The following is a 552939-nucleotide window of genomic DNA, read 5'->3' on the forward strand; positions in this document are numbered from 1 at the left end:
TTGATATGCCTCTGGTGGTAGCCGCGACATGACACAGCATCGTTTGGAGCGCATTCAGCCATCGGCGCGCATTTCAGCAACTTGCACACCTATTTAAGCGAGCTAAGCAGCGTTTTCTGCAGGGCCCTATAACTTAAAACTATTCCTATCTGTTTTTATTCCAATTTCCTAACGTCAAATTTACGCAACCGCCGACGCAAGCACCGGGCGGTCACCCGTAGCGTTGTGTTTATAGCCCAATCAAGCGCTCTCCTCGATTGTAGGAGGGCACTTTTGTTTGCTTTAAAAACGAATAAAGTTGCCTGCATTGAGCGGCTTTTCTTATCTAATTGGCTCACAAGAGGCGGGGAGCTCTTCTCAAGTGGAGATGGTTTCGATGGGGCCGAGCCAGCGCAGCGAAAATAGATAACCCGATGAGCAGGGTGGTGCTGGCGTCAGACATTGGTCCACAACAGCTTTCTTTGCTTGAGGTATGGTACGGTATGGCAAAACTTTATTGAAGTCCTGCAGGTGGTGAGTTTTCACGAAGCGGGCCGCTCCCACGTGGGAACCGGAAGGCCAAGCCTCTCGGCCTCATCGTGGGTCTGCTGGACAGCCCAGAGTTGGTCAGCCAGAAAACGGCTGCGGAAAACCGCCTCCCATCTGGCCGAGCTGTTATGGATTATAGAACTTGACCGAGCACGCCGTAAGAGCAAGAGCTTTAACTTGGCTATTTCTCCACCATCGGGGCAAGTACCATCGGTGTAAGTATCCGGACAGATTTTATGCAAAAGCGACGGATTGGGATACGTATTCGTTTGTAGTAGACGGTGCGTTAGCGCTTGAGCTCTATTGAGCCGCGGATGAGAAACAAAGTAGGTTCTACGGCTGAGATAGTAGTGCTTAGTAATCTCGTGCAGGGCGTGTCTGGTTTAGGTGCCTGTTCGAAAATCGTGGCGAGTTCAACGGAAAGTTAAGAACCTGTAAAACGGATCCTCAGCCAAAAAGAGTTGGCAGAGCGATGTCGTATACGTACTGAAAGGGCTCGATAACGTTGTACGGCCACGGAAAAAGTTTTATTGTGCCCAATTAAACTCATGCTCTCCGGCAGGTGCTAATAGCCAGTGCCTGAGCCATCGACAGGCAGCATCTTTTATTCCTTGCGGAACGGAGCAGCCTCCGGCTATTAGAACAAAAATCATTTTTGTTCGGCATATTAATGCATCTTTAATGCGTACACGTCACTTTGACGTGGTGAGTTTTCGCGGCTTTGTGACGTCGCGTGACAGACAGGCGAAGTGGGCGCAGCCAGAAAACTTTTGACCAGTAGCAGTTGGCTAATGGCAAAAAAGCGTCGAATCAGAAATAATGTTTCATTTGTTCGGCCTAATGATGCATAATCACTGTGCACATATATGAGATGGGACGTTTCCGTGGTTTTCGTGACATCGCGTGGCAGACAGGTGAAGTGGGGATGGCCCGAAAATTTTTAACCATTCGTGAAGGGCTGATTGCTAAATTGGAAGAGAAAAGTTTGGAATAGCTTTACGTTATAGTGCCCCTGAATACTGCATAAGGACGCAAGAGCAGCTGTGCAATAATGCGAATGCCTCTAACCGCCCAATGACTTAAAACTCTTGGAGACAACATAAATGTGGAAATTCTTGTCTAATTATTAATTAATATAAAATGTGACCAATTAAAAGTACATTCCTTGAGACTTCACTAAGGCAGGCATCATATGCAGCAACTGCTTCCTAACACGACACCGATGCAACATGTAATAATTGAGTGATTCATACATATTTATTGTGGTCCTACAAGTTAGTAAATTAAACGAGCGTGTGGTTGATCATAGTCAGATAAATGCATAAATTCTTTCGCGTTTTCGCGCAGCACTGCTACAGTAAATGTTGCACAGCTCGCTGGAATGCGCGCGCAAGTTAGCCTCCCCCCGATGATGTCTAATTATCCTTTAAAAAACGCCGTGCCACATTGCGGATACCTCACGAGTTGTATCAAGCTTTCCCATAGAACTTTCGTGACCACAGGAAAAAATATTAAAGGACAGTGTTAATAATTGGATAGGGTTTTGGCAGCAGGAGCGTCCACGGAACCTACGCCCTAAAACCGTTACTATAGGTTTACAGAGCTACTCTGCGCACGGAAGGATCTACGCTACGACACGTGTAGGTTTCACATATGTTCCGTCGGCGCAACCGAGCTGCTGCATCCTACCTGGTGTTGCTGGCTTCCATGACATGGGCAGCTTACGTGGACGGCACGTGTGACACCTTGCCGCATCACCGCTCGTGGATACACCCCTGTCTGCTGGCGCTGCAGTCAGCGGCTATATACTGGCGTCATCGGGCTGAACAGGGCGTATTGGCAGCAGCGCTGGCCACGGAACCTACGCCCTAAAACCACTACTGTACTTTTACAGAGCTACTCTGCGCACGGAAGGATCTACGCTACGACACGTGTGGGTTTCACGCATGTTCCGTCGGCGCAACCGAGCTGCTGCATCCTATCTGGTGTTGCTGGCTTCCATGACATGGGCAGCTTACGTGGACGGCACGTGTGACACCTTGCCGCATCACCGCTCGTGGATACACCCCTGTCTGCTGGCGCTGCAGTCAGCGGCTATATACTGGCGTCATCGGGCTGAACAGGGCGTATTGGCAGCAGCGCTGGCCACGGAACCTACGCCCTAAAACCACTACTGTACTTTTACAGAGCTACTCTGCGCACGGAAGGATCTACGCTACGACACGTGTGGGTTTCACGCATGTTCCGTCGGCGCAACCGAGCTGCTGCATCCTACCTGGTGTTGCTGGCTTCCATGACATGGGCAGCTTACGCGGACGGCACGTGTGACACCTCGCCGCATCACCGCTCGTGGATACACCCCTGTCTGCTGGCGCTGCAGTCAGCGGCTATATACTGGCGTCATCGGGCTGAACAGGGCGTATTGGCAGCAGCGCTGGCCACGGAACCTACGCCCTAAAACCACTACTGTACTTTAACAGAGCTACTCTGCGCACGGAAGGATCTACGCTACGACACGTGTGGGTTTCACGCATGTTCCGTCGGCGCAACCGAGCTGCTGCATCCTACCTGGTGTTGCTGGCTTCCACGACATGGGCAGCTTACGTGGACGGCACGTGTGACACCTTGCCGCATCACCGCTCGTGGATACACCCCTGTCTGCTGGCGCTGCAGTCAGCGGCTATATACTGGCGTCATCGGGCTGAACAGGGCGTATTGGCAGCAGCGCTGGCCACGGAACCTACGCCCTAAAACCACTACTGTACTTTTACAGAGCTACTCTGCGCACGGAAGGATCTATGCTACGACACGTGTGGGTTTCACGCATGTTCCGTCGGCGCAACCGAGCTGCTGCATCCTACCTGGTGTTGCTGGCTTCCATGACATGGGCAGCTTACGCGGACGGCACGTGTGACACCTCGCCGCATCACCGCTCGTGGATACACCCCTGTCTGCTGGCGCTGCAGTCAGCGGCTATATACTGGCGTCATCGGGCTGAACAGGGCGTATTGGCAGCAGCGCTGGCCACGGAACCTACGCCCTAAAACCACTACTGTACTTTAACAGAGCTACTCTGCGCACGGAAGGATCTACGCTACGACACGTGTGGGTTTCACGCATGTTCCGTCGGCGCAACCGAGCTGCTGCATCCTACCTGGTGTTGCTGGCTTCCACGACATGGGCAGCTTACGTGGACGGCACGTGTGACACCTTGCCGCATCACCGCTCGTGGATACACCCCTGTCTGCTGGCGCTGCAGTCAGCGGCTATATACTGGCGTCATCGGGCTGAACAGGGCGTATTGGCAGCAGCGCTGGCCACGGAACCTACGCCCTAAAACCACTACTGTACTTTTACAGAGCTACTCTGCGCACGGAAGGATCTATGCTACGACACGTGTGGGTTTCACGCATGTTCCGTCGGCGCAACCGAGCTGCTGCATCCTACCTGGTGTTGCTGGCTTCCATGACATGGGCAGCTTACGCGGACGGCACGTGTGACACCTCGCCGCATCACCGCTCGTGGATACACCCCTGTCTGCTGGCGCTGCAGTCAGCGGCTATATACTGGCGTCATCGGGCTGAACAGGGCGTATTGGCAGCAGCGCTGGCCACGGAACCTACGCCCTAAAACCACTACTGTACTTTTACAGAGCTACTCTGCGCACGGAAGGATCTACGCTACGACACGTGTGGGTTTCACGCATGTTCCGTCGGCGCAACCGAGCTGCTGCATCCTACCTGGTGTTGCTGGCTTCCATGACATGGGCAGCTTACGCGGACGGCACGTGTGACACCTCGCCGCATCACCGCTCGTGGATACACCCCTGTCTGCTGGCGCTGCAGTCAGCGGCTATATACTGGCGTCATCGGGCTGAACAGGGCGTATTGGCAGCAGCGCTGGCCACGGAACCTACGCCCTAAAACCACTACTGTACTTTAACAGAGCTACTCTGCGCACGGAAGGATCTACGCTACGACACGTGTGGGTTTCACGCATGTTCCGTCGGCGCAACCGAGCTGCTGCATCCTACCTGGTGTTGCTGGCTTCCACGACATGGGCAGCTTACGCGGACGGCACGTGTGACACCTCGCCGCATCACCGCTCGTGGATACACCCCTGTCTGCTGGCGCTGCAGTCAGCGGCTATATACTGGCGTCATCGGGCTGAACAGGGCGTATTGGCAGCAGCGCTGGCCACGGAACCTACGCCCTAAAACCACTACTGTACTTTTACAGAGCTACTCTGCGCACGGAAGGATCTACGCTACGACACGTGTGGGTTTCACGCATGTTCCGTCGGCGCAACCGAGCTGCTGCATCCTATCTGGTGTTGCTGGCTTCCATGACATGGGCAGCTTACGCTGACGGCACGTGTGACACCTCGCCGCATCACCGCTCGTGGATACACCCCTGTCTGCTGGCGCTGCAGTCAGCGGCTATATACTGGCGTCATCGGGCTGAACAGGGCGTATTGGCAGCAGCGCTGGCCACGGAACCTACGCCCTAAAACCACTACTGTACTTTTACAGAGCTACTCTGCGCACGGAAGGATCTACGCTACGACACGTGTGGGTTTCACGCATGTTCCGTCGGCGCAACCGAGCTGCTGCATCCTACCTGGTGTTGCTGGCTTCCACGACATGGGCAGCTTACGTGGACGGCACGTGTGACACCTTGCCGCATCACCGCTCGTGGATACACCCCTGTCTGCTGGCGCTGCAGTCAGCGGCTATATACTGGCGTCATCGGGCTGAACAGGGCGTATTGGCAGCAGCGCTGGCCACGGAACCTACGCCCTAAAACCACTACTGTACTTTAACAGAGCTACTCTGCGCACGGAAGGATCTACGCTACGACACGTGTGGGTTTCACGCATGTTCCGTCGGCGCAACCGAGCTGCTGCATCCTACCTGGTGTTGCTGGCTTCCACGACATGGGCAGCTTACGTGGACGGCACGTGTGACACCTTGCCGCATCACCGCTCGTGGATACACCCCTGTCTGCTGGCGCTGCAGTCAGCGGCTATATACTGGCGTCATCGGGCTGAACAGGACATATTGGCAGCAGCGCTGGCCACGGAACCTACGGCCTAAAACAACTGCTGTACATTTACAGGTTTGTGCTTCGTCTTGCATGTTCTATTTTGATTTCCTCTAGTTGCTGCTGCCAAAGTTTGTTCTGATGCCTGATGTCACGAAGTGCTCCAACTGCGAAGAGCAGTTGGATAAGACCAGGGATACCCTATCCTGTGGTGTGTGCGAGGGTGTATACCACACTGACAATTGTGCAGGCGTTTCTGAGGCGACATTGAAATCGAAGGGCTATAAATACCGCAACAACGGCAAATGTCAACAATGTAGAGCAGGAAAATCCCTCACAGAAAAAGTTGAAAAGACGGAAGTGCCTAACCTACAGGCTGTGTGGTCTATGCTTACAAACATGAATGGAAAACGATGTGTTATTGCCTCTAAAAAAGACAGGAGGTGGCATTAAAGCTGCAGTTCAGTTCATGTCTGATAAGATGACTGAGATGACGTACGGATCAGAATGAACGTGACATCAAAGATTTGAGGATAAGAATCGTAAAACTTGAGACAGAAGACCGAAAGCTAGAAAGTCTTGCGCTTCAGCTCGATGACCTCGAATGGCGAAATAGACGACAGAATCTTGAACTTCATGGCATTACAAAAGCAAACAACGAAGACCTGTTAGCTAAAACGAATGAACTAGCCGCCGCTATCCGAGAACGATGTGTGCACTGCTCATCGATTGCCGTCAAAAAAGGATAAGATTCCTGGTATCATTTGCCGATTCACAAATCAAAAGATCAGGGATCTGTGGTGGTCCAAAAGGCGTCTGCACAGCAGTACCAATGAATAAATATGGATCTTTGAAAGCTTGACCAAGCAAAATCGGGAACTTTTGAGGGACGTGAAGGAATGGGCGAAGAGTGCAGGGTATAAGTATGTCTGGCACAACAATGGCAAAATTCTTATCAGAAAGACTGGCGGCGAGAACGCAACTGCTATATCTAAGGCAAGTGAGCTTGCTAGGCTTGTTTGAGCCATTTTGCGTTTTCATTTCCGACCCTTTAGCTAACAATGGTTCCCGTCTCGGATACATATGTTATCCCTAGTGACTTCACGAGTCACCTTGGCACAGCCTTTCTGAATTCTTTCAAATGCCTCCATCTCAATGCCCAGTCAATTAGAAACAAAATGCCTTGTTTAACTAACCTGCTGCAGCAATTAGACGTGACATTCGATGTCATTATGCTAACAGAAACCTGGGCTACCGATGATTCAGAAGTTCCTAGGTTTCCTAACTATCAAACGTTCTACTTAAACCGTGATGCAGGTCGTGGTGGTGTCGTCTGTTTGTTAATAAATAGTGAACATGAACCTGAGCTTTTACCACTCGGAGCACAGCAGATTATGAAGTTCTATCAGTACTTGCAGAAAACTCTCTTTTCTCTGTCTGTTATCGTCCTCCTCAGGGATGCAATCCTATTTTTCTCGACTTTCTTGAATCGTTGTTTTCTTTTGTCTCCGACAAAAACCTTACACTGGTCTGTGGCGGAGATATGAACACAAATATGTGTGCTCATGACAGTTCCAAGAAAAGTTTTGACTTATTACTAACGTCTAGCGGGCTATCTAACGTGATTCAGCTACCAAAGCGCATAACAGCTAGATCATGATGATGTGTGGTGTTTTGTGGCGTAAGGGCCAGGTTTGGCCAAAGAGCGCCATGACAAGTGGTAGTGTTAACGATGTGTTATGGAGGATGTGACTTGGCTGTAACGGTTACAGGAGCTGGAGTTGCCGGCAAGCGTGAGAAGCAGTCAGGAATATTTGAATGAATGAATGAATGAATGTGTGTGGTTTCGTGGCGCAAGGGCCAGATATGGCCAAAGAGCGCCAAGACAGTGTTAGTGATTTCGCGGTGGAATGATGAGTTCTGTGACGAAGATGTGACTTGGCTGTAAAGAGGCCTAAAAATAGTCGCTGTAAAGTGCGTAAAATCTACGTGCTATAAAATTTTGGCGATGACTAATGACGAATGCTATGACCATTAAAATCCATCGTAAAAGAATGATGCATTGTTTAAAATATGCGAGGTGTTAGATTGCTTACAGCACTACTGCCTCGCCAGAGCGCTTGAACCACAAGGGCCTAGAGGCATGTGCTATTCAAAATAATTATCGCAGCGGTATCCTCTGGAGAGAGGAACCGCTACGAACGTGTGGGGCTAATAACATGCAACACAACATCTTTCAAAAAACCTAGGACGGCGTTGGTGCCAAAGAGTGGTTCTGGACCAAGTAACATAACAGGATGAAGGGGGATGTGGTGCCGGTATGCTAAGAGAAAATGTTTTTTTCTTTCGGATTCGGCTTCCCGACACTCCAGCAGGACGTGGAGGACGGTCAGCCTCTCCCCGCATCTACCACAGTTTGGAGGCTCGTTTCCCGTGAGTAAAAAGTTATGTGTGCCAAAAGTGTGTCCTATTCTTAGACGGCAGAATAGGACATCTGTCCTGCGGGATTTTGTTACAGGAGGCCAGAAACCTAATTGTGGCTTTATTACATGCAGTTTATTATTTATTTCTTGGTCCCACATGCATGCGTTGCCAGTGGTTTCGTAGTTTCCTTCTTACGAAAGGCTTCAGGTCTGTGACAGGGACCGAAGCAGTAGGATTAACTGCATGCAATGAAATTGATGTGGCCATCTGGTCGGCTAGAACGTTTCCCTCGATGCCCCTATGTCCAGGCACCCAGCACATGGTCACATGTTGGTTAGTTATATATGCTTTACACAGTGCAGAGCAGAGTTCATTAAATACTGGATTTTTGTGATTACTGAAATACATCAAGGCCTTCACAACACTGAGGGAGTCCGTATATATAACTGATTTCTGGAGTTGTGATTTATTTATATGCTTTACGGCCGACAGCAGTGCGTAGGCCTCAGCCGCAAAGATACTAGTTTCCGGATGCAGTACGTCGGATTCCGAGAAGGATGGACCGACGGCTGCATAGGACACCCCGTTGTGTGACTTTGATGCGTCTGTGTAGAACTCCGTACAGGAGTATTTGTGCTGGAGTTCCCGGAAATGCATCTTGATTTCAATCTCTGGAGCATTCTTTGTGACTTCCACGAAAGATATATCACATTGTATGAGCTGCCACTCCCAAGGAGGTAGCAGCTTGGCTGGATGCATTAGGCGAAGCTCGAGGAGTGGAACGCGCATTTCTTCACTAAGCTCCCTCACCCGCAGCGAGAAAGGCTGTCTTACGGAGGGGCGATTGCGAAAGAGTGTAGCATATGTCATGTCATTAATGGTATTAAAACAGGGATGTTGAGGATTTGAGTGGACTTTCAGAAAATATGTTTGGCTGATATATGTTCTCTGCAGATGAAGTGACCACTCATTTGATTCTACATATAAACTTTGTATGGGACTCGTTCTCAAAGCGCCAGTGGCCAGTCGGATTCCTAGACGGTGGACTGGGTCTAGCATCTTTAGTGCGCCCGGGGCGGCAGAGTGATAAATCACGGCCCCATAGTCTAGTCGCGATCTAATGAGGCTTTTATAGAGATTCATTAAGCACTTCCTGTCACTACCCCACGTAGTCTGGGATAGAAGTTCGATTATGGTCATTGTTTTTAGACACTTTTCTTTAAGATGTTTAATGTGGGGGACGAAAGTGAGTATGTAGTCAAGTATGATGCCTAGAAATTTGTGTTCTTTGTTTACAGGTATCTGTTGTCCACACACTTCTAAGCAGGGATCTGGAACCAGGCCTCTCTTCCTTGTAAACAAAACACAAGAACTCTTATGAGGATTGATTTTGAATCCATTTTTCTCTGCCCACCCTGACACCTTGTTCAAACCATGCTGTACCTGTCTCTCGCAGACTGCGAGGTTACAGGATTTGAAACCTATTTGAATGTCGTCCACATAGACGGAATACAAAATGGCCGGTGGTAAGGAAGCACGGAGTGTTGTCATCTTAACAATAAAGAGTGTGCAACTGAGCACGCCACCCTGGGGTACACCGGTTTCTTGTGCAAAAGGACGTGACAGCACATTGCCTACTTTCACGCGGAAGGTACGATTGGACAAGTAGCTTTCTATTACGTTTAGCATATTACCATGAATGCCCATTTCTGACAAATCTCTCAAGATTCCGTAGCGCCAGGTCGTATCGTACGCCTTCTCCATATCGAGGAATATCGATAAGAAAAACTGTTTGTGTATAAACGCGTCACGAATATGTCCTTCAATACGTACAAGATGGTCGGTTGTGCAGCGCCCTTCTCGGAAGCCACACTGAAAGGGATCAAGTATTTTGTTTTCTACAAGGAAATGGATGAGTCGCCGATTTATCATTTTTTCATATACCTTACACATGCAGCTTGTGAGCGCTATCGGGCGGTAACTTGCCACTGAAGAAGGGTCTTTCCCTTGTTTCCTAAACAGGGACCACAATGGCTTCTTTCCATGCCGTTGGAAGGTACCCTGCGTCCCAGATAGTGTTGAAAAGTGTAAGCAGTGTTACTTGCGTGTCATTGTGTAAGTTTTTGAGCATTTCATACATGATTCTATCGGATCCCGGTGCAGAGCTTTTGCATGCGCTCAAGGCAGCTTTCAACTCGGCAGCACTAAAAGGGCAATTGTACGGTTCATTCTGTCGGCATTTATTGATGAGTGGCTTGCATTCTTCTATTTGTTTATATTTTAGGAAGGATTGCGAATAATGATTTGAGCTTGATACACTCTCAAAGTGCTCCCCAAGTGAGTCGGCCTGATCTTTCAGTGTATTGCCCTGTGTATTTACTAGAGGGAGTGAATACGTTTGCCGCCCTCTAATCCTATTAACCCTGTTCCATGCTTTGATGATGGATATTGTTTCTTGGCGCAAGGGCCAGAAATGGCCAAAGAGCGCCATGACATTTGACGATGAATGGCAATGAGTATCGTTGAATATGGCGCGAATCGAGTGGCTGTATATTGGCCTAAAATATTCGCTATATATGGTGTAAAATCTGTATCTATTAAAATAATGCCAATGAAAAGTGAGTTCTATAGTTGTAAAAGTACGTTGTGAATGAGTGATACTAAAACGTGTTAATTTATAGCAGCACCAGTGCCTCTGCGGAGCCCTTCAGCGCAAGGGCTGCGAGGCATGTGCTTTGTGAGTGATTCCATTGCAGCTACAGCCTCTAGGCAGAGGCTGTGCTACAAATAGCCTGGCCAAATAATGTCTATTGTATTTGTTTCTTCTAAGAAGTTCAGTACTAATTTAAAATTAAATAGAGGGTCATTGCCTAAAAAGAAGACTGGGTGTAAAGGCACATTATGATGGTATAAGAATGGGAAGAACTTTTTTCTCTCCCTTTCTAATAATGGGCACTGAACGAGAACATGAAGGACTGTAAGTCTACTGCCACACCTAGTGCATGTTGGAGGGTTAGTTCCAGTTAGAATGTACGAGTGAGGGCTATAGGTATGCCCAATTCTTAATCTACAGAGCAGTACTTCCTGATGTCTTGTTGTTTTCTCAGAAATCCAGTTCCCTATCTTTGGTTTGATTAAATGCAGTTTGTTGGATACCCGAGTGTCCCATTGCCTTTGCCAATATTTCCGTAGTTTATATTGTAAAAAAGGCTTAAGGTCTGTGTAGGGTACAGGTATATTGAAGTTTGCGTCACAAAAAGCTACAGATGTAGCCCTTTCGTCAGCAGCTACGTTGCCCTCTATGCCTCTATGGCCAGGCACCCAACAAAGAACAATTATTTGGTTCGACATGTATGCTGAGCATAGAAGGTTGTAGACTTCATTAAGGATAGGGTTTTTGTGTTTTCGAAGACTTGATATGCCATTAACAACGCTTATTGAATCTGTGAATATGACAGCCTTTATTATACCTGTTTGTTTTATATGTTTCACAGCAGAGAGGATCGCGTATGCCTCCGCTGTGAAAATGCTGGTGTTTGGATTTAATGCACCGGACGTTGAGAATGACGGTCCGAGCGCTGCACAAGCTACACCATAAGTTGACTTTGAAGCGTCTGTATAAAACTTCGCGCAGGAGTACTTAGCCTGGAGTTCGAGGAAGTGTGAATGTATGTGTACCTCAGGCGCATGTTTTGTTAATGCGACGAAAGACATATCACACTGAATATTCTGCCATTCCCAAGGTGGTGCAATGTTAGTGGGAGTCATTAGGACTGTTTCTCGATGTTGAATACCAGTTTCATGAGCTAGTTGTTCTAAGCGCACAGCCAGAGGAGCTCGAACAGATGGGCGGTTATGGTGAAGTCTTGCAGAGGACAAGTCAAAGACAGTTGAGTAACACGGATGTTCGTTATTCGATTTACATTTTAAAAAGTAGGAGAAGCTTAGATACGTTCTGCGCAGATGTAACGAGCATTCGTTCGCCTCCACATACAGACTTTCCACAGGGCTTGTCCTAAATGCGCCAGTTGCTAGCCGTATGCCTAGATTGTGGACTGGGTCGAGGATTCTGAGAGCACTATCCGATGCGGATTGGTACACCACGGCTCCATAGTCGAGGCGTGATCGTACAAGGCTCCTATATAGGCTAAGCAAACACCTCCTGTCACTGCCCCAGTTTGTTCGAGAAAGTAGCTTCAGCAGGTTCATTGTCTTCAGGCACTTCGCTTTGAGACATTTCAAGTGTGGAATAAAATTAAGTTTTGAGTCCAAGATAATACCTAAAAATTTGTGTTCAAGGCTGACCGACAGTCGTTGTCCATTAAGGTGAATAGTGGGTCCTGGTGATATGCCTCTCTTGTTTGAGAAGAGAACACATGTGCTTTTCTGAGGGTTAAATTTAAAACCATTTTCTTCTGACCACTTTGAGAGTTTGTTTAGGCCGAGCTGTAGCTGTCTCTCGCAGATGCTAAGATTGCACGATCTAAAAGCTATCTGCACATCGTCCACATAAACCGAGTAAAAGAGTGTGCGAGGTATGATGGTATGTAAGGAGTTCATTTTCACAATAAAGAGTGTACAGCTCAGCACTCCACCCTGCGGTACACCTGTCTCCTGTACGAATGATCGTGACTGTACATTGCCAACTCTAACACGAAACGTTATGTCAGACAGGTAGCTTTCAATAATGGTCAGCAGGTTGCCACGTATACCCATTCCAGAAAGATCCCGAAGGATCCCAAAGCGCCACGTGGTGTCATACGCCTTTTCCATATCAAGGAACACAGAAACGGCAAGCTGTTTGTGATGATGATGATGATGATGTGTGTGGTTTAGTGGCGCAAGGGCCAGATATGGCCAAAGAGCGCCATGTCCGTGTTAATTTGTTTGCAGTGAAATCATGAGTACTATAAAGTTGGTGTGCCGTGGCTGTAGAGGGGCCTTAAAAATGGGAGCGCTAAAGTGCGTAAAATCTGTATAATAAGATTATGGCGATGACTTATGAAGTGTACTATGAACAATAAGACAATTAAAAAGAATGATATGATGTCTAAAGATATATCAGGTTATATAAGATATGCTAGAGCACTAATGCCTCCTTAGAGCCCTTGAAACACAAGGGCCTGGAGGCATGTGCTATTTAAAACAATTATCGCAGCGGCATCCTCTGGAGCGAGGATGCTCTACGAATTTAATGGGCTTATGACGTGTCGAACTACATCTTTTAAGAAGTCGAGGACTGCCTTGGTGTTAAAAAGTGGTTCATGACCAAGAAACATAGCCGGGTGCAGAGGGATGTAAAAACGGTATGCTAGCGGAAAATGTTTCTTTCTTTCAGGTTCGGCTTTCCGACACTCCAAGAGGACATAGAGGACGGTCAGCCTCTCACCGCATCTACCACAGGTTGGAGGATCGTTTCCCGTGAGTAAAAAGTTGTGGGTCCCAAATGTGTGTCCTATTCTGAGGCGACAGAATAGGACTTCTGTTCGCCGAGATTTTGTTGGGGAGGGCCAAAAACCTAACCTGGGCTTTATAACGTGCAGTTTGTTATTTGTTTGCGCGTCCCACGTGCACTGCCAGTGACTTCGCAGTTTATTTCGTACGAAAGGCCTCAGGTCTGTGACAGGCACATCAGCGGTAGGGTTAACAGCTTGCGATGTGATTGACGTGGCCATCTCGTCCGCGAGAACGTTACCTTCGATTCCCCTATGGCCAGGGACCCAGCATATTATGATATTCTGGTTAGATGAGTACGCTTTACATAATGCCGAATACAGTTCATTGAATACGGGATTTTTATGTTTGTAGAGTGACTTTAAGGCCTTCACGACGCTTAGAGAGTCTGTATAGATCGCTGCTTTTGAAAGTTTTGATCTTCTTATATGCTTCACGGCAGAGAGTAATGCGTAGGCCTCGGCCGTAAAGATGCTTGTTTCGGGATGCAGTACATCGGATTCCAAGAAGGATGGGCCGACGGCTGCATAGGATACCCCGGCATTTGACTTCGAAGCGTCTGTGTAGAAATCAGCGCAGGAGTGTTTGTACTGAAGTTCCCGGAAATGCATTCTGATTTCGGCCTCAGGAGCGTGCTTTGTAACTTTTATAAAGGATATGTCACATTGTATCACCTGCCACTCCCAGGGAGGTAAGAGCTTGATTGTGTGCCTTAAGCGATGCTCGAGGAGTGGGACATGCATTTCATTGCTAAGCTCCTTCACACGCAGCGAAAAAGGCTGTCTTATGGAGGGACGGTTGCTGAAAAGTGTAGCGCACGTCATATCGGTAACTGTATCAAAACATGGATGTTCAGGATTGGAGCGTACTTTAAGGAAATATGTAACGCTGATGTATGATCTCTGTAGGTGGAGAGACCATTCATTGGATTCGGCATATAAGCTTTCAATTGGGCTTGTTCTGAAAGCGCCCGTAGCTAAGCGGATACCTAGATGGTGAACAGCGTCTAGCATCTTTAGCGTGCTCGGGGCGGCAGAGTTATATACCACGGCACCATAATCTAATCGTGACCGGATGACGCTCTTATACAGATTCATTAGGCACTTCCTGTCACTACCCCACGTAGTCTGGGATAGAAGTTTCATTAAGTTCATTGTTTTCAGACACTTTCCTTTGAGTTGTTTAATGTGTGGGACGAAAGTGAGTCTATTGTCAAGTATAACACCTAGAAATTTGTGCTCTTTGTTTACAGGTATCTGTTGTCCACACATTTCTAAGCAGGGATCTGGAACCAGGCCTCTCTTCCTTGTAAACAAAACACAAGAACTCTTATGAGGATTGATTTTGAATCCATTTTTCTCTGCCCACCCTGACACCTTCTTCAAACCATGCTGTACCTGTCTCTCGCAGACTGCGAGGTTACAGGATTTGAAACCTATTTGAATGTCGTCCACATAGACGGAATACAAAATGGCCGGTGGTAAGGAAGCACGGAGTGTTGTCATCTTAACAATAAAGAGTGTGCAACTGAGCACGCCACCCTGGGGTACACCGGTTTCTTGTGCAAAAGGACGTGACAGCACATTGCCTACTTTCACCCGGAAGGTACGATTGGACAAGTAGCTTTTTATCACGTTTAGCATATTACCATGAATGCCCATTTCTGACAAATCTCTCAAGATTCCGTAGGGCCAGGTCGTATCGTACGCCTTCTCCATATCGAGGAATATCGATAAGAAGAACTGTTTGTGTACAAACGCGTCACGAATATGTCCTTCAATACGTACAAGATGGTCGGTTGTGCAGCGCCCTTCTCGGAAGCCACACTGCAAAGGATCAAGCATTTTGTTTTGTTCAAGGAAATGGATGAGTCGCCGATTTATCATTTTTTCAAATACGTTACACATGCAGCTTGTAAGGGCTATCGGGCGGTAACTTGCCACTGAAGAAGGGTCTTTCCCTTGTTTCAAAACAGGGACCACAATGGCTTCTTTCCATGCCGTTGGAAGGTACCCTGCGTCCCAGATAGTGTTGAAAAGTGTAAGTAGTGTTACTTGCGTGTCATTGTGTAAGTTTTTGAGCATTTCATACATGATTCTATCGGATCCCGGTGCAGAGCTTTTGCATGCGCTCAAGGCAGCTTTCAACTCGGCAGCACTAAAAGGGCAATTGTACGGTTCATTCTGTCGGCATTTATTGATGAGTGGCTTGCATTCTTCTATTTGTTTATATTTTAGGAAGCATTGCGAATAATGATTTGAGCTTGATACACTCTCAAAGTGCTCCCCAAGTGAGTCGGCCTGGTCTTTCAGTGTATCGCCCTGTGTATTTACTAGAGGGAGTGAATATGTTTGTCGCCCTCTAATCCTATTAATCCTGTTCCAGGCTTTGGCCTCATCTCTAAACGAGTTAATACTGGATAAAAACATGTGCCAGCTTTCTCTTCTGGCCTGCCGGCGGGTTCTCCTACCTTGGGATTTTATTTTTTTAAAGTTGACAAGATTCTCAGCGGTGGGAGAAGCTCGCAGCAACCCCCACGCCTTGTTCTGATTCTTACGGGCGGTCCGACATTTGCTGTTCCACCACGGTACGCGTGGTTTGCATGCCAAACCACTTACTTCGGATATGCATTTTGATGCGGCATCTATTATGAATGCTGTAAGATAATCCACAGCAGCATCAATTTCTAAAGAAGACAGGTGAGCCCATGAGATGCTAGAGAGAGTTCGAAATTTCTGCCAGTCGGCTGTGTCTATCTTCCACCTAGGAGCTTGTGGAGGATATTCGTTTTCTTTAGATGTTTTTATCAGTATGGGGAAGTGGTCGCTCCCGTAAGGATTGTTCATAGCTTCCCATTCGAGTTCAGGCAGTATACACGGGGAAACTAGGCTGAGGTCAATTGATGAAAATGTTCTGTTGGCGAGAGAATAATATGTGGGTGCCTTCTTATTCAGCATGCATGCACCAGAAGAGAAGAGGAACTGTTCAACAAGACGACCTCGCGCATCTATACGAGAGTCGCCCCACAGGCTGTTGTGCGCATTGAAATCCCCAAGTACAACGTAAGGTTCTGGCAATTCATCTATGAAGGACTGAAATTCATGCTTGCTTAGTTTGTAGTGTGGGGGTATATAAATCGAGCAAATAGTGATAAGTTTGTTTAGCAAAACTATTCGAACCGCCACTGCTTCAAGGGCCGTTCGTAGCTGTAAATGTTGACAGGCTATACTTTTATGAGTGAGAATCGCAACACCACCGGATGATGCGACGGCATCATCGCGATCTTTGCGAAGCGTATCATACGTACGGAGAAAGTTTGTGTTTGGATTTTAAATGTGTTTCCTGTAAACACAGCACTTTTGGATTATGTTTGTGGATGAGTTCCTGCAAATCATCAAGGTTTCTCAGAAGACCTCTGACATTCCATTGTATGATTTGTGTATCCATATTTAAAGTGAATTTGTGCTGTGTTTACGGAAACGGAAGTGATGTCTTAGATTACAGAGCTCTTGCGAGGCCCTGTAACCGGGGTTCTGCCTTTTTTGGAGCGTTCGAGGGAGCCTCGCCGCTCCTTAGGCGCTCTGAGCGCCGTGGGGATAGGTGTTGTGTCCATTGCCTCATGCGAGGCGCCGGACACGCGCTCTTGAGAGCGAGAAGTGTTTCGAGAGAGTCTCACCTCGGAAGGCGAGACCCCTGCGCCCACCAGCCCGGAGGTCGATGGGGCTCCCTGAGGAATTTGGCTGCGCCGGCTGTTGTCAGCGCTGGAAGGGGCCTGGGAGGTTGGGGCAGCCTCGGCTGCGCCCACCTTCGGGGTGGATGGCCCCGTCTGCTGTGTTGGCGTAGCAGCGTCAGCTGCAGCCGCCGGGGGGGCGGATGGCGTCACTGCCGCCTCACTGGGTGTGGGTCGGACAGCCGCCGGAGGCCGTCGTGGCGCTGCCCCCTGACGCGCCACATCGGCAAAGGTGTGCTTTGGCAGGAAGGATACCCGCCTGCGTGCTTCTTTGAAACTGATATTTTCTTTTACTTTGATCGTTACAATCTCTTTCTCTTTTTTCCAAGATGGGCACGACCGCGAGTACGCGGCGTGCTCCCCATCACAGTTCAAACAGTGGAGAGTGTTTTCACACGATTCAGCGGAGTGCTCATGAGCACTGCATTTTGCACAGGTTTGGCGGCCGCGGCAGTTCGATGAGCTGTGGCCAAATCGCTGGCATTTAAAACACCTCAGAGGGTTTGGGACATATGGTCTGACCCGAAGCTTTACGTATCCTGTCTCAATACTCTCAGGGAGCACACTTGTACCAAAGGTGAGAATTAGATGTTTTGTTTTGATTTCTTTTCCATCGCGCCTTAGCAGAATTCTCTTAACATTGATTACGTTTTGATCACTCCAGCCTTCTAATAGTTCAGCGTCCGTAAGTTCCATCAGGTCATCATCCGAAACTACACCACGGGTGGTGTTCATCGTGCGGTGCGGGGTAACTGTGACTGGGACATCTCCAAATGATAGAAGGTTAGGCAGTTTCTCGTGTTGTTTTTTGTCGCGGAGCTCCAAAAGGAGATCACCGCTAGCCATCTTTGATGCTTTATATCCTGGTCCAAATGCCTGAGTTAGAGTTTTTGAAACAACAAAAGGTGAGATTGTTCGTGCTTGTTTTCCTTGTTTTTCAGAATGGATTACATGGAATCGCGGGAAAGTGTCTTTTTGGCGTCCAAAAAATTCAAAGATATCTTCGGTGCGCCCCCTTTTCAGGGAGCGATCAGATAGTGGAGGGAAAGAACTAGCCATAAGTGGGGGTGTATTTTTCGGCAGTAGCGCCAGCCACCCACCATGGAGCCCAACAAGGGGACGCTGCAGGGCCTGTAAAACAGGGCCTACAAGCGCCAGCTGTACGCTACCGCTATAACCAAATATGATATAACCAAGGTTGGCTACTCACACAAGGTTAACCCTTGCTGCCAGGAAGGTTGGAAGTAATAAAGAAATGAGAAGGAGACAGGAAAGGTGGAAAGCAAGAGAAAGACGAAGGCTGGAGGGAGAGAGAGACAGGAAAAGGCAACTACCGATTTCCCCCGGGTGGGTCAGTCCGGGGGTGCCGTCTATGTGAAGCAGAGGCCAAAGGGGTGTGTTGCCTCCGCCGGGGGGCCTTAAAGGTCCAAACACCCAGCATCAGCTCAACCCCCAGGATCCCCCTTTCCCCAGACACGGCTAAGCCACGCACGGCTACACGCGGGTGGGTCCAACCCTCGTGTGCTCGGGTACGTGGTGTCGCAACACACCAAACGCCTGCTGACGCAGACGCCCCTGCGGGGAAGCTGTTTGTGGATAAAGGCTTCACGGATGTACATTTCCATGCGGACAAGCTGGTCTGTCGTCGACCTGCCTTCCCTGAAACCGCATTGGTATGGGTCTAATATTTTGTTGGTTTCAAGATAGTGGAGCAAGCGTTTATTCACCATCTTTTCAAAGAGTTTGCATAGGCAGCTTGTCAACGCTATCGGTCTATAACTGTTTGCCAAGGAAGGGTCCTTACCCTGTTTCAAAATGGGAATTACAATGGCCTCTTTCCAGACAGAGGGAATCTGGCCAGAAGACCATATACCATTGTAAAGAAAAAGAAGAGTTTTTAGTGTTTCAGATGGCAAGTGTTTTAACAGTTCATATATTATGCGGTCAGAGCCTGGGGCAGATTTGTTGCAGCCGTTTAGTGCTGCTTGAAGTTCTGCTATGCCAAATGGTCTATTATGTACCTCACATTTTGTAGTTTTTCGTACTAATGGTTGCCGTTCTATTCGTGTTTTATATCTTTGAAATGTGTCCGAATAGTGCGAGGAACTGGATATGCGTTCAAAGTGTGCGCCTAGAAAGTTCGCCTGGCCTTCGATACTATCTCCCTGTGTATTTACTAAGGGTAGCGAGTAAGGTTGTCGACCTTTTATTCTGTGCACTCTATTCCAGACCTTTGTTTCATCCGTGTAAGAGTTAATTCCTGATATATAGTTTTGCCAACTCTCTCTTCTAGCTTGTCGGCGCGTTCTCCTTCCATGAGATTTGACATGCTTGAAGTTAACAAAGTTTTCTGCAGTCGGAGAATCGCGGAGCAACCCCCATGCTTTGTTCTGCTTTTTACGCGCGTTACGACACTCCTCGTTCCACCACGGAACACGGCGCTTGTTAGATGATCCCTTTGTTTCTGGGATACATTTGGTTGCGGCATCAATCAGAAAAAAGGTGAAGTATTCAACCGCAGCTTCTAGGCTTAGAGCTGGGATGTCAGTCCACGATATGAGAGTAATTTTTGAGAACTGTTCCCAGTCGGCTGAATCAGTTTTCCACCGAGGAAACTGTGGGGGACATTCATTCATCCTCGGTGCAGACAGAACTATCGGGAAATGGTCGCTACCGTACGGATTTTTAATAACATTCCATTTAAGATCCGGTAAAAGGGTGGGAGATGCAATACTGAGGTCTATAGAGGAATAGGTTTTATGTGCAGTATTGTAATATGTAGGTGCCTTACTATTCAAAAGGCATACGCCAGATGAAAAGAGAAAGTGTTCAATCAGTCGACCTCGCACATCGCAATGAGAGTCGCCCCACAGGTTGCTGTGTGCATTTAAATCTCCTAGAACCAAATAGGGTTGGGGTAATTGATCTATTAATTTATGGAATTCATGTTTATGGAGCTGATAATGCGGAGGTATATACAGAGAGCAGACGGTAATAAGTTTGTTTAGAAGTATGGCTCGAACGGCCACTGCCTCTAGGGGAGTTTGTAGTTGTAGATGTTGGCACGCTATACCTTTGTCGAGTATAATGGCTACACCGCCAGATGATGCGATGGCATCATCACGATCTTTTCGAAAGATAACATAATGACGAAGAAAGTTAGTGTGTTTAGATTTAAGATGGGTTTTCTGTACACACAGCACTTTTGGAGTGAGTTCGTAGAGAAGTTCTTGAACATCATCAAGGTTCCTGAGGAGACCTCTGACGTTCCACTGCATAATTAGCGTGTCCATAATGAAGTTAATTTGGTGCTGTGTGTACGGAAATAGAAGTTATGCCTTAGATTACAGAGCTCTTTCGAGGCCCTGTAACCGGGGTTTTGCTTTTTCTGAAGCGCTCGAGGGAGCCTCGCCGCTCCTTAGGCGCTTGTTGCGCCTTGAGGGTATGTATAGTGTCCATTGCCTCTAGTGAGGCGCCGGACACGTGCTCTTGCGAGCGAGAAGTTACCAGCGAGGGTCCCACCTTGGAGGGCAAGACCCCTGCGCCCGCCTGCCCGGAGGCCGATGGCGCTCCCTGAGGGATTTGGCTGCGCCGGCTGTTGCCAGCGCTGGAAGGGGCCGGGGATATTGGGGCAGCCTCGGCTGCGCCCACCTTCGAGGTCGATGGCCCCGTCTGCTGTGTTGGCGTAGCAGCGTCAGCTGCAGCCGCCGGGGGGGCGGATGGCGTCACTGCCGCCTCACTGGGTGTGGGTCGGACAGCCGCCGGAGGCCGTCGTGGCGCTGCCCCCTGAGGCGCCACTTCGGCAAAACTGGCCTTAGGAAGGTATGCAACCTTCTGCGTGCCTCTTTGAATGATATGTTTTCTTTTACTTTGATAGTGACTATTTCTTTTTCTTTCTTCCATGACGGGCATGACCGCGAGTATGCGGCATGCTCGCCATCACAGTTCACGCAGTGTGGAGCGTTTTCGCACGTTTCAGAGGCATGGTCACGGGAACTACATTTTGCACATGTCTGGCGGCCTCGGCAGTTCTGTGAGCTGTGGCCGAATCGCTGGCACATAAAGCATCGTAGGGGATTTGGAATGTACGGTCTCACTCGGATTCTCACATACCCTGTCTCGATAGTGTCGGGTAGGTTGCTTGAGCCAAATGTAAGTATGAGGTGCATGGTATTGATTTCGTTTCCGTCACGTCTTATTTTAATTCTGATCACGTTCTGATCATTCCAACCCTCTAGAAGTTCAGCTTCAGATAATTCTAGCAGATCAGCATCCGATACAACGCCACGGGTAGTATTCATGGTACGGTGTGGGGTCACTGTGACTGGAACACCCCCAAAAGATACAAGTTTGGACAGTTTTTCATATTGTTTCTGATCGCGGAGCTCTAGGAGAAGATCACCGCTAGCCATTTTCGATGCTTTGTATCCGGGACCGAATACTTCCGCCAGAGTTTTCGAGACAACGAAAGGTGAGATCATTCTTACCGTCTTCTCAGGCTTATCAGAGTGGATGACATGAAAGCGGGGAAAGTTCTGTGTACGATTACCAAAAAACTTAAAGACATCTTCGGTGCGCCCTCGTTCCTGAGGGCGATCAGGAAGTTTGGGGAAAGAAGTTTCCATGAAAATATTTAAAAATTCGGCAACAGCGCCGACCGCCCACCACGGAGCCCAACGAGGGGACGCGGCAGAGCTTGCATGCAAGTCTGCACGACGCCAGTCGTACGCCGCCACTATAACCAAATATGGTGTACCCAAGGTTGGATAGCCACACAGGGTTAACCCTTGCCGCCAGGAGAAAGGAAGTAAAAAGAAGAGAGAAGGAGACAGGAAAGGTCAAAAAGTGAGAGATAAAGACGAAGATTCGAGGAGGGAGGGAAAGGAAAAGGCGACTGCCGATGTCCCCCGGGTGGGTCAGTCCAGGGGTGCCGTCTACGTGAAGCAGAGGCCAAAGAGGTGTGTTGCCTCCGCCGGGGGGCCTTAATGGTCCAAACACCCGGCATCGGCTCAACCCCCCGAATCCCCCTTTCCCCGGACACGGCTAAGCCGCGCACGGCTACACGCGGGAGGGTCCAACCCTCGTGTGCTCGGGTACGTGGTGTCGCAACACACCAAACGCCTGCTTGCGCAGACGCCCCTGCGGGGTATGTTCCAGGCTTTGGCCTCATCTCTAAACGAGTTAATACTCGATAAAAACTTGTGCCAGCTTTCTCTTCTGGCTTGCCGGCGGGTTCTCCTACCTTGGGATTTTATTTTTTTAAAGTTGACAAGATTCTCAGCGGTGGGAGAAGCTCGCAGCAACCCCCACGCCTTGTTCTGATTCTTACGGGCGGTCCGACATTCGCTGTTACACCACGGTACACGTGGTTTGCATGCCAAACCACTTACTTCGGATATGCATTTTGATGCGGCATCTAATATGAATGCTGTAAGATAGTCCACAGCAGCATCAATTTCTAAAGAAGACAGGTCAGCCCATGAGATGCTAGAGAGAGGTCGAAATTTCTGCCAGTCGGCTGTGTCTATCTTCCACCTAGGAGCTTGTGGGGGATATTCGTTTTCTTTAGATGTTATTATCAGTATGGGGAAGTGGTCGCTCCCATAAGGATTGTTCATAACTTCCCATTCGAGTTCAGGCAGTATACACGGGGAAACTAGGCTGAGGTCAATTGATGAAAATGTTCTGTTGGTGAGAGAATAATATGTGGGTGCCTTCTTATTCATCAGGCATGCGCCAGAAGAGAAGAGGAACTGTTCAACAAGACGACCTCGCGCATCTATACGAGAGTAGCCCCACATGCTGTTGTGCGCATTGAAATCCCCAAGTACAACGTAAGGTTCTGGCAATTCATCTACGAAGGACTGAAATTCATGTTTGCTTAGTTTGTAGTGTGGGGGTATATAAATCGAGCAAATAGTGATAAGTTTGTTTAGCAAAACAATTCGAACCGCCACTGCTTCAAGGGCCGTTCGTAGCTGTAAATGTTGACATGCTATGCTCTTTTGGATAACAATTGCAACACCTCCCGATGATGCGATTGCATTACCGCGATCTTTACGAAAAGTAACATGCTGTCGGAGAAAGTTTATGTGTTGTGATTTTAGGTGTGTTTCCTGTAGACACAGCACTTTTGGATTGTGTTTGTGTATAATCTCTTGCACATCATCAAGGTTCTTAAGAAGACCTCCGATTTTGTGTATCCATGTTGAAAGTAAATAGGTGCTGTGTGTACGGAAACGGAGTGGATGCCATATATTACAGAGCTCTTTCGAGGCCCTGTAATCGGGATTTTGCCCTTTCTGGAGCGCTCGAGCGAGCCTCGCCGCTCCTTCGGCGCTTGGCGCGCCGTGGGAATAGGTGTCGTGTCCATTGCCTCTTGTGAGGCGCCAGACACGTGCTCTTCCGAGCGAGAAGTTACCAGGGAGAGTCCCGCCTCGAAAGGCAAGACTCCTGCGCCCACCAGCCCGGAGGTTGATGGGGCTCCCTGGGGGATTTGGCTGCGCCGGCTGTTGCCAGCGCTGGAAGGGACCGGGGAGGTTGGGGCAGTCTCGGCTGCACCCACCTTCGGGGTCGATGGCCCTCTCTGCTGTGTTGACGGAGCAGCGCTAGCTGCAACCGCCGCGGGGGCAGATGGCGTAACTGCCGACTCACCGTCTGTGGGTCGGACAGCCGCCGGAGGCCGTTGTGGCGCTGCCCCCCTACGCGCCACATCGGCAAAGCTGCTCTTAGACAGGTATGACACCCGCCTCCGTGCCTCTTTGAAAGTGATTTTCTTTTACTTTTATGGTCACAATTTCTTTTTCTTTTTTCCAAGACGGGCTGGACCGCGAGTATGCGGCATGCTCGCCATCACAGTTGACACAATGTGGAGTGTTCTGGCATGTTTCGGAGGAATGTTCTTTGTCACTGCAGTTGGCACAAGTCTGCCGGCCTCGGCAGTTCTGTGAACTGTGACCGAACCTTTGGCACTTAAAGCATCTAAGGGGCTTGGGCACGTATGGCCTAACACGGTTTTATATAACCGGCCTCGATCGACTCGGGAAGGACACTTGAGCCGAAGGTGGGTATCAGGTGTTTCGTTTTGATCTCTTTTCCATCTCGCCTCATCTTAATTCGCTTAACATTGATAACATTCTGGTCACTGAAGCCCTCCAAGAGTTCAGCCTCAGTGAGCTCCATCAAGTCATCGTCAGAGACAACACCACGGGTGGTGTTCATCGTGCGGTGCGGGGTTATAATTATTTGGGTTTCCCCAAGTGAAACTAGTGTTGACAATTTTTCATATTGTTTTTGATCGCGGAGCTCCAAGAGGAGATCACCGCTTGCCATCCTCGACGCCTTATATCCAGGACCAAAGACTTCAGTCAATGACTTCGAAACAAGGAAGGGTGAGATAGTTCTTACTGGTTTATTTGGTTTTTCAGAGTGGATCACGTGAAAACGAGGGAAAGATTCTTTTTGCCGACCAAAAAACTGGAATACATCATCGGTGCGCCCTCTTTTCTGAGGGCGATCAGGAAGCGGAGGGAAAGAGGTTGCCATAAAGGGATTGAATTTTCGGCAATAACGCCAGCCACCCACCGGGGAGTCCTACAAGGGGACGCTACAGGGACTGTAAGAACAGGTCCTGCAAACGCCAGCTGTACGTTATCACTATAACCAAATATGAGATAACCTAGGTTGGTTATTCACACAATGTTAACCCTTGCTGCCTGGAATATTGGAAGTGAGAGGAAGATAGGAGAAGACAGGAAAGATGGAAAGTAAGAGAAAGACGAAGGTTGGAGGGAGAGCGAGAGACAGGAAAAGGCAACTACCGATTTCCCCCGGGTGGGTCAGTCCGGGGGTGCCGTCTATGTGAAGCAGAGGCCAAAGAGGCGTGTTGCCTCCGCCGGGGGGCCTTAAAGGTCCAAACACCCGGCATCGGCTCAACCTCCAGGATCCCCTTTTCCCCAGACACGGCTAAGCCGCGCACGGTTACACGCGGGAGGGGCCAACCCTCGTGTGCTCGGGTACGTGGTGTCGCAACACACCAAACGCCTGCTGACGCAGACGCCCCTGCGGGGAGCTAAATCATCGTCCCTCATAGAGTCGTTCATAACAAATGTTGCCAGTAAGTTAGCTAAATGTGGTTTAATTATCTCAGACATCAGTAATCATCTGCCAATATTCTTGTGTTTGAAAGGAAAGCTCAAAAATAGGGACAAGCAATCATTTTCTTATCAAGCGATCACGGAGGATAGCCTTCTCGCTTTTAGACAGCGTGCATCTGAAGCTAACTGGGATGCTGTTCTTTCGGAACGTGACGCAAACCTGGCTTACGAGGACTTCCTTGCTATGCTAAAACCAATTTACTCTGCTTGCTTTCCAATAAACACATTTAAGCGAAATAAAAAAACCCGCAAACCATGGCTCACACCTTATCTTCTGCTTAAGATAGAAAAAAGAATAAACTCTACCATAAGTTTATCAGAACGAAGAAGATGGGCGACTTGCATATCTTTAAAATCTATCGTAACCGCCTGAACAAGATACTTAAGAAATGATGATGATGATGATGATGATGTATGGGGTTTTATGGCGCAAGGGCCAGGAATGGCCAAAGAGCGCCATGTCTGTGGTAGTGGGTGTGCAGTGTAACTATGATTACTATGAGATTGGTGTGACGTGGCTGTAAAGGGGCCTTAAAATATACGCTCTACAGTGCGTAAAATCTGTGTAATAAAATTATGGCGATGACATATGACCTGTACTATGAACATATCGATGCATTTAAAAAGAATGATACAATAGATAAAATATATCAGATTATAATAAATGCTAGAGCACTACTGCCTCCTTAGAGCCCTTGAAACAGAAGGGTCTGGAGGCATGTGCTATACCGTAGAACTATCCCAGCGGCATCCTCTAAAGAGAGGAAGCGCTAGGAATGCATGGGGCTAATAACATGTAGGACCACATCTCTCAGAAAACCTAGGACTGTGTCTGTGTTAAAAAGCGGTTCTGGGCCGAGGAACATTACTGGATGAAGAGGGATGTGCTGTCTGTAAGCTAAGGAAAAATGTTTCATTCTTTCAGATTCGGCTTCCCGACACTCCAGAAGGACGTGGAGCACGGTCAGCCTCTACCCGCATCTACCACAGGTTGGAGGCTCACTTCCGGTTAGTAGAAAATTATGGGTGCCAAACGTGTGTCCTATTCTGAGCCGACAGAATAGGACATCTGTTCGGCGCGATTTTGTAGTAGAGGGCCAGAATCCTAACTGTGGTTTTATCAGGTGGAGCTTATTATTCGTTTCCGCGTCCCACATGCGTTGCCAGTGGTCCCGCAATCTCCTTCGCAAGAAAGGCCTCAGATCTGTGACAGGCACCGCAGCGGTAGGGTTAACAGTTTGCGATGCGATTGACGTGGCCATCTCGTCCGCCAGAACGTTACCCTCAATGCTCCTGTGGCCAGGCACCCAGCATATAATGATACGCTGGTTAGATATGTATGCTTTACACAAGACAGTGTAGAGTTCACTAAGTACAGGATTTTTGTGTGTATAGACTGACATCAAGGCCTTCACGACGCTTAGGGAGTCTGTATAGATCGCTGCTTTTGGAAGTTTTGATTTTCTTATATGCTTCACAGCAGAGAGTAATGCGTAGGCCTCAGCCGTAAATATGCTTGTTTCCGGATGCAGTACGTCGGATTCCGAGAAGGATGGGCCGACGGCTGCATAGGATACCCCGGCATTTGACTTCGAAGCGTCTGTGTAGAACTCTGCACAGGAATGCTTGTGCTGGAGTTCTAGGAAATGCATTCTGATTTCGGCCTCAGGAGCGTGCTTTGTAACTTTTATAAAGGATATGTCACATTGTATCACCTTCCACTCCCAAGGAGGTAAGAGTTTGATTGTGTGCATTAAGCGATGCTCGAGGAGTGGGACATGCATTTCATCGCTAAGCTCCTTCACACGCAGCGAGAAAGGCTGTCTTATGGAGCGGCGATTGCTGAAAAGTGTAGCGCACGTCATATCAGTAACGGTATCAAAACATGGATGTTCAGGATTAGAGCGTACTTTAAGGAAATATGTATAGCTAATGTATGATCTCTGTAGGTGGAGAGACCATTCATTTGATTCTACATATAGACTTTGTATGGGACTCGTTCTGAAAGCGCCAGTGGCCAATCGGATTCCTAGATGGTGGACAGGATCTAGGATCTTTAGTGCGCTCGGGGCGGCAGAGTTATACACTACAGCACCATAATCCAATCGAGACCGAATTAGGCTCTTGTATAGGTTCATTAAGCACTTCCTATCACTACCCCATGTAGTCTGGGATAGGAGTTTCATTAGGTTCATTGTTTTTAGACATTTTTCTTTCAGATATTTAATGTGTAGAATGAAAGTGAGTCTGTAGTCAAGTATGATACCTAAGAATTTGTGCTGTTTGCTGATAGGTATTCGTTGTCCACACAGTTCTAAGGAAGGATCCGGAACCAGGCCTCTCTTTCTTGTAAAAAGAACACAAGAGCTTTTGTTAGGATTGATCTTAAATCCATTCTTGTCTGCCCACATTGAGACTTTGTTCAGGCCGTGCTGTACCTGTCTCTCGCACACTGCGAGGTTACAGGATTTGAAAGCTATTTGTATGTCGTCCACGTAGACAGAATAAAAGATTGCCGGTGGTAATGAAGCGCGAAGCGTGTTCATCTTCACGATGAAGAGTGTGCAGCTGAGCACGCCTCCTTGCGGTACACCAGTTTCTTGCGTAAAAGGACGCGAAAGTACATTTCCTACTTTTACCCGGAAGGTACGACTGGACAGATAGCTTTCTATTAGATTAAGCATATTTCCATGGATGCCCATTTCTGACAAATCTCTTAGGATTCCGTAACGCCACGTCGTATCGTACGCCTTCTCCATATCGAGGAATATGGATAAGAAGAATTGTTTGTGTACAAATGCGTCCCGGATATTTGCTTCTACACGTACAAGATGGTCAGTTGTGGAGCGCCCTTCTCGGAAGCCGCAGTGATAGGGATCAAGGATTTTGCTCAGTTCAAGGAAATGGATGAGTCGCCGATTAATCATTTTTTCAAACACCTTACAGATGCAACTTGTGAGGGCTATCGGGCGGTAACTTGCCACTGAGGAAGGGTCCTTGCCTTGTTTCAAAACAGGGACCACAATGGCTTCCTTCCATGCGGTTGGAAGGTACCCTGCATCCCAAATGGTGTTGAAAAGTGTGAGTAGTGTAACCTGCGTGTCATTATGTAAGTTTTTGAGCATTTCATACATGATTCTATCAGATCCTGGTGCGGAGCTGTTGCATACGCTCAAGGCAGCTCTTAATTAAGCAATACAAAAAGGACGGTTGTAAGGCTCATTCTCTCGACCTTTTCTTCTTAATGGCTTACGTTCTTCTGTTTCTTTGTATTTGAGAAAGGACTGTGTATAATTTGTTGGACTTGACACGCTCTCAAAATATACCCCAAGTGAGTCTGCCTGGTCTTGCAGTGTATCGCCCTGTGTGTTCACCAGGGGGAGTGAATGTGTTTGCCGCCCTCTAATCCTATTAACTCTGTTCCAGGCTTTGGCCTCATCCCTAAACGAGTTAATACTCGATAAAAACCTGTGCCAGCTCTCTCTTCTGGCCTGTCGGCGGGTTCTCCTACCTTGGGATTTTATTTTTTTAAAGTTGACAAGATTCTCAGCGGTGGGAGAAGCTCGCAGCAACCCCCACGCCTTGTTCTGATTCTTACGGGCGGTCCGACATTCGCTGTTCCACCACGGTACACGTCGTTTGCATGCCAGACCACTCGCTTCGGATATGCATTTTGATGCGGCATCCATCATGAATGATGTAAGATACTCTACAGCAGCATCAATTTCTAGAGAGGACATGTCGGCCCATGAGATGTTAGTGAGAGTTCGAAATTTCTCCCAGTCGGCTGTGTCTATCTTCCACCTAGGAGCTTGTGGAGGACATTCGTTTTCTTTAGATGTTCTTATCAGTATCGGGAAGTGGTCGCTCCCGTAAGGATTGTTCATAACTTCCCATTCGAGTTCAGGCAGTATACACGTGGAAACTAGGCTGAGGTCAATTGATGAAAATGTTCTGTTGGCGAGAGAATAATATGTGGGTGCCTTCTTATTCAGCAGGCATGCACCAGAAGAGAAGAGGAACTGTTCAACAAGACGACCTCGCGCATCTATACGAGAGTCGCCCCACAGGGAGCTGTGCGCATTGAAGTCGCCAAGAACAACATAGGGTTCTGGCAGTTCATCTATAAAGGACTGAAATTCATGTTTAGTTAATTTGTAATGTGGGGGTATATAAAGCGAGCAAATAGTGATGAGTTTGTTTAGCAGAACAACTCGCACCGCCACTGCTTCAAGGGGCGTTCGAAGCTGTAAAGGTTGACATGCTATACTTTTATGTGTGAGAATCGCAACACCACCCGATGATGCGATGGCATCATCGCGATCTTTACGAAACGTAACATACGTACGGAGAAAGTTTGCGTGTCTGGATTTTAAATGTGTTTCCTGTAAACACAGCACTTTTGTTTTATGTTTGTGGATGAGTTCTTGCAAATCATCAAGGTTTGTAAGGAGACCTCTAATGTTCCATTGAATGATTTGTGTATCCATATTTAAAATAAATCGGTGCTGTGTTTACGGAAACGGACGGGATGCCTTAGATTACAGAACCCTTTCGAGGCCCTGTAACAGGGGTTTTGTTCTTTCTGGAGCGTTCGAGGGAGCCTCGCCGCTCCTTAGGCGCTTGGTGCGCCTTGAGGATGGGTGTAGTGTCCATTGCCTCTTGTGAGGCGCCGGACACGTGCTCTTGCGAGCGGGAAGATTTCAGAGGGAGTCCCGCCTTGGAGGGCAAGACCCCTGCGCCCACCAGCCCGGAGGTCGATGGGGCTCCCAGAGGGACTTGGCTACGCCGGCCGTTGCCAGCGCATGAAGGAACCTCGGAAGTTGAGGCAGCCTCGGCTGCGCCCTCCTTCGGGGTCGGTGGTTCCTTCTCCTCGGTTGACGGAGCAGCGCTAGCTGCAACCGTCGCGGGGGCAGATGGCGTGACTGCCGACTCACTGCTTGTGGGTCGGACAGCCGCCGGTGGCCGTTGTGACGCTGCCCCCTGACGCGCCACTTCGGCAAAGCTTTTCTTTGGCAGGTATGCAACCCGCCTGCGTGCCTCCTTAAATGAGATATTTTCTTTCACTTTGATCGTTACGATTTCTTTTTCTTTCTTCCAGGATGGGCACGACCGTGAGTACGCGGCGTGATCCCCATCACAGTTTACACAGTGTAGAGAGTTCTTACATTCTTCAGTTGCGTGTTCAAGGGCACTGCATTTGGCGCATGTTTGGCGGCCTCGGCAGCTCTGCGAGCTGTGGCCAAAACGTTGGCATTTGAAACATCTCAAGGGATTTGGCACATACGGGCGTACACGAAGCTTGATGTACCCGGCCTCGATTGACTCGGGCAGGACACTTGAATTGAAGGTGAGTATTAGGTGTTTGGTCGGAATTTCTTTACCGTCTCGCCTTATCTTGATCCTTTTGACATTTATGACATTCTGTTCGCTGAAGCCCTCCAAGTGCTCAGCCTCAGAGAGCTCCAGCAAATCATCGTCCGAGACAACGCCGCGGGAAGTATTCATCGTGCGGTGCGGGGTTACTACTACTTGGGTCTCCCCAAATGATACTAGCTGAGGCAGTTTTTCAAATTGCTTCTGATCGCGGAGCTCCAGGAGGAGGTCTCCGCTAGCCATCCTCGACACCTTATATCCTGGACCAAAAACTTCGGTAAGAGACTTAGATACAAGGAACGGGGAGATTGTTCGCACTTGTTTAGCTGGTTTTTCAGAGTGGATCACGTGAAAACGAGGGAAGGATTCTTTTTGTCGACCAAAAAACTGGAATACATCATCGGTGCGCCCTCTTTTCTGAGGGCGATCAGGAAGCGGAGGGAAAGAGGTTGCCATAAAGGGATTGAATTTTCGGCAATAACGCCAGCCACCCACCGGGGAGTCCTACAAGGGGACGCTACAGGGACTGTAAGAACAGGTCCTGCAAACGCCAGCTGTACGTTATCACTATAACCAAATATGAGATAACCTAGGTTGGTTATTCACACAAGGTTAACCCTTGCTGCCTGGAAAATTGGAAGTGAGAGGAAGATAGGAGAAGACAGGAAAGATGGAAAGTAAGAGAAAGACGAAGGTTGGAGGGAGAGCGAGAGACAGGAAAAGGCAACTACCGATTTCCCCCGGGTGGGTCAGTCCGGGGGTGCCGTCTATGTGAAGCAGAGGCCAAAGAGGCGTGTTGCCTCCGCCGGGGGGCCTTAAAGGTCCAAACACCCGGCATCGGCTCAACCTCCAGGATGCCCTTTTCCCCAGACACGGCTAAGCCGCGCACGGTTACACGCGGGAAGGGCCAACCCTCGTGTGCTCGGGTACGTGGTGTCGCAACACACCAAACGCCTGCTGACGCAGACGCCCCTGCGGGGAGCTAGATCATCGTCCCTCATAGAGTCGTTCATAACAAATGTTGCCAGTAAGTTAGCTAAATGTGGTTTAATTATCTCAGACATCAGTAATCATCTGCCAATATTCTTGTGTTTGAAAGGAAAGCTCAAAAATAGGGACAAGCAATCATTTTCTTATCAAGCGATCACGGAGGATAGCCTTCTCGCTTTTAGACAGCGTGCATCTGAAGCTAACTGGGATGCTGTTCTTTCGGAACGTGACGCAAACCTGGCTTACGAGGACTTCCTTGCTATGCTAAAACCAATTTACTCTGCTTGCTTTCCAATAAACACATTTAAGCGAAATAAAAAAACCCGCAAACCATGGCTCACACCTTATCTTCTGCTTAAGATAGAAAAAAGAATAAACTCTACCATAAGTTTATCAGAACGAAGAAGATGGGCGACTTGCATATCTTTAAAATCTATCGTAACCGCCTGAACAAGATACTTAAGAAAGTTAGGCATGCCCCCGCAGGGGCGTCTGCGTCAGGAGGCGTTTGGTGTGTTGCGACACCACGTACCCAAGCACATGAGGGTTGGACCCTCCCGCGTCTAACCGTGCGCGGCTTAGCCGTGTCTGGGGAAAGGGGGATCCGGGGGTTGAGCTGATGCCGGGTGTTTGGACCTTTAAGGTTCCCCGGCGGAGGTAACACACCTCTTCGGCCTCTGCTTCACACAGACGGCACCCCCGGACTGACCTACCCGGGGGAAATCGGTAGTTGCCTTTTCCTTTCTCTTTCTCCCTCCAACCTTCGTCTTTCTCTCACTTTCAATCTTTCCTGTCCTCTCTTTATTTTCGTGTTACTTCCGGCTTCGTAGGCAGCGAGGGTTAACCTTGTGCATCATATCCAGTCTTGGATATATGTATTCGGTTATAGCGGGGTTGTACCGCTGGCGTGCGCAGAAATGAATATTTCCGTTCTGTGTCGTCCCCTGGTTGGGCTCCATGGTGGGCGGCGGTCATCCCTGCCGAAAACACCATACTTCTAACGGCCACTTTTCTTCCCCGACTGCCTGATCGCCCTCAGAAACGAGGGCGCACCGATGATATTGTCCAATTTCTTAGAAACAAACCGCTAAACTTCACCCGATTCCATGTAATTCATTCAAAGAAACCTGAAAAGACCACGAGAAAGATTTCTGCTTTCCTCGTGTCTAAGTATCTCACTGAAACTATTGGTGCAGGCTATAAAGCATCGAAAATGGCTAGCGGCGATCTCCTTTTGGAACTCCGCGATCCGAAACAGTTTATAAACCTTCCTAAACTTGAGTCATTTGGGGAAATCCCAGTAACAGTAACCCCACACTGTACTATAAACACCAGCCGTGGTGTTGTTTCTGACGACGATTTGATGGAGCTAACAGAAGCCGAACGGTTGGAAGGCTGGAGTGAGCAAAACGTGATCAATGTTAAAACAATCACGCTAAGGCGCGACGGGAAGGAGATAAAAACCAAGCATCTTGTACTGACTTTCTCCTCAAGCATTCTGCCTGAGACACTCGAGGCCGGCTATGTAATGCTACCGGTCAGGCCGTATGTTCTAAATCCTCTCCGCTGCTTCAAACGCCACCGTTTCGGCCACAATTCCCAGAAATGCCGAGGCCGGCCGACATGTGCAAAATGTAGTTCCCGTGACCATGCCTCTAAAACATGCGAAAACGCTCCACACTGCGTGAACTGTGATGGCGAGCATGCCGCATATTCGCGGTCATGCCCTTCTTGGAAGAAAGAAAAAGAAATAGTCACAATCAAAGTAAGGGAAAACATATAATTCGAAGAGGCACGCAGGCGGGTAGCATACTTTCCAAATACCAGCTTTGCCGAAGTGGCGCGTCAGGGGGCAGCCTCACAACGGCCTCCGGCGGCTGTTCCGACCAACGAGCAGTGAGTCGGCAGTTACGCCATCTGCCCCCGCGTCGGTTGCAGCTAGCGCTGCTCCGCCAACAGAGCAGAAGGGACTATCAACCCCGAAGGTGGACGCAGCCGAGGCTGCCCCAACCTCCCCGGCCCCTTCTACCGCTGGCAACAGCCAGCGCAGCCAAATCCCTCAGGGAGCCCCATCGACCTCCGGGCTGGTGTGCGCAGGGGTCTTGCCCTCCAAGGCGGGACTCTCTCTGGTAACTTCTCGCTCGCAAGAGCACGTGTCCGGCGCCTCACAAGAGGCAATGGACACTACACCTGTCCTCAAGGCGCGCCAAGCGCCTAAGGAGCGGTGAGGCTCCCTCGAACGCTTCAGAAAGGGCAAAACCCCCATTACAGGGCCTGGAAAGAGCTCTGTAATCTAAGGCATCACTTCGGTTTCCGTTCACACAGCACCAATTTTCTTTAAATATGGATACACAAATTATTCAATGGAATGTCCGAGGTCTTAGAAACCTTCATGATGTTCAAGAACTTCTCTGCGAACTCACTCCAAAAGTGCTGTGTGTACAGGAAACCCATCTTAAATCTAAACACACTAACTTTCTTCGTCATTATGTTCTTTTTCGTAAAGATAGTGATGATGTCATCGCGTCATCTGGAGGTGTAGCCATTGTACTCGACAAAGGTATAGCGTGTACGTATAACTACAAACGCCCCTAGAGGCAGTGGCCGTTGGAGTCGTACTTCTAAACAAACTTATTACCATCTGCTTTCTGTACATACCCCCGCATTATCAGCTCCATAAACATGAATTCCATACATTACTGGACCAGTACTGGACCAGTTGGACAATCGTCCACTTTCAGAACTAAAAGCTTTAGGCCAATGCTCCGAAAGAACATCCGCGTTGAAGGCCTTACTCGCGCTATCAAGGTTCTTGCGGTCCACGGGGCTTCACGACAGACTCTAAGAATGCCGCTCCCTACCGCTCTGTAGTGCACGCGCTTTGTTCGTGCTTGTATCCCTTTCTTTCTATCTCCCCCTTCCACTCTGTTTCTCTTTTTATCCCCCTTAACCCTTCTCCCTGCGCAGGGTAGCCAACCGGAATTACCCACACGGTTAACCCTTGCAGCCTGGAGAACGAGAAGTAAGATTAAGTGAGTAGAACACAGGAAAAATAGGAAGCGAAAGAGAAAGACCAACATTGGAGAGAGAGACCGCAAGAGGCAACTACAGATTTCCCCGGGTGGGTTAGTCCGGGGGTGCCGTTTAGGTGAAGCAGAGGCCAAGGAGATGTGTTGCCTCCCTAGGGGCCGTAAAGGTCCAAACACCCGGAATTGGCCAAACCCCCAGCATCCTCTTTTCCCCAGACACGGCTAAGGCGCGCACGGTTACACGCGGGAGGGTCCAACCCTCGTGTGCTCGGGTACGTGGTGTCGCAACACCAAACACCTGCCGACGCAGACGCCCCCGCGGTGCCTGAAATCACTAGATTTTGCCTTTTCCGATAGGTGCAACTAACCTCATCAAATTTGGTGATGTGGTTCCCGAGAGAAACGATTTCTGCGTTACCATGTATTTATATAGGAGCGCCAGAGGTAAAGCTTCCTCTGTGGGGAAAGTGCTCCTATCGTCCCCTCGCAGAACCGGCTTCACTACTGGCAAATTGTTCCCGCTTGCTCGGTGGGCGGTGGCATCTTGTCATCTGCCTCTTGGCGGTTTAGCGGCAGCCATCTTGCTATTTGCGTCTCTGTGGGCCGCGCCTTCATCAGCAGCATTGTCACGAAAATGTACGTTCTTGTGCGGTATAATCAAGGAAGAGAAAAGCACGTCGTTAAGGATACCGACATGCGTTGTTTGCGTCCGATGGACATAGACGATTTTGATCGGAAAGCACTTGATGACGTCTGGTGGGCTGGAGACTAGAAGCCTCGCGGTGGCTATTACCTGGCTCACATTCTGCACGTGATCCGTGAGTATTTTTCTGGTAGCATTGTCGAACTATGTGCAAAGCTAACGTGGCGTACGCTGTCTGCTAATTGTAGAAACTGAAGAAATGCAGGAGTGAAGTAACAACAACCACGTTTGTCACGGAAACAGGATGATGGAGAACCGGGACCACGGACAAAGGTTGGTTTGAGTCACATACTTGACATCGCTACATGATTGCTTGTCTGGTTGGGATAAGTAGGAATTTATAGCTGATCCGCCCGATAAGTGAGTTTAGTAAACGCGACTTCCCACAAATCACTTATATACTCCTCTCACGCTTGTAACGACGGGTGGTGGCAGGGTGCTTTCAGAAGGTAATTTCATAATAGGGGGAGGGAGGGAGGGAGGGAGGGAGGGAGGGAGGGCCTGTTCAAAGGGGAACCTCCCCACTTATGAATGGCCAATCATGAATGGCCCCCGCAGGGGCGTCTGCGTCAGCAGGCGTTTGGTGTGTTGCGACACCACGTACCCGAGCACACGAGGGTTGGACCCTCCCGCGTGTAGCCGTGCGCGGCTTAGCCGTGTCCGGGGAAAGGGGGATCCTGGCGGTTGAGCCGATGCCGGGTGTTCGGACCTTTAAGGCCCCCCGGCGGAGGCAACACACCTCTTTGGCCTCTGCTTCACGTAGACGGCACCCCCGGACTGACCCACCCGGGGGAAATCGGTAGTTGCCTTTTCCTGTCTCTCTCTCCCTCCAACCTTTGTCTTTCTCTCGCTTTCCACCTTTCCTGTCTTCTCCTAGCTTCCGTTTACTTCCAATTTTTCCAGGCAGCAAGGGTTAACCTTGTGTGAATAACCAACCTAGGTTATCTCATATTTGGTTATAGTGATAACGTACAGCTGGCGTTTGCAGGACCTGTTTTTTACAGTCCTTGTAACGTCCCCTTGTAGGGCTCCACGGTGGGTGGTTGGCGTTATCGCCGAAAATTACATTATTCTATGGCTAGTTCCTTCCCTTCCCTTCTTGATCGCCCTCAAAAAAGAGGGCGCACCGAAGATGTATTCAAGTTCTTTGGTCGTGAAAGACCCAACTTCCCACGATTCCATGTGATTCACTCGGAAAAGTCAGAAACACAAGTGCGTGCAATCTCCCCATTTCTAGTATCAAAGTCTTTAACTGAGGCCCTTGGACCAGGTTACAAGGCGACAAGGATGGCAAGTGGTGATCTCCTTTTAGAACTTCATAATCAGAAACAATATGAAAAATTGCCCAGTTTAGTGTCATTTGGGGATGTTCCCGTGACAGTAATTCCACACCGTACTCTGAACACCACCCGCGGCGTTGTCTCGGATGATGATCTGCTCCAGCTGACAGAGGCTGAGCTCCTGGACGGCTTCAGTGAACAGAATGTTGTCAATGTCAAGAGAATTAAGCTGAGGCGGGATGGCAAAGAAATTGCGACCAAGCACCTAATACTCACATTCGGTTCAAGTATTTTGCCCGAGTCTGTAGAGGCCGGGTACATCAAGCTCCGTGTCAGACCATATGTACCGAATCCCCTAAGATGTTTCAAATGCCAGCGTTTCGGCCACAGTTCGCAGAGCTGCCGGGGCCGCCAAACATGTGCGAAATGCAGTGCCCTTGAACACGCCACTGAAGCTTGTAAGAACTCTCTCCACTGTGTGAACTGTGACGGGGATCACGCCGCGTACTCGCGGTCGTGCCCCTCCTGGAAGAAGGAAAAAGAAATTGTAACCATAAAAGTAAAAGAGAATATATCGTTCAAAGAGGCACGAAGGCGGGTAGCAAACCCGCCAAGGAAAAGCTTTGCCGATGTGGCGCGTCAGGGGGCAGCGCCACAACGGCCTCCGGTGGCTGTCCGACCCACAAGCAGTGAGTCGGCAGTTACGCCATCTGCCCCCATGGTGGTCGCAGCTAGCGCTGCCCCACCACCCGAGCAGAAGGGACCATCAACCCCGAAGGTGGGCGCAGCCGAGGCTGCCCCAACCTCCCCGGCCTCTTCGAGCGCTAGAAACAGCCGGCGCAGCCAGATCCCTCAGGGAGCCCCATCGACCTCCGGGCTGGTGGGCACAGGGGTCTTGCCCCCCAAGGCGGGATCTTCCCTGGTAACTTCTCGCTCACAAGAGCACGTGTCCGGCGCCTCACAAGAGGCAATGGACACTACACCTATCCCCACGGCGCGCCAAGCGCCTAAGGAGCGGCGAGGCTCCCTCGAACGCTCCAGAAAGGGCAGAACTCCCGTTACAGGGCCTCGAAAGAGCCCTGTAACCTAAAGCATCACCTCCGTTTCCATACACACAGCACATATTTACTTTCAATATGGATACACAAATTATTCAATGGAACGTCAGAGGTCTGCTTAGGAACCTTGATGACGTGCAAGAGCTCATTCAAAAACACAATCCAAAAGTGCTGTGTCTACAGGAAACACACTTAAAACCAAAACACACAAATTTTCTTCGACAGCACATAACTTTCCGCAAAGATCGCGATGATGCTATGGCATCATCTGGCGGTGTTGCCATTGTAATTCAAAAAAGCATAGCGTGTCAATGTTTACAGCTACGAACGGCCCTCGAAGCAGTAGCGGTTCGAGTTGTCCTACTGAACAAAGTCATCACTATTTGTTCGATTTACGTACCCCCGCATTACCAACTAAACAAACATGAATTTCAGTCCTTGATAGATTAATTGCCAGAACCTTATCTTGTTCTTGGCGATTTCAATGCACACAGCAGCTTGTGGGGAGACTCTCGTATTGATGCGCGAGGTCGTCTCGTTGAGCAGTTCCTTTTTTCTTCTGGAGCGTGCCTTCTCAATAAGAAAGAACCCACATATTACTCTCTTGCAAACAGAACCTTTTCGTCAATAGATCTTAGTATAGTCTCCGCGTCTATACTGCCCGAACTCGAATGGGAAGTTACGAGCAATCCTTACGGGAGCGATCACTTCCCCGTACTGCTAAGAACATCTAAAGAAAATGAATTTCCTCCACAAGCTCCTAGGTGGAAGATACATACAGCCGACTGGGAGAAATTTCGAACTCTTACTAACATCTCGCTGGCTGATATGTCTTCTTTAGAAATCGATGCAGCTGTGGCGTACTTTACAGCCTTCATCATAGATGCCGCAACTAAATGTATATCACAAGTAAATGGATTGGCAGGCAAACGGCGTGTCCCCTGGTGGAACGACGATTGTAGGATCGCTCGTAAGAAACAAAATAAAGCGTGGGGGTTGCTACGCGCCTCCCCCACTGCGGAGAATCTTATCAATTTTAAAAAAGCAAAATCCCAAGGCAGGCGAACCCGCCGACAGGCCAGAAGAGAGAGCTGGCAGAACTTTTTAACAGGTATCAACTCGTATACAGATGAGGCCAAGGTCTGGAACAGGGTTAGTAGAATAAGAGGGCGACAAACATACTCCCTCCCTTTAGTAAACACACAAGGCGAAACCCTGCAAGACCAGGCAGATTCACTTGGGGAGCACTTTGAGCGTGTGTCAAGCTCAATCAATTATTCCCAGTCCTTTCTTAAACATAAAGAAAAAATAGAACGTAAGCCAATCATACGAAAATCCAGGCAGAATGAACCGTATAACCGGCCTTTCGGTATTGCCGAGTTGAGAGCTGCCTTGAACACATGTAAAAGCACTGCACCGGGACCAGACAGAGTCATGTATGACATGATCAGACACCTACATACTGACGCACAAGTTACACTGCTTACACTATACAATACTATTTGGGCTTCGGGATACCTCCCATCCACATGGAAAGAAGCGATTGTGGTTTCTGTCCTAAAGCAGGGAAAAGACCCTTCCTTGGCGGCTAGTTACCGTCCGATAGCTCTAACTAATTGTCTGTGTAAGCTTTTTGAAAAAATGATAAATCGCAGACTTATACATTTCCTTGAGCTCAACAATATACTCGATCCTTATCAGTGTGGATTCCGAGAAGGGCGCTCCACAACCGATCACCTTGTGCGCATGGAAGGAAATATCCGCGATGCCTTTATACATAAACAGTTTTTTCTATCGATATTCCTCGATATGGAGAAGGCATATGACACGGCATGGCGTTACGGGATCTTGCGAGACCTGTCGGAAATTGGCATCCGTGGAAATATGCTGAACACAATTGAAAGCTATTTATCAAATCGTACCTTCCGAGTAAAAGTCGGCAATGAACTCTCACGTCCCTTTACGCAGGAAACTGGTGTACCCCAGGGAGGCGTGCTCAGCTGCACTCTCTTTATCGTCAAGATGAACACGCTACGTGCTTCACTACCACCTGCCATTTTTTATTCCGTATACGTAGATGATATACAAATAGGCTTCAAATCCTGCAACCTCACAGTATGCGATAGACAGGTACAGCAGGGCTTGAACAACGTTTCCAAGTGGGCAGACGAAAACGGATTTAAGGTCAACCCCCACAAAAGTTCTTGTGTTCTCTTCACAAGAAAGAGAGGCCTGGTCCCAGATCCTTGTGTAGAACTGGGCGGACACCAAATTCCTGTCAGCAAAGAACACAAATTCCTTGGTGTTATTCTTGACTCTAGGCTCACATTCATTCCTCACATAAAACATCTTAAAGAAAAATGTCTAAAAACAATGAACCTACTTAAAATCCTATCCCACACAACATGGGGTAGCGACAGGAAGTGCCTGTTAAATCTTTACAGGAGCCTAGTTCGGTCGCGAATAGACTATGGAGCCGCAGTATATCACTCTGCCGCACCGAGCGCACTTAAGATGTTAGACCCCGTTCACCATCTGGGAATCCGTCTGGCCACTGGCGCATTTAGAACAAGCCCTGTTGAAAGTTTGTATGTTGAGTCCGATGAGTGGTCACTCCATTTTCGGAGAACTTACATCAGCTTCAACTATTTTCTCAAAGTGCGCTCTAATAAGGAACATCCGTGTTTCACAACCGTTAACGACTTGACATGTGAAACACTTTTTCATAACAGACCCTCTATGAGACTTCCTTTCTCACTGCGTGCAAGAGAACTTAGCACAGAAATGGATGTCCCAGTTCTCGACCAACGCCTAATGCCTCCAGCTAAGATAGTACCACCCTGGGAGTGGCAGCTGATAGAGTGTGACACATCCTTTGTACAGGTCACTAAACATGCGTCAGAGACACATATCAAAATGCACTTCTTGGAGCTCCAGTACAAGTACTCGTGCACAGAGTTTTATACAGACGCTTCTAAGTCGCATGCCGGGGTGTCCTACGCAGCCATTGGGCCATCCTTCTCGGAATCCGGTGTACTGCACCCTGAAACAAGCATATTTACGGCTGAGGCCCATGCACTATTGTCGGCTGTGAAACATATCAGAAAATCAAATATTCAAAAAACAATTTTATTTACAGACTCCTTAAGCGTCGTAAAAGCCTTGATGTCACACTGTAAACACAGAAACCCCGTAATAACTGAGCTCTATTCCGTCCTCTGTAGAGCGTATATGTCTAACCAGCATGTCATTATATGCTGGGTGCCTGGACATAGGGGCATCGAGGGTAACGTTCTAGCAGACCAGATGGCCACATCAATTTCATTGCATACAGTCAGTCCTACTGCTTCGGTCCCTGTCACGGATCTGAAGCCTTTTTTAAGAAGGAAACTGCGAAACCACTGGCAACGTAAGTGGGACGCAGAAGTAAATAACAAACTGCACGTGATAAAGCCACAGTTAGGTTCTTGGCCCTCCGTAACAAAATCACGGCGAACAGATGTCCTATTCTGTCGCCTCAGAATAGGACACACATTTGGCACACACAACTTCTTACTCACTGAAAATGATCCTCCAACCTGTGGTAGATGCGGGGAGAGGCTGACCGTCCTCCACGTCCTCCTGGAGTGTCGGAAAGCCGAATCTGATAGAAAGAAACATTTTCCGTTAGCATACCGGCAGCATATTCCCCTTCATCCTGTAATGTTACTCGGCCCAGAACCGCTCTTCGACACTAACGCAGTCCTAAGTTATCTGAAAGATGTTGTGTTGCATGTTGTTAGCCCCACATGTTCGTAGCGTCTCCTCTCTTCAGAGGATGGCGCTGTGATAGTTCTTTCGTATAGCACGTGCCTCTAGGCCCTTGTGTCTCAAGGGCTCTGGCGAGGCAACAGTGCTCCAGGCATTTTTACTATCTCATATATTTTCTATTCTGCATCATTCTTTTACGATGGATTTTAATGTTCATAGTATTCGTCATTTCTCATCGCCATAATTTTATAGCAAGTAGATTTTACGCACTCTACAGCGACTATTTTTAGGCCACTTTACAGCCAAATCACATCTTCCACAATACATCGTCAACGTCACCACTTGTCATGGCGCTCTTTGGCCAAGCCTGGCCCTTGCGCCACAAAACACCACACATCATCATGAATGGCCTGCGCACCGCGATGAAGGGGAAAAGGCGCCGTGGCACAACATAGCCATCTGTCGAAAAAGCGCCGCCACAACCTATTCCACGCGCCTCTCCTTGACCCCCTTCATATTTCCCCGTCGACAGGTATCCGCCAGATTTGCAGTTTGTATTTGCATAGTTTGGAAGGAATGTTGAACTTAAACAAAAATTGCGTGACAGTCAAGTTGTCACCTTTGTGGTGGATAAGCAAAAACATTTAATTAGGTTATACCGGTGTCACAGGGGCACATTCGATTGGGATCGAATTTCCCGGTCACGATTGGCTCCCCTGCGCAAGCTGTGGGAGGAAGCCAATCGCGGTTAGAAATTTCGTTTCGGATTGGGCTCGATCACGATCGAAAGTAGGCGTGTAACATCGGCATTAAGCATGAAAGTAAACAAAATTGTACACATCACCGTTAGTTGTGAAGCAGTTAATTATTCCTGCATCGAGGTTACGGTGCTTCAGATGGATTCAGACACGTGCTTTGAATCTGCATATTTTGCACCAGTCGGTCGTTAACCCGCAACGAAGGGGCCGAGATGGCTCCGAAATATTGGTTTTGTAAATCGACTTTTTGGTTAGAGGCTCGCTGAATTTCCGAACTTCTTAATTTCCCGGTCTCTAACCGTTTTCTTTGACCGAAAAAAAGCGTCCTGAAAAAAAAAAAAAAAACCTTTCCGTATTCGAACTCCTGCTGCACGGCCTGCTTTAGCATTGGCGCCACACGCCTTAGCTAGCTACGCCACGCAACCCACACGCTTCTTCCCTACCATTTTTACATACTTGAACTTTGACAATGAATAAAAAAAAAACGTTAAACTTGCATTGATGCGTTTGAAAGCGATAGCTTGCACATTAAAAGAAAAGCCGCTCTGTAGGTATCAGTGACGAACGCCCCCTTGGACACAACGCTGGCCCTCGCAAAGAAACCAGTAGATTTATCAGCATGAAAACATTAAGCGAAAAAGCAGACATCCTCCCGTTCGCTACGAACGGGTGGATGTCTGCTTTCTCCCTTAATTACTACTCTCCACCTCGTGGGTTTCCGCAGAACTATTACGTCAAAACATGAAAACGTGTCGAACCACAAGACGTGACGCGATTGAGACGCGCCACAGTACGATAAAGATACGCGCAGCGAATTTCAGGGACGATTGCGTCGAGTAACTTTTCTTTCTGCATCGTCAACCTGAAGAAGTGCGCGCTGTTTTTAGAAGTAAATTGTTGCTATGGGATGCGCGGGCTTTCTCGTCTGAAAGCACTGGCCTGCACCAGAGATGTTTCACCATTTCAGGCATGCGTCCGAGTGTTGTCTGAAGAAAGACACAGATACAAAAGAAGGCGTGTCCGTGGTGTAATGGGGCAGCTCGGAAAGCTGCGCGACTCGACATAAGCGAGAGTGCCATCGCCATCAATTCTCCACACAGGTATGGTCACCGTTTATAAAGCTTGATCTATAAACGGTGGGTATGGTGGCTCCAGCCCCGTAGCACAGGCAAACAAAAAACGCCAAATCTCGCCATTTTGCAAGCGGCGTTCGGTGCCTCCAGGCCCTTGTGTTTCAAGGCTCTAAGGAGGCAATGATGATGATAATGTATGGGGTTTTGTGGCGCAAGGTCCAGGTATGGCCAAAGAGCGCCATGTCTGTGCTGATGATTTTGCGGTGTAATTATGATTACTATGAAGTTCGTGTGAGGTGGCTGTAAAGAGGCCTTAAAATATACGCTCTAAAGTGCGTAAAATCTGTATGATAAAATTATGGCGATGACGTGTGACTTGTACTATGAACATTTAGATGCATTTAAAAAGAGTAATACGATAGGTGAAATATATGTGATTGTGAAAAATCCTAGAGCACTACTGCCTCCTTAGAGCCCTTGAAACACAAGGGCCTGGAGGCATGTGCTATGCAAAACAATTATCGCAGTGGCATCCTCTCACGAGAGGAGGCGCTACGAATTCATGGGACTAATAACATGTAAGACCACATCTTTAAGATAACCTAGCACTGCGTCTGTATTAAAAAGCGGTTCTGGACCAAGAAGCATTTCAGGATGATGAGGAATGTGCTGTCGGTATGCTAATGAAAAATGTCTTTTTCTCTCAGATTCGGCTTCCCGACACTCCAGGAGGACGTGGAGCACGGTCAGCCTCTCTCCGCATCTACCACAGGTTGGAGGCTCACTTCCGGTGAGTAGAAAATTATGGGTGCCGAACGTGTGTCCTATTCTGAGACGACAGAATAGGACATCTGTTCGGCGCGATTTTGTAGTAGAGGGCCAGAATCCTAACTGTGGTTTTATCAGGTGGAGCTTATTATACCTTTCCTCGCCCCACATGCGTTGCCAGTGGTCTCGCAATCTCCTTCGCAAGAAAGGTCTAAGATCTGTGACAGGCACCGCAGCGGTAGGGTTAACAGCTTGCGATGCGATTGACGTGACCATCTCGTCCGCCAGAACGTTACCCTCGATGCTCCTATGGCCAGGCACCCAGCATATAATGATATGCTGGTTAGATCTGTACGCTTTACACAAGACGGAATATAGTTCATTAAGTACTGGATTTTTGTGTGTATAGAGTCACGACGCTGAGAGAGTCTGTATAGATCGCTGCTTTTGGAAGTTTCGATTTTCTTATGTGCTTTACAGCAGAGAGTAGTGCGTAGGCCTCGGCCGTAAAGATACTTGTTTCCGGATGCAGTACATCGGATTCCGAAAACGATGGGCCGACGGCTGCATAGGATACCCCGGCATTTGACTTCGAAGCGTCTGTGTAGAACTCTGCGAAGGAGTGCTTGTGCTGGAGTTCTAGGAAATGCATTCGGATTTCGGCCTCAGGAGCGTGCTTTGTAACTTTTATAAAGGATATGTCACATTGTATCACCTGCCACTCCCAAGGAGGTAAGAGCTTGGTTAGGTGCATTAAGCGATTCTCGAGAAGTGGGACATGCATTTCATTGCTAAGCTCCTTCACACGCAGCGAGAAAGGCTGTCTTATGGAGGGACGATTGCTGAAAAGTGTAGCGCACGTCATATCAGTAACGGTATCAAAACATGGATGTTCAGGATTAGAGCGTACTTTAAGGAAATATGTAAAGCTAATGTATGATCTCTGTAGGTGGAGAGAACATTCATTTGATTCTACATATAGACTTTGTATGGGACTCGTTCTGAAAGCGCCAGTGGCCAGTCGGATTCCTAGATGGTGGACAGGATCTAGGATCTTTAGCGCGCTCGGGGCGGCAGAGTTATACACAACGGCACCATAATCCAATCGAGACCGAATTAGGCTCTTGTATAGGTTCATTAAACACTTCCTATCACTACCCCATGTAGTCTGGAATAGAAGTTTCATTAAGTTCATTGTTTTCAGACACTTTTCTTTAAGATGTTTAATGTGTGGGACGAAAGTAAGTTTATTGTCGAGTATAAACCTAGAAATTTGTGCTCTTTGTTTACAGGTATCTGATGTCCACACATTTCCAAGCAAGGATCCGGGACCAGGCCTCTCTTCCTTGTGAACAGCAAACAAGAACTCTTTTGAGGATTGGTTTTAAAACCATTTTTCTCTGCCCACCCTGACACGTTGTTCAAACCATGCTGTACCTGTCTCTCGCATACTGCGAGGTTACAGGATTTAAAGCCTATTTGAATGTCATCCACATAGACGGAATACAAAATGGCCGGGGGTAAGGAAGCACGAAGCGTTGTCATCTTAACAATAAAAAGTGTGCAACTGAGCACGCCTCCCTGGGGTACACCAGTTTCTTGTGTAAAAGAACGTGACAGCACATTGCCAACTTTCACCCGGAAGGTACGATTGGACAAGTAGCTTTTTATTACGTTGAGCATATTATCATGAATGCCCATTTCCGATAAGTCTCGCAAGATGCCGTATCGCCACGTTGTGTCATACGCCTTTTCCATATCGAGAAATATAGAGAGGAAGAACTGTTTATGTATAAATGCGTCCCGGATATTTGTTTCAATACGTACAATATGGTCCGTTGTGGAGCGCCCTTCTCGGAAGCCACACTGATAGGGATCAAGCATTTTGTTCTGTTCAAGGAAATGGATCAGTCGCCGATTTATCATTTTTTCAAATACCTTACACATGCAACTTGTGAGGGCTATCGGGCGGTAGCTTGCCACTGATGAAGGATCTTTGCCTTGTTTTAGAACAGGGATCACAATGGCTTCTTTCCATGCGGTCGGAAGGTACCCTGCGTCCCAGATAGTGTTGATGATGATGATGATGATGATATGTAGTGTTTAATGGCGCAAGGGCCAGGCCTGGCCAAAGAGCGCCATGACAAGTGGTGATGTTGACGATGTATTATGGAGATGTGACTTGGCTGTAAAGTGGCCTAAAAATTGTCGCTGTAAAGTGCGTAAAATCTACGTGCTATAAAATTATGGCGATGACTAATGACGATTACTATGAACATTAAAATCCATCGTAGAAGAATGATGCAAAATCAAAAATATGTAGGATGTTAAAATTATTTGGAGCACTGCTGCCTCGCCAGAGCCCTTGAAAGACAAGCGCCTAGAGGCATGTGCTATACTAAAGAGATATCGCAGCGGCATCCTCTGAAGAGAGGACCCGCTACGAACATGTGGGGCTAAAAACATGCAGGACGACATCTTTCAGGAAATTTAGTACTGTGTTGGTGTCAAATAAAGGTTCTGGGCCGAGTAGCATTACGGGATGTAGGGGGATGTGCTGCCGGTATGCTAGGGAAAAATGTTTCCTTCTTTCAGATTCGGCTGCCCGACACTCCAGGAGGACGTGGAGGACGGTCAGCCTCTCCCCGCATCTACCGCAGGTTGGAGGATCATTTTCAGTGAGTAAAAAGTTATGTGTGCCAAATGTGTGTCCTATTCTGAGGCGACAGAATAGGACATCTGTCCGGCGTGATTTTGTTACAGGAGGCCAGAAACCTAATTGTGGCTTTATTAAATGCAACTTATTACTTGTTTCCAGGTCCCACAATCGTTGCCAGTAGTTTCGCAGTTTCCTTCTTAAGAAGGGTTTCAGGTCTGTGACAGGGACTGCAGCAGTAGAATTAACAGTGTGTGATGCAATTGATGTGGCCATCTGGTCCGCTAGAACGTTACCCTGGATGCCCCTATGGCCAGGCACCCAGCATATAACCACATCCTGGTTAGATACATAAGCTTTGCATAAGACGGAATAGAGTTCAATTATTATAGGATTTTTGTGCTTACAGAACGACATCAAAGACTTCACAACACTAAGGGAGTCCGTATATATAACTGACTTTTTGAGTTTTGATTTCCTTATATGCTTCACGGTCGACAATATTGCGTAGGCCTCAGCCGTGAAGATACTAGTTTCCGGATGCAGTAAATCGGATTCCGAGAAGGATGGACCGACGGCTGCATATGACACCCCCTCGCGTGACTTCGATGCGTCTGTGTAAAACTCCGTGCAGGAGTGTTAGTATTGCAGTTCCTGGAAATGCATCTGGATTTCAATCTCTGGAGCGTGTTTTGTAACCTGCATGAAAGATATGTCGCAGTGTATCATCTGCCACTCCCAAGGAGGTAAGAGCTTGGTTAGGTGCATTAAGCGATGCTCGATGAGTGGGACATGCATTTCATCGCTAAGCTCCTTCACACGCAGCGAGAAAGGCTGTCTTATGGAGGGACGATTGCTGAAAAGTGTAGCGCACGTCATATCAGTAACGGTATCAAAACATGGATGTTCAGGATTAGAGCGTACTTTAAGGAAATATGTATAGCTAATGTATGATCTCTGTAGGTGGAGAGACCATTCATTTGATTCTACATATAGACTTTGTATGGGACTCGTTCTGAAAGCGCCAGTGGCCAATCGGATTCCTAGATGGTGGACAGGATCTAGGATCTTTAGTGCGCTCGGGGCGGCAGAGTTATATACTACAGCACCATAATCCAATCGAGACCGAATTAGGCTCTTGTATAGGTTCATTAAACACTTCCTATCACTACCCCATGTAGCCTGGGATAGAAGTTTCATTAAGTTCATTGTTTTTAGACATTTTTCTTTCAGATATTTAATGTGTGGAATGAAAGTGAGTCTGTAGTCAAGGATGATACCTAAGAATTTGTGCTGTTTGCTGATAGGTATTCGTTGTCCACACAGTTCTAAGGAAGGATCCGGAACCAGGCCTCTCTTTCTTGTAAAGAGAACACAAGAGCTTTTGTTAGGATTGATCTTAAATCCATTCTTGTCTGCCCACATTGAGACTTTGTTCAGGCCGTGCTGCACCTGTCTCTCGCACACTGCGACGTTACAGGATTTGAAAGCTATTTGTATGTCGTCCACGTAGACAGAATAAAAGATTGCCGGTGGTAATGAAGCGCGAAGCGTGTTCATCTTCACGATGAAGAGTGTGCAGCTGAGCACGCCTCCTTGCGGTACACCAGTTTCTTGCGTAAAAGGACGCGAAAGTACATTTCCTACTTTTACCCGGAAGGTACGACTGGACAGATAGCTTTCTATTAGGTTAAGCATATTTCCATGGATACCCATTTCTAACAAGTCTCTTAGGATTCCGTAACGCCACGTCGTATCGTACGCCTTCTCCATATCGAGGAATATGGATAAGAAGAATTGTTTGTGTACAAATGCGTCCCGGATATTTGCTTCTACACGTACAAGATGGTCAGTTGTGGAGCGCCCTTCTCGGAAGCCGCACTGATAGGGATCAAGGATTTTGCTCAGTTCAAGGAAATGGATGAGTCGCCGATTAATCATTTTTTCAAGCACCTTACAGATGCAACTTGTGAGGGCTATCGGGCGGTAACTTGCCACTGAGGAAGGGTCCTTGCCTTGTTTCAAAAGAGGGACCACAATGGCTTCCTTCCATGCGGTTGGAAGGTACCCTGCATCTCAAATGGTGTTGAAAAGTGTGAGTAGTGTAACCTGCGTGTCATTATGTAAGTTTTTGAGCATTTCATACATGATTCTATCAGATCCTGGTGCGGAGCTGTTGCATACGCTCATGGCAGCTCTTAATTCAGCAATACAAAAAGGACGGTTGTAAGGCTCATTCTCTCGACCTTTTCTTCTTAATGGCTTACGTTCTTCTGTTTCTTTGTATTTGAGGAAGGACTGTGTATAATTTGTTGGACTTGACACGCTCTCAAAATATTCCCCAAGTGAGTCTGCCTGGTCTTGCAGTGTATCGCCCTGTGTGTTCACCAGGGGGAGTGAATGTGTTTGCCGCCCTCTAATCCTATTAACTCTGTTCCAGGCTTTGGCCTCATCCCTAAACGAGTTAATACTCGATAAAAACCTGTGCCAGCTCTCTCTTCTGGCCTGTCGGCGGGTTCTCCTTCCTTGGGATTTTATTTTTTTAAAGTTGACAAGATTCTCAGCGGTGGGAGAAGCTCGCAGCAACCCCCACGCCTTGTTCTGATTCTTACGGGCGGTCCGACATTCGCTGTTCCACCACGGTACACGTCGTTTGCATGCCAGACCACTCGCTTCGGATATGCATTTTGATGCGGCATCCATCATGAATGATGTAAGATACTCTACAGCAGCATCAATTTCTAGAGAAGACATGTCGGCCCATGAGATGTTTGTGAGAGTTCGAAATTTCTCCCAGTCGGCTGTGTCTATCTTCCACCTAGAAGCTTGTGGAGGACACTCGTTTTCTTTAGATGTTCTTATCAGTATCGGGAAGTGGTCGCTCCCGTAAGGATTGTTCATAACTTCCCATTCGAGTTCAGGCAGTATACACGTGGAAACTAGGCTGAGGTCAATTGATGAAAATGTTCTGTTGGCGAGAGAATAATATGTGGGTGCCTTCTTATTCAGCAGGCATGCACCAGAAGAGAAGAGGAACTGTTCAACAAGACGACCTCGCGCATCTATACGAGAGTCGCCCCACAGGGAGCTGTGCGCATTGAAGTCGCCAAGAACAACATAGGGTTCTGGCAGTTCATCTATAAAGGACTGAAATTCATGTTTAGTTAATTTGTAATGTGGGGGTATATAAAGCGAGGAAATAGTGATGAGTTTGTTTAGCAGAACAACTCGCACCGCCACTGCTTCAAGGGGCGTTCGAAGCTGTAAAGGTTGACATGCTATACTTTTATGTGTGAGAATCGCAACACCACCCGATGATGCGATGGCATCATCGCGATCTTTACGAAACGTAACATACGTACGGAGAAAGTTTGCGTGTCTGGATTTTAAATGTGTTTCCTGTAAACACAGCACTTTTGGATTATGTTTGTGGATGAGTTCTTGCAAATCATCAAGGTTTGTAAGGAGACCTCTAATGTTCCATTGAATGATTTGTGTATCCATATTTAAAATAAATTGGTGCTGTGTTTACGGAAACGGACGGGATGCCTTAGATTACAGAACCCTTTCGAGGCCCTGTAATAGGGGTTTTGTTCTTTCTGGAGCGTTCGAGGGAGCCTCGCCGCTCCTTAGGCGCTTGGTGCGCCTTGAGGATGGGTGTAGTGTCCATTGCCTCTTGTGAGGCGCCGGACACGTGCTCTTGCGAGCGGGAAGATTTCAGAGGGAGTCGCGCCTTGGAGGCCAAGACCCCTGCGCCCACCAGCCCGGAGGTCGATGGGGCTCCCAGAGGGACTTGGCTACGCCGGCCGTTGCCAGCGCATGAAGGAACCTCGGAAGTTGAGGCAGCCTCGGCTGCGCCCTCCTTCGGGGTCGATGGTTCCTTCTCCTCGGTTGACGGAGCAGCGCTAGCTGCAACCGTCGCGGGGGCAGATGGCGTGACTGCCGACTCACTGCTTGTGGGTCGGACAGCCGCCGGAGGCCGTTGTGACGCTGCCCCCTGACGCGCCACTTCGGCAAAGCTTTTCTTTGGCAGGTATGCAACCCGCCTGCGTGCCTCCTTAAATGAGATATTTTCTTTCACTTTGATCGTTACGATTTCTTTTTCTTTCTTCCAGGATGGGCACGACCGTGAGTACGCGGCGTGATCCCCATCACAGTTTACACAGTGTAGAGAGTTCTTACATTCTTCAGTTGCGTGTTCAAGGGCACTGCATTTGGCGCATGTTTGGCGGCCTCGGCAGCTCTGCGAGCTGTGGCCAAAACGTTGGCATTTGAAACATCTCAAGGGATTTGGCACATACGGGCGTACACGAAGCTTGATGTACCCGGCCTCGATTGACTCGGGCAGGACACTTGAATTGAAGGTGAGTATTAGGTGTTTGGTCGGAATTTCTTTACCGTTTCGCCTTATCTTGATCCTTTTGACATTTATGACATTCTGTTCGCTGAAGCCCTCCAAGAGCTCAGCCTCAGAGAGCTCCAGCAAATCATCGTCCGAGACAACGCCGCGGGAAGTATTCATCGTGCGGTGCGGGGTTACTACTACTTGGGTCTCCCCAAATGATACTAGCTGAGGCAGTTTTTCAAATTGCTTCTGATCGCGGAGCTCCAGGAGGAGGTCTCCGCTAGCCATCCTCGACACCTTATATCCTGGACCAAAAACTTCGGTAAGAGACTTAGATACAAGGAACGGGGAGATTGTTCGCACTTGTTTAGCTGGTTTTTCAGAGTGGATCACGTGAAAACGAGGGAAGGATTCTTTTTGTCGACCAAAAAAGTGGAATAAATCATCGGTGCGCACTCTTTTCTGAGGGCGATCAGGAAGTGGAGGGAAGGATGTTGCCATAAAGGAATTGAATTTTCGGCAATAACGCCAGCCACCCACCATGGAGTCCTACAAGGGGACGCTACAGAGACTGTAAGAACAGGTCCTGTAAACGCCAGCTGTATGTCATCACTATAACCAAATATGAAATAACCTAGGTTGGTTAATCACACAAGATTAACCCTTGCTGCCTGGAAACTATGGAAGTAAGCGGAAGGAAGGAGAAGACAGGAAAGATGAAAAGTGAGAGAAAGACGAAGGCTGGAGGGAGAGAGAGACAGGAAAAGGCAACTACCGATTTCCCCCGGGTGGGTCAGTCCGGGGGGGCCGTCTATGTGAAGCAGAGGCCAAAGGGGTGTGTTGCGTCCGCCGGGGGGCCTTAAAGGTCCAGACACCCAGCATCGGCTCAACCCCCAGCATCCTCTTTTCCCCAGACACGGCTAAGGCGGGCACGGTTACACGCGGGAGGGTCCAACCCTCGTGTGCTCGGGTACGTGGTGTCGCAACACCAAACACCTGCCGACGCAGACGCCCCCGCGGTGCCTGAAATCACTAGATTTTGCCTTTTCCGATAGGTGCAACTAACCTCATCAAATTTGGTGATGTGGTTCCCGAGAGAAACGATTTCTGCGTTACCATGTATTTATATAGGAGCGCCAGAGGTAAAGCTTCCTCTGTGGGGAAAGTGCTCCTATCGTCCCCTCGCAGAAGCAGCTTCACTACTGGCAAATTGTTCCCGCTTGCTCGGTGGGCGGTGGCATCTTGTCATCTGCCTCTTGGCGGTTTAGCGGCAGCCATCTTGCTATTTGCGTCTCTGTGGGCCGCGCCTTCATCAGCAGCATTGTCACGAAAATGTACGTTCTTGTGCGGTATAATCAAGGAAGAGAAAAGCACGTCGTTAAGGATACCGACATGCGTTGTTTGCGTCCGATGGACATAGACGATTTTGATCGGAAAGCACTTGATGACGTCTGGTGGGCTGGAGACGAGAAGCCTCGCGGTGGCTATTACCTGGCTCACATTCTGCACGTGATCCGTGAGTATTTTTCTGGTAGCATTGTTGAACTATGTGCAAAGCTAACGTGGCGTACGCTATCTGCTAATTGTAGAAACTGAAGAAATGCAGGAGTGAAGTAATAACAACAACCACGTTTGTCACGGAAACAGGATGATGGAGAACCGGGACCACGGAAAAAGGTTGGTTTGAGTCACGTACATGACATCGCTACATGATTGCTTGTCTGGTTGGGATAAGTAGGAATTTATAGCTGATCCGCCCGATAAGTGAGTTTAGTAAACGCGACTTCCCACAAATCACTATATATACTCCTCTCACACTTGTAACGACGGGTGGTGGCAGGGTGCTTTCAGAAGGTAATTTCATAATAGGGGGAGGGAGGGAGGGAGGGAGGGAGGGAGGGAGGGAGGGAGGGAGGGAGGGCCTGTTTAAAGGGGAACCTGCCCACTTATGAATGGCCAATCATGAATGGCCTGCGCACCGCGATGAAGGGGAAAAGGTGCCGTGGCACAACATAGCCATCTGTCGAAAAAGCGCCGCCACAACCTATTCCACGCGCCTCTCCTTGACCCCCATCATCTTTCCCCGTCGACAGGTTGCAATGCCCCGTGAAATTTGTCTGCCCGCCCTACTCCATTATTCTTTCATACATCACCTGCGTCCGGGTGACACACTCCGTATCCGCCAGATTTGCAGTTTGTATTTGCATAGTTTGGAAGGAATGTTGAACTTCAACAAAAATTGCGTGACAGTCAAGTTGTCACCTTTGTGGTGGATAAGCAAAAACATTTTATTAGGTTATACCGGTGTCACAGAGGCACATACGATTGGGATCGAATTTCCCGGTCACGAATGGCTCCCCTGCGCAAGCTGTGGGAGGAAGCCAATCGCGGTTAGAAATTTTGATTCGGATTGGGCTCGATCACGATCGAAAGTAGGCGTGTAACATCGGCATTAGGCATGAAAGGAAACAAAATTTTACACATCACCGTTAGTTGTGAAGCAGTTCATTATTCCTGCATCGAGGTTACGGTGCTTCAGATGGATTCAGACACGTGCTTTGAATCTGCATATTTTGCACCAGTCGGTCGTTAACCCGCAACGAAGGGGCCGACATGGCTCCGAAATATTGGTTTTGTAAATCGACTTTTTGGTTAGAGGCTCGCTGAATTTCCGAACTTCTTAATTTCCCGGTCTCTAACCGTTTTCTTTGACCGAAAAAAAGCGTCCAGAAAAAAAAAAAAACCTTTCCGTATTCGAACTCCTGCTGCACGGCCTGCTTTAGCATTGGCGCCACACGCCTTAGCTAGCTACGCCACGCAACCCACACGCTTCTTCCCTGCCAATTTTACATACTTGAACTTTGACAATGAATAAAAAAAACGTTAAACTTGCATTGATGCATTTGAAAGCGATAGCTTGCACATTAAAAGAAAAGCCGCTCTGTAGATATCAGTGACGAACGTCCTCTTGGACACCACGCTGGCCCTCGCAAAGAAACCAGTAGATTTATCAGCATGAAAACATTAATTAAGCGATAAAGCAGACATCCTCCCGTTCGCTACGAACGGGTGGATGTCTGCTTTCTCCCTTAATTACTACTCTCCACCTCGTGGGTTTCCGCAGAACTATTACGTCAAAACATGAAAACGTGTCGAACCACAAGACGTGACGCGATTGAGACGCGCCACAGTACGATAAAGATACGCGCAGCGAATTTCAGGGACGATTGCGTCGAGTAACTTTTCTTTCTGCATCGTCAGCCTGAAGAAGTGCGCGCTGTTTTTAGAAGTAAATTGTTGCTATGGGATGCGCGGGCTTTCTCGTCTGAAAGCACTGGCCTGCACCAGAGATGTTTCACCATTTCAGGCATGCGTCCGAGTGTTGTCTGAAGAAAGACACAGATACAAAAGAAGGCGTGTCCGTGGTGTAATGGGGCAGCTCGGAAAGCTGCGCGACTCGACATAAGCGAGAGTGCCATCGCCATCAATTCTCCACACAGGTATGGTCACCGTTTATAAAGCTTGATCTATAAACGGTGGGTATGGTGGCTCCAGCCCCGTAGCACAGGCAAACAAAAAACGCCAAATCTCGCCATTTTGCAAGCGGCGTTCGGTGCCTCCAGGCCCTTGTGTTTCAAGGCTCTAAGGAGGCAATGATGATGATAATGTATGGGGTTTTGTGGCGCAAGGGCCAGGTATGGCCAAAGAGCGCCATGTCTGTGCTGATGATTTTGCGGTGTAATTATGATTACTATGAAGTTCGTGTGAGGTGGCTGTAAAGAGGCCTTAAAATATACGCTCTAAAGTGCGTAAAATCTGTATGATAAAATTATGGCGATGACGTGTGACTTGTACTATGAACATTTAGATGCATTTAAAAAGAGTAATACGATAGGTGAAATATATGTGATTGTGAAAAATCCTAGAGCACTACTGCCTCCTTAGAGCCCTTGAAACACAAGGGCCTGGAGGCATGTGCTATGCAAAACAATTATCGCAGTGGCATCCTCTCACGAGAGGAGGCGCTACGAATTCATGGGACTAATAACATGTAAGACCACATCTTTAAGATAACCTAGCACTGCGTCTGTATTAAAAAGCGGTTCTGGACCAAGAAGCATTTCAGGATGATGAGGAATGTGCTGTCGGTATGCTAATGAAAAATGTCTTTTTCTCTCAGATTCGGCTTCCCGACACACCAGGAGGACGTGGAGCACGGTCAGCCTCTCCCCGCATCTACCACAGGTTGGAGGCTCACTTCCGGTGAGTAGAAAATTATGGGTGCCGAACGTGTGTCCTATTCTGAGACGACAGAATAGGACATCTGTTCGGCGCGATTTTGTAGTAGAGGGCCAGAATCCTAACTGTGGTTTTATCAGGTGGAGCTTATTATACCTTTCCTCGCCCCACATGCGTTGCCAGTGGTCTCGCAATCTCCTTCGCAAGAAAGGTCTAAGATCTGTGACAGGCACCGCAGCGGTAGGGTTAACAGCTTGCGATGCGATTGACGTGACCATCTCGTCCGCCAGAACGTTACCCTCGATGCTCCTATGGCCAGGCACCCAGCATATAATGATATGCTGGTTAGATCTGTACGCTTTACACAAGACGGAATATAGTTCATTAAGTACTGGATTTTTGTGTGTATAGAGTCACGACGCTGAGAGAGTCTGTATAGATCGCTGCTTTTGGAAGTTTCGATTTTCTTATGTGCTTTACAGCAGAGAGTAGTGCGTAGGCCTCGGCCGTAAAGATACTTGTTTCCGGATGCAGTACATCGGATTCCGAAAACGATGGGCCGACGGCTGCATAGGATACCCCGGCATTTGACTTCGAAGCGTCTGTGTAGAACTCTGCGCAGGAGTGCTTGTGCTGGAGTTCTAGGAAATGCATTCGGATTTCGGCCTCAGGAGCGTGCTTTGTAACTTTCATAAAGGATATGTCACATTGTATCACCTGCCACTCCGAAGGAGGTAAGAGCTTGGTTAGGTGCATTAAGCGATGCTCGATGAGTGGGACATGCATTTCATCGCTAAGCTCCTTCACACGCAGCGAGAAAGGCTGTCTTATGGAGGGACGATTGCTGAAAAGTGTAGCGCACGTCATATCAGTAACGGTATCAAAACATGGATGTTCAGGATTAGAGCGTACTTTAAGGAAATATGTATAGCTAATGTATGATCTCTGTAGGTGGAGAGACCATTCATTTGATTCTACATATAGACTTTGTATGGGACTCGTTCTGAAAGCGCCAGTGGCCAATCGGATTCCTAGATGGTGGACAGGATCTAGGATCTTTAGTGCGCTCGGGGCGGCAGAGTTATATACTACAGCACCATAATCCAACCGAGACCGAATTAGGCTCTTGTATAGGTTCATTAAACACTTCCTATCACTACCCCATGTAGTCTGGGATAGAAGTTTCATTAAGTTCATTGTTTTTAGACATTTTTCTTTCAGATATTTAATGTGTGGAATGAAAGTGAGTCTGTAGTCAAGTATGATACCTAAGAATTTGTGCTGTTTGCTGATAGGTATTCGTTGTCCACACAGTTCTAAGGAAGGATCCGGAACCAGGCCTCTCTTTCTTGTAAAGAGAACACAAGAGCTTTTGTTAGGATTGATCTTAAATCCATTCTTGTCTGCCCACATTGAGACTTTGTTCAGGCCGTGCTGCACCTGTCTCTCGCACACTGCGACGTTACAGGATTTGAAAGCTATTTGTATGTCGTCCACGTAGACAGAATAAAAGATTGCCGGTGGTAATGAAGCGCGAAGCGTGTTCATCTTCACGATGAAGAGTGTGCAGCTGAGCACGCCTCCTTGCGGTACACCAGTTTCTTGCGTAAAAGGACGCGAAAGTACATTTCCTACTTTTACCCGGAAGGTACGACTGGACAGATAGCTTTCTATTAGGTTAAGCATATTTCCATGGATACCCATTTCTAACAAGTCTCTTAGGATTCCGTAACGCCACGTCGTATCGTACGCCTTCTCCATATCGAGGAGTATGGATAAGAAGAATTGTTTGTGTACAAATGCGTCCCGGATATTTGCTTCTACACGTACAAGATGGTCAGTTGTGGAGCGCCCTTCTCGGAAACCGCACTGATAGGGATCAAGGATTTTGCTCAGTTCAAGGAAATGGATGAGTCGCCGATTAATCATTTTTTCAAACACCTTACAGATGCAACTTGTGAGGGCTATCGGGCGGTAACTTGCCACTGAGGAAGGGTCCTTGCCTTGTTTCAAAACAGGGACCACAATGGCTTCCTTCCATGCGGTTGGAAGGTACCCTGCATCCCAAATGGTGTTGAAAAGTGTGAGTAGTGTAACCTGCGTGTCATTATGTAAGTTTTTGAGCATTTCATACATGATTCTATCAGATCCTGGTGCGGAGCTGTTGCATACGCTCAAGGCAGCTCTTAATTCAGCAATACAAAAAGGACGGTTGTAAGGCTCATTCTCTCGACCTTTTCTTCTTAATGGCTTACGTTCTTCTGTTTCTTTGTATTTGAGGAAGGACTGTGTATAATTTGTTGGACTTGACACGCTCTCAAAATATCCCCAAGTGAGTCTGCCTGGTCTTGCAGTGTATCGCCCTGTGTGTTCACCAGGGGGAGTGAATGTGTTTGCCGCCCTCTAATCCTATTAACTCTGTTCCAGGCTTTGGCCTCATCCCTAAACGAGTTAATACTCGATAAAAACCTGTGCCAGCTCTCTCTTCTGGCCTGTCGGCGGGTTCTCCTACCTTGGGATTTTATTTTTTTAAAGTTGACAAGATTCTCAGCGGTGGGAGAAGCTCGCAGCAACCCCCACGCCATGTTCTGATTCTTACGGGCGGTCCGACATTCGCTGTTCCACCACGGTACACGTCGTTTGCATGCCAGACCACTCGCTTCGGATATGCATTTTGATGCGGCATCCATCAAGAATGATGTAAGATACTCTACAGCAGCATCAATTTCTAGAGAAGACATGTCGGCCCATGAGATGTTAGTGAGAGTTCGAAATTTCTCCCAGTCGGCTGTGTCTATCTTCCACCTAGGAGCTTGTGAAGGACATTCGTTTTCTTTAGATGTTTTTATCAGTTTCGGGAAGTGGTCGCTCCCGTAAGGATTGTTCATAACTTCCCATTCGAGTTCAGGCAGTATACACGTGGAAACTAGGCTGAGGTCAATTGATGAAAATGTTCTGTTGGCGAGAGAATAATATGTGGGTGCCTTCTTATTCAGCAGGCATGCACCAGAAGAGAAGAGGAACTGTTCAACAAGACGACCTCGCGCATCTATACGAGAGTCGTCCCACAGGGAGCTGTGCGCATTGAAGTCGCCAAGAACAACATAGGGCTCTGGCAGTTCATCTATAAAGGACTGAAATTCATGTTTAGTTAATTTGTAATGTGGGGGTATATAAAGCGAGCAAATAGTGATGAGTTTGTTTAGCAGAACAACTCGCACCGCCACTGCTTCAAGGGGCGTTCGAAGCTGTAAAGGTTGACATGCTATACTTTTATGTGTGAGAATCGCAACACCACCCGATGATGCGATGGCATCATCGCGATCTTTACGAAACGTAACATACGTACAGAGAAAGTTTGCGTGTCTGGATTTTAAATGTGTTTCCTGTAAACACAGCACTTTTGGATTATGTTTGTGGATGAGTTCTTGCAAATCATCAAGGTTTGTAAGGAGACCTCTAATGTTCCATTGAATGATTTGTGTATCCATATTTAAAATAAATTGCTGCTGTGTTTACGGAAACGGACGGGATGCCTTAGATTACAGAGCCCTTTCGAGGCCCTGTAATAGGGGTTTTGTTCTTTCTGGAGCGTTCGAGGGAGCCTCGCCGCTCCTTAGGCGCTTGGTGCGCCTTGAGGATGGGTGTAGTGTCCATTGCCTCTTGTGAGGCGCCGGACACGTGCTCTTGCGAGCGGGAAGATTTCAGAGGGAGTCCCGCCTTGGAGGGCAAGACCCCTGCGCCCACCAGCCCGGAGGTCGATGGGGCTCCCAGCGGGACTTGGCTACGCCGGCCGTTGCCAGCGCATGAAGGAACCTCGGAAGTTGAGGCAGCCTCGGCTGCGCCCTCCTTCGGGGTCGATGGTTCCTTCTCCTCGGTTGACGGAGCAGCGCTAGCTGCAACCGTCGCGGGGGCAGATGGCGTGACTGCCGACTCACTGCTTGTGGGTCGGACAGCCGCCGGAGGCCGTTGTGACGCTGCCCCCTGACGCGCCACTTCGGCAAAGCTTTTCTTTGGCAGGTATGCAACCCGCCTGCGTGCCTCCTTAAATGAGATATTTTCTTTCACTTTGATCGTTACGATTTCTTTTTCTTTCTTCCAGGATGGGCACGACCGTGAGTACGCGGCGTGATCCCCATCACAGTTTACACAGTGTAGAGAGTTCTTACATTCTTCAGTTGCGTGTTCAAGGGCACTGCATTTGGCGCATGTTTGGCGGCCTCGGCAGCTCTGCGAGCTGTGGCCAAAACGTTGGCATTTGAAACATCTCAAGGGATTTGGCACATACGGGCGTACACGAAGCTTGATGTACCCGGCCTCGATTGACTCGGGCAGGACACTTGAATTGAAGGTGAGTATTAGGTGTTTGGTCGGAATTTCTTTACTGTCTCGCCTTATCTTGATCCTTTTGACATTTATGACATTCTGTTCGCTGAAGCCCTCCAAGAGCTCAGCCTCAGAGAGCTCCAGCAAATCATCGTCCGAGACAACGCCGCGGGAAGTATTCATCGTGCGGTGCGGGGTTACTACTACTTGGGTCTCCCCAAATGATACTAGCTGAGGCAGTTTTTCAAATTGCTTCTGATCGCGGAGCTCCAGGAGGAGGTCTCCGCTAGCCATCCTCGACACCTTATATCCTGGACCAAAAACTTCGGTAAGAGACTTAGATACAAGGAACGGGGAGATTGTTCGCACTTGTTTAGCTGGTTTCTCAGAGTGGATCACGTGAAAACGAGGGAAGGATTCTTTTTGTCGACCAAAAAACTGGAATAAATCATCGGTGCGCCCTCTTTTCTGAGGGCGATCAGGAAGTGGAGGGAAGGATGTTGCCATAAAGGAATTGAATTTTCGGCAATAACGCCAGCCACCCACCATGGAGTCCTACAAGGGGACGCTACAGAGACTGTAAGAATAGGTCCTGTAAACGCCAGCTGTACGTCATCACTATAACCAAATATGAAATAACCTAGGTTGGTTAATCACACAAGGTTAACCCTTGCTGCCTGGAAACTATGGAAGTAAGCGGAAGGAAGGAGAAGACAGGAAAGATGAAAAGTGAGAGAAAGACGAAGGCTGGAGGGAGAGAGAGACAGGAAAAGGCAACTACCGATTTCCCCCGGGTGGGTCAGTCCGGGGGGGCCGTCTATGTGAAGCAGAGGCCAAAGGGGTGTGTTGCGTCCGCCGGGGGGCCTTAAAGGTCCAGACACCCAGCATCGGCTCAACCCCCAGGATCCCCCTTCCCCAGACACGGCTAAGCTGCGCACGGCTACACGCGGGAGGGTCCAACCCTCGTGTGCTCGGGTACGTGGTGTCGCAACACACCAAACGCCTGCTGACGCAGACGCCCCTGCGGGGCACACGCAGCGAGAAAGGCTGTCTTATGGAGGGACGATTGCTGAAAAGTGTAGCGCACGTCATATCGGTAACGTTATGAAAACATGGATGTTCAGGATTGGAGCGTACTTTAAGGAAATATGTAAAGCTAATGTATGATCTCTGTAGGTGGAGAGACCATTCATTTGATTCCACATATAGACTTTGTATGGGACTCGTTCTGAAAGCGCCAGTGGCCAGTCGGATTCCCCGATGGTGGACTGGGTCTAGCATCTTTAGCGCGCTCGGGGCGGCAGAGTTATACACAACGGCACCATAATCCAATCGAGACCGAATTAGGCTCTTGTATAGGTTCATTAAACACTTCCTATCACTACCCCATGTAGTCTGGAATAGAAGTTTCATTAAGTTCATTGTTTTCAGACACTTTTCTTTAAGATGTTTAATGTGTGGGACGAAAGTAAGTTTATTGTCGAGTATAACACCTAGAAATTTGTGCTCTTTGTTTACAGGTATCTGATGTCCACACATTTCCAAGCAAGGATCCGGGACCAGGCCTCTCTTCCTTGTGAACAGCAAACAAGAACTCTTTTGAGGATTGGTTTTAAAACCATTTTTCTCTGCCCACCCTGACACGTTGTTCAAACCATGCTGTACCTGTCTCTCGCATACTGCGAGGTTACAGGATTTAAAGCCTATTTGAATGTCATCCACATAGACGGAATACAAAATGGCCGGGGGTAAGGAAGCACGAAGCGTTGTCATCTTAACAATAAAAAGTGTGCAACTGAGCACGCCTCCCTGGGGTACACCAGTTTCGTGTGTAAAAGAACGTGACAGCACATTGCCAACTTTCACCCGGAAGGTACGATTGGACAAGTAGCTTTTTATTACGTTGAGCATATTATCATGAATGCCCATTTCCGATAAGTCTCGCAAGATGCCGTATCGCCACGTTGTGTCATACGCCTTTTCCATATCGAGAAATATAGAGAGGAAGAACTGTTTATGTATAAATGCGTCCCGGATATTTGTTTCAATACGTACAAGATGGTCGGTTGTGGAGCGCCCTTCTCGGAAGCCACACTGATAGGGATCAAGCATTTTGTTCTGTTCAAGGAAATGGATCAGTCGCCGATTTATCATTTTTTCAAATACCTTACACATGCAACTTGTGAGGGCTATCGGGCGGTAGCTTGCCACTGATGAAGGATCTTTGCCTTGTTTTAGAACAGGGATCACAATGGCTTCTTTCCATGCGGTCGGAAGGTACCCTGCGTCCCAGATAGTGTTGAAAAGTGTTAGTGTCACTTGCGTGTCACTGTGTAAGTTTTTCAGCATTTCGTACATGATTCTATCAGATCCTGGTGCGGAGCTCTTGCATGCGCTCAAGGCAGCTCTCAATTCGGCAATACTGAAAGGACGGTTGTAAGGCTCATTCTCTCGGCTTTTTCTTGTTAAAGGCTTAAGTTCTTCTATTTCTTTATATATGAGAAAAGATTGCGAATAATTGTTTGAACTTGACACGCTCTGAAAGTGCTCCGCAAGTGAGTCTGCCTGATCTTGCAGTGTATCGCCTTGCGTATTTACCAGAGGGAGTGAATATGTTTGTCGCCCTCTAATTCTATTTACCCTGTTCCAGACTTTCGCCTCGCCTGTAAACGAGTTAATGCTCGATAAATACTTCTGCCAGCTTTCTCTTCTGGTCAGTCGGCGGGTTCTCCTGCCTTGGGATTTTACTTGCTTAAAGTTGACTAGATTCTCTGCAGTGGGAGAAGCGCGTAGCAGCCCCCACGCTTTGTTTTGTTTCTTACGAGCGATCCTGCAGTCTTCGTTCCACCACGGCACCCGCCGTTTACATGCCAAGCCATGTGCTTCTGATATGCATTTAGATGCCATGTCTATAATGAAGGCTGTGAGATACTGCACAGCAGCATCAATTCCTAAACAAGACATGTCATTCCATGAGATATTAGTTAAGTTTCGGAACTTCTCCCAGTCGGCTGTATCGATCTTCCACCTAGGAGCCTGTGGTAGACATTCTTTTTCTTTATGTGTTTTTAGCAGTATGGGGAAGTGGTCGCTTCCGTAAGGATTCTTGGTGACTTCCCATTCGAGTTCAGACAGCATACAAGGGGAAACTAGGCTGAGGTCAATTGAAGAAAATGTTCTGTTTGCGAGAGAATAATATGTGGGTGTCTTCTTATTCAGCAGACACGCACCGGACGAAAAAAGGAACTGTTCAACGAGGCGACCTCGCGCATCGATACGAGAGTCTCCCCACAGGCTGCTGTGCGCATTGAAATCCCCAAGCACAACGTAAGGTTCTGGCAATTCGTCTATGAAGGACTGAAATTCATGTTTAGTTAATTTGTAATGGGGGGTATGTAGAGCGAGCAGACAGTGATAAGTTTGTTGAGGAGAACAGCACGAACCGCCACTGCCTCAAGGGGCGTTTGTAGCTGCAAACGTTGACACGCTATGCCTTTCTGAATAACAATGGCAACACCGCCCGATGATGCGACGGCATCATCGCGATCTCTGCGAAACGTAACATACTGTAGCAGGGAATTTGTGTGTTTAGATTTTAAGTGTGTTTCCTGTAGACACAGCACTTTTGGATTGTGTTTGTGGATGAGTTCCTGCACGTCATCAAGGTTTCTAAGAAGGCCTCTGACGTTCCATTGAATTATTTGTGTATCCATATTGGAGGTCAATAAGTGCTGTGTGTACAGAAACAGAAGTAGTGATTATGGAAATTACAGAGATTAAATTACAGAGCCCTTTCGAGGCCCTGTAACGGGAGTTCTGCCCTTTCTGGAGCGTTCGAGGGAGCCTCGCCGCTCCTTAGGCGCTTGGTGCGCCTTGAGGATGGGTGTTGTGTCCATTGCCTCTAGTGAGGCTCCGGAGACGTGCTCTTGCGAGCGAGAGGTTTTCAGGGTGAGTCCCGCCTTGGAGGGCAAGACCCCTGCGCCCACCAGCCCGGAGGTCGATGGGGCTCCCTGAGGGATTTGGCTGCGCTGGCCGTTGCCAGCGCTGGAAGGGGCCTCGGAGGTTGGGGCAGCCTCAGCTGCACCCGCCTTCGGGGTCGATGGCCCCGTCTGCAGGGTTGGCGGAGCAACACTAGCTACAACCGCCGCGGGGGCAGATGGCGTAGCTGCCGACTCACTGTTTGTGGGTCGGACAGCCGCCGGAGGACGTTGTGACGCTGCCCCCTGACGCGCCACATCGGCAAAGGCTTTCTTGGGCAGGTACAATACCCGCCTACGTGCCTCCTTGAAACTTATATTTTCCTTTACTTTAACTGTTACAATTTCCTTTTCTTTTTTCCGGGATGGGCACGACCGCGAGTACGCGGCGTGCTCCCCATCACAGTTTACACAGTGGAGAGCATTCTCACAAGCTTCACATGTGTGTTCGTGGGAACTACATTTAGCACAAGTCTGGCGGCCTCGGCAGCTCTGCGAGCTGTGGCCAAAGCGCTGGCATTTGAAACAACGGAGTGGGTTGGGCACGTACGGCCTAACACGGAGCTTGATGTACCCGGCCTCGATTGACTCGGGCAGGACACTTGAACCAAAGGTGATTATTAAGTGCTTCGTCTGGATCTCCTTACCATCTCGCCTCATCTTTATTCTTCTAACATTGATAACATTTTGCTCAATGAAGCCCTCCAGGAGTTCCGCTTCAGTCAGCTCAAGCAGGTCATCATCGGACACAACACCGCGGGAGGTGTTCATTGTACGGTGTGGCGTTACTGTTATGTGGGTCTCCCCGAATGACACTAGTTTCTGTAGTTTCTCATATTGCTTCTGGTCGCGGAGCTCCAAGAGGAGGTCACCGCTTGCCATCCTGGACACCTTGTAACCTGGTCCAAAAACATCAGTCAAGGACTTTGAGACAAGGAATGGTGAAATGTTTCGCACTGCTTTGTTTGGCTTTTCAGAGTGAATAACGTGGAACCGGGGAAAATTCTGGATTTGGTGTCCGAAAAACTGAAATACATCTTCGGTGCGCCCTCGTTTCGGAGGGCGATCAGGAAGTTTGGGGAAGGAAGTTTCCATGGAAATATATAAAAATTCGGCAACAGCGCCGACCGCCCACCACGGAGCCCAACGAGGGGACGCGGCAGAGCTTGTGTACAAGCCTGCACGACGCCAGCCGTACGCCATCACTATAACCCAATATGGTGTACCCAAGGTAGGATATCCACACAAGGTTAACCCTTGCCGCCGTGGAGAAAGGAAGTAAATGGAAGAGAGAAGAAGACAGGAAAGATATAAAGTGAGAGATAAAGACGAAGGTTTGAGAAGAGAGGGACAGGAAGAGGCGACTACCAATTTCCCCCGGGTGGGTCAGTCCGGGGGTGTCGTCTATGTGAAGCAGAGGCCGAAGAGGTGTGTTGCCTCCGCCGGGGGGCCTTAAAGGTCCAAACACCCAGCATCGGCTCAACCTCCAGGATCCCCCTTTCCCCAGACACGGCTAAGCCGCGCACGGCTACACGCGGGAGGGTCCAACCCTCGTGTGCTCGGGTACGTGGTGTCGCAACACACCAAACGCCTGCTTACGCAGACGCCCCTGCGGGGTAAGGAGGCAATAGTGCTCGCGCCAATCTTAGAATCTGATATATCTTATACATCGTATCATTCTTTTGAAATGCATTTTAATGTTCATAGTACACGTCATATGTCATCGCCATAATCTTATTGCATAGATTTTACACACTTCAGAGCGACTATCTTAAGGCGCCTTTACAGCCACCTCACACCAACTTCATAGGACTCATAACTATACTGCGAATTCATTACCACGGGCATGGCGCTCATTGGCCATACTTCGCCCTTGCACCATTAAGAATCAAACATTTATTCATTCATACTTGCCCCTTGCACCATTAAACATCGAACATTCATTCATTTAAGTACACCGCCACGTGCCTGATGCCCCTGAAGAGGTTGGCCATCTCCCTCTGAAATATGGCCGGGGCTGAGGCAACACCAAACGGTAAGCGCGTGTACTTGAAGAGCCCAAAGTTGTCGATATTGTGACATGCTTCCGGGAGGCATCCTGAAGCACCAGCATCTCTGATGTCGCGCGTGGTAAACTTCCGTCCACCGGACAACGCTGACCAGAGATCTATCCGGGGCAGCTGGTACTTCTCGACGGTAGCGACGGGGTTGTTGGTAATATTGAAATCCTCACAAATCCTGACACTGCCGTCTCGCTTGAGGACTGGTGCGATGGGAGCGGCCCATTCAGACGTCTTGACGGGCACCAGGATACCCTCTCGCTGTAACCGTTGCAGATCCTGGGTGACCCCGTCCTTCAGGGTGAATGGCAGTGGGCGAGGCTTGAAAAAATGTGCCCGGGCTCCCTTAGGTACATAGATGCTATCCGTCGTGCCGGCGAATGTGCCTACCCCTAGCTGGAACAGGGACTTGAACTCTGTTAGGAGTATGGGGATGTCTTTTACCGCATTCAGGCTGGTACTATGGCAGACGAATGCCCAGTGCACGAATCCAGTCTCGGTTCAGCAGGGTCGGCGACGACTCCTTCGTTAAGCTGAAGGGTTGCCTCCCAATCGCCAAAGCGAACGTTGACCTGGGCCTGACCCCTGCACCTGGGAGAGCTGCCCGGAGTAGCCGCGCAGTATCACGCCCGAAGCCTCGACGGACACGCCGGGGAAAGTACGCTTGAAGAGTTTCCCGGCTATTACTGACATGCTGGCCCCTGTGTCCAGCTCTATGAAAATGGGGTGCCCGCAGATTTCGACGGTCAGCTTGTACGGCGGCTCAGACGACGGTACAAGGCCTGCGTGCCACATGTCGAAAACGGGCGGGTCCTCGGCCACGACGTGGAGCCTGGCCGTGGAAGAACTCGAGTCTGCTGCCGCTCGCCCCCGCTGCGTACCCTTGCGACGGCTACCCTAGCCGCGGGCTTGTGTGGTACCTGGGCTTGAACCAGACTGCCGCTACTGTCCGTTGTTTGACCTCCCCCTTCGGCATACCCATGCCAGTTTTCCCGCACATTAATCATTGTTCTTGAGAGAATCGGCACTGCGAGGGGGAGTCGCTGTAATGGTCGCTGTGGCACCACCACAGCGACAGCAGGTCCTGCCCTTTGTCGCCAACTTGTTGAACGCCGCTTCCGCCGACGGTGGCGGCAGCTTCCATTGCCAGCGCTGCCTTCACGGCGTCGTCCAGGGAGGGGCCGGGAAGCTACAGGAGTCGCGTCTGCATGGCGGGGTTGCTGATACCGCACATGAAACGGTCCAGGAGCAGCGACTCCAGCTGCTCCCCGAAAACGAACGATGACTCGCTAACCCTCGTAGCGCAGCAACGAACTGCCCGAGGGTCTCTCCTTACCGGCGGCTCCAGTTGAAGCGGAAACGCACCATTAGTATGGACGGTGCTGGGTTGAAATGCGAACGCAGTTTGGCGGGCAGCTCACCTAACGTTTTAACATGCGGCATGGCTGGCTTGAGAAGTTCGAGCAGGAGGCTGATGACGCGGGTCCCGTAGCTGGCCCGGAAAATGTCCCGCTGTTTGGCTTCGGGTGTGTCGTTTGCCCGGAAGAACACGTGAACTTCTTCCGCGTGAACTGGCCAGGCGGGCCCATCTCCCTCGAACGGCTTGAGCCTTCCGTACAGCGGCAAGACGGCAGCAACGGTGGGCGGTGTTTCGCTGCTGGCGGAGGCGTGGGACGATTCGTGGGTACTCGTCACCAGTGTCACGACCCGCCCGGGTTCGTGAATGTGGGAGTGCTCGAGGCACCCTCAGACAGACGCTCCGCAGCGCGGTGGTGACGAAAGATGACTGACCTCCGAGCAGCTGTGCTCGCCGGTGTTTATTGGGTGCGATGACCAATGAGGCCTACCGAGCCTGGCTGGCCAGCGAGCCTGGCGGGCCAATGAAAATTATGCCCGAGGGGGCGTCACATGCTTGTTACAATTGCAAACGCACTGTTTTATTTTTCCCAGAGCTCAAAAAATTACGTAAAGAACAAATGACAAATAGCACTACTCAAGAAACACGCTAAACAATGGCATGCATTCAGGCGTTCAGTATCATTACTTACAGCTCATGATAATTTCGCTTAGCACCACACAATGAACTAAACGAAAAAAAAACTACAAAGATTTACAAGACTAAGCAGTTCGTACAAAATCTAGTACGATATATTGTTGGATCTGGAGGACAATCCCAATTGCTGTCCCCCAGATTTTGGACCTTGCCGTTGGGTGCGGGAGTTGGCCGAGGTTGAGGAGGACTTTGAGATGAAAACTGGAGGTTTATTTACCTTATTTACAGTGAGAGTACAAAGAAATTAACAGTCATAAAATCATTACGGGCCGGCAGCAACTCAGACGCTGCGGCCCGTGGCAAGAAGCTCGAAGGAGATCAATGAATGAATGCTCGCTTGCTGTTCACGGTCTCTGGCTTTTAACCCCTTCGGTGTCTCGAAGTCACGTAATTTTTGGACAATCGGCGAGCCCGCTCAGGTGGCGTCATATTCAGCCAATCGGCGAGCCTGCTCAGGTGTCATTTTCGGCCAATGGTAGGCGCCCGTGCGAGTGTACGTCACATTCGGCACAGAGGGTCACTCCTTGGGCTAAATTGTCCGAGGGATTACTTGTCTCCGGTATTGCCTTCCCGGTCTGCAACTGCCTTCACAAAGGCGGACGGGGGGGATTGCTCCCACGGCTTCACGGTGCATTAAGGCCGTCGCTGCCTCGCGGCTTACAAGCGCCGTCACAATAGGCGGATGGGGGGATTACTGCCAGGGCTTCACGGTGCATTACAGCCGTCTTGCCTCGGGACCTACGTTACCTGGAACAGTGCCAGGCTCTCGCTACACTTTCGGGAAGAGTCAAGCAGTGAATAGCTCGAGATGCGGCGCACGAGGTGGGGACGCCAACTTGTTTGGACGTGATGCGCCTCGGGAACGTGGTATATCTGCTTCTGCGTTCCTTACTTAGGTGTGGCGCGATTCGGTGTGGTCTGGTGAACTAGAAGGAGGCCCAGAAAAGGTCCCGTATCTAACAATATAGACATTAAAAAAGTGTGCAATGATTTAGCATCACGAACTTATTGCGAAGTGGAATTGCTTGGTCCGTACAAAATCTCAGAGCTGAAACGGGACAAAAATTCTTGGCTCGGTTTAAAATTCTTGCAACAGCCTCCGTTCCTGGCCAGGGCAAACTTCACGTGGAGGAGCGCTACAAATGTTTCGTTCGACATTCTATTTCGAAGGTCGGTTTTAATGAGCGAGACCTGGCTGAACACTCGTTCGACGGTGGCATTTGATACGAATAGTGATAGCAAAGACAGGAGTTGGGTTTGGAGTTGTGCAGGGAACGGATTCCTGTTGGGCAACGGAAGAGATATACGTTGGCGTTGGAGCAGGGGAAATTTGGGCAGAAAAAGCTCGAGGGAATTGCCACGTAAGCGCCATGCGGCAAGCAGAAAATTCGGTAACTTTCAGCTAGGTTCAGCTCGGCCTTCTCCCTCCGTTGTGGCGCCGAGGTCACCCGCGGCGCACCGTCAACGGAAGCTAAAACCAACTCATGCTTAAAACGCAGGACGCCGAAAGCTCACACGTGGTGGCGGCGACAGTTCGCTGGCGCGCCCATGTAGCATTAGTGCACGGATTCCTGAGGCCAGCTTACTCATATTAAAATTATAAAAAAGGCCGCGATCCTTGACCTTTTGACATACATATGTATTCTCTAGCATAGAACTTGCAATTTTTCATTTTGTAGCAGATGCGCTCAATTTCTGTAACCTGCTGTCGTGTGCATTTTGATTCCAGCGTGAGTGAGTGAGTGAAGAAACCACAGAACACCTATACAAACTTAGAGAAGGGAAACTGTACCTTCCACAGTGCTACGGAAATAAGCGTAGCGGTGGCGTCGTGAACTAAAGTATGGGACCACAGGTGGCGCTGTACAACAGGAAACGGAAACGGGGTTTTGCACAGTATGGTCGCTTTACCTACTGGGTTCTGGCTAATGCGCATCGATCGTGCTCCCGCCAGTTAGGTTGCTGTGTGGCAAACGTAGCGCCTACATATGTATGTAGGCGCTACGTTTGACAGCGACCAAACTGGCGGGAGCACGATCAAGGCGCAGCAGAATATATGTAGCGCTGAGTCATATCGAGTTAAGGCACACTCTGAACTGACTTTTAAGGGCATCCCGAGCGGTATTTCGTTTATTACGCCGCCGTTACCCCGAGTTGTGCCGCCGCGCTCCAGCTGTTGCATTTCGTGTAGGGCTACTGACAGAGTGCGGTTTCCAGGTGGCACGATGGCCTCGACTGGAATAAACGCACACACCAAAGATTGAGTAAGCTTGAAAATATTTTATTTGCATTTTACAAGTACAACAAAAAGCACACGTCTACGGATCCACACAAACGCGGTTACATAGTCAAGAACATAGTCAAGAAATGGCTCATTAATAAGGGTAGCACAGACGCACAAGAAAGAAGACCTAAGCTACAAAACGTACAGTCGGCTGCTAAACATAACTTCCCTGTCACCGCGTCACTTTTATACAGCATCTTTAGAGCACTACCAGGCCGGGTAGTTTGGCGGAAAGAACGCAACAGCTTACGGCCGTCAGCTGCCTCTTCCTTACGGGTGTCATAATTATCCTAATCTCCGCATCAACGTCGTGCAAGTCCGCATACAGATATCTGTATCTGAACCACATGTGCCAGCTTAATACATGTGTAGTGAAATTATGATAACCACTGCGTCTTATCAAACGTATTGGTTTTGCAAATGCGCATTACAGCTGACGGAACGACATACTGTAAGTGAAGCACAAGAGAACAAGGACAAAAGGAGGATGCAACACTTGAAGAAGAAGTGAAGAATTAGTAGGCGTACAGCAAACAAGCGATGACGGAGAACACACAATGATGCATCGGGTGTTCTGTGACATCGGTTTGCGTACTTACGGTGTTATGGAGATCAACGGCATAAAAACGTACCTTCAAGCGTATTCCGTCAACCTCCGCCGCATTCATTATGATGATCAACGCCTAAACAAAATGAGGCACTATTTTTTGCCAAGAGTAGACCTCTTTACAGCAAGTCTGTGTAATGACTCGCAGACGAAACCAGCATGCTTTCGAAAATGTTTTACCGCCGTAGTATTCGAACGCCAACGGCCAGGAAACACATCGATACCAATAGGCTGTCGGCTGTCGGTGGTTAATCAAGTGCAAAAACCTTGACGCTATGACTAAAAAGCAGCTTCAACAATCAAATTAAAAAAAAAATCAACTGCCTATTTGCCTGAGGTAAAAAAACATCCTTAGACACCTCGATTGTTCATGTCAATGGTTTGTGTAAATTAAAGAAATCAGCATGTTCAGCGCCCCTAGCAGAGAAAGCACCAATTAAAGTATTCGACCAAATTACAGTAGCTCCACTTGCGCGCTTACGCTGAAACGCGCCTCGATTGATTTTTCGCCCTCTGTGGCCATTTGTTGAACTTGAGAGTGTGCGGGGCCTGAAGAAACGTTTATGGATGCCTGCAGAACGGTTAGCCTTCCTCTGTTAGGGAGGCGTCACCGTGACGCGGCCATGACGTCTTAGCGGCGTGTGGCGCCTCTACTTCGGCCGCGGCCACACTACTTTGGTCGACCGCGCCTGCCCTTCTTCTGGAGTGGCAGCCTCCCTCCGGTTTCGCTCGGTCGTTGCCTTTCGAGGGCCGCCGAGATCTGCTGGACGGCCTGGGCTTGGGCATCCTGATCATCATTACACCCTTTGGGTCGTATCTTGCCACACGACGATAATCGTCATCTGTCTTGCCCGCATTTCCTTTCTTTAACGCTGCGAGCGCGGTACTTCCAAGTCACGAATGGCATGCGCGTTATCAGCATAACAGCGTTCCATAGCACCTTGTTGCGGCCTCGAGCCGCGGCGGGATCGTTGCTATCGTTGCAGCTTCGTACGGATTTTTAGCAGAGCTGCAGTGGCTCTTTCCTTTTGGCACACACAACAAAGGTCACTCATATAAACACTTGGACACATGTGCTTCATCAGCACCGGCCGGGGTGAATAACGACCCCATTTGAAGTTGTCGATACAGAACCCCTTCCTTACGGGTCAAGCCCGGATGAGGTGGCGGCATAGTCCTTCTCTCTAGTCTGAACCACTTCACAATTTCGTTGTAGGAAGTCATTTTGTCTTTAGTTTCCCACCACCACGACGGGTCGACCGCAGTAGCAGCGGCACAGTTGGTTAGTCCTCGCGCCACCGCGTTCGCCGTCTCGTTGTGGTTTGCGTTGCCGCGATCCAACACATCACTGCCCATGTGGGCCGGAAACCACTTTATCACTACACACCGATTTTCACTCGCGAGATCGACCGCACGCAACACACGCGCGGCTTCACTACACACCCTTGCTCTGGCGTAATTTCGCACTCCCGTCCTAGAATGAATGAATGAATGAATGTGTGGGTTTTATTGGCGCAAGGGCCAGGTATGGCCAAAGAGCGCCATGCAAGTGTTAGTGATTTCGCAGTGGAGTTGTGAATTCTGTGAAGTTGATGTGATGTGACGTGGCTGTAAAGGGCCTAAAATATAGTCGCTGTGAAGTGCGTAAAATGTACGTTTAATAAAATTATGGCGGTGACAAATGACGTGTACTATGAGCATTAAGGTGCATTGTAAAATAATGATACGATATAAAATAATGCATAGGTTTCTAAAATTAACTAGAGCACCATGGCCTCGTTAGAGCCCTTGAGACACAAGGGCCTGGAGGCAGGTGCTATATAAAACAACTATCACAGCGGCATCCTCTGGAGAGAGGATGCGCTACGAATTTATTGGGCTCATAACATGTAGGACAACCTCATTTAAAAAATTGAGGACTGCTTTGGTGTTGAAAAATGTTTCTTTACCAAAAAACATAGCTGGGTGAAGAGGTATGCAATAACGATATGCAAGAGGAAAATGCTTCTTTCTTTCAGGTTCGGCCTTGCGACACTCCAAGAGGACGTGGAGGACGGTCAGCCTCTCACCACATCGACCACAGGTTGGCGGTTCATTTCCAGTAAGCAGAAAATTGTGTGTACCAAATGTGTGCCCTATTCTGAGGCGGCAGAATAAGACATCTGTTCGCCGTGATTTTGTTGGGGAGGGCCAAAAACCTAGCTGTGGCTTTATAACGTGAAGTTTATTGTTTATTTCTGCGTTCCACATGCGTTGCCAGTATTGTCGCAGTTTCTTACGCAAGAAAGGCTTCAAATCTGTCACCGGGACATCAGCTGCAGAAAAAGTGTTTAGTGATGTGAGTGATGTGGCCATTTTATCAGCCAGTACATTACCCTCGATACCTCTATGGCCAGGTACCCAGCATATTACTACATGTATATGTGATATATAAATACTGCATAATAGGGAGTAAAGTTCAATGAATACAGGATTTTTAAGCTTTTGTAATGAAATTAACGCTTTTACGAGACTTAGCGAGTCTGTGTATACAATTGCTCTGTCGAGTTTTAATTTCTGTATATGTCTTACTGCAGACAGTACTGCATAAGCTTCTGCAGTGAAGATACTTGTTTGCGGGTTCAGTAAGTCAGATATAGAAAGAGAGGGACCAACAGCAGCATAAGATACACCAGCATGTGATTTAGACGCGTCTGTGTAGAATTCGGAGCACCTGTACTTCGATTGAAGTTCGCGGAAATTCATAGCGATTTCGATGTCGGGTGCGTGTTTTGTGACCTCTACAAAGGATATGTCACAGTCTATCACCTGCCACCCCCAGGGCGGTAATAGCTTAGTTGGAGGCATTAGTCGATGTTCAAGAACAGGGACATCCATTTCCATGCTAAGTTCTCTTGCACGCAGTGAGAAAGGAAGTCTCATGGAGGGTTTGTTATTAAAAAGTGTTTGACACGTTAAGTCATTAACAGTCTTGAAACACGGATGTTCTTTATTGGAGCGCACATTGAGAAAATAAATAAAGCTGATGTACGTTCTCTGATAATGTAGTGACCATTCGTCTGAATCTGCATATAGACTTTCCACCGGGCTTGTTCTAAATGCGCCAGTGGCCAGGCGGATACCCAGATGATGAACGGGGTCTAACATTTTTAGCGCACTCGGTGCAGCAGAGTGATATACTACGGCACCATAATCTAATCGTGATCTAACTAGGCTCCTGTAAAGATTTAGGAGGCACCTCCTGTCGCTACCCCATGTAGTGTGGGATAGAACTTTAAGTAAGTTCATGGTTTTTAGACATTTTTCTTTAAGATATTTTATGTGTGAAATGAAAGTGAGCCTGGAGTCGAGAATAACACCTAGAAATTTGTGCTCTTTCTTGAAGGGAATTTGTTGTCCACCCAGTTCTACACAGGGATCAGGTACCAGGCCTCTCTTTCTTGTGAAGAGAACACAAGAGCTTTTGTGCGGGTTGATTTTAAATCCATTTTGGTCTGCCCACTTGGACACCTTGTTTAGGCCCTGCTGTACCTGTCTTTCACACACAGTAAGGTTGCAAGATTTGAAACCTATCTGTATATCATCTACGTAGACGGAATAAAAAATGGCCGCTGGCAGTGAGCGACGAAGTGTGTTCATTTTAACGATAAAGAGAGTGCAACTGAGTACTCCTCCCTGGGGTACACCTGTTTCCTGTATAAAAGGTCGCGACAATACGTTGCCGATTTTCAGGCGGTAACTACGATCCGACAAATAACTTTCAATTATGTTCAGCATATTTCCACGGATGCCCATCTCCGACAGGTCTCGCAAGATCCCGTAACGCCATGCCGTGTCATACGCTTTTTCCATGTCAAGGAATACCGATAGGAAATACTGCCCATGTACAAATGCATCGCGGATATTTCCTTCAATGCGCACCAGATGATCGGTTGTCGACCGCCCTTCTCTGAATCCACACTGATAAGGATCGAGCATAATGTTGAGCTCAAGGAAATGTATAAGTCTACGATTTATCATTTTTTCAAAAAGCTTACACAGACAATTAGTTAGAGCTATTGGACGATAACTTGATGCTAGAGAAGGGTCTTTTCCCTGTTTTAGAACAGGAACTACAATCGCTTCTTTCCATGTGGATGGGAGGTATCCTGAAGCCCAAATAGTATTGAAAAGTGTAAGAAGTGTAACTTGTGCGTCAGTATGTATGTTTGTGATCATGTCATACATGACTCTGTCAGGTCCCGGTGCAGTGCTTTTACATGTGTTCAAGGCAGCTCTCAACTCGGCAATACCGAAAGGCCGGTTATACGGTTCATTCTGCTTGGACTTTCGTATGATTGGCTTACGTTCTACTATTTCTTTATGTTTAAGAAAGGATTGGGAATAGTGCGTTGAGCTCGACACTTGCTCAAAGTGCTCCCCAAGTGAGTCTGCCTGATCTTGCAGTGTATCGCCCTGTGTATTTACCAGAGGGAGTGAATATGTTTGTCGCCCTCTAATTCTATTTACCTTGTTCCATACTTTCGCCTCATCTGTATAAGAGTTTATACTCGATAAAAACTTCTCCCAACTTTCTCTTCTAGCCCGTCGGCGGGTTCTTCTGCCTTGGGACTTTATTTTCTTAAAGTTGACAAGATTTTCTGCAGTGGGGGAAGCGCGTAGCAACCCCCACGCTTTGTTCTGATTCTTACGTGCGATTCTGCATTCATCGTTCCACCACGGGACATGCCGTTTGCATGCCGAACCACTTACTTCACGTATGCATTTAGATGCGGCATCTATTATGAAGGCTGTGAAGTACTCTACAGCAGCATCGATTTCTAAAGAAGACATGTCATCCCATGATATACTAGTTAAGTTTCGGAATTTCTTCCAGTCTGCTGTGTCAACCTTCCACCTAGGAGCCTGTGGTGGATATTCATTTTCTTTAAGTGTTCTTAATAGTATGGGGAAGTGATCGCTTCCGTAGGGATTGTTCGTAACTTCCCATTCGAGTTCAGGCAGTATGGACGGGGAAACTATGCTCAGATCGATTGAAGAAAAGGTATTGTTTGCAAGACAGTAATAAGTGGGTTCTTTCTTATTTAAAATGCACGCACCAGAAGAGAAAAGGAATTGTTCGACAAGACGTCCTCGCGCATCTATACGAGAGTCGCCCCACAGGCTGTTGTGCGCATTGAAATCCCCAAGTACAACGTAAGGTTCTGGCAATTCATCTATGAAGGACTGAAATTCGTGTTTCCTTAGTTTGTAGTGTGGGGGTATATAAATCGAGCAAATAGTGAATAGTTTATTTAGCAAAACAATTCGAACCGCCACTGCTTCAAGGGCCGTTCGTAGCTGTAAATGTTGACATGCTATGCTCTTTTGGATTACAATTGCAACACCTCCCGATGATGCGATGGCATCATCGCGATCTTTGCGAAAAGTAACATGCTGTCGGAGAAAGTTTGTGTGTTGTGATTTTAGGTGTGTTTCCTGTAGACACAGCACTTTTGGATTGTGTTTTTGGATAAGCTCTTGCACGTCATCAAGGTTCCTAAGAAGACCTCTAACGTTCCATTGAATAATTTGTGTATCCATATTGAAGGTTAAAAGTGCTGTGTGTATGGAAACAGGTGATGCCTTAGGTTACAGAGCTCTTTCGAGGCCCTGTAACAGGGGTTCTGCCCTTTCTGGAGCGTTCGAGTGAGCCTCGCCGCTCCTTAGGCGCTTGGTGCGCCTTGGGGATAGGTGTAGTGTCCATTGCCTCTTGTGAGGCGCCGGACACATGCTCTTGCGAGCGGGAAATTACCAGCGAGGGTCCCGCCTTGGAGGGCAAGACCCCTGCGCCCACCAGCCCGCAGGTCGATGGGGCTCCCTGGGGGATTTGGCTGCGCCGGCCGTTGCCCGCGCTGGAAGGGGCCGCGGAGGTTGGGGCAGCCTCGGCTGCGCCCACCTTCGGGGTCGGTGGCCCCGTCTGCTGTGTTGACGGAGCAGCGCTAGCTGCAACCGCCGCGGGGGCAGATGGCGTTGCTGCCGACTCACGGCTTGTGGGTCGGACAGCCGCCGGTGGCCGTTGTGACGCTGCCCCCTGACGCGCCACTTCGGCAAAGCTAGCCTTAGGTAGGTATGCAACCCGCCTGCGTGCCTCTTTGAAAGATATGTTTTCTTTAACCTTGATTGTAACTATTTCTTTTTCTTTTTTCCAAGACGGGCACGACCGCGAATACGCGGCGTGCTCGCCATCACAGTTCACGCAGTGTGGAGCGTTTTCGCATGTTTCAGAGGTGTGTTCTTGGGCACTACATTTAGCACAAGTTTGGCGGCCTCGGCAGCTCTGCGAGCTGTGACCGAAGCGTTGGCATTTGAAACAACGCAGTGGGTTTGGCACGTACGGCCTAACGCGGAGCTTGATGTACCCGGCCTCGATTGACTCGGGCAAGATACTTGATCCAAAAGTAATTATTAGGTGCTTCGTCTGAATCTCTTTACCATCCCGCCTCATCTTAATTCTTCTGACGTTGATCACATTTTGTTCGCTGAAGCCCTCCAGGAGTTCCGCTTCAGTCAGCTCAAGCAAATCATCATCTGACACAACACCACGGGTGGTGTTCATTGTACGGTGCGGGGTTACTGTTATGGGGGTCTCTCCAAATGACACCAGTTGCTGTAGTTTTTCATATTGTTTTACATCGCGGAGCTCCAAGAGGAGGTCGCCGCTTGCCATCCTCGACACCTTGTATCCTGGACCAAAAACATCAGTCAGGGACTTTGAAACAAGGAATGGTGAAATGTTTCGCACTGCTTTGTTTGGCTTTTCGGAATGAATAACGTGGAAGCGGGGAAAATTCTGGATTTGGCGTCCAAAAAACTTGAAGACATCTTCGGTGCGCCCTCGTTTCTGAGGGCGATCAGCAAGGGAAGGGAAAGAAGTTTCCATGGAAAAATGTATACATTCGGCAACAGCGCCGACCGCCCACCACGGAGCCCAACAAGGGGACGCGGCAGAGCTTGCATGCAAGTCTGCACGACGCCAGTCGTACGCCATCACTATAACCGAATATGGTGTACCCAAGGTTGGATAGCCACACAGGGTTAACCCTTGCCGCCAGGAGAAAAGAAGTAATAAGAAGAGAGAAGGAGACAGGAAAGGTCAAAAAGTGGGAGATAAAGACGAAGATTCGAAGAGGGAGAGACAGGAAAAGGCGACTGCCGATGTCCTCCAGGTGGGTCAGTCTGGAGGTGCCGTCTATGTGAAGCCGAGGCCGAAGAGGTGTGTTGCCTCCGCCAGGGGGCCTTAAAGGTCCGAACACCCAGCATCGGCTCAACCCCCAGGATCCCCTTTTCCCCAGACACGGCTAAGCCGCGCACGGCTACACGCGGGAGGGACCAACCCTCGTGTGCTCGGGTACGTGGTGTCGCAACACACCAAACGCCTGCTGACGCAGACGCCCCTGCGGGGTCCCGTCCTAGAATCACAGAGCACAGTCGTGCACTCGGGGTCGGCGATGGCCAGTGCAATGGCCACCTCCTCGGCTGGATGCGCCCCTCGGGTCCGCACACTCGCCGCTGTTCTCGTTGCGCCGGTCGATGCCCCGACAACTGCAGCGGCGAATGCCTTTCTGTCATGTGGATACTCTGCCGCGTCCACAAACACGGCACCCCTATCTTTGGCATGGAGATCGATGAGCGTCTTGGCCCTCGCCGCCCGCCGCTCTTTGTGGAACTCAGGGTTAATGTTTTTGGCACCGGACATACCCGTAGCAGTCTGCTAATTGCGTCCGGTACAGGCACTTCTGTATTTTCGGGTCCCCTTTCTTTTGGCCCCAGGCCTAGGTCACGCAGCACTTGTCTGCCCGTTCTTGTTTCCGACAGCCGCGCGAGCTGAGCGGTCCTCTGCGCCTCGGCGATTTCCTCCAGGGTGTTATGCACTCCCAGGGCCAGGAACTTGTCGGTGCTTGTGCAGTCGAGAAGTCCGAGTGCAGCCTTGTACGCTTTACGTATGAGCGCATTGATCTTATTTCGCTCGCACTGCCTCCAGTTGTAGAAAGCAGCAACGTATGTAATGTGGCTTATAGCGAAGGATTCCACTAGCCGGGTGAGGCTTTCTTCCTTCATGCCTGCTGTTCTGTGTGACACCCTCTTGACGAGGCGGATGGCCGTGGTGACTTTGGCAGCGAGACGGTTGAACGTCTCGCCATTGACTCGTTTGCGCTCAATCAGCATTCCCACCACTCGGATCTTCTCGACAACCGGGATCGTGTGACCGCCGCTCGTGTTGATCTTTATTGTCTCTTGCTCTCTCGCAGGTTCGTTGCCTTTCGTCTTCCTAGCTGCTCTTTTCGGAGGAATCACCAACAGCTCAGACTTGCTTGGGGAGCAGACGAGCCCAGACCCGTCCAGCTGCTCCTTAATAGCGTCAACCGCCTATTGCAATGTACTCTCGATGTGTCCGTCGCTTCTTCCTGGGACCGAGAGCGTTATGTCGTCGGCATAGATGGTGTGTCGGACCCGCGCAACTTGCGAGAGGCGCTCGGCCACCCCTATCATTGCAAGGTTGAAAAGTAATGGCGAGATGACCGAGCCCTGGGGGGTCCCGACACTGCCGAGCTTCTTCTTTTGGAGCAGCAGGTCACCGGCGATCATTTCGATAGTCCGCTCCATCAAAAAATCATTGATGTACGCATCTGTTCTGTTGCCCATGTTTAGCCGTGACACCTGGGCCAGGATCGCAGTGTCTCACTTTGTCAAAAGCGCTCTGCAGGTCCAAACCCAAGATGGCTCGCTTGTCTTTCGTGTTGGTAGTGTCATCGAGGATTTCCTTTTTCAGTTGTATCATGACGTCCTGAGTTCCGAGCTTGTTTCGGAACCCGATGAGGGTGTTTGGGAAGAGCCCTGAATCTTCCAGGTAACTCTGCCACCTGTTCATGAGTACATGCTCCAACGCATTGCCCACACAGGACGTAAGCGAGATCGGCCGGAGGTTCTCAATGTTGGGTAGCTTCTCCGGCTCTGGAATCAAGATGGTCTTGGCTGCTTTCCACTGTAGTGACCCGGCTCGCCAGCAAGTGTTGAAGCATGCCGTGAAAGTCTCGATGGCCGCATCGTTAAGATTTTTTAGCGCTCTGTTCGTGACGTGGCCGAGACCAGCGGCGGAGTTGCTGTTGAGATTGTGCAGAGCAACCCTTACTTCCCATACTTCAATGTCTCGATCTAGCCACTCATTTGCTTCGCCTAGGTAGTCCGGGTGCGTTTCTGTGGGAGTGACCGGCAGGTACTTGTCGTCGAGGCGTTCCTTCACTTCGTCTTCCCCGTGCTCGGTCAGCGCCCTGTGGATGATCTTGGCCAGGTTGTGGTGCTGGTGAGACTTGGTCGTGATCGCATCCAAAAGATGCCTAAGCATACTCCACGTCTTGCCACAGTGCATCTGGCCGTCCGCTGCGTTACAAACCTCATTCTATTGCTGAATGCATAACACTCTGCTGTGGGACTCTATCTCGCGGTTGAGTTCGGCGACCTTCTTGCGTAGCTTTCTGTTTGTCCGCTGCGTCTTCCACCTTGACAGGATGGACTGCTTGGCTGCGATGAGGTGGGCCAGGCGGCAGTCGACCCTGTGGACACGCTCGTCCGTCTCGACTTCCTTGGTGGCCTTTTCTACCTTGTTTACAATCTCAGTGGACCACTCCTCAATGTCTGTAATTTCGGTCTGCTCCTCGGGTAACAATCCTCGAAACGCGTCCCAATCAGTAAATCTATATTTCCGAAAGCTTCTGCCGACTTCGTCCTTACCACCGAGCGGGACAGCGACCTCCACAATATAATGGTCACTGCCCAATTCGTGGCCCGTGTTCCGCCATTCAAAGTCCGCCATACCGCCACCGTTACCCCTGACGAAAGTGAGATCGGGCGTTGTGTCTCGGGTGACCGAGTTGCCGATTCTTGTAGGGTATGCTGGGTCGGTGATTAGATTTAGTCCCAAGTCGGTAGCATCTTGCATTAAGTCCCTGCCCTTTGCCAATGTTTTGGGGTAACCCCAGGCTTGATTCGGCGCGTTAAGGTCCCCGCAGATTACCAGCCAGTTGTCGGGCCCCGTGACGTTGCACGCTTTGTGTAACAGTGCTTTGGATTTCTCCTTTCTGTGTGACGGGCTGCTGTACACGTTTATCAGAAAAGTGCTTTCCTTCTGCCTTTTCCCGGTAGCCATCTCTACCATCGTGTGCTCGATTGTGCTTTTGCTCAACCACTCGTGCTCAACGTACGTGATGCCTTTTCTCACCAAGGTGCAAACTCCCCTGCCGTTACTGCCGGCCGCGGCCCGGAGGCTTGGCGGGCTGGCCTGGGACCGGTAACCTGATAGCTTGACTTCCTCAATAAGGGTCTCTTGCAACATGATGATATCTGGTTTTCTTGATACCTGTTCTAAGTGTTGCTGAATTACAGCCTTTTTCCCAGCAAAACCATTGCAATTCCAATGCCAGACCAGGAGGCCTTTCACTGCTGTTGTGGTTGCGGTGGTTGATGTCCTATCCATGTTTGCTGAATGTTAGCCAATTGCGTCGCCAAATTTTGTACTGTCGTAGTTAATTGCTGGCACGTCTGTTAAATTGCTATGAAACGGTCGGTGATTGTCTTGGTGAATGTCGTGCGAATACACTCTTCAAAGTGGTTGAGCCTATCTTCAAGGTTGTCCACCCTATCGCTGAGTCTCCGCTCTTTAAGATTTTCAATGGCTCTTCTCTTGGGTGGCGGACCCGCCGCGGCCGCGTTCTCTGTCCTCGGGTTCACCGCGACTTCCGTTTCATTCTCGGTCATTGCCATCTGCTGTGGCGGTGGCGATAACTGCTGCGCCTGCTGCTGCTGTAGCTGAACCGTCATCATTCTCTTGATATCTGCCATTTCTTTACAGATCTTATCGACTGTCGCCTCTAGTTCAATGTTCTTCCACAACGCCTCGTTTGCTTCTCTTAGCGCCTTCATTGCCTCACTTTCGTCTTTAAATTTTCATCCACCACTTTGCAATGGCGGTGACTGCTGCTGCTGTTGTTGCTGCTGCTCTTTCTTGGCTACCCCCGACTTTACTGCGTCTGCTCAGGCGACTCTGTCTTTGAATTGGGATCGGCGGTGGCGGCTCATGCTTCTGTGTCGACTTGCGCTGTTGTTCCCGCGCGAGCGTGACTCATGGCGACCAGCTGTGGCGCTCGCTCCTGCTGTCATCAGCAACGGTGGAAACTCTCCGGCTGCTAGTTGTTGCTGTACGTGCTGTTCCGCCACCTTGCGCTCCCGCTGCCTTTTCGTTACTACGTAGGGAGTTTTGTATTTGTTCTTGCATTCTCTATCGGCCGTTGGGTGTCGCCCCCACATAGCTTGCATTTAGGGTTGCACTCGTGGCCATCGACAGGATTATTGGCCCCAGAATCGAAGCACACTTTCATATTGGAGTTAGGACAAACGTCTCTTCTGTGGCCTATTTTGCCCCACTGTTTGCAGACATCGAAATGCTTGCGGTACAGACTGCACCTCGTTAATACAGGGCCATAACATACATAATTTGGAACCTTTTGGCCTTCAAAAACCACAATTTCGGTAGTCGTATTGCCAATTCCTTGCGCCCCTCTTGCTAATGGATTTCTTGAGTTAATGTTCCGGTCAATCTCCGCCGGAGTATCTTCGATGGGAATGCCCCGAATAATCCCCTTGACCGTACCACATGGTGTGGTTTGGTACGCGCCTACCTTGTGTATCTTGTCCCCGATGCGGATGGCCTGAATCTTGGCATAGGACAAAGCACGCCCCTTATCGGGGGTACTCACCACCATGATATTCTGGTGTAGGTTGGGGCAGAAGGTATCCGCCGCACCGTCTTCTCTCGAAACCCTCGCCGCCGCCATCATGGCCGAGGCAACGATCCCAGTCTGCGTTCTTGCGATGTTTAGGCCTCCCCGCGCCCTCACGATCCCTTTGGTGTCCTCTCTCGGCAGCACGTCTGGCATTCTCACTGCCCTTGTTGTTGATGCGACCACTTTTCTGTTGACGTGGTCTCTTGTTTTAGGCCTCGACTGGCGAGCGGCGGAGCCCTCGCTCGCAGGGGCTGTTGTGCGCTGGCCCGCTTGCCACCAGCCGATCCCAGTGTGGAACTCTTCAGGAGAAATCTCTTCCCCTTGCACCTCGACGCACATCTGGCCGGGGCCAGGGCTCGATGTCGTCGGAGACGTGGCCGTCTCCATCTCGGACGCCATGCCATATGGTTCTACGCCGGGGTCAGGCCCAATCCCGGCGGCCGCGAAGCAAGCCTAGGCTTAGCTCACCACCGCACCGACGCCGGCGAACAAGTTCCAGAAAACGGCGAAATACTTGCGTTACGTGCTTTTCATTTGTGCTTAACTATTTTTACTTTTTTGTTACACAGGAAAAAGATGTAGCCTAAAAATAGCCACATAGCCAAAGGGAAAATTCTGACGCCAACTCGGACAAGAAGTAGCCCAATTTGCCTATTAATAACCCAATCTGGCAACCCTGGTTGTGCCGTGTCCCTCAACATAGTGCAGACTGACGCGTGCAGAATTGCCATCCTTGCAGAATGAGAACATCTGGCGCGGAAAAGAAAGATGTACTGTGACGTTGGCAGTCACTGCTGATGGGCGCAAACTGGCGCATCTTATGTTATTGGGGACGAGCTCCACCACTGGAAGAGCTGGCGCTACTGTCGGCGTGACGTGGCATGAGGGATCACGTGGGCACAGCGACCGCATTCGCTGCTTCGGAAGCGAGCTGAAAACGAAAATTTTCCTGCGCTGCGGTTCTCATTAAGTGGTGAGAAACTCCCGCCTTGGGTATCTGCTTGACATTTGAAAGCACTATAATTGGTAGTGGCTGCCTTTGGAGGCGTGCAGCATGGTAGGCTACTGCTCGGTGCCGCAGTGCCGGACGTACGCGACGGAGCCCGGTGTCAGCCTTATTCACACGTAGCCTCAGGAGAAGCTGCGTGAAGCTTGGCTCGCGAAACTTGGAACCAGCAAACAGCCATCGGCTACAACGTTTTAGGCCTCGGTTATGGAGCAAGCACAGATGCGGGGAGGATTTCTGCTACACCGTCGGGACTGCGACTTTCGGTGAGTAGCAGAAAATGCGCGCAGAGACGCCCGCCCGCGCCCGCTGCCCAGCTAATGTCATGACGCTTTCGTCTATGAACTTGTTGATGCGAGATACTGGCAAGTTCACTGGAATGGAAAAGGAGGCAAGGTCAAGGAATTAAAAAATGGCAGGGCATATGGTCATGTTTGTGTTCTGAATTAACCTACTGATGATGTGTGGCGTTTTATGGCGCAAGGGCCAGGTATGGCCAAAGGGCGCCATGACAAATGTAATGTTAACGGTGCATTGCGAATGGTGTAGACAATGAATTCATCATGGTATGTGTGATGGCTGTAAAAAGGCCTAAAATTTGTCGCTGTGGATGGCGTAAAGTATATTGTTGCTAAAATAATGACACTAAGTAGTACTGTGGGCTATGGCAATGGGGTTTTGTTAAAAACATAATGCAATAGAACATAACATTGACACTTTAGCTTCAAGAACTTCTTTGAGTACAGGGACTGTTATACGTGCGCTAAATATTCCCTGGCCAAATGATTTCCAGAGTGTCTGTTTCAGCTAAAAATTCTAAGACTAGTTTCGGATTAAAAAGCGGTTCATTGCTAAGAAAAAATTTCGGGTGAAGAGGTACATTTTCGCGATATGGAAAAATGAAATACTTTTTCCTCCGTGGTTCTATTGCAGGGCATTGAATAAGAACGTGAAGGACTGTGAGATTTCGGCCGCACTTACTACAAGTCGGAGGATACCCCCCAGTCAAGAGGTAAGAGTGAGTGCCGTGAGTGTGTCCCATTCTTAATAGGCAAAGGAGCACTTCGTTATATCGTGACGTTCTCTCCGATACCCAATATCCTAATTTGGGTTTTATCAAGTGCAGTTCATTTGATATTTGGGCATTCCACTGTTGCTGCCAGTGGATGATGATGATGATGATAGCAACTTTACTGTACCGCTGGATAAGGAAGCCCCTTCTCCCCGTCCCCGGCACACAGACCTTGGGGACGGGGGACGGAACCTCCGCGATTAGAAGCAAGCAAAGAGGTCTTGACACTTCGCGGCTTCTTCCGCCAGGCGGATGGCGTGTTGCTGTGGAGTAGGGTCCTCGCTCCGCAGCAGGGCTTCCCAGGCCTCTCTACAATTTATTTTTGCTTTAGCCCCTGGTGAGCTAGCGCATTCCCAGATTATGTGATCGAGGGTCGCTCTCGCCCCACAGTGTTTGCACTCACCATTTTCTCTATTATGCATAACATGATATGTACAGACCGGGTTTACGAAGTTCCCATTTTGCAGGCGCCGCCATGCGACTGCCTCTGTATTGTTTAGACTTTTATCCGGTGGTGGCACCAGTCTCCTGCGTAGCCGATAATTTTTGACAATCTCCATATAATTTTGCAGACGCTCGTCCATATTCCGGCAGTCGGGCGGTTCCACAGCCACCCGGAAGTAGAGAGCTCGGGCTAACTCGTGGGCCGCCTCGTTACCAGGAACGGACGTGTGTGCAGGGGGGCAAATTAGACTAATTTTTCTGTTCAGCCGTCTACTGGCCAGAACCTTTGCCGCTTCCGGCGAGATCCTACCCTTTCCGAAATTCCAGGTGGCCGTTTTGCTATCGCTAATTATGAAATTTGCTTCCGTTCCCACGCTAGCGAGCGCTATCGCAACTTCTTCAGCCGTTTCCAAGTTGCGGCTTCTAATGGTTGCGGCCGATACGGGGGTACCTCGGCCGTCGACTACCGAGGCGACCGCCGCACCCGACTTGCCACGTACGCAACCGACTTGCTGTCCATTGAATCAAAGCGTTTGATTAGTGCTTCTGCTCTCTTTTCCATCCTCTCCGTGTTGACTATGGGATGCATGTTACGAGGGAGGGGGGGAATGATTATATTTTCTCGGCAGTCCAGCGGGATGTTTGTCTTGCCTCGTAGTCCCCTATCTGTTTGCAGGCCTACCATTTCGAGGATAGCTCTGCCCGTGGTCGTTCGGCTTAATCTTTCGAGCTGTGAAATTCTGACAGCCTCCGGTATTTCGTCCCAGGTATTGTGCACTCCCATAGAGAGGAGCTTCTCCGTGGAGGTGGTAATTGGTAAGCCTAAGGCCCTCTTTATGCACCGACGAATGAGCGAGTCGAGTTTCCTCCTCTGACCTGATGTTTAAGAAAGGCGTGGCATAGCACACGCGGCTTATTACGTATGCTTGGGTTAGTTTAAGCTTCTTTCCTTCAGGCCTCGTCCTTTCAGCGCGACCCTTCTAAATATGCCAAGTGCTTGCGTGGCAAATCCCTCTAAATTTTTGATTGTCCCATCATTATATCCGTTTTCCTCTATGAAAAGTTCTAAGATTCTGATTTGGTTTACCTTTGGGACTGGTTTCCCCTCTACTTTAATGTCAAATTCCCAGCTACGCTTGCACCGGAGCGACTTTGGGTTGTAGACGAATAACTCCGATTTTTGCGGAGAGCACGAGAGACCCCTACTGGCAGTATAGTCCACGACAGTGTCGTGTTTAACATTATCAAAAGCCTTTGTCAAGTCCAGGCCGAGGATTACCTTGGCATCTCTAGAACGTGAGTCGATTATGTCATGTTTTAGTCGAAGCATCACGTCCTGTGTGCACAAGCCCGGTCGGAAGCCGATGATCTCGCGCGGCCACAGGTCGTTCTGCTCCATAGAGTGCGTCAGTCTGTTCTGGACTACGCACTCCATCAATTTCCCCATGCATGAGGTTAGGGAAATGGGTCTTAGCTGTTCTAGTTTAGGGGGTTTGCCCGGCTTTGGAATTAGGATCACGTTTGCCATCTTCCACTGGCGTGGCAGGTGGCCTTTAGTCCAAATTTCTTGCATGTACTCCGTCAGAGCGCTGATGGAGGGGAGGCATTGTCCAGATTTCTTAGAATTTTGTTGGTTATCCCGTCAGGGCCCAGGGCTGATTTGGTTTTTAGTCCCAATATTACTGCCCTGACCTCCGCCTCCGTGATGGGTGCGTCGTGTTCCTCATTGGGAGCTCCGTCGTACTCCGGGAGGGGGGGTGCTATGCGTATCGCCACTGTACATGGTGATTAGTTTGTCCATAAATTCCGCGTCTGTACCCTCATACGCGTGCCTGGCTTTTGATAATCTAATTCCCGATAGGATTTTAGAATTGGTCGGATCTAATAAGTGTCTCAGCAGACCCCACGTCTTGGAAAGGCTCATACCCCTCTCCATCTCGTCGTATCTGCTGCACCAATTCTGTTTGCATAATTTGATCGCGTAATTTTCAATTTCTTTGGTATGTCTAGCAATCCGCCTTCTAAATTACGGTTCCATTTTTGCTTCTTTAGTCTGTGCTCCATACCACGTTTTCCCTCCCACATGTGAAGCAGTTTGCTATCGACTATTTCCGGGGCATCATGCTCTTCAAGCGTCTTGGTTGCCTCTTCAACGTGACGCGCGATGACCTCCGTGCATTTCTGTATGTTTGCGATTTTCCCTGTGGCAGCTTTCGCTCGCTTCTCCCTAAATAATCCCCATACGGTGATCCTCGGTTGACGCGCACAACGCGCCTTCAACCCTTTTTTAAGGATCGAGGAATTGAGCTCCGAGTTTTTCCAATTCAGATCTGTCATATTTTTGGAGAAGGTCAGGTCAGGGGAGGGGAGGTGTCTGCGCACAAGCTGTTACCCACCCTGGTTGGACTGCTAGGGTAAGTGTGTAGCGTGAGTCCTAGGTCGTGCGCGTCCTCCCATAGCTGCCTATCTTTTGGATCTTGTTTAGCGTAACCCCATTCCGGATGCGCTGCATTTAAATCACCGATTATTAGCAAGGGATTAGTCCCGGTTGCCTGAATAGCTTTGCGAAAGAGGGCCCTGATACGCACCTTTCTCTGCTGTGGAGTACTGTACAAGTTTAATAGGAACACGCTCGGTTCCTCTTTTTGTCCCGTAATAATTTCCAGAAGCACTGCCTCAATTTCTCTCGAGTTGATTTCGTGCACGATTGCCGCAATATTCCTCTTAATCAACGTAGTGACGCGAGATTTATCACCCCTCTCTTGAAAAAGCTTGGTATCGCGAGAGTTGTGCTGCTTTGCCCGTCTCCTGCAGGGCTATAGCTAGCGGTTTCTCTTCTAATAGCGTCAAGTACTGTTGCACTAACGCTCGCTTGCGTTGGAAGCCGCGACAGTTCCACTGCCAGATTAAAGACTCACTTTGCGCGCCTCTGGCCATGTTGGAGCTGGTCGAGTTGTTCCTCCGCTTTTAGTTGCCATTCTCCGATGGCTACTACTTCTGCCCTTTGCTTTTGTACTTCACCCGTAAGGGCTTGGATCTGGCTTTGAGTCTGCATTGCTCCCATAATTTGGGCCACGAAAGAATCAAATTTAGCTTCGATTTTGGCTTCTAATCTTTTCTCTAGTGCCACCAACGGATCAACGTCTTCCCCTTTGCGTTTCATTGGGGGTGCTCTAGCCGATTCAATAATATTTTCCTCCTCCGGTGCTGCAGGCTGCATGGGAGTCGCAGCCGTAGGGACCGGGCGGGTTGGTTTCGATACCAGTTTTGGTTGCGCGTTGTGGGTGGAGGGGGACCTCGTACACGCCTGTAATTTTGGTCTATGCAACTCTTGAGCGAGCTTATTAATGACCTATTCAAGCTCTCCAACCTCTTTCCGTAATTTATTGATCTCATCTTTCTTATCTTTTGCCTGGGAAACCCCATTGCCAAAGCTTACATTGTTTCGGTCCGTGCTCTGCTTCCGCTTCTTAGTCCATGGGTGCGCCGGGTTTCTGGAGCTCGATCTCCCCCTTGGATGGATGGATATTATGAGCGCCCCCTTTGGAACGGGGCGGTGGGTTGCGCAACCAAGCTATTGCTACTATACTGCCTAATATCCTACCTAGGTTAAACAATGAAAAAAGAAAAAATACTATGAACTACCACGCCCAAATTTTCTGATCCCCTATTGCGAACTGTGCTTTTGTACGTCTCCGTCTTTTGTCGTTTCCCTACTTTTCTTCCACGAATCCTCCAGTCGCCTCTTACTAATGTGTATTGCGGACATGTTTGCTTTACCACTGCTCCCTCTGAACCTAAGGACTTCAAGGAGGCCAGTGGTGCCTAAATCGACCCATGGGTAGACGTCTTCACATTCTAATAGAACATGCTCCGTAGTTTCCGTAGCTTTACCACAGCAAGCACATGCTGCTTCTTCCTTCTTATATCTATCTCGCTTTATAGGTGCGTGTTCTAAGGCATCCCGATCTCGCTTCGAAAAGTAATGAGCTTCCCTTTGAGTTATCATAAATCGTTTCTTTCCCGATTTCGTTTTTTCCTCTTAACTAGTTACTCATGGCAGGTTTCTTTTCCATATTGCCGCCACCCATGAGATTAATTCAGCCTCTCTGACTTTCCGCTTGACCTTCTTTGTTGCCCACCCAACAGGCCGCATACTTGCTGGTAAGCTTCCTAGTTCTTTCTCCACTGTGAATGTTTTTCCTGTACAGATACCTGAACACTCTCCAAGCCCATTTACTTTCTTCCATATTCCTCAGCCGTTCTTCATACTCAATTTTACTGCGAGCTTCCCTCACTTCAAAACTAGTCCAGCCCATATCACCCTGCACAGCTTCATTTGTAGTCTTCCCGTGAGCGCCCAATGCAAGGCGACCCACTGACCTTTGGTTCCCGTCGAGTCCTGATTGTACCACTGATTTATAGCAAACAACCGCATTTCCCAAAGTCCTGGAACCATTACACCTTTCCACATACCTCGGAGGACCTTGTACCTATTGTATCCCCATAGCGCTCTGTGCTTCCATTATGGCTGCATTTCTCTTCCCCTTTACTGTTATGGTTTTTTCGTGTTTCCATATATCCATTGCCTTCGTTTATCCATACACCAAGGTATTTATATTGTTACCCGAGGTATTTCTTGGCCCTGTATCTCCACTGTCTGTTCACTGTTTTCATTGAATACCATAACACCTGAGTTTCTAACACTAAATTTCAAACCTAAATTGTTGCCTTCCTGTTCAGATATTAGCCAGACGTTGCAAATCACTTTGCTTGTTAGCTAGCAACACAATGTCGTCCGCATAAAATAAACCTGGGAGTTGCTGCTCTATTACTGTACGTGCCTGTTTGTATGAGAGATTAAACCCGATATTACTTCCTTCCGATATTACTTACTTCCCTTTGTCTGGATCCAGAGCGGCCCCTGGTGCGGAACCGCGAACGGCCACGCTGCTGGTGCCCTCCGGTGGTCTCCTCCAGCCTCGGAAAGGAGTCGGTTCTGAAGCGAAAGTCCTCGTTTCCGCGCCTGACCTTGGAACGACCCGTGGGATTCACCTCGGCAGTCGCTCCGGCTTGCTGCTGCTTCTGAAGTTGCTGCTGTAGCACGTTCATTTTTCATTCCCACTGCCTCTTCTTCACCTCGTAAGGAATACGGTAGAGTTCTCTACATTTTCTGTCACCGAGCGGGTGTCCTTTCCCGCACAGTTGGCACTTGGGTTCGCATAAATGGTCTTGTGGTGGTTGCTCCATGCCACAGCCACGACGCTTCACATTCGCGGGGTCCGGGCAGACGTCCTCGCGGTGTCCGAGCCGCCCGCAGGCGTTACAAACTTCGTACTTCTTGCGGTAGATTACACAGCGCTGCGCCACGGGCATAAGTCTCACCCACCGCGGCACCTCTTCGTCTTCGAACAGTATTAAAACTGTCCTCGACGTTCTTCCCAGTCGTCGTACTCCCAGGACCGGAGGATTCCCGAAGATTTGCAGCCTTTTGAAGATATCTGCGTCCGAGAAGGACAAAGGAACTTCATGCACGACGCCTTCTCCGCAGTCCTCCGGAATAGCGACGTACGTAGTCATTTCAAATTTTTCCCCTTCGAACACGAGGAGCTTCAAGTCGGCGTATTTTCGCTTCCTTTCCGCGCAGACGGTAGCGACGAGAATGGAATGTTGCTTCACATTCATCATGACGTCCTCTCCGGCGGCGTCAGCGCTGACACCAGCCGCCCTAAGTATTACGTCTGCCAAATACGCACTTCCGTATTTCATTAGACGTACGAGACCGCCCTGCGGCCTCATGACTACTTTCTCTGCGCCGTCCGGAAGTCGGACAAATTGCCTTTCAACCGACTTAGCCGCCATCTTCCTCCCTGCGAGCTTCTCGGCGGCTCGCTGCCGTTCCATATGGCGTGCCTCGTTGTTCACTAGGGGGGCCGCTTTTCCTTTCTTCTTTCTAACGTACCATTGCCCCGGCACGTTCAATTCTTCCGGATCGATCTCCGTACCTTCTACGGTCTCCATCATAGTCTTCGAGCTGAGCCTCGGCCGGTGGCTTCAAGTCGCTACGTCGAACCTTAGGCTTAGCTCACCATGCAGCGCGTTGAACAATTCAAAGTCTCAATATCGTGGGAAACCGAGGGCCCACCTTGGAAAAATTGATATCCTTGGTGTCCGTTCGTCGAGTGCTGTTGATTCCAGCTAGAAACCAAGACCGTCGAATCCAACTTGTGCTCGAGCGGCCGTTGTCGACGGAGCCCATCGAACGCACGTCTGCTCGAGCGATCGCCGTCGTCTTCTCCCTCCTGCCAGTGGATTTTCAGCTTGTGACGCAAATATGCTCCAAGATCTGTGGCTGGGATGGGTATGTTTATGTCCGTGTCACTAAAAGCTACCGAGGTAGCTTTCTCGTCAGCAGCTTCGTTGCCTTTTATGCCGCAGTGGCCAGGCACCCAGCATAGGATGATCGTTTGTTTAGCACTATAAGCCGAGTATAGCAATGTATACAATTGATTAAATAGTGTTTTTATGTTTGCGTACATTCATTAGGGCTAGGACTACACTCAATGAGTCTGTGAACACAATAGCCTTAGTCAGATTCGTTTGCTTGATGTGCTTTACTGCAGAGTATTGCACATGCTTCCGCTGTAAAAATGGATGTATGTGGGTTCAATGTACCCGATATTAAAATTGCTGGTCCTAGTGCTGCGCAAGCAACACCACAAGGAGACTTAAGAGGCATCCGTGTAAAATTCAGCACAAGAATACTTCTCCTGAAGCTCAAGAAAATATGAGCGCATGTGTGCCTCGGGTGCTCGTTTTGATATTTCTGCAAACGACACGCCACATTTGATAGTCTTTCACTCCCAAGGCGGTGGAAGCCGTGTAGTTGCCATTATGACATTCTCTAAAATCGACGCGCTCGTTTCTTCGGACAATGCTTCCAACCGAAGGGACAGAGAAGGTCTAGTGCCTGAGCGGTTACAGAAAAGCCTAGCCGTAGACAGGTCGTGAATAACTGAATGACATGGATGATGGAAATCTGATTTCACTTTGAGGGCGTAAGAGAGACTTAAATACGTTCTTTGAAGATGTAGGGACCACTCATTAGATTCAGCATACAGGCTTTCTACGGGGCTAGTCCTGAATTCACCAGCAGCAAGACAGATAACAAGTGGTGGACGGAATCGAGCATCTTCAAAGCACTAGGCGTCGCAGAGTTATACACAATGGCTCCGTAGTCAAGGCGTGACCGCATAAGGCTTTTTTTTATAAAAGCTCAAGAGGCATCTTCTGTCACTTCCCCAAGATGTGCGGGACAAGAGCGTCAATAGATTCATTGTCCTCAAGCATTTCATTTTCAAATATCTTAAGTGTGGGATAAAAGTTAGTTTGGAGTCTAAAATGAGGCCTAGAAATTTATGTTCATGACTAACAGATAGCCGTTCTCCATTAAGATCAATAACGGGCTCCGGTATTACCCCTCTCTTATTGGAGAAAAGAATGCATGTACTTTTTTCACAGTTTAGTTTAAAGCCGTTCTCGTCTGCCCACTTAGACAACTTATTCAGGCCAAGCTGCACTTGTCGCTCGCAAATACTAAGATTACATGACTTGTAACCTGTTTGGATATCATCTGTGTATACGGAATAAAACATCGTACGTGGTATGATAGCATAGAGCGAATTCATTTTTGCAAGGAATAAAGTGCAGCTCAGCACTCTACCTTGTGGCACACCAGTCTCCTGAGTAAGTAGACGATGATGAATTTGTTGTTGTATGGCGCAAGGGCCAATTATGGCCAAAGAGCGCCAGGTCAGTATTGACGAGTTTGCAGTGGGTAGATGAGTTCCGTGAGTTATTGTGACGTAGCTGTAAAGGGGCCTAAAAGCGATCTCTGTAAAGTGCATAAAAGCTATATGTAATAAAATTATGACCATGACTAATGAGTACTAGTAAGAACACAAGAGATACATTATGATAGAGTGATCATATTTTAAAATACATGTAGGCAAACGTTTGCAAGACGCACTACTGCCGCAGAGAGCCCTTGAAACGGAAGGGCCTGAAGCATGTGCTGTACAAAAATAAATTATCGCAGCGGCATCCTCTGGAAAGAGGATGTGCTACAAATTCGTACGGCTAACATGTAAGACAACATCGTTTAAGAAACTTAGGACTACTCTGGTGTCAAACAACGGTTCTGTTGCATTAAGAAACATTACAGGATGAAAGGGGATGTGCTGCCGGTATGCTAGCGGAAAGCGTTTTTTCTCTCTGTTTCGGCTTCCTGACACTCCGGGAGGGCGTGGAGGACGGTGAGCCTTTCACCGCATCTACCGCAGGATGGTGGCTCATTTCCAGTTAGCAGGAAACTGGGTGTGGCATATGTGTGTCCTATTCTGAGATGACAGAATAGGACTTCTGTTTGTTGTGTTTTCGTTCTGGGGGGGCCAATAATCCAGTTTTGGCTTAATTAAGTGAAGCTTATTATTTGTTTCAGTATCACATAAGCGCTGCCAGTGGCTTCTGAGTTTCTTTTGGATGAAAGGCTTTAGATCTAAGGCAAGTAGTGCAGTGGTAGGATGGATATCTTGTGATGCAATTGATGTGGCAATTTGGTCAGCCAGCATATTACCCTCAATGCCCCTGTGTCCAGGTACCCAGCATATTATGACTTGCTGCTGAGACATGTACGATGTGCAAATAACGGAATAAAGCTCAGCAAGTACAGGGTTTCGGTGATTGCGGAGGAACATTAGGGCTTTTACGACGCTTAGAGAGTCGGTGTATATGGTGGCTATGAGCAACTTTCTTTTATTGATTTGTTTAGCAGCAAATAGAATTGCATAAGCTTCCGCGGTGAATATGCTTGTTTCCGGATGCAGTCCATCGGACTCGGCGACGGATGGTCTGATTGCAGCATAAAATACTCTGGCATGTGACTTAGAAGCGTCAGTGTAAAACTCTATGCACGAGTACTTCGACTGAAGTTCCAAGAAGTGCATTCGAATATGTGCCGGTGGGGCGTTTCGTCACCTCTACGAATGATGTATCGCATTCTGTGGGTTTCCACTGCCATGGTGGCAATGGCTTAGCTGGGACCATCAGGTTTTGCTGAAGAATCGGAACTTGCATTTCCTCAGCAAGCTTTCTAATGCGCAGAGAGAATGGTTCTCTTGCTGCAGGTCGATTATTAAAGAGCAGTGCAGATGCCACGTCGTTTATGCTTACATAAGAGGGATGGTCGCTGCTTGCGTTCACTTTTATAAATACATGAAACTGGAGTAGGACCTCTGAAGATGAAGCGACCACTCATTAGCTTCAATGTAGAGACTCTCTACAGGACTTGTCCTGAAGGCACCGGTCGCCAAGCGGATACCTAAATGGTGAACAGGGTCAAGCATCTTCAAGGCGCTTGGACTGGCAGGTTGATATACTATGGCTCCATAGTCTAAGCGTGTGCGTATAAGACTTTTGTAAACGTTCATCAGACACTTCCTGTCGCTGCCCCATGTTTTATGTGATAAAAGTTTAAGAAGGTTCATTGTTTTTAGACATTTCTCTTTTAGATGCTTTAACTGTGGAATGAAGGTCAGTTTTGAATGAAATATGATTCCTAAAAATTTGTATTGTGTGACAACTGGTATGTGCTGTCCATGTAGTTCTAGGCTGGGCTCTGCAAATAAGCCTCTTTTTCGTGTGAAAAGGACACATGAGCTATTGACAGGACTCAGTTTAAAGCCATTTTCCTCTGCCCATTTACACACTTTGTTCAAGCAAAACTGGACATGTCGCTCACATATAGAAAGGTTACATGACTTGAAACCCAATTGTACGTTATCTACGTACACCGAATAAAACATGCTCTGCGGTATATATAAGCGTAAGGAATTCATTTTGATTATAAGGGTACAGCTTAATACCCCTCCTTGCGGCACCCCAGTTTCTTGTGTAAATGGCCTGGATAGAGCATTGCCCACCCTAACTCAATATGTACGGTTTGATAGGTAACTTTCAATTACATTAAGCATATTCCCTCGAATACCCATTTCTGAGAGGTCTCGCAATATCCCATATCTTCAAGTTCTCAAGAAGGCACGGTTCACACAATGCAGATTCTGTACTGCCAGAGCTCACCGAGGCCAAAGCCGCACTGCCACTACTCACGGCTTTCCGCCAAGACAGAACCTACAACCAACACACAAGCAACGCACGTACAATCACATGAGCCATGTTGAACGCGCGGTCCAGAGAACGATTACGTCGAGGACGAACACGCCACGGCGTCGCTCGGCGCCAGCATCGCACCTTCTCAAAAATCCCTAAACGATGCTGTCCCTAGGCACCTAGGATCAGGTCACGTGAGGGATTTTTGTACGACAAATAGACGCACGCTCAGTCCATGGGGTGTTTTCCGGATAGTTATGTCTCCCAAGTTTTTATTTAGTGGGTCTATGTTCGATTTTAACACGGTGGTTAGGTCCTGTGCGGCAATGGAGGTGGGTACAAGTGGTGTGCGGAATACAAAAATATATGGGCACTTCGCTGAGCTAAACTGCGATAGGCGAAAGCCTATCTATGACTGCCTCTGTTGTTATTGTCTAAACCGTTCTGCGAACGGACTGCAATCACAGCCATGTGGCTGCAAGGTTTGTTGCCGATGGGCGTGCAACCCCACGCGCATGTCCGCGCTCGCCCACTTGCACAGCGCTACGAGCATGGTACCTCATCTCCTTGCTCCCTGCGCCGGTGATCACCACTTTTCTGCGTCCACCATGGACTGCGCCCATACACTCATGAGCCAATATATAAAGGCTTACGCCTTAGTATGGGCATGATCTCGAGTGACCGGAGCGTCGATGGCACCTTCGACAGAGATGGGTGTCGTGACCACCGCAGTATCGACGGTTCCAACACCGACAGCCGGCCCCGCAGCTGCGGGCGCACCCCCTCGTGCAACAGCAGCACAAGAGGGTACAGCCGCATCTCGGGCAACAGCCCCACGGCACAGTCCTGCACCCGCCCATGCCTGTACCAGTTGTTCGCGTAGCTTGTCTGCACGGCCACAATGCCGCGCTGCCACTGCTCGCAAGTCGCCACACTCCTGCAAAAGCTGCCTCAGATGACCTAGAATTTGTGACTGGTGAAAATTAGTCACCTTGCAATTAGTATCAAAGAGAATGTCAGTAATCAGTTTCTGCAGCGCGACAGCACGATGAAACGATGCAGTCAGCGTGCCGTCTACCCTGCTCTGCTCGGAGGAAGTCAGCTCGGCACCATCTGGCCGTGCATCACGATCGGCGATAGCAGCAGGCGGGCCCCACCGCGAGCCTCAATTACCACATTGCCGATCACGCGCTTCCCATCTGAAGAAAAGACAGAGTCGTCCGAGCGTGGTGAGCCTCGCCGAAGGGGGATTGCTCCCGGCCGGCCGTCCAACAGTAGAAGGCCGAGCATCAGCCATACCCCGCTAGTGGGTATGAGCCATCGGCCAAGTGGCCGATCGAAGGCCCGCTGCCGAATACAGATTTTAAGCAATACTACCGCCTCCCACCGGCAGGGCCGGGAGCAGGAAGCGTTCACGAAGGCCTACTCACAAAACGTGTGCGGCGGAAAAGGAAAAACTTCACCTTTTTGATGAAACAGCCAGGAGCGAAGCGGCCGACGGACAGGCAGTGTCGCACACCAGTGCGACACTGCCTGTGTCGCACTGGTGTGCGACACAGGCAGTAATATTGAGGGATCATCACGAATGATGATCCCTCAATATAAATATTGAGGGATCATCACGAATGATGATCCAAAATAATTCTGGATACAAAAGCCAATAAATTAAGAAAAAAGTTTTCGGAGCTCAAGCCAGTGGTATAATTAGGGATGTATAGGAGCAGGGAGTTAGTCATTAAGATTAGCAGCTCAGATCTACCAGGTGCCGTGCTCCTGTATATTATATTGAGCCTTAGGCTCCGGCAGTGATGCTGTCATTTGGATGTTGCAGCTTTATTGCATAACAATGCGATGTTTGAAATAGGCCATTTGTCTTCCGTCAGTTGTGCATCTTCTTGCCAGGGGACAGAACTATACGCACCCTTCCTGCTGCTGGGGTCCAGGTACAACGCATATCAGCTTGGCAGGAGGCTGGGTCCGTGGTAGGCCGAGAGCAGCATGATCTGGTGACGACCTGAAAGCTCTAGATCATACATGCCCAGGATAGTCACCGAGCAGGCAAAGATAAATGATGCATGCTAGTATTGGTCAGAAGGTAGTATGTTACGCAGCAGCAGAGTGATAGAAAGAGATGTGAAGAGGTGGATACGAAGGGAGGTAATGTAGATGAAGCATGCAGTTAGTACCATAGGCGATGGGGTATAGACCCCACCACGGTAGGCATGTACATTGCTAATGGCACGAACAGACATGCGAAAGTAATATGAAGGCATGACAGAGCGAGGAGACAGAGGCCATGAGAGAACAAGGGGAGTTATGAGGCATCCGGAAAGGTAATAGTAGTGGGTTGTGCCGGCACAGAACGTGCAATGGCGTGAGCTAACTGCAATAACAATGCGCGGTGCAGTTCATTTTGTAGCGTTGCAGGGTACACTGCTGGCGTCACATGCTCGAATTGGGAGTGAGCGTACATTTGTTCTACTATCGGCGCAGTACGTGGGCATGTAGTAAAATAGTGTTCCGCTCCACAGGTACACAGATTTGTGGCACTTAGATGAAATCGGTGCAAGTAATAAGGAAAGTGCCCATGTCCCGTGAAGGGGTGAACGAGGAAGCGGTTTGGAGGGAACCAATTAAGAATTGAGTGAACACTGGGTACCCAAGCGTAGAGACAGGTGCCTCGCCCCTCCCCTTGCCAGTATTCGTGCCACTGGTTCGCGGCTATCCCCAAAAACTGCTTTCTGATCGATCGGATGGAGTGAGCGCTTGTGCGAACTGCACCAGTAGTGCATGCAGATGAAGCGGCGGTGTCGGCAAGCTCGTTGCCCAGCACGCCCTGGTGTCCTGGTACGTGAAATAACAGGACACCAGGGCCGTTTCTTGCCAGGAAACGCAGCACATTCCTGACTCGCCTTATCTGCTCCCCCTCACTGCGCGGCCGTAACAGGGCCACCAAAAGCGACAGACAGTCGGTGTACAAGTAGACTGTGTGGCGCAGGGTAGCTATATATGTCAGCGTTTCCTCAAATGCACACAGCTCAGTGCCGAATGCACTAGAAGCGCCAACAACCCGGTATTTGCCTACACAGACGACATGAGCACCCCGATCCAAGGCTACAAACGCGGCGCCCGCTGCAGTGGTGGTGAGGGCACCGTCCGTGTAAACATGATACACACAAGCCAGGGAAAGCTTGTTTGCCTGTTTAGGGGTGAGGCACGTAAAGGGGAACCGGACGCGCTCACTAGGGTGCTCCTTCTACGGGTCACAGGGGAAGTCGAGTAAGTGTGGATGAAAAGTTTCAACCCCATAATGAGTCACCTGTTGGATAGTAAAAAGGGAGAACTCTGCCGCCAATCGATTCAGCTCCACAGTAAGGGGGGGACAGTTAGCTAACACATGAAGTGCCGACGTGCACGTCGTATGGCAAGCGCCCGTCATGGCTACAAGAAGGGACCGCTGGGCAGAGAGGACATGCGTGGTAAGTTGGGTGGAGGGAAAGGGAGGCCACCAAACTGAGGACGCGTATGCAACTGCAGGCAGCAGGACCTGTCGGTATAGTCGGCGAATAATTGCCGGAGGAAGCGCGCAATGTAAACGGATAAAATTTAGTAATCGAACAACCAATACCTCTGATTTAGATTTAATATAGTTGAAGTGGGCAAAGAAGTTAAGTTTAGCGTCAAAGACCACACCAAGGAGCTTGACGCGATCTTTGCACTGCAAGAAAGCGCCATCCAATCGGATGGACGGCCGCGGCTTTGATGTTCCAATGTGGCCGTTGTTAAAAAATGCAAAGAAAGGTTCTGGTTGACTGATTTGGACCTTGTTCTGTCGAGACCAATTACAGACCAAGGTAAGGACCGATTCCGCCAAGGCCTGCAGTTGCAAACGCGACGTGCCAGTAATGAGGAGAATGATGTCGTCCGCATAGACCTGTATGTGTACTCCCTTGGGGAGGTCGAGATCTAGAAGCGAATAGATGATTACGTTCCATAATAGAGGGCTGATCGGTGATCCCTGAGGGGTGCCAATCGACGAGTGTGCAGTCACCTCACCCACGTTATAACGAAAGACAACCGTTCGCCCCGTCAGAAAGGACTGGAGCAGGTTGTAGAGGTTGACCGGGCAGCGGTGTTTTCGGAAAAAGAAAAGAACCGCGTTGTGCCACACGCTGTCGAAGGCCCCTGTAAAGTCTAATGAGATCAGGACGGCTGGAGTTTTGTTGGATTTCAGGGCGCACAGCCTCTGACGTAATGCGTAGAGCGCCTGAAGGGCACCACGAGCATGTGTAAATCTGAACTGGTGGGGGTGAAGAAGATTGTTGGAGTGCAGGAAATGGTATAGCCAGGAATTTAGTAGGCGTTCGAGGACCTTACCGAAAAGCGAGTTTATGACAAAGGGACTGTATGCGGAGGGAAGGTGAGGGGGACGACCAGGCTTCAGTGTGAAAATTGTCCTGCTGACCTTCCAACAGAAGGGGAAGTGGCCCAGTTTGAGAGCAATGTTAAATACTGACAGAAAGAAGTGGGGATGCTGCTGAAAAAGCTGGCGGACAAACATGCCTGTGAGGCCGTCGGGCTCGGGCGCCGCACGAGGGTTTCCTAGCGAGATGGCATGTTCAATCTCTGCCATGCTGAACGGGCGGTCCTTGCAGTGCCAAGGATAGGGGAAGTGGTGAGCCATCGAAGGCGCTGGCGGAACTCGCCGTCAGAGGTCGGATCGTCAGTCGCCATATGCTCACGCAAAAGCAACGCGGCGGAGTCAAGAATGGAGACCGTTGATCCTTCCGGAGAGACAGCGAGCGGGGGAAGGAGCGTCGGTGCGAAGTGTTTGCCAAAAGACAGTTTAAACTGTTTGCCAAATAGGTGTACGTTTCGCAGTGAAGTCTCGACAGACAGTCTTTTCGAAGCTGTCTTTCGCTATTCGATGTGGTGTATGTAGACCGCGAATGCGTTGAAATATTGCTGCCTGAAAACCGTACGTAGCGCAGGGTCCCGTGTCCGCTGAGCCCGGCGTCGCATCGCGCGTACTCTTTCCCGCTCCTCCCCCAACTGCGGGGTCCACCACGCGTTGGCCCGCTCACCCCGTTGTCGTATTACTCGCACGTGCTTTCGGGAAAGCGTATCATAGATACGGTAGAATTGCACTACCACCATGTCCAACGAAAGGGTCGTGGAAAAGGCACAGCGAATCACCCGCGCGAACCAATCAGAGCTCTGCAGGACATTCAGCATCTCACATTGCGCATAAGTGGTCAGACGCTTTACTGATATACCGGGAGTCGCACAGAGAGAAAATTCAATGTACCTGTGGCCCGAGAGCGTGTCCGCGTCCGATACTGTCCAGATGTACCCTTTCTGGGCTAAATGTATGGACAGCAACGTAACGTCGATCCACGAACAGGCGTAAGGCATGTCGAAGGTAGGGGCAGATGTGAGGTCGTTCAGGATGTGAAGACCATTGCCGCTGGAAAAACTTGCCTGATGGACGCCCTGCATGTCACCAGCTACAGGGCCCCAGAGTTCGTGCTTGGCATTAAAGTCTCCGGCCAGAACAAAGTTCTGAGAGGAATGTCGTGAGAAACATTGCCAGAGCTCGTCTAGGATGGGGTCTATAGGGCGATACGGTGGGGCGTATGTCGCTACTAGGATTAAATCCTGCCCCGAGCAAGCACAGCTGACCGCAACTACGTGCTGCGATATATATACTGGGAACAAGTCAAACCCGGGAGCTCGTGCCAGCAGCATTACGCGCGGATTCTCCGGCGCGTTGAAAGAAGTTAGGGTAGGTGGTACATTGGCAATTTTGCCATCTCGGATGTGTGGCTCCGAGACGATGGCAAACGAGAACCCACCCCGATCCATGTGGTCGACCAATAGCTTCATCGCGTTCCTGGTGTGGTCGATGTTGGCTTGTATGAACTTAAGGGTATGCGTTCTAGCCATAATCGATTAAAAACCATTGATGCCGGGACGGAAAGTCTGGCCGCCAGAATACCGGTCGCAAGCACGTGCCCGAGAGCCAACGGGTCGTGTTAAACAACCATGGGCGTGTTTCCTCGCATGCATAGAACTCATGGAAGAGGTTGCACAAATGCCGATAGAATGTCAGAAAAGGAAAGGCGGGCAGGAGGCGCAGAGGGCCACCGAGCACGATAATAGGCAGGGGAGAGGAAGGAAAAAGGAGTGAGTAGAAGCGACTGGGGAGAGAGCAATCAATGCATGAGACCGTAAATGAATCATGGAGAAAGAACAAATTAACTCGCGTAAGAGAGAGGACGGCACGCGGCAGCCCCAGTCGCAAGCGCGGGACCTACCATTCGCTGCACTGAGGCCGTCGCGCGCTGCTCCAGGAGCAGCGTGGGGGGCGTTATCCATAATCTGTTCTAGCCCTCAAGCGGGCTATCCGGTTGGCTAATAGAGGGCAGAGGCGGTCCCCAGTGGGGTGTGAGCATGCTAGTCCAGCCTTGCGGCATTCGTTACAGCACACTGCCGCGTCTCCCAAGCGGACAGTGCACTGTGCGTAGAGATGCGGGCCCGCGCAGAGCGTGCAGACGGCCATAGCCTCCTGCTGTCGCACTGGACAGGCGCGGCGAGGGTGGCCATAGGTCGCACAAACGTACAGATGGGGACATGGAGGTCCTCTACTACCGCTGCTGATGTCCAGCCCACCATAACACGCCCGCGGTTCAGGAGGGAGCGGAACACCGAGGGATTAACTTCCAGCACGCGGGAGAAGTTGCCCGAGTGCTCCTTAATGTATACGCGCACTGAGCACGAGATGTCTAGGTTTAGGCCAGGATTGCGAGCATTCAGTTGCGCAATCAGGTTAGTGGCAGGGATGTCGGGATCTACCCCCGTTAGCTTAATATGAGGCTTCCGTTTTTGTGGTAATCGAATTGACATGGTGGTGTTGGTCACAGGGTTTCTTTCGAGGGCAGCCTTAAGCCTGTCCATTGATGTCTTTTCATTCGATAAGATTGTCAGCCCGTGTGATGTCTTTCGAACAGTAATGCCACCTAGTTGTTCTTTGACTGGATCGATGTTCGCTTTGAGTACAGAGTTAAGGTCTTGAGCGGTGGTGGATGTGGGAACTAGAGGTGTTAAAACCATAACATGTGCATGGTCTCGCCCGAAGGGAGCGTCGATGGCTCCCTCGGCCAAGGTGGACGCCGAGGTCATCGCAGCAGCAGCGGGTCCAACAGGCGCCCTTAGGACTGGAGGCGCACCCCCTCGGACAACGGTAGCGTAGGAAGGCATAGTCCCGGCCCGGACGTCTGCCCCAGGGCACAACGCGGGACTCACCTGTGCCTGGGCCAGCTGCTCACGTAGTTCATCCGCACGGCCGCACCGCCACCGCTCGCATATCAGCACACTCCTGTAAAATTTGCCTCAAATGCCCAAGGATTTGAGAGCGATGAACGTTCGGCACTTTACACTGTATATCGAAGAGAATGTCCATAATTTGCTTCTGGAGAGCGACGGCGCGATGAAATGACGCCGTCAGTGCGCCATCCACTCGGCTTTGCTCAGAGGACGCCTGGTCGGCCTCGCCCGGCAGCGCACCACAACTAGCGTTGGCAGCAGGGGGCCTCCTCCGCCAGACTCCAGGATCACCTCACGAATCGCGCCATCCCCGTCCACTGAGAAGAAGACAGAGTTGTCCGATCGTGGAGAAGAACTGGCTGAAGGGGGGTTGCCCCCGGTGGAAGGTCCAGCAGCAAGAGGCTGAACAGCAGCCATATCCCACTAGTGGGTATAAGCCATCAGCCCGGCCGCCGTCCGAAGGCACACCAGCAAACACCGATTCAGTCAAAAGTATCTCCCTGCGGCACAAGAAACCGCCACGGTCGGGTGCAGGAGACGCTAATGATGGTCCACCGACAAGAGAGTGGGCGGCGAGGAAGGAAAAGACCGACCTTTAGCTGAAACTGTGACGAGCGAAGCGAGCAGCAAACAGGCTGAGGCGATGGTGGATTGGATCAAGACCATCTTGCGCCAGCGGCCGGGCGGCCTGTTGTATTCGGCCATGCTCATTTTGGGAAGTTTCCGCAGGCATATTGTAGGTGTGCGAAAGAAGTTGATAAAGCTACACACGGATATTGCCGAGATTCCAGGAGACCTCACTTCAGTACTGCAGCCTTTGGACGTGTCCTTAGACAAGCATGTCAAGGACAACATTCGAAGACTGTACAGAGGGCAAAATTCATGTCTAGAATGGCCAAACTGCGTTCTCTGGAATGCTCGGGGCTATGTGCGCGAATCGAACAATAAAGCCTGGTTCACGACAGACGGAGTGAGCGCATGCGCGACCAAACTGATAGCACTACCCCTCTTTTCGGGGCTCGCCGGCTGCCACGGCTTCACCTTCTGCTTTTGTCATCTGAAGCACTGATTTGCACAGACACCTGCGAAAGCACATTCGCAGCGGAGCGCACGCCACTGGCTTCATCATCTTTTTTCTTTTCTTTTTTGCACATACCAAGCTATTCATTATACAATATGAAGACGCCAAATAAACAGACACACACAAGAGAAGAAAACGGGGCGCCCTCGCAACTGTTTTATTTACAGAATGCAGGCACATATATACTGTAGTCAACACATGTGCACAGAGCAAACATTCATGATGCGCCAGGCTCAAGAAACCTCATCTCGGCCTTATACAATGATATTGAAGTATCGCTCACGCACAAGCTGCCTTTCTTGCCTATGTGATAGGCTTCAACCAGTTCCCTTGCTCTAGTATCTTTACTTCGGGCAAGAATCCACACATCTGTCCGCCCTGTCCCGTTTTCTTCTCTTGTGTGTGTCTGTTTATTTGGAGTCTTCATATTTTATAATGAATAGCTACCAACTAGCCCAACAAGAAGTGCTTTTAATACCAAGCTATGGCGGGGAGCATTTCACTGCATCATATACGCGCCAGTGTACTGCATAGCCATCCTAGCCATGAACCTCAGAACGAGCAGGGCTTGGCAGGTTGCATTTGCTGACAAATGCCAAAATAGGCATGCCATTATTGAAAGCACACTGGTGCTTCGGGTGTCACGGATACACGAGATCAGATAAGCGGTAACAGGACTAAAGTTTTCATGAGGCTTATAGCGCGTGAAAAAGACAAGTACTTTTTCACGTGCTATAAGCCTCATGATGTCTTACCAACAAGCCAAAATCACTGCTTTACAACTAAAGTTTTGTTCCCTACATGTGAAACAGACCAGATGCGTAAAGGCATTGAAGATGGTGCCGTAACTAACGTTACACCAAAGGAAAGCTATCACGGTGATGGGACGGACAGTGTTCCAAAGAGCTATAGGTCAAGCTACAGGGTGCCTTTTAGCCACTGTCAAGAGAGTTCTACAGGCGTTCTATAAAGGTTGACTTACTAAGAGCAACGACAGAAGACATGCTTGTCGCAGGAGCACCAGATCATCTGTTCCTCAGCGCACGGGAGCTTCGCGACATGTTCGCTTTGGACACATCCACTCAGACTGCCAGGAACAGGCTTCATGCAGTGGGTGTGAAAAGTCGAATAGCTTCACAGAAAATACAACTGCGACAAGCGGATTGGGACATGCGCCTGGAATTCGCACCAGTGGTGGAGGACTGGACACCAGCGAACTGGAGCACAGTGGTCTTCAGCGATGAAACCACTTTCTGCAAATGCTGGTACCAGCAAAAGCGGGTGTGGTGGCCGGAAAAGGCACGGTAGGATTGTAGTGTATTTCAATGTGCTCACAGACTGGGGAACATACAGAGCAATTTTTTTTAACCTGACAAATGTATACTTCAAAACCAGTAAAAGGTAGGTGGGCGCAGTCTGAGTTGGTAAACTGCATAGTACAGCTAGTGGACGTTATTCAGGAAATAGAGATCAATGATGCAAAATAACTTAAATGTGTACGTTTTCGCCTTCAGGGCGACACAATAAATTGCAGTACTGAAGGTCGTGATTGTAAATGTGAGTTCAGTTTTTCCGTTTTCAAAATCGGCAACGTTATTTGAAATCTACAATGCTGAAATCACGCTTTTAAATCTTCTTCAGGTTACATTTTCTGCACCGCACAACCACACAATTGTATACTTAACCGTATCAGGTATCATTATCTCAGATGACAATTTGATTCTTGTAATAAAGCCAGATTTCTACCACTATGCAGGGACGAAGAAAAATATTTTTGGAATGTGCGTAGCAACAGCCGTGTTTCAGTCAGCGTGTGGGGAGCCATCATCTATGATGGACTAGGACCCCCGTACCAGAATCCTTGACGCATGACGGCCAACGTTTACGCAGAGGTGGTAGAAATGGTCCTTTTGCACAAGGTGGAGCATCTGTGCACTTAGCCAAGGCTGTCCGAGACCTTTTTAAAAGCCTCGGTGTTATGACTCTCCCATGGCATGCAAGGAGCCCCGACCTTAACATCATAGAAAACGTGTGGGCACTGATGAAAAAAAGCCTATGCAAGAGATCGGGGCTCTTTGATAGCAACCCAGGCGAACTGTGGGAAGCCATTGAAAAGTATTCGGGATACCTCCGCAGTGACCGCTCTCTTGTTGACCACCTCTACGACTCACTTCCAAGGAGGATTGAGAGCCTAAAGATGTTTGGGGGAGCCCCAATCCGCTATTAGTTTGATCTCGCCATCCTCTCCTAAAAAGTAAATCCGTGGGAAAAAAAATGTGTAGCGAGAAGCCAGTTGTCTGTTTTTTTTTAATGAGCAAGAACAGCAGTGTAATAAATGTAAACCCGCCAGTTACGCTTACTTTGAGGGACCTTTAAGACTAATCTGCCTTTCCGCAATCCGCCTCTCATTTTCTTGTGCTGCCACCTGCCGCACACCGCCAGAAACGTTTTGGAAGGGTTATGTCCCCACGAAACATGCAAGCAGCTACGGTATATGAAGTTTAAAAGATGTCTTGAACGGCTAATTCAAAAGCCTATTAGCTGTCTTGATCAAGACATTTTGTAGCCATGGACGTCTAGGAGTACTTCAGTAAGCCCTGCTAACGTTACGCTAAAAGTTAGCTAATGGAAAGCTTGACAAGAACAACTAAAGACTTCGTTTAGACAAACTCTCAAATTTTTGCGGCAGCTGTTACAGTAACACGAGGGTTGCCCACAGTTACAATTTATTTTAAATGAGGCACGGACATCAGAAAAAAAGTTTATATTGTCGGATCGAGTGATGCACAGGTAATTTTTCCAGATGTGAACCATGGGAATAGTGTAGTACAGCCTCACTGGTCAATTAGTGCTTTTTACTTAGACCAATCAATTGAATGCCGCTTGCCAGAATTATTTTTCAAATAAAACAAGATCTGTATTCTATGCTGATACCATGCCAATGTTCTGTCCATTTATATCATGCCCATTGACCTAAACAAGAACACCTCTGCATGAAACATATCATTATTGACAAAACTTCACCAGGCTGGGTCTCCACCAAATTGAAATAGTTTCTAGCAGGGAAACATTTTGTCAGTGATGCTGCAGTTCAGGTAAAAATTACGTGGTTTCAGCTACAGGGGGCACAATAGCCTAACATCAGTATATGAAACAGAACGCTATGCTGCAATGAATTGTTAAGGAATAAAGGATAGTACACACCTGGAAAAACACTCTGCGAACTAGGTATTCTAACTGGCAATATAAATACATTTTTTTCTGATGTCCATGCTTCATTTAAAAGTAAATTGTAACTTATTTTGTGGGAGCCCCTTGTAAGGTAATGCCATATGCTTGTACAGCATCACAGAAATAATGGCCAGTTCTTCGATACACCATCCATTAGCGAATGCCTTGCATGTTGCATATTACCGGAACTGAAAGATAAATCATGATATCCTATTATTTTTTTTATACACTGTACAATGAGTTTTTTTCCTGCATAAAAAATCATTGCAAGCAAAAATGCAGCAAGACATCTACTTCACACCATGTCACATAGTCATACATTACTACCTAATAAATTAGAAAAGATTCAGAAAGTGTAATTAACAAGAGTGACAAATAGCAGCAAAGGTGAGCATGGATAAATCTTGAAGATGATTGCCGCCGCTTCCAGAGCAGGCCAGCCTTCGTAGGAGAGCACTGGCTGCCCACAAAAGCTTGCTGTCACAGGCCACGCGTGAAGGTTCTTGTAGACATAGGCAAGCAAATACCTGCACAGAAGAGGGAAAAAAGGCAAGGGAGGAAATGGGAATATTGAAATTGGAACTTCAATTAGCAATATGTGCTAAGTAAGAAGTTTGGCTCACATTAAAAATAAATTTGAGCACTCCTTTCTCTTAAATTACGGGCATCTTAAGGTATGTATGTGATGATGCTTAATATGACTAGTATATTTCATGGAATGTAGTTTTTAAATTGCAGAGCAGAGTCAAAGTCAGCCTTGAAATTACTATATGGTGTTTTGTGGCTAAAAAGCTACTTATCAACTTGTCAAACAAGTCTGAGAAGCTTCCTGCAACATATAAGCAGTTTAAAACAGTAATACACTCTCCAGGTAAATGATGTACTAACTTAATTAAAAAGTTAAATAGCGTTTTATATTAAACTAAAAGCAAGTTTGGCATTTTGCACAGCCTATCTGTTGCCTTTTTTTTTTCAAACTTAAACATGACACAGTACAGAGTAAGCAGGTAGCATGCAAAGTAGGACTGGTGATAAAGTAGTGTTCCAAAGCAACACTCCTAGCTGGATAAATCACTTTTGCCGGCATATATTCATGGGCCTCTAATTGGCTTATGGCATCCCTCACACAAATGATGCATCATCTTGGATGATGCATCATACAAAATTGAAAGTATCTCATGATGTGATCAAGCGATAACATTGCCCACTGTCATGGAAGTGTTAACATGCTGTTTGCGCGAGAAAGTGCCAAGTGATTCGTATACGTAGCAAATTCATCAGTGTATCTATAGCCTCAGGTAATTCTGAGCAGCAATGTTGACTCGCAATTGAAAAGCCACTGCACACAAAAAGGTGTATTCAACTAATGGTCCATGCTGAATAATTGCCCACCTACTGAAAAGTCAAATGTGGCAGGCTAATGGGCTAGGGCAAATAGTTTGATAAATTATGATAACACCTCCAATGATATTATTGAAATAGGTGATAAAAAACAGCACAGGTAAAATTACAGTTACGACAAAATTTTAAGAGCACCTCTGCAAACTGCTGGGACCCTCATCATCATGCCTGTTCTACATGCATAAATGCTGCAGCACAATCTCTGTCTCAGACGCAGGCACCTCCACACATCATTGTGCGATCTCCTCATATCAAGGTTAAAAAACAGACTGCACAAGCTACCCAATCTGATTCATTTGGCAAGCGCCAGCCAAGTGCTGATGGTGGTAAAGCCAAATTGAAGTTCGTTCTTGTATGGAAGTCTCAGACCATGTTTTATCAATTGTAGCGGCAAAGCATACATTTTGCAGCACACACATTAATCTTAAATTAGACGGCTTGCTGATGCTGTACAGTAAATTCCTGTATGGAAACTAAATCTCACAGAAAACATTTAGAATACAGAACTAATCACATACTGGCTTGAATACATTTGTGCATTAGGGAAGCAAGGTGTAATGTACACTGTTGTAGCAAATTTTTACTCATGTATGGAATACTCATATGACACAACAGAGTTAGTTTGTGAGCTCTTAGATAGCAGTGACTACCCACAGGTCAATTTTGTAAGGCATAGGGAAACTAATTATTAGTAGGACTGTGTATGTACACTGGCACTGAGAAATTAGTTATAATAGTAGCAGCTTATAAGGGAACAGTGCAAAAAAAGGCCCGTTTGTGAGCCATCAACTAGCTATTTTACCACGAAGCGCTCCCTGGCCTTAATCCATATACAAAGCCCTGGGAGGACCAGAGAGTGTACAGTTTGTTGGCTTACACTGATCATGATGAGGTCCCGTCATCCATCTAGTGCCAAGGTACAAGAAGGATGTCCAGCCGTCTATGGAGTGAAAGGAACAAAACAGAGCATCAAGTCAGTTGAAAGACAGATTTGCAATTACAAATGAGGTGACCTAGTCACAGTCATTCATTAATAAATGCCAAGCAGTCGTGATTGCACCCCCAGATGAAGCACCTACTAGGCTAAAAGCTTTTGCTTATTTAGAACAAAACACAAGTGAAATTTGTACATCAGTAGACGATTGCACTTGGAATTCTATACATGAAGTAAACATTGCAGTTATGTTTTTCTTCTGCCATAAAGTGGGAACGCTACAAGCTGCATAATCACTGACACATGTGCGCACGCTTGCAACGCTGTAACTCATGCAAGAACAAAAGGACACAAAATAGGGCGAGTTCAGTCTGGTTCAGTATTACAGCCAGCGCGTCGTCTTCGATTGCACTCCCTTCGGTTGGTTCGTGCTATGTTAACCACAAAGACTAACAAGCAGGGCAAAGCTCTGATTGGTGTTGCGGAAGTCGTGGAGCGCGGTAGTGCTGAACTGCTGAACACAAGCAGAACCCTCGTATAAAAGTAAAGATGACGAAAACCCGCAGGGCGGAAGAGCCCATCCATCAAGAATTGTCGCGGTTAACACCTAAAAATATTCACATTGTTGATGAAAAACTAAGTGGAATGAATTTCACTTACCGGAAAAGGTGTTATCCGAACATGCGACATACAAAGACGCATTGTGACACAAAGACGGCGAACGCGGATCCCGCCATTGTTGTAGTAAGCCGTCGGCGAAAACACGCAATACAGCTGATGTCACGAAGCACTGATGCAAAACACACGGCAAACAGCATCAGCACAGCTAAATGATTCCAGTTAATGTCCAGTATAAATGTACAGAATGGCTTGGAATGATGCACAACCGGCGTAATGAACCCACAGCCGAGACATTGCGGGCGGCAGTGGCCGTTTTTTCAAACTTCCTGCCTCCCAGTGTTTCCAGCACGGAATGAGATGTCTGACAAATTTGGAGCTTGCCTATACTTGAGTGCCGCCGAAGTGATCGCAGCACAGTGGGTCTGTGACACCGTGTGGTCACTGCAACACCAGCGTTTCGCTCCTGCTGTTGTCAGTACCTGCGCGAGCATAGAACAGTTTCCAGGTGTCGTGTGCGTGCCCCGTATAGAAAACAATAAACATGCCCTTGACTGTTGAAGTTCTGGTATGAAATTATTTAACATTAAAGCCAACTTATTATGTTGCTTCCAAGAAGTTTGATTTGTCTGAGGTGTCTTTTATTCGCTAACACCGACGGCCGACAGTAACCACACTCTTAACACGTCGTTTGGCATTTTATGCACTTTTAGACAAAAAGATCTAAAAAAGTTATTGAGTTCTGGGAGGCTACCTGGCTCTTACGGATGGCTGGGTAAGACACATTTGCAGTCCTGCACCAACGGGGCGGCTCATAAACGACTACCTCCAGTCCTCGGGCATGCGTTGCGATTGCCAGTTGCAGAAGGATCGACACTTCAAAGAAGGCTATGTTCGCAATATGATGTACAATGAAGTGTCACCGCAGAGTGCCATAGGAGTGTTGCATGCGATTTGCCTGCCATTGATGAAGGGTGGCTACTACGAGGTTCACGCCACACTCCGGAAGGATAACAGAGCCGTCTCCGAGGCACATTGCCTTTGTCCGACTGGGTGAGTAAATTTTTCTATTCGCGTGCGACTCCTTTAGATGTTGAACGCCACCTGAGTGTTACGTAATATTAGCGCGTCGCTATATATCTAGCACTCATACTTAAAAGCAGTGACAGCTTCTTTACTGAACGTAAACATGGTAAAAACTGCCAAAGGCAACATCTGGACGTATTGTTTCATACTTCAAGATAGCTTCACAAGAATCGCAAGCTGTTCGTCCACTCAGGTGTGTAACTTTTCTCAAATAAGCAGCCCAAAAATGTAATAACTAAGTGGGACACAAGAACACGGACTGTTGCTTTGCTTTTCGCTCACATTGCATTTGCTATGTTGTGCGTGTTTGCTCAACGCGTACCCATCTGGGGTGTACATGTGCATGCAGCCGTTGGCTACTGTAGCGTGAGCAGCAGCAGTAGCCCAGTCGTTTGACGTGCTGAAGAAGCTACCAGCGCAAACCTTTTCTTCGTATTCTTTGTGTCCTTTGACTTGTTCACCGTGTAGTAGGCATTTGATAGTTGCGTTCCATTTGCGCTGCTATTGAGCTGGCATTCGATATGCACATTCCAAAAGTTGATTTTGAATTTCATGCGTTACCACGTTAATATGTAGTTTTCTTTCTACTTTCTGTTGTTCTGCATTTAGCTTTAATTTTGAGCATTTGCACTGTAAGCTCACTTTTCAAGATATTTCTTTCTTGTTTAACATCAACTGCTAGAATATTTTGTCAGTAACATAAATCGTCGAGTGTTTGAAAGGGAAGTGCGTTTACGCGGAAATAAAGCATTGCACCCAGGATATGTGGCAATGTTTAACAAACAGACAATTTGTCTTTTTCTGTATTTGCAGATGAAGTGGAACATGCCAGCACGTTGTTGGTCTGTTACTGACTGCAGCCAGTGTAGCTTCCCTCGAGCCTATGTGCACGGATCTTCCGTGCACTTGGATTGTCCCTCTGGGAGGTAATAATTTTCTTCATGATCTTTATATAACTCAGATTGTAACCGAAGTTATAACAGTAATTTCAATTTTTTGCCAAGCTCGAGCCTTCAAAGCCCTTGAAAGACACCACTTTCAAGGTGGCAAGTCCCAACACGGAAAATGCAACCAAGAAAAAGAGGTGCTATGACCCTCGTCTGCTGTCACTACCTTGCGATTTAGACACACTGCAGAGAAATCTGCAGGATGCGTCACCCCGAGCATTGTGGCTTCGCTATAACAAGGTATTAGTAGAGAAGTGCTTTTTCGTTTTTTATGAACACTTGAGCAAAATAGCAATAAAATATAGTGGCAGTTTGTCAGGTAACCCGTGCTACTACAGCTAAAGCAAATTCAAGGTCTTTGTGTTCTGGAAAGCTTACTGATCGGAGGGTACAATCATGCAGTTGCAACACGAAAAACATTGTGAACAGTCCTTATCACATTTTTTTCATCAGCAGTTGTGATTGTTTTCATGAAGTTGTACACTGGAAACTAGTTAGAAGCATTGAGAGGTGGGCCCGATAGCATATCTACGCCAGTATTGGTGAAAATAAGAAGTGAGCCCACAGCTATGGGAAATTAATATTTTGTTTGTCAAGCCAATGTTAACTCTGTTACTTTCAGTGAGACAACTCTCAAACAAAAGTGCGTGTGCGCCAACATGCAGTGAGACACGCCACAACTCAAGACACCTGTGCAGATCCAGCTGTTACCACGAAGGTAGCACCACTTCTTGGCATGAACTTGTAGAATTGCTATGTCTAAGCCTGCTGTACCATGAGAGATGAAAGTTTTTACCCCAGATCAATGTTTAGACGAGCCTAATTTTTCATGCATGTAGTAACTAACGCTCAAAGAAACACTGTTTCATGGAAACAGCAAGCCAACAAACAAGCCTTGCAATATCACTAGTTGTATTGCACTACATAGTAGGTAAAGATTGATGCAACTTCGACACACCAATATGGTAAAAATTTGAGCTTGTTAATACATGAGTACTGTATTGAGTAGTGCAGGACAAACACAGATAGAAAAAAGACCTACAGCAATACCTCGTCCCTTTGTTTGTGTGTATGTATGTTTTGTTAGGGCTGCATTGCTCAATACGAAAATCCATTTAAACTATTTACAGTCCAAAAAGTACACAACCTTAGACGATGAGAAATGAGAACGAGAAGCGTACTATGTCCTGTTAATTCCTTTCTGTGCAAAACCAGCTCAATCAAACAATTAGGGATAAATAAGAGCATGCATATTCTGAAACACGCAGATAGTTCTCATTTTTGGTCGATTGAAATGGCCTTTTGCTTTTGTTGCACTGAGTGTAATGTGCGAAACAGATTGTAAAGGCACTAAATAAGGTTGGGGACTAACTTGAGTAAAAATTTGGCTTTGTTAGTACAACATACTCCGAGTGAGGTCGTAAACTTGGATGAACAGAGAGCCTGACAGATGGATAGCACATGTGTTGTACCCTTAAATTGTCTTCTCTTTCTTTAGCTTTGCTTGCTGTCAGAGATTACAACACGTTGCTGAAAACCACACTCCGTCATTGTTATTTCAGACCGTTTTCTTCTTTTGCATTTGTCTTGGCCCAGTTGAAGTAAGAGTTGTCTTATTTATTTGCAGCACCAGTCCAGTCGCCACTTGCCTGCCCGAGTAGATGCGGGAAGCTTGGCCCTTGAAGGGTACTTTATTCTTTCGAGTGCTGCAGCCTTTCATCATCATCATCAGCCTGGTTATGCTCACTGCAGGGCAAAGGCCTCTCCCATACTTCTCCAACTACCCCGTTCATGTACTAATTGTGGCCATGTTGTCCCGGCAAACTTCTTAATCTCATCCGCCCACCTTTCTGCTGCCCCCTGCTGCTCTTCCCTTCACTTGGAATCCAGTCCGTAACCCTTAATGACCATCGATTATCTGCCCTCGTCATTACACGTCCTGCCCACGGCCATTTCTTTTTCTTGATTTCAAGTAAAATGTTATTAACTCGCATTTGTTCCCTCACCCAATCTGCTCTTTTCTTATCCCTTAATGTTACAACCATCATTCTTCTTTCCATAGCTCGTTGCGTCGTCCTCAATTTTAAGTAGAACCCCTTTCGTAAGCCTTCAAGTTTCTGCCCCGTGAGTGAGTACTGGTAAGACACAGCTGTTATACACTTTTCTCTTGAGGGATAATGGCAACCTGCTGTTCATGATCTGAGAATGCCTGCCAAACGCACCCCAGCCCATTCTTATTCTTCTGATAATTTCAGTGTCATGATCCGGATCCGCGGTCACTACTTGCCCTAAGTAGATGTATTCCCTTACCACTTCCTGTGCCTCACTACCTATCATAAACTGCTGTTCTCTTCCGATACTATTAAACATTACTTTAGTTTTCTGCAAATTAATTTTTCGACCCACCCTTCGGCTGTGTCTCTCCAGGTCAGTGAGCATGCATTGCAATTGGTCCCGAGTTACTAAGCAAGGCAATATCATAGGCGAATCGCAAGTTACTAAGGTATTCTCCATTAACTCTTATCCCCAATTCTTCCCAGTCCACGTCTCTGAATACCTCCTGTAAACATGCTGTGAATAGCATTGGAGAGATCGTATCTCCCTGCCTGACGCCTTTCTTTATTGGGATTTTGTTGCTTCCTTTACGGAGGTCTACGGTGGCTGTGCAGCTGCTATAGATATCTTTCAGTATATTTATATACGGCTCGTCTACACCCTGATTCCATAATGCCTCCATGATTGCCGAGGTTTCTACTGAATCAAACGCTTTCTCGCAATCAATGAAAGCTATATATAAGGGTTAGTTATATTCCACACATTTCTCTATCACCTGATTGATAGTGTGAATATGGTCTATTGTTGAGCAGCCTTTACGGAATCCTGCCTGGTTCTTTGGTTGATAGAAATCCAAAGGGGTTCCTGATTCTATTTGCGATTACCTTAGTTAATACTTTGTAGGCAACGGACAGTAAGCTGATCGGTGTATAATTTTTCAAGTCTTTGGAGTCCCCTTTCTTATGGATTAGGATTATGGTAGCGTTTTTCCAAGATTCCGGTACGCTCGAAATCATGAGGCATTGTGTATACAGGGTGGCCAGTTTTTCTAGAACAATCTGCCCACCATCCTTCAACAATTCTGCTGTTACCTGATCCTCCCCAACTGCCTTCCCCCTTTGCATAGCTCCCAAGGCTTTCTTTACTTCTTCCGGCGTTACTTGTGGGATTTCAAATTCCTCTAGACTATTCTCTCTTCCATTATCGTCGTGGGTGCCACTGGTACTGTATAAATCTCTATAGAACTCCTCAGCCACTTGAACTATCTCATCCATATTAGTAATGATATTGCCGGCTTCGTCTCTTAACGCACACATCTGATTCTTGCCAATTCCTAGTTTCTTCTTCACTGCTTTTAGGCTTCCTCTATTCCTGAGAGCATGTTCAATTCTATCCATATTATACTTCCTTATGTCAGCTGTCTTACGCTTGTTGATTAACTTAGAAAGTTCTGCCAGTTCTATTCTAGCCGTAGGGTTAGAGGCTTTCATACATTGGCGTTTCTTGATCAGATCTTTCGTCTCCTGCGATAGCTTACTGGTATCCTGTCTAACAGAGTTACCACCGACTTCTATTGCACACTCCTTAATGATGCCCATAAGACTCATTTATTGCTTCAACACCAAGGTCCTCTTCCTGAGTTAAAGACGAATACCTGTTCTGTAGCTTGATCCAGAGTTCCTCTATTTTCCCTTTTACCACTAACTCACTGATTGGGTTCCTATGTACCAGTTTCTTCCGTTCCCTCAAGTCTAGGCTAATTCGTGTTCTTACCATCCTATGGTCACTATGGCACTTTGGCAGCCTTGAGATTTAAATAAACATTTGCGAAATGTAACATGCAGTCGGCAGGAATGCTGCGGACACCCGTCTGTTACGAGTACTTTGTCAGTTTGAAAAACTTTGTACATGTAGTGGTCAAGTTTGACGTAACTCCACCACACAGCAGCAAAGCGAGAACTGGATCTCACCTAAACCAATAATGATTGGCAGAAGTGCACTGTTTGCAACTAATCCCGCCACACCAAACCAGCTGAGTCAAACAATTAGGAATGCTTCAGCAAAGCACACAGATGGTTGTTTTGTTGTGTAGTTGACTGATGTGGCTTTTAACTTTCGGTGCACTCAGTGGAGTGTGTGAAACAAATTGTAAAGGCACTAAATTAAGCTCGGGGATGAAAATTTGCAGTGCTGACATCAACACTCCGTCACTGATTGGCCCAGTAGAATCTCACTTATTTCACACTGCTTTCTTGTTTTGCGCTTTTGTGTTAGCTTAGTTGAAGCATTGTCTTATTTACTTGCAGCACCAGTCCACTCACTAGCTGCTCGACAGCTGGTGTATGCCACAAGCTTGGAACCTGAAAGTATTTTATTCCTTTGGACTAGGATAAACATTTGCTAAATCCAGCCTGCAGTCTGCAAGAATGCTGCAGATAGCCACCTGTTATGTGTACTCTGCTTGTTATGTTATGTTATGTTATGTTATGTGTACTCTGCTTGTAGCAGCAAAGCGAGAACTGGATCTCACCTTGTGGGGTCTCTCACACCCGTGCTCTTGGGACAAAGGAACGACAACACAGTAGTGCAAACAATCACAAGGGCATTTATTGCACCTTTCATAGATCAGTGCCTGCTAGCCGAGTTGCTATCCACAAAACATGCCGATGGGCGCGCGACAAATCTAGAAGTCTGACTCACCGCGACCGGAAGCGAGCGAATATGTTCGCCCCATGCTGGATCCCAAGGCCTGGTCGTTCGCGTGTATGGTCACGCGAATCGTGGCGCGTTCGAGGGCGGCCACGCGAGGCGGTCTCGCAGAAGCATGGGTCGGCGCGCACGCGGGAGACGTCCCCGCCGCGCGCCGACCCGCCGGGCAAGAGGGTCGCTGCACGTGCGGCACGACCGTCCCGCTTCCTGTCTCGAACCCAACAGCCCGAGCGCCTTGTCTCCCGACGCCCGAGTAACCCCGCAGCGGCGCGACGCTCGCGCCATCTCTCGCACCGCGCTTGTACCACTCCAACCGCCGCAGGCGCCAGGCCACGCGGCGGGCGAAGCCGCCCTGCAGGAGACGAGCCATGCGGGAAAACTAGATCTCAGGGGAGGCGTGAGAGTCGCGCATCCCCACATCCCCCCAACCTTAAATCACTACATATTCCGGCGAGACATGTGACACGGACTAACATCAAACTGTGCTTCGCAAACAAGGTAGAACATTAAACAGTGGTTGCGCCGAAGAAATGTCCGCACGCTGTCCATAACATGCGAGCCGACATTGTCCTTGGGTGCACCGCTGGTGTCCGCCGGTCACAGCGGCAGCTTTGCAGACTCGACGGCACGATGCCAGGCCAGGACTCCGGAGTCGACGACGCAGTAGTCGGTACGAACAAGCGTCGCTCGCGCCGACGCGCCCTGCTTGGAAGAGCCGCCGTAGCTGTCGGTGACCGCCGGCTCTTTTGTCAGCCACCGAGGGTTGTGAGCTGGATGCAGGAGGCCGCTGAAGTCGCCGCGCCGAACTGGCCACAGCATCACCATCGCCCGGGGTGGCTCGATAGTAGTCCGGGGCAGCAGCAGACGATGTGCAGGTGACGGCAAACCAGGGGTGACTCCAATCACGCTGCGTAAACTCAACACACTCGGCAAACACTAAAGTAGTGCAAGGGAGAGGAATTATGCATGCGCATCGCCCACGTGGTACGATGTTCAACTCGGCTAGCAAAAGATCGGGCAGCTACTCAGATGCTAAGTTCACGTGAACGAAGCTCGCTTTCTTGAGTCGAACGAGTAATTTCAATTCGTGCGAAGCTAAATAGAATGAGGGAAGCGAATTGCAACACCTCAACGCCACGGTCCACCAGGTTGTGTCCCTCCACGTGCGACAGGCAGCTTCGTAAAGCCTTAGGCCTAAAGCGTCGCTACACTGACAACAACCGGCATCCAAAAACAACACCCAAAATGAGCGCAAAACAGGCAGCCGCGAGGAGACGTTAGCTCTGTGAGGTGGTCCTACTCCGCTCGGTGCACGCAGCATCCGAGTTGACGGCGCCCACCGTCCCAGACGGTGTCGGAGCGCCCGGTGCCAGGCCGCAATACCAGTCAGCCCGTAGTGGCACCCGTGGCCCGCGGCCACCCGGCTCCCAGAGCCGCGACTTCATCAGAGTCAAAGAGATAGAGAAGCTATTTACATAAGAAATTCGGACCACCCACGAGGCTTCCGTACTCACTCGCTTCAGGCTTGCCACTGCTCCGCGGGCGCTGAGCCTCGCTCTCCCAGGATGCAGACCACGTGGCTCTCGTACTGACGAATGTCATTAAAAAAAAACACTTGCGAAAAGGCTTAGCACGTTGACATGTTCAAACACACTACAGCCACCATCACCTCGCTCAAGAAAGCACGCCGCCGACGCTAGCGATCAAAATTCACGCTAGGCCTACGCTTCGGTTCAAACAAAGGTCTCGAACGAAGCAAACTGTTAAATCTATCGTCCGATGTCCCAAGAGTCCCACGTTGGGCAGCCAGATGTGGGGGGCTCTCTCACCCCCGTACTCTTGGGACAAAGGAACGACAACACAGTAGTGCAAACAATCACAAGGGCATTTATTGCACCTTTCATAGATCAGTGCCTGCTAGCCGAGTTGCTATCCACAAAACATGCCGATGGGCGCGCGACAAATCTAGAAGTCTGACTCACCGCGACCGGAAGCGAGCGAATATGTTCGCCCCATGCTGGATCCCAAGGCCTGGTCGTTCGCGTGTATGGTCACGCGAATCGTGGCGCGTTCGAGGGCGGCCACGCGAGGCGGTCTCGCAGAAGCATGGGTCGGCGCGCACGCGGGAGACGTCCCCGCCGCGCGCCGACCCGCCGGGCAAGAGGGTCGCTGCACGTGCGGCACGACCGTCCCGCTTCCTGTCTCGAACCCAACAGCCCGAGCGCCTTGTCTCCCGACGCCCGAGTAACCCCGCAGCGGCGCGACGCTCGCGCCATCTCTCGCACCGCGCTTGTACCACTCCAACCGCCGCGGGCGCCAGGCCACGCGGCGGGCGAAGCCGCCCTGCAGGAGACGAGCCATGCGGGAAAACTAGATCTCAGGGGAGGCGTGAGAGTCACGCATCACCACAAGCTAAACCAATAACGATAGGCAGAAGTGCACTGTTTGCAGCTAATCCTGCTGCACCAAACCAGCTGAATCAAAGAATTAGGAATGGTTCAGCAAAGGACAAAGATGGTTATTTGTTGTGTAGTTGACTGATGCGGCCTTTCACTTTCGGTGCACTCAGTGGAGTGTGCGAAACAGATTTCAAAGGCACTAAACTAAGCTCGGCAATGAAATTCGCAGCATGTAGTTGGCTGTCACCGATTGGCCCAGTAGAAACTCATTTACTTCACATTGCTTTCTTGTTTTGTGCTTTTGTGTTAGCTTAGTTGAAGTAAGAGTTCTCTTATTTACTTGCAGCACCAGTCCAGTCACCACCTGCTCAAAAGCTGGTGTGTGCCGCAAGCTTGGAACCTGAAGGTACTTTTTTCCTTTGAGTGCAGCAGCCTTTGGACTAGGTTAAACATTTGCTAAATGCAGCACGTAGTCACCAAGAATGCTGCGGATAGCTGCCTGTTACGAGTAGTTTGTATCTGAAAAACTTTTTGCAAGTAATGGTGAAGTTTGACATCACTCTACCTCACCAATTATTAGCAGCAAAGCGAGAACTGCATCTCACCTAAACCAATAATGATAACGAGGAGTGCATTGTCTCAGCAACAAAGACTAATGCAAGGCTACGAGTTTTTGCTATGTTCTGCAGAAATTTCAACACAAGTTTTGTCTACTTCCTACACTTTCTCGCAGTTGTCCAAAAGATTCTGGTGCTTATGGACCTCGTGAAGACCAAGCTCGAACTTTCAGCACCAGAATTCTTGGCCTGGGTTAAGCAAGCCTACACGGACCAGGACATTATAGATATTGAATCTTTAACTAGACTGCAGGCACGTTCACATCTGTGGATGCAGTATAGGAAAGGCATGGTTACGGCTAGTATAGCCCATGCATGCCGGACTTCTGCACAGAGCTTGAACAAAGAGCCACGACCCCATAAGCTGCGAGGAGTGGTCAACCTAGTTATGCGTTTTACCACATATCAAAGTGCTGCAATGAAAGATGGCTCACGTAAAGAAGCAGAGGCCAAGCAGTTCTATTTATGTAACCTTAAAAAAGGGGGTCATGCTGCCTCTGTTGCAAATGTAGGACTGAAGGTCTTTAAGGACATGCCGATTGTAGGCACATCACCAGATGGTGTGGTAACATTCACATATGAATGCTGCAGAGGAAAAGCCAGAGCTCTTGAACGGAAGTGTCCATTGAGACTTCAAAACTCGTTCAGAAACTTTCAGGACATCGTTAGCACGTTAGCATGATTACGCCAAAGAGGGCGAAATTTCCCGCGGATATTCTTTTGTCCGTTGCCATTGCCGTGGCGCGGTGACGAGGAGGAGCACGAGCCGCATGATGCCGGGGAGTTGCCAAATCCTAGCTTTGGAGAAGCCGTCGCGGCTCTGGACCTCCTCCACAGGTACGTCGCACCTCACAGCGACGCTACAGCAATGCGGCCTTCCAGGCTATTGAGAAACGTGCGGCAATTTCTAGCGAGCGAAAGAAACGGCAAGCCACCATTCTGGACTTCTTTAAGGTCTAAGCGCACTCTGTGGAAATAAATTGTCTATAGTTGAAGCTGCACTTTTTTAATTCATTTTCGGAACTTTCCTCACTGTTGCGTTTTCCCGGCTGTTATGTTTTTTTTTCCTCGGTCAGGTGAAAAACGTATGAACGGGGTTCCACTGTACAATGCTGTTTAGTGTAACAACAAATTATTATCTTCAGTATTTTAACTGTTTTTGTCATACATTTGTACTGCAGAATGATTCGAGACTTGATAGAAATTATGACGTCCCGGTTCCCTGCCAAAGCCCTGTGGCCTGGCTCTGTTGCTGAGGGCCAGTCGCTGTCTTTCCTGGCCTACCTCACAAAGTGGGCACTTCATGCTGAGGGACAAGGGGGCTTCCTGTCCACACCTACAGCAGTGGTGCTTCGAGTTATTGTGTCTAGTGTTTTATCCATACTTGATTATTTGTCAAAACATGTTGGCTATAAGTATATGACATCGAAGCTGAGTCAAGACCCCGTCGAAAACCTCTTTGGGATCGAAGACAATCATCGGGGTGCAACAGTCCCATCCCACACTGTAACAGTTCCTAATAACTGTTAGCTGCCTAAGCTTCTACAGGCTAGCCAAGTCTGTCAAATGGGAATGTGGAGCCAGGTGTACCGACATTCCTCCTAAAGCCAGATGGAGTAGGCCCTAGTAAGCAGAGCAAGCAGGACCTCATTGAAAGGTTGATTGAAGATGGCAACCCAGTTGGTGCACAGCAACACATCAAAGACCTCAGTAATATTGTTCCAGCTCACGGCCCATGCGTTGTTGCAAAGATTGATGCAAGACTAGTTATTTACATCTGTGGATATGTAGCAAGAAAGTTTGTTCTCAAAACAAACCGTGAAGTGTGCCGCACATTGCTCCTTACAAGCAAGGAGAGTGCAGAGTTCCTGGGTGCTGCTGACTACACGAGGCTGAAGGACAAAGGTGGTCTCCTGTATCCTCATGGTCACCTGTTCCGGTTCATCTGTAAACTGGAAGACCTCTTCACTAGTTGCTTCAGCTTACATGAGCATCATAACAGTGTCATGGACATTGTTAATCTGATAAAGAAAAAGCAGCAAGAAAGCATTGGATGTGTTAATCATTCAGAGTTGCTAACAGTGCAAATGGTTGCCTTCTATGTGATCACACATCTACACTTCTTTGTTTGCTGCCCTGTGGCGGGAAGTGGCAGCGATAGTTCTGCCCGGTGTGCAAGGTAAGCTTGCTTGTATTCTCCACTGTTGCTTGCAAAATTTTCGTAAAATGGAACTACTCCTTTGCACAGATGGTGTCACCGCCGTGCAAAAACGGTGGAACTCGCTTCGTGACAAATTCCGATGCTGCTACAATGAAGCGACGTCCCAGAAGAGCGGATCGGGAGCCGAGGAAGCGAGCGAATGCTCGTGGCCCTTCTTCGAGTTTCGAATGTTCCTCCGCGACACAATGGAAACAAGAGCGTAAGTTTACTGGCGTGTTATTTTGTTGCTTAAAGGAGAACTTGTGCATTGCCTCGCTATGTTAAACTGTCCTATTGGACTGCCGTTGGTGCGAGATTCACAATTTCATGAAAATTACGAGGTCGATAATCAACGTAGTGTTCATCAGTCCGCAAAACTCAGACGAATTTCGTGCTCGCGTGTACTTTATAAGCATGGCAAACCAAGCATTTCACTGATTGCCGAGAAATTCAAAACACCATCCATTGGTACTTTACTTCTAACATGAATGGTTCAATATGGCGCTTCTCACTCACAGGCCAGTAGCTCTAGGGAGTGCCCGCATTTAGTCCACTGGTGCTAAAGCTGCAACATTGGAAGCAGTCGCACAGACTCTTGGAAATCCCCCGAATTCCATGCCTAGTGTGGAGAATCGCATTTGACTCGCTTCCCTAGCCAAATGTTTTTATGCCGCCAGTCAATCTTTTAGAGAGTATTCATAGCATGTTTTCTTTTTTTTCTCGAATGAAGACGTTATGCCTCAGTTCTAAACACCATGTGGCAGAAAGTAATACATAAATAGGCTTTATTTGCCAAGTGACAAACTTTCTTAAATTCAGCATTGTTTTGACAAGTGATAGTGATGAATTCCATGTATTTTGTAACATCAACTGTTAATAGCAATTAACTTCAATGGATGTGACCTGTGGCCATCGCTACTTGTAAAGCATATATTTTCATCAAATGGCACTAGTATTTGTTTCAAATACGTAAAATAATTCAGTGTACCATTTTCACCATATAAATGTTTACTGCAAACTTCTAAAAATTCAGACTTATGTCACATTAACATTGCATTTGCCACCAGAGTGAAACAGCTTATTTAAGGAATAACAAACATCAGTGGTACTTCTGCAGTTCTAAAGCATTAACCTTTTTCAATAAGGGAAGAGTCTTGTGTTCACTGAAATGTAGAATGTGCTACTGTATGGAATGACAATGTAAACTACAATGTAGGTAAAGGATGCCACTAAGGTGTTATGTGTCTCCATGTGTTATTGATATCTTTGGGTAACCACTTCAGATAAGGATAAGTATCTACAACGAACATTTCTTTCTTCAAGTGTATCAGCACATCAGGAAACTTCCAAATGCTGAGCCAGCAGGAACCTGTTGCAGCAAGCCAGAACAACATGAAGGAAGGGCCCACTGCTGCAGAGCTCTTTGACATGTGCCACTTTGGCCATGAGGAGTACCTGCAGGTGCACGAGTTGGAGGGGCAGGAGGAGGAGCGGGATGTGGTGGTGACAGAGGTGCCAGTGCCGCCAGTGGCAACGCCTGCACCTCATGCACAGGCGTACTCAGTGACGTCGTCCGGCAGGCCTACGAGCAGACAAAGAAAAGCAAATGCGGATGATTTGTTGGTGCAGCAGCTTCAGCATGTCACCAGTGCTCTTGAAACAACAAAGCCGAGAGATTACATCGAGCAGTTTGCAATGGCACTTGTTCCGCTTATGAAACGAGTGAGAACACAAAGACAAACGGACATGTACATCAGGGTTTTAAATTTCATTAAGGAATAAATTTTTTTTCCTTCTTGTCATACTCGGCACCTTCTCACTGCAGCTTCAGAGTGCCGATCACACATCGGCAAAGAAAAGAAACATAACAAAGGTGCATTGTTTATACTATCCGTTCATTTTGCTCGTCCATGTGCTGTCTGCACAATGAAGGTGCAGTGATACTGCAAACCAGCCCATCAAGGCAGCATGTTTTCCGAGTATGTTTGTTTTCTTACTTTTTTATATTTAATGTGTTGTTGACCGGTGCAATAATCTTCTCAATAGCCAAGTTACGGAAACCAGGTAAATGTCTGCAGTGCTAATACTGCATTCTACCAGCTACTCATACTATTATTCCGAATTTTTTTCAATGACCTCTCATGTATTTACTTTTTAAGTTCCGTCTTTTATTGTGATGCTGCGTACTCCATTTTTAACACATTGGCTGCTTGTCGCTGATACTTTCTAATTGTTTTTTGAAGTTTTCGTGTGTTCAATTTGCACTTCTTTATATGCGCTTTTGATGTTTATTGCTTACTTTTATTTTTCTGTTTCTAGTCGTCCTTACATAATGCCATACATTTTAACTCGTCAATGGTTGCGTGTGCCTTTCACCTCTGCAGTACTCTTTTTGATAGGCAAGTTGTGGAAACCAAGAAAAATGTGTACCTCCAGATACTCGTACAACTATATTTATCATATTGGATTGTGTGTTGCAGTACTTTGACGTCTCATCTCTTATATGCTTGCTTTTTATGCCCTGTGTTTTATGTCTTTATTGTGATGCTGCATTCTCCATTTTTGACACACTAGCTGCTTGTCACTGATACTTTTACTTCGGCTTTTTTATGTTCTGGATAAGTTTTAAGTGTTCAATTTGCACTGGTCAGTCATCTTTACATAATGTGATACATTTTAGTTTGTCAATGATTGCACATGCCTTTCACCTGTGCAATACTCTTCGTGACAGCCAAGTTGCGGAAACGAAAAAAAATTAGTACCTCCAGGTACTCATACGACTATTTTTACCATATTGATTTGTGTATTACTGTACTTTGATGCCTCATCTCTCATTTGTTTGCTTTTTATGTCCTGTCTTTTACTGCTTTATGCTGCATCCTCCATTCTTCAACACGCACGTTGCTAGCCACTGATATTTTTATGTCACTGTTTTGAACCAGATTGTGTTCAATTTGCACTTATTTATAGGTGCTTTTATTTTCCTATTTGAAGCCCTCCTTACATAATGTGATACATTCTACCTCATCAACGCTTGCACATGCAATACTCTTCGAAACAGCATAGTTGTGGCCTGCCACTTCAGGCGAACTGCAATGGAGCAAACGGGGAGCGATAGTTGCATTCGCGGCAGCTTGGCTGGCTCGAACGGCCCTACCTGTCGAGCCAGCAGTAGCTGGGTATGCTTAAATAAAGGTCGAATTGAATATGTTCCCTGAAATAAAGCATCAGAGCAAGTGTCAACATTCACATGTAAACAGCAAATTTACGGCCACCGTCAGGCAATTTGAGTGGCCTGTTTAGCAAGCAAGGCTCGGTATTTTGTCACCTGCGGACTATCGTATAAGAAAGTTTACTGAAATGGCTGCAGAATACAGGCAACTGCAAAAGCATCAAAGGATACTGTGGTAGTTAGTGAGTTGTCACTCACTAACCTTAATAGTGTCCTTTCATACTCGTACCCCTTATATGCTTGATGGTTAAGGAACCGCAATACCTCATTTTATAACCATATGCTCATTTGCATTTGACTGTTTCTTTTTGCACAGCACTAAAATGCACTGAAAATGGCACCTGACTTGTGCTGCACGTACAGTGTACCATCCACACACCTTCATCTTCCTGGTATAATTGCAATTACTGAAAGAAACAGCGTCCATAGTACATAAAGTAAATAAAATGAAAGCGTAGCAGTTTACCTTGAAGTTGCATAATTACTTCTAGAATTTGGTGGGCATGTGATTGCTACATGCTTTCTATTAACAGCCCCCAAGCAATTGGGGAACTGCCATCGAGCTGAAAATCCTACAGCAATCTTCTCCCACTCCTCTTGGGTTGGTGTCTGGAATAGTACGGCACTTGCCATTACTACCGACTGGAAAAATCAGTGGCACACAATGCCCATATTGCTAGAAAGCGTGCAGTGTAATTTGAAATGACAAACGTAATTGCTGTGTCCACAGGACCAAGCTCAATGTAACGCACATTTATGCAGTAGAAGATATGATTTGCCTCTAATGTACCAAGGCATACTTGATTACCAAGCGTTTTGGTACTGCTTGAAGGCTGAGCATTCTTTAATGAATTGGCAAACATTTTGCACGCACTGCTAGCAAACATCACAGTGCAGCAGTTACAAGTGAAGTGCAATGGCATACTTGCATGAAATGATCCTTGAGGCATGCCCATATTGCTCGACATGTGCCATGTATGCATTGCCTGGCAGTTTCAAGACCTACACGATATAACAGCGCTACTCGGCATATCTTCTGCCCTGATGCCAGGTAATTGTAACATGAAAAACAAAAGGAAAATTGCCCTCTTGCACCAATCTAATTGAATTGAATTGTGCGGTTTTACGTGCGAGAACCATGATTTAATTATGGCATGTGCCCCCAATGCCTGGGACATCGGCATTTTTACATTTCACCCCTCATGCACCAATCCAAAAAAATTTAATTACCCTATTTCTACAAGCAACCAAATAGTACATAGGAGATATAAACTAGCAGGAAAGTGCTGTTCCATACACAAACTGTGGGCCAGCATTTCCTAGCCTGAGAGACTGGGCCCTAGCCTGATAACTTCTATGCTATGATTAACCTCTATGATACTAAAATTTACTGCAAAGAATGTTAAAAACCTGATAGCATTACGACTGTAGCAGCACATACATGGTGCTCCACTGGTACATGGTGCTCCATCTCTGTTGCGAACAGCATGACAGAAAGAGCACAATAGAAGCCTCTCTGGCTGGCATTGCATGGAGTGAGGGACATGCTCATTTGTTCCTGCTAGCTTTTCCACTCTGTGCACTCTATGTTGTAATTAGTATTGCTAATTGCTGTGAAAGAGGATGTTTGTGACATATTTGGCAAGAATATTGCCAAGGCATTTTTTTTTTGCTTTGAATGAATTCACCCTCAAGTTCACAGTTAATATTAGTAGAAAATGTGCATTCATCGTGTTAGTAAATACAGCATCTGAGGTTTTATCGACTCCTGTGAGCTAGTTGTGAGCACCATACATCGCAGTTCTGTTCATTTACTTTTATGCTTGTTGAGGGAAGTTACAGTTACCATGTTTATTTTATGCTGTTTTCAATTGAGCGGGATCATCTTGAACATGGTTTTAAATTAACTTTTGCACTCAATTATAGCGCATAACACAATTGCAAATTTTCTATGGAACAAATTATTATGATTAGAAATAAGTAAAACAGAGTGAAAGTTCAAAGGAAGTGCATTGTATATGCCCAGAGTGAGCTGTACTGCTTGATGTCCATGTGTGTAATCTGTTTGCCACCCTACAAGTATTCCAGTAATTTTTGTTTTTGCAACTCTTGGGAAAGATGCCCAAACAAGTGACCTCACAGTTGGCACCATCAACGAGGCTGAAGAAGTAGGCGAACTTTTTGCATGAAAAAGTGTGGTAATTGAAAAAGTAGGCCACTTAAACGGGACTTATAGTGTGTTGCAGGCTGAAATTGAGACACTCCGATCGCTGACTAGTAAGCAGCTTTCTTGCCTCTTTGCAGAAGGACAAGCAAGACTGAGACAGTAGCATTGCTTAGTGTTCCACACAATCTTGTAATTGGCTTGATTTCTTGGTTTTCAAGCCCTTTGTTTTCCATTGCTATGTAAGGACTGTGTGGCGGAGACGACCACCGCAAGGCTGAGGCGAGTAAATAAAGGGTTGTACTTGTTCGAGACGTGGTGTGCAAACTTCCTTCCTGACATGTGGGGGGCTCGTCCGGGATTGGAAATGGATAGTGTGTATGTTCTGGAGGAAGTAGTGCAGTACCTCGTCAACCAGACAGACGGTTCGCCCATCCAGCGGGAACAGCTCGCCTCCCTGCTGCGGCAACGAGTGATGACCACCACCGTGACTACCGCGCTGGTAGGCCTAGGGGTGCCGGTGGCTGTGTCACAGCCACCTGCCGTGACTTGCACGCCATACGTGACAACAGAGCCGCCGTAGTTCTCGGGATTCAATGGCCTACAGTCGCCAGAGGTGTTCCTCGAACGTTTAGAGAACTTTTGCCTCGTGTCTGGTATTGACTCTGCCAGAAGGCTTAGTAACGTGGTGCCGGCCGCCTTGGAGGGCAGCGCTAAGCTGTGGTGGTGCTTTGTTGGCATTATCGCCACGTGGGAAGAGTTAACACAAGCGTTCCGCGCAGAGTTCGCTTCAATCGATTCGAAGCGCTGCCCCTAGACTTTGTAAGGGCTGGGCCCTTAGGGCTCAGCTCACACCTCTCTTGTAAATAGTAGAAATAAAGTTTATCACCACCACCACCCGAAGGAAGAGCTTCAACAACGCACCCAGCACCCACAGGAGAACCTGAAGGAGTTAATTTACATGATATCGGCATACTATGACCACATCGGTGAAACTGTACCAGAAGAGGAAAAGGTCCAGCGGGTTCTCCGCCAAATGCACCCGCAGTTACAAGACCTCGCATAAGGGTCAACCTTTACAACATTGAGGGAGCTCGCGATGGAGGTGGATGGCTTGGTGGAAAGAGCGTGGCGGCAATGGCAGTATAAATCACCGCGACCACCAACAAATCAGGTCGCAAGGCATTTGGTATTCCAGCCACACAGGGCAATTGCTAACGCGCTCGGACCGTGGCCCATCTCGGGAGCTGCCACCACAGTGCCCCGCAGCAGTCCAACCGTCCTATCTTCATGATCAAATTCATCCTGCCCCCACCGTCCCTACGCTGACGTAGCCGATCGCCTGCACCTCGCAGCCGGCCGCTCACTGGCAGCGGCCCAACATGTGACAAGTCAACTGGCAGCGCTGTGGAGGCATTGGCCACGTTGACGCCAATGCGCCACGGGTAGGCAATAATAATAATAATATTTGGGGTTTTACGTGCCAAAACCACTTTCTGATTATGAGGCACAGGTAAGCACGGCCACGGGTAGGCAAAATGCGCCGTCCAGGTGTTTTCAGTGCCATCAACTGGGGTACGTGCAGGCTCAATGCCCAGAGGATCAGTACTCAGGAAACACTGGCGCTGTCGGTGTTTCCTACACCAACAGCGCCGGTGCTACACCGGCGGGCATCTACGACAGCGCACTCCAGGTTGTGGCCACTGCTGGCAGAAAGGAACCCCTTCTTGACATCCGCATCGGAGAAACAACATCCCAGGCGCTCGTGGACACGGGGTCCAGCGTCAGCCTTCTGGGACAACAAGTGACGGCGGCCTCTGAAGTCACAGGAGCCAGTCACAAAAGAGAGGTACACCCACTCCGCCTGGCCACAGGCTGGTCTCAATCTACTTCCTCGCTCTGACGCAATATCCACTGGGTGGCAAGCTCCCGCTGCCAGCGGTTCCTGTGTGTGCCTGACCTCTGTAAGGACATTGTACTTGGGAGGGACTTCCTGACGGTGACTGGAATATCGCTTCATATTGCACTGGGAGGTTGGACAATTGGGACTGAACCGCAGTGCATGGTACCCTTCGTCAAAGGAGAGCAGCAGGTTAAGGGGAGTTAGACAGCGAAGATGCTATGCATAATGGATGCTATAACGAGGAATGATGCATTTGTTGTCCTAATGTTATCTGCACTGAACATACAAGAGGGACCATGCCTTGTGAAGAAAACTGTAAATTGACCATGCAACATAATCTCTTTTGTGTTGTGTACTAGATACATTATTAGCTGTGTATGCTCAAGGTGCATATGCTGTGTGTTTGTGGTCTTATGTTAATTCCATAAGTTGCCATCAGGCAAACCTCTCCGCTGTTCTTATAGCACCTCTTTTTCTTATTCTATAGTGCCCATAATTTCCTGTGTATTCTGTACTGTCAACAAGCAATATACACTGAAAGCCTACCTGTGATGCAAATAAGTGTCAGCATTGAGTGTCAGCACAGACACAATTTGTTTAGTTATTTTCATGGCAAATAAAACAGAGAACAAGTCCGAATATGAGGGTGAACGGCTTGTATGCAAAAGTTTGAATGCAGCCGCATAGTGATCGCTGTCATCGTTTCATTAAATCTGCTTCAGCTGGATGCACCAGCAGGCACATGCTGTATTGTTGTCTGCTTATGGGCTTACATTGTGTCATGTTCATGTGTCATGTTCATGTGTCATGGAGAAGCAGCACAGGTTCAGTTTTCGGCTGCTTCAGAGACGCTCACCTCCTCGTGGTGCCCTTTGGATAGCCAGGTGTCAGCTTGGTGAACTAAGTAGCGTCTCATGGGCCCAAGATGGCCGCGCGGGTGTAACTTGTTGATTCTCTCTGTAAAAGGAGCTTAGGCTAGCAGCCTTTGAGACCCTCCACCCACGAGAGCAACACGGACTCGTCCCTACAATGTCTAAGCAGCCTCGGTTGCCAGCGGCTTCGACCGCATCTTGCTGAAGCCACGTGCTTCACTTAACGAATCTCTAAGGAACTTTTTGCACTCTACTCCCCTAGGTCTACCACTCGTTTGTAAACTTACGGTCAGCTGCGCCGTCTGATTTAGTAAAAGCTGCTTTAGCTTCGGTTACCTGTACCAGCAGTTGCAAAACTGGGTTAGGCTTCAGGTTACTGCACCTGCTGATTCAGCAAAGCAGACTTAGCTTCTGGTAAACTGCACCAGCTGACCAAAGCGAAGCAGTACAGGGCTCTTGGTTAACTGCACCAGCTGAACAACGAGGCAGGACAGGTCTGTGGTCCAGAGAGCGGTTCTTGCTTCTCCGGGAAAAAGCATGCCCTTGGCTCGCCAAGGAAGGGGAGTTAGTCTCCTAAAACGGGATCGTGCCCCCCGCCCAAAAGCACGCCCCTGGTTTTCCAAGGAAGAGGAGTCCGCCTCCTAAAGCGGGTCCGTGCCCCCGCCCAAAAGCACGCCCTTGGTTTTCGAAGGAAGAGGAGTGCGCCTCCTAAAGTGGGTCCGTGCCTCCCGCCCAAAAGCACGCCCTTGGCTCGCCAAGGAAGAGGAGTTCGTCTCCTAAAGTGGGATCGTGCCCCTCCGCCCAAAAGCACGCCCTTGGTTTTCCAAGGAAGAGGAGTTCACCTCCTAAAGTGGGTTCATGCCTCCCGCCCAAAAGCACGCCCTTGGCTTGCCAAGAAAGGGGAGCTTGTTCCTAGCAGGATCTTCTCTGGATCTAACTTGATCTTGTGCCACGCTCTAAGTTGTCTCAAATTACGACTGCATAATTTTACGGTTAGCTGCACCGTCTGAACCAGTAAAGCAGCCTTAGCTTCTGTTTCCTGTACCGGCAGTTGCAAAACAGGGTTAGGTTTAAGGTTGCTGCACCTGTTGCTCTAACAAAAAGGTGTCTCTCCTATTGAACTAGGTTTTTCTGTACTCCATTTAACTTTAATCACCACTATCCACATAATAGGCTCTGAAACTGTCTCGTACTTTGTACTTCGGCTTGTGTTGCATATCTTTTTTTTTCTTTTTTTGCCCCGGGTGACGCGGTTAGTTGTAACCGCCGTGGGTGACATATAACCTTCCAAATGGAACATACAGTGTCTTACAATATCGATGTCTACACATGCCATATCTGTAATTGTCGCTTGACTTTGAGAGTCAAGCTAGAAGCACATTATGCCTCGCATGCTATGGAAATGTCCCTATTGTCTTCATAAAAAATTACCGTACAGTAAAAATACGTCCTCGCGTGTTTCCAAATGCAAACGAACTAATCTCTCACAGTTGCAATCTCCAACTGCTGAACAGTCATTTCCTGAGGTGGTCAATGAGTTTGACCCACCTGAAATAGATGTTAGTCTGGAGTTAGTTGACATTCCGTCTTCTCTGAAGACTCGTGATGGGGGCGAGAACCTCGGTTATTCGACGTAGTCATGAACATTGTCCTGGTATCTCTATGCCAAACTCGGTTCATGTTTTTTCCGGTGCGGTGGACGCCCAAACGGGGTTGCCCCCATCTGGTCCTTCGACGAGTCGGTATGTTAACTTGACTAGAGGTCAATGGACCCTAGCTGAATTAGAAGCTTTAGCATATGCCGAGTTGGGTTTGGGTGAAGTCTACTCAGTGGTTGATGTATTAGTAACAAAGTTTCCCCACCGGTCCAGAGAATGCATTGAAAAGATATGCAAACAATCGAGGTACTCAGAAATTCTATCCAAACTTAAGGCGACTCATAGTGGCTTGGGCGAAGTCCATATTCTTGATGGTCCTTCGTATTCTCACTGCCGATGGTCAGACTCTGAATTAATAGCTTTGGATAAACGTGAAATATATATATAGGTATACATAAAAGGATTAATGAAGCACTCCATGATGTTTTCAGTAGCCAAACAATTTCGTCAATTTCTCATGTTCGGCGTACGAGTCGTTATCAATATATACTTGAGCTGTTGAAATCTGAAACTGTTGTCCCACCTGCGGTATCCTGTGTTAGTTTCGGTTTTGGGTCGTTTACGTCAGGGCACCAATCAGCGTCAAACACTGTAAGTTGCCTCCTGCTTCCCCTCGGAGAAATAAAAGAGCATTCTTTGTCTGGTTCCCAACTGAAGCAGTCCGGCTCTTTCTTGTGGCGCTGCGCGCCCCGGCCGTTTAGGCCTCATGCCGTAAACCTTCTGTCCGGCCGCCCCGTCAAAGCTACAACAAACTGGCGACGAGGTAAACCATTAATTACTCTGCTTCCTGCTTCCTATGTGCCCTTGCCGTATTACTTCTGCTCCTCCTCCTGCTTCCGGCATGCAAGGCGCCGCAACTACGTCTCCTCCGTCAACCGCAACTCCTCCGCCTTTGTTCTCGGTGCCCAGCATGGCGTTCGTACACCCCATGCCGCCTTTCCTGCCGCGACCCGGTACTCCTGCAGTACCGTGGCTCACGTGGAAACGGTACTTTTGCACGTTTCTCGAGGCAACCAGAGGCAAGGCACTACAAGACGAGAGGAAGAAGGCCATTTTACTGAGTAACTTAGGCTTTGAGGGGCAGCGTCTCTACTACGACCTCGCGTCGCAGACGGACCAGACGAGTACTACGTTCGAAGACATTCTTCGCATCTTCGACCAGCACTACAAAGAAAGCTCCAATCCCCTGGTGCACTGCATTATCTTCCGGGACAGGAAGCAACTAACTGGAAAAACCTTTCAGGACTTCGTCACCACGCTACAAAGGCTAGCGCCTGCTTGTGCGTTCGGCGCTTGGCATGACGAGTCCCTCCGCGACCAAATCCTCCAAGGCGTTGGTTGCATCAACAAAAATTAGAGAAAGGTTACTCTACGAAGGAGCGTCCCTCACGCTCAAGAAGGCCCAGGAAATCGGACGAACTGTACAGCAAGTTCACAAAGAACTTGAAGTCTTTAACAGCTCGTCTGTTCAGCGCGTCTCGACGCAACGCCAAGATGGCATCGACAGCCATCACCTTCCTCGCCCGGGCGTGCAAGATGGCGGTTCCTGCCACCCTTCTTCCTTGACCCAGTGGCTTCAAGATGGCGCTCGGTGGCATGGCGGAAAGTCGCAACCTGGGGAGGCCGGTGAACGTGGCGCGCGACCCGAACTCCGCGAAGCCAGTCGAGACATTGCGGGCCATTGCTACCGATGTGGTTCACCTCACCACATCGCATCTGATCCAGGACGTCCAGCCAAGCACGTTTCCTGCCGTGCGTGTGGAAAAGTAGGACATTTCGCTTCAGTTTGTCGTTCGAGGAACGGAAAGCATCGACAGCCTCCTGCTCGTACGCAGCTTGTTTTCGCTGCATGCCAACAAGTGTCAGGAGTTCCAGCTGACCCAAGCGTTCATTTTCCGTCTCTTCCACATAGCGCTCCCTCGGAGTTCGCCCAGCCGTACTCAGGACAATCGGGACTTGTAAAGGACTTCATCCACGACGTTCATCTTCGAGCTTCAATGCAACTAGTCTCGGCGAAACTGCGTCCTCAACCTCGGGTTCTCCGTGAGCAAGTCTGCGCTGCAAACAGTATTTTGCCCCTGGAAAACAAAGTTCAGTCAGTTGTTGAGGCACCGCAGCCAACTGACAAGAAGTCGCTGCATTCATTTCTTGGTGTCACGTGATACAACGCTAAACTGATTCCGCAGTACGCTGAATTGGTAGAGCCGCTTAGGAAACTGCTAACGCAAGGACAATCGTTTGTCTGGGATCAGGATACTGAATACAGCTTCCAGACTATTAAGGAAGTGGTTGCATGCGAATTCGGCTCTTACGCGAAAAGTGTTAAGACGTACGTGGACCGTCGTTGCGCATCAAAATGCCCTCATTTTCGTCCAGGAGATCTTGTCCGAGCACGTAACTCGAGAACGTCCGGTCCTAAAAACTCGGGACGATTTAAGATTTACCGTAGGGTAGGTTGCAATACTTTGATGCTTGAAAACGGCAAACGATGGAATGCATCCAAACTTGTTAAATGCCCTGCGCTACATGATTTTCTTGGAAAATTCACCGAAAAGAGTCACTCCAGTGACTACCCTTCCCTTGATGATTGTCTCCCACCTTTTCTTCCAATTACTACTGGTATAGGGGATACATTACGTTTCTTGTGGCATAATTGTGCAGTACGCACATCATTACTACGGTGCTGATCACCGTACGAATTTGTCTTTCATGCCAAAAAGTTTTTTTTTTAACATTAAAAGTCGTTAGCATTCTTACGGGGGGACTATGGAGTGTAAAGTGCTGTTACGCACAATGTCCAATCCACGACAGCCACAGAGACTGTCTCGAGTCAGGCTCGGGGCGAATGAGCCACCCATCAGTGCTGTCCCAGGGGGCACACAGATGCTTGTACTGTCTACTTTTGTACTTTGCGATTTTTTTTCCATGTGTAATCTATGTGTGCAAGGCTGCATCTCATCGTCTTCCTAAGACGGTACTGATACTCTGCAGAACTGGAGTGCAAAGTTCATATTCAGTTTTCATGTTGTGCCTTTTTCTTAAATGGGGAAGCCAAAGATGTCATTTTCTATTGTGTAAAGATGTCATCACTAAACAAGTGTGTTACAGTGCTAACATGTGTTCTTTGACTCATGACTTACTTTTGTTGCGAGTAGAGCATTTTTCCTTTCAAGGGAGAGGTGATGCGGTATCCTGTGTTAGCTTCTGATTTCAGTTTTGGGTGGTTTCGTCAGGGCGCCACTCAGCGCCAAACGCTGTAAGTTGCCTCCTGCTTCCCCTTGGAGAAATAAAAGAGCTTTCTTTGTCTGGTCCCCGACTGAAGCAGTCCGGCTCTTTCTTGCGGCACTGTGCACCCCGGCCGTTTAGGCCTCATGCCGTAAACCTTCCGTCCAGCAGCCCCGTCGAAGCTACAACACCACCCCCTGCTCTTCCATCCTTTTCTAGTGAGGTAACTCCCCCTCCTTTAGAACTTTCTGCTGCTGAGGTGCGCCTCGCGCTCTGCGAGGTTGGAATTACAGACGAGGCTATTGTCTCATGTCTTGTAGCAGGCCCTACTTCTATGGATGATCTTCGGACCATCTATAAAGCTTTCGGTGTAAAACAGAAAACGAAACCGAAAAGTAAAAGCAATGAGAACAGTCCTAACATTCAGCAAACTCAAAATAGAAGTCAACGCAAGCGATCGCGTTACGTTGAACACCAAAAACTTTATCACTTAGGTCCTAAAGTTCTGGCTGATCACCTTCTTATGGGTGATTCTTCAGTTGCATGCTCCTTAACAGAATTGCATGAACAGTTTGATCCTATTTTTAACTTATTCTACACCACTGTCTTCCCCACTTAAATCGTCAATAGCTCTCGAGGTTGACGAATCTTTGTTCACGGAGGGTGAAGTTGCTGTTGCCATTAGACTGCTCTCTTCAAAGTCTTCTCCAGGAACTGATAATATCTCAACTTCCGAACTCTTAAAGATACCCTCTGGTATCTTATGCCACATTTTCAATAATTGGATAGCTTTTGGCTTAGTCCCATTGGAAATGAAACAAAGCAGGACCATATTTATACATAAGAAATCCTACCCGGGGGGTCCAGGTGATTTTAGGCCGATCTGTCTCTCCCTTTCTTTTTTGTTTATTTTCGAAGCTCTTACTGTGTAGGTTGAGTGCCACTAACCATTTCCATAAGTATCAGTCTGGTTTCGCCAAAGATTGCAGTACTTCTGCCAATTTACTTGTCTTGCAAGGTACAGTAAAAGCTCGTTAATTCGAAATCGCTTAATTCGAACCACCGGTTAATTCGAACTGATGCCCGGGTCCCTGCAAAGCCCTATGTATATCAATGGGCCGGAACGCCCGATAATTCGATAAATGGGCATCAGCGACTTCAATGCATCTGAAGGCTGGTTATCACGTTTTAAGGCCCGCCACGGGCTGACGTTTAAGAACGTCTGCGGAGAGGCAGCCGCAGTCGACAAAGAAACATGCGAAAATTGGGTCTCAGGTGAATTGAAGGAATATCTTGCCGATTACCCGCTTAGCGATGTTTTCAATGCTGATGAAACCGCACTTTATTTTAAGTTGCTCCCAAACAAGACTGTGAGCTATAAAGGTGATACGTGCTCGGGCGGAAAGCGCAGCAAGGAAAGAGTTACCGTGCTAGTGTGCGCGAATGTGACGGGCGCGGAATGGTGCCGCTTGCTCGTGATAGGCATAGCAGCGAAGCCTCGTTGCTTTAAAGGCGTGAAGACTCTCCCTGTTGAGTACACTTCGAACAAGAAGTCGTGGATGACGCGAGCAATCTTCACGGACTGGTTGCGCACACTAGACAGAAAGTTCGCGGCACAGAATAGTAGAAATATTCTTTTGTTCGTCGACAACTGTTCGGCGCATTGTGACATCAATGGACTGAAGGCGATCCGTCTGGCATTTTTGCCAAAAAACACTACTGCTGTGCTGCAGCCTATGGACCTCGGGATTATTAAAAATCTAAAGACTCTGTACAGGCGCCACCTCCTAGAACGGATTCTTCTATGCATGAAAAGCGGGAAGCCGTGTGATGTCAAGCTGCTCGGAGCTTGCCACATGCTGGCAACATGGTACGCCGTCAAGGCAGACACTATCGCTAACTGTTTCCGCAAGTGTGGCTTCAGTGAAACCACAGAAGCCTGCTGCACAGCCGACTTTGATGTTCAAGTGGATCAAGATGATGGCTCCATCGTGCTGGACCCTGCCTACGCTGTTTTATCGGAGGGTGTGGACTTCGAGAGCTTTGTCGACGTAGACAACGGCGTGGAGACAACGGGGCCTTTAACTGACGCCGAGATTATCGAGGCTGCGTCCAGTCAGCAGCACGACTCACGCGCGGCGAGCACGCCTGACAGCGACGACGAGTCCGACAAAGAGGACGATCCGTTGCCTCCTCCGAGCGCATGTGAAGCAGCATCGGGACTCGATCTGGCTGCGCGCTATTTCTCCACCGATGAGAATTCGGATGCTGCGCTGGAGATGTTGGGCAAGTTGCAGACAATGCTTCTCGAGTCGCGGCGAAGAAAGCGCAAACAAATGCAAATCACCGATTATTTTTCATGTTGATATGCTTCGATCATTATTCTTTTGTTAATAAACATGTTTTTGAAGCATAAATAGTGTCATATTTCATCATTAAGCCTGACGCTCACGTGGGTACATTTATCATTAGTTCCAGGCGCATAAATTGATTGGATATCTTTATTTCCTTTGGTGTTTGGACTCGCATGATTTTAATACCCGCAATCGCCGACCTCAAAGAGTAGTAGTGCGTATTCCTCGATGACGATCCCAGATATGGCTATTTTGGCTTCGGCCCTAGCAGCCAAATGCAATGGCCATCTTTTTTTTTTTTTGCCGCCCGCTCGTTAATTCAAACTCCGCTTAATTCGAACAATTTTTCAGTCCCCCACGAGTTCGAATTAACGAGCTTTTACTGTATTATGAGGTTGCTTAAACTTAAACGTAAATCTCTTCTTTGCTGTGAGTCTTGATTTGCGCAAGGCTTTTGACTCCGTATCTCACTCGGCTATTTTTAGTGCCCTAGATGCACGCAATTTCCCTTTAAATATCCTTAACTTAATTAAACATTTATATGTTGATTGTACCACCACATACACTTGCAGGGGTATCTCAGATAATGTCCGTGTATCACTAAGAAGAGGCATCAAACAAGGTGACCCTCTTTCTCCTTTTCTTTTTAACTGCATAATTCATCCTTTAATCTACCATTTAAATGAATTAGGTGTGGGAGTTCCATTGCTTGACAGTTTAATGTCTGCTATGGCGTTTGCTGATGATCTCCTCTTAATGTCCGATTCTCTTGAGGGACTTCAGCTCCTCATAGATGAAACAGTCACTTTTCTTAGAAATGTTGATTTGCAAATAAATCCTTCAATGTCGCAGTATATTGGTTGGCGTCTAAATCACATTAGTAAGGGCTGTGACTACAATATTCCTTTTTTGTCTATCTTAGGGCAGGATATTAAACCTAACGATAGAGATGAACTGATTAAATATCTAGGTCTTAGCATCTTCATAAATAAAAATCCTACAATCCATTCCAAAAAAGCTGTGAAACTTCTTGAACTCTTTGTGAAGGGGACGCTAGGTGGCGTCGACCAGTCAAGAGGCCTTCGCATCGAGCTCCGACAATCTCATGCGTTTCATCGTTTTTTCCTGCTACCAGCCTATCGACGACATTATCATTGGACAGGGCTTCGCTCAAGGAACGGCTGGATGTCCTGCGCTCCACAAGTGAGCCCATCTTTTGGATTTTACGAGGGTTTTTTATCCGACCATGTCGCTACGCCTAACGCCGGAGCTGAGACGCAATCCTGGAACCTACCCCCACTCCCATCGACGCCAGCCTCGCGCCACCGCGCGCGGTTGCGTGCCACGAGGTGTCGGGTGCCGTAGACGCCAACGTGCAATCGGAGGCGCCTCGCTCACTTATAATGGACCTTACCCCGCCTGCTGCCGCAACCGAGCCAGCGAATGTAATGGACACTCAGCAAACCGAGGACGCTGCTGAAGACGGCTGGACAACAGTTCAATACAAGAAGAAGAATCTTACCGCCCCCCTGCACCCTGCTGCGCTCCACACAGTCGTAATTCGGCCTCAGAGTGATGTGCACCTCCCTCAGCACAAATTGCACCACATCTCACAAGCCGTGTGGCAACAAGCCCCCCTCAGTCCACACGAAGCTCTGGATCTCTCACTGCATATTAAGCCACGAAGCAATATAATCGTTATCAAGACCCCAAGTTCAATAGCAGCGGAGAAAATCGCTGCCATGTCTCAACTCGCACTTGGACCAACCACGCACACTGTCACAGCATACATAACCGCGCCGGCCAACTCCTGCAGAGGGGTTATCCATAGAGTTGACGCCGGCATATCTTCGGAGCACCTGATGCAGAACTTGGACACTTTTGGGCCCACCATACTAGCCTCCCAGATGATGGGCCGTTCAGAAACTGCTATTATTACTTTTGAAGGAAGCATTGTCCCCAGAAAAGTCCTCTATCATCGAGCTATGTTCCGATGTTTGCCACACCACCCCAAAGCAGAGTTCTATTCCTTATGCCTGATGTATGATCATCGTGCTGACAACTGCCCCACCAAATCAACTATTTTCAGATGTCCTGACTGCACGAGACAACTCAAGCAGGCCTCCTCTGCCTGCACTGCGGTGGCGATCATAGAACCAACGACCCCAGCTGCCAAATTAAAAGGCAAAAAGACCATAACAAGACAGAACGAGCCTACTTGCAACGCATCAAACTGCGCAACGAGCAACAGCCTACGCTTGGTTCCAGCGCCCCCAACACCGCAACCTCAACTGATTACCATCGCGAATACCCTGCATTATTATCGCACGGACAGCAACAGCAAACAACGCAGACGCAACAGCCCCAGAAGAAGCAACAAGACATGCTACCTAACACACCGCTGTCACAGCCGACGACTTCGGCAAGCGCTACACCGAACGTGCAACGACCGGCCTCGAGCAAAAGCCCTGCGCGCACCCCACAGTCTGGGAAAACCATCATACCCAAGGCGCCTGGTAAGCCAAGCACTCCTATCATCCCGCAATCCCCATCCTTCAAGACCCTAACATCACAAGCACAGTTTCCTACTCCAATTTACGAAGCACCACAATATCAGCAACACGTCCTACACGCGCATTCCCACAAGACACCTTCAACGCTAGAGTCTCGCCTAAACAATTCAGAGACCCTGTTAGAACGCTTTGAAAGCATAGAAAAGAAACTCGACCGCCTCACTGATATTGTCGAAAAACTTGCCTCAGCCTACGAACGTCACGAAACACGCCTAACCGTGCTGGAACAACGAGTAGACCGCATGCTTAAGCGCCTTCTTCCAGATGAAGATCTTAGCTCCGAAAACATGGACCACATGTCTCATTCGCAAAAGAGACAACTTCCTGATGACCCAATCGACACCTCCAACACCCAGTCTAAGACCGCAAAGGTCGCTAATCCATGGCAGAAGTAAGGGACGGAAACTTTTGCGTTTGGCAGTGGAACTGCCGCGGTCTCAGTAACAAAAAAGCAATAATGAGGCAATACTTCCTAAAATTGAAAAACCCACCACATGTGTTACTTCTGCAAGAAACATACAAAGAACAGAACATCCCAGGATACACAGCTACACATTCAACGCACAATGAATACGACCTACCATTAATTTCGACGTACGTAAAACATAACATTAAACACTACATGGAAATAGCACCAGACTGTTTAGCAAAGTATGTCTTAATAACCACAATATACCCGGACAACTCACAACGACCTGCCAAGCTGTACAACGTCTACAATCCACCAAAATCCACGCACAACCTTAGTCAGATCTTCAAGCACGCTAAAAAAGATGAGAAGACTCATGACATTTACATCATGGGAGACTTCAATGCGCCCAACACATCATGGAGATACAAGGCGAACACGAAAACGGGCAGGTTGCTGGAAGACAACATAAACAAATTTCAGTACACAGTTCTCAACACTCCGGGGGTAACAACTCGCGCAGGGGCGCAAAATCAAGTTCCTACTACACCGGACCTCGCGTTGCACAAAGGTGAATATGCTACGAGCTGGGAGAACACCGATGAAAACCTAACTAGCGACCACGACATACTAAACATCATTGTACACATGACGCCTCGAAAGCGCCGCGCTACAGTCACCTTCACAAATTGGGACAAATTCCAGAAACTGAGGCAGAATAACACTGACACAGGGCATGACTTGGACACGTGGGCTAAAGGCCTCATAGAAACTAAGACAGCAGTTACAGACACGCACACAACTTCAGCGCCGGCAGACCGGCCCGACCCGCACCTCACACGCGTCTGGAAAAAAAGCAAAAAACTATTGAGAGTCTTATCCCAGCAACCGCATAACAATCAGCTTCGTGAAAAGGCAGATGATGTAACTATTCAAGCGATCAATCATGCCCGGACGCTTGAACAGACAGAATGGAACCATATTTGCGATAGCATCCAGAATACGTTAGACAAAAAACACACGTGGCATCTTTTGCGTGCCCTGCTCCGCACAAAGACACAAGTGATCCCTACCATAGCGAAACACGCCAGTACATAAGGTATAAACAAAACATTTGATGAACTCCGGACCCTTTACATACCTGCGGCACATCAGTCACTGTACACAGACTATACGGGCCCCCCAAACGACAACATCGGTGGTGACTTCACTATGGCTGAACTAAACATAGCATTGTTGCAAAACAATAGGGCGACGGCGCCGGGTCCTGACGGCATCACATATACTCTTCTGCGTAATCTGCCCGACAAAGATAAAGAAACGCTTCTCTCGAACATAAATGAGCATTGGAATGCGGGCACCCTCCCAGACGAATGGAGAACATCACACATTACCATGATCCCAAAACCAGGGAAAAAAAGCCACGCTTTGCAACCTCAGACCCATATCCTTAACATCATGTATGGGCAAAACAATGGAACGGCTTGCACTGAACTGACTAGAAGAACATTTGGATAACACGAAACATTTTCCGCACCAGCTCATAGGCTATCGCAAGAACATTTCCACACAGGACTTATTTCTCATACTACAGAACACGCTTCTGCAGCCAAAGACAGCACAGACCGAAGCCCTTCTGGCAATAGATATAAAAAAGGCATTCGATAATGTCACACATGATCATATACTCAAATCGGTTCACGACAGTGGATGCGGTGCCAACATGTACAATTACATACGCAGTTTCCTCAAAGGCAGGACAGCACGCTTCAAGGCAGCGCAGTCTCTTTCCTCCCCCATCAATATTTCCCGTGGAACACCTCAAGGATCGATTATATCTCCCACCCTCTTTAATATTTGCATGACAGCGCTATCAAGACAGCTATCCACAATCCCTAACCTTCACCACACTTTCTACGCCGACGATATTGCCCTATGGTGCGAAACCAGATCTCCAGGGAACGTCGAAACGACCCTCCAGAAAGGCGTCAAGACCATAGTTAACCACTTACATAAAGCCGGACTCGAACCTTCAGCAGAAAAGTCGGAACTTCTCCTCATGAATCGAACAGATTACCAAAAGAAAACAAATGCCCTGATACAACTCACCTTATTAGGCAAGCAGATACCAAAGGTTACATCGTGCCGAGTACTCGGCTTTATCATAAATCACAACAACAATGCTGATTCTAACGTTATACAATATCAAAAAGACTGCCGAAATCTCACGCACCTAATGCGAAGAATCATTAGCAAAAAACACGGACTGAGAGAAGAACAAGCAGCACAGCTCGTGACTGCGCTCGTGTATAGTAGGCTTCTGTACACCGCCCCATTCCTAACACTGACACAAACACAAATTCGAAAACTCGAATCTTCACTCAACACCCTTCACAAGGCCGCCCTGGGCCTACTGATATACAACTCAAATGAGCGCCTTCAACAAACGGGCCTCTTTCACACTTTCGCAGAACTAACACAACAACACCGAGACAGACAAGTAGCGTGATTGTCTTGTACGGAGCAAGGATGCGACATCTTGAAACGAGCAGGGATCGCCCCTATCAAGTTGACACCAGTTAACCAAAGCCCTCCACTACCACGCAACATTGCATTTACAAACATACCAAAAAATATGACGCCACACCTACATGACGGTCGACGTCAAGCGCAAGCAAAACATCACCACATAGACAGGAAATGCATCACAATATACACGGACGCCACACGCTCTGACATGGGATCATACGCGTATGCAATATATACACCTGGACAGACAGCACCGATCATCCAAACAGCTGGGCCAATTTCCAACCCTCCCAACATAGCCACTCTGGAGACTCACGCGATAATATATGCCATACAAGAAGCCTCTCTACTCACTAAGCACCACTCCAGTAACATCAACCTTTACACCAACTCCAGCAAAGCCATTCGCAACATACAACAACGACTGTTGGAAACAAACCTACATGACATCTTAACAGAATCCTGTAACCGCAAACCGAACATTACAATCACCCTGCGTTGGGTGCCTGGTCATGCTGGGATCGAGGGAAATGAGTTGGTTCATCAACGTGCCCGCGAAATTAACCTCCAGGCGCCCTCGATTCCCTGGCCAAATCCAACGACAGTGGAAGACGCTGCCACGTACAAAGTGCAAATAGCTGATTACTACAAGAACATCAAGGAAAACCGTACTATTTTGCCCCAACCTCACTCCTCACTCAACACGGAACAAGCACATGTCCTTCGTAAAGTTCAAACGAACACTCTTCTCACGCCACTAATGCTCTACAACTTCGGTTGGCGTAGCACAGCTCACTGCCCCAACTGTCCGGAGATAAGGGCAGGTGCAGAACACATTCTGTACTCATGTAACACTGCCATTACCTCTCCTCATTTTCCTTACCCTCCCCGTCCTTCCTGGAGTGCTTGGCTTCACTCGGACTCGGAGGATGAACAACGAGCCTTAGCGGGGCAGGCGCTCTACTTCACTGGGCCTTAGTGTTGGCCTTAAAGTTTTTTTCCTTCCTTCCTTCCTTGTGAAGGCCTCACTAAAGCCATTTCAGAAGGTGCATTGCTTGAGATGACTGGTTCTTCCAGTATTCCTATACAGTGCTTCAAATACTTTAGAGGTTTCCTCAGAGTCCTGTAGGCTTGATGGGCTCATTCGCAAATGAGTAAAGAGTGTTCTTCATTTGCCTCCAGGTTTCCCTAATTTGCACATATGGCTTCCTTCTAAGAATGGGGGGTTGGGCATCATTCAGTTGCAGAGGGTTGCTCAGGCGGTTCAGTACAAGAGTCTAGCACGGTTACTTACACTAGGGGACACATTCGTAGATAATCTTTTTGATAGAATCTTGGATAAGAATTTTCGACGAATTGCTGAATTATTCCAAATCCCTTCTGGAGTCACTTCCTCGAAGGCTATTGAGTCAGCATTAAATAAGAGGATCCCAGAAGTGGTGGTCCGATTTAAAGTCTAAATATACAAGTGACAGCGTATTTGTAAAAGTGGCTTGTAAAAGGTACAAGCACTGTGGAAACGACACTAATATCAACTCTGATTGCAACAACTTTGCAGATGCCGACATGCAGTATGGCGACTCCTGGCCGTGGGATTTAACTCAAAGCCATGACGAAGCAGTGGCTATGCAGTGTCCAGCACCACCAAATGGTGAAACTGTACGGCTAGTTGGGCATGGTCTACCAAGGACACTGCCAGCATCACCGCTAGCTCCAGTCCTACCAGCTGCAGTCCTGCCAGCTGCTGTGCCACCGGTGCCAACAGCTCGCCATGAAAGGCGAAAGAATGCAAGCTGGCCATTTTGCTCAAGGAATGATGCCATGAGAAGCGAAATGGGCGCATGGCTTGCTGCAATTGCAAAAGATGCTCAACAAAAGAGGAAGGAACACTTGCTTTGCATGAAGCTCACTCGTGAGGACCATGAACTTTGCATGGAACTTGCTCATGACAATCAGAATATAGATTGCAGAAAAGGCAGGCAGAGTATGCACAACTAATGGAAAACTTGAAGGCAGTAACAAAAAAAAATGTTTTCATATATGATCGTATATGTTTCAAAAATGTAATGAAATATGTATCGTTTGTGTATATATATATATATATATATATATATTTATACAGATGGCACCTCTGGAGTGACCCAGCTGGATGAAGTCGGCAGTATGTATGTATATATATATATATATCCCCTTCAGCGGCGGTGTGTACAATTGTACACACCAAATTTGGCGCCACAGCGTCCGCGCGCCTTCGCTTCAAACCGGATGACACACCACGTGAGTACTATTTCGTGCTTCCTAAGCAGACAACTAGCGCCATCTAGGTTTTGTGCGCCAAAGCTACGGTCAAAACAACCACTAAACATGGACGCCTCCACGTTTTACGGACCGGCACGTGAGTGCATTGCGATTCTTTTTATTTTTACGATTGTAAAACGTTTTTACGATAGTGAGTTTTATATTAACTTAACACATTAGGTTAGTACATCTCACATACTAAAAGTTTTTGAGGTTTTTATTAACAGTGGCTCTGTACCATGCAGTGAAATATGTATGTGTATGATTGTACACATGGCGCCTTAGGGCTGCTTTACTGGATCACCTTATTTCAGCATGTATTTTATTTCTAACTGGCAATGGTCAACTTGTACCTATTTTCTATGCATCGTAGGTCTTCGAGAACATTCTCTTGGCCGGCCAAAAGCATCGAAGACGTCGGCTCAAGCGCTTTTGTCGAGGATAGCAGACGGGAATGTGTCGGATGGCGATTTCTCCGATGATGAAGTTGATGAAAGTGTCACAATGATGGCGAGTACAACTGCATTTGCTCAAGTGAAATTTACTCACCCGAGCCGTCTGATTCTTCTAGTTCACTGTTAGCTCTATTTCTGCTGTAATTTCATGTGTAAGCTGTATTACAATTCGTTGAAAAAAACTAAAACAATGATAAGCACTGCCATATTTCCTTTTTTTTTTCATGCTAGACTTCAAGCGAAGAGCCTGTGATGGCAGACCACAGCGTTAGCAGCAGTGATGAGGACGAGAAAGAAAATAATCAGCAATCTCAACCCAAAAGAAAGAAAACAGCAGTGAAGTGGATTAGGAAGGATTTTTCACCGCAGAATACTGCGTGCACTTTCATCCCTAGACGGGGCTCAACCCCCTCGGAGCCGCTTGAGTACTTCAGCAAGTACTATACAGACGAGATTTTTGTCGAACTGGCTCACTACACTAACATGTATGCTTTGCACTGAGACGGAGCTGAGCTGAACACCACACCAGAAGAAATTAAGGTTTTTTTCGGTGTTATGATGCGTATGGCACTCCTCAAGTTCCCTAGAGTGCGTATGTACTGGCAAGAGGACACGCGTATACCCACTATTGCGGAAGCAATGACTTGCAAGCGATTCTTAAAGCTGCGAGCAGCTTTACACGTGACTGACTCAAATGCTCCAAAGGAATCAACCACTAACAAATTTTGGAAAGTTGCTCCAATTCTAAATGCCGTGAGAAGTCGATACCTTGATTTGGATCCACTCGAACAGGCCAGTATTGATGAACAGATGGTGCCTTTTACAGGGAGGGTACCTGCAAAACAATTCGTCAAAAACAAGCCCAATCCTGTAGGCATCAAAGTGTTTGTACGCTGCAGCTCAGATGGTATGGCTCACGACTTTGAGTTCTACCTCAAGGTAAAGGCACCGGTGTGAGCAAAGATCATTCATACTTGGGCCTTGGTGGATCGGTGGTAATGCGCTTAGTACAACACCTACCCCGCGGGCAGAACATCAGATGTTTTATGGACAACTACTTTTCGTCAGTTCCACTTTACCGAGAGCTCAAACTGCTGGGTATTCTGGCCTCTGGCACAATCAGGTCCAACAGGTTTCTTGGCTACGAGCTGAAAAGTGACAAGGACTTGAAGAAGGAAGGCCGTGGAAGTCACGATTTCAAGATCACTGAAGAAAAGGACGTAGTCATAGTGCGGTGGCATGACAATGGCCCGGTTAACATGATCTCCACACTTGTAGGAGTGGGGAACCCAACGAAAGTCAAACGATGGAGTGATTCAGCCAAAGAACATGTGGACCTAGCCTGCCCACAAGTAATAGCCGAGTACAACAAATTCATGGGCGGCGTCGACAAATTGGATTTCTTAATGTCATTGTATCCACACTACACAAGGACAAAGAAGTGGCCAGTTAGAGTCATCTCCCACTTCATTTCCTTCGCAGTTTGCAACAGCTGGATTGAGTACATCCGCGATGCAAACGAAGATGCACTCCCTAGAAAAGAAGTGAAGGATGTGATGGCATTCCAATCTGACATCGCGCGGAGCTTGATTGCTAGCAACCAAAGTGCACCACAAAGGAGGGGAAGACCAAGCACTTCCAATCGGAAGCCTGCTCGGCAGTCGCACAGTGGTACGCCCACGCCAACCAACTCAACAAGATTTGACGGCACCAACCACTGGCCAATGTACACGACGGCAAACTTTCCGCAAAGGTGCCGAAACTCTGGCTGTGCCTCCAAGTCTCGAATTTGTTGTCGGAAGTGTGGTGTCTTCCTTTGCCTGAGTGCAGCGAAAGACTGCTACTATGAGTTCCACAACAACATGTAAGGTGCCGTCAAGTTCACTTGTAGAGATGCTTCAGAAAATCTCTCTAAGATGCTTCTAAAATGATAACAAACCATGAAAATCACAGAATATGAAAGATTATGTAGTTGCCTTTTTTTCTGTGTTCAGGCGCCATGTGTACAATTGTACACAGCACCAAAAATTTTTGTATGTTAAATAAACAAGTTTCTAACCATATCATTTGTTTTGTGTTATTTATTAGGGATAGTCTAAAAAGGATTTCGAATTTTCCCGACCCTCTTTCTTAATTCGCGCCCGAAGGGGTTATATATATATATATATATATATATATATATATATATATATAATACCACGACCGATCAAGTTGTCGAGCGCTGTTTATTCCAAAAGAGACAATGCCCCCAGCTCACGCACGAAGAAGTAGAAGAACAGGAGAACGACGACGTACGTTAACAGTGCTTACACTAACTTCACCCCGTCATGGAAGCGGCCAGCCTGGCCGCAGATTAGAGATTATCTAAACGGGGAGTGAAGGGCTTCATCCGCGAGACATGAACAATTTTGGCATTCCGACGGCACCGGTCAGTGACGGAGTGTACTGGGCGGACGAGACAGTTCACTGCAGATGTTTGCTGCACAACGGTGTATGGGCCAATGTAGCGTGGAAGGAACTTCTCACAGAGGCCTGGGGTGCGGGCTGGAGTCCAAAGCAGGACTTCGTCTCCAGGATGAAAACATAGGTCACGGCGTTTGTTGTTGCAGTAACGCTTGCGCTCAGCTTGGATAGCTTCTGTGCTTTGCCGTGCGATTTGACGGCAATGTGCAACTCGGGCAGCAAAATCTTCTGGAAGCGACGCGTTAAGCAAAGAAGGTGCGAAAAAGAGTTCTCTGTTGAATATGGTGGAAGGAGATCATCCATACACAAGGAAGAAAGGGCTGTAGCCAGTAGTCCGTTGAATAGCAGTATTATATGCGAATGTCACAAAAGGAAGAATTTTATCCCAGTCAGTGTGGTCAGGACGGATGTACATGGAAATCATGTCAGACAGCGTACGGTGGAAGCGCTCAGTAAGACCATTGGTTTGTGGATGATAAGTAGAAGTAGATTTGTGGACGGTATTAGTGGGCCGAAGAACTTCCTCGAGAACTTGTGAAATGAATGCCTTGCCATGGTCACTGAGAAGAACGCGAGGAGCCCCGTGGCGCAAGACGAAGGCGTGCAAGAAAAAGTCGGCGACCTCAGAAGCGGTGCCGGATCGCAGAGGGGCAGTCTCGGCATATCTTGTTAAATGGTCGACCGAAGTGACAATCCAACGGTGACTGGAGGGTGTCAACGGCAAGGGACTATATAAATCAATGCCAAAAAATTCAAAAGGTGCGTCCGGGCAAGGGAGAGGTTGTAGTAAACCGGCAGGAGGGGATGTCGAGCGCTTGCGGTGCTGACATGACGCACAAGAGGCAATGTATTTGGCCACCGTTGTGGATAGGCCAGGCCAGAAGCAGCGGGTCTTTATGCGGTCGTAAGTCTTGTGGAAGCCTAAGTGGCCAGCCGATACGTCATCGTGAAGTGCCTCTAATACCCGCAAGCGAAGGCAACGAGGTAAAACTGGGACCCACCAGTGACCTGTTGGGTGGTAAACGTAGCGGTGTAGCACGCCACCTTGAAGGCGGAATTGTCGAAGTTGGCGTTGCAAGCGGCTGTTGGGTGGTTCGGCGAACCCACTAAGGCGATACATGACAGGTCGACAATAGGAGTCGGCCCGCTGAAGCGAGACGAAATCAGAGCGTGATGAAAGCGTAACTTGGTCCAGGGGCGTTATTGAGAGTTGGTGTGAGGCAGGCGTAGCATCAGAACGACGTGGTGGGGAAGACGACGGCGCGTTACCGGGAGAGAGTGAGAGTGGGCAGCGAGACAATGCACCTGCATCATGATGGCGTTTTCCAGACTTGTACTTTATAGTGAAGTCATATTCCTGCAAGCGGAGTATCCAGCGTCCTAAGCGTCCTGACATGTTTTTCATTGATGACAGCCAACACAGAGCATGACGGTCGGTGACGATGGTGAAGTGGCGGCCGTAAAGGTATGGGCAAAATTTCTGAATCGACCAAACGATAGCCAGGCACTCTTGCTCTGTAATGGTGTAGTTCCGCTCAGCTGGAGAACGTGTCCGGCTGGCATATGCTATGACTTGCTCTTTAGATGCTGTATTACGTTACAGAAGTACTGCGCCAATACCTTGTGCGCTTGTGTCAGTATGGAGTATGGTGGGGGCTCGATTATCGAAGTGGCGAAGCACTGGTCCGGAAGTAAGATGCCGCTTAAGAGCTTGAAAAACCGACTCGCAGTCGCTAGTCCACGTGAAGGAGGCACCGGTAACCAATAGCTTGTGTAGAGGAGCTGCTATTGCTGCAAAGTTGCGTATAAATCTACGAAAATATGACGCCAAGCCGAGGAAACTACATAGATCTTTCTGTTGCTGGGGGCGAGGAAACTGGAGAACGGCACTAATCTTTTCGGGGTCAGGCTGGATGCCATCTTTTGAGATGATGTGACCCAATACTTTTATAGTCTTGCTTGCAAGTTTGCATTTTTTGTATTGATCTGGAGACCAGCATTCGCAAGGCACTTCAGAACTTCGTCTAATCAATGAAGATGTTGGCTGAAGTCAGACGAAAAGATGACAATATCGTCCAGATAACAGAGGCATGTCTTCCATTTTAGACCACGAAGTACGTTGTCTATCATGCGCTCAGATGTGGCAGGAGCATTACAAAGGCCCCCCCCCCTCCCCCCAAAAGGCATCACGTTAAATTCATAAAGGCCATCAGGTGTAGCGATTGCGGTCTTTTCTTTGTCAGTCTCGTTCATCGGAATTTGCCAATATCCTGATATCCTGCGCAAATACTCTGCCCCTTGTAGTGTGTCCAAAGCGTCGTCAATTCGAGGTATTGGATATACGTCCTTGTGTGTGATCTTATTGAGCGCTCGGTAATCCATGCAAAAGTGAACGGAGCCATCTTTTTTCTTTACCAGGACCACGGGAGAAGCCCATGGGCTTGATGAAGGTCGTATTATCTTCCGCGCAAGCATGTCAGCAACCTGTTGTTCAATGACCTTTCGTGCGGACGGCGATACTCGATAGGGGTGTCGTCGTATTATAGCGGAACCATCGGTTTCAATGCGGTGTGTAGCCGCAGGAGTTTGCCTCAACCAGGGGAACAGCTATCGAAACAGGCTTTGTGTTTTGCCAAGAGCACCATTAAGGCTTCGGACTGCGCAGCTGTTAGGTCAGAACCAAGAACGGCTGGAGGAGGGAAAGAATCATCCAAACCTGAGGTTGGTGCTGGCGATGAAGAAGGGCAAAGTGTGACTATAGAGATAGGTTGAGTGTCGGCGAGGGTTGCCACAGTCATCCCTTTGGGCAGCATCACAGGATCTGGGGTCGTGTTGCAAGCAGACAGAAGGGTGCGGCCGCGTGAAAACCGGACGAGACAGGTGGCAAAGAGAATTCCGCGAGAAGTACAGCGGGAAGAAGGGGCGACTAGGGCGTCTCCATCGGCGATTCCAAAAAAGGCAACGCCCCCAGCTAATAAAAGCCTCTCCAGACAAACCGAAAATAATTATGCTGCAGGAAACCTTGGCGGATGAGATCAGCCTATCCGGATACAAAGCGACATGCAGGGGCAAAGAGCCGGGTAGGGGGCTAGCCACGCTCGTAGATAAGAAAATACCTTACATAGAACATGATTTGCGCCTTGGACTAAACAAATTAGAATACTTACTAGTGGAAATAATTTTGAAAAGGAATAGAAGCAAACCGCAAAGCCTCTTTTGTCTTAATGTTTATAGCAGCCCTAGCGACATGAAACAGAGTTTCAGGGCACGTCTTAATAAGACTATGGCTGTTACTAAGCACGCTCCACTCATTATTGGAGGGGATTTCAACGCCCCACATCAAACCTGGGGATATCGCTGGAATACTAAGAAAGGGGATGGACTCTGGCACCTAGCTACAGATCTTAATCTCTCCCTCATCACAGACCCAGCTTATCCCACTAGGTGTGGTACATCTACATGCAGGGACTCCACCCCAGACCTTACTTTTGTATCAAACTTAGCGAACGCTGGCTGGAATAACTCCAATATTGACCTGGGTAGTGATCATTACATATTACAAATACTATTGGAAACACCAAGTAATGAGATAAAGCACTTTAACTACATTGACTGGGATCTTTTTCGGAAAGCAAGGAAAATCAGAGCTGAGACAGAGGAAGGACAAAAGAAAACACTCCAAACTTGGACCACTCAGCTCAGGGAAGATGTAAAGGCGGCAACGAAGGATATTACCACAGAGGAGGATATCGAAATCATGGACAGTAGGCTGGCGCACTTGATTGAAGCGAAACAATCTATGTTAAATAGATGGAAAACGCAACGGCTGAACAGGAGACTCAGGAAGCGCATAGCATTGTTGAATAGGGAGATTGAAGAACAGAATTTACAGAAACAACAATGGGATGAGCTTTGTAATTCCATAGATGGTCGAATCAGACGTGGTGGGAATTGGAACTTACTTAGACATTTGCTTCATGAGAACGACACGAAATCTAATAGGAGAACAGCAGTAGCACGACTCGTCCATCGTGAGAGTCAGGACACAACGGAGGAGGCCATTCTGGATCGGCTCGCAGCTAAGTATTTACCACTTAAGGATAGCGATGAGAGTACAGACCTGCCTGAATATACAGGGGAAGACTGTGAGCCTATGGATCAAGACTTCACAGAAAGCGAAGTTCGTGCAGCCCTGTACGACCTCAACAGTAGATCTGCTGCCGGTCCAGATGGCATTTCCAATAGGCTGTTGAAAAATTTGGACGATCATTCCATACAATATTTAACAGAGTATTTCAACGAACTCTGGAAACACGGTGATTATCCAAAGGAATGGAGAATTGCTAACACAATTCTTATTCCCAAACCAGGCAAGCAACTCAATCTAGATAACCTAAGACCCATATCATTAACATCATGTCTGGGCAAAACCATGGAGCATGTCATACTCAATAGACTGACTAAGTATGTAGAAAACAGAAATATTCTTCCGCATAACCTGATCGGTTTCCGTCCTGGACTTTCGACTCAAGATGCAATGCTTTTAATCAAGCATCACCTTATTCTTGCTAGCCCGCTACATACGAGAGCTCTTCTAGGCCTAGATGTAGAAAAGGCCTTTGATCGCATCAAGCACAGGGCCATATTGGATATCCTCTCGGAGATGGGATTGGGTAAGCGATTGCACAATATCGTCAAAGCCTTTCTCGGTGGCCGTTCTGCTTGTCTCAGGTTAGGCGAACTCCAATCGACAACCCTGGAACTTGGGAATCGTGGGACACCACAAGGGTCTGTCCTATCTCCCATGTTATTTAATTTGGCAATGTCAAAAGTGGCTCGAGGTCTCGCGCAGATTGAGGGTATCCACTTTGCTATATATGCAGATGATGTAACAATCTGGAGTGCCGAAGGTAATATGGGACAAACAGAGATCAAACTACAGGAAAGCATTTATGTGGTAGAAACAACACTTGAGGGTATGGGACTGAACTGCTCTGCTAAAAAATCAGAACTATTGGTATTACGGAGCAGTAAGCGTGGGCGCAGGCCGAACGGATATATCCCAGAGGAAGAACCCCGCATTGACATATGCGCCAAGAATGGAGAACCAATCAGGCAGGTGGAGACTATTAGAGTGTTAGGACTTCTCCTGCAAGCGAACGGATCTAATTGCAGGATGATAGAATACATCTCTAACAAGTCAGAAGAAGTCATTAGGCTTCTGCGTAGAGTTACCAACAAGCATAAGGGGCTAGGAGAAGACAGTGCCATAAGATTGGTACATGCATTCGCCTTTTGCCACTTCTCGTACGTGGCTGGCATGCTCCAATGGACACAGGCTGATAAGAACAAGCTAAACGCTTTAATCAGACGACTTATAAAGACTGCACTAGGACTTCCCATCAGCACGGCCAATGATAGCTTATTGCGCCTAGGGCTGCATAACACACTAGAGGAGATAGCTGAGGCTCAACAGGTGGCCCACCAGGAGAGACTAATGGGGACACGCCCTGGGAGGGCACTACTTGAAGAAATTGGAGTAGAAATTAACCACACCAACGAAGGAGAATTATTAACACAATTGCAAGCGGGACTACGGGAAACAATAAAGACGACCCCGTTCCCTAGGAACATGCACCCGACACATAACCTCGAGAGACGGAAGGCAAGGGCGAAGGCGCTCCTTCAAGACATAGATCAACATAAGCAGCAGGCGGTGTTCGTTGACGCTGCCTGGGTTAAAAATAAGGATGCGTATACCTCCGTTGTCGTAGACACTCAAGGTAACATACAGGATGCCATCACCGTCTATACCAAGGACCCCACAGTAGCAGAACAAGTAGCAATCGCCTTAGCCATCCGGGCTAATTGGTGGACACATATTTACAGCGACTCTAGAACAGCCATACGCAACTTTACCAACGGATATGTGACACGGATAGCAACAAAATTATTAGAGAAGGTCAAGAGTGAGAGGATCGAAATCCGCTGGTTTCCTGCACATCTGGGGGTGGTGGACGGAGCTCGGAGAAACCTCAATGAGGTGGCAAATGAAGCAGCACGAGGACTTTCTAGCCGTGCTCTTCAAGACCGAGCAACTTACACTTCACCCGGGGAACACAGGGATCGATTATTAACATATAACGAAATCACGAAGCATTATTATTTAAGCAGAAGGGAATACCCATTGCCACACGGTAAGCTTTGCAGAGCCCAAGCGGTCACATTACGTTTGCTACAGACAAGAACAGACCCAAGTCCATATTTTATTAACAGGATCTATCCGGAGAGGGAACTTCAAACCAACTGTAATAAGTGCAATGGCATCATTACTCTTGACCACATGCTTTGGCAGTGCCCCGCGGTCTTCACAGACCGTGACAAGGAACAAGAATGGTGGCGGCAAATGCTACACAGTGAATCACTCTCTGACCAATTACGGGCAGTCCAGAAGGCCCGCGATGTGGCTGAAGGGCTCGGCCTGACAGTCCCAACGTGGGAGCGGCCCGCGTCAACGTATGGTTGACCTTCAGGACCCAATAAAGTTCTCCATACCATACCATACCCCAGCTCACGCGCGAAGAAGTAGAAGAACAGGGAAGATGATGATGGCTATATACAAATGAAAATGACGAAGTACGTTAATAGTGCTTACAATATATATATATATATATATATTGTACTGTAACGTAAGGAGCAGTGGGGCTGTGGCTAGGGGAGAGGCAACGACGACGAGAAAGAACAACCTTGTTTCGGTGCTAGATCGGCTACACTACCTCTCACTGCTCCGACGTTCTAGTCGCGAACGCTTACTGCTCAAAGTGCTTCGCGACAATATATATATATATATATATACCAGAAAGAAAGCAGTTCTGGGTCCGGGTAAATATTCACAGTGAAGTAGACGCGTGTATGAAGCGGTTTATTGACGTTTCGGCTGGGGTCCGGCCTTCATCAGAATACATTGCGTGGTGTCAGTACAGTTAATATACATGTGCCTATCAACCAAATGAAGATACGTTTACATGAAAAACGAATAAAATGGGCGAACAAAATGCATTCGAATCGTTCAAAGGATAGCTGACACGTGTATAGACCGATGGCGATTGCAAACATATCATCTAAAATACAAAGCATAAAAACGCACCGAAATGAATTGTAAATGAACCAGTTTACAATTAATTTCGGTTAACCCAAGCCTTAGCCGCTAACGTGTTCAGTCGGTGTGTCACAATGTGCATGTAACCTTAACCCTCATTAAACTGTTTTCCTAGGTTGTGAGTCTTGCTGGGTTCAGCCCAAGCCTCACAGTATACATCTCCTTGAACTCCTTTTTTTCTTCCTCAAAGCAATGCGATGTAATATGTGCACATATCGACACTCCCTGGCGTACATGGCACATCGCGTGTATTCTTACGCGCTAGGATGCATTTATAGGGCATTTTTCTGCTGCATGCTAGCAAGCACTGGCGTGGCTTAGTAGCAGCATAGCTGATCCCTACGCAACAGGGCCGGGTTCAATCCCGGCGGGAACTAAGTATATTTTTTTCTCATTACCAGTGATAGTTGCTACAAACAATTACCAAAACGGCTACTGGAATGAGCCCATAACAGCTTACACTGTAAAACAAGTGAACGGAAGAGTAGTAATGAGCAAAGTGTGCAGGTATTGGCCACAGTCAGGTACACGGGGAGGTACCCCGCCATTGTTGGCTTATGCTATGTACCTGACATAATGGCACACCTGATGAGAAAGAAAAGAGTACTGAAAATAGTGAATGGAAAGAAAGGAAAGGGTTTAATGCTTACTAAATAAAGAAAGTGAAAGCAAAGATGCATAGAAACAATAAGAAAATTGTCACCATCTGATTTTTCTGGCTTCCTAAGGACGGCGAAATTCGTCCCTGTAACCTAGTTGTAGATAGAGTTTGCTTTTGACCAGCAGATAGCCTCATAGCTGACGATTGAATTATTATGTAAGCTACTAATACAGCTGATTGACTTTATTGATAACTTCTGGAAAATCAGGCAGTGCAAAAAAAAGCCTTTTACTATCCAGCACAAGTCTAGACACCACAGCCACATCAGGAATAGCTCTGAAGGCCTGCCAGTACACTTGGGAGGCATGTCAGAGCTCATATTGCAACACTAGATGGAGTGTGCATGCATGTAAATTAGAGAACAAATAATGTGTTCCGTGACAGTGGCCTCTTTACACTCTTGGTATGCTTTATCGCCAATACACTGCGCAAGCTGAATTTTGGGACACGTACGATGTGTGGTCGCTCACCGTGATTATTTGCTTGCATGCAGGATCACTTCACACCCGAGCAGTTTCTTGACGAAGGACGGAATGGGAAAAAAATGATTAAAAGCAAATGCTGTCCCTAGCATATGTTCTCGTAAGTACACAACAGAGCATGCTAATGCTATCCTTGTTAACAAAGGGCTGCCATACCTTGAACGAATATTCACTAATAAGTTTCAATTGCTGTGCCTGTAGACTCACCATTACAAGTCACACGTGGAGAAGCACCTCATGGCATCACCACATGAAGATCAGGTGAGACTGCAGACCCAAACCAGACATTCTCAGCATCAGCAACTAGTTGTCTGTAGATACACTTGTTCTCTATCTTTTCCTGGTGTATGCTTCTTTATCGTACAGACTGCTGAGCACTAGAAATGGTGCAGAGACCCCTGGCATCTTCAAGGCTGCTTCAGAGCCTTTAGGCGGGATAATGCTGTTGGTCGACACCTAGCAGGCCAGGCGCTGGTCTTATTATTTTCTGAAGCCTGCGCTCCAGTCCTCATGAGTGAACAGAAATGTTTGCTAGTGTTAAATTGCGTACCGAATAATAAATGCACCTGGCACTGCAAGTACCACTGACTAGCTTTTCCTGATAAAGACGTTCCACAGCGTTTCCCGCGTTATTACTTCACAATTAGACACTCTGGCCGGTAAGCTTGCCACTGCATTAAAAAAAAATCGGTGGCATGAAAACTGGCTGTCAGTCCCTTTAAGTACATATTTTGCAATTGTGGACGCAAGATTCTATTAGTACCCAAGACTGCACCTCTCGTGCCGATTTTCTAAATGGCTAAAATTCACTATTTTCTGCCTAAAATTCGAGTCTCTACTACTCATAACAGTTTTGTTAAATTGTCTAATTTTGTCTGTGATTTGTTGGCCACGTAATGCCTGCCTTGGAGAGTAATCTAGCCCAAAATGTGGAGTGGTGGTATCTGCAATAAGCGATTCAAAGAAATTTATATTGCTCACATCTTGGAACTGGTATGCACTAATCTGGTTCAACTTCTCTATGTGGCCTGCTCCTGTATTCCATACTTCTGGAGAGTCCTATTTATGAATTACCTGTGTCTGCAATAAAAATGAAATGCTTTGATAGTCTCATGCACTACATGGCCTGTGTATTATTTTTGTAATAAACAAATTTTATAAATGAACTCTTTTTATCACATCTTCATTTCAAAATGAATGGAAGCTCCCCTCACTTCTCTCGCGATAATAGTAAAAGGTGGTCACATAGGTGTTGATGCTTCCTGCAGCTGTGTGTACTTCACTCTTGTATTTTGCCGTTCTTGTCCTGGATGTTTAACATATCTGCACTGTGGGTGGTTGAGTGAATTCCTTGAAAACTGAAGAACGGTAGCTAGTTCATAGCAACGCGTTTGGGTATAATAAAATATTTAAAACCTGCCTTGTGACAACTTACTGCAATAATTGTTGTTCTTCCTTTGTAAAACTATTGAAGGGTCTTCAGGTAAAGACACCTATTTTCAGTCAACTGCCTATACATAGTATGCACATATGTCATTCAAGGATACTCCGCGACTTCCGGTTGATGGCGGTGCAATCTTGGGGAACCTATAGGCCGCTTGCCATGGCCCTTGTATGCACGTGAAGCTCTGCTAGTTCCAACTCTAGATGTGCCCTGCTGTGCGATATCATGACTATATGTGCTATGTAAGGCTGCCGCAGCCGCAGCAGCTCGTCTGCCTAGCCAAATAACAGAGAACCAGGAATGGGAATGTTTCACCTGCCGAAAGTCACAACCTGGCAATGCGAAAGGACGAGACAATTGTTGGAGAAACGGTGGCGCGAGTGGCTTGCGTGTATACAGTCCAGCCCACTTATAACAGCCGCAGATATAACGAACGCTCGCTTAGTACGAACGAGGGCGGTGCTACCGTCAAAATATATATTGAGGCAATGGCACAGTGTCTCACATAGAACGAACTGTTGTGGCCTCAATACTCGGTTAGAGCGAACGCGAAGCTGTCCCAATGCTTCTTGCTTCCCAATACAACCTGCAAAATTCAGCCGCTGGATATGGGCATCATTCATGCGTTCAAGGTGTGCTACCGGCGGCGCGTCATCCAACGCTTGTTGATCGCGATTGATGCTGCCATGCCAGTTCGCATCAGCTTGCTTGCCGCCGTGGACATGTTGAAAGCGGCGTGGATGGAACTCACCGCGGAGTGCATAGAAAATTGCTTCCGCAAGGCGGGTTTTATGGGCCCAGGCACCGAGGACGCCATAGATCACCCACCGGAAGGCCGGTCGCACGAGGACTTGTGGCAACGCGTCGTTGACACGCAGCTGGCCGGACCTGACGTTGCCTGGGACGATTTCGTTTCTGCTGATGACGACGCGGACATTGCGGAGCCATGCACTGACGAAGCTATTGTGCGTGAAGTGCGAGCCCTTCCTGACTGCCCAGAGACCGACGAGGACGATGACGAGGATGCTGCTCTACCGCCGGTTGCTGTGAACGCTTCAACCGCGATCGGTTACATCGCGTCGCTTAAGGAACTCGTGTGCAGCAGAGGCCTTGGCGATGAACATATTACCGCGCTGGAAAAAATAGAAACGGCAGTGATGCGATCAGCTTTGAAGAAGCAGACATGCATCATGGACTTTTTTCAAAAATAAAGTGAACTTTCGTCTCGCTTGCTCTTTTTTCCCGTATTATAGGTGGTCCACTTAGTACGAACTTTGGATACAATGAACAAATGCCACGTGACGATCAAGTTCGTTATATGTGGGCTGGACTGTAAACCGCCAGGATTTGAAGAACCTCGACAACATTCGTGTGTGTGGTCGTCATGCGATCTCAGGTAAGCAAACTATTATGTATTTCATTTTGTATATAGCTTAATTACAATTGTACAGAATCTGCTAGCTAAGAGTTTACACCCGACACTCCCCGCCGGGCTCGGCGAGCACATTACTGTGCTTTGCGGAGATGCGTGCCGAAAGTTTTCTCGATCCGTTGGGTGCTAGTATACTTTTGGACCAAGTAATGAACTTCTAAAAAATTTGGCCAACGTGGCCGGAGATAAAAGAGCGTAATTCCATAGTGCTAAGGAACCTTCAATGCAAGCCTACGAGCACACCCGAAAAGAGGGAATCCTGAAGCTTCCAAGTCGAGCTACTTTGCAAAGATTTCTTGCAGTAACATCAGGTGAAGTGGGATTTACATTGTTAGTCCAGCAGCAGCTTCAAACAGAAGTGGCAAACCTTACGTGCACGCAGGCCAAAACTTGGTTTTTGGTAGTTGATGAAATGAGAGTCAAACAATGACTCCAATACCACAAACAGCGAAATGCATTTGTTGAATAGGTGGACAGCGGAAAGCTTCTGCCAACGAGAAGCACTACCGAACCACTGCTGGCCAGTTCCTTGTTGTGCTTTGTACTTTCTGGACTTTCAGAGCACATCCAAATACCTGTAGGTTATTTCTTAACCAAGAACTGCACTGGATGCCAGCTGTTCGTGCTAATGCAGTATGCAATTAAGCAGGTCGAAGCAGCAGTCTTTGTCGTCATGGGCATAGTTATGACAATAACAAGGTCAACGTTCTTGCCAGGGAACTCCTGTGCAATGGAAACCTGACGCATTGCATTCAGCACCCTAGAATCCAGCATGGAAGCTGTTTCTTGCATTTGACCAGTGTCATCTGATCAAAAACATTGGGTCACAATTTCTAGCCCGAGAACTTGGCGAGTACGGTAACGTGTCGTCCACTCATCTGAAACAACTATACCACATGCAGCAAGGAAACATTGTGAAGCCTGTAAAGTTTCTCATGAGAAAGCACGTTTATCCACCGAATATTGAAAAAAATGAATGTGTCTAAGGCTGTTCAAGTCTTCTCGCCGCCGGTCCCTGCGGCACTCAAGGTGCTGAAAGAGCAAGCAGGCCATACAGCTGATATAAGTTTTGCAGGTGTGGGTCCCACAGTTCAGTTCATGGATACTGTGCACTGCTGGTTCCTGTTGATGGATGTCAGTAACTGTGTCCAGCATATTCGCCAAAAGTTGCCAGACAACAAACAGTACGAGACCGCTGACAACATATCTTGGAATATCTAGAAGAGATGAAGAACAAGTGCACACAAAAGCAGTTTCTGAGCAAGGAAACATACCATGCACTGGTAATGACCACCGAGTCGAATGTGGAATGTGTGAAGTGTCTGCTGGAAGCTTCCAAATTCAAGTTTGTGCCGACAAGCAAGCTTTCATTAGACCCAATAGAGTCCTTTTTTTGGATGGCTACGAAGATCTGCTGGCAGCAATGACCAGACAGATGCCCCAGCTGTTCTTTCTGGGATTTAAAAGGTGCTGAAGACATGTATTATTTCAGCTTCTAAAAGCAGCAATGTAGTTGACACCACAAGTCATGCCTCAGGGGCACTGCATAATGCTGGTGAATCAAGACACTATCATCAGGCCACTTTCCAGCAGAAGCAACAAGGCTGCTTGAAGATCAGATGAAAAAACCAGCCAGCCTCCTTCCAACGGTAGACATGGCAGCCATCTCAATGGTAGGAGGCTACCTGGCTCATGTCGTTCAAGAACAGATTGCCTGCAGCAGCTGTATTTAGCTTGTGTCCAAGCCACCTTCTGCTTCACCAAGCGACAGTCTGATTCTGCATCAGGACAGAGGAGAGCTCCTGTACCCTTCAAGTGAACTTGTACATGTGCTGCGTGCCTTGGAAATGTACGTTGAGGTGAACCTGAAGAACCTTGCAAAGCCACTGCAAGAAGCCGTCGAGAATGCTGTATCCGTACTGGCTGACTGTGGAGTTTTGAAGTGTGCTTGCCCTGAGCACCACCTGCAGCTCTTGAAGATTGTCTGCACGAAATATTTCAGGCCAATATTCATCAATTATGCATTGTTTGTAACAGACAAGAATGACATGGCGAAGACATTTCTTGTGAAGTCATTCTCCCGGAAACAGCTAAAGCTTTAAGTGAAGCCTGAAATATGAACTTGAACAAGCCTGATGTGGTAATAAAGTGTGATGTGCGTCAGCATGTTTGCACTTCTTTCTTTTGGCACATTAAAGCTGTGCTGTGCTCGTAGGCAGTAACTGAGCTGGAATATAAGCGCATGTTGAGCACATATAAAATGACAGACAAGTGACAGACAACAATTAAATCAACAATTAAAGAGAGGCTGAGAAAGAATCGCACAGAAACCTCGAAATAGAAGGACAACGCGCAGTTCGGTTGTTCTTGCGGATTCCACTTCTAAGAGAATAAAGTGAGCCAGAAGCGATGCGATTAGCATGAATTGTGGTCAGTAAGTTGGGCAATTAGTCGCAATTTTGCAACGAGAAAAAGTGCCTGTGTTCACACAAAGGTTGCCGCGACGTTAGATACCTGTTGAGTACAATGGTGTACTGCTGCTCCATGAAAAGATATGAAAGCAAGTTTAAACTAATTAATATTGAAGAACAATCAATCACAGAACCAGGCAGAACAGAACTTTGTAAATGTAATGCACTTGTACCTCACAACTAACTAAACATTACTTTTTTTGCATTGTAAAATGCATTGCAGCTAGTGCTTCAGCAGAATATGGTGCTACGCACAGCGGCCTTGACAATGTCTGTTCCCTCCAGGGCTGCTAGCGCCACCCATAGGAACGTCCTTGAACTAGCCTCGATGTCGCCAAACAATGGCGCGCTGCATAATTGAGCAGGTACTGAAAGTATAGAGGAGGCTATCGTGCGACAATCAGCTGGGACACGTAAATGGGAAAAAGGTCGAAATACGGGGCTCGTGCCAGGAAGACAACACGTGGTTGCTCTGAAGCATAAAAAAAGATGACTGGGCAGGCCAAATTCAGTATTTTATTGTCTCGCGTGTACGGATCTGACACCAGCGCGAAGCTGAAGCTGCCCCGCAATCATATGCTCCACAAGCAACTTGGTTGGGTGGCGGGTGCTGCCGAGATTCGCCCGTATGAATTTGATAGGTGTTTCACTAGCCATTTCTGACGACATGATACCCGGCCGTTAGAATTTCCCGGCAGCCTGCAGGTGCATCTATAAGAACCGCCAGAGGGACCAATGCAGCGAAAACAACACCGGCATCAGAAGTAATGTAGAAAAAGTTAGCAGTGCAGACGGATCATGAGGGATATCAGCCGGTGACCACCAGCAACCCATCCCAATCGGCCCTGCCCCCGCAACTGTCCGGCGCATCATGCATTGGATTAATAGGTGAGGTGAAAGAAAAAAGAAAGCAGAAAAGTGCAGACAGGTACAAAGAGACACATAGAGAAGAAAAAAAATGTGTACATGTTCAGAAAATACCACAAAAAATGGGGCAACAGTCCACTGACTGCTAGGCATAGGAGAGTCAATACGATGTCCTTAGGACGGCCACTAGTGCGTGGCGGCCTTGCGCCCACCAGCGACACGGACAGTCACATGCGCAGTATGCGCACGTGTGTGCACGCCGCTCCAGCGATTGCGGCACAATCTGCGAGGCCCTCAACGATGTTGCCTAGCCATGCTGCTGCGCATGGCAGAGCGTTCCTCGCTTTTTCCCATGCTCTTGCCTGTGCACCCATGCATTATTTCCTGCTCTACATGCCTGACTTCGGTTAGTAGGGAATCTACGATAACCACGTGTGCGGCATGGTTTGTGTTCGGCTACTCATTCACTATCCCTCTGTCTCTCATTCTGGCACTGTCTCTCTGCCTCGATCTTGTAAATTTGTGTAAATTGTCTGTTTAAATTGAAGCCAAACGGTTTGCGAAGTGCGCCGCTGCAGCTGAGGCAGCAGCCAAAAGCAGCTGTCGTGCCTTCCCAAGAAACGCTAATCACACCGAATGAAGCAGTGAGCCAACTGCAGCTTGCCACACCAGCCCTCTCGCAAGGCTCACTCCCATTGCATCCTCCCTTGATGTGGCTGGCTGCCAGTACCAAGCCCTATTTTGTGGAGCTCCCTGCTAGCTCCTATGAGAAAGACATGGACTTGATGACCTTGCGGAAGTGCAGCTGCGATAGCAATAACGACAGGGAGCTGCCAGAGCGGTCATTGGATCCCAGTGCTGCCCCGGAGTGCAAGAAGAAGACCGCGCCTATTCATTCTAGCGGCACAGCAGGTGATAAGGCTGTGGATTCAACGGCGCCCATTACCAGTGTCGCAGTGCTCGCACCTGCCACCCCCAATGCACAATGCGCCTCAACTGCTGCTGCGACAGCAGAGACAGCAGGCACACCAGGTGGGAGCCATACCTTGCACTCCGCTGAAGCGACAGCTACCTCACAGGCCGCTCTCGAGACACCACATGTCGCGAAGGCGACAGGCGGTAAGCCACACAGTGCAGCTGCCTTCTTGAAGGATCCACCAGCTTCTCCAACAAAATGCCTCGCCTTGGAAAAGAAAAGCAAGGGGAAGTGACGCGCAGCACCAGGTATCCCGCAGCCTTCTGTTCCTGCGACTGCTGCAACCTCGGGCCCAGTGGCTTCTTCGCAGCAGCAGGCGCCACCAAAAGACGCTGCCAGATGCTCCCAGATTGCACTCTCTCCCCCACCTGAGAGCGATGAACTGGCACAGGATGCGTTCACCGTGGTCTTCTTTAGGAATACCCAGCGATGCACCAGGGTTCTGCAACAAGCTGCTACCAACCTGGCAAACCCAGTGGTGGTCGGGATGGCCCTGTTCAGCCCTTCTGTTCTGGGAGGGGCTTTCCAGTGAGCATCCTGCCTGGCGTTTGCCTCTGCCCTTTCTATGCGGCCAGGTGTTGCTGCAGCACGTCTTAACACAAAGAGAAACATTGTGGTTGCGGACACGCCCTCGCAGGCCTGCTTGGAGGAGCTGCTTGCCACCACCGAGCTTCGAGGTACGTTCCTGCCTGCCCACCAGCTGCCCCGTGGCTACAGCATGACATTTGTACATGGCACTGACAGTGATCCTACCAACTCGGAGGTGGTTGGGGTAACCGAGTCCAGTGTCCCTGTTCTATCTGCGTCCTGCTCCGGCAACATGGTGACACCCAGCTTTGGCAGCACGGTCCCTCCCAAGCATATGACCATATACAAGCTCCGGTTCTGGGTGAGGCCTAGAAGGCCACATCCACTGCAGTGCCAACAGTGCGGCCGCTATGGGCACCCGGCTGCCACCTGCAATAGACCCACCAGCTGCCTGCGTATGTGGGAGTTTCCACCAGAAGGGAGAGAGCTGCTGGTGTTTACCTGGACCTTAGGAGGAATGACTTCAAGCTGCAGAGTGTTTGAGATCTGCAGGGAGGACTGCACGGCTTTGGGGTGCACCAGCGCATGACACTGGTGCATACTAGAGAGAAGGACAGTTATTCGGGTCTGGACAGATTTTTCTGCTATCACTGCGCATGTGCGAAACCGTGCAGCCCACATTTGTGTGTTTTGCAGGGATGGGTCCCTCTGCCTTAATCAGAGTGACAAGTTTTCTTTTGACTGCTGGGTGCTCCCTGTGCTTTATTTAATAAAGTTTTGGTGACTGCCATGAGGAATCGCCATGACTGCCATGACTTCCAGCATTTGGAGCTTTGACAAGTACTCGCTTTAATGAGGACTTCAACATTACTTTTCTTGTTATAAAGACAATATGTGGTAGGTAAAACAATGTGCTTGTCACATCGTAAACTTAGCTCTGAACTCGTTTTTCACGTGCTGATAATTCCAGTGGCATGAAAAATCCTCGAACAACATAACCTATGTTAAGTTGGCCTTGAGACGAGTCAGCCTGGACCTGCACCCCACCACCTGTTGATGCCTCACAATTCAGGTCACTTGGCTGATGACAAAAATAAATAAATAAACATGCTCCAAAGGTGTGTTGCACTTCTCTTCTTCACTTCAACTGACTTATACTCTTGAGTCCTGGCTACAGGGAATTGTCCAATATTTCGGGCAACACGTCATCATCTGCTCCGAATGCAGAGCCCTCTCCCTCTATCAAGTATGGGCAAAATCAGTGCAATGATGCGCCTGCAACACAAGCCCAAAATGGCAGCATTCACCAGTGGCATGTTCTACGGCACCACCCGTCAAAGTAACTTATTTAAAATATACAGCGTGTACTTGTGCAGTTTTTAAACTTGTTTATTAATCTTAAGTACTCCACGCACGTTTTAACGAGTCTTTCGCTGAGGTACCTCCATTTATTTTAGTTTGGCAAGCGCATCTTTGTTACGTCCACTGTACTAGACAACAGGACTCTGCTCACGTTTCCCTGACAAAAGTGGCACTTGGATGCTTGCGTGCGCTGCATTGAATAAATCGATAAGTTGCTTATTTGTAGTGAATATTTCACGATAGCCTTTATTTTCTCTATTCAGGAGACCGACCAAGGATAAGCTATGTGACTGGAAACCATTCTTTGGAGAAAATTGCAGAAGAGGACATGTTAGAATTGTCTGACCTTTTGGATCGTGATGATGACACCGATGAGTATGTTCCTCCTATTTCCACCACGGATCTCAGTTCAGAGGACAACAGCGATAACGATGTAGAGGAAGCCGATGTAGGGTCCACTAACAAAAGTCCTTTGATATAGAAGGTAGCTGAAAGGTGAGACTTGGCCTGCACTTACTGGTCAAATAAACCGATTATGATGACGGCTGCAGATGACATTTTTTTTTTATTTTGCAGGATCCGTTAATAAGTGTTTTGTGTGTACAGGAAGGGGAAACACTTGTTTTTGTTTTATAATAACAGGTCAGTACCGTCCTGGGTGCCGCAATTCCAGGTCATGCCGGACAATGCTGATGAGCGAGCTTCGTGAAACCCAGCTAAACACTTCGAGACGTACATTGACAACGAAGTGTATGAAGACATGGCCCTGGCCATGAGCAGAAAACATGTAGCTCAGACAAGGAGGAGTCTCAACACATCAGCTGATGAACAGAAAATGTTTTTTGGTATGTTAATTGTTATCTCAGGCCTTGGGTACCCAGAGATCAGGATGTATTGGATGAAGAGTACACGAGTACTAAAGCCCCTTGTTATCCTTTGCCCATGTAGCAGTCCTTGGAGACAGTCAGTACAGATACCTGAAGGAACACTTTCCACCAGGCCCACAAGCGCCATACATAAGATACCAGAGTGGGGCGCAAACATCAGATATTCTCCCACTAGTTTGTGATATGCCAGTTGACACCACACACTTCATTATCAATGTGGGCACAAACAACCTCAGTACACAAAGCGCCATAGAAACGATCGAGTCAATGAACATCGTAATACGAACTATTCAAGCCACTTGCCCAAACGCACATATAGCCATAGCAACTGTCGCTCCCCGCCTACAAAACAAAGACCACCCACTAATCCACCAAACTATTGCACTCATGAAGCACACTTATGAGACTAACAAGCTCAACTCATTAACTTTCAACTTAGAACACTTCCACAAGAACACTGACACGATGCACCATGCAGAAATACACGAAGCACCAAACGAACACCTAGCTTGGGACGATTTCCACTTAAACCGCAGAGGAATAAAGCTAGTTTCCCAACACATCAAATCCTTTATTAAGGACAAGTGCTGAAAAACACTCTTAAAATCCACCTCAAATACCACCCTCACCAACTCTGCCAAACGTGCCACCGCGAACAACACAACTGCGACAGTCACCTCAAGAACACTCGAAACACAGCGGAATGTGAAAAGAGCCACAAGACACACATTACCCCAAAAACAACATCAACCACAGTGCAAACAGACACAACTGCAACAGACAACCGAAAATCCACTACTGAAGTTTTCACACAGACAGGGCAAAACCAGATACGAATGCGAAATCTTAGAAGCATTTCACATTGGAAATGAGAAAGAAATTTGTGTCAGTGATACGTCTTTGTGTTTAACAAACAAGGAACGTGCTTACTTATCGAGCAGGTAAAATTATGATCAATAAAAAACTGACATTCATGCACAGGTCTCGGGAGGAGTAGAAATTGCGCATGCGTAGGCTGTTTTTCACATGGTAATGTATCTTCGAGGTGTTATCTGTGCACATGTCTTGGGAGGAGTTGAAGATGCACATGCGTTGGAGGTTATGTGCGGCAACGTAAATTTCAATAAAGTGCAGTTGAAAGTCCAGCGTCCGTCCGTCTCTAACAGCTTTTCCTTATGTGCGCGTCCTTTGTGTTTCACTGGTACCCCCTTTTTTCAAGTTCTTCACACAGACCCCCACATGCCTGCCTGCATACGCACAAAGTCAAACAGAAACCGAGCTCAAATTAAGCCAGGCATGCGGTAATAAACCTGCCAAACAGAAAAATACCACCATGCAAATCTACCTGCAAAAAGATAAATAAATGACAAACATCGCAAATCAATAACTCTTCTCTGCCACGAAGCACTGAATTCCTGCAGGCTAGAAAACTTACAAAAAACATGCGAGCTACACCTCCCATCTGAAAACCTGCACAATCTGCACAGAGAAAAATATAATCGCTAAAGGTCTGAAGGCTGTATCAGCTCTAGGAACACTCCCACCACACCATCGTGCAAACTGGCAAACAGTATTGCACAATGCCTCACTTTTACTTTTGAATATCCTCAAGGAACACTGCGAAGAACAAATAGAAAGTTTTAGCCACAGACCTCTGAACATAGCTCTGATACCAGATGAGAAGAAAGATTTAGAGCATTACGACGAAAAACAGTCATAAAAAATTGGTTCAAAAACAAAAGAGAAAAGCAAACTTTAATAAAAAACAAAACAGCCTTCCAGGCAAACAGCTACCACATGCCGACAAGAGGGACTTCGAGTTTAGAAGTACCAGACATGACAGAAACTTCCACAAAATTAAACCACTCCAATGTTGTAGACATTTCTTCGAGAAAACCACATAGTACCTACCTTTCAAGTAAGCTCTTCAGTTCGCGCGGCTCGCTCTGTTTAGCGGTATTGAAAACAACGCAGTACGCACTTTCCAGCAAGCTGTTCAGCTCGCTCTGCTTATATAGCTACTGTTTCATTTGGTTTGCGCAGCACTGTTCAAAAACGTAGTATATACCTATCAAGTAAGCTGCAGTGCTTGATTTGCACACCTCGCTCTGATTAGTGCTGTTGAGAACAACGTACGCACATTTGAAGTACCATATTTACCCAAATCTAACGTGCACATTTGTTTCGATAAAACGGGTAAAAAAAATGCATGCGCATTTGTAGCAAGCATGTGACACCGCTTCATGCATAATGTTCGTTCGCCGCCAGGCTCGGTGGCCTGCTAAGCTCGGCAGGCAACATTGGTCACCGCACTGCAATAAACACCGACGAGCATGGCTGCTCGGCGGTCAGTCATCGTTCAGCACCACCACGCTGCGGAGCTTCCGTCTAACGGAGGGTGCCTCGAGCCCTCCCTTGTTCACGAACCCGGTTGGATCGTGACCAGCATTAGAATCGAGTACGACTAAATCCGCGTTACCACATCACCATCGGCATTCGAAAAATGGCCACCTCGTACATGCTTCTAGCCTAGCTGCTGTAGCTTCCTCCATATGCATATCTCCATGTTGTATGTGTAACCAGGCACTGGTGTAACCTAGTCTACCACCTGTCTTCCCATTTCCTGTGTTTATTCAATCAGCATGGAAGTGCCGACTGCAAAGACAAGCTGAGTCCATCATGATGCCGCATATAAAAGGAAAGTTATCATGTGCGCGGAGACGGACAGAAATCAGGCCGCATCACAGGCGTTTAGAGTTCCCAAAACTTGCAAGCGGGACTGGTGCAAAACGAAGGAGAATATTTTCGCCAGCAAAGCAACAAGGAAGAGTTTCAGTGGACCGAAGCAGGGCCGCTTCACTGAAATAGAAGAGCTGCTCGCGGAATATGTGCAAGAGCAGTGAGAGGCACAGCTGCCTGTGATGACCGATCAGATCAAAGTACGGGCGATGCAGTTTGCCCTACAGAAAGGGCTAATGCAGAGTGACTTCAAAGAGAGCAGGTGCTGGCTATCACATTTTACGAGAAGAAAAGGCTTTTCTCTTCGAAGGTGGACAGGGACATGCCAAAAATTACCCGAAAAATATGAAAAGAAATTGCAGTTTTCAGCAGTACGTTTTGAAGCTGTGCCATAGAAATGGCTACCACTTCGGACAGATTGAAAATGCCTATCAGACGCGGCTCTACTTTGTGTCACTGATCTCAGGGCCGTGCGGATGTTGGGAGAGATGGAGTCGGGAGACGCAGGCGAGCACAGCAAACAGATTTTAATTTACCCAAACTCGAAATGGTAAAGTCAAAACTCGAAGAGGAAAAGTCAAAACTCAATTGGCAAAAAATAAAACTCCACACTTGCATAGCCGAAACAATGTCCTTATCCTTGCCTACGTGTGTCCTTAGCGCGTTTTGCGTGAAAGTCCGGCAACCCTGGCCTATGGCTGCATGCTAACATAAAGGAACGCTCTTACAAAGTTCAGTTGTCGCACGTATCTCCAAGTCCGATGTGTGTCAGCTCTTGGTCCCAGTCAGTGCTCCAGCCGACTTAGCAAGCTTTGTTGTCTTGGTATCGACCGGCCAGCTCCTCCGTCTCGGATGTCTGGGTCCCGAACTATGTCGGTGACGTTGCACTCCGGCCTCCCTGGTTAGGCCCAACACCGGTCTCCGCCGCTACTTCCCCAAGTGCCGACGAGACGCCCCAGGGACTATCATCTGTGGTGGTCTGCCTCTGAGGGGGGATACAATTCCTGGAGTGCCCGGCACCACCGTGAGAGGCTGCAGCAGGTCCAAGGAGCCTCGCTTGAACGTCGCCGAGGTCGATGGCCACACCTTGGATCACCAGCGTCATGGACTTGGCCGAACCTCCATGACTCCCGTCGCCAGTATGATGCTGATGCTCTAACCTTCTTGGCCCAGAGCCACGTCAATAATGCCAGCTCAGCGCCGCTTCTCTCCCAGCTGGGGTCACGCACCTCAAGGGCTCATGCCATTTGGACCGATCGGCGCACATCGTCCTCTTTTCTTTTTGTGCCCCATGCCTCTTACATGTGACACTTTGACATGCCTGCCACCACAACTGTAGAGAAGAAAGGGGTGAAGCAAGTACGCGTTTTACGGCGAAAGCCTTTAATGGCTCATACTCGCAGCGTCTGACCATCTGTCCGTGTCCTGGAATGGTGCCAGCTGTGGCCTCTCCCCCTTACACTCTCTCAGCAATCACGTGATGGCACAGCGGTGCACGCGACAACGCTCCTTCGTCAGACGTCTCGTTGCAGCAGTCGAGTTAGTCGAATGGCTCCCAAGCGGCCCAGTGATGATTCCACGGCAAGTGGTTTGTATCTCATGAGAGCTCGCGACAACAGTGAAAGTGCAAAGAATGGTAACGACAGGAGTGACACCTCGACCGTAAAGTTCAAGTACAGGATCTCAGAGAACAGAAACAGATCCCTAATGGACGAGTTCAGAAGACTTGGTGAGCACCGTCTAGAGACCATCACTATGCGATGCAATGCTCTCATCAACGAGTCGCAGTTCCCAGTCGGCTGTATAAATGTGCGTTCGTTGCCGCTTCATGCTGCCGACGTCTCACATGATCATGTGCTAGCTAAATGCAAGCTCATATGCTTAACCGAGACTTGGACGAGTCCGCAAATGGCTCCACCAGAGGTGAGGGGGTACCAATTTGTAACTGGGGCCAGTCAGCCAGGAAACCAAGCTGCTGGAGTTGCAATTTACACTCATCCAGACATTGAGCTTACCCCAGTCAACATCGACAACATTCACTTTGACCATGGAGAAGCGTGTGCGGTGAGGTTGTCGACTGCGTTCTTTGTAGTCTGTGTGTACTTGGCCCCAAACCTCGGACAAGAAGCAGTCATTGCCTTTGTGAATCGCATCCTACCAAGAAGCGTCAGGCATCGGCCGATGGTCGTTGTTGGGGATTTCAACCAAGATGCTAGGAACAGACATGCATTTGTCAGTGGTCTACAAAGTTCACTAGCGTTACAGTTGGTCACACCAACGACAACAGCCACCACGCAGCATGGCAGCTGTCTTGATCTCGTCTTCCAGACATATCCAACCACCAAAGACCTTGAGTACATATCAGTACATTTCAGTGATCACAAGGCAGCTATCGTAGACATCGACCCAGCCAGGCATGGGGCATTAAAGGCAAAGACACAAAGGATTCATGAACAAAGAGTGTCATGCACAAAAAAAAAGGGACATGGCATAGTCAGTCGAATGGGCACAGGCTTTCACCAAACACACTTTGGAATTTAGTGTCCTTCCATTTTTTTTTGTCTTCCGGCCACGAAAGAACTAGTCACCACAATGCTTTGTTGCACTGCGGATGGGCACAAGCTACCCCTGTATCTAATCTCCTTGCTTCAGCTATGGGTAAGCGACACTTGAACCATTGCTATGCCGCTGGATGTAGCACTGGATACACTCGAGTGGACGCTGCAAAGAAGCCCTCGCTTTTCAAGGCACCTGCAGACCCTGAACGACGGAGCCTTTGGCAGCGGAATTTGCTCCACTCACGGAGGATTGTGCAGTTTGTGAACTAAACTTTCAGCTGCACTTTGTTGTGAGGGACTATGTGCACATAATCAACGATGAAGTTCGTCTACTGTGAGGAAAGCCTATGGTTTCGTCAGACACCATGCTAACAATCTTACCGAATGCCCTGGCATACTTAGGCAAGTGCATGGTGCCGAGAAGGAACCAGAGAAAAAACAAGGCTCAAGAGGTCAACAGACCAGCTAAAAAGGTACTGCACTTGAGTGCTGGAGAGCATTAGGCTGTAGACAAGCCCACTGACGTTTGCGAGACAGTTTGTGTATACAAGCACGAAAGTGGTGATGTAAATTCTATAGTTGACTGTGGCACCGTTTAAGAATGTACCTCTGCTTAATAAGCGGTGGTTTCTGCACGAGATGCATGACACGGAAAGAGTTTGTTTCACTTCGTGCACCTTTGACGCCATCACAGGTGAAGTGAGAGTCGAAAGGGCCGTGTTTTGCACAGAAAATAGCTCTGGTTATTTTCGTCTGAAGATATCTCTGTGTGGTAAGCTTGCGGCAGAATCATTGCTGACAACAGTGTAGGATGCAGTGAATGCTTTGCAACAAGCCACTAAGATGAAATTCTGTTAGGGTGCTGCTGCAAACGACGAGGTCCTTTTGATGAGCAGTCCTACAGACTGCTTGCATCATCAAATAGAAAGTAAGTGGAAAGCTGCTTTCAGCATAAATCGCCTTGGTAGAATGACCAAAAATGGAACACCATGTGTAGTCTACAAATACTTGAGAAAGGCATTTCGGACCCACTGGTCACGTCTTCCAAGTCGGAAGTCGCCAAAGAGAATATTGCACAAGTTACTAGCCAAAATTGCCAAGCTGAGTTTGGCTGCACATATCACCGTCCAGAGCTCTCCCGTCACAGCTGATCATATGGCGTCACTCATTCTTGATTGCTTTAAAGATTCAAGTGTAGCTTCTGCAATTTCAATGGGAAGAACGAAGTGCACAGCACTCATAAATAAGGTTCTTCATAAATAAGACAACCACATCGTCTGCTACGGCATCCGCCATTATGATGCCCGCTCCATAGGCAGTCAACGGGCGTCGCGCAACTGCATGTACAGTTCGTTTTGATAGCATGTGCTGCTTTAATGATATGTTGAGAACACGAAATTTTCACATCAGTGTGAAGGTATCAATTTAATATTCTGTCATTTTTATTTTTAAAGTGGAATTTCCAACTGGACTTGCTGGCAGCAGAAAACTGCCGTCCACGTCAGCCACGCAGACCTTAAAAGAACGTCTTGTTGGGCTAGCTAGTGACTGTTCACCTTGGTTAAAGGCATGAAACATATGCAGGCACGAGTCCCGCTGTCTTTCGCTGTGTGTGTGTGAGTTTCGTGCCTTTAACCAAAGCGTAAAGACTGTTTGGCTGCCAGCTGAAACCCGAACTTGTTTAACAAACCGCATGCTGCCAGGGGACAGAAGAATAATTGTCATCGCAAACCCTACTTTCAAATCTTGTTTTCGAATCAGTCATCAGTTAGCCCATTTACGGGCTGAATGCTGCAACGCCGAGTAGAAAGCAATGATCGTAACAGTCAAATAACCACTCTGCAGTTGAAACAAGGCTGTGTGTAAGTGATGTTCTACCAATGTTGAATGGTTGTTTCAAGGTCACGGAAACTGCAGTGAATATGGCAGCTTTTCATTTGTGTCTGTGTTACCTGTCTGTCTTACCTGTTTGTGTCTGTGTTACCTGTGCTGACATTTACAAATTTTTTAACGTCGCATATTTCAACCATCCACGGCCCTTCTTTGCGATTTCGTAGCATCAGGTGTGATGGATTCGTGGCAGAGGGCATCGGAAATTTGGACCACCTGAGGTTTTATTAACATGCACCGATACCGAACTAGTACACAGCACTTTCACGAACAGTGATACGTGAAATTTAGGGGCTCGCTAAAATATAATCAGGAAGAAGCCAAGGACTGTCGGCTTTCTCTGAACAAACAGGGACAGTGTGAGGAAATTCTACAATATGGACTGAAGGCGTGCGCGCTTTCCAAATTAAAATATTAAAGCTTCTTGCCTATACTGACAGAGGGAACAAGGGTAGTGAGCTAAAAAATCATTTTAAATATCAAAAGTGGCACCCTGTTATATTATATGTATGCTCAAAAAGGCAATTTTGTAGGTCAGCACTGGTGTCATGCTGTCCACAAAGTTCGCGGAGCCCAAACACAACAGCTCTCTTTTTCGTCTAATTCTGTCACCACCCAAAATAAATTTGTCGTTAAATGGACACGTAGCTTTGAAATCCTCATCAATAATTTCTTACCCTACATTCAAATAATTTGCCGATCATCGGGTGAGGAAAAAAATAGCGAACACACAGACAATGCATGATCAGATTACTCATGCCCAATGCACAACTACGTGGCTTCTATACATAGCAGTAACCACCAATTGTCACTAAATCAGTCATGATGAGTCGTGACATGACATGCTTTTCATGACCATACATGCGTCATGCATGGTCATAGGTTTCATGCTCCCCCACACAAACACGCATGAACACACACACGCACGGACACCAAGTACTACCCGAGTTGGACAGTGGCACATGAATAACGCCGAGAAAACACATCAACACGATCCGTATGTCGTTACATGAAAGGTAAGCTTAAAGCTCACCTTACCTTCTACTGCGCCATGCATATGCTCTTCCAGCTAAGTACAAAATCAAATTGTACGAGGCGCTGGTCACAAAAAGTGCACAACGTACGTGTACTGTACATCTTGTCACTCTTGCAGCCGGTGTGCAACAAGCCATTAATGACAAAGCATTTTGTGTTATCCAGAAATAAACTAGTTACACACGCATGCATATGTGCCAGATATCAAGAATACAAGACGAACACACTACGAGAAAAAGCACACAAATGAATGAATAACTATGAATGCAGAAATGGCATAACTTACGCTGCACACACACAACCAGTTCGTGGGTTGCCACTTGTCGTGCTTGACCTTAACCAGCTAGAGGAGTCGTCTTTTCGATTCTTTAGGAAATTGGAACATCTTCCAGTTATTCTGTGAGTGGTTCGGGCACTAGGGCACGTTACACTCGGGCATTTTGGACCAGAAAACGCCGTGCACATGTCTCGCTCGTCTGACCGTAACGATATGTGGGGAGCGCAATGGCGGCCAGCAGTCGGAAGGCGGCACTGACCCCTGCACAGAATGACTCCACCCTCCGAGAGGGCGCGCGCATCGAGGCACCCTACTCGGAGTGTCCTCATAAGGACATCTGGTGCTGAGAAACTGCGATGTATTGTAATGCTTGCAGTGACGGCAGACGGGCGGAGGCTTCCACCATACGTCATTTTCAAACAGAAGACTATTCTGAAGGGAAACTTTCCCCGTGGCATCCATGTCTGCGCTCATGTTAAAGTATGGATGACAGCGGAACTCATGGTCGACTGGATTAAGACTGTTTGGGGATGAAGACCAGAAGCGCTTCTGCTTCCTTCGCTTCTTGTGTTGGACAGCTTCCGAGGCCATCTTGTGGATAGCATTCGAGCTTAGATTAAGGAGCTACACACAGAAATTGCAGTCATCCCTGGAGGTCTCACGTCACTGCTACAGCCTCTTGATGTGTCCCTGAACAAACTGTTCAAGGACAATGTTCGAAGACTGTGCGCAGAGTGGGTGGCGGCAGGCGAACATAATTTCACGCCGAGCGGCAAAATCAGAAAACCGTCCATGGAGGTGCTTTGCTCCTGGATCGTCAAAGCGTGGAGTGGTATCTCTGACGAGGTGGTGGCGAAGAGCTTTAAGAAGACCGGCATATCTAACGCACTGGACGGGACAGAAGACGACTTTCTGTGGGGCTCCGAAGATGCCCCCAGCGATAATAATGCAGATTCCGACATTGAAACCTACAGCGGTAACTGTGAAGATTCAGAATCGGAATAAAGTGAGGCGCCCTTTATTCAATTAGAAAAATAAAAGGGCAATGTGCAATTCGTGCACTGCCTACGTAATGTGTGCGTTTATTACAAAGGTAAGCCTTACTCAACTTTTATGTTTGGCTATGCTTACCATAGCCGACGTAAGAATTCTCACCCAAAACTTTCGCTTTTGCGCCTTCAGTGCTCAAAATATTTTTTTGAAATTTTAACCCGCATAATGATCGCACCCCTGAGTTTGCGTCAATTTTTTTCACAAGAAAAGTGCGATCATTATGCAAGTAAATACGGCACTTATGGGGCTATTAATTTAGGAGTGGTCACAAGAAAGTTAGTTTGTGGGCACGCAACGCATTGGCTAAGCATAGCCGGAGCTCTACAAAATGTTCTGGACTAGTGGCGTGAACTGAAAATGCACTTCGTTGTCATTAAAATGAATGAGCGCTGCTACCTAGCCAGAATGCTTATTGAAATGTTCAATACCATATTCACTCACATAATGAATGCACTCGTATATTGAACACACCCCCAACTTTAGCCATCACCATTAGAATTTTTTTTTTATCCCGCACAATAAACGCACCCCTAACTTTGATCCCCTGCAGCCCTGTGAACGGCTGTGCTGTAGCTTTCCCATTTCACTCAATTCGGCTGATGTCATTGCAACAGGAGCAGCAGCCATTGCAGCGCCTCTTTGCCCTAGTGCTCTTTTTTTTTAGTATTATGACAACTCCCTTTGATCGCCTCCTTGCTACAAAGAGAAGGTAGTGGACTTTCACAAGTTTCTGATACACCTGCGGCAGGACTTAGATCTCACAAATCAAGAATGCCGACCAGACGCCCATTAACTTTGACATGCCGATGATTAGGACAGTCAATGAAAGAAGAGCACGCAATGTGCTTGTCAAAACAACAGGTGCCGAGAAGCAGCATTTCACAGTAATGCTGGCTATCATTGCAGACGGCAGGAAGTTGTGACCGTACATTATCTTTAAAAGGAAAACTGTGCCAAAGACCAACTTCCTAGCCGGCATACACGTATGAGCCCAAGAGAAAGGATGAATGTCAGCTGACCTTATGGCTTATTGGGTTCGGACTGTTTGGGTGCGGCGACCTTGGACCCTGTTTCTCCCGTCTCTCCTCATGCTCGACAGTTTTTGCAGTCACCTGGGAGAGAACATACGCCGGAAACTAAAGAAGCTGCGCATCAAGCTCGCCATAATTCCGGGTGGACTCACTTCAGTGCTGCTGCCCTTTGATGTTTGTGTGAACAAGCCGTTCAGACAGTGTGCACCGCTTGTACACAGACTGGATGTGTACCAAAGAAGGCAGACCCTGACACCGACCAGCAACGTTAAGAGGCTGTCCATTGAGCTAATATGCTCCCGGATGGCGCATGGCGCTCGCTGCCAGCTGATTTGATCTCAATGAGTTTCGAGAAGACTGGAATCGCAAATGCGGTGGACGGCAGCAAGGATGACCAGTTGCAGGAGCACGACGTGGAAGTGGCCAGCAACCTGGATGACAGCTCTAGACAATTTTTCTTTTTTGCATTACAACATTTTTTGCTCATCCCGAAATGATTTCGTAAAATTTACCCACATAATAAAGCCCCAACTGTGCATTGGTTATTCTGAAAAAAAGTGCGTCTATTACACGAGCAAATACAGTATTCAGTTCTTTAGCACGATTGTGAACAAGTTTGACAGGCTAAACATAATATTCCAGAGTGAGGATCCTGACCCTATAAAACTTATGTGGATTTGACTGCCTTTGTTAAGTGCTTCCTTCAACAGGTCATACTTCCTGACTATGCATCACCCGATGCCAACTGGGAAGACCATTTGCTGAACGTTTGAGCTTGCCAGATGGGAACCGCTTCCATGACTCACTGGAAAAGTTGTCTCTTAATGAGGATGAGAAAAGTGCTCTGCTCGAACAGTGCTGTGCATTTTTGGTTGCTTGCACAAGGAACGTCATGAAACGCTTGCCGTTAAATGGCCAGTTGCTAAGTGACCTGCACCTATAGCATTAACAAATTCGCATTCCATTTTATGCACAAGGCTTTTGTCCACTGCATCAAGCCGTCTGATGTAGCCGTAATAATGTGCGCGTACGGCCTTCTTCAATGTAGGCTGGGTGAGATCTGCCAAGACACTGTGATGGAGTTCTGGAAGGATGTTCACAGTGCAAAAAACAGTGATAGTAAGCCCATGTTTCCGTTGTTTTCACAAATGGCTGTGTCTCTTCTCAAGCTGCCATTATCCAATGCCTCTGTAGGGCGAGTATTCAGTCATGTTACGCTCATGAAAACAGACGTAAGAAATATAATGAACTTGGAAACGCTTGGAAACATCTTGTTTGTCCAATTTAGTCTGTGGAGCAAGATGCAGTGCTGCAACGAGTTTGTACTGTTGGAAATTTCTTTGGAACATTTTAATACCGCAGCGATGTACTCCAGTTCAGCCACTGATTTTGGAACCTAGGGTTGTGCAGTCATTAGGTTTGAGTGTTGTAGAAGTGAAATTTCATTTTTAATTATGTCACCTTAGAAACATTTTCTAATCTTGCATACAAACTTGCATTCATGAATAGAAGATTCGGGATGCCACTTGCTGACCACTTTCCTCAAAATAAGGCGACTGGAGGTCTTATAGGCACGTGGGCCAACAAAAAAAGGCATCAATATGTAGCTTCGAGCGAGAAAGACGCACCAGGTTTGCTTAGAGTTATGCACGGAGCGCTAATAATGCGTAATTACGATAAGAAGTCCAGTGAACCCCGACGCATTCTTTGAAACTGTGTGCGCTTGAATCCGAAACCGTAAGTGTAGCTTTACTCAATCAAAATATCAGCTGATCCCAGAGATAGTACAGTCTATACAGCACATAAATCGCATGGTACACTTATGTGCTGCAGGAGACTGTCTTTTACAATTTCAAGCACTGTTGACTGGCATTTCTTTTTATTTGCTATTCTGTCTTTTATCCTGTGTAAAACACAATGCTTGCTTGTTCTGTGTAACGCAGAGAACAGAAAACGCAACACATATTTTTGGGGGGGAGGTGATGATTCTGATATCCTTTTTTACTGGCCGCACATAGGTTTCATTACGAAATTGCATGTTACCTCGCGTTAGTTGCCTTCGTTACATTATGAAACATCCTGACAATTTCCTAGTTCTGTACATAGGTGGCACAAATGACTTCCTTGCTGTGCTTGTTTTATTACTGCTTGATTTGTTTGCATATGCATCATTTTTTTTTTCTCTTCATGTCTCTTTAAGCAGCGATGGTCTTTTTCTGCTGCTCGACAAGTCTGCCCATGTAACCACACATTTAGGCAATTTATTTTGCTTGCATTTATTTTAATCTTGATTGATTCCTTTATTAATGCATTGCATATTCGTTTTTTCGAAATTCGAAATGGCCAAATCACTCGCATGATTTGGCCATTTTGGATTTGGCGACATGCTTTGCTGCTTTGAAACATGCTTTTGTGACATGTCTCGCTTGGTCTGACATGGCGTACTGTTGCATGCGTTTATGCAAGTCAGATGAAGAAGACTCTGGGACTTTCATTTCATGAATTTCCATGAGGCATGGCATTGAGGGGGAAGTGAATTTCTGCAGTTTGGCGTGTTGGTTGGAAACCGAACAACAGGTCATGCTATACAAATGTATGCAGCTGGCACTTCAAGAAGGAAGATTTTATTGAAGGCAAAAGACGTCGACTGAAGAAAGGTAGTGTGCCTTCTGTTTTTGATGACTTCCCTTGTCATTTGCAATCGAAGGCAACACTAGACAGGAGCACAGCAAGCATATAGAAACGAGCCCAGTTTACGTGTTCGCTGTCGGCAGACGCTTCGGCCGCCACCACAACGACCTCTGCCTTACTACCACCCATATTTTCGGCCGAACCACCTACTGAGGAAGATGCTCTAATGGACACAACACCTGTCAATAAACCCGCGGACCACTGTTATATCAAGAGTAATATGAGCAATCGAGGCGTCCAGGTTGACTGCAGAGCACCAACAAGTCTACTGAAAACAGAAAAAGCAAAGTGGAAAAGAAAAGAGGAAGACCTAAGGAGCCAAATTTTGCGACTGACACAGACAGTTGATAAGCACACGCTAAAGGAGTTTAAGGAGGATTCGCTCGCTGCAGATCTTTCTTACATACGGCAGAAAGCAATAAAAAATTAGCCTTCTGCTTTAATTTTGCTTGATCAGGTGAGAAATTTCAAGAAGAAATGCCCAACATGGTCTGAAGAATAGACCCATCAATGTGTTGTGCTGAGAAACTTTTCCACAAGAGCGTATGAGCACACGCGGGGCCATGGAAGTTTCAAACTTTCTGGCAGAAAGACACTGTGTGTATACATTGGAATACAGAACAGTGAAACAGGCTTCACAGAACTGGTTGAAGCTTGCCTCAAAGCAGAGCTTAACATCTCAAGGTGCCTCAGTCAAGAATGTGTTCTCTCATCAGTGATGAGATGCATATTAAAGAGAAGCTCCAGTCCAATAAGCAACAAGACTGTTTTGTGGGGCAGGCAGACATATGTCTGAGCTTGCTGAATGCTAGCAGTGACCTTGTGTTAGTGAACTCCCTTTTGTGTTCTGTGATTAGTGGACTTTCATCCTCGTACAGGATTAAACCCTTTTTTACAAAGGGTTTAACCGGTACCCAGCTTCATGTGGTGACGGTCTTTATAATGAAGAAAGTTGAGTCTTGCAGTTTCCATATTATCAGACTTTCCATTGACAACCACAAGGTAAATGTAAAAGCCATGAGACTCTAGGGAAACAGAATTGACCATCCATGTGACCTGGATAGGCCGTTGTTCATGAGCTTCGACCCCTGCCATGTGCTAAAATATGTGTGGTCTGAATTTTTGGCACACGACATCAGACCCAAAGGAGAAATTTCAGCGCTGAAAGATGTGTATGAGCTCCAGAAGAACTTGATTGTGAAGCCATTGCGTTATTTCAGTCGTAAACATGTTATATGAAAAGCCCGTCTCTTTACCAGCACATTCGTAAGCTCAAGATCATGGTTGTACCGAGCCCTTCGTGCCTGCATACTTATGTCTGTAAATATAGAAGTGGTTTTGGCTTTAATGAAGAAATGCTCACGGCTATTGCAGAGAAAGCATGCACTACTGATCCAAATCACCAACACGGCGGCATACTGGTGGATGAAATGAAACTGTCCGAAAACTTGACTGTAAACAGCAAAGGGTAAGCTGACGGTTTCGTTGACCTCGGCAAGTACAGCTCACCAGGGCAAGAAGGTGCTCAATGTGGCCATGGCCTTGTAATTTTGTTTCAGCCATTCACAGGCAAATGGCAACAAATTCTCGGTGCGTTTGGTGTGCGAAGCAATGTAAAAGCAGATGTTCTGGCCCAAATCATTGTTGACGCTGTGATTTGTGCCGAGAAATTGAGGCTCTTCGTGGATTTTGTAACATGCGATGGGGTTGTGTGAAACCGCAGCACGTGGAAAATTTTCAGTGTAAGTGGGAAGCTTGAAAAGACAGTGGACAAAGTAAAGCACTCAGTGGACCCAAGCCGGTATTTGCATTTTTTGTAAGATTTCCTCCACCTGGTGAAATGTGTGCGTAATGCTGCAACCTGCAAAGGGCTCTTAACACCAGATGGTCTAGTTAGCAATGAATATGTAAAAAAGGCCTGCAAATGCGACACTTGAAGCTCAGTGACACTTAGGGCAATGCTGCACGTCACCATGGCTGTTTGCCAGCCTAATGGCTTCAAAAAAATGCGGGTCAACTTGGCGTTCGCCTTCTTCAGTGATGAAGTTTTAAGGGGCCTGTATGTATACAACAGCCTAGTGGAACACTGCTACGGCACTGGCTGTACCAAGGCTACTTCTGCACTTGTCTCTATGATGAGAGACCTCATCAATGCCATGCCATGACAATGCCATGGATTCCTTCAGCAGTTCCGAGCAGCCTTCTAAGTCCGCGCACTCACACTAATCCCATGAAACTACAGAATAAGCTGGATAGGCTCCTAGATGTGGGGCATGTCAATGAAGTTCATGAGATGATTGTGGCATATGAAGCACTCCCTGACTACGCTGAAATCGTTGGACGCAAAAGTGACTCCTGGATCACAAATTACGTCAGTAGCTATGTGGCCCGGAAGATGTTGAAAAAGACGAAGTGCAACGAATGTAGCAGGCTGTTGCTTCACACAGAGGACTCGAGCTTATTTCCAGCAGAGTCATGCCTCACACGTTACATAGATAGAGGTGGCCTCCTGTACCCGTCTGATTCCCTAGCAGACAAGGTCAAAGCTATGGAGGATGCTTTTACCTATTGCTTCAGTTTCAACAAGTTGAAAACTGATAGCATCATGGACCCCATCTCTTGCCTGTCTGTGAAGAGGCTAAATATGGTCGGCTGTGAGCAGCACAAAGTGGAAGTGATGAATCAAATCATTCGCTTCTTCACACTGACAAGGATGCACTTTCTTGTAGCTGGAGAAAATGCGTCCAACCAAAAAATGAGAGAAAAAATGAAGTTCATAACGTTAACACAACCAACAAGGTTTTTTTTATGTTATTGTACATTACGCACATTGTGTTGTCTGTTGTGACTCTTTAGTAATGTCTCATTCACATTGTTACAAAGGTCCCATTAGCAAATTTGATGTCACAATCTGGCTTTGTTTGACATAGGTAGAAATCAATTTTCGTAAACTGGTTTATGACTTCATCTGTGTTCGCCTATCAAATCTCAATGCCATGTGTGTATGCCCATTTTGGCATTGCACACTGACTGTTCTTTTTACTTGCCTTATTTACTTCCTTTAGCCGAGTTTTGTATAACTTGTAGTTCGCCCCTACATTGATGCATATTTTCTGTGTATTTTCTTTTGATGGTGTTTTTGACATTCAGTTGTCAGAGTGCGTCCTGCTCATTAGAGCTCGTACAAAATCGACCTTGCTTTTCAATGCGCAAGTCATCAAAATAAAGTGTTAAAGAATGGTTGATGATGCTTCTACCTAAATTGAGGCGTCATGGAGAACACTGCGGCATCAAAGGGAAAACCGCACGGAAGTTGTTTTGGTGACAAGCTCACGACAAGTAGTTTGATTCGCCATCTTCCAGCGCTTCGGGGTGCCAGCGGCGCACGCAGCTAATATACAGGAAAGCAAGTTCAAACATAGTTCTCAGTGTTAACACACGCTTTGCAGCGAGCCATCAGAAAAGTGTGCCAACTAGCCTTTGTTGCAATCCACACGGTATTGTGAAATAGCTGCAACAAAAAGCGGCTGCCACGCGCAGGGGGTGGAGCGCATTTCGGAGCTTACAGCAGCGCCGCCGCGTCTGGATGGATTCTCGCTCCCTCTCCGGTGCACTGATGCTGACACCTCGCCTTCTAGCCTCCATAACGCCGGCATAAGACGCTGCCATCTTGGCGTATTTGTTGCCAGCAGTCTTTTCTCACCAGCGCCAAATCTACAGTTACAATATGAGGTTCTGATAAAGATAACTTTTTATTTTGATCGGACACGTCTTTTCTGTTAAATAATCGCTTCATTAATTTATCTTTTTTGAAATATTGTAGTCATTTACTATAATATTTCAATAGAAAACATGCTGAGGCCTACGTTGCTGAGGCTCAGTGAATGAGAATGACATCGACAGTGTCAAAGTTGAAAATCGCAGAAGCCTCGTTGGTCGGTAATGTTAGTAATGTAGACTGTGAAAAACCCAGTTTGGAGGTATTTATGCAGACTTCCATCTAAAAACGAAGCACGGTGTGAGCAATGCAAAAAGTTACTGAAGTCGCCAACAGGGACAACAACCACCCTTGCAAACTACCTGAAGAAGCACCCAAGCTTGTATGCGGCCTACGAAGAAGAATGCACCACTCATGAAAGACAAAAGAAGACCACTGGGCAGTCTACACTGCAGCTGTCAGTTTCATCACATTGTCGGCTGACATTGAAATCGACTGCACCAAAGGCAAAGCAGTTGACAGAAGATCCCGACCTCCATCGTGGGTGGCTTGCACTCCTACAGCGTGGTCGAGGAAAGTGGCTTTGTCAAAATGCCAAGGTGTGCTATTCCCGAGTACAGCGTGCCCTCAAGGACCACATTCTCAAGGTCGGTGATCACCGATTAGTACGCCGCAAAAAAGGCTGAAGTTATGAAAGCGCTCCGGTCATTAATTGATGCTGGAGTCTGGTGCTACAGCTGGACCTCATGCGCTTGTCAAAGCTATGCAAGTGTGACGTGCCACATAATGGACAGGAAGTTCGTGCTGCACACCTGCACTAACATACGGTCAAATGGCTGAAGACTGTACTGTGGAAAACGTTTGTCAGTTTCTACAGAATGTGACTAGGGATTGGCAGCTTTGAGAAGACTTAACATATATTGTCACTGATAATGGCAGAAACTTCGTCACTGCCGTGGATCATTCCCAGTGGCACAGGGTTCAGTGTTTTGCTCACACTCTGCAACTCTGCATCACTGACGCAAAAAAGCAAGCACAACCTTTCTTTCAGCTATGTGCAAAAGCACATGCTAATGTTGGTCACCACAAACGTAGCACTCGAGCACGCGCCCGACTGAAAGAAATGCAAAAAAAATATGGGGATTGAACCCATCGAAGTCATGCAAAACGTACCTACGCGCTGGAATAGCGAACATGCCATGATGTCCAGGCTTCTTGAGCTTCGTACTGCAATCTCTGCAGAGCTATCCCCAGTCGGACAATGTTGAAAACCTGTCATCCACAGAGTGGAAGCTAATGGCAGGGCTGGTCAGTGTACTTCAGCCCATTCAGCAAGCAACAACGGAACTGTCTGCGACCACATACCCAATACTCTCGCAGGTGATACCCTTGCTTGAGTGCACCGAGATTACACTGAAAGAGTACATTTCGGGAGCCAATGAGGCAGCCTCCTTTGCTGGCAGCCTGCTGCGAAGTCTAAACCAGGTTTGTGGATGTGAAGCTGTGTCCACTGTTAGTGGCAACGTTGGTAGATCCCCGTTATAATGCAATTTTTCATTCCGCACCAAGCGTAAAGGTTTGGGCGAGTAGCCTACTGCTTGTAGAAGTTGAAAAACTGCACCCCACAGGGACCGAAGAAGCCAGAAAGAAAGAATGTGCCACAAGCACCAAAGAAGAGGCATCCTCTGTGTGGGCTGCGTTTTCAAAAGTGAAGATGGTTTCAGAGGAAAGACTTCAGTCGGTTGGCATGTCCCAGTACAAGAAACAGGTGAATGAGTATCTCCCAACAGCACTGCTTGGCCGGTCAGAGGATCCCCTCCTGTGGTGGTCAACCTTGGGCTCCCGGCTCTACCCTGCAGTGCCTATAGTCATGCAGAGGTATGTGTCAATTCCAGCTACCCAGGCATCCAGCGAAAGGGTCTTCTCAACTGCAGGCAACATTGTGACGACCAGGAAGGAGCGCCTGCTTCCAGAGCACGTCCAACGACTTGTATTCCTTCATGACAACTGACTGAACCCTGTGTCCCACTTCATTTAGTCTTTCATATTTGTGTTCTAATAAATAATTCATACTAGAAATTATTGTGGTCTCATTTTCACCAATTAATTTAGTCTACTTAACAACTGCATGTATCTAATAATGCTCTTGTATATCACCTTTGGGCCAAGTATTTTTAAACAACTATTCGAAATCCGATTAGAAAATATTCGGCTATAATCACTATTCGCTTCGAATTTAATTCCAACTCAAAATCCTGTATTCGCACAATCCTACTAAATTTGTGAAAGTTGGCCCTAATCATTAATCATCCAATGACGCATTGGTTTGTCCCGTGACATTATGCTGCATGCTTGACAGACACCACAGTGTTATGGTAATGTTACACCAACTTTGTTCCACTGACGCTGTTGTCTAGCAAAGCGCTAGTGAGCTGAATGGCATTTGATGGAAACCACTAGTGTCTGCAGCACAGCGATTACTTCCCTACGACAAAAAAATAAAAATAAAATGCTCCGCAACGCATAGGGCTACATGATGCATGCTTACTCTAGTAGAGTACACTACATATTCACCAGCACAACAGCCTCCATTTTGTAGACACTAGTTCCGTATTGTGTCATGATCAGCTCAAACAATCATAATAATATGGCCATAAATTAAAATTATGTTAAATAAAGGTAAACTAAAATTGTTACCCCACATAAACAGCATAATTTTTATTGACAGAGAAAAAGTGCATCATAAAGACGAAACTGTGGAAACATGACAGCATAGTTCGGCAGCCATATTGACAGCAAGCTAGCCGAGCAAGGCTTGCGTGGTTGTGATTATTTTTCAAGAGGAACCTATGGTGTCATTGCCTGTGTAACCTTACTTATGCGGTATTACGCATAAATGCGCCAATACACTTCGATGTGACCCGGCGCCCGCGCGCGCGGTGGTTGCGCTACGTCATGCCAGGTCAGCTACGCCGCGTCAGGCGTAAATCCGTCCCCCTACAGTACAACGCCGCGCACCTGCCGCAGCTGGAGTAGCGCATGCGCAGAACACCGCGCCGCTCCTTGCCACCTGTCGTGGAACATTGAAACAAATGTTTTCGCGCGCTTTCTCTGTCGGTAGCGATTGCCACCGCGGACCGGACTGTTGCTCGGCGATGGCACGGACGCACACATTCCGCAAGATGAAACATTAACCAGGAGACACACGGTACGATTCGGCGTCCGATCCGACATGCGGCATACGACGATTCGGGGCACACGGTGCGTGCATCCGAAAGAGTGAGCGGCGCGTAAGCTCCGCCCAGATCCAGCCCCCCAGCTCGACTTCATAGCCACGTCGAGAAACGCAATATAAACAACTCTGCACAACACTGCTTCGCTTTACACGAACACTGTCAATAAAATCATGCCCCTGCAAGTGACAGAACACTTCACGACGGCGCATTGTCCACTGACGACTCCGCTAACAGCCAGCGATAGGCCTCGAGATCTGGTTACGCGGCGCCACTGTACCGGTACATGCAGCGCCACGTGCGCCCATCCGTGGAGATTTCAGGTTGGGGGCAGTACTGTTTACGGCCGCGCCGCGCGATGCCCGTTGTGTGTAGATGGCATTGACGAGTGATCGGCCTGTGTTGTTTTGCGGTTTTCGAAAAATAGAAAATATCGATCGCTACTTCAAGAAGAGCTGCTTACGCATGGGTGCGAAGTTGTACTATAGGAGGCACGTTTACGCAGTAAGAGAAGAATCGGTGAACGCAAGAGGCCCGTCGGACATCGTCGGCAAATGTGTCGTCCAGATGAAAAGCGTGGACTACGATGTGCGTCTGGAGGTGAGCCAATCCTTTCTTCAAAAAAGAAGTGCCTCAATATCGCTAACCGCTTCATTTCGTTTTCTTTTTTAGTTGTCAGAAAATTGCAGAAATATCTTGCACGCAAGCTCTACATGCAAAGCTGGCTGCGGAGGCTGGTGCAAGCACGCCGTGGCCGTGGCGATATTCGTAAATGAATACGAATATACATCGTGCACGGATGTTCCATGCGCATGGAAGAAATCGTCATTGCGTCCCAACGTCGATGTCGAAAAATCAATCAAGGAACTTTTTTCCCGTACGAGAAGTTCGTTTTTTACTTTGTGTGTGTGATGCGACTTTGCCGCTGATTGATGCATATATTTTGCAGGTCGACCTTCGCGGAAACCGATTCTGCAGATGGTGAGCCCTGCAGCTCTTTTCTCGCAGTTTGCAGGTGTAAATTGTGCCATTAAGGAGCTTGAGGAGCGCGGCGACATGATCCAGGTGTCGGCGACGGCACATCTAGCAGACACAGAAGACAGCTTCGACCGAGAGTTGCTAAAAAAAAATACTAGATGAGGAGGGCAGCATACACAGTGTGCTAAGGGTCACTTCGACCTCTCCTTTTATTCTGAAAACTGAAAACATGGTCTCAAAGGTATCTATCCCTGAAAAAGATTTCTACAAACAATTCGTCAAAAAAAAAAAAACATTGACCAAATATTAGAGATTGTCGAAATCACCAAGGGCCAGGCTGCCGTGGGGAGGTTTGATAATTTTTTATTAACGTACACTTCTAATTTTAAATACATGTGACTTGTTTTAACTGAGACATGTTTTCTTCCAGATGGCACAAAGCGCCACATCCGCCTAACAAGTTTCAGTGCCCACAAGGTGAAGACTAGGAGAAGTAATTTTGATCGTCTGGCCGAAGCACTAGCTGCACCGAAATATTTTTCTACAGCTGCAACTTCATATAGTAAGAATTAAAATAAGCTGTGTGGGCACCATGATTAGCCTTCCTGCCATTTCTTCTTTAAATCTCTCTCAGTATGTGCAGAACATGCACTCGTGTAAAAGATAGCAAATTGTACTCTGCACCAGCGTCTGCTAAATTGAAGCATCTTATCAGCAGCCTTTTTATTGTAGTGCAGGCAATTATGAGCATTTTCTGCATGCAGGAAAGAACACCGAAGAAACAGCAAGAGAGGAACTCGAGGTTTCTATGGGGCTTCGCATACAGAAGGTATCAAATCTGTATAATTTCCATCAATGCGTGGAAACTACGTAATATGTTTTGTTGCAGATTGGACTTGTCGTGTGAGCGAAGCAACCGTGGTTGTGCTGCAGCCCAGATGGCATCATAGATTTCGGCGACTCGATTCATTTAGTCGAGATCAAGTGTCCATTTTCACTATGGGACAGCCCACTTATTGATCCCGTGAATGGAATTAGCTTTGTCCCTTACATCCATTATGTTAATGGGCAACTTACTCTAAAGAGAACTCATCCGTATTTCACACAGGTGCAGCTCATGTTGTACCTATTAATGCTCAACAACGCTTTCTCTTTTGTTTACTCGAGCAACCAGAGTGATAGTTCACGTCAACTGTGATGACGGCTTCCTCGCTGAATATATTCCTAAGATGGAATATTTTTACTTCACATATTTTTTGAAGTGCCTCACTCAGTGTTATCACTCTGCTCTCCGCTAAAAGTGTAGCTCGGCAAGTAGACATGCACAAACCTCATCATATGCTTCATTAGAGACAAGTGCTCATATTTATGTGCATGTATATTCCACAAAAAAAATTTTTTTTTTACAAAGCTAGTGTAGAAGTGCTCATACACGTGCTTTTGTCACTGCTTCAGGAATGAGCCTAGTGAGTGAACAGTTGTCTTGTTGCACATGCTCAGTGCTGATAGCTGCGGTATTTATGTTCTGTGTCTGTCCGAAAATAATACAGTCGTGAGTAAGCGCTCATGTGTCTCCATTTCACTGTGTCCTTGCCAATTGTGCGTGCTAAATATTTCACTAAGAAATATCTGTACGAGTTCCACACAAGGCCACTGGTAGTTTGCTAGTGATCTGCCTAGTGTTGCCTACAGGCCACAAACCTGTTGCTTATATAGTTGACTTTTTTTTCCTTTCCATTAAATATTCTTGTGCTTTGTCTGCAAGCGTGAGTGCAAAGACAATAAATGTGAAACAAGCTTGGTGTTATTACAACAGAGTGCAAATTATGCAGCTTGCATTCACTGAGTTCCACTTTAGCCAAATCATATCAAAAGGAACCTCATTAAAAGTACTGTACACAGCACCATGTGCACTATGTCAAGTGAAATTTTGTTATTTTACACACAACATAGATGGACATGTTGCAGCTGCTTTATTTAACTTTTCAACTCTAAAGCATGATTATTGAAGCTCTGTTTGAGCTTTGAGACACCATGGTAGAGGGCTTTGCATTAATTTTCACTGCCTGGGTCTTCTAATGTGCATTAAATTCACATACACAGGTCTTTTGCATTTCTGCCCAAGGCTACTGCTTGTTCCATTGTTAATACCAAGGTGAAAATCCTCAAACAACACAGTTCCTATAAAATCTGTACACAAGAAGAATGATGGGCCTAGCTCTCACAATTAAGTACTTCTTGCAATGCACGCCTGAGGTCACATGCAATGGTTCCCTACATGATAAATGCTGGTAAAACGACTAATGCTGTCCTGAATTACCTGCAAATGCATATAATACAACAGTGAAGGTGAACCTGTTCGCGCCAGTTTCAATTTGAAGGAGTAAATCTTCGTGAATTTCTTAATGTATTTGATCCGCGCCAATTTTCCAGCAGTGTTCGTGTAGCTGTTGTGACAGCCATAAACGCAGCAATACGGCGAATTGTCTTTCCTGGACCCGGTTTTCACAACCACGCGACGAGGCGCCATGCTCTCCTACGTTGTCAACGCGTCCACTTCGCATTCACCCCCAACCTATAATCGCCGTCACCCGCGACAGAGGGCGCTACGTGCGCGGCTTGAAGCTGCAGTGCACGAGCCCTATAGGCACCCTCCAGTCGTCAGGCGGCGCCACCAGCGCGCTGCCATCTGCGCCACCAACGGAGGTGTTGCCAAACACGAAGGCGCTCCGTTTGTTGTTGCCGCCGTGCTTGCATTGCCGGTATTGCTTCCCGTGGGTCGCGCATCCGTGATTTCAACGCTTCTGAACGGTGCAACGCACTAGCTTTTTCTGTGGACATCGTTCTGCTATGTTTGCAGCAACCTTCACTCTTGGATTTGCCATTATCGCTTGTCAGCATCCAGTGAGAGACCGCCAACACCCGCGATGTCGCGGGTTCTGCATTGCGGCTTCAAGTCGGTTGACGGCCTCGACCAATACTTTCGGCCATCTATACTACGGAAAGGACGCCGCTTCCGAAACTTAAGAAGTCGCACAGATATTACACCCAAGTGCAAATTTTAATGTACTTGCTGAATGTAAAAAAATTTTTTTTTTTGTCTACTCGAAGAAAGAACACCTAACTATTCATGTTGGCAAGGATGACTCCTTTCTGCAAGAGGCGATACCAGGCCTTGAGAAGTTTTTTTTCAGCTGGCTTCTGCCTGCTGCAGCAAAATAAAACGTGTTCATTGGGATCTGCATGTAGTGCCAGAATTTGCTTGCCACACGTGATGGAAGAAAACAGTTCACATTTTGTACTCCTGCTGTGCAACATTCAATGTCAGATTTATTCATACATAGCTGACAATGGTAGAAAACCATTAGGTAGTTGAAAAACATGACCATTGTGTACCACTTCTCCCACTTCATGTGAAGGTATCATAAGCAGTTGCACTAAAAACATACAGCCTTAAGCCTGGCGTACAGCCTTACGCCTGGCGTCCCTTCACGACTGTGACAGTCTTTTACAGAGCAGTACCTCCGCCCACTTTTCTTCTTCACAGCTTTGGCAGGGGGCTGATCACACGAGTCCAATGACGCCATCGGACCTTCAACAGGCGCACAGGTTCTCTTTCGGGTGCGAAAGACAGCTCTAAAAGCGCACGCTGAACAACGGAGGCAATGGCAGCAAAGGGTCTCCGCGCGCGCGATTGCCTGGAACGCCTTCACGCTTCTTGCTTCGGCCGCCAGATGGCACGGCCTGTTCTGCAAACTGCATTGCAGGGTGCCTATAGGGCCGGTAGGCCTAGCTAGGCTGACGGCGCTTACAATCCTACCCGAGCTCGTCGTAGAGCGCTTATGTTTGCCATAAAGCAATTAACACTGTACACTTAGGTCGCCCGTAATTAAATACAATTGGCTTACTCGACGCAGTCGTTGCGAAGGGCAAACGTGCAAGCGAAGCGAGCAGCGTCGCTCGGACGGTCGGTGTGGGATGTCTGCCCGCGAAATATTCTCGCGTCGCGGCTCCCGATCTCACCAGTAGCTTAGTGCTAGTGTACTAGGCGCTGCTTTGCATAAAAGGCACACGTTCGAGATAATTTCACTGAACTGGTAACTATTTCTTGCCGGAAACAAACTGCAGCAGGCAAGGAAAAAAAAAACTGCGAAAAACCGGCCAGCCAGCGCCGCCTCCGTGGAGGGAACGTCGGAGAATGTCACATGCCAGCCGCGCTGTCATTGGCTGTGGCAAGACGACGGTGCGGTTGCCGGTCGCGTCGGACGATGAAAATCTGCCCGGTTTGCCGCACGCCGGACGTCCGATCCAGCGCTTCGGCACGGCAAAACACCTCGATTCCAGCTGCCGTTCCGGCTCGTCGGACGCCGGATCGGACGCCGAATCGGACCGTGTGTCTCCCGCTTTAACAGGTCTCTCTCTCTACGTAACACAGACACGTAGCCGCTGCCACTCCTTTTCGTCGCTTCAATAGCTTTCAGTTCAAGAGTATAGCGGTCCCTCAGCCGCTTCCATAGTTTCAGGCACTCTTCGACTGAAACAGGGAAAACAAGACAAACAAACAGGCGCTGAGTGCATAGCATGTCCGGAGACGTATACACACACGTGCGTAGTAGCATTGACGCTCGTGTTGAGAGGCCGGAGTACATGCGTATCTGCTCCCACGCGTTGTTTTCCCGCTCCGCATCCCAGTAGTCCATTCTTTTGGTGTCGTAGGCACAAGGATGTTGCTGGACGGCCTCCAGAAACCTTTCGATTTCGGAGCCGCATGGGTCAGGCACGCTTTCTTGCGAAGAGGCCATCTCGTTCTGGCTCAGCCTGCCGAGTAGCGAGTCTCTACCTCGAGGAGAGAGGGCGCTAGGCGCTAACTTGCTCGGCGCGGTCGGCGCAAAATGCAGTCGGTTGCATTCGGCGCCGGACGACGTCCGAGCGCGCTGAATGCCGCCGGCCGCGTCGACGCCAGATGCCGCCGGACTGTAGGGGGTCGTGTCTTCGCCAACGTAACGTCGCCATGACGAGCGCGCGCGCTACGTCGGAGTGTATTGCCGCCTGTGTTGGACATTTTCACCCCTGGAAAACAGCATGACTACAGGCCAACAGATGGCACCTGTTTTTATCACCGACTACATGGCTTTGTGGACACATCGTGTGTGGATTGACATGCGCAGTTTTCTTAGGTCTTAATTTTGGCAATTGGAGGTAATTATTTACTTAAATTATTTATGTTCCAAGTGCAAATGGTTCTTTATTCCAAAGGTGCAAATACTGCAGCATGGAGTCATTGGCTCCAGTGTTCTACTACGTGAGGTTTGTGCACATATAATGCTTGCGAGTTTGGTGCTTGCTCTGAGCCCTAATATTGTCCCCTTGTAGTGACGATGAAGAACACAGTAAGAAAACTGAATCACGAAACTAACTTTTTATCGGGCGAACCTGTGCCCACAAAAGAAAGTCACACTCGAAGCACAACACCGGCAAGAAAAGTAGGCAATTGTTGAAATCTGATCTGCAAGTCAAATGCATCGGCTTTTAGGGCTCATTCACAGTGGCGACTTGAGGAGGTCGCGTGACCATTTGCGACTCGCTACCAAAAAGCGACCGAAGGAGACTGATGTTCACACCAGCAAGCCTGGCTGAGCGCGACCCGCGAGTCGCGATCCCGGAGATTATTGTTCTCAGCGAGAACTTTCGGAATCTACACAGTTCGCGCACTTCGCTCGTCTGCCGCCAACAGCCATGTTTTTCGATTCTAGCGAAGAGGAAGACGTCATCAGAGTGCTGATGTGCTCTGCCGTGGTGTCAGCCCTGGCAGCGCAGAAGCCTCTGAAAAAAAAAAAAAGTAAGCGATGCTGGTGGGTGCGCCCGTGCGTCTGTTCGCGAGAAGTGGCCGGCCACGCAAGCTGGCTCCTGCCCGAACTCCGCACGCATGACGAGGAGTATCATCCAGACAAGTTGTAAAGTTCGCGGTGTCTGGGAATCGGGGCATAACTTGTGTGCTTTCTTTTGCTACTGTTTAGCTTCCTGCAAATGCCACCCAGCACATTCGACACGTTGCTTGAATTGCTGCGCCCCAGCATCACAAAGGAAGACACGAACTACAGGCCTGCAGTCTCGGCTCATGATCGCCTAGCCATGACTGTCAGGTAAAATGCATGTCATCTCAAGAATAGCATAAATCACGTGTGCATATGCTTCGCATGTAAAGAAGCCACAACACGAGCCATGAACATTGATGTGAGGTCAAAGCAAGTCTGACGCTTTTTTTTATACACAAACCGATTTAAGTACACTTTGTACGTTGGATTTCTTTTTTCATTAGGCTGGGGGAGATAATTATGGCACTCAAGGTTGTTGCTTGCATGAAGGAGCATGCATTGATTTCACAAGAAATAGCAAAGTTCTGTATTGGCGAGGTACATAATTAATAACCTCTGAATAGCCCCTCGCACAGTTGGATTTGGGCAGTAATGTGCTATTATTTAAGAAACATTACTTAGCACCACTTTGAATATATGTCTCAACAAATAGTGCTAGAAAATACATTTGCAGTACAGTTATTGTAAGTTCCCAAAAGCTTTAATAGAATTAGGGCGGAAAAGAAGGTGACTGTATATTCCTTTGTCTTAATAAAAAAAGTATATCTCATTGGCTTGACAGGTTCTTGGCCACAGGAGAGATGCAGTGGGACATGTTGTTCAACTTCCTGGTGGCCAGGTCGACTACATGCGGCATTGTGTCAGCAGTGTCCGACGTTCTGTGGACTGTGTTGAAGCCACTGTATCTTCAGCATCCGCAAGGATGCTGATGTATGGCTCAAGGTATGCGATACTTATTTCACTAGGTGTTTCATAAGAATGATTTGTAACGTATTGCTTGTTCGTACTACTTGTTTGGCGTATTTAATAAAAGAAACCACATCAAACATTATTTGCCTTATATGAAACGGCCACGGAATGGCTCTTATGCTGCAGGTATCCGCAGAGTTTGAGGAGCGGTGGAATATGCCACACTGCGTCGGGGCCATTGATGGGAAGCATGTGAACGTTGAGTGCCCCGCAAATTCTGGAACCCTTGACCGTAACTACAAGGGTTCATTCAGCAAATCACCCCTTGCTGTCTACGACGCACAATACAGGTGAGACTGGGTCCTTGCATCCCAATCTTTACTCAACGTTAGTGGAAGTGGCATTTCAAGACGGTAAACATCCAGCTCCTTAAAGGGATACAGAATAAAAATCGAAGAATATAGAGAAAGCCCCACAATTGCATTCCTAAGACACGATTGCTATAGTGTATAGTCATTATTCAAGTTACTTTTGAGCGGATGGCTTTATTTTTGACTCTCTATGAGCGGCCACCGCGTCACTCGCAAAGCGCTTCCGACAACAAGCCGGCGGATCTGACGTCACACCTACCCTCAGCAGCCGCAGAGCGAGCTCGCCGGCTGTGCAGTTTTGTTTTCCTCGCGCTGCGCTGTGCAAAATGCAAAGTTCTAGTGAGAGCGATAGCATGAGCGGAACTTATGACTCCGACTTGGATGAGCGGCCTACTGAACGACCACGAACGATGAAGGCGTATGCCTACGATCCGTCCGCGTCGTCAAGCGAAATTGACGACGACCCGCCGCAGCAGTCCCCCTCCGCGGTGCCGAGAGAGTCTGGACCAGCAAAGTGGTGTTTACACTGTGCATTCCATGCACACGCGTTCGCCTCGAGAGATCAGGGGTGGCATCATAGGTGGAAACCAGATATAAACGCTGTTCCTGTGGCTCGGATCGCAAGCTCGCACCTGTCACGAATGAGTTAGCGAGACGAGAGGCGCATGCCTCATTGACAGCGTTGCATCCGTGGCGGTGCGCCCAGCGTGATTCACTCACGCAAACGCTTTGCCATGTTTTGTTTCAACAAAGCGAGGACGCTTATGCCTCGGGCTATGCAATGTCAGGCGACGTAAGGAATTTACTCTACGTACTGCGCAAAGCAGCTTGCTCCGCCCACTAGGATGGGTAGCTGCTAGCGCGTAAAACATGAAAGCCACCAATGTACAATACAGGTGCCGTGAGTACACACTGTACAAAAAAAAACGTAGAAATCGTTGAAGATATTGACGCGTGTAGATCTCCCTGTACCTACGCCATCGGACCAGGTGTGGCCGGGGGCGTGAGCATAACAGTCGGCTGCCGACTCTCGGGCGGCAGGTGCTTGATGCGCGCAAGTAGCTGTTTTGAGAATAGATGCGATGAAGCAACGGGTGAGGATTGAAGCCAAGCATGTGCAGTGACTGAAATGCGCCTCTATAAGCAGGGAACGACTTGTTATTCACGGAGTGAACGAGTACATGCGCAGCGGTTTCAGCGTCCCGTTGTTTCATAGCAGCCGAGCACTCCTTCCCTTGGTGCACACGAGATGGCGCCACCAGTCTCATGTCGGCGAATTTTTTTTCGTCAGCCGTCTCTTCAGACGATGCGGATTTCGATTCATTCTGGCAGAATTGGCCAAACATCTCGCTCAGAACGTCATACAAACGACAAATTACGGTCAAAAGGCACCTGTGCGCAAAACTACAGCGTGAACAAGTACGCGAGAAAAAGACTACCGCTGCCTGCCGTTTTCACATGCGCACATCAGACCCTCTGTATCTTGCGGCGTTGACACGGCTGCTCCACACATCAAACCACAAGTCCACGAGATGAAAGACGAGGTTTTCGAACAGCTCACACGAGGAAGCGGTACGAATAGGACGGTCGAACAAAGAAAGCGTGTTACTGCAAACGTCAACTCGCCCCTTCGCGTGCTCAGTGTGGACGACCGCTCGCAATGGGCCTCGAGGTGGGTAAGCGTGACGTGATATCCGGTTTTGCCAGAGCTTTCGGAGGAGGCCGGTAGGTGCTGTGACTTGAGAAATATTCACTAAAATAATTACTTTTCGCTCACTTCTCCTCAGAAAAAGTGTTGTTTTGGTAGCTCTCGGTGCGACAGCTATCACTGGAGACAGAAATCTCGGCGACAAATTTTTTATTCACTATCCCTTTAAAGTGTAATGACACGTTTGTACGTTTATAAAGTATCACGTAGCAGTGAAAAATATCCCCCACAGATGATGATATGCAGAAATACATGTGCATGAGCGCACACCAAATGTGTTGTGCACGTTGCACATATTTAGTGGTTATGTGATGCACTTCAGACAGAGTGTATCACAATGACCTCTCTGTAGAGGTCGCCACAGTTCAGCCTCATTTGTTAGGCTGCCACCAGAGTGTGGCGCCCCCTGTGACCTGTGTGTGTGTCTCTATATATGTTCGGGCCCAATAAAGAAGGGGCATTCCGTTTTCGTCCAACCAAGTGGCCGTACGTTTCGGTCCGTCCCTGCGTGCTCGTGCCCCCACTAACCGCGCGACATGGTGTCAGAAGTGGCCGGATAACGCCCCCCTGCCTTAGCCCTCACCTCATAGGAAGGCACCAAGGTGTCCCTTGAGACCGGCGAGCCGCCGAAACTGTACGGCGTCAACTTCCAGCCGCCAGCACCGTTTGACTTCGCGAACCCGCCAACGTGGGCAACATGGCTCAGCCGCTACGAAGACTACGCAGCGGTAGTACAGGTAGTCTTCGACGTGCAGCACAGGTAGTCGGCTGCACGTCGGAAGTCTTGCCACTCAGCCCTAAAGACGTGCGACAGGCACAAGAGTCCGATGGCGAGTGCAAAGCCCTCGCTTCCTACTGCCAGAATGGTTGGCCTAAAAAGACCACGATACCATTGCACCTCTCAAAGTACGCCTCGGTGGCAGACGAGCTCTCTGTCTGCGACGGTGTTCTGCTGAAAGGCACCCGGATAGTCATCCCATCGTCCCTTCGACCAGCGGTCTTGACGCTGTTGCATGAAGGTCATCAGGGCATCAACAGGACCAAAGCCCTAGCTCAAAGTCAGTTTGGTGGCCCGGTACCTCGACAGACACAGTTGGCCTCTCTCGCTGCCAAATGTGAACAGTGAGCTTCCACCCGTGTGAACTTTGCCGAGCCCCTGCTCTCCACGGCCCTACCGGGACATCCCTGGGAATTCCTTGGAATGGACTTGTTCCACCTCAACGGCCAGACGTTCATCCTGGTGGTGGACTATTACTCAAGGTTCCCTGAGGTGGTGACCCTGAGGAGCACGACAGCTCAGGCAGTCATTGACGCTCTCAAATCCATCTTTGCCCGCCATGGAATCCCGCAAGAAGTCAGGTCAGACAACGGCCCACCGTTCTCGTCGCAAGAGTTCGCGGCGTTTGCAGCGTCATACGGCTTTAACCACAGGACCAGCAGTCCACTCTACGCTCAATCGAACGGAGAGGTGGAGAGGATGGTGCATACTATCAAGGACCTGTTTCGCAAGTCAAAGGATCGTTATCTGGCTCTGCTCAGCTATAGGGATACTCCAGGAGTTGACAGCTTTAGTCCAGCCCAGCTGTTGATGGGAGGTCAACTCAGAACCAGAGTCCCAAAGCAAGGCTCCCAGCTATGTCCCAACTGGCCCCCAACGAAAGAAGTCGTCGCCAAGGATGCGACTTACAAGCAGAAGCAGGCCGACAACTACAACAGGCATCATGGAGCTCGAGACTTACCGCCACTCCAAACAGGACAGCGTGTCTGTTGTCTGTGATCAGGGTGCGACCTGATCAAGTGCAGGCTACGGACAAGACCAAAAAGCTACGTGGTCGAAACGGAGCGAGGTGGCACCCTACAGCGCAACCGGCGTCACCTAGTGCCTTTTGGGCCTACTGCCTCCGGAGAGGAACCACCACCACTGCAGCAAGTTCGCTGTCAGGAGCCTCGGCCTGCCAACATCGTGGAATCGACGGTCCCCCTCGGACAGTCTGTGCAACAGTCCCCTGCAGCCAGGGACCGCAGTGATGGTGTGACCCGAACACGTTACGGCCGGCCTATTGTTCCGCCGCGCCGTTTGAACTTGTGAAACTTTTGACGTGTTTGGCTTCCTGAATCTCTCCCGTCTAACCTCCAATGCTTCAAGGGGGGAGATGTAGAGGTCGCCACAGTTCAGCCTCGTTTGTTAGGCTGCCACCAGAGTGTGGCGCCCCCTGTGACCTGTGTGTGTGTCTCTATATATGTTCGGGCCCAATAAAGAAGGGGCATTCCCTTTTCGTCCAACCAAGTGGCCGTACGTTTCGGTCCGTCCCTGCGTGCTCGTGCCCCGCGCGGCACCAACCACGCGACACTCTCCATGTCACTTTCTATTTCATACTTATTTCATACTTATATTTCATACCAGGGGGACATTAGGGCTGCCACCACCAAGACCTGTTGGGAGTGAGGGGCTTCTCATTGATCACATACAAGGGCACATGAAATAAGATCTTGCACTTTTGAATACTCGATCAGAAAAATGTCTCTTAGAATGTTTTTGATGTGTAACACAGCTACATGAGTGGTCAATTGTGTCATGATTTCATATGAACAGCCACATTTACTGCTAAACAGGAGTTATTTGTCATTGCATACTCGTAACGTGGCAAGCACCTTCTGCTGAAGGGCAGTTTTGCCTTTACATCACGTCATGCTGCATTACGTTTATGAGAACTACTGATACACTAGCATGAAATAAAATTTTTGGTAGAATCGCTTGTGTGAAGTAGTGATTACTTTTTCACATATTGCATGTAAATATTTCTTCCAGATGGTGACCTACAAGAGCTACGAAATGCATAAACGTGTGCCACGTTTCCAAGGGAGCATTCAAGATGTTTCCTGGCTAAACAAACACAAGCTGGTAGTGTTGAAATAAATGTCGAATTTCAACTCCAAGCTGCTTCAACTGCGTAAAGTTCACTGAATCGGCCGGTCCTTGGTGACATGTGATGGCAATCACAAAGATGTATACGAGCTATGGCCAGCTTGAATGAAATTTGTAAGCAAACATTTAACTCTTGTTCCTGCTGGCCATGACACAATCGATAGCAGTTGGAATAGGAACAACTGGCACCTATTCCAACTGGGACCAGTTGCAATGGGGACCAACTGGGAGTTGTTCCGTAAACCTATAGAACGGGAACCAGTTACATTCCCAGTTGCAAATTTTAAGCTGGGGCCAGCACTCTTTTCTCATCACTGCCCCGTCCAGACACTAAGCTAGAAAAACAAGTTTTGGATAAAAATAAACACCTTTAAAAACTTCTCATAACTTTTATAATTGGTCAGGAACTTTTATTTGTGAGAAAACTCATAAACACCATTTCAAAACATTCAAACTGTAATATTTCGAAAGAAAGCTATAAGATGAGAGAATGACAACAACATCAAAATGGTGGAAGCTTGGTTGGTTGGCAAGCTGGACTCGAATGACAGCTTAAAAAATCAAGTTTGCAAGTATTTCTCTAAACTTCCCTCTAAAAATGAAGCCCGGTGAAACAATACAAAAGTCACTGAACACGCCAACCGGAACAACCCTTTCAAACAACCTGAAAAACCATCTGAGCTTGTATGTGGGAACTACAATGAAAGCTCGTTAATTTGCACCTCATTAGTTCCAATTTTTGGATAACTCAAACAAAGTGGCGCAGTCTGGCCATGTTCAATACAGCCCTATGTATTGAAAAGCTTGTTAATTTGAATGCTAATCTGGTCCGCCACAGATAATCCAAACTGTGCGCCACCATGGACAGTTCGCAGTCGCTGTTGCTGTTAAGAGCCAGATGGTGCAACATACCTATCACTATCAGCACTTGAGAATGGAGAGTTTTAGCTCAGCGGGTTTACGGCCAGCGGAGCGGACAAGCGGAGACGCGACTGCGCATGCGCACAACGCTGAGGCGGCCAGCGGTTTTACGGAGCAGCTTTTACATCCGCTGGTAAGCACTCCCCAGCGGAGGTTATACGCAGCACACGAGGGCGTGTATGGGAAATGCAAGATGGCAGCCGCGAACCTGAACACCGGCAGTTCTGCATCGATGATGGCGACTGTGGCACTGACTCGTCTGCGAGCAAAAAAGGCAGGAAGGTGTTTTACGGCTCAACAAGATCTCACTCTGCTGCGTGGAGTCGCCGCGACAAGGCCATATGGCGATGATGTTAAATGGATTTCAGTTATCGCGAACGTGAAGCAAGCGGTGGGCCGTGAGCTCACGCTGTGTGGCGCAAAAGATCGTGTGGGTTTCCTAATAGGGTACTGGCGACAACAGGACGCCAAGAACCTTAAAAAGTGAGTATATTTTGTGTTCTGATACAACCAAAATGTTGTGTGTGCTTCTGCACTTGTTAACGTGCATGATTTTTTGCCTTTATTCAGGTCTGGCACCAAGGAACAATATGCTGAGAAAGAGCAGATCCTGCAAGATCTCTCCGACTATGCCTGGGCGATTAACTATGAACCGTGCATAATTCCACGAAATGGAGGAATCGAATTTGATAGCATCACGCGTCCTGCCGCCATGCCACCATCCTTGCATGGCAAGATACTGTTTCCTGAACATCTCGAACTTTTGTCCGAGCTATGATCTTTGACACTGCTGGTCGAATGGTAAGCACAATGGAATGGTGTCAGATTCACGCTTTGGTTGTCGTTTCGCGAGCTCAGTAGACTGGTCTCTCTGTGTTGTCTGTTTCGCGACGAAGATACTCGGGCGTTTTTACTCACACGTCTGGCCAAAAGAACTGCACTGTCGCCGGCGCACAGCCCTCAGTCTCTCTCCGAACAAAGATGATGTTATAAGAGAAGGAGAGAGTGAGGGCTTTGGTTTCGAAACAAATGCCTTAAAAAGTGGGCTTTGAGAACCACATTATGATAAGTTTCTTTCATAAACGAAAAATTATGTAACACTCATGAGGAACCTATTATATTTCACTGTACCGTAAGGCCGGAAAAAAATTATTGTTTATGCAGCAGGATTCCAAATGTAGAACTTGCGAAAAGGCAAAAAGAACATTCTCTATACCTTGCGATATGCAATATTTTTCGAGAAAACTGCTGTGTTTCTTGCTAAATTCAGGTCCACTCCTTTTTGTCAATACAGCTACCTATCAGAAATCAAAATTTATTTCAAAAGAAAGAAAGTGATCATGGGACCTTGATCATCTCTCTTATCTGAACACTATCATCATTTTGTCTGAGCATTTATTTTATCTTTTTGTCGTGCATTAGAACCAGAATCCCCGGCAAGTCAGCTCCTCCTTAACCTCTGCGAGTCGGAACCTCCATTGAGCCCGCCTACTGCTGATGTGGATGGAGAGACCGCTGTCACTGATGAGCAGCAGACGGACAGACAAGAACAACACCCTCCCTCAACAAGTCATATCCGGCAACATCAAAATATCCGCCACGGCCACTCTCACCAGCAGCTGTCAGTCGCAGCGGACCGAGGGCAGGGCCAGCCTACAACCAGGCGACAGGTTTTGCCTGTCACGAGAAGAGGCAAGATTTGAAGGAATATTTTTTAATGCGAAAGGACTACTTTGTGTGTGTGCACGTGCGCGTGTACGCGCACGTGTATGCGTGTGTATGCGCGCGCTTACACACACGCATACGCGTTGGCATCAAGCGCTTGTCCTCTGTTTTTCCTGCGCGCTGCACCACACTGTTTCATAACGGAGTAATGTTTCGGCGCCACACGAAGCCTCACAACGGGGGCCTGTCCCTGGATGTTCCAGTAGTCGCTACTTTGTTTTGAAATCGCCGTGCGCTTCGTCTCGGACATGAAGCTTGGATTATGCAAGAGTGTCACCCCTGAAAGCGGCGATGCAACTGTGCCTATCGTCCATCGCCGCCGATACAAGTGCCTCGAGTGCGGGCACAGCACGGACTCCATATTCAACTACAACCGCCACCTCAACGTTCATCAAAAGAAAACTAGTTCTCGTTCAAGCAGCGACAATGTTTCTACCGTGCCCCATGAGCCGGAGGAATATGAAGGTAGTGCTTCCGAGGATGAACGCTTCAAGTGCAAAATGTGCCCCGAATTGTTTCATACCAGAACAAAGTTTCGGCATCACATGAAATCCCCCAACAGGGCCTGTTTCGGTGCGACAGATGCCCTTTCGCGGTCTACAATTCAGGCAAGTTACTCAGACATCAAGAATCTTCTCGGTGTCTAAGAAACGGCGACCGCACCCATCAGTTCGAACCCCGCTGCGGCAAAAGGGACACCGGACACCTGGACCGCCTGGACGAAAGCACCTGCCACAACCCGTGAGTGATCTCGTTTGCCTGACCAACCCCAGGCAACCAAGCCGGGCCACCCGAGACGTGCCTACCTGGACGTCACAGGGTGGCTGGCATCGACCTGCCAGCCGCATACGTATCCGACCGACCCTGGCGCCGGCAGGAGAGGGCCCGAATCGAAACGCCTCCGGAACGGCTGTTCCGGCTCTTCCAGGGCCGGACTCTATGCGATGCCAACCGGAGGGCGCCTGCCTGCCCCTGCCGGCGGGTACAAGACTGTGCGGCTGTGGCGCGGTCCGCATCCACAAGAGCCACGACCGAAGGGCCCTGCACCGGCTCCGGACGAGAGGAACAAGTACGCCACCGCCTCAGCCACGACCACCAAGCGGAGCGGTTCAGGCCATGCTGGCCCGAGCGGCCCGCAAGACCGAGTTTGCGGAATGGCTGCTCCACGTGGCGACCGGCCACCCAGGCACCGCTGCTGGGACGGCAAATCAGCCAGCAGCGGAGCCACCAGTAGCGGAGCAGCCAGTGGCAGAACCACCAGCAGTGGAGCAGCCAGTGGCGTAACCACCAGCAGCGGAGCAGCCAGCCGCGAAGACGACGGCTGGCAGAGGGACCGAAGACGCTGCAGCGGTGGCCGACACCGACGACAGGGAGGTGGCGGCCACAAATCTGGACGCGGTGGAGGAGCCCCAGGAAATGGCGATGGAGACCGGCTTCTGGGCCATTTTCGATGAAAAAAGCGGTGCCAGACTCTTTGCGGCCGAGGGCCTTCTGCCTTCCGAGGGCCGTTGTAAAGAAACTTACCAATACAGTGAATTGAGACGATACAACTTTTCTCTTGTAGGGAGCACACGCCCCCATTTCCTCCCGCGTACTTGCATCGTCCCGTTCGCACATGGCAGACGGTTTGAGCCAGCGTAGCCAAGAGAGAGAGGCACTACGCGCCCTCCCTTTCTCTGTTGCTCTCGTGACGCGTGTACCCCTTTCCGCCCCACGCGGCTCACGGAAAAGGGAAACGTATCCGGCGGGCGAGGACTTCCCCTCACAAAAAGGTAAAAAGGCATAAAAGCGCGCCACCGGAGGAGACTCTCTCTCTTGGGACGCCAGACACCTGGACCACCTGGACGAAAGCACCTGCCGCAACCCGTGAGTGATCTCGTTTGCCTGACCCACCCATGCAACGAGGCAAGCCTATTTATTACTATTACTGAGAGGACGTCCCTCTGTGAGTGTTCGTTATTGCTAATAGCAATAAACGTCATTATCGTTGATGCCTCTGGTTGCCTTATTCGTTCGAACACGACGTAGCCACGATTCCCGCGCTACGGGTTAGGAGTTCCACAAAGCGACTGCGTGGGGCTAGATCCGGAGCTCACCTTCAGCCCTAGCCGCACGTAGTGTGGAACCCCCCCATATTCTGCAGTCAGCTCTCCACAATGCATCCCAAAATTTTCCGGCCACCGAATGAACGATAAAATAATAGTCTCTCATTCGGATCCTTTTTTGACATTAGCGAAAAAGGCGTCGTTTGATCAATTGCTATTCGTCAAACTTTTTCAGGCTGTGACCACTTTGCCTGTCTGTCATGTGACGTCACAAAACCGTGAAAACTCGTCAAAGTGACATGTACGCATTAAAGATGCATTAATATGCCGAACAAACTGACAAATTTTCTTAATAGCCGGATGCACAAGGGGGAACGGAATAGAAGATGGCGGCCCACCAATCGCTGTGGCACTGGCTGCTCAGAGTTGCCGGGAGCACGGATTTATTTGCGTAAATAAAGATTTTGCGTAGCAGTATAACGTTATCGAGACCTCTCTGCACGCATACTACAGTGCTCTGCCAACTCTACTTTGCTAAGGGTCTGTTTTAGCTGCATTTTTCACCTTCCGTTGCATTGCAAACCGCCTCAATTTTTGACCAGCCACCGCAAGCTAAGTGAGGGAAAGCAGACCAATCGCAGACACTGGCAGTGCCCTGCTCATCCAGTTTTCTACTTTTACTGTGCTGGCTTAGCCCCACCGAAACTCTCTCCTGTTTAGCATGCTCCTCCCTTCTTCTCAGCCACTTAGATAAAAAATCTGCCCAATGTAAGCAATGCTATTCCCTTTGAAAGCAAAAGTGACATCCTATAAACGAGAAGCACGTTTGATTGGGCTTTTCAAACAACGCTGCAGGTTACCACTTGATGCTTGCATCAGTGGTTACATAAATTTATGTCAGAAGATTAGAATAAAAACAGACTGGAATAATTTTACATTATAGGACCCCTGCAGTCTGGTGACAACAGAAGCAATGGCGAATTGTTTCGGTCACTGCGGTTTCGGTGCCCCTAACACGGACACTAGTGAAGTTGAACAGGACGGTCGCATTCCTGTTCATGTACATGAAGTGCTCGGAGATGCTGACTTCGGCGACTATGCGAATGTCGACAGCGGCGCAGCGGTTTGCGGTGCTGTGACAGATGATGAAATCGTCACCCAAGTTGTCAGAGAAGACAAAGAACCTGCTGCGGTGGATGACGACACAAATGAGGAAGATGGTGAAACACCGGTATGACCTTTGTTGTTGCAGACGATGGAAGAACCGAATCACGTCCGGCCTTTCTTCAGTTTTGAAGAAGGGAGAAAGATGCTTTCTGGCTCATTCGAGCTTGGAAGAAAAGCACATTGACCGCTTTCAGATAGAAGCAGAAAGCAATAAATTTATATTTTTAAAATGAAAGTAGTACCCAGAGGTACTCCCACTTCTTTTTGTCATCAAATGCAGCCTTTTCTTAATCACTTTCGTTACTTTGAATTTATGTTAACTCGAGCTTGTCAAGTGTCCCCCTGAAATTAAAATTACCAACTTTTACTGTATTCGATATTCATTTCAAATTCACTTCAAACTCAAAATCTGCTATTTGCACAACCCTAAAATTTGGTAAAGGAGGTCTTAATGAAGGTCACAATACCGATGTTCCCCCTAAGGGGGGACACTGCAATTGAAGTGGTCAAATTGGTAAAAATTTTCTGTTGTTTAATTTTCGTTCGTGATCTTCGGACTTTCTTTTACCTCCCTCGTGGTAAAATATTTCATTACAAAACATGCAGTAGAAATAGAGAAAACAGCACGTTCCGAGAGTGCTGTCATAAAAAATTTTGAAGAAAATCGTGCTTTTGAAGGCGCACGCAATCACACAGTGCATCGCTCGGCTGTCCATTGACACAGCGCCACCATCTTGGTATCATGATAAAGAGATCGGAGCTCAATATAGCCGCTGCACCATATTTATCCCCTGGAAAAAAAAAATCAAAGTGTCTCTTATGTTATCCCTAAGATGACTTGAAGGCAAAAACCCAAGTGCCGATGAATTAAAGATGGACACATGATGTACACATACCCCTTAATATGCTTAGTCTACTTCGCTTTGTCATCCCTCTTAATTCGATTACTCATCCTCTGAATTTGCTTACTGATCTCCCTTAATTCGCATAGTGTACTTCACTTAGTCATCCCTCTCAATTCTAAAGGTCGAGGGTTCGACTTCCACCGAAGTGCATTTGAGTACCTTAATTACCTTTGACTCGATTACCACCAAAGGTGATACGTTCGACTCCTACCAGAAGTCTAGGGTTCGACTTTGACCACAGGTCTTGCGTTTGACTCCCACCAAAGGTTGTGGGTTCGAGTGCCCTAATTAACTATATCTTAATTAACTTTGCCTTCATTAACACGGATGGTCGTGGGTTTGACTCCCACAAATGCTCGTGGTTCGACTCCCACTAAAGGTTCAGGGTTCATAGCCTTTTTATACTTTTCATGTCGTCGACGTGTTTTCCTTCGAAGGCTTTCGCCTTAATAAAACCAGCAAATGCGAGCAAAAAAAAAAAAACACGAAAGCAGCATCGCGATTGGGCACAGTAGTCGCGTGGGGCACAGGGCGCGCTCCTATTGGCTGTTGTAGATGTTAATTGCTGACGAACCTCTCTAGCGCGCAGCAGTGAGCTGCGCATTCTGATCAATGTGCTTGAATATCATGGCCGCCTAAGTACGTGTTCTGCGATGAGCCCCAAAAAAAGCAAGTTCCAAATGGCCCACGCATACAGAACACCACGAAAGGCAGAGAATGGAGAGGGAAAACTACTGGTAGAAGCAGATACCGCCGACCTTGTCGACGAGGTACGACTGGCGCACGTGGGTGATAGGGAAAGCGCGTCCGTGTGCCACATTGATGATGTAATCGTGTACTGTGGTGACGACATTACCGCGTGCGATGGTGGCGGTTCATCCGCGTGTGGTCGTGACGGCAACGTGACATCCGCAAGAGCAGAAGTTTTCGTGTCAAATATTCAGCTGCGGATTTCAGCTCCAACTCTCACTAATGAAGAGGTTGCACAACGAGAAGAAACAAGAACGGAAATTTTGAATGTGCTGTCGTCTACCTCTGCAACAAAGCAGAAGTTTCAGCTTTTGAAAGAAGAAGAGTGTGCCGACGACATGGCTCCTGAGGCACCATTTTTTATTGTAGATTAAGCACTCTTAAACAAGCTACTCTCTGCAGGAAAACTGCTGTCTGCATTGAAACTGGGCCATGTCATGGCCTTGCAACTAAAATGGAACTGTCCTGTGACGACTGTGGGTCGATAAGCAGAAGGTGGTCATCCCCAAGATGTGCTGGCGCTCAGCAGGTCAACCCTTTTGAAGTAAACAGTCATGCATTGAGAGCTCTGCAGTCAATGGGTAAAAAACAAGGCACACTGAATTTCTTTTCCTACATGGACATTTGCCATCGAGGACTGCATCGCAAGTCATATGCGAGGCTGTACCATTGGTATAGCCCCCTGCCACTGCCTCAGCAGTCATAACAATAGAGTCTGAAAGCACACAGAAAGTGCGTGAGATCTACGGGGAGCTTGGATGGTGCCCCAGGCAACGACTGATGCAATCTATGATGGCACCTGGATGACAAGGGGCCACACAAGCCATATTATTGTCCTCTCTAATTATTGTCATGGCTGTTCTCTAGGCCCCAAGCCTGGAGAAAGTATTTACTCAGAGTGTCACGGAGAACACCAACCACAATGCCAAAGAAACACCGAGGCAAATGCAGGGCAGATGGCAATAATTGCGGCAAAAACAATGGCCTAGCGGTGACTTCAGAAATACCAGCTCCGTTATACAAATGTCCTTTGCGATGGGGATAGCCACATTTATATTTCCCTCAGCGAAGACAAAGTGTATCGTTTCATGCCCATACAGAAACAAGAGTGTGTAAATTATGTCAGAAAAAGAATGGGCACCACTTTGTCCAACGTTGTTGAGAAAACAAGAGCAAGGACTGTGAGCTCACCACGAGTGGAAAAACCACCTAATACAGAGTTTAATTTAAAAACTGCCAAACTATTATGGGTGGACCATAAAAGTAACCCAAATGATGTGCCTCAGTGCATCGGTTTTTTATTGCAAGGAAAATGGCGGAGTGACTGGACCAGCGCTACTGCATCATATTTTGCCAGAAACTGGGCGACATCCAAGTGGGAACCATTAGGAAGATTCAGACGGCTTTCGGTAACGATGCTATGAGCAGCACACAGATTAGAGAGTGGTACAACCGGTTTAAAGATGGCTGCACATCGGTGGAGAGTGAGCCATGCTCCGGTCAGCCATCAACATGCCAAAATGACCAGGTCATTGCCGAAGTGAACGCTGTGGTGATGCGGGACTGTCGTGTGACTATCCGAGAAATGGCGGAAGAGGTGGACATCAGCACTTTTTGTACACATTCCTTTATGACTGAAGATATGGCCATGAAGAGAGTTGCAGCGAAATTTGTGCCAAAGCTGCTCACGGTGGAGCAAAAGCAACTTCATGTTGAAGTCTCACAGGACATGGTGGATTGCACAAACAGTGATCCCGACTTCATGCACACCATAATCACTAGTGACGAGTCTTGGGTGTATGGGTACGACCCTGAAACCAAATCCCAGTCATCACAGTGGAAGCATTCCACATCACCGAGACCAAAGAAGGCCCGTCAAGAGCACAGCAATATCAAAGTGACACTCACTGCTTTCTTTGACTCCCGCGGTGTGATACACAACGAGTATGCATCACAGGGTCAAACAATCACCAAAGAGTACTACAGGGTATCCTCCGTCGCCTACGTGATGCTATGCGGCGCAAGAGATCGGAGTTGTGGTCAACAGGAAACTGGCGCATTCATCAGGACGATTCTCCTGCACATTCCTCGCACTTGATTCAGACTTTTTTTGTCGAAAAACCAGACTCCTGTAGTTCAACAGGCTCCTTACCATCCTGATACTCCTTACTCTCCTGATATGTCCCCCTGCGACTTCTGGCTGTTTCCCAAAATCAAGAGGCCATTGAAAGGAGTGCGATTTCAGACAAGAGAGGACATTATGGCTGCAACGACAGCTGAGCTAAACTCCATTCAGAAAAAGGCCCTCTTGGAATGCTTCCAACAATGGCAGCACCGCTGGGAGAAGTGTGTAAAGTCCCAAGGGGACTACTTTGAGGGTGCTTAGGTTTCCAACGCTCCAGTTATGCCAGTTTTTTTTCTTTGGCCAAAGGTCGGATACTTTTCTAACAGACCTTATATGTGGGAATACAGGGAATTTATTTCTCGTGCCTACCTTTCTTGGTTTTCGTTGCGTGGTTTGTTTGCTCCGGCGTACCTATATACTACTGCTCGCGCATTGGCGTGCGGGCAGCGGTTAGCCTGTGTTTTGTTCTGTGAGCGGTTTCGGCTTCTTGCGCTCACAAAACTGATGGCTATCTCGTTACTAACAGCTTGAAGGGTGACCGCCTGCTACTCGTTCGTTTATTGCTCACAGGGGTGCGCATACGAAGGATGCTGCCATGCACACATTTCTTTTTTTTTTAGACTCGTGATAACTATTTGCCTCTGGTTGGCGATAAGATGAAGATTAGCAGAAGTTTGTCACACATTTCGCGTTTTTGAAAGGCACACAACCACACAGTTTTCTTGAATGCGCTCACCTATGCAGTTCGATTACACTATGGACGTAAATATTAGTGTAAGAGCAGGAACATTTGAAACTTGCGAAATATTCTTGTGTGTGCATTTTCTACCCTTGAGCTATGTGTATAACAATGTATCAAATTTTTAATTCTTATAAGTTTATTTCCTTTTTTATTGTTATTATTGATGAAAATACAGTACATATATACCAACGCAAAATATTTTTCTCACTTTAGTCACCTTAGAAAAATTATGGTAATTTTTTTTTCAAATAGGTCCTTTCAAAGAATTTAAATCTGCAATAAAGAAAATCGACCCTGGGCAATCGCATATGGCAAAACAAATAGACCCTGAAAGGGTTAAGGAGGCAGTCCTTGAATATGTGAGGAACCTGCGCGACGATGGTTGTGCAGTATCATTAGAAATTATACAGAGGCAGGTACACACAATTGCCAGGAAGCTGGGAATCGTTGCAAGGGACTTCTGCACTACCTCCGGTTGGACGACTTGTTTCATGCGACGAAATGGACTGTCACTGAGGCGGCGGACGTCATTGTGCCAGCGGCTCCCATCCGCGTATGAAGACAAGGTGATAGACTTTCAACGCTTCGTCACGAGGGTCCGCAAAAAAAGAACTGTTTCCTCTTTTCGCAAATCGGGAATGACGACCAAACTCCGTTGACCTTCGACAGGCTCCAAAACACAAAACGAGAAGGGTGCGCTCGAAGTGTCTTCATGAACACATCTGGTGCAGAGAAGCTGTGATGCACCGTAATGCTTGCAGTGACAGCAGACAGGCAGAAACTACACTATATGTCACACTGAAATGGAAGACTATTCCGAAAAGAAACATTCCCCGTGGCGTCCACACCCGCACTAAAGTAAAAAGGCAGATGACGGCAGAAGCCACGGTTGATTGGGTCAAGACTGTTCGGGGGTGAAGATCAGGAGTGCTTCCCTCGCTTCTTGTGTTGGACAGTTTCTGAGGCCATCTTGTCGACAGCATTTGTGCTAAGCTTAAGGAGCTACACACGGACATCGCAATGACCCCGGGAGTCTGATGTCACAGCTACAGCCTCTTGATGTGTCAATGAACAAACTGTTCAAGGACAATGTTCGAAGACTGTATGCAGAGCGGATGGCAGCGGGCCAACATGATTTGATGCTGAGCAGCAAAATCAGAAGACCTTTGCAGGGTGTCTACCAAGTTGACATTTCCAAGTTCCCTGAGTTTTCCAGGTTTTCCCTGAGTGCCTTTGCAAAATTCCCTGACCGACGCAGAACTATGTTTTATGTCGAGACGGGCTGAAACCATGTCGCCCGATGCTGTCACTCTCTAGTAAGCATGTGAAAAAAAAAACTAAAAAAACGACTTTATCCAGTTTAACTTTTTCAGATGCCGATTTATCCTGTTGATTGAAAACTTGCTTTCACCACATTTCTTGCATCTTCAGAATCATAGAAAGTGTACAGCTGCAGGAAAGAAATACCGTATTTACTCGCATAATGCTCGCACCCCCCACATTGGCTATCAAAAATTGGAAATTTTTTTTTCCCCGCATAATCATCGCACCTCCAAAATTACTGCCGTGAGCCGTCTGCTTGTCGTAGCGATCGCCATGGTTGGGCGCGCGTGCTACTAGGCGGCGGTACTGTGCTATCATCCGCTGCCACCGCCGCTACCGCTCATCCACTCACCACCGCTACGCCATTTTGCGAAGGTGTCTCCAGCTCTCCGGTGTCTCGTAGGCCTCGTTTGCCTTGTTCGCGTGTTGCACCGTGCTCTTTGTGCCACTTCGCAAGCTACACAGCTGCTTTTAGGCTAAAAGCTACTGAGTATGCATTGGAACATGGCAACCGCGCCACCAGCAGACACTTAGGCGTCAACGAGTTTTGCGTCCGGTATTGGAGACGGCAGCACGACGAACTCAAGACGACTGGTAAGACGCGCCGAGCCTTCCGTGGACCGAAGACTGGGAAATTTCCTGCCATCGAATCCTCTTTACTGGAATATATCAAGGCTCGACGAGCGGATGGGTGTGCTGTGTCGATTGATTTGATATGGAACCAGGCGCTCGTAATCGCAAGAAAGGAGGGCATCCCGGTGCAAGACTTCCGCGCTAGTAACGGGTGGGCCACACAATTTATGCGCCGCAATGGACTCTCGCTCAGGAGGCGAGCGACGCTTTGCCAGCGCCTGCCCGCAGCCTATGAAGAGAAAATAGTGGACTTCCATCGATTCATTATCAGGATCCGGCAGGAGAAAAACTTCTTGCTCTCCCAGATAGGGAACGCGGACCAAACTCCGGTGAATTTCGATATGCCCAGCAGCAGGACAGTCGAACAGACAGGCGCTCAGACTGTGCACGTCAGGACTACAGGTGCCGAAAAACAGAGGTGCACGGTCATGCTAGGCATGACGGCGGACGGGCGGAAGCTCCCACCGTACGTCATTTTCAAGCGGAAGACCCTCCCGAAAGGAAAGCTCCCCCCTGGTATACACGTGCGTGTCCAAGAAAAGGGGTGGATGACCGCGGACCTTATGGTGGACTGGGTGAAGACTGTGTGGGGGCGGCGACTGGGAGCGCTTCTTTTTCCGTCACTCCTCGTGCTTGATAGCTTTCGGAGCCATCTTCAAGAGTCGGTTCGGGCGAAGTTCAAGGAACTGTGCAAGGACCTGGCTGTTATACCCGGCAGCCTCACATCAATGCTACAGCCTCTTGACGTATCTTTGAATAAGCCATTTAAAGATAATGTCCGGAGGCTGTACACAGAATGGATGGCCGAAGGTGAACATGCTCTGACGCCGTGCGGCAAGATCAAACGACCGTTGTTGGAGCTGCTGTGCAGCTGGGTATCAGAGGCATGGGGGATGATTGATGTAAACATGGTGGCCAGAAGCTTCAAGAAAACAGGAATTTCGAACGCCCTGGATGCGACCGAGGACCACCTGGTGTGGGACGACGAAGAAGCATCGGAAGATGAAGAAACCATCGATTCCAGTGTCAACACGGACTCTGATGAAGATTACAATTGCCTGCAGGACGTACGCAACGCGAGTAGTGACGGGGAGGTTGCGCGCGGCAAATAAAGTGCTTTAGCAGCTTGACCTTACGTTCCCCCTGTACTTTCATAACGAAGGTAAGTTACGCTTGAAAGTAATGTTTTCGTTATATTTACAATTGCGGACCTGACAATCCTGATCTTGCACCCATTCATCTTTGCATTTAACACTCCGAAACATTTGCTTGAAAATTTTCCCCGCATAATTATCACACCCCCAAACTTCGCGTTGATTTTCAGGGAAAAAAAGTGCGAGGATTACGCGAGTAAATACGGTAATTTTCCACTGTTTGGCGAGTTTTGTCAACTTTATAGAATGTGGACTCTATGCGAAAACTGATACAGCAACATCAAATACGAGGACATAGACTATTTCCTGTTTTGAAAAGCTTGAAAAGCACTTTTCCAGCCACTTAAGAATTATGCCTGGTGCATGACATTGTGAAAAACAATGAAAGAAGTGAACCCGTCACATCCAATATACAGAGAGAGTAAAAAACCCAACCGTCTACTTTCCGAATCATTTGCTAAAACAGTCTGCTTGTTATTCAAAATTGCAGCACAATTCCATTCATCAATGTTTCAAGATGTATGCAACACATTTTGATATCATTACTTTCATCAGTGCTTTTGCTTTTGACGCACTATCTTGCTTTACACAATTGGGTACACAGTATCTGAAAGGGTTAATAGTAAGGAGTAGTGTTTACAGTGAAATCTCGTTGATACGATTCGGCTAAATACGTTTTTCGGCATAATACGTTTTTTTTTCGTTCCCGGCCGATGCCCTATAGAGGTAAATGCATTTTTGTACGGCTAATACGATCGTATTTCCACGTCGGTTTGGATAATACGATCCCGGAAACGTCTTCTGTATGATGATAACATCAGAGCCAGTCCTTTGAAGCGGGTGGGCAGAGCTACTGAAATTAACATCGAGCGAAACGACAGGCACGGCGGACTAAAGACGCGGCGACGCGCGCTTTGTATGCTCGAGGCTTGGCCTGGCTCGGCTCGGCTAGAGTCCGGCCGTGCTTCTGCACAGCGCCTGCAGCAGTGTGGCGGCCTCTGGGAGCAATTTTCGCAAGCTCGCACACCAAACGCACCGAAGGTTTTTAGCACCATCTATCCTAAGACACAGTCCTCACGGTAAATTCACGTGACCAAGAAGCAGTGATTGGCGCATGCATTGACGATGCTGTAGGCTTTGTTGGCTTTGTGCTTGCCATTTCTCGTTGCCATTTTGGTGTTTCGAGCGTTCAGCTTGCACTTCGCCCTTATCGTTTCTTCTGTTTTGGTGCCGCGTTTCACCCGTGCGCTTCACCATGTCTAGAAAGCGTAAAGCGTTATCGCTGAAAGAAAAACTCGACGTCCTAGCAAAAGTCGACGAAAATCCGCAGAAGAAACGTGTCGACCTGGCACGCGAACTTTGTTTGCCTGTCTCCATGCTGAACACGATCGTCGGCAAGCGAGAAGAAATTCAGAAGAACATTCAAGTCTTCGGCGCTGGCGTGAAGCAATCAAGGTGCGCCCAGCATGGCAAGATGGAAGAGGTTCTTCTGGCATGGTTCAGGGAAGTAAGGGCGGCGGGCGTGAACGTGGACGGGACAGTTGTTCGCGAGAGAGCTGATGAGATAGCACTCTCGTTGGGCATCGAAGATTTTAAAGCTTCGGGTGGGTGGCTCCATCGTTTTAAAACACGGCATGGCCTGTCGTATAAAACCGTTTCCGGCGAAGGGAAGTCTGCCGACCAAGATCAGGTCTCCAACTGGCTTTCGACTCTGCCGGTGGTGATTGCTCAGTACCAGCCAAGGGACGTGTTCAACGCAGATGAAGCTGGGTTGTTCATCAATCTTCAGCCCGAGAAAAGTCTCAGCATAAAAGGTGAGACGTGTCAAGGCGGAAAAAAAAGCAAAGAAAGAGTCACCGTATTGTTGTGCTGCAACGCTGATGGAACCGAGAAGCTCAAGCCTACTGTCACTGGCAAATACTGGAAGCCACGCTGCTTTTCGCGTAACCCACGCCTTCCTGTCATTTATAAAGCGAATAAGAAGGCATGGATGACCGGAGCCCTTTTCACAGAGTTCCTCACATTTCTGGATGCCCGGATGCGTGCCGCGAACCGTAGAATTCTTCTGGTTCTCGACAATTGTGCCGCGCACCCTGTCGATACTTCGTGGCTGCAAAACGTAAAAGTAATTTTCCTGCCGCCCAACTGCACCAGCCACTTGCAGCCCCTAGATGCAGGAATCATTAGAAACATGACATTTCACTTTAGGAGCTTGTTGATCAGACGCTTTTTGGCCAAGATTGAGCGGAAAGATGCCAGCTTGAAGGTGGATCTTCTTGATGCCATCCATTTTCTGGCGATGTCATGGGATCGCGTCAAACCTGACACCATCGCCAACTGCTTCAAGAAGTGTGGCTTTTTTTGTGCACCTGGCGATACTGAGGAAAATGGAGATGACGGCGCAGATATTGACATCCCGGACTGGGGTGACCTCAATGTCGACGCGTCTCCGGAACAGTTTGTATCGGCGGACGACCAACTGGCGACATGTGAATTGCGCACCGTCCAAGACATCATTGCAGATGTTACCGCTGAAGAGGAGAGCGACGACGATGACAACCAAGACGCCGGAGATTGCAGCAGCGATCGTCGGCCATTAAATACCGACGGTGCTCTCGAAGCTTTGGACGGGCTTCGTGGCTTTGTCGCGTCTGCGGAGCTCAGCGAAGAAACTGCTACTCGTTTTTACGAGTTCCAGAAAAGCTTGCTGCAGGACCTCGAAAAGCAAAAAGTGCAGCGCAAAGTGACGGATTATTTTAAAGTGCTTTAATAAAAGCAAGTTGTGTGCCAAGTATGTATTATTCGCGATCTTTTGGAGTCCGTTTTGGATAATACGATTTTTGGATAATACGTTTTTATTTTCGGTGCCCGTGAGAATCGTATCAACGAGATTCCACTGTATTTTATTCAATAAGAGAACAGAATGGAGGGGTTAGTAAAATGCACAGCAAATAAAATGTTTCCGAAAAAATTGCAAATCGAGTCGGCCATTCTCAAATACGAGTAATAAGGAGATGCATAAAGAAGCAAATATTTTCGAATATGAACTATTTCGATCAGCTGATAGCAGCAAGCTTAGTGGTATGAGGCCCGAACTTTGTCCCAATTGAGATTCTCTCTCAACAGCTTGCAAGTCAACCTCAACTGTCCTGACATACTCTCAGCACGCGCACGATGCCCCAGTGTTGAGTTTCACTGCTTTAAAGAGTTTATTTCGGTGTGGATGAGGGACAACTGCATTTCGGCATCAGCCAACACTTTGTTTGTTGAGCTCAAGCTCCTTCAAAACGGTGACAGCCCGCTTCCTTTCCTGTTTATTCCTCAATGCGTAGGTCCTTTCTGTTCTCGTCCTCCTCCTGCCGCTCGTTTGCCCCACGGACCATTTGAAGGATCTTTTTGGTCAGTTGTACAGTCAACGTCCAATTTTTCGAACTCCTCAGGGGCTGAGAAAACGTCCGAAAAATCGGCCAGTTGGAAAAGAATGCCTGTCTTTTACTGCCCTTAAAGGACTCAAACAGCCACGGGCACATTCAAAAAAGCTTTGAAGGCTCGTCAATACACATATTAGTCATATCGGTGCTCGGACTGTGACAGGAGATACCGGGTGCACGGATGTATAATTAAGGAATACATACTGTGTCCCGTGGCAATAGCCCCTTCACACGCTTGTTGAGCTTCCCCGCAATACTTTTACGTATGCTTCACGAAGTAACATTTCTGTACAGAGGCGAAGCTGACTTTCGGGAACTGGCATTATGCAATGCAACGTTTCTTCCGAGCTTCGAAGCCAATCGTGAGGACAACAAATGCGGAGTCGGTGCCGTTGCTGACAGCGGCGAATTCATTAAATGAAAAACACTGCACCCAACAGCAAGAAGCTTAATAGCGAATGTCGAAGCAGCTAGGCCTAGCGTTGCTGCAGGATCTGCATGCGAGAGCGCCGGTTCAAGGCGGCGAGAAAATCAAAACGGCCACGGTGGTGGCTTTGATTAATGCCGTTTCGGACCGGTGGTCCAGACAGGAAACTCAGGAAAATCGTACGGCGAAGGGTTCTTGCGTCCGAAATTTCAGACGTTCTGATAAATTGACTCTAGGGGGTACGTAGTGGTACCGTGAAGCTATCCGAAAAGTCGGTCGTTCACTGCACACTGGCAACTCCTCCAGCCGATGATGGGGCATCAAAGACGATTTGTTACAATTTCTGTCTCTTACTCAAGCCAGCATTAACGACTTTTGTTCCCTTTCAATTAAATTACAGCTATTTTTCCCTGATAAAAGCACAAATTCCCCGAGTTTTTCCAGACTACTCAATATCCCTGAGTATTCCCGGTTTTCCCTGTTGGTAGACACCCTGCATTGGTGCACGTGCTTTGCTCCTGGATCGTTGAAAGGTAGTGACCATGGGCTTTAAGAAGTCCAGCATATCCAACACACTGGATGGGACAGATGATGACTTTCTGCAGGACTGCGAAGATGCCCCTAGTGATGACACTGCCAGTTCCGACAATGAATCTTGTGGCGATGACAGTGAAGATTCAGACTCGAAATAATTCATTATTCAATGGGAAAAATAAAATAAAAGGGCAATGTCCAATTCATGTATTGCCTTAATAACGTGTGTTTATTAGAAAGGTAGACTTATTTTTGGATATGTTCATGATAGCTCCTGCAAGAATTCCGACCCGCAACTTTTTTGCGTTTTCAGTGCTCAAAATGCTTTTCATGGAAAATTTACTCCACATAATTATTGCACCCCTAAATTTGCATCAATTTTTTTGGAAAAGAAAGTGTGATCATTATGCGAATAAATACGGTATATACTGGTCCTTAGCACCATCTGGATTGTCGTATGGCAACATCTGGGAGCCGCAGCCCTTTTGGCATCCACATTGTTATCGCATCCATGTTGACCAACACACAGATGCTACTCGACCGACGTCATCTTTTTTCATTCAGCTATTGTTCCTGGTATTGTTCACTTCATGACCAGCTGCGAAATGAGTACTGGTCCTCTGCATTCGTTGACTGCTGCATTTAAAAAGAGGGTAAATCGAGTACGCTGAAGAAAACGGGAATATGCATGCCGAGCAGCACTTCGGCATCTCTGAAAAAAAAAAAAGCGTCTGCTATTGACAATGCAGAAAGGCAACCTGTCTGTGTGCAACAAGCGGAAGACATCCTTTCGCGAGTGTGATGCGGTGCACCCTGCGCTTGAAGATAAGGTGGCGGATTTTGTCTATGAGCACTGTTCCAGGTTCTTGCCAGTGACAGCGGAACTTATCCGCATCAAAGCGATCGAGCTCGCCCATGAATCCGGACAGCCCAGGGAGCAATTCAAGGACTCCACTTACTGGGTTCATCGCTTCATGCGACACAAAGGTTTTGCGCTTCACCAGCGCACATCCATCTGCCAGAAGCTGCCAGAAGCATATGAAGACCAGTTGTCAAATTCCAGCATTATGTTATCCATCTCCGGCAGCAGCATAGCTACATGCTGGGACACATGGGCAAATCCGATGAAACACCGGTGCGGTTCAACATGCTGTCATATACCACAGTGTGCGAATGTGGCGCGAAGGAAGTTATGGGGGGACGAGGGAATCAACTCGGGAAAAATAACCCAAAAATCACTTTTTAGATAAAAAGTTGGAGATTTAGAATCTTTGACCCTTTTTCTATAATTTCTCCAAGTATTAACGCTGAAAACGGCAGCTCAGTACCATAAATAATGATATACATAAGGCAATACAGCAAAAATTTAATGAATATCACTGGAAAAGTCGCGGTTTTCAAGCGTCCCTAGGTCTGGAATGACAGTATGCAGCGCGGCCATGCTGGTACCATTGAAAAGCGCGCCTTTTCGCCTTTCGACACCTCTCTTTCGTTTTATGATGGAGAGAAGAGCAAGCTTAAAAAAATAAAAAGTCTGAAGGTCGCGGAGCTGCTTGTTGTGGCCACCGATTGGCTTGCTCCATCACGTGCATTCTACGAGTCGCCCCATTGGCCAAGTCTGGAAGCAAGCTGCTGCAGCATATCCTTCTCCAGTTTCCTCGTGCGCAGGCCACTGCCCCTTTGTTTACGCACTGGATATTCGAGGTACGCCGCCGCTTCATCGCTTTATTCAGATTTGAGTTCTATTTCATTTTGTGGTTTCAAGCATGACTGGGTGTGACTGGGCGGACGTGGATGACGAAATTGGCAACCAAGCACTGCTTCGGCAGCCACAAGTGCAAGTCGCCGATCATCCAAAGGATAAGTAGTCCTAGGAGAGTAGTGTCTGCGCACGAGCTTGCAAGAGAGACTGTTGACGCATTGCCGGGCAATTCATGGGCTGTTACAGCCTTGAGTTCCAGTTGTGATGATACCGAACTGATAACAGCCTTTTCGGATGCTTCCACACCTGTGACGTCCCGTGAATGCTCTGCGACATACCCTGATTGTGCCACCACCATCACCGAGATGAACAACGAAAGTGTGGTCCAAGTGCGCGCGTCTGCCGGCTGGGAAGACGAACCATGCACCAGCAACGGTCGCACCATACAATCGCATCTTGAGCCACAGTTCATCTAGTCAAAGGAGTTGAATATGACCACCACCACTGTCCGCGCGTCACTTGGTTCTGCACCGGCAAATGAACGGAAGCTAGGGTTGACGGCTGGAGGAGCATGCTTGATGGCAGCGGACTCAAGTGAGTTTTTGCTTATGAAAGTTGCCACAGTGAATGCACTTCTCAGCAAAACACACTGCCATCAGTGCTTTCAGCCGGGGATAACGGTAGTGCCGGAAACCAGGCTTGGCCTTGCCGTGAAGATGGTTTTACGTTGCTCAGCATGTGGTGCTTTAGAAGCACAGTGGTTTTCACCAAGAGAAGAAGGAAGCCGGGCCTTTGAGGTGAACCTGAGGTCCGTGCAAGCAATCAAGAGCATAAGGAAGGGTGACACTGCTCTGACAGACCTTTGGTCTATGATGAATGTTTCGTACAGGGGGCTTCATCAGAAGACATTTCAGGGGCACCCGAAAGCTAAATTCACGCCTGCTGCAAGCAAATCTGCAACAAACCTAGGCACTAATGCTGTTGCAGCTGTGGAAACAGTCTACACCGAAATGGACTCAACATTCCCTAAGAACATCACAGTAATTTATGATGGCACGTGGATGACCCAGCGTCACAATAGCGACATTGGGGTAGGGGCTGTAATTGAATTTTACAGTGGCTTGGCACTGGACTTTGTAGTCCTCTCAAAATACTGTCATGGGTACACGTTGGAGCCAAAACCAGGTGACAGTGACTATGATGTGTGGAAGCAGGCGCATCAATGTCAGAAGAACACGGTCGTGAAATCCGGCAGGATGGAGGTGGAGGCCGCACTTGAGCTCTTTTTGTCGCTCCTTGACAAAGAACGGTTTGCGTTACACCAACATTGTGTGCGATGGGGGCAGCCGGATGAACTTGACGCTGTGTGAGGACCAAACCTATGGGCTTATCCAGTTCTCTAAAAAGGCCTGTGTAAATCACATTGAGAAAAGGATGGCGACCAACTTGCACACTTTGGTCACCAAGAGCAGTAGAGACCAACCACTTGGTGGCCAAGGGGGGCCTGACAAAAGACCTCATAAAGAGGCTGACAAGCTACTATGGAATGGCCTTGAGAGGGAGCGAGGATGTGAAGGACATGGAGAGCAGTCATGGCAACATTTCATCACATCACCTCTACAGATGAGGAACCGCACCAAGAGTTCTGTCCTGCAGGACCAACAAGTTGGTGTAGGCGTCCAGCAGCAGCAGCGAAAGAGGAACTGCAGCCTGCTCACAAGTACAGGTTGAAAGCGCATGGAGCTGAGGCCATGTTGCCAGTTTTCCAGTGTCTCTCTGAACCTTAGTTGCTGGAGTGTTGCAAAGGAAAAAAGAAACACAAAACGCAACAGAAGGCCTGTAGTCCGTGATTTGGTCAATCATGTCAAAGGATAAGAATATTTCCCTGATTGCTGTAGAGGCAGCTGTAACTGAGGCACTGTATCACTTCAACAGTGGTGCCCTTCGAGCTTACAGAGAGTTTTGCACCTCCCTTGGCGTGAAACCTGCAGGATATGGACTCCGTCGAGCAGCCGAGAAAGATGCCTTGCACAAGAAGAGGGAAAAAAATGCACAAAAAGGCAAGCAGAAAATATCCAAGAAGCCAAGAGATCAACCTGACACCTGCAACTACAAGGCCGGTGGTTTCTGGCCTAATAAACATGGCCCAAAACTTCAAACACCTTTTTCTCACAACTTTTTTCCTACCACCAAGCTCAACTTGCAAAGCCAATATCTCAACCACCGTTAGGAATATTTTTACACCAGTTGTTTTGCTACACTCATTGTGCATCAGTGCACACAATACCATGTTTTGTTTTCAAAATAGTTGCTTCATTAATTTGTTCTTATGTTTTCATGGTTGAGATTTTCGTGCAACTGGAGTAGCTGCCAAAGAATGAGAATTAGGGATGGGCAAATACTCGATGTTGTCAAAAATTCGATCGAATAGTTCTCTATTCGTTATTCACTTCGATTCGAATTAAGGTATTCGATATTTTCGAATTATTCAATGCTCTCGAATAGGCAGTCAAAAGCCACAAGCAACTGGCACAAATACAAATTTCAGAGGCTATGTTTTATACGTCATGGCTTCCATACAGCAGCTGCAGATCTCGAAGGCTATACATTTCTGCATTAAAAAGCCGGATATACGTCATCACTGTATAGCTCACTACGTGTGCTGCCCTGCATTGCTGTGAAAATCAATTTCTTTCCTTGCTTTTTTTTTCTCCCCCTAACAAAGCCTCGGCGTTGCCCTGACCATAGAGGAAAAAATATAATAAGAGGGGACAGTTGGCAAAAACTGGCAACAGGAAATACGTCACGCTAGTATTAATGCCGACCGTTTGCTGGCGCGAGCATTGAAAAAAAAAAGAATGTGAAATGAGGTTAACAGAAATTGTTTCATTTTTTTATTCTTTTGCAGCAAAAGCAAAAATATCTGTGCATAAATTAAATTAATCTTTGGGGCTTACTTCCACTGACTAGTGACAGGCGAATTGGCGAATGATGAGCCAGGTCGTCACCACCGAGAACTTTGCAAGGCCGGCGCAGTACCACCTCTCCCAGCCGCCTACGTCACAACCATGGGATGGAGGGTGACGGCCGTGTGGTGTGGCGACTGCATTCCCGCATTCGCTCTGGGGGTGGATGTATTGGTGCAAACTTGTCATCAAATTCCTTCGTGTTGGTTGGCAATGGTGACGAAACGGTGTTCTTGGAAATAGGAGCCATGTGCAGGCACACATCAGAATGCCTGGCTCATATTGTGCCCCGAATTGCAAGCCCAACTAAGATGTGAAGTGCTCAAGTGTCCGCGCCTACAGGTTTCCGAGCGACCAGCAGCAGGGCGTGGACAAAGGCCGTTTCTCAGGAAAATTTGACGCCAACAAAACATACTGTGGTAGGCATCGCTTTTTAAAATAAGTGCTTTTCGTTGTTTGTTGTGTTTATTGCGGCACACTAGCTCTTTCTCCTGGAGGTATTTGTGTAGTCTGTGTTCAGGCTCGCTTCGACCGTTTCACGTATGCATCCATAGAACTATACATTCCTTTTTTTTTTCCAGCTGTGCGAGAAACATTTTGTTCCGACAGACTTCGTCAGAACGACAACGTACACAGATGCGCAGACCGGCAAGGTGACTGAAGTGCCGCTGGAGCACGTTCACTTAAAGCAAACAGCAGTGCCCAGTGTATTCGCCTACTGACCGAAGTATATATCCCGCCCAACAGCGGCCGCCCGGGAGGCACCAGAAAAAAAGGAGGCTCGTCTAGAAGATGCATCGTTGCGAAAAGCTATTGAGCTTTCTGTCGCAGCACAAGCAGAAGAAAACCGAAAGAACAAAGTAGGCAGTTTCGGGGAATTTTGCAATGCTCTTGTATGAGCATACAGTGGCAGCACTCAAATCTACCGGCATACAGCATGCAAAAGGAACTGCAGAGTTCATTGCCACTATTATAACTTGGTGGCGGATAGTAAACGCAAAAACCCCAAGAAATGGCAAGCGCCTGCAGGATGAGATGCTGTACCCAGTGCATTCCACATCATGCACTGAATTTGAATTTTTGAAGAAGATACCCATGTGGCTTGATTACTGGGCTAGCCTTAGACATGATGCAGGGCGTTTCACACCAGAAACACATATGGCCCTGGGACACACAAGCCATGCTCTGCATGAAGTTTCATTGTATTGTTTGCAGGAGCTAGGATTTAAATATGTCCTACTTTGAAAGTTCCAGACAGACTTTCTAGAAGAAGTTTGGAAAATATCACCAGCTGAGTGGTTCTCAGTACGATGTCTCGGTTCGGCAGATTTGCAAGTCCGAGACCAAACTGCAGCTCCAAAAAGTCCTAGATCTTCCCGACTTAGATGTCATAGCACAGCCAGTATCGAAGGCATCTGCCAGTTAAATTCATGAGCAGTGTCGAGTGAAAGTTTTCACCGGAGACGTGGAGAAAAAAACTTCAAGGATGCCAGCTGTGACATACGTTGCTGGGTATTGCGCACACATTGTGCTGAAGAAGCTCAGGTGTGCATGTTGTAAAGAAATGCTTGTTTTAGAAAACACTGATTTGGACAAAGATGAAAACGTACTCATTGCAGGTATGACAAGGGGAGGATTAAACTTCAATCAGTGGTCGTTAATGCAGTGCTGTTCACTTAAGATCGTCCTTGACAAGCTGGGAAGCCAGCAGTATGCTTCAGTTTCTTGCCCTGGCTAATCAAAAAGAGGTACTGGTGACACTTGTATCTCGTGCTCTTGCTAGTTTTGAGGTGCCTGAACACTGCCACTCGGGGCATTCCCTGAAGGAGCTCGTGCATCACATCCTGAGAGCAGCAGCCAATACACTGCTCAACAATCTGTGCAAAGCAGTAAATGACAAACTCACTATTCCGAAAGGAAAGCGAAAGCTGCAAGCTGTGCAGAAATGAAGTGACTGCATGAGTTAATACCACCATTATGCTCTTCCTTAGTTTGAAACCATCCAACTTTGTAAATGTATTTCTGTTATGCTGTTAAAAAAGTATAACTGTATTGTTTCATCATGCTGCGATTATGTTTCATTACATTTCTTTTCCTGAATTTTGTGTTGTTTACTGTAATAAACCACTCGTTTCTTGAAAAACTGTAGCAATTCATTCCTGGCTGACATTTCCTTCTGCGCTGTCACACAGCTGTGTACTTACATTGCTTTAAATGCCATGTATGGCTTCTTTGGCGACTGAATTCATGTTCTGTGGTAAATGATCTCACCAGATTTTAATGCGGACACCCCGCTGAAATTTACTTCCGTAAATTATATTCCAACATTCAGCGCAAGGCATAATCATATATGCATGCACTAAAGAAAGCCACAAAACTAGAAGTATCCCCGTCTCTTTTGGGAAAGTATTTTGCAATAGTAGCTCTTATTAATACTGGTCCTTACACGACCAAAACGGTAGTACCGACGACCTCGGGATAAGGAGCGTGCTGAAGATCTGTCAAGGAATACCACGCGAGATGAAACCGACATCCAGGCCCATGCAATGGCCCATCACGTGCGCATGATGTCACGGCAGCGTGCGGAGGCCTTGAGTTAATCTTGGCGGTGACGGCCAGGTGCATGCGTCATTCGTGGTCATTCTTCAGACACACCGCCAAAGCGAGCGAGACCGGCCGTGCATCTGAGCGTTGGCCTGTTCGGTCACCCGTCTGCCTGCTTTTCTATTTTTGGATTTAGCCTGGTTTGGTGGGCTCCCAGCGAATTCTTGCGTTCCTTCTGAACTTCGACATGGCACCACTGCACTATTGGACTACGGCAAGGTGAGAGCTTTTGTTCGACAATCTGCGATGCATTTCAAGCAATTAGGCTTACAGCATGGCACCTAGGCTAGGCTTGCGACGCAGTTAACGAAAAACAGCGCAGCCGTCGTGGCACAGTTAATTTAAACTAATGAATCATACTGGGAGAGGTTTGCAACGTTTTCTATGAGCCCCAATATTATTTTAAGTTATTTCGGTAATGTTTGGGCACACTAGTCGCACAGGGTGCTGTGATGCAGCTTCGCGTGTACTGAATCTTATTGTGACAAGTTTTGGCACTTTCTCTGACTGCCAACATTATTGTAACTAATTTTGTTACTTTTTGGGGTACTTTTCAAGCGCACTGGGCGCACCTGGCGCTGTGACACAGGTAGCGAAAAGCAGCTTGGCCATGGTGCGCAGTTGAGTTTCGCACTTTAATGCACTGACAAGACAAGTTCATGGCGCTTTCTGTGACGCCCAACACTGTTGAAAATTATTTTCAGTACTTTTTTTTTTGTTACTCATGAGGCATGCTTGCTGTGCCTGTCGTGATGCAGAGAAAAGCAGCTCGGCTGTGGTGACAGTTTGGGGCATACTGAATCTTACTGCTACAAGTTTGTGACAAATTTTATGGCCCCACAACAATTTAAGCCTTCTTTCAGTATTCAAGCTTGTCGATCGAAAAAGCTACAAGCAATTGTCAAGAGTGATAAGTCGGGAGTGTATTGCTTACGCCGGCAAAATGCGCAAAAGATAACACCGAGGAGCTGAAACGCCAGGAACTAGTAACTCGAAAATTCTGTCTTCTGAACAGCACCCACGCATTTGTCTTGAGTGCAAGTAGAAAGAACTGTGCGAGCGTCCAGCATGGTCTGGTTGAGAGCCTGTGTTGTGGCCACCTCTGTGTATTCGTAGTGTACTATCGCGTCGGTTGTAGCCAAGTTCTGGAAACGCGCATTAGCCTGTGTATTCATGCTATTAAAGTGCAGGAAATAAGGTCCGTGTAAAAGTGACCTGCTTTTATTTGTAATGCTCCTAATTCACCACTTCTGCACACTTCGCCTCTACACTCATTATTCTTACATGTTAATACCAAAATGACACTTACTTGTAATTTAATTTTTTCAGCTGATGTCGTCTGATGGAGCTTCCTACGGGAACTACTGCTGCTTACCTGGTGCCACAACGTTCAATGAGTGCACAAAAAGCCTACAATGAGCATTTATATAAAATAAAATAAACATTTCCTCATTTCACAAGGCGTCTTTATGAAATTGCACGTGGCACATATTCGACAGAGACTAGTAAAGATTGTTCGCAATCAATTTTACCTAATAATAAAACGATTTCGCACATTCATGGTTGAGCTGTGGAAACAACAACAACAACAAAAAAAAAACCAGCACAGCCGGCGTGATGCGTACCAGTTAGCATTCAAAACACGCGCACACAAAACCAAAACCGGAAGAGTGGTTGAGGCATTAACGCCGGCGGCTTGGTGCGCTGCAGTCAATTCAGCCGCTGGGCTCTATGGGTGTGTCTGCTTTTGTATTTCTATATGCTCCTGACACTGCCCAGGCGATGCGTTCGAGCACTGATCGTCAGCGCTTCTTGGGGCACCTTCCGTCAAAACTGACACTGACGGACCACGCTACTCAGGCTGCCCATGCGGATCTGCCAATGTGATCGCATGTTCATGCTTGTTTTGAAAAGAACAAATGGCGCAAGTTTTGTAGTGTGGTTTCCGACCAATATCAAAACTAGACGGTCAGATACGCCCTGCCATTCATCATTAAGGGGAAAAGCTCTATGCTGCTGGGCACGTACACAGCGTATATGGATATACCCGATATATGGATATATGGATATAACCCGATATGGAACTTTTTCCTGAAAGTGCCTGCTGGAGGTGAAGCGGAGTGCGAGAGCTGCGGAGTTGTTTTGAAGACGCCTACTAGCACTACAATGACCCTTGTCACCCACTTGAAGAAACATCTAGCCAAGTACAAACAATACTCAGAAATGCACCAACTTTATGGTCTGCCGAAAAAAAAAAAGCGAGCCAGAAGGACCATCATTGCAGCTATCTGTGGCCAGCTTGTTTAAGCCTAAACTTCAGTCATCATCGATAAAAGCGCAAGAAATGACTAAGAAGATGGCAACATTCATTGGACGCAGCCTGCTGCCATACAGCATGGTCGAAGAAGAAAGCTTCATCGAGATGATGCGCTGTGCAATTCCGGAGTATGTTGTTCCGTCGCGGAACACCTTTTCACGAACGGTCATTCTGAATTTGTACGCGACGAAGAAAAATGACCTGAAGAAGCGCATTAGGGACGTATTTGACAATGGTGGTGCCGAGTGCTTCACTTTGACAACGGAATTACGCCCTTTGGGTCATATTTTGTTGCACAATAATCGTCATCTGTCTTGCCAGCATTTCCTTTCTTTAATGCTGTGAGCGTGGTACTTCCAAGTCACAAAAGGGAGTTATCATCATGACAGAGCATTCTTGACAGGAAAGTAGCGAGCACAGCATTTTCAAGAAAGGAAACGCAAGCAAGACAGACAACGATTATAGTTGTGTGGCAAATATGGAACCCGAAGGGTGTAAACTTTTTTTAGTGTAGGCAATGCTTCCTTTGGCTTAGATTAATGCACGGTCCATCTTTCCGTTTTCTGTTTGCTCCATCAGCATGGAAGTGCTGACCGCAAAGACATGCCTAATTCATCACGATGCTGCAATTAAAAGGAAAGCAATTATGTGTGCAGAGACAGACGGAAGCTGATGTTGCTGTCATGTATGATGGAACATGGCAGAAAAGAGGACATAAAAGCCATAATGGAATAGGCACTGCTGTGTCTGTGGACACTGGTTTGTGCCTAGATTTTGAGGTGCTCTCCAACTACTGCCTTGCATGTAGCCGACACCAAGACTTTGGTACGGAGGAGGAAATATGGCAGGCATTTCACAGTCCCGTTTGTGAAAAAAACACAGAGTGCTCCTCTCATGCTATGGAGACTGAGGCAGCTTTGCGTATATGGAGGAGGACGCCTTCATACGCGACACCATTGCGCCTCACCAAGTTCCTCAGTGATGGGGATAGCAAAGCATACACCGCTGTTGCTGAGGCCAAGGTGTATGGTGAACTAGTTGTGGACAAGGAAGAGTGCACAAATCACGTAGCCAAGCGTCTAGGCACTGCACTTAGGAAGCTTCCAACACGACTTCCACGTGGGGAGAAGTTGAAAGATAGCACAATTCAGAAGCTGCAGAACTATTATCGCATTGCTATAACCACCAACAGGGGTGATCTCCTGAAGATGTATCGTGCTATCTGGGCCTCATACTTTCACTCGTCATCCAGCAACACCGCAGGAAGCCACAAATACTGCCCAGAAGGGGCGAATTCCTGGTGCAAGCACAGGCGAGCTGAAGCTCTTGGGGAGCCTACACCAGATCACACCCCAATCCTCACGAAGGCTCAGGGGTTGGCTGTGCTTCCTATATACAAGCGCCTCACGGATGAAAAGCTGTTGGTTCGCTGTCTACAAGGAAAGACGCAAAATGCTGCAGAATCTTTGAACAGCAAAATCTGGCTTCTCTGTCCGAAGACTAAGTTTGCATCTCGGACAGCAGTGGAAACTGCAGCCGCTATGGCTGTGTTATGGTTCAACAAGGGACATTCAAGCTTTGAACACGTCCTTCAAGAGCTTGGTGTACTGCCACCTGACGAACTGATCGCCTTGGGCCATTCCCGTGACCACAGAAGAGTTCAAAGAATGTCTGCATGCAAGACAGCTGAGGCAAGGGCTCATCGTCGCCACGTGGCAAAGAGAGCGCGCCTTGACGACTCCATTCTCCAGTGCCGAGAAGGACAAACCTATGGTTCTGGATGTTTTTAAAGGCACTGACTGTGGAAAGGGTGGATTGTTCTATTCCGTCATAAAGTTTCATGCAAATCCCACTGTATTTTGAAGAATAAACATGTTTAGAACTTTCAAATGCGTTTTTCTCAATTTTCATTTTGAGGCAATTCAGACATGTTGTGCACAAACTTTCATGCACTTAAAATTGTCCTATCTTAACGAAATTTTGCACAGAGCATCTCCAAACACTCTAGAGTGCTGATATCTATATAAAGTTGCAATATACATTACAGATTTTTTGTTTCGTAACTTGAAATGCTGATGGGGGAGATGTAAAATATAGATTTGGTACTCTCGATTTTTTTTAAAAAAGCTAGCATGTTATGCCCACATTTGAGGTTCTTTTCAGCAATATACTGCTCATGTGCAGCAAAATAAGCTATATTGGGATTCTGTGTGAAAAGTTTTAATAAGCTGAAAAGTGTGCACAAAAAGCACTATATTCTGTTATAAAATTTGTTGGAACTATGGAACTATTGCAGCTACAAGAAAACCAATTACAGTTTTGAAATCAGCATCACAAACTCTATTAATACCTAAAATTTCAAAGTTCTAGGTCAAGAAATAAAAAAAAAACTTTTTCGAGTAGCATCTCCCCTTAATTCGCCTTGAAGCGAGAGGCCGTACAAAGGTCAATTTCCTCTTACCTGCTACCGCACTTCCTCGCTCCAGCAGTTTGATAAAGAGTTTCCATGGTCATTGAGTGAGATGTGTTCATGTTTGCTAGTGCACTAGTGACATCATGCTTGTTAATTTAGCTAGTAAGTGAATGTTTAAAAGTTTATAGGGCCAATAAAACTACTACCCTTACTTTTCGTATAGCTGTCTACTAGTTTGCTATCATAGTCGATGCTTCGCATTTTGGGGGAAACTGTGACTTGTTTTATTTATTGCAACTTTAATGCATTGGAAGTAAATCTGTTTCTTCCAAATGAGAGAAAGTTGTATTTATGTATGAAAGAATGAGGTATGCGGTACTGTAAAGGAGTTTTCTTTCTTTAGGTCACGGCAAACAGGTGCACATTACAATCGAGCAATTTTCTTCTTTCGTTTCGGTCGCGAAAAACGGGTGCGCATTACAATCGAAAGCGCGCTAGAATCGAGTAAATATGGTAATTCAAATGGGCACTCTAAATTTGCTCATCAGGGATGCCCTCTGCCTGATTTGCCGGAGGCCAAGCCTACCAGTGGACCAGGACACCAGACTTGCACTTGCAGTGAAAATGATGCTAAAATGTTCCTGTGGTGTTATCAGCTCTCAGTGGTCCTTGTAAAGAAAGCAAGGTGCGAGAGTTTTTGACGTAAACCTCAGATCTATGCAGGCAATCCGGAGCATTGGCAAAGGGCCCACTCTATGAATGACTTCTGGGCAGGGATGAATGTTTCGCAACGAGGACTGCACCAGAAGACATACCAAGAGCATTTGAAGGAAGTGCTCAAGCCAGCAACTGAAGTGGCTGCGCAAACAGTTTTTGCAGATGCTGTGAAGGCTGTCAAGGATGTCTACAAAGAAATGGAAGTGAACTCCATTAGGAACAATACAGTTGTGTATGATGGCATGTGGCTGATGCGTGGGCACAGCTTGTGCATTAGTATAGGCTGCGTAATAGAATTTTACACGGGCCTTGTACTTGACTCTACAGTCTTGTCAAACTTCTGCCTTGGATGTGAAATAGGGCCAACCGAAAGCGACCCTGCATACCATAAATGGGAGAAGGCACATCAGTGTCAAAAAAACACTGATGTCAGTGCATGATGCATGGAAGTTACAACTTCAGTTACACAAATGTAATCTGTGATGGAGACGGCTGCACTTACCTCGCCCTGTGCAATGAACAGACATATGGGTTCATACCTCTCACAAAAAAGGACTGTGTGAACCATGTTCAAAAATAGGATGGGCACAGCACTTGCCTCTCTTGTGAGCAAAGCCAAGAAGGGAGAGGCACTCGGTGGAAAAAGTGGCCTGACACTGGATTTCATAAAAATTGACTAGTTATTATGGCCTAGCCCTGTGAAGTAGCACATATGTGGAAGACATGCAAAGGGCAGTGATGACAACACTATATCACATTGCATCCACTGATGCTAAGCACATTCAAATCTGTCCCCATTGGTTGCTGCTGCGGCAGCGGGCAAGCTGGCAACCGCTGCGGACCGCAGTTGTCTGCTTCGCAAACCACACTGGCTCTTCATTTGACATGCAGAATTTGGATTTCTGAAAGCTCCCAGGTCAGTAATGGATCATTGCTCGTTTGACAAGAAATTTTCGAAAAAGCAAGCCTTTGGAAAACGGAAGTGCAAGCCTCCTACGGTCAAAAAAATTGGCGGTGGCTTAGCTCGGCTATGCCAGGATATACGCAGCGAAAGATAAGGCATAGCATGGTTAGCCTCAGTTAATCTTGATTGCAAGTCCAGGTTAATCTGGTTGTCTAGCTATTTGCGGTGTTTAGCCAGTCGTTCGGCGCGCTCTTCGTCTGTTTCCTCATCATCTCGTTCTGATGTCGATTCGAGGCCTCCTCCTGCTTATCAGAATTGTTGCCATCCATACTGCCGCCTCAACTGTTGTTGCGACGCACGCAAGCTCTCCTTTTCAATCCTCTGAGGGAGACGCTGGCGTCGGCGTCGAGAGCAGTCGCACCTCGCGTCGGATCTGCCAATTTTCGGCCCTCGTGCCGGTTCTTTTATCCCTATCCGGACAGTTTCTTCACGAGTGGGTGAAACAAGTCGTCAGGACCATCTCGATACCAATCTTATACCAATACTCGACCGGGGTGGCCCAGGAGAGTTTTGGGAAGCCCTTGACCACGCCGTGCGCCGACCTAGGCCTACCCGGCCTAGCTCGAGTGCGGCCGCCCGCACGCCAGCACGCAGACGACGGGGCGACCACCCGGCCGCCCGCCGCCGCCTCGTCGCCCATCTCCCGGCTGCCCACCGCCATGGAGATCGCTGTCCAAGGACAAGAGGTGACCCCCGAAGAACTTTCGGATGCTTCCTGGCAGACGCCAGGCCTCCGCGCCCAAGAGCAACGCCGTGCCGCCACCGCCGCAGCTAAATCGCCGCGGTTGAAGCAGGCAAGAGCTTCGCCTCCTCAGCCCCGCCATCACGCTCCACTCCCTTGCCTCCCGGCCGACATGATTCACGTTGTCGGCCGCCCCAAAACCCCCGTCGACCTCACCAAACTCCAGCCTTGGCATTTATACACCGCCTTGCTGCAAGCAGCGAGCCTGCAAGACCTCCCGCCCACATCTCACGACACGGTGCGGATCCACCCGGTCAACAACACCTTTACGCTCAGCGTCGCGGAATCGGCTCGCGCTCAAGCCTACCTCCGCATCACCTCCCTCACGGTGTCCGGCACCACTTTCACCATCCACCTCTACGCCCCACCACCGGACGACGCCCTACGGGGCATACTCTACCACGCCTTTGACGATTTCACGGATGAAGCCATCCTTGACGATCTGCAGGCAAGCAATCCTGCACTTTCTATTGTGGGTGCCCGCCGTATGGGCAAGACTCCCCACATCTTGGTCACCCTCACGGACCCCAAACTACCCCGGTGGATCTTCTACCATGGAGTCCACCTTCGCCTCCTCCCTTTCCGCAACAAGGTGGAGGCCTGTTTCAACTGCCGCTCGACTGGCCACCGGACCGATGTGTGCCCCAAGCCACAGCAGGACAGGTGCCGTCGTTGCGGCGACACTCACCCCCCACCGCTCGAGGGCTCGCCCCCGACTTGCACCCCCCGCTGCATCGTTTGCAACGGGAATCACTCCAGGCATAGCTCCAACTGTAAGCACCACTACGTGCAGCGCCCTCAACCCCCGAAGCAAGCGGCACGCGGTCCTCCGCCGCTTCCACCCTCCAAGTCGACCACTGACTTCACGCCCCTCGCCTCGGCGGCGCCCAAACCAGCCTCTAAGCCCACCCGTCGACGTGGTCCCGAGGCCCCCCCAGCGCTCCCTCTGCATCCTCCTCGTCGCAGGTCGTCGCACTGCAGCAAGAAAACGCCTCCCTACGACAGCAGCTCACTGCACAAACCACTCAACTTGCGGCACAGAAGACCCAAATTGAATTCTTCCAAGCCAAACTGCGAGCTCTTGAGGAGAAGCTCGAGACAGCCATCACGCTCCCATCCTGTCTGCCCTCCTCAATCGCCTCCTCCTCTGACATGGATGTTCAGACTTCCGAAGGAGGCACTAGCAAACGCCGCAGACCCAACACCTCCCTTGCATCTCTTCACTTTTCCGAAGAGGTCCAGGCAGCCATCAAGACTGCCCTGGTGGACCTCGAAAAACGGCTAGATAGCCGTTTCAACTCGATATACCAGCTTCTCACGGCACAACAAGAAGCCATCAATGCCATGCGCACGGACCTCACTGCCTATCCCCCCGCCACGTCTTTCCAATCTCTCCAAGAGACGGTCGATAGCCTCCAAAATTCCATGCTCGCAACCATCCGAGCCAGGCCACCCCTCCACGTCCGCACCACCTCATCCTCTGCCGCCCGACTCTCGCAAGCACCAGCCGAGGCAACACCTTTTTCTTCTGCTACTAATCATGGCTGACCGCTCTGTCGTCACCGTTTGGCAGTGGAACTGCCGTGGTTTTCGCCCCAAGCGTAACCACCTCCTTCTACACCTTCAACAACTGGACCCCTCGGTCTCTCCTGACGTCATCGTACTACAGGAGACTCATGCCACCGTTTCCCTCTCGGGTTACGTCGCCCACGACCAAGTAGCTCATCACCCTCTGCCCCATCCCGTCACGGCCATCCTCACTCGGCGGACGCTCACGGTCAATCGAGCCGACCTGCCCTTCCCTACGGTCCACCATGTCTTTATCGAGGTCCTACCTCAGCGACGGGAAGACCCCTCTCTTTTTATTCTCAATGTTTACACCCCCCCACGCGTCACCAAAGACTTCTCGCTCGTTGCTCTGCTCCGTGCCGCTGCAGCGAGAGCAGCCAAATCCCCCCTCCTCGTTCTCGGCGACTTCAACGTCAGGCATCCGGACTGGGGTTACTCCAAGGCCGATGGCCCCGGCACGAGGCTGTGGCAGCTCGCACACGACCTCCACCTCTCCCTGCTCACAGACCCCACGCAACCCACGCGCATTGGCAACAGCGTGTGCCGCGACACCACTCCGGAACCTCAGCTTTTGCCGTTACGTGCATGACGTGCACTGGTCCAATACACATCAGTCCCTGGGCAGCGACCACTACGTCCTCGCCATCCAAGCCCGTACCTCCCCGTGCAAGCCGCGCCCACACACGACCCGCTATACGGATTGGGATGCGTTCCGAGCCCGCTGGCTGCACTCTGCCGCCCCCGACATCGAGGACCTTTCGATGTGGACCGACCAGCTACTGGCGGACCTCGACGGGGTCACCGCCTCGATCCCCACCACGGAGGACCATCCGGCAATTGACTCCTGCCTCACCCGCCTGTTAGCCGCTAGCCTCACCAACCGTTGGCATAAGCAACGTCACAACCGTCGCCTGCGCCGCCGCATCGCATACCTCGATCGCGAGATCGAGCATCACACCACTGTGCTCGCCTGCCAACAGTGGGAGCAGCTTTGCTCAGGGATCTCCGGTCAATTGGGCTGCAAGCAATCCTGGCATCTCCTCCGCCACCTCCGCGACCCTGCTTCCGCCAGGTCAGTCGCTCGCCAACAATTACAACGCGTTGTCCGGGCCTACCCCGGTGACACACCGTCGCTGATAGCAGACCTGGCCGCCAAATACCTCCAGCTGCCACCCCCTGGCACCTCTTCTCCCCCTCTCGCATCCTACTCCGGGGCCCCCAATCCCGAACTAGACGCCGATATTACGGAAGCTGAAGTCTACGCGGCGCTACACAAGCTCCGCACCACCTCCGCCCCCGGACCAGATCGCATTCCCAACAAACTTCCCAACAAAAAAGGCGTTCTTTCGCCTGTAAGGCGAAGTGGTCATTGCGGTAGCACATGCCCAGATAGGTAAAGCAATTTATTAAGCAGTGTTGTGACAATTTATATTATGCTAACCAGTGATAAACTGACCTGGTTGGTGTGGCACGCACAGGCAATTAAACAGATATTAAGCAATGTTGTGGCAATTTATATTGCGCTAACCAGTCGCCTACTGATAAACTGACAAGGTTCGTGTAGCACGAACAGGTTAATGGAAGACCCGACATGTTGAGAAAGGATACTCGCTATCGTAGGTAAGATTATATAGAGGCACATTTTTGCTAGTTTTTACATATCTTCCCGTGTGATGTTCAGCAAGCATGCCTAGCTGTTCACAATGTGCCTATCTTTCCTCAGTGCATTGAACGTGCACTAATATATACGTTTTATTTCTTCAGGAAAATCAGGCAAGAAGGCGCATTAACTGGATCATAAGGCATTGAGTGAGATCATTACTGGAGCCTACACAAGCTCTTGGGTGCCCTGGCGATTAATGACGACCTGTTGGTCGAAGAAAGTTTCCAGGTATCATGCGTTTACAAAGCTAGAATACCGTATTTACTCGCATATAACCCGCACCAAAAATTGAAAAAATGTGTTTAAAAAGTGGGGGTGCGGGTAATACGCGAATATTCCGGAGAAGGGGGGCTCGGCGGGTCGGCTTCACGGCAACGCGCGGCCTGCCGTGCAGAGTCCGCATCCCCATCGACATCAACGTGTGTTGCAGTGCATATTAATATTGCACCAACCTTTTGACCACCGAAGGCCAGTATGGACTGAAAGAAGACCACGTGGAAGCGGAGACCATGGAGCATATCGTTTTGCGGTGCAGAACACTTCGTCCGGACATTGCCGAAGACGCGGCGATAGATATAGAGGGTGCCCTGGGATTTGCAGGGGAGGACGGACGTGTGGATGAGAGAAGGGTAGTGGTGACAAAGAGTAGGTTGGAAGATTGGTGCAAAAGGGGCTAGGGACGAGTGAGTCTATAAAAGAGGGACAAATTACAGTTCACAATACGAACAAAATTACGGGGGAAAAAAAAGGGGGGAATCCTAGGCTAGGGGGCGCAAGCCACCACCGTTACAAAGGGCCACGCGTTTCGCATGCTTTGCATACGCTTTGTTCAGACGTTGATGGGCCTTGAGTAAGGTGCCGTTTCTTGTACGCCCAGTTTGCACAGTTCGCCAGCCTTGTCTAGGCATCATGAGTGTGTCTCGGCGGCAATCATTCACGGCGAAGGAGAAACTCAGGATCGTCGCCGCTGCTGAACAAATCGGCAACAGAGCTGCTGCGAGAAAGAACGATGTCGACGAATCTTGCATTCGCGACTGGCGGAAGAAAAAAGACTCTCTCGAAGCTGCGAACAAGGACAGGCGAGCGTTTCGCGGCCCGAAGACTGGCGCGTACCCTCACCTCGAGACGCAGCTTGCAAAATTCATCGAGGAGCAGAGGAGTCGTGGCCACGCTGTGTCTACAGAGATGGCGCAGATGCAAGCCCTGAAGCTGGCCCGGGAAATGCACATTCCACGCGAGTTTCATGCGAGCCGCGGATGGCTGCAGCGCTTTATGGCCAGGCATGGATTTTCGATGCGGCGGCGAACTACCATGTGCCAGCGGCTTCCCGACGCTTACGAGGAGAAGCTGCTCAACTTTCAACGTTACGTCATCGGACTGAGGAAAGAGCGCAACTACTTGCTATCTCAGCTGGGAAATGCTGACCAAACGCCAGTATATTTCGAGATGCCTATGGACACGACCCTGGAAAAAAAGGGCGCAAAATCTGTTAGTGTGCTGACTGGCGGCAACACCAAGCTGCGCTGCACAGTGATGTTGTGTGCTTTGGCCGACGGCACCAAACTGCGCCCGTATGTAATATTCAAGCGCAAGACTCTACCGAGTACACCACTTCCCCCAGGAATTGTTGTGCGAGTGGAAGATAACTCGTGGATGAACAGTGACCTCGTCATTGACTGGATTCAAGCAATCTGGGAAAAAAGACCAGGTGCCTTGTTGGCACGCCGTTCGATGCTGGTGCTGGATTCGTTCCGAGGCCACTGCACTGACGCGGTGAAAGCTCGCCTCGCTGACAACGGCACAGACCTTGTCGTAATACCTGGCGGCATGACTTCCATGCTCCAACCACTCGACGTGTGCATCAATAAGCCTTTCAAGGCTCACGTGAAGCGGCTATATGCCCAGTGGATGGCCGATGGCCTTTACGCCCTTACGCCGACGGGACGCGTGCGAAGGCCAGATATTGCACTGCTGTGCCAGTGGATCGTAGATGCATGGGGGATGATCCCGGCCGACATGGTACGCAAGAGTTTCAAGAAGTGTGCCATAAGCAACAGCCTAGATGGTACCGAAGATGATTACGTCTTTGAGAGCGGCGATGAAGCCTCAGACGGCAGCAGTGAGAGTGGCGACGATTGACAATTGAACGACAGCACTGACAACGTTGCGGCAGTCGTTTTCAAATATATTTGTTTTGAAAACTAAAATGGTGACTGTTTGCTCAGTTGTAACTTCCTAGTCCTCATTTTTTCAGGTAAGTGTGCGGGTTATACGCGAGGATATTTTTTTTTATTTCATGGGGTTCAAAGTTAGGGGTGCGGGTTATATGCAAGGGCGGGTTATACGCGAGTAAATACGGTATCTTTACCACCCCTTTACCACTCTGAAAAAAAAAACATTGTTAGCAATCTCAGCACGCAATACAACACTATTCTTGCTGTATGACTACTTTTGGATGATGTCCAGCTCGGGCACCATACAAAATGGTACACCGAACATGTAGGGCGTCGCATTGCAAAATGTTGCTCATAGTGGTAATAATATAATGGCGAGCATGTGACGAGATTGAGTGTAATCATGCCGTTAAAGCTGCAGCCAGCCATTTTTATTGGAAGGCATTTTAAAGTCGCCCATATTTGCTTTGTTGAAAAGTGTACACACTTGTATGTGTAAGAGCAATTGTGATTGTTACACGCTAATGAAATCTTATGAATGTGCAGGCTGATGTAGTGCAAGATCTACCTGAAGGGTCAGAGCTGCTGGCCGCATGGGATTACACAGTCTATACTCAAGCTAGTTTGGACAATGAAAATGCCAAGTCAGAACAGCAGTTCCAGCAACTTCGTCCCTCAACATGGCAGCAGCGCCAGCAGCAGCAGGGAGGCAGACACGCAGGGTCGTGTCGCAGAGGATCAGAGAGCCACAAGCAGTGGGAGAAGGAAACGGCCTGCCACCTCTGTTTTTTGCAGCAGCTGCTTGACTTACACAAGGAAGAGGCAGCCACTGCTGCGAAAGCAGCCAGAAAATCCAGGAAGCTCATGAAGCAAGGGCTAAAGCACCAAAAATGATCGAATGCCACGCAAAGCACATTTCGCAGCAAGAGATAATAAATAGCATAAATTGCTTTGCAGTATTTTCTATTTATTAGCCACATAGATTCAAATAGTTGTAGTCACAACCGCAAATTTATGCAAATGCCATGTTAATAATTTTTGTTGCATCATAAAGTAGCTTACAGAATTTCAAGCTTTCTACAGAGGAACATATACAATGTTACATTAATATTAGTAATGTAGATACACGCCCTACACATGACATATGATTTCATGGCACATACATTTCTTTCATGCTAAGTACACTGATATTGCAAATAGTTCACCCATTTGGAAACACGCATGCACATCTGAAAATAAAAAAAATCACGGCACAAATATCATTGCTGTCGAAACATTCATACAGTTGAGCACACAAAAGTGGCCTAGGAGACAAAATTCACGGGATCCTTTGGGCCAGAAATGCTGCTAGAGCATTTTGAACCTCTTCGGCACTTGGTGAAGACTGACTGGTTGTGTGCTGTGGCTGAGGCCTGCTCTCATCAACGGGTCGAAAACGCTCAGTCCAGTTTGTATTACATCTGTCCCTCAGCTCTTCGTAAATGTTGTGCAGCACACAGCATGCACGGATGATGCGTCTCACATTGGGGATGTCGTTTTCCACGCCTTTGTGCAAAATTCTTAATCGTGCTTTCATGTGGCCAAAGGCATTTTCCGCTACTCGCCTAGCACTGGATAGGTGATTAAATGTATGTGTCGGAGAGCCTACATCCCCTGCTTGTGCAAATGGCTTCATAATTTCTTTCTGAAGTAGAAACGCCTGATCTGCGAGCAGGGCAGGCCCAACTGACACACCGTGGAACGTCTTTTTCCAGCCGGTACAAGGCACTTGATAAAATCTTTGGGAGGTATGACCTGTGGAATACATCAGCATCATGACTCCTTCCTAGTGTCCCAACATTTGTTAACATGAATTTATAGCTGTGGTCTACCACAGCCATAAGTATCATACTGTACCACCCTTTATAGTTGCAGTAGTCGCAAGTTTGTTCTTTGGGTGGACATACCTCTATGTGACAGCCATCTACAGCTCCCACACCTTGAAGAAATTCAGTCACTGCTGCAAACTGCCTCATGTGCTCTGCTAGCTCGTGTTGTTTTGGGAAGCGCACAAATCGAGGCTCCAGGCAATGGACAACCATTTCGCAAAACTCACGGAAGATAATGTTCATGGCACACGGCTTACGCCGAATACATTGGCTACTGTTCTGTCTTCCACAGATGTGGCTAAGCAGTAAATCCCGACAGCTATCCTTTTCTCCAAATGGATGGCTTTGCATTTGTTTGTGTCGACGCACCTCATTGACTCACACGCACCTAATACATATCGGAATGTGGTCCAACTCATTCTAAAATTTTCTCTGAAGGCTTCGCCTGAGAGATGAGGCTGTGTTGTTTCCCACGAAGATGAACCCCGTGGGTACGACCACAGATGCCTTTCACGCGTACTCAGTCGCGCACACACCACCATAAGATGTTTGCATGGTCTTTCTGCTTTTCATTGATCAGAATTCAGCATTTCCACTTCTATGAAAATGTTTCACTTCCGGATGCGCTGCTGTTGCAGCAGCGCCTGTTGAGCAGCGAAAGACACCCAGAAAGATGCCTTCTCTCTGTCATTGGGTGCAGTATCAAATGCAGGCTTGCTCAAAGCCATCACCGCTCATACATCACCAATAACAATAAATTCGATGGAAACAACCAAGCAGCTGCTCATACGTACAAGCGATGAGATTGTTGTATCACACTTGGAACCGCTCGCCAGCAAAACAAGAGCAATGTTGTAAGACTGCTTTTGCATGCCACCCAAAGTGTGGTTATACTTATGTCGTGGAACAAACTAATCCAAGTTGTAGTTTATGGCCCGATCGGTGCATACAGGGTGACCACGAGATACTGTAACGTGCCTTGAATTTCATGTTATTTGTTATTGTTTGCATTTTTAAGCATCAACACTGATTTTTTCATGTCACTTGTGTTTTTCTAAAATAGAACTATTTTTACTGCAATTGGTGCAATATTTTCCAGGAAAAATGGTCTCTGAAGAATTGCGGTACTCCATTGTTGAACACCACAGGCTGGGGATACCTATTCCGAAAATTGCAAGGATGCTAAAATTGCAACGAGCCCAAATGCATCGTGTCGTCAAACGATTCCAGGAGACAGGAGGTGTCAAGGACCAGCCGCGAAGCGGAAGGTCTCGAACTGCGAGAACCAGGGAACTGAAATTGGCTGTCAGCAAGAAAGTCAAGCGAAATCCCCCGAGGAGCATGCGAAAACTCACCCGCGAGCATGGAGTTAGCAACTCCACCATGCAATTACTTGTAAAAGAAGATCTGGGACTCCAGGTGTGCAAACCAGCAAGAGGCCAGCTGCTTACGGAAAACATGAAGGCCTCCAGATTAGAAAAGTGCTGCAGAATGAGGCAGCTGAGCTGCAGCGAAGCCCTCAAACGGGTTCCCTTCATAGATGAGAAGATTTTCACTGTTGAACCGGCCTGGAATTCAGAAAACCATTGATAATTGCTGCCAGTCGGGTCTCCTCAAAATTTTAGAGTGGAGAAAACCCATTTCCCCAAGAGCATCACGGTTGGGGTTGGGATTTCAGGCCTTGGGAAAACCAAGCTTGTTTTTGACCCAAACGGAGCCAAAATCAATGCCGAGACCTACCGTGAGCTCATCCTGGAGGGTGCCGTCATACCCTGGGCTGAAGAAAATGCAAAAACATTGACTGGCAGCTGCAGCAAGACTGGGCACCTGCCCACGGGGCAAAGAAAACAATCCAGTGGTGTGAGGCGAATCTCCCAGGCTTCTGGGGGAAGGATGCTTGGCCGTCCAATTCCGCTGATCTCAATCCTTTGGACTTTGCTGTTTGGGGTATCCTGGAGCAAAAAGTGTGTTCGTCCAAGCACAAATCCACCAAATCCCTGAAACATGCTCACTCCAAAAGGAATCGAGGCTATTTTGAAAAATTTACGAAAGCATCTAGAGGCCTGCATAAAAGCAGAAGGTGGACATTTTGAGAATCAAATGTGAACTGTTTTGCAGAATTCAATGTGCTTACGAATAAAAAAACGCGTGTCTCAATTACGTTTTTTGTTGAAAAGTTATAGTTGTCTTTTCGAGTTACAGTATTTTTTGGTCACCCTGTATTTTTACATAAAAACATGTTTTACATATACTGTGTTTCCCATAGCTAATATAATTGGACACATAACTTCATTCCAGTAATTACGGTGTTAGTTCGTTTATTGCACACAAAATGGCGACTGTTGACCTGGCGCGCCGTGTAACATCGGCGAACCGCGATTCCCGATAACCGCAGTTAAATGTGGTTAACTGCGGTTGCTTGTAACTACAGTTATATCGGCTGTGTAACAAGGGTATCAGTGGCCCATTTGAGTCCCAGTGGTCCTCTCAAAGGAATGAAGGTGCAAGGGTGTTTGATGTGAACATTCTTTCAATGCAAGCTGTTAAAGCAATAGGGAAAGGGCAGACAGCTCTGAATGATTTCTGGGCCACAATGAATGTTTCCCATTGTGGTTTACACCATAAAACATTCCAAGGCCACTTGAGGAGGCTGTTCAACCCTGCTGCAGAGGAGACTTCCACCATCTTTATGGATGCTGTAGCTGCTGTGAAGGTGTACAGCGAGATGGAGGTTGGCTTCACTAGATATGTGACTGCTGTTTATGATGGCTCCTGGCTCACACGCGATCATAGTTCCCACAATGGGGTTGGACGCACAACGGAATTCCACACAGGCCTTGTGCTGGACAGTGTTGTTCTGTCAAACCTTCCTTGGGTGCAGCCTGGAGCCAGCAGAGTGACCCCACATACTTTCAGTGGGGGCAGCAGCATCAGTGTCAAAAAACATGCAAGCTGTATGACGTGCGCACCCGAAAAATCAGAGTTCATGTGCGTACGCAGCAAGCGTCATAAGAAAACTGCCACACCACGGATATACTTACATCTCGACAGCAAGGCCATTCGTGAGGTCGCCCAAATGAGAGTGCTTGGCTTACTTATGCAAGAGAATGGCAACGTCGATGCCACAAGTCGGAGCTTAAAACCAACCGTTAAGAGTGTGGCACGTATGATATGGCGAGTTGGATGCAGCCGCAACGGACTCGCGGAAGAAGAAGCTATCAGGCTGGTGCAAGCATTTGCGATTAGCCGCATTACTTACGGCCTGCCGTTCCAAAAACTTAACCAAACTGAAATGAAGAAGGTGGACACCCTTATCAGAACGGCACACAAGTCTGCTCTGGGACTCCCGAACACAGTCAGCACGGAGCGCCTGGAGCGGTTGGGTATTTACAACAAATATCAAGAACATGCCGCTGCAGTTCTGATATCGCAAAGAGAAAGGCTGAGCTCTACGCCCCAGGGCCGCTCTATTCTCCAAAGACTGGGATACAACGCTCGACCCCTGTTCTGCGGAGACGAAACAGACTTGCTGTCACGAGATTTGAGGGAGCACGTCCATGTGTCACCTATACCAAGAAACATGAGTGCCAGGTACCACGCAGGCCGCAGACAGGCCAGGACGAGGACTCTGCAGAAGCGATTCGGCAAGGATCCGGCCGTCTACTACACGGACGCGAGTGCAACCAGTCGCAGGGACTTCTACGCGATCGCCGCAACTAACCGAGTCACCATGATAACCGCTACGGTCAAGACTACCTCGGTATGCACAGCAGAGGCAGCGGCAATAGCGCTGGCGATACGAGACGCCGACTTCAAGGGTCAGTCGGCTCATGTGCTTACAGACTCGCAGGCAGCGTGTCGACTCTTCATGCGGGGAATGCTACCGCGCAGCGCCCAAAGAATACTCGGCTCATGACTGGACCTGGACCACGGCATTACATGGTGCCCCGTGCACAATGGACTCGACGGGAATGAAAGGGCAGACCGCATAGCTCGAGGAAGCAACGACCAAGCAGCGGCCAGAACCCTAGATGAACCACTGTCCGCAGTGCGCGACATATTAGAGAATCAGAGGAGGGAGAGACGGACCTACGGCCCTCCGCACTGCAAACTAAATAGAAGACAAGCTCAAGACTGGCGTCGCATACAGACAAATTCATAACCACACCTAAACCTCTTACACAAGAAGCACCCGACACATTACGCCGACACTTGCCCGTGGTGCGGCGCAAAACCGACGCTGGCCCACATAACGTGGGAATGTACAGCGCGGCCAACCAACGTCAATTCAGCTTTTCTAAGCGTCACAGACTTTGTACGGCAGTGGGAGGCACTACTCGCAAGTGAGGATCAGGGGAGCCAATTGGCTCTCCTGGACCAAGCTCAGCAAGCCACAAGAGCCAGTGGAGCCCTGGACTGAGGGCCCCACCCAGACCTGCCATAACTCCGATCAACTGAACAATAAAGCTTTTCTCTCTCTCTCTGGGTTTTGGCAGAAGGGAAGTGGAGGCTGCACTGCAGCCCTTTGGCTGTTCATTGGCCAAGAATGGCCTGTGATATACAGCAGTTGTCTCTGATGGAGACAGCTGTGTTTTGCAGGCGTTGCAAGATGAGCAGCCATATGGGTTTATAGCAGTCACAAAAGAAGACTGCATAAACCATGTAAAAAAAAAAGAATGGACACTGGCCTTTGCTCCATTGTGAGCAAGGCCAAGAAAGGAGAACCACTGGGTGGCAAAAGTGTGTGCACACAACAGCCGATAAAAAATCTCAACATGGCCTAGCTATCAGCAAGAACATGCAATGACGTTGCCGCAGTGCAGAAAGCTGTCTGCATGGCCACATATTGTCATGTGACATCTACCGACAGTGACCCCCAACATGAGCTGTGTCCCCCTGGCCCTCTCAGCTGGTGCGAGATGACAGCAGCAGAAGCGAAAAAAGAAGCACAGTCTGCCCATAAATACAAGCCTATGAACAGAGTTGCCCAAGCCATGCTGCCTGTGTATCAGGACGCCCACTTGCTGGAGCACTGCAAGGGTGGAAGGACCCAGAATGAAGCTGAAAGCTTGCACTCGGTTATTTGGTCAGCACTGTCAAAGGACGAGCACGCCTCACTTTTTGTAGCACAGACAGCAGTAAACGAGGCAAAACACAATTCAGGGAGCCAAAGAGCCTGCTCAGAAATGTGTGCCCCCATGGGTGTACATGCTGGTGCCCTTGCCGACCAGAGGGCTCAAGAAAAGGATCAAGAATGCCTGAAAAAAGTATCCAAAGCCCACCAAACAAAGAGGCAAAGGTGTAAGAAGATGCCCAACAGCAATGATGCAAAATATTACAGCCCTGGTGCTTTCTAATAAATTTGCAGTGTTTTTAAAACTTTGCAGCCTGTTTTCTCAATTGCATTCTTTTTGTCAATCACCTCGCTCATGGAAAGCATAGCAAAACAATGGCTGGACCGATTTTGATCCAGCTTTTTTTTTTTTTTTTTTTGCTGTGATCCATAAGTTGTGCTGTACATGAAGAGAGTCTTGAAATGTTTCTGTATCTTTCCATTATTTAATTATTTCACAATGACTACATGGTTCTAGGCAGTGAAGCACACTCACGTGCATGTCATGAGGAGCAAAAAATTATTAGCATAGGGTCATTCCATGCCAAACGTCCCAACCCCAAAAGTGACCATCGCTGAAGTTCCTGAAAAAATTTGGGATAGATTACTTTTGTGTGAATAAGCATTCGCCAAAATATTTTCGTCGAAAAAAAATTTGTGATCACGTGATCGCTCTTTGAAATTTCCGGGAAGAAGCAAAAGTTGGTTGAAGGTAATTTTTTTTTATTCAAGCCTGAAAGTAGGTACAATAATAAAGTTTACTTTAGAACACTGTACTGGCATCCTTCTTTCATATTACGTTATAACTGAATGAATTTTAGAATTTTCCGAATTTATTTGGCTCAGTAAAAAAGCAAAAAAAGTTGCGTTTTCAGACATTTCTTGCATAAAATGCGTTGACTTTTGAGCTGCAATAATTTTTCTGACTTTTTGCCTTTTGCTATATTGTATGTTAAAAATAATTCCCACTTATTAAGAAATATATTTTTTGAAAAAAATACCTCCAAAGTTGGAAAAAAATGACTTTTTGGCGAGATTCAGGCCACATTTAAGCATTAAGGCCCTCCAGATAAAAATATGTCAGATAGGTCAATATACGCACCGGCCTCTTAGCTTGTGATATAGAAAGTTTCATTCGAGTAAATTTTGTTTGAAGCGAAAAAAAAATTTTTAAAGTCAGCAATCCATGTCATTAGTAGACACTGCATACGTGCCGCCGCTCTCCTGGTCTCCGTATCGTCGTCTGCTTTCTCCTCCTTGTCTGCCGCCCAGCAGACGGCGGCTAGTATATATAGTTACTGCAGATTAAAATTTTTGACGTTATTTTGGTTTTTGCTCTTTCGGTGCTTAAGAAAACACAAGGAAAACGGCTTTACATCCTTCTGGGGATGTTTGTTTACCCTTACCTCTGTATTCATGTGTTTCTCCGATAAAAATGGTGTGATCAGCTAACAGACGCACAAGGCGGCAGACGAGGCTTCGTGTAACGAATCTTAAGGGAATGCGTACAAACGTTGTCGCAACAAAAGAACATCGGGAAGAATATGGCACATAACTCGGTCCAACACGTTCAGAATGGATGCGAAATCCAAACTTCAGTATCATGCCTTCCAGCATCAATTTCTTGCAATGCAAAAGGTAAGAAAATGTCTCGAGCATTGACTTGCGATTTGAAATCTTTGCGCAGTTCACCTAGAGCGCCTGAACTAAATCAGACTTTTCCACGAGAATAATAATTCAAGGCATCATCTAAAACGATGCTTGCTATATCAATTGCGCGATATTTTCGTGAACAGACTGAGGTTATCTAATCAGCCCATTTACAGTGCGGCATGTTTTGAGGTATGTCAAAAAAGCCAAAATCTTAGACAATGAGACCAACAGAATGCAGTGCAGCTAAAACGAGCTTATTTCTGGAGGCTTACTGGTACGCTTGGCACTATTTTTCAGGAAGCGAACTTCCGCCATGCTCTTTCGGCCCAAAGAACTGCCACAAAACAACTTACTGCGGCGAGCAGCGGCTGACAACTGTAGTTAGTTTGACTGACATAGATCGGCGTCTTCTTGCGCTGCGCTCAAGAAGAAGCCTGGGTGACGATGCGACCATTTGTATGCACCACAAACAACTTTACCTTCATCGATACACTTCTAAAGTCGCTTCGAAGTTGTGCTCAGACCCATTCTTCAGACATGCGAAGCATTGCCGGGGGTCGACCGTCATCACACTGGCCATCGTTGATGCCCACCCTTCTCTAGGCCTGGTTCCAGGTAATCGAATCTGTGAAGCTTGCAAGCGGCACTTGTATAGTACTAAAAGAATGGCAAATTTGGTGTTGCCGGAAGAGCAACTTGACGTTCTGGTCGGAGGTAGTGAAAGTGAGCCTGAATCAAGTGGTACAGGAACAGAAAAGGAGGCCTTAGAAAGAGATGTTGGCAGCAGCGTAAAAAGGAAACTGCAGCGCGGAAGACAGACGCACGCTAAAAAGAAAGTGGAAACAATGCGAGAAAACGCGAAGGGAATAACGGCTACGTCCACGGAAATGTGCCAACCATTGGCCCTTGACAAACGCGAGGGAGGTGAGCTCCTCCTGAATGATTATTTCTGCTTGATGCAAGACTTGAAAAACAAGTTTTCCCAAGAACATAGCCGAGAAAAAAAAATACAGTACCTCACTTTAGCCCCCCAATCTTGGTCTCGTGAAAAAATGATGGAGTTCTTTGGTGCATCGGAACGACAAGTTCGCGAGGCAATGAAAGTCAAGTCTAACAGTGGGATTCTAGGCAGGCCGCAAACAAGACGTGGTCGTCCAATTAGTGAGGAAGTGAAGTCATCGGTCAGAGCTTTCTACGAGGATGACTCTGTATCTTATTGCCTACCAGGAAAAAAGGACACTCTGAAAGGCCATCAAAAGCGACTATTGTTGATGAACCTGAAGGAAATGTATGAAGAATGGAAGAAGACTTACAATTTAAAGTGTGGCTTTTCAACGTTCGCCGCTTTGCGTCCTCCCCACTGTGTTTTGGCTGGTGGAAGTGGCACACACACAGTGTGTGTCTGCATGAGCCATCAGAACTTTAAACTAATGCTTCATTCTAGTGGGCTCAAGGAGACAACTGAAGAGCTCCTGGCTACACTTGTATGTCGACTTGATAACCAAGATTGCATTTTCGGCAAATGCGCATCCTGCCCTGGCATAAAGCACGCTGAGAATCTGCTTCGACAAAGTCTTGCCCATGTCGCAGAGAGCAGAGACAACATCCTTGTCCGGCAATGGATAAGTGGAGTCCGCTGTAGACTCGAAACCATGGTTTTGACATCGGAAGAGTTTTCCGAAAAGTTCACAGACATGTTGAACCAACTTAAGATCCACCATTTTATCAGTAAGCAGCAAGCTCGCTACTTTCGAGAACTGAAGTTTAACCTAAGCCAACACGAGGTCGTAATGGTGTTGGATTTCGCGGAAAATTACAGTTTTATACTTCAGGACGCACCACAGTCGTACCACTGGGTTAACACCCAAGCTACAATACATCCCGTAGTTGTCTATTTTCGGAAGGCGCAAAGCGACCCTGGAGAGGTTTCTGCGTTGTGTTTCGCTATTGTTTCTGACTGCCTAGAGCATGATACAGTCGCAGTACACACATTTCAGAGTGCAGTGCTCGAGGTAGTAAAACAATATCTGCCTGAAGTAAAAAAAATTCATTATTTCTCTGATGGAGCTTCATCATAATATAAGAACAAAATGAACTTTTTGAATCTTTGCTACCATGAACAGGACTTCAATCTATCGGCAGAATGGAATTTCTTCGCCACTTCACATGGCAAAAGTGCATGCGATGGTGTCGGCGGCACACTCAAACGTCTGGCAGCAAGAGCAAGCTTGCAGCGGCCATATCACAGCCAGATTCAATCTCCAGAGGATCTGTTTGACTGGGCCAAAACTAATATCAAGGGAATTACAGTAATGTGGGTACCTAATTGCAAAATACAAGGAAAAAGAACAGAGCTTGGTTTGAGATTCAGCACAGCAACCGGTGTTAAAGGAACGCGATTATTCCACCACTTCAAACCAGTGACGGTTTCAACTCTTCGGGTTGGTATCACCTCATACTCAAATACCGAAGAAGTTGAAGTAAAGAAGCGGGCATGAATACTGTGGAGTCTTTCATTTGCCTGTAAAGGTTCATGTGTGAAGAGTTGAACATGAGTGAACGAAAAAACTGAAAGCAACCGACAAGTTGAATGAGGCTCTAATCTCCAGCTGTGAGCGTCGGTGGCCCGGTCAACAGCCGTCTTCATTCTGGTGCGGAACAGCAGAAAAGAAGCGGCCGTGTTGCCTCCCGCTCTGCAGGAGGCAAAGTTAGCCATTAACTATTCTTGCAAGACATCCACATCGATGCCGTGTTCGCCAACCTGACTTCCCCGAGCCACAAAAATGACAAGAGGTGAACTGACAAAAACAGGCCATTTACGATGTGTTTAGACTGACGTGAAGCGACATAGCCGACACAGTCAACGTTCGCTCGCCAAAGAGCCGGAGTGCATATGTGAGCCCAAAAACTCTCTCGTGGCTCATACGCATCGTGCAGTGAGACCGAGCTCAGCAGTGTCTACTAATGACATGGATTGCTGACTTTAAAAATTTTTTTTTCGCTTCAAACAAAATTTACTCGAATGAAACTTTCTATATCACAAGCTAAGAGGCCGGTGCGTATATTGACCTATCTGACATATTTTTATCTGGAGGGCCTTAATGCTTAAATGTGGCCTGAATCTCGCCAAAAAGTCATTTTTTTCCAACTTTGGAGGTATTTTTTTCAAAAAATATATTTCTTAATAAGTGGGAACTATTTTTAACATACAATATAGCAAAAGGCAAAAAGTCAGAAAAATTATTGCAGCTCAAAAGTCAACGCATTTTATGCAAGAAATGTCTGAAAACGCAACTTTTTTTGCTTTTTTACTGAGCCAAATAAATTCGGAAAATTCTAAAATTCATTCAATTATAACGTAATATGAAAGAAGGATGCCATTACAGTGTTCTAAAATAAACTTTGTTATTGTACCTACTTTCAGGCTTGAATAAAAAAAAATTACCTTCAACCAACTTTTGCTTCTTCCCGGAAATTTCAAAGAGCGATCACGTGATCAAAAAATTTTTTTAGACGAAAATGCTTTGGCGAATGCTTATTCACACAAAAGTCATCTAGCCCAAATTTTTTCAGGAACTTCAGCGATGGTCACTTTTGGGGTCGGGACGTTTGGCATGGAATGACCCCATACAAAAAAAAAAAAAAATCTAACACTGTCTTGGGGTAGATTAGACATTTGGACAAACGTGCAAAGTATTCCTGGCTCCCTACCACGTTTAATGACTATGCCAGGCTTTCCACAAGCAAGAAACTTATAAATTCTTATAGTACAAAAACTAATGAAGATATCCTTATGAAATTTTAGATTTGTCTCTTTATCGCAATATGCAGCATATGTGCCAAATTTCAGCCATTTCTGTCACGAAATAAAGAAAATTAGTTCTGATCCCCTCCTCCTCCCTTAACCATGTCAGGGTCAATGATGTAAATATACGGTGCTGCAGCAAGTCCAAAATGGCCAATGCCGTATATTTACAGCGCCATCTGTACGTTTAAAAAGTGCGCCAAGTTCCAAATTTTTTCTTTCCTGGCATGTGCTGTCACTATGTGGGAATACAGGGATTTTTTTTCTCGTGCCTCCCTCACTCAGTTTTCATTGCATGGTTTGTTTTAGAGCTTGTTTGTTCCAGCGCAACTGTATACTACCACTTGCGCATTGGCACGCATGCAGGCGGGCAGTGGTTTGGGTTTTGTTTCGCAAGGGTTTTGTTTTGGCTCCTTGCGCTCGCAAAACTGATGGCTATCTCGTTACTGGCTATCTCGTCAAAGGGCGACCGCCTGTTTCTCGCTCATTTAGTGCTCACAGGGGTGCACATAGGAAGGGTGCTGCCGTGCATGCCTTTCCTTTTCCTTTTTTTTTTTTGGACTCGCAGAAATTTATCGCCTCTGGTTGGCAATACGATGAAGATTAGCAGAAGTTCGTTACACATTTTGCTTTTTCGACGGGCACACAACCACACAGTTTTCTTGAGTGCACTCACTTACGCAGTTCGATTATGTTATGGCTGTAAATATTAGTGTAAGAGCAGGAACATTTCTGACTGGCGAAACATTCTCGTGTGCACATTTTCTAAACTTTGAACCATGTGTAGAATGATGCATCAAAATGTTATTTCTTATAAGTTTATTTCCTTTTTATTGTTGTTATTCATGAATAAACAGGACATATATAATAACGCAAAATATTTTTCTCATTTTACAGTCACCCTAGAAAAATTACAATAGAAATGAAGAGAATGGCATCCCGGGCTCAGCGGTCATCACCAAGAGCAGGAGGCACGAGATCGGCACTCGAACACCACCATCTTGTTCTCCCTGCATACTGTTCCGAGCTACTGCCTCTTTGTTGGACTCGCCCAATAAACCTCTTTACATTTGGTGGAGGTGCTGGGTACGTATATCACCAGCACCTTGGTACTCCGATCCTGCACGTTGCACTCTACACCATGCAAGCTGACGCTGCCCAACTGCCGCCACCTCTCCTGGCCGCCGTTTGCCCCGACCCGGTTCGCCAGCGAGACGCCCCCGGTATATTCAGGTATGGAAGACCAGGGCGTCGAGGACTGGCTGTTGTCGCGCGAAAAAGTTAGTGAACCCAACAAGTGGGATGACGCTGCTAAGTTGAGTACTACGAACTTTTAGCTGGCTGGCCGGGCAAAGCTGTTGTATACGAACCACAAATCTGTATTTGAGAACTGGTCCGCTTTCAAGGAGGCAATATCTGCAGTTTTCTGTCGCCCTGCCGTGTGGAAGTTACGCGCCGTACAACAGCTGCGCACACAAGCACAGGAACCAAATGAAACTTTTACCACCTATATTGAGGACATAATCGATCTCTGCAGGTGCGCCGATGCCTGAACGAGCGAAGGTGCCAAAATACAGCATATTATGAAGGATGTCGACGACGATGTCTTTCAAATGCTTCTTGCGAAGTCTCCTGGCACTGTGTCTTAAGTGGTAACCCTCTACGACAAAAATGACAAATTGAGAAGGCAACGGGCTCTCACCTGATGTTCACCTCAGACGTACAACCAACCACTTGCTGCACTGGACGTCATGCCTGACCAGTCATACCTTCTTGCACAAATGAAAGACATTGTGCATGAGGAGGTGGCCCGTCAGTTGTCTCTCTTGCCGTTTGATCAATGTCAATAGCTCCCACAGCAGCAGCAACTGCAGCAAACATATCCCGTTGGCTCCTGTGCTTCGACAAGTCATTCAAGAACCGATTCTGAGGCCATGCCGGTGCCCTTTCAGCAGCACCCTGTCACCACGCCTCCTAGTTACGCTGAGGCAGTAAAGCGGCAGCAGCCCTCGCTGTCTCATGGTGTGTCGTATGCTGCAGCCTCAACTCTGCTGCCTGTGACATGGGCTGCTCCCATCACTGCAGATCTCTTGCGAACGCGCGACAACCGGCGAATCTATTTTGTATGCGGCGGCCCTGGTCATATCGCCCGACACTCCCATCGTCGCGCGCCAGGATACTCAGACGCCCGTTCACCGAACTCCATGCATCTTCCCCACTCTCTTTATGAAAGTCCAGGTCCCCAAACAAGCACGTCTTCACGTGACTATCCACAACCCACGTCTTGTCGCTCACCTTCACCCCTTCGCCGCTCCTTGTCGCCCATGCATCGTTGACCAGCCCCTGAAAATGAGGAATACTAGCCCTCGCAGTTCATGAGGAAAGAACTGCGCTGTGGAAATGCTCAAGTCCTCGAACTTTGCCGTCAAATATTGTCAAAGTTTTGTAGAAGGCACTCGTGCATATGCTCTTGTCGATACCGGTGCTGCCGTTTCTGTTATAGATGCCACACTTTGCCGCAAGCTTCAAAAGATGACCCTGCCTCTTGAGATGATGCCCTTACATACAGCGAATGGAGACCCTGTTCGGCCTATAGCTGCCTGCAGTGCTCGACTTATTATAGCTAAAGAGCACTACATTGTTGAGTTAATCGTCCTTTCACCCTGCTCGCACGACATCATACTTGGCTGGGACTTTCTATCGTATAATCACGCCATTATTGATTGTGCCAGATCTAAACTTGAGCTCTTCCCGTTGTGTGACCAGTCCTACAACCTCCCTCATCAAGCCGCACACAAACTAGTCATAACAGAAGACACAGAAATACTACCAACAGCAGCTGTTTTGCTCCCTGTGTTCTGCAACAGCACATGTGATGAAGCTGCATTCTTTGAACCATCACGCCTCCTGAAGCCACTTCTGCCTTATTCGACCTTCTCTATTTCAAATGGAACAAGCGCTCTCTGCCTCACAAATCCTCTTCCGTATCTCATCAAGCTGCTTAAAGGTGAATCCCTTGGATGCGTGCAACCCATTGATATCGGCCAAACCTTTTCCGTGCAGCAAGATTCAGCTTGACGCGACCTCGACGTCGTCAGTGCTCTTAATCCTTCTGATGTACCAGCTGCCGACTTACTTAATTCGTCGATCACAGATGGACCGTTGCCATTTGAACGCTCTGCTCTTCTCCAGCTGCTCTACCAGTTCCGCAACTCTTTCGATGTTGCCCAACGTGCCCTTGGCCGAACTTCTACTATTGTTCACTACATCGACACCGGCTCCAACTCACCAGTGTGACAACGCCCATACCGTGTCTCCACCGCGAAACGGCGTCATTACCGACCAGGTTGACGATATGCTTAAACGCGACGTTATTCGCCCTTCACAATGTCCGTGGGCACCCCTGTGGTTCTCACTAAAAGAAAAAAAAAGAGGATGGATCAATTAGCTTCTGCATGGATTACCGGCGCCTAAACAGGGTCACTCGGAAAGGCGTGTACCCTTTACTCAGAATTGATGATGCCCTTGATTGCCTACAAGGTGCCAAGTTTTTTTTCATCATTAGATTTGCGTTCCAGGTATTGGCAGGTCCCTTTAGCCGAGGCCGACCTATATGAATTCTGTATGAATTCAATGTCATGCTCTTTGGCCTCTGCAATGTGCTTGCCACCTTCGAGCGCATGATGGACTCGGTTCTGCAGGGTTTGAAGTGACACATATGTCTCTGCTACCACGATGACATTGTTGTCTTTGCGCCAGATTTCGCAACCCATCTCAAACGCCTCAACCATGTCCTCAGCTCAGCTGAGGACATGGAAGACATGAAGACCACTCAGCTCCAATTGAATCTCAAGAAGTGCCACTTTGCTGTGCAAAAACTTACAATTCTCAGTCATGTCGTATCAAAGAACGGTGTACTTCTGGACCCGGCTAAACTATGTGCCGTGACCGACTTTCCCAAACCGACGATTCTAATGCAGTTACGAAGCTTCATAGGGTTATGCTCCTACTTTCGCCGGTTTGTGTGCAATTTCGCCTCTATAATTGCACCTTTGACCCAACTTTCAAGTAGCGCCTCCAATCTCTCGACATGGTCTTCTGAGTGTGATCAAGCCTTCTCCACCCTTCGCCGTCTCCTGACGCAACCACCTATACTGTGCCACTACGATTCTACAGCTGCAACTGAGTGGCGTCTGTGTGAACCTCAGACCGCCCATTCGATTGCGTTGAAATTGACCTTTACGGACCTTTGCCTTTGACCACGGCGGGAAACCGATGGGCTATCATTGCTGTCGACCACCTTACACGATTCGGCAAAATGCTGCTCTTCCAACGGTGAAAGCACAGGACGTTGCCTCTTTCATCCTCAAGCGTTTTGTGCTTCGACACTGTCCTCCTCGCGAACTCTTCAGTGACCGTGGCTGCGCATTTCTCTCTGACGTAATTCAAGCACTTCTCCACCAGTGCAATATTGTACATCGGACGCGTACTGCCTACCACCCTCAAACGGTCTGACTGAGCGGTTTAATCAGACACTGAGCGACATGCTTGCGACACATGTTGCATCTGATCAATCGAACTGGGACCTGGTTCTTTCATTTGCGACACACCCGTATAACACCGCTACGCAAGTCACAACCAGGTTATCCCCCTTCTTCCTTCTGTACGGTCACCAGCCGACGCAAGCTATCGACACGTTGCTGCCAAACGGACCAGATGCCTCAGAGTGCACGCCCGTGTCGGAAGCCGCCTGTTACACTGAAGATTGCCGACAACTAGCCAAGCGCTTTACTATGGCCAACCAACAACACCAGAAAAACGCCCACGATGATGACCACTCTCCTGCTGCAACATTCGCTCCTGGAGCACTTGTGTGGCTGCATGTACTACCCTGCACTCCTCGCTTGTCATCCAAACTACTCTCAAATTATCATGGTCCCTACTGAGTCGTCGAGCGTATCTCCCCCATAATAAACTGTGTCATTGAACCTCTTACGCCGCACAGCGACCGTCTTTGACGTGGATGTGGTGTTGTTCATGTAGACCGCCATAAGCCGTACTTTGACCCTCTTGTCCCCACCTGTTACATCGCCAGGATGGCTCCACCTTTCTCGACGGGGGCAATTATAATGAAGAAATGAAGAGAATGACATCCCAGGCTCAGCGATCATCATCAAGAGCAGACAGCATCGGTGCTTGAATACCACCATCTTGTTCTCCCTGCGTACTGCTTCGACCTACCGCCTGTTTGTTGGACTCGCCCAATAAACTTCTTTACACAATAAATTTTTTTCTAAATAGGTCCCTCAGAAGAAGTGGAATCTGCAATAAAGAAAAATCGACCCTGGGCGGTCGCATATGACGAAAAGAATCGACCCTGAAAGGGTTAGTGCTAAGTTCGATTGGTAAATAGGAAAAAATTGTCTTTCAAAACGCCATGGAAACCACAAAATGACCTGAGAGAAGTATAATTTGTTTAAACTTCCTGTGGGCAGTGTGGGCGCCGCTCAAGCTGAATGAGTGCTCTCGCTGCTTTTCCAAAGGGTGGTTTCGGGCCTCTGATTGGCAGGAGCGTGCAAGGCGAGCCCCCCATCTCACGCCTCCTATTAGCTGGTGTGACCGAGGCGGCCATTTTGCTTTACATTTTTGTTTTGCGTGTGCCGTCTCAGTCCTCTGTTGCTCTCGGTTTTCAGTGATCGTCTGCTTTCATTTGCTTTCACGTCGCTCACGAACAGTCTTTCTGTCTTGTGGCGACATATCAGGAAACGCTTGCCTAAAGAAGACGTGTCAAGCTTACGGAAAGAAACAAAAGCGTCCATGGAACGCACGGCTGAAGATCGCGGATGATGCCACGTTGCCTGACCCACCTGTTGCGCCCGAATCACTTTCTACCGACGCCGCTGATTCCACTGGGCCTAGCTGCAGCACATCTGGTACCATCAGATTGACAGCCGGCGTGTCCAGTGGCATCCAAGACTGCGTGGATACAGCGCACTATTCAGTGGGCGAGTCGGCTGAGCGTGCAAGAAGTGCGGCTATCTTGAAAGAGTGTGTCATCGCAGTGCGCAACGCACCGGAAATTCAAGCTGCTAGATGTTGAACTGGTGAGTGACAACAAGGAAAACGGAACCAAATTTGACATTGTGGACTTAGCCATGATAAACAGATTGTTTGGGATTGCATTTTGCCCTGAGTGTGGCACAAAACGCACAACCTTGGCAAAGGCAGACAGTAACAACTTTGGGCTGTGTTTGAAGCTTGTGCTCTCTTGCCGCAGCTGCGACTTGCACGAAGAGCAGTTCCTGTCTCCGAGAGTAGCCGGCGAAGCTGGTACCAAATTAAAGCCTTTCAATGTGAACTTGCGTGCAATGAAGGCCATCAACAGCATCGGCAAGAGAAAAATGTCTCTGACTTTTTAACTGCTACAAACGTTTCACATTGTGGCTTGCACCACAAGACTTACCAGGGCCACATGAAAGTTATGGCAGAAGCCTGCAATGCGACTGCTACCGAGTGCGAGGCCACTAGCGTCGTTTGCACAAAAAAAAAAAAAAAAAAGAAGAATTGTACGTGGAGTTCAGTAACCCACTAGGAAACGTCAACATTATCTACAATGCCAGCTGGCTGACTCGTGGACATAGCTCCCACATCTATGTAGGATCTATAATCGAAATGTACAGTGGTCTTGTGATAGAACATGTTTTGTCAAACTTTTGCCTAGGCTGCACCAACAGGCAAAAAGAAAATGAGGAAGGACATGCTGCCTGGGTCATGCAGCATGCTCCACGGTGCCAAAAGAAGGCGGATTGTAAGGTTGGCCAGATGGAAGTAGAAGCTGCCCGGTGCTTGTTCCAGTAGTCATTAGAGAAGCAGAAGCTTCGCTACACGACTATGCTCTCAGATGGTGATAGCTGAACATTTCATGCCCTGACAGAAGATGCAGTTTATGGCTACATGCCATATATACACGACTGTAGGTTGACCCATTTCTTTTTTTCAAGTTTGACAATCTAATGTTGAGGGGACGACTTAATCGAAACCGAACGGTGAACCACTTGTAACAGCAAGAGAAACGAGAAATCAGAGACGCTAAGGCGTGGTTGCAACTTTGCACCGAGGTTTCCATGGTTATGGTAGATGCATAGCACATTAATTTACCATATTGCATAAATTATGATGTCAATACAGGCGATGCCAACTTCAAAAGTTTGCACTCCCAATCTGTGTCCATTGGCAACTGTACCTAGAGCGACAAACCTGCCACCATCAAGTTCGGAAATGTATTGAACAATGTGATACGATCATGGCTACGTAAGCGTCATGAATTGCATCAAGGAATTTGCTAAGACTCATTTTGTTTATTAGAGACCAACAAAACACTCTTTGAATATGAGTAACATACTCACGAGGTAAAGGAAATCACGTGCGGCCGCATTTGTCAGCCGCTTCGAGTTGCTTGGATGGTCCTCATTCCACAGCGAATGTGTTCTTGGGAATAAAGTTTCGTGCTCAACCCACAGCATATGGTTATTCCACAAGCTTGTACAGAACTTATTTATTATCATTTTTTTGAACATTTACGGCGCGCACCGCAACTGCAAGGCTCTTGTGGGACCTTCGATCATTGATGGAAAAGTCGCCGTTTGGGGGGTTTTGGTAGCTGACGGAAGAGCTTCTCTTTGAGATAATTTTTCCGACGGCCACATGATTGTCACTTCTGTGCTTCTGTTGTGCCGGTTCTGCTGAATCGTCGTGCCTGTCATGAGTGCCCCAAAGAACTGTCGGCGCTTGTTCACAGCAGCATTCAAATGGGCTGCTATCCTACATGCCGAGGAAACTAAAAACTTCACTGCAGGACGCAAGTTTGGAGTAAGTGAATGTGTGGTGCGCTAGTGGCGGCTTCAGCAAGAGGAAATTTTCTCATGCGACTCCAAGCGCCGTGGTTTTTGCGGGCCTAAGTCAGGACGCTTTCCGGAGCTGGAGACGAAGCTTGCGGCGTATGTGGCTGATTTACGCGACATAGACGCACCAGCGTGTGCCAGAAGTTGCCGGCCGCATACGAGGAGAAGGTCCTCACCTTCCATAGGCACTTCCTGAAACTTCGCGACTCTCGACGGTATTTGCTCGGCCAGATCGGCAATGCCGACCAGACTCCCGTATACTTTGATATGACCAGCAATACGACAGTGAGCGTTAAGGTAGCATGTGATGTAAACCTACTAACTACGGGCAATGAAAAGTTGCGTTTTACTGTCATGTTGCCATGCTTGGTGGATGGCACTAAACTTCACCCATATATTGTGTTTAAAAGGAAGACGATGCCTAAAGAAGTACTTCATAAAGGCATTGTGGTACGGGCGAATGAAAAGGCTTTATGACGAATGATATGGTAGTGGAGTGGTACTGTCTGGTGTGGCTCCTGAGGCCGGGGGCATCCCTCAAGAGAGACATCCCCAACCTGCTAGTTGAACTCTTTCCGGGGCCACCTCACCGACAAGGTGAAAGCGGTGCTTCACAAGGAGCTCACCGACATGCTTGTAATCCCCGGTCGCTTGATGGAGCAGCTTCAGCCTCTCGATGTGGGGGTCAACAAGCCTTTTAAAGACCTGCTGCGCAGCGAATACAACGAGTGGATACCCAGAGAAAACTGCAACTTACCCCAAGTGGTCGTGTGAGGAGGGTCTCCTTGGCTACTGCGTGCGGGTGGGTTCTCTCTGCATGGGTGGTGGTACCCCACGCTGTTGTGGTGCGGCCGTTCGCCAAATGTGGACTCACACTTGACGACGTGCTGTGGGACCGCAGCAGCTATGACGGCAGCAGCACCAGTGAGGACAACTCTAGTGACGATGAGTAGTCATCAACTGCATCAATAAATTTATCTTGTGTGAAATGCGCTCACACTTTCTTTTTGAGGCATTCGATTTTGGGGGGGTCGACCCACATTCGAGTGAACTTACCTTTGTGTATTTAAATACGGTATGCTGTAGAGTACATTAACACTTTCCTGTCCGCGCCTATGCCTATCGACAGTATGTTGTCGATGGTTTCAACGTCGATTTTCTCCCGTTCGGAGCGCTTATGGACAGCAAGCGCCATCCAGCGCATAAAAGGATAACTATTTTTCAAGTTTCGCTTCTGTGTTTCCTTTTTTGGCCGTGGGAGGGATTTTTAAAACGCCTTTTAATCGCGCTTGACAAGCACGCGCAGTTTCGGATATGGCGTCGACGTCTCGCGCAGCTGCTCCTCGGAAACGGCGAGTTTCGACCGATTCCGATGAGTCTGCATCAGAATTTTGTGATGATGGTAGCAGCGGAGACTCGGGAGATGATTTTGACTCATCCGACTTCAGCACGGACGGTGAAAGTGCGTCAAGTAGCCCCGGAACGTCGACAGGTATCCGCCGGTAAGTTCCGTTTTCCACTCCGAGCCATTTTATCGCGGCCGCGATCAGATCTAAAGACATGCGGCGTGTTCTAAAGGCTACGACTCTTATCTGCAGGGTGTCAACGTCGTTTGGACACAACCACTTGTCGGCGGCGGCACAAAGAGTGGAGTTTTGCGCGAGAAGACGGCCGGGAGTTGACCTCGGCACTGCGCTCCGTAGTTCCGCGCGGCGCTTCGCAAGAGCCGTCGACTTCTTCGCGCTGTTCTTCACGGCGGAAATAATCACCGAGATATGAAACATGACAAATAAATATGCGTGGATGCATATTTTGGAGAAGCAATCATACAGTGAGAGAGACGGCTCTTGGAAAGAAGTGACTCCCGATGAGATGAAGAAGTTTATCGGACTTCTCATTTACATGGGTATTGTACAAGTGCCGCGCTTGCACTGCTACTGGAACACGCGGAAATTATTTTCTGGTCTTCTTCCACCTTCGGTAATGCCAAGAAATCGATTCAAAGCGTTGCTTGCATTCCTGAGTGTGTCCGACCCTGAGAAGACAACTGCCGCATCCCATGGCAAGCTGCATCGCGTAGCTTCGCTGCTGAAGCACATCAACGCCTCATCTGCCCAATTCTTCCAACCTGATCGGAGCCTCTCCGTTGACGAGAGGATGGTAAAGTCAAAAGGCAGATCCGGAATTAGACAGTACATGCGGGACAAAGTTATAAAATGGGGGTATAAATTGTGGGTTTTGGCGGACTCATCTGGTTACACTGTTCAGTTCAGTGTATACCCAGGAAAGCGTGAAGCACCAAGCGCACGTGGGCTGGCATTCGACGTTGTGACGCGACTCGCAGAGGACTACCTAGATCAAGGCTACATCATTTATTTAGACAACTTTTACACGTCGACATCCTTGTTTGTACACTTGTTGGAGCGCAAGAAGCTTGCTTGTGGCACAACGCGCAAGGATCGTCGGGGCTTTCCAGCCGAGCTCAAGGACACCCAATGGGAAAAAAAAGCAAAAAGAGGAGATGTTCGCTGGCTACGGGACCAGGACGTCCTATATTTACAATGGAAGGACAAGCGTGTTGTTCACATGATGTCGACAGCCCACACAGCCAACAAATTCGTACTTGCCAAGCGCAGAAGGAAAGTCAACAATAAGTGGGAAGAAATATCGGTGAAAAAGCCAATGCTGATTGACAAGTACAATGTGGGCATGCTCGGCGTCGATAAATTGGACCAGCTGATTGGGACATACAATGTTCTGATGAATTGCGTGCGCTGGTGGAAAACACTGTTTTTCCACAGTATATATATTGCTGTTGTCAACAGCTTTATTCTATTTGATGAGCACCGTCGGCAGCATCCCGAAGTGCCTGAATTGTCAAGAGGTTCGCGTTTTGATCAGTTCGCGTTCAGGCTAGAGCTGGTGGAGCAGCTCATAGGACTTGATGAGCAACAACATCCAGACCCCAAGGCTCCTCCTGCTGTTCCCGCTACATGTGCCCCTAAGGATCAACAGCACAAGCCCCAGAAGTTACAAAGATACAGGAACTGCAAATTGTGCTATCAAGAACGGAAAGTGGAACAAAAAACGAACGTTTTCTGCGAGACGTGCTCCGCAAACTTGTGCTTCACCACATCACGCAACTGCTTTGTGCGGTGGCACGATAGCCACTAGGAATGACATTTTCCTTTGTAAAAAAATGTCTTGTACAGATAGGAATTTTATATTTGCATGAATGTTGTATACGGCCTGTCCCTTCAAAATGTATATTTTGAATTTTTTTTATGTTGTTTTGGTGCAAACAGCATCGACCTTTTCGCGGAGTTTTCTCGTTTTTGTTACAAATTTTTTATTAGGTGATTTTTTTCAATTAATTGGTAATAAGTGTTTGTTTTCAAACAACACCATTAGAAAGCGCATTCCCTCTTTACAAATTGATACTAAACATTTTAATATCAAACATTTGGTGTAGCAGCAAAAAAATGTTTACTAGACCACCCGAAAAGTGCTTATTTTCCCACGGACAGGAAAGTGTTAACAAGGCGAATCGCGTTGTTTCATTTCTGAGTCGGGCCTTAAGCAAACAATCAAAAAAAAAAAAAAAAGCCTGGAGGGCGAACTAACTTACGAAGAAGCTTTGCGAAAATTGGGAGTGCGGATGATGAACGCATTTGAAATGTCTGCTCAAGAAGCTGTATGGATGCTGCTGAAATTCTATATGTGTACTTCAAGCTGAGAAGTTGTCTACGCGAACACTCTGTGGCCATAAGAATGCCACAAGACACGTAAGACTAGAGAACTAATGGATTCAGAACAGATATCTCTCGCAATTTTGGACATAAGGCATAAGTCTACTGTTGGGCAGTACAAAGAACGACCACTGGAGATGGAAGATCTCACGTTCGCAGAGTACATGACTGACTACAACTGGTCCAAGACCCGGCTGATACGAATTTCGGTGTGATACGAATTTGTGAAACTCCCCCGCCGAAATGCATTGTGTACAATGGGCCAAAATTTGGATGTTCCGAACACTCTTCCGCATTGCACCGGGTGATACGAACTTTGGTACTTTGGTAAGCTTTTGCTGTTCAACATGTCGCGAAAATGGAAGGCCCTTTCGTTTAAGGAGAAAATTGAAATACTCAAGAAGGTCGACGACAACCTAAAGAAGAAACGTGTCGAGTTGGCAAAGGAGCTAGGCATAACGCCGTCGACGCTGTGCACCATTGTTGGCCAGTGAGACTTTGTGGTGAAGAATGCCCAGCACTTTGACGTGAACGTGAAACAGGCGAAGACAGCTACACACGTGAAGCTGGAAGAGGTCCTGCTGACATGGTTTGGCGAAGTTACAGCGGCCGGCGTCAACGTGGACGGCAAGGTGCTACGCGAGAAGGCGGACAACATTGCGCTTTCCCTGGGAATTGAAAATTTCCAAGCTTCCAGCGGATGGCTGCATCGTTTTAAAGAGAGACATGGACTTGTCTACAGAGTCTTTGGCGGGGAAGGAAAAAAAGTGGACCAGTCAGCTGTCAGCGACTGACTGAACACGCTGCCGGCACTGATTTCAGACTACGCACCGTGCGACATATTTAATGCTGACAAGGCAGGCCTCTTTTTCAATTTGCAACCAGAGAGAAGCTTGTGTGTGTGTGTGTGTGAAGAGTCAGGCTTGCCAGGGCAGCCCATAAAGTAAGGAGAGAATCACCATGCTTTTTTGCATGAATGCCGACGGCTCGGAGAAAATGCAGCTTACCATCATAGGCAAGTCCAAATAGCTGAGGTGCTTTCGATCGGCAGGACGTTTACCTTGTTTGTATAAAGGGAACAGGAAAGTGTGGATGACTGTGGAATTTTTCCGCGGGTTCCTCACGATCCTGGATCGAAAAATGGCTGCAAAAAACAGAAAAATCTTGCTTTTCTTAGATCACTGTTCGGCTCACCCAAAGGAAACGACCTTTAACAATGTCACCGTAAGGTTCCTGCCTGCCAACACTACCAGCCATTTGCAGCCACTAGACGCGGGAATAATTCGGAATGTGAAGCATCATTTCAAAGGATTCTTAGTAAGGCGTTTCCTGGGAAAGATTGATCACAAAGATGAGAATTTGTGGATCAGCCTACTCGATGCGTTGCATTCTTTGGCCATGTCTTGGGTTAATGTGACCTCGGACACCATCGCGAACTGTTTTCGCAAATGTGTTTTAAGACAGGATGGGGTGCGGCTCCGACTGGAGAAAATGGAGAGCCCGATGAGGACCTTGGAATTGAAGGCTGGGGGAGCCTGCAAACTGAAGCTTCCGCTCACGACTTCGTCACCGCGGATGACAACGTCGCGACCTGCGGGTTAAGATCCCTTGAAGAATTGGTTGACGAAGTTAATGGTGAAGATGCCGACGTGTGTGATCAGCTGCCGTCGATGTCAGAAAGCCTTAACGCTCTCGATGTGTTGCACCGCACCGTAAGTGCCGGAAACGTGAGCGACGAAACCTCTGCACAATTTTATGCCCTTCAGGCGTGTCTTGTCAACGACCTCAAGGGCAAAAAAGTGCAAGCGAGCATAATGAACTTTTTCGGCCGGAAGTAGCTGTGGCCAATAAAGTTTGTGTTCATTACCATGTCGAGATTGGCTTGCTTTGGCTCATACGAATTCGGGATGATACGAATATTTCGCGTGCTCCCGAGGAATTCGTATCACCGAGATTCCACTGTATAGAGCCAATAAAAAGGCGTGGATGACGTCGGCTCTGTTCGTGGAGTTTGTCACATACTTGCACCATAGGACGTTATGCAACAACAGAAAGATTGTTTTGCTGCTGGACCAGTGTGCAGCCCATCCAAAGCACGTGACGCTACAGAGCATCAAAGTGGTATTCCTACCTCCGAACGCTACTAGTCATTTGCAGCCACTGGATGCTGGCATTATCAGAAACGTAAAACACCACTTCAAAGGTTTGTTGGTGCGCCGCCTCCTTGCGAAGATTGACCGTAAGGACGCAAATATGCAGATTAGTCTTTTGGACGCTATGCATTTTATTGCAGTGGCCTGGGAGTGCGTCTCCCCTGCAACCATTGCAAATTGTTCCGCAAAGTGTGGGATTTTTAAATCCACAGTGGCCACCACCTCGCAAGTGCCAGGTCCAATTCCGGTTGATGTCTGGAACCAGCTTGGCGTTGACTGCAGTGTCGACAATTTCATCACCGCGGACGATGATCTCGTCGCCTGTGGTCTGCGCACAGTGGAAGACATCGTGGAGGATGTATCGCCGCAGCCTGGAATTTTGACCAGTGACAAAGAAGACGAGTGCCAAAATGATGACGACCAACCACCATTGGCAGCTGAAACTATGCATGCTCTCGATATTCTGCGGCATGCTGCAGTGTCGACAATTTCATCACCGCGGACGATGATCTCGTCGCCTGTGGTCTGCGCACAGTGGAAGACATTGTGGAGGATGTATCGCCGCAGCCTGGAATTTTGACCAGTGACAAACAAGACGAGTGCCAAAATGGTGACGTCCAACCACCATTGGCAGCTGAAACCATGCATGCTCTCGATATTCTGCGGCATGCTGTCACATCCGAGACTGTACGTGAGTACACTACAGCCCAGTTCTTCAGCTTCGAAAATTCTCTGCTGGCCGACCTTACGGAGACGAAGACTCAGAAGGACATACGTGACTTCTTCCCACGTAAATAAAGTTTTTTTTTTTTTGTGCGTGTCTGATGGTTTCGGGACGGATTTGACTTGTTTTTTTGGTGATACGAAATTTCGGGTGATACGAATATTCTCCCTTCCCTTGAGATTCGTACAGTGAAACCTCGTTAAACCGTAGTTGGCCGGAGCTCGGGAAAGGTACGTACTAAACGGTAGTACTGTTTAACCGAATAGCATGAGATCGCCCACTTACCTGTCGAAAACGGAACTCAGAGAGTGCGATGAAAGGGGAAAAAAACATGCAGTATTTATTCACTTCGCGCGACAAAAGCGTTATTTTCGTTTGATGCCGCGGCGGCCTAGCACGCCGACAACAGCGGCCTCAAACTTACTGAAGCTGCGTGCCAGCTTTTCAGCCAGCCCCCTCTTCTCGGCACACTCGCATGGCAGATTCCTCGTTGGTGTTACGTATTCACCGTGCACGTGCGCAGTAGTGCTGCAAAAGTCCCGGGGGCGCCTTTTTCATTACGGGTGCCGGAGTTTGGAATAATTTTCATTTGGAATAGAGTTACGTTATCGCTCCCCTATTGTCGTCGCGACGATTGCATTCATGAGGCTGACGCAACGCGCAGCTTATGCCACTGTCGGGCCTGAATCGCCCGTGCTATCGCTTTCCGTGTCGTCCTCGTCACTGTCGCTAGTCGACACTTCGGCAACAACAGAGGCAACGATAGCGAAAAGTCGAACCTCGTAGCCGACATAACTTCGCGGTCGCAGCAGTGCTGCCGAGCAACTTCTTCGCATTCCAAATGCCACACACTGTAGTCAACAGCAGATCCCTGTTGCGTGTCAGCGCCGTCTTCTTCGTGTCACGTTCGATAGCACAGACGATGTCTAATTTTTCTTCTATGCTGAGCACCCGGTGTCTTTTTTATCCAAGCTTCGGAGCGGCGCGAGTACTCGCTTGCACGACGCCAGCTCTCTGGCACCGCGTCGAAATGATGTTGATGTTGATGTGGCTTCACGCGCAAACGCACAGGGCGCTTGGAGGCCGTTGTTCCGATCTCTGAGGCGTGTTGTTCTGCCGGGCCGCCCGAGTTCAAACGCAACGAAAAGTTCATCGCGACGAAAAGTTCAAACGCTACGTTTTAACCGATGCGTACGCAGTAAGCTGGTACGGTTTATGCGGATACGAAACACATTATGTTCAATGGCCGCTGAGTCGGGGATTTGACTTTACTACTTTTAAAACGAAACTACTGTTTAAGCGGGTACGGTTTAACGAGGTTTTACTGTATCACCGAGATTCTACTGTAGTCTGCCATACTTAAATGCTGGGACTACGGTCTCGACGATCCGGTTAACTACAAGCATGAACATGTTATGCTGTACATGCCAGTACATGGAAACGCATTTGAACAACTATTCAACAATAACAATGAGAGGATAATGGAGATTAAACAGCAGTATAGCAGTGGTGTGATCGTGTCTGACTTGCTGGCATGCTGCGAAACAATACAAACGGAGCAGCAACAGGTGCCGAATTATGCGTCTGAGACTAATCACATCAATGAAGAGTCCATAGTGACAGTACAGACACTCGTCGATCAAAATGACAACAGCAACCTTCTACCGGCTGTAGAAGTGAAACCACCCGTCGTTAAAGCAACATGCCCGGCAGTTAGGCGTAAAAAGGACTGCACGGCTTTGGAGGATTACTACAAGCGAATAAGATTGGTTAACCATTGCCAAGGTGTGCTTGTGGAGGAAGTGATACACTGCATCATCGATGTGGATGGCAAACATCTACAGATCTTCCTCACTGGTCCAGCCGGTTGCAGCAAGACGTTCACTTTACGTCTCGCAATGGATGTCTACAACAGATACTGCAAGAGTAGGAAGATCAATTACGGAGATGGTGAAACGTCTTACATAAATGCTTACGTAGTGTGTGCCACAACTGGAAAGGCAGCCGTGGCTCTCAATGGAGTGACAGTGGGCTCTGCCTTCAAGATAATCATGACCAACAACTGAGACGAAGAGGGACTCTCTAGCAGTGACCTAAACACTTTCCGCATACTCTCGAGATGCGAAATGTGTGATAATCAATGAGGTTAGCATGCTGTCGGTCGATATGCTAAGGCAAGTGGATCGCCGCTTGAGAGATTCGATCTGACCGCATGAGAGAGCCCTTTGGTGGTTTCGATGTCATACTGTGTGGTGACGTGCGGCAGTTGCCACCCGTGAGAGCCAATGAGGTTTACAAACGGTCTAAATCTGCTGCGTCAGTGTATAACACTCAGATACTGACCTGGCATCATCTGTCTTACTTTACCCTAACACAAGTTGTCTGCCAAAGCAACACTGTTCTGATCACTACTGACCAAGATTGGGAATGACCATGCTTTAACAGATGAAGAAGCGAACATCCTAAACTCTCTGTTCGTCACTCAGGAAGAGGCCGCTGCTAAATGTTTAGATGCAGTCAGACTATACTTCAGCAACAAAGATGTGGATGCGTATACTGCCGGAATGGCCTAGGGTAGTCGCAACAAAGTTGTACATGTGGCGAGGGACGTTGTGTTCGGCCACTGTACAGCTGGTGAGAAGAACCCTTGGTGAGGAGAACCCTTCAGCGGATGCAAGAGCTCAGTAGAGTTGAAAGTGCAGAGCAGCATATTAAAACTTGCAGCAACCAAAAGAAAACGTCATTTTGTAAGCGGACCGCAGCATATCCAGACTGGAAGACAAGGTTGCGGAGCTCATTCAGGAACTGCGTGTAACATCGCTGCCTGTAACTGCTGAATGCATCCGTTTGAAAGAGGCAGAGATCACACACGCCTCTGGACTGACGAGGGCGCAATTCAAGGGCTCGCCATCCTGGGTGCAACAATTCATGAAGAGGAAGGGCTTTACACTACGGCATGGTACTTATGTGTGCCAGAAACTGCCTGAAGAATTCGGAGACAAGCTCATAGAGTTTCAGCGATACGTAATTGCGCTTCGGCAGCAACGCGACTACATGATGGGACAGATTGGAAGCGCCGGTGAAACGACAGCGTGGTTCGATATGCCCTCAAGCGGAACTGTTTCCGAGAAAGGAGCTAAGCAAATCAAGCTTCTAACTACGGGCAATGAGCGCTCATGGTTCACTGTGATGCTTGTGTGCACAGCTGATGGGGAGACTCCCCATAAGTTCGGAAAGAAAAGAAGGTCATCGCTGATTCAAAACATCAGAAGAGTGGCTGAAAGATTGAGAGGCACTGAGGGTGAACTTCAAATCAAAGATGAGTGACTGCAGGCATTGAGCGACAAAGCCACCGAGCTGTGCACTACAGCAGGATTAGGTTTAGCGGCCCCGTCAACAAGTGACCTTGACGTCGGCTGCGTTCATCGTGATACAGTGATCCGGACGCCTTCAGATATAGATGAAGGTAGGAAAAGAGCCGATGCCAAAGTCCAAGAGCTTGCATCAACTGCACCAAACCAAAGAAAATCGGACTTGTTGGCCGGAAGCAATTCCTGTGGCTGCCCGCCTGCCGAGACCAGTTTCACCGTGGTGCATTTGGAATTGGTGAACACACTTCTTGAACACCTACAGTGTAAGATATGTGGCGGAAACACAAAAATATGCCAAGAGGAGCGAGAATACGGCCTTGCCATGAAGCTGTTACTTGTTTGCTCCAACTGCGGTGACAAAGCTACTGTTTGGAGTTTGCCGTGGGTGAACGGTGATAAAAAAGTGAACCCGTTTACAATAAACATTCTGGCTGCGCGTGCCATGCCAGCTACTGGCAACAGACAAACAGCCCTCAACGATACTTTTGCCATCATGAATATTTCTCACCGCGGACTGCACACAAAAACATGGCAAGCCTACCAGAAGATGAAGTTGACGCCGAGAAACAAGAAAAAGAAAGTGCAGAAGCTGTACGTAAATTGTACAGTGAGCTCAGGCTGGACAATCACGGGAACATCACCGTGTCCTACGATGGGTCTTGGTTGAGCCACGGTGTTAGGATCGGCCTGCAGGGATACTGCTCTCAAAGCTATTTCAGCCCGCTGCAGGTGTGTCGATCGATCCGGGGCGGAGGCACCCTTCAGAGAACCAGGGAGGACAGCGCTAACCAAACATGAACTTACTTCAGAGAACTGCGGACAACCGGCAGCCACACGGCGGGGGTCAGCTAAGGGGAGTTCTCGAGGGGAGGTAATTGGCGGAACCTCCGCATGCACTTTTCGAGACACCAGGCAATGGACCACGGCGGAGGCCACTGTGCGAGGTCCGCTCTGGAATTTAGAGGCGCCGGCTGGGGTCGGGCGTGACCACCTGGCTACGGGAACGCAGGAAAATGGACACCACGACGACTGCGCTGCAAAGGTCGTCTGCTCGTGGAGGGGGCACTGAAACCTGTGTGCGTGTGTGTGTTTGTAAACCGTCCCGCAGGGAGGCGGCTTGTTTACGATGACGTCGAACGTTTTGCCTCACCTAGGGATCTAGGGAAAACGAAATGTTTAAAAACGGCTGTTGGTTGGCTGCTAAGGTGTGCTGGTCGTCGTGCTCTGTGATCGTACTCGTGAGCTGTGTGCTCGTTTGCTGTATGCTTCGTCTTGCGTGCTCCATTTGGGAGCCACGCATAGACTGTGTAAATGTATCCCATGTCTCAAATGTAAATACTGCAAATAAACCCTGCTCGCCTAGTCCTGTCGCCCCAAGTTCCTCCGATCGTCCTACAAGCCCGACTCCAACCCTTACAACGGGCATTCGTCCCACATCGGAGTTGGCGCGATTATTGAACTTTTTTCGGGGCTCGTCTTAGACCACGTTGTACTAAGTAACTTTCGTGCTGGTTGCGAACGCGGACCACAAGCTCCTTACCCTCGCTATGAAGAATTGAAAGCCAGTCACGTGTGCCAAAAAAATACGGACAAGAAATCTGACGAAATGGAGGTTGAGGCTGGCCTTATTCTATTGAGGAGGTTTTTGGAGAAGCACCAGCTCAGATATGGGACAGTTTTGTCAGATGGCAACATCAGGACGTTCCTCGCCCTAAAGGAGGCTGAAGTCTATGGGTATACAGACATATATAAAGAGGAATGTGTCAACCATGTGCAGAAGCGCATGGGGACAACACTCTGCAATCTGTTGACAAAACACAAGGGCTCGAAACCACTAGGTGGAAAAGGCAGGTTGACTGGTGACCTTGTAAACAAGCTCAGCTCGTACTACGGCTGGAAAATCAAGTCGCACAGTGACGACATTGAGGCTATGCAAAAGACTGTGATGGCGACATATCACCACGTAACATCAAATGATAGTCTCTCCAATCACAGCCTTTGTCCCACTGGTCCCAATTCTTGGTGCCAGCAAAATGCTGCGAAAGCTAAAGAAGAGCCAGCACCAAAACATTGTTATAACCTTCCTGATCATGTGGCCAAAGCTCTGCTGCCTATCTACAAATGGCTATCTGATAAGAAGCTTCTTGAGCGGTGTGTGCGTGGCAAAACTCAGAATGGTAATGAGAGCCTGCACTCGCTAATATAGGCCCTCGCTTTAAAAGAGAGGTACGCATCTTTATTTGCCATTGAAGCAGCTGTGGCAGAAGTTGTAATGAACTTCAATGCAGGCCGTGAAGGAACCTCAGCTGGAATCCCACGTGAGCTAAGCATCGATCCTGGCCAGCGGAGCACCAAACGCATGAGAGAAAAGGATCAGCACCGATCAGCCTCATCTGCACACAAACGTGCATCTGCAGACACTGTGCAGCAAACGCTGAAGAAGCGCCATAAAGGTGGCAGTGATCAAAGTGATTATGCCCTGGGAGCATATCAGTGCTTTGCGAGGGCAAATGTGTTCACATTTCTCAATTTTCTTGTCTGAATAAAGCTTTTGTTTGTTTTTCTCACTTTACTCAAAATGGAAATTTTGGCCTCTCAATGCACCCATAAATGCGATATCTTATCGCATTTATCGATAGCTCCAGTTGCAGATATCCTCTTCAGACCCCATGTCCCTTTACAGGGACATTGGCTATCAGGTTCTGACTAAGACTGAGCTTTTATAGAACAGAGAACTGGTGTCCCTGCCAGAGGACAAAGCATTGTGGCGCCATTTGTGAAGAGCGGGGAGAGTCTGTTCGCTTCGTCGAGAAGACAACATGACTGCAATCAGCACGAGCACGTTTTACTCACGACGGTGAAGTAATAGCATTTTGATCATTGATAACACATTTTATGGAAGCCCTATGCTATGTTTTTAGAATTGTTATGGTTGAGAGAACATTTCAGTGGTGTTCCTTGCGAAAATACATGGTTTTCTGTCCCGCACTGCGCACTGAATGAAATGTCCCTGTACAGGGATGATGGGTCTCAGTGCTGACAGTTCTTGATTGGTTTCGTGTACTAAGATCTTTTGAGTACACGTCCGGAAGCTAAAAAATAAATAAGTATTCTTGTTTATTTCAGGCCTACCCCTTAGCAAGGCTGAGGAAATACTGACTTCAATATGTGATTGCGATAACTCCGACATATCAGACTCTGAAAGTGAAGGAGAAGGTGATGCATACAACTATGACACCGAGGAGTACAGTGATATCTCATCGGATAGTGACAGTGAAGAATTAACTGCTCAAACTTCACAGCGACGTGTCTTGTGGAGAGCAGCGAGTATAGCTCCAGAGAATACTGAGCCTGATCCAGAGATTGGCTGTGTTGTTTCAGAAGACAGATGTGATTTCTCCCCACTAGACTATTACAAGCAGTATGTGAAAGATGATATGCGACCAAGCACCTCGCGCGCCGCAATCTCAGACTCGCGACCAAGCCCCTCGCGCGCCGCCGTCTCGGACTCGCGACCAAGCACCTCGCGCGTGGATGAAACGCAGTCGAGATTCGGCAGTACAATTCAGGCTCACTTGGAATCACACTACATATCGATAGAAGCTTCTTGTGGGTGAGCCGAGACAGTGCATGCATCCCTCAGTTCTGTTTCGGCGACCGAGAGAAACATGAAGCTCACAGGTGAGAGTGGAAGATGTGCCGATGTGGAGCTGGCGGATGAGTTTTTGGTTGTGCAGGTCACAGCATTAAATGCTTTGTACAAGAATGCCTTGTGCCAAGAATGCTTTCGGCCGGGACTGGCTGTTCATTTGGGAACAAGGCATGGATTGGCTGCATGAATGCTACTGACCTGCAATGCCTGCGGCATTGTTGCAAGTGAATGGTCACCGCCGCGAGTAGAGGGTGGGTAAGGCTTTTGACGTGAATATGCGTGCAATGCAAGCTATTAAAACCACCGGCAGAGGGGCAACTGCACTGACTGACTTTTGGTCAGTAATGAACGTTTCACACAGAGGCTTGCACTATAAGACTGTAATGTGTGGTGCGCAACGTGGTGCGGGGCTCAGGACGGTCGAGAGCAGACGACGCGGAGTGCACGCGCGCCGAGCTGGAAGGAGGAAAAACGACGACGCCGAAGAGCGCCCGGCACGTGAACGCGCGGCGCAGGAAAGACAACAAAAGGAAAAAAGCAACCAATGAGAAGACCACGGGGCGTCGGGCAGCCAATCAGTAAATGCCAAATCGGCCAGACCACGACAAAAAGCGTGGTGCGCTGGCAGAACGGGGGCGACACGCAAGAGGACACGCAGGGAGACACTGGGGAGACGCCAGGATCGTCCCAGGAAACGACGGCAGGAGGAGGTCAACCACCGGAGCGGGCGTTGAAGACTGGCCGTCGGGTTCCGGACCCGAGCCCACCAGGACTTCACCCGCCCGGGGCCTCCTGCCAACCTGTTCCTGTGCGTCGCCCGTCTACCTGAGCGTGCCGTCGGCTCCTCAAGGCCGGTGAGCTTCTGCGCCAGTGGGCAGGACGGGAACAGTCGGGCTTCGGGCCCGAGTTCTGCGCCAGCTGCCCGGCCAGAATGCCACCCCCGTCTGCCGTGCCGCCTGCTGCCCGAGGCCGGCGTTCGAGCTTCCGTGCCCGTGGGCGAGAGGGGAGCAGTCGGGCTACGGGCCCGAGCTCTCTGCCCGGCCAGAACGCCGCCGCCGTCCACTCCTGCCACAAAGCCGTCAGCGTTACCTCGCCTCGCCAGAGCTGGCGCGCTCCCGGCGCCCGGTCAGTCAGCCTACGCCGCAACCTTTGGTGAGACCGGCGCCACCCCTTCTGCCAGCTTGTCGCCGCGTTGCCGTGTCGAGACTGCGACGCGTCCCCGCCCTCGTGGCAAGCCCGAACTCGCACCCTCGTTAACCTCGTGCAAGCCCTATAGGAGCGTTCCTTACCGCAATGTTTTCTTGAGTGTGTATTTTAAGCATGTTTTCTGTTTCTTTTTATTTGCTTTATGCTTCTTTTGTGTGTGATTAAAAGTCTTTGTGTGTGCGTCCAAACCAACGGCTTCGTCCTCAATTGGGTTCTCGGAGGCTCCGCCTAAGAGAACCGCTAAAACATTGAGAACACGAACCTTTGCCCATAAGTGGGTCATCACAAAGACATTCCAAACACATCTGAAATCAAAATTCAGGCCTGCTGGTGAGATGGCTGCAGCAATTCTCTTTTCTGATGCTGTGGCAGCCGGGCGAAAAGTTTACAGCGAAATGGACCTGGCATTAAAAAAAATGTGACCGTAGTCTATGAAGGGACATGGATGACACGTGGTCATGCATCTCATATTGGTGTGGGCACAATAACTGAACTTTACACTGGTCTGGTGCTTGACTGCATTGTGCTCTCGAACAGATGCTATGGATGCACACTTGGGCCAGAAGAAAACGATGACGGCTACAGTGAATGGAAAGAATCACGTGTGCCAAAAGAACACCGATGAAAACTCAAGCCGATTGGAGGTCGAGGCACGTTGATCTTGTTCAGAAGGTCACTGGAAAAGAATGACCTCCGCTACACATCTATTGTTTGTGATGGGGATAGCCGTACTTTCCAGGCCCTTTGTGAAGACAAGGCTTATGGCTTCATTACATTCAACAAAGAGGACTGTATCAATCACGTGAAAAAGAGGATGGGTACAGCCCTGTGAACACTTGTCTCAAAAAGCAGAGGTAAATCAATTGGAGGGAAGGGTGGATCGACCCAAGACCTAATCAAAAAGCTCACCAATTATTATGGCATGGTCATACGTAACAATGGTGAAGTAGATGATACGCAAAGGTCCATAAAGTCAACCTTCTATCATATGTGGGGATGCGCGACTCTCACGCGTCCCCTGATATCTTGTTTTCCCGCATAGCTTCTGTCTCCTGTAATCCGGCTTCGCTGCATGGCCTGCGTGATGCTGTGATGCTCGCGGCGGTCGGTGTGGTTGAAGCGCAGTGTGAGAGATGGCGCGAGTGTTGCACTGCTAACGCCGCCGCGCGGCGGGGTTACTTGGGTGTGGGAAAGACAAGGCGCTTCCTCTTTGTTTCGGGACGGCAAGAAGCAGCGGTCGTGCCGTGCGTGCGCCGATCCATGCTTCTGCAAGACCGTCTCACGTGGCTGCCTTCGAATGCGCCACCATTCACGTAACCGTACACGCGAACGACCAGGCGTTGGGATCCAGCATGGGGCGAACATATTCGCTCGTTATCCGGTCGCGGCGAGTTGGACTTCTAGATTTGTTGCGCGCCCATCGGCATGTTTTGTGGATAGCAACTCGGCTAGCAGGCATTGATCTATGAAAGGTGAAATAAATGCCCTTGTGATTGTTTGCACTACTGTGTTGTCGTTCCTTTGTCTCAAGAGCATGGGTGTGAGAACCCCACACCATGTCACATCAACAGATAAAGACTCTCATCATGAGCTCTGCCCTCCAAGACTCCTGAGCTGGTGCAGACACTGGGCTGCAGAAGCTGAAGGTAAAGCTCCACCAGAACAAAAGTACAAATTGGCAACACATGTTTCATCTGCATTGCTGCCTGTGTATCAACACCTCTCGGATCCTCAGCTACTCAAGGCAAGAAGACTCAGAATGCAGCTGAGTCTCCGTTTTGTCATTTGGTCAATTCTACCAAAAGAGCAAAATGCTTCATTGATCGCAGCGGACACAGCTGTCAATGAGGCAGTCTGCAAGTACAACACCGGAACGCTTCGTGCATATAGACAGATTTATGCCTCACTTGGCTTGAAGCCAGGAAAGCATTACCTTCAAAGAGCTGCAGAGAAGGATGCCTTACGAAAAAAAAAAAAAGGCATCGAAAAAACAGATGAACGGCCACATGCCCAAGAAGCCCCGCTGTGCTAAGGACACCAAGGAATACAATCCTGGTGCATTTTAGAAGAGTGGAGGCAAGGCAAAACTTTGAAGGCCTTTTTCTCAAAACTGCGTTTTTGCCCTTCTGCTCAGTTTCTGGAGCTGATTTCTTTGTTACTGTTTGGCCTATTCTGACACTGTTTTGAAAAATTCTGCTGAATCAAATTTACTAAAATGTTCTCAAGGAATCACTGAAACTTTTATGAAAGCACCAGGGAGACATTCTAAACGTGTGTGCCAATTTCCATCAAGATCCATGAAAAAATAAGGAAGTTGATCATCAAAGCCACGTCCCCCCTTAACATCATTTCGGCGCCACGCCAGAGAGCGTTCTTTATTCTATGAGAGTGCCAAGTTGGTTCTTTATTCTAAGAGAGAGCACTGTGGCATCATGCAAGCGAAGACTCGCGTCATGCCGAAGTTCGGATAAAAAAGACGCCAGGTGCTCAGCATAGAAGAAAAATTAGACATCGTCCGTGCTATAGAACGTGACATGAAGAAGTCGGCGCTGGCATGCGACAGGGATTTGCTGTCGACTACGGTGTGTGGCATTTGGAATGCAAAGAAGTTGCTCGGCAGTGCTGCTGCGACCGCGAAGAGATATCGGCTATGAGGTTCGACTTTTCACCATTGTTGCCTCTCTTGTTGCCAAAATGTGGACTAGAGACAGTGATGAGGACGATGTGGAAAGGGACAGCAGGGGCAATTCAGGCCCGGCAATGGCTGAATCTGCGCGTTACATCAGCCTCATGAATGCAATCGTTGCGACGAGAACAGCACCCGGCAAAGAAAAAGGCGCCCCGGGACTTCTGCAGCAATACCGCACGTGTGCATGGAGAATACGTAACGCCAACGAGGAATCTGCCATGCGAGTGTTTGCCGAGAAAAGGGGGCTGGCTGAAAAGCTGGCACACAGCTTCAGTAAGTTTGAGGCCGCTGTCGTCGTGCTAGGCCGCCACGACATCAAACAAAATAACACTTGTCGTGTCAAGTGAATAAATACTGCATGTTTTGTTCCCCTTTCATCGCACTCTCTCCGAGTTCCGTTTTCGACAGGTAAGACGGCGATCTCATGCCATTTTGGTTAAACAGTACTACCGTTTAGCACATACTTTTTCCGAGCTCCGGCCAACTACGGTTTAACGAGGTTTCATAGTAGAAGTCAGGCGATTTTCTCAACAGGCAAAAAAAAAAAAGAATAATAACAGACTGGGTAACAGTCAACAGTGCCTGATGCCTTATTAGGGCAATGTGTAGTATACCACTAGTAGTGCAATAAATGCTTGTACAGTCGAACCTCAATATAACGAACCTCAATTTAACGAAATTCTCGAAATAACACACTTTGCATTTTTCCCAATCTCTGCCCCATTGAAAACCATGTTTTTTTTTTTTCGCGATTTAACGAGGTCACTTTATACTGTAGTTCCAATTTAACGAAGTCCTTGGGCATCGCACGTACGTACCAGGAGCCTCCTTGACAGGCAGACGAAAACTTTAGCTGCGCATATAGCGATTTGCATGCGCCCTTTAATGTTCAAATTTTCCTGGCACGCTTCAATACGTGGAGCAGAACGTGCCGCTGCGCCATCTATCGTGTACGTATGAAACCGGCAGCGGACGCGCTCCTGTAGTGCTAGCCGGAGTGCTTCAGAAGTTCCGGAACGCGTCAAGCTATGACATCACCGGCCTGTTGGGACGGGAAAGCGCCAACCGGAAGTAAGTTTACGAACAGCGGTCGTTGGGCACGTTTTCTCATTTGGTTATTTGATCTCGTTGGGCCTAGGTCGCCGTCCTATTCACGATGAGTGGCGCACCTCGCAAGAGAAAAGTTTTGAGCCTTGATGTGAAGGCCAAAATTACCACCGAAGTGATGAGCGGCGAAAAGAAGGCGTTGAAAAGTATGGAATTTCATCGAGCTCACTTTCAACAATTTTGAAACTGAAGGACAGTATCATGAGTGCCATCAGTGCTGGTGGTTCAGGCCAACCAAGAAAGAAGGTAAAGGAAGCAGCTTACGTCGACGTAGAAAAAGCTCTTTTCTCATGGTTCCTAGATATGCGCGCAAAAAACGTGCCGTTGAGTGGGGCCATTCTTCAACAAAAGGCCCTTAACTCTGCTTGTATTCTTGGGCACAACGACTTCAAAGCCAGCAGCGGGTGGCTGCAACAATTCAAGGAACGGCATAGTATTGTTGGGAAGGTGGCCAGCAGAGAATGAGCCGAGGCGAACTCAATTGGAGCAGCGGACTGATTGAGTGATCGTGTTCCCGACATTCTATCACATTACAATGTCTCCGACAAATATAATGCAGACGAGACTGCATTTTTCTACCGGCTGTTGCCAAGGAAGACATTGGCTTTGAGAAATGAAAAGTGCCATGGTGGAAAACCCAGTAAACAGTGTCTCACTGTTCTGTTGTGCGTGAACATGGACGGCAGCGATAAGCGTGTGCCATTTGTAATCGGCACAAGTGAAAAGCCACGTTGCTTCAGCAGAAAAAGGAGCATGCCAGTCAAGTACGCCGCAAACACAAAGGCGTGGATGACAAGGGATTTGTTTAGCAACTGGCTGAAGGATCTGGATGCTGAAATGCGCAAAAGGGGTCGAAACATTTGCTTCCTTCTGGACAATTGCTCAGCGCATCATGTTCAAGATTGTGCGCTTTCCAACACTGAGCTTGAATATTTCCATGCCAACTGCGCCTCCCTGATACAACCACTTGACCAGGGAATAATAAACAACGTCAAGTGTGCATACCGCAAGCGGGTCATCGAAAGGCTTCTGCTGAGCATCGAGCTCCGCAGAGAGACGAAAATCGACGTGTTCATGGCCTTGTTCATGGCGGTCGTGGGAGGCAACAAATAGGGAGATCGTAGCCAAGTGCTTCAGGAAGGCGGGATTGAAGGAGAGCGTTTCTTTGAATGAAGAAGCAGAGTGCAGAGCAAATGAGGGTGACGAAATTATGGCGTGCACAACAGATGTCGTTGAATCGTGGCAGCTGCTCTGAGATCAGAGAGGTGCTCCAAGCAACGTGACACTCGAGGACTTTGTCTTCAGCGTGCTTGCGCTGTGACAACTGAAGAGCTGGACGATGATGCAATAATACAGAGTGTCACAGATACAGAAATGCAGGACGACGACTTGGACGAAGAACTCCAGGCGGCATGCAGCATAGCTACACCGAAGCAAGTCATGGATTCACTGGACCTCTTAGGCACGTTGTGGGGAGCACTCGCCTCCATTTCCTCCCGCGTACCCGCGGCGACCCGTTCGCACGTGGCGACGGGTCGTGCCGGCGTAGACAGGGGAGAGAGGCACTACGTCGCATGTGGCGACGGGTCGCGCCGGCGTAGACAGGGGGGAGAGGCACTACGCGCCCTCCCTCTCTTCGTCGCTCGGGTGACGCGCGTACTCCTCTTCTCCTGCGCAGCTCACGGGAAAGGGAAACGTATCCAGCGGGCGAGGAGGACTTCCCCTCGCAAAAAGGTAAAAAAGCATAAAAGCGCGCTACCGGGAGAGACTCTCTCTCTTGGGACGCCGACGCCTTGGACCGCCTGCATAGCACCTGCCGCATCCCGTGAGTGGCCTCGTTTGTCTGACCCACCCAGACAACGAGGCAAGCCTTTTCCTACTTTTACTGAGAGGACGTCCCTCTGCGAGTGTTCGCTATTGCTAATAGCAATAAACGTTGTTACCGTTGACACCGCTGGTTGCCTTATTCGTCCGAACCCTGCGTAGCCGCGATTCCCGCGCTACGGGTTGGGAGTACCACGAAGCGACTGCGTGGGGCTAGATCCGGAGCTCGCCTTCAGCCCTAGCCGCACGCAGAGTGGAACCCCCACATTTGGCGCTACCAACGTGGATCGAATTCGGCAACACGGCGAGTCTTCTGGTGTGTGTTGACGCTAGGACTACCCACGTTTCAGCAAACAATGGCGGCTGGCTTGTCTGACCTCTCAGATTTGTTCATGTTGTCAAATGTAGCGACGCAAAGTCAGCAGCCTATTGCTAACGCGGCGGCAGCTGCTGAAGAAACCAGCAGCTTTGGTTTTGAGTGTTTCACGCGGAACAGTCAGGCTAGCGCAAATGCCACGTGGGCAGAGGTTAACCCTAATACAAGGCGTACCCCGTCGGGCCCCTCGCCGCATCGCGACGCGGATACAGAGGCACACATGCCACTAAATAACTCAACCCCGGCGGCGGAGGCATCTGGCCCTTTGGGCGAGAGTTTGCCGTCTAGCGAGGCAATGCTGCAAAATGCGTTGCAAATCATGCAGAGCTTAGCCGGCGCCCTGCAAGGCACAATGCAGGCCTCGTCGCAGAGCGAGCGACCACGGATTAAGGCAGACATGCCTACCTACAGTGGGTACCACGATCGCACGAGTGCGAGTGAGTACCTCGACCGTTTACTGTATTACCAGCAGGCAACCGGGCTTTCAGACGCCAAACTAGTCGCGCGCGTGATCCCGGTTTCACTGACCGACCAGGCGGCTCGATGGTTCCGACTGACCGGACACCGATGCCGCACAGTGGAAGAGTTCCGCGCAAACTTCTGCGAAGAATTTCTTCTGGCCAATTACGAGTGGCGTTTGAGGAGAGAGCTGGAGCTTCGTACCCAGCATCCGGACGAGTCCCTGCTGGAATATGTTCGAGCGATGGACGAACTTTATCGTCTCGCGAACCCTCTCGCCACCGATGAAGACAAAGTTGAGCGCGTCACACGGCAGGCGCACCCCACTTTCGCGGCCTATTTCAGAGGGCGCAGATTTAGAGACCTAGACGAACTCGCCGCCGAGGCGAAGCGCATCCAGAGAGACATTCTCGCGGCGTGAGCATACCACCCGCCTCCACCCGCGGCGCTGTCACTCGAGCCTCGCTGCGCGTGAAACGGCGGCGCGATCCCTTCCCACTCGTCTAGAGTCGACGCGTCGGCATCGTTCGCGGAGCAGCAGGTCCAGCGGAGTTGGGAGTTATCAGACCGCGCTTTGGACCCGTACGCCTACGCGCTGAGAACAGCACCGACTAATGCCGCACTCAGCGCGCCGTGACAGGAACGAGAGGCCGATGCGAGACTGGAGGAGCAGCACACGCCGACCGCGGGTCAAGGAAGCTACGGTGGGCCGGAGTGGAGCGACGGCCGCCCAGGCCACCGAGGCTTCAGCGGCCGCTGCTACCAATGCGGCCGACCAGGGCACATCGCCCGTGACTGCGGCCGCACGCCGGGCCGAGGCCGAGCACGTGGCTCGGGAAACGGGCGAGGCCGCCGGTGATCCACCTTGGGTCCCGTGCGGCGATGTCGAACATAGCCGATGGTACGGAGTTACTTGCGCCTTCGGCTTGTCGCGTAGGAGGCGGCAGAGGAGCTCCAGGAGATGGAGACCGGTTTCTGGGCCATCCTTGACCAATAAAGCAGCGTCACACTCTTTGCGTCCGAGGGCCTTCTTAACCCCTTAACCGTTTTGGACGAGCTGTGCTCGTCCTTGCCAGGCCGTCCCCAAACCGTTTTGGACGAGTGTAGCTCGTCCGCGCTGAATACGTTCTTCCCTCCAGCGTTTCGGACGAGCGGCGCACGTTTGTGGCGTAGCTTGCATTTTTACTCGACAGATGGCAGCACTGACCGCTTAATTTCTTTTTCTTCAACCGCGTAAACTTTTTTTTTCGTAGGGCAACCTTGGTTTTAAAATGGCATCCAGTGGAGGCGACACGTGTATTGCTGGCCCGTCTTCTCGGAAACGGCGCTTTTCTTCGTCGTCATCTTCGTCAGACGATGGTGATTCAGACACTGATGTGTACATTGTTTCAGGGAGCGAGGATGACAGTGATGATGTTGTACTCAGCAGCTCTTCTGATGAAGAAGATGATTGCTCGGAAGCGAACATTGCGAGCGCGCGTCAGTGGATGAAGATCGACGTCACGAACATTCCTACACGACCTCCTCGGTTTCCTTTTCTGGCAGTTCCCGGTAAGACGTTCACTATAAGCTCGCCTGGTGACTTGCTTGAATATATTCAGCGTTTCCTCGATGATGAACTCATTTCAATGGTGGTCGAAGAAACTAACCGCAATGCTGCTGAGAAGGTGAAGGGCTGCGGTCCGTGTGAGCATAGCCGCGTCAAAAAATGGGTGCCGGTGACTGAGGAGGAGATGTGGGTGTTTCTTGGTCTCTTGCTGTTGCAAGGAATTGTGCAGAAGCCACGACAGGATTGGTATTGGTCCAGGAACAAGCTCTTATTCACACCTATTTTCGGAGAGGTGATGAGTGGCAACCGGTTTCAGCTCCTGATGCGGATGCTGCACTTTGCTGATAATTCCAGTATCAGCGACCTTAGCAGTCACCCGCAGCCGAAGCTGCACAAGATATGGCCGTTTCTGGTTCGGTTGTTGAAGAACTATCGCTCAGCCTACGTACCGGAGCGAGACATATCCATTGATGAAAGCCTTATGCTCTACAAAGGAAGGCTTGGCTGGGTACAGTACATTCCCCTCAAGAGAGCCAGATTTGGCCTGAAATTTTTCATGCTTTGTGAGGCGTCATCGGGGTACGTGTGGGATGTTATCATCTACACAGGAAAAGGCACCAACCTCGGCACACCAGCAAATGTCGACCCTACGTCTCCAATGGGAACGAAAGTGGTGATGAAGCTTCTGGAGCCCTTGCTAGGCAAAGGCTACTGCCTGACCGTAGATAATTTTTATACGTCACCAGAGCTCGTCGACCTCCTCCTCCTGAACCGCACAGATGTCTATGGCACAGTCAGAGCAAATAGAAAAGACATGCCTCCCGAATTCCGCACACAGAAGCTGAAAAAGGGAGAGATCCAAGCTTACCAGCGCGGTAAGTGTGTCGCCCTCCAATGGCGCGACAAAAAAGTAGTGACTGTCCTGAGCACTGTGCACAGCGCAAACATGGAGACGTTCAAAGACTCGAAAGGGAGGGACGTGACAAAGCCAAGCATCGTGCGGGACTACAACCACACAATGGGCGGTGTCGACAAGTCAGACCAGATGCTGGCGAACTACCCTGTCCCCAGAAAACGGCAGAAAATATATTACAAGAAGATTTTTCGCCACTTGCTTGATGAGTTGACATTTAACTCCTTTGTTTTGTATCAAAAGGAAGGAGGGAAGATGAACCACCTCGACTTCCGCCTCGCCCTTATTGAAGCAATCTTCAATAGGTACCTCGACCCCGCGCGAAAGATAAAGCGTGGCCGGCCTTCTGGCGTACTTGATCCCATACGACTTCAAGAGAGGCACTTTCCAGCTTACATCCCTCCAACCGAAAACAAGGCAACTCCAACCAGGAAATGCTTCATTTGCTGCAAAAAGCAAGGAGACAAAGGCCGGAAAATTAGGAAGGAAACACGATTTTGGTGCAAGAGCTGCAACAAACCGCTATGCGTGATCCCTTGTTTTGAGATTTACCACACCGTCCCAATGCTTCCTCGGTGAAGCAATCAACTTTTTGTCACCACAACTCAGTGAAAGAGTTAAGAAATCGGTGGCTGTGGTCATTCTTTAATTTTTATTGTTCATTACCAGCAGAAAGTTCCTTTTCTTTTTTCTGAGAAACAATAAACTTGAATATGCTACTTTGACTTCGTGTTTGCTTTAAATATTTTTTTAAGATCGAATACATGCTTTTTATTGCAATAATAATCGAAATCAGGAATAAAAAAAATAAGCAGTTTTGTGGAGAAATTCGTTGATATAAAAAAACGGTGAAGGGGTTAAGGGGAGGAGGACGTGGGGAGCACTCGCCTCCATTTCCTCCCGCGTACCCGCGGCGACCCGTTCGCACGTGGCGACGGGTCGTGCCGGCGTAGACAGGGGAGAGAGGCACTACGTCGCACGTGGCGACGGGTCGCGCCGGCGTAGACAGGGGGGAGAGGCACTACGCGCCCTCCCTCTCTTCGTCGCTCGGATGACGCGCGTACTCCTCTTCTCCTGCGCGGCTCACGGGAAAGGGAAACGTATCCGGCGGGCGAGGAGGACTTCCCCTCGCAAAAAGGTAAAAAGGCATAAAAGCGCGCTACCGGGAGAGACTCTCTCTCTTGGGACGCCGACGCCTTGGACCGCCTGCATAGCACCTGCCGCATCCCGTGAGTGACCTCGTTTGTCTGACCCACCCAGACAACGAGGCAAGCCTTTTCCTACTTTTACTGAGAGGACGTCCCTCTGCGAGTGTTCGCTATTAATTAAACGTTGTTACTATTGACACCGCTGGTTGCCTTATTCGTCCGAACCCTGCGTAGCCGCGATTCCCGCGCTACGGGTTGGGAGTACCACGAAGCGACTGCGTGAGGCTAGATCCGGAGCTCGCCTTCAGCCCTAGCCGCACGCAGAGTGGAACCCCCACAACGTATGCGGGCACGCACTCACAAGAGCAAGCCATAGCAGCCCTGCCAACCAATGAGTGCCTTATAACCCTGACGCTTATTAAAAAGTGGCAGATGAAGCTGATGGAGTTCTTCGCTTCCACCTGAGTTGCATAGAATTGCTATGCGGGAAGTTAAATAAAATATTCCAGCGTTCATGAATCAATGTCGTCATTGCTTTACAGAGCGCAGTATCATCTGATGGCTACAAGCGTTAAGCGCTCTAATGGTAAGTGGTGGTCTCATGGATCCACTAAGTTAATACTACAGTGAAAGCTCGTTAATTCGACCTCCGTTAATTCGGAAAATCCGATAATTCGGCCTTCGCGCCTGGTCCCTACAATTATATATAGGAGTCTATGGGACGAAACTCTCATTAATTCGGACGGATTCCAGCCCACCTCGGATAATTCGGACGATTTCAGGCAGCCACCGAGGCTCAAAAACGAAAATATGGCAAACGCGGCACAAAAGTGATACCCAAACCAACGCCTCATTGCCCAAACGCAGCATCGTCATTGACATCAAGTGGCTGAAACTTGGCCAACCCAATCCAATTGGCTCGACTTGTGGCTGGATGGGTGCTTTTTCTTGGTTTTGCATGTGTCGGCGTTATCGACGGGGCCATTTTGTCGCTTTGTTGCTGGTGGTGCGCTACATCCTTGCACGCTGTTTTGCCGAGGACCGCTGGATTTAGCGCAGCTCAGTTATTGAACTTTATTGCTGCTTTTCTGTTGTGCGCCCGTGTCACTGCATTCTCCGCCGATGGCAACGCCGGCGAAGCGGCCGAAATACGAGGCGAAGGACTTGGCTACCAAGGTGGAAATTTTGCGGGCCCTGAAGGACGGACTCTCTCGAGAAGAAGCCATGAAGAAGTACGACGTGAAAAGAAGTACCTTGAGCACGTATGTGAAAAATGAAGAACAGATTCTTCAGGCGTTCGAAAGCGAGAAGTTTCGAGCGTCACGAAAGCGTCTGCGAACAGCAGCTCATCCAGAGTTGGAAGAGGCTTTGCTTCGGTGGGTGGTCGACTCGCGTAATGCGAACCTGCCATTGAGTGGACCCCTCATCATGGCGCAAGCCGAGAGGTTTGCACTGATGATGCATATCGATGCATTCAAGGCATCGGAAGGGTGGTGCGCGCGCTTCAGAGAGCTACATGGCCTCGTTTTTAAGACTGTGTGCGGCGAAAGAGGCGCTGTCAACGAAGACGTTGCCAACAACTGGAAGAATGCTCAGCTGCTCGAGCACATCGGCGCCTACGATCCAAATGACATATTTAATGCTGATGAAACAGCACTTTTCTTTAAGGCTTTGCCAGACAAAACTGTGACCATGAAAGGAGATCCGTGCATCGGTGGCAAAAGATCCAAGGAACGCGTCACCATTCTTTTAGCCGCCAACATGACAGGAACAGAGCACTTGCCGCTTGTCGTAATTGGAAAGGCACAAAAGCCACGGTGCTTTAAGAACATGCCTGCTCTTCCGGTGGAATACCGAGCGAATAAAAAGGCCTGGATGACGTCAGAAATTTTTCATGGCTGGATGCAGAAGTTAGACCGACAGTTTTCCGCAAAGAACCGCAAAGTGTTAATGGTGCTGGACAATTGTAGTGCACATAACAGTGTCACCGGACTGGACAACATAGAAGTTGTTTTCTTGCCGCCGAACACAACATCGGCCCTCCAACCGATGGACCAAGGCATAATTCAGTATGTCAAGACGAAATACCGCAGGCGCGTGCTGGAATGGATGCTCCTGTGTCATGAAGTCGGCAAGCAGTATGACGCTAATCTTTTGAGCGCGGTCAACATTCTTGCCTACGTTTGACACAACACACCCGCGCACGTCATCGCCAACTGTTTTAGACACAGTGGCTTCGTTGTACGTGAGCCTGGCGATGATACAGTGGCCGAAGTGTCGCTAGATGACAATGGAGATGACTGCCAAGATTTTGGAGGAGTTCTGCCGGATGCGGTGACACTCGCTGATTACGTCGGCATTGATGACGGCGTTGTTACAGCCGGCTCGCTTACCGAAGAAGAAATCGTCAGGGACGTGCTGCACGGAGAAGATTCTGAGGAGGAAGAGGAGCCGCGAGAGGAGCAGCCTCGGCCCCCTTGCACTGTGAGGGAAGCCGCGGAGGCCCTCGCTGTGTTGGAAGAATTTTGTTGGGACACTCCAGACAGCATGCGAGCTTCTAAGCACCTGGAAGGACTTCGTAAAATAGTATCCGCGCGGGTTTCTGCTCGAAAGCAAACGAGCATCCTTGATTACTTTGCGCAGTAAAGGTTTGTTGATGAAAGTCGTGCATTTATTTTTTTTTGTCCGCTCGATAATTCGGACATTCGGTTAATTCGGACATATTTTACGGTCCCTAGAAGTCCGAATTAACGAGCTTTTACTGTACTTCCAATTTTTTTCAAAGAATATTCAAGTTGATAGCTCTGGTATGTGAATAATCTTTTTTTTCTTTGCGCCACGGGTTGCCATGTCTTTGTGAAAGGAATTTTTTTTTTTAGTGATGACAAATTATGATGATGATGGCACTGATGGCCACATCTAGTGGCAGCTATGAGCAATAGGCGCGGTGCTTGCTGCAGACCTGCTCTTCACCGTACGCATAATGGAGAAAAATACGTTCGTACCTACTGGCCATCGGGCTACACGCTCTTGGTTGTGTTATTAGTTCTGGGGGTCTATTGGTTATCTTCGTAATTTTGCTACCTACAAGGTGCCATACGCCAGGAGTGTTCCAACAACCTGCATCCTTATTTGGACTGCTGAAACATGCGAACCTCGACGTAACGAAACTCGCGATTTAACGAAATTTTCGGCTACAAATTGGACTTCGTTATATCGAGGTTCGACTGTATTTGTGTCGAATGGATCTAGATGGTGATGCTCTTTATTTATTTCTAAAGTTGTTGGCTAAATTCTAATTGCCACTACAGTAAAACCTCGTTAAACCGTACCCACTTAAACAGTAGTTTCATTTTAAAAATAGTAAAGTCAAATCCCCGACTCAGCGGCCATTGAACATAATGGGTTTTGTATCCGCATAAACCGTACCAGCTTATTGCGTACGCATCGGTTAAAACATAGCGTTTCCACGTTTCGTCGCGCCAACGCGGTGGTGTGTCGTCCTCATCGGGTGGCCCGGCAGAACAACAAGCCTCAGAGATCGGAACAACGGGTTCCAAGCACCCTGTGTGCTTGCACGTGAAGCCACATCAACATCAACATCATTTCGATGCCGTGCCAGAAAGCCAAGAGAGCGTTGTGGCGTCGTGCAAGCGAGGACTCACGTCATGCCGAAGCTCGGATAACGAAAGACGCTGGGTGCTCAGCATAGAAGAAAAATTACGCATCGTCCGTGCTATCAAATGTGACACGAAGTCGGCGCTGGCATGCGACAGGGATTTGCTGTCGACTACAGCGTGTGGCATTTGGAATGCGAAGAAGAAGAAGGAATGCGACCGCGAAGAGATGTCGGCTACGAGGTTCGCCTTTTCGCCATCGTTGCCTCTGTTGTTGCCGAAGTGTGAACTAGTGACAGTGATGAGGACGACACGGAAAGCGACAGCATGGGCGATTCAGGCCCGACAGTGGCAGAAGCTGCACGTTACGTCAGCCTCATGAATGCAATCGTCGCGACGAGAACAGGTGTGCGATAACGTAACTATTTCCAAACTCCGGCAATGAAAAAGGCGGCCCGGGACTTCTGCAGCCCTACTGCGCGCGTGCACGGAGAATACGCAACGCCAACGAGGAATCTGCCATGCGAGTGTTTGCCGAGAAGAGGGGGCTGGCAGTAAAGCTGGCACGCAGCTTCAGTAAGTTTGAGGCAGCTGTCGTATAGCTAGGCCGCCGTGACATCAACGAAAATAACACTTTTGCTCCGTGAAGTGAATAAATACTGCATGTTTCTTCCCCTTTCATCGCACTCTCCGAGTTCCGTTTTCGACAGGTAAGTGGGCGAGCTCATGCTATTTCGAGTAAACAGTACTACCGTTTAGTACGTACTTTTTCCGAGCTCCGGCCAACTACGATTTAACGAGGTTTCACTGTAATTACATATGAAAATTAGCAAAAATATCGCAATTATGTTTACATGTTTTTTTTTTCCGCATTATAAGTGCACTGAGAACAATAAAAACAGCAGAGGGGGCTGGCAGTAAAGCTGGCATGCAGCTTCAGTAAGTTTGAGGCAGCTGTCGTAAAGCTAGGCCGCCGTGACATCAACGAAAATAACACTTTTGCTCCGTGAAGTGAATAAATACTGCATGTTTCTTCCCCTTTCATCGCACTCTCCGAGTTCCGTTTTCGACAAGTAAGTGGGCGAGCTCATGCTATTTCGAGTAAACAGTACTACCGTTTAGTACGTACTTTTTCCGAGCTCCGGCCAACTACGATTTAAAGAGGTTTCACTGTAATTACATATGAAAATTAACAAAAATATCGCAATTATGTTTACATGTATTTTTTTTTTCCGCATTATAAGTGCACTGAGAACAAGAAAAACAGCATCACCGGCTAGAGCTGCTCTCAGGCGTTCTGACCATATACTTTGTTTTTCCTTTTGACAAAGTCCCATAAGTCCCATAAGGAATTGACCGAATTTCTGTATTAAAAACTTTGCATCATTTGTTCTAATGCAGATACTATACAACACCTAATTAGATGTTTGCAATCAGCAGAAAAAACTGAACAATACTATTAAATATCATCCAGTTCACACTAAAATTATCAAAATTGGTTTTGGAACCCACATCTCCCCTTAACCAAAGCTAAACCACAGCAATATTCTTTTTTTTTGGGGGGGGGGGGGGTCGACTTACATTTGAGTCGGCTTACAGTAGTGTAAGCTGACTCATTAAAGTGAGTGCAGGTGACGAAAGTGCAAAAAAAAAGAAAAATACTGCATCAACCACGTACATTAGTGCATCGGAGCTGCCCTGCGCATACAGTCGAAACCACTTATAACGATACCAGTTTTAACATTATATCGGTTAAAACAATGAGAAGCTGCCGCGCCATCAACTTTTGTATGTTTTCCATGGTGAAATAACCCGCTTACTGCCATGCCCCAATGCCGCATTATCGGTTATAACGATGAAGTCTGGCTGCTGTGTATCTGAGCCGAAAGGTAGTGAAATGCGAAATCCTTGAAAGAAAAAAAAGAAAATGAGAAATTCGAGCCGCGGCACGATGAGCCGCTGCTCCAACAGCCACCACGCGCTCATTTTCCAGCCATCTCCACGCGGCTCTCTCCTGTCACCCTTGCAGGCCTCCGAACACGAATGGGCTGCGCCCATAGCTCTATCCCGCCCCACCCTCCAAAACACAAATGGACCACACCAACTGCACCACAAGCAGATTGCTCGTATGTTGCTCACTGGCTCCTCATTCAGTGCAGTTCTGCGAACAGCTTAATCGCTCGCGTTCATTTTTGTTGGCTATGTCGAAGTCGTTCCTGGCCCCGCAGTTTCTCAACCTAGCTTGACCCGCCGCCGAAACAGAAGATGGCTGATCCGCCCGCTGATCATCGGCAATGCCCACCGTTGCTGGTGAAAAGAAAGCGCACAGCTATAGATTTGGAAACTAAGTGCTTCTAACCGATGCGACGATCGTCGTGAACCTGCTTGCATCGAATAGAGACGGCGATGACAGCAGCGATGACGCGGTGGGGCAGCCTGCCTCAACGTTGTCCTTACACGAGGCCCAGCATAATTCAGTCCCTCTGGAGCTTCGTTTTCGTGAGGAACCTTCCGCTGCACTACATGGAGCGCTTGGATGCCTTGAAGAAGAATGTCGGCAAGCTTCGCGTAAAGCATGCATGGCTCATGGACATAGGCTTTTCTCGTGCAAGCCAGTGAGAAGTATGTGGTGAGATGCTTGTGGCGATCTCTCCTCAGCGTTTCTTCTGGACTTCTCAAGCTGACAGGCTGCCGCGGCAGCCTTCTCGCAATTTTTGAAAGGCCCCTTTTGGGGCCACCAAAGTACTGTCTCGGCAGCGCTCACATATTGCTTGCCACCCGTGACACCTCTTTGCAGTTGTTATAATAGAATTTTCGTGGCACTTGGATATTGTTATAAGTGGGCTCGACTGTACTTGTGGAGAAAAAGAAAGCTCAAGGTAAGCCACTTGGTGGTAAAGGAAGGCTGACGCAAGACAAGATCAAGAAGATCACTAGATCACTTCTTACTATGGCTACGCCTTGAGGAGCCACAGAAACTATGTGCCAGCAATGCAGCACATGTCCTCGATGGACAAGGCACCCAGACACGACCTCTGCCCTGAAGGCCCCAAGTCATGGTGCAAGTTCTATAGAGCTGTGGCTAACGAGGAGCCCCCGCCACATGACAGTCTGCCGGATTTTGTTTGTGAGGCACTGGAGGCTGTGTTTAGGCGTCTTAGTTATGAAGCCCTGTTGGAGCAATGCAGTGATTGAATCACCCAAAGCTCCAATGAAAGCCTGCAAGCCATGATCTTGGAGCAGGTTCCAAATACTCAGCATCCCTCACTGTGCAGCTCTGAAAGGGCAGTGGCTGAGGCTGTCAGCTGATCACAAAGAGCAACACCCAAATTGCCGAGAAGCTGGGCTACAGTGCTGGGAATCGCTTAGTGCGCCGCAGCCTTGAGAAGGACAAGAGCAGGCTTCGGAAGTCACAAAAGGAGCATCTGGACAGTAGTGCTACCAAGGCCAGGCTTTCAAAACGGCACAAACCAGCAAAGGATCCTGCATAGAGCCCTGGCATGCTGTAGAGTGAAATGTGTGTCCTCTTTTTTATTTTTTGCATGACAATAACCAATTTAGGTAATTCAGTAAATATTCCATGTGTGTTAGTGTAAGTTTATTTGCTTATGGTAAGGTTAATTTATGAACTTTTCTATTCCTTTAGCTTGCGGGGCACTGGAACAGGTACATGAAGTGGTAAATGTAGTTTTTCATGTTATTTTAGGGGCAGCCTATGGTTTTATAACAATCTTTTCCCAGTTTCCTGAGAGGGTTATATATCTTATAGAGAGAGAGTCATATATTTAGTATGGCTATTCTTGTGAAGAATAAAGCTACAGAATGATGTCGTTAATATTGCTGTAGCTGCATTCTGGAAAACATTACAGCTGTCTAAATTTCAAATGGATTTTTCTCAGTTCAATGTTCTCACACACCGCACTCATTCTTATGGGGCTTTTTTTATATGATGTTGTCAAGTGAGAATAACAAGTTTGATATCAGTCTATTCCTAATGAAATGATATAGGGGGTGATGCTATTTCTGATACTCTATCATCATTTTGTAAATTACAATTAAAATTATAATGAGTGAAAATTTAAAAAAATATTCACAGTACCGTAAAAACCAGCGTATAGTACGAGGTTTTTTTCCTGTTATTAGCGTCCCAAATTTCCGCCTCGTACTATATGCGGATCCGGACAAAAATTTCAAAGTTCGGCTCGAAGTTTTGGTTTCGGTATTGCTCTGTGGCTACGGCTTGGCTTCGTGATATCTGCATGGCTACGACTTGGCTTTGTTATTGCTGCCTGGCTACGGCTTGCCTTCGCTATTGCAGCGTGGCTACGGCATCATTTCTTTCTTTGTTGAGTGCGGACCTTGGCAGTTCATGTGTTAACCGCGCTTCGCGAAGTGCATCGTTTTTAGTGAAGGAGCACGATGTCGGGGGCACGGAAGCAGTACTCGGCAGCTTTCAAGCGAAATGTGATTTTAGCGGCAGAGGAAATCGGCAACAGTGCGGCCGGGAGGAAGTTTGGCGTCCCCGAGGGAAGCATCCGCGGATGACGACGGCAAAAAGAAGCACTTTTCGAGTGCAGCGGAACGCGAAGAAGCTTTCGCGGCCCGAAGAATGGGACATTCCCAGAAATTGAACTCAAACTGACGGAATTCGTCCGAGAACAGCGAGCCGCGCATCTTGCTGTGAGCGTGGAGCTCATGCAGACAAAAAAAGCTAGGGAGCTTGCGAGAGAAAAAGGCCTAACGAGCTCCACCTTCAAAGCAAGCAAGCATTGGATTTATCGGTATATGTGCCGTGCAGGATTTTCATTGCGCCGGAGAACTTAAATTTCGCAAAAGCTGCCGGAATTGTTTGAAGAGTTACTGGTAGCTTTCCAGCGCCACGTTATTTCGTTGCGCAAGTTGAAGAACTTTCAGCTAGGGCAAATCGGCAATGCTGACCAAACACCAGTTTATCTGGACATGCCATCGCCCCTCACCGTGCACGAAAAGGGCTCGAAACAAGTTTGTGTCCGGTCCACTGGGAACGAGAAGACGCGTGTTACCGTCATGTTGTCATGCACGGCAGACGGCCGCAAGCTCCAGCCCTATGTCGTCTTCAAGCGCAAGACAATGCCGAAAGGTGAGCTGCCGAAAAATGTCATAGTTACATGCCATGAGAAAGGGTGGATGAATGAGAGTCTTGTGCTCGACTGGATAAAGTCCGTTTGGTGTAGGCGGCCCGGTGCACTGTTGTCGTTCCCGTCCATCCTTGTGCTGGACGCGTTTCGTGGCCATTTGGCTGACTCGGTGAAGAAGCTGTTGCGTGATTGTAATACTGAACTCGTCGTTATCCCGGGTGGGATGACGTCTCAGCTGCAGCCTCTGGATGTTTGCGTCAACAAGCCTTTCAAGGACGCGGTGAAGCGGTGCTACGCAGAGTGGATGCGGTCAGGTGAACCTGCAGTGACGCCGACTGGGCGGCTGAAGCGGGCATCGCCAGCCACGCTGTGCAAGTGGATCGTGGACGCATGGGCGAGCATACCAGAAGACCTTGTGCGTCGCGCTTTGAAGAAGTGCGGGATCTCGAACGCGCTCGATGGCACCGAGGACAAGTACCTCTGGGAGGATATGTCAGACAAGGAATTGTCCGATGAAAGCGCAGCGGAGGACGACAGTGAATGAAGTGCTGAGTCCGATTTAAATAAATGTTTTCCCCGAGTTTCTCTCACTCGTATTATACGCGGGTAAAACTTTTTTTTTCCATTTCTCGTCCCAGAAATTTCACCTCGTATTATATTCGGGTTCGTATTATACGCGGGTTTTTACGGTAAATGTCCCGTCTACTTTCGTACCTTCTGAATGCTTTCAAACAAATAATACAAGCATCACCTGCTGAAACAAGTCTTTGGCACTAGGGTCATTCACTTACTTCTTATGTTTAGCTAGGTGAAATTGCCAAGAAGCCTCCATGCAATGTACTCGTTAAGTTCATTTTCAGGCTTTACTAATTTCTGAACCAGAGTAGCTATCAAAAAACTAATTATAGATTTGAAATCCACAAGAAAAGCTGATCGAAACAGTGAAGTTTCATTCAGATTGAACCCAAAATAAACAAAAACATTTTAGAGCCCACGTTCCCCCATTTCACGTCAGAATGTATCTGGTGCTTGGAAGAACTCGTCTTCATTTTCAAGCATTTTTGTTTGGTTGGTTGGTTCCTTCACACAAGTGTATGTTTTAAGTGAAACAGTTTCTGTTTCACCTGCATGGTTCTTACGGCCCATGCATTGCTATTAAACATTGTCACGTTGGCAATTGATCACATGTTCAAGTTCTTTTATCGAATGCAAATTTAGTCGACAGTCAGCAACTGCATGTTGTGAACCTTAATTCTTTGTCCCCATCTATGTTAGCACTGTTGTTTCTCAAGTATGAACTTCCACCAGCTTCCGACTATTGAAGTCTTTTTACTATTGAAGTCTTGCAGAGCCCTTTTACCTGCAAATGGCTGCTCCGACTTACAGAGTTGTGCATGGTCAGTCCGCATGCAGCTGCGAAACCCACAATGCACATGTGCAGAAGAGGAGGCATCACATGGCTCTGTGGGGAAGCACCTTGGCAGTCTACCTGCTTGTCCTCTCCCTCAGCCGTGGCAGCATGGAGGAGACGAGGCTGTCCGCGACATTCATCCCAGCTTTCGTGGCACGCAGGCAGCTGGAAAAACCGAGGCACAAGTATTTATTGACTTCGCTTTGAACACTTCATGCATGTGCGATTTGAAAATGTGCAAGCTTAACGGCAAAAATTTGATACTCCCTAATGCGAAATTTGTGCGCAACTCTATACGCGTTTTCATTCGGCACTGAGCACCGTACTGAATACCAGAGCCTTGCGCCATGGCACTATATATAGACAGGCCGCACAGTTTCCACATCCGGGCAACTGCAGCTTATGCGACCGTAACCTTTACAAGGAAACGCTTGCGGTGAATGCTGTGTGCAAAGGCGAGCTTTCTGTGTCTTTTCTTTCTTTCCCCCGGACCGCTGGTGCCGCTGCTGTTGTGGATGTGCAGACTTGAGTGCCATCTCGTGGTGCTTCAAGGTGGCTTCCTCCGCTTTCCTCCTTGCACTCTCTTTGCTATCCATCTTTTGCTTTTCTCCTCACCCTTTCGCCATACTCTCCTCCTCCGCTTTCTGACTCATGCTTTCACTGTAGCATCCTCTTCCGCTTTCCCTTCTGTGCTCTCTTCATTACTCTTTCATTTCCCACTGTGCTCCGCGTTCGCTCGGTCGCGCTGACACTCTCAACGCAGGAATGGGCACCTACGGGCTGTGTGTAAAACTGTCACAAAACAAGAAAACACACGCAAAATGGCATGACAGAGAAAAAAAAATCCTCTCAAGAAACAATTGGTGTTTCACTCATCTTTGCTACTACTTTTTAGACTTTTAGAAAATGTGGATCCATACTCATGTGGATCCATACTCCACTACTGCAACCACCAGTCAAGCCTGTGCATCTGACCTCATGCTCGATCGCTGATAAGATCTACGAGTGCGAACATATTGAGGATAAGCATCTCACAACGGCTTGCCACCAGCTACTCCAGAGGCTGCGCTGCCTAGGCCACTGCCTAGGCCTAAGCTGCGCCACTTTGTAGGGAGTCTGCAACCAAGGTTGCGGTTTCATGCCGGTTGACATGGCAACTTTCTACATCGAAATGGGCGCTAGCTTTGCGAGAGCGCTACTTGCATAGTGTAAAATAACATGATGTGTCGGGACTTAATCACATATTGTTACATTGCAGAAGTCACATAATACGATGTATTTAAAAAATTTACAAGAGAGACAATGATGCATAAACACGATGGCTGTCGAGACAAATTCCACCTGCAGATGTTAAATCGTCTTCTTATGACTGGCGCCACTCTTGGTTGCACCATAACATAACCCCCGCTTGAAAGTCACCGTCTCGGCGCTAACATTAAGGGAGGTGAACTCACGGCAAAGAAAGGCTTCAGCCAGGACACATGCACGACATCTGTGGGGACACGCGAATCCAGTGGAGCGATCTCGTAGTTCACATTGCCAAGCTGACATACTATCGTGTAGGGCCCTGTGCAGCGTGGCAGCAACTTTTCTGGCAAGCCGAAGCGGCGGAAGTGTCCATAGGAGGACAATGGAGCCAGGAGGAAATCAAACATTTAGATGTCGGCTGTCGTACTGGATCTTCTGCGCGGCCCGAGACTCGGTGAGCTGGGAGCCGGCAATCTGGCGTGCCGTGTGAGCCCGGGTGAAGACGTTTTGAGCATATTCATTGGGAGTGTTGATCAATGAATGAAGCAGTGTGTCAAAGGGCAAAGAAGAGTGGTGGCCGAACGGAAGGCAAAAGGGTGAAAAGCCAGCAGTCTCGTGACAGGACGAATTATTATAGGCGAAGGTCATGAAGGGTAAAGTGCTGTCCCAATGACTGTGGTCACCAGAAACGTACATAGACAGCCTTTCCATCAACATGCGATTGAGCCGCTCCATCAGTCCGTTTGTATGCGGGTGGTAGGCGGTGGAAAGCTTGTGGTCGGCAGAACAGGAGCAAAGTAGGTCTTCAACTACTCTGGACAAGAATTTGCGGCCACAATAAGTGAGGAGCTGCCGGGGTGCTTCATGATGGAGGATGGATGATGGACGTCACATAAAAGGAAATCTGCCACCTCCGTTGCACAGCTTGTGCGCAATGCTTGCATGATCGCGTGCCAGGTCATGTAATCAGTCGTGACAACAATCCACTTATTGCCAAATTTCGATGTTGGAAAGGGGATGAGAAGATTGACACCTATAGGAAAGGATGGTGGTTCTGAGGGCACATCAATGGGGGTGGAGGCGTCCAGCAGGCAGCACAGCAGATTTTTGCAGTGCTGACAGAGCGAACAGGCTGCAATGTAGCGGTGGACAGAGCGGTACAGACCTAGACAGTAGAAGCGGCACCATACACTGTCGTAAGTGCGTGAAACGATGAGGTGGCCTGCAGTATGGGCGTCACGCAACTGCTCTAGAACTGATGTCTGGAGATGGCCTTGTACGAGTAAAAATTCAGGTGCTTCAGGATGTAAGCTGCGACGGTAGAGAACACCGTCGCAGAGCATGAACATGCACAGCGTGGGCTCCGAATGTCCAGAATTTAGATTATCAATGAGAACACATAAGCAGTCATCGTGCCGTTCTTCATTGCGGATGTTGCACAGATCAGAAATGGCCAGGATGCAAAAGTTGATGTCATGCGCATCATATTCAAGGCGGTCAACAGGATAACATGAGGCAGTGGGTGTACTTGTGCGAATGGCCTGACTTGTATGAAACAGCGAATGAATATTCTTGTAGCAGTAAAGCCCACCTACCTGGTTGTCCAGTAGGGCCTTTAAGTGAGGGGAAAAAAAAATTAAGTTATGGGGTTGGGAGGCCAAGCTAACCCTCGGGGACCTGGAAGACCAACGACAACTCGTCGCCAGGGCCAAGAGGGCAGCCGAAGCCAGAGGGTTCCTGGACTAAGGAGCCTTCCCACCTTAGGGTGATACCCGTCCTCACTCGGGACACTGTTTCATATTATAAACGTTTCTTTCTCTCTCTCTTATGGGGTTGTATGTGCCAACACTACGATCAGATTATGAGGCACGCCATAGTGGGGGAGTCTGGAAATTTGGACTACCTGGGGTTCTTTAACGTGCACCTAAATCTAAGGGGCGTTTTTACATTTTGCCCCCATCAAAATGCAGCCGCCATGGCTGGGATTCGATGTTGTGACCTCGTGCTTAACAGCCCAACACCATAGCCACTAAGCAACCACAGCGGGTTCTTTAAGTGAGGAGAGCCAGCACAAGGCATGGCGATCAGTAACCACGGAAAATGTGCAGCTGTACAAGTAGGGGCGGGATTTGGCAGCTGCCAAAACTAATGCAAGGCACTCCCGTTCGGTAATTGAAAAATTTCTCTCGGTGGGTGACAGGAGGCAGCTGGCATATGCAATTACACGGTCTGCGTTACACTGCCATTGAACAAGTACAGCCCCAACTCCATGGCCACTGGCATCCATGTGAAGTTCAGTGGCAGCTGATGGATCATAATGAGCCAGCAATAGACGAGCCATGAGCAAGCGTATGAGGGCGGAGAAGGCTTTGGTTTCAGCAAGGCCCCATGTGAAAGCAACGTCCTTCTTAAGTAAGTCGGTGATTGGGCGAGTGGTTTCGGCGAAATTCTTGATAAAACGATGGAAATACGAGCATGGCCCAACAAGGCTTCTTATGTCTGCAGTGGAAGATGGAACAGGAAAGTTCTGGACAGCGCAAATCTTCTCAGGATCGGGTTGAACGTCAGTGGCACTGACGGGATACCCAAGAACAGTAATTTGACAACTTCCAAAGTGGTACTTGGATGAGTGCAATTGCAGGCCGGTGCGTCGGAAAACAGTAAGAATACCCGATAGACACATTAGATGACTCGTAAAAGTTGGTCAAAAGACTAAGATATCGTCTAGATAACACAGACGTGTAGAATTTATAGCAGCGAAGTAAGGAGTCTATCATTCTTTCGAAGGTTTCTAGGGCATTACAAAGTCTGAATGGCATAATCTTGAATTGGTAGAGGCCTTCAGGTGGTACAGAGACAGTTTTCTTACGGTCCATGTCATCTATCGAGATTTGTCAATAGCCTGATCGGAGGTCTATCAATGAAAAATACTTGGCTCCGTGCAAGCAGTCCCAGGCATCATCAATACGCGACAGGGGTAAGCATCCTTGCATGTGATTTTTAAGTGTCTGTAATCCACACAAAAGCACCAGCCGCCATATTTCTTGACAAGGACAATATGGGAGGCTCACAGATTGTAAAATGGCTGGATAATGCGTTTAGTTAACATCTTATCAACTTCTCGTTTTATCACTTGTCATTCAGCATGTGAAACACGGTACGGCCGATGGCATATCGGATTGGTGTCTCCGGTGAAAATATGATGGGTGACCACTGATGTACAGTCGAACCCGGATATATCGAATTCGACAGGGATCGGAAAATAGTTCGATATACAGATATAGGCCAAAAAAGCACTCGCGACCATAAAAAATTGTGGCTTACCGAATGGAACAGCTGTGAATCACATAGCATATGCACACAATATGAAAGCACTTTATTTCACGAAAAAAAAAAAAAACATTAATTGTGGGCTGCTTTTCCCTCTGGGAAATGAAGTTGAAGACACTAGTCTCAATCTTCTCGAGACTGTCCAGGTGCGAGAGCCCAGTGCCTTCCATTTCGCCGCAACAGCGCCGAATCAGGCTGAATGCTGACGCCAGTTCAGTGGCTGTGCACGGATGCGTTTCTTCGAAAACACAGTTGCCCTCGTCGTGGCTGGAATCGCCGTGTTGAACACCAGCTATTCCGGCCACAATGTCCTCATCAGCAAGGTCGGCTACCGCTTGAACTTCGCTGTCAGTGTTAATGAAGTCATCAACAGTAACTTCGGACGGGACGGCGCCTGGAAAATTGGACAAGTTGCGAAACGCGTCCTCCAAACACTCAGTGTCATCTAAAGCTTCCGGACATTCATCTCCGGCCACTTCAAGGCCTGCCTTGCCGAAACAGTTGGCTACTGTGGCCTGCTTCACGTCGCCCCAAGCGCCGGTAATCATCTGGATCGTTCCGAGCAGGTCAATCTTGAGATCGGTTCCTATGCGGAGGTTTACGAGGAGCCGTTGAATAAGTCGCTTCCGATAGCCTACCTTGAATGCCTTTATGATTCCCTGGTTGAGGGGCTGCAGTCTCGCTGTGGTGTTCGGCGGAGAAACTTCAGTTCGATGTGCTGCAGCTTGCAAGTCATTTGATGGGCCAAACAGTTGTCTACCAGAAGACAAACTCGGCGGCCCGACTTGCCCAACTCAGCGTCTCAAGCCTGCAGCCATTCAACAAAAAGTTGATGTGTCATCCAGGCCTTCCTATTACAGCCGTAGCGGACAGGAAGCGTAGCGGACAGGAAGCTGTTCACAGTTCTTGAAGCAGCGCGGTGACTTGCTCTTCCCGATCACGAATGGCCATAGCTTGCACGAGCCGTCCATGTTGGCTGCAAGCAGTATCGACACACGCACTTTGCTCATTTTACCGCTGTGACATGAGGTTTCACGAAAAGCGAGTGTCTTATTCGGCAACATTTGCCAAAAGAGACCAGTTTCGTCTGCATTGAAGATTTCTGCAGGCGAAAACTTCGCAGTGATCTTCACCCACTCCTCAGAAAGCCACTGCTGCATCTCCTGGCTGCTGACAGCCCCTCTTTTGTCTGAAATGAACTTTTCTACAATGCCGTGGCGGTTTTTAAACCGTTGCAGCCATTCAGTGCCACCGCAAAAGTTCTCTTCGCCAAGAGCCGTAGCAAACCATTTGGCCTTTTCGATTAACATAGGGCCATCCACGGGAATATTTTTCGCTCGGATTTCAAGAAACCACGTATAGAGTGCCTTCTCCACTTAGTCACAAGCAGCAGGGCGCACATGACATGCTCCTGAGCGACTTTCCTCACCTGCTTTAAGCTTGATGTCCTGTTCGTTTTTTTACAACGTACTTAAAGTACACCGCGGAATGCCGAATGCGTCTGCCGCGGAGGACTTTTCTCCGTTCTCGACACGCCGGATTACCTCAAACTTTCTTGTAAAGTCTAGATTTTTCCTCTTCTTTATGTCCGCGGATGCCATAGCTCACCAGATGACTGCAATCATACATGCTACACACGTCACGTTGAAACACAGGTACACACAAGAAAATGCGCGATGTGCAGATGGAGCAGTCCGAGCAAAGCCTGTTCATAGAATAAAGAACCAACGTTCGAGCGGCAGTCAGCACGTCTGCGAAGGAACGACAAAGGGAAAAGAAAGAAGAGAGCGGGGAAAAAGATCGGCGGAATATGCCGTCGAAGGCGCTGAGAGTACAATTGCCGCTTCACTATGCTTCGTTTTTTGAGCCCTCTCTGGCAGCAACCGTGCCGACGCCTCACTCTCTCTTCCTTTCCCCAGGAAGCGTGGCTTGGAAACGTCGCCGTGTCTCAACGCCGCACACTCTTCATTGAACAATGCCCACACCGGCGGTACAGGAGGAGCGAGAGAGCTCGCGCCCGTGGGGCGCAAGAAAGGGGGAAAGGCTCTGCGTCTCCGTCGCTAGGCAACGGCCACGCATGTGCAGAGGAGGAGCCTGCTGACTGACTGCAGAAATGTTTTCCCCTGAGGACTGGACACGAATGTCTTTGGGAAAAGCGCACCTTCCAGGGGCGCGGTGCGGTGCGACGTTCGATATATCGAATGTCTGATGAAAATGGAATTCGATGTACTACGCAATTGTTCTATACTTGTACATAGTATTTTCAAGGGGGTAATCTGTGTGTTCGATATAGCCAATAATTCAATATATGCGGGTTCGATATATCCGGGTTCGACTGTATTGACTAAAGGGCGGCCGCCAAGGTGAAAAATGTCACTAAGTTTCTAAGTGATGGCGGTGTTCAGCAACTTGTGCCGGAAGATCAGGTGCAGTCATCTTGCTAAGTTCGTCTGTGAGAGTTGGTGAATCGGAGGTTCCTGTAGACGGCAACGGAATTGTGGCGTCAAGAGCCAATATCTCACAATCGTTCACAGTATTTCTTTATCGCGGGTTTCGAATGTATCCGAAAATTTGTTATACAGCCGAATTTATTTATTCGAACACGCTTAATTCGAACTTTCCGTTTATTTGAACTGACGCCATGGTCCCGTCAAAGTTATGTGCATTCCAATGGGCAAAAACACCTGGTAAATCAATCATGCAAGCATTTGCGATGATTATTTCAAGGATAGCGTGCTCTTACAATGCTGTCAGCAGCATGCCAAATCGGCGGTGCCTTGGACCAGCATTGCTCTGACTTTGCCATAGAGGAAAGGCTTAGGAGAAATCCTTCAATGCTGTGCACGAAAAAGAACAAAAACAAGATGTGGTGGAAATTTCACCTTCTTCCGAATAGCAAGGTCGCCGTTTCTGTGCTGCACTGTAATGCCCCAGCCACACTAGCCACATAATGCGCACCACGGGAGGGATCAGTCCTGTGCTGATTTTTCGTGAGGAGACCAATAAGAGTGGCCCCACAGCAACGTATGTGCGGGAAACTGGTATCTTGCGAACCCGCCCAACTGCTCTAAGTCTGGTTCAGCCGGACTGCTTCTTTCACACTATCATCTGCTTGCATCAGCTTTCGCCCACGCTTTTTTGGTTGGCTTGGTTAGTCTCATTCAAGCTTGTTTTTTTCCAATGACATGTCTAAACCAAGACGCCCCAATGGAAAGGTTGTTGGAGACAGTGCGCCATATCCGATTCTGTATGACAAGACACAGCCTGAATACAAGGATGCAAAGGTTGCACCCAGTACCTCATTCTCCATGTCTTTTGAACACGGCGATGCCGCAGCAGAAGGGCGCACACCAACATGGTTATGATCAGCAGCAACGACTTGGTCATCTTGATAAGACATGACTCGCATTAAGAACGCAGGACGAAGAAGGTAAACCCAGTGCCAATCCGTCAGCAGTCGAAGGAAAACACACGCGAGCAAGCAGAGGGAAGCAGCAGCGGAGGCCCAGTCCAGCCTCGGCAACACAGTTGCTTTGGTGGCAGAGGTAATTAGCACCATCCCGCAAGCTGGCGGGAAAGCAAATCCGCTTCCCTCCCAGATTTCCTCGCAACTACGCTCCCCTCCCTCTCAACTCCCTCGTAACTCACTCATCTTTGACAGACTCCGAGCTGGCGCCGCCTGCCCCGCCAGCCCGGTGCCCGCTTAGCCCACTCCTCAAAGTATCGTTTTCAGCCATTATCAGGAAGGCGAGCACTGGCCAGTGTGGACAGTTTCGTGGTCCTCATTCGCTGTGTGCTCGCGCACTGCAATATCTCATGACTCGCACCGTTCGTGCATCATGCTATGATGCACGAATGCTTAAAAACAAGTCCTTCATTTAAATCTGGCAAATTTTCAGGCCCCTTAGAGTTCAACTTATCGAGATTCGACTGTATCTGTGTTCGTTATATTGAGGCTCAGCTGTATTAGTCAATTTGTTAAGAAACTTTGTGCTACAGAATGTAGAAAGGATCCTCAAGGTGCTTTTCGTTACAACTCTGCTCTATCTTTCCTTTGCAACATTTGATCATCATCACCACGTTTAATCTATGTCCACTGCAGAACAAAAGCCTCTCTCAGTGGTCTAGTAGTGGTGCAGCAATTTACAATTTCTACATATAGAAGCGAATATTCGTCATCTGATTCAATATGTAGAGCCTGCATTAATGAGAAGCATTTCCTGCCTCATTCCAGGCACATTACAGTAGGCTGGTAGGTTCCTGTCTTGCCTCGTTTTGGAAACTTTCAATAACACAAAAGTGTCCAGTGGTGGGATTGAAGCTGTTTCTAGCACAGCAGCGCAATGCTCTAGCCACTAGGCTGCCATGACCTCCCACATACTTCTCCTGTGCCAGTTTGCTACGCTCTTTGCTCATGGCAGCAAGGGCCACAAGATGCTGCTTTAAACTGCACCACCTTCAGGATCGGCTCATATTCCCCAGTGCTTTGCTCGTAGCAGTTAAAACTACCTAGAAGCTGTGCGACAGTGAACTGCCTTAATGATGGCATGAATTATGTGTGAAGTTTTAACATCTCTTCACCGGAGCACAAATGTCTTCCTTTTTAAGATAGACCACATGACACACACATAGCTACATACAACTGTACAACACTTACTGTAATTACTTGATTCTAACGTGCCCTCAATTGTAACATGCACCTGTTTTCCATGACAAAAAATAAAAACTAAAAGCTACCCTCGATTATAATGCGCGACCATTCTCCGTGACCAAAGGAAAAAAACATGTCCTTTACAGTACCGCGCACTTCATGCTTTCATACAGAAATACAACTTTCTCTCATTTGAAAAGCAAAGATTTCCTCCAAATTTCCTAAAGTTGTGATGGTGGTGGCAGCAACTTTATTCTAAAGTTGCAATGAATAAAAGAAAAATGCAGTTTCGTCCGAAAGGCAAAACATTGATGGCTATAGCAAATTAGTAGACAGCTATACGAAGTAAGGGTAGCAATTTTATCGGCGGCATAAATATCTGACCATTCATTACTAACTAAATTAACAAGCATGTTGTGACATGTGCACAAGCAAATATAAACACGTCTCACTTGATGACCGCGCGACCTCACTATCAAAACTCTGGAGTGAGGAAGTGCAGTAGGAGGAGCGAGCGAATTGACCTTTGTGCTGCCTCTCACTTCAGTGTGAACTCATCAACGAGAACACAGTGCACATGAAGCTATCGGCCCTCGGCGCACCTAGATGCTTAGACTATGTCCCCATCGCAGATCGCTTTGAATATAGGGCCTGGGCGGTCGCACCATACACAGCAGCCACTGGAGTAGAACGCCTCGCCTTTTTGTGCGTCTCACACGCAAGTTTCGGGAACTCTGAATGCCCATGACGTGATCGAATTTCCGTCAGTTTCTGCACATATGATCACTTTCTTTTTAAATGTGGCATCACGATGAAATGTGGAATCACGGCGTGTCTTCGTAGTCAGCACTTCCACGCAGATAGAGCAAACGCAGAAAATGGGAAGACAGATGGTAGACTAACCTAAGCGCGCATACTACACAGCACACTAAGGATGCTATAACAGCTAGGCTCAAAGGGTATATGAGGTGGCCATGTTGGAATACGGATGGCGATATACTAACGCATATGTAGGGCCACACAGTCGACGACCGATTTCCCGAACGCCTGATTTTTCAGACGTGCCCAATAATTTGGGTGCCTTTGCAGCACCACCACTTACCCCATAGAGTTAATGTACAAGAACGTCTGAAATTTCAGACGCAAAAAAACTTTCAATGTCTGGTTTACTGGGATTTCTGTCATGACCACAGGTCTGAAACGACATTAATTGTAGTCACCACCACCTCCATTTTGATTATCTCGCCTCCTCGAACCGGCACTCTCGCACAGAGATATGCTGGCAGCCACTGTGGCAATGCTAGACCTAGCTACTTCAATGTTTGCTACCAAGCTTCTTTCTGTTGAGTGCTCTGTTTTTCAGTAAAACATTTCGCCACTGTTAGCAATGGTGCCGACTGTGCCTTTGTATTCCTCGCCAATGTATTGGAAGCTTGAAAAGCACGACGCATTGTATAATGCCAGTTCCCAGAAGTCAGCTTCGCCTCATTGTAGGAAGGCAGTGAAGCACACGCAAAGTATTGCGGTGAAGCATACCAAGAGTGGGAAGGGGTAATTGTCATGGTACATGGTATGTACAGTGAAACCTCGTTAAACCGTAGTTGGCCGGAGCTTAGAAAAAGTACGTACTAAACGGTAGTACTGCTTAACTGAAACAGCATGACTTGGCCTCTTACCTGTCAAAAACGCAACTCAGAGAGAGTGCGATGAAAGGGAAAAACATGCAGTATTTATTCAGTTCGCGTGACAAAAGTGTCACGGATACCGTGGTGACCTCACACTTACTGAAGCTGTGAGCCAGCTTTTAGGCCAGCCCCCTCTTTTCAGCAAACACACGCATGGCATATTCCTCGTTGGTGCTGCATATTCTCCATGCACAAGCGCGGTAGCACTGCAGATGTCGCAGGGTGCCTTTTTCATTGCGGGGTGCTGTTCTCGTAGCAACGATTGCATTCATGAGGCTGACGTAATGTGCCGCTTCTGCCACTGTCGGGCCTGAATTGCCTGTGCTGTCGCTTTCCATGTCCTCATCACTGTCGGCAACAGAGGCAACGATGGCAAATAGTCGAACCTTGTAGCCGACATCTCTTCGCAGTCACAGCAGTGCTGCCGAGTAACTTCTTCGCATTCCAAACGCCACACACTGTAGTCAACAGCAAATCCATGTCGCGTGCCAGTGCCGACTTCTTCGTGTCCCGTTCGACAGCACGAACGATGTCTAATTTTTCTTGTATGCTGAGCACCCAGCGTCTTTTTTATCCGTGTTTCAGCATGATGTGAGTCCTCACTTGCACAACGCCACAACACTCTCTGGCACGGCACCAAAATGATGTTGATGTGGCTTCATGCGCAAATGCACAGGGTGCTTGGAGGCCGTTGTTCTGATCTTTGAGGCTTGTTTTTCTGCAGGGCCGCCCGATGGAGACGACGCACTGCCGTGTTTGTGCGACAAAAAGTGGAAACACTACCGTATTTACTCGAATCTAGGCTGGCCCCGATTCTAAGCCGCCCCCTGAATGTCTGAAATCAGAAAAAATTTTAAAAGTTACCTCAAATGTAGGCACTGAAAAATCAGACACTGACCGTACTCCATTCTAACGCGCATGCAATTTTTGAACCCGTTTTATCAGGAAAAAAGTGCGCGTTAGAGTCGTGTAAATACAGTAGCCAAAGATAACACCGAAAGCTAAGTTTCTATCGCTTACACCCATCCAGAAACCATGCAGAGTCGAACAATCACCCTGCTGTAAACTCACATTGGAATGAACAGAGTAGCAAATGTGCTGCTGTCATCATATGGTTGTCACTTTTATCATCTCGCTGCTGTCATCAAACACATGCTCGCATCACACATGCAACCGATCACCTTACACAAACACATTGGCACACCTGGTGATGATCTGCAGAACCCTAAATGATGCTGGATAGCTAGCTACCTGCAAAGTGCTTCACTTAACGTCGATTTCAACAGCACACAGGATCTGCTTAATTTCTTTTCTAATATTTATACGCAGCTCAATTAAAAAATTCCTCTATTTAAGTTCCCCTGCTCACAAGTAAACATTGAGTGATGAAGGACTAGGTTTGTTCAAAACAAAGGGTCCTATTTTCTTCTTAAGATATCTTCAGCGATTCTGCTGCTGGGTATGTTTCGTCCAGAGACATAAAAGTACAGGATATTTCTTTGAGCAGTGACAACTTGAGTAAAGCAACTATCATCATGATCAAGATGATGTTTATTTTCGCCACTGGTTACACAAGGTAAGTAAACTAAGTAATCAGAATAAGAATACAACCACACAATTTAATCTGCACAGTCTCTCACCCTCACTCTTCATATACCTATGTCCTTCTTGGTCTTAAAAGACAACCCTTTCCGTGTGTTACAAAAATATTCAACACCATCTGTCAGCAGTCCGACGAATATATACAGTCGCCAACCGTTTATTCGGACTTCACGGGAACTGCGGAAATGTCCGAATAAACAGGTGTCCGAAAAAGTAGATTAAGAAAAAAAAAATCAAATCCTTTATTTCCACGCACTTATTCGGACTCGGCAGTAGGCTTGAATAAATCGTGAATGCGCCGCTGCACACTGTTCCGTTTACGCGCAATCAGATAAGCCTGAATCTCAGAGAGGGTCGTACGGTCACTATAGGCGGCTGAAAGCACAGTCACTGCTTGTACACGCTCCGCATGTGACGGCAGCGTAGCATATGGTGCATCATCTTCCGACTCACAGTTATCGTCCGGCAGTGCAGCAGAAACCTGACAAATATTCTCGCCACCGCCGAGCTCTGCACATGTCAGTACAGCAGTGTCAGCACCTGCGAAACTGTCAAATGAGACAGTGTCCGGAATAGCAATGCAACCACTGCGCAGGTCTTGGCAGACATTTTCCGCGTCAGTAGGGAGCACATTGGAAGGCGACAAATCTTAGGCCTCCCGGCACCCCAGCGCAGTCTGCGGGGGCACTGTCAGCGCCATTAGACATTTGATGCGATGTTTCCGTATGCTGCGTTGGATCACCGAAACCTCGACACAGCACACAAAGCAAACACCACCGTGCTGACACCAGTCGCACTAACGAAAAACGGGGCCTGCTTGCAACATCGTGCGCGAAGAAACGAATCAGCTGCTGGATTGTCTTGACATGGCTTACTAAGCTGAAACCAGAACTGCTGTAGAGCAACTCTATCGAACCAGGCAGGAACGATGATGACGAGCGGGGATTTCAGTAGCGCCACTCCGCGGGGCAGCAAGGAGGCTCCGTTCAAAACAAAAATGGCATTCAGCAAGTCGAACCATGCACCGGTCAGAGTCGGTGCATGGTGCTCTCGATCGAGTTGGCTCAAGGAGTGTCCGAAAAATCCGACAAGAGGTTGCAAGGTGTCCGAACATACGGCAGTTGTTATACATTATGGTCTATGGGGAGAATGGCGGTGCCGCAAAGCTGACCGAATAATCGGGCATGTCCGAATTTTTGGAGTACGGAAAATCAGTCAGCGACTGCACCATGAAAATGGCACCATATGGTGCCTGCAGTATATACTGGGAATCCTCCTAAACTTCGCAGTTAAACCTCCCATAGATTTACAATTCTACAGTTGTTAAAATGAAGTTGGATCTGAAAAAAAAAACATTGTTATATCTGATAATCGTTATACATTTGTGCACACTGATATTGGCTTCGTTATATCTATGCTAGCTACACAGTCAAACCTGGTCATAATGAACCCGGACAGAGCGAATTATGCTATGTATCAAGAAAAAAATTAAAGGGAAAAATTAAATTAAATTAAATTATGGGGTTTTACGTGCCAAAACCACTGATTATGAGGCACGCCGTAGTGGAGGACTCCGGAAATTTTGACCACCTGGGGTTCTTTAACGCGCACCTAAATCTCAGGTGTTTTCGCATTTCGCCCCCATCGAAATGCGGCCGCCGTGGCCGGGATTCGATCCCGCGACCTCGTGCTGAGCAGCCTAACACCATAGCCACTGAGCAACCACGGCGGGTAAAGGGAAAAATTAGCACCCACCCGAATTATAGCAGGAAGCTACAAAGGAAATCCATATGGGTTTTTTCCCAAAGAAAGCCTCGCAGATAAAGAAATATTGGTCCTCCTCCGGGACAAATTTTTCAACTGCGAGGCTTTCTTTCTGGGAATTCCGTATGGGTTTCCTTTGAAGCTTCATGCTACAATTCGGATGGATGACAATTTTTTCCTCTCATGAACTTTCTTCCACCTTGCGGGCTCTTCCACAGAACTGATTGGCCATATCAAGAAAAAAAAAAAGAAAATTACAAAAATACATGCAAAATGTGTGGTTCCTTAGAATGAAACACACATTTACCATATATTGAACTCTGCGCATTTACGAGAGCTACCAAAAGTGCCTGCAGCTGGCTTGTAATGGCCTGTAATGCGTTTTGGCAGTGCAGAAAAGCCAGATACAAAAAAAAGAAGGATTAAAAAGAAAAATTAGACCAGCATATTTTCTCACGGAGGAGGGCAGGGGTTTACCACAAGCACATTGGGCAGATAAGGCTCGCTTGCACGCTGATCACGTGATAGCGCACCAAGCCTATCTGACCCACATGATCGAGTCTCGGTGCAGCTCGCCGCACACGCATACATAGCACATTCTCTTTTGGAAAGAAGGAGTGGGCCAGTCTCTGGTGGTGTCTCGTACCAAGAACTCTGTCCCTGTATCACGAACCCGCCTAAGCCATAAATGCAAGCAAAAATTACCGCCTTTAGAGCTAAGTAGCCAATTTCTTTCAATCAATGGATTTTTCTCGTGTGTGGTAAGTGCGAATTATCAAGCACGTCTGAATTATAGGCGTCCAAACATAAACGGTTGTCGACTGTATTTGACTGTTGTTTTTTCATCTGTGGGAATTACTCCGTGTACAGTGAACTTGTAAGTCTTAAAATTCCCCATATGCGGGTTACACTATATCGAACTATATTGGATATATCAATCTAATTGTAGTCCATATTGCAATTCATTATAACTGGGTTCCACTGTATTGACGTTTGACTGTACCGGCTTTCTTGAGCACAAGCAGCAGCTTTGACTCACCTCTCGTCAAGCAACAGCAGGCCAATATCTAGCAGCTGTGTTGTTTCAGCGCAGTCAGCGAAGGTGTCGAGTAAGCCGACGCCACCGGACACAGCTCGCCAGTCCTTATGCAAAGCAGAGAGCACAATTTGTAACTTTCCTCGTTCCTCTGATACTGTTGTCAACTTGATGCAGGTTTATTTCCGACTCGCCTACTGATCGTGAGCAAGTTAAAGGGCCCTTGCCAGGTTTAAGCACTATAATCGGATGATGACCACCATGGCTCCGAAGTGTACATAACATTGATGTATGCCACAACAACTACTGAAAATTGAAACAAATGCTGCATGCCCACTTTCTTGCGGGAGCCCTCCACACTGCTAGCAGAGGTAACTTCTCATATGCATGCTGCGTGCAGCAGAGAAATAACGAATAGCTGGCAACACGAACAATTCGGGAATGCTAGAAAAATTTGGAGTGAGCAAGACTGCCTCTGAAAACACACTAAGCAGAAAAAAAAATTGGCAGAAAAAAGAAGGTTGCGGGGGGGTATGTATGTAAGCATCACGTGGGACCTTGGCTTTATTATCGAAGACACTCGACACTGCTCAACTTCATGCAGATCTTTCCAGTGCTTTTGCAGCAAGGCTATTCTAGTGATTATAGAAGCCCTAAACATTAGGCATAACATCTCCCACAGTCCCCAACACAACGAAAGGCTATAATGGCACCGAAGACATTACCAATATTTATTGCAACAGTTAGGAAGATCTTGGAAACCTCTCTTTCCGTCACACAATCGATAGCCGACTCGCATGTTGGTCACTGGACTGGTGAATATGGAAATCCATAATTTTAAGGGTCGATCGATTTCGTGGTGCCAGATGTTGGCACACGCCATGTGTATTCTTTTCGGACATGTTAATGCATTCTTTCCTATCTAAATGCTGGTACCTGTGCTGAAATAAATGTTTCCTTGGTTTGTCATTTTTTTATTACAGTAAAACCTGGTTGGTGGGGAACGTGGATCAAGTACGCACTAAGCGATGTACTAATTAACCGACAATGGCAGATGAGTGGCTACAGGCTTACCGGCCCAAAAAAATGCGTTCTCACTGAAACACACAGACAGGCAAGTTTTTTTGTTTGCAAGCAGGCAGCAAAAAAACGTGCGATTTTCACTTGCCGCCATGGCCGCCTAGCAGCGACAATGGCATTGATAAACTTGGCAAGGCCACGAGCCAGTTTCTTTATCATTCCCTGCTTCTCTGTGAGCATGCTCATGACAGTCAACGCACTAGCCATGTTGGATATGGAAGGGCCATGCGGAAGCGCTATAAGCTATGGGAGCAGGAAACACGTCATAGCTGTTATGTTTTGACATCATTGTCAGTGGTGACTGCAGTCCAGGAAAGGTCTATGCACCACAATTTCACCATCTATGGTCTACGCGCATGACATTTTGCCAATTCCACACTCGTGCATGCAGAAAAATGAAGTAACTACTATGCCCTAACTGTTTGGCATGTATTAAGCCACTATGGCTAAACGGTCAGCCAATACATTAGGCTGAATGGCGACAGGACTGTAGATTTATCACAGCTATATTTAAACCAGAATTACTAAGTTGTTATGTATTAACGAGGTTTTACTGTAGTTGACTGCACTGCACAAAATTTTAAAAATCTTCAACATTTTGTCGACATATATAATTAATTTCTGGCAGTGAAATTTCCAAAATAAGCTTTGTTAATTGCTTGCTCCATGCTGAATATGCCTTAAGGAGCACTATGATGCCTGCAGAAATCATTGGAGCAGAAAGAGGTAAACGATAAACACAAGACTTGAAAAAAAGGCAGCCCTCATTACCTGGTTACAAATTCCATGCGCAGTACGCAGTCCCATCATCAGAAGCTCTTCCAGGCTGCAACGCACAGACTTCATTAACCCACAGGGATGGTTAAAGTCATCGCACAATGAGCCTTTTAGCTCAAGTTACGGAACCGGGCGCACTAACACAGAAGGCTTGCTGAAATGGCAACGGCAAACACTGAGCCTCTCACTCCCTCTCTGTCACAACTGCAGCAGAAACACTTAAACCCTTACTTGTACCGACGAAAAATGTTGCGAGACAAAATGACCTTTCATTATACTTACTGTTAGTCTTCATATTCTTTCAAACAATACGCACTTCTATACTAACAACTGTCAGTAATAAAGCTCACTTCCATCCTTCTGCTCGGTTGTGGTTCTACCTTTTACGACACATCTTTATTTTTATATATTTTTTTCCAGTATATTTTATAAAGATTCTATTTAGTTTTTAAATTGCAAGCCTGCGACATTTTGATGCAGCAGGTAGGGCATAGTACCGTATTTACACGGTTTCGTCATGCCCCTGAATCTAACGCACACCCAATTTCCCGGGCTTAAAGTCTGCAAATAAAAATGCCAGTCAAGTGGTTCAATGTGGTGCTGGAGCTTCCAAACCCTTTGTGTTATTGCACAGTGGCGTACAGTAATGTGGCCTATTGCACAATATTGTACAGTAATAAATAGGCACACTTGCATAGGCAGTGTTCAAAATGTAAGAAATTAGACACCTAGTCAAGCGTTGTTTGAAGGGTGCTCTGAAACTGACTGCATACTCTTGTGCGAGTGAAAACCCCACACGAGAACTGCTCGTAATCTGCACATGCGCTGTGTAAGCCCTCATGGATAAAAGCAACCCATGATGCAGACAAGTTTGACTTGATATAAGTCGAACACAATTATCAAAATAACACACTCATGAGCATCTACCATTGGTTGAAAAATTGTCAGAACAGCCTGTATCTCAGACCGGAAAATTAACAACCCGAGAGAAGTTTCACATCTTCACTGTTGCTGTCATTTAAAAATTCCAAAGCCAAGTCGACCAACACACCAATATCGCGTCTTTTTATTGAATGAGTGCTAGGAGCACTGGAGGCTAGTTTCAACGATACCTCCAGTCGAAGTTTTAATTTTCCAGACTTGCCAAAATTGTCAAATCCGACAAATAGTTAAAATTTAGTCATCATTTCAACAATACATGACGTTGCTAGATTTCCAATCTAAATATTTAACAATGGGTAGAAAAACTGACATTCAAACTGATCAATTTTTATAGGCATGGTAACGAAGTAGTTAACGTCTCATATACAAAACATGGATAGCAGTTGCAAAACCAGGACTCAAATCGCCTGTGCAGCTACGTCAGAAACAGCTCCAAGTGGCTGCCAGTATGCTGATTAGGCGTCTCGTACCGTGACTGGAGATGGTGCCTGTGTGGTTAAGAAATGCGTACAATGTCCTGCGACAGTGGCCCTTCAGATTTTTTTTTTGGTATGCTTCACTACAACAAAATATTTTTCGATCCTCGGTGAACGCCCATAGGAGTCTATGCATTTCGTACTTTCCGACAACGAAAATTTTTTGACAGCAATCCCTCATTAACGACAGCAATCCCTCATTAACGAAATTTCCTGAAAGGACAGTTAGCAAATAATTTACTCAAGTAACACTAACGTTGTATAAAAACTGCTAAAATGCATTTGTTGTGCCCTTAAATTGCGTAAACTACCACCACAGCTCACTTGTGTGGCCACCACCATTACTGTTTATAAAAGAAAATCACAGTTTCATCATAAAGATGAAGCAATTAATGTGATAGCAACATTTTAGAATAGTGTAAGGCTCATAGCTGTAGTGACAATGTGAATTGCCCTAAACATAAGCTGACTAAGTAAACACAAGCTGTTATGCTCAGGGTCCTCTGTTTGAATCATGCCATCGGACAATTCCTCTCTTTATTAACAAAATCCAACGTCTTTCCTACCAAATTTACTACCACTTTTCCGCATCAGGTATGTTTCAAACCTCTTGTGGGCTGGTCCCGGAGGTTGTGCACAGCCACGTCAATGAAATTACATCATTTTAAGGCTTGAGCTCAGTTATTGTTGAGCACATTTAATATTAAAGGCTGAGAAGATTTAAGATAATAGGCACATGCTGTCGTTCTTTTGTTTCATAACATTTGCTTTTGGGTTGACATTCTAAAAATTCTGAGGAATAGTGTTGTCAAGAATGTAAGACCTGGTATGAGCAACTTTAGTGATAGAACGGTGTGGCAATATAACCCACATATACGGCATGCAACATAGCAGGGCATGGCATATAGCATACATACACCTAAATATACGCGAAACCTCATGGAGACGGCAAAAATTTGCTTAAAGTATCCATACAATTGCTGCCACAATAAAAAAAAAAGAAAGAAGAAATCGTGGTGAACCTATTAGACTGAAATCCATGCTCGTCAGCATCGTCTTGGTTCGATAGAGTAGCTACAGCAGTTCCGGTTTCAGCTTAGTAAGCCATGTCAAGACAATCCAGCAGCTAATTCGTTTCTTTCTTCGTGCACGACGCTGCGAGTAGGCCACCTTTTTGGTTTGTGCGACTGGTGACGGCGTGGTGGTGTTTGCTCTGTGTGCTGTGTCGAGGTTCCGGTGATCCAACACGGCATACAGAAACATCGCGTCAAGTGTCTAATGGCGCCGACAGTGCCCACGCAGACTGTGCTGGGGAACGCCGGCAAGCAGGTGCCGGGAGGCCTAGCATTTGTTGCCTTCCGATGTGCTCCTTACTGACGCCGAAAATGTTCTGCCGAGACCTGCGTAGCGATTGCATTGCGATTCCAGACACCGTCTCATTTGGCACTTTCACAGGTGCTGACACTGCTGTACTGACATGCGCAGAACTCGACGACGGCGAGATCATTCGTCAGGTTTCTGCTGGACCACCAGACGATGACTCCGTGTCGGAAGATGACGCACCATGTACTACAATGCCGTCGGATGCGGAGCTAGTACAAGCAGTGACTGTGCTTTCAGCCGCCTATAGTGACCGTACGACCCTCTCAGAGATTCAGGCTTATCTGATTGCGAGTAAATGGAACAGCGTGCAACGGTGCATTCACGATTTCTTCACGCCTACTTCCGAGCCCAAATAAGTGCGTGGAAATAAAGGATTTCGTTTTTTATTTTCTTAATCTTCTTTTTCGGACACCTGTTTATTCGGACATTTCCGCAGTCCCCGTGAGGTCCAAATAAACGGTGGGCGACTGTATATTAGAAAAAAAAAATGAGAAAAGAAGGCAAGAGCCAGAGGCTACCTCACAGTGGGCTCATTTTATTATAATCCTGTGTGCCATCACAGCATGTGCTAACACGGAACGGAACGCCTACGTGGCATGCTGACTCATAATTCCCAACTAGCCAAATCGACATCCACATCTGAAGGCTCGGACAACCTCGATGACGCTTTATGCTTGGTGTAATGCCGCACATGGTCACGTGTATGCAGTGTGGTTGCTGTGCGAGGTTGGTGCTAGAGTGTATCGACTGTGTCTGTGGTGGTCAAACCGTCTGCTTTGCCAGCCTATTAAGATGCCGCCTCCAGCCAAAAAGAGAAAATTTATGATGCTACAGGATAAGGCTGCAATTATTGCCCAGGTTATAACGGGCACGAAGAAAATGAAGATCGCCAACGAATTTGGAATTGCGGGCAGCTCGATGCCTACAGTTTTGAAAAACAAGGCCTCCATTTTTGGTGAGCTTGAATATGGTGCAAGTGCAAAGAACAAAACGGTGATGGCTGCAGCATTCCCAGATATCGACAAGGTGGTGTTTGCATGATTTTGTGAACAGCGTGCCAACAAAGTGCTGTTGTGTGGCACAGTGCCTAAGCAGAAGGTGCTGGACTTCACGTGCATGCTTGGGCACAATAATTTTAAGGCAAGCCCTGGCTAGTTGAGCCGTTTCAAAGGCCGCCACAACATAGTGGTGGGCTTGTCGACATAGGCGGGCGACATAGTTGCCAAAGGCATTTCCGGGGAGACAGCATCAGCGGGCCCTGTGGCAACATCGTCGTGGCTGCTGACAAACAAAGAAGTACTAGACCAGTACAAGCCCTCGGACATTTACAACACATGAGACGGCCTTATTGTACGAGATGCTTCCATCGAAGACCTTGGACTTAAAAGGCCAGAAATACCATGGGGAAAAGCACAGAAAGTGGCATGTAACAATTTCGCTGTGCACTAACATGGACGGCACAGACAACCGGCTCCTGCTTGTATTCGGTAGAAGCAAGAAGACCCGCTGCATCAAGGAAAATCGTAGGCTGCCCGTACAATACACTGCGAACCTAAAGTCATGGAAGACCAGTAAATTATCTGGCGGCTGGCCCAAGGCCTTCAATGCCGACATGCAGAAGGCAGGCAGGTCAGTCCGCCTTTTTTTTTTTTTTTTTGATAATTGCAGCACCCATCATGTTGATGACATGGAGCTCAGGAATGTGCACTTTTTTTTTTCCCCACCAGATTGCACTTTAGTGCTGCAGCCGCTCGATAAGGGGCCGCAGCGTCGAGTGTGCAGAGGCTGATTTAGTGTCTGCTGCTGAACCTCCAGCTCAAGCATACCACCGACGTGGAGATGTTCATAGCGGATGAGCTAGTGGCTGCCACAGGAATTGTGATGTGTCCAGCCGTGATTGCAAATTGTTTTAAACATGCCAGCTTCATTGCCTCTCAGCAAGCATCATGCGCTGCTCCAGCAACGCTGCAGGAAGATTTCTCCAGAGGTGCACTCAATGAAAGTGCTGAGGGTGCAGCGCCACCATCGCTGACTAACGCATGGGGTGAACTTTGTGCCACAGCAAACCCATGTCGTGCCTTGCCATTAGCTTTGTGCTGTGACGTGGCGAGTTCCAGATGGCCTCAGTGTCAATGAGTTCATTCGCACGGCTGATGACATTGTCGTGAAACGAAGAGATGTCCGACGAGGCCATCATAAGCAATGCGTGCGAAACTGACGACGCCGATGACCAACAACAACCTAATTAAGAGAATACGACGAATCCGCAGGATGTGTGAAACGCCTTCGACACAATGTGTTCATTTTTCGGCATGCACGACGCCGACGTGGCAAAGGACCACTTTTCCCCCTGTGAATTCAGAGCTTCCAAATTTTTGCAAGGCAAGGCTCGGCAATGTAAGCTTACTGACTTTTGTCAATTTTTTACAAGCCAATTTCCCCTTTTTGTCTGTCTCATTCTCACACTCACAAATTTTCCGCAAAAGTGAAATTTTTGCTTTCTTTGGCGATTTTGTTATTGCAGTTTTTGACTGTATAAAAATATGTTATGACCCGTTTCACATATAAAGATGAAAATTTTGACCTTTGGATGGTGTTTTACATGCACAATGAGTTTGACATTTGTGTTGCTAAGCACCCCTTGAACGAACGAGGCAAAAACGGGACAAGAAGTTTGCCACATGAGTTTGCATCTGCCGTCATTGCAGCACAGCATGTCCTACCCATGCGCCGACTGCGAGAGCAATGGAGAACATTGCAAGTTGGCACAGTGTGCCACAAGGCGTCACCAGCCGCTTCGCGTCCACGTCGCATGTCGCTTACAATCGTGGTCTTTATGCATCCAGAGAGAGAGAGAGAAAAGAACCAAGAAATGAAAAGCGAAGTGGTGCAGTGGTGCCCCTCCTTTCTACAATCTCTCTCTCTCTCTCTGATACACAGACTATGGCGTAAATGCGCCACGGAAGCAGCTGAAGGCACCAACGAAGTCTAAAGCTGCGTCGGATCAAGACGTGGCTGCAAATTTTGGAAGACTCAAAGAAGTATGAGCCCACGCACTTAACAATATTGATGACTCTGAATGAGGCGTGAAGTACTGGGTGAAACACCGTATTTCAGCAGGCTTAGCACATGACAAATTGTTTAGAAGTGGTATAAATAAAGGTTTCATTATTCACAGCCTATTTTCTACAACATCCATTCTTTAGCACCAGTGGCGAACTTGGGTTCAGAGCTACACAGGTATGTTCGAGAGCTTCTTCTTCATGACAGTCCAGATATAGCGATGGTCGGTTAGAGCGATAGTATTTTTCATTCTTTTTGATATTGTTATAAGTTGACTGCACTTTTATTTTTTCAGACTATTAATAAGTGCAGAACAATTCTTGTACTCATAACCTGAAAGTGATACAATTGCAATTTCACTGACACCGCTCTCCATGAGCAGTACAGTAGCGCCTGCGTGGTGCGATCACAGGCCCTGTCTTAGAAGCTTCCCGCAGAAATTCTGGCATACCCGCGTATATTGTATCCGTGCAGGCACAACTACATATAATTAGAACAGCGTCCGAGAAGTTCAAGTGCGACACTAAACCTTGCTATTGTTCTCCGTGCTCCTCCCTTCAGGCTAAATTGCCCACCTTTTTATCCTCAGGTTTTCATTATCAAATCGAGTTATGGGGTTGAATGTCCCAAAGCAACATTGGGGCTAAGAGAGGTAGAGAGAAACGGTACTGTGAGTACTGGAGGGCTCCGGATTCTAAACCTAAGCACACAAGTATTCGTGCACTTCACCCCAATCGAAATGCAGTCACCGTGGCCGCTGTGATGCCGAGCTCAGCAGCACGACGCCGTAGCCACTGCGCCACCGCGGCAGGTTCCCAATGAACAAAGCGAAAGTATTTCAATCTCTCCTGGCTCCATGACAATCATCAAGTTGGGCATCCATGAAAAGTGTACTCAATGCCAAGGACACAAGCAGCATGCAAGACAGCAGCTCTGAGCAGGGCTTGGGTGCTGACTCACCGGTCCTGCCTCGACAGCGGTCGTGTGAGGCGTGTCCCGTGGCCTCGCTTCGAGACCTCACGCATCCACGGGTTGGGCTCCAGGGTCTGTACCCGTGCCTCCCAGCGACCGTCTCCCACAAGTACACGGCTGTGCGCACCTTGAGAGCAACCAGAGGTGGAGCGTACGAAGCTGTATTTAAGGTCAAAGTTGTCACGACGCCGAGGAGCACAGCAAGCAAGCAGCCAGCCCCAACTTGAAGCAGAAAGGGGAGCTCGCCATAATGAGCAAACGGTGGGAAAGCGTGCACGTGCTCGAAACTCTTAGTCGGAAAAATCGCTCTTTTGTGATGCGGCATCCTCGTTCAGTGTGCCCCATATCACGCTGGCAAGAGGAATGCCAATCTGCAGCACAAATGGCACAAACAAAGATACCGCACAGCAGTAGTACATTGAAACATCCACCGATGAGAGATGCGACAAAAGGGCAAAAGCAGCGAATGGAGAACTAGCAGCATTGGGCATATCCACACAGCTATAGCCGCTCAGGGAACATATTCCTGGACGATCACTTTTGGCAATATTATCGCCTTCGTGTGACGTAATGCTCAACCAGCCAATTAACACACGCCTGATGGACGAGGCGACAGCATCGCCGAAAGTGATCATCCCAGAATGCTTCCCCGGTTGACTTACAAGATGATGATGACGGCAGCTGATGACAGCCTGCTTTAGGTTTTGGCTTCAGTTCTACTATTGAGGCAGCATTCATGGAAGGAGGTTTGCATTCACATTTTCATGGTTGATTTGGCACAGGCTTGGCACAATTCTGTGCAGTTGGCACAGCTGTTTCCTCGCTGTATAAGGTAAGACAGTGCTCCGACACAATATGTTGTACCTTTCAGTCTGTACTATTGCATTTATCATTGAATATCTCTTATTTACTGTCCTGCGCGTTTTGACTTCTTGTGTTTACTTTTTCATGTTATGACTGCATTTTAGTATTAGGTTCGCGGCACTTGTATCTATGTTTTATGTTTCCCCCCCCCCACTCCTGCTATAGCCCACGTGGGCTGCCATATGTATAAATAAAATACATTTCAAGCCCTGTATCGGGAAACAAAAGAAATGAAAAATGTTGTCAGGCAGCTAGGAGTTCTTGCACAAGGCAATGCTGCCAACCTCTGGGGGGAGGGCGAGGGAGTTTCTCACAAAAGTCGAATATAGAAATTTCACGATATACTCCCTGTATACTCCAGTCAATTAAATTTCTCAGCTTCCCAACATTTCAAACAATTTCCCTTTACCCCCTACCACGCCAAAACACTCTCTCCCTATCAACAGCACTGCTGCTGGGTCCCTACAAACAATCTGTAAAAGCCAGCAAAGCAGCATTCTCAGGAACGGACGAACATTATGTTGCATTGCAATATATGATGCAGAAAGCTCCGATTAGAAGTGGAAGCTGCCTACCTGGCCCTACGCCCAGATACTGCAACCCTCTCCAGCATGCCTGGTTGTGCTTGCACTCATGGCCCTGCGTGGGTCAAAGGAGGCTTCAGACCACACATTGACACACATGATAGGATTCCTGTCAAACACTTCTCGTACAATGTGCACACATAATCATTGCTCATACCGATGTACTGAAAAATTTGTCAATTTTGGTTGCAGCATGAAGCATTGAGAGCGGTGGCAAGGTATAGCGTAGCACTCGAGCTCTTTGGATGGTGTTCTGACAATATGCAGAAGCAATATCTCGGCTTGACAAAGCACATGAAACAACTGCTGCTCCGCAACAGAAACAGTGTCCTGGGAGCTACCAGGCGTCTCACAATGCTTGCACGATATGGAGCACTGCCAGTGCCATTACAGGCATCATACATCAATAACAAAAAAAAGATGAGACCGATGGAAAACAGTCAGTACCCAATGGTTAATAGCTCAAGTTTGATGTACACTGTCCATTTAACTCAGACCAGTGTATGCACACAGCTGCGGGAAAACTATTGTGCTTGCATACAACGCTCGTGCCAGGAGCGAAAGGCAGAGTGCAACCCTGACTCCGTTGACGAGTTGTATGAGCAGAGTGTGATGGTGCATCAAGTTAGCTTTGTTACTTTTGCAGCCAAATGTACTGCATGTCACTCACATCCCCGGAGACCTTCTAACATGTTTATCAAACAAGGCAGCAGCCTTCTTGCATAAACTTCTTGCTCTAATCCCAACAGCAGGCCATGTGGCCTACAACAACGAGCGCACAGGCAGTACATGTATTGTCAATACTGGGACAGCCTGGCAGCAATGGCATGAGCGCCTCATTAAGTGTCCATACGACTGCTATCGCAATGAAAACCTGCTTCATTACACAATGCATTCTATACAATAGTGCGACATATATGCATAAAACAATGCACGCTGGTCCAACCAATACGAGTGTTTTTTTTTTTGTTATCTCACGAGTAAAAGAAACCGTGCACTGGCAACATTGCAAAGAAATTGAACCTTGTATTAACAGTGGAGCGATTGTAGCGACAGACGTTAGCTCCTAGGCCTACTGTGTAGGCAGCACAGTGGCAGCTAGCATGGCCTCCCCGCTATGGGTGCCTTGGTGTTAAGAGTTGCCACGTGTTCCAGAGGAGTGGGCAACATATGGCAACCCTCACAGAACAGCTACTTTCTGCAGCTGCCAACAGGTGGTGACAAAAGTTTAAGCTAGCACAGCCTTGGCAACGACTTGCATCTCCATAAACACAGGTGAAGTGTTATACGAATAACATAGACCCTAAAATGCTATCTTTCTTCAAAATTTGGTAAACAACAGTGCAGCAGTAAGCGAAACATTTCTCTTTGTCGATTTTTAAGCAAAATGTACGTGTCCCTGTATTTTAGGTGTAGCACGTCACCTACTGAGCCTACACGCTGTCCTTTTGCCTGTTTTATGGGAGTGTTCATGCAGTGCCTTCATGCCGCCACCATTTCTGGCCATGGCAGCAATCTGGCAAGTAGCTTGTTAAGGGGGGCACAACTGAATATAAAAAAAAAAAAAAATCTGATTTTTGGGAACTATTTGTTTTGGCACCTATAATGCCTAATCTACACCGTATCAAAACTAATCGCACAATAGCGCACCATATATGTCCAAAAAATAATTTTTTCAATATGGACGGCGAGAAAGGAGCCCAAAATTGTGCAGGAACACGGATTCACAGAGCTATATCTTGGCTTCCCACCACTGAACGCCAGCATCTTGGTATAGTTCGAAAGCTCAAAGTTCCACTTTTCAGTTCCCCGAAAAATTGCCGATGATGGCCGCATAGGAAAAGCGCAAACATAAAAGAATCAGGGGCCAGTCAGAAGAAGCTCACAATGCACGTGGCCCTCCTATTGACTCAGTGAGCCAGCACGCTGAGAGGTGCTTTCCGATTGGCTGCTGGTATGACAACTAGTGCCCTGATGCTGTTAGTGCAGCGCTCATTTGCTAGGCCTGCCAGTGGGCCTGCTTCAAAAACTGTTGATCCGCTGTTTCTTTATTAATCATATTGCCGAATGCAAGAAGTAAGTCGACCCTCGCTAAAAAATATAGTTTGAAACCAGACACCCATCCACGGAAAGCGAAACACAAGCAGTCTCTGCTTTCCATGACAAGAAAGAGGAGACCATTTTTCCAAGGTTCAGATGAGCCGATGATAAGATCATGACGGAAATAAGTCCCTGCGCCGTGCAATCTCATACTGCATTAGCAGTAATGCAGCAGCAAAGCTAACAATTGCCCTTTGTCCTCTCATGTAGGTTTACTCTGGAGACTGCAGACAATGCCCATTCCAGTGCCTGTCGCGCGTAAGCAGGTTTGTGTTGCTGCATTGTAGATCCTATTATGGGCCTATGGTGCACCTAAGGTCAACATCAGCATAATTATGTTAGTGTTTATAATTGTTTTCTAATTATTATTTCCTGGCTTTGTAGCTAGAAATTTATATTTGCCCAGTTTCTTTTTTTTTCACAATTATAGCCGCTGACCAATAAGTCGGACACCAATAATCCGGACACGCCCAGTAATTTGAACAGCTTTGTGGCACCACCAATGGCCCCACAGAGTTATTGTGTAAAGAACGCTGATATTTCAGATGGTCCCGAGCTCCACATTCGATTATCCAGACTCCGTCCATGGTTGTAGCGTACAACGGAGCCATTATCTCCTCTGGCAACCTCAACGAGACATCAAGTATTGCCTCAGAGATTATATGCACTAGATGGTAATTCCTGAGGCCTTGCCTTGGTCGCAGCACTACACCTCAGACTAACTGCAAATGCGGACCTTCTGGGCTTTGCCTGAATTATGAGGTCCCATCAACATCGCAATCATCACATTCATTCAAGTACCATCACGCATGGCCTGCTTTTGTTTGCTTGAATTTGCCTTCTGCACAGCATTCCACCATTGTGTGCTTGTTTGTTTAGTATGCGTAACAGACACCACTCTGCTGGCTCCAAGAAGTTTTCCTCGTGAAGTTATTGACAGTCCATGTCAAATGGCACCAATGGTGCCCTCACAGTTCAAATGAGCCCGGCTCTGCAACTGAATAAAGCCCCTTAAACTTTGTAAAGTAGCGACACTCTCCCCCTCTGCCTTCACTTCTCCTCATTTCTCTGCTCTTTTATGCTCCCTCCTCAACCGTGGCGCCGCCTACACCACTCGAGCAGCATAGCAGACGACCTTTCGCAAAGTGAATGCACACATGGCAGGGCAATGAGCTTTAAGCATTCGCATTGGGTTTCTAGCTCCAAATAACTTCGCTACAGCATAGAATTTCTAAATGGACCATTATGCAAATTCAGTGACGGCAGCTTTTTTTCTGTTTTGATAGCTATTCTTTAAAAAAGTATCTGAATGAGCGCTAACACTGTGCCATGACGACTCCGAATGTATCGCGTGCACTACAATTAGGTATCCAACATTTGCCAAGTGCGTGTCACAAGATCTTGTTGCGAATGGTTGTAAATAACACACGTACTATCGAATGCCAATGTCCTGACCTCCAACAAGCCCTCAGTACTAAATAATCCGCGCCATCCTTACCATGTGAATGCGTGGCGCATATCTGCTATGACGTACCAAGGACAACAGAGGGCATGAACAAACACTGTTCTGAAGGTTGGAAAGAGTATTAGAAGCTACAGTGCCGCCAACATGCATGCTTGTCAATCTTCTAAGCACACGCGAAGGCTCAGAGGTGGGCGCTTGTGCTATTATGCTTCTCGTGCCTCAAAGTCGACAGAAATACGTGTTGCCGATGATCGAGTCGGGATTCTGCATGTATAGAAAATGAAATCAGTTTCTTAGTATTCGTTTGTGAAGCAGGAATGCAGGAGCAGCACTTCATTCAGGCACAAAAAAGTGCATTATTTTTTCAGGTTAGTGAATCATCACGAATAACATTTCATCATGCGTTAGCTCGTCCATTCACAAAGGTGCATGCATTGAGGACGGCTGCACTCGCTCCACATTTGCGAGATATGACCTTAGTGACGTGATGACTGCGCGAAGAATTGCTGCATTATGACGCAGCCGAAATTGCGGTAAGTGAAATGATGCAGTCGTTCATACTGAGGCACCACTTGTTGTCTCATTACACATGTCTCAGAGATGCATAGTGGTCGAACGAGCTAATAGTTGAACGAACGATAAGCAAACAACTAAACCAGCCAGTGAACGAGCGGGCGACCGCACGTTTTCTTTGCAAGTGCACCACCGCCGCATTTTAACCTACACACACCTTAAAGCTAACACGAATTGACACGTAGGTCTCGAAGACTTATGATGCTGTCATGCGGCAAAGAACGCGGTTAAGGAAGGCACGCACACTTTTCATTTATATTGCGAATCCACCGGGCAACCGCCAATGACGAACACGAACAAAAGAGGCGAATAAAGCTATTCGCTCTAAGGAAGGCTAGTGAGTAACCCTAAAATGTAGAGAGTTGCTTTCCTAAGACAAGTTTTTACGCTCAAGCCTCAAATTTTATCAAAAGGAATGCACTGAATCCTAAAGATTTCGTAATTGCATTTTAGCACTCAGCCTCACGTGCCCGAGAATTCAAGCCTGCTGGTGTACAATACGACTAAGCATACCAAGTGCAACCACATACTGCTTAAATAAAGTATATGTTGCATAGGAATCGTGTTTAAGCGTGCAGACAAATGGCAACCTCCTCAGTGCACTGTGCAATATTTACTATGTTATGGCCTGGAACAAATTACATAAACCTGGCACATATTTACTATGAGAGACTCACAGTTACCTCTATAGTTGGAGAATGGAGAATGGAGTTGGAGTGCAGAGAATGTCGGTCTGAAGTTCTCCCTCTCAATTTGATGAATTCATGTCTTTCTTCTTAACCCGTAGCGCTTACCGGATGGTATCGAGAACAGCTTCTTGTTTTTGCTGAAACTTTTTTGGCATACGAAGGCGCAGCAGGTTATGGCGATAGAAAATGCTGTGAAGCAACGTCGCGCTTGCCACAAAACTTAGTTCAAGGTGTTCGTAAACCAACACAACACAGAAGAGCAACGGCGCTAACATGCGCTTCTCGCTACTCCGTAGATGCTTCTCAAGCGAAAATGGCGCTGAAGTGCGACTGTAAACAAAGGAAGTCGGCGTGAGAACCCACGTGATGCCATTAAACCAATAGCGACGCATCGGTCTCGGCCAGAACGCGCAAGGAGGAGGCGGCATTTTTCAAAGCGTGGCGCTACTTTACAAAGTTTAAGGGGCTTTACAACTGAAGAGCCTGAATTGCCACCTACCGCAATGAGCTCAAACGCAGACATCATTGATGACCTGCTAGGCTGCGGTGTGCCAATTTCTGCCGCATTTGAATACTTTGCAGATGTTGACAGCACGTTGGCATTGTGTGCCGAACTGAACAATCGTGAAACAATTGAGCAAGTTACTGCTACTGTAACTCGGATGATGATAATGTGCTGTGTGCTCCAGAGCACAGCTGCCTGGATCGGCGCACCCACTGCGCGAGCCGATCCAGGCGCTTGTGTCCGGAGCCTTCACATGCTGATCTGACTCAAGCCTTTGTAGTTCTTGCATCGGTGTACAGAGACAACACAAAACTGTCAGAAATACAGGTGGACTTGGTTGCACATAAATGGAAGTGCATGCAGCAATGAATCGACCACTTCTTCCTTGCACAGGGGCCTTAAAACGTAAATTATATAGTCATATTTTCATACAGTCGTTTTTCCGGATATTCGATAGTTCGGACTTATTTACGTTTCCCGTGGAGTCCAAATGATCAGTCTTCGTCTGTAATTTTTTCAGTCTCAAATTTTGGGTTCAGCACTGCGTTCCTTCCACTCATTCTATTCTCGTGGTTCTTTTTTTTTTACCTGAATGCTGGCAAGTCAGAGACTGCACAAAAACTATGATATAGTGTCTTAAGACACTGCAATATTTTAGAATCCTCTAGAAATCACTAACAAGAATTCACATTTGTAAAGCTGCAACGTTAGAATTTCGTAACTTTGGCTAAAGTACAGACACAAACATCAAAATGCTAATTTGCTGTCTTTGAACATCCAGGAACATACCTGCTTACTTTTAGCTATCTTGTTGCAGTACATATTTTGCAAGTCATATCCCAAATTTTAGCCCAACTGTACCTACTTTTTCTTATTGACTTTGCAAAAATAAAAATTGCATATTTGAAATCAGCACACAAGATTGGATGCGTCCTGAAAGTTTGATGTGTTTAGAGCAATCACAAAACTGCTTCCTTCAGATGCCATTTCCCCTCATATTTAATGCTGTTCGTTTTGTACTTTTCTGAAAACACAAATTTTGCACTCCATCTAATATTCAGGCCTCTATATCTCAACACCAAGAACAGAGAGATCTAAAATTCTTTTTTCTGAACGATGCATAATGTATACTCTATGAAGTATAGCAAGGAATTTTCCTTTTTTGTTTTCACTTCAAAAATTAATCATTTTGCTTCATTTTCTGCTACTGTATTTACACGATTGTAAGTCGACTCGAATGTAAGTCGACCACCCCATATCGCGTGACAGGAAAAAAAAAAAAAAAAAAAAAGGAGCCTACCCGGGGGCGCATTCGATAACAAAAATTTATTAGTAGCTGACATGGTAACTAGACTACTCGTCTTCATTGGTGCTGCCATCGTCATCGCTGCTGCGGTCCCATAGCGCGTTGTGGTCCAGCGAAATTTCACATTTGGCAAACGACCGCACCACGACATCTTGTGGAGCAGCAGCCCATACCGAATGCACCCAACCACACGCAGCCGTCAGTGACACTCTTCTGACAGGTTCGGTTGGCGTAATTTCGTGGTATTCTGCCGCCAACCACTCGTACTCATGGCGGAGCAGGGCCTTAAAAGGCGAAGGTCCGGGCTTGTTTCATCACCATGTCACACTTCACTGGCAGAGACCGATCACGCATTTCAGCGACGTACGCCGCAATCCTAGCCTACAGCTCCGGAAAGCGTCCGGACTTCGGCACGTGGGAAATTTCTCACTTGCCATCACAGGTGAAAATTTCGCGTCGCTGCAGTTGCCACTCTTGCACCACCCGTTCAGACATTGAAATTGCGGCCCGCTGCACAGCAAGCAACAAAATCCCAATAAAGAAAGGCGTCAGGCAGGGAGATACGATATCTCCAATGCTATTCACAGCGTGTTTACAGGAGGTATTCAGAGACCTGGATTGGGAAGAATTGGGGATAAAAGTTAATGGAGAATACCTTAGTAACTTGCGATTCGCTGATGATATTGCCTTGCTTAGTAACTCAGGGGACCAATTGCAATGCATGCTCACTGACCTGGAGAGGCAAAGCAGAAGAGTGGGTCTAAAAATGAATATGCAGAAAACTAAAGTAATGCTTAACAGTCTCGGGAGAGAACAGCAATTTACAATAGGCAGCGAGGCACTGGAAGTCGTAAGGGAATACATCTACTTAGGGCAGGTAGTGACGGCGGATCCGGATCATGAGACGGAAATAATCAGAAGAATAAGAATGGGCTGGAGTGCGTTTGGCAGGCATTCCCAAATCATGAACAGCAGGTTGCCGTTATCCCTCAAGAGAAAAGTATATAATAGCTGTGTCTTACCAGTACTCACCTACGGGGCAGAAACCTGGAGGCTTACGAAAAGGGTTCTGCTCAAATTAAGGACGACACAACGAGCTATGGAAAGAAGAATGATAGGTGTAACGTTAAGGGATAAGAAAAGAGCTGATTGGGTGAGGGAACAAACGCGAGTTAATGACATCTTAGTTGAAATCAAGAAAAAGAAATGGGCATGGGCAGGACATGTAATGAGGAGGGAAGATAACCGATGGTCATTAAGGGTTACGGACTGGATCCCAAGGGAAGGGAAGCGTAGCAGGGGGCGGCAGAAAGTTAGGTGGGCGGATGAGATTAAGAAGTTTGCAGGGACGGCATGGCCACAATTAGTACATGACCGGGGTTGTTGGAGAAGTATGGGAGAGGCCTTTGCCCTGCAGTGGGCGTAACCAGGCTGATGATGATGATGATGATGCACAGTGATTTGTTTCTTCGGCGTAAAGGATCGCAGCCCTCTTGAACGCTGCTGTGAACGAGTGCCGAACGATTAGTGGGCCTGGAGCATTCATGAAGAGTGGGGAAGCATAGAAGTAGCACGTAGCCAGCAGTCAAGTGGAATGCGTCAAACCAATGCCAATGCCTTTCAACCCATGCTTTCAACAGAGAAAGAGAAACCCGCGAGCGGTGTCTGCTCTTCCATGAACTACCGATACTCCCCCCAAGCGCCGCCGTTCTGAGCGTGCGGCCTCAAATAGGAACAGCGGCGCTTCCATCAACTATTGACCCCTCCCCCCGTGAGTGTTGCGTGCACTGTAAAACTCTCCAAAATGTTGAAAAACCCTTCCGAAAAGCAAACAAACACGCGAGATAGCGAAAAGATATGGGTAGGGCCATAGAGCAAACATAAAATTGTAACTACGTTGTAGCTCCCGTTGGTCTCGCTTTTTTGGCGGGGCCATGTTTTGGTTTTGATTGTAAGTCGACCCCCCAACTTCAGACTTTCAAATTTTAAAAAAGTGGTCGACTTACACTCGTGCAAATACGGTACATGGTTGCCACATTCTGTGGACTTGTATTCAATGGGCTGTAAAATATCTGTTAAGGGTCACAGAAGAAAGAGCTTGCTATCCTTGATTCCTTACTCTTTATGCTATTTAACCATGCCTTAGTAAAAATTTTAATTGTGCCATTTATTTCTACTGTGGTCTTAAACAATGGAAGTGAAATGTTAATTATCATAGGAACTAACAACCTACCAGCAAAACAAATTACATATTTCAAATCAGCACAAAGATATTAACAAGACCAGAAAATTTCATTAATACTGATGAAAAAAATGGTGAACATTATTCCAATAGCAGTGTACCCCTTTAAGCCAACGTGGAGACTGCAGGTTGCTTTCATTTTTGTAAGTAACGCACACTAAAATCGGTCCTCAATGAGGCTGAACAGCAGAATGGTCGGTTTGTCGCCTATTAAAAGCTTGCACTACTCTTCTTACAATGCTACATGCTATGCCTTGTAATTGGAGAAGGTGGATATCCTGAATAAGTCATGCAGGCTTGCCTGTTGACGGCAACATATTTTGCCAAGGTGGCCAGCACACCTCTGCGTATTTCTTATGCTTATCTGCATGCGCATTGCCACACTTGCATCAAAGCCAGAACCAGTGGTAGATCAGTCTCTTTAAAAAAAAAAAAAGCCAGAACAACTTTTGTGGCACAGTGCGTCGTCAGCCTTATCGCAAGTCGAAGCGGCGCAGTTATAGCCTCTACGCGAGAAGTAGAGATCATGGCACACACCAACCTGCAAGCGTACGATGAGCTGCTAAGGCTTAAGTGCTCAGACAATACAATACGCTCTAAGGAGACTCTGTCGGGGATTCATTGAAGTTGTGTTTTAACCATCTGTGCACTTTAATTGGGAGCTTATTAAGGAGGGTCTACTACATGTCCACATGGCACTACACCCCCGTAGCTTCTACAAGCAGCCATGCTCCAGTTAAGTTGGGTTACTCAAGTCGTATTCTCCTCTCCGTCTGTCACATCTGCCAGTAACACATGAGACAGGACAGACTTTTTTGGTGTGTATGCATCAATAAAGTACTTGGCATCATTGTCTGCTTGGTTCAGTAGGACTTTTTAGTTGCCAAGAGGCAGTGAAACTGGTCCGTCCCCATGGCAGTCCGCTCCTCAGACGGCGAAGTGCACATGCCATACAATGGCGGTTATCCCTTCTCCCAGAACGATCAGGACAAGCACAAAATCCAATTGTTTTACTGAATAATGTGAAGACAAAAAGTGTGTGAGGACGTGGGGCTGAGATGTATCTAGCACTTTACAGTATACTCGGGCACAAAAAGAGGCCGGCCACGATTCCCGACCGCAGCAAACAGCCAGAGCCTTCCTCCCGGATATCGCCTGAGCACGCACTCTCTGGCCATGGCAAACACGACAGGCATGATGAAGTGCAACTTCACTACATAATATGATGAAAAAGAATGCCGCAATGAGGAAGAACTCTTCTTTTAAAATTGTTGGAATGAAATGTAGGTCATTGTACTAGCATCATAGACAAATGATTTACAAACAGGGCAACTGAAACACTAACCTGAACAATTCAAGGGTTTAACTCACAAGATGTGATAACAGCGAGTCCATTTTCCAGTACAAAGAATGGTGTACCGCACATTGATGTTCTAATCATGTGTACCAATACAACTGCAATCCCCCCAGAGTAGTCTTCCTTTCTGTCACTCTGATTCGAATGTTAAAGTTCAGGTCTCATTTGTCTAGGATAGCAACTAGTTTGCAGCTGCCAAGATTTTAAAAAACGCTTTCAAAATGTTCTACAAAGAAATGTGTACCTTGTGGGCGAAGTTGGACACTTCGTAGCGTAGTAGTCCTCCACGCTCCAAGACCTAAAAGAGAATTCAACGGGAAAGTTAAATGGCAAAGTCAAATGGCACATAGTCTGGCACTCTCAGATGTATCCATTATACTGCGTCATGCTGTAGCAGTAAATGCAAAAGTACGGGTGAACCAACTTGATGTGCGTCGCATGCCTTGTGCGCAATGATCTGCGCAATGCTTCGCATTACGTAGACGTCGACTACAGTTGAGTGTGTCAAAATTTTCTTTTTTTATTATTATGGGGTTTTACATGCCAAAACCACTTTCTGATTGTGAGGCACGCCGTATTAGAGGCCTCCGGAAATTTCGACCAGCTGACGTTCTTTAACGTGCACCTAAATCTAAGTACACCGGTGTTTTCGCATTTGGCCCACATAGAAATGCGGCCGCCATGGCCGGGATTTGATCCTGCGACCTCGTGCTCAGCAGCCTAACACCATAGCCACCGAGCAACCACGGCGGGTCAAAATTTTCTTTGTCACTGCACATCGTACATTCTTTCTTGCATTTTTTTAACAACATATGCACAACTTTCTACAGTAAACAAAACTTCCATTCTGTGAAAGTAAAGTTGGCTGGTTTCATCTTTTTCTTGTAGACAGCATCGCAAGCATGCTACATTTTTCTTGTTACCAGAATCAGAGGTATGCTATGTTTTTCTTGCTAAAAATTGGGTGCGTGTTCGACTTCTACTTTGTTTACTAGCTCAAATGTCATTTTGTACTTTAGTTTTCTACGTTCAACTAAAAACAAGTGGGGGTACAATCGATTCCGGGAAGTGTTTAAATAAGGGCAGACACTACCAAATGACTCCACAGTGTATTTTCGTCTTTTTCCTGTCTCTTGTATAATTCAGTCCACCAAATAAGTCGACTAATTTCGTAGGTCCCGTCAGGGTCGAATAACAGAAGACAACGGCACTTTCTTATTGTTTTTTTTTTCAACGTTGTGTATGATGACGGACATGCACATTAGGTAGTGCATCAGCTATAAATTAGGGACAGCTACAAAAATAAGTTGGCAGTTGAAGCTTATCATCTTTTTCCTGTCAAATTTGTATGTCACACTACCTGTTTTCTCCCCCTAACATATTTACTTGCGTAATTCTCACACTCGCCTAATGCTCGCAGCCCCTACATTGCCCATCAAAATAAGACTGTTTTTTCCTCGAGTAATCATCGCACCCCCAATAATCGCAGCTGCAGATGTCGTCTGCTAGTTCTGGCCACTGATGATGATAGTGAATGACAGCCAAGCACCATTTTTAAAGCATCATGCACACTATAAACGTACGCAGCCCTAGTCCAATCAAAGCCACAAGTGGCAAGGTTGCTGCATTTTGTGAAATTTCAGTAGCACACATGGTTGCAGGGGAGAAGCTGACATCGGCATTGTTTCTGTTCGCATCGCTTTCCTGTGGGCAGATACAGAAGCTACACGGCTGGTTTCAAGTTGAAAGTGATTGAGTGATTGAAAGTGATTGAGTGAAAGTGATTGGCTGCCCTGTTGCAACGGCAACAGGGCAGCCAGCAGGCACTTCCGGGTCGACGAGTTTTGCGTCTGCTACTGGCTACGGTAGCACAAAAAGCTGAAAGCCACCAACAAGACGCGCCAGGCCATTCATGGTCCAAAGACTGGATGGAAAATATCTACAGGTTGGAGCAGGACTCCTTGAATATATTAAGGGTTTCCGCGCAGGAGGATGTGCTGTTTCAATTAAATTTGTCAGGAGCCAGGCCTGCAAAATTACAAGGAAGGAAGGTATCCCAGCACAAGATTTCCGCTCGAGCAATGGGTGGGCCACGAGATTTATGCACAGAAGTGGCCTGTCACTTAGGCGATGGACAACTTTGCGCCAGCGGTTACCCTCGGCGTATAAGGACAAAATAATTGACTTTCATCGCTTTGTGATTAGGATCTGGCAAGTGAAGAACTTTCTGCTCTCGCAGATCGGCAACGCGGACCAAATGCTGCTAAATTTTGACATGCTGAGTAGCAAAACAGTCGAACAAAAAGGTGTGCAGAGTATGCACATTAGTACTACAGGTGCTGAAAAACAAAGGTGCACCGCCATGCTCGCTGTGACAGCGGAGGGATGAAAACTGCTACCTTTTATAATTTTCAAGCGAAAGGCCGCCCCAAAAGGAAAGTTGCCTCCTGGCTTTCACATTCGGGTGCAAGAAAAAGGGTAGATGACCGCAGACCTTATGGCTGATTGGGTCAGAGCTGTTTGGAGACGTCGCCCAGGGGCACTACAGTCGCCGACCGCTAAATCGGACACCAATAATCCAGACAGCTTCGCAGCATCGCCAATGGCCCCATAACTTAATTTCCAAAGACGACCGATATTTTGGATAGCCACCAGCCCTACATTTCACTATCTAGACTGTGTCCGCGGCTGTAGTGTGTGCCGACTCAGCCGTCATTATCTCCTCTGGCAACCTCGACATCAAGTAGGGCCTCAGAGATTACAAACTAGACGGCAGTCTATGAGGCCTAGCCTTGGCTGCTGCTCTACGCCTCAAAAGATTTCAATGCTAATGCCAATCTCGGAGGCTTTGCCCAATTTGTGAGGTTGCATCAGCATTGCGATCATCATATCTTATTCTGGCACCCCCGCGCATGGCCAGCTATTGCGATTCTGTTTGTTGAGTTTGCCTTCCAGACAGCATTCTGCCATGCTATACTTGTTTGTTTAGTTTGTGTTCCATACAGTGCTCTGCTGGCTCCAAGACGTTTTTCTCCTGAAGTTATAGTGAGGCCGCATCAAATGGCACCAACGGTGCCCTCGCAGTCCAAATGAGCCCGACTCTGTAACTGAAGAGGCTGAACTGCCGCTTACCACAACCAGCTCAAATGATGACATCACTGATGACCTGCTAGGCTGCGGTGTACAGGTTCTTGCCACCGTTACATTTGAAGACTTTGCAGACGTTGACAGAGCGGTTTCATCGTGTGCCGAACTGAACGATGACGAAATAATTGAGCATGTACTCCCACCGTCAAACAGTGATCTGACTCGAAGATGATGATGCGCTGTGCACTCCGGAGCCTTCACCAGCAGATCTGACTCAAGTTTTTGCAGTCCTTGCATCGCCGTACAGCGCAACTCAAAACTGGAAGAAATACAGGCCCACTTGGTTGCACGTAAGCGAAAGTGTGTGCAGCAATGAATAGACCACTTCTTCCTAGCACGGGGTCTTTACAACCTAAATAAAGCGATTTTTTATTTTTCAGATTTATTTGTTTTTTTTTTACATTCGATAGTTCGGACATGGAGTCCGAATTATCGGTCGTCAATTTCACTTTACCCATCGCTGCTCGTCGTCGGCAGCTTGTTGACTGCGTTTGGGCGAGGCTAACGGGGCTGCAGACTGGTCTAGCCATTATCCCAAGTGGTCTCACATCGATGTTGCAACCTCTGGACATATACTTGAACAAGCCATTAGAGGAAGCTGTATGCAGAATGGATGGCTGAAGGTGAACAAGCCATGAGCAAGGCCAAGAAGCCGTCGCTTTTTCATCTTAACACCAGTTCACTGAATCAGCAGGAACTAAGAAAAAACCCCTGGACTCATTTCTAAACTTCAAATATTTGCATGCCTCTAACAAACACACCAAGCATGTGAGAGTTATTTGCACAGCTGGCTCCTTACCTCAACAGCGGCCAGGTACATCTGGGAGCACGTCTCACTGTCTGGCAGGGACTGCAGTGAAGAACATTTGCAACATATGAGGGGGACGATGCGGAAAGAGCATATGCTGTTAGTGAGTAGGTGCAAGTTGGGGGTTAACCCATTCATAGAAAAGCCAGCAAAACACCAGCCTGAAGGAAGCCAAAGTCCTCAAAGCGAACCTCAACTTTTGTCAACCTTTGCTCTTATGTCATTTTAAGATCATTTAGGTGGTGGTCATTTAAGGTCATTTAGGTCTTTAAAGTGATTTAGGTGGTGGATATAATAGTGGTCTTCGCTGCAGATTCTTCTTATACGTTTCGCTTGTCCGACAAAAATTCCTTGCTTGCAATGTCACGGGGAATGACTGTTGTAGTCTAAATATTGCTGCATATCTGTCAGATAGCCAGCTGACAGATAGCCAGCAATATTTAGACTACTACAGTCATCCCCCGCGACATTGCAAGCAAGGAATTTTTGTCGGACAAGCGAAACGTATAAGAAAAATCTGCAGCGAAGACCACGATTATATCTACCACCTAAATGACCTTAAATCAACGCTAGCAGAAAGGAACTATCCCCAAGTTGCTCTCGATAGAGCTTATGATGCCGGGTCAAGATTGGAGACAGTCGGAATAGGCGAAGAGACGCTAGCAGAAAGGAACTATCCCCAAGTTGCTCTCGATAGAGCTTATGATGCCGGGTCAAGATTGGAGAGACAGTCGGAATAGGCGAAGAGACAGCCCACAGTAGAATTTGACAGACAAAATATTCTAATGCACTCCCAAACATAAACAACATCCTAAGAAAATACCACCCAATATTATCAAGTAACGAGCGTCTGCGAAAAGCGTTCCCGGATGTACCTAGGGTTACCTATCGCCGAAACAGGAACGTTAAAGACATGTTAGTGCACGCAAAAGCCAGCCAACAGCATTCCCCCATAATAAAAGCATGTTGTCGCCCTAGGTGCAAAACCTGCAGACACCTTCAAAGTGACACTAAAATTAAAAGCACCGCAAATAGTTATAGACATGAAGTAAAATCTAGCTTCACTTGTACTAGTTCGGATATGATTTATATGCTTGAATGTTCCTTCTGTAAGAAACAATATATCAGTGAAACAGGACAATCAATGAACGTCAGATTAAACGGACATCGTGCGGACGCAGCTAAAAAGCTTCCCAAAGCCGTTGCCGAGCATTTCAACAAACCAGGTCATAACTTTGATGAACTTAAACTCTACATCTTACAGTCAAATTTCCGCTCTGAACGAGAAAGAAAATGCAGAGAATCATACCTTATCTATAAGTTCAAGGCATTGCAACCAAAAGGCATAAACGTTTCAAAGGGAACTTTAGAATCTATTCGCTATGCTAAACTTCAAGCCATAGGCAACAACACTTAGTTTGATTGCTTGGCATATCCCCCCCCCTTTTTTTCCTTTCCATTCCTCCTTTCTTTTTTTTTTTTCAGCCGGCATGTCAGACGCCTTTGACACCCCGGCTAACACGCGTGCGTTGACAGACTGGGGTGGGGGGGTGATGGCCCTGGCTTTGGCCTTGTGCACAGCGTTCCTTTACTCTCAATTCAACATGCTAACACACCTTTTCGCGTTTCCGCACCCTCCTGCCTCACACCATCTCCCCTTTAGAAGAACCAGACCTCTATATACTGTGGCGAGGAAAGCGTATGTTGTCTTGAAGAAGACAAGTCCACTTGTTGAAACGTTGGCTCCTGCATTCACCTTGTTCACGTTTTGCTCATCATATCGCCATGAGTATTTTAACGTGGCCGCCTGTTATGCACTTCGAGCCCAGCTGCTGTAGCTTCCTCAATGTGCTGTAGTACAGTCAAACCTCGATATATGGAACAGCATGGTGATCGCGAAAAAGTTCGATATAGCCAGAATTCAATATATAAAATCACGTCAAAAACGCGTCAAAAACTTCTACAAATAATTCAATGAACCAAGGGCACAATCGGGGATCATTTTTCAGAGTGCACATTCTGTTGCGCCACGTACAATTGGCCTAGACCTCACCGACTGTCAGCAGTGAGCGCGCAGTCAATTGCGCCGCACACAATTAGCCTGGGCAGTACCGACTTTGTTGGCCATGTGAAGTCAGCGCGGCCTAGGCCAATCGCGCGAGGCGCAACCGAACGCACACTCCGAAGAACGATCCCGGATCGTGCCCTAATCGTGGCGCAGTAAGTACTCGCTTGAAGCTTCACACAAAGTTTTTTGGCGGAAAGTACTGCAGCAGTGTAGCCTGCTTCTTATTGGCAGCCGCGTGCTTAAACAGGGACTCCTCAACATAGTCTAAACGATTCACAAGTGATATGCCGGTGCCCTCTATTGCGCCGCTGTAGCGGTGTAGAAGGGCCGAAGAAGCTACAGCCTCAGTTGAAGTTGGTAGCGGGGCAACATCAGCGCTTGTAGGATCAATCTCGGCCGCGTCTTCGTTTGGCCGCTGTTTCTGCTGCGATCTCCACGTCTGTCAATCGAAGCATTTTGAAACACTGTCAATAACAATGTATTAAGTGACTTCTGCCAAGGTGTCTATTGTTGAATTCCAATGGCGGGGTCAGAGCAAGTTTTTCTGCTCGTTTCAGAGCAAGTTTGTTCCAATGACAGAGTGAGTGCGGGAGTAAGGTGTTCCAATGTGAGAGTCGGAGGGGATTCAGAGCGGGAGTCACTCCATGGAGCAGAAAAAGATGCTCCACCAAAATCTGTGGAGTGGACCGAAACTCTGCGTGACGTATTTCCTTTACCACGTTTGTCTGCTGGGAGGCGCCACCGGTCACGACTCGTGAGGAAGCAAAAGCTGCTGCATGCTTGGCGAGCAGCGTGCAGTGATTTGCAGTATCCATTCCGCACTTTTAAAAAACAACAGGTGAACGACGCTGAAGAGACAAGTGACCGGTGCGGCGGTGCTGGGAGCAAACAGCAGAAAAAAATGACAACACGCAAGGTATCCTGGGTAACTCAGCGATAGAACTTCCGCTTCCGTCTTGCTCCGGCGGCGCAGGTTGTGTTCCACTCGCGGATTTGGAGGCGTTGCTCTACGCCAGAGTCGAGAGCTCGCTCGCGGAGTCCGTCAGCTGCTCCAACTCCACCATTTAAATTCAACATATGTGAGCCCAGTGAGCATGTGCTGTCATGTGTCTTTGCGGATGCAAACTGCCAGTTCTCGCGAGGCACGGCAGGCGCAGAGGGCAGCACTGAGGAGTAGTCAGTGCAGCAAATGTAATGCGTCATTGAAGTTGTTGAACTAACCGAGCCACCGCATGCGTACGCTGCTACGTTCAAATGGCGCTCTCAGTGCGATCAATGTGTACAGCTACCGTATTTAAACGATTGTAAGTCGACCACTTTTGTTTAATTTGAAAGTCTGAAGTTGGGGGGTCGACTTACAATCGAAACCAAAACATGGCCCCGCCAAAAAAGCGAGACCAACGGGAGCTACGACGTAGTTACAATTTTATGTTTACTCTATGGCCCTACCCGTATCTTTTCGCTATACCACGTGTTTGTTCGCTTCTCGAAAGGGTTTTTCAACATTTTTGAGAGTTTTACAGTGCATGCAACACTCATGGGGGGGGGGGGGGGTTGATAGTTGATGGAAGCGCCGCTGTTCCCATTTGCGGCGGCACCCTCAGAACGGCGGCGCTTGCGGGGAGTAGCGGTAGTTCGTGGAAGAGCAGACACCGCTCGCGGGTTTCTCTTTCTCTGTTGAAATGACGCGTTCCACTTGGCTGCCGACTACTTGCTACTTCTATGCTTCCCCAGTCGTCATGAGTGCTCCAGGCCCACTAATCGTTCGGCACTCGTTCACCGTAGTGTTCAAGAGGGCTGCCATCCTTTACGCCGCAGAAACAAATCACTGCGTAGTGGGCTGCAATTTCGATGTTTCTTAACGGGTGGTGCGAGAGTGGCGACTGCAGCGAAGCGAAATTTTCACCTGTGACGGCAAGTGAGAAATTTCCCACGTGCCGAAGTCTGGACGCTTTCCAGAGCTGTAGGCTAAGCTTGCGGCGTACGTCGCTGAAATGCGTGATCGGTCCCTGCCAGTGAAGTTGCGACATGGTCATGAAACAAGCCCGGACCTTCGCCCTAATTTTAAGGCCCTGCTCCGCCGTGAGTACAACGAGTGGCTGGTGGCAGAAGACTGCGAAATTACGCCAACCGGACCTGTAAAAAGAGCCTCCCTGATGGCTGCGTGTGGTTGGGTGCATTTGGCGTGGGCTGCTGTTCCACAAAATGTCGTGGTGCGGTCGTTTGCAAAATGTAAAATTTTGCTGGGCCACGACGCACTGTTGGACCGCAGCAACGATGACGATGGCAGCATTAGTGAAGACTAGTAGTGCAGTGACCATGTCAGCTACTAATAAATTTTCGTTAATGAATGCGCCCTCGGGTATGCTCTCTTGTTTTTCTGTCACGCAATAAGGGAGGGTCGACTTACATTCGAGTCGACTTACAATCGTGCAAATACGGTATAGTGCGCAGCAGTCGGGAGCCCCCATCGCACCACCGCTATCTTCAAGGGTGTTGCAGGAAAGCTCACCGCCTGTCAACAGAGCGCACATTGTCTGGGGTGGCGGAGTTCAATACATCCATTTTAAGTCTGACCCCGTTAGAAATAACAATTTAAATATGCATCCGATTTTTCAGGTAAAACAGAAAGTGTTCAATATACGCAATAATTTGATATATCCGTGTTCGATATATTGAGGTTTGATTGTATATGTGCTTAGGTTAGTCCACCGTCCGTCTTCCTGTTTTCTGCATTTGCTCCATCAGCATGGAAGTGCCGACTGCAAAGACATGCCGAGTTCATCACAATGCCGCAATTAAAAGAAAAGCGATCACGTGTGTGGAGACAGACAGAAACTGGGCTGCATCATGGGTGTTCGGAGTTCCCGAAACTTGCATGCAGGACTGGTGCAAACAGGAGAAGCGTTCTACACCGGTGGCTGCTACATACGGCGCAGCCGTGCGCAGCCCCTATTTCGAAAGCGATGTGCGATGAAGGCAAGAGTGCGCATCTAGGCACACCGTGCTGTACCGTATTTACACGATTGTAAGTCGAGCCCCCCATGTCGCTTGACCGGAAAAAAAAAAAAAAAGAAAGAGCATACCCGAGAGCGCATTCGATAGCGAAAATTTATTAGTAGCTGACATGGTCACTGGACTACTCGTCTTCACTAGTGCTGCCATCGTCATCGTTGCTGCGGTCCCACAGCGCGTCGTGCTCCAGCGAAATTTCAAATTTGGCAAACGACCGCACCAGGACATCTTGCAGAACAGCAGCCCACGCCAAATGCACCCAACCACACGCAGCCATCAGGGAGGCTCTTTTGACAGGTCCGGTTGGCGTAATTTCGCAGTCTTCTGCCGCCAGCCACTCGTTGTACTCACGGCGGAGCAGAACCTTAAAATTAAGGCGGAGGTCCGGGCTTATTTCATGATCACGTCGCACTTCACTGGCAGGGACCGATCACGCATTTCAGCGATGTACGCCGCAAGCTTAGCCTACAGCTCCGGAAAGCGTCCATACTTCGGCACGTGGGAAATTTCTCACTTGCCGTCACACAGGTGAAAATTTCGCTTCACTGCAGTCGCCACCCTCGCACCACCTGTTTAGAAACATCGAAATTGCGGCCCGCTGCGCAGTGATTTGTTTCTTCGGCGTAAAGGATGGCAGCCCTCTTGAACGCTGCTGTGAACGAGTGCAGAACGATTAGTGGGCCTGGAGCACTCATGACGACTGGGGAAGCATAGAAGTAGCACGTAGCCGGCAGTCAAGTGGACCGCGTCAAACCAATACCAATGCCTTTAAACAGAGAAAGAGAAACTCGCGAGCGGTGTCTGCTCTTCCATGAACTACCGATACTCCCCGCAAGCACCGCCGTTCTGAGGGGCCACCGCAAATGAGAACAGCGGCGCTTCCATCAACTATCGACACTCCCCCATGGGTGTTGCATGCACTGCGAGACTCTCAAAAATGTTAAAAAACCCTTCCGAAAAGCGAACAAACACGCGGGATAGCGAAAAGATACGGGTAGGGCCATAGAGCAAACATAAAATTGTAACTACGTTGTAGCTCCAGTTGGTATCGCTTTTTTTGGCGGGGCCATGTTTTGGTTTCGATTGTAAGTCGACCCCCCAACTTCAGACTTTCAAATTTAAAAAAAGGGGTCGACTTACAATCGTGTAAATACGGTATTCTCGTTGCTTAGTTCGCCTTGAAGTGAGAAGCCGCACAAAGGTAAATTCCCTCTCTCCTGCTACCACACTTCCTCGCTCTAGCATTTTGATAAAGTGTTTCCGCGGTCATTGAGTGGGACATGTTCATGTTCGCTCATACACTCGTGACACCATGCTTGTTAATTTAGCTAGGAAGCGAATGTTCAAAAGTTTACACGGCCAATAAAACTACTATCCTTACTTAGTACAGCTGTCTACAAATTTGCTATCGCAATGGATGCTTTGCCTTTCGGGTGAAACTGTGACTTTTTTATTTATCGCAAGGTTAGTGCATTGGGAGTAAATCACTGTTTTTCTAAATGAGGCAGAAACGTACCATATTTACTTGAACCTAGGCCGGCCCCGATTCTAAGCCGACCCCCGAATGTCCGAAGCCAGAAAAAATTTTAAAAACTTACCTCAAATATAAGCCGTACAAAAAAGTGATAGCAACATTCAGAAAACGAAAACAGTATCTATTTAATTTGAACATGCCGAGCTCACTCTATGTCATCATCGCTGGTAGCCTCGTACGCTTGCAAGCTCGCATCCGCGTGCCCATACATGCGCAGACAGTGTGGCACTGCTCAAATGCACCTAAACGTGGCGCGATTTCAGTGAACAGCTCCTCTCTGTTATCACGCGCTTATCTTCCTCATAGCTAGCAGCTCCTCATTGTGGCACATGCAAAAGGAGTCTTCCGTTGTCCCCTCCAACGACAGATGTTCTGCCCGGTTTGAATGTTTGACAACGCCCCTGCAGCTAGCACAACTTTTCGTTTGTGGCACCGCCTGTTTGGTGCTATTACGATTACGACATGCCGTTACTTACAGGTAAAAATGGCGACATCGCTCCCGTACTTCGGTTGGCTATTGGCGCAGCTAGCAGCAGCTGCAATACTGACTTTTCTAGATGGCACTAGCCATGCACCATATTTATCATCTTTAATTACAAACTGGCGCGTTTTTTAAAATCCCCGAATGTAAGCAGACCCTAGAGTTTGGTACATGATTATTCGAAAAAAATGGTCGGCCTAGATTCGAGTAAATACGGCATTTCTGTATAAAAGAATGAGGTGCGTGGCACTGCAAAGGACCTTTCTTTTCTTAGTTCACATCAAACGGATGCGCATCACAAACGGGGGAGCGTTACAATCGAATAAATACGGTGCGTATTAATTCGATAGATCAGAGTTTGATATACCTGGGGTTGACTGTACACACGAATAGCAGTAATTAACCTGGAATGTATAGTGGCACATGCATCAGTAGAAGAACTCAACCCGTGGGATTAGATTTGACAACCAACGACTCTGGCCGTCACTACTGTTGCGATTCAAGCGTAGTTCATCTTTGCTGAGCACAAGTTCGCCCAAAAACAGAGTTAGATTTTTAATCACACCTATGGTGGTGTTTGGCTCTCCACCATCACTACAACGTGCCAACATTTTTGCATAAATAGGGAGCATGCAAAAGCGGACGCACCTGTAAGCCCGCCTGGACCTCCTTGAAGAGCTGGGTACCCCTCTCCAGGGTGAGTTCGTAGAGGGACACGTGTGCGGTGCCAAGCTGCACCACCTGCATTGTGGAAGCGAGGTTTTAGTGATCTTTCCCAGTGGATAGCCTAGTTGACGCTTGTGAGTGCAACCCTATGTTCCTTGTGACCCTGTTTCTTCACAAGAATGAGAAAAATTCTATCGTGATGCATGGAAGAACAAGGAATGTTTAGCACAACATGCTGTTTTATGCGCCCACCCGCCCCCGGTTGTTAGAGCGACGGAGCTGAACATGTCAAAGCAATACAGGTGCTATAACAAATGTAGTAGTGAAGGGTTCAGACTTAAGAGGAAGCTTTGCCTCAGGGGCTACTATCTAAATGCATGGAAACAGGGAAGTTGTTTTTCTCAGCAAGCACTGCACGAAGTTTCATGCAGTTTGTTACATTAAAAAAAAAAAAAGAACTTACACAAGTCTAGTGACCATAGGATGCGAAATTTAGACTTAGGCTGGCAGTATTCTCATACCAATTGATGAAAATTGTAAATTTTCGAAAAACAATACTATCACATTTACAACTCCGTAAACTACATCTAATAGTAAATCTGAAGCAGACAAAATTGATGCATTATGCATAGCTCTCAAATACAGCACTAATCTTGAATTGTAGCGCGAAGTGACACAGACGGAGATTAGAAGCAGACAAGACGAGCGAGTCTTGTCTGCTTCTAGTCTCTGTGTCACTTCGTGCTACATTTCATGATCATGTTACCATACCAACTCTACCAACTTTCTATCCTTTTACAGTACTAATACGTGAACAGAACTTTTGCTATACCCTTGTAAACATTATAACAATTTCACCTAAGATCCCCAGGGCTATTAGGGCCACCTAGGGTTTTTTTAACTCCTCCCATGCCATAGACGAGGTGGGCTCGCCTGCGTGTTTTTGATATAAATGGCCAATGGATAGCTCAGCTCGTCTGCGATACTATTCAGTTTTTTGAACGAGAAGGGCAGAACCAAGGGATAAATTTTTTTTAGTCACGGAAGTATGAAGGAAACATAATAAAGCCAAGAAAGCGTAGGGGAAAATATTAATTATTGTATATGAAATCTAGAAATAATAAGATAGAGCGAAGTTCAAGAACTGCTAAAAATCTCTGATTCAGAGGACTTTGATGCTATGCTGCCTGAGGAACACTAGTTATCTAAATTAAAATGACTAATGAATGTAAGTGTTTATGTTTGTTTGAATTTTCAAACTAAAGAATTGTAACTTCGAATTTTAAAACATGGTAAGGTAAGGTATTACAATTCAATATCATGAATTGAATTCATTCATGAATATCATGAATGAATTCATTCGAACTTGCAGTTTATTTGAACTAACACTGTGGGTCCCATCAAAGTTATGTGTATTCCAATGGGCGAGACGCCCAGCAATTCGAACGTGCAAGCATTGGCGATGGTTAATTCGAATATACTGCGCCCCGGCAGTGCTATCAGCATTCCTCTGATCCTGCCACGGAGGATGACCTTAGAAAGGACCTCTCAATGCCGACCTCTCAATGCCGTGCGCAAAGAAAAAAAAAATGTGGCAGAAATTTGTGCGCATGAATGTGCAGGCACGCATCATCGATTACTTCTGTTAGCGACGGGTGTCCTGTACAGTCAACGGCCGATTTTCTGGACCCCTACCTTTTCAAACATGCCCGATAATTCTGATGCCTTCGCGGCACCGCCATGTACGTCATGGCATCAATGTATATGAACATCTGCAATTTCGGATGCAAAATACCTTTGCAATCTGATATTCTGGACTTTTTGCCATGGCCACAGGTCCAAAACAGCATTAATAAGGGCAACCACCACAGCCATTTTGATGAGCTCACCGTCTCAAGCCGGCGCTTTCGCATGCAGATCCGGTGGCAGCCGTAGCCACATCGTGGCAACGCTAGGCCTAGCTACTTCGACGTTCGCTATCAAGTTTCTTGGTGTTTGGTGCTCTGTTTTTCATTCGAACAATTCGCTGCTGTTAGCAATGGCACCAGCTCAGCCTTTGTAATCCTCGCTAATGGCTTCGGAGCGTGGAAAGCATCGCGCATTGCATAATGCCAGTTGCCGAAAGTCAGTTTCGCCCCAATACAGAAGAGTTACACGGTGAAGCATACCAAAGGTTAGAACGGACAATTGTCACAGGACATGGCACATTTTATTTAATTATACACACGTGAACCCACCGTCTCCTATCACAGTACAAGAACTGATACGCCTAATTAGTGTATTGGCAGGCCTTCAGAGCTATTTCGGACATGCCTGTGGCAATTTGAGCCCAAAGGGATCATACCTGGCATCATACAAGATGGCATCGCACAAGCCATCATACAATATGTGGCTCTGGCATCATACAAGATATGGACGTGCTCGGCAAGGTGCGCTGCAGTGACCATAGGATGGTAAGATGTTGAATTAGCCTAGACATGACGAGCGAACAGAAGAAACTGGTACATAAGCCGATGAATGAGTTAGCGGTAAGAGGGAAAATAGAGGAATTTCGGATCAAGCAATAGAACAGGTATTCAGCTTTAACTCAGGAAGAGGACCTTAGTGTTTAATCAATGAACGACAATCTTATGGGTAACATTATGGAGTGTGCAATATAAGTCAGTGGCAACGTCATTAAACAGGATAACGGTAAGCTATCGCAGGAGACGAAACGCCAATGTAGGAAAGCCTCTAACACTACAGCTAGAATAGAACTGGCAGAATTTCCAAGTTAGTCAACAAGCGTAAGACAGCTGACATAAGGAAGTATAATATGGATAGAATAGAACATGCTCTCAGAAACGGAGGAAGCCTAAAAGCAGTGAAGAAGAAACTAGGAATGGGCAAGAATCAGATGTATGCATCAAGAGACAAAGCCAGCAATGTCATTACTAATATGGATAAGATAGTTCAAGTGGCTGAGAAATTCTATAGAGATTTATACAGTACCAGTGGTGCCCACGATGATAATGGAAGAGGGAATAGTCTAGAGGAATTTTACATCCCACAAGTAATGCCGGAAGTAAAGAAAGCCTTGGGAGCTATGCAAAGGGGGAAGGCAGCTGGGGAGGATCAGGTAACAGCAGATTTGTTGAAGGATGGTGGGCAGATTGTTCTAGAAAAGCTGGCCATCCTGTATATGCAATGCCTCATGATCTCAAGTGTACGGGAATCTTCAAAGAATGCCAACATAATCTTAATCCATAAGAAAGGGGACGCCAAAGAATTGAAAAATTATAGACCGATCAGCTTACTGTCCACTGCCTACAAAGTATTTACGAAGATAATCGCAAATAGAACCAGCAACACCTTAGACTTCTGCCAACCAAAGGACCAGGCAGTATTTCATAATGGCTACTCAACAATAGACCCTATACACACTATCAGGTGATAGAGAAATGTACGGAATATAACCAACCCTTATATATAGCTTTCATTGATTACGATAAAGCGTTTGATTTAGTCGAACCTCAGCAGTCATGCAGGCATTACGGAATCAGGGTGTAGACGAGCCATATGTAAAAATACTGAAAGATATCTATAGCAGTTCAACCGCCGCCGTAGTCCTCCATAAGGAAAGCAACAAAATCCCAATAAAGATCGCAATTATTCTGCACAAAACTAAAGTAATGTTTAACAACATCGGAAGAGAACACCAGTTTACGATAGGTAGCGAGGCACTGGAAGTGGTAAGGGAATACATCTATTTAGGGCAGGTAGTGATTGCAGATCCGGATCATGAGACTGAAATCATCAGATTAGTAAGAATGGGCTGGGGTGCGTTTGGCAGGCATTCTCAGATCATGAACAGCAGGTTGCCATTATCCCTCAAGAGAAAAGCTTATAACAGCTGTGTCTTACCAGTCCTCGCGTACAGGGCAGAAACCTGGAGGCTTACGAAAAGGGTTCTACTTAAATTGAGGACGACGCAACGAGCTATGGAAAGAAGAATGATACGTGCAACGTTAAGGGATAAGAAAAGAGCAGATTGGGTGAGAGAACAAACGCGAGTTAATGACATCTTAGTTGAAATCAAGAAAAAAAAAAATGGTCATAGGCAGGACATGTAATGAGGAGGAAAGATAACCGATGGTCATTAAGGGTTACGGACTTGATTCTAAGGGAAGGGAAGTATAGCAGGGGGCGGTAGAAAGTTAGGCGGGCGGATGACATTAAGAAGTTTGCAGGGACAACATGGCCACAATTAGCACATGACCGGAGTACAGTAGAACCCCGCTGTTACGTTCCTCACTGCTGCGTTTTCCTGGCTGCTACGTCGTTTTCATCTGGTCCCGGCATAGCTTCCATAGGATCCAATGTATAAGGAACCCCGCTGTTACGTAGTAGCTGTGAAAACGTTCCCGCATGATGCGTTGCAACCCGAACCCGCCTGGGCTAAAGTAGGCAACGCGCTCCAACCGCCATTTTGGTTTTTGACGAGTTTTGACTGGGCTTGGCTATGGAACTGGCTGCAACAAGCCGTACGCCAGTTCGAGAGGCCGCCAATAGATGGCCATACGTGGAAAATGCTCTCACTATCACTGTGATTACGGTCCCCGCATGGTTTGTTAGACGGGTCGACTCACGGAGGAAGGTAACTCAGGAGAGGCCCTGACGTCACTCTTGGTGAAGCTATAGCTAAAGGGAAGCCGGAAGTTGGCGTTGCTCATGGCGTTGCTCCGCCTATCGGGCCAGCTCTCCTCTCGTGTTTACATTTCTCACGAAACCACGCCGCGCTGCGTGCAACCGGGCTGCTCGGACGCGCGCGCTCCGCAGCAATACTAAACAATCGTTAGCACGTTGGCATGATTACGCCAAAGAGGGCAAAATTTCCCGCGGATATTCCTTTGTCCGTTGCCATTGCCGTGGCGCGGTGGCGACGAGGAGCACGAGCCGCATGATGCCGAGGAGTTGCCAAATCCTAGCTTAATTTGGAGAAGCCGTCGCGGCTCTGGACCTCCTCCGCAGGTACGTCGCACCTCACAGCGACGCTGACAGCATTGCGGCCTTCCAGGCTATTGAGAAACGTGCGGCGATTTCTAGCGAGCGAAAGAAATGGCAAGCCACCATTCTGGACTTCTTTAAGGTCTAAGCGCACTCTGTGGAAATAAATTGTCTATAGTTGAAGCTGCACTTTTTTCATTCATTTTCGGAACTTTCCTCACTGTTGCGTTTTCCCGGCTGCTACGTTTTTTTTTCCTCGGTCCGGTGAAAAACGTATGAACGGGTTTCCACTGTAGTTGGAGAAGTATGGGAGAGGCCTTTACCCTGCAGTGGGCGTAGCCAGGCTGATGATGATGATGATGGGCAGTAAAAGACATGCATTCATTTTTTCGGACCGCCCAATATTTCAGACGTTTTTCAGACGTCCAAAAAAATGTGCATTGACTGTAATGTGTAAATACGTGTGAATAAATCTTCTGGAGCTTCCCACTCATGTGGTACCTTAGTGCACATGCGTCACTGCAGGCAAATCCTCCATTCAATTAGCTTCCTTTAATTCAAACAATCTTTCAGGCCTCTTCAAATTCGAATTCTCGAGATTTGACTCTACATAGACAAATAAAATTTGCTGCACTTCGAGGACACCTGGCATTGAGAGGGTGGTGTCACCCGAAACCCATGACAATGCAGCCGTACCTGTTGCACTTCTTGTAGCCAGCCATCAAGCGTCTGTCCTGGCCGTCCATAAAGAATGTCCACTGACACTTGGCCAGGAAACAGGTGCATGGCACGGTCCAGACAGTGCAGGCTTTCTTCAACCGAGTGTGTCCGCCCCAAGGATGAGAGCTCAGCATCATTGCACAGGCTCTGTTAGAAACATTACAGAATTTTAGAGTTACTACTCAAGGCGCCTTCCTTCTTTTTTTAATATAAAGTTTGGAAAGTAGACCAATAGGTCACTGACCTACTAAAATGTGGGTTACTGACCTGTCTGTAATGGTCAATGAACCTTACAAAAGCCTTGCAGAACATGTACTGCTATAGCTTCATGTAGAATATAGTCCATTCCTGAAAGGAACACCTAAATAGTACTAATGCAAACTCGACAGCAACACTTCTTAAATTTATCAATGGAGAAGCTCTTCTATAAAGCATCCGATTGACATCTGTGCATTCAAGTAAGGCCAGCAAGCCTTCACATCATAGCTCAGCCACAACCGTTAAGTATAAGCTGGGTGTTCCTTTTAAGAATGGACCATACTGTAATTAGCATGCAGCCTACAACAGCCACGCATCGCACAATGTTGTTTACTCATCTCTGCTCTTCTTGAGAGCACATGTTTGCTAGACATGTGGCAAGCCGCTGCATTGGCAAACTATATTTCACAAATGCCTTTACAATGCTCTAAACCGCATACAGTACCATTCACCACCACCAAGAATATCACTTTGCACAGGACACTCACTAAGCGTCACTTGTGTTGCAACATGTATCATTTAGTTTTTGTCTTTTTACCCTCACATAGCTGTAGACTGGAATCACTTTCCCTATGACATGGCTGCCATCACCCATTCGTCGTCATTCAGAGAAAAAGTACCTGCCCACCTTGCAGCTTTCCTAATATTTGTTTATTAAACGACTGCTTTAATGCCACACCATATGCAATATCTCCAAGTGGAGTCATTAAGGAAATAAAGGGCAGTACTGTTTTGTGGGCAGAGCTTGCATTTGAATTCTTAGGTTGTTGCCGAGTCTAGTGTCTCTGACAGTCTCTGACACTATATATGTACATATATAGTGGATAGAGTTGGCTTGTAAGATGATATTTCGATGACTGACGGCTGTGATCACTGCTGTCTCTAAAAGTGTGTTTTGAACCAGGTTAACAGGTGCATATTGTTTTGCTTTCTGATGGTAACTGTTTTTCACAAGATTGTCAGTTATCAATTTGTCACCAGGTGTAGGACATGCACACCGTGTGCAAAAATTATTCGATGTTGCAAATTCTGTAGCAAAAGAAACTTGTCTAATCAGATTGTGTACACGACACGAATGCTGTTGTATATTCTGGGATGTAAGTGAGCACAAATGTGGATTCTGGAATGTATGGTGACACATGTATATATATATTGGATAGCAGGCACGTACCCAGGATATTTTTTTTTGGGGGGGGGGGGGGGGGCCTAACTGAAGGCAACTATCCTATGCAAATGAGGGGGGTACCTTTATTAGTACAAATGTGAATAACGCCCACCATTCGCCATAAAAACGCGCAAACCCACAAAAGAGAAATGAAATAAGGTGTATTTTACAGGTACGCCTGTGCGATACACCTCTCCTTTACTTGGCAAGCAAAGAACCACATCAAATGGACTCGTGCAGGAGAGAAGCACAGGAAGAACACTGCCAAGAACAAGTAAAGAAGCGAAAGTGTAAAATAAAGATTACATTAGTAGAATAGAACTTCAAAGAAACAGCAGTAGGCAACAAAGGCACAGGGACCACACGGAGTTGTGTTACTCAGCCAGCCAATCACAGAAGCAAACAAAATTGTCGTCATGCGGTCTTTTCAAAAATGGCGTCGTACTTGATACCTCCGGAGCATCTGCTGTTCTTGGAAGAGTCTTTTCATCGGTGGAAGCAATGAGGTGTGCAACAGACATGCACAAAATGTACGGAGTCTGAGCATTTCACTCTTCAAAAGTATGCGGGGCAGTTCATTCCACTGCTGAACCCGTTTTACTCATGAAAACTTCACTGCCAATTGAAGTGAAACTTCACAACAAATCGTTGTAGTGAAACAAGCATGTTATTTCAGTACAATAAAGAATTAAGCATTCGCCATTCCACTTTAATAAATGAGGAAAAAGGTATAAAATTACGCCATAATAATTTCATTTCTGCAGTTACCGCCTTATTTGGGTATCAGAAAAAGTTTGAAGTACGAAATATTTGCAGCCTCGCGGAGGAACAGTGGCTGGTGGTTAATTATGAGGGCGTGGGCGGGGCTTCACAGCAGACTTAAGTTGTATCCGACTATAGTAGCATTTTTAATATTATCTCTGGAAGAATTATACAGAAATATATATTTGCGGAACAAGCAGAGTTCTTTTGGATCCCTTGTTGACTGCTCTAACCAGTTAAGTGCCACAACTGACTCGTATTGTTATTTGATAAGTTACGTAACGATGCGTGGCCGCTATTCACGTATTGTGCCCACCGTGAAAGTTTAGAAAAACACCTACATAAGCACAGCAGAGAAGTGGCTATGTTAGGCTGCTCGAATGACAACTGTAGAAGCGTCATTCAGAACACACGGTATTGTCCTCCACTTCTGGCGGCGTTTTCTCTACTTACTTTTTAAATAAAAAGATGTTGATCCATAAATATTTTCATAAAGAACGGTTAAATTTGTTAATTTTCGCTTTTCCTTCCTGTTTGGCTATTGCCTTAGCTCTGTCCCTTAGCGGATTGCTTAATTTCTCAAATCCTTGCGACTCTTGTTTCCAGTTGGCAATTTTGCACGAGAAGAGCTGCACAATTAAGGAAAAACCAGACGAGTTAACGGGTGACAGCCATATTGTCCATGAGTTTAACTATTATTGCCGGGTTTGATGATGGACGCTCTCTCGCATTATTTTATTTTCCCCCTTATCTAACCCATATCACAGGTATATGGTTCCGAGGATCTGTCAGCGTCGGAGCAAGCCGTCACTCGAGGAAATAAGTAAACAAAAAGAAAAGTTAAACGCAATTGGCATTTTCTCTGGCTGCAACTCGTTCCACGTGCATACAGACCAGCTGATCACGAACTGAAACTCTTCCCTTGTCCCTGGATCAGTCTAAACGAAGAAGGCTGAACTAACGAAGCAACAACAATACGCATGACCGTTGAATAGGGTGACAACTTAATGCATCTCGAGTTAATCACGCGGACACCGAATTGATGAGGAAACTGGCCTTCACATCCGAGGAAAGGCCGATAACTACCGCCATCCAAAAGAAGTGAAAAAGGCAGCAAAATGTTGACCACCGAATAGCTGTCAAGTCTCAACATTGAATTGGCGGCGCTTTAGGAATGTGTGTGAGAAGTGGCGACGTGGGTGGGGAGGGGGGGGGGGGGGGTATGCATCATAATTTCGAGGGGGGGTGCGCCCCCCCTTGGGTACATGCCTGTTGGATAGACTTGCCCTGCAAAATGAGATTTCGATGACTGACGGCTGTGATCGCTGCTGTCATTATGCTTTGGGTGCTGCTTGTGTCAACATGAAATCTGTTGGAGGCACTACGTATCAATCCCCGTGCCTCTCACAAGCCAAGCGTAGCCATATTTAAGCTACCGCATTTATGAAAATCTAGGCGGATAGTTTTTTTCATATAATCATCAACCAAACAGGGTGTCTACCAAGCTGACATTTCCAAATTCCCTGACTGATGCAGATCTATGTTTTATGTCAAGACGGGCTGAAACCATATCCCCCGATGCTGTTACTCTCTAGTACGCATACGAAAAAAAATGTTTTTTTTTTATTTTGAACGACTTAGTCCAATTTGAATACTAAGGAGTAGTATTTATGTTATTCAAAAAAAGAGAAGGGAGGGGTTAGGAAAATGCACAGCAAATAAAATGTCTTTGAAAAAAATTGCAAATCGAGTCGAACATTCTCAAATACAAATAAAAAAGAGATGCATACAGAAGCAAATATTTTCGAAAATGAGCTATTTCTATCAACTGATAGCAAGCTCAGTGGTATGAGGCCCAAACGTTGTCAAAATTGAGATTCTCTCTCAACAGCTCGTAAGTCAACTTCAACTGTCCTAACATACTCTCAGCCCGCACACGACGCCTCAGTGTTGTGTTTCACTGCTTTAAAGAAGTTATCTGGCTTGGATGAGGGACGCCTTCATCTCGGCATCAGCCAACACTTTGTTTTTTGAGCTCAAGCTCCTTCAAAACGGCAGTAGCATGCTTCCTTTCCCATTCATTCCTCAATTCGTAAGTCCTTTCTGTTCCATCTCCTATTTCCACCACTCGTTCGCCCCACGGACCATTTGAAACATCTTCTTGGTCAGTTGCACAGTCCACGTCCGATTTTTCAAACTCCCTAGGGGCCGCGAGAACATCAGAAAAATCAGCCAGTTGGAAAAAATCAATGCATGTTATTTACTGCCCTTAAGGGCTCAAACCACCAGAGGCATATTCGAAGACACTCTGAAGGCCCGCCGGTACACGTATTAGGCATATCGGTGCTCGTACTGTGACAGGAAATACCGGGTGCTCGCGTGGGTAATTAAGGAATACACACTGTGTACCATGGCAATACCCCCTTACCATGCTTGTTATGCTTCACTGCAATACTTTCGTGTATGCTTCACCAAGTAACATTAGTGTGCTGAGGCAAAGCTGACTTTTGGGAACCGGCATTACGCAACGCATCGTGCTTTCCGAGATTCTAAGCCAGTCGCGAGGACCACAGAGGCGGAGTCCGTGCCATTGCTGACAGCAGCGAAGTATTTCAATAAAAAACAGTGCATCCAACGGCAAGAAGTCTCATAGCAAACGTCGAAGCAACTAGGCCTAGCGTTGCTGCCGTGGTGGTTACGGCTGCCAGCAGATCTGCATGTGAGAGCGCAGGTTGGAGGCGGCAGGCTAATCAAAATGGCAACGGTGGTGGCTTTGATTAATGCCGTTTCGGACCTGCGGTCATGGCAAAACCTCCGGAAAATAGGACGGCGAAGAGTTCTTACGTCCCAAATTCCAGATGTTCTGATACATTGACTTTATTGGGCACATGGTAGTGCCACGAAGCCGTCCAAATTATCGGGAATACGGAAAGTCAGTCGTTGACTGTACGCTGGCAACTCCTCCGGCCGACGACAGGGCGTCAAAGACAATTCATTAAGATTCCTGTCTGTTACTCGAGCCAGTATTACCTCGGCTTTCGACCCTTTCAATAAAATTACAGCTAAAAATTCCTGATAGAAGCACAAATTCCCTGAGTTTTCCCCGAGTTTTTCCAGACTACTCAAAATCCCTGAGAATTCCCGGTTTTCCTGGTTGGTAGACACCTTGCTAAACTGTTTAGATCTGAGCGGCTTAGATCTGAAGTTTATAAGAAATGCACCAGTTTTTAATTGAAATTGATAAATATGGTTCCTAGCTAGCGCCACATAGAAAAGTGAGTATTGCAGCTGCTACTAGCTGCACCAGTAGCTCAACTGAAGTGCACGTACGACATCACCATTTTGACCTGTGTCACATCGGATCTGGTTCTTTAGCCTATGGTATTGGCATGTGATATCGCATTATCGTAATGGCACCAAACAGACAATGCCACTATAGTGCCGCTTTCAAACGAAAAGTGCTAGCCGCAGAGGCATAGTTAAATGTTCCAAACTGGGTAGGACTTCGGCATCGATGAGAAAAACGTCTGCATTGTAGAGGGCAATGGGAAATGTTTTTTGTGTGCGCTGCAGCAAGGGTGGCATTTACCGTTAGAAGATCACAGTGACAAGGAAGATAGCGACGAGGCTAGCAGCAATGATGACGTAGAATGAGCTTGGCATGGTCATCATTCAATAAACGATGCTTTCATTTTGTGAACACTGTCCTCGCATTCTTGTTCGGCCTACATATGAGGCAAATTTTTTTTTTCTGGATACCAACTTTCAGGGATCGGCTTAGGCTTATGGCCGGCCCAGATTCAAGTAAATACAGTATACTGTGAGGACAAGGCAATGATGGCCGGCCCACCTACTTGAAAAGCAACACCGCGCATTCTTCATCTCAAGCTTAATTTGGAGCTTGGCCCTTCCAACAAGTGAGGGCAGAAAACAACTCATTTTTTCACAACCTTCTACAAAGCCTACCTATACATGGATTGCGGAATGCCTGAAAAAATCCAAGCAATATACTAATGAAAAAAGGGGGGGGGGTCACATTGACCAAAGCACATCCATGAGGCACTGTCATTCAGACAGTTTTCAACTCATCAACAGTGGTCAAAGAAAGAACGTCACCGGAGACAACATTTTGACAAGTCCCCGAGTCGAATGTTCGTTCCAGCAAAATTCCTTGTCCGACCACAGTTAATCACTTGAAGCCTCGGTCTTTCTGTGAACTTCTGTCTTGTTTGAATTAGCAGAGAACTTATAACGATTACTTCGCAAAGGCCTCACAGATTGAGGTAAACCTTCAATAACAGACTTCACAATAAACACAATAGCATGAACACAGTTACCACATCTACACATGTCATTCATTGCCAAATACAGCCTACTCTCATAACAATGGATCCTGAGAATCTCAACAAAAAATGTCCGTTTTATCCAAAGTCCGTTAGATCCAAACTGGAGGCCACCGCCAAAACATCAAATCATCGTCGAACACTTGCTGCATGTTTCTACTACCGCCGGAATGCCGCGAAACATCATCAGATAAAAAAAAGAAGGAACCAACTACAAAGGAAAGCATTCATGCGTGTGTACTTTCCACATGTTTGGCAGAAAAAGTTGTGTGCAGTGCAATGAGGGGCCCTACCGGAGATCGCTGTTCAGAGAGCGCCCCTACCCTCACCGACTACAATATATTCATACCAGGCACTTCTCACAGTAATGACTTTCTAATTTGCCAGTGGAATACACCGGGACATGGAGTTGGAGCACCGGAACGCCTCACTTCCAAAACTTTGGGTGCAATGTCTAACAAAGTTATTGTAAAGAGTGAGCGACGAATATCCAAAATAGAAAACAAACAAAACTTTTTATTCACATTTAGCTCAAAAGGAACTCTGTGACGAGAGATCCCCTTGAGGGAGGATGCAGTTACCTTGCGCTGCATTTCAGTCAGCTCCAACACTCGACCGGAGCAGTCGTCTTGCTTGTGCTGAAAGTATTCTCTCACTTCTTCGATGCAGTCAATCACTTGCTATGAAGTCAGCCTGACTGCATGTGGCTCATTTTCTTGCTTGCTGGCATTGTCTGATGACTGCTCATAATGGCCTTCGATCATAGCTCTCGCCTCCCTGTCCGTCAGTTGCTCATTGTCAACAACGCCATTGTCAAATGTGACAAAGCCGGACAACTTCTCGGCTCCAAATGCCTCCCTGACCTGAGGGTCCAATGGTTCATCATCTAAGACAGATGACTCCTCGCAGGCAGTCTCATTATTTCCCTGAAAACCAGCCTCTCAAGTAGTTTTTGATGACATCAGTTCTCAGCTGTTGCCAAATGCTCACCAACACTTTGACTTGGAATCTGACGTCTATTTTCAATTCACAAATACTTAACATGTCGAAGAGCAGGCGTTCGACAAGGCAAGTCCTGTAGGCAGCCTTCACAGAGTGCACGACACCTTGATCGATTGGCTGGAGTAGTGCCGATGTCACATTTGGGGGAAAGTAAGCCGGGTCGATTGCTTCAGGATTTGGTGGCTTCGTGTGGCTTGAGCAGTTGTTCAAAAAAAGCAGGACCTTCCTCTTCTGCTTGATCATTTGCCTATCAAATTGCAGCGGCCAGGCATTGAAGAAGGCTTTTGTCATCCGTGCCTTCATGTTGGCAGTCCAGTCAACTGGCACATTCTTTACATGCCGCAAGTCGCGAGGCTGCTTTGATTTTCCAATATACAGAGGTTTTCTTTTTTTCTGTCCCATCCATGTTGCAACAAAACGACACGGTCAAGCACTCCTTGGAGTGCTTACCACCATGACAGTGGTTGCCGGAAACTGCGTACATTTTGTTCAGTTATGCCTTATAAAACATACTACTTTCGTCTGCATTAAGCATGTCCTTGTTCTCGTATCTGGCAAGAAGCGTTGGCAGCTTATTTGCTTTCCATTCGGAGATGGCGTTCACACTTGCGCTGTTGCGTTTACCATAGATTTGCATGAATGTCACGCCATGCCTCACCTTGAAACGGTCCAGCCATCAGTCACTGAAAGTGACACAGTCACGTCCGAGGACCACGGCCAGCTGTTCCGCTCGCTTCCTCAACAGTAGTCCAGTGGAATATCGCGAGCTCGGGGATCATGAAGCCACATCAAAAGTGCGGAATCAAGATTCAAATGTGTTGTCTCACGGAGCCTGAAGCACTTCAGATTAATTACCCCCGGCCCTTGCTTGCCGGCGATGGCTTTGTTAGCAATTAAACTCAAGGTCTGCTTTGATAGTCCTATTGTTTTTGTGATGTTCGCCTGCTTTCCGCCCCGTGCAACTGCATCCACAATCTTAATCTTCTCCCTCAGTGAAATTTGCTTTCTTTTTTTGGAAGTCATTATCTCCGCACTTGCAATCTGGCACAAGTGACTAGCACGGATACACAATGACAAAATGGCATCCACAAGCAATAACACACTGCACGTAATCAACGTGTTCTCAGACTGGCTTGGCTAGAGGTTGGGCTTGGCCAGAGACTGCCAATGTTGAAAGCCGCAATTTAGTCTGGCCGTGGCTTAAACGCGCTGACACTGGTGTAGTCAAATATGTTGTCAGCCCCTGTTGACATGGCAAAAAGACATTTTATATGCGTGATTTCGATGAAAATTGCTGCTAATTTTGTCCACTGTAGTCAATAGTTTGTTGTATTGCGGTCCGTTAAATGCTAACTTTGTTGCATTAATAAAAAAAGGAGAACAAACCAAGGTTGAAATATGGTCTGTTATATCCGGAAGTCTGTTGTATGCAGGTCTGTTGTAAAAAGTGAACACTAATAAATCGCTAAAGATGCCCCTCCCCCGGCCACACAAGAAATATTGTGCTCATCATAATCTCTTTTGCTTTGGTGCGAAGTAAAAGAAAAACACACGCAGACATTCTGTTTGCGTGTTTATTTCTCTAAACTTCAATTCGTCAATTCAAGCAACATATCACGCAAATAACAGATGGTACCTTGAATAATTCTCAAAGTCGTGTCACCACGAGCGACGTCACACTGCAGACCCAAGTGCGTAGACGCAGGGACGCGAGCACGTCACCGTCCGGCTTGGAGCGCAGCGGCCGCAAGGAGAAGGGAAAACAGCGTTCAGATTGACATTTAAGACCTTTCCGCGGTCCTTTCCTTTCCACAGAGACCTTTCCAATTTCTTTGTAAACATGATCGCTGGCGCGCATTGTATGCTCTGCACTTGTCAGCTCAAGATGGCCAGACTTGATGAAGGGCCCTTTAACAGACTGCACTACAATGAACTATCGACTGCAGCGGACGAAATTAGCAGGAATTTTTTTCCAAACCAGGTGCATTAAATGTACCTTTGCGATGTCAACATGGGATGACAACTGACTCGCGAGGGTCAGCTGATGATCATGGCTCAATATCGTGCGCGTCAGGAAGGAAGGTGGGGTGGAAACGCGTCGTCTTCATTCACGTGCGATGCACAGGAGGCGAGAGAGAGGGGTCCTACTCCGGCAACTGCTGCTCACGGCGCAGCTGCCGTATCTTGAAAGCGATCTGCGATGTGGACAAAGTGCGCTCAATGCTGGTAGCTTCGTACGTGCTGCGATTCCAACATTTAGTTTGCACTGAAGCGAGAGACAGCATGAAGGTCAATTTACGCACTGCTGCTGCAGCACTTATCTTGCTTAATTTGCTATCGCAATCGATGTTTCGCCTTTTGGCTGAGACTTCTTTTGTGTTTTTTGCTTTGGTCGTTCGTCACTCACTCTTTGCAATAAACTTGCGCATCACAAGGAAAGTTTTGGAAGTGAGGCATTACGGATAATACGGACATCTTTTTGACGGATTATCAGGATCCGTTGTAACGAGAGTCGACTGTATATTAGTGATTTGTGACAAAATGTCTAAGTGGCAAACATTATTAAAGAAATATTGCTTAATAAGGAGAGGGTTTTTAAGATGCCAGGTTTACATAAAAACTTGATGCCCTTTCAATGTATTGCAAGCGTAGCGAGGCCTGATTTCCCCAATTAGCCCTATGATGGCAACACAAATGTGGTCAAAAGTTCCGCTGAGCATAAAGCAGCTTACAGACCTGCATGCCAATCGACAGTCGCGTGACCCCTGCCTCCTTGAAGTCACTGCGGTGAAAAGAGAAGATCTGCGTTATTTCCATCACTGGTTTTAGAGCACAATGACAAATGGGCCAGGCTGGTGCATTTTTCCTGGCACAACATAAACAAGCTTTACAGATGACAAAGGAGAACAACAAAGCAGGATCAACAAAGCTCAAATTGCCACCCATTCACAGTTCATCAAGTTGGGCCGAATGCCACTACAATGACTCACTTTAAATATTTTGTTTTCGTATAGAATTCCACAGGACACAAATATAGACTAGACGACGATAGACCATGATTAATAGCTGAGGCCTCATCTTTTTAAATGAGAATTTCTGGGGACTCTCATAAATATAAGGCCTGTAGAGGATTGAACTCCAAACACAGTGTAAAATTTAAACTAGGGCAATTTGTCGTAAACTGGAACACAAGCAGACAGTCGGCAAATCTTCCCACTTTTCCTAATGCCGTTTTCTTTTCACCTGGAATACCTCGATGCTGAACTTCAAGACAGTATTTCTAGTTTTTTGTTGCTTTATTTAAAGTACAGATTGCAATTTACATTTGGTTACGACTGCCAGCCAGCTGTGGTTGGAGCCAAATATTTTTCTTGGTAGTGTTTCGGGCAGCAGGCTGAGGTGGCTATAATTCCGTGATTCGTTTACAACACTCTTAACGTTATACTACGGTCTTATACATTTACACATTTATATTTGCCTAACAGTTTGTAGTTTAGCCTGCTAAAGAATGTTGAAACCCTTTAGAGTAGCACAAAGCACAGCACCATGGCCTCTTCGTTTTGAATGCAGTAAAACATTCAGTCACATATGGTTACAGATTACTAAACACACAACCCATCACAATTTGTGTCAATCATCATGCTTTGTTACTTCCTCACAAAATTTTATATGATGCGATTCAATGCCCTTCAATATTGCCAGTATATCAAACGCTACCCGCCGTGGTTGCTCAGTGGCTCTATGGTGTTCGGCTGCTGAGCACGAGGTCGCGGGATCGAATCCCGGCCACGGCGGCCACATTTCGATGGGGGCTAAATGTGAAAACACCGTGTACTTAGATTTATGTGCACGTTGAAGAACCCCAGGTGGTCGAAATTTCCGGAGTCCTGCACAACAGCGTGCCTCATAATCAGAAAGTGGTTTTGGCACGTAAAAACCCACAATTTAATTTTAATATCAAAGGCTCACATATTCACAACCTACCCAATATGTAGCACCTGTAAGTACTAATTATAGATTACAGCTTAGACCACTTACAATGTAACTGTTTATAGAGCAGAATTGGCTACAACACAGCTTTCTCCGACTCCCGTTTACCCTCCCACAGAACCCTACGTATACATACACCGTTTTGTGCAGCCATGTGAGAAAATCCTGCTGATAAGCACAGTAACGAGCACGCTTCTCAAAGGGGTGTGCCCGCCGATGGGAGAGGACAGCAACGAGGGCGATGCAGAGGAGCACGAGACGTGGAGCGAATTAATAAGCAGTGTTCCGCAAATTTAGCTTGGAGCTATTAGACTTTATGTGCACTTGTCAGCTTTCGCCATTTGTAAGTGCGTACATAGAAACTTGGCAGGCATTCGTAGTAGTTGCCGCGCTTGATCGCCCTAGGAACCAAACTCCACTTCGTACGCGTTGCTGTCAGTTCAGCCCATGCGCACGATCCCATGCGTAGTCTCTATGCAAGAGTCTACGAGTATGAACACATCAAGGGCGAGCTTCCCGCGATGGCATGCCACCCGACACCCCCAGCGGCTAGGCCTAACAAGTGTGCCTCATCGGCGACCAAACTTGTGGTTTGGTACCGAGTCAACAAAACATATTGCAGTGGCTGTACGGCACATAGAAAGCAGAGAAAGCACCTTGATAGCGAAAGTCATGGCACGGGCAGCACTCGAATGGTAGCAACTTGGTCCGCGGTCGCCATGTTTCGACACCATGCATATGCCGATCAGTCCGAGAAGTCGGATGAGACTCTGTACTGTGCCTGAAATTTTGGTCGCCATCAATTTTTTTCCATCTTTGTAAAAGTTACTATTACTTTGTCTGCTCGGTGCGAAGACTGCAGGTACTTGGCCATTACCCTTTCATTGTTTGTAAATTTAAATGCACGCAAAACTCCCATTCGCACGTTTCGATTCTCGGATACGTGCGGCTGCTTGGTTTACATGTTTTGCCCTGAAAATCTTTGTTTTGGTTATAGTGCGGTACCACTTATAGTGTGGATATTCGAGACTCCGGTGACTTACGTTATAAGCAACCTACATTATAGTTTCATTTCAGTATGTTGCTCTGAAGTTTCGGAACACTTCACCACATGGCACCATCCGCATTATTTTATTCATGCAAGCAGCTTGCTCCCTTTCGCCTATATTATTTGGAAAAATAACTCCAATTATAGTGATGAATATCTTTAAAAATAATTTGTTCTGCTTTTAAAGCATGTTCAAGAAAAATTGTTGACAATACATATGTGTTTTATTCATCTTGTATTTCCTGACAACCCTGTATGTTAACAATAAACAAATGGGTCCCTGCTACAACCTTTGAAAGGGTTCTGTGGTCCTGCCTGTTTAAAGAGATATTGTTGTGTATCTGTAAGAAACAATAAAGAATGCCTGATTGATTGTATACTTGCTAGAAACTCTGACCTCCAGCCAAACTGTGAGGCAACTCCCCTGTGTTTAGGCTGTGGTTCAGAACTGCGTTTATAGAGGTCTAACCGGCCCTCATCGGCGTGGCCGAGTGTTACATGCACTGTCTGTTGTTGTTTATAAGGGACACTAAAGTAATACACTAAACCAGTTTAGATGGATAAAGCATCCTTTGAAAAACATGCTGTCATTAATTTTCAAATGATAGGTTGATTACCAGAACAAGAAATCCCCAACACTGGCACGTCACAGATTTCAAAGTATTTTTTGTATTTGGCTCATGTTGGCTCAACAAGAGTTCCTGGAACTAGCCATGTACAATCTTTGGCTCCTTTAGAACACAATGTAGTCTATTTTCACCATTAATGAATTAACTAGGCCTTCTTAGAAAACACTGTAATAATACGTGACGTCACAGAGAGCTGGTGTGGGAACTTCAAGGAGGCGCTGCCACCTGTGTTTTGTTATAGTACTTTTTCTGGCTCACCAAGCATCTTATCGTGGCAAGAGTGGTGTTTTTGATACTATAAAACAGTGATTTATTGATGCAGAAGTAGTCGTCTTTCTCTTTGGTGTACTTTTAAAGACCATTGATTACGCACTGTCTCACTGTTTAACACACAGAGACTCTCTACTCTCTACAGCATTAGCAGGACTGGACAAGTGGTACTTGTAAACGAACGAAGTACCAGAACATGGAACTCGCCATTCATGGGAGCACAAAGCCCTGAAGACGTTACTGCATTTAAGATTGACCGACTTGTGTGATTGTCATTGAACGTGACATTCTCCTTTGTAAAAGGAAATTAAACAGAAATGCGAACACATGTCCGTGCAGTCCAGAGCACTGTCGTGCTCTCTACCTACAGGTTTCAAACGCTGCACATGTAAGCAGTATTCAGCTCAAGACCATCGCCACACTGGCATCTAACATTCCGGAACCATCAGCTAGAGAGTGCGGCAATGCTCCCAGACTCCCGCAAGTTCAGTTAACATGACTTCTCTCTCAAGCTGGCTCAAGAGCTCTGTCTGAAGAGCTGGCTTGCTTACAATGCCTGCTCACTGATAATGCAACAAACGTTGACACAATTAGATGGAAGCAGCTCCATTGTTGAGGATCAGTGCGATGAGAAACACTTTGTTGTTGTCAGAAACAAACAACACAATGTCTGAACATGGAGGACACAGTGCTAAAAACAGGGCAGTGATGAGAGGAGACGAGCACGGCACGGTGTTTGTCTCACCTCGTCACCGTCCCATTTGTAGTGCTCTTACCTTCAAGTTCAGTAACGTGCCATACAGCCCAATTCACATGCTACAACACAATGTCATGAACCATAAAATTTGGCTCCCCAATAGAAAGCACGCAAAATCACAATGTAAGCAGCTACGCTTTGTGCTGCAGTTCATGAGCATGGCACAAACTGTCAGGCTTTGATCTGGCCTACCTCCTCATTCAGTACAGGCGATTAGCAAGCTAACACGGATGATGCATTACAATGCAGATGCAATTTATTGTCAGCCAAAAACGAAAATAATCGTTTACTTTGCTACCAAGACATCACCCTGGCAAAAAAGCAGGATGATTTCTTGGTAGTAAAGTATGTGTCCTTGCTCACCATACAAATTAAGTGTAACACGACACAAACAATGCACACATGTGCACCAGATTCAGGAAATTCAGTGAGTGGTGGGCACTGCATATTTTACAGCAAAAATGAAGTTTAGTATAGCCCACCAACAGAATGCAGGAAATAAACCCACAGAGGAGGGGCGGGTTAAATCCCACTGCAACAATCTGCAAGAAGCCCTTGACTTTGTACAAGAAAAACAGCATGTCACCTATAACCCAGTACATATGTAAAACGCTGGCCATATAAGTCACGTAAGACATATGAACCCTGCGACGCAGTTCATTGCCCACTGACGGGCAGGTACTTACGTACGTACCTGAGGCTGTCTTTCGCAGCAGGACTCGGGTTGCTCTCCAACGTAACCTCTGCAACAGGTGCCGTCGTGAGCCGGGAAACGGCTTGCAAGACGCGTTCCACATCGCGAGGCCGCATCAGACTCGGAGTGCCTAAGGTATTGGAGGTAAATTTGGAATGAGTTGCAATGTGACATTGCTGGTAAAGCATGTGTTCTAGTAGCGCAAGCAGGAATACAGACGCAAGACACAAATACGCTGGATGTGCGAATTTGTGTACTCTTGTGTACGTGTTTCCCGCTTTGCACTACTGGGAGATAAGGAACAAGCGCCGAAAACATCAGTCCCGAGGTAAAGCGTACCTCCCCCAAAGAACACCGTCGTGATCGTAGAAATGCTGCTACTGCGGATGACCGTAGTCAGCTCCCGAACGAGGCACTCGGTCATCACGTCGTGGTCAACGTTCCGGCTGCGGGAGGTATGTACGCTTTGTTAAGAAGTTCACGCAGAACAATCAACGCGGTCTGCTTACCTGATGTACTTGTTGAAATTGCAGTACGTGCAGCGTTTTTCGCAGTACGGCCACTGCAGAGAAGAAAAACGGTGTTACGGCACCGACCACGTAAGTGTATGTACGAGAGAAAGTTCACAATGTACTCACATGGACATACAATGAACTGGAGTCGGAATGAATGCGCCGTGCGCGACTTGGCATTCCTAGAAGGCGACATCGGCTAGCTAACAGAGCGCTTCGAAACATTACGATATACGAATGAGACTACAAGGGCATGTCAAAAGTACCTGTTGCACGCAAGCACAACGGAGCGCACTGTTGCAGCTACGCTCTCCGAGTGTCATGCAAAAGTTTAACTACACGGGCATGTCAAACGTACCGGTTGCACGCAAGTACAGCGGAGCGCACTGTTGTAGCTGCGCTCCTTGAGTGTCGTACAAAAGTGTAATGTAAAAATGTTCAACAACTGCGATCAAATCAAGAGGACCAAACGACATGCAAACAAAGCCGCATTGCAGTCACGTTGTCCGCTGACTGGCCCGCGCTTCAGCCGGCTACAGCCGCTGCAGCGAATCAGCTGGACAACTCTTATTGGTTGATGTATCATGACGTCCGGCCATGGTGTATATACCGCGTGATTCAAAAATAGTTTCACGCCTTCATCAGAACATGTTCCTAGGCGTGGGCAGCGCAACCCCCGACGAAAGACAAAAGAAAGTACACAATACGAGCGCAGACTAACAACTCGTTTATTTTTCAACCACCAGAGTAACATATAAAAAAAAATGTAAACACGTGTAAAGTGACGCTTACAAGGGGGAAAGGGTGTTAGCCTATCTTGCCATTCAAAAACTCAGTTTCTTTATCCTACAGAGTGATAGAAATCTAGCTAACGCATATGCGTCTGAGTTTACATGCATGAAGCAGGCTTCCGCAATTTCGCGGTTGATATTATTCATCTTGTTATACAATATTGCGGTTTGTTCAAACACAGGTTTGCATAAGCAATTTCTACAATGCGCGGCCAGGTTCGAGCCTGTTGCATTCCTATCGCACCTTGGCGGATGGTCTCGTGTGCCCAATGAGAAATGCGCAAACATTATCCATCAGTATTGTCTTTTGGCGTTCAAGGTGTTTTAACTAACTAAATAAATAAGAAGTTTTGGGTCATTCTACGACAAACGCTCGAGCCGTAAACTCGACCTTGTACGCTTGTTTTCTATTGTGTACATTTATTGCGTCTAAGAAATGCTTACCAAAAATGCTTTGTGTAAAAAAAACCTCAGCCTTTCCAGTGCTAAGCAAGAACATGATGAACAAGAAGAAAACACACATAAAAAAATCTTCGTTAATCAAAGCAATGCCGTAGGAATGTCCTAATTTTCTTTCTTTCTTTTGACCATGGTCATTTCAATGGCTTTATTAAAATCTCTAAATGAGCCGTTCAAGTTTATTCAAATGATGTTACACACTTTATTGTTACAAAGTGCTCTCTTTAGTGCGCGCTCTCCTATGTACCCCAGCTTATTTTTCATATATTGCTTATGTGGGCAATAATGCGCATTGGTGGCATTTTTCGGGATTTTTAACAAGAACTTTCGATACACTCGTAGTTGTTTTGCTAAGCACCCGCCGTGGTTGCTCAGTGGCTATGGTGTAGGGCTGCTGAGCACGAGGTCGCGGGATCGAATCCCGGCCACGGCGGCCGCATTTCGATGGGGGCGAAATGCGAAAACACCCGTGTGCTTACATTTAGGTGCACGTTAAAGAACCCCAGGTGGTCAAAATTTCCGGAGTCCTCCACTACGGCGTGCCTCATAATCAGAAAGTGGTTTTGGCACGTAAAACCCCAAATATTATTATTATTGTTTTGCTAATTATTCCTGGAAGTCTCGTGTCCAAATAATCTGCTAAAATATTTTGGCACGCAACAACCATAATGAGAAAAAAAAATTCCAAGTTTGCGAAAATTACATTTGTGCCATCGTTTTCAGCTGTAAATTCTGCATTGAGGAGTTCTGCAATCTAAAAATATAAGATTGCTTGTTTCTTAATTTGTTTCCGTAACTTCTTTTGGAGTAATTTCTGTTTTGTGAGAGAAAATAACTTCTTTTTTTTTTTAAAGTTTGGCCCTACTGCATGCCTAATGTATACATTGCTGTTGACCAGCCGCGCAGCTTCACTGCAATACACGCTTCGGGGTGGCGGGGAACTTGGTGTACTGGTGGCGTGTTTTCTGAGAATGGCGTTGCAGAAGTGCTTGAACCTGTTTGCCACCTTTTATTTAGCCAACTCCAACACCTGTGTCGATGAATAGAGAGCCAGCCCTACACAGATCACGCGTAGAAGCGATGGATGAGCGCGTGTTGGAATGGTCGTGTAGTACCTGCGACTGATACGGCTCCTTGGAAGCGTGGCGCTAATTTGATCTCTTTTCATCGGCAACGCCTTTGAGCGCACACAATACGCCAATTAAGCTTTTTTTTTTCTTTGGCTCATTCGAATAGCAGTTAGCTATGATAGGGGTCGTGATATCCGGTCTCTGTAAGGCCTCTGGAGGCTCCGCTAAACGCTTCACAGGGCTGCCAATCTCATTGCAAGCATTTTTTTACTGCGCGATACGATACAAAATCGCATTCTGCAATGATAATGTAGTCATGTCCGTTTTAGCAGAGGTTCGAAAAATTCTCACGAGTTTTATACTGCGACGAAACTCAACTAGAAGGGAAATTTAATATTCCGATCGAGAAAGTAGTTGTTTAAAAAATCTTCAGGAATTTCGGCTGGAACGCTAGAACAGACTCTGTCAAGTGTTCTAGAAGTCTCTAATGATGACAGAAGATTTAACAGAGATGTCATCGCTGCTTTCATACGAACTGAGGTAGTACATACCGGGTGCTTCAGCAAACACTTTCAAAACATTTTTAAAGGTTGCCTATGGCAGATAACACAATTCTAGATCATGGCAATTCTAGCCGTGGTGTTCGCAAGGCGGATCCACTTGGAACGAATTTTCAGGATGTCATCAATTTCGAGATATTAATTCTCCAACATTGCAGAGAAATGCATTGGCGTTCCAGCTACTTTCTTCACAAAGCGTCGTTTTATGCACTGAAGCGTGAAAGTAGCTGGAACGCCAATGCATTTCTCCGCAAAGTTCGGGAATTATTATCTCGAAATTGTTGACATCCTGAGAATTCGTTCCAAGCGGATACGCCTTGCCAACACCACGACTAGAATTTGTAAATTGCAATATGGACCACAAGGTTATTAGTTAAAACTTAATTATTGGTTTTTGGTTAATGAGTCGAATATGCATTTCAATTTTCTTTTGTGCAGGTAATCTCCGGCTCTTCGAATAGACCAGCTCATGAACTAGAATTGTGCTATCTACCACAGGCAAACATCAAAATTTTTGAAAGTGCTCCCTGAAACAGCTCGTACAAAACGTTGGCCTGTACGTCTATTATGTACTGTATGGACGGATGTACTGTATGGACGGAACGGCCTGTTCATTCATCCAATGAAATGATTGGGGAGCATCGGATTGATGACAAATTATGTGCATTATCCATAACTACAATGACCTCTCTTTCCTTGATAATAACTTTTGCTCCCACAACTATTTTGATTGTTCTTTGCTAAATAATAAACTTTCATTTACGTTATGATTGACGTAAATCTTGTTCATCGACACACAAATTGGAGGTAGCTTAATAGAGACGGAGATATGACCGTCTCAAGAATTCCTGCAATGCCATCGTGAGAAAAATGGGGTTAATGCATAAAGTTTTCTGCCACCCCGAAGCGTGTATTGCAGTGAAGATGTACTGTAACACCACACTGTTATGAGCTGTTATGAACTGTTATGTAACACCATATTTATTGGGGCCTTTAAGGTAACAAAATGAAATGAAATGAAATGGTGTCATATGCAGTATGGGTAGTATGGACCAGACGTCTAGGATTTAATTTAAGAGGCTCTAAGCGAGGTCACGCAAGATAATTTTGAATTTTTCGGTGCGCCTTAAAAATTAATTTTCCGCTTACAAATTCGTCAAGATATTGCTACAATCTTAAATTAGACCTAATAATGTGTAATGTCCAAAAATCATGAGGATATACGCAGCATTCAATTAAAAAAAATAAAATAGAGCTTTAATGAGGAGTGTGAAGTGGTAATCTGACTTCGGAGTTTGAAAATAGTCAATCTGTATTATTTCTGTAAGTAAAGGTTCATTTATGGTGTCACGTTGTAGTGACGGTGAAAACCGCCATAGGACGGCGCAAGTCACGAAACTAGCTGCTCGTTGCGCGAACCTGTGCCCAGCAAGACAAGCACTGAAGCAGAGCAAGACTCAGCAGACTGATAGCGGCGAGCACACTCGTCAATCGTCTAAATCTGATGAGCGGATCAGACGCGTCTGCTATTTATAGGACTCATTCAATCATATCCAGCGTAATCGCTGGGGCTCGCGCAAGTTCTAGAAAGTGCACCGCCCGCGCGCGCTATCTCATTACCCAAGGCTCCGCGACGATAACATAAACAACAATGGAGCCACCGATAACGTTCGAGAAGCCTCCGATACAGAAAGGCGCGTCTTGTGCTGGGTGATAACGTTAAACATATCTGAGCCGGCTAAAGACGGTCACAGGGAAAGGTTCACAAGTAAGCGTGGCAAGACGATTATTTGAGGGTCCTGGGTCCTCTGGGCATGAAAGCCACGCCTTCAGCAACAAACGCTCCGCCCTCTTCACGCGCCCAAGGCGCAGCTACCGCACAAGTGGCGCGCACCTGTCGTGGAGGCGCGCCCTCATTGGCGCAAAGATTGGACACCGGGCGCTGCTCGCCACTTTTTATTTATTGCCTGTTTTGTACTGCTATATTAAACGACAAATGACATTTGAGAAAACAAGGTAAATTAGTACGTTTTAAGCACCAAGTGTCAGCCTTGCAGTGCTGACTATTTTAGAATTCTTCGAGCGCGGTCACGCAGGTACACAATCTTGTGCTTTCTGAATTTCTACAAATCTCGACATGCATTCTCGAAAAAGCATTCGTGCAGGCCGAGCATCCGGATCGCAGTGATATCCCACCTTGCGGGCGCGCCATAGGCAGTAAAGGCTAACTAGCACAATAAGGTCAAACGGCAGTCAATCATCGTTTTCTATGGATAAATATTTAATACCCTGTGGATCTAAAGGAAAGTCTGTTTGATAGCCCTCTGAAGTACATCTCAAAAGAAGACACCCCCCCAACAATCTAGAAATACATGATCTAAAGTTTCTGGTTTCTTACAGATCAAGCAATGCGAGCCCCAGGGTAAGAAAAAACCACAATCTTCTAAAGAGGTTTTGACAGTCAACGTACCCGTGTGAAGCTTAAAAAAAGAAAGACTTGGTCCGTGGTGTCACTTGCATTCTTTTCACCCGCTTAAACCCGTCTTGCCCCTGGCCTCAACTGTATATGGCCCTCTACATTGGCACAGGGAGAACTATTTGTACAGAGTTTTACGTTTCACTGAAAAAAAGGTACTCATTTGAAAATCTAACGGACAAGAACCGTACACTTAAAGTAACTTCTTTAAGAAATCCTGAAACAGGGGACCGCTCATATTCTCTGTACAGACTACATAGCCAGGTAACGCGCTCCTTAGCCTCACTTGGCACACCGTGCGCAAGAAAGGATCGTTTAAGTCGAGAAGAAATAAACAGTTTACGACCTGTCGTATAAAAAGGTGCGTCATTCCCAAACCTCCGTCTTTAACTCGCCTAAACAAATTCGTTCGACTGCATCGTTCCCAATTCGTAGCCCACACAAGTACTGCGAAGACTCGGTGCAACTTCGGTATATATTTACCCTTGAACAATGCAATACCTGCATTACATACCAGAGTTTTGCGACAAAAAATAGAATGCAAACTGTAGCTCTCGCAAGCGCTGACAAATGTCCACCTTTCCATTTGTTCGCTTTTATCTGCATTTCTCTTGTTTGATCTTGCCAATACTCATCGTTAGTTTTGTAATGCTCCAGCGGGACGCCTAGGTATTTAACGGGTGTCGTCAGCCACTTGACTTTGGCGAAAGTGACTGGGGTGGAAGGCCATTCCCCGTGCCAGAAGCCAAGGCACTTTCCCCAGTTTACCAGGCTTCCAGTTACCTTGCCGAAACCCTTCACTACAGCGATAGCTGCAGCTACACTCTCTTTATCTGTACAACAAACTGCGACGTCATCCGCATACGCCAGAATTTTAACTTCCGATGCATTTAATCTGAAGCCGTGAATACTGCTGTTTTCAATGATTGTTAGGCACACTGTTTCTATGTATATACTGAACAGAAGGGGACTCAGGGGGCAGCCCTGGCGCACAGAACGCGTTAGGTTAATGGGGGCCCCCACTGACTTGTTAACAATGAACCGCGTAGTGCAGTTCCGGTACGCCAAAGCTACCCCATCTCTAATGATGGACCCGACATTAATGTCGTCTAGGATGGCAAGCAAAATACAATGAGGTATACAATCAAATGCTTTCTCAAGATCGGGCTGTAGAATTGCTACCCCTGCTTGCATAATGTCGCAGCACTCAAACACGCACCGCATTTTATGTATATTAGTCACAATCGACCACCCCATAATGCCACATGTTTGTTGAGGACCAACCAATTCCTTAATTACCTTCTGCAGGCGCCTTGATAGCACTTTCATCAAGATTTCATAATCACAATTACTTAGTGATATAGGCCTGTATGAGGAAACCAATTCTAATTTCTCTGTCTTTCTGTCTTTGGTATTAATACAGCATGTGCTTTCCCAAAGCCAGTACGTTTAGCCCGCAAACGCGCAGATAAGCAGCCACTATATAACGCTTCTACTATGATTCCTCTTAAAGGGCCCCTGACCAGGTCCCATATATAGCAAATTTTGGTTATACAATGGAAGTTGTTACGTGGCCTCTAGGGAGTGTTCTGCCGCAAAAATGTTTCAAATCGGCTCATTAATAGCCGAAATAGAAATATTTTAGTGCCGCGAACCCATGATTTCGGTAGGCGGGCTCCACTGCCTAGCAAGTCGCTCTCTCCACTCGCCCCGTCTAGCCTACGCAAGTGAAATTCCTTCTCTGCGTTCTCCCATACCGGACCTCGAGGATCGCGTGACGCCTATGTCCCAGGCCCCGCCTTCATTCTTTTTTTTTTTTTTTTGCTTCTCGCTTTCTTCTTTTTTTTTCCGGGGGGGGGGGGCGCTAGGCACTGCCGCCGACGGTGTCGCGCGCGAGCTGTTGTCTTGTTCGAGCAGCGCACGATTTTGGGCGCTGTGCGCAATTAAACATAACTAGTGGTATAAGTCAGTGCTACACGATTACCGAGGCAGCACAAGCGGATCGCAGGGCGTGATGACGCGTTGGAACACAGTAGAAAATGGCATAGCTTCGGTACCTGCGCACGTGACCGCACGACCGTGGCAGCAAGCAGACGAAGCGGAAGTACATCTGTCTTGCTTCGGTGCGAAGTAAAACGAAAAACACGCAGACATTCCGTTTATGTGCTTTATTATTTCTCTAAACTTCAATTCGCCAATTCAAGCAACATATCGCACAGATAACAGATGTTGTCTTGACTAAGTCTCAAAGTCACGTGTCACCACGAGCGACGTCACACTGTGGACACTATTACGCAGGCGCAGGGGCACGATTGCGTCACCGTTCGGTTTGGAGCGCGGCGGCCGCGTGTGGAGAGGAAAACGGCGTCCGAATTGAAATTTCAGATCTTTCCGCGGCGCGTACACGATCAGACACGATCGTTACCGCGCAATGCATGCGCTGCGCTTGTCACCTCAAAATGGCCAGACCTGGTGAGGGGCTCTTTAAGTATAGCGACAAGCCCAACGTACAACTTTAGTCATCTTAAAGGGCCCCTCACCAGGCCCCGTAGCAAATTTTGATTATACGCTGGAAGTTGTTACGTGTGCTCTAGGGAGTCTTCTGCCGCCAAAAAAAAAAAAAAGAATCAGATCGGCTCATTAATAGTCGAGAGAGAGAGTAAACTTTAATGACGACCAGCAGTTCAGTCGGCTGGGCCTAGGCCTCCCACGATGGGACGTCGAGGTCTTGCCTCTTCGCCGCTTCGTAGGCCTGCTGGGTCGCCCAGAGTTGGTCGTCGAGATGGGAGCTGCGCAGGGCGGCGTGCCATCTCGACGAGAGGGTCACGGGATTAAGGTCTTGGTATTGATCTTTGCACTCCCATAGCATGTGGGGGAGTGTTGCCGATTCAGTTTTACAGACCTTGCACGTCCGGCTCAGGTAGATGTCGGGGTATATAGTGTGATAGCGTGTGAGGGAGGGGTATGTATTCGTCCGTAACAGGCGAAGGGTGGTTGCCTGTGCCCTGTTTAACTTGCGGTGAGGGGTGGGGAAGGCTCTTCTTGCGAGGTAAAACGACTTTACAAGGTCGTTGTATCTTGTAAGGCGGTCGCGTCCTGCGGGTGCACCTGCACCGTCTCCGGCACGGTTGACTAGTCCTCGTGCTACGGAGTGTGTAACCTCGTTGAGGTTGGTGAGGTGCGGATGGACAACGCCGGCGTGTGCTGGGATCCAGACGAGGGTGATTTGATTTTCAGGCGAATGCGGGGCTTGCGGTAAGATACGGAGTGATTGATGAGAAATACGACCTTTGATGTAGTTGTTGACAGCTGCGCGAGAATCACTCAGTATGGTGTGACAGGCGGGGTCAAGAGTGGCCAGGGCGATGGCCACTTCCTCGGCCGTCTCGGCATTTTTGGTAATGATGCTGGCAGCATGTCGGAGCAAGCCGCCTACTGTGGTAACCGCCGCAATGCGCCGTCCATCTTGGTACTCAGCTGCGTCGACGAAGGTGACGCCCGCGGTGTTGGCGTAAGCTTTGATGAGGGAAGTAGCTCGTGCCTTCCTGCGTTCTTTGTTGTAGTCTGGGTGCATGTTTATCGGAATAGGGTCGGCGTGCATTCATTGCTGAATGTCGCGTGGTATTGGGTGTTTGTCTCCATGTTGACGGTGGTAGGTGATATTAAGCTTGTTTAGAATGCTGCGGCCCGTTTCCGTGAGAGTAAGCCGCTCTAGTTGAGATCGACGTTGGGCCTCGATTAACTCGTCCAGCGTGTTGTGGATACCTAATTGTAGTAGAAGTTCCGTGCTGGTGTGGTTGGGTAGTCCTAAGGCCTGCTTATAGGCTCCTCTAATGATGATGTCCAGTTTAGTCTTTTCAGCTTTGTACCAGTTGAGAAAGGGTGCAACATAAGTAATGTGACAGACGATAAAAGATTGGACAAGGCGGATGAGGCTTTCTTCCTTCATACCCCCTCGCCGGTTGGTCACTCGTTTCAGGAGTCTGGATGTATTGGCGGTCTGTCGAAGGATCTTTGAGATAGCCGTAGAGTTAGCTCCGTTGGCTTCTATGGTCATACCAAGAACGCGGATGCAAGGGACCACGGGTATAGGTCTGCCATCCCTCAGGTTGAGCTCTATTTCCTCGTATTGGCGTTTAGTCATGGAGCCCCGCGGGGGGCGTCCACGGAGTGTGGGGCGGTATAGGAGAAGCTCCGACTTTTCAGGGGAACAGCGGAGTCCCGTGCCTTCAAGATAATTTTCTACGACGTCAATGGCGTCGTGTAGGGCAGTTTCGATTTGGCCGTCACTGCCCTTTGCAGCCCAGATTGTAATGTCGTCGGCGTATATGGTGTGTTTAATGCCATCGAGTTTTTGTAGTTCTTGTGCTAATCCTAGCATAACCAGATTAAACAGTATTGGGGAAATGACAGAGCCTTGCGGTGTGCCCGTGCTGCCGAAGGAGAGTTCCTCCGATCGAATGTCTCCGACCGACAGGAAGGCCTTCTGATTGAATAGAAAGTCCCTTACATAGTTATAAGTGCGTTCTTCAAGGTTAAGCAAGGAGATGCGCTCGAGGATGGTGGAGTGCCTTATATTATCGAAGGCGCGCTCGAGGTCGAGGCCCAAGATCGCCTTCGTGTGACGGGATTTGCCATCTAGGATTTGATGCTGAAGTTGGAGCATAGCGTCTTGGGTGGAAAGATGCTGTCTAAAGCCAATTATCGAGTGGGGGTAAGCACATGTGTCTTCGAGGTGAGTGTTTACACGGGTTAGGAGTGCGTGCTCCATGACCTTGCCTACACATGAAGTTAGCGATATGGGCCGGAGATTGGCGAGGCTAGATGGCTTACCGGGTTTGGGGATGAGAATTACTTTGGCTGTTTTCCATGTCGGGGGAATGGATCCCTGGCGCCAGCAGTTGTTGATGTATTCGGTGAGTTGTTGCACCGAGGGTTCATCTAGATTTCTTAGTGTTTTATTCGTAACACCATCTGGGCCTGGCGCCGAACGGCTGTTCAGCTTATGTAGGACAGCATGAATCTCTGCCACGCTGAAATCTTCATCAAGGGCAGGGTTGGAGGTCCCTGTGTATGGGCCGTGAGGTTGAGTGGGCCCAGATGGGATGTACTTTTGACATAAGGTATTCTTAACGTGGTCCTGGCCATGCGTCTTGCTTTCTGTGAATAAAAGCTTGGTGAGGCGATCTTGTTGATATGAGCGGGTGGCGGTGCTATCAATCAAATGTTTGAGGATTTTCCACGAGCGGGGGTGGTGGAGTTGCCCGTCTAGAGAGTGACAGAGCTCTGTCCATTGCTGTTGACTTAGGACGCGGCAGTGAGCTTCAATTTCCTTGTTGAGAAGTGCGACCTTCCGTCTGAGTCTTTTATTGAGCCGTTGTCCCTTCCATCTAGAGAGGATGGATGATTTGGCCTCGATAAGGTGGGCGAGTCTACTGTCCATGCGCTCAGTCGGGGCGTCTGTTGTGATAATGTGGGTGGCCGATTTAGTATCAGACAGTAGATCGCATGACCATGATTTTATGTCGGTAATGGGAGTGTCCGTCGTTGCTGTTACACGGCGTTTACGGAACGCATCCCAGTCCGTCCAAGTAAAGTCCCTTGTTCTTCTCATAATGGCTGGTAGGTGTGGGAGAGTAATTTCGATGATAGAGTAATCACTCCCGAGGTCATGTTGGGTGTTGCGCCAATGGGCGTTGTCTGCGTTTTTGGTGAAAGTGAGGTCTGGCGTCGTGTCTCGTTCAGTTGAAGTGCCGAGGCGAGTGGGGAAGGCTGGGTCAGTAATGAGTGTAAGCCCGATATCATGGGAGTCTTGCCATAAGTTACGACCTGCAGCAGAGCTGTGTCTGTAACCCCATCCTGTGTGCGGGAGATTGAAGTCACCTCCGATGATAAGGGGGCTGCTGCATGCGATGTTGAGGGCCTTTTTGAAGAGGGTTAGAAATCGGCTATGGCGTTGAGATGGAGTATTGTAGATATTGAGGATAAATAGTCCTTCCTTTCGTTTTCTGTGCGGGATGAGCTCAATGAAGAGGTGTTCGGTGCGCCGATCGTTGAGATCGTGTTCGATCGCGGTAATTCTTTTTCGAACGAGTGTGGAGACTCCGTGTGGAGCGTTGTTCGCAGTGAAAGAGTGATATCCTGGAAGGCTGACCGGAGTATTGTGCGTTTCCTGGAGCAAGATTACGTCGGGTTGACATGCAGTAGTACGGAGGTGTTGACGGAGAACGGGTTGTTTATGGAGGTAGCCTCGGCAGTTCCACTGCCACAATGTTGTGTCAGTTTTAGTGTGGGCCATGATTAAGGATAGGGGATGCCACAGGTGGCAGGGTGGCGGCGACGGTTCCTGTGGTGTCCATGGCTACGGTTTGAGTGGTGGAAGCGGTGTGTGTGAAAAGGGTTTGAATATTAGCTTCCATCGCGGTGACTCTGTGCATAAGGGCGATTAGAGAATTCCGTAAAGTTTCCACCGTGCTTTGGAGTGTTACGAGCATATCCTTGACCTCGGAGCGTACTTGGCCCTGAGCTCCTTCTCGGAGGGCTGGCTTTTTTGGGGCTGATCTTGAGAGTTCTTCGGTTTGGCTGTTGGTAGCGGGTTCTGGGGTGTTAGGTGCGGGTTGGGTTTTGGGTTGTTTGAGGCTGTGAACCTCCTGGGTAAGCTTTTGGATTAAATCACGCATAACTGCGTTTTCTTTCTTAAGGTGTTCGATGTCTGTGTTGTCTGTGTTGGGTTTAGGCAGTGGGGGGATTTTACGTGACCCTCTCGCGAGACGCCCGTCAGGGCCTCTGCGAAGCTCACCTTTTCTGAGGTATATCTGGCTCCTGGAGTCGACGTGGATCTTGATCTGGACCGACCTCGGTCCGACCTCGGTCTGGAGAGGGAGCGGGACCGGGACCGGTGTTTGGTCTCCATGGACGGGAAATCTTCTGATTGAAGGGCTGGATGCTGTGCTACTCGGCGTTCTCCGAGGCGTCTTCGTATAACGTACGGCGTTTTGTATCTGGCAGTACAAGCTTTGTCCGCTGTGGGGTGGGGTCCACCACACAACATGCACTTGGGTGTACACTGATGATCTTGATCTGGGTTGCGAGCTCCGCAGCCCCGGCAGATCTTGTTATTAGGGAACGGGCAAACGTCCATGCGGTGCCCGAGACGGCCGCATTGGTAACAGATATCGATCTGCTTGCGGTACAGGGAGCATGGGATTAGTGTTGCGCCATACCGAACCATGTATGGTACGTCAGGCCCGTCGAAGGCAATGACGATGGTCGTGGTGGAACCGATTCGCTTTGCGGCCAGGGCTAGAGGATTACGGTCATTTATGATGTTAGCATCGACTTGTCTGGCGTCATCGGTGAGAGGGATGCCTCTGATGACCCCTTTGGTGGTATTATCTGGGGCGGCTTCGTATGCGCTGACCTCGTGGGTTACCCCGTTGACTTGGATGGACTTGACTCTTACGTACCGGTCCGCATTTTGCGGGCTGGGCGTGCTGATCACCATGATGTTTTGCTGGTTGTTCGAGCATATTGTGTCGTTTTGACTGGCTTCTGAGCTAAGTTTCGCTGTTTGAAGAATAGCTGCAGTCACTGTAGGGCTGCCGACCTTGGAAATATTGAGTGCTCCTTTGGGTCTGACGATGATCTTGATCTCATTTGCTGGTAGTGGGAGCATGCGCCCGGCCTTGAGAACCTGAGTTCTAACTTGCTGCCTGGGTCTATAGCGAGAGCGAGAGTCTTGCGTCCTAGGTTGTTGGTCTTGGGATAGTTTTCGGTCCCGCTGCTCGTCTGGGCGACGGGCGGTACACCGACGGGAACGGGCGGTACACCAGCCCATCTCGGCGGTTAACTCTTCTGGGGAAATATCTTTGCCACATACTTGGACTTTCATGCTTCGCAGATTTGGCCAGGGGCTTGTGCGTCGTAGCGGAGCTCGCACGGACACGCGCGGGACCGTGCCAGGTAGCCTGGTAGGCCGAGCACCTGGCGCACGCGCTTAGCCTTAGCGCGGCGACGGCTTGATCGTAACACAAAAGTGGTCTCAGTCCCGGAAAAATAAATGTCCCACCTGATAACTTGGTATCTACAGAGTCCTGGTGGTCTCACAATTCGAATGGTACAAAATTAGGGCTGGTATGCACAGAAAATCGCGGCGAAAACATTTCGAGAAGATGGAGCCGATGTTAACACAAGCTATGGACGCTGCACCTCTTCTTCTTCTTCCATTAATAGTCGAGATAAAAATATTTCAGTGCCGCGAACCCATGATTACAGGAGGTGAGCTCCACTGCAGTGAGCCACTCTCTCCACTCGCGCCGTCCAGCCTGCGCAAGCGAAATTCCAGCCCACACCGCTGGGAAAGAAAACTCCACTCAACCGTGACAATAAAAGTTTTTTCTTTCTCTTCCCCTCCGTTACCGAAGCTAGGGAATCGCGTATCGCGTACGTCACGGGCCCCACCTTAATTATTTTTCTCGCTTTTTTGCGGCACGGCGCACTTTCGCTGACGGCGTCGCGCGCGAGCTGTTGTGTGTAGTTTCGCGCAGCGCACGATTTTGAGTGCCGTGCACGAGGACACTAGACTAGCGGTATAAGTGCTACACGAATACTGAGCCAGGCACACGCGGATCACAGAGCTTGATTCCGCGCTGGAACATGGTTTCGGTGTTTTGCGCGCGCCACTGCATGCACGACTTGGAAACAAGCAGACGAAACGGAAGTACGACGCCTCTCTTGCAACGGCACGGAGTAAAACAAAAACACGCAGACATTCGGTTTTATTATTTCGGTAAACTTTAATTCGTCCATTGAAGCAACAGGTTAAACAAATACCTGTTGTTCCCTTGAATAATTCTCGAAGTGACGGGTCTCTAGGAACAATGTCACAGCGCCGCCACGTATGCAGGCACACTAGTGCACCTGCATATATGCTGCCGCTGGGGGAGCATATGCAGGAACACCAAGACACACTTGCAGCGATATACGTCGACTCTGCGGCTGGGAGTGCGCCGTCAGCGAGGACGAGCCGCGTTTGGTTTGAAATTTCAGCTCTGTCCGCGGTGAGTAGGGATCTTATACTTGAATTTAATTCTGGGTTCTTACGGGCCAAAAACCATGATGTGATCACGAGGCACGCCATAGCGGGCGACTCCGGATTAATTTTGACCCCCAGCGTATCTTTAACGGGCCGCCAATGCACGGGACACGAGCGTTTTTGCGTTTCGCCCCCATCGAAATGCGGCCCGCCGCGGCAGGGATTCGGTCCCGCGACCTCGTGCTTAGCAGCGCAACACCGTATCCGCTAAGCCACCGCGGCGGGTGGATGTAATACTTATCAGACACTATCATTAGCGCGTCTTGTATCAGCTTAAGATGGTCAGCTCAACATGGCCAGACCTGGTGAGGGGCAGTATTGTACTTTCGGCCGTATATATATATATATATATATATTTTAGCGTAAGACAAAACATCACCCCGAATAAACTTTGTGAAACAAATTGGGAGGTGTCTTTATATTACATGCGCAGCCCTTCATGTATTAAGGCGGACAAACTCAATGTGAAATTTAAAGCTGAAAATGTGTTACACGTGTAATTTTTACAAATCTGGGAATACCTTTCTTCAATGTTTTGTGGTTGCATGGCAAAGTGTTTTAGGTGAATATTTTGTCATGAAACTTCCAACATTAGTTAACAAAAGAATTGCAAATAAATCCAAATTTCTTATAAAGCATGTCAGCAACGTCCCAAATCAGCCTTTTTGCGCGCATGGTATAGACGTATAAACAAAAATTAAAGTCGGAGTCTGCATAGGAGAGCGAATAGTAAATCTATTTATTCACTCATTCACTTCTTATTCTGCATTCACTGTATTCACTTAAGCACTCAGACGAAATGTTTGTTTTCATTGAATTAAGATAACATTTTATACTCTTCAGCGGGGTGGGATGCATCATGTTTGCGGTTATGAGTACAATTCAATTAGCGCGCAGGCAGATAATTTTTTTTTCGCACAAGGTGTTTGGTCAGTGCAGTTATTTTAGACTTAAAAAAGTGCGGAGATTTAAAAAAAAACGAAATCGGAGAGGGTCTTGTGTTCGGCCGGTACGTTCGCCACGACTCTTTTCTGCACACTTGGGCGCTAACGTTATAGTATTTTAATAAAGTGCCACGAAAATATATTTGCCCTCCTCGGTGAATCTGCACAGGACTAACCTATTTTTCTTGACCGCGTGTTGATATATGTGTAATTGCTAAATGAGTTGAGGACAAAAGACACCAATGCCCACTGCGCCTTGAGCTATGGATCAAAGGTATATATATATATATATATATATATATATATATATATATATATATATATATATATATATATATATATAAGAACTCACTGTCATTGGAAAATGCTACTAAGTTTTCCCTCCCAGCGGCCTCTGCAGTTGGACGTTCGACGGCGTCAGATTGAGCTTGTGCTTGTCATGTCCACTCACGCAAAACGTCGCTGAAAAGCAACTGTTGCTTCAAATAGCGCAGTTTGTTCGTTCGCCAAAATTCATGTACATAATTTACTCACTTTTATTGATATTTTTTTTTTGCTAATCCACGTAGCTTCACAAATTCGATTATTTCTTAAATAACAGACCAAATTCAGGTCAAAAACAGGTCAATTGGGTGAATATTTTTAGTCGATGCCCAGCCTTAAAGTAATGAGGTTGCTGCTATAGATGACCTTAAATACAAAATTAAATGTCATTGAGAAATGAAGCACATTCCATATAATAAAACAAAGCTTTTTACTTCGGTGCTGCTATCTGAATGCAGTTCCTGGTGGCGGAGAGTAGATCCGCCGTAGTGGCGTATAGCAGATGGCGTTGCGCTGCTAAGCGTAAGGGCGCGGGTTCAAATCCCGGCCGCGCCGGCCGCATTTCCATGTACTGTACAGTGGGTGCACGTTAAAGGACAGCACGTGGTCAAAATTATTCCCGTGCCCCCCCCCCCTCCCTCAAGCCTACCTCGTAATCATATCCTGGTTTTGGCACGTAAAGCCCCAGAAAGCATGCAGAGTATTACGTTAAGGGATTTGGTGCACAGCTTTTCGAGGCATTGTGGCGTAAAGTAAAAAAAAAAAAAAAGGAGCCATTCAATTGCGCGAAGGTGCAGGACCAGCTAAGCTGTAGCACATCACACAGGGTTACACAAGGGTGCACGTATTTACTTTCATCATTTGGTATAATGGTAGTGACGATAGCTTTGTGATTACTGTGGCATACACTGATTGGTTCGGTTACAACCTTAGACAGAGTCTTCGCCAAAGTTAAATCTACACACGACCGTTGTTAAAAAACATCATGGGGTTTTACGCGCTAAAAACACTTTCTGATTATGAGGCACGCCGTAGTGGAGGACTCTGGAAATTTCGACCACCTGGGGCTCTTTAACGTGCACCTAAATCTAATTACACGGGTGTTTTCGCATTTCGCCCCCATCGAAATGCGGCTGCCGTGGGCGGGATTCGATCCCGTGACCTCGTGCTCAGCAGCCGAACACTACAGCCACTGAGCAACCACGGCGGGTACGACCGTTGTTGAGTGACTTGGATTGGTGCGGCACTTCAAATCACGCTCTCCAAGCACAAACTCAGGGAACCATTTCTTGTGTGGTTTTGAAATGTCCACGTTGATATCTCCTATAGATGATCACAGGGGTGGTGTCAACACGCCTAACCCATGCAAAGTGCGTGGTCATGAACTTCTGGATATCGCACTTGGGTGTGCCTGGAGGTGTACACACCGTGGATATCACAATTCCGTCGTTCATTTGTACGGCACAGACATACCTAAAGTAGGTGGTATTATCCCCTTGCGAGTCAAGGGTGTGTGGTTGTGCATACATTTTGTCCACTAGGGAATAGGGCAACGCCTTCTGCTCCCTAGTCCACGTGATGTTCACGAACGATCCCAGTATAACCACTGACTTGAAACAATGCATCTTGAATTATTTATTTCATCAATTGCTATTTATTATTATTATTATTATTATTATTATTATTATTATTATTATTATTATTATTATTATTATTATTATTATTATTATTATTATTATTATTATTATTATTATTATCATGGGCGGTGTGCTCGAAGCCTGCTTCACCTTCGCCGCGGGACGGCCCGGTATCGCACTATTTTGGGGATCGGCCCAAGCTCAGCTTTCTATTATCGTTGACGCACGGGCACGAAAAATCCACGGAACCCAAGCGATACACAGCTTAGCCGTAAATCACAAGCAAAACAAAAGAGGAGACAGGGAGAGCGACAGTGGCCCCCTTCTTTTTGCCAGTACTTCGAATAGCTCGCTGTTATGGGCCATAAGCCAAGGAGGACAAGCATACCGAAATGATGTGTTTGCCTTCTCTTGGTGTCGGCGTCGTTATCTCTTGCTATCTAATACGAGTGTCGCCGATCGTCCGGCTGCACCACGTGTGCGAGAAATGGTGCCGGGCACGTGGCAGGCCAGGGTTGAACAGACGCCGAGCAATAAACGTTGGATGCTTGACCTATAGCTGGAGTACTTGTATCAGTGTGTAAATGCTACTTTAACGGGGATGACCAGGCTATGTCGATTACAGAAGAGTTTGCGCGTAGTGCTTTGCTTCTCCGCAAGTCGGTCGGTCGTTCTGTCGCCACAAAATGCCGTTGAGAAGAAAAATAAAAAAGGCAGATTCAACGCACGTCTTCGAAATCTACGAGGCGCGTTTTTTTTTTAGCTGTACCAAACTTTTAAGTATTGTCTGTAGCCGATTGATAACACCGTTCTAAACTTTGAGCTAAATTACGCGATGAAATGGCCATTAGTTCTACGAGAAATCAAAGTGCTTATTTTAATAAATAACATTATTGCACTAATTAACCTCGCAACCCCGTAATTATTTACTATAGGGCACATATTTCAACTTAGGAATTGTAGTCGGTTAAGTCGCAAGGCGCATCCACTTGGAACGAACTCCCAGGGCTACATCTGTTTTCCAAGCGTCCGATGAAATGCATAGGTGTTCCAGCTATTTTTGTGATTCAATGCATAAAACAGCCTTTTACTAAAAACAAAGTAAGTGAAACTAGAGCGCATTGTTAATGCAAGTTTGACGGCGCATATCTTGAAACCGGCGTCATCTTCAGAATTCTCGCAAGGCGACATGCCTTGCCACCTTCTATAACCTAGAATCCGTACATTAAAATGTGTGCTGTAAAGTAATTAGTTGAACAGATAATCGGTATAATGTTGGTAATCATTCAATTAAGCATCTTGATTTCTCTTGGAAGTAATGGACGTCTCATGAAGTAATTTAGCTCAAGTGATAGAATTGTGCAATTTGCCACAGGCAATATAAAGAGAAATATGTGCAGCTAGAAAAAAAAGAAGACACCCTATATGTGAAGTGAATCTGTCGTGAATTCGGGTTAATAAAACGCTATAAATATGCTCATTTCATTCCTGCGTCTCCGGCGTAAAGGAAACTATAGCGCCCGCGCATGCGCACTCGGACACCCGTCTTGCGCACGGATACACACGTGCCGATCATCTCGAAGAGCGACTTGGCTTTGGCACTAGAAGTGTGCGTGCGATTGTGACCCATTAGGTTCGGCATTTCGGTCCAACATGGGTGTTTGCTATACTGGCTGTGCATTCCAATGAGCAGAAACATGTCAAAGGGTACATCGTCACAACTCTAGTTGGCACCAGATATCGCACGGAATGAGCGTTCAAATCAAAGTCTTTATGCAGAGCTCGTTGAAGCACACCCCAAAATAAGATAGCACGCCTGCAGCCGTTGTTTTAGGTACATCGCACGAGCGGCAATTATTGGACGGCAAAAAAGATATCAGATTATGGGGTTTTTTCGTGCCAGAAACCATGATATGGGGAGGTGGGGGGGGGGGGGGGCGTCTGGAATAATTTGGCCCACCTAGAGTTCTTTAACGTGCACCTAAATCTAAGTATACACGGGTGTTTTTCGAATTTCGCCCCCATCGAAATGCGGCTGCCGTGACCGGGATTCGATCCCGCCACCTCGTGCAACCCAACAAAATGAACGTCACGAAAATGTCTCTTGAACGCAGCCAGGTTCTGAAAGGCAAGGTTTCAGAATGTAATTTGGAAAATAAAGTTTTTTTTTCGTAGATGGAGGCAGAGGCATTTTACGCACATGTGCACTAGCTAGTACATCCTGTCCTGGCAGGCCAGTGTATTTTGAACGGTAAAGCGGTGGCGGGAACAACATAGATAATGAATCTCTATTTCGTGATACACAGTGCAAATATTTATTTGAGAACCTCTCTCAAAAAACGAACAGAGAACTATACTTAGCGCATAAACCCCCAAAGACATGGTCGCAAAAAAAAAAAAAATTTCGTGACACTACTAGGTTAAGTAAAACATTCCTCAGGTTTACCTGTAAGAACGCTTGAACTATGGGTAGAGAACAGTCATGAAACGAGAAGTAGTGAGATACCACTTGGCACGCATACAAATGTACTACGCCTAGCCCCCATGCACTAACCTGCCTGAAAAGGTTATCGTCCCATATCTTTATAACTCGAAGACCATAAGAAAATCGCAAATACGAGGTGAAAACGTTGAATGCACGATCTGGCACAGCGGATCACTTGTAGTATATGGAAAAGGTTTGTTGCCAAGAGCGTGTTGCATGTTTCAGCTTTGCCGGAAATTAAAAGGTTGTCCGGTGCAAAGAATTTAACGTAGCGTTCAAGGGCTGGAATGCTCTCTTTCCAATACTGTGCACTTAACTTATGCCCATTTAATGGAACATGGTGGCATTTTGGGGCACCACTGACCACTCTATACCAACGAACGGAGCAGGCGTAGACCACTGTGACCAAATCACACACCGGAACTTTTTGAATAGTTCATATGCACGTCTGAAACAATACCAAATCGCTCCACAGTACCTACAACTTGCTCAATGGTTGGCTTGTCATTGCAGTAAGAAATCGATATTGTCTGCAGACGCTAGCGCTTTAGCCTTCTGCCCTAGCACGCTGTAACAATGAATGCTGTCTGATTAAAGCATGTTCAAGCACAGCAGCTCTATGTAAAGAGAAAACAGGAGGGGCGATCGCCATAGGACAACCTCGCTGGACAGAGAATTGAATAGATATAGGCTCCGAAAAATGGTTATTCACAATCAAGCGGGTAGAACAATGTAACAAAGTTGCACTCCTTTTAATAAAGTAGAGCCAACATTAGCTTGTTGTAGAGAAAACATAAATGCGTCGGAACACGATGAAATACTCATGCGAGGTCAACTTGAAGTAATGCGAGTTGCTCATAATAGTTTGGACAATAATCAAGAATGAGCACATACCGCAGACCGCGAAGACCAAGAAGGGGGGGAGAAAGGGAACATGGTGAACAAAACTAAACAAATTATAGACAATCAGAAAGCAAGCATTACCACTCAGGCATGCATAGAATAAGAAACATGATTAACAATACGTTGGGGACAAAAATGGCATAACTCTCTAAAACAACTTTTATGCGCACAAAGAAAAGCAATCACAAGTTAGTTCATGAGTTGCCAAAATATAGACAAGAGTATGGCGTTGTCAACAATGAAGTTTATGTGTAATTATACGCATGTGAATAGTACGAGTGATATGGATGTTAGTTGTATTATATCGGCCCTTTATTCCACACGTTTGGGGAGGTCCAATTAGGATTGACATTACAAACTGTAATGTATTGGATAAAACGTTAGCAAACATTTTATAGTCAATATTGCACAACGTTATGGTCCTGTAGCCTTCAGAATGACGTAATATTTCTCGATCGCTACTTTTTGGAATCAAAATCGTGTGACTTAATTTTGTTGAAGGACCGTAGAAGTGCCTCGCTAGCGGAGCCCTCGGTAAGAATTGTCATTAGGATGGGGCACGGACGATTCTTAAGTGCTTTGTAAAGTTCACCTGAAATTTCCTGAGGACCATTGATGCCAAGGGCTGCCACTTGACGGCCCTCAACAGGCTCACTGGACAGGCTAATAATGTCCTAAGACTTGTAGCCCGTTTCTCAAATCGAAGAGGCGGTCTCAAAGAGGACAATTTGCTCAGAGGTTATCAGACATTCTTCCTGAGTCATGTCATCTACATCGCGCCATACCTTAATTGGGGTAAAGCGGAAAAGGCCAAGCTCGACTCCCTAATGAGAACCGGCCTCAAGCGCGTGCTCGGCCTTCCGCACTCCACAAGCACTGAGAAGCTGCTGGAGCTAGGACTCCATAACACCATCGATGAGCTGATAGAAGCTCACACAGTGGATCAGATAATGAGACTTCCATCCACTAAGCCAGGGATTAAGATTTTAGAAGAAGCGGGAATCCAACCCAGACATATGAACCCGCGACCAAAGTTAGTTCGACCCGGGAAATCAGAAGCCGCATCATGGTTGACCCCGTCCCACGAAACATCCACCCAGTGCATAACGAGGGTAGAAGATTCGCAAGAGCCAAGTCCACCCTTAAAAAGATCAATCAGCAGAAACTAGATGCCCTCTTTGTGATGCTGCCAGATATGACAGTGGGGATAAGTTCGCTGTCTCGGTGGTAGACGCGGGGGGCAACCTGGTCAATGCAGCCTCTGTTTATACGAAGTTTGCCCATGTGGCGGAGGAAGCGGTGATTGATCTGGCTTTTCACAGCTCAAAAGATCCCGCTATCGTCTTCTCGGACTCGCGCACGGCGGTTAGATCCTTCTCGTCCGCTATCATATCTGAACAGGCGAACAGTATTGTGGTTAAAGCACTTCAAAGGACTATAGGGAGAGCAGCGCAGGTAGGTACCAAATCTCGTGGCTCCCAGCCCATCTAGATAGCTCAATTAACCCACTTGGATGTAATCCTAACGAGCAAGCCCACCGGAGAGCGCGCGACTTCACGCATCGCGCTGTCGCGGGTAGCCAGGCTTGGAACGAGGTCAACATCCACAAATATCCATTGTGTGCCTTCCACGAAATTGTTTCCCATTATCGACAAGGCAGGAGGACATTTACACCCCTCACCCCAAATTGAACAAACCTCAGGCTACCACACTCAGACTCCTGCAAACCCGTTCGTATCCCACTCTTCGATCCCTTAACAAAATAGATCCTGAACACTCACAGTCGTGCCCCAAATGTGGTCATGACTCAGCCCTTAACGCCTCTCCACCCATCACGAAAGAACAACCGCAGGAATCTCTCAAGAGCAGCAATCTCCACATTCAACTCCAGGCTTTCCAGAGGGCCCACGACATTGCGGCGGGACTCGATCTTCCTGTCCCATCGTGGGCGGAGCCACCGACTTGATCTTCGGGAGCTTTCGGTTTTGTCTCTCCAAGATCTCAGTCCCTCAGGACTCAAATAAAGTTCTTGTCATGTCTTGTCTTGGTGTTTTTTTTAAAGACAGTTGGTCTACGTCGAGTTCAATCTCCTGCACCACTATACAGCGGAACACTCTTCGTGTGTTAATGGGCTAACAATAAACAAGAAGAAAGGGGGTTAGCCGAGGGGCCCGATTTTTATTGATCATATCATAAGAAGCTAACAAGTACTGACACCGAGGAGAACACAGGGAAATATATTTGTGCCTAATGAATGAAATAAAGAAATGATAAATTAATGAAAATGAATGTGCATGAAGACCCAACTTGCCACAGGTGGGGAACGATCCCACGTCTTTCGCATTACGCGTGCGATGCTCTACCAATTAAGCTACCGCGGCGCCGTTTCCCCGTCCACTTTCTTGGGTATTTGTGTTTCCTAGTAGAACCCTGGGAGTGTTATACAGCGCCACCACTCACAGACCTTGGCGGCGGATGTGGAACATCCTTTCTGCCGCAGGCGTCACGAGAACGAGAGAACGTGATGGACTAATAAGAGAGACGAAATGGTTCTGAAGTAGAGCTTCCTCTGTAGGATCCCTATAATTTCATCAGCAACTCATGTTATCAAAATGATCGTGCAGCTGAAAGACCTATACGAACAAATTCAGTTCCGTCTGGATTGGCATTCTGTATTTTGTAAGTTGCTTCTCATTGCCACCATTTAATGTTTCGTGTGAAGATTGACCCCAACCTGGAAAACGCGTTTCGAGAATGAAGAGTAACTGTATGGTGCTCGGTGTATGTGTCTTCTTCGCCGTGTAAGTAGAAGAGACTTCTCACTTTGTTTATTTGTTTGCTGCCCGCAGGATCGCGAGTAATGCATGCCTGAAATGAATACCACGAAAGAAAGAAAGAAAATTGGGGCCCTATGATTGGACTGCCGCAGCGGAAGACCAAGGTTCGATCCCACTACCGGGCACGCACACTATACAATTCAATTTTTTATGTGTCATCTATTCAGTAGGACAGCAGCAGCGCCCAGCCCCCATGGTCAGGAAATTCCAAGAGACCTCGCTTTAAAAAGGGGGCTGCCGCAGATGTAGGCAGATTCGAGCAACTTGTGCATCAAAGAAAGAGAAGCAGTGCAAGGGAGTTCTCGAACCCTTTGGAAATACTAGTGCTCTGGCTTCGGTACGGCTCGAAGTCTACCCAAGCAACAACGCTTGACCGTACAAATTCGGCGTAATGCTCTCGCTAAACACACACACACACACACACACACACACACACACACACACACACACACACACACACACACACACACACACACACATATATATATATATATATATATATATATATATATATATATATATATATATATATATATATATATATATATATATATATATATATATATATTGACACGTGTACTTATCTTTATCGGGCGACCACGTTTGGCCGCCTAACAGATGTTATCGCGCAGCGCAGGACGCGCCTGCATGTAAACGAAGTTTCTGGAATGTTATCGATGGTTCCGTACACTATCTTTTACCGCAACTTATGTAATCTGATTGCATGTATGCGCGACGCAAATAGTGTAGAACTTTGTGGAAGACACGCGGGTCCCATCGGTTAATCTGGAACATTCGACGACTGATCTATAAAAGCCGACGCGCTAGACCCGCTGATCAGATTTTTCGACTATCGCCGACTGTGTTCGCCGCTCTCGTTGTGCTATAAGTGTAGCCTGTTTTGTGGGCACATGTTCGCCCAATAAAATCTAGTTTTGCCTTTCACAGTATTGCTACTGTATTCTTAACGTCACCACCACGTGACATCTGGTGGAGGTGCTTTACGTTCACGTACCGGACGCCCCCGAGAAGCCGTAATCCAAGCCCGGACCGCAAAGCCAACACCAGCGCCGTCCCGGAACTTCGAGCAAGCCGCCAGCTACAGCAGCTGCCCCCGGAACACGGAATTCTACCAGAGACGACCAAGAAGATCGTCATAGTAGTTCGTCCAGAGACGACCAAGAAGACAGCCCCAATGGCAGCCGGAGCAGCCCCAATAGTTCTGCAGCAGCCCAGGGAGCCACCGACGTTCCGCGGTTTCACATTTGAGGACCCGGAAAGCTGGCTGGAGACGTATGAGAGCGTCACTACGTTTAACAGTTGGGACAGCGACGACAAGCTGCGGCATGTCTACTACGCACTGGAAAACGCCGCCAGGACCTGGTTCGTGAAACGAGAAGCCACCTTAACGACGTGGGACTTGTTCCGAAGCGGCTTCTTCCAAACGTTTACAAGCGTCGTGCGAAAAGAGCGAGCCCAAGCACTACCAGAAACCAGAGTGCAGCTGCCAAACGAGACGATCGCGATCTTCACTGAGGAGATGGCCCGTCTTTTCCGGCACGCCGACCCGGAAATGTCAGAGGAGAAAAAAGTCCGCTTCCTGATGCGGGGCGTCAAGCAAGAACTTTTCGCCGGACTTATTCGTAACCCGGCCGCCGAAGACCGTAGCTGAGTTTTCTGCAAAGGCATCGACAATCGAGAAAACTCTGGAGATGCGCACCCGGCAATATAACCGCCAGGGGCTCACGCCGCAGTACGCCATCCAAGGACTGGATTCTGACGACCTTGAGGAGACCAACAGGGCCATTGTGCGCGAAGAACTGCGCAAGGTCCTGCCTTCGTCGCAGCTCCAAGTGGCTTCGATCGCCGACATCGCGAAAGAAGAGGTGCACCGATCGCTTGGAGTTCCCGAGCTGCAACCACAATTACCGCAGCTCCAGCCAGAAGCGATGACATAAGCCGCCGTCGCACGCCGTCAAGGTCCCCCTCCGCGACCACGCCAGGGCCCTGCAACGACGCAATTCCGTCGTCCGCCGCCGCCGCCGCCAGCACGCCCACCCGTCGCCCAGTGCACCTACGCGAGGAAGACGGACACTTGGCGAGCCCCCGACCACCGCCCGCTCTGCTATCACTGCGGAGAAGCCGGCCATGTGTATCGCCGATGCCCATACCGGGAGATGGGACTGCGAGGTTTCGCCGTCAACGCTCCGCGTCCGCAGCAAGGTGAACGCCTTCGCGATATCGCCGGCTACCTCGGCGCTACTCAGTGGAGCTCTCGACTACCGTCGCGTTCGCTATCACCAGGCCGCTGCCTCTCGCCGCAGCGCCGACCACACACTGGCCCAGCCCGGGGTCGGTCAGCGAGCCCATATCCGGAAAACTAAAAGCAGCAACCGATGGAGGTGCGGTTACTGTTCGTCGAACTGACGAAGATCCTCCGCCGCCGACGAAGACGACGAAGAAACCATCTCGAAGACGGCACGCCGCCGTCCCGACGAAGTCAGGAAGCCAAGACGACACCGACGAAAGACGGCTTGACGACGCGACGTTCCAGCTTCAGTTCAACACGACGCAGCCGTGATCCGACGCCAAGACCCTACTGCAACGCCAGACAAAGAACCACCGACCTCGACGTACTTCTCGACGGCCACGCAGTCACTGCCTTAGTCGACACAGGGGCCGATTACTCCGCAATGAGTGGACACATCGCCGCCCAGTTGAAGAAGGTTAAGACTGCATGGGAGGGCCCCCAAATTCGGACCGCTGGAGGACACCTCATTACGCCGACTGGAATCTGCACGGCAAGAATAACCGTTCATGACCGGACTTATCCTGCCACCTTCGTACCCTCCAACAGTGTTCACGAGACGCCATTCTCGGCATGGAGTTCCTGAACCAACACGGCGCAATCATAGACCTGAAGTCAAAATCGATAACGCTGTCGGAAGATCAAGCGACACCGCCGGAGAGCTTTCGTAGTCACCACGCCTTGAGTGTTCTCGAAGATCAAGTGAGCATCCCGCCTCGCTCGGGCATTGTTATTTCGGTCGGCACCGAAACACCCGCTGACGTAGAAGGCGTCATCGAAGGCGACCAACGTCTACTGCTAGACCGCGAAATTTGCGTCGCAAGAGGGATCGCTCGACTGCATGGAGGGAAAACTGAAGTGTTGCTGACAAACTTCAGCCAGGAGTTCAGGCACATCAACAAGGGCACGACGATCGCGTACATCGAGGAAATTCTGGAAACCAGTAATGCGTTTGTCCTCTCGGATTCCGCCGCATCTACCCCGACGACGATGGTTCCCGAACCAGACTACGACATTATTCCAAGTCTCCGCGTGATTAAGCAACAGCAGCTCAGATGTCTGCTCCGACGATACAAAGGCTGCTTTTCGACGTCATCGAGGATTCGACAAACACCAGTCGCCAAGCATAGCATAATCACCGAGGAGCGCGCTCGACCACTCCGCCAGAGCCCTTACCGAGTTTCGCTGCGAGAACGTGTAGCTATAAGAGAACAAGTCGACGAAATGCTGCGCAACGACATCATCCAGCCGTCGAAAAGCCCGTGGGCATCCCCTGTTGTCCTGGGAAAGAAAAAGGACGGAACCCTACGTTTCTGCGTCGATTATCGTCGCCTGAGCAAGATCACGAAGAAGGACGTATACCCCCTCCCACGAATAGACGACGCATTGGATCGGCTCTGCAACGGTAAATACTTCTCGTCGATGGACCTCAAGTCTGGCTATTGGCAAATAGAAGTAGACGAAAGAGATCGCGAAAAGACGGCCTTCATCACCCCAGACGGCCTCTACGAGTTCAAGGTTATGCCATTCGGACTGTGCTCTGCGCCTGCAACGTTCCAGCGCGTCATGGACACGGTGTTAGCAGGATTGAAGTGGCAGACCTGTCTCGTTTATTTGGATGACGTCGTCGTCTTCGCCGGAAATTTCGACGATCACCTCAGGCGGCTTGCGACAGTACTAGAGGCCATCAAGTCGTCAGCGCTTACTCTGAAGCCGGAAAATGCCGCTTCGCTTAGGATGAGCTTCTGTTCCTACGCCACGTAATCAGCAAATCTGGTGTCCATCCAGACCCGCAAAAGACAGCTGCCATCGCACAGTTCCCGCAACCCATCAACAAGAAGGCAGTGCGTAGATTCCTTGGCATGTGTGCCTACTACAGGCGCTTTGTCAAGGACTTTTCACGCATCGCCGAGCCGTTGACACGTTTAACTAAATGTGATGTTGAGTTCAAGTGGGAAACGCCGCAGGCCGACGGAATTGAAGATCTCCAACGACGCATGCAATCGCCGCCGGTACTTGCGCACTTCGACGAGTACGCCGATACAGAAATCCATACTGACGCCAGTAGCCTAGGCCACGGTGCCGTTCTAGTCCAGAGGAGAAACGGAGTCGAACAGGTGATAGCTTAGGCTAGCCGGTCGCTGTCAAAAGCGGAAAGCAACTATTCTACGACCGAAAAGGAATGCCTCGCCATCGTTTGGGCTACAGCTAAATGTCGCCCTTATCTTTATGGCAGGCCATTCAAAGTCGTCAGTGACCATCACGCGTTGTGTTGGCTAGCGAATATAAAGGATCCTTCAGCACGACTGGCGCGGTGGACCCTCAGACTTCAAGAATACGACGTCACTGTAACCTACAAATCCGGACGAAAACACTCCGATGCCGATTGCCTATCACGCGCACCCATTGACCCGCCGCCGCAAGATGACGAGAATGACGACGCCTTCCATGGAATGATAAGCGTGGAAGACTTCGCTGAACAGCAACGGGCAGGCCCGGAGCTAAAGGGCCTGGTCGAATATTTGGAAGGGCACACCGACGTTGTCCCCAGGGCATTTAAGCGCGGATTATCTTCCTTCACGCTTCAAAACAATCTACTCGTGAAGAAGAACTTCTCACCTTCGTGTTGTCCCGTCAGGACTTCGTCCAGAAGTATTGCACACCCTACATGACGATCCGACCACTGGACACCTCGGATTTTCCCGGACACTATCGAGGATACAAGAAAAGTATTATTGGCCGCGCCTGACCGCCGACGTCGTCCGTTATGTCAGGACATGTCAAGACTGTCAGCGACGCAAGACACCGCCGACAAGGCCAGCCGGATTACTACAGCCAATCGAGCCTCCTTGCAGACCATTCCAGCAGATCGGGATGGACTTGCTGGGACCCTTTCCGACGTCAATAACCGGAAATAAGTGGATCGTCTTGCCGACGGACTACCTCACCCGCTTCGCTGAAACTAAAGCACTGCCGAAAGGCAGCGCAGCCGAAGTGGCGAAATTCTTTGTCGAAAACATCCTGCTGTGACATGGTGCCCCAGAAGTCCTCATCACCGACAGAGGAACGGCCTTTACAGCGGAGCTCACCCAAGCCATACTGAAATACAGTCAGACAAGGCACAGGAAGACAATGGCCTACGACCCGCAGACGAATGGTCTTACGGAGCGGCTGAATAAGACCCTCGCCGAAATGCTAGCGATGTACATCGACGTCGAACACAAGACCTGGGATGCCGTCCTGCCGTACGCAACATTCGCTTACAACACGGCAGTGCAAGAAACCACAGAGATCACGCCGTTCAAGCTGGTTTACGGCAGGAACCCGACGACGACGCTCGACGCCATGCTGCCGCACGTAACTGACGAGGAGAATCTTGACGTCGCTACCTCTCTCCAGCACGCCGAAGAAGCTCGACAGCTCACCCGCCTACGGATCAAGAACCAGCAGCGTACCGACAGCCGACACTACAACCTCCGACGACGCTTCGTCGAGTACCAGCCCGGCGACCGTGTTTGGGTATGGACCCCGATACGCCGACGAGGACTCAGGGAGAAACTACTCCGACGCTATTTCGGACCCTACAAGGTCATCCGACGTATTGGCTCTCTGGACTATGAGGTCGTGCCAGACGGCATTTCGCGTTCACAGCGGCGCCGCGCACGAGCTGAAGTGGTCCACGTGGTGCGCCTTAAAGCCTTTTACGGAGGCTGACGAACTTCCTTATTTTGTTGTTTTCTTTGCTACGAGTGCTTCTTTTTTTATTACTTTCGTTTGTTTGCAGCATCGGGTCGATGCTTTTTAAGAGGGGGGTAATGACCCGTGTACTTATTTTTATCGGGCGGCCACGTTTGGCAGCCTAACAAATGTTATCGCGCAGCGCAGGACGCGCCTGCATGTAAAAGAAGTTTCTGGAATGTTATCGATGGTTCCGTACACTGTCTTTCACCGCAGCTTGTGTAATCTGATTGCACGTATGCGAGACGCGAATAGTGTAGAACTCTGTGGAAGACACGCGGGTCCCAGGGATTACTCTGGAAAATTCGACGACTGGTGTATAAAAGCCGATGCGCTTGACCCGCTGATCAGATTTTCGACGATCGCCGACTGTGTTCGCCGCTTTCGTTGAGCATTGAGTGTAGCCTGTTTTTGTGGGCACAGGTTGGTCCAATAAACGTTAGTTTTGTCTTTCACAGTATTGCTACTGAGTTCTTTAACGTCACTGCCACGTGACATCTGGTGGAGGTGCTTTGCGTTCATGCACCGGACGCCCCCAGAAAGCCGTGACCCAAGCCCGAACGCGGAAGACAACACCAACGTCGCCAAGAACCAGCGAGGTAGCCGCACATTGCAAGGACTGCCCCCGAAACGCGGACTTTCGCCTGAGAGGACGAGCAAGACCGTCGACCAGTCAACCCCAATGGCAGCCCCAGCGTCCCTCATCGTGCTGCAGCAGCCCAGGGAGCTTCCGACGTTCCGCGGTTCAACATTCGAGGACCCGGAAACCTGGCTTGAGACGTACTAGACGGTCGCTGCATTTAGTCGCTGCATTGACAATGTATACCAAGACTTTTACAAGCTCTTCGCGATATCCGAACTTAGTGCATCTGTAGTTTCCGCTACATTCGCGACGCACGTTCCGCCCAGCTCCATGTCAACTCGATTGATACACGACTACGCCGCCACACATCGCCGCAACCATACAAAAACCGCTTCAGAACTCCCTCTTACAGCTTCGCCGTAATATGAATAACACACGCAGGCACATGTGCACACATAAACGCGTTACGGATGAGCATACTCATTGACCCTGAGGTAGAGTCAGTGAACGACGGTCGTCATCAATCAATCAATCAATCAATCAATCAATCAATCAATCAATCAATCAATCAATCAATCAATCAATCAATCAATCAATCAATCAATCAATCAATCAATCAATCAATCAATCAATCAATCAATCAATCAATTAATCAATCAATCAATCAATCAATCAATCAATCAATCAATCAATCAGTAAATAAATCCTTTATGTGCCCAGGAACCACCGGAGGTGCGCACATGGTGCACAAAGAACTAAAATAAAGTTAGAACAGCTATGATCAAAAGTTACGGAATAAAAAAGAACAGGATAAACAGGCACATAGCACACATCTGTACAGTACCCACAGCAGCCACACCGCGTTCAGTGCAAATAGTGATGAACAGAATACAGAGTATCCTATAACTAGCGATGAAGTTAGAAGGGCACTTTAACACATGTCCCGGGGAAAAGCGGCAGGAGAAGATGGAAAAACAGTTGATTTAATGAAAGATGGAGGAGTATGCTTCAAAAGCTTGCGGCCCTTTATACGCAAGGCCTCACGACTTCAAGTGTAGCAAGAGTTGAAAGAATGCCAACGTTGTACTAATCCATAAGAAGGGAGACGTTAAAGATTTAACGGAAGAATTATAGGCCCATTCGCTTGCTTTCAGTAATGTATAAAATATTCACCAAGATAATTTCCAATCCAGTCAGGGCAAGACTTGACTTCCGTCAACCAAGGGAGCAGGCTGGCTTCGGGAAGGGATATTTTACAATGAATGACGTCCATGTCGTCAGTCAGGTAACTGAGAAATATGCGGAGTAGAATCAACCTCTCTGTAAGCTTTGACAGATTATTAAAAGTCATTTGATTCAGTAAAGATGTCAGCATTCATGTAGACTTACGTATTTAAGGAGTACAGGAGACATACGTTAATGTCGTGGGAAATATCTACAATGTCTTCATAGGTACCTTAGTCCTCCAAAAGAAAACTGGAAAGATGGCTAGCAAGAAAGGCGTCAGACAAGGAGACACCATATCTCTAACTGCATGCTTAGAAGATGTATTCAAGCTAATATGTTTGGAAGGCTTAGGAGTGAATATCTACGGCGTATACCTCAACTACCTTCGGTTTGCAGATGACATTGTTATGTTCAGCAACACTGAGGATGAATTGCAAATTATTCAGGACCTTAACCGAGAAAGTGTAACTGTAGGGTTAAGAATAATATACAGAAGACAAAGAGAATGTTCAATAGCCTGGCAAGGGAAAAAAATATATGATCGCCAGTCGGCTTCTAGAGTATGTGCAAGGGTAAGATTATCTAGGTCACTTACTCACAGGGGACCCTGATCATGAGAACGAAATTTACCGATGAATAAAAATGTGTTGGAGTCCATAGGGAAGGCATTATAAAATTCTGACTCGAAGCTTTCCACTATGATTGAAAAGAAAGGTGCAGAATCAGTGCATTCTACCGGTGCCAACATATGGGGCAGAAACTTGACAAGGAAGCTAAAGAACAAATTAACGACCGCCAGACGTATTGTTAAGACACAGGAAAAGAGCGATGTGGATCAGAGAACAAACGGAGGTAGCCGATGTTCTAGTTGACATTAGGAGAAAATAAATTATGGAACTGGGCCGGCCATATAATGAGTAGAGCACATAACCGGTGGACAATTAGACTGACAATATGGGTACCAACCTTAACAAAATGCAGTCGAGGACTGCAGAAAATTTAGTAGAGTGATAAAATGAGCAAACTTGGAGGCCCTAGTTGGAATAGGCTAGCCCAAGATTGGGGTAACTGGAGGTTCCTCGAAGAGGCCGTCATCTTACAGTGGAAATAAAAAAATAGGCTAAATACGATGATGATGATGAGTAAAGCATATAATCAGAAAATAGTGGCAAATTGGGAGACAGAGTACAGACATACATAAGAGGTCAAGCACGGAATAAAGATGCTTGAACACAAGTCGGTGGATTGAATTACACATTCAACGAGGTGACATATGCGTGAGAAAAGAGAAACCATATGAGTTACGGACTGGATTCCAAGAGAAGGGAAGCGTAGCAAGGGGTGGCGGAAAGTTAGGTGGGTGGATGAGATTAAGAAGTTTCCAGGGACAAAATGGCCACAATTAGTACATGACCGGGGTAGTTGGAGAAGTATGGGAGAGGCCTTTGCCCTGCAGTGGGCGTAACCAGCCTGATGATGATGATGATGATGATGATGATGATGATGTTATGAGAGAACAGGAGAATAGTGCAGCCAGAAAAGACCAAATGGGAGCACGACGCTCTGAGCAGAAAGAATACAAGACGTTTTGAAAGACATCAACATAGAGAAAATGACCGCTGCATAGACTTTGCATGCTGTGCAGATGCGGAAACGTGGATGCGTCTGTATAAATAAATAAATAAATAAATAAATAAATAAATAAATAAATAAATAAATAAATAAATAAATACTACATCTAGGAATAGCTACGGTGCCTTCGTACTGGTGCAACTATATGTAATGCGCGAGACAAAATGTACAGTGAAGACAAATGTGGTAGACAAAACAAAGTGAGATTGAGAAACAAATAGCGAAACAGAAAACTAGGACACGGGAGTGAAAGTTAATCATACTGTCACGTGGTAGTGACGGTTGGGAAGGCAGCAAAACTGTGATTAACGAAACGAGCGTTTTATTGGGCGAACTTGTGCCCTCAAAAACAGGCTACACTCAAAGAAGGATGGTAGCGGCGAACACGATCGGCGGTCGTCGAAAATCTGATGAGCGGGTCAAGCGCGTCGGCTTTTATACATCTGTCGTCGAATGTTCCAGAGCAATCGCTGGGACCCGCGTGCCTTCCACAAAGTTCCACATTATTCGCGTCGCGCACACATGCAATCAGATAACACAAGTTGCGTTGAAAGACAGTGGACGGAACCATCGATAACATTCCATAAACTTCTTTTGCATGCAGGCGCGTCCTGCGCTGTGCAATAACATTTGTTAGGCGGCGAGAAGTGGTCGCCCGATAAAGACAAAGAAGTACACGTGTCAATACAACAGGGTTATTTACATCTGATTATCTACGTAAACTGATCATCCATATTATCTAATTTCGTTGCGCTCAATTAAAAAATTAAATCATGGGATTTTACATGCCGAAACCACTTTGTGATTATGAGGCACGCCGTAGGGGAGGACTCCGGAAATTTCGACCACTTGGTGTTTCTCAACGTGCACGTAATTCAAGTATACGGGTGTTTTCGCCCCCATCGAAATGCGGCCGCCGTAGCCGATATTCAATCCCGCGGCCTAATCCCGCAGCCTAACACCATAGGCACTGAGCAAGAACAGCGGGTCTTCGTTCTGCTCAGTGAAACTCGGCATCACTGTAACAGGCACGCAGTATGACAGAGTGTATAGATTAGGTAAGTTCACAGATGAAAAGCCATCACCTATCATTGCTAAGCTGACATATTTTAAAGACTTAAGGTGCATCTTGGCTTCTGCGCGTAAACTAAATATTCTGATTTCTATACTCGATATTACTCCTCCTTTAATACACGATAAGCCAGAAAACAAATGATCGAGCGTGCGAAGACTCGAAATAAACCTTGGAAACTGTCAGCTGACCGACTGCATATTGATGACGAAACTTATGCATGTGATGCCACAAAAGGGTTTAGTGGTGGAAATGAGCAGATACCTAAATTAAGACACATGTGAAGCTCCGCTAACTCATCGCATTGCTACATCATTAACATTAAATTCACTAATATTAGAAACATGATGTCGAAACGGAAACTCGCCTCATGTTATTTTGATGACTGCGATTGCACTATTCATGTTCTCATGGAAACCTAGTTTTACCCCTACTTTGGCGGTGGCGAAATACTTCTCAATGGGTACACCTGTAATACAAGGGACGTACCGAAAGTAAGTTTCGTTTCTACTTTTGAAAGAGAAGATGGTACACCTGGTGAAAGAATCGCCGTAAAAATCCACGCGCGTTGCTGGTTCAACGACGGAAGGAGCGTCAGCGGAGGAGGAATGACGTATGCTCAGAGCGTCGAAGAAGAGTGATTAGCAGCGGACCGGGGTCCCGAGCTTATTGGAATACAAGTCACGATGATAGACAGACGTGTGCTGACAACGTGGTCGCCAATAGAAGTGCGTGCTGTTATACAGTATGAATGGGCACGTGGAACTAGTGTGTGAACCATTCATGAACTCCTACAGATCGTGTACGGCGAAGAGTTCATGTCACAGGACTTGCATCGCAGGGCACTGAGTTTTACCAGAGTGGTTTCTTCAAACTGATTGCACGCCATGACAAATGTTTCAATCTCGGTGGCGAATGTGTTGAAAAATAACGTAAGGTGTATAGTTCGTGATACTATGGTGTATTTTTTTGGCAATAAAGTTTCCCTCCGAAAATAAATGTCGAAACTCACTTTCGTAACGCTCCTCGTATTCATCGTCGTAATCGTACAGATAGAAGAGGAGGCGGGGTCCTTCTGGCTCTTAAAAACACAATTACGTTATGCCATATTGACACATCTTCAGTTCTGGAGATTTTCTGGGCTGTATGCCTCTGCTGTTCTGCAAAGGTTTTGATAGGTGTTTGAGAGCGCTCCCAGAAATCTAGTGAGTGCTTTGCTGATTAACTGCACTGCAGCATCGCTAAAGCCACCCAGCTCTGGCCTACCGAATTCACGTACTTTGCTGGTGACATTAATCTTCCTCTCATTGATTGGCCACACTTGTCGTCATGCTGTAATTTTTAATTTGAATTCATTAGCTTTACATTAGACTATAACCTATCCAGATTATTAACCAACCTACCCATGGTCCTAACGCCTTAGATCTTACACCAACGGACGCCGCGGAGACTATTGAACAAGTAACATGCTCACTCCAATAGCTTACTCCATGTGTTCATCAGTGTCTCATTACCATATACAGGTGTATCAAGAAAGACAGTTGATGACCACAACAACGGCAATTATGAAGTAGTGAACAAAAAGTAGAATAATTTTTAAATATCAATTTTTTCCTAGTTTTACACCAGGTCTAGTCATGGAACTGGGTCATGTTCGGAGATAAGTTAGGCGCATTAGTTGATCAGCACATTCCTCCAATCACAATAACTGAAGATAAGAACAAACAGTGGTTCACTAAGTCCATTCACTTACTCAGAAACAAAAAGAAATATTCGTACAGAACCGCAAAACGAATTGGCCGCAGGTCAGCTTGGAAAAGATATCTTAACTGTTATATGCCTACTGCTCCACTCTAAGTTAAGCCAAGAATAAATACTTTTCGCAAGACCTTCCTGCACTGCTCAAATCTAATCTTAAGAAGCTCTGACAAATTTTATCTCCTGAACGCCATACTAATGACATTCTGTTAAGCAAAGAAAACAATACCGCTATTCGAAACAGCGAGAGCGCACAAGATTTCAAAAATTTTTTTTTTCATCCCAATTCACGAAAGAAAGGATCACTAGTTGGTCTGTTGTTGCAGACCTAGATTACCGGTACATGGAATCTATTGACATTAATATTGATGATATTGTTCAGCATATCGATAACTTGAAAACTTTGTCTTCAGCAAAAGTAGAACGACTTTTGCTGGGTATCAAAATGCCTTTCATCGCAGTGGAAAGACAGCAATGTATCATTTGATCGTTTCCTGAAAGAAACAGACGACGCGCATCGGGGAGCGACGCGGATAAGAAACATGTATTTTGGAAAAAGCGGCTTGATGCTTGTTTGTTCGCTCGCAACATTTCACTTGGGATGACTTCTTTCTTCGTGGTGAGGAGAAGATTGTTTTTTTTTTACAGCGACGCTGTCAGCCTCTAGTTAGCCGGAATTTCTAGCGGCGCATCCTCGCGAAAAACAAAAACAAAAGCAAAACAGAAACCACCTTCAGCCATTAAAAAAAAACGTTCAGCGATTTAGGCAAGAAGTGCATTCATTCTTTGGTATCACGCATACAATATGCAGAAAAACATTCATTTCAACAGACAACAAGCACAAAACAAGCATCTAAACCACAGAAGTGATGATAACGCGCTCCTGATAACGATGCGAAGCACGTAGCATTCACCGCCTACGTTTCCCGGTAAATATTACTGTTGCGCAATCTGTCGCGACGACGGCAGCTTGTGACATGGGGGGTGAGGTTACTAGCCTCTCATATATAAAATAACCAGCCTAGGAACTGATTTCATTCTTGTTGCAGCATCCCCATGGGTAGGCAACACATGGTTAGGACTCCTGAGGAGCAGCGTGAATGCGAGGAGCGGCAAAGGGAACAGAAACAGCAATGCGACCAGCGGCGGCATGCTGCCAAAATTATTATTACTCCCAGTAATCTAAATTACCCTTACACTGAAGCAATAAAGCATTAAATACCCCTTCAGCAGTTGTAGTAGTGGTTTTCAACAGCTTCGCTGGATATCCACATCCACTTTCGCAGGGCCTGGATAGCGAGTCATTTTTTAAATATATTTTAAGGCGAGAGCCCTAAGTGGCTCATACCCCACATGGCCTTGAAGAAAAACACGTCTTCTGGTCCAACACTACAAAAACAATCATCAGCAGCAGTGGCTCATATCATTCTAAGCAAGCAAAAATGCAGTGGCTCAGCCCTCTCTTAATGCAGAAACTACAAGCACTCGACAAACTGAAGTGTGCAGGGCATACATTCATTGGAATCACGCATATAACATACAGAAACGCGGCGTCTAGTCGAGAGGTATAGAAAACCCACGTGGCGTTCTCGATGGCTTCTCTAAGGCTGCGGCTACAAGCACTCAGCAAAGTGAAGCGTACAGCGCATACATTCATTAAAATCACCCATACAACTCGTCTTCAAGTACGCGTAAGAGTTTAGCAGGCAGCTACCCTAACCTGTTCCTATCCCCGCAAACACGGCCGTAGTGTGCCCACCGAAAAGTGCCCGTTAATCGCGTTTACGCGCAAACTCATGGCATCATACCCTGTTCCTCTCAACGGCCAGGCTATCAAATACCAGAAGTCTCACCGCTTCTTAGGTGTGATCATTGACAGGGATCTTTCATGGAGCCCCCACCGCATCTACATGAAGCGGAGACTAATTTTCATTATACCTTTAGGAAGGTTCCTGTGCGGAAAAACCTGGGGTGTGTCGGTACAGTACATGCTGCAACTGTACAGAGCCCTGTTTCTGGGCTTTTTACGGTACAGCTTGCAGGTTTTGGCGAACACATGTAAAACAAACATTCGTACCCTCGAAAATTTGCAAGGCCAGGCTCTACGGGCATGTCTTGGACTACTACGATGCGCCTCGACTCACGCAATAATCATGATTGCTACAGTCTACTTGGTCCCCTTATATATAACGATTGTCAACCTTAGAGCACACACTCAACATCTGTGTCGCGTACTCAGTCACTATATTGCTACTTTGCCGGTACAAAGACCTCAAGCTACCTTTTCCAAACTTGTTGCGACAAATCAACGCTACTTTCCGTCGGGCCTTGCACCAGCAGCAAGACTTCTGTTACTCCTCTGGTGCCTACGACAGCCACAACTATGCCTCACGATTGCAGGAATTACAAAGACGACCCGTCATTCAACAGTGGCTCTACGTCAACCCACATTGTCATTACTGAACGAGGCATATGAACAAAGAATGGACAGTTACACCGACGGACCTGTCTCAGCCACCAGCTCCACAGGCACTCTTATAATCTCGGTCTTAGAAGTCACAATTACATTCAAGGTTTCGCATATAACGACTTCTACGGCAACAGAACTTGCCGCTCTACGTGCCGCTGTTAATTACATTGAGCAAGCCAACCCTTGAAAGTGGGTCATTTTTTGTGGCTCCAAGGCAGCCCTTCAGAGTTTGCAGTAAACCTTACGACGCAAGACCCATGAACTGGTGTTTGAGATGACCAGAGAGGTTCTCCATCAAGCCCTCATAAACGGACATGATACGGTCTTCCAAAGGCTTCTGGGGCCCTGTGGCATCGTCGGAAATGACCTTCCTGATGATGCCACTCGGTCAGCCCATAAAGAAACTCTGACACTTCCTATACCTTTATAAAGGACAGGCGCTGCGAGGGCTATCGTTTACTTGCCCAAACGAAGACTGAAACTGAGGCTGGGGTAACGCCATCCTCAGACCTAAAATCTAGAGATTTGAAGGAATTACGGATGGCTCAAAGTGAGTACCGTCGAAGGTTTCTCGAAATCAAAAGATGAGCAGACGAGTCTTGGAGCCAAGGGGCGGCACGTCTGGAGGCAATGTTCACGTGCTACCTCAGTAGTAGAGGTGCAGTCGTTTGAGAGTCTGCAGGAATTGCTGATAGCTGACAGGCTAAGGCAGTTAATGCCAAGGGATATCCGTTCACGAGTCACTAGCAGGAAGTAAAGGGCTGGTTGAATCCAAAAGGCATAGCAGAGTTAGCCGCTAATTTCGTAGAAGGCCTGGACATTAGCAGGCAAGGCAATTACCGTGATACAGCATCAAGAGATCATAATTACAGGCCGCAAGCGAAACAGTCCACTGGGTCGAGCTTCAACCCTAATTTTGTAGGGTATTTTGGACGTGGCCAACAGGGCCACTTTCCAAGAGATTGTGAATCTTCACATGACAATACTGCAAGAAAGCTCAAGTTTCGCGTGTAGCTCCCTAGAAAGAGGTCGTTTGAGAGCCCCGTCACGCTACCGCGACACACTGCATTTACGAACAGCCCACGGATGGGTGACCCGAGAATGGAGATTCTAGTGGGAGAGACACCGGTGCGGCGCGCACATTGACCCAATGCAGATATCACGGTGACACGAGCGAAAGAGGTATCAGCTGAGATTTTGAGTCAGAGCAGAGGCTGAATAAAGCTAACTAGTACTTTTCGACAAGATCCTACCGCACACTTGATGTATCCGCCTCTTGGTCTTCCATGCTCGTCAGGGAGTGCTACGCGTGGTGCCATTGCTTTGCGCTGTAACTGATCAGTTAACTACCAGTGCGGCAGTATTACTCACTCCAGAAGATTAGGAATCCCTTCGTCAGTCCCGGCAAAAGCTACTGAATGATCTGAAGGTATATGATTGGGGTATAGGCTTTAATAGCACGGGAATTTGGACAGGAACGGTATTCTTCGATGAAAGAGCAAAAGCAGGTGAATATGCTCTAGCCGTAATGTATCGGCTGAGATTTTGGGTGAGAGCAGAGGCAGAATAAAGCTAACTGGTGCTTTTGGAGAAGACGTTACTGCACACCTGATGTATGCGCCTATCGGTCTTCCATCCTCGTCAGGGAGTTCTACGCGTGTGCCATCGGTTTGCGCAGTAACTGATCAGTTAACTACCAGTGCGGCAGTATTACTCACTCCAGAAGATTAGGAATGCCTTCGTCACTGCCGGCGAGAGCTTCTGAATGATCTGGAGGAATATGATTTGGGGTATAAGCTTTAAAGCACAGGAATTTGGACCAGAACAGTATTCTCCGATGAGAGAGCAAGATCAGGTGACTGTGCTCTAACCGTAACGCTTACGCCGTGCAGTGCGCATTTGACATAGCATCGTGCAATGACCGCCAGGCGACTAACACCGAGATTGGGGCAGACAACTCGTTAGAAGATGAAGGAGATAGGGAAGACGGCGCACGAGCATTGGAGTCAAGAGCGACTAATCCCACGCCAATTGAGGAGCAGGAGCAATTGGAGTCAATATGATGTATATGGAATTGGTGTTGCTGTCGTTGTGTGGTCTGTCTATGAGAGTACATCAAAGTGCAAGATGATTTCACACGCTGATGTATCGGGCAATTACCGCATGTGAAGGACGCGGGTCAGCTCCGCGAAGAGAGGATGGTGGAAACACCCACGCATGGGGAAAGAAATGCGGCTTAGTGGTTGCGCCGTAGAAGAGCCGCGAATACCCTCGCTCGGAACAAAAGTAAAGGTTGTAAATGTGAGAGCATTACTTGTCGCTGAGGTATGCTGCTGAGTTTAGTGTTACTGCAAAATGTTGCTGTGTTTATTGCTGCTGCGTTACGTTTCAGAGTGCAATGTTGCTGCTCACGAGGTCGCAACAACGCGAGATGACAAACCGGCCATATTGGGATCTCTGAGCTCAGTTTTATTTGCCGAGTTCTCATTACAGTTGTGATTCACACATATTGAGATGAGGGATTTTACTCGATAATACCACTTTTTAGCTCGATGACACCCCTTTGCCAAGCGATGGCGGTACCTTTCCGAGCGGCACCATGGTGTTTACATCACATTTCTCCATCTGGTTCGTAGGCGACCTCCACCTCACACTCTAGGGGGGTGTCGTAGTCGTCGTTCGACGGGTGCCTGAAGAAATGAGTCTGCGGGGTCCAAGTTGATTGGCAGTAGCATGGCCTTGTAATCGGAGTAGTATGTCGACGCGCACCCCACTCCGTGCACTGCGCGTGGCTTGTTGTCGAACACATTGTCGAACACGTTGGGGGGATGATGATGTCCCGCTGCAGCCGCTGCACGTGTTGAAGAGGCGCGCGCGCCCGTAACTTGAAAGCGATCTGCGAAAGTGGCTGAGTGAGGCGTTTGCCGATAGCCCAGTCAGCACTGTGTTTTCACCACTTTGTTGGCGTTGAAGCCGGAGGCAGCGCAACGGCAAATTCGCTTGCTGCTGCGGGCGCTATACCAAAAGCGGTCGTCTTATTACGGGACGGACGAAGGGTACGGTATTCCCGTTGGGTAAGCATACAAATGCACACGCATTTAAAATTAAAACTTACCTGCTCCGCCTAAACTCTGCGAATGCTGGCTGGCCCGAGCAGACTGCGCGCCCAGGCACAGCCAGGAAGGCAAAACCAAATACCTAGAAGGTTATATAGGGCGCGTGCCGTGGCGCTTCGGCGAAAAAGTACCTAGAAAGGTGGTACGTGCGGGCGGCGCATGGCGGCACAGCGGTCGAGCACTGGGCTTGGGCGTAAATAACAGGCTTATATAGAAACACACGACCCGGTGAGACCGTGCATGGGGAAGCCGCCGGGCGTCGGCAAGGCAGCCGTTTACCCGAGGCAATGAGGTAAGCTTTTCGGTCATTCCGTGACACCAGCCCACCTGGTGCGTAACCCTTGCGAGGTGCCAGCGCCTCGAGTGCCGCGCACGGATGCCGACTGTATACGCCAAGATGCGCTCCGTATAGTTTTTACGTGCAAGCGTGCATGTCCCTTCTGGGAAATCGTTGAGAGTATGTTTGAAATCGCCAGGGAAGCGAGCGCCGGAGGGAGAAGGCGCCTGGAAGTGCACAAGAGAATCGCCACGCTCGCGTTCTTTCCGTTTGTGCTTCAACGCCGCGGTGCTCGCTGCGCGTGTGCGCGGCTTCTCTTCTTTGCATGTGTAGCAATATGCGCTTCCCCTGTGGCGGACCAGGCGTTGCACCGTCTAGATCAAATATAGCATCGGCGACCGCGTTCGCACCTTTACATTTGAACGTGGACGCCATCGTGCTCGCTGTGCTTGTTCTCTGCGTTTATACGCTTTCTCGTAACTTGCGTTCACGAAGCGAAACGTTACTGCAACCTTTGAGTTAGATGAAGATGACGTAATTTGTGTGCCGTTTCTCTGCCACGGCTCTATGATGATGACGGGTTCACAACTCAAGTAATGATCTCGCATTAATTAAGATCAAGTAACAAGATACGTACGGACATGAGCAATTGTCTCAGGATTTATGTTTGCGAACTCAGGTAATGTATTTATTCAAGTGCCGTTGGTAGTGGAGATAAATCAGAGGGCTATCATAAGCCTAGCACTGTGCGCACACGGAGAAACCCCAATGAAGGAGTGCAGTTATATTGGCTTGACGCCCTTCGAAGTGTGTGAGGCTGTAAGCAAAACCTGCTTCTAAAGGCGACAATGAATTTGAAGGATAATATATGAAAGGCTGTACACGCTATTTAGGCCCCTGTATAGGGAAAATATGTGCTCACAGTGGAGAAGAGGGACAAGGAAACTAAGTTGTCCGTACTGCATTAGCCCAGTAGGCAGCGGCAGGCAAAAAATTACGCCCTTACTTATGTCTCGATGGCTGTTGATGGTAATTCGATTAGCATTCGATCAATGTAGCGAGCCACCGCATTTCTGAATTCATGTTGATTTGAAGTCGGTAGTGGTAATTCTGAGACTTCAGTTGCTCCGGTGTCATGCCATTTGGCTATGGCGCTTGCTTCTTAAGTTATCTAACGAACATGGCGGCATGACTACGATAGTTTGACGCCGAGAAAGTGACGAAGAAAGAATTACGTTGACGGAACGACAAAGGTGGGCTAAAATTGGCGATCATATGGTGATAAAATTGGCCCAGAGCGATTGTTAAAGCATCTAGACATGTGGGTGCGTCGATAAAAACTTCCCGGGAACCAACCTCCTGGGCCGAGTCCACCGAGAGCAGGATCATGCGCTGGGCCGGCTTTTGGAGGGAGAACGGGGGGGGGGGGGGAGGTGGCTTCACGGAGAGTTGGTTTGCAAAGGTGGGCGGCATGACGCAATGCTCTCTTCTGTACTTTCTTTCTATCCTCCATAAAAGACATGACATTGATTCGAACATTCCATTTTGAATAATCCAGGTATCTTCGGTTACAAAAGCGAATAAGACTTTAGGTACACTAAAAAGGTTAAATGAATGTGGCATGTCGCATGTAGCACCACCTGGTTTCAAAGGGGATGCCCACATTATCATCATAATAACAAATCAAAACTGAAATGTTTGGTAGTTTGTCCAGCCGCCGTGTGATTATGAGCGAAATGTTTTGTCGCGTTCATGCACTTTTTTTGTGAGCGGTAATTGCGTCAAGGTTTGACCTCCCGCTGATGAAGCAGAGCGGAAAGATTGATTCGTTTTATGTGCCTGCGTCTTCGGAGTAACGGATAGAACCTGTGTACTGCAATGAGGAACCAACTTTAGAATTCCAGCATTAGATCCGTTACAAGGAGGCTCCTCCTCTAATCTCAGCGTTCTCCAGAGGCTATGGCGCTGTTTCCAAATCATGCGGATGCCGTAATCTCTGCCATTACCCAGACCCTTAATCAGTCGCGAAGGAATCTATATATATATATATATATATATATATATATATATATATATATATATATATATATATAAAGAAAAGTTCTTGAGCTAGGCTCCCATTGACACGAGGCCAGGAGAGAGAAAACGGTCGCTGCGCAGCAGCAGCGCGCGTGCCGCCGTTGTAGCGGGTGAGAGGGCAAGTTGAATAAGGTGACGGTGGGGGGGGGGAACGATAGAGAAGGGGCCCCCTTGTGCAAAGTAGCACAGTGCCACAATGCACATATACAAGGCACGGCCCGTTCCGGCAACGTCGTGGTCCAGCTGAGGTGCTGAAAAACTTCTAAAAAGAATATACACGCGGGTTTGGCAAAGGAAGTACGTCCTTGGGCTCAGTTTTAGAGAGCCGAGTTAAGGACCCTCCGTGTGGTGCAGTTTTCTAATGTTTAATGGACAACTGACACCACGTCTACTCGTGCGCATTCCAAGAAGAAGCAATACGTTACTCAGAAAGGCTACTTGAGTGACAGGGTGGAAGAAACTGGATTTATTAGTTTTCCGCTCGCCCCGTTGAGGTGCACGCGAAGGGAGCAGCACGCTGTGGCCAGCATCTCCGTTTCAGAGTAGAAAACATGTATTCGTGCTTCCCTAGGGTGCGTCGATGTAGCGCGCCGCCGTTACAGGGTGGAGACAGTGCCTTCGTGACCGCCATATTGGGGCGAGCGTAGATACGGAGGCCAATGGAGCGTCGCCCGATATTGTCGTTTAGCATGCGCTTGCGCCAGCAAATTCAGGTGTATGAAGGTCTCAAAAAACGCAGGCTTATTGTCATGTACTCATGACGGTAGTCCGGTCGTGAAGGATGCACCAAGAGGCTCCTAAAAGAAACACGTTATTAGGCTGACTTGCGCCTACTAAGAACTTCACAACTTCGCGGCGGCGAAAGCAGCACACGTGCTCGGCTGTAATCGATGAACAGGATGACCGCCACTCTCGGCCGAGCTCAATTTAAAGCCGGCAAGGAAACTTCGAGATAAGATGCTAAAGACAACGACAGTATTCTCGAACCCGACATAGTCGCGCATGCTCGGATCAGTCGAGATAAATCTGGTCGCATCTCGCGTCACAGAAAAACCGATAATGTGGCGTGCCGGCCGCTTTAAGAAGGATCCAACAAACAAAAGCAAGCTTCGCGGCATTATTCTAACTACACAATGCTGGTACCTAAAACCAGACAGGTGCAATACTCTTATAAGAAACCGCATAGGTGTTATGGCTTGCCTCGCACATCTCCGAGTTATCATTCGCATTCCAGTCTTTACGCCTCACTTTCGCCTCCCATAGTTTTCTCCGTTCCTTATCCTGTGGAAAGGGAAAACAGTGCGTGCCTTTCGTTGTCGAGCCGGTGCAAAGCGGTACGCAACACCCTGACATGCTTGTGTTTGCGACTGAACACACTTCAGTCACCCAGCAGCTGGCGCACAACACAGCAGCTTCGCAAACTCCCCAACAATGCTGCTTCACCAACGCTGGAAGGAAGTGACGCAGCAAGCGACTCGCCCCAATATGGCGACCGCGGAGCGAAACAGCGCAAGCCAAAAGGTGTCACCACCCTGTACGGCGGCGCGCTACATCGATGCACCCTGGGCTTCCCAGGTTTGTAGTCACGCCTGATACCAGCAAAAGATGCTGAGAGCTAGTGGGGCCATACTAATTCAGGTACAACTAAATTAGGAAGGCCCACTAAGCTCCCACTGCTCCGCACTCGGATTTTCTATTTTGTGGAATGCCTTAATACGAATAAGGCATTCCACAAAATAGAAAATCCGAGTGCGGAGCAGTGGGAGAGCGTGCTCTCCAGCGGCGACCCTAGCCTCCAACGGAGACTGGTGGATCATGCCCGACGAGCAGCCACGCTCAGTGGTGCCCTGGAATAGGGGCGCCAACCATGCAGGCCGGAGATCTTCATCAACCAATAGAAGATCAAGACATCCGGCCCGACCGCTGAATTGCTCTTTCTAGGGCAATAAAGTTTACTTCCTCCTCCTTCAACAAAGACACTCCCTCACCAGAACAGGGATTGGCCTCCCTGGCGCAGTATTCGGCCACTACCTCCCGAATGATTCCTACAATTAACCCATAGCCTTAAGTCCCCAGCAGCTGCGAAGCACCTGACCATGGCGGCGGTTAGACCTGTAACGCAGCAGAGGGTGCTAAGAATCTCTGGGTCCGGACAGGCCGCCAATGGAAACTGGCCCTGTCAACCTTTAATTCCCGATCTCTGTCAAGTGAGGCTAGCTTAGCAGTACTCTTTGAGGAACTATCAGACATTGTTTGGGATATAATCCGCCTTAATGAGATTAGAAGAACTGGTGTGGCTTATACATTGCTCAATAGCGGACGTGTCCTCTGCTATAGAGGTCTTATCAGATAAGAAGCAATACGGGGTAGGGTTTCTAATCCATAAGGACATAGCGAGCAACATTGACGAATTCTACCGAATTAATGAGAGGATAGCTGTAGTCGTAATCAAACTTAATAAGAGGTATAGATGAAAGGCAGTACAAGCCTAGGCTGATGAGGCAGTAGATCAGTTTTATGACGATGTTGAATTAGCGACGAGAAAAGTGCAAACTCAGTATACTGTAGTAATGGGTGACTTCAGTGCAAAAGTGGGGAGAAAGCAGGCTGGTAAACAAGCAATTGGGAACTACGGTGTCGATTCTAAGAACGCTAGAGGAGAGATGCTCGTAGAATTCGCAGAAAGGAATAAGCTTCGAATAATGGACACATTTTCGAGGAAGCGTACCAATAGAAAGTGGGCCTGGAAAAGCCCTAATGATGAAACAATAAATGAAATTGATTTCATACTTTCTGCTGATCCCATAGCAGTGCAGGATGTAGAAGTGTCAGGTAGGGTAAAGGTGGAGTGATCATAGGTTAGCAAGAGGTAGGGTTCGCCTAACTTTGAAGAGAGAAGGAGTAAAATTGGTCAAGAAGAAGCAAGTCAACCTAGAGGCAGTAAGGGTAAAATCAGACAAATTCACGCTGGTACTTGCAAACAAATATGCAGCCTTAGAACAGAGGGATGAAGAGGACATGGAGGTGATGAATGAAACCGTAACTATGCTGGGCTTCAGAGACAGCAATTGAAGGGGGAGGCAAGGCACCAAAGCAACCAGTAGGTATAAGCTCTCTGAAGTAACTAAGGACCTGATAAAGAAACAACAAAGAATGAAAATGTCCAACTCAAGAGATAAGATAAAATACGCGGAACTGTTAAAACTGATCAACAAGGCGAAAATAAGTGATATTCGAAACTATAACGCAAGAAAGACTGAAGAAGCCGTAAAGAGTGGACGCAGCATGAAATTAGTGACATGGAAACTTGACATTGGACAAACCAAGATGTATGCATAAAAGATGAGCAGTCTAATATCATGAGCAATCTCGAAGATACAGTAAAAGCAGCGGAAGAATTCTATACTTATCTGTACAGCACCCATAGGAGTCAGGATACCTCAATTAGAAACAATAATGAACAGGATAAAGAAACTCCTATAACTAGCGATGAGGTCAGAAGGGCCTTGCAAGACATGAAACAAGGAAGAGTGTCAAGAGAATATGGAATAACAGTCGATTTAACCAAAGACAGAGAAGACATATAGCTCGGAAAACTGGTGGCTTTTTATACGAAGTGTCAATCGACTGCAAGGGTCCCAGAAAACTGGAAGAATGCAAACATAAAACTAATCCACAAAAAAAGCAGACGGTAAAGGTTTGAAAAATTAGAATCCCATTGGCTTACTCCCAGTATTATATAAAATATTTACCAAAATAATTTACAATAGAATAAGGGCAACAATAGACTGTAGTCAGCCAAGGAAACAGGCTGGCTTCAGGAAGGGATACTCTACAATGGATCACACCCATGTCATCATTCAGGTTATCGAGAAATCCGGAGAGGGCAATAAGCCTCTTTATATAGCTTTCATAGATTGCGAAAAGGCATTTGATTCAGTAGAGATACCAGCAGTCATAGAGGTATTACATAATCAAGGAGTAGAGGCCACTTACGTAAATACCTTGGAAAATATCTACAGAGGTTGCACAACTACCTTAATTATACACAAGGAAAGCAGGAAGATGCCTATAAATAAAGGTGTCAGGCAGGAAGACACAATCTCTCCAATGCTATTGATTGCGTGCTTGGAAGAAGTATTCAAGCTATTAAAGTGGGAATGATCGACGGCGAATATCTCAGCAACCTTCGGTTTGCCGATGACTTTGTTCTATTCAGCAACAATGCAGACGAATTACAGCAAATGATTGAGGATGTTAACAGAGAGAGTGTGAGAGTGGGGTTGAAGATTAATACGCAGAAGACAAATATAATGATTAATAGCCGGGCAAGGGAACAAGATTTTAAGATCGCCAGTCAGCCTCTACAGTCTGTGAAGGAGTACGTTTACCTAGGTCAATTAATCACAGTGAACCCTGATCAAGAGAAGGAAATTCATAGAAAAATAAGAATGGGTTGGATCGCATACGGCAGACATTGTCAGCTCCTGATTGGAAGTTTACCATTATCGTTGAAAAGGAAGGCGTACAATCAGTGCATTTTACCAGTGCTGACATATGGGGTAGAGACTTGGAGACTGACAAAGAAGTTTGAGAACAAGTTAAGGACCACGCAGAGAGTGACGGAGCGAAGATTGCTAGGCATAACGTTAAGAGATAGAAAGAGAGCGGTTTGGATCTCAGAGCAAGCAGGTATAGCCGATATTCTAATTGGCAATAAGATAAAAAAAATGGAGCTGGGCAGGTCAGGTCAGATAACCGTTGGACCATTAAGGTTACAGAATGGGTACCAAGAGAAGGGAAACGCAGTCGAGGACGGCAGAAGACAAGGTGGAGCAATAAAATTAAGAAATTCGCGGGCGCTAGTTGGAATCGGTTGGCGCAGGACAGGGGTAATTGGAGATCGCAGGGAGAGACCTTCGCCTACAGTGGACATAAAACAGACTGAAGAAGAAGAAGAAAAAGAAGAAGAAGAAGATGATGATGATTAACGCTTCCCACTCTCACTGCATATCCAGGACGCACGTGAACCGCCCCGGACTCTTATTAATTCCTTTAGCGTAACTTCCAAATTTATGGATGAAAAAAACATTATATGGTGCTCGCGTGCACGGGTGTGTTGTAAACCAGACTGCAAGAGCACGACGCTCACGTGTTCAGAAGAGTGATCTGGCAGCCGAACGTGCCTGGTGAATGGCAAATTCGAATTTACCTGCAGAAATACTGGTTTCTGAACTAAATTTATACGCTCGGCCTTTGCACTACGACGATAATATTGGCACCATCCAGACTGTGGACGTTGACGTTATTGTACATTTCCCTGCTGCTGCTGACGACGTGGCTACTGCTAAGGTAACGGCACTGACCCTCCACGTGCCATCTGACCGGATATCATCGGATGTTTTTTGTCGATGAATTGCCGATGACCTCGGTCCGACACAACGTGAGCAGCTATTAACACTTCTAAATGATTTTCCCGCGTCTTTTGACTTGAATCAAGCGTCATTGTGCCGTACAAGTAGCCTTTCTCGCCACATTGATATGGGACATCACCCACCTTTACGCCAGCATCCGTACAGCGTGTCATCCACCGAGCGTCGTGTCATCGCCGAAGAAGTTGAGGACATACTTGAACGTGGTCTTATTAGACCATCCTGCAGTCCTTGGTCAACTCCCGTAGTACTAGTTAAGAATAAAGATGGGTGGATTCTTTTCTGTGTGGATTATGGTCGCCTCAAGAAGATTACACAAAAAGACGCATAGATGACTCGGCGGATTGTCTACATGCTGCCGAATTATTTTCTTCTTTGGACTTGCGATCGGGCTATAGGCAAGTTCCGATGGATAAGTCTGACCACTAGAAGACAGCGTTAATTACGCCTGACGGCCTGTACGAATTTACGGAGATGCCATTCGGCCTATGCAATGCAGCTGTGGCATTCGAAAGGATGATGGACAATACTTTGAGAGGCCTCAAATGGAAGACGTGTTTTTGCTATTTAGACGATGTGGTCATTTTCTCCCCTGATTTCAACCCTCTCCTCACTCGTCTATGCAAAGTTTTTACTTGCCTTTCCACCGCCGGCTTTCAAGTTGAAAAATTGCCGCTTCAAAGCTCGCCAGCTGACCATACTTGGCCACGTCGTTTCCGAAGACGGCGTCCTTCTCTACCCTGACAAGCTTCGTGTGGTCGCAGAATTTCAGCGGCCTACTACAGTGAAAGAGCTTCGAACTCTTGTCGGCATCTGCTCTTATTTTCGCCGCTTTGTGCGCAATTTCACCTGCATCATCGCACCCCTGACGAAGCTCCTGGCGGGCCCCGGTGACCTTCGTGATTGGATCCCGGCATGCGACCAAGCCTTCACCAGCTTGCGTCGTCTGCTTACCTCACGACCCTTTCTATGTCCCTACGACCTGAGTGCTCCGACCGAAGTTCAAACGGACGCCAGAGGCATTGATCTTGGAGGCGTCCTTGCTGCTTATGGGAGTCATGCCCTCACAAAGGCAGAAACCAATTATTCTGTCACATAAAAAGAGTGCTTGGCTACAGTTTGGCCGACTTTAAGCAAATATCGGCCTTACTTGGATGACTATCCCTTGGACGTTGGGGCAGACCACCACACGCTGTGCTGGCTTGCCTCACTAAAGGACCATTGGGGCATCTTGGGCGTTGGGCTCTTCGACTCCAAGAATTTGACATTCGCGCCATCAATTGCTTCCAGCGTCAATATTCTGACGCAGACGCGCTGCCCCGATCACCCATGCGATTCGACGAAGAGCTACCCTGACCCAGGGACTGCCCGGTTGCTACGCTTACTGTTACTGATATGCCGTCTGAACAGAGAAAATATCAGTTGATTGCATCTCTCATTGACATTCTTGCCAGTTCTTCAACGGCTACATACCCTCGAGCCCTTCGTCGTCAAGCCATCCATTTCGCGCTAGGGGATGACTTTTACCGCCGACGCAGTCAGCCAGATAGTTGCAAATGGCTGCTATTCATCCCTCGTCATTTGCATTCCGACATATGCACGTATTTGCTCGCGGACCCACAAAAAGCTCATGCTGGCGTCCTGAAAACCTACGAGCACCTCCGGCAGCAGTGCGCGGCGTGTATTTTTATGTCCGAAAATACATTCGGCTATGTGCAGCCTGTCAGTCACGCAAAACGTGTCCTCATACGATAGGTACATTGCAACCTTTACCGTCTCGTACATGTCCTTTTGACCGAGTGGGCATTTACCTTTGTGGGCGCATTCCATGCTCTGCCAACGGAAGTCGTTGGACAATTGTCGCAGTAGACCGTCTAACAAGATACGCCGCAACTTCTGCAGTCGCTTCGGCTGCTTCTCGCGATGTCGCCGCTTTCATCTTGCGGCACGGCGCACCACGATAACTGCTCAGCGACCGAGGCCGTGTCTTCTTGTCTGGCGTTATTAATGAGCTACTCGCCGCTTGCCGCACTATTCACCGCACCACTACGGGTGTGTCACTCACAGACTAACGGTCCAACGCAATGGTTCAACCACACCCTTGGTGACATGCTCACAATGTAAGTTGCGTCTGATGATTCCAATTGGGACGAAGCACTCCACTCACCACCACCACTCAGGCTACCACAGGCTTTTCACCATTTTTTCTTCTTTATCGACGTGAACCATCCTCTACCCTCAACACCGTATTGCCGTATCACCGTGGCGCCTCTGAATTCATCCCTCCTTCCGAAGTTTCTCTCTATGCTGACGAGTGCAATAAACTGGCTCCCTCATTCACGTCGGACACCTAAAGCAGCCAAAAAGATCGCCGCCACCGCGATCAGCCCACACAGTCCTTCGCCGTGCATTCTCGCGTCTGGCTATATATATATATATATATATATATGTATATACACCTTGACGTATTTCAGTCCCTGTGATCTTGAGTAAGGCCATCCTGGAAAACACAACGCATCTACTTCGGCGCTATCGCCGGGAGCCTGCCTTTGTCATGAATTACCTTGCAGGGGCATGTCACATATTTAACTTATTCATCCTCCTGAATAAAAGTTTTTCCTCCTTTATACCCATCGGACATGAAGGAGGAGAAGAATGTTGCCCAATGTTGCTGCATGCAATATTGCGCGAGTGGTTACAAAAATGAAGTTGCAAAAAAAAAAAAACAAGTGAGTTATTTAACCTTAAGGCAGCATAAATTAATATAATTTACATTTTACGCCTTCGGAGAATAGTTCAAGTAATGAAGTCGCCCCTCTGCATGAGAAGAGTCGCTACGTCCGGATATGAAAGCCTTTACGCAAGTCTCCTGGACAACCATCTACTACTTCTGCGAATAACCAGGAAATGAAATCTGTACAAATTAAATTCCTTAAAATATACCCATACGCTACGTACCATATTCCGGTGTGATCATGTGAATTTATATGAGACCGTAAGGGTTTTTTTGTGAGATCTCACATATTTTATCATATACGATTATGGATACAGGGCTTGTGGGACATACGGATGTTTTTCATCCCTGGGGATGTACAACTAAAATTATGTCTCTCTTAATTCTTCATGTTCGCGCATCATTTTTTGCACCGTGGTCTGCGAGATCACCATGGCGCGCCGGTGCGATCTCGAAGGCCACGCTTGCACTTGGTCGATTCGTTTGCTGCGTCAACAGGTGTCGTTTTAGAGGTTATCGCTCCGTCGGCGACTTCGGCAGTTTCTGCCGCGTTCGCTGCTCGCCTCACCGCGTGGGCTGGCGGCGTTATCTACACGCTAGAACGTATACTGCCACCACTTTGCCATATCGCCGGCTCTTTTGCTTCTCTGACTGTGTGTTCACGTGCTCGCCCGATTTCCTAAACTATTCTTTTTCTGTTGGGAAGAGATCACAAGAGGAGCTCCGTGTTTCACTGACGCAAGCAGGAGCAAACGGGCTGATTTTTTCTTCGAAACAGAAGAGGTAAGCCGGGATTTCTTGCAGTTGCTATGAAGATAATTAGCTCTCAACTTCGAGCAACAACTGTAAACAATTTGCTGCTTGTTGTATAGGCCCGCATTTGCGCTCACGGATTAATTTTATCGGCAGTTAGACAGATGCGTTACAGCTGTCTGTGCCTACAGTAGCCCAGATTGATGCCGAAGCGCTGAAGAAAATTTAAATTTTGGTGCAGAATAATGGTTTTGAAATTTCTTCGATGCGTTTAGTCAATATGCAGGCTGGTCGTGCGATCACTGCGTGATGAGCGAAATTGGCTATTTTGTTATTACGCTTGAGTGGAACCGTTGGGCAAAACTAAATTAAATTATCCATTATAACGTGCCAAGACCAAGACCTGATTATGAGGCACGCTGTAGTGGGAGACTCAGGATTAATTTTTACCAACTGGGATTCTTTAACGTGCACCTAAGTCTAAGTGCACGAGTGTTTCTGCATTTCGCGCCCGTCGATATGCGGACGCCATCACCAGGATTTGATCCAGCGACTTGGTGCTGTGGCAGCGCTACACCATAGCCACTAGGCAACCACGACGGGCTTGGGCCAAACTCTAAACAGATTCATAGCGTATATATCCTGCCAAACTTCGCAGTATAATCACACTTTTGTTACTCGCGCGTGCGCCTGCTTACTTTTATATGGGCACATTACAGGTTGTCCCTTGTTTACACTCACGTGCAATGCTCACATATGGTATGATTATCAGCAAATTTTATGCCCACTGCAGGACGAAGGCCTCTCCCTGCGATCTCCAATTACCGCTGTTCTGCACCAACCTGGGGTAATCGGAGATCGCGTGCGGTAAGATCACATACGAGTTAGCTGGACGACTGCGGGCCTAACGAACTTCCAGGAAGATGAAATCTGCAAGATACACCGCTTGGTGGGCCCACCAAGGATAAATCTAGCTCTAGCCCGCCTACTTTTGTGCGCGTGCGCAGTGCTTTAGTGAAAGAGAAATGATTTCGCGCTTGGAAAGGTCTCCCGCATCTTGCTTGGCCGGAGAAGTTTCCTCCACTGTTCATTAACGAAAGCCTGACGCGGATGAACCGGGAGCTCTTCCACTGGCCCCATCCAAAGAAAAGGAAGGTGCACGGTTATAGCTTCGTGTGGACGAAAAACAGGAAGTTTCTGGCAAGGAAATCTGAACGAGCACCTTTCTCCCGAGTTGAAAAATTGTCAAACTTGGATTAGATTGCCTAGACATGGTTGACTTAGAAATGATCAAGCACAGCGACTTTGCGGATGCAAACAGTTTTTACAGCGGAGCTGTTATACGTTAGGTTCTGATGGTTTGTGTGCGTAGGCAAAAAAAGATGGCGGCCTCTTCTGAGATGAAAGAGCTAAAGCATAAGGCAAAAACGTATCGCCAGGTATGCCCCACCTGCGTTTACTCCCGAGAACTGTCAAGACCTATTGAGATAAAAAATATCGCAAGAAAGAAGGTAAAACCGGAATAGACACTGTTTAGTGTGTATTGCGGTTTTGACGCCACGGGCTCTATAGGCAAACCAGGCAACTTTATCTCAGTTCCCTTCCACCCGAGCAAAGGGCAGGCCGCGTGCGGTGAGGGCTGCGCGACAGCGCGCCTACGAAGAATACGGTCGTGAACAGTAGCGGGATTGTGCGCGGCAGTGGCAGGGCGGCACGTAATACGGACGAATATCGTGCCGCAAAAGCCAAGCGTATATGGACCTTGTGGTTGGATCACCCCTGACGACTCCCCTCCCATCTTAATTGTCGGTGATTTCAAACATAGACGTGTCTCAGCCAGACGGAAATAGGCTCGGGACGTTTCTATGTGAAAGTTTCGGCATTCGATGTGACGCAAAAATCAGCGTGCCCACGACGCGTCATTGGTCGTGTATAGACCTCCACATTGGCCAATAACCTTTCCAGTGTCACCACAGAGTCACTGGCCGTATATCATAGCGATCGTAAAGCGATAGTCACCTTGATCGACCAAGTAATAAATCCAAACAAGTAAACAAAAGATTAGAAATAAAAATCAGCAGCATTGAGTATGCTATTTAACAAAGCAACAATTAAAATCGCAAGAAAAACGAAATTCATTGTGGTATGCGCCTTATTTTCGAGCAAACTATTTATTGTCAACATATGTTTCACCATATATACAGCTCCGCGGGTCATCGACCTTCACAAACTGGAATGGCTCTGAATTTTTTTTCTGATGCCTCCACTAGCAGTTCTAATGTTGCGCATGTGGACGTTCACAGCCTTCGGAAAAACTGGAATCAGTTTTGTGCCGTCACGTCATCATCTGGCCTAACGGTCGAAACTTTTGTACTTACAGGAATTAACATTTCTTCCGAGAGCGTTCCACGGTATTAATTTACAGGTTACCTAGCTTTTTCGCACAGGCGTCCAACCAGAAAAGGAGGAGGCAGTGCAATTTTTTTAACAGATGGACAGATCCACAATTAACATTCTTTTACTTTTCCCAAGCTGAGGTGATCTCACTGCGCTCGAGCACACCTGCGATGATTCTGTAATCGGTTTACCTCCGCCCCCCCCCCCCCGTTTCAGTGCGCGGATTTTCTTATCTGAACTTGCTTCTACATTGTCGTTCTTATCGCTTGAAGGGCACATGTGCATGATAAGGGACATTAATATTGCCGTTTTGAGTCGCAATTTAGGCTTGGCCGTAGATTATCACGGTAGAGTTTTCAAACGTGGCTTGGAATGTTGCATTTATGAAGGGAATGATGAGCAATTATTTGCCGGTAAGCTCGTCGTGTCCTGCATTGATCACGTTATCATTCGGGCTCAGAATCTAGCCGTAAAATTCGCCATAGTAGCAATTACACTTGCTGACCATTACTTCGTTTGCGGCTCAATGACTTGTACACATACTGCGACAGCAATCACAGGTTCTAAAAAAAAAAAACTGATTTCAGTGCCTGATCCGAAAATATTTGATAGGCTGGTGGCTAATTATGACTGCAAATCTTTTTTTTAGCGATAGTGTCTCCTGCTGAGCTATATGACAAGTTCGTAGAAGTGATCGAGAGCTGAAACGAAAGTATGTATCAAACAATATGTATCAAATAACGTCACTTGGACAGCAAGTGGATGCCGTCTGACATATTCACTGCAATGAAAGAAAGAAAGACTTACTTTGGGCCCAATGCAAGCGTGGCCTGAATTCTTCAGACCTACGAGTCAAATTTAAGCAGTTGAGAAATAAGGTTAGTGCCATGATACGCTTCGCGAAGCGAACTCATTTTCGAGACAAACTTAAAGCTGCTAGTAACTGTAGTAAGAAAACATGGCCACTCATCAACAGCTTTAGAGGCGCCAATACGCGAGCTAATATAATGAATTATTTTCCTTCCAGTTGATCCAGCGGCAGACAGAATATTGCTGATGAGTTTAACAGCCACTTCTTTAGTGTAATTAGCAACGCAAACTTACAGGTAGGTGTGTGCACTTTGCCTCACGGCATTAGTGAATCAGCACATCTCCCCTCAATTTCTCAGGAATAGCTGTAGGACGTACCTACTATTTCCAATTTAAAATGCAACAAATCTCCTGGAGCACGCGGTATTTCCATGAATGACTTGCGTAGAACGTATGAACGCATCCGAGAGTTGCCGCTAGCACTACTCAGTCGCATAATTTCAATGAACCGAATTCCCGTAAAATGGAAAACAGCAGTAAAAATCCCTCTTCATAAAGCGGTGCTGGAAACAAGACTGAAAATTACTGTCCGATTTCAATTATCCCTTCTATTGCTCAAATATATAAAAAAAAGAAAAAGACGTTTATTGTTAGTGATGACAAGCTTCCTAGAACCGAACAGCGTTTTCCCTCCTCAGTATGGCTTCCGGCAGGGGAAAAGCATTCAAACCCTTCTGGAAGATTTCTCTGGTCACTTGGGTTTAGCTTTCGATAATAATAAACTTTCATGTGCGCTTCTTGACCGGGGCGAGGCTTTCGGCAGTGTTCATCAAGGTCTGTTAAATAAGTTTGCCTTGTCGGGTTTTCGGGGTGCTTTCTGATCGCTGTTGGCAAAATTCCTTCGGTATAGGCGTCAGCTCGTCTCAGTTGGGCAAGTTTGTAGCGCATTAGCGGTTAACAATGCTAGAGTGGCGCAGGGATCTAGACTCACTCCATTATTATTTAATATTTTTCTATATGGCCTCCATAACACGGTACCCGTTTCCTTCGTTTATCAATACGCCGATGGCCGGGCGATTTTAACTTCTGTCAACGTCTGCTATGATGCGATTACTGCTTTACAGTCTGCTGCCTCAAACGCTATGGACTGGTTTCGGACTTGATATAAATTGAATTGATATAAGTGCATCTAAGACACAATTAATTTACTTCTATATTCGTTTGAGGAAGGTAGCCCTTGACTATCCTCTTGTTTAGCACAGTTGAGACTATTAATCTTCTTCTTGTAGACCATTGCAGTATTCATCTGGCGTAAGGTGTCTGGGTTTATATCTTGACAGCGACTTCTCTTGGAACACCCACCTTGCTTACTTTTGCAAAAAGCTTCGCGCCGTATCATATGTCTGCTGTAAAATAGAAGGGATTGCATGCCCTTATCGTCAAGGAATAGATATACACGATTTAACCTACGGTCGGCCGCGATATGGAATAACAATTCACGGGTACTGAGCTGTTCGCTGGCACAACAGAATAAATTCTATGCTGCACTCCCTCTTAAAGACTATATCTTATGATCTGAGTTTGAATGCTGACGCAGACCATTTCAAAATACCTTAGATGCCGAATTTCAATGCTCTTTTGATGCAAACGATAGTTTCAAATCACTTCTGGCCTAGTGAATTCCCAGTTCTGTACGTTTCTTCCCGCACTTTAAGGCCAAAGGACCGCTCTCGGAGGCCATGTTGTACCACAAGGTGCGGCTCTAAAGCACGCGCTCATTATGTTCCAGCTTACTTTAATAAGTTACCCTCCATCAGCTTCCGAAAAAAAAAGAAACGAAATACAAGGTAAAGAGACTGTTAAGCCGCATCTGTTTGTAAAGGCGTCTTTGTTTCTTTGTGTACCGTTATTGCTTGTGTTTGGGCATGTGCAATCACTTCGTACGACAGCCTGATTGGTACTTGCTTACCTAATATCATACGGTCATTTTTGTTCACACACATTGTTGTCTTTATTTGTTTCATTAGGCTCAATGAACATTCTTTTCATATCATCATCATCGTCAGCCTAGTTACGCCCACTGCAGGGCAAAGGCCTCTCCCATACTTCTCCAACTACCCCGGTCATGCATTAATTGTGGCCATGTTGTCCCTGCAAACTTCTTAATCTCATCCGCCAACCTAACTTTCTGCCGCCCCTGCTACGCTTCCCTTCCCTTGGAATTCAGTCCGTAACCCTTAATCACCATCGGTTATCTTCCCTCCTCATTACATGTCCTGCCCATGCCCATTTCTTTTTCTTGATTTCAAGTAAGATGTCATTAACTCGCGTTTGTTCCCTCACCCAATCTGCTCTTTTCTTATCCCTTAAGTTACACCTATCATTCTTCTTTCCATAGCTCGTTGCGTCGTCCTCAATTTAAGCAGAACCCTTTTCGTAAGCCTTCAGGTTTCTGCCCCGTACGTGAGTACTGGTAAGACACACCTGTTATACACTTTTCTCTTGAGGGATAATGGCAAACTGCTGTTCATGACCTGAGAATGCCTGCCAAACGCACCCCAGCCCATTCTTATTCTTCTGATTATTTCAGTCTCATCTCAGTACCTGTCCTAAGTAGATGTATTCCCTTACCACTTCCAGTGCCTCGCTACCTATCGTAAACTGCTGTTCTCTTCCGAGACTGTTAAACATTACTTTAGTTTTCTGCAGAGTAATTTTTAGACCAACCCTTCTGCCTTGCCTGCCCAGGTCAATGAGCATGCATTGCAGTTGGTCCCCTGAGTTACTAAGCAAGGCAATATCATCAGCGAATCGCAAGTTACTAAGGTATTCTCCATTAACTGTTATCCCCAATTCTTCCCAATCCAAGTATCTGAATACCTCCTGTAAACACGCTGTGAATAGCATTGGAGAGGTCGAATCTCCCTGCCTGACGCCTTTCTTTATTGGGATTTTGTTGCTTTGTTTGTGGAGGACTACGGTGGCTGTGGAGGTGCTATAGATATATTTCAGTATTTTTACATACGGCTCATATACACCCTGATTCCGTAAGGCCTCCATGACTGCTGAGGTCTCGACTGAATCAAGCGCTTTCTGGTAATCAATGAAAGCTAAATATAAGGGTTGGTTATATTCCGCACATTTCTCTATCCCCTGATTGATAATGTGAATATGGTCTATTGTTGAGTAGCCTTTACGGAATCCTGCCTGGTCCTTTGGTTGGCATCGTCGGCAACAACCTAGCCCACAAGGCTGCCCTGTGTGCCCACGAAGATACCAAGACGCATCCAACACCTTTGGCGATGTCGGACGCTGCCAGGGAACTTCGCCTACTTACACGCAAGAAGTCACAAGATCTCTTGATTTCAAGTGTCTTCAATTGCAGATTACGCAAACTGGACTCACGCTACGGCTACAACTACCATCTAGCCTTTCCCGCGGCGAAACAACCTTGCTGTGCCGCTTGTGACTGGGATTGGCGTTCATGAACGCATACTCCTACCGTATGGGAATGGCCGAGAGCCCGATGTGCGACTTCTGTGGGTGCGAGGAAACCATCGAGCACCTATTGGGTACCTACCATCGCTACGATGTCCAACGCCTCTCTCTGCGGGCAACTTTACACCGACTGGACTCGAGACCGTTCACCGAGTCAGATACTCGGACCGTCGCCACACCCATCACTGGCTCTAAAAGCGATTCGTGCACTAGTGCAGTACTTGAAGTGCACCGGTTTGAGAGGCCGTTTATAGTGTCCTTGTGTATGGTATCCCTCCTGCACGTACTCAGTGCTTACCATCTCACTTTCTTCCTCTTTCTGTTCACCTTTCCTCCACACCCAGTGTAGGGTAGCAAACCGGATGCTGTTCTGGTTGACCTCCCTGCCTTTCCTATCCCTGTTCTCTCTCTCTGTAAGGTGTTCCTGATTATATTTGCTATTACCTTAGTAAATACTTTGTAGGTAACGGTCAGTAAGCTGATCGGTCTATAATTTTTCAATTCTTTGGCGTCCCATTTCTCATGGATTAGGATTACGTCAGCGTTCTCCCAATATTCCGGTACGTTCGAAGTCATGAGGCATTGCGTATACAGGGTGGCCAGTTTTTCTAGAACAATCTGCCCACCATCCTTCAACAAATCTGCTGTTACCTGATCCTCCCCAGCTGCCTTCCCCCTTCGCATAGCTCCCAAGGCTTTCTTTACTTCTTCCGGCATTACCTGTGGGACTTCGAATTCCTCCAGACTATTCTCTCTTCCATTATCGTCGTGGGTGCATCTGGTACTGTATAAATCTATATAGAACTCCTCAGCCACTTGAACTATCTCATCCATATTAGTAATGATATTGGCGGCTCTGTCTCTTAATGCATACATCTGATTCTTGCCAATTCCTAGTTTCTTCTTCACTGATTTTAGGCTTCCTCCGTTCCTGAGAGCATGTTCAATTCTATCCATATTATACTTCCTTATATCAGCTGTCTTACGTTTGTTGATTAACTTCGAAAGTTCTGCCAGTTCTATTCTAGCTGTAGGGTTAGAGGCTTTCATACATTGGCGTTTCTTGATCAGATCTTTCGTCTCCTGCGAGCTTACTGGTATCCTGTCTAACGGAGTTACCACCGACTTCCATTGTGCGCTCTTTTATGATCCTCATAAGATTGTCGTTCATATCTTCGACACTAAGGTCCTCTTCCTGAGTTAAGGCCGAATACCTGTTCTGTAGCTTGATCTGGAATTCCTCTATTTTTCCTCTTACCGATAACTCGTTGATCGGCTTCTTATGTAACAGTTTCTTCCGTTCCCTTCTCAAGTCTAGGCTAACTCCAGTTCTTACCATCTTATGGTCACTACAGCGCAGCTTGCCGAGCACGTCCACATCTTGTATGATGCCAGGGTCAGCGCAAAGTATAAGGTCAATTTCATTTCTAGTCGCGCCATCCGGGCTCCTCCACAGTCCACTTCCGGCTATCCCGCTTGCGGTAGAAGGTATTAATTATCCACATATTATTCTGTTCTGCAATGTCTACTAATAACTCTCCTCTGCTATTCCTAGAGCCTATGCCATATTCCCCCACTGACTTGTCTCCAGCCTGCTGCTTGCCTACCTTGGCATTGAAGTCGCCCATCAGTAAAGTGTATTTTGTTTTCACTTTACCCATCGCCGATTCTACGTCTTCATAGAAGCTTTCAACTTCCTGGTCACCATGATTGGATGTAGGGGCGTAGACCTGTACGGCCTTGAATTTGTACCAGTTATTAAGTTTCACAACAAGACCTGCCACCCTCTCGTTAATGCTATAGAATTCCTGTCTGTTACCAGCTATATCCTTATTAATCAGGAATCCGACTCCTAGTTCTCGCCTCTCCGCTTAGCCCCGGTAGCACAGGACGTGCCCGCTTTTTAGCACTGTATATGCTTCAGTTGTCCTCCTAACTTCACTGAGCCCTATTATATCCCACTTACTGCCATCTAATTCCTCCAATAGCGCTGCTAGACTCGCCTCACTAGATAACGTTCTAGCGTTAAACGTTGCCAGGTTCAGATTCGAATGGCATCCTGTCCGTAAAATTTGTAAATATTGATGTTCTTTTATCCTTTTGATTCATCGCCAGTTGTTTCAGTTGCTTTCTTGAAATTACTAAGCGCCTTCTTCTAATCCCATCGAAATCTTGGTCAGTCTTCCATAGTTGATATGAGCCCCCAAACGGAGGACAAAGAAACAAAGAAACAGACAAGCAAACAGACAAGCAAACAGACAGACAGACGGGCAGACAAACAAACAAGCAAAGAAACAAAGAAGGAGGGAAAGAGCGAAAAAAAATGAAATTGGACGACATTGTGCACGAGCGAGGAACCACAGAGGAGTGAAGAAGGAAAAGCTGAAGATCTTTCAATAAACAACAAAGCTACGCTTATGGCAGATGCCTTGCATATGCGCGGGATTCACCAAATTTTTATGTCACCTGCCTGATTTAGAGCTTTTCGGAGTGTAAGTCAAACCTCAATGTAGTGAGCACGGATATAAGGGTTTATCGAATACAACAAAGTAGCACACATATTTTTCGCATATATCAGCATGTAACGAATAGGATGCTTAGAACAAACATTGGCTATATCGAAGGCATTTTTGTGTCGGATGCGGCTTCGTTCTAGCCAGGCGTCTGCGTTCGTAGGCATTCAGCAGTCCTTCTCGACGCACCACTGCGGCCCAATTAAAATTGCGCTGCGATAACATAGCTTATGAATCCTACAACGAAATGCACAGAATTAACTGTTTTCTGAAGTTGTAGATTCAACAATAAAGCAAGGTTAAATTCTTGAAAACTTCATATCCCCCCCCCCCCCAAAAAAAAAGAAAAAAAAAGAAGGAGAGAAAGGTTTGGAATGAGTGGAAATTTACTGCTGGCTATATACTCGCTCACCATGCTGCAGATCCTAGTTTGATTTCTCGCAGGGAACCAAATTTTCGTGCTCTTTTACGCGGTAATCGTTGCGAAGGCAGACAGACACCCAGCTAGCCATGACAAAGTGGGGGGGTGTAGCAATGAAGGCTTTCGCATTCAAGCACAGGTGATTTGAAGAGTCACGGCGTGGAAAGTTCTAAGCTGCACAGTGGTCACAAACGTTTTTACGGTGGTCCTGTAGCACCGAAGCAAAAGTAGGTGCGCTATCGAGGAAAAGTGCAGGGATCACGGCATCAACGCTAAGTTAAAATTTATTTATGCCCCAGCTGTGGCCCTCTGGAATTGTCTCAGTGGATTGCATTTGTCGAACAGGCACGTATTCTTTATTGCATTTGTGGCCCTTACATTTTGGTCGTGACTGCAGATGTCCTCGTCATTCACATTTGATTTTAGTTCAGATTTTCCGCAACTCGCACAGAGCAGAATAGGGCAATGCAGCCTGTCCGCATGGAGCGCCCAAACAAGAGGGCATGGCTAATACGAGAAATCGTAACCTCAGGGTAGCTAATGGGGGAGCTTTATTAATTAGCTTTTTAGTCATAATTTTAGAGCACATGTTACAATTCCGAAATTGAAGATAAGTGGTCGGGATGTCGGCGAAGTGCTAGAAATTGAAACTAGCACCTCTTTCGAGATACTTGCCCTCAAAATCTACTAGGGATATGCATTGGCGTTGCTGAAATGCATTGCTAAGAAGCTTGTCAGTCGTGTGTAACTAGTGAAATGCTGAAACTTACGATGAAATTAGATAAGATTTATGCCAAATTCATAAAAATGAGGTACCGATATAGGAAGTTCAAGAAGTACAGGAACAAAGGTACAAAGTAACTTTGTGGAGCCAATCAACAATAATACACAAATCGGTTCTTGTATTACTGGACACTAAGGAGATGCCCGGAAGATGATACATGTTTTTATTGCCCAGTCGCCTGAAACAATTACGTAAATTCTGGGAGAAGTGACTGCGGAATGAGTGGTACTAAACCAGCAAATACTTTTTCATTTACTATTTTTGTACTACTGCAGGGTGGGTCAAAAGCAGCACTTCTACAATTAGTACAGTACATGAATATTCCAATATTACATAGATCACAAAGAAGCAGCTCAATAGCAGCTTTTTTGCAATTAGTACAGAAGCATGTTTTTATTGGGCAGTTGCCTGAAACGATTACGTAAATTCTCGGAGACATGACTGAGGAATCAAGGGTACTGAAGTAGCAAGTTCTTTCATTGATTACTTTCGGTCTGTGGCACCTACCTGAAGTATTAGCAATATCTTTCGTTGAATAAGCGCACTATGCTTTTGGAGGTGGTAGTCGGTTGTGAAGCTCGCCTGTGGCAATGGTCCAAAAGTTCCACTTCAGTTTCACGAAAACTGTTTGGCTTTGACAACCCTAAGGAGAGCTATGAGTGGTTTGTCGTGAAGTATCCTTCATATTGCCGAAATTCCAGATCGACGATCACCAGCACGACGATTCTTCTCGAAGTCCTGGTCATTAGGGACTTCGGTTCGAGACATCACAGGCCAGAGCTCTTCAACGCAGCGTTTCAGGCAAAAATAAATTCTCTTGCACATTTAGTTCATTCTGAAAAATCTGTTCTGCGGAAGTCCGCAAGTGGAGAAAAGTTCATAAAAGGGAAAAAAATTGTCATCCTCCCATCTCGTAACAGTTGCTTAGGCTTGGATGACTACCTATCACTCTAGTAATATGTAAGTTATCTAAAAGTACAGGTATCATTGATGGGAACCTATATTGTCTTTGTAATGCATTGAAGCTTCCTCTATACCTCTCTTTTTCTGCCTGATTTAAATTATGGTTCTAGCATGGGAGACAACTACTACTGAAAACAACTACAAAATTAATCTTCAAAAAAGAAAAGCAGTTGCGCAGAATGCATCTCACGATCACTGTCCATAATAATGCGTTTAGCATTGAATCAATATATCGACACAGTGTACTGGCACCACCGGAACGAGTTATTTTTGAGGCTTGTACTGCAGTGGGACTTCTTTTTAGCACTTTGTATGGATGGATGTTATGAGCGTCCCTTTTGGAACGGGCGGTGGGTCGCGCCACCAAGCTCTTGCTATTATACTGCCTAACGTCCTACCTAGGTTAAATAATCAAAAAACACTATGAACTACCACACCCAAATTTTCTGAGCCCCTATTTCGAAGTGTGCTTTTGTACGTCTCCGTCTTATGTCGTTTTCCTACTTTTCTTCCACCAATCCTCCAATGGCCTCTTACTAATGCCTATTGCGGATATTTACTTTGCCACTGCTCCCACTGAACCCAAGGGTTTCAAGGAGGCCACTGGTGCCTAAATCGACCGCTGGGTTGACGGCTTCACATTCTAATAAAACATGCTCGATAGTTTCCCTAGCTTTGTCGCAGCAAGCACATGCTTCTTCTTCCTTCTTATATCTTGCTTTATAGGGGCGTGTTCTAAGGCATCCCGCTCTCGCTTCGAAAAGTAATGAGCTTCCCTTTGAGTTGACATAAATGGTTTTTTCCTGATTTCGTTTTTTCCTCTTAAGTAGTTACTCATGGCAGGTTTATTTTCCATTGCCGCCACTCATGAGATTATTTCAGCCTCTCTGACTTTCCGCTTGACCTTCTTTGTTGCTGTGTTGCCTACCCTACAGGCCGCATACTTGCTGGTAAGCTTCTTAGTTCTTTTACTCCACTGTGAATCAATGTTTTTCCTGTACAGATACCTGAACACTCTCCCAGCCCATTTACTTTATTCCATATTCCTCAGCCGTTCTTCACACTCAATTTTACTGCGAGCTACCCTCACTTCAAAACAAGTCCAGCCCATATCACTCTGCACAGCTTCATTTGTAGTCTTCCCGTGAGCGCCCAATGCGAGGCGACTTTCCTAAGAACATTTGGCGCCATCTAGCGGAGCCGGCCCGTAGCTTGCACACGGCCTTCGTAATGCATGGCGTGCCGGTCCGTGCAACCACCGAGAAACGAGTAATGCAGCGACTGGGGTCCTCTCTCGCCCTTTTTGTTAGGGTGATTCAACACCGCACTTCTTCGTACAGGGTTGTGACACGTCCGGGTTTGCCGTCCCATTGTGTTGGAACACGTAAAGATGCGCTACGACGGACAGCGTGAATTTAGCCTCTGCGCACGCTGACAGTGTAAAAACATGTGATTTTCTAAGGTTGTGCGCTGAAATGCACTGCAATATTTGCATGCCAGCTTGAATGTAGACGTGGAACTAGCATAAGTTTCGAGCCAGTAGATAAGTAGTCTTTTTGCCGCACATTCACTTGCGTTCACAAATTTGTTTCGAAAGCAGTGTTGACGCATGCCGCGTGTACTTAAGGATTTAGAGGTCGTCCTTCAAGAAGGCGGACGTAGCTTTTGGCCTTAAAAGTATACCTGCATAATGCCGTTGAAAGCTATAGGACGAAACGAGCTAAATAAACTCGCCAGTGTTACCAATAACTGGAGGAACTGCTCGTATCTAGATACGAATTGTACGCGATATAAGAATTTCAAAGAGTACGCAGCAGAAAACAGTCTTACATTAGCAGAGACACACAGTGTGAGTGTCAAAAAGCAGCTCGAGGTCGCTGTGTCGATCACAGCCGCGGCTGATTAATTTCAAGGGGGCAAAATGCTAAAACGCTGGCTTAATTAGATTTAGGTGCACATTAAGGAACCCCAGGTGATCAAGATCATTTCGAAGTGCCCCATTACGCCTAATAACCAGATCGTGGTTTCGGCACGTAACAACGCAGAATTTATAATTCTTAATAAGTGCACAGCAAAAGGAAGGCGCAATTTACGAACTTTAAACATTGAGAAATGAACACCATCGTTGCAGACATCTATCCTAAAGCATAATCCCATGCGTTCAGCTCGTGAATATTTCCTTTCTGTAGTATAGTATTTCCTACGTTTCTAAGTGCAGCGCCTAAATATGTTGCTGAAAAACAATTGGACCTACGTTCTGTTATGCGTTAACCTATTGATCGGCACAGCAAGGTGAGAAAGAGCAGTATATTGGCACATCTCACCAAACGAAAGGGAATGTTTAATGCCATAATATGTAGCTGTCACTTGAGTTAAACCACAGGAAGACGGCCTGGAAATAACTGAGATGTGGTTCAAGGAAGCTCTCTAACCCGCTAACCAGCCTGGAGCCACAGGATGACAAGCAAATAAACTTCATAGCATTGACCAAACAGAACTCGTTAGATGCTTCGTAAGAACATGAAAACATATCAGTCCACACTTACACTTGCGGCGGTTTTACTTCTTTATTCCACCCTCCTTACACCTGGCCGGTAGAATCAATGCAAGTAGAAAGGCTGAGCCACAACAAGGCGAAAATCTCCAAGAAAAAATTTCTAACATTTCGATGCTCAGTGCTTGCGATTGTTGGAGATAGCGCGTTGGGTTTGAGTAGGCTTGTGGTCGTGTCTTCGCATAACTTAGATGGCAAATGCCTGATACTTAAAAATATTTCCTGAATACCGTTTGACACGAAGACACAAATTTAAGCATCATGGCATAGACGAACAAGGTACGTGCCGATTTTCTCTAGCGTTCTGTGTTGCAGGGAAACCTAAAACATAGGTGTCATTTGCTGTGCCCATTTTATGTGTGCAAAGGTGCTAAGCAAACGTGCATGAGGAGGTATTCTTGGCGATAAAATTGGCACGAACCTTTGAAAAGTCAACTTGACGAACACGTTCGCAGTACCGTAAAAATTACGAACACCACGCAATACAACCGCGCCGCACTGTCTATGCACGCACATGTACGGCCGCTTCGGCAGCTCCGACACAATATAGCGGAGGTGCGGCGCGGACCTGTTCAAAGGGTGTCGCCACCCTGAATCGCAGGAGGCGGCGCTGACATCGAGGCACGCTATTTTTTCTGTGCACTCTGTGCCACCTGGCGGTGCTGCCGAGAAGTCCGCGCGTGGCCTCCGAGACCAGAAGAGTGGCGCGCTGGTGCCAGCGAACGCTGACAATTCTTCCCTCGCATGCTGCACGCCTAGTGGAACGTACTCAGTGACCCAAGTTGGCGGGTTGTTCATTGACGAGCAGCACATAATCAGTGCATTCAAGGCGCAGCTTGCTAAAGCGTTGCAGTGAAAGATATTCACTGTAAAGTGGCACATGCACAGTGTATTTGTGGCGCAACCTGCTGAAGCGTTGAGTTGCTGTCCTTAAGGGACTCTTCTGACGTGGGTTTCATTCTGCCACGCATCGAAGAAATTCAAGGGACCTTTTTCGTCATTGCACAGCGTCCCATTCCCAGTGGCAGTTACCTGGTTGCTCAAGTAGGCGTTAAAGGCGTTCATTGTAGAGCGGCCCACACCAACTAGAATATACCCAGTGACCCAAGTTATCATAAAAAAAGGTTCATTGAAGACCAGCGCAGACCGAGTGGCACATACTCAGTGCTCTAAGCCGGCGTCAAAGAGTTTCTTCGAACAGTGGTATCTATCGAGTCCCGCATCTACAGTGACGCATGTCGGCGTGAAAGATGCTCGTTAATGAGCGGCACGTCTGCACACATTGCCACATACTCAGTGACCCAAATCGGTCTGTTAGTTGGTTCCAAAACCTGAAACCTCAGCACAACAGCCCGATATGCTGTCCATTCGACCACGTGCTAACCAGCGACACGGGAAGGTGGGAAAACGGTTGGATACAAGCTCACGTATATAGATACAGACGCAGACACTAGCCTATATAACTCCCGAGAAGCATGACGAGTACCATAACAATGTTAACACATTAACAGGTGCCTAAGTAGCAACAATCAAGCAATAACATACAATTGAAAGACAGAGTACATATGGGGAAGTAGAATGCAATTATGAGGAGATGGGAGAGGAGTACAGGTATAAACAAGGCTTATGAGACAGTGCGAAGCTTGGAACAGAAAGATGACAACGCGTTTTGAGAAATATCAAGGTGGAGAAAATGACAGTTGTAATGATTCGGCCTTCTGTTGAGAGGGGAGCGTCTGCTTAAAGAGGCCGTGGAAGGTTCTATGTTCCCTGGTAGTCGTGTGCGGAACCCACAGTGAAACAAAATCTAATAAATCCGTGCATGTAATAATCACATCAGGAATTTTGTACAAAAACAGCGTTGGTATGATTACGATGTTTATTTATATAAGGGTGAAAATTTTGTGTACAGGCTCGATTAACATGCTAATTGAATTGCTCGTGCCATTTCACACCACTGAGATCTACTCAAGTATGGGAGATAGATGGATATAAATAACTTTAGGAAGGGACGTGGGGTACGCAAATCTCTTGTAAGTCTGCAGATGGAAACGAACGCGCGCAGACCTCCTGTTGCTACTCATTTAGAGTGGGCGGAGCAGCTTAAAGTAGCACAACAAGCACAACGACGTCGCTTATTTCAACAGTGCTGGTCAACACTGTACGATCAACAAAATGCGACAATATGATATTATAGGGTTTAATCGAATTTGACGTAAGTCAGGTTTCATATGAATTTAGAGCGAGCCCGTTTAATTGGCATCATTCAGAAAATGATGATAGATCGGTCTGATGAGCGCGACAGTGCTCAATACCGTATCTCCTTGATTGTTTTGATGTCGTCAGCGTAAAAAAAAAAAGAAATGCAGACTTCTAGATTGCCGCGGAGACGGCACTGATGAAAATTTGTAGGAGAAGCCGACCTAATATGGAATCTTGAGGCACGCCCGTAGATCCCGTATAGACAAGAGAAGATTAATTGGTGACGCTCGCGAAGCAGCCCCTATCGAGGAGATAGCTGTGTAGTAGAACTACAATATCAGCTTCAATACTGTAGCGCTCAAGCTTCTCGAGCAGTAGGGGATGATAGCCTACGTCAAAGGATTCGCTGAGGTCGTTGTACCCAGTATCAGCTTGACCCCATTGCGTGAAGACCGGGTTGGTTGTCGTTGAGCGGTCAAAAAGAACTCCGTGCTGACATGATTCAGATTCAGATTTATTCGTTCCAAAAAAAAAAGAAGTAATTACATGAGAATTATACAGACGAGGGTCCCAAAGTGAAAGAACTGTAGTGGGACCCTCGGTTAATAATAACAACATTGATGGTGATATCAATAGTGAGCAAATTAGCGTAATATAAACAACATCTACAGATCAAATACATCATTAGACATGTCATTTACAATCAAACACGAAAAAGCACGTTATAACAGAAAGTCGGAAAAAAGCATGAATGAAATACAACAAATGACATGTGAGATAAACGTCAGAGGTACACCGCTAGATCGTAGTTAAGTTATCGCAGTAAATGATGCTTAAGGTGATTTTTAAAAATTGCAAGAGAAGTACAGGATTTTATGGTTGATGGTAATTCATTCCAAAGAGAAATTGCAGCGAAGAAAGATGTTTTTTTGCCGTAATTGGTATGAACCATGGGTAACAAGAAATTGTTGTTAGCCGCAAATCTGGTCATATTTTTATTCTGCAAAATGTCAGTTGCAATGAACGGATACATAAGGTTATTATGAAGCAACTTGTGGAGTAAGACGAGTATGTTAAACTGGAACAAATTATTAATAGACAAGATATTATACGCGCGAAGTAGCAAAGAGGCATCGGATTGCATGGAGCTGGAAGTGATAATGCGTATTGACTGATTTTGGATATGTTGAATTGATGATAAGTGACAAGCGTACGTGTTGCCCCATGAAACAATGCCGTAATTAATGTGACTATGAATGAACGCATAATACAACGCTAGCAGAGCCTCATGAGAAAAAAAAAGGGCGAGCTTTAATTAATGCACGTATACCAAACGCAGTCTTGTGCTTGAGATGTTGGAAGTGAGAGCGAAATGTAAGGTTAGGGTCATGATGTATGCCAAGAAAAGTGACATCGGTACTAACGGGAATTGAGTGACTTCCAAGCTTTACTTCAGGAATAGAAGTTAAGGCCCTTTGAGCACTTTTGAATAACATAAATTTAGTTTTTAAAGGATTAAGAACTAAGTAATTGTTGCTACACCATTTTATAATGTTACTTAATGCAATATTTAACTTAGAAGTAAGAGTAGTAACAGATTTGTCAGATTAAGCTATGGTTGTCATCTGCGTATGAAATGCAATGAACGCAGTTGGTGGAGTTAAGAGAATCCGGAAGATCATTAATATATAAAAGGAAAAGCAAAGGGCCCAGAACTGATCCCTGTGGTACACCTTGGTTAATACATTTTGTTACTGAGAAAGTATTTGCTGCATGTACTGTGTATGGCCGGTCACGTAAATAATTTTTTAAGAATGTTAGCGCAGGACCGGTTATACCATAAGAGTCAAGTTTATTAAACAGGGCTTGATGGTTAACCGTGTCATAAGCTTTACTGAAGTCTAAAAATACAGATCCGACTAAGTTTCCCGAGTCAATACATTTTTTTATGTAGTCAGTTAGAGATAGAACAGCTAGATTCGTGGAACTTCCTGGGCGGAAACCAAATTGATTGTTCTTTAGCAATTTAAACTTTGTTAAGTAGTTATTAAGACGTTTAACAAATAATTTCTCAATGAGTTTACTAAGGCAGGAAAGAATTGCAATTGGTCGGTAATTATTAACTGTATGTTTGTCGCCTTTTTTAAAAGCAGGAATAATCTTGCCATTTTTTAAAAATGAAGGGAATGCACCTTCTTTGAACATAAAGTTGATAATATTACAGAGCGTGTCGCAAACTAAATGCGCAACCAGTTTTAAATGCCTGACACAAATATTGTCTAAGCCAGGCCCTGTATTTTTAAGGTTAGCAATCGTGGAGCACACTTCATTTGGTGTAGCTGGTAACAAGAAGAATGATTGTGTCGTACGGCTCAAAGTATTATGAAACTGCGCATGTACGTTGTTATTAGTGTAAACAGAAGAAAAGTAGTCCGAAAACGCGTTAGCAATTTCGTTGGGCTCAGAAAGAGTGACACCATTGTAATTTATTTTGGTTATAGAGGCATCAACAGACGATTTGTTTAGAAAAGAGTTCAATAACTGCCATTGCTTTTTGGGGTTGTCCTTATTCTGATCAAATTTATTTTCATAGTACTTTTTTTTTGCCTGTTTAAGTAAAACATTCAGTAATTTACAGTACCTACTATAGCGTCTAGCTAGTCTAGTATTAAAGGGCTGACGTTTAGTTTTCTTGTACATGTTTTCCTTCTTTCTTAAACTTTCCAGAAGACCGTCCGTCATCCATGGGTTGCACGGATATTTATACTTTTTCCCACATTTAACAGTGCGTGTGTTAGTTGAAACGGCCAATAAAAATGAAGTGCAGAATTTGTTTAGTGCTTCTTCGGGATCAGACATAGAATTAATTGGCGACCAATCAGTTTTACTGATGGCTTCAATAAAGGTATCTGCACTAAATACGGAAGTAAAGTAGCTATTATCGTTCTCATGTATTTCATTGTTAAATGTAAGAAAAACAGGAAAATGATCGGTTATGTCAGTATTAATAACCTCGGAGCAAGGCGGTGGTGATATGTTAGATAACACGTGATCAATAAGCGTACTGCACCCACGAGAGGCTACCCTAGTCGGGCAGTCAATGAGTGATTCAAAACTGAATCCAGCAAAACAATCTGTGTAAGTTGTGTACGAGGTAGCTTCAGTGTCAAGTAAGTTAATATTAATATCACCTACAATCACCATATCCTTATTTTCAAAAGCTAACTTGGACAATACTGCATCAAAAGAAAGCAAGAAATCGTTAAGCGAAGATGACGGTGAGCGATAAATGCAACCAAGGATCAAGTTCTTATTGTTATTAAGGAATGACTGTTCGACTTCTATCCACACAGACTCACAATGATTCACGTTAACTGCCAGATCAAATCTGCGAGCGTAGGTGACAGCTTGTGAAACAAAAATGGCGGCGCCACCATGACTGTTAGATTGACGATGACAATACTCCGGTTGATAAGATGGAAAACCGCTCATGTTGTTGTCGGAATCAGAAAGCCAAGTCTCCGATATGCAGATAAAAGTGAAGACATGGTGAAGTGAGGCAATGAAGTTATTAATTCCATCTATGTTCTTTCGAAGGCTACGAGCATTGAAGTGAATGAGTGATCGTTTTTTTGCGGTAACACAAGATTTTACGTCAACAGGGTAGAGCAAGGCCATGGAAAAAAGGGAAAAAAATATTTACAGTGAATTACGTGAAGATTCGAAGGTCGGCCTCAGTGAAAATGCGATAGACTCTGCTATCATCAGTTTTGCGGGCTTTTATCTGGCAGTTTTCTGTCCATAAGTATTTCCACTTATTTTCTTTTTTTGAGTGCCAGCGCCTTCGAGAACATCTTCGTGTTATCAATGGTCAAGTGGTCATTTACATAGACAGGCGTGCTAGTGCCACCTGTGAAACCAATGTGGTCAGTGCGAAGCCTAGCTCTTCTTGCCTTCCTGATGAACTCGTTTTTCTTATCGCGTGAGCAGAAGCGAGCAATGATGCTCTTCTCATTTGATTTAGAGGCCACACGGTGAGCCGTGTCGATATCAGCGGGTAAGAGAGGGTACTCGATAGCATCGCCAATTCGCTTTAGGATGACTCCGCAGTCTTCACCCTGCGATGTAGGGATTCCCTTAATTTCCACATTATTCATTCTCGAATATTGCTCTAAATCAGCCACTTTTCTTTCGAGTGCTTCGTTACGCGACAAGAGCGCCTTGTTTGAGGTTACGAGTTCTTCCTGTTTTAGTTTTATCGTGTCTAGTTCCTTGTTCATGAACTGAACACTTTCTCAGAGGGAAGCGTGCTCACCTACTCCTACATTCTGTAGCTTGATGTTAATTCGTGACACTAAATCATCGATGAGTGTGTCCAACTTCTCGTTCAGCACTGCTTCAAGAGATGCAATTTTTTTTTCGCCAGTTCCGCTGTGGTAGGCATAGTGAAGTATATACACTACGAACAGTGAAACAAGAAATTTGGGCAGCAACAATAACATTTTTTACACTTAACAACAATACACTCTTAATAGCTAATTCGAAAAGCTTGGAAATTGCAGAGAGAAGAGAAATCGACCGATAGTGTGCGGCATTAGTTATAGGGCCGGATTTAAGAACAGAAAAAAGAAATGTGTCCTTCAAAAATGCGGGTAAGAGGAGTTATTTAGAAAGTGATAAAGACTGATGTCGGCACAGGCACAAAGATAGTGCCGTAGGTATTGATAATGGCGGCAGGCATGCCCCCTCGGCCGCAGGAAAGAGATTACCTTAGGCGCTTGAGCCAATTTTTATAACATTCTTGTCAAAGAGTAGCGAGCTGGAAATTCCAGCAGAACAGGGCGGCTGGTAGACAGTGCTGTCAGACGACGGTTTAAGCCAGGTGTATCTGCGAAGACTAAATTATTTTTAAACTTTACCGGTGTCAGATGCGACAAGTCAAGTCTTTTAGCTCATGCGATGCCATGACGAAAGCCAGATCAAGAAGCTACCACAGCATCGCCATGCGCATACTGCCGCAGAAAGCTCTCCACATGCCAGCCACGAGCACTCTCGTAAGGTAGCCTTCCAAGTGCCTAATGGCTGTAGTTCCTAAGCATTAGTCATAGCATCGCCGTTACAAGAGCGCCACCAACACCTCGCGCATGACGATACAGCGCGTGTCTTCCGTGCACGAGCACACTGCAGCGCCCGAGTCCCCCATCCAAAGAGAAGTCACGGCGCGTCTCCTGGCCTTCGGAGCGCGTGAAAGTGTGTTCGGTGTGGACACGCGGGTTACTGTTGAATAGGCTCCTGTTAACTCCTCTAGTAAATTGTGTGAATGCTTTAGTATTGAGTTTGCGGGCACAAGTTCGCCCACAATAAAGCTGTTTGTTTAGGTGTGCTTTATTGAAGAGTGCTACATTTCTGGTGGAGATGCTGGATATGTTTGGAAGTCCCCAGTTCGTAAGAGAGCGGAGCCCCGACCCTCAGCGATTGGAACCAAGAGAACTGACTCCAGTACACCAGCGCACAAGCCGCCGCATCCGAGGAGACCCGCCCGAGTTCTGACCGCTTCCTGTTGCTGCAGCAGTGCAGGCAACATTTACCAGCGATGGTGCAACCATTACCAGACCGGCGGCATTACCCCAGCTCATCGTGTACTCATCACGAAGGCCCGAGTCCTTCTACGGCGATACGATCGGAGATGTGGAAAACTGGTTAGAGCACCTGGAGCGAGTCGCAGATTTTAACGGCTGGGACGAAGTACGGAAGCTTCGCAACGCGTACTTTGCGTTAGAAGAGTCAGCGAGGACTTGGTACGTGAATAATGAAGCGGCGCTATCTTCATGGGAAGAATTTCGGAGACAGTTGCTTGCAGCGCATGCCAGCACCGATCAGCGAGAGAAGGCAGAGCACGCTCTACTAGCCCAAAGCCATCGCACTAACGAGAGTGTCCGCATGTATATTGAGGGCATTATCCGCCTCTTCAAGCGCGCTGATCCAAACTTGACCGAAGAGAAAAAATTACGCCATCTGATGCGTGGCGTTAAGCAGGAGCTGCTTGCAGGACTCGTCGGCAACCCACCAGACAGTGTTGCTGAGTTTCGCACCTAAGCGACGGCCGTAGACAAGCCAATGCAGCAGCGTGCCCATCACTACAATCGCGGTGTCAACAGCGCACCAGCCGAACTCCTGTCAGCAGGCCCAGGCAATAACACCGAAGTGCTAAGGGAACTAGTGCGATCAGTCGTAAAGGAGGAGCTTGGAAAGCTGCAGCTTCTGGAAGCCACGCCAACAGTTTCGATTCTCGCCGCCGTCATTCGGGATGAAGTTCGGCACGCCATTCTGCAGCCAGGACTTGAGGCACCGCCTGTGCATCTTCAACAACCACCACCGCTACGTCATACGTCACGGGCCAACGTACGCTGATGTGTTATGCCAGCCGACCGGCACCCAGCAGCCGCCAGCAGACTATGCACAGTGGACTCCTTCTGGCAGAGCTGAGGCCACGAAAAGCAACGTGTGGAATGCACCCGACCGGACGCCAGTCTGTTTCCACTACGCAAAAGGTGGACACCTTTACAGAATGTGGCCATATCGCAGAGCAGGTCCTCGCGGTTTTACGATAAATGCACCTTATCCCCGTAATGGTGAAAGACCCATAGAAATTCAGGACTACCTGACCAGACAACAGGACCCGGCTGCTAGATACCATCTCTAGTCACAATCACCAGCGTATACACACTACCACTCACCGAACCCGCGGCAATACTCGATTTCGCCAAGGCGTCGTTCACTGAGCCCATGTCAGGAAAACTGAGGCGAGCGACCTGTGGAGGCGAGGCCGCTGACGTTCAAAAAAGCCAAGATCATCCGTCAAGCTCACTGAGAAGCCGTGACAAACAGAAACGGATGAATAAGTTAAGTGAGCAGAGAATTTCCTATGACTTGTGCATTACCATAGGCGGTCGTGAATTGAGTGCATTAGTTGACACAGGTGCTGATTATTCCGTCGTAAGATATGCACTCACCAAGGACCTGAAAAAAGCTTTGATGCCGTGGAGTGGATCCCAGATGTGTAGGGCTGGTGGGCACCTCATTACACCCCTGGGTAGATGTTCAACAAGAATCGGATTTCGAGGTTTTTCTAACGTCGCTGATTTGGTCATACTACCAGAATGTTCGAATGATGTAATAATTGGATTTGACTTTCTTCTACCAAATGGTGCCATAATCAACCTGCAGAATCCTAGTGTGTCATTCTCTACAAAACAGGCTATAGACACGCAAGAGTCGGAGGAGCCAAGGCACGTTGCCTTGCGGGTTACCGACGATGACATAATCGTGCCACCACCAGGCAGCATGATTGTGCGCGTAAGAAACGAAGCATTCGACGACTCGGAAGCTATAGCGGACGCCAACGTCGAGCTACTGTTGAAGAAAGGCATTTGCGTAGCGTGAGGAATTGTTCAACTACGAGATGGGTGTGCTGATGTATTGCTGACGAACTTCGGAAGTGAATTTTAGCATGTCGCAAAGAACACAGCAATCGCGTTCCTGCACAGCGCTACTGCAGTCACCTATGTATGCAGCTTAGCGTCAAAGCGGCCTGCTGTGCAAACTACGCATGACGCCGTAACATCAGTTGCGATCAACCCTTCTATCACCCGCGCAGGAAGAAGTGATGGAGGACCTTTGCAGAATGTTTCTCGACCTCGTCAAAGGTATGGCGCACACCGATTGTTAAACACTTTATTATAACAGACGAAGCGACCAGGCCAGTATACCAACGTCCGTACCGAGTGTCACCGGTTGAACGAGGGATCGTAAGAGTCAGGTGCAAGAGATCCTTGAGGACGATGCTATTCAACCGTCAAACAGCCCATGGGCGTCGCCCGTAGTCCTTTCGAGAAAAAAGGACAGTACATTGAGATTCTGCGTTGATTACCGGAAATTGAACAGTGTGACCAAGTGTGATGTATACCCCTGCCCCGCACGGATGACACGTTGAATCGGCTACGACATGTAAAATTTTTCTCTTTATTAGATTTCAAGAACGGGTATTGGCAAATGGAAGTAGATGAAAGAGACCATGAAAAACTGCTTTTGTAGTAACCACAGACGTCCTGTATGAGTTCAAAGGCGCTTCCATTCGGTTCCTGCTGTGCGCCGGCGACATTCCAGAGCATGATTGACAGTGTGCTCTCGGGTCTCATATGGCAGTCATGCTTAGTTTACCTAGACGACGCAGTGGTATTTTCCGTAACATTCGACCAGCATGTCCAGAGGCTGCGTTTAGTGCTCCAAGTTATCCGCTCGGCTGGCCTAACCATTCCACCGGAAAAGTGCCAGTTTGGGTTCCAAGAATTTCGTTTCCTGGGTCACGTAATTAGCGCGCAAGGTATTGGTACAGGCCTCGACAAAACTGCTGCCGTTGCGCGATTTCCAAAGCCGACAAACAAGAAGACATTAAGGTGAGTTTTGGGACTATGCGCCTATTGTGCTAAAGAACTGAGGATTTTAAACATCAACGCCTGCAGTGTCGTTAATGAATCGGAAAGCCTTGAGGCAACTATCATGGGTTACAATACCCATGTAGTTATGATAACGGAAACATGATTGCATGACAATATTGAAGATGCTGTTGTGTTTCCTCCATATTATCGAGCATATCGCGGCGACAGGTGCACTAGAGAAACTATATCCGCTACCCTGTTATGTCAGGCCGATAACTTGGAATCTATTAAAATTAAGCCTACTTGCTGGGATAAATTATTTTTGCTACTTGCAGTTTATCGAGCACCTGACTCGCCCCCAGGATTCTTTCGGGATCTTTTTGAACACATGGTTCCATTCACAAGCGTTAAAGTACTACTTGTAGGTGACTTTAACCTACCGGATATTAATTAGGAGAACAAGTACCTCTGCACCGGGATTAATTCACATTTAGGTTACTTGCATGACATCTTTCTGTCTCACAATCTACAACAAGTTTTAAGACCGCCAACGCGCATCTATGGTACGTCAGCAAACATACTTGACCTTGTTTCTGTTTGTTTCGGTTGAACCTGGAAGTTCTGATCATAGTCTGGTATACTTTTCTTGTTCTGTGGAACGGGGGGCTTAACACCAAGAAATGTAAAACAACCACTGTTAAAGGTTTTTGTCGTACCAGAGACGAAGGTGCCTTCGATTATCTTGAACAATGCCTTGATAACTTTCACAGTAACAATGCTACTGTGCTTTGAGCTAAATTTAAAGAATTGTCACTCACTGCCTCAGCAAATTTATTCCTAATAAAACTAAAAAAAAAACTTCCAGAACTACTCCCTGGATAAGGAGAGAGAACTTGCACTTTAAAAGAAAAGTTAAGCGCTTAAGACGACGATGTTCCTCATGTGTTTCAGTTCACGAAATCTAAAATAAACTAAACCAAGAAGTGGGGCAAGTTAAGCGCTGGTATTTTCACCATACATTGCCAAATATCATTCAAATGGCATCCCAAAAATCTTGGGCTTTTCTAAGCAGAAAAACCAATTGACCAATTGTTCACGAGAGTCAATTGACCAAATTGTTCACGAGAGCCATGTCATCGTCGAAAAACAACGTATCGCGGAGCACTTCAATGATTATTTTCAGAGTGTTTTCTCAAATTTCGATGATGGCATAAACGTTAACCGCATGTCATGTTACTCGACCTCTGATATTGTTTCACAACTGGTTGTAGTGTCGATGTTGCTGAACCTCAAGGATAAATCGTCTCCAGGACCAGACAACATACCGAACGCTTTTCTGAGCAGATATGCTGAAGCGCTAGCCCATTTTCTTGTTGTTGTCTTCCGTTCCTCGTTATCTTCAGCTAATCTTCCTACAGACTGGCTAACTGCACGTGTCGTTCCCATACCGAAAGAAGGTGACAAAACCCTAGTAACTAATATCGTCCAATATCACTAACTTCATCATGTTGCAAGTTAATCGAACATATTATAGCTAATGAAGTAACCAAATTCCTAAGTGACAACAACGTACTGTCTCCTCATCAGCATGGTTTCAGGAAGGGTTTCTCCACTGTAACACAATTAACCACAATTATTCACAACTTTGCAAGTGCTCTTGACAAGTCAAGCCAAGTTGACGTAATATTTTTAGACGTTACGAAAGCGTTTGACCTTGTTCCTCACGATAAACTTATAGAAAAACTACAGTCGATAGACCTTCCAGCCTATATTATTCACTGGGTGGCGGCTTGTCTGTCCAATCGCAAGCAGTTTGTTTCAACTGATAATTACTCTTCTAACGAACTTTCAGTAACCTCTGGAGTACCTCAAGGTAGTGTGCTAGGACCTTTACTATGTTTAATTATATAAACGACATCACTAGCAAAATTTCTCATCCTGTTCAGGTTAGACTATTTGCTGATGATTGCGTGTTGTTTAACGAGGTTACTTGCCACGAAGATCGATTAATGCTTAACTATGACCTTCAAAACATTCTTTCCTGGTGCAGTCGGTCGGGCATGAAATTGAACAGGGAAAAAACTGTTTACATCTCCATAACAAAAAATTAAATAATATGTCGTTTATCTATAGCCTCGACTCCGAACCACTGACCAAAGTCAGCCAATATAAATATCTTGGAATCACATCAACCAGTGACCTCAGCTGGAATAACCACATTTCTAACGTATGTAACTCGTCTTTCAGGAAGCTGTGTCTCCTCAGGCACAAACTAAAGCACGCTCCCTCTGGTACTAGATGACTGGCTTACACTTCACTCATTAGACCGAAACTAGAATATGCATGCATCGTGTGGGATCCCAATAAGAAAGTTAACAATAACGCTTTAGAGATGGTCCAACGTAAAGCTGTCAGGATTCTTTTTATAAATGTAGACTGACTTTTCTATTAGCCTAATGAATCATCATAATATTCAACCGCTACAGCTACGCAGGAAAATACGACAGAAATTTCTTTTATTGCTTAAAAGAACTGTTTGTCCCTCCACCCACAGGCTTATGTTAAACCACTTACAGCGCGTCGAACTCGGCATCGTCACGCTAATTCTTTAACACCTTATAACACCCGAACTAACCTCTTTATGTTTTCCTGCTTCCCGCGCGCTGTAACATATTGGAACAGTTTGCCAGTATCACAATTGATAAACACCGATTCTATTGAACGCATGTGTCTTTAATATTAAGGGTATTGCCTTGGCGGCAAGCCTTGTTACTGTTCTCGTTTTTTGACATGTGAATTTTGTTTGATACTTTCCACATCTTCCTTATTCTATTATTTTCAGTATTTTGTTATGGTCGCTCGTTCAACTTCTGGTACCTGCTTTTTTTTCCTCGCGATAATGGTTCCAAGTGTTCATATATGCGTTTGATACTGTTCTAATGTTTGTCAAGTTGTCTTCCTTAAGTGTACCTTCTCTTAATCTTATTTAGTCGTCGCTTTCATTTTTTTCTGATATTTACATATATTGCATTGCTTTTGTATTTCCTCTTCATGTGTTTATGTATATATATACGTGCATATGTAAATATTTATGTATTACGCTTCTCCTGCTTGGGCCCCCATTTGGGCTTGCAGTATTGTATAAATAAATAAATAGGTAATTAAATACAGGTGATTTGTAGAAAACTTCTAAAAAAGGTCCTAACCTCTAACGAGACTTACTAAAGAAGACGTTACTTTCATGTGGCATTGTAAACAAGAGTTAGCATTAAGTGAATTAAGGGGCGATTGCAAGTGCCACCGATCCTCGCCCACTTAGACGAGACAGCGGGCACAGAGGCCCATCAGATGCAAGCAATCTTGGTCTCTGCGCGGTTCTAGTTCAGTGGCGAAATGAGGAAGAGAAAGTCATAGCGTATGCTAGCCACAATCTCTCGAAAGCTGAAATAAATTACTCTGCGAGAAAAAAGGAGTGCTTGGCTGTCATATGGGCCCTCAGCAAGTTTCGACCATTTCTCTATGACAGGCCGTTCCTTGCGGTCAGCGATTCTCTTTGCTGGCTGGCAAGCCTAAAGGACCCACCTGGACTACAGGCGAGGTGAAGCCTGAGGCTCTAAATATACGACATTACTGTTGCACACAGGTCTGGGAGAAAACATAACAATGCTGACTGCTTGTGCCGCTTACCAGTGGAGTCTACTCCTTCAGAAGAAGATTTCCCGTTCCTTACAGCGATGACAGCTTCGTAAATCGCCGAGCGTCAACGGTGTGACACAGAGTTGCTCCCACTCATCAAGTACCTCGAAGGATACGACATCCAAGTCCCGCGTATGTTTATGAGAGGTTTATAGTCATTTTGCATTCAAGATAACGCGCTCTACTAGAGAAACTTTCAACGCAACCAGAGAAAATTCTTGCTTGTCGTACCGTCAGCCATACGACCAGAAATTTTCGAAGCTTGCCATGATGAACCATCGTCGGGTCGCTTAGGGGTCAGCCGGACGTTCGCCAGAATTCGTCTCAGATACTTCTGGCTTTATCTGTTAGCGTCGGTGTAGCATTACGTGAAAACATGTCGCGAGTGTCAAAGGCGCAAAAGACCACCCGTGAAACCGGCTGGCCTTCTCCAGCCCATTGACCCACCGAAGACTCCATTTCAACAAGTTGGAATAAATCTTCTTCAACCGTTTCCAACATTATCGTCAGGGAGGAGGTGGATTGTAGTAGCGATGGACTCAATATGCAATATTGCATATTGCTGAATAGACACAATAGACAATAGACAAAGACACAATATGCTGAACCTGGCTGCCTTGAAAGAGGAAAGGCGGTTGAAGTTGCCAATTTCTTCGTTTGTAACATAGTATTGCGACATGGTGCACCAATAGTGGTGATTACCGTTGAGGAGCGGCCTTCATAGCTGCTGATTTGATGCAGTGTTTGATGAAGATGATTCACACTAGTCACAGGAAAACCACTGCATGCCATCCCCAAACAAACGGCCTGACGGAACGTCTAAACCGAACCCTGGCCGACATGCTTCCATGCATGATGACCTCGAACATAAGACATGTGACTCAATCTTGCCTTGCGCCACTTTAGTGTAAGCCAGATAAGCAGGCAGGCTCAAAACGCCAAGAATGATAATCACAATAATTGGCAGTCTAGCCCGATGGGCAAAGCATTTACAGCGATAACGAGGGTTAGCATGGCACTCGATCTCCTTGGGCGATGTTCCAACTATACGGCTGTGCGAAATGTCGGAGTGCAATGCTTTACGCAAGGCCATTCTCCTGGCATAAAAGTTATGCGAACCCCCCGCTCGGTGGGAATCGATGTTAGCGAAGCTTTCGTAGCTATTCCGTTTGATTGACGATAAATAGCGATGATGTTGATTGTGAATGTTTAAGTAAGGAAAGACGTGTTTTATCCGCAAGTTAAAACACACACAAAAGGAAGACACATAAAGACAACACGGGTGGCACTACCAACTGGTTTGTTTTGGGTTGTGACCCATGAATATATATACACATACACGCATGCGCAGGCCATTCACAAACCTGTGAACAGCCTGCGCATGCGTGTATGTGCATATATATATATATATATACTTCGGATACATGCAGGCGCGTCCCGCGCTGTGCGATAACATTTGTTAGGCGGCGAAACGTGGTCGCCCGATAAAGATAAGTACACGTGTCAATATAGCTGCCGCGGCGGGGATTGAGCCCCCGACGTCGAACAATGCTATAGCCACAGCTACCGCGGTGGTCACAGAAGTATTGATATGACATGCGACTGCTTCTGTAGTGTCGCCTGCACCCTACAGTGATTTAATGCAGCTTCATGTCTGCCCACCCTGCGTCAGTCTTTCGCGTACTGTTGGTGTTTTATTCGGGTGCTGAATTTTTTCTCTATTTATGTGCTTTTCGTGCATCAGCAACAGGCAACGATGTTTATACTGAACCCTAAAGACTTCTATTCTGCTGGGAGATCTTCTCCGCAGAGCTTGCCATAGAAGATATGTTCTTGGACTCGTCTGTCTGCCAGCACAGACGGCCCACGGCTCGGCAGCGGCTCATTTTTTCAGTAGGATCAGATGCTACTCATTCTGAGCTTTCCGACTCAAGATCAGAAGATTTCGATGCCTTCATAGCTGCTGAGCACCGCCGTTCAAGACGAACATCTCTGCCATCGTACTCAAGTGCAGCGACTATCATATACAACAGCATCGTGACTACGACAGTAGCTTTCATGCCCGTCGATGTGATGGTAAGCCTGAATGCTATCTTCCGAGAGAAACTTCATGATTTCTTCTTCAAGCTTGCCCCTGGACTAATCCAAGAGGTTCGCGTGAACCCCTGGAAAAATGTCATTGCCTTTGACACAACAGATGATAAAATGATGCGAACTCTGCTTGGTTTGTCTGAAATCGGTGGTGCCCACACGCGGCCCTACCTACCACAGGGTGCGCATATGGCAGCTGGTATCGTATCTGATGTCGACTTGGATCTCAAAGAGGATGCTTTAAGAGCTTGATCATTTGCACGCCACTATGCAAAATAATCAGAGTTCGAAGACTGGGTTCGCCAAAGCGTATGACGAAACTGTTTGCCTGTGGAAAGCTTCCAAGTGATATAAAAGATGGATTTGTGTGCTATCCTGCTCAGCATTTCTTACCACGGCCCTCACAATGCCATAAGTGCTTTAAAATTGGTCATGTTCAGGACTTTTGCACCAGAGATGTAGTCTGTGCCAAATGCGATGGGAATGTAAAATGAAAAATGTGAAAGTGAAAAATGTGAATGTGAAAGTAAATGTATCACGTGGTTCCCGGCACATCTCGACTCCTGGCTGGATTCTCTCCCCAACCTCAACGACATCGCACACGTCCAAGCGCGCGCACTAACCCACCGCGTGGACGCGAATGAGCGTCGAAGTCTTGTTGGACCTACGCTTGTCGAGTTCCGGGACATTCTTCGCACCTGTAACGAGGTACATTTAACGTAATACTACCTTGGCAGGAGAGTCTACTCTCCTACCCTCCCCTCTCCCCCCACGATAAACTAAACAGACCACAAGCTATCACACTGCGCATGATTCAGACAGAATCGTATCCAAACTTGACTTTATTTCACTCCATCAGTCCAGACGCCTTTAGTCCGGACTGCTTCAGCTGTGGACAGAGATGTAATTTAGAACACATGCTCTGGGAATTCCTCTTGTTGTAGAGAGGCCAGCATAGCTGTATCGTAGAAGAGTGGAGCTCTGCGCTGCGGAGCTCCGAGCTTTCTCGTCAAATATGGACTGTCCAGAGAGTCCACGATGAGGCGGTAAGGCTCAGCCTTCCCGTCCCAACATGGGAGCGGCCCGCGGCTTCATCACCTCCCTGAAAAGGGGTCATCGGAGCCTCTCAGGACCAGCAATAATGCTCCCTGTCCGTCCGTCCGTCCGTCCGTCCTTCATCCATCTGTCTGTCTGTCTGTCTGCCTGTCTGTCTGTCTGTCTGTCTGTCTGTCTGTCTGTCTGTCTGTCTGTCTGTCTGTCTGTCTGTCTGTCTGTCTGTCTGTCTGTCTGTCTGTCTGTCTGTCTGTCCCCGATGTCATGAGTGGCTTGCTTCACCGACGTTCAGCTCTGGACAGCTCATACATTGTCTCAGCGCTTGAATTTACTAGAGGAAACAAGCATTCCGCCTACATGCTCTTCCTAGACATGCAGCAAGCTTTCGACGCCATTCCACGTAAGGCGAATATTTTCGCTCTTGCAACTGCGGAATTTTTGGGTCGCCTGTACCACTTTGTGCACTATTTTCCATTGGAACGCCAGATGAGAGTGTGTGTCGGAGGAATAACAAGTGAATCCTGCGCTCTGAAGTGCGTTGTCCCACAGGGCAGCGTTTTATCGCTGCTTCTAACACCGCAGTCACCGCGCATCCAAGTCGCTTGCCTCGGGACAGTGACTTCCCTGTGAGCATATCTGTCTATGCAGACGATATCGCTCTGTGGATAAGCGGCCTTTCGCACCTTGGTAAGCGTCTTCGTGCAAGCTCGCAAAGAGCTCTGAACGCGACTTCGGAGTACTTGGTTGTAGTTGGTCTGCACATATCACTTGGTAAGTCGGGCGCAATAGCATATCACTCTAAACAACGCGCTCGTCGACCTATGAGCCAACTGTACCTTGACGAAACGCCAATAAGCTGGGTGCGACCACACCGTTATTTGGGCCTAATTGTGGATGATCGCATCTCTTGGCGTCCTGCCGTTAAATTCGTACGACGCAGATAGCTAGCCCTCCTTAAGTATGTGGTAACGACGACTGCTAGAGGTGCTGGCTGCTACAAAACAACGACTCTCCAGGTGCACCAGTCATCTGTACTCTCAGGCATAATGTATGCGTTACCCGTCCTGAACGTACCACCTAGTTTGATGGCGTAACTGGGACGAGATCATCGCGTTGCCTTTCGACTAATACTTGGATTACCTCGTGAGGCGCAATCAGCTGCATTACTCACTGAAGCGTGTCCGTTACCCCTGAGGCTGCAAGCAGGCCAGAGAGCTCTATATCATATTGAGCGTCTGCGCTGCACATCGAATGGTCAATCGCGCCTAGATCGTCTGATTCACCGCCCGTTTTCTCGCATGGGAAAAATCGTGGCATTATTTATGAGCATTGCTGACACTTCTGGACACGCTGCTTCAGTTACGCCTCCACCTCTGAAAGATACAACCAAACACGCAAACCCCTATTAACCTCACAATACCTGGCATACACAAAAAGTCCGATATGCCGGTTTCCGCAATATTCTACTTGGCTCAGTCGCACATGTTTGAAAGATTTCCAGATTATTTTCAAGTATTCACAGATGCGCCTGTACATCTGTACATCTGAAGCTTTTTTCTGCCCTTCGACTCAAGTATGATGTGTATACCCCATCTAGCCTCGTCAACAACTGAGGAGCTAACAGCGATTAATGTTGCACTGAAATACGTGCAAGAGGAGTGCACAGCGTTGAAGATTACCACCTTTACAGACTCTCGCTGCACTTAGCAGGTTACAACGCAGTCAGATTGACTGTCGAGTTGTGCGCAGCGTAACTGACTCTGCAAACAAGATTTCATCACATGGCGTATCTCTCGTTGTTCAGTGGACACCTTCCCATGTAGGAATCACCGAAAATGAGAAGTCTGATGGGCTAGCTTCATCTTGCGCTCATAACAGCTGTCGCTGCCTTGAAATTTTGTGCAAGCTTGGTGACGCTCGTTTGTTGATTCGCCGCCACCTTCTCAAGCAGCAACCAGACCAACGTGTCGCAAATGGAACGTTCCGGGCCGTGTTGGCGGTCGAGGCTTGCCCCGTTGCGCTTGAGCGCAACTACTGAAGCTAGGGGTTGAATGTGTTAATGTGTACGAACGTATATAAAGACAAGGAAGTGTGGAGAGACCATCGTGCACGTCTTGCGGTTGCTGCGAAGCACTTCAACACTTGATCTTATAGTGTCCCGCTTTCAGCGCGTGTCGTTGGTGAGGGACCATCATCTTCTTGGCCTGCGGTGTAAAGGCGGAACCGCATGGCGCGATTTCAGGCGCGATTGACGCGCGGATGGTGGGACGCGCGCGCCATTTTGACGCGTGCCCAGCATGTTCCGTCACGAAATCGCGCCGCCGCGTGCTGCTGCTCGGAGTAGAAAAAAACGCGTCGCGCGGCGCGTCCACCAATCGGAGTTCAGGTAAGTCACGTGGCATTTGGTCACGTGGCATTTTAGTTCTTTTTTAGCCACCAGATGGCCCTGCTCTCTGCGCATCTCGACAAAGCCTCTCTGGCGCAATTTTTTTTCTCGGCAGAACTGGCGCGTGCGTCAAAGAAAGTACGTGCTACCGTGATTTCGTTCGCGCATCGTGTTCACCTAAAATGGACAAAGCAACCTTGAATGAGATCGTAATAGCTGAAGTGGGGAAGCGTCGCGTCCTGTGGGACGTACGCGACCGCAATTATAAGAACAACATCAAACGTGACCGGGCTTGGCGAGCTATAGCAGATACCCTCAGCGTAGACGGTATAGCAGATAGCATCCTCCTTAATAGTAGCAATCGCCTTTTCTGCTCGGTAGTAAGCGGCCGAAACTCTATTTTAACGCGACAGCGTTAAGGGCTCGTGTCGCAGAAAAGCCGGTGTCGTCGGCGTCGGTGTCGGCGTCCGCGGCGTTGGCCGTGAGCGATAAATCACGGCAGGCACTTCATAAATAAAAAGCAACTTCCAAGATGGGCTGGGTGGGAATCGAACCAGGGTCTCTGGAGTGTGAGACGGAGACGTTACCACTGAGCCACGAGTTCAATGCTTCAACGCGGTACAAAAGCGCCTCTAGTGAACGCGGTGTTGCCTTAGAAACGAGCTCTTTCTAAGGCTCTGGCGTGCGTCGCTTGCTCAGGCGCACATTTCGTTGTCGCGCCGAACGCTGCGTTGCTCGACTCTCACCGCGTCCGATGCGGGGCGCGTAGTCGCTGCGCCGTAGCCCATTGTCTTACACCCCTTGGCGGGTCGACGGGAACGCTGTCGCGTTCCACTCTTGAAGGCGAAGCTTAAGCGTCCTCCAATTTTTCTCTGTGAAGTTGTAAACAAGCAGCGGCCTCTCTGCATGCGGTAGGTATATAGTCGCAGTTTCGCACACAATGTTGCTGCTTGAAATTAAGCTTGATAAATACACTTCGGACAAAAATGTCGCTGTCTATGTACAATAAGATTACTTTTATTGTAGTGTTCTGTAAGTTTAAGGGCATATTACATATGCGGTAACAGAGACAATTCATGTCGTTGGGAATTATGTTGCCTGGCAACCCGGAAAACGCGACGCGAAAGCGCCGCTCCCTTTTTTCGTGCGGGTACTCGCGCGTCAGCGGCAACGCGGGCGTTTGCCGCGAGTCGCGTTTTTCGCGAGCCAAAAACGCGCCATGCGGTTCCAGCTTAAGACACTCGGCGAATGTTTGTACCCTATTGGTTGTGCGTCTCGGCGCGATCAGGCTCATCGCGCTCTACTTTTTTTTATAATTAACCAACTTAGGTTCACGCTTGTAGTTCATACATTAATTATTTTATTTAACATTCTGTAGTAGTGGGACCTGCAGTGACCGGCCGAACTGTGTGTGACATGTACTGTGTGTTCTACTTTATTCTTTGACATTTGTCATCTTGTTCTTTCTTTCCGGCCGTCCTTCCTGTCTTCCATTTCTATGATTCTGTGCCCTCCTTTCTGAAGAGTAGGCCGGCGTTGTGCCACTTCCGGTGGCAGTTGCCAGTCTGCTCCTCGCTTTCCCTTTCCTGCCAAATGTATTTATGTTTTCAAAACAAATAATAATTGTCCGCTTGACGAATTTGCATGGCGTTTATTTTTCAGAAATAGCAGTAACGTATAATACCGTGCCTTCAGATTGCCCGAAACCGCTGTCGTGTCTATAGTACTAGCGTTTCCTTATCTTCTCACGTCACCTTTTCCCTTTCCCGCCCTCTCCGGCTGTATGGTAACTGCAAGGGAAGAGTTGAAAGGCTGTTTGTTATTCACCCCTTTCGCAACTGCGGCGGTTTTTCACACTCTAGTTCTTTTCTCTCTGTCCCATCTTTACAATTCTGCCTGCCTCTCCTCAGCACTTGGACTTTAGCAGCAGGATGATCACTGCAGTTTCTGCAATGCTTTTGCGGTGGGTCACGGATCATTACAGCTATAAAAAGGCTAATGTGACGACGCCAGGGAGCTCTAGAGGGCCCTGCGCACATGCGACGACACGGAAAGGTCCAAACGAGTTTCTTTCGTCACTTTTTTCTCTGTCACGCTCCTTCCATGCATGTGCACGCCCTGAACCACCCTCCGATGCAGCGTCCGCGACAGCATCAGGAGTGGGAAAGTTGCAGGAAGAGGTAAAGAAAGCTTCGCTTTAATAGCAGCGCCTCTGCGGCTACCAGGCGTCTGGCGGGATGAGGAGCCCCGCCAGTGGCGTCCGAGGCGTCGCTTCTCGATGCTGGACTTCGGGACTAGCCAGCCCCCTGTGAAATATTGACAACGTAACGTGAACGCTTACTGCTCAGACCAAAGCATACATACAGAAACTCAGGAAAAACGCTAGTGTGTGCATAGCGTATGCGTGCGTGTGTGTGCACAAAGCTCATGCCGACAGCAGAACGCAGAACGCTGTCTTGCTGCGTTACCGAGGCGATTGTGCGTAGCGTTGACGGTACTTCCATTCTGAATCGTCATTTTGGAAGACAGGGCCTTCCTCGACGAGTTACCGCCACTTTCCGTGCCGATGATGGCTATGACAATGATCACGCAACAGAACTAGCAAGAGTACTTAAATATCCTAACTGCTACGAATATACGCCTTCTGGTATTCGCAATTTCTGACTAAAAGTGAAGCTTTCGATTCCTTGTTTTCCGCAACTTGTCACGCTTGCTTGATTGGTTCCTCACCGGGTAAATTTAACTCACACTGCAGACGATCCGACACGGGACTCGGCTGGTCCCGAGATGGTTTACGAAAAAGTAGAGCGGTTGCAAATATAGCGTAATCTGAAGTTCTCGTGGGTATCGTAACCCGCCGTCGTGGCTTTGGTGGTGCACTGCTAAGCCCGAGGGCGTGGGATGAAATATCGGCCGCCGAGACGTCATATCAGTGGGGGCCAAATGAAAGAAAAAAAAAGCCCTTAGCTGGAAAAATGCCCCCCAGCTGGAGCTGGCCAAGATCAGCCCCCCCCCCCTACTGCGTGCCTCATAATCATATCGCGGTTTTGGCACATCAAAGAAAATTTAATTTTGATGGCTTGAGTCGTGTGGTGACTGGCTATCTCAGTATCTCGTCGTCTTTTCGGATAAGATTGTAATGACTATGCTGGAAGAAGTGAGTGGTGCAAAAAATGAACCATGGTGCAGCATTTACGCACCGCTACACGAAATGTTCGCCTCACACAGGTATCAATGCGCTTTGCATTTGAGTAATATGCTGGCCTTTTTTTTCTCCCGCTACTGTATTCCCTTCAGTTGCGGTGCAGACATCGGCGTAGCCATTGTCAGTTTCCATCCTGGAGCTCAAGCAGACAGATTCGCTCGATAACTATTCTCTTTGATAGACAGACAGGCAGACAGACAGACGGAAGGACTGATGGACAACTTTACTGAGTTTCACGGGTAAGAATTACGAAGGATAATTGGACCGAGAGCTAGTGGCCCGTCCAATACGAGGTAGGTTAAGCACAATTTGCATAACTACCTATACACATGATGCACTCTCCCTTCTCATTTATGTAAATAAACAATTCGCAAGTGGGTAAGGCATACATAAAAAAGCCCTGCACGCATGGCACATACACTTGACACATTCTTGCAATGTAAGATATCTTCGATGATAAACTGTACACATCTTTGTTATGCACCTGAGAGCAAGAATTCCCAAAACAGAACTAACTGTCGTTCATAACGGAACACACATAGCTGAGTAGCCAAGCGGAGGGTTACGCTGGTAAACATCCCTGCCTTTCATCACTTGCTTTCTGTTTCTGTCTCAGCGTATGTGACTTGTTTTTGCCCGATCGGACAAGCAATGCCAAGAGAGAGAGAGAGAGAGAGCGAGAGAGAGAGAGAAGTCGGACGCTTAGCTGCGTGTAAATTGAACCCTTGGATATAAAGGCGGCTCAAAGCAACTTAATATATTGCTATGGAGTACAACTTTAGTGATGTCCCTGCCACGTTTGGCTGAAAGCTCGACCTGCAGCGTTCCGTTAACAATCGGCGAAAGATACTTTCTTTTTCCTTTGTCGCAATGGTTCTGGAAAATAAGTAAAATTATCAAGTGCTTTGGAATGCGGTCATTCAGTTCCTTTTTCTTTTCGAAAAAGCGCGGCGCGGTCAATTACATGGTCAATCAATATTTAATGACTCTCTAATTGTCAGCACTGAGTAAAGCTTTAAGCACTGAATGAAGCTTGTAGGAACTGACCATCAGCGTAGACTTAAAAAAATGTACAAGCGATCGTCACACGCTTATGGAGAGTCCGTCATAGTTGGTGACAGAAGGTTAAATTGGCTGGGTTTTGCGGAATAGAGCTGGAGTCTTGACCGCAGAGGAACACGTGCTTTTAGCTGGCAGTACTGGCGCGAACGCACGAAAGCGGCTGGGTCCAGCCCGGTGCTCGCCGCACTTCGCGGCGGCCGCACGTGTATGTTATCGCGTGGTCTGCGCCGGTTACACATCGTCTTGTTTTGTCGGAACACGTTTCCTCGTGTGTGGCAACCACGCTCGCATTTTCTTTTTTTTTTCTTCGACGCGCCCGATAAGGCGTTTTGTTGACGATTCATTTGTTGCCACTCCAAAGGGGACTGCTATCGCGAGCCCTTGACTTCCGTTCTAATCAAAGCGGCACACAGCAGAGCACAGAGGAGCTTGTTGGATGATCCGTACCGTCTTATCCGCCTGCTCGGCATAAGAGGAGAACGAACCTCCGTTGAGGCCACTCGTTCCTTACTCGCTGCTGCAGTGCGTACCCGTCCGCCGCCTTCTACGATCAGGTAACTCCAATATCAGTAATATGTAACGACACAATCTGCGTGGTGTTGGGTTGGTCTGGTTGCTTTGCCCACCCTAAACACTTCTTTTCTGTGCTCCTTGGGTTTTATCTCGCGTCTCCAGAGGATAATGGTCCCCGACACCTTGCGCGCGATTCCTTCATTTAGCTCTGCGCTCTCGGCACTTTCCTGTCAGGAAGGTTGTGTCACGCCGATGCGTGCATGTCGTTCGTGTCCAAAAAGTACCGGCAGCGCATGCAGCCTGAGAGAGAGGAAGTGCGGGCGATAAAGGTGATTATTTTGTAGGTGGACAAGACAAAGTGGAAAGGGCGCGAATTTTTCTGAGAGTGTTCTGCGGACGCCATGGATGATGCGGACTGTAGGAAAATGATGATGCAGGAACTATCATCGCAAGCGCGTAGGAATTGCTTGGCGGCTCGGAAGGGCGTTGCGACATGTACGGGGCGCAGTCAGGTGTACCGACCACTTCGCTGCCTGCCTGGCTGAGTGCCCTGCATAGGCAGATCTCCCGAAGTCCCCACGGGAACGAACTCGCTTCTCCGGAGCCGCATTTCCTCACATTTCCGATGCCCGTCAGCTGACCGGAAGCTCTTTTGCGAAAAGCGTAAACGAAGCCTTTAGTCGTCGGTAAGAGCCTGCGCCGCCTTCTACACGAATCTCGTAGCGTGCGCTGTTGGCAGCATGAAGAAATCAAATCGACTGCGTAGTTGTGTGCGATGCGTAGTTGTGTGCTGGTTTAACATACGAGTTACGAGTGACGTGGAAAACCTTATGGCTGGGAGCTGGGCGAGTTTGTGGGGCTCATGCCCGTTTGCAAGCCCTCAGATTAGCGTCATAAAATACCATATTTGGCGCATAGAATATACTCTACGCGTTTTGGTACAGGTACAGGCACTTACATACCGTAAGTGCTATAAGCACCGAGGGTAATTTAGTAACGAAAAAAAGTTTGAAGAAAAAAGAAACGGATCGTTTGCTGCTGATGAAACTCACTTTGCAGGGAAATGAATTTTGTATTTGATTTTTGTCCGCTGTTCTCGGACGATAAGGATCCGTCATGATGGATGGTGCCGCGCTACTAAGCCCGATGGCGCGGGATGCGATCTTGGCCGCGGCCGTTTCTCATTAAGCTTCACATGGTCGCCGCCAGCATCCCCCGCTGTCAAATTCACCTATTTTTGGAAGCCGATCCTCACCTGACTCCCTCCATGGCGAAGGTGAGGGCTGATGAGGGCGAGGGCGTCCTTGTGAGAGTCTGCTTGTGTCTCTGCTTGTAAGCTGGCCGAACGGCACCGGCGAGCGGCACTGGTGAATTAGTGCAGAAACTCCCTACTTGTCTCATAATGCATCGGCATTCACCCCAGTCACTCACATATAATCAATGTATGACTGCTGAGATATATGCTTATGACTATATATATATATATATATATATATATATATATATATATATATAGTCATAAGAACAAATCTCAGCAGTCATACATTGTCACAAGGCAGTCTCATATATGCCCCCATAAAATCGATGTATAGTTATGGAGCGCATCGTCTCACGCGTTACAGACAGCCTTGCAGATAGATTTTTCGTGCGAAGTAGCCCTAGAATGCATACGCATTAAAACGATCCAGCTGAAAGTGGATCCGTTTTGAGTAACGTGGACAATGCTCTATGCAGCTGACCAGGTTCGGAACCTTCAGAAATGTAGACTGGGGTGTCCTTTAATGCTGTATTACTACAAGGCAAGCGTGTGTTTTCGGCTCAGCAAAGTGACTGACGTTCGAGATTACTTTTGTGGTAGGGGCACTTTCCTACTCTATCGAGCGTTTAAAAAAAATAACGGTGCTCTGTATCGCCGAGTAGGCATTTATTTTTGAACAATGCTGGTATTTTTCTCTTCGCTCCATCGCTTCTGGTCAGCTTTGATTTCGTTCCGCTGTTTCAACCATCGGTTCTGTCCCGGTAATGATGTGTCCTCCTCTTGCGCTCTCGTCATTGTCAAGTGCCGACAGAGTTCGCAGTCACCTTTCCAACCACTTTCTGAAATACAGCGGTGATAGCTCGTAGCTGATAAATATCACATTTGCATCTCCTTTTAGTCGAAAAGTCACAGATAGCTAGTGAGTGCGAAGAGTATCGCGAACTGAGCGGCTCCATTTTTTTTTTGTTAGCGATAAGATAAAGAAAACAGGCAACGAAGACAGGGAAAGCATAGAAAAAAAGTGCTGTTATGTTTATTTTAAACGTGGAACTGATAAGGAAGAAGAAAATCAGTGTGCACGATAAGGCGACACGGCGCAGGTAAAAGCCGAACCCCCGTCTTCCGCATCAGGGAGAGACGCGTACCCCTGGCAAGGTGTACAGGTGCCCCAGAAAGTAAACGGAACGTGCGAACGGTGGCCGTACCACATCTCCGTGCATGATAGGGGCAGCAATGCGCACTGTATGGCATGCGCGATCGTTACTTGCGGTGGTCGTGCGAAATGTGCGGCTCCGGCGAAGGAGCGTTTCTTCCAACGCTCGACGCTAGGGGAGCTTGTCGAGTTCGCTGCGTCTATTTATCAGTGGCAAAGAGTTCCCGCGGGAACCGTTTGCTCGATAAAACGCACGGCGCCGATCACTGTCCGCTGTTTGTTTCTTTGGAAACGCGATGATTGCCGCGGCGGTATTGCCACTGTTTACGTCAACGGCACGAAAATGAATGGTTTCTGCAAGCGCGCAAAGGTTCCCCTAGCGCTGACCGCTGGAACTAGCGCTCCTTCGCATGAGCCGTTAATCAGGTAGGATTTAAAAGCGTACCAAAGGCACCGCAGGTTTTCTCTTCGCGAGTTACGTATAGCTCCTGATAACGCTGCTAGCGCAGGGAGATGCAGATCGGCCAGCGCTCGCGTTTTCCATTTACTTTTGGGGCAATTGAACATTTTTTAATCTTATCGCGAACAGCGACGCCGAAACGTTACGCATGACCTCCAGAAACGCCTCATCGACAGCATCACCGTCGCGGCCGTCATCGTCGGGGTTATCACCGTTAGTGGAGGTCCTAACGAAAACTGCAATCGGCGCGAAACAGCTCACGGCGTTTGGCTACATGCATATATAAAAGAAATATCGCACAAGTTTTAAAGCGAATTCTCCCAGACTTTCCTGACCGTGGCTGCCCCCATGGTGCTGGTGCTGTCTTTCCGCATAGCTAGCAGTAAAGCACATACCCCAGCGGGGGATTGGCCAAGAAGCGGGCGACGCATATGAAATAAATAAGAATAAGTTAAGGAACATGAGATCATATAAGAGCTGCTACATGACGTAAAACGGTTTCCTTCACCCCAAAAAACAAAGAAACGAAGTGGGCGAATTTGTAGCATGTCACTACCCGCTTCGCGAGATCTTTGCTTCACATAGATTCTAAAGTATGCATTGGATATTGTAGCATAGCCATGGCGTGCTCGCAATAACGCCAGACCAGTGAAGCCTCAGCGTAGTCAGTAGAACAAAATGAACGTTTATTCAAAGGTGTAGAGCGTATTTATAAGTAGCCGAGTGGCAGGAAGATAGAAAGGAGCACGTGTTAGTAGAGATAGTCCGAACCCGAAGGATCGCCAGATGAGGCGATAAAAGGTGCGCGCACTTCGAAAATGCGTTAAGTTGCAACATTCCTTCCTCCTCAGAAATGAAAGCGTTGCACTGGCTTGCGTTCTCTCGTTGAGCGTCGCAGAGTTTGTTGGGAGACACCTGTATGCAACGGGGCCACTGGAATATCTGGTGCCGCAAAGTCTGGAGAACGGGTGCCATTTGGAATGCGCCGAGCGGTTATGCCTTCATCCGGATTCACCGTTTCTGGATGCTGTAGTTGTGTTGCTTGGTCCGGCTCACTGCGATGTGTGGTGGTTGTAGTTACTGTCGGTTTGACGCCTGGTACTTCCTGTCGAGGGCGGACCTGGTCCACGTGCCGCTGGATGACTCCGTCTGATGTTTCCACGGTCACCATTCTCGCTCCCGACGTCGCCTTCACATGACCGGGCGTCCACTTGCTCCCCACACCGTAATTGCGGGTATACACTTCACTTGCAGGTAGCGGCAGCCAGTCATCTTGGTCCTCTTTTGGCCCTGCAAGTGCTGGAGGAAAGCATGTGTCCAAGCGTGAGCGTATTTGATAGCCCAAAAGGAGCTCTGCTGGAGATTTACCCGATTTTCGCGGAGTCCTCCGGTAGTTAAATAGCAACCGTACTAGGTTCTCTTCCAGTTTCCCTTTCGTCATTTTTCGAAGACCATCTTTTATCGTTCGCACTGCCCTTTCCGCCGCACCATTAGACTGGGGATGGTATGGAGCGCATCGAAGGTGCACAATGTTGTTGTTTGCCACGAACAACGCGAAGTCTTGACTGGCAAATGGGGTCCCGTTGTCAGAAACGATCGTGCGCGGTATTCCAAACCTGCTGAAAATGCCACGCAGACAGTCAATGGTAGTCTGCGTTGAGGCATGTGACAAAGGTATTGCTTCGAGCCATTTGGTGTGTGCGTCGACTACTACGAGTATCATTTTTCCGCAGATCGGACCCGCGTAGTCAATGTGAATACGGGACCACCTTTCGCCTGTTTCAGGCCAGTTAACGACGGGAGCTGCAGTTGGCATCGGCAGATTTTGCACACAGTACTGGCATTGTGCAGACACGTCTTCAATATTTTTGTCGAGGCCTGGCCACCAGAACAAAGAACGAGCGACAGATTTCATTGCCGGTGAACCCTGGTGCGTTTCATGTAGAAGATGCAGCACTCGCTCCCTAGCTTCGGTCGGTATTATGACCCTATTACCCCAGTACACCAGTTCATGTGCTACGGATAATTCGAGCTTGCGGTCAAAAAACGGCAGTACGGCCCGGGCCATTCCGTTTGCGTTTCTGGGCCACCCATGTAATATGTACCGTTTGACCTCGACCAGGACAGGGTCAAAAGCCGTTAATGCTTTCAGCTCACGCGTTGTTATGGTGCCATTGTTCAGCTGGTTTAGCGACAGCACATATTCGGGCGGCTCACCGTCATCGTCAGATTCCGAAGATCTTTGCGGAAGTCGGCTGAGGGCGTCAGCGTTCAGCATCTGTCGTCCTGGTGCATACTGTAGCCGGTAGCGGTAGGCCCCCAGGTGGAGTGCCCAACGTTGTATCCGTGCGGCGGCCATTGTGGGCGTCTGCTTGTCCGATTTCAGCAGGCCCAACAATGGCTGGTGGTCAGTCACTAAGGTAAATTCCCGACCTAGAAGGTAGTCGCGGAATTTCGTGACGCCGAATACCAGTGCCAGTGCCTCTCGCTCGAGCTGCGAATAGTTGCGCTCCGCCTGCGTTAATGTTCGCGAGCGGAACCCAATGGGCCTGTGAACGTTACCGGTCGTGTGAAACAAGACAGCTCCCACACCGTACGGAGACGCGTCACACTCAAGTTTAAGTTCCTTCGAAGGGTCGAAATGAACTAGAACCTTGGCTGTTTTAAGGCTTTGCTTGGCAAGATCAAACGCGTGCTCTTGCGGCTGTTTCCATTGCCAGCGTGCGTTCTTTTCAAGCAGTTGATACAATGGGCCAAGTGTGGTTGACATGTTCGGCAGAAACCGCGCGTAAAATGTAATCATACCCAAGAATGAACGAAGCTCACTGACATTACAGGGGCTCGGTGCCTTCATGATAGCGTCAAGGTTTTTTTCTGTCGGATGAAGCCCATCACGATCAATCCGATGGCCTAGATAAGTTACTGCTGGGCTGCGCAAGTTGCATTTATCGAACCTTAGCTTTACACCGCGCTCTCGGAAGCGCTGCAAGACGTTTTTCAGCCTTTCGCCGCCGTCACTCGCTTTTTCGGAAATGAGCACATCGTCAAGATAAGCCTGTGCTCCTGGAAGGCCAGCCAATACCTCATCCATTTTCCTTTGGAATATTGCGGGCGCTGAGGCTATACCGAAAGGAAGTCGATTGTAGCAAAATAGCCCTTTTGGCGTATTAATGACGCAAACTTTCTTCGCGTTATCGTTTAGCGCCACTTGATTGTATGCATCCCGTAAATCCAAAGTGCTGAAATAGTCCCCATCGTGTAATCGGGCAAACATATCCTCAATGATTGGCAATGGGTATTGCTCAGTTGCACACGCTGGATTTACTGTGGCCTTGAAATCGCCGCAGATTCTTACTGCGCCGTCTTTCTTAAGCACTACGACTATGGGCGTTGCCCATTCAGAGTGTGCCACCGGCGACAGCACGCCCACAGAAACTAAACGGTCTAGCTCGAGTGACACTCGCTCGCGTAGTGCGTATGGAATGGGTCTGGCCTTGCAGAACTTGGGTACGGCGCCTTCCTTCATGTGCAGGCTGGCTGGAGGACCCTTGATTAGCCCCAGTTCCTCGGAGAACACGTCGTTGTAGTCATTGAATATGCTGTTCACGCTGGATTCGCTCGAGTCATTTGTTGCCGCAGAGTTCTCTACAAAACTAACCACTGGAGCACCTGCGCTGTTCAGCCGCTGGATTAAATCGCGACCGCAGAGGCTTGGTCCCGCACAGTCCAAGACTGTCAGCGCACACTCCACTGTCAACCCTTTATGACAAACCTGGAGCGCAAGCTCCCCAAGTACTGGAAGGCGTCCTGTGTAGCAAGATAAATTGAGACTGGACGGTTTCAGTTTCGGCCATTGCTCACGGTGCTTATAATATAGTTCACGCGGGATGACACAAACGGGCGACCCGGTATCAACTTCCATGCTCAGCTGCACACCGCACCAATCAAACGTTCGGCGGATCGGCGGTTCCAGACAGCTTTTTCGTTGGGATACCAAAGTCCAAATGTGGGTGGCTTCGGATTCCTTGTCGGCTGAGGCTTCCGTCCCCAAGAGGGTGTTAGTTTGGGCTGTCCTTGCCGTGCCTTGTTCTCTAGCCCCGCGACTTCGACATTTCCTTGCAAGGTGACCACGTCGTCCACAGCGGTAACAGCGAGCGTTAGACCAGGAGCAACACGCGTCATTATGTTTTGTACTACCGCACCTTGCGCATTCTTGACGTGTGGCAGCCCTCCTCCCATCCACTAGAGTTTCTTTCCGATACGCCTGTACTTTTAACACGGGTGTCGTTGCCGGTCCGATCATCTCTTTTACATCACTAGCCGCAGCCTCAGCTGCAAGGGCCATCGCTTCAGCGTCTTGTAGCGTTAATTCTCGCTGTGCCAGTAGCTGCTTCTGCAGGGCACCTGACCGTATTCCACAAACAATGCGATCTCGAAGCATGCGATCCAAAGCACTGCCAAAATTGCAATTGTCAGCTATTCGGCGAATGTCTACCAGGAATTCATTAACAGGCTCGCCCTCCGCTTGACAACGACTGAAGAACTTGTAGCTTTCGGTGATTTCGTGTCTTTTGGGACTGTAGTGCTCACTCAAAACTTCGACGACTTCTTCATACGTCAATGCATTTGGCTTGCGTGGAGCCACCTTCCCTGCCAGCACTTGGATCGTATGCGTATTTAACGCAGCAACAAGCAATGCTCTTTTCTTAGTCGAGTCTTCAATCGCATTCGCTTCGAAGTATGCTTCTACTTTAATAAGGTACGGCTTCCACTTATCTTTGCCTTCTTCGAAGTCGGGAAGTTGGTGAGCCATGATGACCTTGGTTTCTCGGTTCTGCGTGGGTTCCGGTTCAGCGTCGACTTTCACTGCATGGGCGATGTCCATCTTCGTCGCCACTGTAGCATAGCCATGGCGTGCTCGCAATAACGCCAGACCAGTGAAGCCTCAGCGTAGTCAGTAGAACAAAATGAACGTTTATTCAAAGGTGTAGAGCGTATTTATAAGTAGCCGAGTGGCAGGAAGATAGAAAGGAGCACGTGTTAGTAGAGATAGTCCGAACCCGAAGGATCGCCAGATGAGGCGATAAAAGGTGCGCGCACTTCGAAAATGCGTTAAGTTGCAACAGATATGTCGCAACGTCTCGTTGAGATTTGTACGGAATAGTCTGGAGTCCGGTGTACTTGTTACGTGATTTCCGCACAAATTTTAGGAAAAGAAGAACGCGCACAGAATCGATAATTCGATCAATTGGCAGAGGAAAAAACCCAATACAAACGATTGCTCCGATTTTGTCCTCCAGCTGTGCGTAAGCTAGCATACGTAATATATTCATACGAACAAAGTTTGGATGCGCCTTGGCCATCTGGAAATCCCTTCAAGGTTACCTAATCAGTTGCCTTTAATCCATAGAAAACCGCGCTTCACGCTCCATTGCCTCAAAGCACCACCATCATCATAGTGTTACTGACATTCAGTTATTCTTAGATCTTCCCGGTCTAGCTCACCTTCATCAGGTCAGTCGAGTCTGCATGCCTCATTTGGCGTATAAGCATTTTCATGATTTAGATAATTATTTTTTCTTTTCTCCAACATGGGCATCCTGACGGTTTTTAATCCCCTCAGTATGCAGCGCCTACGCATGGCAAAACAAATTATTTTCATTAGTCATTTCTACTTGTTGTCCCATTTCACTGGAATTGATTGTACCGGCATGACATTGCTAATTGGCGCACCCACAAGAAGTTCAAACACTTTGTTAATGACCCGTTCAAATGATGACCTCTCATACTATATTTGTACTCTATATTACGTTGTTCGTGCCATCTTGTTTCCGTATTTAAAGCCTTTACCTCCATGTATTTCGTGTTTGATACTCTTGTGACTACATTCTTGTGTTATGTTACTTGCTCCCCGCATGTGTAATTCCTCTCACGGGGCCTTTACGAGTTAAATAGGTGATTATGGCTGCTGACCAAGAAACGGTAGATGTTTTAGAATACCTGTGTGATGTCGCAGTGCAATTGACCAGAGCCTAGCGAAGCTCTTTGGAGATGTCATTGTCGTGTGACAATCCCTCGAGTGTCGTGTTTATTATCCCAGAGTTTTGTGCACCTCCCCCCCCCCCCCTTTCATCTCTTACATGTCAGCGCCGTATGCGTCGTGCGTTATCTTTAGAGGATACCGTGCCCCCGTGACTCACCTAGCCGTCTGGACACTTTCACTTCCGCCACTCGCGTTGTTCAAGTCATTTCGAATCATGTGAGCTGATAAACCATGAGCTGCCGCCAGCGATCAGAGCACAACTCTTTGTTTATCTAACTGCATTTGTTATCTCTGACGCTGTAAAGACAGTTTTCGATGGTCACGTCTGCTTGTCGAGGGATTATACATACGCGCGGGAAGTTTCAGCTAGGAATGTTTACTCTACCTTAGAGCGACAGTTTTACAGCAAACTTAGTTCCGCAACAGGTTTCGAAAGGCAGCGGTGAGGGCGAGCATACTGAGGCGGGTACTGTAACAAATATCAATCAACGAACAGCCGTCGCAAAATCGATTTAGCTTTCAAACATAATTATTAGGAGTTATAATATAAAACGCCACCCCGCGGGTACTTCACTCGAATAGAAAATTTCGCTGCGTGGTTCATATTTAGCCAGCAATCTTTAATTATTTTATGGCATGTCTCGTTTCACTGGGTCCACATTGGAATTTAACTATCGGGAACTATTAATCGTAATGGGCAAAAGGTACAACAGAAGGCCGCTGGGCTGATGTATGCGGACGATGTACTGCTACTGGCGGACAATGCAAGTTATATACAGAGACTTGCGAACACAAGTGACAAAGCAGCGCCGAATCTAGGCCATTTGTTTAGTACAGAGAGATCAATAATTATGATTTTTAGTGAATAGACGAGTGATGACGTGGTATCAATTCAAAGGAAGTGAAACAATAGAAATACATGGATGTATACATGAACGAAAAAAAAAAAAGGCCTACTCAGGGGTCCACTAAGATAAACTAAAAGTTAAAGGGAAGCGAAACTTAGCAATAATGACACATAAAGCGCTTTGGGCCTCCAATAAATACGAGGTAGTGCGAGGAATCTTAAAAAATGTAATGGCACCAGAGCTAACGTTCGCAAATGCAATTCTGTGCTGTCAATCGGAAATCCCCTTGGGGTTGGAGATTAACCAGAGGGCGGTGGGCCGACTCGCTTTGGGGGCCTACGAAAAAAAAAACACAAATTATGCAGTGCAAGGTGAACTGGGTTGGACATCTTTCGAAGCCAGAGAAGCATAAAGGAAGATCAGTGTTGAAGGAAAACCAAGGAACATGGATGAAAAGAAATAGCAGGTGAAAGTGTACAAACATCTGCACCTCTAAAGTGTGCCCCGGGAATGCAGGCAGAGGTCAAGAAAGTTGACACCGAAGTACAGGGTAATTGACAGTGTAAGGAGAGAACCAGGAGTGTTAAAACAGAAACTGAGAGAAACAGGGTCAGTAAACAGAGACAGCGTGAAGAATAGAAACAGGAAAGACCACAGATATTTGAAAGAACGGGAAGAAAGAAATTAGAAAAGAACATCTGTACAATAACACAAAAACGGTGCCTTGCTGTCTGAGGCCCGTGCTAGCCGCCCGAGGACAAAAACATATCGGGGCAATTATGCGCCGCAGAATAAGGCAGATGTGTGCTACAAAAAAAAAAAAAAAGAAATAAAGGACAGGAAACGATTCGGCACATGGTAATTGAATGCCAAGATAACCCGGCGAGGCCGTCCACCTCCCGGAAGCGTTGGGATTCAAAGAAGATGAAACTAGTCAGCCGCAGTCGAGATAAGTAAGAGACGATTAGAGTATTCGTGCAAAAAAGGAAGGACGATATTAATTGAAACGGAATCATTCCAAGTGTGCAGGTAATGGTGCAACATAATCATATAGGTTGAAAATACGAAAGTTAAGATTGAGATGAAATAGGCAAATTGGTATGTAGTGATAGATGTAGTAAAACCTGAATAAATCAAGCTCGTTGACTGTTTGCCCTGGCCCTATTTCAAAAGGGTTGCCAATGATCATCATCATCATCCTGCTAACGCGAGATAAGAAGGTACGTAAGTGTACTGGTGGAAAAAAATTCAGGGCAAAGATTGATAGATCTGGAACCGTTACAGGCACAGGTAAGTTTACGATATATAGAGAGATTTTCTTGAAGAGAGACAAAATCACGAAGTGATAGGCACAATGCTAGGCTGCGATATATGCAGTAAAACCTGATCAGCTCAAGCAGGCTAGGCGACTATTACTCGCCGCTGTGCTTCGTAGGGGATGCCAATATAATTGATCGCCATCATCATCTTAAGGGCCGTGGTCTATGTTAATGCCGTATGTTAATACTCACATGTCATTGCCCGTAGAACGCAATGATTGTAGTTTTTTTTTTAGAAGATACCGTAAGCGGATGGTCGTGAGCTCGGTAATGTTTGCCGCATGCGCTCGTATCCATTCTTTACTCGCTTCACTGGCTTCCCACGATCCTGGTACCGTGCGGCTAATGACATCCACTCAATATCCATCCATCTGTATAGGAAGCCGCCCGAATGGCTCGCAGTGAGGCGTCCTTGCGGTCGGACCCGCACTTCGGCCTGGACTCCCGCTGGAGCTGGGTGACGGCGGCCTTCCTCAGCTGGGTGCTATGCGCCGCCATGATGGCGCAGCAGTCGGCAGGCGTGCTCTTCTTCGGCATCGTCGACACCTACGGCGTCAGCAGGGAGGAGGCGTCGTGGCCGCTCGTGCTCAGCTCCAGCGTCGTTTGCCTCACAGGTGGGAATTATGGCGAACGAGGTGGCGTCTGCAAGTAAACGCAGTTGGCCGCGGGGCTAGTTGGTTGCTCGCTCCGTGATTTCTTCGGCGGGTGCCATATTGCCGAGACTGGACGGCGCCCGAATGATAGGGCTTAGAGAGTGCCACACGCACGCGGAAGCAATAGCGTGCAGGGCGGGAGATCTTGCGGATCACGGTGGGTGAGGTAGCCCTCTTTTGTGAAAGCAGGGGCGCGATGGCAGACCGTTGTGTGGAGACCTATACTCAGTTCGCGCTCAGCTCCGCCTCCAACGATCTTGGATCGCGCCCCTGGTGGTTAAAATTAATTCGAAGTTCCCACTACGACGTGCCATGTAACGATCATCGTGGTTCTCGCACGCGAAACTCCAGATCGTTACTTTTTCAGTCATGAAGTGTACCTTTGTAGAGAGAAAAAAAAAGAGAAATCAAATCCTACAAGAGTAAACGTTCATCCAGCGTGATATTTGATTAAATAGAAACTGGTTTGGTATATTACACACAACATGAAGAATGCGCTATACAAACTGAAACCGATCTATACGTGGGCTCTCGTCAGCACCTGGATGATTTCTCTTCGAGGCGAAATTAGCATCGAAAAAGAATGGTATCGCTGCATGAGCACTATACGTACGCTTTCATCACAAAGAAGGAAAGAGGGAATATTACAGTAAGAGAACGAGTGCCCCGCACGCGCGGTTGTAATACTCTGTTTTATGGATCTCGCTTTGTAGCTCAGTGCCATCATTTGGGCACCCGCTGTTCGTGGCGCCTGCGTATGCTCCGTTGCGTCCGGTCTAATTTCGCGCTGTTGGCGCGAACTACGATTGGCGATGTCGAGCTCGTCCGGTACGTCTTCGGCGCCACAACGCCCATTACAGCCCTCCATATTGATCCAATTTTAGTGTTAACTTGTGGACAATTTTCCGGACGTTATGTGCCACTCACCGAGTGTGTGAGTCACATGCATGTTTTATTATCATGTTGTTGTGCACACTCCCCCACCCATTTTGTAGTCATTTTCCCTCCCTCTAAATCGCTGTCATGCTTTTCACGCACTATATTCTTTTATCTGCGTATTGTTTTTCTTCTGGAGCCGGCAGGCGTTATGCCTGTCCTTGTGGCAATTGCCAGCTGGCTCTTTCCCTATTCTCTTCGATTGTTTTGTCTGTGTGAGAGCCAAATAAATACCTTGTTTGTTACGCTAAGGCTGAAGCCTCAAAATTTTGATTTAGACGAGGGAAACCTAAGGCCAAGTCCATAGTAGTATTTTTAGTGCGCTGAAGGGAGTTTTCAGTTGTGACTAGTTTAGCAACGCGATTACTAATGAAAAAAAAAGAAAAAAAGGATAAAGAAGAAAGACGCAGGCAAATTCACGACGAGAACACAGGACTTGAGCTTGTCCGCCTTTATTGCCCCTTATATATTGTACTAACGTTCTTTCAGTGTCTAGTTTTCACACGCTAACCTTGCTTTCATTTTTCTTTTCGGAGAATCGCTCGCTTTGACTAGCCTCAATGCTAATGCTTGTGCAGCAGTGAAATAAAAGAAAATAAACGAGAGGGAGCTTAACCAGAGGTTGTCTCCTGTTGGCAACACGGACCAGGGTAAGGGTGTAAAAACGCATGCAAAACGACAGAAAAGAAAGAAGACAAAAAGGAAGAAAAAACGGGGAGGGGTGGGGAGAGAACGAACAGTATAAGAGTAAATCTATGTTGGTGCCTTGCGTGCACAACATGCTCGTAGCGTCGATGCGGTTGCATCGTTCTTTGAAAGTCTGACGGCGGCAATAACTGCGTACGACTGTCGGGACCCTTTCCACGGTGTCAGCTGAGTGCGCACATTGTTACGAAGTCAAACGCTGTGTGCGTCCGCTGTTTTAAGTTGACACGTGTGCAGTGGCGCGCGAAGGAGATAAGGCGAGATGCTTTACCAGGCCAAGGATTCGCGCCACCGAGGCCGCTTCACTTGCAGGGCGAGGTCGCCGAATAGCGTCCGCACTTTCTTCTTTCCCAGTTACGCCGCAAACGCCCTGGATAAGGTGGAGACTGCTGCGGCCGAATAGAGGAGGTTGATAGCCCGACTGGCCGAACGACAAAGAAAGGCCGAATGGCTTCTTGCTGACGGACGAGAAGTATTGCGCGAGATTGGTTGTATTGCGCGATGCTGGCCATTGAAAACGTTTCACACTTTGAAATGTACGGGATGCAAAGCTGTTGTGAAATGGTTAATCAAATGCTATAAATTTTAAGGTTTCATTACTGTTTCTTTGGCGTGAAGGAAAATGGCGCGTGCATATGCGTTCTCTCGCGCACGCGTTTTACACGATTCCACAAGTGTTATACAGGGTGTTCCCACATTAGTTGAGCCAAGCATTTAAAGATGAACGCCGCTCCGGAAGCGAATTGAACCGAACGCATATACTATTCGGAATAACTATAGTAACTCAGACAATCTTTTGTTTTCCCCATAGCTCCCTATTTAATTAGGTTTAACTTATTTGAAGGTGCTCTACAAATCTGCGTATCATACTTCAGGTCCTAAGCCAATGATTAAAAAGTGGGGTTTTAAGCCAAACTAATCAGTGAGTTCTGGGGAAAACAAAAAAAAACTCTCTCAGTTACTATAGGCTATTGCGAATAGTATGTGTTCGGTTCAATTCGCATCCGACGCGCCTTTCATATATAAATTCTTGGCTCAAGTTACGTGGGACACAATATATGTATATATATATACACATATATATATATATATATATATATATATATATATATATATATGTGTATATATATATATATATATATATATATATATATATATATATATATATATATATATATATATATATATATATATATATACATACGTCGTATTGTTAATATTTCTTAACTGCTTATTATTTTAAATCTGTCCGCTGCTTCTCGGCCACTCCCCCGTGGCGCGTGTGTTGCATAGTATGTGGTTTGTCATCATCATCAACACGCAGCGGTCATCTCAAAGAGGAAGCTTTAGCTCGGGTGCTCCTATCTAAATACACATAAAAAGAGAATTCGTTTTTCTCGGCAACCACGGCACCAAATTTGACGAGGTTTGTTGCATTTAAAAGACAAACTTAAAATCTAGTGACTGTTGGTTTCGAATTTTTCTGTTAGGTCGTCAATTTTTTATTAAAAATTTGCAAAAATTGTAAATTTTCAAAAAACGAAACTATCAAGTTTACAACTCTGTAACTCGACCACTAAAAATGATAATACAATTCTGTGAATTGCATCTAATAATATATCGAAAGCGGACAAAATTGATATGTTAAATATGAATATTAATGAAATTTAATCATAAGGAAATACAACTTTTGTAAAACCGTTGTAGCCAACGTAACAAATTCACGTAAGATGTAAAATGACATACTGAATTTGTCCGCTTTGAATGATCTAATGGAAGCCGTTTACAGAACCGCGCTATCAGTTCTTGATGCAGAGCTATGAATTTGTAAACTTCGTCCTTCTATTTTTTGCAAACGGTCAAATATTTGAAAATTGTTTTAACAAAATTCAAGTCCTAAATCGAAATTCCGCTGCCAACAGTCACTAGAATTTAACTTTCTCTTTCAAATGCAATAAATTTCATTAAAATCGGTCCAGGGGTTATCTCATAAAAGCGTTTTTGCGTTTTACATGTATTTGAATAGGCCGCGTCGGAGTTGGGCCCGAGCTAAAGCTTCCTCTTAAGGCGTTGGCACGATAGAAGCATGCGTGCAGTTGTTACCTAACGGTTGCAAAAGCAGGCATAGAAAAGCTTGTAAAAAAATTGTCCTCTTGATTACGTATATTTGCTGTTACGAGGATATCTGGGTGTAATTTCTTTTATCACCGACTAATTTCGCAGAAAAGAAGGCCAGCAGCCTGAACACCTATAACGGTAGTAAAGACGTTAGTGCTGTCTTGCGTGCGAACTGTTCGACAAGATGCAAAGTGGCACCCGGTATGGAAAGTCCGGGAGGCTTCGCAAAGAAAGAGTCGCTGTAAAAAAATTCACTTCCGATTTAGGGGTAAATGCGGGAGAAATGCGTCAGCATTAGGTTGCAGCTATTCTAGGTCCCAGATTTATGATTTAAACCCCGTTCACCACATTGTAAATTGTTGTTCACGAGCTCACTAGACACATCCTTGACGTTTGAAGTTTATTTGTAGCCAAACAGAAACCAAGCGTACGTTTTCAGCAGCCCCTTTAAGAAGTGGAGGGCCATTCACGTTTGTCTAGAGCAGACCACTCTCAGGTGCACTTATATATATAAGCACTTATATATATATATATATATATATATATATATATATATATATATATATATATATATATATATATATATAAGTGCACCTCATATAGTGCACCTTATATGTATATATAATGACCCTTTCTTCAGAGCAGTTTGTTATAGAGAAGCCAGATGGCGCTTTCGGTGGCGCGCGACACGTAGCCTCACCTACAGTGCAGAATAAGCAACCATTACCGCATCCAACTTGCTTCTGTGCGATCAGCTGTCGGAAATTGAACTGAGTTTTCGCTAGCGCACTGTGCGCCAATCATGCCGGATTGAATCATGTTAATTGAAGACGTTTGCAGTCGTTGGCTGCAAGAATAGTGACTGGCCTATAATGCAATGGAATGAATCTGTAGAGCCAAGTTCGCGGACTCTTGCTGCAACTGTCTGTATGTGTTACGGACACTTCGAGATGTACGGGTTTCTTCGAGCATACGGAAATTCGCTCATCAGCCAGCGTTCTATCGCTAAGCATTGAAGAAAGTGCTTCAGCCCCGGAACGTCGGCAAGAGGGAGCACCACTAGTTAAACATTGACAAAGGGATTAGCCCAGCGTCCTGTCAGTAAGTTTTGCGCACAGCTTCAGCACACATCTATGCCCCAACTGGCACGGAAACAACTTACGCCCACTCTATCGCCAACGTGTCAATAAGGGAACGGGTGCAAGCTGGAATATATGCGCACCACGTACAACAACAATACTACTACGCTACGACTACACCAATAGCGCACAAATAGTCGAAGTTGAATGTGTGACGGTCCACAAGCGTAAGCGAGTCACTAGCGATAAGAAATCTTTTCTACAAGGTATTACAACAGACAAAACAGCTACGTTTCAAGCCTCGCACGCAGCAAGAACAAATCTATTGGAACTGAGCACACCCGCGAGTGATTAGACAGAAAATAACCAGGTAGCGGTCGCGCCGAGGAAATTTACTGAGTCAGAAATATGGCAAGCCGCTGCTTCAAAATATTTGCTAACTAAAGAACGAAGAGCAAAACACACTACTCCTGATTCAGTTCATGAGTGGAAAGTTTGGATATAGCTTGGAATACATATTTTGCCTTCCTTTTAGAACAAGCACCTTAACTACGCTGCTTGCGCCGTTCGGATATAGCGTAATTAGCTCCGAAAGGGCTTTTGCATGTTCTCTGAAGCTAGGGCCAAAGCTTCGTGTCGTCCACCCAGTCACCGTCTACGATATCTCCCCAAACAGAGGGTTGCTAAGCCGAACCGGCGTCATACACGCCCATTGTGAACACGGAGGCAACGGAGGCAGTTGAGGCAAGCAATGGACCCGTCACCACGTGATCAAACATGGCAGTTCCCACGGGACCGCCACGAAAAAGGTCAATAATTATGTCATAAGACAACAAAGACACGATAGGAGAAATTACTTGTCCGTACTAATTGAACTAAAGAAATGGTACATCGATGAAAATGAAAGTGGATGTCGTTGTTCGTTGGCTTCTTATGAAAAGATTACTAAAAAAACGGGCCGCTTGGTTCCTTTCTTCTTGTTCATTAGATAACGAGGGTCTAGAATCCGGAAAAATTGACGACTTCAGGTAGCATGTGCGGGTTTATTTATTTATTTATTTATTTATTTATTTATTTATTTATTTATTTATTTATTTATTTAAGATGTCCTTACAAGCCTCATATGAGGCATTGGGTAAGGGGGTCGTTACAGAAGGACTGAGAGAGTGTATATAGTGGGTATATAACGAAACACACAAATTAATATCAATAAATTAATAATGGACAGTATAAAAATGTATACACATCTTATAGAAATATTAGAGGATCGCACAAAAATAATACGACCGGTAGCGTACATATTTGAGAAAGCACAAAATATATAGTTCTTTCGGCTAACAATGTAAAAAAAGATAGCAACTCTGATATCATCGGACAAAAAGTAGTAGAATAATAAGCAAAATAACGAGCTCATAAACAAGAGAACACATATAATCCATACAACCGGACAACAAAAGAAATATATATCATGCATTTTATTGAAGTTAGTCAGTGGAATACGAACTTATGAGTTGGCGGAATTTATCCGGATTTGTTTCGGAGGCAATGAAATCAGGAGGAGCGTTCCATAACCGAATGACACGAGGAAGCGCCGACCAACTGACTATATGAGTGTTCCTGCAGATGTGCGTGAAGGGGAGGTGATTATATGATCTGCGAGATGTGCAAGGTGCGACTTCAAGCCGTAAATAAGACTTCTTAGCCGCATGAACGTACTTGTTATGTGAAGTCATGATATAAGTGCAATATGACGTCGAGTACTTAGGGGCGGAAGTGAAATATCAAGTTTTATTTGTGAGATGCTTGAATTGTAGGCGCAACTACGTGAGAAGAATCTAGCGGCCATATTTTTAACTGATTCTAATAAGCTGATTATGTGGTTATGATGGAGTGACCAGATTGGAGAGGCAAATTCGAGCTGAGGGCAAACAAACGTCTGATATGCTAGCTTGCGGATGTTGGAGGGCGAACTACGTAGGTTTCGTCGTAACTACCCCAGTGATTTGGAAGCATTAGCACATATAGTAGCAACGTGATAGGTCCCGTAAAGACTTGGTGCGAGATTACTGCCTAAGTATATGTATGAAGTAGCTGGAAAAATTGGGTTATTATCTATGTGATATGGGAAATGAGAGATTCAGTATTTACGAGTGAAGGACATTACTTAGAATTTAGATGAATTTATGGCAATTAACCAAGTGTTACACCAATCCAAAATAAGCTGAAGCTCGTTTTGAAGAATGAGGTGGTCATCGGGTCTTGTTATAGGTCGGTAAATGCAGTCGTCTGCGAAAATTCTTACTCGGGTTAAGTTATTGGGAAGATCCTTAATGTATATTGACTAGTTGCTTCACCCAAATGGATAACATACTCGTGATGCCTGCAGCAGAAAGGATGTTCCACATCCGCCGCTAAGGTTTATGAGTGGTGGCGCTGGCTAACACTCCCAGGCTTAGTTCTAGCGGATGGGAATACGGTGCCGCGGTAATACGAAGACGTGGGTTCTTATGCCACCTGCAGCTAGTTGATTTTGCATCCACTTCCATTTCCATGAATTTATCATTTTTTAAATTCATTTATGAAGTACGAGCAATTTAACCTTCTTGTCCTGGGTGTCTTTGTTGGCTTCTTATTATGGGATTATTAAAAAGCGTACCCCTCGGTTGCCTTTCTTCATATATATATATATATATATATATATATATATATATATATATATATATATATATATATATATATATATATATATATACATTGTCCTCCAACTCTGTCTCTCTCTCTCTCTGTCTCTCCCTCCCCCTCTCTCTCTCTCTCCATATATATATATATATATATATATATATATAGAGAGAGAGAGAGAGGGAAATTTCTGCTTTGACACAAGTATTCAGCAACAGGAGACCCTCGTTTATAGGTCACTTTTGTTTCATTTAAAAACGATTAACTTTGCCTACGTTGAGCAGCTTTCTTATCTAATTGGCGAGGATCACGCTCAAGTGGAGAGAGTTTCGATGAGGCCTAGCCAGCGCAGTGAAAATATATAACCGGATGAGGAGGGTGGAGCCAGCGTCTGCGATTGGTCCGTTTCCCCTTTTAGCTTGCCGTGGCTAGGCGAACATCGCAGCGGCGTGCAACGGTAGGTTGAGAATACGGCTTGAACAGATCCCCAGCAAATAATAGTAGGCAAAGCGATGCCGTATACGTGCCGAAAGGGCTTGATATGTTATACTGGCACGGAAAAGATATAAATTATACGTAAATAAATTCATATTCCCCGGCAGCTGCGAATAGCCAGTGCCTGGACGATCGGCAGGCACTGATCTTCTATTCGTTTCGGAACGGGGCAGCCTCCGTCTATTCATAAAAAATGCAGTTTTGTTCGGTATACGCGTACACGTCATTTGGACACGGCGAGTTCTTGCAGTTTTGTGGCGTAGCGTGACAGGAAGGCAAGGCGGTCGCGGCCCGAAAAGGTTCGGCTAATATCAGAGGGCTAAAGGCCAAAAAAGCGTCAAATCAGATATGATTAGTTTTGTTGTTTGGTCTAACTATGACTTATCAGCGCGTACACGTTAAATCAGGTGGGAATCTGCCGCGGTTTTCGTGAAGTGGCATGACAGACAGTCGAAGTGTCGGTGGCCCAAAAATTTGTTGAACATTCGTGGAGGGCTGATTGCGGAACTGGAATAGAAAAGTTTGGAACATCTTTACGGTATAGCGCCCAGTTAACGCTTCACCGTGCATTCGCTTCCTTTGCAGGCCCCATCGTCGGATACCTCTGCCGGCGTTTCTCCTGTCAGCCGGTGTTGCTGTTCTTCTCTCTCGCCTCAGGCATCTCTGTCTGCGTCTGCTTCTTTGCAAACGGTGTCCTCTTCCTCACAGTCGTCCTGGGATTCGTGCATGGTAAGGATGTTACAACCACCTGGGAAACGTCACGCAGTTGATTTGAAATACTGGCGGGTAGTTAAGGCTGTAAGAATATCAAAAGTTGTAGACGTGCAGTGACCAACCTCGTGTTCATTTGTCCAGTCTCGTGTGGAGTAGAAGCAGAAGGCATACGCAACAAACAGAGGGCACTAAACTCTTAGCATAATTCGAGCTCTCCAAGAACAGCTTTCATTGCTGTGTAACACTTCGTCAATATTCAGCGGACGTGTTCTCAGTAATGGGGCTTGTTTGTTTACAACTACTCCAACCCGCTGTTGTTTCGGTCGGTAATTTTATTTATTTATGTTCTTCTTTTTTCTTGAGAGGATCTTGGTGCGTAGGCCCGCGCAAAAGAACATTTTTCGATGGCTTAACTAATATTTGCTGCGCAAATTGCTAATTTCCGAATAAATGAGATGGACAAGTAGGAAGCGTACTTATTCCGTGGTATTCAGATGGACGCGATATGGACCCACGGTGCGCTACGAAGAATGACCATTTCAACTAACGTGAGCACGAGTAGTTATTAATCAGCGGCCCTTGCACCAATGAACACCGCACATTCATTCATAATCAGCGTAATAGTCATCTGCCATATAATATTTTTTTTCAATTTGTAGCAGCAGGGTATATGTACCGGAATGCATGACTTAAGAAACTTTTGTTTCACGCGCTCGCCTTCTGGCATAACTAAAAACTTGTGGTGTTCGTTTTGCGAAACTTCCGAATCGCACCAATAACATTATTAAAAAAAAACAATAATCAAATACGGAATCGGACATCAAATTTCTCTAATGTTTTAAAAAAGTGAAATATGAGTTTTGCACGGAGTCCTCTTTCCAAAAGAAAAAAGAAAAAAAAAAAGGAATCGGGTGTGCGTACATTGTCACATGCATGTTATACCGATCAAATTTAGAAGTCTGGGCAACTTGATGAGCTCGTGAATTATAAGGATAATTAGTTTCAATTATTTGGAGTACTGTGCTAATGACAGTAACTAAACAAAGAAACAGCCACATTGCCAGCTGCATGTACAGCCGACTGCAAAAGTTCAAGAAACAGAGGTGCCGCTAAAATTCCTTTTTTTTTCTTCGCAGCTTACGTACAATGGCTGAAATCAAGTGGTACTGCCTACGTGAGCCATTTGGGCCGACGTCATGGATTACTGAAATTTCACGTTGCACGTACGGCTGTGCTAGAAGAAATATATATTTTTTCCGGATACCGTAGTCCCTATAGTTTTGCACTCGACTGATAATTGTTGAGTTTGCTGGAGAGAAGTGCGATACTACAGCAACGCACATTGTTTTACGAGGAATGCAAACGCAGTGCCATTAGCCAAATAATGAAGCGGAACACATACGTAAACAGGCTACCTAAGAGCGAGCCATTCATATTCAATGGCCGGGAATTATTGAGCCGAAGTTATGTGCCCCATGCATTCGCTCAGAGACTGGTGCCCCTGCGCACCAAACGTAGCTATATCCTGCAGCAGAATCATTCGGAACAGTCCTCCCGCCCATCGTCCTGTCTCTCTCAAAGCTCCCAATATAAGGGTGCCGGTTCATCAAATACTGGAAAAGAACGAGTATTCGAAGTCCTCAAATACTTAAATCCCGAATCAAATACGAATCGGATAGCAGAAACAACTCGATTCATATTCGAAATTTTGAATATTCGCGTGCCTCTACTAGGAATTCTTCACCACCAGTATTTCACTCCCTTCAGGATACCCTGTCTTCCAACTGATTACAAATTACATAGATTACATACGACATACATTAAACACATACATTGCGTATATTACGTACGAAATTACATATCTTTTTTGTTGCTCCGTTTATCTTATTATCAGTTCAACTTTGATTTGCGCATCCTGTTACTTTTTCGGTTTAAAGCTCAGACGGGGCTGAAAGCCCTACATACTCAGCAGCTATTTCATGAACACTCGATCTTGTCATAGAGACTTCTCACAGCACCACGGCAGCCTTGTTACGCGCTTTTAACACGAATGACTGCACGGAAATCGCCCGCGGCAGCAAAACCAAGCGTCAGGCCATGCCATCTTAACATATCATTGTTGTTATTTCCGCATTTCGAACATATTAAAAGTAAGTGCCTACGACAGATACACGTCAGACATCTGACACGTATTTCTGAAAAAAGAAGGGAAAAATACCTGCCTGCGAAGTCGGCACCTCCAAGTATACCTAATTAAAGAAAAGATTCATCATTCGACTTTTAAATAACTCGGTACACACGCTGTAATTGAGAAACTAAAACCAAGCTGTACTTGATGTCATGTGCGCTTAGGAGAAATCCTAAAGATTCACACCACTTTCGAGTTAACCATCGCTCATTGAATGCGGTAACTGTTATTATATATAACTCAACAATTTGTCCGAAGCGCGCATCCAGCAGCTCGGAACCGCGTGTCAACTTGAACAGCAATGCGTGTTATGCTTGGCCACCGCGCTCTGTGTGTGTCTGCGTCCACTGCACGGGTCTCGACGACGTTCTCCGCGTGCCCCTCTCTCGCAGGAGCCGCGGTGTCGGGTGTGTTCGTCGGCGTCCAAGTGCTGGTGTCGCAGCACTTCGAGAAGCGGCGCGCCACCGCGTGCAGCCTCATGTTCACCGTGTGCGGCCTCAACATGTTCTTCGCCCCGCCGCTGGTTGACCTGTTCCGCGTCACGTACGGCATCAAGGGCGCCTTCCTGCTGCTCGGCGGCCTCATCCTGAACGCCTGCCCCGCCGTCATCATGGTGCGAAACCCCACCTGGATGCAAATCAGGGACCCTCCTACCGTCTGTAAGAAGGACGAGACATTCCCGAAGGACAAGGCGTCGGCGGAAGTGCCCCTTCTGACTTTATATTCCGAAAGTCGGGAACACGCTCCCGGGGAGAGAAAAGCCGTCCCGGAAAGTAAATCCGAGCTGCCGCTGCCCAAGGCGTCCGTGGGCTCTAATTACGCGAGGAACCTCAGGAATTTTTGCTCGATCCTTCGCTACGCGAGGGCCGTGAAAGAATCGCGAGAGTGGGTTTTCCAGGACATAACCGCCAACGCGAGACGATTTGCGACGCTCCGATTTGCGCTGGACGCGCTCTCCTTCTCCGTAATAATCTTCGGACTGACAACGTTTTTCTTGTTATACGTGGACATCGCCACCGACAGAGGCGTAGTCCCGTCTCGAGCGGCGTTCCTCGTGTACGCCTTCGCGGCCGGCGACCTGGTCTGCAGGGCGCTGAGTGGGGTCGTCATCGACTCGGGTCTCTTGACGCTGGACTCCGTGATGCTCTTCGGGTACGTTCTTCAAGCCGCTGGCTTCGAGCTGTTCGTCTGGCTCAGGACTTTTCCCACGATGCTGGTGTGCTCGGCGCTCATAGGAATCAGCAACGGATTCCGGCATTCACTGCAAGCACCGCTGCTCGTCAGGGACTTCGAGATAGAACACCTGCCCGTAATGATGGGCGGCCTGTTTTTCTGCAATGGCCTGGTGCTCTTGACGAGGCCGATGTTGGTGGGTGAGTACGCCGCACTCCTCAGCAACGTCTAGCGCGCATAAGCGAGCGGTGTGCTTGCGTTGAACTGTTTACCGAACCAGTAAGAGTAACAGCACAACACATGACTGCTTTCTCACAGCACGTATAAAATCATCTTTATTTTTGGCATTAGGCTTAGTGTGAAGCAAGCGCTTGTCGATGTTGCTTGTCGTCCTGTCTTCTCTTGTGCTTTTACTCTGATCGCTATATGGAATACAAGCTAGTCTAAACCCATCTATGTTTACTAGAGTTTCATCCAAAAAAAGAAAAGGTGACCAAAAGAAAAAGAAAAGTGCGTTGGTGCGGCTAGCAACTGCTCCACACCAGTTCCTTAGAGCAAAAACTGGGCGAGTAAGTCAACGCCAGTTCTGCTGATAAGAAAACGTGCATCGTGCCATTTGCGAACCAAACGAACTAACATAACAAGAAAGAATTCATATAACCGTGCGTATTCCAGAAAGCGTAATGTTGTTTCAAATACTAATTGCAATAATGTAATCGATTATAGCGTTTATCTTGCGTACGGGTTGATAAAAATCATACAGTAATTCACTTAGCGCTGCTTTGAAATTGTCCTAGATCTTACAAGTTTTAGTCGTACTTATTGTAAATGTTACAAGCTTTTCATTAGCTTATTGAAATGAAATAAAAGGTGAATTCCCTTCTGAGTACAAGGAACCTTCGTGTTTTCTACTCAGTCGTATTGGTGATTGTATGTTGTCTCTTGCCGGTAACCTTGCTTTGTGTTCCCCTATTGTCTCCCGTTGTGAAACACTCGATGCCGCTACCAAGCACGTCCGCGCCCTCTTTCCCCCCCTCTCCTACGCGACTTTGCTGTCGCGAGCATTAAGGACGATCTGCCAGAACGCTCCCTTCATAAGTTGCTCGCGTCTTCACTTCCAGGTTACTACCGGGATCAGCAGGGATCCTACGACGGCCTCCTCCACATCGCGGGCGCCGTGAACGCCGCTTTTTGCCTCCTGTGGGCGATAAGAATATTTAGCGAACGCAGACGCCACTGGTTCCGATGCGGGCACTCCAAACAGCGCCAAGAGGAGCTTGGCTTCTCTTGAGCGTCACCGCACAAGAGAGCGCTGGTTTAAACAGCTCGCTTCGTCGATTGTGTGCTTCCAGTCAAGAGGTGAATCGACCCCGACTGCTTCAGATTGCGAGACGCGCAGTGGAGTGGCGGCGGAAGAGGATGTGCACTCTTCTCCTCGTGACGGCTTCGAACGCGAGGTGCTCGGGGTATCTGGAGGCAAACACTGCAGGAAAGGGGTGGTGCGCGCCAGCGCAAGAGGCTTACCGCGTTGCGTCGGGCCGCTGACGCCAGTATTTGTGAGGTTGAGACCCAATCGTCGCCCTTTGGAACAGTGTATGTATGTCTTCATATAGCGCTAATCGCAGAAGCTTGGGACAAAAACGGACGGAACTTGAGACATCTTTTTTGTGCGTCTGGTCTTTTGTCCCTTTTGTTCCACATTTCTGCACTTAGCACTGGAAAAGATGTCGTAGCAATAAAGGCCGGTGCTAAAGACTAGCGAAATGCATGTATGGTTTGGCTCACATTGGCCAAGGCAAATGGGACACCTTGTAGGTGCGGCTTGACTTGTTTTACTGGAGGGCTTCGTTAGTGCTAGTTTAAACCCGCCGTGGTTGCTCAGTGGGTATGGTGCTGGGCTGCTCAGCACGAGGTCGTGGGATCGAATCCCGACCACGGCGGCCGCATTTCGATAGGGGCGGAAACACCCGTGTACTTGGATTTAGGTGTACGTTACAGAACCCCCGGCGGGAGAAATTTCCGGAGTCCTCCACTACGGCGTGCCTCATAATGACAAAGTGGTTTTGGCACGTAAAACCACATAATCTAATTTTTATTTTTTTAGTGCTCGTTTGATGTCTTGGTAACGTTTCAATTCGCATTACTTCCTCAAAGACTACGTAGGGCTGCTGCTTAAAAGTAGGGTATGCTACATAAAGGTGGCACCACAGTTTTGAAATCAAGAAAGAAAGTTGTTGCATCTCGAAGCAATTGTGATGACCACGTAATGGCAGCGACTTGACGATAAAGGATATTCCGGTCTTTCGATTCCCGGCAGAAATCGAGAAATCGAGATTGAAAATGAGCGTGGGCGCAAACCAGGGGTATTTAGCTCCATGTAGTTGGGGATGACCAGTGGGTTGTGATCGGCGTGACAGAAGGACAATGTGTGGTGGGCAGTTGGGCAGCGAATAGATGAACTCGTAGAAGAGCGACAATGCGGGAATGTGACGACGACAGGATGGGAGCGATGAAGCAGACTCTTTTTGCTTTCCAGAAATTATGCAGGAAGTGAGTGTTTCTGTGCGCTGAATATATGAGCACTGTTGTGTGTGTGAACATTGTGCTCTTTCATTTTGCGCGAATATTTTTTTCTCAGAACTCTCAAGTTTCTTCAAATAGATTAAAATCTATTTTTTAGAAGAAAAAATTAATTTGCGAAGACCTTCTTCAGTACGGAGAGCTTAGATAAATGCAGGAGGCATGACAGTTTGAGTTATTACGTATTACTTATGGTTATGGGTCTTTACGAACAGGAACATCGCAATCACGAAACTGGAAACCAAAGATGGCGAAAAGAATGATTTTTACTGTCGATTGAGGCAAAATATCCTAAAAAGGTGAAGGCATGGGTAAGGGTAATTAGGAATCGTTAGCGGAAACTCGCCAACATCCACGGTATTGCAAGGATATAATTTCTCCTCCACCGGCTGTTTTTGCTGTTGAAATTAGTAATCCGGCACGTCTTATGCTGTCAAGGAGGAATGTGCAGAAAATAGGCTTGAAGAATTAGGCGAATGAAGAGACTAGGCGGAAATCTGGTGGCAGAAAGAAAGGCTTTAAATGAGCATGTGTTTGAGTGGGTCTTGAAGTGGAATTGAGCGACATTAATGCAAATGAAAGAGTGTTTGAAGGAAGAAAACAACTTGTAATGAACGTCATGTTAGCGATGGGAAACTTTGGGCGTCAGATATGTGAGCACGCTTAAAATCGCGACCAGGCTCGCAACAAAAATCGCAACAAAGTTCTAAAATAAAATAAAAATTGTTATTTTTACACCAGCCCCAACTGAACCGGAACGTAACTTGGGAGCGAAACCAAAAAAAAAAAAAAAGAGATATCGTTTTTCGGTACGCGTGGGGCACTTTCCCTGGTGGTTTGAATCCTTGCGTTCCCTGAACTTGTGGGTTAAGAGTGTTACCTCATTTGTAAGTTAACACGAGCTTGCTGTCATTTAACATGAGCTGGCGACGTTATTGTGGTTGTCAGCGTGGTTTTCAGAAAACAGCCGTCTTAGTAATGCACTCGTGAGCGTTTTGTCAGCCGTCAAATAGCTCTGCGATGCTGGGAGGCCAGTATGATCGCTGGGATGAAGACGCATTTCATAGCTAGGACGTTGGTTTTGGTCACACTAGTATGTAAGCTGTAGTGGATGATATAGAAATCACGTATTGCTTCTGAGGTGTTGTTCGACAATATAACTTTTGTCTTCTTGCGACACGAAGAGCAACGCATGTACCTAATCATTATTCTTCCCCCTTTCCGTGTATCCCACGTGGACCGTCGATTTTTGTAACAAACTAATTTGGGCTATTTTCCTTTAGTTAGTTATAGGTAAGGCAGACGTACAGAAACCGTTGGAGACCGGCTTGAACCGTTACATTTCTTTTCCTTAGGAGTTGAACCGGATATGAACAGTTTTCGCCAAACCAAAATAAGAGCCAGACAAAACGAAAAAAGAAAAAAAAAAAGAACGTTTCGGCTTGACACTCTGACCAGGACATTGTCGTCTCTGTTGGCATAGGCCCTTTCACGGCCTACGGTAGAGGTTTCGGTGTGACCACTACTGCATTTCGATTTCGTCTAGAGCAGAAAATACAATTACTGACAATGGCAGATCTCGTTCGAGATAAATGTCCGAGAGGCAACAGACAACCGTGGGATGTCGACCTATCGTCGATCGTCACACTAAAGTTCGGTCAAGGCCTTCTTGAGGTTTCTGCGTTCCAGTGACCTATATTGGATTACACATAGATATGCCCCCGTGTGTCCCCAGCACACACAATGCACGGGCACACACAAATGCACGCACGCACAGACACATGCAGACGCACACCCTTTTTATGCCCGGCTACCGTCTTTCCTCGCTGTTCTTTCCACCTTTCTATCCCCCTTACCTTTTCACTAGTATTAGGCAGCAAACGTGAACCTCTTTCGGCTAACCTCCCTGCGCTTCCCATCTCATTTTCTCCTCTCTCTCGCTATCAAGAAGTAAATGGGCTCCGCATGGGTGCTTCATACTGGAGCTAGGAATGCTTTCCTTTCTTGCGGATGCCGCTCTTCCTTTCAAGTTCAGAAGCATTTCTTCTATCGTAGACAAATCCTTATGCCTATTTGGTTCATACATACCTTAGCCCCTCCTTTCCCTCACTCAATAATAGAGAAATGACAAACACTGAGAAAAAAGAAAACGTATACTAATGCCATGGCCTGTGGGAATCGATGTTACGCGAAGGATATTGCAGCTAGCTGGCTATTCAGCTTCGTTTATGATACCACAAAGCATTACAAGGTGGACCAATGTGTTTGTGTAAGGCGAGCAGTCGTATGCATGACGCGAGCGTGTGTGAGACAGCAGGCAACTACGGCGACGAGGATGGTAGCACTGTAGCTCTGCACTAGTAGCTCCGTACTGCACTGGAGACATTGACGATAACACGTGACAAGAAACCAGCTGAAATATGCGCGGCTATGCTTACTAACTGCCTTGCCTCCTCTCGCCCTGCTGTTCGCCTAACGCCAATGCAGCTGCCTTGGTCGTCGCACCAAAAGTGCGATCTGGACAACTTCCTTGACTTAGCAGAGGGAGGGGGGCAGTTTGAGCTTGTTTATGATACGGGTGCTATAACGTAAAGCTATTCAGAGCTTTTTCTACTCCACTTCTGCAGTAAGCCCTCCATGATTGGTCAAGAAATTTTCGGGGTATGGCCACTTCGCCTCGCTCTCTCATGTGACGTCACGAAAACCACAAAAACGCCCCATCTGATATGATGTGTGCACATTGATTATGCGTGATTAGACCGGACGAACGAAAAAAATAATTATTTCTCGTTCGACGCCTTTTTTTTTGACATAATACTCTGCCATTGATCAAACGTTTTCTGGCTGCGCCCACTTCGCATGTCTGTCGCGCGACGTCACAAAACCACGAACAGTCGTAGCGCCAAAGTGACGTGTACGCTTTAAAGACGCATTAATATGCCGAACAAAACTGATTTCTTTTCTGAATAGCCGGAAGCTGCCTGGTTCCGAAAGGAATAGAAGATGGCTGCCCGCCGATCGCTCAGGCTCTCGCTACTCGGAGCGGCCGCGGAGCATGGATTCATTTGCCTAGGACAAGCATTTTTGCGTCGCAGTATAACGTTATCGAGCCCTTTCGGCACCTTTACGACGTCGCTATGCCAACTCTTTTGCTGAGGATCCGTTCTGGCGGCATTTTTTAACGTTCCGTTGCACACCACCGCGATTTTCGACGAGTCACCGCAAACTAAGGAAGGGTAAGCGGATCAATCACTGACGTTGGTACCACTTTCTTCATCCGCTTATCTACTTTCACTGCGATAGCTCGGCCCCATCGAAACTCGCTCCATTTGAGCGTGCTCTTTGCCTCTTGCCAGCCAGTTCGATAAGAAAATCTACTCAATGTAGGCAATGCTATTCACTTTGAAAGCAAAGAAGCGACCTCCTATAAACGAGGAGCGCGTTTGATTGGGCTTTTCAAACAACGCTGCCGGTTACCGCCCGATGCTTGCGTCGGTGGTCACGCAAACTTACGCCAAGAGACTGGAATAAACACAGATTGGAATAGTTTCACGTTATAGGGCCCACAGTGAGGGTCGTTGTTCTATCTACGTCCTCGTTAACCTTGCCGCTTTACGCTCACCGTAAGTGTCGTGAAGTCCATTCTCCGGCGAAGCAACGTTACAACCTACTGCGTTGCGCCCTGGGTGTATCCAGAAAGCACTGCTATCTAACAAAGCGTCGTAGATGGCTTGCTGCCACGAGAATAGAATTGGGGAAACGGAAACACTGTACAACCGAATTGTTGTTACGCGGCGTGACTCGAGCTGAGACCGTGGAAAGATTGATTGTTATTGGCGCGTTTCATTTCTGTGTCTGTAGCCCAATAGAAATCGATTCGCGCGTCCGTGATGTCGCTTGTGCTACGCTACGTGCCCCACTTGCCAAATCTACGAAGAAAAAATAAATAAAAGAAAACAGCTGCGACGGCTTTGCGCTGCTAAGCAAGAGGTCGCGGGACCGATTCACGGCCGCGTCGGCCGCATTTCGATGGGGGGCGAAACGCAGAAACCCAGAACCCCGGTTGGTCAAAGTCAAGCCTGCACTGCGGCGTGGCTTCTAATCATATTGTGCTTTTGGCGCGCAAAAGCACGGATTGAATTCAGTTTTAATTCCGAAAGGTTTAGTTCGCGTTGGCGCGAGAACAGTATGCATGCGATTGTTATCTAATTGCTAGAGCACTGGACTCTTTGTGCTGGCAGACCGAGGTTTAGTGTCACCAACTCTTTTCAGCCAACCCTCCCGGACTTTCCTGACAGTGGTTGCAGCCTTCTTGCCTGATGGGCGTCTGCCTCGCGTCGACTAGCACGTGCGCTCGAGACCACGTTCGCCTGAAAGCATGCGCGCATGCGCGCATGCGCACCAGTTCCCATTAGGCTATGAACGGAAGTACGGACTGGTAAAAAAAAAAGAAATGATACGTAACCGTATCCTTGTCTTTCGCGTCCTACTTCTTTCAGCATGCGTCTGTCCTCGCCGTTCTTCTCGCGACAAACGTCACCTTCGTCCCCGTCACGCCACCCTCCGTCGACCTCTCGAAGCGCGCATTGGCATTGAGTGACCTTTTGCTCATTCCTGTCCGTTTTTGCTCGCGCTGCTTATTTCGACCTATATTGTGAGCTGTGCAGCGCACAAGCATTGCAGCGCATTGACGTTGCAGCTGGTACGGTACATAAACATAAACATTTTATGAAATTGCACGTTGCACAGGTGAAAATGAAGACAGCTGTGCGTATCGCATTTAGTTTTCTAGCCTTTGAAGCGACCGCTTCAGGAAAGCTTTGCGCCGCACAGGCTCCAGCATGATGTGCATTGAATATGGATAATTTTTTTTTGTTTAAACTTAAGATGTCCGAAACGATGTGAAACAGGTGTGCTCCGCATTAAAAGGAACGTCATCTAGTCGGTGTGTTGATTTTCTCTTTTCTTTGGTATGCTTTTCTCTTTTCTTTGAGCATCGGCTACACGCTATGTACGCGATGTAATGTACGGCGGCTCTCATTTCTTTTGGCGTGAAGCCCACATGAACAATGCACGGCCGTATTCTGTCATTCAAACGTGCTTGGACATGCCAACCTTACACATCGCTGTACGGCCAACCGACCAGAATTCAAACAACATTCGCCTGCAACTCAACTAGGTGACCAGTGTTCAAGGGCCTCAGTTCTGTCCTCCCTGGGTGGCCTCGGTTTGCCCTGAGCCTATTACAGCTGACATAAATTCGAATTTGTCAACGGGAAGGAATCACGCACTACCCACAGTAGCACTCCTGGCATTGAGCAGTAGGCTCGGACGCGTCGTGGAAAAAATGCTACTAAGGTAAGGAGGCCACATTACCGCAGATCACTAGCCTTTTGTCGCCAGTCGCAGTAAGCAACGGTATTGTCAAGCGCAGCTGGCATTTTATTTTGTCACGCACTTAACGCCAACTTATTTAAACAGAGCGTTTCACGTCTTCAGCACACTATCGCTAATGACAAGCAAATAATGCGCGCCTGATGCGCAGGTTGCAACTGGTGCGCATGCAGCGCCGTATAGCGCGACAAGCGGCGCATCGTTGCAGTCTACACGTGACCAGCACATCCGGTAAGAGAAAGCGCTCACTCAAGCTGCCGGCCGTTTGCGAGAAACGCAAAGAGTCGGCTTGCTCCTCGACAAGGTCGCCACTACAGCCGCGCTTGCATTCGACAGGGTTTCAAGCTGAAAAAAAAAAGACGAATTGGCCAAAAGTACAAAAGGAAAAAAAAAAGGAAACACCTCCCCCTCCACCTTATACAGAAAGAAACATTAACAAGCTGCGGCAATCGGCAGCCATACAAAGAATAAAAAAATGATATGCAGACCCAACGAACGTCCTGGAATCTGTGCGACGCGAAGCCTTTCGCGAAAGAGGTAATGAAACGCTATAAGTTGGCCCCTGGCGGCAGGCGCACGTGCTCTTGCACACTCATGCTACGCAGTGTGACGTACACAGCGATTGTCTCGAGGAGCTAGTTGGCATTGGCCCGTTGGAAGTGCGCGTGCGATTGTGGCGCAATGATACGCGCTACAGCGTTAGTTGGTGGGATCGAACAGTAAAGGTACCGTCCCACCAACGGGCACGCGATACACTTTTTTTTTAAAGTGCGAACGATACTGCACGACCGCAGTAGCGCCCAGCAGCAGCCACGGCTAAAAAAAAGTACAGGAGAATTCTCAAAGAAAGCTTCGCTTAAAAAAAAAAAAGAAAAACATTACTTGCTTCGCAGTACTAGATGCCAATTTCGCAACGGCTCCGTCCATTGCACTGCCAGTCATTGAAGTGTGCATTACGAAAAAGAAAACGGCACACTGTCTTCGGCTGGGATGCGAGACCCTCATAGGTAGGCCATCACATTTCTCTAGGCGACGTATCTCCTTTATTGTTCATTACGTAAAACCCTGCAAGGTAAAAACACTGAAGTTTTACTGCGCGACATATGAGCGCTGCCGCTCATCATAGTCTCCTACAGGAATGTGCAAGGGCAGAGGAACATACCGATAAAAGAACGACAGAAAGAAACTGACACGCTCACTGTTCAAGATTTCACACTCGTTTGCAGAAGAATGAGAAATCTTGAGAAGGAAACATTCGCTTCCAAAATTGAGTGAAAACGCGGGAAGTTATATATATGTGATTACGTAAACAGTCAAGCCCGCTTTTCAGGGTTTGTCGATAAATAGCTGCCTTTATTTAGTAATAGTTCCCGGAAGGCTAGCAAATTCGAGATGCTGGAGATTTAGTCGTCCCCTTCAGTGAAATACACCCTCTTAGATGGTGATGATGACCGTTCCATGCTCCGTGCCTGGGTACATTGAAACGCCATTTTGAGCATAACTGAACTTTCTTATTGGCGTTTTTTATAAGAAGAAGTTGAAAAAGTAGCAAAAGTAACCAGCTCCCGCCACGATCCTCGGGAAGCAGCCAGTTTGGCTGAAAGTAAATCAACCATATAGCAACCCTGGTATCTGAATGCCTCCTCAGGGTGCTCTTGAAGGGTCGTGTTCTGGGTATTGTCAAATTCTACCACATTGTAGGATTCGCCATGCGGTGGTTGTTTGAATATACGACCACTGCAGAATTTGATATGTGTGGTGGAGTTTGAGCGCTTGGCTCGAAATAACTCGGAACGAGCAGCGCCAACTTTAGACGTCGCGGCAGCAGTTCGGAGCCGGCACTTAGCCAGTTCCGACAAGTGGGACAGCATCTGTACCTGGTTGGTGCGCCCACCCCGGTGTAAGATTTGTTATCAGACCGTGGCGCAGATTACAGAATTAGGGGTATCTAGCAATGGCTCATTTTCGTACCCTAACTGTGAAGGATTTCCTTCTCAAGCTTCACTTGCCAGTAAAGAAATTTTCCGGTCGTGCATTATTTTGCGTCCCTGAATAATGCATCTACATAGCAGCCTCAAGAAACAATGATTGTAGTCAGAGTACTATTCGAGGACAACTCATTGAAGCAGGTGGCAGACCACAAAAATAAATATTTTTCTGTGCTTGAGTTGGCTGAATGGACATTGCCTAGTGAACATTGTCAATCTGAACTGCAGCCTTGGACTTTCGCTTGAACACATACGCACTTCTACATGCTATATTTGAAAGGATGGTATGTCACCAAGATGGCCAAAATAACACCAGTTGTTTAAGAGCCAGGAGAATGTTTAAACAATTTTTATTGGAACGTTGCAATACCGAACGCGTGCAATAAAACAAGACACGTTAGTACGAAAACGAGCGCTGTGAGGTGACCAGTTTATTGGGGGTGTTCAGAGATACTTGGAAGTACTACTACAGGATATTCTTGTGAATTCAACTTTGTTCGTAGAACGGAAATTTGCTTTTACGAGCAGATCTTTAAATGTTTTTCAGAAGTAGTAAAACGTGACCCTAAATATAGGAATGGCGTGATTTCTGCTGAACGTTATCTATGCAACGTTAGAAACTTAAGGATTAGGAGAAAAAAAAGCTCCGCTTAGGTAATCCAGCAAAGATATACCAAAGTTATGTCTGAAATGTTTTTTCTTTAAATGCCAGAGATTGTTCTAGATGAATATGGCGAACCGAGGGGCGGCTCAATGTTTTCGTTGGTTTTGCCCATACAAAACAAAGAGATAATGAAGACAGGGAAGGCATAGAACAAATTAAGTTACTTTTAATTGAAATGTATAAATGCAGAAATATCCCTATACGGCGCTATACATACAACTGGGCACGCCAAGATAGCAAATTAATTGCAAGAGCACCGACGGAAACATTCTTTGTAACTTGTTTCATGCGCCTCCAAACACTGTTGATTGGACCTTGCAAGTTTTATAAATATCTGGAAAGTATTTTATGAAATCGAGTTGGAAAGTGGACAGCTGGGTGTTCGCTCTGGATTGCAATATGCGGTCTTGTGGTGGCTTAAGTAAAAAATAATTACATTTTAGGGCTTTATATCAGCCGTACCCACGATCTCATCAATAGGCACGACGTAGTGGGGGATTTGGGAACAATTTTTACGACGTGGGATTATTCAGCTGGCGTCCAATGCTCAGCACACGGTAATTCTTGCATTTCGCCTCCATCGGAATGGGACCGCCTAGGCTCGGCTTTGATCCCGTGCCGTTGGGCTTAGCAGCGCAACTCCATAGCCACTACGCCGCCATATAGCCAGGCGGGTTATATAGCAGGTTCCTTTCGTTTAATGCTTTTCGGAACGTTTTACATAAAGCATTTCTTTTTTACTTTCGGGACACGGGGTTTCGTGTTTGCTAGACATAAAATAGTCCACGTTCTCGTATCTGGCGTTAATGTAGATAGCTCTCGAATGGAGCTCATATTCTGATAACCCAACGAAATACACTTAAACATAAGCATTCTTCATCTATTCTGCAGATGTACGCCTCTCGTGCTCCTTAGTTTGCAAGAGATGGCATGAAACTGTAGTTTTCAAACGTTGAGAAGTTATTTTCACCTGAAGGGCGTGTATGATTAAGCGTAGCCTGCTAAAACTCTACGTAAAAAGGGCCCAGTACATTCGATTTATCCACGAATAACTTTGTGATGACGGAACGCGCCGAACTCCAGCTCAGTATCTCGAACGCGTAGAGTTTAGCCAGCAGGCTGGCGAGAACGTCCACAGGTCCCGCGTAATATCCGTGAGCGACGCTGTAGACGCTCGCCGAGACGATTCCAGGCCACTTGGCGCGCACAGCGAGCGGGTGCAGCGCGAATGTTTTGTTCGCAGAAAGCATGCTCAACTGGAAGCGCACCTTCGCCACCGCTTGCCTGAAAACCACCTCAACGGCGCCCAATACGTCCTCCATTTCATCGCCGACAGCGTATTGTGCGCTCATGACCCAGCTGATCTCAAACTCCGCATCAACCATGGCGTCTCCTCCTTCACAGGATGGCGTGAAAGGTTGTAAAGCGTTCTCAATGTTGGAGTGCCACGATGTCACGTTCACGACGAGAGGGCCCGAGCTCCACTTCTCAAACACAGAGACATCGGTGGAATATTCACTCTTTGTGAATGCGAGGATGGCGTTTTTGATCGCAGCATCGGGCACGAGCTGGAGATCTGAAAATAAAAGCGATAACAAGGTAAGTTGTTCATTTCTTTTTGTAGAAGGATATAAACTGTGGCCTTATTCTAGTTTGTGTGTAGAAAACCAGGTGCTCTTCTGCTACTGCACACGTCAACCACTGGATAGGCGAAGTGCCTAATAGTCCCCCGGCTACAGGCGCGATACGCGTGACGTTAATGGACATGAAAACAACGGCGTTTATAGGAGAGCAAATGGGGATGTAATTGATGTTCCAGTTGAAATTAAGTCGAAGACGTGGAGTTTGGCAGGCCATGTAATGCGTAGGTCAGGTATATGGCAGTCAGGAAGTGCATTCGGTTACTCCCGAAAACTATAGTTTGTACGGGAAAATTGAAACATTTGCAGGCACAAGGAAGGGTCAGCCAACACAAGGAGGGGTCAGCCCGAACAAGAGAATGGTAATTAGAGATCACTGTTGGAGGCCATTACGCGGCAAAGTACATAAATGGGCTGGTATTTATTATGATGACGCACTAGAAACCACCTCTAGAGCTTTGACTTTGAAGCGACATTTATAGGGAAAAGAAAATATGCTTTCTTCGTCGAGTTTAGGATGCTAAGCAATACTACGAAAGAAGTTTCAATAAGAGATTTACAGAAAGAGAAGATATAATCACTTGAAAGCAACGTTCGTTTGCACAATACGTGACTTGATATAGCAGTTTGTTTCCCATGTTTAATATTTTTTACTACAGCTACTCTGCAGCAATTTATGCACTAAAATTGGTGCAGCTCTGTGATACACTAGAAGGTTTGGTGACTAATTGATATATCCAATTAACAGCTGCTGGAACCACCATTAACCCTGTATCGCTGCTCTCTGAAAGGTTCTGCTTTGAAGAAGGGCCGTCACATAAATAATTCCATAACTCCTCTTTTTACTACTTCCGCGTATCGAAACTGCAAAACTAAATATATCACCCCGCACTTTTCCTTTCAAAATTCAGTAACAACGTCTACGTGAACATGTTATGCAGGCGCTCGTCCATAGCCATGGATCTCGTGTTGACGCATTACGGCAGCTATCTGAGGAACGCCTGAAGATGTGTTCAACAACAGAAGCAGGGGTGTGTGCAGGCCTACTTATTATTGTAATGTCATGAAAAGACAAAAATTTAAACTGATGTGAACCATTAGTCTCGAGTACTTACTTTGCGGTTATTGATTATGTAAGCGATTGTCTTTGGAACGTTTGAATACAATGCTACATGTTCTATCCTTTTTCAGTAAAGATTCTCTACGCAGTCAGAGTAATCTTGAGTTACTTCGTCAGTTTGTTTCAGTTTTCTAAGAAAATTTTATATTTTCCTTTAGGCGCCTATATAGTCATTTCTTGCACAGATAGTTGTTGCTCACGTCAATTCAAATTCGCAGGTAATCAGTGAATCGCGCTATCTGGCGCAAGATATTGATTACCTGGACATTCGTCATAAGGAGAAGCGAAGGAGGAAACCACCAGAGCCATAAGGAAAGCAGCGACAACAGCCATTGCAGTCTGTCCGGCTCCTGAAAGGAAATATTTAAGAAAAAAATTGAGTATGAGTAACAATGCTATAACTTCAGTTGAATTTATAATGGCTGTAACTTAGACCATCAATTTGTGTTCGGGTATCCCGCCCAGCATACGACTTTTTGGTGACTCAGGCCATAATGCTGCAACTTGTGTAGGCTGATCAGGTACCTTAGATAATAGTTCTTATTTTCTGCGTTGAAGTAAACGCTGGTGCCTATTGACGGCGCCAGTGACTGCTCTTAATCTGCTCTTAATCAGTAGTGCTCTTAATCAATGGATATATCGAGAACAAAGTAATAGTTTCGAACAAAGAATAGAGAAAGGAGAAGAATATAGCGACTACATTTCTAAGGTTCGCCTGAAGTTCACCGCAATAAAACGTAAGTACGTAATAACAAAACAAATATTCCTGAGCAGTCCACAAATGCAATCCTCTTGCGCAACTAAGAATGGCGTCCCTGTTTGATGGCGCGTTCCAAGCACAGCATTCAAGAGAGCACGCACAGGAGTCACGGTAACACGGTAACAAAAGGAATTGCTCTAGCACTAGCCTGTGCAAGTGCCGAAATATTGTTTATTCTTGGTGAACCAGTCGAAGCGCAAGTAACACAGACACAAAAACAACAGCAGACCCGACACCACGGACACTGCCCCTCACGACTGGTTTACTACAGTTCCCTATGAGGACCAGGAAAAACGTACAGAATGTATATAAGGCGCCCGAGTACAGGCTCGACACGACAAAGAAGGAGAATGAAAAAAAAAAAAGAATCGAATTTGATTATTTTTTTTGCCATGTTAAACCTGTACGCTCGCGCTTTATTCACTATGCATATATTTTCTGGTCTTTCAGATCTAAGGAACTGACACACCAAAAGAGTGCTGCAAAACATACCTTGCATTCTGCTCGCGTTGCGGTCTTGCCTCGAACGTAGGTTTGTCTCCCTGTATTCAGCGCGGACTATCGCGTTCAGTTTTGTACAGCTTTGAATCGGCCTTGCTTCGTAACGCACTGAACGTGACCACGTGGCCACGTCGAGGGAAAGCGCGCGCGTATCCTGGAAGTCGGCTAGCCGCTACAGGCGTGACGCAAACATCCCGCAACACGACGCTTCGATCGAAAAAATCACTTAACTTGCTTCAAATACAGGCAACAGAAGCTACGGAGTCTTCTTACCCTTGGCGACCTGCTCTCACTTTGCGGTCATGCGGCTCCATTTTTCGCTTGCGCCACGACTGCAATAAATCCGGACGCACGTGCGCTGCTGTCACGCAGTGCTGGCAAAAGAGCCTGCAAGGGGATGCTGAAAGTGTTTAAAGCTGCGTGGTTAGTGAAAAGGGGTCACTTACCTCAATTGTTATTCATTTATTTAATTGTCTCGAAATGTTTCAGGTGTTAAGTTTAATGGATCCAGTAAAATAGTTTACGCCGCATAAAGGCACTCTAAATAAAAACATCTTGTAGCTTCGCCAGTTGCCGGTGGGGCTTGCTTGTACAGGCGACAAAGTTTGTTTGTAGAGGTGACAAAGTAGTCGCTCTTTGGTAAAAAACAGTATGGTAACCGTGACCCTCTGCGGCGTTCCCGAGGCTCCCCCAGCCCAACTTCCCGTTCCTTTTCCGCGGAGGAACCGGAATACGACTCATAATCGCATGGCCGAAACAACTTCTAGCTCAAGTGGCATCGTTAAGAAAATTAGTTCATTAAAACTGGTGACAGCATCGATCGTCATCCGTAATAATTAAAGAATCACTAAGTATGTTACATACGAAGCCGGTTATTTGTAGGAAACGTCAGCTGCTATTTGACGAGTTTTCAGTAAAACAGTCTGTTTTTTTATTTATTTAGATTTATTACCAGATGACGCTCGAAAGGTATGTTTGATCCTTGTAAATCACTGCGTAGCTTTCAATAAAAATACCGGCTACAAGTTTGCGCTCGTGTCGTAGGTGGCTTCTTTCTTCGCCAAGAGTGTATTACGCAACCCGCTGAATGAACGATACCAACTCGTTGAATCTCCAGTTGTTCTGTTGTGTACAATGCCTAAGTGTACTTATAATCATCATACTTCTCTGCGTATGCACGTATCCTCGACATCGCCGCGTCACCATCACACACATAGTGCATCTGCCAGTTTTGGCATTTACATTTCTGCATAGCTTGTGAGTGGTATGGTACAAAAAGATGAACATTGCATGGTATTACACCTAGCATATCATAAAAAAAGCAATTATAGGCAACAGATTTAGTTCTACAGCTTTTATTTAAACGCTTCACTAATGCTTCTCTACACATAGATTTGAACATGTGCGTTGTATCTGAATATTTTCTTTAAATGTTATGCGTTGTGTGTCGTTTGTGTTAGACGAATAATTGTGCACGTGAAGCGTAGTGCTCTCCTGCTGAGTAAAGAAGGCAGTTTTAGGCTGCCTAGCTTAAAACATGTATAGTGAGAGAGATAAAGCAAGGAGGGGAGCCAACCGAGCTTCTGCTTTGATAGCCTACTCAGGAGGTAAGAGAAAGCGGAATAGAAAGAGGAAAGAGGGAGAGAGTTAACACGGTGTATGCACGCTGCACTTTGTGCAGCGAAGCACCGCGAGTAAAAAAGAGAGTCCCATAGCTAGTGATGTGCGTTGAAGTCATCTGGTATGACTCAGAAGCCAATGGTCGTTATGCGAATAGCAGGCTGCGGATGAACCATGAGGCTGACTCAAGAATTGAAAAGCGCTGGATTAAGAGCGTCCAGCACATGCGCAGCACTTCGGGCTGATAGAGTATGCAGCTTGCTGAAGAGTATGCGAAAGGTGTTCGCAAAGCCCCGATGTGTCACAACGACTTGCCAGTCTTTTTCGGGCAATTTATCCTGAGTAGGCGTTGCGAACTCCATAACGGCGTGCTGTATCGTCTTATGTGGCTGTGCCTCCCACTGTGGCATCGGCTGTGGCATCGGCTGTGGCATCGATTGGGGCTTCAGCTGTGGGCATCGTCTATGGCTGTAGCTTAGTAGCGCCATCCATGATTCAGTATTTATATTCTCCGGCACAACCTTGTTGTCACAGCCACAGTTACAGTGTACACTTGAATCAGCCAGGAGGGAAGAGGAGGAGGATTCGCCGGACGTGGCTCACTCTTCTTCACAGAGGCATCGGCGTTCTTTGAAGTCCGACGGCATCGAGAGCTTTGCTTTCTAACAACCGCAACAGCTTCCCGACGGGACGAATGGTCTCTCGCTATCTGCTTCAAGATCACGTTTTACTGCTTAATTCTGGGGCAGCCCGTCGAGGAAGTATCGTGGGATCCAAGACAACTGGGCCATTTGAGAATCGTGGTTGCACAGAGGTATGCAGTGGAGTTCTGCGCAGCGCGAGCAAACTCGTGTTTTCGCACACGGCGCTCGTGTATCCTAGCCTGATGCAATTGTGGCAATGAAGTGTCCATGGGATAATGGTCGCACGGGGTGTCTAAAATGACCGACCTTGAAGTGGGAGGGAATAGACTCGCCCTTGAAGATTGCCTTCACACAGAGGGATGTTCCTAGTCGAGACGCATGAGTTATTGCGATGCGATCAACAGCTGGCTCCAGTGGAGTCGACAAGTCAGCGCTGAAGATGGAGACGTTCACGTCATAGGTGGCACCATAAGTGGAACCGCTGTCCAGAGGACATACGAGCGGACCTTCATGCCACCAAGTTAGGTAAGTTTACTCTAGGTGCTCAACTCAACCTCACGTACAACGTCGATAGCCAAGACATTTTTTCATGCGTTGACTATGACGTCCGTGACTTGATTTGGCGTCACCGCTTCAAGGATCATTTGGTCAGAATGTCTGATGAGCCGCCTCAGGTTGCCGGTAGCGAGGTCTGGTAGCAACAGAATAGCACCGGCTACGGTATTCCGAGTTCGCAATGCAGTCGGCGAGCTTGAAGACAGTTCATCAGTAGTGTTTCTTTATTTCGTTCTGTGGCTTCGCACAAGCTGAAACACGTCATCGCAGAAGTCTTCACAGCTGAGCGGGTAGACCCTGGTATATTCGCCGTCGGTGCCGCTCTGGAGGCCAGTCTGCTTCCTAGACTCGGCCAATACTGAAGTCGCACCATCGGCTGAGGGGAGGTCGACTTGCATCCGTGCCCCAGAGAGTAAGTGAGTGAGAGAGAGAGAGAGAGAGAGAGAGAGAGAATATCTTTATTGACTCATAAATCTGAGTAGTGTATATGGGTGGAGACCCTATTCCAGGACTCCACTGGCTTCTGCGGCTCGCAGAGGCTCGCAGCCAAGGCTCGCCAGCTGGCTTCACTAATCTAGTTCGGTGAGTCGCGCCTCCCATGACCAGATAGCGAGTGAGTCCGCGATTAGCGGCGTGACGGCGCCTGCCGGGTGCCTCGGGCATTGGTATATGATGTGCTGAAGTGTCGGTGTCTCTTCACACCAGGGGCATTTGTTTTTGGGTCTGTAGGGGTATCTCGAGAGATATATACGCAGAAATTAGGGGAAAAAGCTTAACTAGAGGTAGAAGTAGAAATAGTGTACTGGCGCGCAGTATTTCGTGTAGAGCGTGTAGAGAATGAAATTCAACCGAACGCGCTGCTTTATTCTAACCAATCGTTTTTCATGCACTCTTAAATTAATAATTATTCTTTCTATATGACTTTACTGACTTTATTCTAGCAGATAACTTTACGTTCTACAGCGTGAAGCCCGTACACATTTGGGAATTGTTTGTTTCATATGATTTCGAATAATACATCCATTACTTGATCAAGCGGCCGTAGTGAGTAGGAGCCCCATACTTCATAGGAAACGACAACAAACCGTGTAGTGCTGAGGGCTGTCAACCTGGCGTGTCTGCGCTCTTAATGTAGTTGCACTCAGGCTCAAGTTATGAGCCGAAACGTTATTTAATCATTTTTTACTCCCATACGGGAACAGCGTTTCACTTAACGTCGCAAAATATATGAAATGGCATTCTATATAATGAAATTTCTTACTTTTTAAGTACAGAGCAGTAAATACGCAGAACTGTATTCAAGTGAAATTAGCCACTGTTATCCGGAACAATGTTCCACATACCTGCACCTCGTATTTGGGACACTGTTTCACAGAGCTCATCCTGGAAAGAAGTTTAAGTATGTGGGACACTGTCTCGCACACTGAAAAGTGGTTTCAGCTGGCTGAAACAAAGCTCCGTATGATAGTCGGTAGTTCATTGAAACACAGTACGAGGGGCGTTCAATAATAATTTTGCCTGACCTACTCCTGGTGGACCAGTGAGGACGAAGTTTGGCTTATTCGTTTCCCTTTTTCTACATGGCTGCAACCGCAAAGCCCCGCACTACCGTCATCGTTCCATGCAGCTGCAGATATCACTCTTGTAGTAGTCCGCAGGTTGGCCTGGGAGCCATGACATGACTTCGGCGACGAGCCTGTCATCATCGGGAAGTTGCCTGCTTTTCGAAAATGACTTTATATACGAAAATAGGTGGAAACTGGAGGGTGCAAGGTCCGCTGAGTGCGAAAGATGGCGAAGAATTTCAAATTAAATGGAGCGTGCTTTTATTTGCGCAACATGACTTCATATGTGAAAAGAGGTGAAACTGGAGGGCGCAAGAGCTGGTGAGTACGAGGGATGGCCAACAATTTCTTATCAAGAGGAGCGTGCTTTTATTTGCGTAACAAGGGTGCTGTGAGCTCGAACATCGTCTTGCAAGAGCAGGACGCCTGTCGACAGCATGCCTTGCCTGAGGATTTTGATGGCGTCCCTTTATTTTTGTTATTATTATTGGTCCAGTTCTGGTGGCATCTTTCGGCAGGAAATCTGTTATCACCTGTTCTTGCTGATAAAAAAGAAAACGGTCAGCATCACCTTCCTAGCTGAAAGTAGCACGGGTGCCTTTTTCGGGGGCGGTGAGGCGAAGTGCTTCCGTTGTTTCAACTGGAATGTTGCTTCTAGTTCATAACAATACACCTACTTTTCGTACAGCTTAATTAATCGGACAAAGATGTCATCTTCGTTTTTAAGGCACGCAGCAAAAAGTTCGCAGCTGCAGGTCACCCGATCCTCTTGGTGAGAACCAAATCCTGCAAGGAAGCTAACGCACCGATGAGTTTTACATGTGCAGATGTTCCTGACTTGTACGTCCTATGGGCCCTACAACATTTTCGAACTTTTCAGCTAATTCTTCAATCGTTATGCGGTGGTCTTCCAAATGACTGTCTTCACTTTGTGTAGCAGGGTCCCATCACTGACTGAATAAGGTCGATCGAAATTCTGAGCCATTTTGACCAAGGTCTGTGCATATTTGAACTACTGATACCAACGCTTAACAACGTCATACGACGGCGTATCTGTCTCCTACAGCGTCGTTATTTATAGAAAAAAATTGTTGAGGTGTGCTGCCTTGCAAATTCAGGAAGGCATTAACTGCCGCTGGCCCCAATCAGCCAGCGTCCTCGCTTTTCAGACCCGTGAAATGAAAATAACTATTAGGATAGAGCAGAATGTTTTCCACTGCCCTATAGAAAGCTACACACCTAGCACTGTGCGAATTTTTTTCATTGGGCGCCGAAGTGAAGTAGGTCAGGGGAAATCTTCATGGAACAACCCTCGCACCATAAAATTATTGTTGTTTACTTAAAAAGTAAAAAAAATTCAGTTGGGGAGAACGCTGCTCTCTATATGTTCTGCGATTACTTGTGGAACACAGTTCTATTTGGGCAAGTGAAATTTCCTGAAATTTCTGCGTACAGCTGGAAGCCAACCGGCAAGTGATTAAATGTGTGGGCGTAGGTACTCTACACGTAAAAGCGGTCAGTGTCTCTTCTGTAGGCGATCTACGGCTGTCATAATGATGCAGTTTCCAGGGGTCCCTGGAAAGAAATTGGTAGATCTTTTGCATTTAGGTAAGAATTCGCTCAACTTGAGAACGGATTATCCAGACGAGAACGCGAACTGACCATAAGCGAAAAAAGCACCAGTAGAAAAAAGAAGTAGCAGCATAATTATCTGCGCCTGGTTAAATATCAAGAGTGACCATTGTGGTATTAGGCCGGTTGACCATGGTGCATGTTAAAGCCACGATATGAAATATTTGAGAATTAGTGTGGTTCCACATATCCCAAAACGAACAGAGACCATAAGATATGACGTGATTGAGGGCTCTGGAAAACAATCACATTCGCACATGTATGTCATTCCGAGCAGCGCATAGATCAAAGACAACGAAGAGCTAGCTATACGAGAGTTCTTATACGTTTCGAAAGTCTCAGGCGTCTGCTTCGCCACAGCCCGGAATCCACCCTACGCATTGCAAAACCTTCACTATAGCTGGGCCTTTTCAAATGCTTCACCATCTCCCAGCGCAGTATTTCTGTGCACTACGATATATCCGACGCACTTCCTGCCTGCTTTTCCGGCTGTGTACATACTGACCCTGGTGCCCGGCGCCCCGTTCTCACCGACGATCAGGGGTGTTATCCTGGACCATTGTCTAATTCTGCATATTGTCGAATTTTGTGATGGCGACAATTTGAGCCAACCACAGAGGCCACAGCATCCCTTTGGGCCAACCAGAGCTGAAAATATAGCCAATTCGACAATATGGAGGAATCTGGCAATGTCTACAAAAGCGTCTCTGGTATTGGGGCTCCGAAGCAGTCTACTTAGGTGGGTGCTTTATAACATCTGGTACCGACTACCTGCCACCTCCGACGCACAATGACGGTTTAGAAACTTGCCTTAACAGCTTATCTGTAAAATTATGACAACGCAGATTTCTTTAGCGTGCGGACAAAACTCAGTACATCAGGATTTGATTCCGTCTCTGTCAGAATGCTGTCAGCGCAGCCAGGAATTCAAACTGCGCCCTCGTGCTGAGTACAATAACGCCATAGTCACTAAGTCATTGCGATGTGTCGCTACTAAGGCTTATGCTTCCGTTGGCAAACGCACCGTGATGAAAGCATGAATGCGGCGCTACTGCTAGGTTGCGTGCACATTTGACTAAAGGCGTCGTCCGTCCACTCGTGTGACATCACATGGCGATGATTTAGGTGGTGGGGACTTGGTTCGAGGCACCCGTAATGACGACGACAGGGAGTAGGAGATCAGTTGCATAGGCGTTGCATTCGCGCTGTATTGTAGGTAGTTCTATCCGCTATTGAAATGTTTTGATTTTCACCGGCTTCACAATAGCGGTGAGTTATATAACTTATAATCGCTTCCTAATTAAGGCGCATAATAGAGTAGACTCCGGCTAAGACGAACTTAAGGGAACCAGAAACATCTGCTTATCCTAAAAAAAGTTTCAGCTTTCAGAGCAAAGATTCAAAGAACGAAAAACCTACTTTTCAAGTGTTCCCAAATATCTTTGGCCCAAAAGAATAAATCCAAAAAACATAAAGACCAAAACTTGGCCGTAAAAGAAAAAAAAATGTACTGAATTTCTACGGTACAAAGTTGTTCATTTTTAGGCTATTGAATAATGTACGCTTGCCAACAAGGCGTAAATTTCGTAAACAAATATCGACATTTTACTAAGCTTGCTAAAAAAATTCAGCACTCTCATGTTGCTAAAAATGCGGCAGAATATTAGTGGCATTTTCACGGTTCTAATAGGTCAAACTAATTTTACAAGCTCTTGTACAGTACCCTGATATGATTGCGTACAGAGACATGCCAAGGCCTCCCTATATATGACTGTGTCTGCAAGGTGCCATTTTTTCAAGGTGTCATCCTGAATTCCCAGCGCGACGTGTGACGTCATTCATGGCATACCGTTGCTGCATTGGTCGCAAAGAGCTTGACGGGAGTTGATAATACTGGATCGCAGAATACTCGTGTAACCGTCGTAGCTGGTAGTGTAGACACACCGGTTAACTTTTTTCATACCGTGCCCGTTGGACATCGTTAGCCCGCTAACTATGATTTGAAACGCCGGTTGCGAGACTTTCCGCGCAACTCACGGACACACTGAGCTCTTGGACTTGGAGGAGGAGAACTTTTCTTTCCTAAGTAGTTCGCGTTTTTCCCCCAGGCGGTGATTTTTCAACGCGCTCAGAAGTTTTCGCGTTCGTCAAAGTAGAGAGCAAAAATGGCCACTCGTTATCGATGATTTGAAAAACCGCTTTCGAGACCTTCCGCGCCGGTCACGGACACTCTGCGTCATAGGACGTGAAGGAGGAGAACTATATTTTTGTTTTCAAAGCAACTCGCTTTTTCGCCGTCAGGCGGTTATTTTTGAACGCATTTCGAAGTTTGGCGATTGTCAAAGCGGAAAGCAAAAATGGCCGCCTCCGGGAGCGGCGCGTGCGCTTCGAGAGAAAGCAGATTTTGCGATTCCCCGGCGTTTGCGGCCGATTTTATCCATGGATCGAGCAGCAGTGAGTCTTAGGATGCTGTCTTTTCGTCGGACTTTGAATCTGAGAGCGACGACGACGCAAGCCAGCCCGGAACATCAGCGGCCACCACCCGGCACGCCAAACTGTAGTGCTTGCACTTCAGTTTTCGTAGTGAAATACCTGTTCAATGTAAAATTTTGATTTTTTCGGAGATGGTTCTTAGTAGACGGCAATACATTTTGTATATCTCATAAATGTAAAATTTTTTTTCTTAGTAGATACAAACATGTCTTTACAATCTTTTTTTCACTGTTACCCCACAATCTTGGGGCCCTATAACGTAAACGTATTCCGATATGTTTTTATTCCAATCTCCTGACTTCAAATTTGCGTAGCCGCCGACGCAAGCATCGGGCGGTCACCCGCGGGCTTTTCTCAACAGACTAATCAAATGTTCTCCTTGTTCATAGGAGGTCACTTTTGTTTCCTTGAAAAACGAATAACATTGCCTACACTGAGCGGCTTGTCTCATCTAATTGGCTCACGAGAGGCGAGGAGCACGCTCAAGTAGAGAAGGATTCGATGGGGCCGAGCCTCTGCACTGAAAATCGATAACCGGATGAAGAGGGTGGTGGCGGCGTCTGCGATTGGTCCGCTTTCCCATAGCTTGAGGTGGCTTGTCGACAATCGCGGCGGCATGCAACGGAAGCTTAAGAATCACGCTAAAACGGATGCTGAGCAAGAAAGAGTTGGCAGAACGAGGTCGTAAACGTGCGGAAAGTGCTCGAAAACGTTACACGGCCGCGCAAAAAGTTTTATTACACGCAAATAAACCCATGCTCTCGGGCATGTGCGAGTTGCCAGTTCCTGAGTGATCGGCGGCAGCCATCTTTTATTCCTTTCAGAACAGCGCAGCTTGCGGCTATTCAGAAGAATATTCAGTTTTGTTTGGCATATTAATGCATCTTTAACGCGTACACGTCACTGTGACGCGTAGAGTTCTTGCAGTTTTGTGACGTCGCGTGACAAGCAGGTGCAATGGGCGCAGCCCGAAAACTCCTAACCAATAGCCGAGGGCTAAAGGCGCAAAGGCGTCGAATCAGAAATAACAATTTTTGTTTTGCTCGGATAATTCATCCATAATCAGTGTAGTGTATACACGTCATATCATATGGGGAGCTATCGCGGTTTTCGTGAGGTAGCGTGACAGACAGTTGAAGTGGGGGTGGTCCAAGAAAGTTGTGGACCAATCGCGGAGGGCTTGATTGCAGCATTGGAATAGAAAACTTTGGAATAGTTTTACGTTATAGGCTCCCTTGATTTGGGCAATCTGTATCTTTTTTATGACGCTAATCTCGTGAATAAAACTTTTATGCGTGAGAAGTGCATTCATTCTGCCTTTTGATTATGTGTTACATTAAAATATTGAGTGCAGTAGTTCCTCCAGAAAAAAAAAAATCTGGCGTAACCTACAGAAAATACCTATTTTCCCCATGGTAAGGAAAGAGTTAAGTAAAGGAAGCTAAGAGGAAAAAGTTGCATTGCAAGAAGACACACGCAAACAAGAAAAGAAGGAAAACAACAAAACAGGAAAATATTCTATAAAAAATTATGCGGCCACAACATGTGACCTGGGTTTAATAAGTGTTCGGGGTTCTCGGAGCTGTCACGTATTTTGCGTATCTATTCCATTTGTCATCAGTGGGAGAGTTATCTCTCTGGCATTGATTTAAGGAAGCTGCAAAATGGATTAATTTGTAGTAGAGGTAGTCTGTAAAGGTGTCTTGAACAATGTGTAAGTGTGAACTCACCTAAACTTCTAAAGCTTCATGAACGGTTTTCTGCTTTCTTCTGTGATCTCCAACCAACAGGCGGAAAGCATGTTTTCTATTTTGCGAGAGTAATTTACTGGCAGGTTTATTTACTGGCCAGTAATTTACTGGCGGGTTTAAGGTGGCAGCGAGTAACCACTGTGGCCGATAAACGTTAGTTTATCGAGACGAAGGAGTCAACTGTGACCACAAACCAAATGGTGGTTGGCTTGTAGGAATCTTTCCTGCAATTGCTTATTGCTTGCTCAGAGACAAGAGAACGGAACACAGAACTTGTCGTGGCAGAAATGGGAGTCAAGACGATTACTCAGACGACGAGGTACCCATGTGAATATAGTGGTGTTTATTGGGTTTAGGGCACCTGCAATGACAAATATGCTTCTGAAATAACAATTATTTCGATGGTTGCTGTCTAAGGCGGAACTGTCTCTTCGAAGCAGCAAGTTGCCAAGACGTGCTTTCGTCTAGGCGCACATATACATTATAAGTCACTCAGAAAAAGCATAGAACGCTGGATGCCCTAAAACATGAAAATTTTATTTATTTATTTAATTATTGTTTTCCTAAAAAAATGTGGGATGGCCCAGGCAGAAAGCGACAAATTCGCTTTAAAGAAACCTGAAACCCCCTTGTACATGGCATACAGTTAACGGAAACACACAAATATATCTAAACAACAAAAATGACTACGGAACTAAGAATACAAATGAAGTTGTACAAAAAAATTCTTACTAGTTGGATTTTATTAGCAGCTTGTCTGGAGCGAGTATATTCTGTATGCTTCTAGCTAAGACTGGCTTATTTGGGAATACCCGCCGTGGTTGCTTAGTCGCTATGGTGTTGGGCTGCCAAGCACGAGGTCACGGAATCGAATCCCGGCCACGGCGGTCGCATTTCGATGGGGGCGAAATGCGAAAACACCCGGGTACTTAGATTTAGGTGCCCGTTAAAGAGCCCCATGTGATCCCCACTATGGCGTGCCTCATAAACGGAAAGTAGTTTTGGCACGTAAAAGCCTTTAATTTTTTTTTACTTAGGAATAGTCAGTAATCACTCGTTTTGTACAACGCCTACCGATTAATACGTCTTGTGCGAGGGATGATTTCCCTCTCAAACCTCAGTTACCAGGAAACAAATTATCGTGTAGTGCGCGCTTTGGTTTTTCAAATGAGTGCTTCTAGCACCATTAGCGAATTAGAGTTGTGATAAGGATCGTTATCAACACCTGCCAGACTGAACAAAAATGAACCAATATTGGTGGATCAATCGTGCCGACTGTCAGGACACACTGCCCAATGTGAATTGTTAAGGCACACCAAAATCTTCCGCTGTCCCGAAACACTGGTGGACATTTAAATGCGAAAGCTTAAACAAAATAACGGCATATCATCAAAATTGTCTAGTAAAACCCCGTTGTATTACAACCTCCAGAACATTTTCTGAATTTGTTGAAATATTACAATCACGAGCACATAAAGTAAGACGGGTAGGCATTCACACGAGGACCCATGCTTTAGAACGATCAGCACAACCCATTCAGACATAGATGCGAGGTCTTGTACAGAAGGCTCGCGTGAAATCTACGTGATTGCACACAGAAATTTGTTCGAGGAGGAGGACGAATAAACTTTTATTGTACAAAAAGCACTTTATGATAAACTTTTACTGTCTTGAAAATTATTGAAGCACGACCCTAAGGAGAACGTTGGAGTTACTAATATAGATTTGTACACGTGCACCGGGATCATGTTTGCTTGCATGAGTGGAAATAAATGAATCACACATATATAATTCAACTAGTAAACTCTTTAACAAAACGTTTTGTTATTTAGGGACTATACATTTGTCCACTTTATGGATGACTGCACTACAAACCTAGGTAAGAGGGGTCATTTTATTTATTTCCCCCTTGAAAACGTTCTCGATAACATAACGCTCCGAAATCCATATAAGTATATCATTTAAGTTGAGCTTAATCAACTGGTTCACCAAGACATCCACAGCATCCATGTAATATCGTGGCTCATTGATGTAGAATCTGGTTGAAATAGTCCCATGCCACGTCGGACGCACTGCTACTGGGTACAACGTGAAAGTTTCATTTTCTGAGGACGAGTTCAAGTGGAACTGGACCTTGGCTACCGCTCCGTGGAAATACACTCGAGCAGCTTCCAGAAAATTGTCTTGATCTCCAACAGTGCATTCTGCGTCGACGTCCCAGGTGAACTCAATTTCCACATCCACCATGGCGTGCCCTCCTTTACAGTATCGCGTAAAAGGTTCGAAAGTGCCCTCTATGGAGAAGTATAGTGATGTAAAATTAAGGGCGAGAGGGCCCCACCGCCATTGCTTGAGCCCAAATTCCTCAGTAAAGTCGATGTTCTTCATTGAAGAAATGGCACCGTTAATCGCAGCGTCCGATATGAGCTGGTGATCTGAAAAAAACAAAAGACAGTGATCAGAAAAGTACGCTCTATGTTTTGCTCGCACGGAAGAAACTCAGCAGAGACACTTAATACTATTTATGTGTGGAAATGCGAAAGCAGTATACCATTTGTTGAACGTCATGAATGCGCTCATCTTATGCACTCATGAGGTGGCGCCACCTCCACCCCACGGTCTGCGCCATTATGTGCCCGATGACCCACGCATTAGGCGGCAGTTTTAGTCAGCCAGATGACTGCGACGCGACGTGTTCCATTGTGCATGTACTAGGCACACCTTAAGCCAATCGGAACCGTTGTGCTGGTGTGGCATCGGGGAAGCGGGCTCGTCTTACACCCAGTGGGTCCGGGCTCGTTTCCAACCCAGACAGATATTCACCAGATTTCTATTTCAAAGCCATTATTCCACTTTGTGTACAAGAACCTCCTTGAGAAATTTGAGGTCAACGCGAGCATTTCTTGACGTGTTTTCTCTCTTCGCGCAGTCGGCCATTTTTTGTACCATTTGTCGGTCCCGCCAACTGCGACGGATTTGCGCGTAATTTGGCACACAATACAAGTGAATGATTAAACAAACTTACAGCCGGGTTTGCCGTACTAGGAAGGAAGTGCGGTTTATATCAAATTTATTATTATTAACCGCGCAAGACGTCTAAAGGTTTATTTATACTAAAATAGCAGCAACGCAGAATTTCAGTAAAGACAGAAATAGCACTTGTAATGCAAGCAGCATGTGCAAGAAGATACATTTTCCAACTAAAGATTAGCTAACATAACAGCGCGTTGTTAATGCTTGGTGTTTTCTGACTGTAGATATTGTGCAATAATTCTTTTTGCCTTAGAGTTCAAGCGGCCACATGCCGCGGTAAAGGTAATTTTATCACTAAGTTGTCTCTCGAGCAAATTATGACTCCAGCCACCCTCACTCAGCCCTCCATCCGCGATATCAAGATAATCTCGTTTTGAAAGAAAGCTGCCAGCCAAATATTATGGAAACTCTTTGTGCTGCTTGCTTTCTGTGCCTAGAAACGGCAAACTTAATTATTTCACCCAATGATTTGCTTGTAGATTCTTTAGCAACATCTACCCCTGCAGCCTAAGAATCGTTGTCAGCTACCGCCTTTGAGTTGATATTACGGCAGCTGTCTGTGGATTATTTGCCTATGGGCGTGTTTCTTCGAAAGGAAACGCGTTAAGAACGGCACTAAACAAAAGGCGACAAGACGGAGAGCCGACCACCAACTGAAGGTTTATTTCGGGCAAGACGGCTTTTAAACCTTAGAAAAGGAGGCAGAACTGTGAGAAGAAACAACATATAATGAGGCGATAAAAGGAAACTAAACACGCTGAAAGCAAACAGTAAACTAATTAAAAGCAGTCAAAGATCAACTGATCGGACGCTCACATGGCTTTTATATTTTACGGTATTTGTGTGCAGTTTTGAAATAGCAAGAATGTTGGTGACTATTCTGTTGCCAGCTTCTGCATAAAGAAGAATGTTCCAATGAGCAAATCATAACATGATGTAATAGAAAAGCAGACAAGCAAACAAATAAACAAACAAAAGAAAGCTTTCCGGTGATAAATCACATTTCGTAAACATGCCTAACAACCTAATAGCATTGAGAAACAAAACCGCACGTTCTGCACTTCCTGCAAATAAACAAAACACAAAGGTACTAAATGCAGGCGACTGCAATATTTTCATTTCTGCAACAAAATTATGCGAGCGTGCTATTTCTTGCAAGCTCACTGTGCTGTGGCCTTAAGTATGGTCTGAGAAAAATAGATTTAACTTTGGTGAGCTAAAGAGGAAGTGCGCAATTTCTCGCACTCTGGGGACAGACAGACAGTGAACTTCATTTGATCCTGAGAAGCTTCCGCGGGGGCCCCTTTCTGGGACCCGTGAAAGCCGCTGGCCGCGTCCAAGTCGGGGCAGGAATACCGTGATGTTCCGCCCTTTCTTGGGCCCTCTGGATTGCCTGCAGTTGTGTATAGAGCGATGGGCTCCGGAGTGCCTCTTCCCAGTCGGCTTCGCTGGATAGAGGGCCGTGAGGTAACGCAGGGCATTGCCAGAGCATGTGCGCTAAGGAACAAGAAATCTCATTACAGTCCGCGCAGCCTGAAACGATGTCTGTGGTGGTACGGCTGAGAAAGCCCCGCGAGGGGAATGAGTCCGTCTGGAGCATTCTAAGTGAAAGTGACGGAGACCTGTCTAACTTCGGGTGACGAAGAGGATAGGCCCTCCTACTAAGCCGATAGTGAGAGGTTCTTTCATGAAAAGTAAGGAGCGGATCGTTCTGCTGGATTTCATCCTGTCCCCATAAGGCCTCCATGCCGCCTCGGCGCGGTAGATCTCGCGTATGGTCATGGGCAACCTCGTTGAGGTTAGGTATGTTCTGATGAACGTCCGCACCCATGTGGGCGGGAAACCAAGAGATGAAGTGAGTGCCAGGGTTTGTTCTCTTTTCCAGAATGGAGGCAGCCTCTCGGGCTAGGTCACCCGATTATAAAACTTCGATGGCCGCTAGTGAGTCTGTGAAAACGTTGGTGCGCGAGGGGTCGGTCATGGCCAGGGCTATGGCGACCTGCTCCGCGACTCCGCTCGTACTTAACCTAACCGAGGCTGAGGAGCGTAATTCCCCTTGGCCGGCAATGATTTCCAACGCGAATGCGCTAGACTTGCCTTACTGAGCCACGTCGACAAAGACAGTCGAATCTTGATTCTCGCCGGCTTTCTGTAAAATCGCCCGTGCTTGGTGTGCCGTGATTGGTGTGATGCCCGTGATTGGTGTGATGCCAGCTTGGTCTCCAGGCACAGCAGCCTAATTCCTGAACAGTTACGCTACGATCGTTTTTCTACTAAGCGCAATGCCTGCTACGGCGGTCTGACTTGTTCACCATTTGACACATACTATTGTCGTGGCAGCCCCAACCCGTTTTGTGAGGCATACTACGTCGTCTATTCTTTCATAGTCCCCATGTTGCTGTGCCATTAATATGAATCAGCACCAACTCGCCATAGCTGTCTGTACCTCTCTGAGACGAATGGTGCGTTCGTCACATCGCAAAACGCAAGTGAGAGCACCCGCCCGCGAGCCATTTTTCATGCGGTCATTGTGTGTGTGTGTGTTTTTTTTATGCAGGTAACGCTTTCCGACGCTGTGTTAAATTGCATCGTCTTCTGAATCGATCCAGGTTGTAAGGGAAGCGATTGCACCATTTCTTTAAAAAAAGAAAGCAAGAGGAAAAATTGTCCGCATGCGCACTTGCACGCACGGACGTCCTCACTTGTACACAAGAACCTATGGCAAAAGCGATCCTTCATGGTTATCTATGTCATGGGAAGCGTTTCATATAAGTCAAGTGAAGCAAGCTTGTGTGCCAAAAGGGGTGAGGATGGTATGACGACGATGGTGGGACAACGATGGTGCGACGACAACGTGGTGCCGAAGCTGCAGTGACACCAATTTGATGACGATGTTAAATTGATTACAATGGTAGGATGACGATAATTGTTAGGTGACGAGTGCATGACGACGATGGCGTGTCGGTGATGCAGTGACGACCAAGGGATGACGAAGATGCTATCGCAATGACGGCGTGACGATAGAGGTATAATGGCAACGGGTTGTCGACGCCGCAATCGCTACAACAGCATGACGGAATCGACCACGTTGACATGACAGCGTCTATGGGACGGTGACGCGATGTCGGCGATGACATGACGACGATGGAATGATGACGGTGCTTTGATAACTATCGAAACGCAGTGACAGCAACAGAGCGAAAACGGCGAAACGATTCGAATGACCTGACAACGAAAGAATGATCACAATGTCCGGACGGCAATGAAGTGACGACGAAGGAACGACTACGATGGCGTGGCAACGGCGGCGTGTTAGTGTTGGCACTCACGTCTGTAGTCACTCTCATCACCTGATGTAGCGGACGGCCCTAATTCACACAATATCCACTGGTTCCTTGCAGGATGTTCTACGTATACTGGCCAATTAAGACGCCCTAATTCGAACTATGTCCGCTGTTTGCTTGCACTGTGCCCGGCGTCTTTTCGAGCTGCACTATCTCCAGGAGCGGGCAACATTTTTTTTAGAGATGAAACTGGCGCACCCTTGCGCATGACCTTGATTGGTTCCGAATAGGCAAAGAAATGCTTCGCACTCACACAAAAAGGTGGTCGTGTCAATGGTGTCAAATTAACATTGTCGCCGCCAGATCGCGCCTGTTCTCACAGATACTCTCGCGTGACATACACTATTGCTCGAGTTTCACTAGTGCTTATACAAATGCTGTGGATCTGGTAACACTATGAACAATCCAAAATGGTGGATAGCCAGCTACTTCAACATGCTTCGCACGAGATCAATTATCACAGTGCGTGCGAACTACGCTGCCGGTCTTGTGTTGTTTAAAGAAAAAAAAAACTAAACAAGTATTCTGCTTGAGAGCGCTAATCAAGTGGCGCCTGAAACTACGGAGGCCTTCCGCATTCACCAGTCAGGTGACCAGTGTGTGAGTCAGCTATCGAGTACGCTGATAGAACAGTACATTTATTTTCTAACACGCTCCTAACTGTGTGTTGATTGTTTGGTAAGCTCTGATATATCTTTCTTGTCAGATGTAGCGTCGATGCGCGTGCGAGATGTCGGCACACGCTCTGCTTGTATACTCTTGTTTGACATATGTGCCAGCGCTATTTCTTAAGTAAACGCTGGCGCATACGCCGAAATAAATGCCTGTTTGAGAGCGCTGCGTCCATGTCGTTATTCGCTTTGTGTACTCGATGCATTGAGTATCATTGAAAATGAATCTGTTCCATTCAGAGACGCTGCGCATTGCTGCTTTCCTTGAGTAGTAGAGGAACCTTCCTCCCCCTTATCACAGATGGTGTCGTCCGCCATATTCTTCGTAAGTCCTTGTTGAGAAGCGGTGGAGAATGAAACTTTCAGCCGTCAACGGCCATTTCTACGTAACGAATAATAATGGAGATCTCAGAAAAGAAAATTACTTTCCACAACACGGAAACACCAAGAGAGCAAGAGTGAGACGAAGAGCAAAAGGTAGGGAAGTGAACCAAAGACTTGCGCAGTTGGCTGCCCTACACTGGAGGGAGAGAGAAAATAAAGATTATTGGCTCTGTAATACATTGTTAGCTTGGCCGTGTACTTCATTTTTGCCAGCATAATACCACGCTAACAAGAATATGGTAGACGAAAACAGCTTCCAGGAAGATGTCCAGCAAGGGTGGGCAACGGTAGTTTGCAATTGTATAATAATACGGTCCAAGATGCTTTGGCAACAATACGGCCGAAAATATTGTATTCGATGCGATAATTTCCAATTGTATCTTACGATACTTCGATACATTCGCAAATTTCTTAATATAAACTTATATATGTTCAACTTTAACCTTCATGAAATCGTTTCACCTCCAACGCGCACACATAACACAACTAAAAATATAATTGACTTGATACTTATTTGTCAACAATTTCCAATAGACCAGGTTCGGACTGATGTAGTGGAGGCCATATCTGACCATAGCATACTTATCTGCTTGCTGCCGCACGGCTTTAGCTTTGCAGATCAACAGCGTGGATCAACTGTAATTCATGTGCAAAGGGCAGAGGATAACAGTGTGCTAACCCATCTCGCACATGAGTTGGCATTTTTTTCAGGCAAAGCGAAGACTAAAAAGGCTGCACAGGGTGGGGAAAAATACAAACTGTGAGCCTTCCATTCGGTACCATCTACACTTCGCGAAAGAAGAGTTCAGACAGAAAGAAAAAAATGACGAACAGTACTACCTCAGCGTCTCCCTTCCTAGTTTTATTAAAAGCAATCCTAACAGGTTTTGGAGACACCTTCGCACTAATAATTCCACGGGGTTGCACACGGGTCCCAAGGAAACAGAAGAAAAAGCAAAGCACGCAACAATTTTCCCCGCTCAGTTTTCACCACAGATAACACTCTCATTCCTCCCATTTTATAATTTGGTCTATCGAGCGTCGATTGTCCTGAAGTTACAGATGCAGGAATATTCAACTTACTGATTAACTTCGATCTTAATAAATCCAGTGGCCCAGACGATATTCCAAACGAGTTCCTTAAAGAAACATACGGAATGATGTAGTAAGTATCTTGGGCTAATTTTCCGTAAATCACTTACTTTGTCTCAACTACCAGACGACTGGAAAATTGCAAAAATAATACCCATTCACAAATCTGGAGATAAGTCTTTAGTACCACATTACAGTCCGATATCTCTTAATAGCAATTCGTGTAAGTTATTCGAACACGTTATCCTAAATCACATGACCGTTTTTTTGAGAAACTAAATTTCTTGTCCCCTAATCATCATGGATTTATTAGAGGTTTGTCCACTATTACCCAGCTAACCGAGGTAGTTCATGACCTCGCACTTAACACCAATAATCGCGGCCAAAGGAACATGATTTTGCCTGATTTATCAAACGCCTTTATTGGCGTATGTCCAAGTAAATTAATCACAAAACTAAAAAGAGTAATCGGAGAGGGATCCGTTTTTTCATGAACAAAAGATATTAAGATAAGATTTTTAATAAAAGATAATAAACTAGTATAAGAAAAATTGAATCAGTACAGCGCAAAGCCACAAGGTTTGTGTTTAACAAGTATAAGCACACGGACTCTCCCAATAACCTTCCGGCTTCTTCTGGAATTAGGACAATATCCACAAGGGCAAATCAGGCACGTCTGAGGCTTTTATACCAACTGCTGCATGACATCTATAATATAGCTGCGTCTAAGTACGTCGCATTTTCACCGTCGCGCCCGACTCACTATAAGCATAAATACACATTAACGGAATATTCTGTCAACACTGATGCGTTTGGGCAATCGTTTTTTCCACTTACGATACGCGAGTGGAATCGTGTAAATCCAGATATCACGGACGCCGAAACCGTGTCCGCGTTCACTGCAAAGTTAGAACGTGTATCTAACCTCTAATACCGTCGCCATTGCCACGCACACTCTCTCATTTGAACACTAGGTTCATTTTCTAAGATTCCAGCACTTATAGAATGTATTTCCTTTCCTAATGTTTGCTGGTGATGGCCTACGAAATGGGAGTTGTCTTGGTGATAGATAGAATAAACTTTATTTTCCAACGGATACGGTGGTCTACCCCCCCCCCCCCCCCCGACACGTAGGTCAAGGGGGCGAGTGCCGCCGCCTCAGATGCAGGCTGGGAGGTCTTGTGTCCCAGCAGCCTCTTCAGCCAGTTGGACGTGCCGGAGCTGGAGCTCAGAGTCCGAGCTGCGCAGCAGGGTCTCCCAGGTGTCTCTACTACCTATTTTGTGCGTTCCCCCGGGAGAGTGCGGACATTCCCATATTATGTGGTCGAGGGTCCCTCTCGCCCCATAGAGATTACACCTATCGCTCCTGGCCTCGGGGAACATGTGGTTCGCCATAACCGTGTGCGGATACGTATAAGTTGTATTCGTCTCCACGCGACTGCTTGTCTGTTGTTTAATTTCGGGTCTGGCGGGGATACCAGTCTACGAGCCAATCTATAATGCTGCGTGATCTCCCCATATTTGAGCATGCGCTCTCCGCTCCCTCGGTCATCGAGGGTGAAGAGAATGCTTATACTATTGCACATAGCTTTGTTCTTGTGCGATCACTTGCTTGCTTCTTTATTGCATTCCCATCTTTGTAACAGATTGCAATCCTGTGCCTGGTCGTGCTTCGCTTTTTTATTTCCAATATTATTTCATGGTGCTTGCACATTTCGCATGGTCGATACAGCGTTGATTCTCTTTGCTTGGCAAACTGGTTTAATCCTTCATGGTAGCTGTGCTTCATTTTGTGAGCAAAGCATGCATGTTTCCGAAATCTTAATTTGAATTTGTGGATGATCTTCGCTTTAAATGCTTTGTATAGAAGCTTTCTTTCTTTTCTTTTCCCTTGAATGATATTTTCGTTGGTAGCACAATGTGCTTGATTGTGCACTGTTAAACTTTATTGAAATATTGATATTTTTGCTTCAAGAAATCCTTAGTCCACATTTATTGCTTTAATGCTACCCAGGCGGATGTGCTTCGGTATTTCCTTGTCGATTCTTTTTTTTTAAGCATGATTGTCTTTGTAATGCCCAGCTGCTATACTATCAACTGAGACTGGCAGTATTGAAAATATATAACATAAAAACTATAACGAATATAGCAGCAAACGCGCATACAGAAAAATGTTTGCTTGGAAATTTCTTAACACCGACCAACCTTGTTTCATTTTAATCAACTCTCTGTTAGTATCTCAAAATTTTGTCTTTCTTGCTCTAGGTATTATGTATTCATTCCGAAGCAGTTTATTGGGGGTTGTCTTAGCTGATTGTAGGCTGCGCTTTCAGCGGTTTTGGCTTCGCGCTTTTGTAAGTGATGGGAGTCGCTGCTCTGCATGCCGACCAGCTAGCCGGCCACCATCCAATTACAAGAATGCCGATAAGAAACCTCTGCACGATGTCACAGATACGGCTGTGAGATTTTAGCCTATCCGTAAACATCACCGTTTACGCAATGGCGGATCATGGGGCAGGCGTACAGCAGCAACAACGCTGGTAGCGACAGTTTCTTGCGACGCGCCGTGTATACAGAGAGCATAAAGCGGAAATTACCGCTCATACTCTACTTATCTGCTGGCGTAAAGCGTTCGTTAGCGACGTATTCATTTATTCAGGCGGCTTAGTGGCATCATTGTCAGCTTGAGAAGCGGAATTTAGCCAATGTTTATGATGATGCGAACGCTTGGGGTGCGATAGCCCCAGTGTCTTGTATTTATCTTAAGATACACGATACATTCTTCATGTATCGGAAATACAGATACCGATACACGTCCGGCCAGATGTATCATGATGCCGTTACAAGATACCCAAAGAGTATCTTCACAGATGTATACATGTACCTTCGATACTGCCCAGTACTGATGTCCAGCAGCGAAAAATAGGATGCGTCGGCGGCGCCTAACACGCTTTCCCTACATAGCTTTTTTTCTAAGCACGTGCAGGAACTCTAGTGCCAACTTGCCCAACTTACAGTCGTTCTGCGTGGCATCTTATACAGGGAAAATTTACCCGGACATGGTCATAAGAAGAAGCCAAGCAGGGAACCGTCAGAACCGCGAAGATGGCGGCGACAAATGTTGTCGTAGTCTCTCCTGTCCCTGCAAAGCAAAAGTGGCGTTGTCAATTGCTGCATGTGAGTATTGTTCTTACTCTGCTCTAATTGCAATGTTCGCTAGAGAAAGTTACGCAACAAAAATTGTAACCTTGCATTTTCCCGCTGTTATCTGAATTATGTACTTTCCCTTTCAGGTGAAACAATGGGTGCTATAACTTTAAGCTATTCCCACCTGTTTCTGCACCGTTTCCACCGTTATTCTACCGCGATCGGTCAAAATTTTTTGCCTTCAGGCGCACGCTGATTGGCTCGTTAAGCAAAATAGGATGACCTAGGGGATCCGATTTTGCTAAAACAACCAATCTGCGTCCCTCCTGACGGCGAACTATCGCCAAGCAGTGTTCTCGCGTGCTGAGTCGCACCAGCTGGCCTCCGCGTTTCGTCAGAACGCGGTTGGTTGAGTTCGAGTACAACGCTAGTGATTTTTATACTGCTTCGGATGCTTCGCATTTGTTATCCTCAGGCTAGACGTAAGACAAGGACTTAATTTATTGCAGTGGAACTAGGGATAACGGCATATGTCTCGAGCTCCGCTTACAGGCCTCTTCGGCCAGTGTTGCGTTCGAAGCATCGACTTTTTGTCTTCGCTTCTGAATTCACACTGACGTGAACGAGTAATTTCGTTTTAATACAATCGCAGTTCGACACTTGACATTGTAATGAGTCGAGCAACGTCATGTAGACTGATAAGGTACGCGAGATAAATTTTGTTTCAGTTTCTTAAGCTCGGCTTAGAAAAGTGAGCATTAATTATTCCAACTCTTCTTGTTTAATAGGCTGCCGATCGTTCAAATAGAGCGTACATTATAGGCATGTGGGTATGAAAGTAAAGTACGTATCCTTAATGAGGGCAAACACGGGGAAGGAAATTCAAAACGATGAGCCAAACGAGAACAAGGTGAAAGCAGGAGCCAACGTTTTGACAAGCTGACTGATTTCATTGAATATCTCAAGGACTCTGAAAGAATGTTGGAAAACGTGCTTTTCATTGCATTCGCCTTGCGGTCTTGCCTGAGCTGCAGGCTGCTCGACCTGTATTCAGTGTGGAATAGCGTGTTGAGTTTCGTGTCGAAGTTTTTATCGAACTGAACGTGAGTACGCCGAAAGGAAATGCGTTTTATATAGCAGGCGGCGAGTCGCTGCACACGTGACGAAAACATCCTGCAATGAATGCTTCGAGAAACAAACCGTTTTATTTACAAATGCAGACAACTCATGTTGCAGGAGTCACCATTCCCAGCGGTTTATCCTACAGATGATGCAACCGGGTATTTTCTTTCGTTCGTTTTTTTACAGCGCTGCTGCAATCTATCCGCATGCAAGCTGCTTGCACGCAGTCCTGGCAAGAAAGCCTGAAATCAAGCCCTTCAGGCACGCCATTACTCAAGAGAGGTCACCTAACTGTCGTATTTCGTTCATTCTGTCAGACTAAACAACTTGCGCACGCATACAGCAACTAATACCAAGTCTGTTGATTCCCAAGCCACGGCGGGCCTTGTTTGCCGACGACTCTATAAGCGTGAAAGCTATAAACTTCTTGCTATCAAGAGCTTTTTCTCTCCTACGCAGTCAGAGGGATGTGTGGAGAGTTATTTTTGATGCAGGGGGAATGGGCAGTGGACTGCCTTTCGCTGTCATGCGATGAAATCTATATGCGGGCCGAAAAGGCCACAGCGATAAAATTTGGTTCCGCTAGCGTGCATTGTCAATAAAAAGTGATTTGTATTGATAGAAACATCGTCGCGCTTGTACATTTAGACCGAATTTTATTGACACAAAAAGGCCTGTTTGCTACATACATACATGCGGAATTTATATGTAACCACGTTTATTGCGAAAAGTAGAGGGAGGAAAAAACTTCTATTTAGCACCTTACGTGCTTCGAGAAGCACTATTTAGACGGAGAGGAATCTTAAATGCAACAAAAATATACGACAATGCCTCAGAAAAATTTGGATATTCCTATCAGTAGGAGGACAGAGAGACAAACAAGAAACTTTATGTGGTCCTAAGGGACTATGCTGTCGTAGTCGCGGGCCGCACCCACGCTGGGGGCGGAAGACCGTCATGATCGGCTCTGTCGCAGGCCCTTTGGACAGCCCGAAGCTGTACTTGAATGTCGTCGCTCTTGACGGCTTCTTCCCAGTCTTCTTGCCTGTTGAAAGGCGAGTGGTGCAACGATGCACATTGACACGGTACGTGGCTTAATGTGGACCGTTCCTCGCCGCAGTCGGGGCAGCGGGGATTCACACCCGGAGTACAGTGGCTAAGCGTGGATCTAGACGGAAAGGAGCCCGTCTGCAGCATTCTCAGCACCGAGGCCTGGGGTCTGCCTAGCTTCGGGTGGGGAGCCAGAAGCTGCCTGCGTCCCAGCTGGCAGTGAGCAGTGATGTCGTGGAAAGTAAGCAGTAGGAGGACAGAAAATAAATGTGCGGTAGATGAACACCGATACAAAGCGTAGCATCGGCTTCGTAAAATAGCATCGCAGCATTGGCTTCGTACCAAGTGCTTATAGAATATCATACCAAGTAGCACACCCCATTACGAATTCATTAAGAAAATCAAAATTGTTAAATTTTACAATATACGGCGCTGTCGGTATAAAGTTATAAAAAAAGGCGAAGTAACTTTTAGACCGTGAAGAAAAAAGACGCCCATACACATAAAAAAAAATAGTCACGCTCTAAACAGTGCAATAAGACTGTCCTAAAGGAATCCGTTTCGGTTAGTCCGGTATTGTTTGCAGATGGAATACTTCATTGTTCTATTCACAGTGGCAGTCTTATCTTCTATTTGTATACGATATATTAGCATTTTAGTATTGACATAAGACGAAGCTGATTGGCTTTCCCAGCCTTTACTTGCCTTTGCGCATGCGTGAGCCTGTTGAGTTTCATTTGGCGTGTACGTTCCTTCTTGTCTTTTTTGTGTTTACTGTGTTATATAGCTGTGCTTCCTGCCAAATAAAACCTTACTTGTTACTTCGACACCTGTCCTGTTCCCCCCTTTGCGCGGCGCCCTTTCGCGATACAACTGATGATGCACGTGTGCGGTCGCGCCCAGTTGTGAATCAATGTGTGCGGACTGAATTATTTGAGCGGTCCGGTTCAATTCATTACATAAACGAGTGCTGCCAAGCACGCGATTATTATCGAGCTTCTAGCGGCTCAACCTTCGGGAAATTGATCCAGGCAGACGCTTCCGACCTGTGTTGGAGATGGGTTTGTGCCACGCATGTACCAAGAAAAATCGAGCCATCATAGCTGGCTGAAGGCGCACAATAGCCTCCGAAACATGCTGTAGCTAAGAACAAAAAAGAAAGATACTTCGCATTAAAGGCCAACCAAAACGACATTTAACTTGGGATAAATTGGGTACATGTGAGTGCTATATATGACGGAATCAATATTGGCAAAGGCATAGGGCTGGTAATTGCATAATGTCCTTAACAGCAGCTTTTAAATAAAAACCAAGCAGACGACTCGGCCACATGGGGGGGGGGGGGGGGGGGGTTAGCGAATGTGGCGGAAGTCAGAGTATGCGCCACCTCTGAGATTTATATGCGCGGGGCTGGAAGCCACGACCAACGCTTAACGTTGGAGGTCAATCCGAAGAGCCGTGCGGTCTGAACAGATTCTGACACGAAAGAAAATAACCGATTACAATCACTAATACTTCATTGAAAAGATTATTCGATTACAATAAGCCATGACTGACCCACGAAGGTAACTAAGGAATTACTCTATAGTAATCCATTACTTTTACGTTAGCTTCCCATGAGCCTTTGTTAACACTTTATAGATACAGTAAACTGAAGGAGCTGGTCCCGCCCTTATTCGTGTGTTCTCTGCTTCCCTTCATACGTTGCTTTTCTGCACTAACGATTACTTTAAAAATGTTCTTTGTAATGGTTTTGATATGGAGACATCAGCAGCGGCACTGAAGACCTCCTCGAGAAGGAAAAAGAGGGGGAAATACACAAAGATTAGCTTGTTTGCTCCATATATTGCCCTGTGAGGTAGGGCGGTGTTCTAACGTATACGGAATCTTGCTCACAATATTGTGGCTACTCAGCATCTCGGACTACATAGTTGCTTGGACTAGGGAAGGACGCTCCGGTTGGGCCATTGAAAAGCTGCAAAAAAAAAAAAAAACACCCTTCATATGTGATTTGGTAGCATTTACGTCCCGAGTGGCCTTCGCTATTGAGACATACCACAAGCTGCTCAATTCATGAGCTAACATTTGGGAGAGTGTCAAGATGAGGAAACAAATACTTTCTGAGGCGTTGCCACCAAGTTCAGCTTCTGAAATCCAAATCGCTTTTTACAGCTTGCCTCGTAAACAACGTAACTGGTTACATGTAATTCTTTACTGAAATATGTAACTGAATTACAGTAAGCGTTACCGAGTTAACGAAGTATTCGTTAAAAACAAGATTGGAAATAAATCTAATTGAATACGAGGCATCATTACCGTGGGATTTGTCACGTACGAGCCCGGTTCTGGGCCATGTGTCACTTCTGGTGGTGGTGGGGGGGGGGGGGGGGACTGGTAGCGTTTCTCCTTTCATTTTCGATATCAAAAGTACCTATAAAACAATATCCATGAAATGGCGGTCATGACTCGTTTGCGGCTGCTGCATTTAAGCCTAAATATTCAGATTTCAATATGTGTTTACTGCTACTCCCAGACAGCAGCCGATGGTGAGTAGCGGCTCGACTTTTGGACACCGCCAACTTTTGCAGGCTTTTTGTGACGCATCTGCACGCATTTCAAGCACAAAATTTTGCACAGAGGCTGCCCTGTATCTGCATCATCCGAAACTAAACATTTAACGTGCACCATATTTTCGTAGCAGCTGGCCTATAAATGAGCAGCGTGCGAGGAAAAGTGCGTTAGTAGGGGGAGGTAAGAGCTTGGTCCTGACAATGCGCTGTCGCGTTAGTTTGTGTAAAACCGTGTTTTCAATGGACCATTTTGAACAGCACACAAACTGAGAGTGATGACAGAAAGAAGACGAGACTAGCGCCGTGCCAAAGGAGGAAGTTATTGCTATCGGATTGTTCGCCTGTAGGCAGGCGGTTTGCCCGCTTCACTTCTGCGCACTCCCTTTCTGAGCGTTTGATCAAGAAGCTGGAAAGTGAGGCCTTCCCAGCCAGTCAACCTGCTTTTTCACACAATGCACGTAAAAAAAGTTGGCGGAACACTTTATGTGCACACCATTTTGCATAGTTTGAAGAATGTTCCGGAAGCTGCCACCTCCGCGTTACTTCTTCTGGGGATAGAAAACTTGGTGGCCTGTATGCTGCAGTATATAAGAGATGAAGAATTGACGCAAGTGCAAATGGTTGTTCTGTAAGGCATGTTAACAAGTACGCTGATTGTTCAGCACTAGTGGTTTACAGTATCTCTTTGACACTTGGTATGTGTCTGAAACTGGACACGCCAGCAGATGTATCAACGTTCGGTTACATAAATTTTTTACATGTGAGCTGGGTCTTCGCATTTTCAGTCATTGTCGAGAATGGGGATGGGTGCCTTCTAATTCGTAAGCATTTTTTGGCGAGTATCCCGGATAAACCGTGTCTGTCGCGGAACGATTTGTAACTGGGAAATAAGTGCGTAATTTGTCAAGTCAAGACATTTAAATGTTATAATAGTGTAACTTAGATGATTGGTAGCTTTGGATTTGATAACAAGGGATGGTCACGTCAATGGGTAAGCATTCTTTGGCGAGTACCCACCCTGCAGAAAGCATGTCTGTCCCGTAACGCCGTGTATCAAAGAATGAAGTGCGTAATTGGTCAAGTTATTTCACTTAATGTTTATAATAGGGTAACTGTACATGCTTGGCAGCTTTAGATCGATAAAGAAAACTGGTCACGTGAATGTATGTGATGATATATATAGTGGCGTGGTGGCGGTGACAAGACCAGCTTGGAATGATGATTGTAGTCAAGAGTTCGACGAAAGTTCTTCTAGTCAGGTAACATGATGATGAAGAAATTGCGGTCACTTACCACGTCAAAATAACGCAGATTTTCACATTCACTTGGTCAGTGACCGCAATTTCTTCATCGAGATTATGGTGTTGTGGTAGTAACAAGAAGAGAATTGGTGATAGTCATTGCGGCAGAAGACTATGTGCCACCGCCAAGGAAGCGGCATGCAGAGCAAACAGAGCGAGAGAGAGATCGGAAGCCTCGAACGGCAGCTGGCAGAACGGCGGTTCAAGGCTCGATGACCGGCGACCGTGCTTCCTGCTACCGTGCGGACCTGGTCGGAGATGCCGCTCATGGCTTGGCTCTTCTGCGTACCAGCGGCCTGGTGCAGTGCTTCCTGCTGGGGACCAAGACGCCTGCGCTGTCTGCCTGCTGAGCGAGCCCGATGACTGGCGACCGGGCGTCCTGCTACCGTGCGGACCTGGTCGGAGATGCCGCGCATGACTAAGATTTCCTGTGCACCAGCGGCCAGCTGCTATAGCGGCCCGGTGCAGTGCCTCCTGCTGGGGACCGGGACGCCTGAGCTACCTAACACACACACACACACACACACACACACACACACACACACACACACACACACACACACACACACACACACACACACACACACACACACACACACACACACACACACACACACACACACACACACACACACACACACACACACACGCACACGCACGCACGCACGCACGCACGCACGCACACGCACGCGCACGCACGCACGCACACGCACACGCACGGACACGCACGCACACACACACACACACACACACGCACGCACGCACACACACACACGCACGCACGCACGCACGCACGCACACACACGCACGCACGCACGCACGCACGCACGCACGCACGCGCACGCACGCACGCACGCACACACACACACACACGCATACACACACACGCACGCACTCACGCAGGCACTCACGCACGCACTCACGCACAGAAATATATAAGGTGTCCCAGCTAACTTGGATCAAGATATTCAATATACCCAAGAGCTCTAGAGAAATCGCATCGACTGCATAATAGCCGTAGTCGTATGTACGTACGGCCAGTATTTTTTTCATCACGAAGTATTGCTTAATTAATTACTTTTAATTATTGAACACTTTACTTATTGCTTGAATCGCAAACATATCAATTACAAGGTTGTTGGGCCCCTCAAATAACTTCCGAATCAAACATATGCTTAGGGCTCAACTCTGCCTCGATGGTTTTTCCGATAAAAAACAAAAGCGCGCGAAACATCCAAAATACGAAATAAATACGCGCTCGCGCGCCGCTACTCAAACGCTCCCAAGCGAATAGCCACGGATAATAGCGGCGGCAGCTCGATACAGGGCTTCACGCTATGTGGTGGTCGCGGCTGATGGATTGATTAGCGTTGAGGAGCCTTGTACGATGCGGCGATAAGATAATTCAGCCGTATATCTTAAGATGGTTGCTTGTAGGCGTTGGAGTAGTGGTGTGCGAGTGCGCATCTATATCGTATTTCGCGGGCTTTTGCTTTCTTTTGGAAAAAAAACAACCAGGACCGCTTCAGCACGCAATAAATGCTTGATTCGGAGGTTATTTAAGGTGCCCTACAACTTTGTAAATAAATCTACATATATATATATATATATATATATATATATATATATATATATTGACTGACACGTGTCCTTATCTTTATCGGGCGACCACGTTTCACCGCCTAACAGATGAAATCGCACAGCGCGGGACGCACCTGCATGCATCCGAAGTTTCTGGAAAATTATCGATGCTTCTATCTGGCAGTCTGTTGTCGCCTAACGTTGTGTTATCTAATTTCATCGCCTGACGCGAATGGTGTAGAACTTTGAGAAAGGCACGCGGGTCCGAACGATTAGTCTGGAACATTCGACGACTGCTGTATAAAAGCCGACCCGCTTGACCCGCTGACCAGATTTTCGACGATTGGCGACCGTGTTTGCCGCTATCGTTGTGCTATAAGTGTAGCCTGTTTTTGTGGGCACAGGTTCGCCCAATAAAAGTTTGTTTTGCCTTTCACAGAATTTGCTACTGTGTTCTTCAACGTCACCACCGCGTGACAATATATATACATACATATATATATATATATATATATATATATATATATATATATATATATATATATATATATATATATATATATATATATATATATATATATATGAAGATCTTGAGCGTTGCTACAATATAAACAAAATAAATGTTTAATTTCAAGTTTCGACTGGTGGACCGGTCTTCATGACGGTATATAGAAAATAAAATAATATCATTTAGCATGTTTATGTTGCCATACAACTGCGATAAATATTTCTAGGGTCGTCGTATGTATGCATGAATGAACGTATTTGTATCCGCTATGGCAACGTTCAGACGTTAAGCGATTCCAGAAGAGCGGTGAATAGAATGAGTTAGAATTGTTTCATTGTTAATTACTCATGATACAGTTGAAATTAAACGAAGCAGAGAAATCTCCTTATCCCACAAGAAGTTCTAGTCTTCAGAGAAAAGATTCCCATGATTGAAAAACTACTTTTTTTTGTTTCCAAATATATCTGACACAAGAGAATAAATCCGAAAGCATAAACAGCCAAAGGCAGATATAGAACAAGAAAAAATAATGTACTGGATTTCTACGGCACAAAGTTACGTACTCTTAAGCTATTGAATAATGTACGCTTGCGGACGAGGCGTAAATGTCGCAAGCAAATGCTAATATTTCACGAAGCTTGCTAAACAAATTTCAGAGCTCTCATGTTGATAAAATGGGCCAGAATATTCCTGGCATTGTCAGCTTCCTAATAGGTGAAGCTAGATTTAGTGGCTCGTGGGAAGTTCCCTCACGTAACTGCGTACATAGACATGTCTCGGATCTCCTAAAATACTGTATCTACAAAGTGCCGTTCCCACAATGTTGGTGTCCTCCTGTATCCCCACCACTCCGTGTGACGTCATCAGCGGCATACAGCTGCTGCACGTGTCGCAAAGAGCTTGGCGGGTGTTGGCAATACTGGATGGCAGGATACTCGTGTGGCTGTCGTCGCTGAAGATGTGGACCCGCCGGTTAAATAACGAGAACTAAGAGAAAAATAACAGTGCAAGAATACGCAATGAAACAAGCAGAAGAGAAAACACGAAAACAGGGAAATATTAGAATAAAATATTTCGCGGCCATCACACGCCGCATGGTTTTAATAAATGTGCAGGGTTTTTTGGGGCTGTCATGCGTTTTGCGCATATATTGTATTTGACATCGCTGGCAGAGCCATCTCTCTGACACTCATTTAAGGAGGAGCCAAATATGATACATTTGTGCTATAGACACTCCCCTCATCTTCCAATGTTTCGCGAACTGTTTTTGTGTTTTCTGCTTCGATCCGTAGCCACCAGGTGAAAAGCATGTCTTCAATTTTGTGAGGGTAATCTGGTAATTTCGTGGCAGGTTTAAGGTGGCAACGAGTAACCGCTGTGGCCATTAAACCTAAAACGAAGGCATGAACTGTTAGCAAAAAGCGAATGGCGCTTTGCCTGTAGGCATCATCCCTACAATTTACTATGGCTTACTCAGAGAGAAGAGAATAGAATACCGAGCTTATCATGGTGGAAATGGGAGTCATGACGATTGTTCCGACGAAGAGCCCCTGTGATTTTACTGATGTTTATTGGGCTTAAGGCACCAACAATGACAAATGTGCTTCTGAAACAAAAATTGTTTCCATGATTGCTGTCTGAGGCGGGACTGTCGTTTCCAAGCAGCAAGTTGCAAAGACGTGCTTTCGCCCAAGCGCACATATACTATATAAATCACTCAGAAAAAATGTAGAGCACTGGGTCTTCTAAAACATGAATTTCTTTTATTTGATGATGATGATATGCGGGGTTTTATGGCGCAAGGGCCACTCATGGCCAAAGAGTGCCAGGCAATGTTTTAATGGAGTCAGTGATGCAAGTAATGATCAATGGCGTCGTGGTTGGCTATAACGATGGAACCTGGCTGTATAGGGGCCTTAAAACAATAGTAAATTAATATATATCTATTAAAATTGTCACAGTGACTTTTTAGATGTACTATGAATTTAAAAGATATGTTCTCATGGTGGGATGGAATAAAATATGTAAATGCCAATAGCACTATTGCCTCAAGAGGCCCTTAAGTGCAAGGGCCTGTAGGCACGTGCTCTACAAGATGTTACTATCGCAGCAGCAGCGTCTGGTAAGATGGTGTGCTACGAATCTGTTGGGCCTATAACTTGCAATGAATTAACATCTTCCAGATAATTAAAAACTGACTTTCTGTGAAAAAACGGGTCAGCACCAAGCAACATTGCAGGATGAAAAGTAATGTTTTGTCGGTAGGCTAGAGGGAGGTGTTTTTTCCTTTCAGTTTCCATTTCTCTACACTCCAGCAAGACATGGAGGACGGTTAGTGTCTCGCCACATCTACAGCATAGGGGAGGTTCGCTACCGGTCAAGAGATAAGAGTGCGTGCCATACGTATGACCTATCCGAAGGCGGCAGAATATGACCTCGATTCGCCGTATTTTTGTTATCGGTGGGAAATTTCGTAATTGTGGCTCGATCAAATGGAGTTTATTAGAGGTTTCGGTGTCCCACTTCTGTTGCCAATACCGCCTAAGTTTTTTGCGCAAAAATGGCTTTAAGTCTGAGGCAGGGATACCTACGGAACAGTTGCCAGCTTTCGTTGCAATGGATGTGGCAATTTCATCTGCAAGCATGTTGCTCTTAATGCCTCTGTGCCCAGGTACCCAACATATTATGACGTGCTGATTAGATGTGTATGCTGTGCACAGGAGCGAATATAGCTCATTGAGTACAGGACTGTTGCGTTTCTGGAGTGACATTAGAGATTTTACGACACTAAGGGAGTCTGTAAATATAATGGCCTTTTGCAATTTCATTTTCTTGATATGTTTAACAGTTGTCAGTAGAGCATATGCCTCAGCAGTGAATATGCTTGTTTCTGGGTGCAGGACGTTGGAGTCTGAAAATGATGGACCGACGCCTGCATACGAAACGCCGGCATGCGACTTTGAGGCATCTGTGTAAAATTCCTGGCAAGAGTACTTCGACTGAAGTTCAAGAAAGTGCATTTCAATGTGTACCTGGGGAGCGTTCTTCGTTATTTCAACGAACGAAGTATCACACTCAATGAGCTGCCATTGCCACGGCGGACATAGCATGATAGGAGCCATAAGAGGATTTTCAAAAAGTGGAGCATCCATTTCTTGACTGAGTTTCCGTACACGCAGTGAGAAGGGTTCTCCAACTGCTGGTCGATTATTAAATAAAGTTGCAGATGTCATGTTGTTTACACTTGGGTAAGAGGGATGCTCACGGTTTGCATTTACCTTCAGAAAATACATAAAACTTGAGTACGACCTCTGAAGATGAAGCGACCACTCATTAGCTTCAACGTAAAGACTCCCCACAGGACTTGTCCTGAAGGCACCGGTCGCCAGGCGGATACCTTGGTGATGAACAGGATCCAGCATCTTCAATGCACTAGGGCTAGCCGAATGATAAACTATTGCCCCATAATCTAAGCGTGTTCGAATGAGGCTCTTGTAAAGGTTCAGGATGCATTTCTTATCACTACCCCACGTTGTGTGTGACAAAATTTTAAGAATGTTCATGGTTTTTAGGCATTTGTTTCTGAGGTACTTCAGGTGTGAAATAAAGGTTAATTTCGTGTCTAAAATAACGCCTAAAAATTTGTGTTCTGTGCTCACAGGTATGTGCTGTCCCTGAAGTTCAACTTCAGGATTTGCTATGAGACCTCTTTTTAGAGTGAAAAGAAGACAGGTACTCTTGTTGACATTGAGCGTAAAGCCATTTTCATCAGCCCACTTAGACACCTTGTTTAAACAAAGCTGTACTTGTCGCTCGCAGATAGCGAGATTACATGATTTAAATCCTATCTGAACGTCATCAACATATACTGAATAAAATATACTACGTGGTATTGATGAGCGCAAGGAATTCATTTTTATTATAGAAAGTGTGCAGCTAAGCACGCCACCTTGCGGTACCCCAGTTTCCTGTAGAAATGGTCTCGAGAGAACATTACGAATTCTGACACGGAATGTGCGATTTGATAAATAGCTTTCGATTACATGAAGCATTTTTCCGCGGATGCCCAACTCTGATAAGTCACGTAGAATTCCATACCGCCACGTGGTGTCGTAAGCCTTTTCCATGTCTAAGAATACAGAAAGAAAGAACTGTTTGTGTATGAAAGCATCGCGAATATATGCTTCAATGCGAACGAGGTGGTCTGTCGTCGATCGGCCTTCCCTAAAACCACACTGACATGGGTCAAGGAGCTTGTTTGATTCGAGGAAGTGCAAGAGCCTGCGATTTATCATTTTCTCAAATAGCTTACATAGACAACTTGTGAGTGCTATGGGCCGGTAGCTTGCCACAGAGGACGGATCTTTACCTTGTTTCAAGACAGGGACTACAATCGCCTCTTTCCATGCCAATGGAATGTCTCCTGTTTTCCAGATAGTGTTGAAAATAGACAACAGAGCCATCTGCGTGTCAGGGTGAAGATGTTTTATCATTATGTACATGATTCTGTCGGCTCCTGGCGCCGATTTCGTGCAGCCGTTCAAGGAAGCTTTGAACTCAGCAGTGCTAAAAGGATGATTGTACGGTTCACTTCCACTAGCTTTACGGTTCAGTGCCCTACTTCCAGCTATCTGTTTACGTTGCTGGAATGACTGCGAGTAGTTCGCAGAGCTAGAAACTCGCTCGAAGTGTCCTCCCAGAGCGTTCGCCTGGTCTTAAAGGCTGTGGCCTTCATCATCAACCAATGGAATGTTGTAGGTTTGTCGAGTAATTAATTTTCTTAGCCTGTTCCAGACTTTTGCTTCTTGTGTATAGGAATTTATGCTTGTGACGTATTTTTCCCAGCTTTCTCTTTTAGCGATACGACGCGTTCGTCTGCCTTTGGATTTCACGTGCTTAAAGTTGATGAGGTTTTCTGCCGTTGGAGATTGACGTAGTAAACGCCAGGCTTTGTTTTGCTCCTTACGCGCATTCTTGCATTGCTCATTCCACCACGGCACGCGCCTCTTTTTTGTAGTCCCCTTCGTTTGTGGAATGCACTCTATTGCAGCGTCAATTATAAAAGCGGTAAAATAAGCAATAGCATCGTTCACACTAAGATCTTTAAAAGTGTTTCGCTGCATCTGGGTGATTTCCTCAAATTTTTTCTAATCTGCGGATGTAACTTTCCATGGAGGGGTGTGTGGTAGGAATTCATTTTGTTCTAAAGCTTTGAGGCAGATGGGAAAATGATCACTCCCATATGGGTTTTTGACTACCTCCCATTCTAGGCAAGGTACAAGTGTAGCCGAGCAGATAGCTAAATCTATCGCAGAGTACGTGCCATGTGCTGTGCTATAGAATGTCAGCTCCTTTTTATTTAATATGCATGCACCTGAAGAAACAAGGAAATTTTCTATTAAGCGCCCTTTGACATCGCATCGAGAGTCTCCCCAGAGAGTATGGTGCGCGTTGAAATCCCCAACGAGTAAGTAGGGCTCAGGCAGCTCATCGATTAGACTAAGAAATTCTGTTCTTTGGAGTCGATAATGGGGTGGTATATACACAGAAGAGATTGTAATGAGTTTACCTAACAGTAAGGCTCGAACCGCAACTGCCTCAAGAGGCGTTCGGAGTTCCAAGGCCTGGCATGCTACACGCTTATCAACTATAATCGCGACACCACCGGACGAAGCAAAAGCATCGTCACGGTCCTTGCGAAAAATGTTAAATTGGGGTAGAAATCCTGTCTGTGTAAGTTTTAAATGGATCTCTTGTACACACAGCACCTTTGGATTATATTTACGCAAGAGTTCCTTGACATCATCGAGGTTATGTAGGAGACCCCTGACGTTCCATTGCAATATTTGTGTCTCCATAGTTAATAGTGTGTGTGTGTGTGCTGCGTGTTAAGAGAGGAAATTTGATTTAGATTACAGGGCCTTCCGAGGCCCTGTAATGCGGAGTTCGTCTTTCTTGCCGCCGTCCTGAGACTGGCGGCGGTCCTTAGGCGCTTGCTGCGCTGTCGGGCTTGAAGTAGTGTCCATTGCCTCTTGAGAGGCACTGGACGTCCGCTCTTGTGAGCGGCGCCTTTGTCGTGAAGGCTTCACCTGAGCAGATGAGACCTTCGTGCCTACCAACCCTGAGGTCGATGGGCCCTCTTTCTGTGACGGCGAGACAGCGTTGGCTGCTATCGCCGAGGGGGCTGGTGGCACAACCTCGGCCACACTCTTTGTGGGCCGGGCTGATGCCGGGGTCTGCTGCGGCGTTGCCCCCTTACGCGCCGCACCAACATAGCCTGCGGTATGAATGAATGAAACACGTTTCCGCGCTTCTTGAAACGATATATTCTCTTTAACTTTCAGTGTAATAATATCCTTTTCTTTTTTCCACGTCGGACATGATCGGGAATATGTGGCGTGATCACCGTCGCAGTTCACACACTGGAGTGCGCCACTGCAGTTGTCGGAAGCGTGCTCTTGACCACATTTTGCGCAAGTGAGATGGCCTCGGCAACTTTGTGAGCCATGGCCAAATCTTTGACATTTGAAACATCTACGTGGATTTGGAATCTATGGTCTTACTCGTGTTTTTGTGTATCCTGTGTCGAGAGATTCTGGCAGAACACTTGTAGCAAACGTGAGAACGAGATGTTTTGTAGGAATTTCTTTGTTGTCGCGCTTGATCGTTATTCTTTGTACTTTGACAACTTCTTGTTCCTTCCATCCTTCGAGTAGTTCTTCTTCACTCAGCTTCAAAAGATCGGCGTCTGATACCACACCTCTGGATGTGTTCATAGATCGATGTGGCGTCACTGTGACTTCGACATCACCAAAAGCCAGAATAGTTGAAATCTTTTCACGTTGGAGCTGGTCACGTACTTCAAGCAGTGAGTCGCCGCTAGCCATTTTAGTGATCTTGTATCCAGGACCAAGAACATCGGTGAGAACTTTCGCAACGGTGAATGGTGAAAGGGTTCTTACTGTCTTATCAGGGCACTGACTATGTATGACGTGGTAGCGCGGGAAGGATTCCCTGCGTTGGGCAAAGAATTGAAAAGTTTCTTCGGTGCGCCCTCTTTTCGAAAGAGGGCGATCAGGAAGTCGGGGAAAGGTGCTTAAAGCCATCAATAACTTATTACATTTCGACAGATATGCCAGCCACCCACCACCGAGCCCAACAAGGGGACGCTGCGAGACCCGAAGGAAACACAGACGCCAGCTGTACATAGCTACTATAACCCAATATAATAGATCCAAGGTTGGATGAACTGCACCAGGTTAACCCTTGCTGCCTGGAGAATTGGAAGTAAACGAAGTGAGAAGAAGACAGGAAAGGTGGAAAGTGAGAGAGAAAGACGAAGGTTTAAGAGAGAGAAAAATAGGAAAAGGCAACTACCGATTTCCCCCGGGTGGGTCAGTCCGGGGGTGACGTCTATGTGAAGCAGAGGCCAAAGGGGTGTGTTGCCTCCACCGAGGGGCCTTAAAGGTCCAAACACCCAGCATCAGCTCAACCCCCAGGATCCCCCGTTCCCCAGACACGGCTAAGCCGCGCACGGCTACACGCGGGAGGGTCCAACCCTCGTGTGCTCGGGTACGTGGTGTCGCAACACACCAAACGCCTGCTTGCGCAGACACCCCTGCGGGGATTTCTTTTATTTATTAATCAATTGTTTACATAAAAAAGATGTGGGATGGCCCAGGCAGAAAGTGACAAATTTCTTTTAAGGAAACCTGAACCCACTTTTTTACATGGCATACTTAAAACGGAAACACTCAAATATATCTAAACAACAAAAAATGACTACGGAACTAAGCATACAAAAGAAGTTGTACAAAAATATTCTTGCAGGTGAGATTTTATTAGCAGTTTGTCTGGAGAGAGTGTAGTCTGTGTGCTTCTAGCAGAGACTGCCTACTTAGGAATATTGCGTAATGGCTCGTTTTTTGCGCAACGCCAACTGGTTAATACTTCATGTGCGAGGGATGATTTCCCTCTCAAGCCTCAGTTACCAGCAGGCTAATTATCGTGTAGTGTGCGCTTTGACTTTTCAAATGAGTGCTTGTAGCACCATCAGTAAATCAGAGTTGTGATAGGGATAGTTATCAACACATGCCAGACTGAACAAAACTTAACCATTATTGGTGGAGTAATCGTTCAGGCTGTCTAATCACACTGTCCAATGCGAATTGCTACGGCATACTAAAATCTTGAGCTGTCGCGAAACAATGGCGCACGTATAAATGCGAAAGTTTGAAAGAACAGCATATCATCAATGCGGCGTAGTGAAACCTTTTGTATGGTGACTAAAAAACTGCTGCAGGCAAAGAACGGAGGGAGACTAAAACACAGGGCGCTTCCGTTGTATTACAACCTCCGGAAGATTTTCCAAATTTATTAAAATATAACAATCGCGAGCACATAAAAGGAGACAAGTAGGCATTTGTTCGAGGAACCACGCTTTAGAATGATCAGCGTAACTCATTCTGACACAGATGTCAGGACTTATACAGGAGGCTCGCCTAAATTCAACCTCATTGCAGACAGAAATCTGCTCGAGAGACTAAATTTTTACTTTTTTGAAGATTACTGAAGCACGACCCTAAGGAGAACGTTGGAGTTAATAATTTAGATTTGTACAAGTGCACCGTGATCATGTTTGCTTGCACATCCCTGGAAATAAATGAATCAAACTTATATAATGCAACTAGTAAACTTTTTAACAAAACGTTTTGTTATTTAGGAACTGTACATTTGTCCACTTTATGGATGACTGCACTACAAACCTAGGTAAGAGGGGTCATTTTATTTATTTCCCCCTCGAAAACGTTCTCAATAACAGAACGCTCCGAAATCCATATGAGTATATCATTTGCGTGGAGCTTAACAAACTGGTTCACCAGAAAACCCACAGCTTCTGTGTAATATCGCGGCTCATTGGTGTAGAATCTGGTTGAAATAGTCCCATGCCACGTCGGACGCACTGATGCTGGGTACAACATGAAAGTTTCATTTTCCGAGGACGAGTTCAAGTGGAACTGGACCTTCGCTACCGCTCCGTGGAAATACACACGAGCAGCTCCCAGGAAATCGTCTTGATCTCCAAAAGTGCATTCTGCGTTGACGACCCAGGTGAACTGAAGTTCCGCATCCACCATGGCGTCTACTCCTTTACAGTATCGCGTAAACGGCTCGAAAGTGCCCTCTATGGAGAAGTATAGTGATGTCAAACTAAGGGAGAAAGGGTCCCACCGCCATTGCGTGAGCCCGAATTCCTCAGCGAAGTATCTTCATTGAAGAGATTGCGCCGTTAATCGCAGCGTCCGATACGAGCTGGTGGTCTGGAAAAGAAAAAGATAGTGATAAGAAAAGTACGCACCATATTTTGCTCGCACGGGAAAACTTCAGCACACACACTTAAGTCTGCTTACGCTTGCGAATGCAAAAGCACCATACCGTTTGTAGAGCCCCGGAACGTCATGAACGCACTCATCTTACGCACTCATGACGTGGCGCAACCTCCTCTCCATGGTCTGCGCCATTACGTGCCCACTGACGCACGCATTAGGCGACAGTCAGCCAGATGGCTGTGCCTAATGCATGCGCCATCTGCGACACTGCGCCGTGCGCCAGCGTGCGCACATGTCACGTGCGCCACGACACACGTGACGTGTGCCTTGGCGCACGCACCAGGCACAACTTTAGCCAATCGTAGCCGTGGAGCCGGCATGGCGTCGGGGAAGCGCGCTCATCTTGCTTCCAGGTGGCCCAGGCTCGATTCGCACCGAGACCGAAATTCACCAGATTTCTTTTTCAAAGCCATTGTTCCCCTTTGTTTACAAGAACCTCCCTGAAAAATCTGATGTCAATGATTTCTTGACGTGCTTTCTGTCGTCGCGCCGTCGGCCATTTATGGTTCCATTTGTCGGTCACGCCGACTACGACGGATTTGCGCGTAATTGGGCATATAATGCATTCGAATTAATAAAGAAAAGAACAACCGGGTCTGCCGTACTGGAAAGGAAGTACGCTTTCTATATCAAATTTATTATTATTAACCACGCAATACATATATAAAGGTTATATACTGAAATTGCACCAACGCAAGATTTTCACTGAAGCCAGTAATAGCATTAATAGTGCAAACGGCACATGCAAGGAGATACCTTTTCCAACGAAAGATTAGCTAACCTAGCAGCACGTTGCTCATGTTAGGTATTTTCTGACAGTACGTAGTGTACAATAATTTTTTTTTGCCTATACGTTTACGCTGCGACATGGCGCGGTAAAGGTCATTTTATGACTAAGTTGTCTCGAGCAAATTATGACGCGAGCCACCCTAAGCCATCCATCAATGCTATCAAGATAATCTTAATTTGAAAGAATGCTGTCACCCAAATAATACGAAAACTCTTCGTACTGCTTTCTGCGTTTCGAAACGGCAAATTTTATTACTTTACCCAGTGATTCGCTTGTACATTCTGTAGCAACTTCTACCCCTGCAGCCTAGGAATACTGAAATCGTTTTAAGCTATGGCCTTTGAGTTGAGACAGTACGGTAGCTGTTGGTGGATTAATTTCCTAAGAGTGTACTCCTTCGAAAGGAAACAGCGTTAAGAACGGGGCTAAACACAAGGAGGCAAAACGGAGCGCCGACTACCAACCGGAGGTTTATATCGCGCAAGACGGCGTTTAAACCTTAGGAAAGGAGGCAAAACAGAGAGAAGAAATAACATATAATGAGGCAAAAAAAGAATCTAGAGACGCCAAAAACAAACAAGAAACTAATGCCGAGCAGTAAAAAATTTCTACATACCACTCATGCCTTAATGGCACCGTAACGACTTCTCTATAGCTCAACTCGACCGATGGGACGCTCACATGGCTTTTAACCTTCGCGTTATTTAGTGTTTAGTTTTCAAGTTGGACATGTTGGCAACTGTTGTGTAGCTGGCCCCTCCATACAGAAGAAACTTCCGATTACCAAATCATAACACGAGTTAATATAAAAACAAAGAAAGAAAAAAAAGCGTTCCGGTGATAAAGCACATTTCGTAAACATGCCGAACAACTTAACGTTGAAAAACAAAACCGCGCGTTCTACACTTTCTAAGATAAACGCAACACCAATATACTGAGTGCATACGACTGCATTGTTTTCATTCCTGGAAAAAATATCGGAGCGTGTCATCTTTGGCAAGCCCACTGTGCTTTGGCCCTAAAGGTGGTCTAAGAAAAAGAGCTTTATTTATTGGTGAGTTCAAGAAGAAGCATTAAATTTTTCGTGCTCTAGGGATTCTAACTGTATTGAAAGAGAATAAAAAATTTACTATTGTAACTTCGGTGAAAACTGATGTACTATTCACTGCATACAAGGCATGGAACAAACATGTCAGCCATATTCGTAGGAAATTACATGCAAGGTTTTCTTGTCCTAAACAGACTTCGCGATATGTGGTCCGTAACGTTAAAGAACGAAATTGTCTACAACTCTTTTTGATTTGTAGGTGAATTATTTCGTTTTACTATGTCGAGGACACGACCTGCAGGGAACCTAAAAATCGTAAGAATACTTACAAAAATAAAAATAATCCAGCCAGCGAAATGAAATTTACCACCCCACTAATCTCTAGATGATTGAAGATAGTAATGCGATTAGCATTATAGCACTGTTGTGATAAGCTGTATTTCTGACGTAGCGTTTGCCTAATATCTGTAGCGGTCATTCCGAGACTTCCGTTGCTTAGGTTATGTGCTACACACTCCGGTATTGTCCCGCTTTGCTATGTCACTCACTTGTCGAGGTCACCCATAACCAATGACGTCTTCAAACAACTGTATGACGTTGATGCAGTGTCGACGGTGGAATGACGAAGCAGGAATGACGTCTATGGAACAACAAACACATTTTGACGGGGACCACATGGCAGTATGTTGACGATTCTAAAGCGATAATGGTGGTATAAGGACGACAGCGTGACGACGACGACGCGAGGAAAATGGTATGACGACAACCAGATCACGAAGCTGGATAGGCGTCAAGGGCACGGCCACGACAGCATGATAACGATTGTATAAAAATGAATGCACGATAGCGACTGGATAATGAAGACGCAGCAACGACCATGGCAAGACAACGATGGTACAGTCACGATTGAATTACGACAGCGGGATTACGTTAGAATGATGAAGAAGGAATGACGTTGGTTTGTCGATGGAAACGGTATGGCCATGACGGCATGGTCACAGTGGGATGACGTTATTGAAGTGATGACGACGGTAAAATGACAGCGGGACGATGGCGCAATGACGAGAGTCGAATGTTGAAGTTATAATGACTACGATAGAACGACCGCGATGGCACCACCCTGAAGGTATGCCGACGACTGTATGATGAGGCGATGACGATGATGGCACGATAATAGAATGAGGACAATGGGGGAAGACGACAATGTCGTGATGACGACTGTGTTATGAAACCCGCATGATGTTGATGACGTTACCACGATAGCACGACGTGAGTCGGATGATGAAGCTGAAGTGACGCTCATGGCGCAGCTACGACGGCACCATCGCAGACGAATGACTATCTGACAGTGGATGAATGATAGCGACTGCCTAAGAAGCAATCACCACGACGGTATGGTAACAGTGGCGTAACCACAATAGAACGACGACAACATGGTTACGACAAAATGACGTCGTAAGGATTGACGACGTTGAAACGACAAAGGTGGTATGACGACGATTGTATGAAAATGGGATGACTTTACAGGTGTGATGATGATGGTAAAACAAAAGCGTGAGGACAACGGCATGATGACAGTTCAACGACGACACCTGAGTGACAACGAACGGCAGCATGGTGAGAGTCGGATAATAAAGTTAGAATTATGGAATGACTGTGATGGCATCACCACGAAGCTATGACAACCTATGCATGTCGGCGACTTTTCATGTCGACGACACATTGACGTTGATGGCAGGATGACGGTATGAGTACGATCGGATGACGACGGGCGCATAATAACAATGGCGTGACGACGGCTGCATCATGAACTAAAGCCTGTGTGACAAGAAGGGTGTGACAACTACTGCATGACGAGAGAACGAAGCTGGGGAGACGACGATAGAACCACCACGACGGCATCGCAACGTCAATGTGACAACGAACACATGAAAACTGCATGGCGATGATGGCTTGACGACGGCAGCATCACCAGAGTCGAATAATAAAGCTGGAATGGTGAGGATGCAATGACCCCGCTGGAATCACGAGCACGTGCCCAGTGGCCGAAGCTATTAAAAACTTGGGCATTGTGGTGGCGTAGAAGGTGTGACGGCGACGACATGGCGAGAGTCAGGTCACGAACTGGAATGACGATGATGGAAGGACCACTGCGGCATTCCTCGAGCACGTGTCAAGTAGCCCAAGCTGGTAGACAACTTAGGACACTGGGTTGGTGTAAGATAGATAGATAGATAGACAGATAGATAGATAGATAGATGGATATATATATATATATATATATATATATATATATATATATATATATATACATAGATAGATGGATTGATAGATTGATAGATAGGCAAGCAAGCTCAATGCGGCCGAAATAGTCGAAGAATGCTAAGCGCATTAAAACGTTACTCTTTGCGAACACGTTCGATAAGTTTGTCGACTTTAGATGGTAATTCAAGCCGCTTATCCATACATTTACGTAATACTGCACAGTTATAAAGGCGTTATGGAGGGTGCACTGAACCTATATATGAACCTCGAATAATTACAGGAAATGAAAAATGCATAGACTATGGATATCAGCCGCCGTAGCCAGTTCCTTCGCCGAGCGCTCTCTGTGGCTGGCAACACACTAATATTGCTTTACGAGCCATCCTTAGGAGCCTGGATCACAAGTATACTGACATATTGACAAATAAGAGGGATGACATCTCAGAAAGATTCATTGCGAGGCATTCCTTGGCACATTTAAGGAACTTTGAGGTAGGTTCCTATCATTCATCATTTCGGGGTTCTTGAATAAAACAAAAATGCGCAAGAACCATTGGTCTGGAGTGTTAATGTCTGCTTCTGCTCTGTCTAATCCTTCAGACGCCCCATAGCAATCGCAAGAGAGTAGGTGGGTCTCAAAGAGCGGCATTCGGAGAGCAACGTGCATCCCAGCTCATTTGGCGAGATCACGCCTCCTTCGCACTGATGCCTTTGTATCGGCGATAAAATTCCGACCAAAAAGGACCACAAAAACAGGCGAAAAAGCCAATGAAATTGAATCAATTTGAAAACCAAACGACGGATGGTGTGATGCCAGCTTTGTATCCCAGCCATCCCATTCTATTTATCTGCTGGCGTAGAGCGTTCGTTATCGACATACTCATTTATTCAGGTCGCTTAGTGGCACCATTATCAGCTTGAGAAGCGGAGTTTAGCCAACGTTTATGATGATGCGAACGTTAGTGATGCGATAGCAGTAGCTTGTATTTTAAGATACACGATACATTCTGTCATGTATCGGAAATACAGGTACTGAAACATGTCTGGCCAGATGTATCATGATGCAGATACAAAACGCCCAAAGGGTATCTTCACACATGTATACATGTATTTTTGATACTGCCCAGCACTGATGTCCAGCGGCGAAGAATAGGATGCGTCGGCGGCGCCTAAGACTTTCCTTACATAGCTTTTTTTTCTAAACACGTGCAGGAACTTTAGTGCCAACTTGCCCAACTTGCCGTCGTTCTGCGTGGCATCTTATAGAGGAGAGATTTACCTGGACATTGGTCATAAGAAGAAGCCAAGCAGGAAACCGTCAGAACCACGAAGATGGCGGCGACAAATATTATCGTAGTCTCTCCTGTCCCTGCAAAGCAAAAGTGGCGTTGTCAATTGCTGCATGTCAGTATAGTTCTTACTCTATTTTATTGCAATGTTCGTTAGACAAATTTATACAATGAAAATTGTAGCCTAGCATTTTCCCGCTGTTATGTTAATTATTTAATTTGCTCTTCAAGTGAAATGATGCGCACTAAACTTTTAAGCTATTTCCACCTGTTTGTACACCGTTTCCGCTCTTAGTCTTCCACGATTGGTCAAAGATATTTGCCGTCAGGCGCGCTGATTGGCTCGTTAAGCAAAATAGTATGACGTAGGTCATCCGATTTTGCTAAAACAACCAATCTGCGCCCTCCCTGACGGCGAACTATCGCCAAGCAGTGTTCTCGCGTGCTGAGTCGCACCAGCTGCCCTCCGCGTTTCGTCAGAACGCGGTGGGTTGAGTTCGAGTACAACGCTAGTGATTGGTATACTGCTTTGGATGCTTCGCCTTTGTTACCCTCAGGCTAGACGTAAGGCAAGGACTTAATGTAATGCAGTGGAACTAGGGATAACAACATATGTCTCGAGCTCCGCTTACAGACCTCTTTGGCCAGTGTTACGTTCGCAGCATCGAATTTTGTCTTCGCTTCGGAATTCGCACTGATGTGAACGAGTAATTTCGTTCTTAATTCAAGTGCAGTTCTACGCTGGACATTGTAATGACACGAGCGATGTCATGTAGACTAAGGTAAGCGAGATAAATTTTGTTTCAGTGTGTTAAGCTCGGCGTATAGAAGTGAAGATTAGGCATTCCAACTCTTTTCTTTAATAGGCTGCCAATTGTTCCCATACAGCCTACCTTATAGGTATGTGCGTAAGAAACTAAAGTGCGTATCGTTAATGAGGGCAAGGCCTTGCGCGATACTTGGCATGATTTTTCGTTTCATTGAATATTTCAATGACTCTGAAAGAATGTTGGAAAACGTACCTTTCATTGCATTCGCTTTGCGGTCTTGCTGAAATGCAGGCTGCCCGATCTGTATTCAGTGTGGAATAACGTGTTGAGCTTTATATCGAAGCTTGAATCGTCCTCGCTTGGGATCGTACTGAATGTGAATACGCCGAAGGGAAATGCGTATTATATAGCAGGCGGCGAGCCGCTACAGACGTGACGAAAACATCCTACGATGAAGGCTTCGAGAAACAGACCGCTTAATTTACAAATACAGACAACTGATGTTACAGGGGCCACCATTCGCAGCGGTTTATCCTTCAGGTGATGCGACGGAATACTTTCTTTCTCTCTTTCTTTTTTCAGCGCTGCTGTAATCTATCCGCATGCGAGCGGCTTGCACGCAGTCCTGGCAAGAAAGCCTGAAATCAAGCCCTTCAGGCACGCCATTACTCAAGAGAGGTCACCTAACTGTCGTGTTTCGTTCATTCTGTCAGACTAAACAACTTGCACACGCATACAGCAACTAATACCAAGTCTCTGTGACTTCCCAAGCCACGGCGGGCCTTGTTTGCGACGACTCTATAAGCGTGAAAACTGTCAACTTCTTGCTATGAAGAGCCTTTTTTTCTCCTACGCAGTCAGAGTAATGTGTGGATAGTTATTTTTGGCACAGGGTGAATGGCGGTGGACTGCCTTTCGCTGTCATGCGATGAAATGTATATGCGGGCCAAAAAGGCCACAGCGATAAAATTTGGTTGCGCTAGCGTGCATTATCAATAAAAACTGATTTGTATTGGTCAGCACATTGTCGCGCTTGTACATCTAGACCGAATTTTATTGACACAAAAGGGGCTGTTTGCTCACGCACAAGAAGGAACATGCGGAATTTATGTAACCACGTTTATTGCGAAAAGTAGAGGGAAGAAAAAGCTTCTATGTAGCGCCTTACGTGCTTCGAGAAGCACCATTTAGACGGAGAGGAATTTTAAATGCAACAAAAATATAAGACAATGCCTCAGAAAAATTTAAAATATTCCTATCAGTAGGAGCACAGACAGACAAACAATAAACTTTATTTGGTGCTAAGGGTCTACTTTGCCGTAGTCGCGGGCCGCAGCCGCGCGGATGGCGGAAGACCGTGATCTTCAGCCCTATCGCAGGGCCTTTGGACAGCCCGAAGCTGGACTTGAAGGTCGTCGCGCGTGCAGGCTTCTTCCCAGTCTTCTTGCCATATGGCACCATATATATGTATATATATATATATATATATATATATATATATATATATATATATATATATATATATACATATATTGTACTATAAAATAGGGAGCAGTGGGGCTGTGGCTAGGAGAGAGACAACGACGACGAGAAGGAACAACCTTGTTTCGGTGCTCGGTCGGCTACACTACCTCTCGCTGCTCCAACGTTCTAGTCGCGAACGCTTACTGTTCAGAGTGCTTCGCGACATTTGGTGGAAGGTGCTGGACTTATTGCCATCCTGGAACTCCGAAGCCGCACGATCCCTGTCACATCTCCCATGCCTGAGGAGACTAGCCCTAACGCGCCTCCCATGGCACCGCCTCCAGTCGTCTGTCTTGGTGCGCCACGCCAACGGGATCCTCCCATATTCAATGGAACTGACGATCATGACGTAGAGGACTGGCTGTCGTCATACAACCGAGTGAGTGCCCACAACAAATGGTCTGAAGCTGACAAGCTTGGCTACGTCCCATTCTACCTTTCCGGGGTCGCCCATTTTTGGTTCCGCAACCATGAGGCTGACTTTTCCACCTGGTCAGCATTCCGAACGGCACTTCAAGAAGTATTCGGTCGCCCTGCTGTGCGCAAACTTCGGGCTGAACAACAGCTTCACTGTCGTGCCCAACAAAAGGGCGAAACTTTTACGAGCTACATTGAAGATGTAGTTGACATCTGCCGGCGTATAGACCCAGATATGACCGAAGATAACAAGGTCAAGAACATCTTGAAAGGCATAGAAGACGACGCCTTCCAGATGCTCTTGGCAAGGAATCCTCAGACGGTCAACGACATCATAACGCTTTGCCAGATCTATGAGGAGCTGCGCAAACAGCGGCTTTCTACGCGCCGAGCTCTCGCTCCGGACGTCGCGCTTTCAGCTCTGAGTGATGGTGTCACTTCTACTCCTTGCAGTTCAGAAATTTTCGACAGAATCAAGCAATTTGTACGAGAAGAAGTGGCGCGCCAACTCTCTCTTCTGCCAGTCACTCCAGCCTCAGAGCCGCGCTTGTCTCCAGATCTCCGTCACCTGATACACGAACAAGTCGCTAACGCAGTACCACTTGCTCATCCACCGCCTCCTACGCCTGTGCCACTTACGTACGCTGCCGTTGTCGCTAATCCAAGGCCTCCTTCTGCAGGTAATCAGTCCAGACTTACCAGCGCCTTTCCCTCACCTCCGCAAGCAGCTGCAACATATTCTCCTGCCCCCCCAAGCAGCTACTGGCCGCCACAGCAGCCCGTGCGCCCACCTCGCCAATATTTCCAAGTCTACGCCCGCTGTTCTCAATCCATGGCGCACCCATGACAATCGGCCTATCTGTTATTCGTGTGGCCTACCTGGGCATGTAGCACGGCTTTGCCGCCGGCGTGGATGGTATCCTTCGGATTCTCCGAGAGCACAAAGTAACGGTTTCGACTCTCCGTCCCGTTCTGCTCCTGCCGCTCAGCCCTTCGAAGCCTCGTCTCCTCTTTCCCGACCCTTCAATACCCGTCGGTCTCCGTCTCCCCGTCGGCGTTCTCTGTCGCCGCTTATCCGTCGTCCTGAAGCTATCCGAGAGGAAAACTAAGGACCGCAGTTCCGGAGGCAAGAACTGCGATCTCAGCGAACTCCTCAAGACCTCATTTATTTCCTGCGAACGTCCTTGAAGTTTATGCAGAAGACATTGCCGTTCATGCGCTTGTAGACACGGGAGCAGCAATATCAGTGATTTCGGACCAGCTTCGTCTTACCCTTAGAAAAGTCGCGACGACTTATTCAGCCATTTCATTACGTACAGCAAGCGCTGCGCCGATTGGACCCTTAGGGAAGTGTACAGTGCGTGTTGTTATAAGCGGCGCTTTATACCATATTGAGTTCGTTGTTCTGCCTCGCTGCTCCCATGCCATGATTTTAGGCTGGGACTTTCTGTCCTCTCATCATGCCGTTATAGATTGTGGCCGTGCTGAACTCGCGCTGTCGCCGTTCGGCACCAACGTTTTTGAAGATACTGATGCCACTTCCAGTCGTGTGTTCGTCACCGCCGACACCGAGATTCCTCCATACTCTGCCGCACTTGTACCCGTTTTCTGCGTTGGGCTTTCCGACTCCACAGTTCTTTTCACGCTGTCTAAGCTTGTTGCTCGCCGCCATCCTTTCTTGCTTCCTTTTGCCCTTCTTGCCATTCGACAAGGTTCGAGCGCACTTTATGTATCCAACCTGTTTCCTTGCCCTGCTAGGCTGCTCCACAATGAGTGTCTTGGTTATGCCGACGAAATCGAACCAAGCTGCCTTTACGATGTGCCTGACGACCCGGCTTCTCCTCCGGTTGACGCTCTGGCCCTTCAAGTTTCTCCTCCCACGCCGCCATGTGACCCAACATTTTACCAGAGTATTGATCCCAACCTCACTCCAGCGCAGCACGCCCAGATCGTCCATCTTCTAGACCGCTTTCGCACGTCATTCGACCTACAACAATCTCGCTTAGGCCGTACTTCCACTGTTGTCCATCACATCGACACCGGCAACCATGCGCCTTTACGCCACAGGCCGTATCGTGTATCCGCCACGGAGCGTAGCGTGATCGCTGAGCAAGTTGCAGACATGCTCCAACGCGGTGTCATACAACCTTCGCACAGTCCCTGGGCTTCTCCTGTAGTGCTGGTAAAAAAGAAAGATGGCGCAATTCGCTTTTGCGTGGACTACCGGCGACTTAATAAGATCACACGCAAGGACGTTTATCCGCTACCCCGTATTGACGACGCGCTAGACTGCCTCCAAGGCGCTGAATTTTACTCATCCTTAGACTTACGATCCGGGTACTGGCAAGTGCCAGTGGCTGAGTCAGACCGTCCGAAAACGTCCTTCATCACACCTGACGGTTTATTCGAATTCACCGTGATGCCATTTAGCCTGTGTAATGCGCCTGCCACATTTGAAAGAATGATGGACAACATCTTGCGCGGCCTCAAATGGCAGATATGCCTGTGTTATCTGGACGACATCGTTATCTTTTCACCGGACTTCCCTTCCCACTTACTTCGACTTGAACGCGCCCTAAAGTGCATCGCCGATGCTGGCCTCCAGCTTAATTTGAAGAAGTGTCACTTGGCTGCCCGGCAGCTGGTCATCCTCGGCCATGTCGTGTCGAAAGAAGGTGTACTTCCTGATCCGGCGAAACTAGAAGCTGTTGCCCAGTTTCCCCGACCAACGACTTTGAAAGAACTGCGCAACTTCATTGGATTAGCGTCATACTTTCGCCGTTTCATCCGCAATTTTGCCACTATAATAGCACCTTTAACGCAGCTTCTTCATGGTGGCCACAACCTTTCAACCTGGTCACCGGATTGCGATGCCGCCTTCACAAATCTGGGTCGTCTCTTGACGTCACCACCAATCCTGCGCCATTTCGACCCCAGTGCTCCAACTGAAATACACACGGATGCCAGTGGCGTTGGCCTTGGGGCCGTTCTCGGTCAGAGAAAGGCTGGCTTCGATGAGTACGTCGTTGCCTTCGCCAGTCGTGCACTCACTAAACCTGAATTGAACTATTCTGTCACAGAAAAGGAGTGCCTGGCTATAATTTGGGCCATAACCAAATTCCGTCCGTATCTTTATGGCCGCCCGTTTGATGTCATAACTGATCACCATTCGCTGTGCTGGCTGTCATCCTTAAAAGAACCGTCCGGTCGTCTTGCTCGATGGGCCCTTCGACTGCAGGAGTATGACATTCGCGTACTGTATCGTTCTGGCCGAAAACATTCGGATGCGGATGCCTTGTCTCGTTCGCCACTAACAGACGAGGCTAGCTTCCCGAACGCCTCATTGTCCGAGTCCTCCCTTGCTGCCACGGACATTCTTCTGGAGCAGAAGAAAGACCCATGGATTGTGTCCATGCTGCGTTTTTTGTCCAGCCCATCGACACCCACTAACAATCGCGCATTACGTCGCCAAGCGCATCAATTCTCCATTCGCGACGGGCTCCTGTACCGTCGCAACTACCTCCCGGACGGCCGCAAATGGTTGCTTGTCATCCCGCGACACCTGCGTTCGGATATTTGCTCAGCGTTCCACGACGATCCCCAATGCGCGCATGCAGGGGTACTGAGGACATACGCGCGTCTACGCCTTCGTTACTACTGGCGGGGGATGTATCGATTCATCCATCATTATGTCCGCTCCTGTTTTGTTTGCCAACGCCGTAAAGATCCCCCTCGTCGTTCAACCACCCCATTGCAGCCTTTGCCTTGCCCAGCACGTGCTTTTGATCGAGTCGGCATCGACATTTATGGACCTCTGCCAACCACATCCGATGGCAATCGCTGGGTAATCGTGGCCATCGACCATCTTACGCGCTATGCGGAAACTTCCCCTTTGTCCAGCGCTTCTACACGGGACGTCGCCTGGTTTCTCCTGCGCCACATCATCCTTCGCCACGGAGCTCCCAGGGAATTACTCAGTGACAGAGGCCGCGTCTTCCTGTCCGACGTCATGGAGGCTCTCCTCAAAGAATGCCGCATCATTCATCGCACCACTACTGCGTATCATCCGCAGACTAATGGCATGACCGAGCGCTTTAATCGCACTCTTGGTGACATGCTGGCCATGTACGTTGCATCCGACCAAACCAAATGGGACCATGTTCTACCTTTTCTGACCTACGCTTACAACACCGCCACGCAGACTACCACGGGATTTTCGCCCTTCTTTCTCCTGTACGGACGCGAACCTTTTTCCACAATGGACACTATCCTTCCGTACCGCCCTGACTCCACGGAAACAACTACCCTATCCGAAGCTGCTGCACACGCAGAAGAGTGTCGCAAGCTTTCCCGTATATTTACGTCAGAAGACCAGCAACGCCAGAAGCACCATCGAGAAAGTTCCAATGCTCCTGTATCCTATGCTCCTGGCTCGCTAGTGTGGCTTTGGGTTCCAGCCTCTACCACTGGACTGTCACCGAAACTCGCGTCGAAGTACCAAGGCCCATACCGCGTGATCAAACAAACGTCTCCAGTCAACTATATTGTGGAACCCCTCGAGCTACCTTTGGATCATCGCCGTCGTGGCCGCGAAATTGTGCATGCCCAGCGTCTCAAGCCCTACTATGATCCGCCTGTGCTGTCCTACCCGTAGGTCACCGGGACGGCTTCCTTTTCCGCGGGGGAGATAACTGTACTGTAAAATAGGGAGCAGTGGGGCTGTGGCTAGGAGAGAGACAACGACGACGAGAAGGAACAACCTTGTTTCGGTGCTCGGTCGGCTACACTACCTCTCGCTGCTCCAACGTTCTAGTCGCGAACGCGTACTGTTCAAAGTGCTTCGCGACAATATATATATATATATATATATATATATATATATATATATATATATATATATATATATATATATATATATATATATATATATATATATATATATATATCTTTCACGTGAGGCGGCCACGTTTGCGATGAGCTCCGCTGGAAACAGCGCATCGGCCCTTGGCCGAGGATCACACCCACCATCATCTACCGATTCCGGTACTCATAAAGTCGTTCTTTCTCGTCTACCGGCTGGCAACACCGTCCTTAATTCAGTTTTCCTGCATGCTGACCTGGCAGGGCGGCCGTATCGAGCCTGCGACTTTCGCGATGCTCTCCTTTCAGTGCTAAATGCAACTGACATACTCGGCGCTGGACAATACCAGATGAGCCATTTGTGGTTGGTGACATGTGTTAATAGCATCGCGAAACAGAAACTTGTCGACAAAGGCGAGTTGTTGGTGAAGGGCCTGAGGTGCCTTGTCATTGATCCGGAATGCAAGAATATCAAGATGAAGCTTCTTTGGCTTCCCCAACACCTTGAACAGAGACGGATTGTTGAAGCGCTAGAGCAATATGGCACAGTGCAGTCCATCACGAGAAAATGTGGTGGTGTGACGGCATGGGAGGGCTGGCAAATGACTAACCGAGACGTAGCGTTCACAGAAAGATGGCGTTTCTGCCAGTAATCTGCCACATCTGTTGAACATATACGGCTACCAGTGCCTTATCTTGGTACCTGGCCGACCACCACTTTGCCTCCGGTGCAACAGAGTTGGGCATATCCGGCGACAATGTCGAACACCATGCTGTAGTAACTGTCACCGCTACGGTCACCCTGCAGATGCATGCGTCGGAATCTACGCTGACAAGCTTCGTGGAAATAGACCAGCTGAAAATGATACCATCACCGATCATCTCATGGACGTGAGTGAGGTGCGGATGCAACTGGAGAAACACTCCCTGAGACTCATCGACAAGAACAGATTAAGCCGTCATCGGCTGACATAAGCCTCAGCCAGAAGCCTGCGAGCGAGGATGAGACTAAGGCGCCTGACGAAGAACCATCTGTGTCATGGGCAGAATCGCCACCAGTTTAAGATCGCCCACCCTCAGTTCAATCTGGATCGATGTGCGAGGCCGCTAAGAAGCGTCCAGCGCCATCTGACAATCCATCGCCCTCGGGAAAAGAGGCTCGCGTTCCCAAGGTGTCAAAGTTGACAAAACCGCTCCGGGGAACGCCTACTCCTGCAGATGTCCCTTGTGTTAACGTGCACCAGAAGGTCCATAGTGCATCACCTCATCAAGAAGGGAGTGGTGCACCTCTGGAGCAGTGTTTAGACGCTGCACCTACACAGGTAATCATGGCGGGCGCTCTTCCCTTCCATTTTGGTACATTAAATGTCCGTAGCTTACGAAGTAAGCGACGGCAAGTACAGCTTCTTCATTTGTTACGAAATAGAAAACTAGATATTGCTGCTATCCAAGAAACAAAGATTGAATCCGACGAAAACACAGAAGTAGCTCTATCTTCATTCCTATCTGACTATAATGTTTGTGTCAGCCATGCAGTCGGCATTTCCGCAGGCTGTATGTTATTTGTTAGCAAACATTTACCATGTGATTTGCTACATTTGTTTACAGATAGGGTAGGGCGCCTAATCTGTTGCGATATGGATATCAGTGGTATGAGCTTTAGATTTGTGTGTGTTTATGCTTCGAACAAGTTATGTGAACGCGAGTGCTTCTTCTTATCTCTAGAACATCATTTCTGTACTGATCGTGCATTGGTCCTCTTTGGAGACTTTAATTGTGTATGTAACGCGCAAGATCGCACGTCACTGAAGCTGAGACATGGTACAAGTAGTGATGCATTGCAACGCTTGATATGTGATTATCAGCTTGTGGAAATTGGGGAAAATGAAAAGGCAGGATGTCGATATACGCACTTCCAGGGCACCTAGCATGCAAGGCCTGATCGAATTTACGTTTCACTTAGTGCACTACTTCTTATTTATGGTTACACTGTGCACCCTATATTTTTTAGTGACCATTGCCTAGTCTCAGCATCGTTTGGCAGCCGTCGGTATCAAAGTGGGCGTATGTGCTGGGAGCTGCGGAAGTTTAATAACCAATTACTTTCGCGTGAGTGTTTCTTAAATCGCGTTACTGAGCTTATAGCTCATGTGTCATGCCGCAAGGACTTGCCACTCTTTGCTGTGTGGGAATTATTCAAACAGGAAGTTAAAATGATAGCTATCGAGGAATCATCAATACTGGCCTTTGAAAGAAAGAATAATTACAAAGCATTGTAAAAACTTCTGAGTGAATTGCATGAGCTTGAATGCTTACATCCGGGTCAATATATTGATGATATTTATAATGTCAAGGCACAGTTACAAACTTTGAACGCAGAAAAATACAGAGGTGCACTAGGGCGTGCGCGAGAGCAGCGTTTCATGGAAGAACAGCCTTGCAGTAGGGCCTTTGGTGACGAGCGCCGACACGCGCTGTCTAAACAAATACTAGAAATAGAGTATGGTGGAATCATTGTTAACGAGCCTACTCTAATAACTAAAGCGTTTTTCGAGCATTATCAAAAACTATTTCGAGACCATAAGCCATTGGATACAGATGCTGCCAAAAAATTTTATCGTTGCTGCCCCCGTTAAATCAGGATGATCACAATTATACAAATGAAAACATTGATATCAATGAGGTAACTGCATGCATGGATTCGTTAGCGAAGGGCAAGACGCCCGGCCCCGATGGCCTTACTGCCGAATTTTATCAGTGTTTTCGTTCCCTCTTATCAATATTAGAGTGTTTTAGTTGAGCGTCTTTGCGGTACGCTCCGCTCCGAGCTGCCCCGCTAAGCCACAGCGGAGCGGTGGGCGATTTTCACGTTTTAGTTATACGTTTAGCGTAGCGGAGCGGACCTTTCGTAGTTGCAGCACCCCCTGGCTAAATTCAGGGTAATGAAAGAAAATAAAAACACTTTATGATCACTCTTATACAGTAAAACGTATATATGTATATATATAACTTATTTCTCCATGAAGTACCTAGACGTGCGCTTGTAATGCGTTACCGGTCCATTTTATCCAAAGGAAAAGAAAGCGCCGTCTTGGGGAACGCCACGTGTTAGCCAGCGCGCTTGCTTTCTGCATCCAATCCAATCCGTTCTGACGCCAACGCTAGCCAAAGTGCTGCGCGGCACGCTCCGCTCAGGCAGCTTCTTAGCGGACCGTGTTCTTCGCTCCGCTAGCCCGCTTACGGCTAAGCGGACGGCGCATGCGCATTCGCGCTTCCGCTCCGCTTAGCTGCTTAGCGGAGCGTAAACACGCTCAACTAAAACACTCTATTATTACTTCAGGTGTACCGTGAGGCCTTGGAAGTAGGGTACCTAACCGCCACAATGTACGAAGGACGCACCGTCCTTATAGCGAAAAGCGATGATGAGACTAAATTGCAAAAAATTGACGGATATCGGCCTATCTCCTTATGCAATGTTGATTATAAAATTTTTGCTAAGGTATTAGCTAAGCGTTTGCAAGTTGTAATAAGATCTGTGGTCGGTGATCATTAAACATGTGGCATCAAGGACCAGTCCATTCATGTTGCGAGATCGGAGCTAGAGTGTGTAGCTGAGGGGTTTGGACAGGTGGCAATGGTACAGCTAGATCTGGCTAAGGCGTTCGACAGGGTAAATCACTCATTCCTGTTTACTGTACTAGAGCATATAAATATCGGGCCCCTGCCCCTTAGAGGTGTCAGGATATGTTATGCTAATGGTCCAACGAGGCTGATAGTGAATGGCTCTCTCTCCGATTCGATTAGGCTTGCATCATCAGTACGAAAAGGATGCCCTTTGACACCGCTCCTATTCTGCTTGTATTTAGAACCACTCGTATGAGCATTGTTAAAGAACAAAATTTCCAAGGGTTTAAATTACTGACTAATGAGGTTCGGGTTCTTGCATATGCGGACGACGTGGCCTTTTTTTTGTACAGATAAAGAGAGTGTGAAGACTGCTCTTGCAATTACAGAAGAATTTTGTGCTGCTTCTGGTGCAAGCGTTAACTTTAAAAAAAGTTCAGGTTTTTGGTTTGGATTATGGGCCACAATGCCATCACATTACGCAGGCATTCTATGGAAAGAAGATCTGCGTTATTTAGGTGTGCCTCTCTGACAGTATAGAAATAGCAACGCTCATTGGTCGGGAGAAGTTGGCAAAATTCAACGTAAAGTGAATTCATGGCGAGCGCGGAATTTGTCAATGTTCTTTCGTGCTGAAGTCTGTAACGTTTTCTTAGCTTCCCGTCTTATGTATGTGCTGCAAGTACTGCACTGCTCACGATTTCGCCTTCAGGAACTGCATCGCGTATTTGCAACAATTATTTGGAGTTCCAGTTGTGAATCGATGCGGCGCCACAATCTGTTCCTCCCTCTTGAACGTGGTGGTCTAGGATTAGTCCACCTCTTCATCAGGCAAATTGTTTCACGCCTGTTTTTCTTTCGAGACAATGACCATCCATACTTGCGTGAAATGTTGCAACTTCGTTTAGTTCATTATATTCCTAATAGTGTCATCAAATGCCAAAGATGTCCCACAGGCTCCTTGGGGCTTTCTTAAGGAGGTTGTTGACGCATTTCTTTTCTTGAAATTTAGATTCAGCCTGGAGTACGTGTTCACTGCGAGTCGAAAAGCGATTTATGCGGCACTGGTGGACTCTATTTTCCCAGATCCTTTCTATCGTGCACCTTATTTAAGCCCACCTTATCATGATGTACTTAAGCGCGTCCGAAAAATGTGTGTACCTCCTGGAGTAAAAACATTTTTCTTTAAGCTACATTCGGAAACACTCCCTGTTAAAACTTGGTTGAATTCGAGGGGTTTCTTTGTGCCGTGGTCAACAAACTGTCGGCTCTGTCCAAGTGCCGACACCATAGATCACTGCTTCATAGACTGTAGGGACGCTGTATTCTTTTGGGACATTCTCGAACGGACGCTTTAAAAGGACATTGACATGACTCCATATACAATTAGGTTTCTACCGTTTAAGGTTACGGGTGGTCCTCCCTATGACATGTTCATAGTACTTGGTTTACATAGCCTATGGAGAAGTAGACTGTGTGACCGCCATGCCGAAAGGCCGCAATCTACAAACTCCTTTCGCGAAAGTGCTGCTTATGTAGGAAGTGTCTCCGCTGCACAGGAACCTGCACCAGACTGGATGCACTTGTTGGATGCATGTGTGTGTTTGCCTGAGTTTTAAGTGTATACTTGTGTCCACTTTGTAATACATCTTCAGTTTTCTTTTCCATGTAATAAAGAAAAAAAAAGAGAGGCGGATCTGGCGTAGAGGTAGAACATCCGCCTCGCGAGTAAGAGTTCCGTGGTTCGAATCCCGGCGCCGCGCAACTTTCCACAGGATTAAAAAAAAATTCGCGTGTTGTCGATAAAATTGCACAAACAGGCCTGGAGTGTGGCCTGATCCCGGTGACCAGCTCGGCAAGGTGCACTGCAGTGACCATGGGATGTTAAGAGCTCGAATTAACTTAGGCTTGAGGAGGGAACGGAAGAAACTGACACATAAGAAGCCGATAAATGAGTTAGCGGTAAGAGGGAAAATAGAGGAATTCCAGATTAAGCTATACAACAGGTATTCGGCCTTAACTCAGGAAGATGACCTTAGTGTTGACGATATGAACGACAATCTTATGGGCATCACTAAGGAATGTGCAATAGAAGTCGGTAGTAACTCCGCTAGATAGGACGCCAGTAAGCTATCGCAGGAGACGAAAGAACTGATCAAGAAATGCCAATGTATGAAAGCCTCTAACCCTACAGCTAGAACAGAACTGGCAGAACGTTCGAAGTTAATCAACAAGCGTAAGACAGCTGACATAAGGAAGTATAATATGGATAGAATTGAACATGCTCTCAGGAACGGAGGAAGCCTAAAAGCATTGAAGAAGAAATTAGCAAGAATCAGATGTATGCGTTAAGAGACAAAGCTGGCAATATCATTACTAATATGGATGAGATAGTTCAAGTGGCTGAGGAGTTCTATAGAAATTTATACAGTACCAGTGGCACTCACGACGATAATGGAAGAGGGAATAGTCTAGAGGAATTCGAAATCCCACAGGTAACGCCGGAAGAATAAAGAAAGCCTTGGGAGCTATACAAAGGGGGAAGGCAGCTTGGGAGGATCAGGTAACAGCAGATTTGTTGAAGGATGATGGGGACATTGTTCTAGAAAAACTGGCCACCCTGTACACGCAATGCCTCATGAATTCGAGTGTACCGGAATCTTGGAAGAACGGTAACATAATCCTCATCCATAATAAAGGGGACGCCAAAGACTTCAAAAATTATACACCGATCAGCTTACTGTCCGTTGCCTACGAAGTATTTACTAAGGTAATTGCAAATAGAATTAGGAACACCTTAGACTTCCGTCAACCAAAGGACCAGGCAGGATTCCGTAAAGGCTACTCAACAATAGACCATATTCATACTATCAATCAAGCGATAGAGAAATGTGCGTAATATAACCAAACCTTATATATAGCTTTCATTTATTACGAGAAAGCATTTGATTCAGTCGAAACCTCAGCAGTCATGGAAGCATTACGGAATCAGGGTGTAAAGGAGCCGTATGTAAAAATACTGAAAGATATCTATAGCGGATCCACAGCCACCGTAGTCCTCCATAAAGAAAGCAACAAAATCCCAATAAAGAAAGGCGTATGGCAGGGAGATACGATCTCTCCAATGCTATTCACAGCGTGTTTACAGGAGGTATTCAGAGACCTGCAATGGGAGGAATTGGGGATAAGAGTTAATGGAGAATACCTTATTAACTTGCGATTCGCTGACAATATTGCCTTGCTTAGTAACTCAGGGGACCAATTGCAATGCATGCTCACTGACTTCGAGAGGCAAAGCAGGAGGGTGGGTCTGAAGATTAATCTACAGAAAACTAAAGTAATGTTTAGCACTCTCAGAAGAGAACAGTATTTTACGATAGGTAGCGAGGCACTGTAAGTGGTAAGGGAATACATCTACTTATAGGACAGGTAGGGACTGCGGATCCGGATCATGAGACTGAAATAATCAGAAGAATTAGAATGGGCTGGGGTACGTTTGGCAGGCATTCTCAGATCATGAACAGCAGGTTGCCATTATCCCCCAATAGAAAAGTGTGTAGCAGCTGTGTCTTACCAGTACTCACGTACGGGGCAGAAACCTGGAGGCTAACGAAAAGGGTTCTACTTAAATTGAGGACGACACAACGAGCTAGGGGAAGAAGAATAATGGGTGCAACGTTAAGGGATAAGAAAAGAGCAGATTTGGTGAGGGAACAAACGGGAGGTAATGACATCTTAGTTGAAATCAAGAAAGTATGAAGAGTATGAAGTATGAAGAATGAAGAGGGTAGATAACCCATGGTCATTCAGCGTTACGGAGTGAATTCCAAGGGAAGGGAAGCGTAGCAGGGGGCGGCAGAAAGTTAGGTGGGCGGATGAGATTAAGGAGTTTGCAGGGACAACATGGCCACAATTAGTACATGACCGGGATAGTTGGAGAAATATGGGAGAGACCTTTGCCCTGCAGTGGGCATAACCAGGCTGATGATATATATATATATATATATATATATATATATATATATATATATATATATATATATATATATAAAGGGCCACAGTGGCGGCACATGTCTGGCGTGCACAGGTATTATTCCCAACCTAGTAGCCTCCCCTTGTTGGGCTCGGTGGTGGGTGGCTACCATCGCCATGGAATTTTCCTGGGTTTATATGGCAAACGCTTTCCTCCCCTCCAAGATCGCCCTCAGAAAAGACGGTGCAGCGAAGGAACATTTCTGTTCCATTTGAAACTGAAAGAAGGCGCCTTCCCAAAGTACCATGCCTTTCACAGTGAAGGTAATACTACCATAAGAAAAATATCACCTTTCCCCGTATCAAATAGCTTATCAAACACAGTCGCACCAGGCTACAAAGCATCAGAGATGGCAAGCGGAGAACTCCTCCTTGAACTCACAAAGAAAGATGTAGTATAAAAGATCGCTGAACTCTTAAGTATCGCTGACATTAAGGTCATAATCTCTCCATATCTCGCCCAACACAAGCAGAGGAGTAGTATCGGACGAGGATTTCCTGAACTTAGGTATCTGCGGCAGGATGCTGAAATGCCTAAAGGCTTCCTCTCCGATCGTACATTTAAGGTGTGCCTTGGTTCAACGCTTTCGAGGAACTTCGCTCATATGAATGAAGTGCCACAGGGTTGTACTTGAAGTAATACATTCTTCATACTAAAAATCAACTCAATAGCAAGAATAATCCCAAAGCCTATTATGTATTCTGCCTGCGTCGACGACCTCCAAATTGCATGCACGTCCTCCAACTTGTGAACATGTGAGAGGCCGATAAAACTCACACTGAAGAAACTCGCGATCTGGGCAGACAGAAATGGATTTATGTTTTCCCCACAAAAAAGAGTTGCACTTTTCTCTCTCACTTAAAAGAGGCCTACAGCTTGATCCTTTACGGCACCTAAATGAAACAATAAGCCCAGTAAACGAAAAACACAAATTTTTAGACATTATATTTGGTAAAGAACTCACATTCCTAGCACACATAAATAATTTGAAAGTCAAAGCTCCCCGAGTTCTGAACGTCCTTAAAGTACTCTGAAAGAAGCGCTAGGGCTCTGATAGAATGTGCCTTCTAGACAGAGCGTTCTGTGGTACGTTTTTGCCTTGAATACGGCAGCATAGTTTATGGTTCAGCAAGACCCTCATATTTAGAACTAATGGATCCGGTTAATAATCCAGGTGTGCGGCTTTCGTGCGGAGCATGCAGTACATCCCCTGTAGTAAGCCTGTATGTAGAAGCAAATGAGCCCTCACTAGGCGATAGGAGAATAACACTGACATGCGCATGTGTTCTTAGAATCAGAGCGCAAACACAAAATCTGTGTTATTCGATCGTCGCAACTTGTTTCTCTCGAAAACTGTTCAACAATAGACCGCAAACCACAAAGCCACTGCCACTGCACTTCGAAGAGGCATGCAGCGAACAGCATTAATCGGGCACATTAACTGACATTGAATAAAACCACGTCGCGTTGCTCCCATAGTACAGTTTTCCGTCAGTGCTGGATCTGACTCTTACACAATTTCACAAAAGACAAACCCCAAGAGAACATATCATATAAGAGCATCTCGCACTTAAAGAAAGATATGAAGACCACTGAATTATTTACAGATGGTTCCAAAACCACATCTTACATCGGAAGTGCAGTAGTGGAGGGGAACTGGAGAAATATGGCAAGATCTCCCCAATGCGTGTCAATGTTTACTGCAGAGTGTTATGCTGTGTTAATAGCTGTAAATAAAATAATATGCGAGAACATAGAGGACAGCCCTATCTACTCTGATTCCCTCAGTGTAATTAGAGCACTACACTCTAGAAATGCAGCCATGCCTTTACTTGGGGAAGTAGTGCGTAATATAGCAGCGATCGCAACGTAAGGACATAACATAAAACTGTTGGGTTCCAAGTCACGTAGGAATTGATGACAATGAGAGAGCAGACCTATGCGCTGCACAAACTCGTAACAATGGTATAGAACAAGTGAGCATACCCCATAAAGATCGCACGCAGTTAGTACTCATCAAACTCAGGGACAAATGGCAATCTACATGGAGTAGTGAACTAAATAACAGGCACAAAGCGTTGGCGGGCTAACTCATCTTACTCATCAAAACTCATCTTAGGAGAATGGAAGTCATGTAGAGATCAAGAACAGTTTTCTGAAGTTAAATTATGTCGTTTGCACATTGGATACACTCACCTCACGCACATCTTTA

General features: G+C 47.2%; 3 protein-coding genes, 1 non-coding gene and 1 pseudogene across 7 annotated transcripts; 3 read left to right on the forward strand and 2 right to left on the reverse strand.

The window, feature by feature from the left end:
* Positions 1-122507: 122507 nt before the first annotated feature.
* LOC142587525 (radical S-adenosyl methionine domain-containing protein 1, mitochondrial-like) lies at positions 122508-361360 on the reverse strand. 2 transcript variants are annotated; one of them, XR_012829563.1, is made up of 15 exons: positions 360969-361360; positions 360840-360892; positions 360670-360776; positions 360331-360460; positions 355679-355724; positions 345389-345559; positions 339689-339781; positions 331934-331984; positions 328232-328285; positions 317742-317805; positions 316291-316429; positions 309461-309515; positions 307613-307716; positions 292267-292458; positions 122508-123360 (listed from the first exon to the last, which is right to left on the reverse strand). XR_012829563.1 is itself a non-coding variant. In XM_075698601.1 (14 exons), the coding sequence occupies exons 1-14, from the start codon at positions 361065-361067 to the stop codon at positions 292368-292370; spliced, it is 1257 nt and encodes a 418-aa protein (XP_075554716.1). In that variant the 5' UTR covers positions 361068-361360; the 3' UTR covers positions 291141-292367. The 2 variants fall into 2 exon arrangements, 1 of the variants encoding a protein (XP_075554716.1); XM_075698601.1 differs by lacking the exon at positions 122508-123360 and having other exon boundaries at positions 291141-292458.
* On the forward strand, positions 159988-161193 carry LOC142586839 (uncharacterized; annotated as a pseudogene).
* LOC142587524 (uncharacterized) lies at positions 227320-229056 on the forward strand. Its single transcript, XM_075698599.1, has one exon. The coding sequence runs from the start codon at positions 227330-227332 to the stop codon at positions 228434-228436; it is 1107 nt and encodes a 368-aa protein (XP_075554714.1). The 5' UTR covers positions 227320-227329; the 3' UTR covers positions 228437-229056.
* A 22533-nt stretch (positions 361361-383893) lies between the features above and the next one.
* On the reverse strand, positions 383894-383966 carry TRNAT-CGU (transfer RNA threonine (anticodon CGU)). Its single transcript has one exon. It is a non-coding gene; the product is annotated as a tRNA-Thr (tRNA).
* Positions 383967-413470: 29504 nt separating this feature from the next.
* Positions 413471-478602, forward strand: LOC142587526 (monocarboxylate transporter 14-like). 3 transcript variants are annotated; one of them, XM_075698603.1, is made up of 5 exons: positions 413471-413631; positions 463648-463882; positions 472519-472662; positions 475228-476208; positions 477130-478602. In XM_075698603.1, the coding sequence occupies exons 2-5, from the start codon at positions 463660-463662 to the stop codon at positions 477297-477299; spliced, it is 1518 nt and encodes a 505-aa protein (XP_075554718.1). In that variant the 5' UTR covers positions 413471-413631; positions 463648-463659; the 3' UTR covers positions 477300-478602. The 3 variants fall into 3 exon arrangements, with proteins under 3 accessions (XP_075554718.1, XP_075554717.1, XP_075554719.1); XM_075698602.1 differs by lacking the exon at positions 413471-413631 and adding an exon at positions 452089-452228; XM_075698604.1 differs by lacking the exons at positions 413471-413631; positions 463648-463882 and adding an exon at positions 469459-469568.
* Positions 478603-552939: the final 74337 nt, after the last annotated feature.

Source organism: Dermacentor variabilis, chromosome 7, assembly GCF_050947875.1.
Source record: "Dermacentor variabilis isolate Ectoservices chromosome 7, ASM5094787v1, whole genome shotgun sequence".
In the NCBI taxonomy this organism is placed as follows: Eukaryota; Metazoa; Arthropoda; class Arachnida; order Ixodida; family Ixodidae; genus Dermacentor; species Dermacentor variabilis.

Bases quoted from the DNA above. Each gene is read 5' to 3' on its own strand.
- LOC142587524 (XM_075698599.1), top strand. From the start codon at position 227,330: ATGTATGATGGAACATGGCAGAAAAGAGGACATAAAAGCCATAATGGA.
- LOC142587525 (XM_075698601.1), bottom strand. From the start codon at position 361,067: ATGTTTCGAAGCGCTCTGTTAGCTAGCCGATGTCGCCTTCTAGGAATG. The intron at 339,782-345,388 runs GTACGGCTGCAT...TCCACAATGCAG, and splicing joins GGCTACAAGAAGTGCAACAG to GTGGTGCAGCTTGGCACCGC. The intron at 328,286-331,933 runs GTAAGGAGCCAG...ATTCTCTTTTAG, and splicing joins TGTACCTGGCCGCTGTTGAG to GTCTTGGAGCGTGGAGGACT.
- LOC142587526 (XM_075698603.1), top strand. From the start codon at position 463,660: ATGGCTCGCAGTGAGGCGTCCTTGCGGTCGGACCCGCACTTCGGCCTG. The intron at 463,883-472,518 runs GTGGGAATTATG...CTTCCTTTGCAG, and splicing joins CAGCGTCGTTTGCCTCACAG to GCCCCATCGTCGGATACCTC. The intron at 476,209-477,129 runs GTGAGTACGCCG...CTTCACTTCCAG, and splicing joins GACGAGGCCGATGTTGGTGG to GTTACTACCGGGATCAGCAG.